Genomic DNA, 564,111 nt, shown 5'->3' with positions numbered 1-564,111 from the left:
TTTCCCCATATTTTTTTAAGCTATTTTTTAATCATTTTAAGTATTTTTTTTCCTTTGGTCATATTTTCTGCTTTAACTTTTTTTTCAGCTCTTTCAATCTCCTTAAATTTTCGTTCTTTTTCTGAAGTTAATACAAAAAAGTAATTTTTTTCTTTTGATCTAATCTTCCTCTTTTTTCCAAATTTTTGGCCAATGTAAATGTGTCTTCGAAATTTCTTTTGATTTTCCAGTACCATTTCTAGAATTCCTCACTAGATAATAAATGAGAAATAGGAGTTTCGAAGTTTGAGTAAAATCCATCTCTCATTGACTTATATCTAGTGGATCTTCAGCAGTACTTACCATTTACTTATGGAACCAATTGTTTTTGCAACTATCAATGCCTCAAGAGGACTTATATAAAAATCAGTTTTCAAGATACTTTCATTGTCAATGTTAGTTGTATCAGCTTCAGTGCCAAAATTTGATTAACCAAATGTTCTTTTAGAAATAAATTCTTCAATATTGAGAAAAGCATAGGCTATTGGATATTTGGGAGATTACACTTTTCTGTCGTCAATGTTCCTTTAAAAATTTACAACATAACTTGTGAGATTTCCTTCTCAAGCTTCTGAAGAAATAGTGCATCGTTACTCTCGAAGCATGTATTTTGTTGATAAGTTGTCTTGCTCATTAACTCTTGGTGTCTGTTTTGCATGCATTTGTAAAAGTCAACGTTTTTCGCATCGAATGGAAAAATATCGCATTTCATAAAAGCATTTTAACTTCATCAGTTGATGCCTCAAAATCTTATTTAAAAATGGGTGTAAAATTTTCTCGACATATTGATTTACAATTCTTTTAAGATCTAACGGGAGATTTTCCTGAATTAGGTAGAAAACTAAACCAGAAAATTTGTTTTGATGAAAATAACTTGCTCAGTTTCAAATTGATATGAGATTTATACCGATCCAAAACAAGCATAATAGGGAATTTAATACCATTTTTAATTAGCCTTGGGTAGAAACATTTGCAATATATTTTTAAATTTTGCTGCGGTCATTGTTTCATTTTATGAATCGCTTTTTCCAATGAGATATATAGCAGGGACTGATTCTGTAATATCTCAAAGAATTCTTCAGTAAGGAAAAACTACCAATGGAGGCACTTTTTCTTTCCTAGGTACTTAAGAATATAAATCCTTATAATTTTTAGGGCCAAGGATTTTTCCCGTTTAAGGGCAGTATTCAACCCTTGTTTCGTTCGCATTGTAAATGCAATCACTTTCTAAAAGGATGCCAGGGCTACTTCCCTCCTAAAGATTCATCTAAAGTTCTTAAAACCAGTATTTCGAATATTATTCTCTAAGGGAAGTTTTGCCTTTTGAAATTATCTTCGCATTGCACTGAGTTATCGGTGGATGCCGCCTTAAAAAAAAATTCACCCATTTTTCACCTGGATGATTGTCTTTAAATGGATTTTTCCTACCAGTTCCCGTCTGGAAGTTAAAGACCTCAATAAGATAATAACTTAGCTAATTATTAGCACAAAGTCCTGCAAAGAAATTTTCTATTCAAGCTTTTATTATTATATTTTGTCAGTAAACATAGCTTATTAAGGTAACTAAGGTATGATGTAATAACTAATCACTACATTTATAACGATAAATAATTTATAAATTATTATTATAATTCTTTAAATAAATTTAGCAATTAAATTTGCATTTTGAAATGAAATTGTTATAAGAACTATTCATACAACATTTAACTGAATTTTAGGTGTCCTCTATATCGCAGAACTACTAATGATCCATGTAAAATCATATTTCACTCGTAGTGTTCATTCACTGGGAAATCTATTCAAAGTGAAGAAACATGCCTGTTTCTTCACTGGTTAGAAGTTGTTTTTTGAACTTTTAACATAATTTTGATGTATAATATGACTAAAAGTACAGGAAAATTAAAATTTTTCTTTTATTTTCATTAACTTGAAAAAATCCCAATAAGATATATGTAGAATAAACTTTGGCATGGATATATAAAAAATACCTTTTCAAAACTTATTTTAATATCGAGTGAAATAATTTAATATGTAGTGTAACTAAATGGATAATCCCAAGAAACTGAATCGAAAATATAAAAACTTCATTGATTTAAAAAATAATAGATGATAATAAAACTAGACATGTTTCGAGCGTCCAATAATGAAAGTCACAAGTTATTCAAAGCTGACAAGTCTTGAGAATGGGCGATTATATTTGAATGCTCGAAGCATATCGACTTTTACTTCCCTCTTCATATGTTTGAGTTTTTATCGTCAATTATGCTGTTTTACATTTGGGTCTTGATCATTATTTTGATAAGGATTTTACACTCGTTAAAGTAAACATATGCATTTTAATATTTTAACAGGATTCATGTGGTCTTTAAAAACGTAAGAGCATCAATATTGTAAAAGTTATATTAAACTTAAAAATTGAAATTTTGAGTTAATGAAATTAAATATTTTATTTTTTAAGTTTTGGGCCCCATTTCAGTATCTTAAGGATCTTACTAGCTCTGTTTAAAAGGAGAGTATCAGATATATATAAGAAAACATAAATAATCATAGTAGCAGTATTTGGTGGTAAATGTAGCTTATCGTAATTGAAGAATATGCTGTGCGACATTGTATGGTGAATTTGCGAACGTAAGTTTCAGAATGCATCGAAACACGAGGATGCTATTTGCTAATCATCTTTATCCAAAGAAAACCATGTAGCCTAAATATCTAGCAGAATGAAGCGATTTTATAAACAACGAATCATACAATATGTAACCTATTATTTCAATATCTAATTCTTAAACATAACACATTTCAATGTCTTTAAAATGCCACTAAACATTCAGCAATTCCTTGAATTATAGAAAAAAGAAATATAGTAAATTACAGAAAACCTTGTGAATGTGCATTAGAATTACTATACAATCTACATTTTATTTTTCAAGCACTTTTTTTTTCTTCAAACTTTCCTGCCTAGAAGACTCGATTAACCCTTTCGCGCCGACTTTCACAAATACGTGACAGCATAAAACAGTATCAACCAGGGTAAAAAGATAAAACTGGTAATCAAAGTAATTCTTTAGCAGTTTATTTGTGGGCGGGGTTGTAATTGTTTGATTTATTTAATTTACCATTACTTAGTTCAAAATAAAATTATTTAGTTATACTTTGAACTAACATTGATTATATATATGATTAAACTAACAATAATTAAATTCAAGGCAAAGCAAGTCTGTGAAATTAGCAACGCCTGTATTTAAGCTACCGTTTTTTATTTATTTATATCCTGATATTAATTTTGTACGAATGCTTTCATGAATCACCCGTCCCCAAGGAGTTAAAGCTGTAAAAATGATCATCCCTAAAATTATGTATAGCTATAATAAGTTATGTTAATTTGATTTTAGTATGAAATCCTCGAATAAATTTAGCAAAAACAGCATAATCTAAACAATATCAGATAAAAAGTTCATGTATTTAAATTCTAAAAACTTAGAAAATCATAAATAATTTATAAATCGATTCAAATTTTCTTTTCAAAGGACATTAAAATAATTTTTTTCTTGCTTTTTACACAGATATCAGCTTAAAAATTGTCTATTGCCTAGAAACTTCGAGATATTTTCTATTAACAATGAATTAAATCTCTCTGATAATTATTATTTAAATTTATTTAAATTTTTTTACAGTTGCCTGGCAACCTAATAAAATTAAGCATTCCTCTTTTGAAATAGTCAATGGGTTATCTTAAAATATTCATTTGCGCAGGCGACTTTTTTTGGCGGTTTTCTGGACTATCGCCAAATATATAAACCTTTATTGCAACCCAATTTACGATCCAATTTTTTTAAAATTTTGTCTACCCCCCCTAATTCAAGTGTCTAAATTCTAAATATGTAAAAAAAATTATGTGTTTATTCAGAGAAAGTACGTTTTTGTGTCTGATTTCGTATATTAATTAATAGTTAGCACTAATTAATTAGCATATTTGAGGTCACCCCCAGGAACCATTCAGATTGACACTTAGTTCGTGAAAATCCGATCATTAGAACAAAAGTTATTCAGGGTGATTCGTTTTTTTTTTGTTTTTTTTTTGCGGACTGTACATATAACTAGTACAATTTTGAACAGATTTACTTCAAATTTTGACTTAATTTTCACAATAATATAGTTTTCGTAACACGCAGGATTTTTTAAAATGGATTGACTGGTTACCACAAAAATGTAATTTATTTTACGTTATTTTCTGAAGTTTGTTTTCTGAAGCACCTCCATTCTGTGATTTTTTTTTAAATCCTACGTGCAGCGAATGTTGTATGCATGTAATGTAAAATTCATGTAGTTAAATGAAAATAAAAGCGGATTTTTTTTCAATTTATGAGTACAGCAAGTTGTGAATAATTTAAAAAATAAGCTGTAAGCATTGTGTTATATAAGTGGTAAGTAATTTTTAAAATTATTGTATTTGCAACATGGTAAAATTAAGATTAAAATATGGACAATAAGATAAAGAAAAATGTATTAAGTTTATCACAAACGTTCCAAAATTCATTAAAAAAATTCTTCTTTTTTGCAGATTTCTACTGTACTTCTCCCCCCCCTCTTAAATTTTTCTTTATTGGTCATGTTTTTTTTTGTTTTTTTTACTTTACTACAGGTTTTTTAAGCAATTACTTTATTTACATATTTTCGACTTTTTATTAATTTTTACGCTGTGAAAAAATTAGGAAAAGCTAATACTATAACGCTTTTTTTATTACCTATAGAATTTTATTATTCTTTTATAGTTATTGCGAATTGTGTACTTCCTAAAGATGTGTATATTGATCTACCAAACTATTTAATAAAATGAAAGCCAAATTCGATTTAAATAATAAAATAGCTCTACTCTTAATATTAAAAATAGATTTCTAATGTAGTAACTTCTTAATGAAACAGTTTTTAAATGGTTGGAATATAGTTCAGCGGGCAACGTCTGTTGGACATTGAAATTTATTCAACTAAAATAATTAAAATTGTTAGGTGATAAATACTTAAGTTTGTATTTTTGGATTAAATATACCAAATATTCAAAATAATATTTTTGATTACACTGTGTAAAAAATCTGTTAAATTTTAAAAAAAAAGAAAGAAAAAAATTGTTAGCTAGTATACCAACCGTTTATTTCACCGAAAAATACTGCGGATTAAGAACGGATGTCTGTTTTTTACGCAGATAAGCACTGTTATTTTAACAAACAAACTCTGTTATTTTAACGAAAAAAATTTCCATAAAACAACTATGTCAGTATTGTGGTCAATGCGAGCCGAGAGCTTTTTTTATATGCAACAATGGATTAAATAATCAATTTCATCCCTTGCCAACACTTACTTTAGGTCATGCAGCTAATGTAGACCAAAACAACTTGAAAAAATATTAAATAATTATACATACAAATAAGCTTATGTTGTATCGTTAAAAATGACTATAAATTCTCAGATTTTACGAAAAAATATATGCTCAAAATTATTAAACATATTTATCAAATTTATAAAAATTGTTCACACTAACCTTCTTCTCCCCTTTTATTTAGGATGAAAAAATAATCATCAGCCGGTGCTGAGTTGAATGCAACAGCGTCAAATTTCGGAGAAAGAATTATAATTTATTTGATAAAATGTGTAGTGCGTAATCCCTGTAAGAGAAAAAAAAATTTGAACCGATCAAGGACTGTTGAAAATTATGTAAATTTAACAGTTTGTACCATTTATTACTAAAAAATTGAGCTTCATTAATTGCCCTAGCTGAACCATTTTGCACTTTCCATTCATAATATAGCGCCTAATGCATCAATTAATTTAGTCTTTCTAACACTATCAGACTTCTTCAGCACCGCGCCCAACACTAGTTCGTGACTTGCATTAAAATGATATAAATTCCCTTAAACAACAAGGCACGTTATTTCTACTTTTACCCTTAACCCATTTGTATAAAGATACAAATGGGAATCCTTCATTTTTAAAAGTAAAAAGTGGTGATACAAGTGTTTCATTATTATTATTTATTTTAGAGAAAAGAGGTGGTTTTGAACACTATAATATATTAATAAATATTTATAATATATTTATAAATAATTATATATTAATAATTTATATTTATATTCTAACTTCCCTCGACTCACAACAGATTAAACACAATTTGGCACAATTCTATCTCTTAACGTTTCGACGCAGAATTTTTTATTAAACATACTTTGTCATTATTTTACATTAATTTAGATCAAAATAAACGAAAAATGTTATATTTAGAATTTTAAGTTATGGTTATGAAATATGGCAGGTAGCACCGGTATTTTTTTTCTTCTTTAAAGGAAAGATCTTCCTAACATGACTCACTTCCAAACAATAATTTTTCAAATTTGAACATATTTGCAATCAGATCTAAGAGATACAGTTATTCATCATTGAAATTTCTTTATTTTACAAAACCAATTATTGATACATTTTTTAATATGTATGAATAAAGTTTTCTAGCTACTTCTTTGGATTTTATATTTTAGTACAAATATAATTCCAATAATCTAGATTCAATTAAAGATAAATTTTGATAATAGAAGATTTTTTTTAACTATTAGACTGTTTCTTATAATTAAAAAAATACCAAAATACTTTTTTACTTGTACTTAGAGCGTTAGAAAAAACTGAACCTATAAAAAAGACACCGGTGTCCCACCTACGTCAAAGGGTAAAAACATAATATTTTAACATTATTTTTTCTGTTTGCATGCCTTTTCCGAGATTTCTATTTTTTGTCTATGCTAAACAATTATTAGATCTTTGTGAAAATTTGATTTGATTTATAAAGAAGTATAATTTACATAGACCCAAGTCTCTATGTAAAAATTTAATTGGAAATCGAATTATATTTTTCCCAACCCTCATTGGCTTTCAATTACAATGATAAGGAAAGGTATGATATTCATTCAACTTTTGAAAAGTTTATGACATATAAATAACTTATTATTTGAATTTCATGATTAAGAAGTACACTATAAAAATCTTACAATACGGAGCTAAAATTTATAATAAGTTGCATAATAATTATAACTCCTCAATGCGAAAGTCACGTTTCATAATTTGGAGAAAACACATTTGCCTTTTTTGAAATAATTTCGTGTCACTAATAAATTTTAATTTAATAATGGTTTTTCAATTATAAGATACTCAAATCTTTATATAATTTAACACTGAGTAATTGATAAATGAAAAAAAATTGAGTAACGCTTCTGATTAATGAAATTTTAAAAAGGTCAAACTTTGTAATTTCTTAGTCACTCTTCGGCTGATTCCATTTACAATTTGGAATTCTGTCAATTGAAATTATAAAGTTTAAAATAATTTAAAAACTTGAATAACAAACAAACAATTTTTTTTTCGATCATTAATAAAAGAATCATAACAAATTAGATGTACAAGATTTATATTTGTTTGCAAAAAGTTTTCACCGTAAAATTTGAAAGTATTAAAATTAATGTTATTCAAGCTTTTGAACACTGTTCTGACTTTACTATATTGGGACCCTATTTTCCAGATTTCGGCAATAAAAGTCCAAAACTGACTGTCTAAGAAAAGGTATATTTATTGTGAGAAAGTACGTTCTTATAACTGATTTGGTAGTTTAATCAATGAGTAGTCCTAATTAATTAATATATTTGAAGTTAACATTTTGAGTCCTTTAAATTTGCATTTGCTCTAATTACATTATTTTTATTTCTTTGTTAATTCTTGTTTTTATTTCTTTGTAATTCTATATTTAAAAAATTAAAAGTATAAGCAAGTTACCGGTTTTTAAATGCTAAAGGTTTTATTAAAGAAAATTTTAATTTGTAACTAAAATTTATCCAGCATTTCGACCAAAAAAATAAAATGCTAAAATTATTTGGGACAAACGAGCACATCACTGTAAAACTACCTATCAAAAGATATTTCTTTTGAAAATTCTTAAGGAAGAAAAGCTTTTAGCACACCCTTACAAAGCACGTCCTTAAAAAACGCATCCTTAAACCTTTTTCGTACAAAATCTCCTAATTTTTTTAAGGAGACTTAAATCTTTAGGATATATTTAGAGATAGGATATTCAAGTACGTTTCCCTTCAGCTTTTCTAAAGGGAAAAAATCTTACCAAAACCTTAAACTTCCTTTTAAAAAAATTGTGGGACTCAGTGATAAAATGCTTTAAGGTTTTTGTAGTTTTTTTTTTCTTCAAGTTCTGTGCTAATTTCTTTTTCTTTTCTTTTTTTCTGTGGGGGTGGGAGGGCTAGTTCGTGAAATTCGATCATTAAAACAAGATTTATCCCGATGATTTTTGGTCACTGCTGTAGACCACACTTATTTTACACCTATCTCTTTTCGCATCACAATAAACTGATACTTTTTCGCCACTTCTGTGGGGAATGAGTTAATTGCTATTTTCATGAGACTAAAAAAAAACTAATTTGGTTAATGCTGACTCTAACCATCGAACTATAATTATTTGGCATTTACGTAAGAACTTACAAAGATCTCTTTCTTCAGAGACATTTCTGTTTGTTGGCATAATTGGATGGAATTAAAGTGCTTGTTTTGACTATAATTACTAAAGTCAGAGAGCGTTGAGATTCTCTTAATTGCACTTAATTTCTTTATTTTCATCTTCTGATTCGGGTTGAATTATTTGTCAGTTCAAGTGAAAAATAAGATTAATTTTTTTAGCACTCAATGCGAAGAGGCTATTTAAGTGCTTTGTTTAATAGCTCAAATGACAGTCTGTATCAGTTTTGATTTATGATGTGAACTGTAAGACAAAATCTACTTTTCTTAATTATATGAACTAAAAGTCCCCACTTATTTGTGTTATTTATTACAATAACTGTAGAACCTCGCTTAACCAAATCTCTTTAATCGGAATACATCTAAGAATACAACAGTTTTCCCTATAATTTGCACTCACACATATTTTTATTGTTTTCTGATTTCAATAATATGATATGATAATATAGCTATACACGAGGCCTTACAAATGAAAAAAAAAAGAAGACACTCTTTGCTCTGATTGACCACTGTCCGGCTTTCATGAGAACTCCTCTCGATTGAATGTCTGAGGATATCTGGTGCCATGGAAACAATCCCATTCCAAACCATTGCGAAACAGTTAACCCCACACCCATATTCAAAGTGACTTATCTTCTTAACAACGTTAACCACTGGCACGTGAATCGGATGCCTGGAGGCGTTCTCGTGACAGCTGAACATTACATAGAATTGATCACTTTATGTGAGGCATAAATAAAAGTTATATCAGTTGGTGAAAAGGGTTGTTTTTGGTTTGACTACAGAAATCTGAAAATTCGTTGTTTTGTTCACCTTTTTATTATTAGTAGTGTAACTTAGTTTAGCCATGATGCAAAACAATTCTGGTAATTATGTTACATATGTAAGCAAAATATATCGTTGAAATTAGTTAACATGCTATGAAACAAAATGTCTGATATATTGTAATTTTTGCAATAATAATTACCGTAAAATGATCGAATCACTCGAATTAAATAAATATTAGTCTAAAAATTGCGATACCGTAAACCGGGGCGAGTCTACCCATCCAGGGGCGAGTCTACCCATTTTAGTTTTAGTTAATTTTCACTATTTTAAATTGCAAATAAAATTTTTTTACTGACGGAGGACTTAGTTTAGACTCTAAGGAAGATGGCGCTGTAGTAGTTTGATCCCTTTTTATTTATTTGGTGTCTTTTTAACCGACCTGTTCAAACGTCTTTTGAGAGATTTGTATAGAAAATCAGCAAACTTTTAGTTGGTGCTCCGCAAGTATATTATTATTATTACTATTTTCACTTTGGTTAAGTGATAAACTTATCTAAGACTAAGATTACATTAATTTAATATGAAAAAAAACCAAAAAGAATGTAAGTTTTGCTGTTGTAAACAAAAAGCCAGAATTCACGGGGCGAGTCTACCCATTCGTATTTAGTTTTAATAAAGTATAATAATATAATTTAGAACTTTGTTTATATTAAAATTAAGTCATTTTAAATGAATTTGAGTATATTATTTTAATTCTGCATTGATAAATTTATCATTAATAAGAAAATTTATAGGTTAAATATAAATGTAAATGTATAAAATATGTTTATTTTACCTATTTTTTCAATTTTTATATTACAAAATTAACTTTTTTTATTTAATGCAAGTTAAATAAATTATCATTTATAAATTATTATTACCTCCCAAAAGAATGGAAAAAGGATTTTTCATGATTCCCAATGTTTGAATTTCGATTTTGTTAATAATCTTTAATTATTATTATTTATTAATTATTTAATTGTAAATTTATATTAATTTTAATTTATTTTTATCAACAATAATCAGAAAAATATGTTATTTTATAACGTTAATGATTATAAAACAAAACTGTGATCAAAATGTGATAATCGATCAAATACTCAATTTGTCTTATTTTATGAATAAAAAAATGGAATATATAATAAAGTTATGAATTTTACTTTATAAATATATTATATAGTAACTAAAATAACAATTTAATAGTAAAATTTGATTATTTACAATGTTAACATTCATTTTAGTAGAATGGGTAGACTCGCCCCATACGAGAGATTTGTCAGCAGTTCTATAAAAATATACAGTAACAGCGTAACTGTTAATATTTTCTAAAATCGATTTCACAGCTTTAAAGAGGGATAAATAGCGATTCCGAAACACCTATTAAAAGCCTTTTTTCTTTAATATTTACAAAAGTTTGACCACTTGAAAGTTGACAAACTGAAAAAATGGGTAGACTCGCCCCGGTTTACGGTATAATATTTTACTGTGAAAGGGATTTTACTGATGCCTATACAGTCATTTTTACAGTGCAGAAGCACCCTTGTTTTCTTTCTGACATGTGTTTTTAATTGCAAGGTCATCGTCAGTTGTAAACCCAAAATTAGGTCAGTTGCTCAATGTCTCCTATAGAATAAAGTAAAATAGTTGCCTGTTTTTATCTTACACATAAAAATTGTAGTCTTTTTGAGATGTAACAATTTTTAAAGTAACAATATAAAGACACTAAAGATATTAAATATCTTTTATGACTGAATTTTTGAATACCTACTCTGAAGAAATTCTTTTCGTGTGACATATTCAGCAAAAATTGAAAGTAGTAACTTTTTTTACAAATAAAATCTAAGCTAGAGATTTCCAATAACTCAAGGCTATAATGTTAATTAGAAGGGACTTTTCCATAAGCTATAATTATTTGACAGTAAAATATTTATTTTAAAGTAGACTCCAATTAGGTAATCCTCTTGGCAAATTAATTATGTCTCTGATATGCAAATTATCTTAAAAATAATTACTTTTATATACTTATCGATTGAAAAAAGATTTTTCAAGCCTTATAATTTAAGATTATGAATGATTTAATGAATAACTTACTATAAAAGACAGCTGATTTTAACCCTCTATCGAAGTTTTATTTCTCTAGTTTCAAATAAAACATTCTAAAAAGGGGTGTGTTGTTATAATTATATTCCATTTTTATCATTTTTATTGATTATGCCAGAAATGACTTAACCAAAATTATTCGCTGAAGATGAAGTGAATTTTATCTAGATGAGGGGTGAAAAAATAACCACTTTCGAATGAAAATAATTACGCGTGCCAGTTTTTAATTTTTTTCAACATAAAAAAGCGAAAGGAAAGCTGTTTCTAGACTAATTATAGGACGCTTCATCACATATTTCCCTTCTACTTTATTTCTTAAAGTATAATGAAGACTTAAACCAATAACATAACAAATTAAACATAAGTACAAATTTAGATTTTAATGTTAATAAACATTTGAAAGATTTGTCAGTTAGATTATGTAGAAAATAAGAACGAATAATTTAATATATTTAATTCGAAATAATTATTAAATTGTCAGTAATTTATTAATGGTGCTTTTGAATTTGTCGTATAATCTATATTAGGATAGCTCTTGAAGGTAAAAACAAAGTAAATGATTTAGGTACATATTAGTTTTTCTTGAACGATATTTTGATTTTATTCATAAAAAAAAATTATTATAAAGACACAGTTACAAGCATTTGTTGGTCCGAATTTCTAAAATTTAATGCAATTTGAGTAGTTTAGGGATTACGGATTTCGATTTTTACGGATTTTCAAGATTTCAGAAGATGGACATTATTTTATGATTTTTAATTAATTAATTTATTTTTTTAAATTACGTCCCCACGTGCTACTGTTGAAATTCTTCTACGTTACACTGCGTCTCGGGTTTGAAATCCGATGCTCTGTTTAGATCATTTTGATTGCCCGCTTTACGTTACATGGAAAACCATAAGAACCTCCCATGGATAACTTGACGATTCTTGCGCAGAATCAGTCTACCACTGAGACTATTTGAAGTCAGCACTGTGGTCAGTGCGAGACGGGAGCAGAGTTCGTATCTCCCAGTTATCACTAGGATACCTCATTGGGAAGCTCTAATAAATTTTAAAACTACTGGGATACCGTCTCAAATAGAAGATATAGCAGAGCTGGTTCAAAGCTGAAGTTACGATTCCCCACCTCATAACGTCACGCCGCACACAGATCTCAGAAATCAGAGCTAGAGTATATGAAAACTTTGCTGCTTTCAGTAAGAAATGAGTTGAATGTTCGACACTTTTCTGATAATAGCTGTCAAACTTCACACTGCTAACAAATTATTTCTCTTCAAAAATATAGTATTCATGCATTTTCTTGGTTGTATTTATAGCATTTAAAAAAAATTAAAGTTAGAAAAATATCTTAATAGTTGTCGTTATCGTTTTTCTTATCATTTTCTAATTTTCGTTTTTAACTTTAACTGTTAAATAAATGAAAGCATATAAGAACACTTTAATAGTAACATTTTGCCCGATATTAATATGTAAATATAAAAGTGTCGTTATATTTTATTAACTGGGATGCCCAATTTTAATATATTTTCTTATTTATGATTGTAATAGCAATTATTTTATAAATATTATCACTAGGAAACAAAAATCTTAAATGCTAATTATTAAAAAAAATAATCTTTCTGCATATAATAATGGAAATATTACACTTGCTCATAATTATTTCAAATTAAGGCGTTATAGTTAAATCACATAAATATTTTGAATAATGACATTAAAAAATATCTTATTAAATTGCAAGAATTTTAATCATTCATAACTTTTTTTTTTTGAAGTTCAGGATTTTATTTTCTCTAATTGTTAATTTTTTCTTCTTTTCTGTTTAAAGTTCGATTTCAATGGCGAAATTAAAAGTTCTTAAACATCTAAACAAAAAAGCATGAAATATAATGCTTTTATTCACAACAAGACAAATTCTTCCAGAACATTTTATAATTCATTTGATGTCACCTTATTATTTTCTGAAATAAAACATAGAAAATTGAGTTTTCTCATTTAGTGTTTTATAATAATTCTTGCCGCTTGCTATCAAACAAGCTCATATTTGACTACTACTGTTAAATTTTTGCAATCAGATGAGAAGAAAATCCCCTTAAAATAAAATTAAACAATGAAGGTATTGAAAACATATATTTATATAATAGCAAACAATGAAGGTATATTTAAGAAAACAATGAAGGTATTGAAATAAGTTTAAAAAAGATACTAGTTACAAGCGAAAAAATTTATTTTTAAAGCGAGAAACCGATGCAGCGCTGCCGTGACGTCACTGACTGAAGCTCGGAACGTCACGAGTCTCTTCAAAGGAGTGACCTTCTGTTCTCTCTTTAGCCCTGCTGGGGTAAATGTTTGCGTTAAATTGGAAAATTTGGTGTTTAGGACCACTGAATTAGATAGTTTTAATAAAACAGGTTTCAATACTTTCTATATTGCAATGATGTGAAGGAGCCGTGATGGCTCTGGGTATTGAGCCTTCAAATGAGGTGAACTGGGTTCCAGCGGAGGCTCATCTTTCTGCATCTGACTTGCAGTGCTGACGTAAAATATCCTCAGTGGTAGACGGATCATGGGTCCCCTTGCCGTCAGACTAACCTTGGGAGGTTTTCCTCTCCATGTTACGCAAATGCGGGTTAGATCCACCAGAAAAACCTCCACGAAGGCAATTTTCTCTCAATACTTGATCCAGGAGTTCTTTTGTCGTCTGGATTGGGTTCAAAATTACAAGACTACGGAGTTAAACATAAGTAGTCGTAAGCTCAAAAAACTTACTGTTCGACTGTTCAACGACGGTTATAAAATAAAATGATGTGAAAGGAACTGGTATTGCTGTCTCTCAATGGACAATTTCGCTACCATCTCAGAAAAATCACAGCCCTTTAAAATGTTCTGTCTAATCCGACAAGAACTCTTTATACTGTTTGCAGGGGAAAGAGTAAACAAATGTTTTTAAAATTTTTCTAGCACTTAAAAAGTGCCCTATATGCTTGAATGACTAAATTGTCATTATACTCAAAATAATTGCAAATTATTTCAAAATTTCGGTCAGTTCAGTCAGAAATCATTATCTTTGGCACTTGTCTAAAACATTTCTTCATGTTGGTTTCACCCAGCTTTAAAACACACGTTTTTCATGTTAGAGATAGATCAGGGAGATGCTGTATCTAAAAATAAAACAAGTATGCACGGAGAAATTCTAAGAAGATTACTGCACTGTATATTAATAATATTTCTGACATTTAAAAAAGATTCTGGTTTATGAAACCAAAATAACCGATATTTAAATCATTCATTTCTTTCCGTTAATATGGTAACGGTTTACCGGAAGTTCTATTTTTTATAATTATAACTATTACTACCACACATTTACTAAACAATACAAAACTGAGAAGTAAATTTAGCCGAATATATGGTTTCTATGCCATGCTCTAAAGTGTCATGATAAAATTACCATATTTTACCACCTTTACTAAATATTAACACATATTATAAAAAGACATTTTATTGTTAATTTAACCTAAATCATTACCGGTGCAATTTAGCGAGTTTTTGGTGTTCCCAAAGAGCCAGAAGCACAGTAAATTTTACCATATTCTGGTAGTTTTGACCATAATTTTCTTCTTATTGAGCTGTATTAAAAAATGTCCCATTATCAAGATGCTTTAAAAAAAACAAGGTTCTTTAAAAATTGATGGTAATATTTTAGTTCATTCATGACCACCTATATATATTATTTTATATAACAGTTTCAAAGACACTACATGTATTTTCAAATAATTATTAAGAAATAACTAAATAAGTGCTTAAAAAATATTCAGAATAAACTTTGATTAACGGAATTATTCGGATAAAATAGTTTTGGTTAATCTCGATTCTGAATTTAAATCAAAAATGCAACATATTCCCTGAATTTATAACCCATTGTTCTTCGTTAACGACATAAGTTTCGGTACGCGATTAAATTAGGGTTTATTATTCTTATTAAAAATAACTCATTCGGATAAACGAGGTTCTTAATGTAAGAGGTTCCGGATAAACGAGGCTCTACTGTAATGAAATTTTTTATCTATGAGCTTTTTTATTTTTTACTATAGAAATCACGATAGAAAGTGATATTTTATAATATTTTAATATAGTATATATTTATATAGTATTTTATGTATTTATATGTATTTTAATGTATTTATATGTATTTTAATATAGTATATATTAAGTATATAGTATAGTATATATTAAGTTTTACAAATAACGATTAATTTCATTTGCTCTTTTATAAACGTGCAAATTGTGTCTTAAAATAAATGACCTATCAAAAACCAATTCAGATTCACAAAAAAAATCACTGTTTTATCATTATCAGTGATTCCTACATTAAATTACAATAAATTGGTCACGGCGTCAAGAGAAGATGGATTGGGTGATCGATTAATCTGATCTTGCCACCACATTTTATTTAAATTAGCTGTAATCATCTTAGAATCAGCTAAAAAGGAAAAATAAAAATTCGTTGAATTGTAGCTGATAAAAATCAGATGTAAACTGAAAAATGCATTTGTATAGATGCTATCGAAATTTTATTTTCTTCTTATCTTTATTCATGCATCATTTAAAATGGAAATGAAAAATATTTTTACTATCCAATTTCTTGTACGACAGCTATGCATACACAAGATACCTAATGTGTACAAAGGAAGAAAAAAAGGAAAGACAGAGATGAAAATAGCGAAGACATAATTAAAACATTCAAAGTTTTAAAAATAACTTTAATTGTGACCAAATAAATGTCACTAGAATGGATTTCAAAAATTTATGTTTACATAAATAAAACAAAGTATTCTTTAAAAGAAATTTTATAAAAACTACTCTTATTTAAAAGAAAATTGCATAATCAATATTAACTTTTTTTTATGTATTATTTGTTCAAACTTTGTTTGAGAACAAAGAATTTAAAACTGGAAAATATATTTAAAAAAAAATTTCGGAACAAGGGACATTTTTAATTGCGCGTAATTAGATAATTCCATTAATTAATATCTCACTAAAATTTAAGTTTTAAATAAAGTAGGGCGTAGTTTTAAAATTCTAGTAAGAAATTTTGCGTGTAAAGTACATTAAATATGTATAATGCTTACCAAAATAATTAGGTTTGTAGCATCCATAACTAATAATAAAACATTGGAAATAAAAAAGATCATTTTTAAAATTTTAAAGGTCTTCTATCCCTTTAAAGTTAATAAATTAATACCAAACAAATTTTTAAGTTTTTTAAGAAGGGGAAGTTTTTATTTATTTATTTATAGTGTGAAGAAAAAATCAGAGTTGGCCAAAAATGTAATCGATTACATTTTTTGATTACAGTAATCAATTACTTGTAATCATGATTACAATTTTCGAAAATTTTGATTACAGCTGTAATCATGATTACAGTTTTCAAAAATTTTGATTACAGCTGTAATCATGATTACATAGTTGATTACAGTAATCAATTACTTGTAATCGTGATTACAACTCTCAAAAAATTTTGATTACAGCTGTAATCATGATTACAATTTTGGTTACAGTAATCAATTACTTGTAATTATGATTCCAAGTAATTGCGATTACAAGTAATCACAACAAAAACGATTACGGGTAATTATGATTACAAGTAATCACAACAAGAACGATTACGGGTAGTTGTGATGACAAGTAATTGCGATTACAAGTAATCACAACAAAAATGATTACGGGTAATTATGATGACAAGTAATCAAAATATATGATTACATGTAATCTAAATACACGATTACAAGACTATTGTATTCTTATAAATGATTATACTTTACAGTAGATAGTATAATGTATTTCATAATGATACATTTTGCACGTATTTACATGTACTGCATTTTGTACGTATTTGTATACGTGCAAATGAATGTAACTAAAATGTATGTACATATGATTTTATCTAGTGCATATGTTCAGACATTTTAGTTTCACACACATGTACATACACTTATATTGTATGTATAAAATATATGTACGTACACTACCGATCAAAAGTTTGCGAAAATTTTGAAATCTACAAAGAAAAGGTCTAAATTCAAATGTTCATAGAACTGCGAAAAATCATTCAAATTGCATGAAAATTTGATATGTTCTAAAAAAAAACCTCTACTGTTAGTTACATATGATCAAATTGCAATACTTTGTTTTTTGCGAACTGAATCCAGCTTTTCATCACGGATTGTTTTTATGTTGAAAAAATTTGTTAAGTTTGAACACTTGCCAAACTTGCAAAAAAAATTTTTTTGTACTTTCTGTTAATGGAAAATAGTTATTTGAACCGTTATATGTAAGCCCCCAAAATTTCAAATCGATTTGATTTTTTTTAACGAAGTTATAGAATTTTGAAAATCATGTGTACTTTTCTCGATTTTCGAGCATTCCACATATGCAGTCTTTTGGTCCATACATCTTCTACCAAAGAACTTTCTAATTTTAATGTTTTCTATATTTTCTAACAATTAATATTTATTATAAGACAAATACTCTTATTCATTATTGTAATTATTATTGCTTATATGTATTAGTTTTGTTGTGATATTTTTACTTTACATTAAATTTAAAAAAAAAGTTATAGCAATAATTACATAAATAATTCTAAAAAAATAATAACAATAGTATAAAAAATTTGTATTTTTACTAAACTATTTTATTTACAACAGGTCAAATATTTAACATATTCTTATTCGCATTTTGTAATTAAATAAATTATCATTTAAATCTTAGATTCCTCGAAACATCCACCTTTTGCTTTTATTATAGCCTTACATACGCGTGGCATTCGGTCTAACAAACCATTAATCACTTCAAGTGATATAGAGTTCCATTCCTGTTGTAAAATGTCCCATAACTGATTTCGATTCGAAATATCAGAGCATCGTTTGCAAGAACAAACAAATTTTAGATGAAATGTGACATCTATGAGATATTGTTTTAATTATATTCATAATAAATTCTTTGTAATAACAATAATAACAATAATGAATACGAATATTTGTTTTATAATCAATATTAATTATTTGAAAATATAGAAAACATTAAAATTAAAAAGTTCTTTGCTAGAAGATGTATAGACCAAAAGACCGCATATGTGGACTGCTCAAAAATCGAGAAAAGTACATATGTTTTTCAAAATTCTTTAACTTCTTAAAAAAAATTTTAATCGATCTGAAATTTTGAGGGCTTACATAGAACGGTTCAAATAACTATTTCATATTAACAGAAAATACAAAAATTGTTTTTTGCAACTTTGGCAAGTGTTCAAACTTAACGAATTTTTTCACCATAAAAACAATTCTTGATGAAAAGCTGGATTCATTCCGCAAAAAAACAAAGTATTGTATTTCGATCATATGTAACTAACAGTAGAGGGTTCACTTTAAAACATATCAAATTTTCATGCAATTTGAATGATTTTTCGCTGTTCTATGAACATTTGGATTTAGACCTTTTCTTTGTAGATTTCAAAATTTTCGCAAACTTTTGACCGGTATATAGATAATAATTACGTATGTATGTGCAAACAATGTAGACATGTACATTTATACACAATGAATATATGCATTTTATGCAAATATTTGTGTATGGAAAATGTATATCTATGTTCATGTACGCATGTATATACAAGTAATTGTTGTTTGTACGAACATACATACATTGTCTGCACAATGTATGTCCCATGCATGCTTGTGCAATTTATTTATGAACAGTATAATATGTGTATGCATGTACAATATAGGTATATATGTAGTATGTACAATATATGTATGTATACATGTACATGATATGCATGTCCAATGTATTTATGTACATATACACAATATGTTCATGTTCAATGTATGTATCCAAATATGCATAATACATTTGTGTACGATTGTACGTATATTGGGTGCATTTATATTTTACATATATTCATACATACATTCGACATGCATAACGTATGTACATACACACATTTGAGATGCATATATTGTACAGATGTATATTCATCTAATGTACATATGATGAAATGAACATATAATGTTCATATAATGTACATATGTATGTACATATACAGTGCATAAATATATTGGGCATAGTTCTTTCGTACAAATTTTACATATGTACATGCAAGCTATCCCTATCTATGCATATGGTGCAATGTATGTATGTCCAATGAATGTATCCACATATGCACGTATGTTCCATGTATGCGTATCCATATGTACTATATATGCATGTACAATACATGAATGTATGTACATACATTGTACATGCGTACATACATTACACGTATACGTATGTACATTACATTTATGTCTAAATATGTGTACAATGCAATTATTAAAATGCAGGTAAGTTGACTTTTAATGACTCAAGCAAGTTAAATGACAAAATCAAACGATATTTAAATTTAGTTTTCAGCTTTAATTGATTTATATCATTTCGAAATTCTTTGAATAAAAAATTATTTTCAGGTATTTTCATAAAATGTTTGACAATACAGATTTATTTTTTTATAACATAGAAATTTTCATAGAAATTTTCATAGATTCATAGAAATTTTTAAAATGGTAAAAAAAACGGTAAATTTTATGTGTGGAAATAATATTTAGAAATTCAAAATAAAATTATCGTTTGCTTTCTAAAAATATGAGGTCGAGTTTTATATGCCTTAGAATAAATTTTAAAACAAACTTTAATAACTTTACTTATATAAATTTTTTTAATGTATGCACAATGTATGTGTACATTGTAATTACATATATTTAAATGTACGCATATATTTATACATTACTTGTAATTATGTACATGTATACGTTGTATGTACATGATTACATTGTGCATATAACTATTTTTTTGTTCATCCATACATTACATGCGCATAAGTATTAACAAAGTGTGTAGTTAAAGTACATACGTACGTCGTACATAAGTACATACTTTGCGTGTACATGTATCGATGTACATATAAATGTGCATGTATACATGTACGCATTTTATTTACGCAACTATGTGCATATATTGCACCTTTAAAAAACATTTTTACATATTGTACGCAAATACGTACAATTTTATATACATACGTACATTGTATATACGTGCCATTATCGTAAATTTATACAATGTATGTATTTAAGTACATAAAAGCATGCACACGCATAAACATTATTTTCATATACGTTCATACATATATTGTCTATGTATACAAAGATACAAAACATTGCCTTTTGTACAAACTAACATACATGCGTACATGTATCTTAAATGCATAATTATATGTACTAAGCATATGCGCATTGCATTAAGTATATTACAATATAATTATGAATATTGTACGTACAAACAACGTTTGTGCATACATTGTATATATAGGAATCTCAAATTGTACGGTCATGCGTGCGTACATTCTATGTACATAAAAATATGTTAACTCATGCATACTTACATAATGAATTTGCATATAGTATACAATCGTAATAGCTCGTAATCGTATAGTTTGATTACAAGTAATCACAATTACATGTAATCAAATTACATGTAATCATATATTATGATTACTCGTAATCATAATTACCCGTAATCGTTTTCGTTATGATTACTTGTAATCGCAAATACTTGGAATCATGATTACAAGTAATTGATTACTGTAATCAATATTGTAATCATGATTACAGCTGTAATCAAAATTTTTTGAAAGTTGTAATCACGATTACAAGTAATTGATTACTGTAATCGACTATGTAATCATGATTACAGCTGTAATCAAACTTTGAAATCATGATTACAAGTAATTGATTACTGTAATTGAAAAATGTAATCAATTACGTTTTCGCTCTACTGTGATGTAATCAAAAATTTTGATTACTTGTAATCGCGATTACTTGTAATCGTGATTACAAGTAACTGATTACATAGCTGTAATTATCTGTAATCAATTACAGTTGTAATCGATTACTGTAATCGACGGCCAACTCTGGAAAAAATCATGCATGCCTTGAATATGTAATTTTTATTCTTACCTTGTAATCAACTGCACTTAAAATAGTATTTTTTTTAATCATACAGTATAATAATTCATACTTCTTAATTAATTCTGTACTCCCATAAATAAATCACATCTCCAGTAGACTTTATGTTTGTTTTAAAACTTATGTGTATTCAATTTGAGGGAAAAATGTCTCACTAAATAAACTTCTTTTATTTAATTTAACTAAAATTGGCCATTCCCTAACTCGTCCCTCTGTATATTTTTCTTAAAAATAAAAAATTTTTATAAAAAAAATAGGAAATAAGTTTACATTTTTTTCATTTCAGAATATTGAAGTGAAGAATTTAGAAAATCAATTTTAAATTTAATTTCTGATAAAATAATTCAACTGAACTTATTGTGTACTATTTTAGAGATGGTTGCATCATACCTTCACAACCCTTCCTAACTTTCAGTCACCGGTCAAATTATTACACGCATTATAAAATTCTATGTAAAATCTTAATTATCAGGCGATAATATACAACTTTATTGTTTTTTACGGGACTGAAACCGGTTTGCACTTGTTTACGTTTTTGTATCAATTGGTTAAATTAGACGATCTATAATATAAATTCGACTATTGGATAAACTAGACGATATATTATATAAATATAGAATATTTATTATATGAGGTATTATGTTAGTACATTATAATAATTAGATCAAATTATTTAGACACACTGCGGTTTTTTAAAAAATACAAGTTTTGTACGAGTTTATATGCAATACTTTTATATTTAAACATACGTGTAATGGGTTTTTATTCAGGAGATTTTTAATATACTTCCTATTTGTATTTATTTTTAACGTATTGCATTACGATGTTAACCAATTGATAGAGGAGCGTAAACAAGTGCAAACCGGTTTCAGCAGCTGTATAGTATCACCTGATAATAAAGCTGATTATTAAGAGTTTACATAGAATGAGTCTAATAATTTGGCCAGGGACCTCAGACTCAACTCTTTTAATCAAAACTTTAATGATTTGTAATTAGTAACATAGAACAATATTGCGACGCTATTTAATCTTTCACTCACTATAGCTTTGCCCAGTGGTCAGAAAACTACATTATTTTTGTAGTTTACTACATTTACAACTACAAAAATAATGTGGCTAAGGGAAGAATGTCTTGGCATAGGCTTGTTGAGAAGGCCCATCCTGGGCTATCATGCCAATGAGAAGACATTTACAACTACTTTTGTTTTTAAATGTAGTGACTACAAACTACTTGGAAATTGTATGATTACTTGAATACTTTAAGGAAGCGAAAAATTAATTTACAACCGTATAATTTACACTGCTAGAGAACATTATGCTCAAAATAGTTTGGAATAAAAATTGGCCTACATTAAACTATTTTGAAATATTTATTACATTATCATTATTATGACATTTTGTTATTCTTTTTTTCTTTCTAATTTGTTCATTTAGTGCCATTCTTGACAGCCAATTTAGGAGATGCTAGGAAATTATCAAATACTTGCAATTTCGTTAAGTATTTAATGCTCTGAGGGCTTGGTCGGTAGGGAGCTGGGCCCATGTCCGAGAGTTCGTGGGTTCGAACCCCGCCGGCCGAAGACTAATATGGGTCATTCTTACTGAAAAGGTATAAATAGACTAAAAAAGTTTCTTAAATTAAAGTAAATAAAAAAGTGATAAAAATTACATAAATGCCTTTATTTATTTTCGTTATATGTCCTTATAATAATGGTCAAGTTTTCTATTTCATTTTTTACAAGATTTAAAATATTTTGAATTCTGCCTTGTCCACGGAGGAGATGTAATAGTCAACGGAGGAGACATTTTATGTTATAAAATATAAAATGTCAATGAAGACTAATTCATTAATTATTGGGCACAACTGATATGAGTTTAACATTAATAAGTAAATAATAAAATATTTCATTATTAGAAATAGAGCTACTTCCGATTAATCATGCTGCTATGAAAGGAAACATCCATTTTTAACCTAGGTGTACAATTTCTTAAGTAACTTTTACTGAATATTAATAAATTAAAATGTAAAGACTATTGAAATAAAAATTCAGACTCCACATGAAAGTTGAGTGCTGAGGGTACTCTTTTGTGACCATTTTATGCAAGTTAAACATACTGTCATCCAAATAACGTTTTTGTTTCTTCTCTTTTCTTCTTGTTATTGTTTCTTTTTTTCCTGGGCGAAAACGGCTAGCTCTATCAATTTCTAGAAATTTAAGTGCATTTAATAACGATTTTTCAGTTAAATCTTTTTCTGATACAAATTTTAAAGTTTCTTGCTCTTTTCTTTTTCACTTTCTTCAAACAATATAGGGTTTTCTTTTAATTTCTGTCTAGCTTATCTCATACTAAGTTTTTTCTGTTCCCTTTTCTTTTGCATTTGAACATTTGATTCCTTTCTTCTCTTAAATTTTGGTTTTGCAATTTTTTTCCTAAAATTTGAAGAGAAAAAAAATTTTAAACATCACAGAAATTATTTAGAAAAATCGCCAATATTTACTTCTCCGATAAGAAAGAGCTAAACTTAATTGATTTTCCTTAAAAATAGAAACAAATTAACGCATTTGTTCCATTTTAAAAAATATCAATTAAAAGAAAACAGTTTTTTAATTATTAAAATTGTGTTATGGTTATCTAACACATTGACTGTGTCTTCTCCTCCGTGGACTTGTTTTGTCCACGGAGGGGACAAAAACTAGTTCTTGAATTTTTCTGATTTTTAATTTTAAAGTTACAAAAATGGGGCAGTTCTTTTTATTAAATATATTATTTTTGCAATCTAAAATTCATCTATCAAAAATAAAATAATTTTCTCTTACCTTCTTTATGATGTCCACGGAGTATACGGTGAGAACTTTGCCAAACCCCAGTTGAACACAACAATCCAAAACTGACACCAAAGAGAACAAAAACTACAGATAGTTAACATTAGAAAATGGAATGGTTACCTTTCCCAGCAGCTGTCTTATAGGGATTTCGCACATGCTGCCCTTTATTGCATATTTACAGAACTATATTAATTGTCCACGGAGGGAGACATCATTTTTGATGGACAAAGTTTACTAGTAATTTATTTTATAAAAATAGATTATTTTTTGTAAAATATTAAATAAAAAGTTACTATAAGCATTTAACTAGGTAAAACTACAAAAATCATTAAAATAACATTTAAATTGCTTAACAGGCATTAAAAATTATTTTGTGCCACAGACGTAGGGACGTCCACGGAGGGGATTTTGAAGTCATGTTTATTAAATAATAAGAATGAAATATTAAATACATTTAGCAGAAATGCATATGATTTGTTAGTTAAGAACTTCACGAAAAATGATAAAGAAAAATATTTAGAAATCTGCTGTATTTCCTAATATTTATTACTCAGGAACTTAAAAAATCACCTTTTTGTGAGAATGACCCATATAATAAATGGTGATTGATGCACGTTAAATCTGTCGAGTTTCAAAGTCCTCCATGCTCCCATAACAAATCAAAACCTCTGGGGGTACTGGATTGGAGATAGATCGTTCTCTGATTCGGGTCAAAATTAAGATCTGTGAATGAATGAATGGATGTATGAATGGGTCAGCCCTATAAGCGGGTGTGACGTATGGTGTGGCAGAATTCTTGGCCATAGATGGTGCCACTGGAAAACAAGAACAATCGCTCCCTGAACAGGCATACAAAAAAAAGGAAGCATTTAATGCTTTTTTATTTCCTCTAAGAAATTAAGTACATCGAAAATTTGAAGTGTGTGACCAAAGTGATCCATTTTTCATAATGGCTAGGTTAAATGTTAGTTGACTCTAAATAAGCAATTCTTGTTTAACTCACAGTATTTCGTCCTTTGACAGAACATTTCTTCTCATCAAATTCAAAAAATTAGTTGTGTTCCGAACTAACGCTACAAACTACTATTTTTTTGCTGTTGTATCACACTACTCACTACACTACGAAAAATAGTACTTGTAGTACGCTACTTCTGCCTTTGGAATAAACATCAAACCAAGTTTTTTTTAACGAAAGTAAAACGAACGTAAATAACGAAGTAAACGAAAGTATAATGTTGCTTGAGAAGTGAATAATTATAGTTTGCCTGTTTGCTTGAATATATTGGTATTATAGGTATTTCTATTGGTAATCACTTTTGATTCCCCCCCCCTTATTTTTAAAATTTAAAACATAGGATTAAAATAAAACACCATCTCATTTTATAAAAATTTTTGAAATTAATTCGTTTTTCTAACCCTTTGACGCACGTGGGATACCGGTTTTCTTTTTATGTATATTTCTTTTTCTAACTCTCTATTTACAAGTAAAAACATATTTTGGTATTTTTTAATTATAAAAATTAGTCTAAAACTCAGCGGCAGAGGGCCAAGGCCTACTGTGTCCATCTCAGTTTTCTTGACCTTGGGCTCTGGGGTGCAGGAGCAGATGTTCCGGTCAGGTGGTCAGCCGAACGCGGAACCCCCAGTACTTAGTTCCCGAGCATGCTTGGTACTCATTTATCGACCCACTGAAGGGATGAAAGGCTGAGTCAACCTTGCCCGGCCCGAGGATCGAATCCAGGACCGCTACCACTCAGCCACCGGGAGTCTAAAAATTAGTCTAATAGGCTCTAAAAAAAAATTCGTCAAATTATCGGAGTTACATTTGTATTAAAATATGAAATCACTGCAAATTTGATAAATTATTGTTTGGAATGAGCCGTGTTTGGAAGTTTTCACCTTTAACCCAGAAGAAGACACCGGTGTCTCGTGCTTTATTTCATAACCATAAATTATTAAAATACTCAAGATAATATTTTTCATTTATTTAGACCTAAATTAATGCAAATTATTGAAAAACGTATGGAAAATATGTTTAATAAAAATTCTGTGTCAAAGGGTTGAGTATTATAAATATTTTATAGCACATACATTTTTTATAATTTTATTATTTACATAGATTAATATAAAAAACTTGTAAACATTTCATTCATTCTAATTTATTTGTACTTCGTGAATTATCAATAACTTTTCATTTGAATGATCCATAGCGCTATATCTCAAATGATACTTTTTCTATTGAACACCGTACATACTGATTGTGTATTCATTTCTATACAAATAAAATCCCATATAAATTTCATAAATTCCAAATAAGATATTTACACCAAGATTTCTGCCATTTATGAATATATTATTTTAAGCAAAAGTGGTCCAAACATTTATGTAGCAGGTGCATACATAGAAGCATCTGATTATTTTTATTTTAAATAACCATTTTTTTTTTTTAATATTATTTCAATTATGAGTTAGTGGAACTATTTGGGCGGGATTATCTTTAAGAAAAGATTTAATTTGGGTTATTTTATGCAAATTGTTCTGTTTTGCTTAATAAATCGCTTGGCGACAATTTAGTGGTGAACGACGCTTATTTTTACTCTTTCATAACTCATCTGAAGATTTAATGTTGACAATTTACTCAAGGCATTATACTTATTTGAATATTTATGCAATAAGCATTATGGTAGAAGGGGATGTATTTTTTGCGGGTTGTAACATTAAAAAGTACTTATAACTTTCAATTAATATCCTTGGCGGTGCAAAAATTGTGAAGATTTTAACCAGAATAATTGAAATTCTAAAAATTTGTCAGTGCATAACTTTAGATTTTTAACTAAAGCCCTATAAATTAGGGGGAAAACTTCTTGAGTTAATGTTTTGGATTAATGCGGCTCTTTAGTTAAATTATGCTGATAGGTTAAGAATGATCTAGAACTAGAACACAGCTAAACTAATTTTGACTCATTTTCTTTTCACTTTCTCCTTTGTTCTAATTACAGATTTTCAATTATTGTAGTAAAGATTTTAACCGAGATACCTTTTATACGTGTTCAATATCATAACTATTATTATTTATTAAAGTGAAATTAGTCTACTGTAGGTAGGCATTTTATTTACTTCGCACTAGATCTGCACAATGGGCTATTGGCGACGGTCTGGGAAACATCCTCGAGGATGATCCGAAGACATGCCATCACAATTTTGATCCTCTGCAGAGGGGATGGCTCCTCCGCTTTGGTAGCCGGACGATCAGTGTGCGAGTACTTTACAGTGGAACCGCTTAACGATCACCGATACCGCGCATCCTCGGTCCTTACCTAGGCTGACCAAAGTGGTCACCCACACGCTTACTGACTGCAGCCAGTGATGCTTGACTTCTGTGTTCTATTTGGAACCGTGTCTTTACAATCAATCGACTGCGGGACTAAAATTATTCCAAGAGCTGAGCATTCTCATTTTCTTTGTTTCGTAAATATTTAGCAATAACTGACAGCTCATTAATAGAAGCAGCAAAGAGAGCTTTCCTGTAAGCTCTGAAATCTCTCTGAGACTACCTCTGAATTTGATTGAGGCTAAGATAGTCTTGGATAAATTGCTATAGAATTCTCAAAATTGAAAAACACAGTGAAGTTGCATGGAAAAAAAGTTTATCTAGTACACGAAAACAGTTGAATAAAAATTGTGCGTTTTTACTGCATCTTCCGTCGCTTTCTAAGTTCGGTTCCGTTATAAAAACGGAAATTCTGAATTGATATTCTCTGCACCCTCAATCCAGACGCTCTTGAGATAGAGCCTCCCAATGAGGTATCTGCTTGATGCAAATTCTGCTCGCATCTCGCACGGACGTAAAATATCCTCAGTGGTAGGCGAATTATGGTTTAAAGTCCCTCTGCCATCGGGCAAACCGTGGGAGGTTTTCGTGATCTTAATCTCCATGTCACGCGCATGAGGGTTAGTTATATCTAAAAGTCCTCCGGGAAGCCTAGTTTGCCCCGATGCTTGATCCTTGTCTTCTGGGTTGGGTTCGAAATTACAAGGCTATGAAGTTAAAGTCTCAGGGGATAGAGCGTTCACATTCCAACAAGGTGAACCGGTTTCGAATCCCAGCGACGATGGGTCGATTGAAATTCCGCACCCGGCTGGCCGTTGACCACAGTGCTGCCGTAAAATATCCTCAGTGGAAGACGGATCATGAGTTAGAGCCCCTTTGCCTTCGGGCTAACCGTGGGAAGTTTCCGTGGTTTTTTTCTCCTTGTAACGCAAATACGGCTTAGTTCCATCAAAAAGACCGCCACGAAGGATCCCAATACTTGATCCAGGAGTTCCCTTGTCTTCTGAATTGGGTTCAAAATTATAAGGTTACGGACATGAGTAGTCGTAAATCCAAAAACCTGGATCGGCTGTTCAACGACGGTTATAAATGGTTAAGGAGTTGAACATTGAATTGGGATGGCTGTTCTTATATAAAATGAAACAATCCAAGTTATGATTTTAAAACAGATTGCTAAGAAATGGTAAAAATTTTCCGCTAAAAGAAAAACTCTTTGCCCGCCCTAATAAACATTTGTTTTATTTCAAGTATATATTTGACCTTTATAGATCCGATTACTTAGCAGGAACTTGAACCGATTACGTGTTGGACTGTTTCACCCCCGCATGATTAAATTAGATAAATTTCTAAAACAACGACAATGTTGTCAATAAATCACATTGAAGGAAATCCTCTTCATTTATATAAACAGGATTCGTAAATTTTGTCATTGTTCAAAATGCATTTAATTTTTTAATCACCAAATTATTCAATCAAAATGTATCGTAAATTAAAATCATTCGTTAACGTTTAATCAAAATATTTGTCATTATTCTAAATATTAGATATGAAGAAAATATATATAATTGTTTAATCCATATTTTTATTTAAATAATCGAGCTGATCTGGCCTAAACTGGATTCGTAAATTCTACTATTATTCGAATTTTATATATATATATATATATATATATATATATATATATATATATATATATATATATATATATATATATATATATATATGTAACATAAAAAAATTCTATTAATCTTTTTACTTTAGCTTCATTGTTGTAAAACAACTCCTAATTTATTACTAATTATGTATTCAAATCGAAATGCTTTCTCACACTTTTAAAAGCCACATCCTGTTCTTAAATCTATTTTTGGCCCAAGTATGCGTAAATTTAAATAAAGACATTTTTCCCTTTAATCTTCGTGAGAATCACTCGACCTAGTTCATAAACCAATAGTAATTTCTAAGTTTTCCCTCTTTTCCCTAAATGGAGACATTTTCGGAGTTTTTGCAAGATTTTCCCTGCCAGAAAGACTGATCGTCGATGAAGTAAACTACACTTCTCGCTCTCCACTCAACAAAGAATGACATAATAAAATAACACAGTAAATTTTATTATGTCATTCTTTGTTGAGTGGAGAACGAAAAATGTAGTTTACTCCATGAGCGATCAGTCTTTCTGGTAGGGAAAATCTTGCAAAAAATCCGAAAATGTCTGTATTTAGAGTAAAGAGGGAAATCTTAGATATTACTATTGGTTTAAGAAATAGTTCGAGTGATTCTCACGAAGTTTAAAAGGAAAAATGTCTTTATTTAAATTTATGCATACTTGAGCAAAATAGATTTAAGAACAGGATGTGGCTTTTAAAAGTGTGAGAAAGCATTTCGATTTGAATAATTAATTAGTAATAAAATAGGAGTTGTTTTATAGCGAAGAAACTAACATAAAAAGATTAATAGACGCTTTGTATGTTACATCCCCCCTCGCGGAAAATTTTTCCTAATATCAAAAAATTTTAAAAATTATCTCTTTGCAAAACTTTCCCTATGATGACACAATTAAAATGAGTAATAATAATAATAATATTTATGATATCAACAAGATATAAAGTAACGTGAATTATAAAACGTACATATTTGTACACAATGTAAAAAATGTTTTCATAAAGTATTCGAGGAAGAAAATTTTTTTTGAAGTATCGCTACCATCAAATTGAAGTGTTAGATCTTCATTTTCAATAGTTTTTGCAGTCCTTCTTGATAATCACAATAAATAAAGTTATTCCTCATACTAACACAATTAAAGTAAACTTTTCACATAAGATACGAAAGTTTGTAAAAATTTCTCAAAAATGTAAATATTCAAAAACATGAAAGATAAAAAATTTGAAAATACAAGTGATATGAGATATAAAAATTGACACTTTTTATCAAAAAAAAAATTTCAATCTGAAACTTGTACTCAGTATTGTATACTCTGAAAATAAAATGTAAAAGAAATTGACACAATGGTCTTTAATCTGAAGCTTAAGACATCAGTATTTTTATTTCAATGAGAGAATAAAAAATTTGACACTTGGACTTTAATCTGAAGTTTAAGACTTCAGTGTTATTAGGGGAAATTTTTTGCTGGATTAGGGGCTGTATTCCCCAAAAGGAGGAAAACAGTCCCTAGTCTCAATAATGATGTGCTGGAAGATCCTAGTTACAACAAATGCTTAAGTATTAAATTTTTTTTTCTTCTTTTTTTTTCACCACGGAGAAAAACTACCATCGCCCCATATCTTTCTTGATTGGGTAAATGTTGAACTTGAAGAAGAAAATTTGAAAGGTCGGATCTTCCATAAAAAAAAGGGGACCACATGTTCCATTGAACCATGTGTATTAATGTCATATTTGTTATTTTTGATTTTATTTTCATCTTTTTTTATAAGCTGAAGTTACTGGAGCATAATAGGGAGAAGAGATTCCTTTAATTATATTATGCTTTAACAATTCTTCAATTTGTTTATTAATTTCCTCTTGTTGTATTGGGGAAGTTTTGTATGCTCGTAAGGATACTGGTAAGTCTGATGTTAATCTTACCCTTTGAGGTTTAATTCTTATTGTCCCTTCATCATATTTATCTTTAGCAAAAATATCTGAAAAATCTTCTAAAATTTCCTGAAGTTGGGAATTTTTTTTTTCATTATCTTGAATTTGCTTAATTTCATCAACATGATTTTGACAATGTTGCGCACCATTATAACATTTAGTCTCTAGAACATTTGAAAACTCAAGATTATTTTCAGTTTTGCTATTTAAAAAAAAAGCTGCCGAAAAAGTGATAAGTTTTTTCCGATTTTGCATTACAACTCGTTCAACACAATCTATCACAAAATTAAACCAATTACATTCCCTTAAACTCAATATGGCAAAAGGTAGATCAGTATTTAAAATATAAAATTCCACTGACCTAGCTATATCTCCAACTTTTAAATTTAAAGTACAAGTGTGGTTAAGTTGCAAAATACCTTTCGTTTGTTTTACATTAACAAAGTTTTTTCTTCCTTTTTGGACATTAAGTTTTTCAAAAAGCTTACCCGGGATGATATTTAAAGTACTACCTGTATCAATGTTTAACAGGATAGTTTTATTTGTCAAAATTGGGTTTTTGTCACTTTTATTGTGTTTCACTTTTATTTTGTACATATCCAGTTACTATTAATTGACAATTTTGAGGTTGTTCACTTTCTTGTTTAGGATTGGTTTGATTCTCAGCCATCAAAGAATTAGGTTTGTTTATACAATTTTTGCCCCAATGATAAGCATTGGTTATACCCAGCTTATCACAGTATTTACATGGCTTAGGAGGCAACTCCTGGGAAGCCTGGGCGAAATGACTTAATTGTTGTTCATTTTTATGAAACTTTTCATTTTGAATTCTAGGTCTGAATTTGGATTATTGGTTATAACTTGGCTGGGAAAAATTTTGATTTTGTCGAGGATTATAATTTGGATTACCTGAGTTATTAATGAATGGCTGCCATGGTGCCCAGCCTTGATATTGTGGTCTATACCCATTAAATTTAGACTAAGGTAATTTTTGTTCAGTTTCAGATTGGAGTAAGACCGTACAGTCCGCAAAAAAAAAAAAAAAAAAACCAATCACCCTGAATAACTTTCGTTCTAATGATCGGATTTTCACGAACTAAGTGTCAATCTTAATGGTTCCCGGGGGTGACCTCAAATATGCTAATTAATTAGTGCTAACTACTAATTAATATACGAAATCAGACACAAAAACGTACTTTCTCTGAATAAACATATAATTTTTTTTTACATATTTGGAATCTAGACACTTGAATTAGGGGGGGGGGTGTAGACAAAATTTAAAAAAAATTGGATCGTAAATTGGGTCACAATAAAGGTTTATATATTTGGCGATAGTCCAGAGAACCGCCAAAAAAAGTCGCCTGCGGAAATGAATATTTTAATATAACCCATTGACTAATTCAAAAGAGGAATGCTTAATTTCACTAAGTTGCTAGGCAACCATGCTAAGATTGTAAAAAAACTGAAATAATGTTTTGTGATTGTTCAGAGAGGTTTAATTCATTGTTAATAGAAAATATCTCGAAGTTTCTAGGGAATAGAAAATTTTTAAGCAGATTTTGTCTAAAAAGCAAAAAAAAAAAAATTATTTTAATGTCCTCTGAAAAGAAAATTTGAATCGATTTAAAAATTATTTATGATTTTCTAAGTTTTTAGAATTTAAATACATGAACTTTTTATCTGATATTGTTTAGATTATGCTGTTTTTGCTAAATTTATTCGAGGATTTCATACTAAAATCAAATTAACATAACTTATTACAGCTATATACAAAATTTTAGGAATGATCATTTTTACAGCTTTAACCCCTTGGGGACGGGTGATTCATGAAAGCATTCGAACAAAATCAGAATCAGGATGTAAATAAATAAAAAACGGTAGCTTAAATGCAGGAGTTGCTAATTTCACAGACTTACTTTGCTTTGAATTTAATTATTGTTAGTTTAATCATATATATAATCAATGTTAGTTCAAAGCATAACTAAAAAATTTTATTTTGAACAAAGTAATGGTGAATTAAATAAATCAAACAATTATAACCCCGCCCACAAATAAACTGCTAAAAAATTACTTTGATTACCAGTTTTATCTTTTTACCCTGGTTGATACTGTTTTATGCTGTCACGTATTTGTCACAGTCGGCGCGAGTCTTCTAGGCAAGAAAGTTTGAAGAAAAAAAAAGTGCTTGAAAAATAAAATGTAGATTGTATAGTAGTTCTAATGCACATTCACAAGGTTTTCTGTAATTTACGATATTTCTTTTTTCTATAACTCAAGGAATTGCTTAGTGGCATTTTAAAGACATTGAAATATGTTATGTTTAGGAATAAGATATTGAAATAATATGTTGCATATTGTATGATTCGTTAGTAGTTAGGAAAGGGGAATACGAGCACAGGGATTTCGGGGATTTCAGGGATTCCGAGGATTTTCGGGGATTCCGCTGGCGGGGGTTGGGGTGATCAATCAAATGTGACAGCTACTATAGTTGAGGGTGTTTTTTTTTTTTTGTTATCATTTTTTTTTGTAATAATTTTTTTAATCTTTATTTTTAATTCTTGTTTTTAATTAGTTGTTTTGTTGCTTTACCAGCCTCTTCGTCATACATGCATGTTATAACAGGTAGATTCAAGATAAATCAAGAATAATCTTGCATTATTCAGCAATGCTTTTCTCCGCAAGAGGCGCTGCATTTTTATTTAGTTTCAAAATTTACCGCTAGAGGCTCTGTGATCAACCAATCAGAAAGGAGTACAACAATGACATCACTATTTTTTCAACCAATGAGCGTATGACTTTCAAGAACCAATCAGAAATGAGAGAAAATAGTATAAAAGTATATGTTCTTACCCAAATCGTCATTTATAATTTGGTTTCTGCCTTAGTGCCTTTTAAATATTCGTAACGAAGGAATGGCCAACATGAAGCGAAAAGCTGATCATAGCGAAGTAAGTATCTTTTAATTTTTTTTTAATTTTATAATATGCATATATTTCTGTACTATTTTATAATCTAATAAATATTTTTTGATTTTTTAGAACAATCAAGGATCTTTCCACGAAAGCAGTATTCCTTCCAATATGTTTATTTTAGTAGAAGATGTCTTTATTTCCACAACTATTTACCGTGATCGAATTCTGGTTAATGTGAGACGATATAAGAAACATGGAGAAAAGTACTATCCATCGAAAGAAGGAATTACTCTTACACCTTACCAGTTCATCCACTTGGTCAACAGCTCATTTCTCAGAGAAAAGTTGACAGAAAAGAAGAAAGATCATCCGTTATACGAGTATTTCCTCAACTTACCACGTCTAGTCGATCCAGTGACCGTTCATTCTGATAAAAGTGTTGGTATTCAAGACAAGGAGAAGTGCTACAATATAGTGATGATTGAATTTGATGAAGCAGTCCTCCTCAAGAAAATTACTACTTGCCGAAATGGAAATACCTACACGAAATGCATATCTTTGAATGATGACCAATGGGACAAAATATTTTCCCTTGGAGATTTTCTACTAGATAATCTATTTCATTTAAAGTATAACCAACTGGACTTTAGGAAAATGTTTGAAGATCTATTAAAACATCCAGCACCAGCAACAGCTCCTGAAGACGATGAGACTATCACCAAAGTGTTAAGACACCTCCTGAAGACTGAAATTTACAAACTGCTAGCATATCAAACAGGCTTATTGAATCCTATGGAAGTAAGTCCTTCAGAACTTTCAAGTAATACTCGAGTCCTGTTTTGTGAATCTGCTTTGAACTTAAAGCCTCATATGTTTGTCAAAAATTTGTATAATACTGTTAAAAATGAAATGCGTCATCCTGTCTCACAAGAAAATCTGTTAAATTTTGTAACTGCTCGTTTTCTCGACACTATTGATCTTGTTGAAATACTTCAAATTGCTAAAACTGACTTTTGTACCAGTTTTGATTGAATAAATAGTTTAAGATTTCCTTTATAACTTGGTATTTTTTTTTTATATAAATAACAGTGATCATCTAATGTTTTACCCATTTACTCGTTAGACTTTGTTCAGATAGCATGCAATCATTTTATAAAGATCCCAAACAACCAGCTAGTTTTGGGGGTGCGACTGCAATACATCGTGGCTTAGATGGTAAAGAGAGCCTCAGTACTATTAAGCAATGGCTCTCTTTTAAAGATTCTTATACACTGCATAAACCTGTTAAACGCAAATTTCAACGGAATCGTGTTTTGATGAGTGATATGAATAGGCAATTTCAAGTCGATTTAGTCGACATGCAATCTCTTTCTAAATTCAATAAAGGGTATAAATACTTATTAACATGTATTGACGTTTTCGCAAAGTATGCTTGGGCCATACCGCTAAAAGATAAAACGGGAAAAAATGTAAAAGTAGCCTTAGAGTCTATTTTTAAGGAACGAAAGCCTGAATTACTTCAATCGGATGATGGAACAGAGTTCAAAAATAAAATAGTTCAATATTATTTGAAAAGCATGCAGATTAAATTTTTTACAACAAATAACTCTACGAAATCAAGTATTGTGGAAAGATTTAATAGAACATTGAAAACGAAAATGTGGAAATATTTCACAGAATTCAATACTAAAAATTACATCGACGTGATTGATCAATTAATATGGAGTTACAATCATACTCGACATAGCACTATTAAAATGGAGCCAGCTTCCGTTAATAAAAGCAATACCAGTGAGGTTTTGGAAAATTTGTATGGAGATTTGAAGACATTAAAACGTAATCCACCTGCTTTTAAAGTAGGAGATACAGTACGAATCAGCAGACTGAAAGGTCATTTTGAAAAAGGATACGAACACAACTGGAGTCGTGAAATATTCACTATTCATGAAATTATTCCTCGAATTCCAGTTGTTTATAGATTAAAGGACTTACAAGGTGAAGAGATCAAAGGTACTTTTTATAAAGAAGAATTGCAAAAGGTAGTAGACTCTGGCTTCTATCCGGTAGAAAAAGTGATCAAAAAGAGAAAGAAGGGAGGAAGCACAGAATATTTCGTAAAATTTTTAGGCTATCCCGAAAAGTTCAATGCCTGGGTGACGAATATTCAAAAAGTATAAATAGTGAAATTAACCTCTGCAGGCTCATTCTCGAAAATGTCTTTCTACGTGACGTTACCTTCTGATAGCTCCATGAAGTTTTTTCCTAACAACAAAATCTGTCATTTTAAGACGCAGTTACCGATACCAGTTAATCTAAACGGTGAATGGGAAGTAGGCCTTTCTGAAATCATCTACCCCCATTCTTGGCTGAACGTAAATGAAAGTAACAATTATTTCCAATTCAAGATTAATAATGGTAATATCGTATCAACTGTTAAGCAAACAATTGATGTGGGGTGTTATGAATCAATGTTCGATATTGTATCAGCTATACAACTTGCTTTACCTAAAAATCCTAGCCGGTTTACATTAAATTATAACAAAGCTTCGAAACGAGTAAAAATTAACGCCGTTCAAGGTTGCAGCCTTCATTTAGAAAAGTTAGGAGAATTGTTGGGTTTTCGACGCGATGCAGTGATTTCGGGTAACCAGAAAAGCGAATTCGTGGCTGACGCGTGGTCTAATTTTTCAGTTTTCTATGTGTACACAGATCTTATTTCACCTCAAATTGTCGGAGATACACAAGCACCTTTACTGCGGATGGTTCGAATAAAAGGACATGATGGTGAAACAATCAGTCAGTATTATGATAGACCTCAATACTTACCTTTGATGAGGCACTCCTTTCAAACTATTCAAATGGAGCTCAGATTGAATTCAGGTGATTTCGTACCTTTTGAAAGTGGTAAAGTGATCATAGTTTTACATTTCCGCATGAAACAAATACTATAAATAGTACAATGCGTTTTTCAAACATTCATTTGAAGAGAAGACGTCAAGATGAGTGTACCGTACGTTTGTTGCGCTAAAAAATTTGAAGAACGTTATGCGAGTCAAATCGGCTCAGGTTTACCCTATTATAAAGGTATTAATTTCCAAAAAGGCTATGGACTTGGAGGTATATTTCGTCGATTATTTAGAGCAGCACTACCCTTTCTGGTAAAAGGTGGTAAGACTATTGGAAAAGAAGTTTTAAAAAGTGGAACCCGTGTTGCATCTGATGTATTGTCTGGAGAAAACTTTGAGGAAGCCGTTAAAACAAGAGCTAAAGAGGGTGGAAGAAATTTAGCTCGAAAAGCTATTGATAAAGTACAATCGATGGTGGGAAAAGGACAGTATAAAAGGAAGCGTAAGAAGCAGAAAAGAATCATTTCATCAAAAGCTCGCAAAGTGAGAGGACGTGATATTTTTGATCCATAATGGCATTTCTATTGAAAGATTCTCCCGAATGTGTGAAATCTGAATTGGAGTTGTTCAACTTACCTAGTACTCAAACTGTTATTCAAGATGGTCAGTGGATACAGTTTCATCCTCTTTCTAATGTGTTTGACAATGCACCTGTACAGTTTCATGTTTCAGGAAGTGCGGAAGATTACATAGATCTCAGCCAAACTCAATTGTATGTGAAAGCGAAAATTGTAAAAAGTGATAATACTCTCATCACTAAAGATGATACTATTGGACCTGTGAATTTATTTCTTCATTCATTATTTTCTCAAGTTGATATTTCATTGAATGATCGTATTGTATCCAACTCAAGTAATACTTATCCTTATCGAGCCTACATAGAAACTCTCCTCAACCATGGATATGATAGTAAAGCTTCTCAATTAACAGCTGAATTATTTTACAAAAATTCTGACGATGGCTTGAAGAAAAGAACTGCTTTTATCCAGGAAAGTGCTACAGTGGATATGATTGGATGTATACATTCCGATTTATTTCACCAAGAACGTCTGTTACTCAATTTGGTGGATGTGAAAATAAAATTGATACGAAGTAAGCCAGAATTTTGTTTACAAGGATCTGAAGGATTTAAAGTAGTATTAGATCATGTGTCTTTGTTTATCCGAAAAGTTCGTGTGAATCCAGGAGTGTTACTTGGTCATGCAAAGGCATTAGAAAAAACGAGTGCGAAATATCCCATCAATCGAGTGCAATGCAAAGTGTATTCGATTCCTAAGGGAAGTATGTCTTTTATCCAAGATAACGTATTTTCAGGTCCTATGCCGAAGAAAGTTATAATTGGTTGTGTGGATAATGAAGCTTTTCATGGAGCATTTTTGAAATCTCCCTATGATTTTAAACACTTTGATTTAAATTTTATTGGAGTGTATGTAGATGGGCAACCTGTACCTCACAATCCATTGGAACTAGATTTTGCCAAAAATCAATACATTCGTGCCTATCAAACTCTATTTGTGGGTACAGAACGAATGGGTCAAGATAAAGGAATATTTATTTCGAGAGAAGAATACGTGAAAGGAAATACTTTGTTTGGATTTGATCTCTCCCCCGATTTATGTTCTGGAGAGCATTTAAATCTAATCAAGCACAGCAACTTACGATTAGAACTGAAATTCAGCAAATCATTAGAGCAGACTGTGTGTGTAATCATTTTCGCCGAATTTGAAAATTTAATAGAAATTAACAAGTCACGAAATATTTTGTACGATTTCGGAAATTAAAGAATGGATGGATTACAAATATTTCATATTTTATCACGAGAGAAGATAACATCACCTTACTTTCAAGGAGTATATTCAAGAGATACGATTCCTAATCTACAAGAAAATACATGTGCTATCATGAATTCAGATGACTCATCCCAACCAGGATCTCACTGGCTAGCATTATTTGTGAATGATAAAAAGGAATTAGAGTTTTATGACTCCTATGGAAGACCTCCCAAATTTTATAATATGAATACCTCTTCCTATTCGAATGTACAATGGAATTCCAAAGTTTTTCAATCACCTACGTCCAATGTATGCGGACAATATTGTATTTACTTTTTATTCAAGCGATGTCAAGATTATTCTATGTATTATATTTTAAATCGATTGTATATTAATGATTTTCTGATGTTTCAATTTGTAAAGAAACGATATGGTGTAAGATTTGTTTTTAAAAAATAAAAATAAATTAAACTAACTAATTTGTGTCTTTCTTGATTCTTTTATGAAAATTCATACAAAATTGTATATTTCAGAATTTTATTTAAATGAAAACACTTTAACAAAATTTTTATTTTCAAATGTTTCTGCACAAGAATTTTTTTTTTTATAAATTTAATTTTCAAATTTTTTTTTTTTTGCATGAAAATTTTTTTTCAGAAATTTTCTTTTTCAAACTATTTTATTTTTAGAAATTACTGTTTTAAAAAAGTTTTCAACTTAAGAAGAAATATTTTTTACAAATTTTATTTTTTAAAATTTTTTTACTCTAGATTAAAAATATTTTGTAAAGTTTATTTTTCAATTTTTTTTATTGAAGAAAAAAGAAATAATTATTATTTAAAAAAAAAAAAAAGCATTTATTATTTTTTAAATTTTCTGTAAATTTTACCAAGTTAAAATATTTATACCTGAAAAAAAAAGTATCAGTAAAGACGAAAATCTAAATACATAAAATAGCATTTATTTCAAAGTTTTAACCATGCATTTCTGCGAGCATACATTGCACGTTTTTTTACAATTTTGTTTTCTTTATACAATTTTTTATTTACATCCAAATGTTTTGGTAATTTAACATCATTCAAAGCACTTAAAAATACATGTCTTCCTTCTGGAGCTGATTTCTGATTTCTGAAAAAGTCATTGAGGAGATTTACTATGTTACTTCCAGGGACAGTTACATCTTTATAAATGATTTCGCCTTCATTATTCCAAAGGAGAGATTTTTGATTTTTCAAAAACTTGTACATATCTTTGGCATTTTCTTGAAATCTAGTCGGAACTACACTAAGGATTCTTTCTACCAGATCTCCTGTTTCATTTTTTATCTGTAGGGGTTCTTCTTTCGCTGGTTCTGTTGCTGGAATTTCTGTTTGACGTGACTCAAATTCTTCTATATTAGGCTTCTGAATTGAAAAATGTGTATATTTCTGTAACGCTTGTAAATACAAAGTCACTTTTTCTTCATCTGATAACTTTTTGCTTTGAAGAATATTTTTCATCAGTTGATCCAGTTCAGATAGATGATCTGCTACTTGCATTCTATCTTCTGGAACTAGCACAAATTTCTTACTATACTCCATGAATTAAAGAACTGATGACAGAAATAGCTGCAGGTAGTAAAATGGATAGGAATCCCTCTCCTTTTTGAATAAGAATTTTTTTCTTCTTGTATAATGGTGTTTTCTTGTTCGCAAGTTTTCTTAAACTTTCTTTGTGAGGAGATAAACGATTTTTTTGAGTTTTTGTAAGTGGTATATTACCACAAAGAGCATTCAAAACACACTCACACAGGGTTTTAATCTCACGCTTTGAACACTTTTTTATTAGAGATTTGCAATGTTTAGATTTTGAGATCAGTTTTATGAGCTCTAAAGTTCGTACATCACACGCAGACATCTCGCTTTCAAATGATTTCTCTTGTCAGATGTCGAAGCTTTTTATAACTCTTCTTTGAGAAAACGAGCAAATGCTTTTGCTTTGATGACGGCACAATGTTTAAAATCAGGTGAATGTGCGGGGCAGGAAGAAAAGGATGGCATTAAATCATCTATCTTAGGACATCCAAAATCTTCTAAATCGTAGCACACTCTTCCAGATAGATGTTCCAAAAACTTTTTTTTCTCGAGTCCTTTCACATAAATGTGTGAAAACATATCAAACAAAAATGTTAGAATGGTACGAAGTTTGGCGTAAGGCTCCAGTCCTTGATTCCAGTCGATTCGATGAATATTTCTTGTTATCCAATTGTATTGCATTTTCTGACGGGCTGATAGTTCTTCGAAAGAGTACGGTGGTTGGAAGGTGCATAGTCCCGAGATAGAACTACCTTCTACGGCTTGAAATGCGAGTTCTTTGATGATGTAGTTTCCTGATGGGAGTGGAAAACCTTCAAAGTCAATTACCACGGCAGACATCTTATCGGCTAAGAATTCACAGTCGAAATGAGATTAACGAGGCTGGTACACATAATAAATATCTCCAGGAAACATTCCAGTGCGCATGCGCAAGGATTCGTCTGTATCACACTTTAAATCAATGAGTAAATAACCATAAGGTTTTGATGTGGCATCAGCATAACATTCTTGAAAAAATTTAATTTTTCGAGGATACAATTGACGTCCTAAATGTGTAATTTGCGATTGATCTCTTCTATTCTTAAATAATACAAGATAATGAGCATTTAAGGATATTTCTCTCATTTCCTTTCCTTTATGAAAAATGTTCTGAACCACAAAGATGATGCTTAAAGATTTATGATGAGAAAACTTTGTAAATAGTTTTGTTAATTGAGGATCATTTCCCAATTCACTCATGAGATCATCAATCACAATTAATGCATCTGATTATTGATTCAAATCGGATGGAAGTCCTTCATGAAAAATAACATTAGGCATCTCATCGTACAATTTTTGATAAACACCATAACACCATACAATATGTTTTGGAAAAGGCTGAATCATTTGATTATCAATAACTTTTTTTATGAAATAACTTTTGCCGCTACCTGTTGGACCTGCCAGGACAGCTGTAAAAGAATGCTTCAATTTCAATAGATCCATGATGAATGAAGCACTTTAATCTTTTTCACTCTATTTATAGTCCTGTCAGTCATAGTATATAACACTATTTCCTTGAATAGTTCAATCACTCTTCTTCAGCTTAAAGCATAGATGTGCCATTAAAATCTACATTCAATCTTTCTTAAAACTTTTTTTTTTCTTTAATTTTTTTTTTTTAATAATTTTTTTTTTCATTTTTTTTTTCTATGCAGATTTTTTTTTCTTCTTATTTACTAAGTTTCCTCTTCCAAGGAATAGTGTCCGAATGGGAGGGTACTGATCTTGTCCTCTAAAATAAAACGTTTCTGATCATAAGGTGATAAAGCTAACTTGTTAACTGTTATTGATGTAATATTATGGTCCTTGGAGCGAATTGTGTTCATGGTAGTATGGAGTTGTTGATGTTCAAAGAGACATTTCTTATAGTCCTCAAACTCAATTTTTTTATCAATAGTAGCCTTTTTAACTCCTTTCAACTTTTTAGTAACATTTTCATTTATTTTAAAGGCATACATTTTAGATCTTAATCCGATGAAGTCTGTCATAATATGTCCTTTATTTTCATCTTTCATAACCCCTAAAATCTTTTTATTTACTAAAGGAAGACCGTAAATATTATCCGCTGCATAATCACTCGTATCATAACTATTTATATCCTCTTTCATATCTGCATATACATCTTCAGTGGTGATGTTATAAATGAAACTGTCAGTGTCTGTGTATAACAATTTAATTTGATCCCCATATTTGGGCTTCATTTTGATGTAATGAAATGTATACATAAGTATCTTTGAAATATCCAGTATAGCCATTCCAATGCTGATGGGCTTATTAAAAATCATTTCAGTCCGTCCCATGTGTATAGCAATAAGGCGTTCTGTAAGAATGGTCCGGTCTTGAAAATTACTTCGAGAAATTAGTTTTTCTGCCTTTTTTTCAGAGCTGCAGAGCTTGACATCTACACGTTTTCGTATATTTTCCATCGTTTTGCCGAATACGGCATTGTTCATCAATTTGAAAAACGATTTTTCAAATTCATTTTTGGCAGCTTTCCGGAGGTTAGTGTTCAAATCAATATATTCTTTCAGCCACGGAGACTGCGTGAATTGAAGAATTCTGTGAACCTCTTTCAAAACAAGGCCTTGTTGGACATATAATTTTAAATTGCGATAGTGAAGGACATATTTTTCTTTATTATAAAGTGTTGTAAGCAGTCTTTTATCCTTACAACCAGGTGGTATCCTAGTTTCCGGTGCGAGAGGAAGGTCGGAATGTTTGTCATGAATATGATTAGGGTACTGTAAGTCAGCCTCTACGATGAAACCAACTGGGCCATCATCAGGAGCGGATAAAATATCCATACTTGGATCCACCCACTTGAAATCCTTAAGAGGTAATGGTTGGGACATTGCCCAGCCGTATAAGTTATTGGCATCGAGATAGATTAAGTAATTGGAGGGATATGATGAATCATATGTTTTCATATATTTGTTATTTGCAGCTCCATATCGATGCGAACATTGGGATATTCCTCCACGGATCCCATTTTCTATAAAAAGATGCATATCATAGTCAGTAAGAAGCTCAACAGAAACGTTAGTTTTCTTAAGCATAGCATCAAAGGAGAGACCTGAAGCGGTAAAATACCAAGCAGGATCTAAATTATAATGGTCCATACACACTCCTCTGAAATTTTCAAATATGTCCGCAAGAAGTAAAACATCCGTCTTTACATAGAGGTCCGAATATTCCCCCAAAGAAGACATTTCAAAAGCCTTCCAAACGCTTTGTGCGTGCTCATAGTCCTCCAGACCGATGTTGACCTCGTTCAGACGATTGTAGAACGCTTCCCGGGGTGGTAAGGTGGTTTCCTCAAACTTGTCTGTGTGGTTAATGTAATCATATGGGTATACCCCTTTACGGAGCAACAGAGGTACTTGTGAGGACGAGAAAAATTTAGAAATATGATGAAACTGATTAGGAGATAAGTTTTTCACTAGCTGGTCCAAACTGCTTGCCATGAAACGAAATGAGTCGATGAACCGAAGGAAGATTTTTCCTGAAACACATTCAGAGAAAGAAATAAATTTTTCAGTATTTTCTGGAATCACGGTGATATTTTCTTCATCTTTTCCCAGTTCCTTGATAAAAAGATGACTGTCATAGCCGGATAAGTTGTGAAAAATGACGGGAATGAAATTTGGTAGTCTAGCTTGTAAATTGCATGCATTACAACTTATTCCACGTAATTTCTGCGTAAGATGACAGTGGTCCTTAACCTATAACAATAAAAGCTATTTTTCAATATTTATGCTAATTTTAATCCACAACATAAAAAATTTTAAATTTTTCATAATCTTTAAAAAAAAAAATACATGATTTATTTCCTCGTTTTGATTGATTAGTAAAGTGTTATTTCTTGCAGTTATTAATTAAAAAAAGAAGCTGATTTAAGTTCCTGAGATATTCTAAAAAAATTTTCCAAAAAGATCAATTTTTACAGTTAGTTTTTAAAATTTGAAAAACTAATACTATTTTCTTATCATTTGTAACAAATAAGATTATTCAACTCTAAAATTTAAAATTTATAGTCTAAAAGTAATAAATACAATAACTTACCTTATAATTCTCTGCAGTAAATTCTTTTCCACACAAGTAACAATTGGATGTTAAATCAAAATGCTGGAGTTGTTCCATGGTTAATGGTAGCATTGGCTTTGGATTCTTGTATAAAGTTTGAATTTCTTCAGCTTCCTCTCGTATTTTTTCCATGAAAATTTTCGCTGCATCACTACCACGATAAACAAAAGGCGGTTTATAAAGCCCATCCATGTAACATACATAATAACAGAAACTAATGGGCTCATGTTTCTGGTACATTTCTGTGTATGATACATCTGAATTGGGTTCACAAGAGTCAATAGGTTTTGTCAAACATTCAAAGTCCTCATAAATAACGAAAGGTACCATCTGAGTATGCTTCACGTTTTTGAAGCTGAGCCATTTATCTGTAGGCATTTTAACTCGTACAGCTTCATGTTGATTACAACTTAGTTTATGCCGCTGAAGAATTTCATCGGTCGTAAAAAATTGTAAGCACCTTCGGCAAATATATTTCTTTGCATGCTTTCGTGAATACTGGGGAGATAATAGACGTGAAAGGTTTTTTATCCAGCTGTAGTGTGAATCAGTTTCAGTTTTCAAATATAGGAGATCGATGTGCTGAGGTTTTTCCTCTTCAGTAATAACTAAAGGGAAAACATCATTTTTTTCGGTTAATCCATACACATTAATTGAGAGACTGTTTAGCTTCTCAAATTTTTGCACATCTTGAAGCTTAACGGGAAATGGTATATTCGAGAAATTCAATGTATTAGCAAATGATGCATAATTTGATTCTCTGTTTGGATTCCTCTGAGCAGGATGAAGAGCAGAGAGAACTGCCCACTTAAAGCATTCATTGTCATTGTTTGTAACATTTACAACTGCTTCTCTCTCAAAAATACCACGAGGTAGTGGAATAAATCTTGAGCCTCGCAGTGGGCTGTACTTGTTTATCCATATCTCCAAGTTTACGATTTCCTCGAGGGCCCATCCGGAATCCTTGCCTTCAAAATCATCTGCTTCGGCTAGTATTTTGTCCACCTTTGCTCCATAGACTTCACTTAGATCAGAGGCACTTAAGATGACTACGTTTTTGGTCTTAAAGTTCTTTACCTCGCTGACTATACCGTTATTAGCTACTTTCCGGTAACGACATAAGAGTCGGCAGTTCACTTTCAAGTCGTAATCGGTGAGGTGGAAGGATACGATGCGGACAAAGTTTTCTCGTTTTAGCTCGAGAAATGTCCGCAAGTCCTTGATGTGGTCATCATTGGGAAGGTGAATATTTTTCACCCTCCCGTCGAAGGCTGAGAGAGGATCCGAAGTAGTAGCAGCGTGAGAGGTAGATGGACCAGCAGTCTGTTGAATAGGGACGGTATCCGAGCGAGAAGTAGATGTAGCGGCAAGGATGTCAAGCCGAGGTTGCTTGGAAGTAGGCAATGGGGTGGTAGCAGCCTTGCGTTTGTGAGCATTGAGGTGGCATTTCAGTTTATCAATCCTAGTGAAGGTCTTTGAGCAGTCCGGGCATTGGAGGTGTTTATCCCCATGTATGGAACGTTGATGTCGCAGCATATTGGGTCGGGTGGTAAAGCTTTTCGTACATTCAGGGCATGGAACTTTACCTTCATCCGCTTGATCTTGTCTCAGCATGTTATCCAAATCTTTACCAGTAAGGTCTCCAAAATCACACACAGCAAGCACTTCATCGTTCACAGGCAAAGAAGCACTAAATTCTTGACTCATCTTAAAACTTGATAAATTTACAAGTAATAATAAAATAAACTACTAACGAAACTTTTAAATAAAAAGTTAAACAACTATAAACTTCTCCATAACAACTAGCAAAACTTTTAAATAAAAAGTTAAACAACTAACAAAAACTTTAACAACGATGACAAATAAAAATTTAACAAAAAAAAAATCTAACGTAATAACAAAGAGAGAACAAACTAAGTTTAGAAAAGCGCCCTGAGAGAGGTAATCCTACAATCAGAATAAGGTCTCTGGGCAAACGCATCTGATTTTAAACTGTAGTCGACTACCCAGAATGCATTGCGAACTGCTATGTAATGCTTGTTCTGATTGGTTAAAAATGATATCATTATTTTAGTTCTGTAAAATTTATTCTGATGACGGCATGACGGAGAAAATGACGGCATGATTTTCTGACTCCACCCCCATGGAACATTCTAGAATGATCTAATGAAACAAGACCGAACAAGAAGTGAGCGAAACATTTCAATATACTTCATCTTTCTAGACCACACAGAAGTGATGCATGCCTTATCTTGAAGACGCGTACTTCATATTCATGTTGAATCCTGGTTGTATGACGTCACGCATTCCTGTTTTGATTGAATCGAAGAAATGACATCACCCTACGGAAACATGTCTTATCTTGCTTTCAAGTCTTATCTTACAGACTGATTATTACCTGATTCATGTTCATTCCTGATAGTATGACATCGGGTTTCATTTTATGTCATTTTTCAAATATCACTCGTATTAGAAAAAAAAATATTAACTCAGAAAACAGTAATTAAAAAATAAAGATTAAAAAAATTATTACAAAAAAAAAATGATAACAAAAAAAAAAAAAACACCCTCAACTATAGTAGCTGTCACATTTGATTGATCACCCCAACCCCCGCCAGCGGAATCCCCGAAAATCCTCGGAATCCCTGAAATCCCCGAAATCCCTGTGCTCGTATTCCCCTTTCCTAACTACTTTCGTTGTTTATAAAATCGCTTCATTCTGCTAGATATTTAGGTTACATGGTTTTCTTCTGATAAAGATGATTAGCAAATTGCATCCTCGTGTTTCGATGCATTCTGAAACTTACGTTCGCAAATTCACCATACAATGTCCCACAGCATATTCTTCAATTACGATAAGCTACATTTACCACCAAATACTGCTACTATGATTATTTATGTTTCCTTATATATATATCTGATACTCTCTTTTTAAACAGAGCTAGTAAGATCCTTAAGATACTGAAAAACTTAAAAGATAAAATATTTAATTTCATTAACTCAAAATATCTGGTCTCAAAATTGTAATTTTTAATTTAAATATAACTTTTACAATATTGATGCTCTTACGTTTTTAAAGATCACATGAATCCTGTTAAAATATTAAAATGCATATGTTTACTTTAACGAGTGTAAAATCCTTATCAAAATAATGATCAAGACCCAAATGTAAAACAGTATAATTGACGATAAAAACTCAACTGGCTTCAAAACATATGATGAGGGAAGTAAAAGTCGACATGCTTCGAGCGTTCAAATATAATCGCCCATTCTCAAGGCTTGAATAACTTGCGACTTTCATTATTGGACGCTCAAAACATGTCTACTTTTATTATCATCTATTATTTTTCCCCAATTTTAATTTCGTGAATTTTATCCGCCATCGTAGACAGTTTATCTAAACTTTCTTCACTTACAAGCAGAATATTTCGTATAAAATCCGGCATTTTATCAAGCCATAAAGATTTTAACACTTTCTCTGAAAAATCGTCTGGTCCTAAATTTTTCAGTTTTGTGAAAGCTTGGCTTGTAATCTCCAAGTTCTAATCCGGTAACTAAGCGCTGAATTCTCTTGTTTTCGCTTTCCTTAAACGTATTTAAAAGTCTTTCTTTCGCCAAGGTATATTTGTTAGGCTTAGTGTCTTTAATAATGTCCCAAATATTTTCTACATACATTGGTTCCAGCTGGGATATCAAATAATTAAATTTGGTTTTGTCAGTTGTGATCTTATTTATTTGAAACTGTGCTTCTACTTGGTAAAACCTAATGTCGGGTTTCTCTCGCCAAAAAGGTGGAATTTTAATGCTTACTTTATTAGCTTCGGCGTTTATGACGATCGTTGCTTCGATTTTTTCACTGTTTTCTGTAGTCATCTCAAAAATAAGGGATTTTTAATAGTTATAAGCAAATCAACTGTTTAATGTGGATCAACCATCGATATTGGCATGTTCTTATCACGTCCGGGTCACCAATGTGGGGATTTCATTTTAGACTATGTCAACCTTCATCTATCAAAAGATTCCTCATGATAGAGTCAAGTTAACATGTCTTATATACTAGTGAATTGGTATTTAATATTCACTGGAAATTTCAACACTGGAAAATTTAGTGTTTATTCACTGGTAAGAACTGTTCCTTCACTTGGTTATCTTACTACTTATTATTTAAACCACCAAAAGCCTAAAACAATATTATGTAAGTTATCTAAATTTTTTTACATAATTTGTATTTAATAACAAATATGTCGACACCATCATTTAGCTAAAATTACAAATTTGGAAATTTTTATGATTTTTTCTTAAAGGCAAGCTAAGCTTAAGTGTTCCTTCATTCGCTAATTTACCCTATAAGTTGTTGAGAAATTTGCGATGTTGTGAGAGATGCTAAAAATGTTGACTACGTATTTTTATTAATATTTATAAAATTTATATTCAAGAAATTGATAAATATATTATTCCAAATCTATGCATAAGTATGTATATTATTGAAATTGTATCAGTTATTGAAAAACAAAATCAAAAAATAATCACATTAAATAAGCACAATCTGGTGTATAATCATATTCTATCAGAAGATCATATCATATCCTATTATATAAGACTAGACATTCCTTGAATAAAGTGTTTTTTATTCAAAATGTTTTATTCAAATTTCTTTACTAAATTGCAAATAAATTATTAAGCGACTAAAAAGGAAACATTGTATTTTATAATTCGAAAGAAATAAAAATAAAAAGATTAGCAAACGATTATTAGCGAAAAAAATATGAATGAAATTTTACACTACGCACGCGAAGTCAAGTTCCTCGCAAGTTTATCACATTTTAATATTAATCGCCCCATTTAATCATTTCTTTATTGTCGCCAAATTATTTTTTTAAAAATAATTAATTTTAATTTTGCTCAGCTTTTAACGAATAAAAACAGTTGAAACGTCAGATTTTTCAATTGAAAAATATGTAGATTAATATGGTATAAAAATATTCATACCTTATAATTCAAAATTTTTTCATCCTCAAATTAATTAAATAATAAAAAATAATTAATGATTATTAAAAATTATTTTTTTCATGAAATTATCTTTGGGTAAATGAGTTTTATGAGTGGGTGCAATTTTCTTTAAATTGCTTTCTTAGTTTTGAAAATATGACTGAAAACGTAAAAAGTGAAATTAACATTAAGGGGTACGAATTTTGAATCGCTCTCCTGACCAAACTATGGGGACCATATTTCCCAGATTGCGGCTACCTCCGATATTTCAAGTGTTAGGATTCCAAATATGTAAAAAAATATACATGTTTATTGAGACAAAGTACGTTTTTGTGTCCGATTTCGTAACTTAATTAATAGTTAGCACTAATTAATTAGCATATTTGAGGTCACCCCCAGGAACCATTAAGATTGACACTTAGTTCGTGAAAATCCGATCATTAGAACGAAAGTTATTCAGGGTGATTCGTTTTTTTTTTTTGCGGACTGTACGTGTACTTCAGGTTAACTTTCGTATTGATCATCTTCTTCGCTCAATTGTGTATTAAAAGCTTGTAATTCTTTTAAGTACATCAGCGATTGATAAATTCTATCAATTAATTCAGGCTTTTTTCCTTCAACATCCAAATTTAGCACACATAACACACATATTAATTCGTTTTCGGAACAAGTATCAGATATAAACTTTTTCCTTTCCTCAATATTTATGTCCGGGGGAAAGGAAGAAAAGGATCGCAAATTTTTTCGTGACTGGCGATCAAACACGTCATTAAATATAATGCGATTGAGCAATTTCATAGTTTTTACATTTCCCGATTTTAGGAAATTTGCATTTGGTTTGATATTATTTAGAGATGTCATTGTTACAGTTTAAAAGATATAGTTCAAATTGAAACTCACCCTTCTGGTAAGCCAAGTCAACACCGTCTGTGCTTAATTATCAATTATCGTTGGTTAATCAACACCGTCTGTGTTAATTATATTTCATCCAACGGCCAGAGCCCCCATGTGAAGGTTGACGACAAGTATAGTTGAAATAAGCAAGCTTTTGTGACAATTAAATTTAATGAAAAGAAAAAAAAACAATCGAAGTAACACAACCGCTCCGTCTGAGCGTTTAGCTGGAATCTGACATAAGTGGGGTGGCGCTGTTGTAGTGGGGGTTGGATTCCCACCCACACACACACACACACACACACACATATATATATATATATATATATATATATATATATATATATATATATATATATATATATATATATATATATATATATATATATATATATATATATATATATATATATATATATATGTGTGTGTGTGTGTGTGTGTTCATTTATCAAAATATTTTATTTGAAAAAGGAAAGAAAACTAGCCCAGCATATAATATGGTGTTTTACATGGAACAATCATATCGTCGATAAGCTTTTATTCCGGACACAGTTTAAAATGAGTGTTTAGGAAATGAACACAGATCGAAATGCGTGCTTAAAAATGGATCCTGATCGAAATACATGTTTAGGAAAATAGACACAGATAGAAATACGTGTTTAAGAAAATGGACTCAGATCAAACTATGTGTATAAGGAAATGGACGCAAATAAAAACGCGTGTTTACGAAAATAGACACAGATCGGAATATGTGTTTAAGTAAATGGACACAGCGAAAACGCGCCTTTTCAATTTTTAAACTAATTTAAGCAACTAAACGTAGAATTTCGAGACGAGAATGACGGTTTAAAGCGGTTGACAAAACGGTTTTTCTCTGTTTTTCGCATTAATAAACGGATTGAGACCGTCAATTCAAATTCGAATTTTTGCCAATCAGTTTTGCTAACCGTATGATAACTTTTTACTTTTTTCAAATCATTTCACGATTGATTGAAGTTATTTCAAATCATTTCAAACTACTTTAAATCATTTCATCCATACTTGCTATTACTTTTCAGAAGTTATTTTATCGTTATGAACATCGTATAAATAAAATTGAGAATCGACTTTATTGTCAAAATGATTCTTTACCGGATTATTATGTTGTTGGAACAAGCCAAGCTATATTAATTTTAGATATGCGGATAGAAAATAATTCAGAGTAAGTGAGGGCCGTGTTTGGAGAGGCTGAGAGGGAAGTACCTTCTTTTGCCAACTGATCAGCACGTTCGTTGCCAAAAAGACCCACGTGTGAGGGTATCCACTGAATATGGATGTCATGGGAGGCTGAGAGGGCATTTAATAAAAGATGTATAGAAGCACCAGCCCGGTCCGTTACTCTCTCCCAATTGCTCAGGTGCTGAATACAGCTACGAATGTCCTTGAAGATCCAGACATTCCCAAAAGTGGCTCTAGTCCTGATATTTTCCAGACCTGTTTGAATAGCAATAAGTTCACTGCGAAACACTGAACAGAAATCTAGATTTCTTAGTGATCTTGATTCATGAACTTCAGCAGGATATATAGTGTAAATTCCACTGTCAGCGTGGTGATGAGCGTCACTGCTACCATCCGTATAGATTTTAAGATCGTCAACAGGAGCAAGGTTATTATCTCCAAAGCCAATTGCTTCAAGTATTCTGGAGGGTGGTTGCCCTTAGTAACCTCAGAGAGCAGTGTAGTATGGAAGAACACTCTGGACAAACCCGCAATGGGACAAACAGGACTGTAAATGAATTGCAGATCAACATTGAACTTTACTGCATCAAGCGAAAGGGCCCGAGAAAGAGGGCTGTTCTTTTTTAATCTTTGATAGTTTTGCCAATCAAGCAAAAATTCAGCTGTCCGATTCTGAGCGCCCAAGCTAGCCAATTTGGCATAGTATTTTACAAGGTTAGATTCCCTTCTCATTTCCAAAGGCTGTATATTTGTTTCTTATAGTAGAATATGACTCGGGCAACTGTTACGCAATCCAGAAATAATTCTGGCTGCACTAAGCTGAACTTTTTCAAGCTTCTGGAGATTACTGGCCGAAGCACAGGAGTAGACCAGGAAACCATATTCCAATATGGGTCTCACGAGGGCAGTATAGGTTGATCTAAGGGTGGCTGAGTCGGCTCCCCAGTCTCTGCCTGTGATATACTTTAGAATATTGAGACGACTTCTACTCCTGTTAACCAGGGAGTCAACGTGCCTATTACAATGAAACTCTGGGTCTACAATGAAACCCAAGTCTTTGGGGGTTTTGTCATGAGGCATCCGAGCTCCGACAATGGAAATCTGAGGTTGGTAGTTGTATAAACGTCTATTTGTGGTAAAAAATGAAGTCACCGATTTTAAGGCATTGAAAACAAGTTTGTTGTTGGCCGCAAAATCACTTATGGATTGCAATGACTGATTTAAATGCAGTTCCAAGGAATCAATATCCCGGCCAGAAGACCACAGCGCAATGTCATCGGCAAAGATGGCAATATTGCAGGTATCAGAGATCTTATTCTGAACTCCAACTAAAAATATGTTAAAGAGAGTAGGACTTAAAACAGATCCCTGAGGGACCCCCTGGGAAAGTTTAAAATAACGAGAAATAGAGTTGCCAACTTTAACTCTAATAAGTCTATTTCGTAAAAAGTCAGCTATCCAAGATAGTGCATTTCCCCGGATTCCAAAAGAGCCGTATAGTTTGATAAGCAGTTTATTAATCCAGACCCTTTCGAAGGCCTTAGTTAGATCCAGAAAGGCTGCAATAGAATGATGTGTGGGATTCCTGTTCTGTGCATCCCTTGTGCTCTGGCTGAGGAAGAGAACCTGGTTCATAGTGTTATGGCCTTGCCTAAAGCCGTATTGCTCTTGGGGAATCAGACTATTTTTCCTGAAGGTGATAAGTTAGCCTGGAGAGTATCATCTTTCCTACAATCTTACAGGGGATACTTGTCAGAGCTTTAGGTCTACAGCTCTCGGAAGAATCGGCAGGTCTGCCAGGCTTTCTGATAGGTATAACGAGGGCTCTCCTCCAATCACGGGGAAGTCTACCATTCTTCCAAGATAAATTAAAGACAGTCAACAGCTGCTGCCTTCCCTTTGGGCCCAGGTGCGTTAACATGTGGCCAAAAATATCATCTGGTCTGGGTAACTTCGAAGGATCAATATGTTTGAGGGCAAGATCTAAATCGTGGAAGGAAAAGCAGTCCCTGAAAATAGGGTTACCACCATATATGGCAACGTTACTTTTAAAAAGTAACGAGTAAAAGTTCAAGTATTTTAAAAAAAAGTAACGAGTAAAAAGTACAAGTAAAAGTACAAGTACTAAACAAAAAAAGTAACGATTTAAATGTACATTTCTAGGAAATCGAAAACTCAAAGTAACCTAAAATTTTATTGAATAATATTCTTATGTTCCTTAATGTTCCTGCAAAATTGTTGTTATTTATTTAATTATTTTTAATTTTGAAAGTTTTGGACATTAATTTATTTTTAAATTCGGAAGAATATTATAATATAATTATATAATATAATCACATAATATAATTTTAAAATCAAATATAATTTTAATATCAAACTTTTTATAGATTTGCACGAAAAAGAAATTTTATCTATTGATTTTAATTTTTAGTTTATTATTTTCATTTATTTAAATTACCATTGGTTTAAAATTGTTTTACTCTATAGAAACGCGTTTTAAAAGCACAAACATAAGCAAAGCAAACACGGGGTTTCAGATAGCTTTGTGATCTTTGAGGTAGTAAAAAATAATTGAATGTGCAGTATAAGTTGAAACAGAATTGTCTACAGCTTTATTTGTAACAATGGCTAATGCTGAAGTCATGCGAGAAAATCATTTTCCGAACATTTCTGCCGCCTAACGGAATAATTAAAATTTGTAAACGAATTTTAGTATCAGCGGCTAAATTAATACCTTCGAGTTTTCAAGAGTTAAAATAGTAATTATAATAGTTTTCAATAGCACAAATAGTTCTGAAGTTTTTAGAGATTTGACTGGGCGTTGTTTGACAAGGTCGGGCATAAACATAATTTTAGTAAAAAATGTACTAGGTAAAAATGTATTTAGTAAAAAATGTATTAAGACAGAAATGTATTATTAATGAGTTCAAAAGGAAAATTGAAAAACGTAATAACATAATCCAACATTTTTTATTTAAAATGTATTAAATAAATGCATAAAACTCGAAAATGAATGAAAATAACTTGCTAATTAATATTTTTATTCATTTTGCAAAATAATTTCATTTCGAAAGTGGTGTCACTGAGTCTGCAGCGAGAATTTCTCAGACCGTGCTTACCCACGCTGAATAAGCGCTCCACGGGAGCACTAGAAGGTACTGCAGTATTATATTTCTCATATAATTTTTTTTACGATTGGATATCGATTCAAAATTGATATGCTTACCGTTTCGACATTTGAGCTCATAAATTCTTCTGTCGCTGGTGATTGGTATGATGTTTTCAGCTTTAGAAAATTTAAAATCGTTGGGTTTTTTTTCTGTTACGTTATTAGTTATAGCAGGGTGTTCAGCTTGTACAATTTTTTCCAATTTTTTTGTAGCCTCCTCCCTAGCTTTTTCTTCCAACAATTAAATTTGATGCAAGGTACCAGACCAGCAGCAAACTTTTTTTTAATGCTTTTTTTTTCTCTTCTTTTCTTTTTTTTTTTTTTTTTTTTTTGTAGAAAGCTTACCGTGTTTTAGAAAAAAAGTAACGATTTCATTCTACATTTCCGTTACAAATACTTGTACTTTTCCCTAAAAAAGTAACGAAAGTACAAGTAAAAGTACTAAATTTAAAAAGTAACGAAGTACAAGTAAAAGTACGTACTTTTTACTTGTACCGGTGGTATAAGTAACGAAAGTAAAAGTACTGCCATATATGGTTACCACCAGTAGAGTTGCGGCATCCATGAACTAGTCTTCTGGCTTTACTCTCAGTAATTTTGTCATTTCGACTAAAGGATAAAAGGCTTGTTTTGCTGTAATGGTCACCCAAATAAATCCGCAGTGGCCCTTTCGTTCCGAGGAATGTCACCCTGATGTTCCAGAATGGTGTTTGAGTTCTCTCTTTGCGGTTGATGTTTTCCAAGGCACTTGGTAAGTTTCCATAACCTGGTTTCACATGTTCTGAAATCCAATTTTTTGCAGAAATTCCTCCACTGGCTTTTCTTTAGACCACTATAAATGCGCTTGATTTTAGCATTCAAGGCCTTGAGATTTGAATATGAGAATCAGTATTACTGTTCATTAGGATACTGTGCAACCTATTTCTTTCTTCAATAAGGGGTTTAAGTGACTCGGAACAATGAGTAAAATATGGTGTGTATTTTTTTATTCTTCCCCTAAGAATGGATTGCTTGGCAGCATGAATAATAACTTGCTTAAAATTGAACCAGCAAGTTTCGATACCACCAAAGTGGCCAGGGTTGATAAATGCCTGATCAGTCAGCTTTTCAAAGGATTGCCAATTAGCCTTTCCAAAGTTCCAATGATAATTTGATGAATTTGGTCCTATCTTGTTTATGTTAATTTCAACTAGGATAGGTAAATGGTCGCTGCCCACACTATCAAGTACTTTCCAGCTACAAGAAGGAAAGATATCAGAGCTGGCAAAAGTCACATCCAGTTCCTCAGTGGAACTGTAGCTAAAGGAGGAGTGAGTTGCCGTCCCATCGTTAAGAAACAGAAAGGACTTAGAATCCGTTAAATCCAGAAGATCCATTCCTCGACGATTGCTTCCCTAACAACCCCAGGAGGTATGTTTGGCATTGAGATCACCGAGAAATATAGTACTTTCATTATAATGGTCGAGAAAGGTCTCAGGTAAAGTTTTAGAGTTAGGAGGATTGTAGGCATTGAACAGTTTAACAAGGCTGCCTCTCCAGGGAAGGGAAATACCCTGGACTTTCAAATCAGAATCGGGAGTAGATGGAAAAACAATGCTGTTATAATTAATGTCTCTAATAAGTAGTGCCAAACCTCCTCCCCATCCAGAATGTCTTTCGGCTCTCAAAATGTGAAAACCCTTAACTTTAAGGTTGGTTTTCTCACTAAGTTTTGTTTCTTGCAGTGCAATTATCTGAACTTTAAAGGTGTCAGCCAAAGCCAGCAATTGATCGAGCTTCACTCGCGTGGCATAAGTGGTTAATCCGTTGACGGTACATTGGAGAATTCTCAAAGAATCAATTATAGATGGAGACCGTCGTTGACTTGACGAACAGAACCCTCCGCCGGATTATTATGTTTCTATAGACATAATTTTTTGCCAAGTTATGTTACCAGGCAATTTTATAAGTGTGGGTTGCTATAGTTTTAAACGTTTTTTTTTAACTTAAATATGGTTTGAATAACATTTTTAAGCTAAATACAGCTTAAGTTTTTTTTAAATTTTATTTATTTATTTTTTCAAAGTGGAAAGTAGAGCTTAGGTAGCTCAAGAGACAGAGCATCTGCTTTTTAAAGAGCTGACCCAAGATCGAATCCTAACGTTGACTGTCTGTACGAAATCTGCTCCGACCACATTTGTTATTCTTTTTTATAAAAAAGTAACAGAGTTTGTTTCATAAGTAACGAAGTTTGTTTCATATAATAACTGTACTTATCTGCTTAAAAAACAGGTCCCCGCTTCTTTTTTTTTACAGTGTAAATTTAGTACCACTATTATAAATTTATAGCATCCGTGGCAACCTTGTATAAAAGAAAACTGGTGTGTCTTTTGAATATTTTTCAAAAAAATTGATAAAAAAAATACTAATTTAAAATAAAAATTCTAAGAGATTTAGGCAATTGAACATCACTTTATGAATTCATTCAGATCTACTAGTTTATTTGTTTAAAAAGAAAATAATATCCATACGAGAAGTTTGAAAAACGGAACCAAATATTATGTCCGTTTTCAAAAATAACTATGTCCATTTTCTTGAAGTCATATTGTGAGCTGCTCCCATTTTCTTAAACAAGCATTTTGAGCTGTGTTCATTTTTTACACACGCATTTTAAGCCGTGCCTGAAATAAAAAGCTCATTGACGATATATGACTTTGGACCATTGCCTCTTGGATAAAACTTATTTTCTTCTATTCTGGTGATGAACCCTATTGAATGACCTTCACTATTAGACAAGGTCAATAACGTCTACTCATTTAAAATCACAGTTATGCCTTTTGTTTAAATTATTAGCAATAAATGTAATTCTTTCCATTCCTTTTTTTCACACATTCAAATAGTATAGAGAAATATACAGTATTATGGAGTTTTATCTATGGGTGACTGATAAGAGTAGGGTCAAAAACAATAGGTGAGAACAAGACACTTATCACACCTTTCATCAACTTTCCTCATAAATTCTATCATCAAAACAAAGACTATTTTTTTTATTTCTATATTTATAGACTTCGCTAAAAATTATTTTCAAAATGGTTTTTGTGAGATATATTTCCTAGTTTTTCGTATCTTAGTGCTGCGCTGTTGTGTATGCGAATTTTGTTTTTAGTTAAAATGATTTTTATTAAAACAAGATATGAATAATTCATATATATATATATATATATATTTATATATCAATAGGCTAGCATATTGATCAGACCTTTCTTCAGAGGGGGGGGATATTATGTAATGTTAAAATAATTATATATTAAATATAATCCATAAATGGAGCATTTATCTAACGCGCAACCGTTTAAAACCTTTCCCACAAAGAAAGTAATAATATTGATCCAATTATCTCAGAAAATGTGATGATGTGTCTTTAGTAGCTTGGGAAATTGATCAGTCCCGTGTTACTAAGACCTATTAATATTTAAATATGTTGTCCAGAAAGATATTAAAACCCTCTTTCTAAGGTCAAATGTGCTCTTCTCTATCTATCCACCAACAGGTTATGTTCTCATTTGTGGGCATCCTACCCTAACTTTAATAAAATTATATGATTCCTGCATTTTCCTGTATCTTTTTCAAGAAGCACCGGCCACACTACGAATCTACAATGTTTATGCTTTCAAAGCGTAACAAATAAGTCGGCAGTGATAGTTTCCTGTTGCGAAAAATTATTATTGAAAACTGAAAATGATATTTAATTTAACAATGGAATACATTTTTTGATGATCGACTTTCTCTTCTAAAATGATTCATACCCTCTGATTAGAAATTCGAATACGTGTTGAAGAGGAGCAAGGAAAGTAATTTCTCACTTTATCTTACTTTTTCTTCTCGCTTTTGATCACCGATTAGAACTTTATTTTTATGACTTTGAAATTAAGAAACAGCAAAATTAAACGAATTATGTCGGATTCTGAAGAAAAACAGGTGGATGCTCCAGCACGCGTTAGTATTTCTCTGTGTAAGGATAAAAAGAATTTCCCCTCCTGGATCAAGTACTTCAATAAAAAATGTGAAATCCTACATTTGGAAGAAAACTGGAAAATAAATAACATATCTGAACACCTGAAAAATGACTTATTTACCTTCTACATAAATGCATGCATAGAAATTGAGGAATGAACCGAACTCGAGGTAAAACTACAGGAAAATTTTTCTCTCTCTAGAGAAAATAAGTATGAACTTTTCCTATCTATGAAGCCATCTTCAAAAAAGACATTTTCAGAATATACTACCGAGAAGTGGAAAGCGTCGAAAGATCTAAACATAGATGAGGAGTTGTTGCTAGAATCCATCAAAGCTGACGTGCCAGAGAAATTTCGTAATTTTTTGAGTGCAGCATCTCCATCTACTGTTGAAGAACTTATTAAGTTGTGCTCAAAATTAGAAAAAAATGAAAAGAGTGCTTTCAATTGACCTACTCTCCAACGGCAAAACTGGAATGATAATCCAAGATACTATGAGCAGTTAAGACTATGGATTCCCCAAAATCGGTACAGAATGGAGCAGCCAAGGTTAGTGAATTCTCTAAATCGCTATGGAGTACCTCTGCATGATTCCCAGCCTCCGCAGCCCAGCAATAACAACAGCTGACCATCAAATGACTATTTATGTGTGATATCGTGAGTGAACAATAAGAATTTACTAACTATATTGGACACAAGATCCAACATCACTATAATTCCGAAATATTTTATAGAACAAACAAAATAACACTTGAACTCTACTAGGATTTTAATTTCTCAATTTCAAGGAAATATCAAGGGAAACCTCCAAAAGGTAAGTGTTAAAATAGGAAACATTACAAAAATAATTACATACGCATTTATAGACACCCCTCTTAATTTTGCTATACTTGTCTTAATGAAATATCATTACTTAAGTTACATATTGATTTTAAAAATTTTGGAGTTTTTTAAAAATGTAAAGATGTTACATATTATGATAACTTTTCTCAGCCTAATAATTGTTATTCTGCTATCAATAAATACCATACAAATGTATTTTACAGCAATAAGAATAAAAATGATCTTAAAAATGTGAATTGTAATGTAAATCATTGTTTTAATAATAGGTATATAAAACTAATAGTTTCAATAGTTTAAATATTCATGAGCATAGGCTCAACCCACCCTCAGAATTTCAGGATTGAGTACTTGAAACTTCTGAAGAGGATAGGGTAAAGTTAAATTATCTTTTCTCTAGTTATGATCATGTATTTTCCAAAAATAATTTTGATATTGGTAAGTTAAAACTTCAACATGTTAAAGTAACGTTAACTTATGAATATGTTAAGGATAATGCTGAAATTAAAAATCAAATTGATAATTTATTAAAAGCTAACTTAATTAAACCCTCCTATAGTCCATACTCCTCCCCACTTACTCTTGTTTACAAAAAAAGATTAATGTCATAAAACCAGATTGTGTGTAGATTTTAGAAAGCTTAATCAGATAACCAAAACTGACTCTGAACCTGTACCTAGAATTGATGTTTTAATTGATAAATTGTCTAATGCTAAATATTTTTCGACTATTGATTTAAAACGTGTTTATTGGAATTTAACAATGGATCCAAAGGATACTGAAAAATTAGCATTTACAACAAATTTTGGCCTTTATGAAGTTTTACGTTTACCGTTTGGTTGGAAAAATTCACCCGCTATTTTTCAAAGAGCTATTCGTCAAATTTTACGAAAACATAAAATTGATTTTGCTTTAAACTATTTTGATGATATTATCATTTATTCTGATAACTATTTAGAGCATTTAGATCATTTAGGGAAAATTTTTTAAATTTATAGGGTATGTAATAGAACAAGGTCAATATTCACCTGCAATTGCTAATATTGAAACTATTAGACAGTTAAAACCTCCAAAAAATGTTAAAGAGTTACAACGATTTCTTGATAGTGTTAATGTATGTTATAAATTCATTAAGAATTATGCAAAATTTAGATTGCCACTTAATAATCTTCTTAAGAAAAATGTTAAATGGAATTGGATAGTAGAATGCAAAACCTCATTTAATCAATTAAAATCATCTTTAATTTCTAAACCTGTTTTAACTTTGTATAATGCTAATTACCCATATCATTTGTATGTTGATGCCTCAAAAGATGCAATTGCTGCTGTTTAAAAACAAAAAAAAAAAAAAAAAATTGATGGCTCAATGCATCCAATAGTTTTTCACTCTAGATGTTTATCTCAACATGAAAGAAATTATTCTATAACTGAATTGAATGCTTTAGATAAAAATCATTGTTACTTGCATGGAAAAAAATTTGTCATTTATAGTGATCATTCTGCGTTGATTTGGTTAAAGAAAATAAAAAATCCTACTGGTGGACTTTTTAGATGGTCTTTTAAACTATCTATGTATGATTGTGAAGTAAAATATATTAAGGGTCAAAATAATCATGAAGCTGATATGCTTTCTAGATATTCTGTATTTTTTAGTTTATTTGATAATAATTCAGTAGTGACTCATGAGGAAATTAAAAAGCACAATTAAACGAAAATTTAAGTAATCCTAAATTTATAACAATTAATGATTTGTTAACCATTAAGAAAAAAGGTTTGCATAAAATAGTAATACCATTTTCGTTAAGAACGAAAATATTAGAAAATACTCATATTCAATTTGGTCATGTTGGTATTAAAAAAAATGATTGCTTTAATCTCACCCATCTACTATTGGCCTAATAAAATAATTGATATCTCTAACTATGTTAAATGTTGCGAAACTTGCCAAATTGGCAAAAAATCTTACCAAAAAAGATTTGGGATGTTACAAAGTATGCCCCCTACAGAGCAACCATTTGAAATTTTATCAATTGATACAATTGATATTGTTAGTTATTGATCATGCTACTCGATATCTTTGTACTTTTCCTTCAACAGGTGTAACAACTGAAACATATACAAATTGTTTAAAACAAATTTTTCAAATTCAAGTTCCAGATAAAATTTTAAGTGAACGTAATGCCGCATTAACAGCATCTAGATTTAGAGGATTTCTTAGAAACTATAATGTTAAACAATTATTGACTTCAGCTCATCATCCGCAAACAAATGGAAAAGTTGAAAAATCTAATGCAACAATAATCTCTAGGTTAAGATGTAAAAGCAATGAAAACTCTAAAAAAATTCCGTGAACAAAATTATTAGAAGAAGTAACACATGAATATAATTACACCCCTCATTCTGTAACTCAATTTCCTCCTGCTTATTTAATGTATGGAAAATTACCTTGTGATTCTCTTGTAAATCAAAATATTTATCCTCCAGTTGATGAAGCTAGAAAAAGAGCTGTTTAAAATACCCAAGAGTTTTTTAAGAAAACCAAAATTCTATTGGAACCTAATTTTAAAGTTAATGATTTAGTAATTTACGAAGATACAAGGAAATTAAGTTCACCATATTCTGGTCCATACAAAATTTCTCACTAAGAAAGACTCAGAAATAGTACATATAAACAAATTAAGAAAATTTTATCCAAGTCAACAGTTTCAATTGTATGTAAAAAATTCGCAATAGCTTTTCAGCGCTGGTATTTTCATTTTTATTTTCTGCCCCTATTTTTGGAGTCCCGTTTTTTTTCTGTTTTTTTTTTAATGAATCAAAGTATGAGTTTTTTATTTTTTTATTATTATTTGATTTGAGAGTTACTTCGGAAAATTTAGGTCAATTTCCTAAATTTTATTTTTGCTAATGATGTATATTAATGGTTTTTTGAACCGTGGTACTCCTCACATAGAATGTTTCTTTACTCATGTTTTCTCCTCAATATTAAGGATCAAGCATGAGTAAACAGACTTAAAACCCTATTTTTTTGGTCTAGTTGGGAATATTTAACCCAACTTAGACTATCAATCGTTATCAATGGATAACACATATATTTTTATTAATTTGGAATAAAGCATATCATTTTTGACAAAAATTTATTATGTACTTTGTATGTAAATTTTTATGCTATTGAAATATTTTAAATATTATTTGGAAAAGTAAGCACGTTAAATTAGATTATTTGTATTATTTGTATTACTTGTATTATTTTTTTTGTATTGCTTTTTTTAAGTGTATTTCATATGTTCTGAATAATTCAACACAATATTCGTGAAAATACATAATTATTACTGGAATAATAATTAAAAACCATTTAAATGATAAGTGAATTTAAATGACTTTATAAATAATAATTATTTCAAGAATGAAACAATGATGATAAAGAACACAAACATTCTTCTTCTTCCATGGACGAATAATATAATAAGTTTAGAAAACTACAGGCCTGAACAATGGATCCAGTTTATTTCAAGAAAAGAACTTTTAATAAATTGTGATATTTTTGCTTGATAATTTTTTAATTTTAGATTTTTTATATTTGGTTTTATATTTTTATTTTATTTTTATTCTTTTCAGCAGGAGAAGGAAATATGTTCATAATCATTATTAATTATTATAAAGTTATTAATCATTATTATTCAAAGTTACGTAGAAATATTTAGTTACTTTTATATAAATGTTATTGTTGTAATACTTTATTCATAAATGTATAATATTGGACAATATACCAAATGTAATTAATTTTAATTTGGAATCGCGTGAATGGGGAAGTTCTGATCAATAGGCTAGCATATTGATTAGACCTTTCTTCAGAGGGGGGGAATATTATGCAATGTTAAAATAATTATATATTAAATATAATCCATAAATAGAGCATTTATCTAACGCGCAACCATTTAAAACCTTTCCCACAAAGAAAGTAATAATATTGATCTAATTATCTCAGAAAATGTGATGATGTGTCTTTAGTAGCTTGGGAAATTGATTAGTCCTGTGTTACTAAGACCTATTAATATTTAAATATATAGTCCAGAAAGATATAAAATCCCTCTTTCCAAGGTCAAATGTGCTCTTCGCTATCTATCCACCAACATGTAATGTTCTCATTTGTGGGCCTCCTGCCCTAACTTTAATAAAATTATATGAATTATATGATTCCTGCATTTTCCTGTATCTTTTCCAAGAAGCATCGGCCACACTACGAATCTACAAAGTTTATGCTTTCAAAGCATAACCCACACACATCCATATATATATATATATATATATATATATATATATATATATATATATATATATATATATATATATATATATATATATATATATATATATATATATATATATATATATATATGTATGTATGTATATATATACAACGTCGTTGCCGAGTGGTTATATGTTAGAGAAAATCTTGCAATGTAAAATTCGTAAAATGTTTCAATTTAGGGAAAGAGGGAAATCTTAGTAAATGTTATTAGTTTATGAAATAGCTCGAGCGTTTCCCACGCAGAGCAAAGGGAAAAATGTCCTACTTTTAATTAAATGCATACTTGAGCCAAAAATAGATCTAAGAACAGGATGTGGCTTTTAAAAGTGTAAGAAAGTATTTCGATTAGAATAGTTAATTAGGGGATGAAGTTTTATAACAAAGAAACTAACATAAAAAGATTAATTGAAGCTTTTTATGTTATATATATATATATATATATATATATATATATATATATATATATATATATATATATATATAATTTTTCTTTGTTTTATTCTTCATTTTGAACTTATATATATATATATATATATATATATATATATATATATATATATATATATATATATATATATATATTTGTAGAAAAGAGATTGATTTGATATTGTTAACTTGATTGTAATGAAGGCAAAAACAAAAATTGTGAATAATTAAGCGAATAAAATGGAAAATGAAAATAATCCCAAAAGCAATTATTTTTGTTTATTTACTATTAAAGTCCTATGGTTGTGCCTGGTTTAGGAGGGGAAAAGAAAGAGAAACTTTTTGTGCGTTTAGAAAAAAAAAGGCTCTAAGTTTTACGTTGAGCAAAATGTAAAAAATATTTCTGGTAAGATATTAAAAAAAATTTTAATAAAAAATTTATTAAGATTTATATCATAATAGTTTTTGAGATGACTACTGTTACTGTCAATATAATTTATTCAATCAAACTTGTTAGAGAATGCTTTAGGATAAAAATAAACATATTGTTTCCAATTAGAAGTAGAACCACCTGATAGATTTTTCATGGTGATAAGTATCATTGAGGATGCAGAACTTAGATTATTTGATGGAGGGATGGAACACGGAAGGAGTGATTTTGAGAAGAATAATAAACACCTGTTTAGACGCGTGCCGGAACGCATGCTGTTAGGGAAGAACAATGGGTTACTTTGAAATGCAGGGACCATCTAAAAATTGCATGTTTAATTCAACATCAGAAACTTCATTGTTTGTCTTATTTTCTTATAAAAATTAGTAGACATAGTAAGGAACCTCAATGTATTTTTATTTATTTTCTTACTCGTGAACTTTTTTTATTATTTTTTTTTTCGAGTTTGAGAACTTGAGCCGATAATTTTTAAAACTAAATAAGTCCGCTTTGAGAAAATGAGTTCATTGTAATTTTAGGAAGTAAGAATAAATCTATGCAAATGAATTAAAGTTTTTTTGTTTTTTCAATTAATTTTCTCATAATGTTTCCTAGAATTATTCATTTTTTATTATTTATTCATTGATAGATTGAAATAATTTGCTAATGCGGTTGTAAAATATATTCAAGTTAAACCTCAAACACACATCTGCACTCGCGGTAAAACTAACCTTTATGCATTACCACAGCCTGTTTACAGTATTTTCTAATAGTTTTGCCAAATAAATCTATTAATTCTGGCGAATTTTTTAAACATAAAAAATATGGATGTTGAATATACTTAGTTAGATTAACACGTTTACTAAATATTAACCTTTTTAGGGCCGTGAGCGCGTATTCGTGATTGCGCGATTCTTCCTTCATGGCCTACTGCATCATATATAATATTAGCCTTTCTGAATCTAACGGGCTAAAATCACGCGGACATGATCTCAATACAGCATTCTCGCTAGTACGTATACGTACTCTTTAGTATGAGAATACTCGGTACTTCTTAATTTACGTTTAAGGCCTGGTTAAATGCTTCTTTCTTATTAAGGGGTTAAGCTAGTATTCACTACTTACATTTTTTCTTGAATTTGTACTTTTTATTGGCTTTCTAGATGGATAAGGAGTAAATTTACAAACATCTTGAGTGCTTAAGCAGCAGCTGTCTTTAGCTAAACTAACCATGATAGAAAGAAAAAATAATACAGCTATATGATTCAGTATAGCTCTAAGCTCAGTATAGTTGAATACAAAAACTCAAATTGACAAAAATGGTTTATGATAAATATTTAAGCCGTGAGAATGAATCTCATTCAAGAATGTATAAACTCAATCACTCAAATACCATGCCAATACAATGCATAAAATAATGATAATAATAAAAATTATTATTCTCTTATCGTCTGCAGCGTATATTAATTCTTATTTTCGCAAACATTTTGTATTTTTTTATGAAGTAAACTAAAAGGATTTTCATGTTTTTTTTACTTAAGTTTTTCCTTATTACTACCATCCTTCTTAAAAAAATGGATACTTTCTTGATGCTTCCTCTTTCAACAAGATTTAAAAACGATATTTCTTTAATGCTTCCTCTTTCAACAAGATTTAAAAACGATATTTCTTTAATGCTTCCTCTTTCAACAAGATTTAAAAACGATCTTTCTTTAATGCTTACTCTTTCAACAAGATTTAAAAACGATATTTCTTTAATGCTTCCTCTTTCAACAAGATTTAAAAACGATCTTTCTTTAATGCTTACTCTTTCAACAAGATTTAAAAACGATCTTTCTTTTTTGCTTCCTCTTTTAACAAAATTTGAAAACGATATTTCTTTAATGCTTCCTATTTTAACAAGATTTAAAAACGATATTAATGCGAACTATTTTATATTGGCGGAACATTATCTATCGTACTATAAACAATGTTAAAAGGTTTGATTTTCCGCTCGTCAAAATATAAAAGAATTATATATGAAGCAGCAAAAAAAATTATGAATAAAAAATAAATAAATTTGAAGAATATAATTTTTAGGTAAAAAAAAAAAAAAACTGCTATATGAAAGCAATCAGATAGAAAATGCGGACGCTTAAACCTACGCATTGGATTTCTAAATAATTGCAGCCCTTGTTTTTCACTAATCTCTCTTCAGATGTTAAAGACAGGTGAGATAATAATTTAAAATGGCAGGTGGCGTTCATTTCATTTGATACACGCTTCATATAAAAAATCTAACGGTAGCACATTCATAAAAGGAAAATATATTTTCATTGTTTTAAATCTTCTTCGGATGTAAATGATTTCTACTTCTTTCAATAAAATAAATACTTTCCATTCTATTTCGTTTGCGTGGGTGGGTTAGATTACTAGAAACAAGTTTCTGAGGTCAATTTTTACGAACTCAAATAAAGTAAAGCGATACTGTAGACTGGAAAGAAATTAAATTTCTTATCCAATTCTGCTTTTTATTGTGAGATAATGTCAACTTGTAAAATTTTTATGTATTGTTAAATTGGTATTGGGTGAGTTCTTTGACATTGAGCTAGTGAAGAGCGTTCCCAACTTTTAAAAGTAAACAATTGTTTGACTGCTGACTTTTTTCAAAATCAAGTTCATAGTTTCCGCGTGGCATGATTATTCTTTATTAAATACTATTTTTTTATCAATATTTCAAATAATTGTATGAGCAAAACAATTTTCAGATTCCTTGACATGGATTAAGTGAAACGCGCTTCTTGTAGATTCAACTTTTAACCGTAATAATATAACAACTATAAATCTCCACTCCCACCCATTTTATTTCCCAATTTTGTCTACCCTCCCCCCTATTTTGTGGCTCAGAAATTTAAATACGCGTGTTTATTCAGAGAAAGTAAGATTATTTTTTTTTATTTTGTAAATTCAAAGTTTCAACCTTGAAACCATTAAGGGGACGCCATATCGCGGAAGAAACTTTTCGTCGCAAATTCTCTTTATTCTTCAATACTAATTTAAAAGAAAGATTTCAGGCATACTTAGAGTAAATCATGCTGAAAAAAATACTTCAAAACATTAAAATGCAAACAAATTATTACAAGAGAATTTCACCGTCCTAAGTTATTTTCTCATAATTTATTTTCATTTGTATATTTAAAAAAATTTTTTTTCATTATTTGAAACTTACTCTAGGCTTGTCTGAACTAACTTTTACTACACTTTAAATTAGTTATGAAGGAAAAAGAGAATTTGCGAAGAAAATGTTCGTCCGCGTACTCTTAAGATTGAGTCCTAGAACGCAAAAATCTTATCATTAGATTAGATTTTTTTAGATCTGAAAAAAACATGCTTTTTTGCATACTACTTAGGACCGCACTTACCTTGGACCAGTGTAATTTTTTGTGATTCTTGGTGAAGAAATCTTCATTCAGTATATGTAGTTGATATCTGTAACAACAATTATTATCTGCTATTTAGTGGAACAATTCAAATTTTCCAGGTCTATGCTGAAAAACATTTTTTTTATGATATTTCAGCTGCTGAATAATTTTTTCTCATCAATTTGATTGGAAAATAAAATCCTGCAGAACTTTACACGTGAAAATGAAACTAAATTTTATAAGTACCAAAATTTTATTCTCTGCAAGATACTATTAATATTTTAATAAAAATGACTTATTTTGATAGGCTAAAAAAATGAAAAAAGGTTGTTGTGACCAGTCCTAAAATTGTACCATGGACGTGCATGGGCAACAGGTGCTTCTGAACGCCAGAAAGCATGAATGCAATTCCTATCAGACTCATTCAAGATGCAAAACTTTTTTTAAAGTTTTTTGTAAATCCATATATTTGTGAAATATTCCCACAAAATATTATTTAGCAGAACGTTAATAAATCGTTTCATTTATTTTAGCTTATGCCGGCTACTTTAAACTTTCTCTAAAAAGTAAAACTTAATTGCATGAATATTTTCTCAACTTTCAAATCTAAAAAACAAGAACTCTGAATGTGGGTTTTTCTATGCGTAACATTTAAGGTTCAATACCGAGTAACCAATTTAAATAAATTTTAGAAGACAATATTTGTTCACAAAATTATATTAATAGAGAAAAGTAACAGATTTAAGTTGCATTATTCTGCATAAAAAACATCAATATTGATGCAGTTTTTATTCCTGTATATATTTGTTATTCTAGAAGTGTAACAATTATTAAAATTAAAATTGAACTAATCTTTTAGAGGAACAAAATTAAGATTTTTAGATAAGTGTGACACGCTTCTTTAAAAATCTCGCTTAAAATAAAATACGCTTAACTGGGATTCAAAAAGAAGTTTCTGATCAATTTGACTCAATGAGATTATCAAAAAAAAAACCAATAAGAGTACTTTAATTACATTACGTAGCAATTCATAAAATAATATTTTTTATGAAACTGACCGCAGCAAAATTTTGATGCACAAAAATGGTTTTAACCCTTCTGAAAATTAAAATTTCGTCAATTTAAAAAGAAATTATTGGCATTAACTAATAATAATCAAAATTTTATCGTTTTTTAACATTTAATCGCTGTATTAATAATTTATGAAACAATTAGTACTTGATAAATAATTGATTTAAATTATTTTATTATCAAAAAAATAAACCAAATAATAGTTTTGTATTATGAATTATTACCTAATATAATTAAATAAAATATAATAAAAAACTACAATATACAATGGCAATTACCTGTAACTAATATATGTTATTTTTGTAAATTTTAGCTAATATTTTATATTTAATATTGTGCAATATGAAACACGTAAAAAATAAAGAGCTTTGTTAATAATTTTACATAAAAATAAATGCATTTTAAGGATACAACAAACATAAGAGGCTTTAAGTACTCAGCGCTCAAAACAAAATCTTTTTTTTTTCATAATCTCTTTATCGCAGTTTGTAATAGCAGTTGAAGTAAAATAATAACAATAATAATAAATGTTTTTCGTTTCATGATTTTAAACATAAGGTTTCTCAAGAAATGAAAGAAGTTACTTATTTCAACCATATAATTTCGCGGTAGAGGAACCTCGTGTTTATTTACAATGTAAAATTAATAATTCCTCCACCATGTAGTTGACAGAAAGCAAACGAATGCTTTTTGGAATGGTATTTCGACACCATTTGCTTAGACTACAGTGCTCATAGCTATTAGAACATCTTTATAACATTAGAACATCTTATAAATTAATAATCCCTCCACCATGTAGTTGACAGAAAGCAAACGAATGCTTTTTGGAATGGTATTTCGATACCATTTGCTTAGACTACAGTGCTCATAGCTATTAGAACATCTTTATAACTTGTGATCCAGTGATTGAATTTTCACTTGATAAGATACAATCTTAATTGTTCTAATGTCTGAACTTTAATATACTAATTAAGGTAAGCTGACGATATTTTAAATGAAATAGATACAAAAACGCAGTTTCTCTGAATAAACATATCTTTTTTCAAGCTTTGTAACTTTTAAAATATAGCCGCAATCAGAAAGGTATGGTCCAAAAGTCATGAGCAAAAGTTTGAACCTCTAAATCGGTAATTCTCAATATTTTTATTTTTTTTTCGCCTCGGCCCGTAAAAATATTTTTTTATTACTCTTCATTTTTTTTTATTTAATTTAATAATGGTCTAATTTTTTTTAATTATGTGTTCATAACTTTATACATAATTTTAAACGAAGTAATTTTAATTAATAAAATCCAAAATTTAATATATTGGATTGAATCAAAAAATTGGGAACCAAAAAATTAAACGAACGACTTTTTTTTAAAGTTTTCAGAAAATGTTTTTTCTTCTCTCATCTTTTTTCTTTCAAAAAAAAAAAAAGAAAAAAAAAAAAAGAAAAAGAAAAAAAGCTATATTGATTAAAACGATATGTAAGCTTAGATAATTCCAAATTTTTTGAAAAAATTTCGTCCATAATTACTAATTAAAAACATTAAATATTCATTAGAATTATTCTTATCATAAAATTATTTTTTAATAAACAATTTTAACAATTGCGTGTAAAAATTTTTTTGCTTCATTTCAATAGATCCTAAGACATAGCAAAATACATTTTTTATTAAAATTTTTTGGGTAGGTTAGGTTCTTCAAATTTGATGCAATTTAGCAACAAATTGCATATATTTTTATTAAAAACAATAAAATTAAAAGTAAGAAAATTTATCATCCAATCGCTTAAAAATGTTACTATCGCAAAAATCAATGGATTGAACTATCTTTGATTTGAAAATTCACTAGGGTTAATGAAAAATGATTAATTTTTTATTGAAATATATATTAATAATTTAGATTTCTTTCCTTAATTCTTAAATGATATATAAATATACAGAAATTCAATAGATTAAACTACTTTTTTTATTTATTTTAAGAATAAGCCGTGTCAATGAAAAATAATGGATATTTTATTTAAAAAAAATTCAAATAATTTGGATTCTTCTTGTATCACCTGGCAATAAACTTCACAAACGAGGTTTTGTTGATTGTCTTGCAGGGACCAACAACCGATTTTTTTTCACCTGGCTAAATCCATCTGCTTCACTAAGCACCAATCGAGACGCCAAGGATAAAAAAAAATAATCAATGGAGCAAAAAAGGAAGAAAAATAATTAAAATCACCTGAAAAACCAAAGACGAATAAAAAATGAAAATTCTGTGTACGCAAAGGAAAGATGCACTGTATCAAAAACCACAAACACCTGCCGATAAATGTAAGGGGATTCAAAATGGTGCAACCCCTATTCTATGGGTCATTGACGAAAAAAACTTGTCACAGATTATGAATATTAAAAAATGACACAGCAGACGTTGTTGTGGTGTTTATAATTTGTTCTCTTTTCTTGCCCAGCTGGGGAAAAGGGTTGCGTCTGTCTCTTTGGAATGCTGAAAAAATGAATAAATGAAAAAGAAAAGAGAAATGAATATATATATATATATATATATATATATATATATATATATGGGTGATTCTCACGAAACATGACAATTCACTGTCCAAGATCTAATACTATAATACTAAAAGAACTTTTTTTTTAAAAAATTAATAAAAAGCATTGATGTTAGCATTTTAAAATGACTTTGCACTAGCATTGACTGTTTTGTATACTTAAAAAATTTAATTGAATATCAAAATGTCATTTTCCTGGCATGTCCCAAACAATATATCCAATAATAACTAGCTTCAAAACTTCCCATACATTTTTCAAAATCTAATTTTCTTTATCTTATCCTATGTAAGCATTTCTACAATATACGCAGAGGGTATTGTTTACTAAAACTTCGTTTAAAATAATTTTTTTGTCAGTAATTTGCTTGTCCCATGAAAATCTGTCATTTTCCTGGCTACTTTTATTTAGTGATTTATAACCAAAATAGATAGCGCCAGGAATCAATATCTAATGTTAATAGATTGATTACATACCCTCCTATCTGGACATGTCTTGTTGCATGAATAAAGAACCAATTTTCTGGTTCAAAATCTATTTCGAAAAATTTTTCAAGATGAGTAGGTTTTTATGCTATCATTATCCTGGCTTCTTGAAATCATTTATAACAAAAACTACATAGATTTATCTGAGTTATTTTAAGAAATACTGTGGTTTTCTGCAGAATATAAACGTCTTCGGCCAAAATATTAAATTAAAGTAAAGTTATATGCTATAAAATGGCGAATTTGTCATTATCCTGGTTGTCATTTGCCTGGCTTATGAAAGCCAGGACATTGAAGAGTTACCAGAAATTCTTTTTAACTGCTAATACGGTAAAGAGAGAAAGCAAATATTAACCTAATACCAAGTTTATGTATGATTGTAATATGCTTGGATATAATCAAAGTTATTTATTTATTTAATGACTGATTATTATACACAATTTTATTCTGTACATATCAGCAACAGAAAATTTTTTGTTTCCTTCTACAGTGGATAAGAAGAATTAATTTAAGCAATTTATGGTCCATCTAACATAAAGGCTTAAGTTGAGTTACTAACTATTAACTTAAAATTACTGTTTTTTAAACTTCTAAGGTAATATGTCATTTTCCTGGCATTCAAGATTTGGTGAATTTCTATTTCATTTTTTTTCTCGAGCAAATGTCAATAAACTACATTACTGTCTATAAGATATTAATAAGTGTAACTAAAGAAGTATACAAAAAAATTTTGGATTATTTTGAAGACTCTAAATTTGAAGAAATTTTTTTTTTTTTGGTCCGAATTGTCATGTTTCGTGAGAATCACCTATATATATATATATATATATATATATATATATATATATATATATATATATATATATATATATATATATATATATATATATATATATATATGAAGTAAGCGAAGATAGCTCCTTCGAGATACTAATATTTTATTGAACATATTTACATTTATATACAAGTTGGTTTGAATTACAAGAAGCATCATCACAGCATGTGATGGGAGAAAATACTGACAGGCTGTCATGTGCGTGCTGGTATTTATACAATTCTAAGAATATGACGTCAGAACTCTTATTTCAGTTCACTTCAAAAATAAGTAAAGACACAATTGATTAAAGACAAACAGATAACAATATGAAATAAACTTGATTTTACGATGAGAGACGAACCCATCACCACACAGTATCCCCCCAGTGACAAAGTCACGATACCAATAATGATTGTTTAAAAACAATCAAAATACAAAGTAGTAAGTTGAAATATATGTCTTAATTGGGAAAAAATTTTTAACATGAAATTTGGAATACAATTAATAGATACAAAATATTTAGATGCTTTTATATTCCATACTCTTTAACAAAATATTTTGGGAAATGCACACGGCGACCAGATTTTGTAACAATTTGCTTTTCTTCCTTTTTTGGAGATAATTGCTTTTCGACCATTGGAATTTTATTTATTTTTAATTTCTCAGAAATTTGAAAAGCTGGTTTAATTCTATCTATTGAGACAGTTATTTTCTTACCATGAAAATCAATAATAAAGGTTTTATCAGAGCGTTCAATTATCCGGTGTGGTCCGGTGTATGCAGGTGATAGTGGAGGACGAATTTTATCTACTTTTAAAAATATATGAGAACAAGATTTTAAATTAGGATTAATATAGAACTTATTTTTACTGTGTGCTGATGCTGGTACAGGACTTAATTTTCTCATTGCGGCCATTAAATTTGTGACATAATTTTCTGTTACTGGTGGAGATAAAGAATTTGCGTTTAAAAGATCCGAAGGTAGACGTAAGGAAGTACCATAAACAAGTTGTGCACAAGTTGCATTAATATCAGCTTTTAAAGCTGTGTGAATATCTAATAAAACAATTGGTAAAATTTCGGCCCATTTATTATTTTCCTGTGCTATTATAGAACTTTTAAGTTGTCTATGAAATCGTTCTATCATTCCATTACTTTGCGCGTTGTATGAAGTAGTATGGATGTGGTTACTGCCTAAGATATTAGTGAGATTTCGAAAAAGAGTTGATTCAAAATTTCGGTCTTGATCGGTAGTTATAGTAACGGGTGTGCCAAATCTAGAGATCCAACCGTGAATAAGTGCTTTTGCGGTGGTCTCGGCAGTCATATCCGTAGTTGGGATAACTTCTGGCCATCTCGTGAATCTATCTATTATTGTAAGGCAGTATTGTTTACCTTCAGAAATAGGAAGTGTGCCAATAAAATCCAGATGGATATGGGAAAATCTTGCGTCGGGTTGAGCAAATGTAAAAAGGAGCTTTAGTGTGTTGAAAAACTTCAGCTCGCTGACATTTCTCACAAGAACGAACTTTATTTTTGATATCCACTTTCATATTGGGCCACACAAATCGTTTAGATATTAAATTTGTAGTTGAATATATTCCAGGATGAGAAAAATAATGTAAATTATCAAAAATAATTTGTCTGTATGATTTTGGAATAAAAGATCTAGGGTACTTAGTAGAAAAATCACATATTAAATTAACATCTTCCAAAGAAAAGTAATGTTTTTCTAATTTTAAAGATGAATTATTTGAATTTAATAGTTCTTTCAATTCTGAATCTTCAGTTTGTTCCTGTTCTAGTTTTTTAAAGTCTATTAATGGAGGTTTTGAAATTGCATTTATTTCTATTCGCGATAGAGTATCAGCAACTGAATTAGATTTTCCTTTTACATGTTTAATATCAGTTGAAAATTGAGAAATATAATCAAGATATCTGAATTGGCGAAGAGAACATTTTTCAGGTTTTTGTTTAAACGCATAAATTAGAGGTTTTTGGTCAGTAAAAATAGTAAAACTTCTTTCAAGCATGTGACGAAATTTTTTTATTGACGCGTATATTGCCAATAATTCGCGATCGTATGTTGACCAATTTTGCTGGCTTTTATTTAATTTTGTTGAGAAAAATGCAATTGGTTCCCACTCATTATTTTGATATTGCATTAAAGAACTGCCGATTGCAAATTCCGACGCGTCAGGCCACAGACTTAAATTAGCACCAGGTTTAGGATATTTTAATAGAGTTGCATCGGCTATTGCTTGTTTTGCATCAGAAAATGATTTGTTTGAAGTATCGGTCCAAATTAACGGTAAATCAGATTTTTTTGATGATTTGTTAGATTTCTTAATATTTCGTTGTCTTTCTAAAAACTTGGTTAAAGGTGATAAAATATGAGCTGCATTAGGTATAAAGCGTCTATAAAAATTAAATAATCCTGAAAATCTACGTAATTGAGTAATCGTATTTGGTTTTGGAAAATTTAGAATTGCATTAACGCGATCACTTAAAGGTTCAATACCTTTTTCGGGAATTTTGAAACCTAAAAATTGTAAACTATTCTGACCAAATAAGCATTTAGAGGGATTTATTGTTAAACCAAAATACTGCAGTCTATCAAAAAGGGATTTTAAATATTTTATATGCTCTTCGGGAGATTCGGAAGCTATTAATATATCATCTATAAAAGCGTAAACGCCTTCCAAGCCTCTAGTTACTTCGTCAATAAAGCGTTGGAAAGTACAGGCTGCATTGCAAAGACCGAATTGCATACGAGTACTTTCGAATAACCCGAAAGGAGTTATTATTGCAGTTTTATGTACATCTTCATGGGCTATAGGTATTTGATGGAAAGCTCGAATTAAATCAATGTGAGAAAATATTTTAGTTCCATGTAGTTCACTAGTAAAATCAATAATATTAGGAATTGGATATTTATCTTTAACAGTTTGAGCGTTTAAAGCTCGATAATCACCTACTGGACGCCAGTCCAAACTATTTTTCTTGGGAAATAAGTGTAAAGGTGATGAAAAATTACTCTTGGATGGGCGCATGTGACCTAACTATAACATATGTTGAAATTCCATTTTTGCTATTTTTAGCCTATCGGGCGCTAGACGCCGAGGTTTAGCAAAAACTGGTGAACCAAAAGTTTCTATGTGATGTACAACATTATGCTTAACAATTTGGTCTGAGCAAATAGGTTTCGTTACTTCAGGATATTCGTTTAACAATTTTTCATAATAATTTTCACCAAGAACAGTTTTAATTGAAATAATGTCAGAAGTTTTAAAAATACAATGAGAATTTAAATTAGTACTAATATCATTTAAGCAACGTTTTCTAATATTAGGTTTAAGATTAAAATAGTATAAAAAATCTGCACCTATAATATGATTAGTTATATCACAAATATAAAATGGAAAATTAAACTTTCGTCTAAGACCGAAGTCTAAAGTTAACAATTTCTTACCGTATACTTTTATGATGGTATTGTTCGCAGCTTTAAAGGTCTGTATCGGAGAAAGAGTTTTTTTCTTTTTTATTTGCTGGAATAATTGAGCAGTCACTTCCGGTATCCACTAGAAATTGCTTGTTGGATTGTCTATCTCTAATAAAAAGGCGGCAATTTGTTGGAGGCAAGATGTTAGTCGCATTCACTTTTGCCTTTCTTGGTTTTTCTGGTAGATGCAGGGTTTGACACACTTTCTAGCATCCGATTTAAATTTCCGATGATAGAAGCACATTTTGGAGTTTCGATGTGGAGATGAGGATTGGCTTTGACGATTACGAAACTGTGCATAGTACCGGTTGCGAGACCTACTACGTGTCCGCAATGCTGCTACTTCTTTTCGTAATGCTTTAACTTCTTCTAAAAGCTCAAAGGTGCATTGTTGGTTTGAAGAAACTTCGCTAACTTCACTTGAAGTTGACACTTCTATTACTTTATCAGCGATTTCTGCAGCTCTTGTTGAATTTAGTGAAGGGATTGCTGCCAATATCGACTGAACATGCTGCGGTAGCTGATTTAAAAATAGTTCCAAAAGTAGAGAATCTGAGATTTTGTGGGATTCAGCTCTTCTCTGCATAGTGCGCAAGAGTTCGCTGGGCTTTCTGTCACCTAGCTGCTTTCCGGAGAGTAAACGTCGAATTTCCTGGGACTTTGTTTCCCACAAGCGTGAAATAATTTCTTCTTTCAGCTTTTTGAAAGGATCGTCTGCGTCAGGAGTTATAATGACGTCCCTTGCAACTGCGGCTACTTCAGGAGGAAGATGGGCGAGGCAGTAGTTAAACTTTGTTTTGCTCTCTGAAATCGGCTTCGGTGTCGCAAGCTGGAAAGTTGCTTCGACCATATGGAACCACAGGTGTGGATCAGAGATATTGAAGATGGGAATTTTTACTGCAGATGATTCCGCCATAGTTTCAGTTTCCCATTAATCCAAGAACCAAAAGCAAGAAAGATCAAAAATAAAAGTTACTTGTATCGTCAGACATCCGGGTCACCATTGAAGTAAGCGAAGATAGCTCCTTCGAGATACAAATATTTTATTGAACATATTTACATTTATATACAAGTTGGTTTGAATTACAAGAAGCATCATCACAGCATGTGATGGGAGAAAATACTGACAGGCTGTAATGTGCGTGCTGGTATTTATACAATTCTAAGAATATGACGTCAGAACTATTATTTCAGTTCACTTCAAAAATAAGTAAAAACACAATTGATTAAAGACAAACAGATAGCAATATGAAATAAACTTGATTTTACGATAAGAGGCGGACCCATCACCACACACACACACACACACACACACATATATATATATATATATATATATATATATATATATATATATATATATATATATATATATATATATATATATATATATATATATATATATATATATATATATATATATATATGGGTGATTCTCACGAAACATGACAAGTCGGCCCAAAAAATTTCTTCAAATTTAAAGTCTTCAAAATAATCGAAATTTTTTTTGTATACTTCTTTAGCTGCACTTATTAATATTGAAAAAAAAATAAAATAGAAATTAACCAAATCTTGAATGCCAGGAAATTGACATATTACCTTAGAAGTTTAAAAAAAGTCATTTTAGGTTAATAGTAAGTAACTCAATTTAAGCCTTTATGTTAGATGGACCATAAATTGCTTAAATTAATTCTTTTTATCCACTGTAGAAAGAAAGAAAAAATGATGCAGTCGGACAGAGAAGGAAAACTGACACAGGATTTTAATGAAGCGAAAGTATTTTATTATGTCATTTTGTTGAGTGGCAAAAGAAAAGTGTAGTTTACTCCATGAGCGATTAGGCTTTCTGGTAGTGAAAATCTTGCAAAAAATCCGAAAATGTCTGTATCTAGGGAAAAGAAGGAAATCTCAGAAATTACTATAGATTTATGAACTAGGTTGATTGATTCCCACGAAGCTTAAAGGGAAAAATGTCTTTATTTAAATTTATGCATACTTGGGCCAAAAATAGATTTAGAAACAGGATGTAGCTTTTAAAAGTGTGAGAAAGCAGTTCGATTAGAATAAATAATTAGTAATAAATTAGGAGTTGTTTTATAAAGAAAGAAAGTAACATAAAAATATTAATAGATGCTCTTTATGTTACATCCCCCTCGCCGAAAATGTTTAACCAACATCTACAAATTTTAAAAATTATTCCTTTGCAAAACTTTCCCTATGATGGCACAATAAAATGAAGAAAAAAATCATAATAATATTTGTCATATCAACAAGACTTTATATCATCAAGATATAAAGTAACATGAGTCATAAAAAGTACACATTTGCACACAATGTAAAAACTTTTTCATAAATTGCTCGATGAAAAAAAAATTGAAGTAGCGCTTCCATCAAATTGAAGTGTTGGATCTTCATTTTCAATAGTTTTTGTGATTTAAGTTTTTCCTGTCCTTCATGATAATCACAATAAATAAAGTTATTCCTCATACAAACACAATTAAAATAAACTTTTCACTTAAGATATAAAAATCTATAAAAATTTTCTTAAAAATCTAAATATTCAAAAACATGAAAGATAAAAAATATGAAAATACAAGTGATATGAGATATAAAAATACAAATTGACACTTTCTGTCAAAAAAAAAAAATTCAATCTGAAATTTTTATTCAGGATTGTACACTTTGAAAATGAAATGTAAAAAACAAATTGACACAATAGTCGTTATTCTAAAATTTATGACTTCAGTATTTTTAATTCGGAGAGTATCGAAAAATTGACAATTGGTCTTTAATCTGAAGTTTAAAACTTCAGTGTTATTAGGGGAAATTTTTTGCTGTATTAGGGCTGTATTCCTCAAAAGGAGGAAAACAGTTCCTAGTCTCTACAATGATGTGCTGGAAGATTCTAGTTTCAACAGATGCTTAAGTATTCATTTATTTGATTTTCACCAGAGAGAAAAACTATCATCGCCCCATATCGTTCTAGATTGGGTAAACGTTGAACGTCAAGATGATAATTTGAAAGGTCTAATCTTCCTGACAAAAAGGGGACCACATGTTCCATTGAATCATGTGTAATGTTGTCATATTCGGTGTTTTTAATTTTATCTTAACAATGAAAAATCATTAAATTTAATATAAAATGTAATTAATTCTATTATTTAAATTATTTCATGTTATTTATTCGTGACATAATTTCAGTTTGTACCTTCGTAATTTTGATATATGAACTATTTATGTATTTTCCTTATTGTGAATATTCTTTTTATTTATTTTATAATTAACATCAGAAATTTTTTCAAGAATTATATATGGACCGGAAAAAGTTGGGGTAAGTTTCCTAGTATTGAAATTATTTAAAATCTTCATATGTTACAGTATTATTTGGGGAAATTTCAATCTGAGTGAATCTTGCATCATAATAAATTTATTTTTTTCATGATATTCTTTAGTTCTTTCAACAGCAATTTTTCTTGCTTTTTCTATTTGTGGATAAATTTCTTCGGATAAAGGATGATTAAATGGGACAGTGCCAAACATTAAATAAGCTGATGGAAATTTAGTTACTGAATGTGGAGTTAAATTATATTCGTCGGTTACTTCTTTTAATAATTTAGGCGAAGGAATTTTTTCAGAAAAATCATTAATTTTACATTTTAAACGTGTTGCAATGGTTTGTCCTAAACGTTCAACTTTTCCATTAGTTTCGGGTCTATGAGCTGTTGTTAACAATTGTCTGATTTTGCTATGTTTAAGAAATTTTTTAAAGTGGGAGGAATTAAACGCGGCATTTCTATCACTCAAAATATTTTTAGAGGTTTGAATTTTAAAAATTTGGTGCAAAAAATTAGCATAAGTTTCCGTAGTTATTGATTCAGATGGCAAAGACCACATATATCGCGTGTGATGATCAACTACTAAAGTTAAATACTTTTTAGTAGAATTGCAATAATTAAAACCACCTACACTATCGATTGCAATTATTTCATAAGGTTTGTCAACTGGGGGCATTTCCTGAAGTAATCCAAATCTTTTCTGTCTAGGTTTTTTATTAATTTGACAAGTATGACAATGTTTGTTAAAATTTGAAATGTCCAAATTAATATTTTCCCAATAATAAGCAGGAGTAAGTAAATTAATAGTTTTTTGAATTCCCGGATGGCAAAATTTTTTATGAGTAATTTCAAGTAATTTATGTCTTAAAGAAAATGGAACAACAATTTTGGTAAAACCCTTTTTACGTAAACACAGAACATTATCTATTATAATAAAATTTCTAGTTAAATTATTATTTTGTTGGGCTTCGCGAATTTCATCTAATTGCAAAGGATGTGAAAAATGGCTTACATTATTTAAATCAACATCACTATTGTGTTCAATATTGTCAAGAATATCTCGGGATAACATGTCAGCTTCAAAGTTTAAGGTGCCTTTTGTGTATTTTATATCGCAATCATACATACTTAATAGTAAAGACCAGCGAAACAACCTACCCTTCAGATTTTTTACATTTTTTAGCCAAACTAAAGCCGCATGATCTGTATGTGTGGTAAATTTATTTCCAAATAAATAGTGATAAAATTTGTTTAATGCATCAACAATAGCAAGACATTCCAGTTCTGTGACAGCATAATTTTTCTCATAGTCTTTAAGAGAACGAGAATGGAATGTTATTGGATGTAAGACACCTGAAACATCTGGATGTTTCAAAATTGCTCCAACACCACTTTGACTTGCGTCAACAAAAATATGACATGGCAATTTAGGATTAAATATTTTCAACATTGGTTTACAAACTAAAGCATTCTTTAAAATTTCAAATGCTTCTTGACATTTGGAAGTCCAACAGCAAGATGTATTTTTTAAGAGATTATTTAAAGGAGCTCTAACTTTAGAATAATTATTTATAAATTTATTATGCACATTTATTGAACCTAAAAATCGTTGAAGAGATTTAGCAAGAGTTGGAGGTTTTAAGTTTTTAGTTGCTTCAATGTTGTATGTTAATTGCTAATGTTAATTGCTGCAATGCTATCAGGAGTTACTATACCATTACATATTTCATAACCCAAAAATTGAATTTTAGTTTGCAAAAAAGAGCATTTAGAAGCTCTTAATTTTAAATTTTAAATTCTACATATTTCAAAAATTTTCTTAAGATGATTTAACTGTTCTTCAAAACTATTAGAATAAATAATGATATCATCAAAATAATTAGCTGCAAATGAAACTGTATGCTCAGTGAGTATTCTACGTATTGTTCTTTGAAAATTACTAGGGACGTTCTTCCACCCAAATGGCAATCTTAACCGTTCGTATAACCCACTGTTGGTGACAAAAGCAAGTTTTTCAGTGTCCTCAGGGTTGATTGGAATTTGCCTATAACCACTTACTATATCCAGCCTACTAAAATAAACACTATCGCCTAATTTATCTATAAGAGTTTCTATAAGAGGCAAATGTTCTGCATCCGATTTAGTAATTTGATTTCATTTTCTAAAGTCTATACACAATCTACTTTCTTTGTTTTCATCTTTTATATAAGCTAAAGTTGCTGGAGCCGAATAGGGAGAAGAGCTATCTTTAATTATATTATGCTTTAACAATTCTTCAATTTATTTATCTATTTCCTCTTTTATGTTTTGGGGAAGTTTTGTATGCTCTTAAGGATACTGGTAAGTCTGAAGTTAATCTTATCCTTTGTGGTTCAATTCTTACTGTCCCTACATCATATTTATCTTTAGCAAAAATATCTGAAAAATCTTCTAAAATTTCCTGAAGTTGGGAGTTTTTTTAATCGTCTTGAATTTGCATAATTCCATCAACATGATTTTGACAATGTTGAGCACCATTATCACATTTAGTCTCAAGAACATTTGAAAATTCAAGATTATTTTCAGTTTTGCTATTTAAATCTTTACTTCTAAGTCTACTTTTTGTCTTATTTTCCTTTAAATTCTCTTTGTTTACATTTTTATTTTTGTTTATTTTCACGTTCAAAATTTTATTTTCCATGGCAAATTCTTCCTTTTGTTTATTATTATTTGATGTAAAATTTTTTCTTTTATTTCTACTTTCCTTATTTTTATTCTTAGGTTTATTTTCTTTATTGGTATTTTTGTTGCAATCATTAACCTGGATTTTAGGAGAAATGTGTGAAGACAATTTGCTTTTATAATCCGAAAAAGGGATCAGTTTTCTCTGATTTTGCGTTACAACTCGTGCAACACAATCTATCACTAACTTAAACCCATTTCATTCCTTTAAACCCAATATGGCATAAGGTGGATCAGTATTTAAAATATAAAATTCCACTGACCTAGCTATATCTCCAACTTTTAAATTTAAAGTACAAGTGTGGTTAAGTTGCAAAATACCTTTTGTTTGTTTTACATTAACACAGTTTTTTCTTTCTTTTTGGACATAAAGTTTTTCAAAAAGCTTAGCCGGGATAATATTTAAAGTAATACCTGTATCAACGTTTAACAGGATAGTTTTATTTGTCTAAGTTGGGTTTTCGTCACATTTATTGTTTTCATTTTTATTTTGTACATATCCAGCTACTATTAATTGACAATTTTGAGGTTGTTCACTTTCTTGTTTAAGCTGGGTTTGATTCTCAGCCACAAAATAGTTAGGTTTGCTTATACAATTATGGCCCCAATGATAAGCATTGGTTATACCAAGCTTATCACAGAATTTACATGGCTTAGGAGGCAACTCCAGGGAAGCCAGGGCGAAATGACTTGTTTGTTGTTTATTTTTATGAAACTTTTCAATTTGAATTCTAGGTCTAAATTGGGATTGTTGGTTATAACTTTGACTTGGCCGGGGAAAATTTTGACCTTGTCGAGGATTATAATTTGAATTATCTGAGTTATAATTGAATGGCCGCCTCGGTGCCCAGCCTTGATATTGAGGTCTATACCCATTAAATTTGGATTCTGGTAATTTTTGTTTAGTTTCAGTTTGGGGTAAGACCGTAGGTACATCATGTATTATTTTCGAAACAACTGTGAGTTATTCAATCGGAGTTTTGGGTTCTTTTGAAACCAAAAGTGTTTTAATTTGGGGAGGCAAATCTATAGATAGACCCTCAATTATAAGATCATTACTTAAATTTATTTTTCGACCTGATTTGATTTGATTTGTTCATTCACGTCGCACTAGAGCTGCACAATGGGCTATTGGCGACGGTCTGGGAAACATCCCTGAGGATGATCCGAAGACATGCCATCACAATTTTAATCCTCTGCAGAGGGGATGGCACCCCCGCTTCGGTAGCCCGACGACCTGCGCGCGAAGTCGAGCACTTTACGGTAGAACAGTTTAACGAGGACTAATAACGCACACTCTCGGTCCCTACGCAGACTGATCCAAGTGATCATCCACCCGCACACTGACCGCAACCAGTGATGCTTGACTTCGGTGTATTTTTCGACCTAACTCAACCTTTTCAGTAAAATATGAATTTAGGTCTTTAGCTTGGCCAGAAATTTTTAAATTTTGAATATCATTAAAGCCAAAGGGAGGTGAAAAATAATGCTATTGAAAAATTTCAACTATTTCCTGACATGAATTACAATTAAGGCAGTTATTAATATACAATTTCAAAGCTGAACCTTTAATGAGTTTTTGAAAATTTCTAACTTTCCTTTCGTCATTTAATTTAGCATCTAGAGTTTGTTTCTCAAAATGTTTGAGTCAGGATGTGAATTGAACACCAATGTCAGGCTCAAAGACTGGTATGTCTGGTTTATCCTGTACATTTTGATCCATACTTAATTTTTATAAATTATCATTTAATTCATTTTCAGAATTATCTCTATTGATATTAGCATTTTCATCCATATATTTCATCCCTGATTTTAGCATTTTCATCCATTTGCCACTCCGTAAGGGCGTTCAAATAACCAAAATAAATTTCATTAATTAAATATTGCATTTAGAAGTAACTTAAATCTCACAGTTGCTCATTTATCGTTACCTTACGAGAAAAACTGAAACGAAATTTAAATTTTACAAAAATATTCAATTGATCATATATTATAACACATTATATAATAAAAACGAAACTATATATCCTATAACATTTATATGCTAGTCAAATTAAATCAGTTTGTTAAAGTAAAATTTTTCGAAGAAAAAGTACATTTCAATAACAGTAAATAAGTTTTTGAAAATGCAAAAATAAACCATGAAAATAAGATCAATGAATAAAAATTAAGCATTTCAAATGAAATATCAAGAATGAAAAAAAAAAATCTAAAATTATAATCACTTAAACACCAATTACTATTTTATGTGAAATTGTTTACTATGAATTATTTTCAAATCATTAACATTTTAGCTCTCAACTGCCATAGAGACATGGAAAAAATTGTTCACCATGAATTAATTATTTTAAATCACTCACTTTTCTGATGTATCACTGAAAACTATTGGTAATCAAAGCAAGTTGATTACAATTAGGAAGGAATTCCATCGACTCCGCACTGGCACTACTTGTAAACCCGCAAGGAACTTCTCACTGAGTTGATTTCGGCAAGGTGGGCGAAACTGAGCGACGAAATCTAATCTCCAGCTGTAAGCAGCAACGGTAGAGGCAACTTCTGGACCCATTAAGGAGGAAAATCCCGAAATTCTTTAATGGCGATGACGGAAGCGAAGACGTGAGGCACTGTTAAAATTCAGTTACACAACTCCAATGGACACTTGAAATAGAAAAGTCCCAAAAATCTATTCAAAGTCCAAAAATCTATTAAAATCTATTTTTTATTCTTTCTATAACAGCTCCATTCCCCTGCTAGGTGATCAGTGCTCTCTGGTTACTTTTTCTTTTCTTTCTATTTATTTATTTTTTTTATATTTGAAAAGAGCATTTTTAAAATGGAACCAATGAAAAAAAAAGTGCTAAACCAACTGCAAAAATATCCTGCACCCGTTTCATCAGCTCTTATAATCCTGCTCGGCTTGTAAAATGATGCAGTCGGACCGAGCAGGAAAACTGACACAGGATTTTAATGAAAGCGAAAGAAATTTATAATGTCATACTTTGTTGAGTGGCAAGAGAAAAGTGTAGTTTACTCCATGAGCGATCAGTCTTTCTGGTAGGAAAAATCTTGCAAAAAATCCGAAAATGTCTGTATTTAGGGAAAAGAGGGAAATCTCAGAAATTACTATTGGTTTATGAACTAGGTTGATTGATTCCCACGAAGCTTAAAGGGAAAAATGTCTTTATTTAAATTTATGCATACTTGGGCCAAAAATAGAATTCGAAAAATTCGAAGTGTGAGAAAGCAGTTCGATTAGAATAAATAATTAGTAATAAATTAGGAGTTGTTTTATAACGTAGAAACTAACATAAAAAGGTTAATAGAAGCTTTTTATGTTACATATCTCCAAGCAAATATCCTGCTAGGCGTGTAATAACAGGGCTATATCCCTGTTATCATAGGTTACAATTAGCTTAAATAATTCAGTCGTGAACCAACTATTCCTCCATTAATTTTATTTGCGGGTAGGTTGGTGGCTCTAACATTTCACATCCACTCTCCACAAGGGAGGGGGTGGACAAAACTCCGGATGGCTCCGGCAGATCTTACATAGAGCACATCATACAGCAAGAGTCACGCGAAAACAATCACTCCTTCATTAAGTACTAACAGAAAATGAGTGAAAAGGCTCAATCGTCGCATACCTTGTAACCCTACGCATTAAGGAAAATCATTTAATGTTTCCTAATGTGGTATTGCTTTCATGATGTTTTGTTACTTTTATTTTTGCTGCACTGCTCTGCACTGCTATAATTACTTTAAAGTTTTAGTTTCCCTTTCATAAGTTTTCACCTGACTTTTTCTGCCCTTAAATAATTCAGCCAAAAATAAAAAGAAATAGCAAGTATAGCCCTACTTATTTTTGTGATGATGGTAACAGCCAATAAGAGTTGTGGAGGCTTTGGGGGCTGAGTTGGAAGAAATGAGAGAAGAGGCAGAGAGACACATGGTTTTGGAGAGCTGGGGTTAAGATACAAAGAAGATGAGGATCCTCAACAGCTAAGTTATATGATAAAATTTTTTATCACACCCATAATTATTTTTTTTATTTATTTATTAGCAGTGCAGCTTCATATTGTATAATTTCATGTTAAATTTTTATGTATTATTAATTGGAGTGAATTCCTTCCTGGAACAAAATTTGTAACTCTTAAATATCTTAGTTGATCTGTATTAAATAAATAATTTTAACACTATGCAAATAGTGATCATTCTAATGATCTTGTTCTCTTTCTTAAGAACATATTATTTTTAATTTTTTTATTCTTATCTTAATGTGTGTGGTGATGAACTGAACATCACCACACTAATATGGAAGTGAAAGAGGGAAAGAGTCTAAAAATAACTCCTTTGAAATATATATCTAATTATTATTCAGTGGTATGTTTTCAGCCTTGAAGTTCCAAAATAGAATATCTCTGCACCTATTCTTTACTAAAAACATTTTACGAAAAGAGTTTTAATACTTTTATTAATACAAAAGTATTTATAATTTTTGTATTACATCCCCCCCCCCAAAAAAATTTTTGGTAAGCCAAAATAAAAAAAATTAGAATACTTCAAATTTTTAAAATTTAGGTCTGTACGACTGTTCCTTTTCCCTACTGCAAATAACATCTTTTCAATTATGTGTAAAAAAAAAACAATTATTTGCAATGACAAAAATGAAAACATGATAATGTAATTTATCTGTTTAGTCAACTAAACAGAAAGAAAAAAACATATTTTTATAACTATTCAACTAAAATTTTCAAAAAAATTTTTTACAAAAAAATATACGCACTTTTTATGCGAACGAACTGGACGACAAGTGTCCTTTAATCAGAATTTAAGATTCTGTGTGGTTAAAAGGGTTATTTACTTTATGAAAATCTGTATTCCCCGTTAAAAGGGAGGAAAACAGAATTTCATGAAGCTCAGTGATATTGAGAGATCTAGATTGGACTATACCAGAAATAGTTTATAAAACATTTTTGAAACATAATAAAATTCAACAATTATTGACAACTGCACATCATCCGCAGTCTAATGGCAAGGTTGAACGCCTTAGTCAAACAATAATTACGTGTTTAAAATGTAAAATTAATGAAAAACCTACTAAAATTCCCTGTCCAACTTTGTTAAAAGATATAGTTAATACTCATAACTTAACTCCCCATTCTGTAACAAAATTTCCACCTGCATACCTCATGCATGGTAGACTCCCCTACGAAAATCCCTTAAATGAAGAAATCTATCCACCTGTTGAGGAAGCTAAAAAAATAGCAATTCAAAGAACTAAAGAATATCATGAAAGAAATAAAATTTATTATGATGCTAGATTCTTAGATATAGACTTTAAAACTGATGAATTAGTTATGTTTGAAGAATTTACTTATCCTAATACGAGGAAGTTGTCACCTCCTTTTAGTGGACCGTATAAAATTCTTCAAAAAATTTCAGAAGCTAATTACAAAATAAATAAAGAGAGTAATTTAAGTAAACAAAATTTCGAAATAGTACATGTATCAAAGCTTAGGAAATATCACAGCCCACAAATGTGGAAATTAAATCATGAATATTGTCCAAAGGAAAAAAAAATTTTTTTTTCTTTCTTCAATGGAAGAAGTAAACCCTATATTTTTGAGAGATCCAAATCGTGTGTGGAGATGTTTACTTCAGCATGATTTGGATGTGAGGACGATGAAAGTTGAACTTTTTTTTCTATCAACAAGGTGAGATAAATTTATATAAACTAGTTCTGTATAGTCAAATCTGGATCTCTCAATATCACTGTGCTTCATGAATTTCTGTTTTCCTCCATTTTAACGGGGAATACAGATTTTTATAAAGTAAATAACCCTTTAAAATACACAGAATCTTAAATTCTGATTAAAAGACACTTGTTGTCCAGTTCGTTCGCATAAAAATTGTGTATATTTTTGTGTGAAAAAATTTTTTGAAAATTTTAGTAGAATAGTTACATAAATATGTTTCATTTTTCTTTCTGTTTACTTGACTAAATAGATAAATTGCATTATCATGTTTTCATTTTTGTCATTGAAAATAATTGATTTTTTTACACATAATTGAAAAGATGTTATTTGTAGTAGGGAAAAGGAACAGTCGCACAGACCTAAATTTTAAAAATTTAAAGTATTCTAAATTTACTTATTTTGGCTTGCAATAATTTTTTTTTGGGGGGGGGGTATGTAATACAAAAATTATAAATTCTTTTGTATTAATAAAAGTATTGAAACCCTTTTCGTAAAATGTCTTTGGTAAAGAATAGGTGCAGAGATATTCTATTTTGGAACTTCAAGGCTGAAAACATACCACTGAAAAATAATTAGATTTATATTTCAAAGGAGTTATTTTTAGACTCGTTCCCTCTTTTACTTCCTTATTAGGAAGCATTAAATGATTTTCCTTAATGCGTAGGGTTACAAGGATGATTGAGCCTTTTCACTCATTTTCTGTTAGCACTTAATGCAGGAGCGATTGTTTTTGCGTGACTCTTGCTGTATGATGTGTTCCATGTAAGATTTACCGGAACCATCCGGAGTTTTGTCCACCCCCTCCCTTGTGGAGAGGGGATGTGAAATGTTAGAGCCACCAGCCTACCCGCAAATAAAATTAATGGAGGAATAGTTGGTTCACGACTGAACTATTTAAGCTAATTCTAACCTATGATAACAGGGATATAGCCCTGTTATTACAAGCCTAGCGGGATATTTGCTTGGAGGAAACCTTTTGAAGAAAACCAGCGTTCATCCATTTGAAATATAGGTCTATCGTCCGACTGGCTGCTCAGTTGAAGTTTTCCCCATCCCATCACACACGCCGGGGAAAAAAAGAAAAAATCGCCTAATCGGTGCTGAAGGATGAAATCATACCCCGTCTTTTCCACTACCTGTACCTTCGTCGCTATGGAATGCTGATGTTGGATCAAGATTGTCACATCCGATGACCCTACAGTGTCCCGTCCATAGAGTTGACCGATGACCCTACAGTTCTTAGAGCTAGGAGGAAATTTCCCTTTGGTTCAAATATAAATTTGTTTCTTACAAGAGTTGTTTATGAAAAAGTGAAAACAACAGTTTTGTGAGCGAGTATAAATCATGAATATGCATGAAGAGCTAGCAAGATTTAGTGCGCGAATAAAAAATTATATATTTTTTTCACTCTCTTCACCTAAATTCATGAAGGTTGAAGAAAAGTGTTGACAAAGGGAAAGGAAGAGTAGATATATTTTTTTCTCTCTCATATTTTTCTTTCTCACTCTTATGTTCATATTTTATTTATATTTGAGATGAGTCGTGCTCTAAACTTTTTATTATGAGATTTAATCAATTGAATATTATAAATGGTTGAATTGCATTTTGTATATTTACCTTGCCCTTTTTTAAAATTATGATATAATATTGTATTTATAGTACATTTAAAATGTTTTTGAAATAAATAAATGTGGTTCAAACGTCAATTAAACTAGTGACGGCAAATAAAATTAAGTTATTATTCAAACTCTTATTTCCTAATGATTCATCCAGATTAAATCGTAATAAAATGCTACATTTTTCAGAATTTTCTTTTGAACCTAACGATGAAGAATTTTCAAACAAACTGAAAGAAATTTGTAATACTTTTAATTTTTCGGAATTAGTCAAAATTACAGACATTCTTAGTATTTCCAGTGAGGGAAATAAGAATGAAAATGCAAAGCATATTTTAACTTGCTTATGTGATTTTAATTACTTAAAAAATTCTATAGTAATGGAAAAATCTAAACTAATAACTCTTCGGTCTGGCATCTATGATTTTAATGGCTTTGGCGGCTGCACCGATGAGTCCCAGGTAGTATGAATCATTCGTTGAAAAATATAGCTGCTTATATGCATGATTCAAATTAGTCATCTTTTCTGAATCAGAAGTAATCAATAGTAGGTAGTCTGTGAGTTGATGGTGATTGTAGTCTCTGGGCGGTAAATAACCGTGTTTATCTAACTTAGCTACAGCATCGGTAGATGAGGTCCGTGAGCGGCCGGGAGGGCTAACCTTCCCGCCGCGGGCAGTTCGATGAGACATGTTTCGCACAGAGCTAGACATAATACGTCCGCACTCTGCAAAGGCTTGAGCTGAGGTGAAAATGGTGAAAAATGAAGAACTGTGCTAGACAGTCGTTGTCTTATGCAGCGCTGTACTTTGATTGGCTCCATGCCCCTTTATTTGCATACTCATGCCTGTACCAGTTTTTTTGGCTCTTCAGTGTATATATATATATATAAATATAAAAGCTTCGGTAGGAAGCTTCGTAAACTTCACAAATCTACCAATAAATGTATGCAGCAGACAGGATTTTTGTCGACCAAAAACGCATCATAACTGAATTTACCTCATACCCGACAGGCGATTTGTTAAACATTTTAAAGACACAGAACTGACCGAGCAAGATGCAGCTGTAAATGAGCACAGTTGTTCCTCACCTATTAGTGTACACAACAAAGCGGACCTTACACACACATATGTGTGTATATGATGTAGCCGGCAGAATTTATAGAGTCATTCTGCAGCGACATTAACTTCAAAAATTAAAATCATTCTGTGACTTCAACGCAAATAGGCAGAAATTATTATTATAAAAATTAAGCTTTATTTAATATATATTTAGCTCAATTTGCTAATAGTAAGTGTATTAAATATATACACTGAATTTTTCTGTTGTTTAAAATTAAGTTTCACGCAATCACCCTTGACCCCCCCCCCAAACAAGTTTAATTTGCAGATGATAATGTTAAAATGAAGTCCTTTTAAAGGAATAAATTAACAGATTTTAATTTATGGTGTTCTAATTTATGCTTATTTTAAATTTTTCGGATGAAATCTATTACCATATTATATTTGTCAGACAAATAAAACAGTATCCGATTTAAAGACAGGAAAACTATTCCTTTTTTTCAGAAACGAAGATAGCAGAAACTTCTCTATATTGTTGTCGCTAAGTACATATATTCTCGGATCATTCTGCTAGCTATTTTTCCGCCATTTATTTTTTCTTAAAAGAATCTTAAGTGAAATTGAATCCGCAGATCCTTCGAGAATCTGCAGAGCCCGCTGCTGTGCTGGAGGTTTTCGGCTAACTCTGCTGGAAGGTTTCTGGTGGTTCTGTTTCGAAATGTATTTGGTTAAAAATTCTCTAAATGATAACTTAATTCTAAATTATCTATTTTAAACTAAGGTTTCTTCTTATGTGGATCCTTGAAGTGGGTTTTGTTGCATTGTGTCAAATATATCAAGAAATGATACTGCATGCAAAACTTTAACTGTACATAGAATGCAGACAAAAACAAGTTTTACAACAAATAAAAACGCATTTTCTATCAATAAAAAACTGCGAAATTGAAGAAAAATGGGATTTTATTGAGAAACCTGTCTCCATTACACCTCTGGTTGAGTAAGCGAGATCGTGTGTGATGTCACCAGTGTCTAGGATTTGTAGAGTTCAGTTTTTTTATGTTAACTATTGTGCTCATTATCATTGTTTAAGTTAGGTTATATTGATAATTTTTGGGTTAGACTGAGATTTTCGTGTAGAACCAAGATGTTACATTTCAAACATAATTTTTTTTTATTGTTACATTCTAAATTTAGCCTTTTCATCCTGAAAACTAAAACTTGTTTTTTGCTTCTGCTCTAAAAAAAATTAAAATGTACGTTTTTGACACCTACCCCCCCCCCCCCAAAAAAAAAGAAGAAGCTTTAGACACACTTCGGAAGTTCTGAATATTTTTTAATTTGATTGAAAAAAATTTTGGTAAAAGTCCAATTGACATTTTATCGACTTGAAATTTTGAATTTCAAACAAAAAGTTTTCGGGAGGCAACCTACTTGTACCCTAATGAATGGTATCACAAAGGTTTTTAATATTCATCATCATCTTCTTTATAACTGCTTCTTATGATAAACACTAAGCAAATATTTATTCATGTATGCAACTAATTTTCTTAAATCGCTGACAAAAAGATATAACTTAAGAAAATACCGCGTAATTGTGATAATATATTTCTATAATATTTTTATTGGTATAATAATATGGCAACATGTTTGACAACCTCTTCCAATCAAAAACATCTTTATATCAATACCTCATACAAACAATCTAACTTCCAAAAGTATAACGTATAACAAGTGATTTATCAGACCTCAATGTTCAGGTAGCTTATGTATCAGGCTTTGATGCTTGGGCGCGGCCTACATGAATTAAATGGTAATGTCAACAAGGATGATTTCCTTTAGGCGCAGGCAAAGGTTAGACACAAATTGTCTATTAGCGGGATACGTTATTTTTATTTAATAAGTATAATTTATAAAAGGGTCCTGTCACTATCAATTTTACTCCAAGGTTTCATTATACCTTATTCACAACAACTATTGAATTTGTATTAAAAAATTACTTTTGAAGTTAATGCATATTTTTTAATCGTTTTACTCTCACAACATCCATTTTTACTCTTAAACATAATGTATTCATAATTACTACGAAATAATTTAATAAATTTCAGGAAACAGGCTTGAGAGGATGGTAATTGTGGGATAAAATCTTGTAACAGGAAAATCACACTGATGTGTGGATGCCCGGGGCAAACTCATCGATTGGATGCCTTTTAACCAGTTAAGCACGTTTGTCGTGCATACACGTCGTACCGAATTTCTATTGCAGTGCGTATGATAGGGGTGCACAACCTTTTTGAGTGAAGGGCCACTTGCACAGCAGGCTAGCTAACGAAGGGCCGCACATGTATTGAGACATGTTAATGACAAATGTAGTAATGTTTATTTAAACATTAGCGTTCTATTTTTTATCAATAAGCTTAGTAATATATTTGCAAAAAATTAAAGGTGTTCCATTTTTAGAATTCATTAAAAAATAAAGAAACTTATATTTTTTTTTTACAAAAAAATTGCTATTTTTATCTTATGAACAATAGATTTATCAAAATAAATAAACATTGAAGAAAAGAAATGTTTTTTTTTTATCATATCATGCAATACGAAAATTCATTTTATAATTACGAGGCGCATCCAGAAAGTAAGTGTCCCTATTTTTTTTATAAAAAAAAGAACTCATGCTTTCAGGAACATATTTATTGGCAGCAAGTACAGCAATGTTTCAGCTATTTTTCAACATAGCCACCACCAGAATTGAGACACTTGTCGTATCGTGGGATCAACTTTTGAATCCCTCTGTCGTAGAACTCTGCCGCCTGTAAATGGAACCAGCATGTGACAGACGTCTTCAGCTCTTCGTCGTTGCCTAAACGCTTGAGGTGCAAGAGAACATGAAAATCGCTGGGAGCAAGATCAGGGCTGTAGGGTGGATGATCAAACAACTCCGAGCCAAATTTCGTCAAAACAGCTGCTATGCGTCGAGCTGCATGTGAAAGAGCATTGTCATGGAGGAGAGCAACACCTGCAGTTAGCATTCCACGCCTCTTGTTTTGAATGGCACGTCGCAATTTCTGCAGTGTTTCACAGTAACGGTCAGCGCATACTGTTTCACAACGTGGTTCCATTCACAGGCGGCAGAGTTCTACGACAGAGGGATACAAAAGTTGAACCCATGATACGACAAGTGTCTCAATTCTATGTTGAAAAGTAGCTGAAACATTGCTGTACTTCTTGCCAAAAAATAAAAATATGTTCCTGAAAGTATGAGTCCTTTTTTTAAAAAAAATAGGGAAACTTACTTTCTGGATACGACTCGTAAATTCTAATAAATAAAAAAAACTGCAATGCCCACAGAATGAAAGTAAGAAAAAATTTAGTCATAATTAAGTAATATAAATTCAAATTAAATATTTTAATTGAAGAAAATTTATAGGTTTTAAACAAAAGCCTAAAATAAAACAAAACTGTGATAGAATAGGAAAATAAAATTCAATGCTTATTTTGTAATGTACTTTATTATTTCATTATATTAAATATTAGATTTTTTTTATATCGTATATATTAAATATTAGATTTATTTTCCATTTTTTTATCGAAAAAGATCTTTTAAGCAACAAAAAATTGAAATCTAAACTACAAACAGTGAGCAGTTTAAAAATTCACGTTTTCCGCCATTTTATGAATTTCTCAAGTTGCAATAACATTGCATTTAAATTAGGGATGTAACGAGTATTTGGCCCTTCTGTGAAAAATTCAGTTGGTTGAATGATTAGTCAAATATTCGGCAGAATATTTTTAAGAAATGTATTTTTCTAAGTTTTTTTTATTTTTGAATTTTTATAGATGTTACTTTTTTTTAATAAATTATAATCAAACAAGACAATTTTGTCATTTTTTCGATACTTTGAGAATTGAGAAGGATTTTTTTTTCCATTTTTTGCTGTTTTTATTATAACCCAGCATTTTAACAGAACGTCTCATACTATTAATTTATTATCACTCTTTCCCTGTACTGTAATATAAATAACCAGTAACATAGAAAAGTGTGACTTTCAGTATTAAAGTTTTGTTTCTGGAACTAAGAAAAATTTGTTTTTTCTGTTTTTCTTTTTTAGACATTTTTATTATGACTCAGCATTTTTTTTAAAAATAAAGTTACTAATAGAATTTATTTTATAGCCATTTTTTTTCTTCTGAAATTATGGCAATGAGAAAAATTTAAATTGCGATTTTCAGCATAAGATTTTCATTTAAAAAATTAAGAACGTTTTTTCTAACTTTTATTTTTTTTAAATAAAAAAACTTTTTTTAGACGTTTTCATTATAACGCAGTAATTTTTAATAGCATTTCTGCTGACTTAATTCTTTTTTCTTGGCTTTTTCTGGTAATTGGAAAACTGAGATGTTCAGCTTTAAAATTTTCTTTCAAAAATTAAGATTAATTTTTATGTTCTCTGTTTCGCTTTTCGAAATTTTCAAAAACGTTCTTGATTGGCCTTATTTTTTAGAGTTAATTTATGAATACGTTTTTCCAGGAAATATTATTCTGAGCATTGAAATTTTAGCTTCAGTGTTGCTATGCTGCTAAAAGATTTTGCTATTTGGCCCCAAGTGTACGGCGTTCAGTCGATTTTTTTTTTTCTTTTTTTTTTTTTTTTTGCCGAATATTTGGTACCAAATCACAATTCATTACCACATTCGACCAATTCATATTCGTTGCGGAAGAAAACGAAGGAAAAATAACTAAGATTTACGATAAAACTGCACCGAAATACCGTAGCAAAAAGTGATTATTTAATTGTGCGATTAACAATCAAGTGACGTAATAACATCATAGTTAAATAACGAGATCGACAAAATCATGTGGAAAAGTATAGAAATAATTGGGGGGGAAAATTACTTCTATTTATGCTGAACGAATGAAGCGTGTCAGGGCTAGTTCACCCCCTCCTCATGACGTCACTGTGTCCACAGATCTCGGAGATCGCAAGCAAAGATATTATCATAACTTTGCATCTTTCTCTTTGTAAAAATAAGTTAGACTTTTTCTGGTTATTACCTTTCAAACTTTAAGTACTTAACACATTATTTCCGTTCATAAACATAGTTCAAAAAAACTTTCTTGGCCATTATAGTAAAAAAAATGCCATTTTAAACTTATAAAAATGTTTTACTAGTTGGCGAAAATGACACTATAAATACTTTATTTTAAAAAGTTCAGTTTTAACTTTAATTATTAAGAAAAATGAAAGCATATATCGACAATTTTTTTATCTACATATTCTTTTATAACTATAAGTTGAGTTAAATTTAGAATCCCTGATTTTAAAATATGCCGTTAATAGCAATTTGTTCATACTTAATCATTAGGAAACATCAACTTTAAACGCTAATTACTGAAACAAAATAATAATTTAGGTTCATAATGACATTAGAAATTTTACAATTGTTTATAGATATTTAAATTTACGATGATATAATTTACAGATATTTAAATTTAAGAGAATATAATTTTTAAAAAAAATCATAAATATTTAGAATAACTACATTAAAAATAGGTTATGAAATTAGGAGAATTTCAACTATATACTATATATTTTATTTATACTTTTTATTTACATTTCAATTTTCTTTGACTTTATCCATTTTTTAATTTTTTTCACCTGCCTTTCTTTTTGAAGTAACGAGGTGGTTTCTATTTAGAAAATGAATTTTTATAAAAGTTCTCAACGACAGAATAAACGTATTGCTGTTTTATATTAACTGTGTCATTTCGGAATCCATTCTTTACATAGTTCATTAACTTTAGGGAACACGCGGAAAATTATATTTTTTCCTTTTGTTTTTATATCAAACTTTTTCAAGTTGCAATCGTGCAAACTGGCATTTCGATAATAGTTTTAAATTCTTGTAAATTCACTGCAAAAACTGAGGAAAGTCATTATAGAAAATAACAAATGTCTTAGAATATCTCGCAAAAAGAAATGCTCCAATATTAGTTAGAGCTAGTAAGGCCGAACGCTCCGTTCTTGAAGTAAAAGTGCGAGCTTTGCGCCAAAGTGACGTCACTAGAGAAAATCGGAAGATTGGCGCGGCGAGAGCTACTTCAAAGGAGTAAACCAGCCCTTCTATTCTCTTTAGCCCTGCCCTGGTCAAATGCACGATTTAAAATTTGCATGTCGTAATAGAATAATTGGAATTTTTTATGATACGTGGGAACGCATAGCAATAACTACCGAAAAAAATTTTTGCAAAAAAAAAAAATAATAATAAAAAAAAAGATAAAAAATCACTTAGATTTAAGATGAAATCGTCACAAATAAGGTGCACCAAGAAGTGATTATTTAAATGGGCTATTTGAAACTCGCGTCGTAATAAAAATTCGGGATTTTCGAAATCACGTAGAAAAGCGGAAATAACTGCTTAAAAAAAAATCATATATATTTACGATAAAATCGACTTAAACAAAGCGCGTTAAACATACATTTACTAAAGAATCTGTTAAAATTGATTGTGTCAAAATGTGATGACTAAAAAGTGCGATTAAAAATTGCCATTTTTTAAAAAATTTTTATTGTGCTTAGAAGCTCTCACTTCAGTAGTCGAAGGGCCGCATTTGGCCCGCGGGTCGCAGGTTGTGCACCCCTAGCGTATAACGTATATACTCGTTGTGTGAAATAAGAAGTTACCATTAACTATCAAAACTCGAAATTTCAATAAAATTCAATAAGAATATTATTTAGTATGATTCCTTTATATTGCCACGAGAACTAGGATTATGTGACTGCGAAGATTAAAAAAAGTTCTTTTCAGATTGGAAAAATTTTTATAAATATTGACTAAATGTCCTCTATAATGTGAGCGTTATAGAGGACGTCATGCTCTGAATTTAGCTTTTTAAAACTTGAGCATAATTATTTCTTAACATATATGTGTATTTTTTAGCACACTCACTTTTAAATATAAAACAAGTTTTAAATCATTTCCTGATTTAAAGAAAAACTATACTAAATTTCTCAGAGTGTCAGCTCTAATATTAGCAATATATATGGTCTGAATTAAGTATAATGTAGTCTAAACAAGCTATTTCTAAAAAAAAATTTATCAGCATTTCCTGTCATATATGAATATTTTCTAACAAATTGACGCTCACTTATTAATATAAAAACATTTCAAATGATTGCTAAATGATGTTTGTTAAAGGACGCTCATTGCAAAAAATTATAAAGAAAGTTCTCACCATGCCCTCCTCCGTATTGTTATATTTATTAACGTTTTTTTTTCAAATATTCTATAAATATTTCTTAACAAATAAAAATATAAACCCATTTCTTATATAAACGTAGGCAGAAATTAAAAATTAAATTATTTTCAACAAAATAATATTTATGATTTTTTTTTATTAACATAAAGAAAATTTAATTTCTTTGGTAGTATTTCTCAACGTTCATCCGAAATGTATTTCAAAATCATACTATAATCTTTACCTTGAGCAAATCTGGGTAAAAATTTTAATTTCTTAATCAAAATATTAGTATTAGATTTTAAGTTTCAGTATGGGCGATTAAACTCATAACTCCTTATTGAGTGCCTCTCTTTGCTCGCCAAAACGGGGACAAATGTTAAGAATAAGAACTAGATTATTTCTTATTTTCTAAGAGCGTTCAAAATGCGGATCTTAAATGTTAATTTTTCCTTTACGTATTTCGCCAAGTCTGAGAAACTTTTTGAGCAAGTCGAAAATTTTTTGCATACAATTATTAAATTCCTTCAACAAAAGATATTTCCTTCTAAAAATAATATTTAATAATTATTTCTTATTATATGTATTATTCAAGAGAGATCCAAAAAATTGTTAGACTCAAAAACTTTTGCACAATTTTAAAGTGTGTAATTTTAAATGACAACGTACAAAATATGGAAGAAATTGGTCAAAAAGTTCTTGATTTAAACACTACTTTTTTTCTAGTTTCATTACTCAGAAACTATTCATTCTATTCAATTAAATTTTTTATTAGGTTGTTACATATGAAATCTCGGACTCTCAAATTTAAATAAGCATAACTTTTTTATTAACTTTTCTTTCCAATGGCAGGCACTGAATTTTAATCTTTGCCTATGAAAATGCCAGAATTGTTGCTCATTTAGCGTTACCCAGTGGGCACCTGTGAACCAAAGTCACGGAGGCGAGCAACATTGCCCACGCCACATTGCCACAAACCCGTTTATAGGGTAAGCCACATTCACACATCACACACACAACAGAGGACAGCACAAAGAGAGAAAGAAACATCCATGCCCAGAGTGGGATTCGAACCCGTAGCCAATGGCTTCGCAGTCAGGCCGCTCGGCCACCTGGCTAGCTTTTTTATTAACTATTTTTTTATCAACTATTTTACTTAACAAAGTAAAAGCCATTACAATCAACACATTTTTGCCAACGTGTTACTAGTTTTAGGATATCACTTTCTTAAAAATTCAGCTTTCTGGTGTTAATAAATGATTGATCTGCTCCATATTAGTAATTTTTTTTTTCGTTTAAAAAACTAATAATCAGTTGGTGATCTATCTGATAGATGTGATGAGCCTCGTACTTTATTTCAGCTAATTTGTTTGCGACGATCAATGAAATGTTCGTTATTATGAACCAAATGGGTTCCTTTCGGTGTGCCGAATGCATTTGACGCAATTTTTGATGTATAACATCAATTGCTGCACGGTACTTCTCTGCTGTTACGCCAGCATTTAAAAATTTTATAATGAATTATTCCGACAGTAATCTTTACTTTTTTAGGGTTTAAATAATTATCTTACACATTCTCTTTTATTACCATTTTTGAAACAGTTCCTTAAGCTTTACCTAATGCAGTGCAACTATTGAACCGACCACTTTTGAATTCAGAAGGAAAAATAACGCTTATATAAAGAGAATTCATGTTAAGAAATCTAAAACATACTGAAAATAATGTATAAAATTTTGATAAAGAAAGAGCACGTAATAAACATTAGAATAATATGTAATTTTATATATATTCATGGACATAACATATATATCATAAATATTTATTAAAGAAAAACAAAGTTGCTTTAAAAAAATTCGACGTTTCATATGTAACAACCTGATATTTTGTCATTTAAAATTACATAGTTTAAAATGATGTAAAATTTAGTGTACCAAACAATTTTAAAAAAATTTGACCATTAATAAATAAAATAATAAAAATTCGTAGTTATTTTTTATTTTTAGAATTTTAATTTAAATTATCATGGAATAATCTTTGGATAGACGAATTTTATTTGTGCAAACTTTTGATAGACGTAACTTTTTTCGATTCACTTAAAAAGTTCCCGAAATATTTTGAATTAAGCATGAAAAGAAATGCTTTTGAACTCTCTGGACCATATTTTCCAGATTGAGGTCTCATATTTTAAAAGAAAAAAAAAACATGTTTAGCCAGAAAAAATACTTTTTCCGTGACTTGATTGGTTAGCATATCTAAAATCAAGCCTTTGAACAATTATTATTCCGATCATTTGAAGAATGATATCTTTTTTCTCTTCTTTTAGAAACCGAAAATTGTACCGTTATATCTGAAAATGTTGGTTTTTCTTTAATTTCCATTACACTCAGAAAATAGGTTAAAACTTATTTTTCTTTATTGAAAAGTGTACTTTCATATTCTTAAACACGTATTTCAAGCTGTGTCCGAAGTAAATCGCCTTATTAAAGCTTTACTAAAATTATAATTTATTTAATAAAGCGACAAATCCTCCTCTTCCTGGCCTGTGGAAGGAAGGTAGACATGCTTCTGGTTATTTTATTTTCACTAATAAATTGATTCTCTTAATCAGTGATATCTATAGAACGTTGTAAATACAACATCTCTTAAAGTAATGAAAAACATAGCTGTCGTTAATCTAATTGATTTTTTCAGACAAAATTACATCAGCACAAATCTGCAATCAGTATTTGAAAGGTAATTGAGCATTATACATTTGATTTCTTTTTTTAAAATTTTGATAAATATATTTGCTTTTACGTAATTTATATTGTACAGTTCACGTAGGTTTTCATCTATTAAAAAAATTTTGAAGGTTCATCTTAAAAAATCTACGACAAAAAAATGTCCAAAATTCCAAAAAATTATTGACTCAAAATCACTAACTGCATAACTTTTACCTTTGTTTAAATATGTATATATATAGGTCATTCTCACAAAAACAGTCATTTTCATGTCCCCAGTATATTTTATGTTTGTTTTACAGCTTACGAAAAAAAAAAATTCAGGGAAAGTGTCTTTCAGAATGCAAGCTAACAAAAGAATAAAAATAAAATGATCAATTTTTATTTTTTATTTATTTTAGGTAATTAAAATATACCAATATGTCATTCCCTCACTTGTCCCCACTGCTGATTTAAAAAAAGAAAAAAATTGTTACTGAAATAAAAAAAAAAATTTTACAAATTCGTGTTTTTTATTTCAGAATACTAAAATATAGAATTCAGAAAATCAATTTTAAATTTAATTTCTGATAAAAATATTAACACAGCACTATTTTAAACTTTGTCCCCAGTGTTTCGCGTCATTCCATCACAACAATGTTCTTATCACCTGCAATCTTCTTAGAATAAAAATATTTTAATAAAAACTTCAGAAGTTAACAACTGGCATCATAGAACAAAATTGCAGCATGTTTCCATCTTCAACTTAAAGAAGCCTTGCTGTGGATTAAATTTGAATGAATCAAACCAGGTAAAATTTTTTACATTTGTCATTCCCTCATGTCATTTTTTAGAGTAAAATAAAATACAACTTCATCGAGAAAGTGGATAATTATATGTTGCTTTCTTGTATGAATATAATTGTATGTGATTGACTTCAGAAATTAATTAGGCCTAACTGTTATTTTTAAATTTTATTGAATTCGTCATTCCCTCACTAGTGTATAAAGTGAGGGAATGACGCTGAAGTGAGGGAATGATTCAAGATGAGTATATTATTAAATTTTTTTTTGTTCAATCGTGCCAGTCAATTTCATTTCCCAAACCTGCAAAAACTATTAAATATATAAGAGTAAATTATAATAAATCTTAGATATACTTAGTATGTTATCATTTTCAAACTTTAGGTAGATGTAACTTAGATAAAAACATGTATTAAAATAAAATATCATTCCCTCACTATTAGTGTCATTCCCTCACTTTCTAAATAGTGAAAATAATTAATTTACTTATTAATTAATTTGAAAAATAAATTAAAAAATTATTAAATTAATTTATTAAATTAATTAATTTATTTATTAAATTAATTAATTATAAATTAATTATTTAAAAAATTAATTAATTTAAATATTAAGTATATTTTATAGGATATATACTTTCTTTATAATGCCATTACGTATTTCTATTAATATATATATATATATTTATATATATATATGTATATATATATATATATATATATATATATATATATATATATATATATATATATATATATATATATATATATATATATATATATATATATATGTATATATATGTATATATATATATATATATATATATATATATATATATATATATATATATATATATATATATATATATATATATATATATATATATATATAAATATTAAATATATATATATATATATATATATATATATATATATATATATATATATACATATATATATATAAATATTAAATATATATATATATATATATATATATATATATATATATATATATATATATATATATATATATATATATATATATATATACATATATATATATAAATATTAAATATATATATATATATATATATATATATATATATATATATATATATATATATATATATATATATATATATATATATATATATATATATATATATATATATATATATATATATATATATATATATATATATATATATATATATATATATATATATGTATATATATATATATAGAGAGAGAGAGAGAAAGAAAGAGTACCGAAAAGAACTAAAAAGCAAGATTGAATCGAGTGTCGAAACTGAGACTGTGGAGACTCTAAAACAAACCATAATTAATGCGTCTGAAAAAACAATACCAGAAATGTAAGGAAAGAGAACCACCTCTTGGTTTGATGAAGAATGTTGTGCCATTACGAAAAAGAAGAATGAAGCGTATAAATCCATGATCCAGAAACGCTACACTAGGAGCGCAGAAGAAACATATAAAGAAATGCGAAGAGAAGAAAAAAGAATTCATAAGATGAAGAAACGAGAGTATATGGAAGAGGTATATAAAGACATTGAAAACTTAAAAACTCAAAAGGAAGCAAGAAAATTTTACCAACTGATAAACAATGTTAGAGCAGACTTCAACCCCAGAACAATAACCTGTAAGAAGAAAAACGGAGAACTTACTCGAGACCCGGATGAAGCTCTAGCCCGTTGGCGTGAGCACTTCGTAGATTTACTAATGGGGAGAGATAGAGAGGAAGATCTAAACACTTGTAACATGCTGCCAACCATGAGTACTAAAGGTGAAGCCATGGAACATAATACACCTACTCCTTACGACGTGGAAATAGCGTTGAGGAGGGTAAACAATAATAAATCAACTGGACCTGATGGCTTAAAAGCCGAACTCTTTAAAATTAACGAAACGAGGCTAAACAAAGCTGTATATAGCTTGATTTGTTGTATATGGACAAAGGAACAAATGCCCACTGAGTGGGATGAAGGATCTATTTGCCCTATATACAAGAAAAGTGATAAACTCGAATGTGGAAACTACAGGGGAATTACCCTTCTAAATATTGCGTACAAGATCTTCTCCATTACTTTATGCAAGCGATTGGAGACCTACACCTCGGGAATCATTGGAAATTACCAATGCGGATTCCAGAAAGGAAAAACAACGACTGACCAATTGCATACTATCAGGCAGATATTGGAGAAAACCAAAGAGTATAACATTGACACATACCACTTATTTATTGACTTTAAAGCTGCCTACGACAGCATCAACCGAGGAAAACTACTTAAGGCAATGTTGGAGTTTAACATCCCAAAGAAGCTAATCAGCCTCACAAGAATGACACTCAAAAGAGTTTCGTGCAGAATAAAAATCTCGTCAAGTCTCTCTGAAACATTCTTGACCGAAAAAGGTCTGAGACAGGGTGATTCCCTTTCTTGCCTGCTATTTAACATAGCTTTGGAAAAGGCCATTAGAGACTCTGGTATCAACACAAATGGAACAATATTACAAAGAACTGTCCAACTACTCGCTTTTGCTGATGATATCGACATAGTTGGAAGAACAAAACGCTCAGTCATTGACGCTTTTGTAGCGCTTGAGAGTGCGGCGAAGGAGATGGGACTAGTTATAAATGCAGACAAAACCAAGTTTTTGATCGCAACAAATAAATCTCCTGATCGATCTCCTCTGGAGATAATGACTTACTTTTTTGAAACTGTTAACCAGTTCAAGTACTTCGGAGCCTTGATCTCTAGTCACAACAACCTGAAAATCTAAATAAATAATAGAATTTTCATGGCTAACAGAAGTTTCTACGGCCTCAGAAACCAACTCAAATCCAAGTTCATCAGTGTGAAGACAAAGTTAAACATCTACAAAACTTTAATCAAGCCTATAGTTGCGTATGGAAGTGAGTGCTGGACCCTAAACAAAACAGAGGAGGAAAAACTGCTAATTTTTGAAAGAAAAATTTTGAGGAAAATCTTTGGATCTCTTCAAGAGAATAACGTAAGGAGAATTCTTTACAACCACGAAATTTACAAAAAATATGACAAATTCGGTGGGACCGACATTGTGAGAACTATTAAAGCATCACGCATTAGGTGGCTGGGCCACCTCTTCAGAAATTCTGATGCCGTCCCTGCCAAAAAAGTGACTTTTTCCACAATTGAAGGGACGAGACGTAGGGGACGACCACCTACAAGATGGATAGACGACGTTGAAAAGGACCTCAAGCTATTGGGAGTCAACCGATGGCGGGCCGTCGCACCGGACAGGGCCAGATGGAGGAAAATCTGAAGTGAGTCAGCCTTGGCCTGTGAAATGCTGTTGCGCTTATGAAGAAGAAAAAGAAGAAATTTGCAGGAATTTCTTGGTCCGAATTGTCATGTTTCGTGAGAATCACCCATATATATATATATATATATATATATATATATATATATATATATATATATATATATATATATATATATATATATATATATATATATATATATATATATATATATATATATATATGTAACATAAAAAGCTTTTATTAATCTTTTTATGTTAGTTTCTTTGCTATGAAACAACTCCTACTTTATTCCTAATTAATTATTCTATTCCAAATTCTTTCTCACACTTTTAAAAGCCACATCCTGTTCTTAAATCTATTTTTGGCTCAACTATGCATTTAATTAAGAGCAGGACATATCTCCCTATGCTCTGTGTGGGAAACGCTAGATTTCTTTCATAAACCAATAGTAATCCTTATCACTTCCCTTTTCCCCTCAAATATAACAATATAGAGGGAAATTCCTTTGCTACTTTCCCTAAGATAAAAACTTAAGCACACAGTTTTTGAGTGCGATTTTGAGCTCCGCCTTTGCTAGAAAATGTCTTAAATATACTATGTGAAGTTAATAAAATATTTTTTGCCTTCCAACTGCTATCTGCGTGGCCTAACATCACTCACCATGACTGCTACCCTTTCAAGCCTTGCAGGATAAATTTTGCAGTTGGTTTGGCACTTTTTTTTTCACTGGCTCCATTAAAAAAAAAAAATGCTTTTTTCAAATAAGTAAAAAATATATAAATATAAAAGGAAAGAAGAAAATAATGGAATGAAGTTTTAGGAGATGCCGGCGTTGCTCGTGAAACAGATATCCTGACTAAAAGAATGAGAATTTCGGGACTTTCCTTCATAATGGGTCCAGACGTTGCCTCTACACCGTTGTACCGGAATCGCCGTTAAAGAATTGATGTCTTCGCTGTTTTGGTTTCGTTTTCGCCTACCGTGCGCTGTTTTGGTTTCGTTTTCGCCTACCGTGTTACAGCAAGTGCTTGCTGTGTTGCCCTACTTGCTTGCTGCTTGTCGGTCTCATTGAGGATTGATAAAGGTTCATCATATGATCGAATTGATTTCGTTTTCTGGCGATTTTCTCGAGTGTTCTGTGTTTCCTTGAACGGAAGATGACCAAAAATGTGATCTCAAGTGGTAGCTATGATTCCGCTCGCGTGTGCGCGTGATTCATCAAATATTAGAAGTGATTTATTGGTGATTAATTACAGATGTGATTGGTATTTACTCTCAAAAGTTTAAGTTTTTAAACGTGAATACTTTTGAATCATTTACGCTCATATATTGAAATAGGAACATATAATTTTATGTTTATTGTTCCAAATATTTATTCCGGTAATATTATATTTATCTATTAATATTTATATTTTGATAATAGTTCCATTTATTGATGCTATTATTCAATGGTTTATAATATTATTTGTTTAAATTAAATAATGATATTAAAATTTAGTGCTATCACATATTTTTTTTCCACTTGTGATTCAGTATGATTATAGTTTTAATTATTATTTAAGGAATCACTTTTTATATTGCATTATATATCACAGTGTATATTATATTGATTGTAGAAGTAAATTTTAAATTTTTATTTTATTATGGTGTTTAAAAAAGCAAAATATGTGCTATTCATAAATTTAATTTTTTTTTCTTTTAAATGTTATATTTAATTAATGAAATTTATTTTGGTTATTTGAATGCCCTTACGGAGTGGCAAAAATTTCAAATTAAAGATGGTAATCAAAAATAATGCTACAAATAATTTTGAAAATCAATACAAATTTTTCAAAATTAGAATTTAAATGAAGTTAGACACAGAACGTTCAGGCATTTCCATTAACAGATCAAGTTTATTAGAGAAAGAGTCAAATCCAACATAAAGTGACCAAACCACAAATTGACAATGAATAGTATCCGGATACACTCAAAATACATTCAAAATGAAAATAATAAAAGTAACAACTACCCGATGGTGACTAAGAAAACTATCTTGTTAAATACTAACACAGGTGGTACTTTAAAAATAAACCCAACAAATATTTTAGAAAAGTTATGTGTCCCAAAAGAAAAAAAAAAGATAAATGAAAACAAACAAAAAGTAATTTGCAAATTAACCTAACTTGCACTTCAAATTAAAAATAAGGAAAATAGCTAAGTCAGTCAAATTTTAAAAAACTGATTTACCTAATACCATATTGAATTTGAAAGCTTTGTTTTGGATTTCAATTAATAATGAATTGTGTTAAACGGGTTGTAATGTAAATTCTGAGAAGACTGATCACCTTTTCTGATTGTAAAAGCAATTTGTTCTCACACATTTTTTTTCCTGAAATCCTGGTTAATGTTTGCAATAAAAAAAAAACCAAAGAAGAAAGCAGATAGAAAAAAAAAAAAAATTCAAATCTAAGAAAAACAAAAAGAAAGGAAGAAAATAAAAATTTGGGCATAAAAAAAAAGAAGAATACTAAAAAGAAAAATGTTAACAAAGTGAGTTTAAAAAATAATAAAATAAAAAATAGAATTAAAAATAAGGATTCAAATAGCAAAACTGAAAATAATTTTGAATTTTCAAGTGTTCTTGAGACTGATTGTGATAATGTGGGGCCGCATTGTCAAAATCATGTTGACGGAATTATGCAAATTCAAGATAATGAAAAAAATTTCCATCTTCAGGAATTTTAAGAAATTTTTCAGATATTTTTGCTAAAAATAAATAGTATATAGAGACAATAAAAGTTGAACCTCAAAGGGTAAAATAACCATCAAATTTACCAGTGTCAATTTTGTTTTGTTTCATGAAAATAAAATTAAATACCAAATATGACAATAATACACATGGTTCAATGGAACATGTGGACCCCTTTTTTTTTTCTGGAAGATCCGACCTTTCAAATTTTTTTCTTAAAGTTCAACGTTTACCCAAATCTAGTAAGATATGGGAAGATAGTAGTTTTTGTATGTGGTGAAAACCAAAAAAATAAATACTTATGCATCTTGTTGAATCTTGGATCTTCCAGCATATTATTGTTGAGAATAGGGACTGTTTTCCTCCTTTTGGGGAATACAGCCCCTAATCCAACAAAACAATTTCCCCTAATAACACTGAAGTCTTAAACTTCAGATTAAAGACCAAGTGTCAAACTTTTTATTCTCTCATTGAAATAAAAATACTGAAGTCTTAAACTTCAGATTAAAGACCATTGTGTCAAAAAATTTTTACATTTTATATTGAAAATTTTTTTGATAAAAAATGTCAATTTGTATTTTTATATCTCATATCATTTGCATTTTCATATTTTTGTATCTTTCTTGTTATTGAATATGAATATTTACATCTTTTAGGAAATTTTTATAGATTTTCTTGTCTTAAGTGAAAAGTTTATTTTAATTGTGTTAGTATGAGGAATAACTTTATTTACTTTGATTATAAAGAAGGACTGAAAAAACTTAATCACAAACAATTTTTTGAAAATGGAGATCTAACACTTCATTTCGATAGTAGCGCTACTTCAAATTTTTTTTTCTTCCTCTAACACTGTATGAAAATTTTTTTTACATAATGTGCAAATGTGTTTTTTTTCATTATAATTCATGTTACTTTATATCTTGTTGATATTACAAATATTAGTATTAAATTTTTTAATTGTGTCATCATAAGGAAAGTTTTGCAAAGGGATAATTTTAAAAATTTTTAGATATTAGTCAAAATTTTTCGGCGAGGGGGGATGTAACATAAAAAGCTTTTATTAATCTTTTTATGTTAGTTTCTTTGCTATGAAACAACTCCTACTTTATTCCTAATTAATTATTCTATTCCAAATTCTTTCTCACACTTTTAAAAGCCACATCCTGTTCTTAAATCTATTTTTGGCTCAACTATGCATTTAATTAAGAGCAGGACATATCTCCCTATGCTCTGTGTGGGAAACGCTAGATTTCTTTCATAAACCAATAGTAATCCTTATCACTTCCCTTTTCCCCTCAAATATAACAAAATAGAGGGAAATTCCTTTGCTACTTTCCCTAAGATAAAAACTTAAGCACACAGTTTTTGAGTGCGATTTTGAGCTCCGCCTTTGCTAGAAAATGTCTTAAATATACTATGTGAAGTTAATAAAATATTTTTTGCCTTCCAACTGCTATCTGCGTGGCCTAACATCACTCACCATGACTGCTACCCTTTCATATATATATATATATATATATATATATATATATATATATATATATATATATATATATATATATATATATATATATATATATATATATATATATATATATATATATAATTTATATATATAATTTATATCTAATTTCATTTCAATTTTTTTAGTGCTCCTCACACTATTGTATTGATATATTTTACTTAGGCTATATTAATACAATATTAGAAAGCACTCCTTTTAGCGGATATAATCGTGTGGGTTGATGAAGAGATTGTATCTTTTCTTTGTTTTGCTTTCCGGATTTTTAATTTTTTTTTTTAGATAATCAAAAATTATATTTTTTTAAATACTTTTGAATAATATTTTTAATAATTTTCTTCTCTTGTCATTATTCTTATTATTTTCCATATTTTCTCAATATATATAAATATATATATATATATATATATATATATATATATATATATATATATATATATATATATATATATATACAGGGTGTCTCAGTTAAACGTTTCAGAACTCCTAAGAGGGGTAGGGTACATCCTGACGACTCAAAATCATATAGCAATGCGGAGTCGGAAATGCTTTCCTGAAGCGGTGATGTACACAGAAGCACCATAAAGAAAAGAGACCGTAAGTGAAAAATCGTTTTAATAATAAATTGAAAAAATTATATGGTACATGGGTCAAAGTAAGTGTTCGAAGTTTCTGCCACCGGCTACAATGTACACCTCACATCTCCGGCTCATGGACTTTCGAACATTCTGCAATACTCCAAGCAGATCTCGAATTTTTCCGGCAGCTGCTGCGATTCCTGCAACCAGCTTTTCAGCATTGTCAGCAAGGGTGTCATAAACCTTCATATGACGCCAGAAATCAAGACATGATAGGTCGGGTGACCGAGGAGATCATATAATTTTTTCAATGTATTATTAAAACGATTTTTCATTTACGGTCTCTTTTCTTTATGGTGCTTCTGTGTACATCACCGCTTCAGGAAAGCATTTCCGACCCCGCATTGCTATATGATTTCGAGTCGTCAGGATGCACCCTACTCCTCTTAGGAGTTCTGAAACGTTTAACTGAGACACCCTGTATAAACCTCCGTTAAGCGGACATTCTTGGGAACGAAAAAATTTTTCGTTTATGAAAGTTGTCCGCTTACCGGAAGGGTATCCTAATAACGAAGTTTAACACTGCTAATTGTTTTTAAAATATTTTCAAAGATGTAGAAAGAATTAAATAATTTACAATAACTATCTACAAGGATATTTATTTGGACTTCAAGAAAGATAATAAAGAATCTATAAAGAAGTTTGATATAAATACATAATTCTAGATGTAGCTACAGATAAATGAATATAATTTTCCTATTATTATAGATACTCAAGTCAGACATATGATACCGAATAGTAGCTTTCAGTCCGCAGTCGGTTTCAATTATTAGTTATTAGGTTTACATCTCCTTACACCTTCCTATCATTTGATAGGGAACATGGTTAATACCTTCTTGAAAGTAAACCTCCCACGATTCACAGTTAAATCATGAGGACCTACGGAGTTGATTATTCACAATTTATTAGCTATCAAGCGTCTGTATAAGTGTCTCATTCATATGAACACAGCAGAGATAAAATTTCTGTTCTCTTTCTTACCCCAGTTGTGTTAAATACAGTCTTCAAATCGATAAAAAAAATTAAAGAAATTTTCAATGGTGAAGAAGCATTGAGAGCATTTAAGATGTCATTTCAACTTGAGGGGTCTCCTGTGTGGCCCAGATGAAAAGATCAAAAGTTGCCGCTGTCCGAATTATTTCACGAGAACAGTACCATTTTCTTTCCTTTCTTTACACCGATAAGGCAAGGCGACAGGAGAAAAATTTATTCTTCAGTAGTGAAATAGCTTAACAATAACTTCAGTTATGGATAAGGCTCAAAAATTCACATGTTTTAAAAATGGCGAAAAGTTGCTTTTGTTCCCTCCCAATTTGAAGCAAAATTCTTTTCGTTTTCAAATTTAGAAAAAGCAGTGTCTGGTTTGAAGAGATAAAAAATTACGTTTCAGTGCCAAAATGACTGTCCGTGTCCGGTAACGGGAGTGTCCGCTTTGCGGGGAATGTACATAATGATTTCTTCAAAGAAGATTCCCGGGGAATTAAAAAAGTGTCCGCATTGAGAGGCGTCCGCTTTGTAGAAGTGTCTATAATAGGAGGTTTGATTGTATATATATACGTTGCGGTGAATGACCGAAGTCTCGAAAATGTCGACATTCACCGGTGAATGTCAACATTCACGTAGTCGCTTGGAGTATGTCCGAAATATTTGCTAAATACCCTTATTTCTGACTTTCACCGGTGAATGTCAACAATCACATAGTCGCTTTAGTGAATATCCGAAATATTTATTACATTCGATTTGATATGAATTTATTCGTAGATTTAATTACATTTATTCGATATTTTAATACTTACTGACGATAGATCAGAAAAAACATCAGTGTTTAGAGTATCGGGCAATACATTTACATTTGCCCGGTATACATTTGCTCGGTATACCCTACACTGATGTTTTTTTAAGGTTAAGTGCCACTGCCCGGTGTACACCAAGTATCGGGCAAACATATACCGGGCAATGGCACTTGACCTTGAAAACACATCAGTGTAGGGTATACCGGACAAATGTATACCGGGCAGCGGCACTTAACCTTATAAAAACATCAGTGTAGGGTATACCGGACAAATGTATACCGGGCAGTGGCACTTAACCTTAAAAAAACATCAGTGTAGGGTATACCGGACAATGTATACCGCGCAGTGGCACTTAACCTTAAGTGGCTCGGAATATCCTAGACTGATGTTTTTTTAAGGTTAAGTGCCATTGCCCTGTATACATTTGCCCAGTATACCCTACACTGATGTTTTTTTAAGGTGAAGTGCCACTGCCCGGTATACCCTACACTGATGTTTTTTTAAGGTTAAGTGCCACTGCCCGGTATACCCTACACTGATGTTTTTTAAGGTTAAGTGCCACTGCCCGGTATACATTTGCCCGGTATACCCTACACTGATGTTTTTTCAAGGTCAAATGCCATTGCCCGGTATATATTTGCCCGATACTCCAAACACTGATGTTTCTTCTAATCTATCGTCAGTAAGTATTAAAATACAGAATAAATATAAATATATCAAATAAATATAATATTATCAACGAATAAATTAATATAAAATTGGATATAACAAATATTTCGGAGATTCACCAAAGCGACTATGTGATTCTTGACGTACAGTTCGCAAAAAAAAAACGAATCACCCTGAATAACTTTCGTTCTAATGATCGGATTTTCACAAACTAAGTGTCAATCTTAATGGTTCCTGGGGGTGACCTCAAATATGCTAATTAATTAGTGCTAACTATTAATTAAGTTACGAAATCAGACACAAAAACGTACTTTCTCTGAATAAACATATATTTTTTTTTACATATTTGGAATCTAGACACTTGAATTAGGGGGGATAGACAAAATTTTAAAAAAATTGGGTGGTAAATTGGGCCGCAATAAAGGTTTATATATTTGGCGATAGTTCAGAAAACCGCCAAAAAAAGTCGCCTGCACAAATGAATATTTTAAGATAACCCATTGACTAATTCAAAAGAGGAATGCGTAATTTTACTAGGTTGCTAGGCAACCACGCTCTGACTGTAGAAAAAATTGAAATAATGTTTGTGATTGCTGGGAGAGCTTTAATTAATTGTTAATAGTAAATATCTCGAATTTTTTAGGCAATAGACAATTTTTAAGCTGATTTCTGTCCAAAAAGCAAAAAAAAATATTTTAATCCCCTTTGAAAAGAAAATTTGTATCGATTTATAAATTATTTATGATTTTCTAAGTTTTTAGAATTTAAATACATGAACTTTTTACCGATATTATATAGATTATGCTGTTTTTGCTATATTTATTCGAGGATACTTGAAAAACAAAATGTAGATTGTATAGTAATTTTAATACACATTTACAAGGTTTTCTATAATTTACGATATTTCTTTTTTCTATAACTCAAGGAATTGCTGAATGTTTAGTGCCATTTTAAAAACATTGAAATATGTTATGTTTAAGAATAAGATATTGAAATAATATGTTGCATATTGTATGATTCGTTGTTTAAAAAATCGCTTCATTCTGCTAGATATTTAGGTTACATGGTTTTCTTTGGATAAAAATGATTAGCAAATAGCATCCTTATGTTTCGATACATTCTGAAACTTACGTTCGCAAATTCACCATAAAATGTCGCACAGCATATTCTTCAATTACGATACGCTACATTTACCACCAAATACTGCTACTATGATTAATTTGTTTTCTTATATATATCTGATACTTTCTTTTTAAACAGAGCTCGTAAGATCTTTAAGATACTGAAATGGGGGCACAAAAACTTAAAATATTTAATTTCATTAACTCAAAATATCTGGTCTCAAAATTTTAACTTTTAAGTTAAATATAACTTTTACAATATTGATGCTCTTACGTTTTTAAAGACCACATAAATTCTGTTAAAATATTAAAATACATATGTTTACTTTAACGAGTGTAAAATCCTTATCAAAATAATGATCAAGACCCAAATGTAAAACTGTATAATTGACGATAAAAACTCAACTGGCTTCAAAACATATAAAGAGGGAAGCAAAAGTCAACATGTTTCGAGCGTTCAAATATAATCGCCCATTCTCAAGACTTGTCAGGCTTGAATAACTTGTGACTTTTATTATTGAACGCTCAAAACATGCCTATTTTTATTATCATCCATTATTTTTTTAATGCAATGACGTTATTATATTTTCGATTCCGTTTCTTGGGATTATCCATTTAGTTACACAACATATTAAATTATTTCACTCTATATTAAAATAAGTTTCACATAAGCTATAGGCACAGGTTCTTAGATTAAAAAAATAATAATTTACTACTTTGTAAAAAAAATCAATGCAGCAATTTTTTTTTTTTTTTTTTTTTTTGCTACAAGCCTTAACATTTTAATTTAAGGACATCAAAAAATTCCGTTTAAAGTTGAAATTTATCTTTATATTTTTTATTATCTTTATAAATGTAGTGATTAGTTATTACATCATACCTCAGACACCTTAATAAACTATGTTTACTGACTAAATATAATAATAAAAGCTTGAATGAAAAATTTCTTTACATGCTTTTGTGCCAATAATTAGCCAAATTTTTATCTTATTGCGGTCTTTAATATCCAGACGGGAACTGGTAGGAAAAATCCATTTAAAGACAATCATCCAGGTAAAGGGTTTTTAAGGCGACATCCACCGATGACTCAGTGCAATGCGAAGATAATTTCAAAAAGCAAAACTTCCCTTGGAGAATAATATTCGAAATACTGATTTTAAGAACTTTAGAAGAATCTTTAGGAGGGAAGTAGCCTTTTAGAAAGTGATTGCATTTACAATGCGGACGAAGTAAGAGTTGAATACTGCCCTTAAACGGGAAAAAGTTTTGACCCTAAAAATTATAAGGATTTATATTCTAAAGTACCCAGGAAAGAAAAAGTACCTCCCTTGGTAGTTTTTCCTTACTGAAGAATTCTTTGAGATATTACAGAATCAGTCCCTGCTATATATTTCATTGGAAAAAGCGATTCATGAAATTAAACGATGATCGCAGCAACATTTTACAAATATATTGTAAATGTTTCTACCCATGGCTAATTAAAAATGCTATCAAATTCCCTATTTTGCTTGTTCTGGATAGGTATAAATCTCATATCAATTTGAAACTGAGCAAGTTTTGTTCATCAAAACAAATTTTCGGGTTTAGTTTTCAACCTAATTCATTGAAATCTCCCGTTAGATCTTGAAAACAAAAGAATTGTAAAACAATATGTCGAGAAAATTTTTACATCCATTTTTAAATAAGATTTTGAGGCATCAACTGATGAAGTTAAAATGCTTTTATGAAATGTGATATTTTTCCATTCGATGTAGAAAACGTTGACTTTAACAAATGCATGCAAAACAGACACCAAGAGTTAATGAGCGAGACAGCTTATCAACAAAACACATGCTTTGAGAGTAACGATGCACTATTTCTTCAAAAGCTTGAGATGGAAATCTCACAAGTTATGTTGCAAATTTTTACGTTTTTTAAGTTATGTTGCAACACTGACAGAAAAGTTTAATCTCCCAAATATCTAATAGCCTGTGCTTTTCTCAATATTGAAGAATTTATTTCTAAAAGAACATTTGGTTAAAAAATTTTTGGCACTGAAGCTGAGACAACTAACATTGATAATGAAAGTATCTTGAAAACTGATTTTGAGATGAGTCCTCTTGAGGCATTGTTAGTTGCAAAAACAGTCGGTTCCATAAGTAAATGGTAAGTACTGCTGAGGACCCACTAGATATAAGTCAATGAGAGATGGATTTTACTCAAACTTCGAAACTCCTTTTTCTCTTTTATTATTCAGTGAGGAATTCTGGAAATGGTACTGGAAAATCAAAAGAAATTTCGAAGATACATTTACATTGGCCAAAAATTTGGAAAAAAGAGGAAGGTTAAATCAAAAGAAAAAGAAATAAATTACTTTTTAGCATTAACTTCAGAAAAAGAACGAAAATTTAAAGAGATTGAAAGAGCTGAAAAAAAGTTAAAGCAGAAAGTATGACGAAGAGAAAAAAAATACTTAAGATAAAAAAGAAGTTCAAAAAATATGGGTAAAAGAGTAAACAAAAAAGTGATCTAATTATAATAATAATAAAAGCTTCATCGGATTACACAATAATAAACATTCATAATTTAGAATTGACTATTAAACTGTGAGGGAAAAAAATTAAAAAAAATTTTTTTAAATTATGTATTCAAACATATTTTACTTTCCATTCCATGACTGAAAAAAAGTAACATTTTCCACGTTAACTGTTTTTATATGTTGCAATTCCAAGAAAAATCTTGATTTTAGACATTACATTTGTGTGGCCTATGGATTCCTAACGAGCATCAAACATTCTCAAAATTAAGTATTCATTCACTCGAAAATTTAGTGTTTATTCACTGGTAAGAACTGTTCCTTCACTTGGTTATCTTACAACTTATTATTTAAACCACCAAAAGCTTAAAACAATATTATGTGAGTTATCTATTTTTTTTTTACATAATTTGCATTTAATAACAAATTTAGAAATTTGTATGATTTTTTTTTAAAGGCAAGCTAAGCTTAAGTGTCCCTTCATTGGTTAGTTTACCCTATAAGATGTTGAGAAATTTGCGATGTTGTGAGAGATGCTAAAAATGTTGACTACGTATTTTTATTAATATTTATGAAATATATATTCAAGAAATTGATAAATATATTACTCCAAATCTATTCATACGTATGTATATTATTGAAATTGTATCAGTTATTGAAAAACAAAATCAAAAAATAAAAAATAATCACATTAAATTAGCACAATCTGGTGTATAATCATATTCTATCAGAAGCACGCTTTTATAAAACTAGACATTCGTTGAATAAAGCGTCTTTTATTCAAATTTCTTTACTAAATAGAAAAATAAAATATTAAACGACTAAAAAAGAAATAACCTATTTTATAGTTTGAAAGAAATAAAAATAAAAAGATTAGCAAACGATTATCAGTGAAAAAAATATGAATGAAATTTTACGCTGTGCGCGCGAAGTCAAGTTCCTCGCAAGTTTATCACATTTTAATATTAATCGCCCCATTTAATTATTTCTTTACTGTCGCCAAATTATTTTTTTAAAAATAATTAGTTTTAATTTTTCTCAGCTTCTAATAAATAAAAACGGTTGAAACTTTTGATTTTTCAATTGAAAAGCATGTAGATTAATATGGTATAAAAAAATTCATACCTTATAATTCAAAATTTTTTCATCCTCAATTTTATTAAATAATAAAAAATAATTAATAATTATTAAAAATTATTTTTTTCATGAAATTAACTTTGGGTAATCGAGTTTTATGAGTGGGTGCAATTTTCTTTGAATTGCTTTAATAGTTTTAAAAATATGACTAAAAACGTAAAAAGTGACATTAAGGGGTACGAACTTTGGATCGCTCTCCTGACCAAACTATGGGGATCATATTTCCCAGATTGCGGCTACCCTCTATATTTTGAAAGTTAAGAATCCAAATATGTAAAAAAATATATATGTTTATTCAGAGAAAGTACGTTTTTGTGTCTGATTTCGTAACTTAATTAATAGTTAGCACTAATTAATTAGCATATTTGAGGTCATCCTCGGGAACCATTAAGATTGACACTTAGTTCGTGAAAATCCGATCATTAGAACGAAAGTTATTCAGGGTGATTCGTTTTTTTTTTTGCGGACTGTACACCGGTGAGGGACCGATGTAATGAAATATTCGATCTTTCATCTACGTATTTGGTGTTTGTCGACATTCACCGGTGAAAGTCAACAACCACCTATTTCGGTCATTCGCCGTAACATATCTATATATATACATATGTGTGTGTGTGTGTTTGGGAACAAATCTTTCAAAATTTTAATAATTGTCGCTTTCTTACTGAATCATATAAAGGGGCGCCTTTATTTTCCACTTTTTCAAAAAGTTTGTTGAGTGCAGAATGGTATCATGAAAACTAAAATTAAAAACTTAACTTGAAAACCAAGATTGCCTCTGAAGTCAGTTAGGTTGTACAGCGTAAAAAAGAAAAACGATGCAACTTAAATTAATGCTGACAGGAAAGCATCTTGAACACTTGTTCCGAAGGCAATAGCGTGTTTGTCGAGTTGCAAAGTGGTGGTGGTGTGTTCAAGAAGGTGTACCAGCTGGCTACAAAATGCTGTTAGTTTTAAATATTACTTCTTTTTAACCCTTTCATAATAGTTCTTGAACACCCAACTCAATTTTGGGTCTACGGCAACTAATGTTCTACTCCGTAGCCTTGCAATTTTGAACCCTATCCGGAAGACGAGGGAACTCCTGAGTCAAGTATTTGGGAGAAATTTACTTTCGTGGAGGACTTTTTGATGGAACTAATCCGCTTTTGCGTTACGTGGAGAGGAAAATCCCGAAAACCTCCCACGGTTAGCTTGTCGGCAAGGGGACTCTAACCCGTGATCTGTCTACCACTGAGGATATTTTACGTCAGCACTGTAGTCGGTGCGAGCCGATTGCGGAAGTCGTATCGACCAGCCATCGCTGTGATTCGAACCCGTTTCATCTCATTGGAAGGCGAACACCCTACCCCCTAAGCCACCGCGACTCTTTTTTAACCCTCTGCAAGACCGTGAGAAATATACTTCCTCCCAACTACATAATTTTTTTCACAGATGATTTGTGCCGTCATGTTCTAAAATCGGCAGGGTCAAGAAGTGAGGTCAACACTTAGGAGTTATTTTTTCTTGAACAATAAGCGTTCGACCATTTAATCATTTCTCATCGAGTGTATTTGTAGTTTTGTATAAACACAGCACAAACATTATAAGCACAGAATTCTGTTTGGGTCACAGAATTATAAGGGCAGAAGATCCACTTTATGAAAAATTCCTTACAGTTGATAAAATTTTATAAATCCCAAAAATAATATAAATGTTGGTATTAATTTACTTCAGAAAAATTAAGACTTTAATATATTCTGTAATAAGCATCGGTTTTCAATTACATAACTTAAGAAGGTTCTCGTTTTTTTTAAGGTTTTATACATAACTGAACTAGAAACATTAATTGCAGAAACATTCATTTAAGAATTAATTTCAGAAAAAGTGAAAACTCCCTGACAAAATTTTATTCAAGCTTACAATTCTAATGTGGGACTAAAACCGTAAGAGTGAAATAAAATTTTGCTATTTTTTATTTAAGAAAAAATAATAAAAAAAGCGTAATCAATCAAGCAAAATTGTACAAAGTATGGTTACCAAATGAAAAGTTTTTTTTTTTTTTTTGAAAAACGTTCATATAATTTTTTTCATCATTTATTTTTCTTTAATGAGAAACTGAGATATTCTAGAAATAAGAAATCATCCTATGAAAGGAAAAATTGTCGGAAAAAGCAAATCAATTTTAATAAAAAGCTAAATTATTTTCTTTTAGAAATAAATCTCAATTCTAAAATTATTTCAACAAAACATTACTGGAAAAAAAATTACCCTATAAAGGATTGAAAAAAAATCATGAATTTAGTGTAACTTCGATGAAAATCATCGATAGTGCATATTTTTATGAGTCTATAAACTCTTCAAATAATAGAACACAAACGCTAAAAAACTGTGGAACTTCCTCATATATAAAGTTTTTCTCCATTTTCAAAATTAATGTAACAGGCGCTAACTAGAGGTCAATACGATGTCATTTCTGATTCAAAGAATAAATAAATAAAAATATTGAAGTCTTCAATAACTTAAGTCTAAACAGAAAATAGATTTCCAAATATCTTTATTTCATTATATAAAAGTAATAAAACCAAACATTAATTGATTCAATTGTTCACTGATGTAACTTTCGAATCTTCCATGGTGGATGTGATTTCTTTTTCACTAATCTTTTGTTCTTAGCTATAAAGTTCTTTTTAGATTTAACAATTCTTATTGGTTTTGCACCATAAACCAATTTTTCTTCTTGATTTAACATTTCAGGTGTTTTGATAACTTTCCACGGAGAAGCTTGCTCAAGTCTTTTCACTCTGACTGGTATTTTCGATATCCTTGGAATTTTATGTGGGTTTACAATCCAACTAGGAGTGGGTGTTATACTTTTGGGAGAAGTTCGGAAAATAGTAAGTGTATCAGCAAATCGGACACATTTTTTAATCGGTGGTTCATTTTGTTCTAAAGCAATCATATCTTTAAAAGGTTTCACCTCTGTTCCAAAACTTCCTAAATATGGTAATGACATTTCAGATTCTTTTGATGGTCGCCTAATAGAGGAACGATCCATAAAATCTTCCGTTAATAAGACGTCACATAAGTAGCTTGTAAAACTAGGAGGAAATTTTGATTTGATTTTTGGATGATCTAAATGACGAAGGCACAATCCATCTGGAGATATATAAAGTACAGGTGTATTTAAACTCAAAGGTGGTAGAAAGTCTTTTCGCTTATTTTTTTTACTTTCTTGCCTAGTCACTGGTATGGCAGAATGCTGCTCTCGTACAGCGTTATTATTACAACAGTTAATCAATGCTCTAAGTTTATGTCTTATATCTTTACGCATTTTAAACACCAATAAGACAAAGAAACACGAATAAATGTAACGGAACCACGTAAAAATCGTCTCATATTTAGGTGTAACTATTATTGTATTACTTAGATCTTCGTATGTTTTTAATGCACTTATTTGATGAATGACAATGTAAGGGAGTTCTAATAGTAAGTAAAAAAGAGCAAGCCAAGCTACGAGTTTAAAGTTGACCCATTCTGTCCACAAATCACCTTGTATGAATATATTTGAGAAGTTTATTACATGTTTATTTTTTTGGAGCTTATACTCTTTGTATTGTCGAAACCCAAGGTTAAGCAAACATCCAGCTCCCAAAACTATCATAAGACAGTAACACCAAATCGTAAGAAATATAGCATGGACGAAACCATCCTTTCCTAGAAAAAAAAATACAATCTCATGTTAATTATTAAAAATAAAACGGAATCAGCACTTGTTCACTCCTACTTTAATCGCCAAGAGGCCAAAAGGTTTCTGTACAGTAGGCTCTCAACAATACAATACTATAATTTGACGGAATGGATGGCCGGATAGGAAAAAATTCCTACCCACTTTTCCTTATAATTAAGTATATAAATTACACAGTTTAAGATGAATCCAAATATACTCAAAATTTATTTCTAAACTATTGTTAGTTCACCAGGAGTTGGCACTTGACTCCGCCTCCATCACGTGGTATCCGACGATACTATTTCGCTATTTTTGGGAGAAGGATGAGACAACGTTGCTATTTGGCTATCGTATGACAAAAATATTCATTTCGCAATCTTTAAGTGCATTTTTTACCGTTAAATATTTCATAAATTTGATGATATTTCTCTCTTTTGAGAGGATAGTTTGTTCTTTTTGAACTTCCAGACACTGGGAAAACAGCAGTTTTTAAATTTAAACTATATTTAATTACCTATAACAAAATGTATCATAGTAGATGATCAAAGTAAGTGACTGAAAAAAAAATTAAGGGTTGTCTCATTTTCAAGCGCGGAGATGTTTCTCCTCTTACTCCCGTGCTGAAATAAGCTCAGTGTTCGAAGAGGTGGAGCCAAGTGCCAACTCTTGGTGAACGAACTATACACAAATCGAAAATTTTTAGACTAGGAAGAATTAAATTGTACAGAGATGACTGCTTTAGCATTCCTCGTTTTTACCTTCTCAAGACGATTTTTATAAGTGGCCTAATTTTTACAAGATCTGATAGTCACTACCGGATAATTGGGATCCTACTGTACTTGCAAAAAATAACAATATAAAGAAGGATTTGCTTAAAATGTGACGACGAATTTTCTAAAAACATTAAATATTTGATTCACTACGTATAAAAATAAAAGGTAAAAATATTTCCTCTCTGTTACTACTGGTGAAAAAAGCTCTTATTAAGGACTTGAAAGACTATTTTATAATTCAATCCAATATTAAAAAAACTGTTACATAACTTACACTCTAGTCAAAGTTAGATGTTATTGCATTGCAAATATCTACCTAAATTTCATTCAATATCTTAAAATGTAATGAAATACTAAATCAACAAACTAATGCTGAAAGAAATCTTTGTCTATATAACACTAAGCTTTAAAAGAAAAATTATTTTAAATTTGTTTCTTATTTTTGTAGTTTAAATTTAATCATAAAAATTATCAGTATTACAATTGTAACAGAGGGAAAGTTAATAAAACATATTTGCCTTGATTCTTACCTTGTTAAAGCTTTATTTTCTTAGAATGCAGAAAATATGAAAATTTTTTAAATGGCTACCTTATCTAAAAATAGTACATCCAGGGAGCCATAAGACCCACTTTTGCCAACTCAAGAAACTAAATTAATACAATTATTACCGTAACAGAGTGGAAAAAATTCTGGAACAACATTAAACTGCTTGATTTTTACTCAAAAATTTTAAAACTATATATAAAATAAACTGAGTTATATATTACGTTTAACACAGCTAGATAAACTGAAATTATTTTCAATTAACAGTTGGTAGCTAAATAAGAGGCAAAAAAGGGTGAGACATAACAATTTAGATGCATCTGACACATTGAGACGACATTACAAAGGCGTTATTTTTAAAATACTAATTTCTATGTATCTAAATTTATTAAAAAACTATCCCAAATTAATTTAAATGATTAAATATATTATTTGAAATTTTATTTCAGTAATTAAAATTATTTTATCTTGTAAATGGAAAATTTAATATGGGACATCAAATGTACAAGTTTTTTTTAAACGACCTATATATTATACAATAGTTAAAAAGACCCTTTCAGTTTATGTCATTTTTTTTAATTTCTCAAGAAGTACCTAGAGTATTATTTTATAACTTATTTCATTTTAAAACTCTAATTGTGAAACTGTTCGAAAAAAAACTGCAAAGGCCATTCTGAGGATCTGCGAGCGAAGCGAGAAAAGTCTAATATTAATATTCTTAATTCTTAGACAAATTTTAATTTTTTTTGCTTCTTATTCGTGTCAAAACTGGAATAATTTCTAATCAACCTTTCAATAGAAAGGCAAATGGGGGGAATAATCATAATAATTATGCTTTTTATGACAGTCGATGAAGTGACATTCCTTATATATGTAAAGAAAACGTTAAAAAAAATTAAATTCATTTTCATTATATATATATATATTATTTTATATAATTTTTTTTATCAATTATTGATTTAAATCAGCAAATGATTCATATCTGGATTCGAATCTGTAAGTAATATTGCAATCAGTAAGTGATATCGCAATCAGTAAATGATTCGACTCAATAATGATTCGACTAAGTGATTCGAAACACATAAGTGAACTGATTCTATTGATTTCAATCACTTTGATGATTCATTTTATCCAACTCTATTTTACACCAAGTACTCTAAAAGAGGTGTTCCACTACACCAGGAGCTATTCTTGGTTTTGGTGTATTGGAACACTTAGAGAAACACCACTTTAGTATAAAGTAGTTACCACCATTATTGGTGTTTAGATACACGTATATCTTAGAATCCTTATATGCAGTGTAGAATCAAAAAGGGAAGTGAAAAAAATATACAAATTAAGGTTCGCAAATCAGTACTTAAGAGAGAAAGTAAAATATTCTTTTGAAACAGTAAAAACTGTGGTGTAATAACTATCCGAATTTGGTGTCTTTGGCATATAGTTATCATAACTTTTGGCTTTAACATGATATAAAGTGTTCGTTCACACTGCATTTTGCGTTTAAATAACACATAGCTCAGAGGAATATTACACCACACTTGTTAAATATTTTAATGCTTCTTTTAACACTAAAATGGTGCAATGAAACACCATGGATAATTCTTGATTCTTGATGTTTCACTACATCCTTGAATTCATATTAATAGTCGTTCTGTGGTAACTTGATTTACAACTCATTTTATTCTTACTCATTTTATTTGATATTAAGAACTGACCTCTAGGGATAGTTCCTCGTGTAGTCAAGTACCAAGAATGTTTTTTTACGCTACATAGAGTAAAGTATCAGCTACCATTTTTTTGTTATTCAGTTATATTATAATAACAGTAAGATATGATACACACTACACATTGCAGTAATTTTTACAATACAATTTAAAGGGAGAACTTTTGGGGATGCATACACATACTATTTCTTAAAATAAAATGAGTTTGTAAATCAAAATACCACAGAGAGAATATAAATTCAAACTTGGCTTAACAGAATAGAAATTATACAATTTGAAAACATTTATGAGAGTTCACAGAGATTTAAAAATTAAAATATGATTATTATTATTACGCAACTAGAAACATACATACATATTTCAAAGGGGGAGTTTTGTTTATGTTCTTTTTTATATATAACCGTCGTTGAACAGCCGACACAATTTTTGTGTTTACGACAACTAATGTTCAACTCCGTAGCCTTGTAATTTTGTACCCAATCTAGAAGACAATGGAACTCCGGGACAAAGTATTGGGAGAAATTTTCCTTAGTGGAGGACTTTTTTTTGATGGAGCAAACCCACATTTGCTTCACATGGAGAGGAAAACCCCGAAAACCTCCCATGATTAGCCTGGTGGCAAGGGGACTCTAACCCATAATCACCCATTACCACTGAGGATATTTTATGTCAGCACTGTGGTCGGTGCAAGCCGTATGAGGAATTCGTATCGACAGTAACCTTTCGCTGTTACGACTGGTGGGTCAAAAATTACCTCTCTGAGATTTAAAATTTTTATATTCAGTAAGCATATCATTTTATGATTGTTAGTTACATAAAAATATTGTATTATGTATTTTAAATTATTTAGTATTTACATTATTTTAAATCAGCATTACATGAAATTCTATTGCTTGCCTCGATTGTTTCGAAAAATATGAACAATTTAAAAAATTTTAACAGATGGAATTGAAAGAAATTCTTAGTAACAAAAAGCGCAAAAAATTTTGTGTTTATTTCAAAATAAAATAGATATTAACTTAGGACAATGCTTTCACAAGGTTCCAACATCATTCACGTGTTATTAAAATAAGAAAAATAGTTCTTCATTTCTGTATTTCGGAGGGCACTACAATACCATAGAATCGAATTAAGTTCACCTGTTACAGAGTACAACTTAGTCACTTTAGAGAGCTCAATCCTCGAATTTCATTGATTGTCTTCAACAGTTTAAGGATAGAAAATATTCCGAAATTTTATAATGCATCCTCGAAATTCCTCCAAAAAAAATTTTTTTATACGCAGTCAGCTATCAAAAAAAAAAAAATCTAAAGTTCTTTTTTCTTTTCTTTCTGAGAAGAAGATAGTTTTGTTTGACAGAGAATACAAACGTAAAGCAAAAATAAAAGGACCATGCTTAAAGATGAAAACGCCATACTCGTGTTAAAAAAATTTCTGAAAAAATAAACGAATTTTAATAATCGTATACTAATTTATTTTACATAAGTTCAAATTATATTTCAAAGCTACGCAGTAAGGAAATCAAGTTTTAGGAAGTTCTGCACCCGATATTAGTTTTGAGAAAAAAAAATCCTTGTTGCACAGATTAATTATTTCCATAAATATATCATATCGCAAAATGTTTCGAGAACGCTCCGCTAATTTTTCTTGAACATGGTTTATATATCTCTTACCTTAGAGTAAACCTCTGTCGCAAGCACTAAATACCCTAGTTTAATGTTTTAAAATACTGTAAAGGGTCTAATAACATGCCTATGAAACGATTGAATAAAAGTTTTTGATACAAAACGACTTTGGATGGATTAGCTAATATTTTAAAAAAATACATAATTATTGGTTTTCGCTTGCAACTAGTTTGTTGTGTGGTCTGAAAACTCACTTTTTTGAGTGATAGTGTGACTTTATGAATAACTGTACTGATATATAAGTCGTAAGATAATTGAAAAATCCCGTTTTATTGCAAATTTCGCCTTTAATTTGCAATGTACCAAGCTATTTCAAAAAGTCTTCAATATTCTCCGATTTGTCTGATATTTTTGTGCTTATTTCTATCAGCTAAAATATTTATAGACAAATTAGGGAATGAGAAAAGATTTATTCTACTAACTTTTAAAAAAAAAGATGCACTGGTATTTAAATCACAGGCTATATGAAAAATCTTTCTTTTTGAAAATGTCGCGGTCATTTTTGCAATGCACCAAGATAATTGGAAAAGTCATCTATATTCTCTAATCTGTCTTATACTTTTTGAGCTATTTTCAACCAACCAATATATCTTTACTGTAATTAAGAAATGTGAGATGAATTACTGAATTAGCTCTTTAAAAAAAGATGTACTAGTATTTAAATCGCAATTATAATTATTTACCTGCAGATGCACAGCTATATCTTGAAGGAAACATTCGGCTCGATTTCAAAAACAATGGAATACACAATAAAATTCCAGCCACCCACAATATTACTATAGCAACAATTTGTTTTTTCATTGTTAAATAACTTTGAAACCTAAAAGGTTGCCAAACTGACACCATTCCTTCCGCGCACATAATACACAACAAAAATGTCACCTCCAAAGTCACAAATTGGACAAGAAATGAACTTATTGAACATCCAACAGTACCCAATTTCCATGTATCCGTTGTAGCATATAACAGAGCAAATGACATATTTAAAAGCGTTTCGATTAAAAACATCACCGATAAGTTTGCCAATAGAACATTAAATGGAACTCTTCGAAGTGTATAGCTGGATGTGATAGTTACTAATAAGAATATATTTGTTCCAAAAGACACAAGAATCACAATCACCAAGAAAACAATTTCGGCAATTTGAAGATCACTTTGCGTTCCATCTTTATAGGTGTTGTTGTAAAATATCACAATAGTTACTTGAACACTTTTAGTATCATTATTTATATCTTCCGTCATTTTTCAAAGGCAGTTTGTGTTCGAATACCAAAAATTTTGGAGACGCCTCTTGATAATCGATTCAGTCTAGCGTGATCAAAATGTTGATAAGCTTGCGTGCAAACAAAAACATTCGTGAACGATTTGTTTATAAGTTAAACAGTCAATAACTTTGACGTATTTCTCTCATTTCAGTTATTAAAAAGAAATGGATAAGCGCATACACTTTTTACAAATCATGAAGCACTCAACACTAATTTTAAAGTACAAATAATTAAAGTGCACAGCATTAAAAAAAGGGCCCTATAACATTCCAGCTATCATATGAAAAATACAGTGAATGTTCCAAACTGAATTCAAGACGTGTCCAAGCAGGGGATTTTTAGTTTAAGGGTCTATAAGGCTTTCCCAATCATAATTTTTTCGAGAAAAAAAATATACACGTTACGATTTGTTTTATTCCGAGAAATTTAACACACACCAGGTATATTGAAAAATCTTCCAAAATTACAGCAGAAATACTGAAACCCACTCTCTGGAAACAGAAAATAACACAACTATTTTCTGAATTATAATCGTCGGAGCTCTCAAAAAAGAATCCCAAATATATGTACATTCATTATAATTTTCAAATACATATCAGATTTTTACTGCTACGCTGCAACTGCTTCACAGAAATATTTGCAACATATCCGTTGTTCTTGGATCCGGTATTCTCGATGACATCAAAACTGAAGAGGCTCGAACATTTGTGTCATAAAGGAAGATGTGTTTCTTCAAATTGTAAAAAAATGCCATCATTCTATCTAACTTCCATTCTTTCCATATACGAGGGTTGCTATTTATATTTCTGGCCTAATAATGAAAAAACAAATATGTAGGATCGAAATTGGTTTTATTGTTTTTTAAAATATTCTCCATGATGATCAATACACTTTTGCATGCGTTTGAACCAATTTTCAAAGCACTTTTTCTAGTCCGATTGAGGTAACTCCAAAACATGCGTTTTGAATGCATCAACCGCTTCTTCGGGGGTCGAAAATCGTTGCCACGTAATTTATTTTTGATGTGTGGGAATAAGAAGAAGTCATTGGGTGCCAAATCAGGGCTGTACGGCGGATGACCCATCAGTTCGATCTTTCGCTCCGTCAGAAATGCCTTTGTTTGAGTCGATGTGTGAGAGCTCGCATTGTCATGATGAAGAATGATTCGCCTGTTCTTCTGATTTTTTCGAATTTCTCCGATGACTTCCGGCAAACAAATGGTCGTGTACCATTCTGAATTGACCGTCCTGCGTTGCTCTAACGCCACTGTTGTCACATGACCGTTAATGCCGAAGAAACTGGCAATCATTTGTTTCGATGTGCTTCTTCCTCGAACAACTTTTGTAGGTTTTGCCTCGTCTGGAATTTTGGAAGACCCATACAGTTGATTGCTGTTTTGTTTCCGGCTCATGTGCATAGATCCATGATTCGTCACCTGTGTAGATGTTATACACAGCCTTTGATGTACAGTCCGCAAAAAAAAAAAAAAACGAATCACCCTGAATAACTTTCGTTCTAATGATCGGATTTTCACGAACTAAGTGTCAATCTTAATGGTTCCTGGGGGTGACCTCAAATATGCTAATTAATTAGTGCTAACTATTAATTAATATACGAAATCAGACACAAAAACGTACTTTCTCTGAATAAACATATAATTTTTTTTACATGTTTGGAATCTAGACACTTGAATTAGGGGGGGTAGACAAAATTTTAAAAAAATTGGATCGTAAATTGGGTCACAATAAAGGTTTATATATTTGGCGATAGTCCAGAAAACCGCCAAAAAAAGTCGCCTGCGGAAATGAAGATTTTAAGGTAACCCATTGACTAATTCAAAAGAGGAATGCTTAATTTTACTAAGTTGCTAGGCAACCATGCTATAATTGTAAAAAAAATGAAATAATGTTTTGTGATTGTTCAGAGAGGTTTAATTCATTGTTAATAGAAAATATCTCGAAGTTTCTAGGCAATAGACAATTTTTAAGCAGATTTCTGTCTAAAAAGCAAAAAAAAAAAAATTATTTTAATGTCCTTTGAAAAGAAAATTTGAATCGATTTATAAATTATTTATGATTTTCTAAGTTTTTAGAATTTAAATACATGAACTTTTTATCTGATATTGCTTATTTATTCGAGGATTTCATACTAAAATCAAATTAACATAACTTATTACAGCTATATAAAAAATTTTAGGAATGATCATTTTTACAGCCTTAACCCCTTGGGGACGGGTGATTCATGAAAGCATTCGTACAAAATCAGAATCAGGATGCAAATAAATAAAAAACGGTAGCTTAAATGCAGGCGTTGCTAATTTCATAGACTTACTTTGCCTTGAACTTAATTATTGTTAGTTTAATCATATATATAATCAATGTTAGTTCAAAGCATAACTAAATAATTTTATTTTGAACAAAGTGATGGTGAATTAAATAAATCAAACAATTATAACCCCGCCCACAAATAAACTGCTAAAAAATTACTTTGATTACCAGTTTTATCTTTTTACCCTGGTTGATACTGTTTTATGCTGTCACGTATTTGTCACAGTCGGCGCGAGTCTTCTAGGCAAGAAAGTTTGAAGGAAAAAAAAGTGCTTGAAAAATAAAATGTAGATTGTATAGTAATTCTAATGCACATTCACAAGGTTTTCTGTAATTTACGATATTTCTTTTTTCTATAACTCAAGGAATTGCTGAATGTTTAGTGGCATTTTAAAGACATTGAAATATGTTATGTTTAAGAATAAGATATTGAAATAATATGTTGCATATTGTATGATTCGTTGTTTATAAAATCGCTTCATTCTGCTAGATATTTAGGTTACATGGTTTTCTTCGGATAAAGATGATTAGCAAATTGCATCCTCGTGTTTCGATGCATTCTGAAACTTACGTTCGCAAATTCACCATACAATGCCCCACAGCATATTCTTCAATTACGATAAGCTACATTTACCACCAAATACTGCTACTATAATTATTTATGTTTTCTTATATATATATATCTGATACTCTCTTTTTAAACAGAACTAGTAAGATCCTTAAGATACTGAAAAAATTAAAAGATAAAATATTTAATTTCATTAACTCAAAATATCTGGTCTCAAAATTGTAATTTTTAATTTAAATATAACTTTTACAATATTGATGCTCTTACGTTTTTAAAGATCACATGAATCCTGTTAAAATATTAAAATGCATATGTTTACTTTAACGAGTGTAAAATCCTTATCAAAATAATGATCAAGACCCAAATGTAAAACAGTATAATTGACGATAGAAACTCAACTGGCTTCAAAACATATGAAGAGGGAAGTAAAAGTCGACATGCTTCGAGCGTTCAAATATAATCGCCCATTCTCAAGACTTGTCAGGCTTGAATAACTTGTGACTTTCATTATTGGACGCTCAAAACATGTCTACTTTTATTATCATTTATTATTTTTCCCCAGTTTTAATTTCGTGAATTTTATCCGCCATCGTAGACAGTTTATCTAAACTTTCTTCACTTACAAGCAAAATATTTCGTATAAAATCCGGCATTTTATCAAGCCATAAAGATTTTAACACTTTCTCTGAAAAATCGTCTGCTCCTAAATTTTTCAGTTTTTGTGAAAGTTGGCTTGGCTTGTAATCTCCAAGTTCTAATCCGGTAACTAAGCGCTGAATTCTCTTGTTTTCGCTTTCCTTAAACGTATTTAAAAGTCTTTCTTTCGCCAAGGTATATTTGTTAGGCTTAGTGTCTTTAATAATGTCCCAAATATTTTCTACATACATTGGTTCCAGCTGGGATATCAAATAATTAAATTTGGTTTCTTCAGTTGTGATCTTATTTATTTGAAACTGTGCTTCTACTTGGTAAAACCAAATGTCGGGTTTCTCTCGCCAAAAAGGTGGAATTTTAATGCTTACTTTATTAGCTTCGGCGTTTATGACGATCGTTGCTTCGATTTTTTCACTGTTTTCTGTAGTCATCTCAAAAATAAGGGATTTTTAATAGTTATAAGCAAATCAACTGTTTAATGTGGATCAACCATCGATATTGGCATGTTCTTATCACGCCCGGGTCACCAATGTGGGGATTTCATTTTAGACTATGTCAACCTTCATCTATCAAAAGATTCCTCATGATAGAGTCACGTTAACATGTCTTATATACTAGTGAATTGGTATTTAATATTTACTGGAAAATTTAACACTGGAAAATTTAGTGTTAGTTCACTGGTAAGAACTGTTCCTTCACTTGGCTATCTTACTACTTATTATTTAAACCACCAAAAGCCTAAAACAATATTATGTAAGTTATCTAAATTTTTTTCACATAATTTGTATTTAATAACAAATATGTCGACACCATCATTTAGCTAAAATTACAAATTTTGAAATTTTTATGATTTTTTCTTAAAGGCAAGCTAAGCTTAAGTGTTCCTTCATTCGTTAATTTACCCTATAAGATGTTGAGAAATTTGTGAGAGATGCTTAAAAATGTTGACAAATGTTAATATTTTTATTAATATTTATAAAATATATATTCAAGAAATTGATAAATATATTATTCCAAATCTATGCATAAGTATGTATATTATTGAAATTGTATCAGCTATTGAAAAACAAAATCAGAAAATAATCACATTAAATAAGCACAATCTGGTGTACAATCATATTCTATCAGAAGATCATATCATATCCTATTTTATAAGACTAGACATTCCTTGAATAAAGTGTTTTTTATTCAAAATGTTTTATTCAAATTTCTTTACTAAATTGCAAATAAATTATTAAGCGACTAAAAAGGAAACATTGTATTTTATAATTAGAAAGAAATAAAAATAAAAAGATTAGCAAACGATTATTAGCGAAAAAAATATGAATAAAATTTTACACTACGCACGCGAAGTCAAGTTCCTCGCAAGTTTATCACATTTTAATATTAATCGCCCCATTTAATCATTTCTTTATTGTCGCCAAATTATTTTTTTAAAAATAATTAATTTTAATTTTGCTCAGCTTCTAACGAATAAAAACAGTTGAAACTTCAGATTTTTCAATTGAATAATATGTAGATTAATATGGTATGAAAATATTCCTACCTTATAATTCAAAATTTTTTCATCCTCAAATTAATTAAATAATAAAAAATAATTAATAATTATTAAAAATTATTTTTTTCATGAAATTATCTTTGGGTAAATGAGTTTTATGAGTGGGCGCAATTTTCTTTAAATTGCTTTATTAGTTTTGAAAATATGACTGAAAACGTAAAAAGTGAAATTAACATTAAGGGGTACGAATTTTGGATCGCTCTCCTAACCAAACTATGGGGACCATATTTCCCAGATTGCGGCTACCCCCTATATTTCAAGTGTCAGGATTCCAAATATGTAAAAAAATATACATGTTTATTGAGAGAAAGTACGTTTTTGTGTCTGATTTCGTAACTTAATTAATAGTTAGCACTAATTAATTAGCATATTTGAGGTCACCCCCAGGAACCATTAAGATTGGCACTTAGTTCGTGAAAATCCGATCATTAGAACGAAAGTTATTCAGGGTGATTCGTTTTTTTTTTTTTTTTTGCGGACTGTACCTTGAACGTATTTTTCCAACATTTCCTTGCACCAATTGACACGAACCTTTTTTTGAGCGTTTGTCAGATTATGCGGGATCCAACGCGAACAAATTTTTTTTACCCTCAAATGTTCATGCAATATTTTATTGATGCTAGTCATACAAATGTCCAAAGACGCCTCTATCTCACGGTATGTCACATGACGATCTTGCTTTATCAGTTCACGCACAGCAACGATCTTTTCTGGCACAACAACGGATTTTGGACGACCTGCACGGGATTCGTCCTGGATCGAACATCGACCACGATTATATTCGTTATACCAATTTTTTACGGTGCTGTAGGATGGCGCTTTATCGCTGAATAAAGAATTAAGTTCATCGAAGCACTCTTGTCTTGACAATCCAAGTCGAAAGTTATGAGAAATAATGGCACGAAAATGTTCACGATTCAATTCCATTTTTTGAAAGAGAAGAACTTTTCAATTTACTGTCAACAACACAAATGAAGCTGTAATGGTAAATCGTCTGCTGAATTTATGTTTAAAAATATCAAACTTTCGATTAAAATCGTTTGCGGTCGCGTAGCAACACTTACTGTTGCCAAGGCCAGAAATATAAATAGCAACCCTCGTATTCCAGTTCTCAATTCTACTTTTCTTACACCAAACAGTCGTAAATAGTAAAAGTATGTAGGGGAGAGGGGACACATGTGAACATGGTATGTTTTACCAGTATGATTTGAAATAAAAAATCTTGAAAAATTTTCAATAGATGACAGTTCTAGTCCTACCTCTCTGCCAAACTTTCAGAACAATGAGCCATTTTGTTGTTCTATTCTGACAATTTCTTTGTATCAGCTGGTGTTGTATATACTTTTATCACTCGCTTCTTCAAGTGAAAACATAGTATAAATCAACTAATAAGCTAAAATTAATTATTGCAGATCATTATATGAACATTCAGGTAAGTTTATGACAATTATTTTTTTTTTTTTACTTAATTAAAAATTCTTTATTTTTCAAGTTAGGTTTAAGAAAGATGATGAGGCACTTGCTTGTGAACAAAACATCTAGGGCAGATGAGAACAGTTCAAATGTGCCCCTACATAGTATTAAGATTATTATCCTCATGATATTATAAGTTTAAAAAATATGTATGCATTCAAAATTATTATTACTATTTAATTTTCCATAATTAATCAATTAATTGTTAATCTTTTCTTTAAAAATTTATGATTACTAATGGTCTGGCAGAAAATGTTGACAATGATCTTAACAGTAGTGTCATAAGTACTTGTCCTACACCAGAATCAATCCGACCATTTCCAAGAACTCAAGTAAGTAACTTAAAGAAACAAAAACGCGAAAAGAGAAAATTACGCATATTAACTGATACACCTGAGAAAGATAGAATTGCTAAAGCTAAAAATGAAAAGATAGAAAAAAAATTTAAAAAAAAAGCATGAAAGAGTATCAGAGAAGAAAGAAAAAGGCCCATTACAACTCCTGAGGAACATGAAGTTGCGAAAAACCCAATTGACGAAATTAACCCAATAAATTCAATAAATTCACATAAACAAATAAACCCAATAAATTCACATTATACAACAACCTCTTAAGTATAATGTGTATCTATATTTGTTATATTAAATATTTTTTTCTTTTATATATGATGATTTCTTTGTAATCTTGTTCATATGTGCCCCCCCCCCCATAGAGGCACATGTGAACAATTGAAGTCATTTTTCTAAAATATCGTTAAGTAAAGAAATATTTCATTGAAAAATCTCAAAAAATTCCATAAGACAAAGAAAATACTATTTAAACATATGGACTTCTTTACTGTGAGAAATTGATGAAGTTTTTTGAAAAATGAAGAAATAAGAAAATTTGTTTACATATGCCCCCTCTCCTTTAACCACTATTGTCTAAGAGTAGTTGAAATTTAAAAATTTCGTATAGTGAATCTAAATATGTGATTTTCGGGAAATCTCCGACTTCACACTCTTTTAGCAAAAATTTGGACTAGGGTAAACCAACCAGTGAAGGAACACTACCCAGTGAAGGAACATTTCATATATATTGATTAAAAATATGAATTTGAAAGTTTTTCTTTAGATTGATTGGTAACAATAGCTTACTGCCAAACAATAGGAAGTCATCTAGCAATGTTTTGGATTACCTGGTCAAATAGACTTCTCTGGAAAAAATTTTGAATTTGTTATTATCTCTGCAACACCTTGTTTCTATAATTATAAGGTGAATGTTTGTATTTATATGTTTGAAGTGGAATTAATTGCATGTAATAGTTTTATTTTTCTCACTGTGAAGAAGAGAATTCAAAATATAGTTATTGAAGTTAGGTTTTATTTTTTTTAAAGCTTCAAAGCATAATAAAGTACTGAGATAAGGGGGTGTTTATTCACTGGATCACCAAACGATGAAAAACCAGTGAAGGAACAAGTGTTCCTTTACTGGTTTCTTTTTTCTAAGTTAATGAAAATAAAAGATAAACTTTAATTTTCTTGTACCTTTAGTGATGTTCCGCATCAAAAGTATGTTAAAAATTTCGAAAAACAACTTCGAACCAGTGAGGGAACAGGCATGTGGGCATTACTGGGCATTAGGACTGGGCTATAAATCGATGTATCGAGACATATCGATTTAACGCATATATCGGCAAGACGATACAGTGACTTTCATTCAAGGCGATGCATCAGAAATCTGATTTAAGCCGTCGAGTAAAGACAACGAGTGCAAAACGATATAGCGATATAAGACACGCAAGGATATAAGAAAACGATATAGCGATATAAGACTCTTCTCTTACGTTCCGATATCGATTGGCGCTGTGGAAGACGATGTTCGTTCGTAATGTTGAAATGGCCTTGATTGGTGAGCTGTAGAATCAGAATCAGAGTTTTGAGAACACATATCGTTATATCGTATGTTCCTTTTCGCACCTCTTAGCTTTTTTTTTCTTTGTCACGACTTTTCTTGTAGATTATTTTCAGTGGGACTAACTTCGTGATCGCCGATGTTACCTTGTTCTGAAGGCAATCTATTATTGAAAAGAATATATAAAGAAGCGTTTCTTCATTAATTAGATAAGTTTTTCTTTAAAAAAACTTCTTTTTATTTTTAAATGTGAAAATTATCGGCAATCTAATTTAGGCGCCCATAAAGAATAGAATTTGTTAGGTTATTTTTTTACTTTCTTTTAATTTATTAAAAACTTTTTGGATGAAACTTCTAATAATTTAATGAGTTTTTGTTACTGATTTTAAATTTATAAATCTTGTTCTTTTTATTTTTAGAAATAAAGTTAAAACAAAATTTATTTTTGTCATTTGAATTTGGACATAAGTCAATCAACTTTGTTTATACAAAATATTTTGAAAGGTTTGCGTATTTTATTCATTTTTTTAAATCATTTAGCGTTTTATTAGAGAGTAAAATAATTTTTTTTTAAAAATATTCTTTTCATATTATTTGTTAATTAGCTAAATATATTATCGAATATCACAATTTTTTTATTTTTAAGAAATTAAATCTTACTTTGTTTTTTGTTCATAATTCGGTCATTATTTAATTTAATTTAATTATTTATCTGAAATGAAAAGGTCCTGCAGTGGACTGATCGTTAAGACACGGTTCCCTGCAGATCACCGAATTCAAGCATCACTGGCTGCGGTCAGTGTGCGGGTGAGTGACCACTTGGATCAGTCTGCGTAGGGACCGAGGGAGTGCGGTATTGGTCCTCGTTAAACTGTTCTACCGTAAAGTGCTCGACTTCGCGTGCAGGTCGTCGAGCTACCGAAGCGGGGGTGCCATCCCATCTGCAGAGGATCAAAATTGTGATGGCATGTCTTCGGATCATCCTCAGGGATGTTTCCCAGACCGTCGCCAAAAGCCCATTGTGCAGCTGTAGCGTGACGTAAATGAACTATAATAACTGAAATGATAATAATAAAAAATAGTGTTTTAAAAGCGTTTTTTTTTTTCTAAAATTTATTTAGCACTTTGTTTTAAACATACAAATAATTTTTAACGTTTCATTTAGAAATTGAACATTACGATCGAACTTAATAATTATGTAATTATTTATGCATAATAGTACAAGAAAATATTAATTTGTAAAAAGCGCTTTAAAAAAAGTTTTTAACACTTTGTTTTATGCGTATTATGAATTTCTAAACAAACATTTCAATAAATATTTTAAGTAAGATTTGAACATTGTAGTCAATTTATTTAATATCTTTCTTAAGCAAAACATATATATATCTTCAAATTTATAAATTGATTTAAATCAATCTGTGTATGAAGTTTTGATAGAAATCTGACTTTCTGTGCCTTACAAGTAAATGAAATTCAAAAATACTATATCGCGATGCAAAACTGACGATGCTTCACGATATATAATTTCTAATATCGCCCAGTCCTACTGGGCATAGATTTCCCAGTGAATGAAAAGTATGTGTTAATATGTTGACACTTTAATTTTCAATTCATGATTACAAAAAAAGGTTAACAATTTCGAAGTATTTATATGTTATAATTTCAAGAATAGGCTTGTTTTTAAATATTTGTATGGCGTACAAATTCATAAAGAGCATTAAAAAATAACCAAAATTAAGTGTTCCTTTGCTGGATGTTCATTCACTGGTAAGAGCTGTTCCTTCACTTGGTCTTCGTACTACTTGTTATTTGAACCTCCAAAACTTTAAAATAATTATGTAAGTTCTCTACAATTTTTTTACATAATTTGCAACTAGTAACAAATATGTTGACACTGTCATTTAACAAAAATTACTAATTTTGAAATTAATATGATTTTTCATAAGGCAAGCGAAGCTTAAGTGTTCCTTCACTGGTTATTTTACCCTACATAGTAAAACATTTCCGTAACAGCTCATTGTGCATAAAAGGGTCTCCACAATTTCGTGGCCACCAACGTCATAATTGTGGCAATATAGTCAACATTGTGCACAGGTCAAAGCCCAACTCTCTGAGGGCTTCAAACCTGAGTTCTTCACATTGACAGTTCAGTGCGCCATACAGTCCCTGGTCAGATTATTTGCAGCATATTTTCTTTCGTCCCATGACTCTTCTTTAAGCGTCGCACGCTAGCTTCACAAAACTTCTTGTGACATTTCGCTGTTTGAAAATATTTTAACATTCAGTATTTTTACATGGTGAAGGATCGCCTTTTTTACCCATCATGAAAAATGTTCCAATTGCTTATTTAAACACTGCACACAACATAAACAAATAACTGCGTAGTATAAAACTGCAAAACGTATAAACACAACGCATAAAGTCACGGAAACACGTCCGCAACTGACGTACGGAACGGAAATGAGTTTGAATTTGTTTACGATTAACATTGTAATGCAATACATTAAAAATAAATATAAATAGGACGTACATAAAAAATCTCCTGGATGAAAACAGGTATGTCTAAATATAAAAGTATTGCATCGTGCAAAACATGTAATTATTAAATTACAGTGAGTCGAATAATTTGACCAGGTAGCTGCTCTAAATTTTCGACTATAAATGTTTTATAATTCGTATTTGTTTTTTTATTTATTATTTTTTTTTTTTAAAAAAGAAGATGGGCCGGAAGCTAGAATGCTCAGTTTATCCTTAAAATCTTTCACCTTCTTTCGAATGTTCATGTTTTAGAACTTGTCAGCCTATCAGAAAAAATGTAATGTTTAAAATGTAATGTATGAATATAATAATTGTCTCCAAGAGAGATATAACTTTTTAACCCCCTAAAGGGTTCTGAACCACACGCGATTAAACTTGGAAGGTTCACTGTTCTTAGACATTTCCTAACCTCTTCATCCTCAAAATTGTAGCTAAATATTTGTATATGATTTAGGGTTGAGTGGGAAAGAAGAAAAAAAGCTGAAAACGGAAATATGCAGAAAATAGGTTAAAAATTGTTAAAAAAAAAAAAATATCATTTTTAGCAGGTTTTTCCCCTGTTCTTTTTATCAATTTGAAAATACCCTCATATTCTTCCTCTTATTTTTATCTGTTCATGTTTCAGAACTCTATAGTCTCTTTCGTTCTTCAAAAGAAATTTAACGATTAAAATTATTTTCTTCCCTTCTTCGAAATCTAATCAACAGCCATAAAATTATAGAAAGTGAAAAATTGTGAGAATGGGAGTTTTAGGAAAACAATAGGTAATGGCAAAAACAGGTCTGATATTCGGATTCAGTAGGTTATTTTAAATAAGAATAAGCAAAAATAGTGTCGAAAAAGATTTTAGAGGCTATATATTTCGAGGTCGAAATTTAGCAAAAATTGTGCTATGGTTCGAAAAAATTTTTCGAAGGCTATCTATTTAGATGTCGGGGCTATAGGAATCAGCAAAGAAAAAAAAAAAAATTTCAAGGCACGAAAATAAATTTCAGGGATGTCAGAGCTCGAAAAAAAAATTTGAAATATTAATATTTACTGTTGTCTTCGAATTAATTAACTAATTTTAATGGAAAGCATTTGTTGATTAAGTTTCAATTTAAGTAAGTAATCATTACTACATATTGTTTTGAATCGATTTATTTATTAAATATTGCAGTATAATATGGGTCATCCTCATAAAAAGGGTATCTTATGCTTGTTTTATGATTTATACATATTTTTTGGAGGGGGGAGGAAAGTGTCCCTTAGAATGTATCTTGATAAAATAAGGTTAGAGGTTTTAAACTTTTCTTTATTTTATGTAAATGAGACATACCTATGATTAGATGGCTCAAAATTTAAGTAGTTCATCGGTCCGGGACCACTAATATTTGACTCAGACCACCATAAAACGACAATTAGAGGTCCCCGGAACCAGCAATCAATGGAAAAGGATAGGCTTTAGTTTTTCGATTTTTTAGTTTCGTGTTTTGGTTTGCGTTATTGTCCCAAAATAGCATACTTTATCATAAGTGGGAACTTTATTGTAATTTTTCATTTAAATTTACTTAATTATCTTATAGATCAAGAAAATGGATCAGTGAAAATGTTTACGGACTAGTTATATCTTTTAGTTACCGTGAACAAGTGACTAAATTTTCTTCATTTCTACCCCTGCATGTCTCTTGCTTGCTTGTCCAACTGTTGAATTAAGAAAAATTTATTCTCAGAAAATAAGTTAACAGATTTGTATTTACATTTTATAATATTGAAATTAAGAATTCAAAAAATCAATTGCTAGAGCATTACTTTAAAGTTTTCCTTTGTGTAATTCCCTCACAACATAACATAATTTTAACAAATTTGAGTGGTATTTTCAAGAAAATCTAAACAATTAAGCAAAGAAATGCACATAATATTTATTGCTACATATAACAATACAAATGTAAAGTAAATGCATCATTTTACATATAAAATTCCACAAAAATCACACATTTGACAAACAAAACAAGATATAGACTTTTAATAAGATATTTCACTATTTTCCAAATAAACTTGGCATTTAGTAGTTGAAACAAGATACAAAATATTAATAAGATATTTCACAATTTGAATAAATAAACTTCGCATTTAGTAATTGTAACAAACAGCAAAGATATTAAAATGTATAAATAAGTTAAAATAGTTATTTTGATGATAAATGATGTCTTTTCTCAGAAACCAAATATTCTAAAACAATAATTGGGCGAAAATTCTTTTAAAAGTTATGGCCCAATATGTATATTTAAAGTTGGCCGCCTCTCCCACGAGGTAAACTTCCGTTTAGAGGCGATAAAGAACTCAATTCCTCCTTCTTCGGTTTGCGACTGTAATTTCATATATGTAGTAATTTAAACTAATTATATTAAAGTAATAAAAATTTCGCATTTACCCAATTCCTCTTGCCCATTTTTTTCTCAGGGGTGCAGCATAATCGTACAGCGTTGATCTGACTTTTAAGAAACGAAAAAATTAAAAAGTTTTTGGGGACGCATTATTATTTTTCTCCTGATAAATTGCATACAGGCAGAATGCATTATATTTTCATCAGTAAACGTAGTCAAACTTCCACGGAATCGCCTAGATTGGCACAATTGTATTCCTCATTAAAAGGGAAAGATTTTCCGCCAAATATTATGTCTTTGTCGGCGCATATAAGTAAGTTATGAGAGTGTGATAAGTTGGATAGTGATAAGTTGCATAGTTTGATAAATTGCATACATGTAAAATACATTATATTTTCATCAGTAAACGTAATCAAACTTCCACGGAATCGCCTACATCGGCACAATTGTATTCCTCTTTAAAAGGGAAAGATTTTCCGCCAAATATTATGTCTTTGGCTGCGCATAGAAGTAAGTTATGGCAAATTCAAAACCTACGTCTTCAAACAGGAATAGCCAAGAACCCTTTCAACGCTTATCGCCTGACATGTGACATTTTTCCATAACTATTTTAAACGAGTTCACCTCTTCTGAGGTGAGCTTTAGCCACCCTCTTTTATATCGATACATCGTATTTAGATCGATTTTTTTTATGTTGAATCAAATGAACCAAAACAGAGTCTGTAGGACTAATAAGGAAAAAGTAAAAAAAAAATCCAAGTATAAAAAGCACAGTTTTGTATTTTATACATATTTACGCGTCTGACATTGTTATATAGACAAGTGAAGTAATGAATTTTATGTTTTTTTAAGCTAAATTAAATGGGATTAAAACGAAGCCGATAGGATTAATAAGTTCAGAACTTATAAGAGTTATGCAGGTTCTATATAATCATAACATTACTTGACTAAAACATACTGACGCGTCTGACATTGCTATTTAGATAAGTTAGGCAATGAGAATTTTCTTACGTATTTCTTACTCCTTGAAGTAGAAGATAATTTTTAAAAATTCCGATATGAAAAGACTCATCCATCATCAAAATATCAGCTCAATTTAAATTTAAATTCTCAGCTTCTTAATTGGTTTAAATCATTAAGATATGGAATTGTAGAAATACATACAAAATTAATATGACAAAGCATTGCATAATGACCAACTTTTAAGGATTTCCTGCAAGATTTTATTTATATAGCTTAAGTGGTAGCTAAATATATGCTTTTTCTCCTTAATTCTTGGGCTTATAAATTTATTATATACTGATTTTGAAAACCATTACTTAATAAATTAAACATATACATAAATGCATGATAACATGATAACCACACGATGGTGTATTTAAGCAATATATATATATATATATATATATATATATATATATATATATATATATATATATATATATATATATATATATATATATATATATATATATATATAACAATCCTCGGCAAAAGGAGAAGTTGGTTTAATTAAGCAAAAATGTAGTTAGTCATTAGGTTAATGACATTACCAGGTTTAAAAGACACTGTTTTCATTTCAAATAATATTTTAAAGCTGAGATTTGAATAGTAAGTATATATTTATAAAAGGCTTTATAGATAAAGCTTCTTCATTTAGGCCACACTTCTAATAAATATAAAAGCATATGAAAAGCAACAACTATAAGCAGACACTATTGAAAATATTGAGACCAACCCTTCATCATTTGACATCAAGATAGCCTGTTATCTTATCTATTATAGGAGAGAGTGTTGTACGTCACGCATCTCGGACTAGTAAATATGTTTGAGCCCCCTAGTGGTAGCAAGGAGAAATTCAGTTGATTTATGTATAGTTTAGTTCCATTAGCAGAAATTAATGAAGTAATTCTGCAGATTATTTTTGTAAAAACTCAGTTTAATGAAACAGATATACAAGAAATTTTTCAAAAGTATTTAAAATTTTACATAAAACTTTATGTTACCTAAACTTAATTTGAATGAACAATAATACTTAAAAGCCGTGGAATGAATTCTCAAACAGTCTGTAATTATTTAACAGAAAATAAAAAGTTTAATCTAGTTTGTGTTGTTCTCTCAACTCAGTTTTATAATTTTGATTGGAAACAAGTTTAAATACGTTTGAAGATGGATTCTCAACAATTTTTTAAATATGTTTTAAATAGTCTGAGATCGAATATATAATCTGCAGTGAGCTGAAAGATTTCTGCTACCAGGTTATAATAGATATAATACCTATAACAGGTGCTATTTGTTGTGCTGGTAAACATTCCGGCATGCTCTTGACAAAGTAATTTTTTTCAATCAATTTGGTAGGAAAAACTATATAGTACTTCACCGCATTTGAATACAGAACTAAAGTACCGATATATCGTTTCCTACAAGATAAAATTAAGAAAAATAACGTTTTTTGTTAGGCCTAATAAACTCTAAAATATGTATGCTTGTTGTACACATACAGTGGGACCTATATTGTTGTATATAGGACCAGTGGCAGTATTGTATCTTGGACCAGTCTAAAGTATGTGACACTAGTACTTTCGAATGCCAGTTTGCACAAATATATTCCCCCTATCGACTTTGCAATTTACAACAAGCAAATTTTTTATGCTGTATCTAAATTTATACATTTTTGAAACATTATTTAAAATATTATTTGGCAAAACGTTTCATTTGATTTGTTTAAACTACTGAAGGCTACTTGAAAAGTTTATCAAAAATAACCTTCATTTTTATGAATTTCAACTTACTAGTTTAGAAAACAAGAACTCAAATTATCCAAGGTACGACACGGTGTTGTACCAATTTTAATTACTTTAAAAAAAAAAAAAAAATTCTGAAGTGTATATCGGAATTCATTCACAAAAAAAATTACATTTATCGACAAAAGTATCTCTCTCATAATTTTTATGTCATTAGAACCACCACATTCTGCAGAAAAAATGAAAACTTGAAATTAGTACACTCTCCCCTTTATGTTAAATCCAAAATTTAATATAATGTAGATCCATGCCTACAAAGGTTTAATTACACCCTAAGGGATTTCAATTCTGTAACTAACTATAATTTTAGTTACACTTGGTCTGCCATCTATTAACATTATTTTGCGTCCTCAAAAAACTGTGAGTGGTAATCAAATTATCAACAATCTCTTCGTAATATTTACATAGTGTTCCGTAATCATCACCCATAATATATAGTTTTATAATTATAAAAAAAATATAGAGAGAGACGAATTCTGAGTTTCAGTTTAATATTTAAGTGAGGAAAACAGTAAAACTTTTTACCAAAACGTATGAATTATTGTTAAAAGGCGATGTAAAAAAACAAACACTGAAGCCTGTTTGATTGCCAAAGGAAATGCAAAGGAGTGGAAAAGCAACTACTAGAAACACTCTCAAATTTTATTTTTAAAATAGACTGGTTTCAATGTTTTTAATCTCGTCATCTTCTAAAGTGATTTTGATAACGTTTCTGTTTCTTCCTCGTTTAAATATCGTAAAGAAATCAAAACATTAAGGGTCACGCATTAAATTGAGTTGGCGTCCCTTATTGTTTATGTATTTTTTAATTTCATTTTGGAAAAGGATTTTTAAAAAAAATTAGTTAAACGGCGGTGATTACTAAACACCCTGTATACAAAAAGCAACTAACTTATTTGAGATTTCGGACTATTAACTAGGCTACCCTGATGAACCATTACTCGAATAATAGGAATACATTACTGTAATATAATGATTCTTTTTAATTCATTGTGCGTATTTTTTTTCACTTAAACTTTGCGGCAACCTTTTTGACGCATGCTTAGTTATTTATAGGTTCTTTGAATTTAACGTAGCTAGAAAGTTACGACTAACGGGTCTTATATTGTTTTTAAAATTAACCCGATTAGGACCATGATCATATGCGTGATCACGCGATTCTCTCTTTCACTGTATCATAAATGAACCTTTCTGACTCCAACGGCCTATGATCACAAGAACGTGATCTTCATTTGTTACTCTCGTATTACATCACGTATATATGCGTACTCTTTAATACGCATATTCTCGAAAGGTTCCGGGCGTTCTTTTCCCAGGTCCTAAACGAGTTAATCTGAACTATTTAATGTATTTGTCATACACAAAAATATTGTGAAATAATCACATTAAGCTCTTAAAATCTATGATAGTTGTGCTTGGCATTTACATTAGGTTATTTATGCTATTATATACCAAATAAACTGTTGTTATTTTTATTTATTTATTTTGATAAAACGTTTGTTTTCTTAATAATAAGTTATTTCCAGTAGACATTTCACGAACGAACGAAAGTTATTTTTAAAAAAACTGAATCAATAATTTATGGAACTACGGTGCAGTTTATCGCATTCTTTGACTGGTATAAAAAAGACATTTAATATGATTGTGAAGAGGAATGTGTAACTGAGAAACTTGGCCAATTGTCGTAACTTTCCAACTACGCTAGAAACTCTCTCTTTATGTTCCTTTCGTAATCACAGCACTTAAATAGCAAACATTGGCCCCGTCCCGTCATCTCCGGACTGACTAGTAAAAATTACTTGTTTTTTATTTAAAAAATACTCATCACATTTAGCACACATATATACAAACTCTGAAAGTTTAAACTCGTTATGGCATCACAATAAAATACAAGAAATGTAAAAGTTTTTAAAAACACGTCTAAATATAACTACACAACTATGTTTGGCCGATCCAAAAATGTTCGTCCACCGTAACAAGATGATGGAAGGTCAAATCATGGTACGAGTACATAGAGGTTACGCAGAAACGCGTTTAAGAACTGCACCGCGATCTGAACTCTCTCTAAATCTTCTTACGGTAGATGAACTATAATAAATGAAATATGTAAACAATATGTTGTGCTCTAACCTTGAAGAGGACAAAAACTTTTTTGATTGCATTTGGTTAAAAAATAACTTATTTTAAATGGTTCTTTCTTTTTTTAAAGTTGATATTAAAGCATTAAAAAAATTAGAAACTAATAACACACTTTTTTACATAGCATCACAAAGCTGAATGCAATAATTATTGCATTCAATAATATTGGATCAAGTTTCAAAAAATTATTCGCAAATTATACTTCGAATTAATGCCCAGCCACAAAATACATATACGAAAAACATCTACATGAAAAAAGTGGTAGAATAAACTTATTTATATTAAATGGATATTTCTTTCTGTAACCAACAACCTAAGATTTAAAAGCACACCGTGGTTTGACATTAGATCCAAGCACAAATATTTACAGCGTTAATAATTTATGCAACTCAAAACTATCTTGTTTCTGCAAAATGAATGCTAATGCTACCACTTTTTTCTTTCTTTTTTTTAAGAAAAAAAGAGCCTTCCTTTTAAAAAGACAACAATAGAACAAGAAAATGTGTTTCTCAGTTCCTAGTGTTTGCGTGAATGCGCAAAACAATGAAAATATTATTAAACGATGCAACTCAAAACTATCTTGTTTCTGCAAAATGAATGCTAATGCTACCACTTTTTTCTTTTTTTTTTAAGAAAAAAAGAGCCTTCCTTTTAAAAAGACAACAATAGAACAAGAAAATGTGTTTCTCAGTTCCTAGTGTTTGCGTGAAAGCGCAAAACAATGAAAATATTATTAAACGATGCCAACTTTTATTGTACACAAAGCACATATTTTTGTTACAAATCTTCCACAAACAGCGTAGAAGCTATGATTTGATGCAATATGGATGAATAACCGAGACTCTTGGACATTCAGAATGATGAAATCTTTACTTTTCATTTATCATTTATTTACCTATATATTTAAAAATGTGGATACTCTGGTGTCTGCCAAAGAGTGAAACACACGTAAATTTTACAAAAACACATGAAATTTCAACCGCCCAAATGTCCGAGTTCTATAGGGTAACCAAAAAGAATGGAAACAGCCCTATATCTCGAGGTAAATATCGCGAGGCCAAGTTTAGCGTCATAAGATAGATTTTTTCTATTTACCATGTTTTAATTTCTGCAATCTCTGACTTGCCATTTCTTGAGATATCTCTATTCTAAGCAATTGGTATCTCATTTTCATTTTGCGATTGCAGCGCCATCTGTGAAACAAATTGTAAGATCTTGTAGATCAAATTAAGGTATTTTATTATGAAGAATCCAAGTTCCCCTTTCCCCCATCTCTTGGGGGTACTCATGATGGGGTACTCACTGACTGTATCCTTTGAACATTTTTCACACGAGTATTTTTTTAGATTTTTAGCGTTTTCAATGTTTTGTGATGAAATTATTAAGACATTACAATTAACATTAACAATCAACATTAGATACAATCAACCTAAACAATCAACATTAGATAAATGTATTTTCTTTTCAGATCACCTAGATACAATTTATGCAAATTGATTTTTATGTATAAATTTTTCGATGCTAACCCTGAATTCGGATTTAGTGAGCATTTTTCTGCTTCATAAACTCCTCGTTAAGAGCGGATTTTGCTGTGCTTAAAATTGTAGAATTAAGTAGTAGTACGTTTTTTACGTTACACTAGAGCTGCGCAATGTGTCATTGATGGCAATCTGGAAAACATCCCTGTAGATAACCCGAAGACATGCCATCACAAGTTTGATCCTCTGCAGATGGGATGGCTCCTTCTCTTTCGTAGCCCGAAGCAGTTAACGAGGACCGATACCACTCACCCTCGATCCCTTCGTCGGTCTCCCACCAACTCACTGACCGCTGCCAGTGATGCTTGTGTCTAATGATTAGTTTATTGGTCCTGTACTAAAAGATGAATGCATTTGGAGATTCTTTAAATACTAAATTCAGATTTAAAATGCTGCTCAAAGAGAATCGTGCGACTTTAAAAATTTAAGTGTCTCACTCTCAAGTGTGTATTGCTCGAAACACTTTTTTTTTAAACTTTCGAAACTAATAAAGCCCCTAAAGAAAAAATTTTATATGATTGAATAAATTTTTGAAAAGCCCGCAAAAAAATCGCATTTTTCTTATACCATTCGTAACAATAACTGATTGAATTGTATGCAAAGCAAGAATATTCTTCAAATACTTTTTATCATTGTCTTGATGCACTAAACAATATACAGTTATGAGATAATAAAATTATATTGAAACGCAATGTGCTTATCAAAATTATGGTAAACTTCATAAACGCAGTTTGCAGCAAATAATACCACAAACAATTTGAGGCTACCCAAAAAGTTGATTTCATCAAAACGCCGAACAAATTATTCCAACCAAGTCCTATTTTTCTGGGTCTGTCCTGCACCATTTTGGTTTCTATAAAGTCAACTGTAAATGCGAAGATTTATCAAAATGGTTAAAAACCACATACTACTAGAGCTAGTTTTGACTCATGTCAATTTTCTTGTAAAAATAACTTTCCTCTAGATAATTGAGTGACATTTTTAATTATACTTTTGCCTCTTATAGAACTCTCGTAACATATAGTAATTTTCCTCTTCTTAAATGTCCCGCAGTGGACTGATCATGAAGATATGGTTCCCAGTAGAACACTGCATCACTGGCTGTGGCGTGACCTTCGAGACTAGGAGGCCTGCCTAAAACCAGAAGCATTAGTCATCACGAGCAGGGAGTAGGTTTGGAGGGAGCATCGATCGCTCTGCTACGTTTATGTGAGCGATTCAAAGCTTGTCCTATTTTTATTTAGATTTATTTATTTAAAGAAGATTAGGAAAGGATCCTTTTTGGATTATAACTACAAGGAACAATTCTATCAAAGGTGAGTCGAAAAATTTCTATACTATGCACTTTAAATTTGCTTTAAACATGAGCTGTTTACTATTTTAGTCTCTAAGCCTAACATATGAATTCCATTGGCAATATTCCTAGTTATTTGAATCTAGTTATTCTAAAATTATTCCTAAATTTTCTGGTCGCAAATAAAAGAATAATTTATTTTACAAATTCTTGATTCCTTAAATAAACTTCATTCTATATCTATAGTTGACTATTTTTTCAGAAACAAAGTTATGTTACATAAACAACTAAGTTAATAGTCTTGTTTAGACTATTAACTTAGATTGCTAAGAAAGATCGCTTTATTTTTAAATTTTAAATGCATTCTGTGCTTCAGAGCCTCAATTTTAGTTTCCAGCTAAATTTTTATTTATATAAGTGAAAGCAGAACATTTTATTAGGAGTGTTTTCGTTTAGTATTGTTATATAACATTGTTCGTATCTAATATTTTTTCACCGAATGTGAACTTTATTTTCATATTTTAAGCTTTTGGTTAAATAAATTTTTTGTTAATAATATTTCCCTTTAAATTTTTGGGCTTCTTTATATGATTAGGACTTACCCTCTTTAATTAATTTTTGCTAGTTAAGCAAAAAATCCTTCCAAACATGTCGTTTTAATTAATTAATTTTATTATTAATTAAGAGTTTACATCCTATTTTATAAGTTATACAATAAGGAAAAATTTATATTGCTATCATAAACTGTAATCATGATTGTCATGTCAAGTTTTTAAATATATTTTCCTTACAGATGCCGAACACATGCTGTGTGTAAATGCAATGGTAACTATAATTCACAAAATAAAATACATATATTCAGTTTCCCTAAAAATGAAGAGTTACTTAAAAAATGGGTTAAAGCGATACCAAGAACTAACCTAATTGTAACTAAAAATACTAAGGTAAATTACTTTTTATAATTTTTACTTAAATTAAAAATCTATTCATATTTTTTACTAGCTTTACTCATGCAAATAATTAAATATATGTAGTCTGGCTTTAAAGTTAAATTATTTACTAACATTTGCATTAATACTATACATTAATACTATAACCTTTTTTTTTTATTTGGAAAAATGTACATAGTTACCTAGGCATATATTGATATCAATGAAAGTTTTTAAAAATGCTACACTTTGCACTTCTTTTTTTTTTTTTTTTTAATTAAGTGTGGTTGGGCAAATAGGTTAACATTCAGGCTATTCTTTGATGATTTATTTCTATATAATTGATGTTACATACGATTTTGTGAACATTGTATAGCTATTTCGAATTTAAAATTGAGGTAAGAAAATAAAGAATAATTTTGTTCCAAAAGAGAGAACAAAAAACGAAAGAAAACATTTTAAGCTGTCTAACAATAACTTATGTTGATGTATAGGTAAAGAATCTGAATATATTTTACCTATAATATAATCAGAAAATAAGAAATGAAATTTTTTTACCATAATACATTAATAATTTTTTTTAAAGAATATGAGAAAAATTAAAGGAATCATGCAAAGATATAAATAAATTTAGTTAGTTTAAAATAATTTGTTTGTATATATACTCAGTGATACAAATGATTTGATAGATAATTTTTCCCTTTAAGAATATTGTTCATCAAAAGAAAATAAAAAATTGCATGCATATTTAAATAATCTAACAATTCATTATATCAAGATGTGTGTAGTAGAAAAAATATTATTTTCATCATTTTAATAAGTTTTTAAGCATACTTTGTATATTTATGAAAATAATTACACAATGTGATAGTATATGTTTTTCAATAAGTTATTAGAGATTAGATGAATATGAATTAGTGTTACCTGAAATATTCCTGTCTTATTGTGAATGTCTATATAAAAATCGCCAATGTAATTTTCGAATAAAATATTCTACTTCAGGTCTGTGAAAGACACTTTCAATCAGACGATATTGAGTTTGAAACAACGTTCTATAAGGTTCTACAATAAATAAAAATTTAAGTAAATTTCATTTTTTAAGTTCAATAGTTTTCTGAAAAAAAAATTTCTTTTTTACTAAATTTAAAAGGTTTTAAAAATTAAATTGTATATTTAATGCATGCAATTTAAATTTTTTAAAATGCATACAATTTAAATTTATGAAATCTGCTAAATTTTGCAAATTCTGCTAAATAAACATTTTTTCAAGCTATTTTTTCTTTTTCTATGCAATGTCATCAGATTTATTAGTGATTAATACATCAGTAGGATTTTATTTATTAGCCATTTATTATTTTTTTAAAAAAGAGTATTTTTCACCCAATTTTTTAATTTTAGAAAATATTTTCCATTTCGGATATTTCTTGAATGTGAACAAAAGTTTTTAAGTATATTCAATTCCTTTATTAAAAAAAGAAATTTATGGTAAAAAATTATTTTTCAAAATTTTTTATGTAGATAAAACTAAATCCTAAATATTCCATTTATTGCATTATTGTCAGTGACAACACTAAATAATAATCGTAAACCGAAACTTTGATTAAATCAACTGCTTGCTTTTTTTTTTTTGCTTGTTTGAAATGTTTTTGTAAAAGTATTACGAAAACATTTGTTTAAAGTATTTATTAAATGTGGGCTTTAATCTTTTTTATTTGTTTTGTATGTCTGTTGTGGTTGACCAATAAAATTGCTTTGTAAAAAAATGTTTTAGTTCCTTTTTTATTATGTTCAGATAAATTTAACAAATTATAATTGAACAATTTTGTTCCATACAATATGGTTCTATTTAATGGAGAAAAAAATATAAAATGTTTAACTAAATCTAACAACTTTTTTCTTGATAATTATTCTGAATTTGATTACAAAAGTTGAAAACAGTTCTGCTAGCTAACGCGTGACTTCGTTTTTTAAGAGTAATATTTTGTTTCTAATAAAAGTTATGGTGTTAAAAGAATGCCAGGAAGATAGTCATATTTTTAATAAAACCAGGTAATAGAAAAATTTATTAATCAAAGCAATTTCTTGTTATTTCTATATTTATTATTCGTGATTACTATTATGAAACACAAAATTAGGCTCTACTTTTGTCTCGAACATAATTTGTAAAATAAAGAATATTACAAAAATTTGGTTAAAATTTGAAGAATTGTCTATATTATCATTTTTTTACTACCACTCTATAATATAGTTGCTGAAATGATAACATGCAAAGAATCTCGTTTTGAGAAAAATCGCCGACTAGAGAAGTATTTCTTCTCTTTCACCGCTGAAGCTCTTTCCCTCCCCGTGATGACTCATTGAACGAGTAAGCTGGCCGCCTCTAGTCTCGAAGGTCACGGCTGTGGTCAAGGCAGTCTGCGTAAGGACCGAGGGTGCGTGTTATCGATCCTCGTTAAACTGTTCTACTGTAAAATGCTAGGCTTCGCGTGTCGATCGTCACGCTACCAAAGCAGGAGAGCCATCTCCTCTGCAGAGATCAAAATTGCGGTGGCATGTCTTCGGATTATCCTCAGGTATGTTTCCCAGATCATCGCTAATAGCCCATTGAGCAGCTCTAGAGCGACGTAAATAAAGTACATATCTACCTCTTCTTAAATATTGTCTTACTTTAACTGATATCCGAAAACTTTTGCCCATCTGAAAGACTATCAAGATAACAATTTTCTTTCTTCATGCAGAGAGTTTGATTGAGATATATTACTAGTAATACAAACTACAATAGAAAGGAGAAAAAAAACCATAATCGAAACGATAATTGTGATTAAACATTTCAGCATTTACTAAATCCAGTAGCAGCAAGAAAATTTTTACCTGAAATTATTATCGATTTTGAAATAAAAAATTATTTAAACAAAAAAAAAAGGGGGGGGGGGGAAATGATGTATAGGAACGATGTTAGCAGAAACATTCTGATTGTGCGTAATATCAGAGGAGGGTCCGTGATGTTTTTCGTATAATAGATTGAGATGACAAGAATAGACAACATGAATAAGCATAGACTTGAATGTTGACCAAAGCAAAAAATAATGTGAATAAAGCACAAATGAAAGTATAGAAATGGCCATACTATAATTTCGGTTCTGTTTAAACACGAAAAGAAAGTAGAGAAGTAAAAAATGCAAAATGGTTTAACAAATAGGGATTGAGAAACAAGTTTGAGCAAGAATAATAACAGAAGGGAGATAAGAAACAGGTGTGAGGGGGTTAGGTGTGAATCCCAGGGTGCAAAAGATTAAATTAGATCGGATTTCTAAACTTTGGTAAACTTGAATTGAAAAGAAAATCTAAAAATAAAACCGTCTGATTAATTGCATAAAAAACACTTGAGCAATATTTGATGCTGTTTGATTGCCTTTATTCGGTAGATTTGAGCTTGGAATAGCAGTTTTTTCAATATTATATTTAAGAAGCACAGAAAATAGTTCAAATAGGTAGAACTAATTGTTATTAACTTCATAATATATGCGAACGGTTTCTCAATTTTTAAGAGAGAACAATTTATTGAAACCACTTTCCATAAAAGAAATCGTTTGACTGAAGAACGACATCATTAATGCATGAATCGAAAAATACCATTTAGTTACATTAATCGTAGTTGAGCAAGAAGCAAAACAAATTAACAGTTCACAGGAAGATTATGCTGTAGGTATTGTACAGAAATTACAGCCAAAAACAAATATTGACATTTAATAAAAAAGATGCAAATTGCATTAAAATTACAGCTAATAGCATAAAAATTAGAAAGCTAAATTAACTGTTGACCGAACAACTGTTAAATGTGAATATTTTCCTCATTCTTTGCTCTAAACGAAAATCGACTCTGAAGCGTGGAAAGAGATTTTCTCTCCTTCATAATTACACAAAGCAAAGCTCGTTACATGATAGAACCTCTTTCTTTGTTTCCAAAATCATCTTACTTATGAGGCAAGTATAAACATCAAACAAAACAGTTAAGAGACTCCGCCCCGTTCGCGTTGTGCATTGACAAACAGGCTTTAAGAAAGATTGCACGTGAATAGGCTTGATAGATTGCCTCTTTTAAAATGGCTATTCAGTAAAAACCGGAAGAAAAATATAGAAAACTTCTGGTGTATCCCTCCGCTTATGTTATGTTTATGACGCGATGTGTGAATAGGCTTGATATCTTAAGAAATTTAATTATTTTGATTTGTCTGCAAATTTACGCGTAATTTTACGATTCATAAAATTTTTCTGTAAGTTATAAATTTTAAAATATCGTGAGCCGTAAATAAATTTAAGAACTTTAACAGTACAACATAAATAAAGCGTTAAATTTGCTTGGAGTGTTATCCCTTATTTGGCTATGTCTTTGTAAAATTTCACCGTTTGTTATTTTTTGGGTAGCAGCATAGTATGCCTGCGAAGTCTGCCGAATTCGTTTGTTTCGTTGAAATTTAAATAGAAAGAACTCGCTGTATTGTAAACACAACAAATGAATGTTGATAATGGATGGCGCGCTTTTTCACAAAGCTTAGACGTAAAAATAAATCGAAAGTAGTAGCCCGAAAGTTTTATGATATTGGTTGGCGATATTGGATAGAGCGCTTTTTAACAAAGCTTAGACGTAAAAATAAATCGAAAGTAGTCACCCGGAAGCGTATAAGCAGACCATACTGCGGATTGGAAACAGTTGGCGAAATTTTCTATTGGCGTTAAAGGAGCGTTCTCGACAATCGCCAAACAGCTGTGTACTTATGTTTTTGTTTTGTTTTCGGTATCACGTATCTATCAATCACCAAGTTAGATATGGGTGTGACATTTCATAGTTTCAGTTAAGCAGGTCTTCATTAAATTCTTCTGCATTAAATGAAATATAAAGCGTATTTTTTTTTCTTGTTATAGCGCCAACATAATCGTTTGTACCTGTTAACTAAATTGTGTTTATAAGCGTTTTTTAAAAGGTAATAAGACTAAGATAAAAAAATTTCTATAATTATTACCTCCATAACCAGTTCTATATTTTCATAACTTTCATTAAATGTATTTCGAGTAGTGAACTTCTTTTCCTACTCATCCACTAATAAAAATTAATAATTTCACAATAACTTTTAATTCTTAATAATGAAATTATTATTACAATAAAGTTTGTTTACTTAAAAGATTTCAATTTTTTTTTAATTGTTTAGCAGAGACTTTGTTTCCAATTCTATATTCATTAATCAAACTTAATGGTTTTGCTCGATAACTATTTACAATTTTTTTAAAATTGTATTTAATTTTCAGTTATTATGAAATTCTTTAAATATTTTTCGACGTAGAGATTATTTAACAATAATGCGAAAAGCTGAAATTTATAAATGTAAAATACTTATAAATGTTTAAGAGAATTTTCAGCAGCTATTTTGTACTAATTATTTTAGTTGAAATGTTCATTATACACATTTTTATAATAGTAATCGAAAAATTCATTGAACAATTGAGTATTACATTTTAAAATGCAAGTAGAATTTAATAATTATTTCATTTTATAATTGTAAAACGGTAGATAAGCAACTTCGTCATAAAGTTTTACATGATACGAGAATATTATACGATTGCTTTATAATGAAAGAAAAACAATTTAAGTTTTAAACTTTTTGTGGAAAAGAAAAAGAAATGAAATTTTTTCCTGTCATCGGTGTTAGCGATTAGAGAGTCTTTTATCTTATAAATATTAAGTCAATATTGTTCCCTTTTAAATAAAAATGCATTTTGCTCCGAAAAAAAATTACTTGAATTCTGTCATATTTTTGGATTTTGTCAATAGAAATTCCCTAATTATTGCAGCAAAAACTTTTAAATTTCTAATCAAATTTTCCTTTATTATAATTTTGTGTAAATAATTATTAATAATAATATAAATGACTATTAAAAGGAATTAATTGAGAATGTCCAATTTTAGTGAATTAACTGTTTACGCAATCAGATTAATAATTTTTTTCATAATTTACAAATGGAGAAAAAGTCTTTTACAGTTTAAAAGTGAAGAGAAAAATAAAGTTGAGATTAATTTTATAAAGTAAGCACAACTGGAAGGAGGTTGAAGTAATGGCATTAAAATCAAAATTTCAAAAGAAAAAAAAATCACGTTTTAGTGTACAGTTGGAATTGGCGATGATAAAGCGTAAATGTGGTGGGAGAACGAAATTACAACTAACTTTTGATCTAATGATCAGATGTTTACGTTCTAGGACTCAATCTTAATGGATCGAGAGGGTGATCTCAAATATGCCAATTAATTACTGCACGCAATATATTTTAAGTTGGGAAATCAGACACCAAAACGCACTTACTTTGAGAAACTTTTTTTTCGGCGAATTCGGATTTTTGATCCCCAGTATATAGGGGTAGCCGCAATCTGGAAATATTGTCCCAATAGTTTGTTCAGGAAAGCGATGCAATGTTAGGACCCCCTACAGTTAACTTTACTTTTTGCGCATTTCACCATATCTCGGGAATTTTCCAATGAACTTTTAGTGAATTGAAAACTTTTTGCACTCAATGTTTTAATGTAGCTTTAATTTAAGAATTCTTTAATTCTATACAACTATTGTAAGATATTTACTTTTCACCTAACTTGTAAAATTAAAAAGTTAAGAATTCTTTACAAAATCACTCAGGCGAGGTGATTGTGTTTTATTTAAATCTTATTTAGAAAGTTTTTTACATTTAAAGTTTTTATCTAACTTTTGTTTTTTATTTTTCTATAGTTATTAAAAGTTGAGTTAATACTTTTTGATTCACATACAAATAAAAATGAATGTCGCCCTGCTTTGCATATTTCAAAGGAAATATAACTTAACATTAAACACTCAGGACTTACAATTATAAATCAAACAATCACTATATTTATTTATTAAAAAAACTCTTATGAACTGATAATAAATTGATCTAAGTCTTAAATGTGAGTTCTAAAACATATATTTTATTTAAACTTAATACATACATCTAGCCTCTGTTGTCGTCAATGGCTCAATTTTAAAATATAGTTTTTTTTATAAATTTTCTGATATTTTCATGTGATAGTATTAAGTTCGAGAATTAAAAATTTGTGTTTAAAAAAGTTGTTGAAAATTATAATTATTATTCATATTTGACAACAGGAAAGCTTTAATTGAAGGTTGAAAATTTTTTTTAAATATGTTATTTTTTTAATTATGTTATTTTTTTAATTACGTTACTTTTTTAATTATGTTATTTTTTTCAATTATGTTCTTAATTACTTAATTCATTTAACAGTATTCAGGAATCTATAAATATATGTTACGTATATATTATATGATCGTTGCAGAATAATCTGTACGCAATATATGTAAATAAAATATATTTTTAAAATTGCGCATTATCTATTAATTGCATTTATTATTCTAATATTGAAAGAGCATCAAGGTATCCATGACCTCCATAATAAATGAAGTATTTACGGACTTTTATGTATATTAAGGAACTGAATCAATTTTTCACGAAGTTTAAGATCTCATCTCATTGCAAAAAAAAGTAATTTAATAAATATTTTTTTTACAATAAATGCTTCTGGTAATGAAACAAACGCTTTCAAACTTAATTTTCTATTTAGTTTCACTCAAACTTGTTTCAAGACTCAGGTAAACTCCAGGTTTTCAGTCTGAACTGATAAAATAAAAAACACAGTCAAAACTCACATAATAACATACATTTGTTTTCTAAATTTACTTTTAATCAATTCTCATTAAATCAGATACAATTAGATATCAGTTATATGAAATCAGATATTTTGATAGATTCAGATTAAGTTTAAGATGAATAAATATCATTTAGAGTTTAAAACTAGTGACATAGGTCATTAAAGAAAAATCCCTTTATTTGTAAATTTTTCCCCCTTGAAATTATTGCACGTATTTCTTTTTTCACAAGCGAATTTCCGATTGCTTTAAAATTTTAAAAATATCGATTATTTCATTTGCAAGAAATTATTACTTTAAGGCGTGATAACATTTTTGAATACTCAAATTTTTTTTCTAGTAAATATTATGTCTTTGTTAATTTCTAAAAAACAATCTTAATAAAAAAGTTTACATAATTCTTTTATCAAAATTCATTTAATACAGAATATCACTAAAATAAATCAGGTTATGTTTTCTTACAATAAAAGTTAGATAGAATTAATTCTTCAGAATAGCGTTCCAATAAAACATGGTATTAAAATGTTACGTTATTTTTTGTGATTGGTTCATTAATAAAATATTTTTATTTCTTCGCAAACACAATTCCTGTAAGAATAAATTAAAAAATTAAATCTGTTATATCAAAAAACAAGATCGTTTTATAAAATATAAATTATTGCGTTTAATAAAATATAAATACAGTGTATTTGCAAAGTGATCCTAACAATAAAAAGGTTTTTTTCTTTTTTCATTCTCTACGAAAAGGAATTAATGAGTTATTTTTACAACAATTTATTCATCACACACTTACAAATTAATTTCCAGCTGAACAACACGAGCTTATAGAATAACGCAAGTTGCGTGAAAAAAGTTTTCTTTCAATCAGGTAAAAATAATATATATATATATATATATATATATATATATATATATATATATATATATATATATATATTCTTCAAAAAACTATGATTCCAATTAATTTCTAATAGAGATAGGATGAATAACTTATTTTGAAAAAATGAAATTTTAAAGAAATATACCTGCAGAAGCGTTTATTAATTTATTTATGTATTTTATTCATTATGGCTAGTCGAGGAGGAAAAAAAGAATATCGAATTGCGGTTTGGGTTAATGTAATTTCGATCTCCCACCACATTTACGCGTTATCATCGCCAATTCCAACTGCAATCGCCAAGTTTCCAGTCCGCGGTATGGTTTGCTTATACGGAACCCGGAAATCTTAGGACGAATTTTATCCCCGAGCGCTAACTAAGCTTAGCTTTATACGGTTATCCATCCAATGTCTATAGGCTCTGAAAGTTTGCCTTTTTTAAGGAAGCTAATCAATGATGACTTCTTTTTTTAATTTTTGGAATGTTTTATAATGAATATGATAATAATAAATTCACAATCCATCTATACCCTAGCTTATGTATATTTAAAATATGATACTCGTAGCATGATTGTATAATTTTTAGAGTTTTCAGCTCGTAACGATTGTTTCTTTTATACTGAAAATTAAAAACAATGTAAATAAATAAGAAAATTGATGAAATAATAATAGATTTGTAAAATTAAATTACCTTAAAAATATCACTAGTGTTGGTATGAATTAAAGTCAAGTTAATCACTCAAAAAGATAAGAAGATAATAATAATTTAAAAATTTAGCATCACAAATATTTACTTACAGGAATAATAAAAAGGATAAAAATACAAGCCATGCAGTAATAACGATTTGGAATTGCGTTTTGTAAAAAAAATGGTGTAACTCTATGAATCTAAGCCGAGCATTCAGGGTAAAATTTCGTTTCTTAAAAAGCAAATTTCAAAACACAGTAATAAAAAGTTATCAGTACGCATATGTTTGAGGCGTAGTCCCCAATTTTAATAGTAGAGAAAACTACTAACTTATTTCTCCCGTTTTCTTGCTGTAATGTTTAAATAACTTGCAAAATGATATTGGTTTGCTTTATGGTTTTAATTGTAACTCCAAATATGGACATTTGCGAACGTTAAGGGTGTTTTTCTATGTTCTCTCAAATCGGAAAGGTACAATTCGAGTTTCTTAAATTCAAAGCAAAGCTAAAATTTTAAACTATTTATACTATTTTTTCATAAAGAATTATTTAGACTTCAAAATAGGCAAATAGTTTAAATATTTAAAAGAATTTTGAGCTGAAAAATTGCTAATTTGGTGAGATTTTTCTATTTTAATAAAAATTATTAACATTGTTATTCGAAGCTCTCTCGCCAAGGATAATAAAAAAAGCCACAGTTTAAGTGCTTCACACTCGAGGAAAAACTATGAGTTTAAACTATAAACCATTTTGTCATAAATAATCATCTGAGCTTTTGAACGAATATTTTTAAATTTTATAACTTATTAACTTAAATATTTTATAAATTACTAAACTATTTTAAAAATCACCAATTTGGCGAGATTTTTCTAACTAAAAGAGAATTATCAAAATCGATTCACTATTTATGCACATTTTTGTAAAGCCCAGATAATGCAGTGTTGGAACAACTTTTCAATTTTAAAAATTTATATAGCAAACGTTTTCATTGTCACAAAACTGTGGCTTTTCTTCTAGTTGATTTTTTGCGCCATTTTCAGAATTAACATTGAGGGTGCTGGCTAAAGGAGGGCTAAATTTGATCTAACAGCCATGAATTACGGTTAAAAACGCACAACAGTTATAAAAATAGCATATTATTTTCTAAAAAGCGTCATTTTAAAAGAAAATAAGGCCTCCGTTAACATTAAACAGCCTTAAAAACAAAATTCCAAACACAAATCAGCACACTCATTTTTAGGTTTATCTTTTGGAAAGTACAAAAAAAAAAAATTTTTCTGCAGAAATTTTCGAATGATTTTTATCTTTTCTTCAGCATTATATTCAAAAGATGTCTTTCTCGCGCATCGGAGTGAAAAAAATGCTTGTGATTTTTCTATTCTCCTTTGATAATAATGAAAAATAAAGAATAATGAAGTAAAAAAATTTGGTTTTCTTTTCTGCAGAAGTTTTTGTTCTAAATTTTTTAATGCGGTCATTATTACTACACATAGTTTTTAAAATCCGATATTTTTATTACGATATTATTTATTACAACAATTGAATCTCGAAATGAAAACACGCATTTGATTCATCATCCGATTCGCGTGGTTTCGTCGTCGATCTTTTTCTCTCCGGTAGTTACTGCTACGGATTTCACGATTTTTTAATTATTTTTTTAAAGTGATAATGATTTACAAAAGGCGAAAGAGGAAATAATTAGTGTGTTTTCCCCCTACAAAATGCGAGAACATCACCCATAATATTAGAATAAAAAAATTGCATATTTAATTGAAAAATTATTTTATTTCATCCAAAAAGAATTATTATTATTTTTTTTTCTTTGAATTTTTGACCCTTCTGTTACTTTAATTTAGTAACATGTCTATTTGTTATTTTTAAAAGTATCTTGCAGAAAGATATTATTATTAGAGGTATGTCGCAGAAAGCCCGAAAAAATTCTGCCACAGGGCCACCAAATTGCAATGACACATAAAATATCAACGACAGAAAACAATGTGACTTTTCTTTCTAACCTTTAATTATCGATTTGGATGATATACAATAGAGTGATGGTTTGTTTTATGGTGTTCATTTAAAATATGTTTGATACCGTGAATGCTCGGGTCTTTTCAAGAAAACATTTTTTCAGCGGTGCTTTCATTTTAACAAAAACATTCTCTTGTTTGCATGTTTACAAGATTTATCAACTTCCTGCTTTACTTTTAATAATAGAAATTACAAGATTAATTTCAAAATAATTCAGCAATAAATGCTTAATTGGTTTCAACTTGTGAAACTATCTTTAGAAAAGAAGAGTTAAAATTAAGTACTTAATTGTTGTGTTACAACAATTATTGTGCTACATGAAGGGAAAAAATTATTTATAACTTTTGAACCATTGGCGAATTTCTGTAAAAAATTGGCGTTCGTTTACATACGATCATTTATTGTTGTTCGAGTTTTGCAGGATTTACCTATGAAACCATTCTAATATTACGTAAGAACCTAAGGGGCTTGTGAAGATTTTATGTTTGCTGACAAGAGAGGACATCAGCAATGCTTACGTAAGACACTAAAATCCCGTCATGCTCAATTTTTAAAAAAATGAAACAAAAGAAAATTAGGATAATAACTATACTTAGAAAATTTTGAAATAAAAATTAAATTTGGGGAAAGAAAAAGCTGGCAAAAATTCTATATATTTTAAAATTTTATGAAATAAATTAAAAGTTAACTTTGTTTAATAATGCAAAATTACATCTTTACTCAAGTTTAATCCTAAAATTCTTTAAATTAGAATTCCCGTATAAAATTAAAAAACGCTGTGTTTTTCTTACGTATGCATGAGAGGAGATTTGTGACTTATTTTTTGCTGACAAGGTATCAAAAGCATGCTTATGTAATATTTGCTCTTATTCGTTTACTTCTCATCCTAGCTATAGAAGTTCAGCATTAGTTATTAACTATATCCGAAAGTATGCAGTTAATTTTAAAATTTGAATAAAATGTTTGAATTCAGTAGTTTCTGAAAACCTTTATCTCATATAGCTAAAAAATTGTCACCATTGTTCCTCTTTCCACAAAAATTTTTAAGCCTCTTAATTAGTCATTGAAACAAAATAGAGTAAAATTTTACATTAGATTAAAATAATAAATCTGTAAAAGCAAAGCTGAAAAATATTTTCAGCCTTTGTTCGATTAATTTCAATGGCATTTATAACTTCATTTCGACAAATATAAGATATCGATCGCTAACTTAATAAATTATTTCTTAAGATTCATTAAATGCTGCAAAAGTTATAACTCAATATATAAAAATAATAACACAAATTGTAAAAAAATATATATATATTACTAATACACTATTGATTAATAACCATTCAAAATATTTTATTGATATTAATTATAATTAAATTATTGATAATAATTGCTATTAACGCAAATATACTAAAAATTATAATTTAAAAATGATGAATTATTACAATTAAATTATTAACGAAATTTGTTCTTCGAAGCTCTTTCGTCTTGGCAAACGCCCTAAACTTGAAAAAAAGCTATAATTTTAAACTCATGAAACTTTTAATAAATAATTTTGAAAACTTTATAAATAACAATGCAACATTGGTGTAACTTTTAAAAATTTAAATGTTTCAAAAACGCGTTTTATTTTGAAAAACGTGGCTTTTTTTTCGGGTTAACGTTCTTCGCCATTTTCACAATTAGCAAAAATGATAGATGCTAGATATAGGCCTTAACCTAACAGACGTGAGTAACTGTTACAAATTTGCAATAATTGCAAAAATGGCATATTACTTGTAGCATAATAAAATAGGCATAATAAATTATATAACTGGCATATAAATCGTAAAAAAACTTATTTTATGTGACGAGAGAGCTTTCGAAAACAGCTTTAAAATTATAGAAATTTCAAGGCTTCTTTTTAACAGCACCTGGAGAATTTTCTTGATACGATTCATTTTCATAAGCCAAAGAATTAAAATCACCCTTTTTTTCTAACTCGGGAGTTGGTACTTTTTCATCTTCATGGGCATTGTATGGTTGACCACTTGTTAGAGTAAAGCTTACGGCTCCATTTGTAATGTAATTTCGTCTCAAATCTGGTGAATCAGCATCAAAAGTTGGATTGCCGTAAGTTTCTGCACCTTTTCCTTCAGGGTCCACTTGTTGTTGCATAAGCTGCTTCCAAAATCGACGATTTTCAATGAGGTAAAGCAAAACTATCATTACATCCATACATATCACGAATATCTAAAAGAAATTTATTGTAAAGTTCTGACATATAAAATAACATTTCAGGAAATCAAGAAACATTTTGTAATTAACTCACAACAGCTACGCTAAGAGTTTTTAAGATTCTTAAACCGTTCAGTATCGGCGAAAGAAGCACGTCCATACGCTCACGTACTAAAGAGTCTGTATATGTACTAAGTACTAAATTGAGGCCGGTAAAACCATGGGCCGCTGGAATCGCTGTGAAAGGAGAATCTTCTGTACATGATTACGGTTGTGAACGTTTTAAAGATAATAAAATTAAAATACTATACTGCACTCATGTTTGTGTACATTGCAACACCAAGAAGGGGTAACTTACAATGAAATGTAAAGTGATTTAAAACATGCAAATGATTAGAATTACAAAATCATTGCGCATGCTCATTTGTACCCCTATCAGTATTATGTGGAATTAAATTTTAGCAATTCTTTAATAGTGTTGTAATTTTCGCAAGCATTAATGTACTACAATATAGATCGATGGGCAGATGGTAGTAGTAACCACCAGATCTTTGCATCATGCTTCTTAGCCACCTAACCGTTTTTGGACTTTTTTTTCTGTCAGAAACATTGCATTAGAATGGATTTCAAACAACTATGACATAGAAGGAAGTCAGTGTAATCAGATACAACAAAAAAAATGTTTCAAGCGGGTAGTCGAACTCTGGATTAAGCCATGGAAAGTGAAGACAAAACCCTTCATACCTATTGGGTGGCACAAATTTATTGAAAAACAGCTAATATGAACAGTGGCCATTAAAAAATATCACCCTGAATAACTTTTGTTTTAAATATTAGATGTTTGTTCTAATAACGTACAAAATTCCAATCTTAATATTTCAGAGGGTTATACCTTAAATTAAATAAAACAAACTACAAATACAACAACAACAAAAATTACGGTGATTGAATAAGCGTGCCTTTTCTCCGTCGGATTCTTGACTATCAAAACATGGGGGTTAATCTCAATGTGGAAAATAGGGTCCCACTTATTAAGTTAGAAGAGCGGTCGATAGTTTGGACCCCTTAACATAAATTTTCCTTTTTGCGTATGTCACCATATCTCAAAAAATTTTTAGCCGATTTGTTAACGTTTTGCACAAAATTATAAAACTTGTTTGAGGCAAATCCAAGCAAAAATTATATTTTTATAATTATTTATAATTTTTATTACTTTTTTATTATTTTATTTAATAATGGGAGAAAAAATTTGAAACGTAAATTGGACAAATTTCTACAAAATTTTAAATAACAAATTGCAAAATTTGAGCAAAATGAGACCAACATTTTTGGAGAATTAAAAAATTTGAAACAGGAAATTTTTTTTTTTAAAGTTTATGACTCACAAACTATAAACAACCCATTTCATTCAAATTTTGAAATTTATCACAAAATAACAGAGTTTAATACAATATAGATATTAGTATGGAAAAGATTTATTAATATTATTAAAAAACGAAATGTTGTTCGAAAGCAAACTCATCAGAGTGAAATGCTTCTGCAAGGGATCTAATTAACAATATATCCTCAGATAAAATTTACAATTAAGATTATAAACTAGTTATTTAAGATGATCCCATAAGAAAAACTCTCACGGATTAAAGAACGCGGAGATATACTACAGGTACAGCGTGTCCAGTTCACTTTCTTGGATACGCACCTGGAGAGCATAGTATGCCTAAATAAGGTAGGACATCAGTATAAAAGTGTAAGAAGTGCATACAAGCGCTTAATTTAGGTAAGGCAAATCTCAATTAACCTTCATTTTTCGTCTTTTTTAGATTTAAAACCTAAATGCGATTTTCTTTTCCTTTATTTATTTCTTTCTCTTTTTTAATTTCTTCGTTGCAGTACTAACCTTCTTAACTTCGTTTGGGTATCACGATGAATTTTCATCCTTTTATGCCTTTTTCACAACTCTGGGGTCAAGTCAAAGTCGGCAAAGTAATCAGTCAAAGTCGGGAACACTATATAATCATAGGTTAATGGCTATACAGTTTGGATGGCTATACTCTTTGGAACAGATTAATTTATTTGGAATAAAATATATGAAAACCGACAGCTAAATGGCATAATCTGATGCCTGCTTGTTGACGTCACAAAACTTAAGAAGCTGATTGGTTAAGGGAGGAAAAACGTGGATGGAAAGTAGAACTTGCTGTACTATCATCCAAGGACCAAGAACTTGGATGATCATTTACACGATCCAAGTTCAAAGCAAAACAAGTTTCCATCAATTTCAATTACTCTTCGTCCAAGAACTTGCATCGTATAAACAGGCCTTAAGACACGGGTAAAAAGCAAAACTTGTCAGCGGAGAAGAAAATAATGGAGAATCGAAACATTGAGAATAATATTCTTACACCGATTTCAAATCTGTAGTACATGAACAAATCATAAGTTGAACGTAAAACAATAAAATAATAATTAGAATAACCAAATTGAAGAACGGGCCTAGTCAATTATTTATAAATTTACAAAATAAATTAAAATATGACTAAGTTTCTGTGACTTTAAAATCACAAGTAAAATAAATATAAAAATGATGACAAAAATTTACAGGTGTGTTTATATAATAATAGAGGTAAATATTTACTTGTATCCAGAAAGACCACCCTTTTTGAACACGATATTCTTGTTGACTGTTCTCAGAAATACTAATAAGAAGAGCTACCAATACTGAAAGAATACCTAAACAACAAATAGTACGTGTAACTATGATTTAAAGCATAAATACCTATTTAAAAAATAAGAAAACATGGGTTCTGCGCCAATTTGTCCCACACAAGTTTGTCGCGAAACAATTCGTCGTGAGCACAATTTGTGGCGGCGACAATTCTTTATGGGCAAAACTCATCGCCACGATAATTAGTCATGGGCACAACTCGTGGCAACGACAATTCACCAGCGTACAATTCGTTATGAGCACAATTCCGTGTAGGCACAGCCTGTCGCAACGACAATGTTGCAACTCGTCAAAGCAACACTTCGTCGTGAGCACAGTTTTTTCACACAAATAAAATACATCTTAGTCCAGTAATTATAGCAATAAAAAGTTGTAACACTAAAACCATTTTTTTTTTTCGCAGAAAGCTTTGCTAGAGCATTATAAATAGTACATAGTAAACTTTCTTACATTCCTCTATACGCTTCTTCCTTTTTTATTTTATAGTTTATAACCGTCGTTGAACAGCCGACCTAATTTTTTGGGTTTACTACTTATGTTCAGCTCCGCAGCCTTGTAATTTTGAACCCCATCCAGAAAACAAGGAATTCCTGGATCAAGTATTGGGAGAATTTGCCTTCGTGGAGGACTTTTTGATGAAACTAACCAGCATTTGCGTTACATGGAGAGGAAAACCACGAAAACATCCCACGGTTATCCTGACGGCAAGGGGACTCATGATCCTTCTATCACTGAGGATATTTTTACGTCAGCACTGTGCTCGGTACAAGCGGAATTCGTAGCAACCAGCCATCACTGGGAATCGAACCCGCTCAACCTCAATGGAAAGCGAACGCTCTATCGCTTGAGCCCTCACTGCTCTTCTCCCTTTTTTTGTGGGAAATGGGATAGATTTGTAATGGGGAAAATTCAATATATTCTACACCGGTAAGTGAGATATTTTATGCTGAATTGAATAAAACCACTTACGAGGTGATCGGACTAATAGTATGGAAGTTATATGGGTTTATGTACAAAAAGTACAAATTCGTATGCATCTGACATTGCTATCTAAGGCATTGTTTCGTTTCTCTTTTTTACGAGACTATACGAGAGAAAGTTTGAAAGCGCTTTATATATAAAAAGTATTTATATTGTTACATACACTTATTACATTGCTATCTAGAAGCTATCTGAACATGTAAAGCCCGATGCAATTTTTTATGTTGAATTGAATGAGATAAAATTCAAGTCGATAGGATAAATAACTTTGAAATTATAAGGAATTTCTCCATAATAAGTACAATAAAAAATAACACTTTTATAACACAACAAAAAAAATTGCAACTTTTGAAATACTAATTTTTTCTGTTCTTGTTTTCTACACTCGATTAAGCAACAAAAAAAAAAAACACAGGAAAAAAATAGCTCCCTTTTTTGTATAGCAATGTTAGATGCGCGTATACAAGTGCAATATATATATATATATATATATATATATATATATATGCATGCAAGCACTACCCTACAAAAATGGAAGAGACACTTTCAGTTTTTAACATTTTCTTTAAGTTCCCAAGAAATATTTAGAGGATTATTAAATAACTTTAGAGATGTATGCTTAAGTTGTGTGATTTCTCATAAATATTATTAAAGTTCAAAAATTTCAGAGGTTTAAAAATCCGGTAATAAATTATGAATGAAAACAAGAATTTTAAACACCATTTGCCAGAAAATATAGCAATAAACTTGTAACTTCGATTACTTTGGTTGTTATTTGCAATAACTGCATAAAATTTCAAACACCTAGCTTGAATGGTTAGAGAAATACAGACGCTTTTATAAAAAAAAAAAAAAAAAAAAAAAAATATATTAATTTTTTTTTTCGCTATAATTATTTTATATATTATATATAAATAAATTTTTTTTTATTTTAAATTAAACTAAACAAAATTCTTGGAACAATTTTAAATTAATGACAAAATTATCAATTAAAAATTTTAAAAAAATTTATAACAAATTACTCAATATATGAGTATTTGAAGTAGTTCCTTTCTGAGCAAAAAAAAAAAAGTCAGAATTTCGTAGTGAATCGTATTTGGCAACTAATAAGAAAAGTTCGATTTGAGTACCTAAAAAATTTCTAGCAATTTTGAAAGTAGATTTTAAAAATAAAAAAACTTACTTGCAAGGACAGCGGCGGCGACTTTAGCTATGCACAAAACTTTAGGTTTGAGATTTTGAAGGTTCCGAAAAAAATGTGCAGCCCAGACAAGTTCGAGTGGCAAAAGTGCGAGAACAAGTAACAAATGAATGACTGCAAGTATTCCAGCAATTTGACAATAAATTGGAACTTGGAAAAAAGTATCCAAAGGATCGCAATCTTCTTTGTGTCGGGGTGCTTTGGTGGAACATAACACCCATAGACCATAATGACCCTCTTCTCTAGGTTTACCTAAACAAAATACGTTTGTTAAAAATTCAATTTCATATTTATAAAGAAAAATTTTAATTTATTTACCACTTTCATATTTCCAAGAAAGTAATAACAAAATTGATCTATTTTTAATTTTTTATATTGCAATGATTAGAAAAAGAGTGTTTGGATTAAGTGGATATTTTCTTGTGCTATCTACCATTTAAATTTCTAAAAATAATAAAATCATTTAATTAAAAATCAAGAAATTTTTCTTAATAATATATCATGGCAGGGTCGTATATTTCGTTTCTCCAAACTTTATGTGTAAATGGTAATAAATTTACGTTTTAAGATACCACTTTAATGCTTATAGTTATCGTAAAACAGGGATAACATGCAGCTGTATTGTTTTTACAAACGCTGTATTTCAAAAGCTCTGTTGTCAGACTAAATTACGCTATTTAGCGAATAATATATTATTTTTATAACTCTTGTGAGATTTTTTACAGTTAGGTTAGATTTTGCCCATATTTAGTCAGTGCCTTTATGCTAATTAAGAAAATGGCGCTTAATCTTCATATAAAGAAAGTTTTGTTAAAGCGGTTGTGTTCTAATTTTTTAACACTTGGAAAGTTACTCCAACGCTACATTGTCTGAGCTCATAAATATTTTCAAAAATTGTGAATAATTAACAAGCAAAATACTTATCTAATTCGGTTTTTGTAGAGTAAGTAGACCACGAAGAAGGGCAATTAACTGAAAGGTTATTGCAATCAAAATAACACTGCACAACACTGAAATTTATGGATGGCTTTGGAAGGACGGTGCTTATGGAAGTTGAGGGTGATTAAAATTAATTCTGATTTTTCCGTGTAAATAGACTGTGGTAAAGCTATTAATAGGAGTCGAAACAATAAAAATGCTGAACACTGAAATTATTGTATACCATTGTTTATGGAAGGTGAGAAAGATACTTACCCAATTCTGTTTTTGCAGAGTAAGTGGACCACCAAGATGTAGTAAGGGCAATTAATTGGAGTAGAAAGGTTATCACAACCACAATTAAACTGCACAACACTGAAATTAATGGATGGCATCGGAAGGGCATCTTATGGAAGTTGACTCATTTCTATGGGCATCCAAATAGCACCTAAAAATAATTATTTATTTTAAAAATGCCTTTTTTATATTAATCAAATGTTCATTTTGAAAGCACTTTTGCTTAGATCTTTTACTGTTTTAATGCAATTCTCTCCTATCATGCAGGCAAGAGAATTAAAAATGATCCGTCAAAAATAAGAGGAAATGGAAAGACTAAACCGGAACGTAGTAATGCGTCAAAAACAAGGTGTACAGAATATCATATTGTCGTCAAACGGGATAAATAAAGATTTTTAACAAATAAATATTATCCACTTAAAGATAGGCTGTTGAATATTAATAAAGCTAAAAAAAGAGTAAAAATAGTGTAAATAATGTAACATATAATGAGGTTTCGGTACTATTACCAAAATATGAATATTGGCATAGAAATGGTCGACACCAAGATTTTGGTTTAAATGTCATATTAGAGCTACTCTAAGAGTGCAGCGAACTTCAGATGTGATACGTCGAACCCCATTACACATCAGTATGCGTCAGCTAATGAACGATATCGACACGATACTTACTGTCATACTTTTGTTTTTATAGATACGAATTTCAAGTCACGAACAATAATGACTTTGAAAAAAAGGGATCCTATGCATGGTGGAAGAGTACAGTATCAGAAGAGATCAAACAAAATAGAAAGATTGTCAATGAATAGGTATACTTCTCGACAAATAAACATAAAATTTCAAAGCAAATATCGCTAAAAGTAAAGAAAATAAAAAAAAAGTTTTGTACTTGAAATAGTATTACTTATATATTTTATATTTAGCAATGATATTTGTTCAGTAAATACTGAAAACTGTTTTTGAAAGGTCTGGAAGTGGTACGATTTTGTTCGTAGCAGCTGCTCCCTAAATCATACAGCCCTCATAAATATTGAGTATTTATTATTACTAGAATAAGTAGACAATATGTAACAATTACTTAATAGCACAGTGTGATATTAATTTGTTGAACTGTTACAAGTATAGTAACCGCTAGCATGCTGTTACTATACTTGTAACAGTTCAACAAATTAATACAGCATGATTGATAAACCTATAAAATCTTAAAGAAACATGATGTTGCGCGCTACAAAGCTCAAGTGTTACCTAAAATGTGCTGCTTTTTAAGACTGCATCTTTTTGGGATCCATATAACCAATTTTTTACTTAGTATTTAGAAATGGGAAAATTGGCTCGGATAAAACCTTAAACATAGAAGGTACAGTCTATCAAATTACATTACAATGCATTAATTACTAGACTATTCCTATAATTACTACACTCCAGTAATTAATACCCTCAATTTATCCTTATAAAATTTAATAATGCGTAAAAATTCCTTATTAGCGTTTTTATTCTTCCTAATTTAAAAGTCTTAAAAAATCTGAAACAGTACGATAAAGATATATCAGAATAGACCACATTTGTACCTTTTACAGATTATCCCATTTTTTTATTTTGGACATCCTATGATTTCGTTCGATTTTTATAAAAATCAAGTGAAAAAAGTTGGGGACATTTAGATCAGCTGAGCATTCCGGAGTATCCTCGCCGTGATGCTGTTGCGATGTTCAGTCTTTGTACCTGGTATGGCAAGACTGTCTGGCTGGACATCTATTTGTTTGCGGACCCCTTTTGTTATTTCTGTGGGGATCACGTCATCATGAATGGTCATGACTAGAGCCCGGATTTTGATGACCTAAAAAATCTCAACTAATGCCCTTAAAAAGTGCAAAATATGCCCTTAAAAAGGGCCAAAAAATGCCTTAAATAAAGTAAAAATATTGAATTAAAAAAATATTTCGGTCTTTAAAATTATTATGAGTCATTTAAAAAATATAAAGCAATGCAATACTTGTTCTACGTTCATTAAAGTTTAAAAAATATGTTTTATATCCTAATATAACAAGAAAAGGAAAATATATTGACACCAAAATATTTTTATTTTGTATAGAAACTTTAATGGATATAACAACTTCCATCTCATAATATTACTAAATATCAGAATTACATTGGATTATTAAATGTTTTTTGATAATTTGAAATGTAAACGAGCGTCTCTTGTCTGAAAGTAAATTTTCATTCCTGCAGAAGCTTCTTTCAACGTCTACTGATGTTATAGATGCGTACTTGAAAAAGACGGTCTCACTTACTGACAATTCTTCTTCAACTTGAAAAGATTTTGCTTCACCTGTTAATATTCTATAGATTTTCTTCATTGTTTGGAAGCTAGTGTAATAATGAAAATTGATAAAAAAAATAGTAAAAATTGGAAAAAATCAACAAAAAACTTTAAAAAATGCATTAAAATGCAAAACACGCCCCAAAATTTAAGGAAAAATGCCCTATAAATCTAAAAAAATGCTCTAAAAGACAAAAAATGTCCAAAAATGCAAAAAAAAATGCAAATGTCATCAAAATCCGGGCCTTAGTCATGACATTTCACACTGCAGAGCGCTTCGTGGGAGTTCCTTGGTCGAGCGTTATTGGGAGGCTCGAGGCCGAATGAGACAATGACTTTTTGTTTTGTTTTCTTTTTTTTGTTCATGTCTTTTTTCCCCTTTTTGTCAAGTTCTCTGCCATTGGAAATATTTAAAAAAAAAAAGTCCACAAATGAGCGTTTTCTTTTATTTTTTTCTCTTATTTTCTGTATTCATTCCAATAAGAAACCTTCGCCATCTTGATTTAAAGTTAAATTTTTGATTTGTGTTTTCTTGATAATTTTTCGTATTCGAAAAATTTTGATGATCTAAAGTGAAGTACCCTTTAAAAAATTATAAAAAATAAAGGGGTCACTTTAATCGATAAGAAAAAACAGTGCTTGATAAATTGTAGATATTTTATACATTTTTCAAAAGAATGTATGCAATAAAATTGTGCGATTTATGGTTTTGAGTAGGGCATTAAAAACTACACATTTATCTGTTTTTAAATTTTTCTTAAATTTAATTTCAAAACAGTTAAAAAAGTTAATGAAAACCGATTGGGATGACGCTAAAAAATGATAGCGTAAATTACGCAAAAACAAAAATATCTATCAAAAATCTAAAAACAATAAACAGTCCCTGACCAAATTATTAGACGCACTATAAGATTCCATGCAAAATCTTAATTATTGGGTGATACTGAATAGCAATGCTGCTTTCACGCAGGTGAAACCGGTTTGCATTTGTTTGCCCTCCTCTATCAATTGGTTAACATTGTAATGCACTACGTTAAAAATTAATACAAATAGGAAGTATATAAAAAATCTCCTGAATAAAAACCCTTTACATGTATGTTTAAATATAAAATTATTGCATATAAACTCATGCAAAACATGCAATTAAGACACTACAGCGCGTCTAATAATTTGGTCTAATTATAATATACTAATACAATACCTGAAATAATAAACAGTCTATATTTATGTGGAATACAGATCCACGAAGCAACCATCTCAATCACGTGATATCAAGGACACTACACTTACATTACTCTTACTTGTACACCATGTAGATGGAATCAGTTAGAATGTCTGGCTCGAGTAGAACTTCAGCAGAATATGTATCTTATTTTTGTTAAGTTTAGCGTATCTCCTTTTATTTAAAGTCCTCTCTTCACCCCCTTTATTCCACAAATGGGGGCTCGTCCACGGGAATGTGGATCGCGATTTGGGCAATACTTTTCATTTTTTCAACGTTTATAGCCAACGAGTCAAATTTGAGCTATTAGAAACTATTTGAGCCGCGTAGGGCCAAAATTAATCCATTCTTCAAAACAACGTCGATTACGTCCCGTAGGGCAAAAATCACTAGAACTATTTGAGTCGAGAAGGACTAAAAATTACTTCCTAACTGTAAAACTACGCTGAGCATTGCGTAACCAAACTGTGAAAACGAAACATTCCATTTTTCAAGTGCCGCGCAGGGCTAAATTGAATGAAAAACGCTGTGAAGTTGCTGGAAACTACTAGAAACGTTGTGAAGTTGCTGGAAACTACTAGATTTGCCGTGGAAATTGCTGGAAACAACTAGAATCGCCATCAAAGTTGCTGAAAACTACTAGAATCACCGTTGAAGTTGCTTGAAACTACCGCATATCGTCAACTGATACAGAGTTCGTGCCTGAATTGTGTGTTGCACAAGTGTAACCGGATACTAAAAATTTTATCTGCAAAGAAACCTTTGAAGTAGGTGACTCTTTATTTTTTTTTCTTCTTTTTGTGAACATCATCATGTATAAATCAACAAAAACAGATTTAATAACTTTATCCCAAGAACTAAATATTCCCACTCCTTCAAACGCTACAGTAAGCGAACTGAAAACTTTAATTGAAAATTCAGACGAATATAAAAAAGACCCGAACAAAGTAAAGAAACTATTAGACGAAATTATAAACGCAAGGAAATTAATAGCTGACGAAGAATTAAAAATGCAACAACTTAATTTAGAACAAGAAAAAGTAAAATTAGCTAGAATAGAAAAAGAAATTCAACTTCAATCACTTAGTGACTTAGTCAAAATGAAGATATGAGCGTAAACATCAGTTCTGATTTAACTAAACCGCATCAAGATTTAGAATCACTTATTAAAAGTATACGAACCTTAACAGTAACTGTTCCGAAAAATCCTGAAAATCTTAGCTTATTCTTTAATTCTTTGGAGCGAGCATTCAAAACAAAAAACGTAAAAGATGAACTTAAGTCCGAAATTCTCACAGCAATTTTGCAAGAAAAAGCAAACAAAGAGCTTTTATACGTGGAAGAAGAGGAATTAAAAAATTACGAAAAACTGAAATCATTAACCTTAAGAGAATACCAATTAACTCTTCGACAGAGTCTATTTAATTTTCGCCGCGAAAGAAAAAATTTTGATGAATCACACATTCAATTTGCAACACGAATTCGTTCAACTTTTGAGTATTATTTACCTCTGAGAGAAGTAAATGACTTTAAAACATTATGTGATTTAATCATTTCCGATAAAATATATGAAACACTAGACAGAGATACATCCGCCCATATTGGCGTAAGAATGGCTAATGGTTGGTTCAAGCCTTTCGAATTAGCACAAGAATGCGATATTTACTTTACGGCAAAAAGAAAATCGCAAAATGAACTGCAGTTAACATTCGCAGATACAGAAAATCAACATCGATATAGGAGCACTTTTCATTCTAAAAACACTCATCAAGAAAAATATAGGGCAAACACTTATAAACGAACAGATAAATTGCCAGACACTGGAAACTGCTACATTTGCGGTGCGAATTCTCATTTCGCAAGAAATTGCAACATGAAATTTAAAGAAACTCAAAACCAAACTAATCCTTCACAAATTAATGCAAATCAGATTAATCAAATCGAAAGTAAAAACTCTATCAACGAACAATGTGTAAATAATTTGGAATTTATTGAATTAAAACTTAATGAACGAAAAATTGATTGTTTAGTAGATTCGGGGTCACGCATTTGTGTTATAAATAGCAAATATGTAAATTTGAAAGATCGTATTCCAGAAAGTTCAATTGAATTAAAAAGCTGTTTCGGAGAGATAATTAAAGCGAAAACTTATTCTCTTACAATTTCACTCCCAAGTCAAAACATCATTAAACGTGAATTATGCATCCCGTTCGCAGTAACCGATAAACTTTCGATGAGTTGCGTCATAATTCCTCAAGTAAAATCTCTTCTTTTCGAGAGTTCAGACTCGCCAGATGTTAAATTCAAAACAACTTCAAACACTTCGAATAAAAAAAATAAATGATCAAAATGCTTATGCAGGAGATTTATTGCAAAAGGAAAATTCTCAATCTCAATGTTTACTTTTAAACATGAAAAACGATCTGTGTTTAAATGATTCCTTGTCTTTTGATAGTTCTTTATTATGTGATACTTTGCATGATGATAAAAACCTTTTATTTAAATTTCATGATGATAATTTTAATTGTTTTCAATTGAATATAAATGATATAAATACTATGCACTTAAATCATATCAAAAATGAGCATGTTAAACAGGGTGTATTTAATCTTATTCAAAACTATAAGCCTCACAAAGTGAAAACAAGTAATTTAGAAATGAAAATAATCTTAACAGACGATACTCCTATTTATTGTAAACCTCGTCGATTACCATATGTTGAAAAACAAATAGTTGATTCTCAAATTAAGGAATGGTTATCAAAAGGAATGGTTATAATTAAACCAAGTAATTCAGATTTTGCTTCCCCTATTCTTTTGTGTAAGAAGAAAAATGGTACTATGCTTCTTTGCGTGGATTATCGTAAGTTAAACAAAAAGACAATTAAGGATAGATTACCCCTTCCTGTCTTAGGTGATATTTTAGATAGTATAAGCGAGGCAAAAATTCATTCTCTACTGGATCTTAAAAACGCATTTTTTCACTTACAAATAAATGAAGATAGTCAAAAACAAACATCATTTGTCACCACCAATGGTCAGTATGAATTTACCAAAGTGCCCTTCGGTTTAGCCAATAGCCCAGCCGAATTTCAACGATTCATTAATCACATATTCAGAGATCTTATTAATGAAGGTATTATGGTAATATACATGGACGGTATAGACGTAATAGCGAAGGATGAAATAGAAGGTTTAGAGCGTTTAACAAAAATCTTTAAGATTGCCTCAGAATATGGCTTAGAGATAAAATTCGAAAAATGTCAATTTCCAAAAACTAAAGTTAATTTCTTGGGACACATAATCGAAAACGGAACTATCACACCTTCAATGGAGAAAACGAAAGCAGTTACAAATTTTCCTGAACCTAAGAATATCAAACAAATTCAGAGTTCCTTAGGCCTTACAAGTTATTTCCGTAAATTTATTCAAGGATATGCATACATTGCAAAACCATTAAGCGACTTATTGCGTAAAGAAACTAATTTTATTTTTGGACCAGAACAAAAAATCCCTTTTCAAAAATTGAAAGAAAAATTATCAACAAACCCGGTTCTTAATTTGTTTAGATAGGGTGCTAGAACTGAATTGCATACAGATGCAACTTGGTTACGGAGCAATCCTATTGCAAGAGGGAGATGATGGAAAACTCCACCCAGTTCATTACATGAGTCGAAAAACCTCAGTACAGGAAGAAAAATATTCCAGTTACGAGTTACAGGTCTTAGCTATCATAACAGTTTTACAAAAATTTCGCATTTATTTATTAGGACAAAAATTCAAAATTGTTACCGATTGTTCAGCATTCCAAAAAACTATGGAGAAAAAAGAAATTACTCCTAAAATAGCTCATTGGGCATTATTTCTAGAAGAATTTGAATAGGAAATAATTCATCGTTCAGGGACACACATGCGCCTCGTTGATGCCTTAAGTCGTTATCCAATAATGATTATTTAAGCCCCTGTAATAACACCTAACATTTCAACAGCCCAAAAAGATGACGAATTTATATCAACAATTGAGGAATTAATTAACTATGGTAAAACTGAAAATTACTTTGTGAAAAATGATATTCTTTACAAAATTGTGAACGATAGAAATTTATTAGTGGTCCCTAAGACCATGCAAATAGAAATTGTAAAAAATGCTCATGATTGATCATGAATTAGGTCATTATGGGGTAACTAAAACAGAAAATCTTTTTAAAGATAAATATTTTTTCCCAAACATCAGACAGTGCGTAGAAAATGTAATTAAAAGTTGTGTTAAGTGTATTTTAGTAAACAGGAAAAAGGGAAAAGCAGGGGGTTTATTAAATCCAATTCCAAAAGGTGACACTCCATTAGATACATATCACATTGACTTTATCGGTCCAATGCCTTCCACCAGTAAAAACTGCAACCATATTTTTTCAGTGGTAGATGCATTTACAAAATTTGTATGGCTCCATCCTGTAAAATCTACATCATCATTCGATGCCATTCAGAAATTAAACCAACAACAAACAAATTTTGGAAATCCTAAAAGACTGATTAGTGATAAAGGTGTCGCGTTTACTTCAAAAGAATTTAGTGACTATTGTGTAAATGAAGACATTACTCATCTTACCATCACAACTGGAATCCCACGAGGAAACGGAATGATTGAAAGGATTCACGAGACACTCATTCCAATTTTAGCAAAACTATCCATGAATGAGCCAGAGAAATGGTATAAATACGTACCATTAGTACAAAGAACATTAAACTCTACTACATCTAGAAGTACCAAATACACACCGTTTGAATTACTAACTAGCATTAAAATGAAACAAAAACAAGATGACAAGCTTTTGGAAATATTGAAGGAAGAACATGAAAACATCATTATGTGTAACAGACAAGAAATTAGTGACAACGCTAAAGTTAACATTTATAAGATTCAAGAGGAAAACAAGCGAACATATGACAAAAAGCGGAAGAAAGCTCACAGGTATGAGAAAGGTGATGTCGTTGCCATTCAACGAACGGAGTTCGGTACAGGACTCAAGTTGAGACCAAAAATCTACGGTCTTTATGAAGTTACTAAGGTGAACAACAACGATAGATACAATTTAAGAAAACTTGGAACTCACGATGGTCCTAATATAACCTCTGCTGCAGACATATGAAGATCTGGGGAAATTGAGGAACTATATGGACTGAAAAAAAAAAACTAACTTTTTTTTTCTTACAGCCAATTGTTTTGAAATATTTGCTTTTGTACTGTTCTTTTTTTTCTTCTGTAATTTCAGAAAATTTCCTTTGGAACAAACATGTCAACTAGTGAGATAGTGGTCACCACGGTCGGTGAAGAGCAATACGGCCGTGTGGAATACAGATCCACGAAACAACCATCTCAATCACGTGATATCAAGGACACCACACTTACATTACTCTTACTTGTACACCATGTAGATGGAATGTCTGGCTCGAGTAGAAGGCTAGCAGAATATGTATCTTATTTTTGTTAATATATTTTGTTAAGTTATCTCCTTTTATTTAAAGCCCTCTCTTCTTCCACATTTTTACAATCTATCCTCTAATTTATTTTATATATCTTCTAATTAAACCAATTGATACACGAACGCAAACAAGAGCAAATCGGTCGCATAAAAGCTGTCACCTAATAATTAAGATTTTACATAGAATCTTATAGTGCGCCTAGTAATTTGGCCAGGTACTGTATGCAAAACTACCTATGCTAATTGCAGATTTGCATGGGTGTAATTTCATCAGGAAAAAAAATAATAATTGTGATTGGGTGACTGCTTTATATTTTATATATATCGGAAGATAATGGAGTTCACTATCAGTTTATTTTTGAAAATTAAATAAAAAAGAACACATATTTAGAAATTTTTCTTCCTGGTCTGCATTCAGCAGTTTTTGAAAGGTAGTTATGTAGAATAATTTTGATTTTTGATAAGTATATTTGTTTTTCTGCAATTAACGTTAAAATAATTTTTTAACATCATCCAAATTGGTTTTCATTAATTTAAACTGTAATAAATTAAATTTTAAAAAAATCTAAAATGTGACAAATTTTTTCAATTCCTGACTCAAAACCACAAACAGCATAACTTTATTGCCGTAAAGTTTTGAGGAAATATCAATAAAAAAAATTATTAAGCGCTATTTCTCTTAATGAAATAAAACTTTTTTTAAAAGGTATAACGCTGTTGAATAAATAATAATCTACAGATTATGCGATACAATAAGAAAAATATATTGTTTAAATATAGTAATATATTTTATTTTATAACCGTCGTTGAACAGCCGACCCAATTTTTTGTTTACGACTACTAATGTCCAACTCCGTAGCCTTGTAATTTTGAACCCAATCCAGAAGACAAGGGAACTCCTGGAGCAAGTATTAGGAGAAACTTGTCTTCGTGGAGGACTTTTGATGGAACTAACCCGCATTTGCGATACGCAGAGGAGAAGGCCACGAAAACCTCCCACGGTTAGCCTGACGGCAAGGGGACCCTAACCCGTGATTCGTCTACCACTGAGGATATTTCACGTCAGCACTGTGGTCACGTCAGCATGCAAGAAGGATGCTGAATTCGTATCGACTAACCATTGCTGGGATTTGAACCCGGTTCACCTCGTTGGAAGGCAAACGCTCTATCCCCTGAGCCATCACAGCTCTAGATTGTAATATATTTTATATTTCATATCCGTCGTTGAACAGCCGACCTTTGGGTTTACGACTGCTAATGTTCAAATCCGTAGCCTTGTAATTTTGAACCAATCCAGAAGGCAAAAAAACTCCTAGATCAGTACCCCCAGAGGTGGGATTTGTTTTAGGAACATGGAGGATTTTATGACTCGACAGATTCAGTCGCCATTTACTACAGTGGTCGGTGCAAGCCGGATGCGGAATTCGTATCGACCAGCCATCGGTTCACCTCATTGGAAGGGGAACGCTCATTCCCCTGAGCCATCGCGGCACCCCGTCCCCAGATTTTATTTTATTTTATAACCGTCGTTGAACAGCCGACCCAATTTCATGGGTTTACGACTACTTACGTTCAACTCCGTAGCCTTGTAATTTTGAACCAATCCAGAAGACAAGGAAACTCCTGGATCAGTACCCCCAGAGGTATTGATTTGTTGTGGGAACATGGAGGACTTTGAGACTCAACAAATTTAACGTGCATCAGTCACCATTTACTACACGGGGAGTCTTCGGCCGGCGAGGATCGAACCCACGACCTCTTGGATATGGGCCCAGCGTAATATAGTAGAAAATATAGATTTTTAACATTTATATTGAAAGAAGAGATTCCCCAGCCCATCATGATCCGAGAGTAAACGTACGCACAGGACGCGATTTTTCAATCCAGTGGCTTTTAAAGACCTGTTGGCATTTCCTTAAAGAAAATTTGATTCTCGACTTTATTCTCGTTTAGGCAACATATTTTACTAAATAAAAGCTTCCTTTATACCTTCTACCAACTACAGCCAAGAAGAAAATCTCCGGGAAAAAAAGCGAGTCGTTAAGCCTAATTTCATTTAAAAATTCATAAAAATTACAGCAATTAAATACGCTGAAATTAACAGTTTATTGTGATTGATAATGCATGAATAAACTGGAATTAAATATTTGTAATATATAAAAATAAATAATTGTAAAACTGTCCCAAAACATGCAAAATACGAACTGTGAACGACAAGTCAACCAAACTGCAAACAACAAATCTACAATCACATAAACCAATGAGCATTCCATTCTTTTCTCGCTCCGTCTTAATCTAAACAAAAACGCTGTAATTCATGTACACAGACTTTTCCAAAGAGCTTTTTAAATACTCCAGCTCAAATACTTAATTTGGAATAGAAAGGAAATGGTTACTTTTATCCACAATAAATGGCAGAACGAACTTTACAGGGCCCTTTGACAAGTCTTGCAAATATATTCAGACCCCGATATAGTAAACAGCAATAAGTTCGCTATGAACGGTGGTTCATTTATCAAATACTTTTTAGAATAAAGCGGTAGTATTGTTGGAAATAGTGGTTGGTTGGTTGGTTCTAATGCCACTTGCCACACGAGTAAGCCTGCTTGGTGAAACCTAGCAAATTTAAGGCAGACTGTGCGATTCTTGTTCTTCAGTGGCGCCATCTATGGCCAAGAATTCCACTTCTGCCACATCATACGTCACACCTGTTTATAAGGCGGACACATTCATACATCCATTCTGCCCGCCTGGGGATGCATTAAACCAGTAGTTCCCAACCTGGGGGCGATCGCCCCAGAGGGGGCGATAGAGCTTCTCAAGGGGGCGATAATCCTGAGGGGGGCGATCAGGGGGCGACGAGTACTCAAAAGATAAAAATTGCTAATAATATTAATAATAAAAGCTATTTGAGATTGAAATTGAAAATATATATGAAACCTATGGTTCTGGTGTAGACAAAGAATTGTGATAGTTAAAAATTTAAAAAAATCAAGTGCAGGATCGTTTTCGTTATACGTTTTGGTATCGCAGGCAGAAATCTGATAAGTCACTCTGTTCCTGTGAGCAATAATACTGTTTCCAGGCATATTGATGAGATGGCCGCCGACGTTGAATCAAAACTCATCAAATTTCTGAAAGAAGGTGAATTTGCGTTGCAGATTGAGGAATCAACTGTGATAGATAACAAAGCTGTGACGTGAGACTCATAAATGAGAGTAAGAAGATTAACGAGGAAATGTTGTTTACAAGAACTTTGAACACAGATACAAAAGGATCGTCGATTTTTAAATTGGTCAAAGATTATTTTGAGGTAAAAGAAATTCCCCTCACAAATATTAGTGCTTGTGCAACAGATGGTGCTTCAACCATGTCTGGTTGTCATACTGGGCTTCTGGGTCACCTTAAAAAAGAAGTACCGGAAATTATCTCACCATTCATTATGTCATTCATCGTCAACTTTTGGCTGCGAAAAATTGGTTATTTCTGGCATCAATAAAATAAAAGCTAATTCTCCTAATAACCGTTTGTTCCGAGAACTTCGCCATGAAAATGATGAAGATTTCGAATTCCTGCTCTACATACAGCTGGGAGACGGCTTTCAAAAGGAAACTGAGCCGTTTCTTCGAATTGCTGGATTCGGTAACTGAGTTTCTCGACACCACTGATCCTGTTTTAAGTGAGAGTTTGAAACAACACAAGTTGGAAACTGCGTACCCCACTGATAGTTTTGGAAAAATGAAGGAAATCAACGTAAAACTTCAAGGAAATAAAACGAACATTATCAAGGCTTATCTTCATTCAGCGCCAAGTTTGATATCTACAAGTCAAACATTGGTCGCAAAGAGCTAATGCAATTTCCAACTCTTAAAAAGTGTTCAATGGCAGATATCGAGATTCTCGAAAGTTAAATCTTAATTTTTACTAATCACCTTGATCAGTTATGGAATCAAGATTTAAAGATTTGATGAAATTAGAAATTCCGAATTGGATTTTCGATTCTTTCTCTTTTGAAGTTGTGGATAAGCTCACTTCCTCTTTGTAGACTGAGATTTTAGATTTGAAGTATGACTGTGAGGTTAAAGTCGTCTTTAAAAAATGCGCTAACGAGTTAGCTTGGGTAAAGCTTATGGACACTTATCCACAATTGTGGAAACAAACTGAGCCACTTCCCGTCTCGTTTCCGTCAACATATTTAGCGGAGAGAGGATTTAGTTCTGTCTTCCAGCTGCTCACAATGCAAGGAGATAGGTTGGACATTTGCTTCAAAGGAGACCCGCGTTTAAATCTGACGAGCATAAAACCTGACATTCAAGCTTTAACTTGAAATACACCAAGAACAGGGCAGTCATTGAAGTGGTAAAAATGTACTTTCTCCCTCTTCATTTTTTTTTCTCAAGTTTTAGTTGTTAACGTTTTAACTTTTTCTTGATTACATTAAAATAAGAATTTAAAAAAATGTACTTTTGTGTTGATTACTTTGTTTTAAATATTTCTTTTTGAAAAAAAAAAGATGCAAAATTTTTTTTAATTAATAAAAATGACAGGATAAATGTGCCTCCTTATTTGCATTACAATTTAAATTAAAATGAAATAACATAGCATATTTTCAGTGTTTGGTTACTCACAAGCAACAATGAATGGTTTTTTTGAGCAAAAAGAGAAAGGGGCGATATGTGTCAGCCAACCCCAAGAGGGGAGCGATGGTCCACAAAAGATTGGGAACCACTGCATTAAACAAACCCAACTAAAGAAACTAGAAGTTGCTCAAAATAAATTTCTAAGACGAATTACTGGTGCCCCATATTACCTCCCGAACAGTGCCATCAGAAACGACCTTAACATCAGCACTATCAATGAATTTATCAGTAAGCTAAGTATCTCATTGTTCAGTAAAGCAAAAAATCCTGATCCAGCAGGCTTCAATGAACTACTGAATAAAGAATTAATACCAGATATGAGACTTTATAACCCAATAACGTCATTCCTATCGTCAGATTGTGTTCTTTCAAGGCTCTATAAATAATATTTCCCCTCCCCTCATCCAGCTATGGATACTCCCAGAGAGGTATAGTGACCTTCATGTGATCGCCGACTCTGTAGTATCCACCCCTAGTTTTATACCTAACTTGTCCTTTTATAAGCACGACAACAAGTATAAACTTACGCCAACCAGTGCTTCTGCTATTTCTCTTGTTTTTTACTGCTAAACACAGTACTCTAGTCGCCCACGGGCATCAACACAGAAGAAGAAGTGAAGTGCCCGCTCTGCGGGCAGGAACTTCGTACTACATCTCAGCCTAAGCCTAAACATCCATTCATTCATCCACAGATCGTAATTTTGACCTGAATCAGAGAACGATCGAGCTCCAGTCCAGTACCCCCAGAGGTTTTGATTTGCTATGGGAACATGGAGGACTTTGCGACTCGACAGAATTTTAACGTGCATCAGTCACCAACTATACAAGGGGAGTTTTCGGCCTGCGGGGATCGAACCCACGAACTCTCGGACATGGGCCCAGCGCCCTACTGACCAGGCTATCCCGGCCTTGTTAGAAATAGTGATTACAGAAACACGTGATTTTCTTAATAAATTATTAACTAACAAAATTTGTTGTCCCTCTACAGCTTAGTTTCCAAACATAGAATTTCGACCTGTAACGAAACTTTTAATTGGAACATTAAACAACATTCAAAATATTCTCCCTATAACGGTTGTTTACCTATAGCGAATTTTCTAGACATTCCCGCAACAGTTTGTTGTGGGTATCATGGAGGAATGTCGTGATCACCGGTATGATTGTGGTAATGTGCTCAGCACTACTCACAGGCCGCATTTACTTCTCAAACAAGCTGGTACCCATTGATCTGAGCTGGGTGGGGCCTCAAGCCTCCACTTGAGATCGAACCCCAGTTTTTCCCATTGACAGTTCAGTGCCTTAACCACTGAGCTATTGCGGCTCTTTCTACACATTAACATTTTCACTTTTCATCATTTTTGGAATTTTTTAGATATTTTTATATTTCCTTCATTTTTGAAGAAAATTCCATTCGAAAGTTGGAGTTTCTGTGCAACCGATTTCCTCCTTTATGTGCCTATTTTTGGAACCACTCATTAAGCTGCATTTTAACAAAATGCTCCATTTTTAGCACTTCTTTATAATTATGCGTAAATAAAAATTATGCGTATTTTTGAACTTATGACAGAGATAGAAAATTTCTAACATTTATTTAAATAATTGCGAAAAAAAATTTTTAGTCCTCTATAAACGCCACTATCTTTTAGCTATTTACTATGGGTGATGTTTTCTACACTAATGAGCGCTTTAGGCTCTTTACCACGAAATTTGAGTCCACTGTAAGCGAAATGCCAATATCTTTTAGCAGTTTACTATGAATGACGTGTTCTACACTAGTGAGAGGCTCTTTACCATCCATATTACCGGGTTACTGTATCCGGTGTATTTTAAAGCCATTGGGCTCAACGTGTTCACATTGAACACAGTAAATAGTGAAAAGAGAGTAAATAGCGAATATAAAGTAATAAACATATAACATAAACAACAAGTTATATAATAATAAACATAGTAGATAGTGTTTGGTGTTGAATTACCGCTTGGCGAGATCAGCCATCTTTCATCATAATGTAACCCTTTGATCTATTCACTCTTGTTCTTGTTGATTGAATTGTTAAGAGCGTATGATCGCTCTCTAATGTAAGTTCATGCGTGAACTAATCAAATAATTTGTTAAATAAATATTTGTTAATTATTATTATACAGTCCGCATTACCTTCACTTTTAACTATTGAGCTATCACGAGACCGCACAGTTGGTCCGTCGAGCCTGAATAGAATATGGCTTCTTTGATATCGTTGAACAGCCAAAGAGGCGTAATTAAAACAAAATTTGGAAAGTTGTTAGCATTTCTTGATGAATTGAAATCCGACGAAGAGGAATTGAATCGTGAAGTTATACTAAACACAAAACTAAATTCATTACTGGAACTAAAAAACATTGCAAAACAATTGATAGTTGATTACACTCAACTTCCAGAAGATATCGATTTGAAGGATAATCTTAGTTTAACTGAAGAACTAGACGAGGAAATAGAAGATTTAGAAGTAAGATTTTGAATTACTCTTTCTGAATGCAAGATTAATGATAAAGATAAAATTTAAGAAGCAAAAATTGTTTCTAATTGTAGTTATAAATTACTAGATTTACCCTTACCACACTTTTATGGTAAATATGAAGATTTCAAAAACTTTAAAATGCAGTTTATGTCAATTATCGGTAACAATAAAGAATTGAATGATACACAAAAACTATTTTATCTCAAAGCATCTCTTAAAAGAGAAGCAAAATTGTGGGAATCTTGTCAAGACACGTTTGAATCACTGTTTTCTGCACTTAGTAGCAGGTATGAGAATAAAAGAGCAGTTGTGGATGCTTTTATCAATAGCTTATTAAATTTTGAAAAAATAAATGATTCACCATCACAATTACGGGCGTTAGTTGACAAAGTAAAAAGATGCTTACGATCATTAACAGTACTAGAATTCGATCGTAATAATTTGTCAGATGTTTTAATTTTAAATATTTTGTTACAGAAATTAGATAAAGAATCGAGAAAAGCTTTTGAACTAAGTGTAAAATCTAATGAAATCCCGAAATTAGATGATTTTTTAAATTTTTTGGAAGAAAGAATTCGAATTCTTGAAGAAATAAATAAAAATAGTTTCCCAAAACAGAACTATGTTGTTAAACAATCAAATCAATTTAATCGTCCTAAAAATTCAAAAACTTTCTTCACCAAAACCAATACTTATCGAAACTGTATTTTGTATAACGAAACACATCCTATTTATCATTGCCCAAAATTCAAAAGCTTACCAGTTTCGGAGAGATTTAATTTTGTAAAAGAAAACAAACTCTGCATTAAATGCCTTTCTCAAACGCACTTATTGGCTCAGTGTAAAGCTAACAGATTAGTTTGTTTTGACTGTAAAAAAGATTCTCACCATTCACTATTACATAAAAACGAAAGTGAAACCTTTTTGAAAGAAAGAGAACCCTTATGAAAATTTAAGGTATATTTAAGGTTGATTTGAGGTATTTTTGAGGTATTAAGGTTGTTTTGAGGTATATTTGAGGTATATTTAAGGTTGCAGAGAAAACAGCAATAAAAATTATACCTCGTAAAGGTTGTAATTAAGGTGTACGAGGTTGATTTATATATACTTCAGCTTGTTTTGAGGTTGTTTAAAATTCACTTCAAATCAACCAGACTGATAAGGAGATTTTTAAAGTATACCAGGTTTATTTTCTTACACTTGTAACAAAAGAGGTATTTTTGAGGTATAAAAATTTTTACCTTATTTCAACTAACGATAAAAAGGTATTTATTGAGGTATATGAAGTCATTTTATTTATACCTAAGCTTATTTTGAGGTTGTTTTAAATTCACTTCAAATCATCCAGACTGATAAGATGATTTTTAAGGTATACGAGGTTGTTTCTCTTACACTTGTAACAAAAGAGGTATTTATGAGGTATAAAAAAATCAACCTTATTTCAACTAACGAGAGTGAGGTAATTACGAGGTATAAAAAATGTACCTTTTTTCTACTAACGATATTGAGGTATTTATGAGGTATAAAAAAATATACCTTATTTCAACTAAAGAGAGTGAGGTATTTATTGAGGTGTTGAAGTCATTTTATTTATACCTAAGCTTGTTTTAAGGTTGCTTAAAGTACACTTCATATTAACTAACTCACTTCCCAGAGTTCCATGCGAGCCGGCAAATGGCGTGTGTGTTGACAATCGAAAGTCTATTCGAAATTCGGTAAGTGTGCTTGACATTTATTAATTTAGTTTTATCACTTTTAATCAAATATGCTTCAATTTTGAAACTTAAATTTTATTATTTTTGTTTTAACGACGCGTCCTGATCTTAAATAATTTAAGTTGGAGGATATTCTTAGAGGCTATCGTTGTAGGCTTAGCAATAAGAGAGAATAACCGATATATTTCTCGTCACTGTTTTGGGTAACATTACTGGTGAATCGTTACAGCAGGTTATGCACAGAATATATTTTATTGTTTGTAGTTCAGTCAAATAGAACTATTCTTTTTATTTTGCTTAAATGTATATGTTTTAACGTAGCAGTATGCACGCTGATTAATTGAGAAAAATGTTCACAATTTCTCTTATAAATAAATCATTGAAAATTGAAAGATTTTTAAAATAGCAATTTTGCTTTGAAATTCTACTATAGCTGTATGCCTATCGTTTGGATATTTGTTGCAAAGTTTATATTATTGTTTATATATATATATATATATATTTACAGAGCTTATCCACAGTTCCCTGATATTACTGAGATGGCCTAGGCTGTAAATAGCACATGCGCGGCGGCGCAGAAGAAGAGACAAGCAAGCTACTGCTCAGCCTTCCCCTAGGACAGGGGTGGCGAACCTTTATGTACCAACGTGCCATTTTCTCTAAAAAAATTGCTTAATGAGGTCATAGACGTGCCGTCAAATAATTTTAACTTCGTGATTATTGGGAAAATAATAATACTAAATACTATCAACTCAAAACTCTTTATTTACATTGAAAAAAATATACATTTTGCAATGTCTCAGTTATACACGCAATTCAACTTAAAGTAACATCAGTATGACTTCTGTTGTAGCAGATTAAATGACCAATAAGTTATATTAGGTTGTAAGATGTTAGTTTAAGCAGGACTGTTGATTTTTTTGCTAGTTATTTATTGTTAGCTTGTTTTTTACTGTTATTAATTGTTTTTAGCATTAATTTTTAATTTTTTTTATTAATAATTGTTTATTCCTTTGTTTGTTTTTGTGAATATTAATTTAATTGTTACATATGCTTCATAGCGTAATAACATTTGTGTAATAACAATTCATAGTGTAACAACAATTGTGATCGGTGGGGTGCCCAAAATAATGTGTAGCGTGCCATAAATGGCACGCGTGCCATTGGTTCGCCATCCCTGCCCTAGGATATAGTTCTGAATTTATACCTAAAAGAAAAAGTAATCTCTCCTAATAAACTACAGAATTTATGTAATTGTTGATAACAATAGTTTGCTAGATATTTGATAATTGAAAACTAGTAACTGTACTAGCTCACTTCTTCATGTTTGATCACAAAACTGCTATTTTCACTACATGTTATTTTCTCGCATTTTACCCACGTTAATTATTTACTAAGCAGATTGTTATTACTTATTAGAATATTGGGCAGAATGAAATTAAATCCGATTTCAAGTTTATATGACAATTTGTTTCAAGGTTATGAGCTTTTTCATGCAGCTGTTTATGGGTTCACTACTTCAAAAATGTGCGAATTTCGGAAATCTTAAATATTTTAGAAATAAGTCAGTATGGTATGCAATTTTAATCCTGAATTGAATAAAATCAATTGCAAATAAAAACATTTATTGCTGAAAGTAATATGCATTATTTAGAGTTTCATCCTATGGGATGTGTATTTATATTTAAACAAGTGTTTGTAACAACTAACTATTAGTTTTATTCTGCTCGGTATTATAAGTTATATAGGAGATATTATACTCAACTTATTTTAAAAGTATTATTTCAAATCATTCTCTCTTAGACATTTTCCTCACTTAAAATTACTCAAAACTTTAAAATAAATGCTCCTTATCAATTTGTAATTTGTTCTATTCGATTGAGTGTAAAAAAAGAATAAAAATTGGTACATAACTTTAAAATTTTAGTTTATTAAGCGATTGTAGATTCTTGATTACATTGATTAAAAATTATTAAAATAACTATTTTTTAAGAAACTTTGATGTGATTGACAATAACATAAGTCCTTTTCAGAATCAGCGTCAAAAATTTAAAAAAAAGCTGCTAGTTTCATGAAGTCTGACTAAAAGTTGAAAAATATAGACTAGGTTTGTTGAGTTTAAAGATTTTTAAAAAAGAAAGGGAAGGAAATCTAATTATTAAACTTACAAGTACCATAATGTTACAGATGTATAGAAAAATAAAAAGTGTTAAAATTGCATAATAAGATTGGAATTATACAGGATGTTTATAAAGTCCCGGACCCATTTTGATGTTTCATAACTCATAAAATAATAAAGATAGATTAAAATTAATAACATTAATGGTTAGATAGACTCAAAAAGTTTCATGACCCTTGTCAATGAACTTCCACGTGTGCCCCCTTCGTCGCACGGAGAATATCAAGTCGATAGTCAATTTCACGAGAGGTAGCTTTCTTTTTTACAGAAAAGACAATCTCATCAGTCGTATACTTAGACATGTTGGAAAACTTCGTATTTCCACTACTAGAAGAGCTTCAGCCACATGTCTTTTTGCAACAAGATGGTGCACCACCTCATTGGGGTATCATCGTTCGTAGTTCTTTGAATGACCATTTTACAGGAAGATGGATTGGGCGAGGAGGTCCAATTCCTTGGCCACCCAGATCACCTGATATAACGCCGCTGGACTTTTTTCTTTGGGGATCTATAAAGGACAATGTTTACAGGAGGATTGTGTCGAACATTGATGGCCTAAAAGCCAGAATTACAACCGCAATAGCCTCTGTGGATGGCGACATGCTTGCCGCTACCTGGCGTGAAATTGACTATCGACTTGATATTCTCCGTGCGACGAAGGGGGTAGGGGGCACACGTGGAAGTTCATTGACAAGGTTCATGAAAGTTTTTGAGTCTATCTAACCATTTATGTTATTAATTTTAATCTATCTTTATCATTTTATGAGTTATTAAACAGCAAAATGGGTCCGAGACTTTATAAACACCCTGTATATTTGAATTTCTGTAAATGTTGTTAATGGTAATATAGTGTATTTTATTTTGTGGTTGTGATACATGTCATGCTTTTTAGCTACGGGGATTGAATAGAAATGGCAGAAGATATTTATCTGAAAAGGAAAATTAATTTCATCCAGTTAATTTAAATGATAAAAAAAATATTTTCTAATATTTTAAGACCTGCCACTATTATTGTAAATATGACTTTCTTACTAATTTATATTAATTCAAAACTCGATTAATTAATTATTAATTCAAAACTCGATTGTCGAATTTAGAAAATGATTCGGAATGGGAAATTGAGTTACTTGTTGTTCCCAAAGTAACTGACATGATGCCCCCCAAGTCAATTAATATTTCGACTTTGAATATTCCGAAAGGGATCAAGTTAGATGATGACAAATTTTATATAGCGAAAAAAGTGGATTTGTTATTGGGTGCTGAACTATTTTTTGGTTTTTTGACGAATGATAAAATACGTTTAGAAGATAATGAATTATTGCTTCAAAATAGTTGTTTCGGATATTTGATTTCAGGAAGCATTAGAATTTCGAGTAATGAAGCTAAAGATTTTAATCGTTGTTTTTTTGTCAACTGAGGTTAATTCGCTAAACAAGATATTGAATTCTTTTTGGGAAGTTGAAGATGTAAACGAAACAAAACCTCCCGTCAGTTCAGAATTAAATTATTGCAACGAACTTTTTGAAAATTCGTTTTATCGAAAAACTAATGGGAAATATGTAGTTAAGATGCCATTTAAGAAGGATATTAGTGAAAACATACCGTTGGGAGATTCAAAACAAATTGCTGAAAAAAGACTTAATCTATTATGGAGACGTTTGTCAAGTTATCCTGAAATGAAAGAATTGTATGTTTCGTTTTTAAAGGAATATGAGCTTTTGAACCATATGGAAAGGATAGATGACAATTCTGATTTTGATGACAGTTATGGATATTTCCTTCCTCATCATGGTGTCTTAAAACCAGACAGCAAAACTACTAAACTTAGAGTGGTGTTTGATGCAAGCGCCAAAACTGCAAATGACTGTTCCTTGAATGATTTGTTATGCAAGGGAGGAGTGATACAAGATGAACTGTTCTCTATTATGCTTCGATTCAGAAAACATATCTATGCCTTCACCGCAGATATTGAGAAAATGTTTAGACAAATTGAAATACTGCCTTCACAAACCAAATTTCTAAAAATACTCTGGAAAAATCACGAAAGTAAACCTACTGAATCCTACAGACTTAAAACCGTAACATATGGCACAGCATGTGCTCCTTACTTGGCTCAGAAGACTCTTCAACAATTAGCAAAAGATGAAGAGAAGGATTTTCCTTTGGCTTCGAAAGTTGTTTTAGAAGAATTTTATATGGATGATTGCCTTACCGTTACTTCTATTTTAAATGAATGTATTAAGCTTCAGCAAGATTTAACAGAACTACTTAAAAGAGGAGGAATGAAATTACACAAATGGTGTACTAACTTTGATTCACAAGACACAGAATTGGGAGACTTTTCGTTTGATCGTGACAGTAATGCAACAGTGAAACTTTAGGGATCTATGGAATAACAAAAGGGATACATTGCTCTACAAAGTTGCAGTTACGGAAAAATCAGATGTTACTAAGAGAGATGTTTCATCTCAAATTGCTCGTTTGTATGATCCTCTTGGTCTACTTGGTCCAGTCTTCAGTAAAGCGAAGATTTTTATGCAACGGCTTTGGTTGCATAAGCTAGACTGGAACGAAAAGTTACCATCCCCTATTGCCCAAGAATGGACTTTGTTCATTAAAACACTTCATAGTATAGAAACTATTCAAGTACCTCGTTACGTTTTGAAGGAGACATTTTCCGCACTTATTCTGCATGGTTTTGCAGATGCCTCAGAAAAAGCATTTGGAGCTGTAATTTACTTACAGACAGTTGCAGATCCTGATGAATCTATCAGCCAGCTTCTTCGCAGCAAGTCACGTGTAGCACCAATCAAGACTATGACTATTCCAGATTGGAACTGTCTGCATGTCTACTCCTTTCAAAACTTGTGAAAAAGGTTGTAGGGGCTATGAAGTTTAATTTAATCATATCAAACTCTGGTCAGAATCAACTATTGCGTTAGCGTGGATTAAAACTTCGCCTCACCTTTTAAAAACATTTGTGAGTAATAGAGTCTCACAAACTCAACAACTTACGTCTAATTGTAATTGGGGACACGTATCTTCAGAAATGAACCCTGCAGATATCATTTCCAGAGGCTCAGACGCTACAACCCTTGGATCCAATAAATTGTGGTGGGCTGGTCCCAATTTCATAAATAAGGAAAATTTTCAAGTTGAAACTCACTTCAATGATGAACTCTTTTCTACCGAACTGAAACCAATAGCGACTTCATTAATGACTATAAAAAATGACTCATTTATTGACAAATGCCTAAGTGTTACAAATGATTTTCTAAAACTGATAAGAATTTTTAGTTTACTTTTTAGGTTCTCTTACAATTGTAGGAATCCACTTAATAAGGAAACAGGTACTATAACCATAGATGAAATGGAAAACGCTAGAAATCATCTTCTTAAACTTATACAAAGTAGGTATATTTCAGAAGAAATTTGTATGCTGAAAAAAGGTTTGCCACTGACTCCAAAAAGTAAGTTAAAATATTTCAATCCATTTTTAGATGAAAAAGGTTTAATTCGAGTTGGCGGTAGAATAACAAACTCAAACTTAAGTTTTAATCAAAAGCATCCTATTATTTTGCCAGCTAAAGAATAAGATAACTGAACTTATTTTTAATTATTATCATATTAAGAACTTTCATAATGGTCCGCAAGAGTTGCTAAATGCTGTTAGACAAATTTATTGGCCACTTAATGGCAGAAATGTAGCCTAGAAAAATTGTTCACAAATGCATTATTTGTTTTAAAGCAAATCCGTTAATTTCTCAACAAATAATGGGTGAGTTACCAAGTGAAAGAATAAATGTTAATTTTACATTTAATTGTTGTTCTATTGATTATTGTGGCCCATTTTTGATTAGATACAAAGGCCAACGTAAAGGCAACTATCACAAAATATACGTTTGTATTTTTGTCTGAACAGCAACGAAAGCAATCCATCTGGCGATAGTTAACGATTTAACCGCAGAAGCATGTATTGCTTGCTTAAAGAGGTTTTTTGCCCGACGAGGCAAACCACAAAAAATATTTAATGATAACGCTAAAAATTTCGTAAGTGCAAATTCCGAAATTAAACAATTAATGGATATTTTTATTAAACATAACAACATTTTAGCCAATTTTCTAGCAGAAGAAAATGTACAATGGAAATTTATTCCGCCTAGAGCACCAAATTTTAATGGTCTATCGGAAGCAGGAGTAAAATCCTTAAAATTTCATTTAAAGCGAACAATTGGAAATGCGACATTAACTTACGAAGAATTTTTAACCATTTTTACTCAGGTTGAGGGAATTTTAAATTCTCGCCCCCTAACACCATTAACTTCTAACATTGATGACTTAAATGTGTTAACTCCTCGTCATTTTCTTATAGGCCGACCAATAAATGCAATTATTGAGCCTAACTTATTAGATATAGATAATAATAGACTTAATTTATGACAAAAAACTACTCAAATGGTTCAAAATATATGGAAAAAGTTGACTAATAATTATCTGAGCACATTGATACAGAGAAACAAATGGATGTTTACAAAACAAAATGTTAAAATAGTAGATATGGTAGTACTCAAGGAAGAAAACCCTTACATGTAAATGGCTATTAGGTAGAATAAATGAAATATTTTGTGGAAAAGTTAACCGTGTAAGAGTTGTTTCAGTAAAAACAGAAAATGGTGTTTATAAAAGAGCAATTTCAAAAATTGCTGTCTTACCTATTGAGAATTAATGTTGTATAATTAGTATTTGGAAAACTGAAACTTTGTTTATTTGGTGTGTTTTTATAACTATTTGTGCATTTTATTAATTTAAATTTGATTATTATTTTTTGAAATTAATATTTCAACCCCGGCGGTTATGTTTGGTGTTGAATTACCGTTTGGCGAGATTGTATTGCGCCAGCCATCTTTCATCATAATGTAACCCTTTGATCTATTCACTCTTGTTCTTGTTGATTGAATTGTTAAGAGCGTATGGTCGCTCTCTAATGTAAGTTCATGTGTGAACTAATCAAATAATTTGTTAAATAAATATTTAATTATTATTATACAGTCCGCATTACCTTCAATTTTAACTATTGAGCTATCACGGGACCGGACAGATAGAGTGAAAGTATAGTAAGTGAAAAGATAGTAAGCATGTGATTTAAGAAGTAACAAAAACTTAAAATTAATATTAGAATAAAAATCGCTATTAAACACCTATTACCTTGTCAACAATATACTAACTGTTAAATTTTATTTACAAAATAAACTTTGTCTCGCTACTCTAACTAAATACAAACACTAACGTATGCACGTTGTAAAAAAGAACAAATAAAAATAAGTAGTCCCGCAGTGGACTGATCGTTTAGACACGGTTCCCAGCAGATCACCGAAGTCAAGCATCACTGGCTACGGTCAGTGTGCAGGTGCAGTTGCAGTTTTATATACGTTGCAGTTTTATATACTTAAGTAAAAGGTCCCGCAGTGGACTGATCGTCAAGACACGATCACAATAGAACACCGAAGTCAAGCATCACAGTGTGCGGGTGGGTGACCACTTTGATCAGTCTGCAAAGGGACCGAGGGTGTGCGGTATTGGTGGTCCTCGTTAAACTGTGCTACCGTAAAGTGCTCGACTTCGCGCGCAGGTCGTTGGGCTACCGAAGCGGGGGTGCCATCCCCACAGCAGAGGATCAAAATTGTGATGGCATGTCTTCGGATCATCCTCCGGGATGTTTCCCAAACTGTCGCCAATAGCCCATTGTGCAGCTCTAGTGCGATGTAAATTAACAGCAGCAACAGCAACAAATAAGTAAAGGCTTGCAAGAATAACTAATAGAAATAAGTCGAAGTTAAATCAGAACTGCCAAAAAAGCGAGTTCTTTCTAAATATATCATGTCGTCTTTTCTAACACTATATCTATAAATAACTAAAATAGATTTTCACTTCACCAAAATTGCTTGATATCATTAAAATTTTAAAAAATGCAACAGATTTGAATTCAGAAATTATATTATTTAGTTCTATTATTGAAAACAAAATTATGTGTTTGAAAATATCGCTACGCACACTAAGCAGCTGTAAACTTTCTATTCATGAAGGTAAGGATCTCAAAATTTATTTTTGCTTTTATTTGTATTTAAATCATCATCCATAAGAGTATGGAATAAAATTAGTTAAATAATTATTTTGACGAACCACTTAAAATGTTCACAACAACAGAGTATTTATTATAGCGGGGTTAAACTTTGCGTCACATTCTCTTGGCTTACATTCCAATAACAATAATTGTCAAGTCTTTCTTATTAAATTACTTTCGTAAAAATAAATGCTTTTTAACAATAATGTTAAAAACAAGAAGGCACTCCAATCCCTTAAGACAGTGTTTCCCAAAGTGTGGTACGCGTACCCCCAAGGGTACGGGAACAGTTTAGCGGGGGTACGCGTTCTTATGCGAAATATCTTGCAACAAACGAAAATTTCAAAAATTTTCATTTAAAAATAAAGTTGGCCATGAAAATTAACGATTACGAATTTTTCTATTGGCTATTTTTTGCAGAATTAACAGTTAATAATTACTGGTATCAACAGCCAGTTGTGATTTTTAACTTTAGTTCAATTTTTTTATAGTACGAAATACATTCATTTTTTTATTAGTGGTACACAGCGTTACGAAAAATTTAGAAAGGGTACACAAAAGTCATAAGTTTGGGAAACACTGCCTTAAGAGGAGAGAAAATTTTCACGACAAATTCTCCTTCATTACTAATTTAAAATTTATTTAAAGTGTAGAGTTCAAACAAACCTAGAGTAAGTCTCTTAATAATACACAAATGAAAATTATGAGATTAGGATTACGCAACGGAGAAGTTCTCTTCTAATGAAATAATTGAAACTTTCTCTAGGCTTGTTTAAAATTTTAAATTAGAAATGAATTGGAGATCTTGCGTGGTATGGCGTCCTCCAAAAGAAACCTCCTGAAGCAGCTAGTAGTTGGTCAATAAAGTCAGATACAATCAATCAGTGCCCTTTCTTTTTTCATAGAGTTCAAAACTAACTATTATGCATATTAGTTTATAGTAATTACAAAAATTAATATGTATTTTTTGATTAATGAGACACTAAAATCTATATAATGCGGAAAAAAACTTAATCTATATATATGACATAAATATCAATAAGAATTAAACAAATATAAATAATCACTACTTGAGTAGCAATAAGAATGGAATTTTTTCTCAGAGAATTCATTTAAATACTATTTTTTATTTTACTGGGCAAAGAAATATCAGCAAACTAATAGTTTGATGAGAATAATTTAATAATGTACGATATTGTTTACCTAATTTTCCTTCGATTGCACTAATATTCTAATATACTTTTATAAACTACAGATTGCATTTATTTTTTTACTTGTGTTTTCACGAAAATTTCTAGTAAGATTTTTGGCAAAATTCGGTCTTTTTTTCTGCGACAACCTTGTAACCCAAAAAATGATGGAAATGAATGACTAATTCAACGCCGCTATATCTTTCAAAAAATTTCGAAAATGAAAGACTATCATTCAGCAGCATTGTACCTTTCAAAAATTGCTAATGCCAAAAATCGGGTTTTCTATTGTCCGGAAAAAATCTAAAATACTGAGATTAGAACCTCCAGGGTTTCTTTTTAATTGTTCTGGTCCCAAATGGTCCCAAAATTGTAAGTTTTATCGTGCAGACGAAAATATTAGAAAAGGTTTTTAAAATACTCAAAAATTTATAACAGAAAAAGAAATTTTGAAAACGTTAAATTATAGCAAATTTGACAAAAAATTAAAATTTGCATTGTCCCAAAACTTTAAGGCACCGAATTAAAATTTCAATTAGAAATTTTATTGTTTCAAATTCTGATGTTGTTTTCAGAGTTATTTGTATACGTTATTTTTCCAAAAACAAATCTCTTTGTCAAGTCGAATTTAAAAAAAAAGAATAAGTAAATAAATAAACAATGGGGTGTGCATTGAAATTAACTAACAATGAGAGGTAAAACTTAATTTTATGTAATAAAACTAAAGTACAATTTTTTTAAATTATTATTTACCGTGTTATAAATTAGAATGCTACAGGTAGACTTCTTAAAAAAGGAAGAGGAAGGAATGAAAAATACTTTGATGCGCACTACGTAATCGATCCGAATGAAAATTCGAATAACAATATTAGTCCATTATAACGATAATACGTAATAGCAGATGAAATAGTTGTTTTAGGCAGCTTATCGTTATTAACAAATGACATAAAAATAAATAGCAATAAGAAGAAGATTAAAAAATGAAGCTTTGGTTTAAAATACGCATCTAGAGTAATTGTATTATGTAGCTGTACTTTATAAAAAGCAATGTTTTCTTTACCAATCAAGAGGATTTCAATCCTTCTAAAGGGTTTAATTGCACTTTTTGTTTAGGTGCTGCATAATAAACAATATTAATTATCTGCAATAGGAACAATATATTGCAAGATGAAATGAAGTGCAATACCTTTTGACGTCATTAATAACAGTGAATGTTGATTTTAATAATAAGTTGTTAAGTAGAAAAATAAGGGGTTCAAAATTTTTTTTAAATGCTCGGCAGAATTTCTAAAAATAGAAAAAGAATATTGTTTAGAAGAATATAACTTAGCCGCTTGTCCTCTACACATTGCTTTATAAAAATATGGGGTTAAAATTGTCCGGAGGAAACGGTGTTTGATTTTCCCTTTTTCGTATTAATGTCAGAAGAAAAATAAAAATGTTTTCAATTTAAATTTTTTTTATATATATAATATTGCTCCTTTAAAGAGCAGAAAAATGTATTTTCCTAAAAAAAATTTGTCGTAGTAGAGGAAGGCTTGCTATAGACATACTCGTTATAAATAATTTTCAACTCGTTTTAAACATACAAATTTTGTATCTCTAATTTTAGAAATCAGAATTTTGACATTAACTTGAACATTTGTGGTAATAGCGGAAGTAATATGTCGTTATATCGAGATTTTACTGTATTTTACTTTAAAAAACTATAGGTTCGAAAATATACAGCTTAAAAAGAAAGTAAGCATTCTCTGAAATGCATTTTACTTTTAAAATTTTAGAGGGTTCAAAATAGAAATGAGTTGATTAACCACAAGTGAGAATAAAAACTCAGAAAAAACCATGGAAATTGCTTCCTTTTCTTACAACTCCAGTGAAAAAAAAACATCGTTTATAAAAAATATATCAAATATAAAGCTTTATTTAAATAACTTATAACTGAAATACAGTTTAATTAATTCCTAATATATTTCATTAGATCTAAAATCGTAATATGTAAGAGTACAGTAGAACTTGATTTTAAAATCATATTGAGAACTGTAAAAATATGATAATATTTTATAAATACAATTAAAATTTTCAGGTATTTACAAATATCAAACCAAATATTGTTAATATGAAGAAATGAGTATAAATATGTATTAAAAATATGAATTTACATGTATATTAAATGGGTGATTCTCACGAAATATGACAATTTACAGTCTCTTGCTTTAAGATCTAATACTATACTACTAAAAGAACTTTTTTTTTAAAAAAATTTAATAAATAGCATTGCTGTTAGTATTTTAAAATGACCTTGGGGCATTGGCTACTTAGTATATTTAAAAAACTTTATTGAATTTCAAAATGTCATTTTCCTGGTATGTCACAAACAATATTTCCAATAATAACTAATTCAAAACATCCCATAAATTTTTCAATATCTAATTTTTTTTTTATCTCAACCGTTGTAAGCATTTCTAAAATATATGCAGAGGGTATTATTCACAAAAACTTTGCTGAAAAAAAATTTTTCTGTCAATAATTTGTTTGTCACGAGAAAATCTGTCATTTTCCTGGCTACTTTTATTTAGTGATTAATAACCAAAATAGATAGCGCCAGCAATCAATATCTTATGTTAATAAATTGATTAGAATACCATCCTATCTGAACATGTCTTATTGCATGAATAAAGTACCAACTTTCTGGTTCTAAACCTATTTCACAAAATTTTTCAAGGTGAGTTGGTTTTTATGTTGTCATTTTCCTGTCTTCTTGAAATCATTAAAAACATAAACTACATAGATTTACCTGAGTTATTTCAAGAAATCCTGTTGCTTTCTGCGGAATGTAAACATCTTAGATCGAAATGTTAAATTAAAGTTAAATGCTATATAATGGCAAATTGTCATTATCCTGGCTGTCATTTTCCTGGCTTATGAATGCCAGGACATTGAAACAGTTACCAGAAAATTTTTTAAACAGTTGAATATAAAGAGAGAAAGCAAATATTAACCTAATACCAAGTTTATGTAAGATTGTAATATGCTTGAATGTAATCAAAGTTAATTTTTTTTAATTTAATGATTGATTATTATACACAATTTTATACTGAACATATCAGCAACAAAAACATTTTTGATTTTTTCTACAGTGGATAAAGGAATTAATTTAAGCAATTCATGATCCATCTAACTCAAAGGCTTAAGTTGAGTTATTTACTATTAGCTTAAAATGACTGTTTTTTTAACTTCTAAGCTAATATGTAATTTTCCTGGCATTCAAAATGTCATGAATTTCTATTTTTTTTCTTTTTCTTTTTTTTTTTTTTTTTTTAGCAAATGTCAATAAACTACACTGCTGTCTGTAAGTTATTAATAAATGTAACTAAATAAATATACAAAAATGAAGACTTTAAATTTGAAGAAATTTTTTGTTCCGAATTGTCATATTTTCAAAGAATCACCCAAATATGAATTTATAATGAAATAAATGTATATAGTTTCACTAGTTGAGAAAAATCTTAACGGAGAACCTAATATTTATTTTAAAAAAAATATTTGTAAAAGTAATCAGAAACACAAATAATTCTGTAGGCAACTATTCAATCTATATTATTATTTTTTTCAATGGAATGTGCAGTAAAATAAAAATAATGAGTACACAGATATAAATGTCTCTTTTTCCTCTAGGAAAATAAAGTTGACATAAATTTCATTTAAATATAAAAAGTTATATTAAAATTCTGCTTAAAACTAAAATAAAGAATATAAAAATAGTAAATGAGAAAAATTTAACTTTCTCGTACTATATCAGCTTTTACTTGTTTAATTTTAAACTAGTAACTATTACATCTGTCCCTGAACAATGGATTGGTTAATTTTTATTTCTTTCATTTTTTTTCTTTCGTTATCGTCATTATTTTTTGCAGTGTCCTGGAAAAAATCCAATTCAGTTTTAAATTATTTGAATTAAAAACATATAAATGAATTAAACGTATTAATGAATTTTTATTGACAATAAACAAAATAATTTATATTAGAAGATAAATTTAATCCAAACTTTGCAATATTTTTAATGACTTGAAAAGAGGTATTGGCGTTTAAACTAAGTGGATATTTTCTTATGTTAGCTACCATTTTATTTTGAAAAGGTCACAACTTTAGACGATTTAAGCTCGATACCTATATCATTATAATATTAGGATGGGTAAGAATATTTTATTCCTCCCTTATAAATGCTAATAATAAAACAATTGTGTGGCCATTATTTATCATTTTTTAAAAAAGAAACAGAGCTGTAAATACGGCACAAATCGGTTAGTTTAGCAAAAACGTTGTTTATTTCACTAAAAAGCTCAAGAAAAAATAAACAAACGAATTACAATTTGAAAGGCTCTTTAATAAGTTATGAAGAAAAAAAATTATTTATAAGACTGAAAATCATTCCACCTGTCGTCCATTTATTCTCGAGAACCACCTGTACACCTTAGCTTAACAGACGGACAACTAGTGCCGTCTATCGGATACTTATGAAAATTTTCGAATTTTTAATGTTTAAAACAGTGATAAATTTTTATAAGATCGAAAACAGTAAAGTAAGAAAATGTGACATTTAAAATAAAATCAAAAAATTTAAAAAAGAATCAGTCATACTTACCGTAAAAAGGAGATTTTAAAATTTTTTATTATTTCTCTGAGCATTGATGGAAATATGCTTGAAATGTATCATTGTAGATAGTTTGTGAAACATTTCTAAAATTTTGAAGGGGTAAAATGGACAAAAACTCTTCCGTATGAACCTTTTCGTTCTTTTTCGTAGCTTCTGTCACTAAGTCAGTCTGTTATGCAGTTCATGTTTTGTGGGGGCGCCACAATGCAATCGGAGGGACGAAGCGCCAAATTAATCCTTTGATTTCGATCGGCTTTTTCCGATTCAATTAAAGGGTTTAGAAAGAGCAATAAAAATTATTTCGATACTATTATAGATCTTACGATGGGCACCCACGACGGGGTCAAAAGGTTGAACTTGTGCACCGTAACGATCCAAAAAATTGTGTTTATGTGAAAATATTCATTTGTTTTTAGAATAATTTAAGGCATTTTTTTAAAAATCTTCACATAAAAAAAGGGTATATAAATCACAAGCATAAGGATGGACATTTTTCGAATATTTTATAATAATTTGTAACGACAGATTATTTAATTGGAAATATATGTAATTTAAAACTCGTTTCATAATAAAATATGGATGTCATATGTTCGGAAATTATTTTTCTAGATATGTTCATATATGTCTAGAAATATTAACAACTTAAAAAAAAAAATATTTGATCTTAACGTTATAAAGGTAAAAGCGTATATAGCGCTAACACTTTTAGATTAGACACTTTTTTTTTTTTTTTTTTGAAAAATTGTAATGCTGGATTTATTCTATTGTTGTTTCACGTCAAAATTTGAGCTTTCTAGTCACCGAAAATACTAATTACTTATTCTAATTACCGTTGTTTGAAATTACTTATAGAAATTTATTACAAAAATATTATTTACTCGCAGTTGAGTTAGATACGCAGACGCAAAAGTAACTTACACGCAAAAATAAATAAATAAATAAGTAAATAAAATGAAAAAAAATTTATTTGTCTCTTTTTTTAAAAATAAAATTTTTTTTTACGAAATATAAACTTGTAAATTTAACAAAGTATTTTCAGTTCTTAAAAGTTCTATAAATACAATAAAAAAGGGAAAAAAAAGATCCACTGTCACCTGCAGAAATGTTTTCAACGTTGTTCCAAGGCTATAATTCATTTAAAATACTGGTAAAATAAATCTTTTTTTCTTCTTATTTCTAAAAACTCTTTTTACATGCGCCCATCAGAAATTCTTACAATGGTTCAGCGATCAGTGAGTGGGTGAGTAACTACTTCGATCAGCCTGTGAAGGGATTGAGGATGTGTGGTATCGGTCCTCGTTAAACTGTTTTATCGCACAATACTCAACTTCGCGGAGTGCAGGCTTTCGAACTACCAAAGAAGGGGAAGCCATTCCTTTTACAAAGGATTAAAATTGTGATTACATGTCTTAGGATCATCATCAGGGATGCTTCCCAAATCGAGGACAATAGTCCATTGCGCAGTTCTAGTGCGACGCAAATAAATCACTACTACTACAACTACTACTACGAAATGTACTGTTATATTTAAAAATAATAATAATTACAAAGATACTTGCTACGTGTTATATTGAATATACCACGAATTGAGCGCAAAAGTTCCATTTTTAAATTTGATGATTTAAATAACATTTTTTTTTCTTCTTTTTTCTATTCAGCATATAGCAAACAAACTTTTAAAGAATATTAAAAATTATAGAACTCTTGAACTTAAGGGGGATATATATATATATATATATATATATATATATATATATATATATATATATATATATATATATATATAGCTGCAAATATATGGAACACTCATAAAATAAGTTATTAAAAATATAGAGAAAACTTGGAAAATAATGTAATAAAGATTAATGAAAAGAGAAGAAGAAAAACTATTAAAAAAATATTTTTAAAAATATTCCAAATAATTTATGTAGAAAGCTTTTACTTGCACTAGAGCTGCACAATGGACTATGGGCAACCAATGATCCTAAGACATGTCATCACAATTTTGATCCCCTGCAGAGGGGATTGGCTAACCCGCTTCGGTAGCCCAACAACTTGAGCGCGAATTTGAGCACTTTATGGTAGAACAATTTATCGAAGGCCGATACCTCACACCCTCGGTCTATTCGTAGACATTCGAGTGGTCATCCACTCGCTCACTGACCACAGTCAGTGATTCTTGACTTAGGTGATCCACTGGGAATCTTGCTTTACGATCAATCCACTGTTACTTCAGGATCAAATGAATGACGCATTCAAAAAATTATTAAAAAAAATAGTTAAATAACGAACTCTATGTTTAACACTGGTTAGCATATTATTTTAATGATTTTTTAAGCTGGTTAGCTCTGTATATGATCTGGGCTTTACAGGATTTTGACTAAATGTGTACTTTTAGAAAATTTGACGCCAACATTTAAATATGAAACCAGTTTGAAATTAATGTCTAGTTGGAAAAAATTGTAAAATATTCGCAAAAGATCTACCCTTATGTTATGCCCTTTATCTGCTCTGGACTTATTTTTTAAAGAAATATATCTACGAATATCTCTAAGTATATATAGGTATTTTTTGGGAAATATGACACCAAACCAATATTTTAAGATGAAGATAGTTTCAAATTAATCCTGTGTTGCAAAATGTAAAAAAAATTCGTAATTCACCCAATCTTTAGTCAGCACTAAGTATTACCTAGATTTTTAGAGTTTTGAACTCTATGTTTTTTTTTTTTTTTTTTTTTTTTTAATATTTCTATAAATATTTCTGTACATATAAGTGTGAAAAATATGGTGTCCTTATTTCAATTTGGGCTCGCGTTCTGCGATAATCACTTCATCGACGCTACTTCATCGACAAGGCTATTTCATCTACTGGCCATTTCGTCGACAGGGTCATTTTATCCACAGGGATGTTTAGTCGATAAGGTCATTTCATAGACAGGGTCATTTCGTCGACAGGGTCATTTCATCTACAGGGTTATTTTGACAACAGGGTCATTTCGTCGACAGGGTCATTTCGTCGACAGGTTCTTCCGCTGACAGGGTCATTTTGCAGACAAAGTAATATCGTAGGTAAAGTCATTCATAATTTTGAAACTATTTTTGAGATTTGTTTTATATTATGTCATTTGCACTTCTTTATAATTTAGTGTATTTTTTTTTTTTGTAAGTTTTTTAAACCTACTCTGAAACAAAATTTTTATAGTATGTTGTAGTTGCCAGAAATGAAGCCTTTTTTCCGAAAATTGACTTTTGGTTTACATCACGTTGCAAAAATGAAACCTATTTTACATTTGATTTTCTAGTTGTATTTTACGCATTTTCAGATGTATTCTACAGATTTATTTCCAAGATTAATTTTTAATCTGCTGTATTGAAAATTAGCATCGCAAAAGCGATTGCATTAATTATTGTGAATGAATCTTGATAAAACAAGTGAATGAAGGGGGAAAATAGCAAGGGAAAAAAAAAAAAAAACAGTAGTAGTGGTTACAAAAAATTTAATCAGAAAAGCACACAAATCTCTTCGTTAATTAGCTAGTAAAATTACTTCTTATTTATTACTTCCTATTCCTATGTTCAAATATTTATTTTTTCAAGTAGAGTTGATTTTTTTTTTTTCATATGCAAGTAATCATTCATTTTGTTACAATTGAAAAGATGAAATATATAATTAACGAAATTTTCTTACATAAAATTTCAGTAATTATATATTTCATCGTTTTTTTTTTTTCTAAAAAAAATATCAATTTATAAACGAAAAAAAAAAAACTAAGTGAGTGAGAGGCTATTATTAAGGATGGTGAGCGAAGTGAGCAGGACGCGAAACTTAAGATTATAAAAATCTTGAAAAAAATGCATGTTGGGAAAAATAAGATGAAAATCCAAAGACGCTGGCAAGAATTCAAAGAAGCTGTTAGAAATAAGATGAAAATGCAAATTAAAGACGCTGAATAAAAGATTTAAAATTGCAATTAAATTAAATATTAAAAAAAAAATTTCCACCATAAAAACCTAGTTTTTTTCTTCTTTTTTCTATTTAAAAATGCTGTGTTTTGTCTTGTAACCACATAAAAAAATATGTCATAGTTTTTCCCTCTTGCCAAAATAGAAAATTTTTGATTGATGAAGTATCAGAAATATTCTATTTGTCAATTCTAACCCCATGTAAATACTCCCTTATTTGTTTCGAAACCACATTTTTTGAAATTTACTCGCAATATGCGATATGAATCAGTTTACTTATGCATAGATAATTAAATAAGGCCTATGATTATTTACATTGCTATTGGAACTACCCTGAAGTCTATGGTTTTGCTAAAGCATAATTAAAATAATTTTAAAGCTAAGAATTGGGCTTCCCCCCTCGAAATAGTCTCTAAATTTTCATTGTAATATATTTTAATTACTTTTAATTCTTACGATATCATATTTTATTCATTTGATTCGATATTAAAATTAATTTGATTGTTAATTTCACACTGGAACCACAATGGGCTGTTGACAACGGTCAGGATATCGAGTTTAGTAGTGATCTGAAGACAATCCTTACCTATCCTCAAAACAAGTGTTGCTCTATTACAATTGAGATATTGAAAAGTAGAGCTTGATACTGTTCTCGGTTAAATGCTTCTCAACTACTTATAAATTTATTTGAAGAACAAAATTAAAATATAATTTTCCGTTATAAAATTATATCATTGTTCTCTAATTTAGGATCTATTATTTTACCGATTCATGAATTCATTTATTTCCGTGTTCTTTTCTCCCTTCATTCACTTGCTATATCGAAAATCATTTTCAGCAGTTATAGCTATTGCCTTTGCGATGCTAATCCATAATAATGCACTCACTTTAAAATTAAACATGTTATCTGAGAAATAAATACTTGAAAAATACAACTAGAACACACAAAAGTTTCGTTTTTTTAACTGGATATACAGCTAAAGGAGAGATCTATCAATAAAAATATAAAAAACGCTTCTTTTATTACTATTGTAGCAGGGTAAAAACGCTCTGCTTTAGTATAAATATTATATAACAGTATTTTTCAAATTAATAAGTCCCGCAGTGGACTGATCGTTAAGACACGGTTCCCAGCAGATCACCGAAGTCAAGCATCACTGGCTACGGTCAGTGTGCGGGTGGGTGACCACTTGGATCAGCCTGCGTAGAGACCGAGGGTGTGCGGTATGGGTCCTCGTTAAACTGTTCTACCGTAAAGTGCTCGACTTCGCGTGCAGGTCGTCGGGCTACCGAAGCGGGGGTGCCATCCCCACTGCAGAGGATCAAAATTGCGATGGCATGTCTTCGGATCATCCTCAGGGATGTTTCCCAGACCGTCGCCAATAGCCCATTGTGCAGCTCTAGTGCGACGTAAATGAACAACAACAACAACAAATCAAATTAATAATAAAAATATCTAGGGTAAAAATACACTAAATTATGACGAAAAGCAATCAATCGCTAAAAATAGTTTCATAATTACGCATTACCCTGTCAACGAAGTGATCATATCGACAAAATGACTACGTCCACGAAAGGACTTTGTCAATAAAACGAGCCTGTCAACGGAACAATCCTGGCGACTAAATGGCCCTATCGACGAAATGATCTTGTCAATGAAATGATCCTTTCGATGAAATGACCCTGTCGACGAAATGACCCTGTGGTCGAAATGACCTTGTCGACGAAATGACCTAGTCTTTGAAATGATCTGTTAATGAAGTGGTGTCGAGGAAATGTCCTGTCAATGAAGTGATTGTCGATTAAATGAACCAAAACCCAGACTATTTTAGGTTAATATTAAGGAGAGATTTAGGGCCTCATATGTATGCAGTATATAAGCAACTATTTCTCCCTTTTAACGCTTTAAAACGCAATTAGAAATCTATGCATACATACTTACATATTATGCCACATTGTGGGCTCTCCAATTTGTGTATAATTATTTCCTTTGGTATGGTAGTATAATATAATATAATCTATTACTTGACCGAATTTGAATATTAAAGGTTAAAAGGGGAGATATAAGGCCATATATATATGTATGATATATAAAAGCAACTATTTCTCCATTTTAACTTTAATTAATGCACTTCCAAATGTATACATAAATATTTTGCCACGTTGTGGGCTTCCTGATTTGTCTATAATGATTTCTTTTTATATGAAACTATAGTATGATATAATATAATACCTGGCCAAGTTTGAATATTATAGGTTAATATATTAAAGGCAGATATAGGACAAAGTATATGAACATCAATTTCTCCATTTTAACGCTTAAAAACGAAATATATGCATACATACTTATACCACATTGTTGGCTCTCTAATTTGTGTATAAATATTTCCTTTGGTGTGGTAGTACATATAATATAATGCTTTATAATATTCTGTTATTATCAAGAGTCTTTTTTTTTAATTTTTGGACTAAGCAAAATGATGATTTGGAAGGTAGTCGAATAATTCAGTTATATAATTTTACTTAATTTTGTTGTGAAGATAAGCGTGGTGTCTCATAGGATAGAGCGTTCGCCTTCCAATGAGGTGAACCGGGTTCTACTCCCAGCGATGACAGTGATTCGAATTCCTCACCCTGCTTGCACTGACCACAATGCTGCCGTAAAAATATCCTCAGTGGTAGATGGATCATGGGTTAGAGCCCACTTGTGGTCAGACTAACCGTGGACGTTTTTCGTGGTCGTGGTTTTTCTCTCCATGTAAGGCAAATGCTGGTTAGTTACCTCAAAAAGTCTTCCACGATAGCGAATTCCCCCAATACTTGATCCAGGAGTTCGCTTGTCTTCTGGATTGGGTTCAAAATTACAAGGCTAGTGAGTTGAACGTTAGTAGTCGTAAACCCCAAAAAATAAAATAAAATGTTGTAAAGCTGTAAAATATTGAACAATAGTTTTATAATGTTTTCGTCGGATTATTTACTTAGCAATACAGAAATACTAAATAAAAAAGTATATCATCGAGTTCTGTTTATACCATCCATTTTCCTCCTTCTTACCCCAGAGTATATTTTGTGTCCAGCTATCAATGAATTTTTTTTTTATTATAACTAAGAAAAAATACGCGAGTTGATATGCATCAATTGTTTAAAATTAGTGTAAAATCAATAATGTTTAAATTTATAGTTTAAAATGTTTAACTAATTCAAGAATGTTTTAAATTATCAAATTGAAAATCAATAACAATTTATTAACATTCTTTTAAGGTTCCTTTAATCCCCCTTGGGCTTTCAATCCGACCCTACCTAAAATAAAAGGCCAGAAGTATATCTTTTTATGCTTTTTTAAATATTCATACAAAAATCACCTTTTCTCCATAAAGGTGATTTATTGTTAATTTAAAACTTAATTTTAATTGTAATGGATTCAGAATATAAAATGTTGGAATATTTTCAATAATGTGAAATTGTTATATAAAAAAAGTTTTTCATAAATTTATGACAAAATGAAATGGGTTTATTAACATTTACTGATTATTAATTACATTTTTTGTTCTATATTATTAAACCGTGTTTATTTTTGTATTCGCTATAATGATATGTTAAAGTTCCATAAATTTTTTACGTGAACATTTCTGCTTTATTTTACTTCTACAGAAAATCTCTCGAAAAAAAGTGTAAAGATCGATAAATATGCATCCTTATTACTTTATTTATATGTAATTTTTGTTTTCATTTATGTTATTATTCTTAATAACCCTTTGGGGATACTAATATCTTTAGAGCATTTAAAGTCCAGTGGGGTGCAGAAAATATCCTCATGCCTCTGAAAAAAAGGGAGACATTATATATCTTGAGGAGGGGGGGGGGAGAACAATGATAAATAAATAAATTTATAAGTAAAAAAAATTAAAAGAAAAAGGAAACATTTGAACTATAAATTAAAAGAAAACATTTGAACTATATACAAACGTAAAAATTTAAATTCATTTTTATGTAAATGTATGCGAAAATTATAATTTTGGAAAAATTTTAATTCATTATTAGATTTATTTGAAAATCATACTTTAGTTCTCATAAAGTATATTTCTCAAAGTTAAGTATTTACCCCATGAAAAATATAATTTCGAAATTAATAAAATACTTTAGAAATCTAAAAACAGACTAAAGTTTTGGTGTTTGTATGATTGGATGCCCCCCTTTGACTGCTGCATGCTTGTGTCCGTTGTTCATCTATCTGCACTTATAGGGCCTCCTGCCATCAAGTTTTCATAGATCACCCACTCCCCAGTTATTTTTAGCTTGACGCGACCCTGGACATTAAGTGACAAGCTTTTAAGAGCAACATTTGAAAAATAAACAGTTATAAATACACAAATTATTGATTGAAAAATTAAGATTGTTGAAGGCTCCGCTTTGAATCCTCATACGTCATAGCCTCATTCCTGACTTGGTGAAACCTGTTCACCTAGTAAATGAAACATTGGCGGAGGGATACACCGGAAATACAATTATTTTTTCCGGTTTTAGAAAACTTGTTATTTCTCCAGTAAGTTGTATTTATACTCAGTTCTTTGTGCTCTCATAATTTCTTTGTTGACATTTTACACATTTCTTTTATATTATTTGTTTCTGCAACGAACTGGGTACTCAGCTTTTTATTTATAAGTGTTTTGTCTTCTTTAAAGTTATTGTGGTAATATCTTGAAACATTCCCTTTTAAAATAACCCTTTAAAATCACGTGCTAAATAAGATTATGTTTACAAATTCCTCTGAAAATCAAGGACAGCATGTTATATATATGACGCAATGTCTTATTAATTTTCACTTGTCATATCAAACTTGCATTACTTGTGTCAGATAACTGCGATATCAATCGCAGCTGTCACGATTTCTTTTAGATTATGTTATCATATTTTAGACGTCAAAGCACAAATAAATGCATTTTTAACAGTTTGTTGTTCTTTTGTTAACAAGAATGAGCAACATGAGAGCATTTTTACTTCTCCTGTGTCTAGCTCAGTTATATGAGTGTTCAATAGATGACAATTTGGTATTTGACCCGGATAATTTTATAAATGATTTACTAGGGATCGGCCAAGATCCCGATATGAAATTGAATGTGGTTAGTATATTTTCGATAAGTTAAATGCCCAATTATTGATGTAGTATACTATAAAAGTAAATTTCCAATAATTTATATTTTTACTACAGCTACGTATGTGCCTGACTTAAATAATTGTACAATTTAGTTTGAATAATTATATGTTTAATTTACTATGGATCAACAAAGATCTTGATACAAAATTGAGTGAAGTTAATTAATGTTTTGATAAGTTAATTGATGTAGTATACAAATAAATTTCCGATAATTAAGAAAATTAATATTTCTATGTCTGTGATGCACTAATATTGGGAATATTTCTGTATAGTTATCTATGCCAAAACAATCTTCAAGTCTTGGTGAATTCTGGTCAGTGGCCCAGGGATATTTCCGTATCGCGAAGTCTTGGCAACTTCTGGGCAGCGACCCCTCGAGAAACTAAAATAACGATCACAGTAAGGGACCAACTTGAAATGTACAACTAGTAGCCATCCCCAGGCAAACATCTACACATGTTTTTTTTTTTTTTTTTAAATTTGCAAGTTTAAAATCTGTTTGGCACCTTGGCGATTGTAGTTGGCATGATATGGAAATACCCCCCACTGATCTGTTGTCCCAATTACAATCACCAAGGTGCCAAATGGATTTCAAACTTGCAAATTTTTTTATAAAAACGTTTAGAGGATGGGTATGAGTTATACCCTTTAAGTTGATCTCTTTCTCTAATGTTTTTTTATTTTCTCGTAGGCTACTGTGTAGGAGTAGAAAAAACTTGGCAATTATTCTACTGCATATCACAACTCATCCCAATGACCGGGAGAAACTAAAAAAATACATCCCAGAAAGGGAATGACTCAAAGAATACAACTTGTTGCCACTTCTTGACAGACCTCTACACTTTTTTAAATAAAAATTTGCAAGTTTAAAATCAATTTAGCGATTGTAGATGCTACAACAGATCACAATACGTTAATATCCCTCATATAATTGTACTGTAGATGATGTTTTGGTTATTTTGTGTTAGATTTCTAAGCGATTGGTCAAGATCCTGGGGAAATTCCCGTATCGTTATCGGTTGTTGAAAAATCGCCAAATCTTGCCAACTTCCGGGCAGGTGCCTATGAGAAACTATTAAACAAAACATCACGGAAAGAGACCAACTCGAAAGGTATAAGTTGCAGCCACCCCTGGGCAAACATCTAAATGTTTTTTTTTTTTTTTTTTAAATTTGCAAATTTAAAATCTATTAGGAATTTGGTAATTGTACAGGGTTCCCTCGGTCCTTAAAAACTGCTTAACTTTTATTTTGGAAAATAAGGGCCCTTAAAAGTACTTAATTTTGGTACAAGGTTTTTAAAAGTGCTTAATTTTTCAGCATAGTTGATAAGAAATTTTTCGGATCAATGTTTTAAAGCAAAAAGTTGTTCTTTTATCACCTAGAATTAGACCATGCACCGAGATTGAAGAATTTTTGAGAGACAGGAAGGGATGTCTGTATCGGAAATTAATTTTTTTACTAGAATCCATGAGGAAAACTATTTCCAAAAATCTTGAAAGAATTAAATAAATTTGTATAGTATTTCTGTGAATAATAAGTAATTGTAAATTTATGAAAAGCAGTAACATTTTTAAAATTCATGATTGTACTAAAAGTTAAACAGATGTGTAATAAACAGGGTTTGAAGAATTCTATCCCCCCTAGGTTTTACATCAAAAACCTGAGATTTATTGGGTTTTCGGGGAAAACCTCAAGTTTTTTCATTTTATTCCTGAGTACTAATTAAGAATGCATGATTTGCTCCTAACAACTGTTTATAACTTGTTTTGCTGCAATTTAAAAAATTTTTTAAAGTTTTAGATTGTTACATAAAAATTTAAATCTACTACGCCATAATCAAAGATCCCAAACTTTTTGTTATTAATGCCTATTAGAATAAAATTCAAACTTATATCTTAATAATCATTCAGGCTTGCAAATATTGTCTGGTCCTACTTTTGTGAGCCCTGTTAATTAATAGAATTTTATCAGTACTTACATTATAATAAAATTGTTTTCTATTATTTTGTTATCTATTTTAAGAAAGTTACATAATTAGCACTGTCACTGATTGTATATATTTATTCGATGATAATAAACAATTATACTATCTTTAAGGTCCTTAATTTTTCAAAAAAAGTCCTTAAAAGTGCTTAATTTTTGCTTTGTTAAAAGAGTGGGAACCCTGTTGTAGTTGGCACTGTAGATCATGATATGGAAATATCCCCAAGATCCCTATCATGGGGATTGCTGGCGCCCAATTTTTGAGGGAGACTAAATTATAATATTAGTACAAATGGGGCCGGAATAACCGGGTCGGTAGGGCACTGGGACCATGTCCAAGAGGTCGTGGGTTCGATCCCTGCCGGCCAAAGACTCCCAATGTAGTAAATGGTGACTGATGCACGTTAAATCTGGCCAGTCACAAAGTCCTCCATGTTTCCAGAACAAATCACACTTCTGGGGGTACTGATCCAGGACTTTCCTTGTCTTCTGGATTGGTTCAAAATTACAGGGCTATGGAGTTGAACATTAGTTGCCGTAAATCCAAAAATTGGGTTGACTGTTTAACAACTGATATAAAACAAAAAAATACACAGTGTAATAATTCTCTAAATTTCTCATATAAAATTATTAATCTTCAAAATATCTGCAAAAAGTTTAATTTCTTTCACCCATGCTGTTGAATTTGCTTTATTGTTTCTTCAAGAAAACCCTTCAGAGGCAAAACTTGCCTATAGTAATTTCACATTCCAAAATGCTCTAAGAAACACTTGTTTTGTGAAGGTAAGTGCTTTTTTTGTAAAGAAAAATAGAGCAAATATTGGACATTGGCTTATTCACAAAAAACAATTAATACAAAATTTCAAAGGAAAACAAATAAACAAAAGGTGCTTTCTGATTTGTCAGAAAAGGTTATAACAGACAATCCTTGAATTTCCTGCCGCACTGTGCTTTTAAAGAAAGTATCCATCCAAAATTTTTATTAGTTTCTCAAATTCCAAAAATATATCAGCAATTTCAGATTCAAGTTCTTTTGCATCTTTCTGAAAGTAACAAAGCAAATACAAAATTTACTTTTCAAAAAGAAATATTATTTTATAATCATATTGTTTTCTTTTTCTATCAGTATATGATTTGTTAACAATGCTTTAATTTTAGTTAAAATAAATTTCAAAAACATAAGATTGTTTTCCTTTTAATTAGCATGAAATAATGGGAACTTGTTAGATTGGTATTGATTTTTTTAATTAGTTAGTAAATTAGCTATTTTCTTCTCCATTCTGTTGCGTTTTTTATTTTTTTGAGATTTAAAATATTTCATAATTTTATCCACGAGACTTGTTAGAGCAAGATTTAAAATATATATTGCAATTTTATTGATTGAATGTTAATTTTTCTGATTTCAAAATTTTATGTATTTCTATATTTTTGTGACTTAATTTTCCATGTTAGTAATTTTGTCAATATTTAACTTAAAATTTTGTCAAATTTGAATAAAATTAAAAATTATAATATTGTTTGTTTTTCTCCTATTGATAAATTTTGATATTGATATATTTTTGATATTGATAAAATTGATATTGATATATTTTCTCCTATGATTTTTTTTTTTTATAAAAAGGTTCAAAATATTGTTTGTTTTTTTAAATTTTTCCAGTTTTAAAATTTTGTGATTACATTTGTGTTTTTGTTAGTTCATCTGCGCTTTCTTACTGTTTTTCTTTAAATAGTAGTTTTTTTAAATATTAAAAATTATATCACTTATTTTTTTTTCTTCTTATATCCTATAAAAACTTAGAAATTTTTTATAAGTCATTTTTAAAACATTAAAGTATTTCTGTTTAAGACATAGGGTGACCCGGGGTAATTCACGATCACTCTGTTTCTGGGGTAAATAATGATCACCTAAGTTTTATTTTAAAAAAATTATTTTAATTTGAGACATGGACAAAAATGCTTGTACACTTTACTAAAGTATAACTACGTTTACTTAATAATAAGTTTTTGTTTAATCTAACAAAATAAGTATCTTTTAAACTGCTTTCTGTATTTTCCATTTCAAAGATGGGTTTCAAAATGTGCATATTTCTGCAAAGATCCCCCTCATTCTCGTAATGATAAATATTTTGAGTTACTTTCTTTTTCTTTGATATAAAAGTAGTGTAAGCTTTTGTTTAATTGTTTCACATCAACTGTAAATTTTATAATTGATTACTATAGGAAACTATATCAAATGTTGCCCCCTACATATGGGATAATTATTGATCACTGGGGTAATTCCTGATCATTGTAATTTCTTCTTATAAATAGTATATAAAATAGCTTATAAATAGCTAATTGTCTTTTCTTAAATAACAGTTCATATTTATTAAGTGGAATTTTTGTTTTGAACAAAATTTGTTTTTAACTGTATACAAGACTGTATTCTGATTTGCACCATTTCTGGTTTGTCTTACCTTGCTTCTATCTTAATTTTATGTGTGTACATCGTTAGAATAATTTTTAAGTTAATAAATTAGCCTAGTATAACTGTTAGAATAATTTTTAAGTTTATAAATTAGCCTAGTATAAATATGGTGAGAAATTATAAGCCGAAAAAGGATACTAAGCTTCTGGTAAACAAAATTAGTGAATTTCTTTTAGTGATTGAAAATTAAAATTTCAATGTGAGAGCTGCTGCCAGAGCTGTTGGCATACCTTACTTAACTTTACACTTTCCCTTAATGAAGTTAAAAAATCCAGCAAAAGTAACCCAAAAAATCCAGCAAAAGTAACCCATGTGGGAACTCTCTTATATTTCAGAAGAACATGAGAATGAGTTGGCTAATTGCCTAAAATGTATGTAACGATGCAAAGATTTTTGAAAATTTAAGGCGTTAATCATTCTTCTTGCTTTTAAATAAATTGTTTTATTAGCTGCTTAAAGATATCTTTTTGGTTTATTTTTTGATCTTGATGTCTTATTTGTTAATTACCATTATATAATTATTTTCAAACAGCCCCTTTACAATAAAAACTGGTGATCAGCAATTACCCCAAAAGTGATCAGGAATTATCCCAAAAGTGATGAAGACCAGGGGTAATTCCTGATCACTAAAAATTTAAAATCTTTTAAATTCTAATTAGATTTTCAAACAAAAGAAGTTGGCATAGGACTCATCTCATATAGCCTCAAACTTCCAATAAATATTAAAATTCTATTTTGAATAGTTTTTTCACAAAATAGATATTTGCGTTTTTTGATCAGGAATTACCCCAGGTCACCCTATCACAATAATTTTATTTTAAAGTTTTGGAGATTCATTAAATTTTAGTAATTTTTAAGTTTTAGTGATCAATCTTTTTTGGTAATATATTAGATAACCCAGAAATTAATATTGTTTTTGTTACATTAAATTGTACAATATATTTTATAACTACACTTGAAAATGTTCACAGATTAGCCTTGTTTTTATAAGCATAAATATATAATTTTTAAATGTTACATTATCTTAGCTTTCCTGCAAAAATAAATTGGTGTGAGCAAAATGTTCTAAAAAAGTGTAAGATAAAATACAGCATTACGAAATCCATTTTCCAATTATTTTTAAAATTGGTTAAATAATGTATTTATTGAACAAATAAATATAAGTTAGATAAACTTTTTTTTTATCATTTTAAGATACATTCTGCTTGTTACAATCAAAAGCATAACTGATAATGAAGTGCTATTTTATGTTTTATACTTTTTTTTTCTCTTTATGTTTAGAATTTTTTCTGTTAATCAGTGTTTTCAAATTTGTTATCAATTCAGTTATCAAATTTCTATTGTATTATGATTTTATTTATTTTTGTAATATTTTCAAAATGCCTTTTTTATAATTGAAAACATTTATAATAAAAGATATACAGAATTCATTTACAATATTTTCCTTGTATTTAATTTCATTTAATTCTGCACTATGTTAATAAGCAAATTTCAGGCCACTTAGTGGGCTAACTGGGACATTTTTGGGACAGTATACGTGTACCAGACTACCTTTAAAAATGACAAACAACAGACTAAAAAATTTATAATTTGCTCTACTTAAGCACATTACTGGAAAATTTTATTGCAAAAAAATAATAATTAATAAAATGTATTATTTTTAATTTCAGAATAACTTCATTCAGAAAAAAAATTTCTTGCAATTTTTTTAGTAGAATTCTATTAATATAGGACACTATAGTAGAATTCTATTAATAATAAATATTTATATCAAACAGTTATCTGTTGCTAAGACAGATAACTGTTTGATATAAATATTTATATACGAAATTTTAATGATACTTTTCATTCTAAAAATAATCAGTGTCAATTAGTCAATATTCTTTCATACCAATATTTATTTAAAATATTGCTGTTTTAAAATATTGCATTCTGAAAAAAAAAAGCTCTAGCAATTTTTCTAGTAGAATTCTATTAATAATGGATCACTTAGCAACTCATAACTGTTTCATATAAATATTTATTTACAAAATTTTAATGGTACTTTTTATTATAAAAATAATCAGTATCAATTAATTAATATTCCTTCATAGCAATTTTTCTAGTAGAATTCTATTAACATTGGAGTACTTAGCAACTCATAACTGTTTGGTTAAAATATTTAGGAAATTTTAATGGTTCTTTTCCTTATAAAAATGATCAGTATTAATTAATTAATATTCTTTCATACTAATATACAGTGGTACCTCGAGATACGAGTGCCCTAACATACGAGTTACTTGAGAAACAAGCTGTCGAGCGAGTGAAGTTTTGTTTTGAGATACGAGCGACATTTGAAATACGAGGAACGGCCGTGCAAGTCCTTCTTGTCCCTGCAGCCAATGGATCAGTAGGTGATTTCTAATTTTGAAAAGCTGTACACTAAGCACCTGTTCTGGCGCTGCTTTGTGGTGACAGAGAACACAAACCTCACCCTTCGAGAGTACTGGAAGGACCACTTTAACATCGTAATATGCCTCAGAATTATTGATTAGGCCTGGCTGAGTGTTAAAATGAGGACCTTGACCTCTGCATGGAAGAAGCTGTGGCCTGAGTGAGTCTGTAGCTTCGAAGGATTCGAATCTGAAGTGCCAGTGGAGGAGGAGATTGTGTCTCTGGGAAAATCTATGGACCTGGTGATGGGTGAGAGAGACGTGAACGAGCTCGTCGATGAGCACTCTCAGGAACTGACGACCAAGGAATTACAAGAGTTAGAGTCGCAGCAGCGTTCGGGGGTTCTGCAAGAAATTAGTTTCGAGGAAGAGCCAGAGGTGGAGGAGGTTATCTCTACAAGTGAGATAAAAGAGTTCTTGGGAATGTGGGAGAGAATTTCACAGTTTGTGGAAAAGAAACACCCCGAAAAAGTTGCAACTGGTCGTGCATCGGAGCTATTTAATGACACTTGACTAACTTATTTCTGCAGCATTCTGAAAAAGAGGAAGAAACAAACCTCCTTGGACAATTTTTTTTAATCCGGCTAAAAAAGCAAAGACCAGTGAAGAGAAAAGCAGTGACTAAAATTAAGCATGCAGTAGCAATTAAGTTGTATGTAAGTTGCATTTAAGTGACCAAAATACAAATATGTATGTACACTTTATAAAACCAGTTTTTTTTTTTTTTTTTTTGCTTTACATTCTCTTTTATTGTGTTTTTATACAATATTTGTGATTTATAAATACATTTTTCTTATTCAAAAACACGTAACAAAAATAATTGGGGGTAGCATTTTTGGGACTGGAACGGATTAATGGCATTTCAATTGATTTCAATGGGGAAAATTGCTTTGAGATACGAGCAAGGTTACGGAAGGAATTAAACTCGTATCTCGAGGTATCACTGTATATTTAAAATTTGCTGTAGGGAGAATTCCTTTATTTCTTCTACCTTCAAATTGTTTTTATCTTTAATTAAACCAGAACAAATATTCTACTAAAAAACAATCACTTTCTCTTACTTACATTTTTCTGAATTTGAAATAGTATAATTATTAATTATAAGATAATTTTTCTGGTATTTCACATGTAGAAATAATCTCTTTCCCTTAAATTTTTTTTTTTTTTCAAATTTTAAATAGTGCATTTAATTGTTATAAGATAATTTTTCTTGTATTTCACATTAAATGAGATCAAGCGAATCTTAAATTTAGATTTATTTTCAAAGAATTTAATTAAGATTGAATTAATGTTGAATGTATGAAATATAGAATTTATGAAATATTCTTATTCAGAGAAAGTGCATTTTTCATGTATTTCACATTAAATGAGATCAAATTAATATTAAATTTAGATTTATTTTCTGAGAATTTAAGATTAAATTTATGTTGAATATATGAAATATCGAATTAATGAAATATTCTTATTCAGAGAAAGTGCGTTTTTGTGTCTGATTTCACAACTTAATTATAGTTAGCAGTAATTAATTAGCATAATTGAAGTCACCCCCAGAAACTATTAAGATTGACACTTATTACTTGAAAATCCTATTATAAGAAAGAAAGTTATTCAGGGTGATATCTGTTTTTTTTTTTGTTTTTTTGTTCACTATACATCTGTTCATTAGATGTCCCTCTACATGTTTGAACTAAAATAAATAGTTTTGCCAGGTTTTAATGATATTTAGAAAGGAAGTTGATCAGTAGATTAATCTGGCATCCTGTATAAGTTGATCATAAGCAGATAGTTTATAAACATTAACCTTTTTATCAGTTTCCAAGACTGAAATAAAAATGCTTTGTCGCATTCCCTGTAAATGTCTCTTTAAATATTAAATAAATTACCTTGAGTTAAAAGGAGAAAATAAATGTTTTTTTAACATATGCCGCACTTTCTTCCATGTACCCACTTTACCCCACCTGACCCTACTGAAGATTTTGGTAATCTAGAGTGGGTATTTTCTAATTACTTTGAATAATCGAGGTTTTACTGTATTGATTTGTCTGTTTTTCTTTAAATGTTTGTGTGTTTTTGGTAAGAAATTTCTTTTTCTTATAAAAAATTTATTAGATTATAAGAAAAATTTTCTTTCTTTTTTTTTAGACTGAACTAATCTCTAGTAAAGGTTACCCTGTTGAAGAATATATTGTTCAAACAAGAGATGGTTATCTTCTTGGAGTTCAAAGAATCCCCCGGAAGGGAAAGAAAGTTGTTTTTTTACAACATGGGCTTCTATCTTCTTCAACTGATTGGGTCATAAATTTCCCTCAACAGAGTTTAGGTATAATTGTTATTTAAAATTGCTTATGCCAAAAAGCATTTTTATTTATGTATCTGAAAATTTAATTATCTTGTAGTTATAAGTTCTTTTGTGGTCTGATGTATAATATACAGTAGAAGGTCTACATTATGCAATTCTATAAACTGCAAATCTCCATGAAATGAATTAACTTTACAATCTTACTTACATACTTTCTTTAAGTAGAGCAATTATTTCAGCTTGTATTGTAGTGTTTGACATTCTTGCCTTGTAAAACTTCAACTTTTAACATTTGATTTGAATTTTTGACCAAAAAGCTTTGCAGATAAATTAAAAAAATTTCTATAGTGTTATGAGAATCTTTCAGGTAAATACAGTGGTTTTTGCTGCTGGGGTTATGGGTAGTCATTGCCTCACATATAGTTTTTGCAAGCAAATAATACACTAATATACTAAAGCAAATAACAGCATGAATGAAACAGAAATGGACACACTATAGTTTTGAGGGTATACTTTGTGCTACATAGACTAAAACAACATGAATAAAGCAGAAATGGACGCACTATAGTTTTGGTTTTATAAACAAGAACCTTCCTCTGTCCTTAGTGTCTAATGTACCAGTGAAGGTAGTTTAAAAATTAATAATAAAAAATTTTCATGTTATCAAGAGTAAATGTATTAGCTATGGTATCTTTAAAGCAGGGTTCGTGATTTTTTTAAAAAAAAATCAAAAAAGTCAGATTTTTTTGATTTAAATCAGATTTTTTTGATTTAAATCAGATTTTTTTTACTTTTATTCAAATACACTGTAAGAACTTTCATTTATGATTAAAAAAACTTTGTAAATGTTTAATCAAAATTAAATTAATATTAAAACTATATTATCACAATATTTTAGAAGCTCTAACTTACTAAAGTAATTTTTCATTTTAATACATAGCTTTGAATGAATTGCAACCATTCTGAAATAAATGCATAATTGAAATTTAAAGACTAGATGAAGTAGAAAATTTGAAGAATACTTCAGGGGTCTGTCTAGGTTTTTCTGAGAGATACCTATTTTGTGAAAATTTAGACATAATTTGTGAAAATTAAAAATCATATTAAAAAATCAACACAAAAATATGGATTTATTGTTTCTTACAAGACACTAAAATAAAATTTGACGAAAAAGTATTTTTCTAAAGTTGAATTTGTGAAGGTAACGCTAAGCGGTAGTAAATTTGGCTTGGATGGACCCCTGTTCTATGACTATTAAAACAAAGTTTCAATTAGTAAACCATAATTTTAATTTAAAATTGTGATTTCTTTTCTTTTTATCTTGATTTTTAAAATGACCAAATAAATGTAACATATTGTGTTTATAAATGTAGACATTCATCAAAAAATAAATATTTAATCTATTTATTTTTATATTAAAATAATTATTTTTAATTCTATATCAAAATAGATAAGTTAAGCTAAAAAAAAAAATTTTAAATTCTATGTACTCATTGGAAATTTTTTTCACAAAATTTCTTTATAGAAAATCAGATAATGTCAAAAATACTGTAAACATATTATAACCCTACTGCTAACATAACCCTACTTCTTCAAATAGACTTTGAAGAAAGGAATGACACTATATCAGGAGAAAAATATCTGAATTCATCAGCCTTTTTTTTTTTTCTTTTTCTATTTTTGGCATATTGGGGTAATTTCTTTTTAATATAACCTCAAGCTTCAGAAATATACATTTTCTACCAATAAAATATAATGTCGATTTTAATTCCACGCTTTTTCATTCAAAAGGTGGAATTTTAATTAGCATTATTTGTATTATTTTTTTAAAAAAATCATGCTTATTATTAACTTTATACAGCTATGTAAGTCTATATTAAGACAGCATTAAATGTTTACTTTAATCTGTGCTTTCAATCTCAAGAATCAAAACATTTTTAAAAATGTAATTTCAAATGTGTTGGAATTTAACAAACACCAAGAACGAAAGTAATTTCGTTAACTAAAATTAATTAATGCAGCAATTTATTTAAAATAAATTTTAAAACTAAGAAAACAAAATAATAGAAGTATCAATAATTTAAAACACTGTTTTTTAACTTTTAAAATCAATATATATATATATTTAAAAAAAATTAGTTGATTTAAATCAATGATTTTTTTTAAAAAATCATTTGATTTAAATTGTGATTTAAATCAAGCTGATTTAAATCAACAAACCCTTCTTTAAAGTGCTGCACAAATTAGAAAATAAGATTTTAACCTCTTCTCCCCTTTCTAGATGGAATGCCATTTTAAAATTACTTACAAGCATTTCCATTTTTCAGCATATATATTAGCAGATGCTGGATATGATGTTTGGCTTGGAAATATAAGAGGAAACACTTACTCAAGAAAACATGTGAAATATTCTCCTAAATCAAGGGAATTTTGGGATTTTAGGTGAAAAGTTTTTTTTAATTTTAATTATACTATCAATATTAAGTTATAAAATATAACAATACATTATATATTAAGGTTTTCAGTTTTGCAGTTTATTTTTACTTCAATCTGCATGGAATAATGAATTTTAAATAAAATGTTTTTATGATTTTTTTTATTTATTATCACTTAATGTTGTTATGTAAACATGTTTTCTAATTTTTTAAAATTTTGACGTAATTAATGAGTATGATTAGCCTGTAATAATTACTCTGTTCTCAATCTTAATAGTCATAGTGATATATTATATATTTTATTGGTTGTTATTAAACTGGTAAAGATACCAAATTATATTAAGTTTGCTTTATCATTAAATTTAAATTTAATTAAACATTTTTAGAATTTTGTATATCTAAGTTACAATATTAACAAGATTCAGGATTTAATGAGGCAAATTAAGTCTTTTGTTTAGTACGATTTCCTCCACCTTATGAAAATCTTATTTTTCACTCAAAAACTTATAAAAGCCTTAATTTATATTCTACACACTTCAATCACATTAAAATTGCTCTACTTATCTTTCTTGCATAATATGAATAATTATTAGCAATCTGTCAAGTAAAATTAAAAAATTCTTGTGTATTAAAAAATCAGCATACCTAAATATTTAATATTTCAGACATTTTATTATTCACAAATTGAAGCCTAAAACTTTCCATGAATATTTTTCTTGTTTAAGTTATGAAACTGACTTGTGAACTTGTGGTCAATATTTACTGGCATTCTTTTAAAAAAAATCTTTAATGAGAAAAGAAAGGGGGGGAAAAATGATTTTTTATGTTTTAAACTTGTAAATCAGGAAGAACTTGATTCCATATTGCTGAACTTTTAATTTCGACATTTACATAGCTGCCAACTGTTCAGAAATTTTCGGATTTGTTCCTAATTTTTAAATCAAATCTGAAAATCTGATATTTTTATAAAAATCCGAATTTTCTTAAAATTACTTTATATTTGCTTTTAAACCAGTCTCTTGTTCTGATCGCCACAAGCGCGTTTCTGTGATTATTGTGCCGAAGTAATTTTTAGTAGCTTTTTATTAGAAAATACTATTCCAATAGCTATTACTGATCATTTCACTAAATTGAATCTTAAACAACTATTATTATTTTTTTAAAAAATGTATTGTAGCATCAGAACACTTGCATCAGAAATATTTGTTTATGATGTAGATTATTATTTACCTGTGTTTTATAATTTGGAGAAGAATAATTATATATTAATAGGTAATGGTTGTTTTTAAATTATTATACTGGTATTCCTAATTATAAAATATTAATATTATAAATTTCCCACAAAAGGTAGTGTTTGTAGTTTTGTTTTACTAATTTACATAAGGTATTTAAACATATGTTTATTAATGTTATTATTTAATAGTTAAATTTTTGTCTTACTCTCGTAATTGGTGCATATAATTTTGTTGCATATAGTGTTCCTAATTTTTGATTCCTAAGGTTGGCAGCTATGCATTTATGATTTTTTAATTATGTAATTAAAATAATTTTAAGGAGAAGAAAAATGCAGTTTTTAAACAAATTTCAAAATTCCTAAGTTCTTCAATTTTAACACTTTTACTTAAATCATAAGTAAAGTAAAAGCTTTATTTCTATACATTTTTATGTAGATCTATTATAGATCAAACTTTAATTTAAAATTTATAATATTTTTGATGAATATTTTATTGTATAATAATTTAAAAGAAGGAAAACTGAATAATATGGAATGAATTTCTGATTGTTACACATATGATTTGGTTTTTATTTTAAAAGTCATAAATCTAGTTTTTTGTTTGTTATTATTATTAAATTGCTTGAAACAGAACTTGGCTTTCAAAAGTTAAACTTTTTTATTTAAGAGTTTTAATGCTTTATTTCATGTCATAGTACTATGTTATTGAATGCTTTGAATTTACTGTAATTTTCTAGTTGTTTTTTTTTTTTATGTCACTTTAAAGAAAATTGTTTAAAGATGGAACTTAGTCAAATTATGCTGAAAGTACATGGAAATACTTTTCAGAAGTTCAAATGCTGTTAATCTTTCATAAAACTTTTTGTCATCTGTAAAAAGTAAATATTAAAGATTTCTATACCATTTTTCTTGACTGCACAGGGGTAGAAATTAAAAAAAAAAAGTACTGGTCCATGGGACCAGTAACTAAAACATTTTACTGGTCCGCACAAAACTTTACTGGTCCGTCAAGTTTAAAAATAAGTAAACAAATAAGCGGAAACAAAATAATTATTTCAATTTTGAATGATCTTTCATTCTCTAAAATTAAAGGCTTAATCCTAAAATCCCCTTGACAAATTCAGCCTCTCTTGTCTCAGAAGTCTGCAGTTTGTATAGACTTACCTTTTTATATGTAAATGCAAAGAAGATAATAGAATAAGATATGAATTTTATAATATTATAATTAAGTTATTAAATTCCATTAATGTTAGCATTAATATAATTCAATCAGTATTTCTATTTCTTTTTTTAAAAAATAACAAGTGAATATAAGTTTGAAAATAGAAACAATTTTCAATTTATGGTATTTTTTTTATCCAAATAAATTTACTTGAACCAAATTATAAACATGTAATAATCAATTTTAAAAATGTCTATATCGCTTGAATTAAATAATATACACTCTAAAACAAGATTACTTTTACTTAAAACATAATATAATTTGATGTGGTGTTCTACTTTGAGTAAAATTTCGAAATTTAATTTTTTTGATTTAAATCAACGATTTTTTCCTTTCTTAAAAAGGAACCTTACCTTCTTTCTTAAATCAGGAAACCCTGAATTAAATACCTAGAGTTTTTCAAAACTTGATGAAAAATATCAATAAAATTTATCTAGATTAACAATTTATTTGCATCATGTAAAAAAAAGTAAGTAAAATATAGTCTATTTTCTGAAACAAGCTTTTTTCCTTTCACCACTTTCTAACCATAAGGCAACTGCTGGTGTAGGATCAAATAAGTCAATGGTAGGACTGTCAAGATTTATTCTCATCAAATCATTCAATGATTCTGTGGACAAGCAGCTACGCCAGTCAGACTTGGTTTCATTCATTACACTAAAACCTCTTTCACATTCTGATGATGTGCTTGGCAAACTTAATAATATGTCAATTACTGCCAAGATTTGGGAATGTCCAATATGATGTTGAACATTAATGTCTTTCCAGGTTAAACTGTTTGGCTCATCCCTTCTTGAATAAAGTGCCTTTTTTAGTGTTTTCCACTCAAATAAGATATCAGATGTTTCAATGCCAAATTTTTTGAGGATACTGGCGTAATTATCAAGCACAGCATTTATTTCAGATTCTCCGAAATCTTTTGGGCAAGGTTTCAAGGGCCATTCCTTTAAAGATAAAAGTTTACTTACAGAAAGTAAGCTTTGATCAATATCAACAAACCGTTCTTGCAACTGTTGAATTATGGTATCGATGAATTGGTGAAAATGTCTTTCTTTTCCTTTTATATTCTCGTTTCTCTTTTTTTTGTCGTCAGAGAATTTAAATTTGCTCATTTTATCATTAATCTTTGCCGTATCTTCTTTGAGGTCTTCCAAAGACTCTTGCACAACTCTTACACATGTATATGCATGAAATAATGTTGTTGTTCTATCTTGGAGTGTTATTGACACTTTCTGCAAGCAGCAAACAATTTCACTTAGTTCTAAAGCAGCATGAATCAGTGAAGGTGTAGTCAGTGCTTTAAAGAGACCCAAGGAAACAGCAGCAGAATCAGTTTTTGATCTCAGGGAACAGTTTTCTAACTGTAATTTTACAGCCTCATACAATTCCCAAAAATTATTCAGGGCCGTGTTTAGATGGGGCACCCAACGAGTTCCACCAACTCTGGTTGGAACAAGCTGTTTAAGCTTAAGTGATTCACAAGCTTCTTTCAGCTCTGCTCTGTTCAGAGGACTGTAGTGATAAAATTTGTAAAGTTTGAAGAGCATGTCTTCGACATTTTGATACACTTTAAATTTTTTTAAGGTATTTTTGAATGCAAGTTCCAACCTATGAGCCATACAATGGAGTCCAATGACTTCAGGTTGTTCATTTTGAATCCTCTTAGTGACTCCAGATTTGCAACCTTGCATGGTTGCAGCACCATCTGCTACAAAGCACAAAAGCTTTTCAAAGGGCTTTTCTGAAACCTGAAAGGTCTCAGAGCATACATTCTTTAGAGCTAAAAATATAGATTCAGCATCTGCTTTTTGAAGCGAAACTATATTTAAAAATTTAGTGCAAATTTCTCCCTTCTTGCAAAATACTATGTAGACCAACAACTGTTCTAACACTGCACTGTCTGTTGATTCATCACATAGTAAGGAGAAACATTTAACTTCCTTCATATCACAGCGAAGTTGCTCATAAGATGCTTTTGATATATATTTTATGAATTCCCTACATGCTTTATCATTTTGATAACTTTCTCCAATGTCGATATTTTTCATAATATCCAGTTTACACTGCCATACAAAATCTGTAAACGGTCTGGAATGCTTAGCCAGAGCATGAGCAGTACGAAAAAGATTATCAAGTCTTTCTTTCTGACATTTTTGAAGAGACTGTAAGGCTCTACTAGCTGGTGACGTACCAGGTGCTTCTTTAGATCTTAGCATATTTGAAATTTTATCATGTTGACTACTGGATGCATGGGCTTTCACAGAGTCTATCTTAAAATTTGAAGTTCCTGTGTAAAATGCAGATTCTTTATCAGAATGATTTGAATTTCTGCAAATTTTACAAAACATTTGATCATTTTCCTTGTCATATTCCAGCCACGGAAATGTCTTTAACCAAAGTTCTTGAAACTTTCTTGTTCTCTTTTCCTTATCGTATTTTTTATCACTCGCATTCTTATTTGATTCGTCAGTAGTTTTCACCTTTTTCGTAGGCGGTTCTTTACCGATGCCGTACCGCCACATTTTAAACTTGCAGCAATGCTTAAAAAAAATTATAAAGCGAATTAATAAAAAAGTAAATCTACGATAGATCAAAATAATATTGAATGCACCAAATCACACGTGGCCCCGATTCTTCCGTTTATCTTTCTCCTCTCCGATGCTGCTAACGCATGCGCAAAACACGGAAGAAAGAAAACCTCTGACGATTGGGAACGAAGAGAGAGCCCGAAATAACGAATCATCAGGCCGCGTCGTCGATTGACAATGACGTCATGAACCAACCCCGCTACCCCCCCTATTTCTCTCCTTCAGCGCTGATGTAACGCATGCGCAAAACAAGATTTAACTTCGCCTTCCTCACGCGCGCTTGCTTCCTTTTTTTACGGATGGTGCACGTCATGAACCTACCCCGCTACCTCCCCTATTTCTCTCCTTCAGCGACTCTCCATGTGACGCATGCGGGAACAAGATTTAACTTCGCCTTCCTCAGGATCGCGTGCTAGCTTTATTTATTTTTTTTAATTTTTTTTTTTACGGAGATCTCGCACGCTAGTTTTTTTTTTTTTTAAACGGAGATCGGCGGATGGTGGTCCGGCGGACCACTGTTTATTATTTTATGCTGGTCCGACTCTGATTTTAGTGGTCACGGACCAACGGACCACCGTTAATTTCGAGCCCTGCTGCAGTTAGGTACATAAAACTGAGAAAACTAGAAAAATCATACCTAGGAAAATTCATACTTCTTTGTTTAAAAAAAAAAGAAAATTTCTGTTGATTATAATGCCGTGTGCCTTTAATTACATATTAAATCTGGGGGGAAAAAGTTGCAGGTTTTTGAACTTTACTATTCAAACTAAATTTTTGAATGTCCTGATTTCAATTACCATTAAAAAAAGGAAATTTAGCCTTAAAAAATCCATTAAAAAAACCTCGCATTTCATCATAGTTTAGCTGTGAGAATCATGTACAATGTCATTATTGTATTTTAAAAAACCACATTCGCAAACTTGTTCAGTGTTTATGGCAGCAACACTGGGACCTGCAAGGTGAAAACAAATTACATTCTGCTAAACCTACTTTGGAGCCTTGGCCTGCACTGCACATGCGCAGGGCAGATGTCAAACTCACCCGCTTGCGAGTAGGACATACTCGACTTACTCACCTTCATTTGCTATTTGGAGAACCTCCTCCCGAATGCAACGTTTTGCTCACGATTCATCACATTTTAATACTTTGTCCATGTTTTAACCAGCTTCGCCTCACCTTTTTTGGTAGCTCCATTTTATGCATAAAAGACTTGTTAGATGAAAACCATCATCCTAACATCTTTGCTTTTCTTCGCACTATTGGTATTTTAAACAGTATATAAGAGATTTATCATGCTAACCATTTTTATCAAGTTTTATCCACATATGAAAATACTTGCATTTACACTGTTTTAGAATTCTCATAATTTTTACTATACTTATTGATTGTGTAATTGTACTCTATTCTACCTTTTAATATGTTTTTAAAACCGTGTGTCTGGCGCAGCATGTCCTCTCTGGACCTTGTGCCATTAAAACTTACATTCAATTCAATTCAGTCATTATTGTATTAGATTGAACTCTATTTACAAGTAATTTATTTCCTTTTTTTAGAAGTTATTTGAAAAAAATTAAGCGTGTAACATATAATTTATTATTTTTAAGTTTTGATGAGATGGCTGAGTATGATCTGCCAGCTATGATTGATTTTGCTCTAAACGTTAGTGGTCAGAACGAACTTTATTTAATTGGTCATTCCCAAGGCACAACTACATCTTTTGCTCTGCTTTCAAGTAAACCAGAGTATAATAAAAAAGTAAGAGCATTTTTATGGTCATTACAATAAATTTATAAATTGCTTCATTCTAATTTCTTATTCTTCTTAGAAATTTTAAAATGATTGAAAATTTATTTAGAGATTATTCAGTCAAATACCAGACAGTATTTGTTATTCAGTTAAAATTACTATTCTGTGCATCCTTAGAAACGATTTTAAATTTGTTATATTATGTTTGTGTTATTATCCTTTGCTTTCAAACCTCAATTTATAAGGTTGCTGAATCTAAAATTACATGATCTTAAAAACTTTGCTTTTTATCTGTCAAATGAATTTAAACATCTGTTTATTATGGAGCATTTCTCTGTGATTTCAAATGTATAAAAAATATTATTGTAACAGGAAAATTTTTTTTAGAAACATATAATTAAAAACTTCATACTATTGTACAGGGTTGATATGATTTAATTTGTGATTAAACTCATTTAAAAAAAAAAGGCATTTGTTTAAACTATTGATTTTAATCTAAAATATTTTTGTATAGTAGTATAATTTATAAATAATTCTAAAGGTTGCGATTTTTTTTAGTCTTGTATCATTTATATTGAATTTTGTTTTTCAACAAAATAATGAGATGGGATAAATTATAATTTGATATGTAAAATAGACAAATAAATGAGAGACTAATTAGGCATTAAAATGGTGTTAAACTTTTCAGTTATAACTATCCAGTAGCAGCATGTAAGATAACTTTCTGTTTAATAAGCATATTTCAATTATACCCATTTGATTTTATACTTATATAAATAAAAGAATTTATAATACTTATTAAATGTGTAGTTTATATTTCTAAATAATGAAAGACTTATTCCTCTAAAAGTAATTTAGAATAAGTAATTTTTTTATATTAATTGATCTAAATAATAATAATTTATTCTTCATTTACTGTTGAATTTGATTTTTGTCTTTATAAAGTATACAGAGTGTTAAGCTTTTCTAAAAGTAGCTATGATTTTATTCATTCTGAGGTTAGTTTGTAATAATTATCTTACAATTTTAACCGTTATTAATATTTTTACATAAAAGTGTTAGAAATATTAAATACTTTAGTTATTATTTCTTTAAGTAATGTTTGTTAATCATTATTTATGCTTTATCACAGTTTTAATTGGTAAAATTATAAAAAACCATGATTTAAATCAAAAATATCACATTTAAATTTTTAATAAAATCAAAATATGCACTGAAAACAAACAAAAGGCATAGTTAAAAAAATTCTTGCCCAATTTCAATGAACACATAGTTTTTTGTGCTTCCTGTATGAAACCCAAAAATTAAGTATTATAATAAGAATTTTTTTTTTTTACATTTGCTTAATCATTTCTTGAACATTAAAAAAAAAAAAAAAAATTGCTATAATAAATAAATCTAGTGCAGTTATAGTAATGCTCTTTAAAAGCAGGTTCTTTTCAATAGCTGTTTAGCAACTTATAAGTTTGTGAATTAGTTTTTTTTAAGCTTAATTACCAGCTCTTTCTGAACTATAGTCTGGTGCCCTTTTTGTTTTTTTTTTCCTTAATTAAAAATGAGAGAAAAGTAAGAAAATTTTCTCAAGGAGCAAAATGCTTAAAAGATGATTTTCCAGTGAAATTGAGTTTGACTAACTAATGTTTCTAAAAACTAAATGAAGATAAAAGATGTTATGGTTTATACAGAAATATATATATATAACTCAATTATTAACAAATTCTCTTTCAAAAGTGCATGTGGAAATACCTTTGAGAAACTTTCTAATAGCAACTATTATTTCTTGCAGTTATTGTCATAATAGTCTTTGTTTCATATATTTGTATAATATTGTTCATACAATTTCCATACCAAAAGTCTGATCAAATGGAAATAGATGCTCAGATGGTATGACACGTTTTCAAAAATATCACCTCATTCCCTAATTTTAAAAAATGAATTGCCTTCAAACCTTTGTTTTAATTATAAATGAGCTAGACTCTTCAAATTTTGTTCTATGGATCATAACTGACGAGAATATCATGTTGATTTAGTGGGTGGTTCAAACTAAAAACACAGATGCTTGCAAATTATTTGGCTTAAATTTATTTTGGTAGAAGTACCTTATGCAAATGATTTTAATCTGTTTCTTATACTTAATCTGTGATGAAAATTATTGTGGTGAGTCACCACAATAATTTTCATAAAAGATTAATGTATCACCACTGGTGGCGCATTGTTGAGAGGTGGGCAAGTGAAGACTTAAATATATAAACACCTCTGTTACCTAAACCGTTATTTCAGTATTTTATTTTCAAACAGAAATGTATAACAAAGAAGTTATTTTAACTGCTTCTTTTTATGACAATTTTATGAGTTAGCTAAATATACTGCATAAGGACATAGTTTTTCCTAAGAATAGGAAAGGGCATGGTGCTTCCTCAAAAGAGAGGGCACTTTGAGTTTTGAAATGGTCTTTGAGTCTTGAATTTACAACTATTAAAATTTAACAAAATATGTAATATTATATAATAACTGAATTTGATCCCCAATTTTTAAATTACTATTTTACATGTATATTTCACAAAGTAATTCTCACTCATTGGAAAAATTCGAAGCTTTCGAAAAATAATTTTAAAGGAAAGCTCTCTGTGTATACATACAAAGACAATCTCTGTGTATACATTTTTTCAAAAAAGAAGTAAATTTTAAAAAAAAAGTGGATTAATTAATGAACTATTTTAAAGCTTTTTTTAACCTGAAAATTATGGGAAAGTAAACATTATTAAAGGTATTTTAAAAAAATTATGGTAAAGTTTGATATCACTAAACAATTCATTAAAAAGCCACCTACCCCCAAATAAGAGATGTGAATATCTCTGGGGACAAATATCGTGCTAATTTTAGCTGTATAACTAGACAACACAAGATAAATTTTACTAAAATGAAGGAATGAAATTAAAATAAAATAATTGTTAGTAACTTCATAAATCAGAAGTTGACTTTTCCTTAAAACTGGTGGTTAAGAAAAAACCTTTTCATAAAAAAAGACTTTTTAAGGGATGGCGGCCTATTTTTACAAAAAAGATAAGAAGAGCGCATTTATGGGGATCATTATTATATATATATATATATATATATATTTTTTACTTTTCATTTTTCATTTAAATTTCCTTGTGACCAAACTTTTAAGAATTTGCATGGTCTTTACATGCCTAAAGGAAGCACTTATTTCTATTTTTTAAAAGTCATGTCTGGATTTTGAAACTTGATTAGGTAGATTATAATAAATATGTATTTTTAATGTTTAAAATTATTTATTGTTTTAAAATATGTTTGTTTATCATTAATAAGTGTTTTTTTATTGTATTCTTCCTTTTAGGTGAAACTATTTATTGGTTTAGCCCCTGTCACTACAGTTGGTTACATAACTACTGCCATTCGATATATTGCACCTCTTACAAAAGAATTAGATGTAAGCGATTTTAAAATAAATAATTATTTGTTTTTATTAAAATCACTTGCATTTTTGATTTTGATTTATCATATTTTTAGATTCTTTTTGAACTTGTTGGCTGGGACGAATTCTTACCAAATGATATATTCATGAAATGGCTAAGCCAGCTTGTGTGTGATACAAAGCTCAAATTCGTTTGTGAAGATGTTATTTTTCTTGTTTGTGGAACTGATTATTCTCAACTGAATAAGGTTTGTGTAAAAATTCTAATTCCTTTTAATAAAATCAGTATTCCATTTAGTATAACTATTATATTGAACTCTAGTTTTTTATTTAGACTAGGCTTGGTGTTTATGTTCATCACACCCCTGCTGGATCTTCAACGAGAAGCGTAGTTCACTATGGTCAGGTAGTTTAAATTCAGATTGTGTTACAATTTTTATGCTGAACCAGAATTGGATTTCTTCTGGAATTCTTTCCATGAAGAACTTAAATTATAAGGCACTAAGTGCTATTTAAAATGTTTATTTTTTTGTCAATATAAATTGCAAAGAATTAAGAATAAAAACTATATATTTTTCTTCACCAAATACAGCCTTCTATATCCTGGTCGTATACGTTTTATTCTAGTATTCTTGTAAAGTGACACTTTAGGACTTAAGCTTCAAAATGCAAGAAATGTAAATAGTTTTACCTCAGTTCTATTTATCATTCTACTTTCATTCTTGAACTGATCGTAAAAACACAGTTCCTAGTAGAACCCTAAAGTCAAGCATCACTGGCTATGGTCAGTAAGCAAGTGGGTGACCACTTTGATCAGCCTGGGACAAGGGTGCACGGTATCGGTCCTCGTTAAACTATTTTACCGTAAAGTGCTCAACTTCAAGCACAGGTTGTCGGGCTACCAAAGCAGAGGAGTCGCCCCCTCTGCAGAGGATCAAAATTGTCTTCGGGTCATCCTCAGGGATGTTTCTCAGGCCAATAGCCCAATGTGCAGCTCTAGTGCGATGTAAATAAAATACCTACCTACCTTTATTTAGTCTTCATTCTCTTTTTTCACTATAAACTATGTTTTTAAATATTTCTTTTAAGCTATGATACTACAGTGAAACCTATCAAGTTGACCTCTATTATCAAGAACCAAATTTATCCTATGTTATAATAGGGAACAAAGCCTTTGTAACCTGAATGCCTATCTTGTGTTTGAATTTCTGAAATAGTATTAAAATTCAACTTAAAACTCCTTAGTGAGTAGACCATATAAGAATTGTAAAAAACTTTAACATGAAATGCATCAAATAGAAAATAAAAAACATTTTGAAGTGTTGGAATGTTAAGTTTTCTAATCATATATTTTTTTATGCTCCAATGTTTTATGAAATTATTTATAATAACTGTATGCATCAGTAACAAACTATGCATGTTATATTTGCTTGTTTTTTTTTAACTAATCTCTTTCATATTAAATTGTTATTAACCTCATTTCTTTAGATATAATGGTTTTTTTCTAATTAAAATTTTTAAATCACGTTAAAAAATTTAATTTTATGTATGTGTTGATGGAAAATATGTAAAAAAAGAATACATGACGTGAGAAATGATAGAAAAACAATATTTTGTTTCCTTCTATATGTTGACCATCCACATTGGTCTACTAAAGTAACACACCACACGTGGTCAGCTGACTCAGGTTTCACTGTACTGAAATTTGAGTTACACTTTTATGAACTAATTAATAATTTCTGTAATTTAATGGACTAAAGATTTATAAATTTTTATTTAGAATTGACATTCTATACTGATTTAAAACTTAGCATCACAATATTTTTCTATTTAAATGTATTCTTATTTATATTAAATTTCATGATTTATTTCATTAAAAAATTTTAGCTGCAACACGATTTTGATTCCATTTTAAGAAATGTAAATAATATGGTTCATGCAGTAGGACCCATTTCTAGCAATCTCGTATTTTATAGATTCTGTATTTGACTAGGTATTTGAAGTTTTTGCTACAATGTTATAAATGCATTTAGTGTACTTTTTTAATTACTCTAATGCTCTGATTTAAATTGTGGTGAGAACTACTCCTATTTTTATTTTATTTCAACGTGTTTTATGTTTTGATTCTAAAACTTTTAAAACATGTAATGAAGATATTCATACTCGATTTCAGATGGTTAATTCTAAAAAGTTTCTTAAGTATGACTATGGAAAGAAAAAAAACTTATTGCACTATAATCAGGTAAGTTCAATAATTGTATTGTTTTCCTTTCTTGACAAAGCTCATGTGTATTTAAGAAAAAGTGTTCACAAATTTTAAATTGTTACTTTTTTTTAAAAAAACAAGTAAACTTACCTTTGTGTTGGAAGTAATATGCAAAAATAAACAAATTTATGAAGCAATACTGTACAGAAATACCTTTGTTGGTGCTAAGTCATTAACACTGTTAAGGGTATAATACCAAAGAGTCTGTCTGTTTTACAAAATAATTCATTTTTTCTTGTTTTTCTTCTTTTTTTTTGGTATCTTTTGCTATGAAAAATTTCTAAAGTATTTACATTTTTTGGAATAATAGTTACTTTAAGAACATATTATTGGAATGCTTTATTTTTATTTATTCTATAATGTCTTTTAGTTTTCAAAATAGCTCTGCTTAATTGTTTTTTACATTTTAGCATATTTTTTCCCAAATATATTTCCAGTTATGGCACCCCATTCATGTGATATTTGTCTGTAGTATAATATTGATATAATTCTTGATATTTATATGCTTCATATGTGTACGACTAAGAAACAGAAACTATGGATGTAACTGGTGAGGTTATGAATATCTTAATATTATGTCAGAAATAAATACAGGCTGGAACTTTATTTTTAATTAATAAAAAGAAATAATACATTATATTAAAAGCTTAAATAATAGGAAGAAAAATTACTATCTACATTCAAAAGTGGATGTGGAAGGAATATAATTTATTGTGATGAATCAGCATGTTGCTCATAACATAACTTTTTGAGTGAGGGAATAAAGCTTTTTATAAATACTCTTTAATCTTTTTCCATATTTATGGGGTGATAGCTGCTTTTATATCAGCAATTACTGAAAGCTCTGCTTTTCTCACATGAAGAGTAGCAATTTGAATGAAATTTGATGCAAACCCTCACTGTAGATGGACAAGATACTCTTGGTATCAAAAACTCTTTCAACTCTATCTTAAAACATTTTTAATAGCAACAAATTATTAATAATTTTAAATTAGACTTGAAAGTCAAGGGCACCTTGTGGCATCCCTGTTCTCACAACGCAGTTCCTACAACAATTTGCGATTCTTAGCCATTACAAACAATTTGCGATTCTCTGAAGATCTTTTTTAGACTAAATTACTTTAAACTTTATATATATGTTTTTCATTATAATTTATGTATTCTCTATAATTTCTTACTACTTCTCTATTCTTTATAATTTTCTCTACTTTACTTTATTTTTTGTTATTTATTACTTTCAAACCTTTAAGAAAACTCCAAGTTTGGCTTTTCTATTGTTCCCTTAAAAGTATGCTAAACTTTAATTTTAAAAAATATGCTATAATTATGATTATTAATAGAAAAAGGACAGACTAAGTGGCCAACCATCCAACTAAATGACCTGATTAATGTAAGTGTACTATAAATACTGATTAATGTAAGTGTTCTATAAATAACCCAAAATTCAAATTAAGGTTGAAATAGTTTTTACAAATTTAAAAATAATTTGCATTATTTAAAGGTTGTATAGTTGGATTCTCTTAAACGTGTCTCTTAGGCTCCATCCTACGGAAAGCATTATTTATGTATGAAACATTACATTTTGAGTAATAAATTCATACCTGCCGACTTTTGCAGTTTTTCCACACTGTATATGGTTTTTTTACTCAATAATATGGTCAAGTGTTAAAATCATACGGTTCTTTGTTTATTCACAATTCTTGCATTTTTTTTAAGAGGAAAAAAATAAAATTAACAACATGCTTATTTAAATCAGAAATTCAAAGATTTACAAAATTATAAATACCAATTATGATACTCATAACTACAAACATGAGTGCCAGACAAGTAAGTATTGAATACCAATCATGTGAGGATGAGCAAACAATCTGTAATCAATGAGGGAAGATATACACCTTGGCGAGATCAGTAGAACCTCTGATGTGTGTGATCATATGACCAGCAATATTGATCTATAAACTATGCTAACTTTACCCCAAGGTCACAGAGTTTCTAGATTAAGAGCACTGTTTGGCAACTGTAATGTTATTTGTGTTTATGATTTGGTGCATATTGATTGCTGTGTGATTTTGTTAACAATGCCTCCCAAAATTTACAATCAGATATTTTTAAAATCTTATTTTAAAAGCTTTCCTTGCATAACAAAGTTCAACAAATTGCAGCACTATGTGTTCTGTAATATTTGTGGACTACATTTTAAAATAGCATATGACAGTAAAAACAATATAAATGATCATATACGCACAAAGAGATATAAAGATTTAGCAGAATGCGTAATAGCATTAACATTAGCAAGTAATAAATACACAAGTGGGCAACCTTTGTGCTAAAATACAAACTAAGGCAAACAATGTTAAAGAGCACAAAAATATTTATAAAATACAGACAGCTGTTTCGGATGCTCAAAGGGCAACCTTCATCAGTGCAACAGAAAGAAATGAGAGAAAACAGGGTAAATATAGAAAAAGGTGGCGTCACAAAAGAGTTTAGAGCAACGGCCAATAGGAGGGAAGGGTGAATGGATGACGAATAGGAAGCAAGGAACAAAAAGGTGGTTAGTTAGTTTTACGGAGAGAGCAACCTCGCAAAGTTGAAGGAAAGCCCTCCCTCATTAGACATGGGTATCAACCAATTAGACATGGATGCCACGCGCCATTGACCACAGCCGGCCAGGGGGTCTACCTTTCTGCATGTAAAATGGCTTGTGCCTACGTGTGCCTCGACAGACTCCTCGGGCGGGGTCATTTAAATCTATCACTCCTTATCTCCCCATCTGCTGACCAGACGAGTGCTCCTCTCGCCGTTCAAACCCCCTTCCTCTAGCGTCCACCATGTAAAAGGGGGCGACCGCAAACGATTTGTAGCTTACAAATTATCAATTTGTAATTGTGGGATATCTATTTCACTGAGGAAAGCAAAAGAAGCCTGCCCTCAGCCTTAATCATAGATTTCCAAACAGGAGAAAGAGAAGGAATGCTGGATAGGTCATTGACCAACAGTTTCGAATTTTTGAAAATATGATAAGACTCGTAAAAATCTGAATCAAAAATTGAAGAACAATTTTGAATGACTTTAGAAGAAGGAAAATTATGATTAGAGTCCCAACAATGCTGGTCAATAGATGAGCTTTTAAATTCTTGTTTTTTGTCATAAGCAGGGTATCCGCGCACCTGGAAAGTCATGAATTTCGGTATTGAACAAAATTTGTCATGTAATGTCATGATTAGGACTGGGCTATAAATCGATGTATCGAGACATATCGATTTAACGCATATATCAGCAAGACGATACAGCGACTTTCATTCAAGGCGATGCATCAGAAATCTGATTTAAGCCGTCGAGTAAACAGGGTTGCCACTCCACAGGGAGAACAGGGAAAACCTGGAAAATACAGGGAATTTAAAAATCACCTAAAATAACAGGGAAAATGCAGGGAATTTTGATTTTTTCTTTACAAACTGGGAAAATACAGGGAATATTGTTTCTTATTTTTGTCTTTTAAAAAATGGTGACCACTTAAAGTGTAATCTATGGGATATTCAACCATGATATTTCAGCTATACTAAACTATTTCATTTACTATAGCATTATTTAAGTATATTCAGCTGTTTTTCTAGCAATTAAAACTAATAAATATAGTTAGCCCAATATAGCTCACACAAGAGCACAGTAATTGTTGTTTCCTTTTAATATATAGTGCATAATATGTACAGGGAAAACACAGGGAATTTTTTTTCCAGATTTGAGTGGCAACCCTGGTAAAGACAACGAGCGCAAAACGATATAGCGATATAAGACACGCAAGGATATAAGAACGCTATAGCGATATAAGACACGCAAGGATATAAGAACGATATAGCGATGTAAGACTCTTCTCTTACGTTCCAATGTCGACTCGCGCTGTGGAAAATGATGTTCGTTTCGTTATGTTGAAATGGCCTTGATTGGTGAGCTGTAGAATCAGAGTTTTGAGTTATATCGTTATATCGCATGTTCCTTTTCGCACTTCTTAGCTTTTTTTTCTTCGTTGTCGCGACTTTACTTGTAGATTATTTTCAGTGGACTAACTTCGTGATCGCCGATATTACCTTGTTCTGAAGGCAATCTATTATTGAAAAGAATATATAAAGAAGAGTTTCTTCATTAATTAGATAAGTTTTTTTTAAAAAAGACTTCTTTTTATTTTTAAATGTGAAAATTATCGGCAATCTAATTTAGGCTCCCTTAAAGAATTGTATTTGTTAGGTTATTTTTTTACTTTCTTTCAATTTATTAAAAACTTTTTGGATGAAACTTCTAATAATTTAATGAGTTTTTATTACTGATTTTAAATTTATAATTCTTGTTGTTTTTATTTTTAGAAATAAAGTTAAAACAAAATTTATTTTTGTCATTTGGATTTAAGTAAATTAACTTTGTTTATACAAAAAAATTTGAAAGGTTTGCGTATTTTATTCATTTTTTTAAATCATTTAGCACTTCGTTTAATTAGAGAGTATAATAATTTTTTTAAAAAAAATATTCTTTTCATATTATTTGTTAATTAGCTAAATATATTATCGAATATCACAATTTTTTTATTTTTAAGAAATTAAATCTTACTTTGTTTTTCGTTCATAATTCGGTCATTATTGAATTTAATTTAATTATTTATCTGAAATGATAAGGTCCCGCATAAGGAACTGATCGTTAAGACACGGTTCCCTGTAGATCACCGAAGTCAAGCGTCACTGGCTGCGGTCAGTGTGCGGGTGAGTGACCACTTGGATCAGTCTGCGTAGGCACTGAGGGTGTGCGGTATTGGTCCTCGTTAAACTGTCCTACCGTAAAGTGCTCGACTTCGCGTGCAGGTCGTCAAGCTACCAAAGCGGGGGTGCCATCCCATCTGCAGAGGATCAAAATTGTGATGGCATGTCTTCGGATCATCCTCAGGGATGTTTCCCACACCGTCGCCAATAGCCCATTGTGCAGCTCTATTGTGATGTAAATGAACTATAATAGAACTATAATAACTGAAATGATAATAATAAAAAATAGTGTTTTAAAAACGTTTTTTATTTTCTAAAATTTATTTAGCACTTTGTTTTAAACATACAAATAATTTTTAACGTTTCATTTAGAAATTGAACATTACGATCGAACTTAATAATTATGTAATTATTTATGCATAATAGTACAAGAAAATATTAATTTGTAAAAAATGCTTTAAAAAAAGTTTTTAACATTTTGTTTTACGCGTATTATGAATTTTTAAACAAACATTTCAATAAATATTTTAAGTAAGATTTGTACATTGTAGTCAATTTATTTAATATCTTTCTTAAGCAAAACATATATATCTTCAAATTTATAAATTGATTTAAATCAATCTGAGTATGAAGTTTTGATAGAAATCTGACTTTCTGTGCCTTACAAGTAAATGAAATTCAAAAATACTATATCGCGATGCAAAACTGACGATGCATCACGATATATAATTTCTAATATCGCCCAGTCCTAGTCATGATTTTTACTATTTTTTTAAAAAAATCATGGAAAGTCATGGATTTAGGTCTCCGAAAAATCTAATTTTTAAAATAGTATCTACCTCCCCCCAATTTCATCCTGTTCCAAATATCTGAATTTCTAACAAAATCACCACTCAGTCATATTTTATTTGAATATAAAATGATTTTATCATGTTCTTTAAAAATTATGGTGTTCTTTCAAAAAATGAAAGAAAAAATATCATTTCTAGAGCGAATTATCCTTTAAACTCTCTTCTGTGATTTAAGAATTTTTATTATTATTTTTTTTTTTAATTTTATCAATTTAAAATTTTAGTTGAAGCAAACCAGTTAGTGGTGAAATTTTTTTATTCCAAAATGAACAGAAAAATCAGGAGTATTGCTTTCCTTTCTGATGAACAAGAAAAGTATCTTAAGAATATAATTCTGCAGAAAAAAAAAAATTTTGCTTTTGTATATTTTTCAGCTATTTTATTGTTTCAACTCTTTGCTTACTCTGTTTTTTAAGTTTAAAATCTATAAATATGAAGATGAAGAGTATAATAGTTTTGGTTATACCTATTTCGAATAATGTTATTATAATGCTTTTTTTTTCGTTAAGTCATGAAAAATATTGGGATTAGTCATGAAAAGTCATGAATTTTGAAAATCTAAAATGTAGCAGATACCCTGCATAAGATTCATGTTCCTTGACACGGCACTTTAAGGCACGCTTAGTTTGGCCAATATATGAAAGGCCAATAAATGAAGGGGTGGCCAGGATAGCCTGATCGGTAGGGCGCTGGGCCCATGTCCAAGAGGTCGTGGGTTCAATCCTCACCGGCCGAAGAGTTTCCGTGTAGTAAAATGGTGACTGATGCACGTTAAATCTGCTGAGTTTCAGAGTCCTCCATGTTCCCATAACAAATCAATACCTCTGGGGGTACTGATCCAGGAGTTTCCTTTCTTCTGGATTGGTTCAAAATTACAAGGCTACGGAGTTAAACATTAGTAGTCGTAAACCCGTGAAATTGGGTCGGCTGTTCAACAATTGTTATAAAATATATGAAAGGCTGCATTGGCAGTGAATTTGGTATATACCCCAGCTATTTTGACTGTTTTATTTTATTAATAGGACTGAAAATAATATTATTAATAAAAATAATATTTATAAAAATAATATTATTAATAAAATATTATTATTAATAATATTACGACTTAATTTAGGAAAATAGGGCAAGATGGCTAAATTGTTAGAAAATTCTTTGGAAGATTTATCGGTAGGCGATTGTTTAGTTAAGTTTTTATAAATATTATCAATAATGTTAGGTAAATAACCTTTGTCATGTACTTAGCCTTATACTTAGTGACATCTATATGCATTATTTTGAAAGTAAACTGTTCAAAATCTTAACTTTCCCCTTTATGAAAGATATGTTGATAACAGTTTTGCTTTGTTAGATGAAAATAATTGTAATTTAGACCAAATTCTTAATGTTATGAACAGCATTGATTCTTGCATTCAGTTCACCTTTGAATTAGAGACTGATCAAAAACTTCCTTTCTTAGATTTTCTTGTAACTCGGAATGATAATTCATTCCATACCACTGTCTTTCGTAAACCTTTCGCTGTTTCTCTTCCCCCTCATTACAAATCCTCCCACCCACCCAACCAAAAACTTGCCTCTTTTCGATCTTTTGTCTACCGTGCTGCTAATATTTTTTCTAACATTGATTTTCTTGATGCAGAATTAAATTACTTCAAGGCCATTGCTCATGACAGAGGTTATTCTCCTAACATTATTGATAATATTTATAAAAACTTAATTAAACAATCGCCTGCCGATACACCTGCCAAAGAATTTTCTAACAATTTAGTCACTTTACCCTATTTTCCTAAAATAAGTCGGCAAGTTGCTAATATCCTAAAGAAGTCTGATTTTAATATTATATTCAGTCCCATTAATAAGATAAAATTTTCTAATCTCAAACAGCCCATTGACAGTCAAAATAGCTGGGGTATATACCAAATTAATTGCCAATGCGGCCTTTCATATATTGGCCAAACTAAGCGTGCCTTAAAGTGCCTTGTCAAGGAACATGAAGCTTAGGTCAAAAAAACAAGAATTTAAACGCTCATCTATTGCCCAACATTGTTGGGACTCTAATCATAATTTTAATTTTCCTTCTTCTAAAGTCATTCAAAATTGTTCCTCAATTTTTGATTTAGATTTTTACGAGTCTTATCATATTTTCAAAAATTTCAAACTGTTGGTCAATGACCCATCCAGCGTTCCTTCTCTTTCTCCTGTTTGGAAATCTATGATTAAACCTAACTAACCACCTTTTTGTTCCTTGCTTCCTATTCGTCGTCATCCATTCACCCTTCCCTCCTATTGGCTGTTGCTCTAAACCCTCTTGTGACGTCACCTTTCTCTATATTTACCCTGTTTTCTCTCATTTCTTTCTGTTGCACTGATGAAGGTTGCCCTTTGAGCATCCGAAACAGCTGTCTGTATTTTATAAATATTTTTGTGCTCCTTAACGTTGTTTGCCTTAGTTTGTATTAGCAAGTAATGACAATGTAGAATGGGCTGAAATGTATTTTACTTCTTTCATTGTGGAGCATAATCTACCTCTTAGTGTCACAGATCATGCCGCCCCATTATTTAGGAAAATGTTCCCTAAAAATAATGTCACAAAAAAATATGGCGCTGCTGGATGAACAAAAACTGTCAAAAATAGCAGATGTTAAAAATGCTTCAGTTGGTAAATCTCTTCAGTAACAAATGTTTGTTGTATCTACTGATGGCAGCAACGGTATAGATATTTGTGTTAAAACAATTATAAAATAAAATAGCTGGTAGAAAATTTCTAAAATGGTTTTTGTTATTGTTTTTAAAATGAATTTTTTTTTTAAAAAATATATACCAAAATGACTAGTGTGTTTTTAAAGGTTTTATGAATATAGTAACAGATAGTTCTTAATTTTGTTTAAAAATGTCCTTTAATAACTCTTACTGTATAACACTTTTGCAAGTAAATCCCTAGCTCAGAATTGTAAGGTCATGCAGATTACAGTGTTGGCAGGTATATAATAAAAATTAATAGCATGAGGCCACTTAAAATGAAGAAAACATTGCTTAACGGTCTTGATATTAAAAATAAATCCTCTAACATAGCTAAAAAAATTTATGTTTAAACTTACTCTTAAATTACTGATAAAACATTACATTAACTGCAACGGATTTATTTCTTGGAAAACAAAACACATAATTATGTAGGAAAACACACTCACCCATACATTCTATCATCATAAAAGGATAATCAATATGGTATATGAGTATTATCTCCATCATTTATTATATTTATATTCATCATACTATTTATCTTATTATCTAGAAATTATGCAATGCCAGTTCTTAGCCATTGAACTCAATTTGACTTTGATCATAACTTCTAATGTAAATCACATACACTGTAATTTTCTTTTAAATTCCGTTTCTCTTATGCAGTGGTCTTGAGCCTTCAAAATATAATGCGTTTATTTCCATTTTGAATGATCTAATATTTATCTCATTTAATGATTTTATTTTAAAATTTATATTTTCCAGACAACTCCTCCTGAGTACTTTACAGAAAATATTACAACTAATGTGGCTCTGTTTTGGTCTGTAAATGATAAACTAGCTGATCCTCAAGATGTTCATTTATTAGAAGGAAGGCTTAAAACTCTTGTATCGAGTATTCGCGTTAACTCAAGTGATTGGAACCATTTGGATTTTGTTTGGGGACTTGATGCTCGTTCTCTTGTTTATGAGGGTGTTTTATCATTGTTACAAAAGTTTATCTACACATAACAGCTGTTGAAGGTTTTGGATAAATGACAAAATAGCTACTTCTGTCTCTTCATCTAGTATTAAATATCTATTTTCACCACCTTTCTACTCGGTGCTAATCTAACTAGTCAACCATTTTAATAATTGTATTAGTTAAGTAAATAATGAGGTATAAATTTAACGTTTTGCTATAAATATTGCTCAACTGTGATATACATTTAGATTTAATATGAATTTTATTTCTTAGTGTCTACATTTCATAATGCTTATGTTTATTGTGATGAAATTCAAATATAATTTCTGTCAAATTTTTAATGTAGTTAAGTTTGGGTATATTTAATTTAAACTCTTAATATTAGTACTAATATTAAGTAATAGTACTTTTTTTTTAATATTTTACAAAATTTTAATCTGTCTTATTATGTATCATTGTTCATCCATTTATGTTTTCTTAGTTGTAATACTTTATATAATCACTGCGTTGTGATTGCTCTTATTATCTTTCTTTAATTATTGTTTTTTTTTTTCCTTTTAATGTGTCTGAGTTATAATATTATGAGATTATGATTCCCTTTTGATTTAAACTACTAAAATTTTTGGTAAGAATCACAATTTTTAATTGTAATGTTATATGGTTTTTAAGGCATATGAAACTATATTTCATTTCTTGTGATTTTAATTATTGTTTTCCATGTGCCAAGTTTTAAATACCTAGTCATATTTTGTAATTGCATCTACACAAATACATTTACTTATTTTTTATAAGAATATATTAAAAGCAATATTATAATAAAAATAATTGTTTTTGTTTCTTTTGTGTTAATGGTCTTTTTATATTAGTCGAAATAAAAGTTTTTAATAAATAGGTAGTGATATGGTGTGCTCACTTAAATGTAATTTCTAAATTTATCTTCTATTAAAAAAGGAAGAAGGACAGCATAATGATCAAACTAATGAACTTCTGAACTAGTGATAAAATTTTTTAGTACGATATTGCTGTTTTCATAGTTTTAAAGAATCTATTAAAATAAAGCAATAGCGAAGTTACTTTTTGTTGGAAAATTACAAAACAAAGTAATATTCAAACTTTTTGCCAAAAAAATAATATTCTTTGAAAACAGTTAATAAAAGCAAAAAATAATATGCATAGACACCACTTTTTGTTGCAAATCCGCAAGATTCCGCTTTCCAGAGATGATTGTGCTCCAGAAAAAATCCGGGTTTTTCCGGAACTGCGATCCGGAAATCCAATGTCCAGAAGTTAAAGGAAATCATTGATCACATTTAAAGAATTGAAATTCTTATTTACTATTTTTAGATCTTATATAATGGAGATTGTTTAAAAAAATTTCATTGATCTCTTCATATAGTTTATTTAAATGGTAAACTGAGATGGCATTTAGAAGTTTAATTGTTTAGTTGTATTCAAAATTAATGAAACTCTTTAATTAAAAATTTTGAGTTTTGATTAAAGTATATCAAACCAAATTACATTTTCAAACAACTTACAAAACGGTCATTTAACTTAAAAAGGAAAATTACGGAATATATACATATAAAGTTTTTTGATTAATATTTTACGAATCAATATTTTTATGTTGTGATCTCTATTAAAGTATAATTTGTAATTAATGTTTAAATTATAATTTTAAAAAATGCGTTCTAAAGTTTTTGTTACTGTGCAATAGTTTTTTTCAACCCTTAAATGCTCATAAACAGCTTATCATAAAGTGCCTATGCTTGATGAAGCACCTGTGTAATTGAAAAGAAACATCACTAAAATACAGGAATTCAAATAATCAACAAGTCTTATATAAAGTCATTTTAGTAATAATTATTGCTATTTATTTTCCCTTAACATCTTCTCAAATACCCAGTGTATGAATTTACTTTTATTCTCAAAGAATGCTTCTTTCATTAGGTCTCATTGTTTACTATCCTGCATCAAATCACACAATGATTAAATATAGAAATTGACTTCAAATTGTTGAAAAAGTTTATTATAAAGTTATTAATAGTTTCTAAAAGTTTTATTTACGTAGAAATAAGCATTGAATAATATCTATATCAAAGAAGACCTTTAAACAAAAAAATCTTGATTAGAGCAAAGGAAAAAGCACGATATTTAAAGAATAAGATTGCAACAAAAATTTAGAGAACTTAATATATTACTTCTGCTATATAATATGGTAAAAGTAATTGAAGAAACTTGACTTGTTTAGTGTGGCCATATATGCAGGTATTTCAATAAAAATTCTTGGCCGGAGGAAAAGAGAAAGCAAGACTTAGTTATGTATGAGGTGACTCGACAATGTGGGAAAGTGGTTAAAGAACTTGTGTGTCAATAGATCAAGAACGGTGATTATTGGCTATAGTGCTTAGAAAGAAGTTGTCGAATATTCCTTTATGTTTGTTTAAAAGAAAAATTTGATTAAGAGAGTAAGAGGCCTGGCAAAGATTTCTAGCCAGATTTTTAATGTTATTTCTGATCAAGATTTTAATTTTTTCTTTAGAGCTGCGTTTTTCTGGTGCAGTAAGCATCAAGTTTTTGAGAAGCATGAAATTAAAATGTGTTGTATAATTCTCTAAATTTCAGTCCCGCAGTGAATTGATTGTAAAGATGCGGTTCCCAGTCTTGACCGAAGTCAAAATGGCTGCTGTCAGTAAGCGAATGGGTGACCACTTAAATCATCCTACGTAGGGAACGAGGGTGCGCGGTATCGGTCCTCGTTAAACTGTTTTACTGTAAAGTGCTCTACTTCGCTCACAGGTCGTTAGGCTACCAAAGCAGGGAAGTCATCCCCTCTGCAGGGGATCGAAATTGCAATGGCATGCTTCTGATCATCCTCAGGGATGTTTCCCGATCGTCGCCAATAGTTGTGTAATGCGAAGTGAATAAAGTACCTACTTGCCTACTCTAACTTTAACTCATTAAAAAATCAAAAAAAATTTCTAATAAATATCTGCTAAAATATCATTTTTTCTAAAAACATTCTTAACTGAAGTTAAAATTCTATTGGTCTGAAAGAGGGAGGGGATCTTTTAAAGATGTAGCCTTATAATTCGGGCTTTTTCATTCCCTCGTATTCTTTTATCCGTATGTAGCTTTACAAATATTCAACTTCATTGACTAATATAAAGTGATTTCTCAGTAAATATGTTTTTCTCCAAGGGAAGGGATCTTAATTCTCGTCACAACAAGTTAGCTTGATCTGAAAGTATTATTATTTAAATAACGGCAGGTGCTGAACTTTCGTTCTTCGTCTTAGAAGATGCCGGAGGTGTTGCTCATTTATCGTTACCCAGTGGGCTGTGAACCAAAGTCGCGGAGGCGAGCAACATTACCCACACCACAAATACTCGTTCATCGGGTGGGCCACATTCACACATCAGAAGATAACACAGAGAGAGAGAAACATCGTTGCCCAGAGCGGGATTCGAACCCGCAGTCGGGCACGCTAACCACTCGGCCGGATCTGAACGTATATATCTGAATACAGTTATTTTTTTATGCCTCAGTATCTGACTTCCACTAAATCACTTTACTTTCATCTGTGTAGATGTCATAAGAATGTCATAAAATAAACCTTGATTCTCACTCGTGTGGCAGCCATCACAAAATTTCAATTTTAATCGTCCAATTATCAACTAATTTCACGTTTTGCTTTCTCATTTGACTTTATTGCTAGCTTGTCTTCAATTAAGTCAATTGGTTTTATTAATTATTTATAATAACTAGTTATAATATTATTATAATTATAAAGTGCACAAAAAATGAACCACTCTGAATAATTTTTGTTCTAATGATCGTATGTATCTTTACTATCTAAAACTCAATCACTTGCAAATAAATTTTATCTTTATTTTTATGAAACTTTTATCAGATACTCTTTGATGTTAATTTTAAGTTCATTTGATTATTCCAATACCTTAATTTCATCGCTAAATTGTTGAACAAATGTAATTCAAATATATTTTTTTAAGAAATAAAAATTTAACTACTATGTGCGTTATTTATTATACAGCTACCAAAACCACTTAAGTCTATTGAAATACTCATAAATATTGTATTCAGATAGAAATAGATAACGAAAAGTTAAAATTCTTACATACGTAACTTTTCAATTATCAACAATTAAAAAGTGGAAAATTAGCTATAAATGTCAAACAGAATATTATTTTTTCTCCACAAAACTTTGCGCTCTAATTTCCATCAATGTCACCGAAATTTCGTTAAAATTTCAAGATGAGGAAATAAAAATTATAGTTTTTGGTTTCTAAGTCCATTGTCCCGCTATAAAACGGGAGAAACTTTTCATCACAGATTCTATTTCACTTCCATAACTAATTTAAAGCATAGAAAAGTGAATTCAGGCAAACCTAGATCAAGCCATGATTGCTGGAAAAAAAATTCTAAATATCAAAATGTTAACAGATTATTAGAAGAGCCATTGCGTAATCCTAAGTTTTCCTCTCATAACTTATTTTTCATTTTAATATTTTGAAAATTTCTTTTCAGTATATGAAACTTCATAACTTATTCAAGATTTGCCTGAACTTACTTTTTCTATACTCAAAATTTTAAATTACTTACTAAGGTGAAAGAGATTTAGCGATTAAAAGTTTCCCCCGTGGTAAACCGTCCTCTTAGTGCAAAGAGAACATTTATACAACTCTGTGGAGTTAAATCAAAACGTATAATACGTTAAAAATTATAAATGCGTATGTTTAACTAAATTTTAAACGTACACTATGTTATTGAAATTAAATACGTGTATATTGATTAAATTTTAGTCGTATACTATGTTGCAGACGTGTTTAAATGTATTTGTCAATAAAGTTCTAAACATTTATGTTAATGAAATCAAAAAGTGTATATTGATTAAAATTTTATTCTGTGTTAAAAAAAAGTTTTAACCTTGTTTAATAAAGTTTTAGACATATGTAACTGAAATTAAAAACGTGTATATTGATTAAAATTTTAGTCGTATACTATGTTAAACATAAGTTTAAAACGTGTTTGTTATTAAAGTTAGGAATGTTAATGAAGTATTACACTTGCTTGTTAATGAAATTCTAAACTTATAATAAAATCAAGTCAGTTATCAGCACGAGCTGAACACTCAAAAATAGTTCACTGTATTTATTTTTAGTATCAGCTGATAACTGATTTCTCATCGAAATTAATCATGCCAGTTCAACGTGTTTTTCATGTAAGGACCATTCAAAGATATCGATATTTGACACGAAATTTTATTTATTTTGAATTATCAGTTATTTCATTTTTACATAAATATGGTGTGATTTTTTGTGGTATCATTTTAAAATACTTAAACAATACTTAGAGGAAATAAGTTTCGTGTCTCGTAGATTTGGATTTATTTCATTCTCAATGGTTGTCGAAAAAGGTTTGGAATTTCTTTACTAAATTTATCAATTTCTTTAATATGCCTTTAATATTTTCGTTAAATTATAACTTAATTAATATTCTAATTTTTATTTAGTTTGTATTGTCTTTCACCTAATTTTTGTATTAATATGGTGAGATATTCGATGGTATAATTTTAAATGGAATACAATACTTAATCCGAAAAAATAAGCAGACTTAGATGAAATGAAAATATTTCTGCGAACTCAAAATCTCAATTAAAGCTTTTTTTGCAAGCAATTTATTGACTCTTGTAACTTATTCGTCGCCACCTAATTTTGAAGAAATTTGTTCGAAAATCACTTTTAAATGCTTTTTAATTAAAAAAAACTATACTGATTATTATACATATCAGCATATGTTTCTTTGAATTTAGCAGTTTTATGAAGATATAAATATAGAACAAGTTGATTTACTTTTTTTTATGCTTGAGTTTCTTTGAATACATTAATGTTCGCTTAGAAATATTTCAATGCAAACATATAATAAGTATTTTTATAAGAATCACTTTTCAAATCCTATACTCTCAAATAATCTTGCTTCGCCGTGCTTTATAATATATAATAGTACAAAAATAAAAGGGTATAAAAACTGAATTTTTTCGACATGTATTATCACTGAAAAATACTATAATTAAAATATATACTTGATCTTACCATTTAAGAAAAAGGGTGATATATTTATGTTTATAAATCATAATATCTTAAGCTTTTTTTTAAATAATGAGTATTATACTAAAACATTTTCCGCTAATTTTCTGCTAATTGCTTTCGCGTGTTCGGGTATATTATGCATTCCTGGAAATAAGTTATCGATAATTATTGAATACCAGACTTTCCTGAAAAGGTCTATCCGTAAAAGATAATCAAAATGGTTGAAGAAAAAAGTTTTGGAACGTAAATTCATCAATTACTCTCGATATCTCGAACTTTTTATAACTCGAAAGCATTGTTATGACAAAAAAATATTTTCCCCCTTGGCATTACATATCCACATAATGTTAATTTGAATTCCTATGTCGAACAGTTTCTTCTCAAAATCTTGTTATGTCGAATATTTTACAAAATAGAAAATGAATTTTTTCAAAAAAATCAGAATGTAAGTTTATTGTGCACCTATTATTTTCTATTTAATTATTTCTGTCTTACTTTTAAAAATAAAATTATCATTACTGTATTTAGACTTGTATCATTACATACATATTTATTAGTAGTTATTTTAATGTTTCATGACTCTATTTTTTAGAGTAGTATCTTAGAATATATTTTTCTATTTTTTAGAACATATTTAGTTTTGTTACCTCGAAAACTGGCTATCTTGAAAATTTTTAGCGTCCCTTCAACTTTGAGATATCGAGAGTTTACTGTATTTTAATGCGCAACAAAATTTTTTATTATAAGTGCAAATTAACAATAGTAATCGTTCAGATAAAATTTCATTCTCGTATTTTAGTTTCAAAACTTCAGGAAACAATTAAAAACAATTTTTTTAGTGTAATATAGACTACCACCATGGCTAACACAATTAACAGCGTACATGTTTGAAATTAGTCCTTTTCGTTAGAAATTTTTACGTCATTTATTGAAAACTTTTACAATGATTTGTCTTAATTCCTGCAGGATTTGTCTTAATTTCTCCAAGACAGAATTATAAATTGACTCTTAAAGTTTTACTGTAAATAAAATATTAACTGAATTGTTGCCAGAGCTCTCACCTTTTGAAAACTACCCACGTTTGTTTGATATTTATTAATCACCTTAAAAAGATTTGCACTACAACGTCGTAAAGTAATCACCGAATAATTTGATCTGTTTCCATAACCCTTTGACGCAGAATTTTTATTAAACATATTTTTCACACTTTTGTCTTTGTTTTGTATTAATTTTGGTCTAAATTAATGAAAAATATTATACTTAGTATTTTGACAATGTATGGTTACGAAATACGGCATGAAACACTGGTGTAGCATGACACACCAAATACAGCTCACTTCCTAACAATAATTTTTCAAAATTGCTGTTATTATCAGTTATTTAGACCTAAGACAAACAGTTATTCATCATTGAAAATTTTTTAATTTACAAAATCAATTATTGTAAATTTTTGAATATGATTGAAAAAACATTTTTTTTTCATACTATTTTTTGGATTACAATATATATATATATATATATATATATATATATATATATATATATATATATATATATATATATATATATATATATATATATATATATATATATATATATATATATATATATATATATATATATGTAAAATGATGCAGTCGGACCGAGCAGGAAAACAGACACAGGATTTTAATTAAATCAGAGTAACTTTTATTTGATCATTCTTAGTTGAGTGGGAGCGAAGAAGTGAAGTTTACTCCATCAGCAAACAGTCTTTCTGGTAGGGAAAATCTTGCAAAAAATCCTAAAATGTCTCTATTTAGGTAAAAGAGGGAAATCTCAGAAATTACTATTGGTTAATGAACTTGCTCGAGTGATTCCCACGGCTTAAAAGGGAAAAAAGATCTTTATTTAAATTTATGCATACTTTGGCTAAAAATAGATTTAGAAACAAGATGTGGCTTTTAAAAGTGTGAGAAAGTATTTCAAATAGAATAATTAATTAGGAATAAAGTAGGAGTTGTTTTATAGCAAAGAAACTAACATAAAAAGATTAATAAAAGCTTTTTATGTTACATATATATATATATATATATATATATCAATGTTCAAAATGAAGAATAAAACAAAGAAAAATTATATATGTATGAAAAAAAGGGGGGTGGGAAATAATAAGTAAAAAATAACAAATAACAGGTTATTAAAAAAAGAAAACTAAAAAATGAAATGTTAATTAAAAAACCGGAAAAAAAAAGATATAATCTCTTCTTCAGCCCACACGATTATATCCGCAAAACAGAGTTTGTTTTACACTTTGTTTTATTCTTCATTTTGAACTTATCTAATGAGTGCTGTTTACTTGCAGCTTAAGCGCAATAAATGAAACTTATTGTTTTTCTTAACTTTCTTAGTGTTTTCTTGTATTTATATATATATATATATATATATATATAATATTTGTTACATTCGATTTGATATGAATTTATTCGATATTTTAATACTTACTGACGATAGATCAGAAGAAACATCAGTGTTTGGAGTATCGGGCCACACATTTACATTTGCCCGGTATACACCAAGTATCGGGCAAATATATACCGGGCAATGGCACTTGACCTTAAAAAAACTTCAGTGTAGGGTATACCGGGCAGTAGCACTTAACCTTAAAAAAACATCCGTGTAGGGTATACCGGGCAAATGTATACAGGGCAGTGGCAATTAGCCTTAAAAAAACATCAGTGTAGGATACACCGGGCAAATGTATACAGGGCAGTGGCACTTAACCGTAAAAAAACATCAGTGTAGGATATACCGGGCAGTGGCACTTAACCTTAAAAAAACATCAGTGTAAGGTATACCGGGCAGTGGCACTTAACCGTAACTGTCTCGGTATACCCTACACTGATGTCTGATCTATCGTCAATAAGTATTAAAATATACAATAAACATAAATATATCAAATAAATATAATAATATCAACGAATAAATTAATATAAAATTGGATGTAGCAAATATTTCGGACATTCACCAAAGCGACTATGTGATTGTTGACATACACCGGTGAGGTTCCGAATGTACCAGAATGTAATGAAATATTCGATCTTTCACCTACGTTTTTGGTGTTTCTCCAAATTCACCGGTGAAAGTCAACAACCACCTACTTCGGTCATTCACCGTAATACACACACACACACGCGCACACACACACACACACATAAATAAAGGACACCGGTGTTCCATCTACTACAATATACTGGATAATGATACAGTGTCCGAAACGATTAGATGCGTTTCGTGTTTTCATACATGAAGACATTTTTTTTTTTTACCGAATATCCAATGCTTTGCGTTAGAATACTGTTTAAAGACATAGCATTGCATGTCGACAAAAAATGATGTGCGTGCGTGTAGCATACCCTTTTAGTTTCAAAAGTCATGTTTTTTTTCTCCAAGTAATTAAAAGAAATATTTTAAAAAAATTTATTAAATCATTAATTTTTGTTGCATAAATAAAATGCACAAAATTGAAGATGAGAAAATTGAAGAAGTCAGAAATTAAGAATAATATGTACTAGTATTTATGTTTATTTTACTTGAAAAATTCTGTGATTTTACATTGCAATACGTTTTATGATGTTGAATTTTCATAAAATTTTTCACATTCTAAGAGCGCTAAAAATAGAATGGGTCTTGTTTTTTTCCATTTGGAATTCTCTTAAAATGGTTATAAATGATCCATAAATTTTAGTTTAATGTGATTTTGGCTATATCTTTCTCTTCGGAATCACTATATTGGCTTTTATCGAAGTCCATTTACTCTATTAAAATACTTTTCATTTGTAACAGTGGTTTCCAACTGTCGCATCCGGCCAGCGAAGCCTTTTTTTGTGGCCCACGAACTAAAATAATATTTGTCATTTTTCGTAAAAAAAACTATATGGGTTTAAAATACTTTTCTTTCGTTAAAAAAACCTAATTTCTTCGTTTCTGTGAAATTTAACATACCAACGGGGCAAAAAATTTATTTCTCTGGTTTTGCATCCAAGAAAATATTTATTCAAATACAAAAATAATCGTGTATGTTACTTAAAACTTTTCTTCGAATTTAAATTTGTAATTCAATACGTTTCTTTTGCACAACTTGATAAAAATCTGACAGTAATATTTAATGTTCCTTTAAGCATAAGAGTCTGATATAAAATTTTGATAAAGTTGCGGCCCGCCATTTGACTAGTGTTTTTAATTGCGGCCCCCTGGCCTCATGTAAATTGGAAACCCCTGATCTATAACATTCATCTAAAACGTCTAACATCTTTCATAGCCTAATTTTAATTTTAGCCAAATTTCAATAACAAGTTTCTTCAAATATAGTGGAAATCGAAATGGACAATTTGAAACAATAATTATACACAGATATTTTTTAATTATTTAATTTATTTCTTGAATATAAATAAAATTAGATCTATGTATTCACATTAAGTATGAAGATATTACAGACATATTTACAAAGCAACTTTTGAAAATTATATTAATTAATTTCATGTGTTACACAAGAAACAAAATAGGAAAAACTGCCATAAATTTTCAAAAATAACGAAACTCAAGAAAACGATTGTTTGAAAACTTCGTTATAGGGGGACAGCCACTTCGTTAAAAATTTCGACAGAAAATTTGCAAATACGTATAACAGAACTCAGAAAGAGTAATGCCTGAAAAATTCATTATAGAGGGCAGCCATTTCGTTACAAGAGGAATATTTTGAACGTTAAAAACTTCATTATCGAGAAAAATTCGCTGTAGAGGACTCTATTTTAATTCGATTAAAATAGTGATAAGTCAGCTAACTTATTCTCATATCAGAGCGATGAAAAATAGAATATACAAAATACGTGACAAAAATATATATATCATGCTAATTTTCATCATGCTAATTTTGTATGCAAACAACTAAAAAAAAAACTGACAGTTTTTTAAATTTGAACTTATCCCTCCAACTTTTGTCTGCAAAAAGTTTTTTTCAAAAACTTGTTCGAAAATTTAAATCGCTTAAAGAAATCTTTAGTAAGACGATGAAAATGATAGATGGTGAAAAATGAATTATTATTATTTTACCATCAAAAATATATTTTAATATTTTAACATTGTTTATATGAAAAGCACACAGAAGTCAAATTTTCTTTCAAATGTTTTAGACAATTATTCTTAATGAATATTTTAAAATGTATATCGGCATTTATTTAAAACTTATGATGGTCTTTTACAAAATTTTATTTATTTAAAAATTTTGAAATATTGCATGATAATATATTTCATTATAATTTTATTTTCGACAAAAATTTTACCAAAAAATAATGAATTTTGCTATTGCTTTCAGAATTGTTCTATTCATTTTACTTTTATATAGCACATTACTTACATAAAACGAAATAAACTATTCCCCTTGATGTTTAAAACATATTCAATAGTATGCTGATATTTTGTGATTTTTAAAGTAATTTTTTAAGATTATTGAAATATGTGTTATTATTAAAAAAATGCAGAAAAAATGTTACATTAAAACATTTTAAGTAAAATATGAATTATATTAAATAACAGTAATATATATGAACAGTGAGCAGCTAACCAAAGAGAAAGTTAACTCTCAGAATATATTAATCGAATTTTCACAAGCCAAGTATGAATCTTATACTAGTTCAAAAGGTTGACTCCAAATATGCTAATTAATTTGTGATAACAATAAATTAAATTGAAGAAACGAACACAAACGCGTATTTTGTTTAAATAAACATATGTTTTTCATCGGATTTGGGCTTTTAACTAAAAATTATTTAATTCAAAAATAAAATTCATTTATCCATACATTAATTATAAAATACGTTTAAAATAATTTTTAATAACTTTTAATTATTTATTTAAAAATGATCGAAAAAACTTTGTGTATGATATCGAAGGTTCAAAAGACGAAATATAAAATTTGTTCTTAATAGGTCGAACAGTTTTTGAGAAATGAAAATTTTAAAACATAACATTTTAAAACATTCCGATTTCATTCAAGTGTTGTATTTTACCATTTAAAATTACATAGATTAAAATAAAATGAAATTTCTATTTTCTATACCATACAATTCAAAATTTTACGACCAATATTTAATGAAATATTAAAAATTAGTAAATAATTATTAATGATTATTTTTTACGGAAAATTATCTTCATCTTTTTTACAAACAACTTCTTTATATAAATATAATTCCGATATTCTAACTGATTTTTTTAGTAGCTATTGGACTGTTTCTTATGATTAAAAAATACCAAAATATATTTTTGCTCGTAATTAGAGAGTCAGAAATGTATAAAATCTGCGTCAAAGGGATAAGCGAGTTCGACTGTATATTTATTAGTGAAAAACCATATTTTCTTATTGTAAAAACATATTTCGAAACTGTCTCACAATAAGTCTCTATATGATTTAACAATTTCACAAAAAATTGATTTTCTGGGGGAACTTCCTTATCTTAGAGCATTGGGTGTGTGATCTACTTGATCAGCAGTGTAAGTGACGTCACGTCACGCCACTGATAGAATAAAATCTCGGATGATTCCTTCCAAGGTCAAACACCTGCTTTCATTCGTTACAGCAGTTGCTTATAGTATTCTACTTAACTATTAAAAATACAAATCAAATCTAATAGTGAGATTCTTTTATTTATTTTAAAGGATTCGAAAAAATATCTATTTTTTTTTTTGTGGTTTTATAATATTTCGAAATTCCTATACTTTTTTCCACCTTTTTTAAAAAAAAATGGGCGAACCTAGGAAACCGCCTAAGGATAGAAAATTCAACTTTCATATACTTGGAATGTTTACAAAACAAATTCTTATTTAATGCTTTTAACCAGTCCCGCATGTTTTTTTTAATATTATATGTATTTTGAATTTTTATTGAACCCAGTAAAAAGAAAATTTGCATGTAGCGCAACCTTTTCTTTATTAGAGAACAGTAAAAACTTAAATTATAAAAATTTTAATATTTTTATAATTAATTACGTGAAATTAAATTCTAAAATAACTCAAATATAAGTATATATTTTTTCAATATCTGTTTCATAATGATTACATTATTATTTCATATTTATGTACAAAAAACTGTAAGCATCTTATCGACATTTCGATCAAATTCCTGAATTGAATATTTTCATATCGTTTTATAGGAACCGAACAGGGACCGCAGAACCGGGGGTAGAGGGGGCTTTAACCCCCTCACAAAATAATTATCTGTATTTTTTAATTGTAATTTTAATATATATATATATATATATATATATATATATATATATATATATATATATATATATATATATATATATATATATATATATATATATATATATATATATATATATATATATATATATATATATATATATATATATATATATATATATATATATATATATGGTGGTTGAGGGGAAAGTAATTATTGTACATATTTATATTAACAGTTTGAATTCTTTGATAAAATTGAACGGCATGTAGAAACTGAAAAGTAGCAAAGGGGCCGTTTTCAAATGATGTTACGTTGAATGTGTCACTTAAAATTATGAGAGATATAGATAAAATTTAGAGAGGGGTGACAAGAAGTTTAACATTGAATATTTTGGATTAGAAAAAATCTAAAATTCAGAAGATTAAATAACTTGTTATTTTTTATTTCTTATTTTTTTAAAATCAAATTAAGTACACATTATTACCGTTTTGCTCTCAAATGATCTTAAAACACAGAGATAAATTTAAAAATAAAATTTTAATTATAATCGATGACACAGTAATCGGTTTTTGAAATGCAAATATTATTATAGTGTGTCCTTAATGCAAGTATTAATATAGTGTAACTATTTAATATTGTGTAACATACGTGACAAGCGGATAGGTTAAGTGGGACACTTTGAAACAAAGGGAAGGTGACTCTCAAAAACATTGAAAAAAAAGCTTTTCTTTATTAAAGGAATGTCCCAAATATATTTTATCACTTTCAGCCTATTATTTTCATCTATTCTTTATTTAAGCCATGGTGGCTGAGGGGATAGAGTGCTCGCCTCCCTTCCGCACCCGCCTCGCACCGACCACAGTGTAGACGTTAAATATCCTCAGTGGTAGACGGATCATAAGTTAGAGTCTCCTGGCCTCCAAGCTAACCATTGGAGGATTTCGTGATTTTCCTCTCCATGTAAAGCAATGCTAGTTAGTTCCATAAAAAAGTCCTCCCCAAAGGCAAATTTATCCCAATGCTTGATCCAGGAGTCCCCTTGTCTTCTAGATCGAGTTAAAAATTACAAGGCTACGGAGTTGAATATTGGAAGTCGTAAGCTCAAAATTAGGTCGACTGTTCAACGACGGTTATAAAATAAAAATAAAAATATTCGTCATCTACGTAATATTCGTTTGAATTGTCGTGTTAAACATCATATTACAGAAAATTTCAGCAATATTTGATAAAGAAAAAACTTATTTTATTTCTTAGAAATTTCTATTTTATTCAATTTAACAGCATACGCTATTTGGAAAATTTTAATGACAAATAAAATGTAAATTTTTTTTAATTTTATCTTTTTTGTAGAGTTCGCAGATTTTCCAAGTATAACTAATGCTAAATTTAATTAATAAAATATTGGTCCAATTTAATATACGTAAAATTAATATTATATTATTTATTTATTTTTCAATAATGGGGCTCTACTTTATCCATCACTATCTTATAATCCTAACCTAGGATTGTATTAATTACAAAAAAAATCCTAATTGCTGAGGATTGTAAATGCCCAAGACAAACTCCTTTCCCCAGTGGCGTGCAGAGAGGGGAAGGTATCCAAGTAAAAGGGGCATCCAATCGACGACACTTTTATTATTGTTTTGCTGTGAAATAAAAACAGATAAATATTTGGCTCCAATAAAATATTTCATAAAGAATAAAGTATGATTTTCAAATGAAGTTTTTCTTTAATATATTATTTGTCATTATAAAATGTAAATATTTTTTCCAAATAAAGAAAAAAATAAGGAATATTTTGTTACGAGTAATATAATTCTGATCGGTGAATAATTTTATTTACACAACATAGATAAAAACATGAATTTAAGTTTCTCTTTTTTTAAAAAGGTGGCTTTTTTACCACTGTAATGATTGCACTCCTCTTTTCGGGGAGTTCTCCCCAGTCATCCAAATACCTCTGCTCCCCACTGGATACCTCAGAAAGAGAAGCGCAATTATGGACAATAACGATAATAATAAACACTATTTAACTAATAAAAGGGGGGGGGGATATATATAATCATAAAGCATCTTTTATGTCCATGTAAGTGGAAAATATTCTATGTTAAAGATTAGTTATTGTCAATAAAATATTAAGTTGTTTTCCGAAATGTGAAGATAACGTATATTATAATATTTTCTTCATACAATATTTTTCCTGGTGCCAAATATTTATTAATTAAAAAAGTTTCATTTCTTAAAAATATAGTAGTGATAGATTTATAATTTTAGAGTCGTCGATTGGATGCCTGGGGGCAGTTGCCCCCTTGGTCCTCCTATCTTCACGCCACTGCATCCTGCTATAGTGACCTCATTTGTATGGCACTGACAATACATTAGTTTTATTGAAAATATTTTCCCGGTGGAATTAACTTGCAACAAAACACGACTTGTCATATTTCCATTCACTGTAACAAAACAAGAAGTGAATGCAAAACTTCTTCCTTTATCACCTTCTGATGTCAATGAGTTTTTTTTTCCTAAAAGGAAATTAATGAAAGAAATTAAACGTCATAAGAAAAAGAAATGTGACGTCAGAGGAAAGTGTAGAAAGCTGCGGATGGGTTTTCATCTTCTTGTTTTTCATGATAACGTGGAGATTTAGTCGAGTGTTCTTTCGTTGAGACTGAATTATTTTGGTTTCCAAAGGATTTAAAAATATCGTAGGATACTGGGGGCCTCAAATAATAAACAAGGTAAGAAAATATTTATCCATATTCTAAATCATTCCAATTTCTGAGAATCAGGTGGTTTTTCAGGATGCAAAATCAGCGCCACCTCTCGTCTGTCTTGGTATTTGTTTTGAATCGAAGTTGTCACGCTTTCTGTATTTCGTTTTTACTACTACTTAAACATTTTGAACGAAATTCTTTAAGAAACATTCTTTAAAATTGTAGTTTTAGGTTTCATTAAGTTAATGTTTCGAAGAAAAAAAAACATTTCTAGACATTCTTAAAACATTTCTATATTACTAGCAAAAGAAAATAACAATTTTTTTTAAACGGAAATAATAATAAGGAAAAAAACGGGACTTTTTATGAAATAACATTTTCTACAGTCATGATGGCTTCTTGAGTATCGTTAACCATATACCAGTTATTTTACAGAATCAAACAAACAACGTGCTTTCTAACTTTACGTCCTTAAACTACCCAAATATGATGGGCGTTATTTACAATCAAAATATGGGGCCCTGTAGAATAAATTTCTCATAGATGTCCCTGAAAAAAAAATGAATAATCCATGGAGCAGTGGCGTGCAGAGAGGGGAAGTAAGGGAGCCCCAAACACAAGGTCTCCCGTAGAAATTTTCTCAGGGGGGGGGGTGCAACCTAAAAATTAATTAAACTATTCAAAAAATGCTTTTTTTCTTCCTCTTTTATTTGCAAAAATATATTTATATGTGTAGATCAGAAATTTTCTCACAAAAAAGAAAAATCTATAACATCATTGATGCTTTCAGACCAACAATTTTAACACAAACAATTTACATTTTTAATAAGATTTCAATTTTTAAACATAAAATAAAAATCATCGATAACAAGTTCTCTAAACGTTATGAGGTATAAACTCAAATGATGAAAAAAAAAGTGAGTTTTAGTATTCCATAATTTGTTAATTTAATATTAAATAATTTCCTTCTCCTAATCAGCAAAATTAATATCTATCCCTCCATCTTTCTCCAAATCGATGCATAGACAATTTTTATTCTGAATTTAAGTATATTACCTTTCCATCTAGTTTATCAATAAGAGTAGTTTCGTAATAACACGAGCCGATTCTAAAATAAAAAATTTATAACATATAAAAGCAAAATATGACTTTATTGGACTCCCCTTGTGAGAGTCTATTTCCGGGCATGCATTCAAAGGCAACAAGAATTCGATCTATAATTTTGAATCAGTTACTCAGGCAATCATTTGGTTACGTAATAAAATTTTTTAGCACATAAATAATCAGCCCAAGAAAAATATCTTAAGAGGAATTAAATATGATTTTAAAACTAATTTAATTTGAAGGGGGTTAAATAAAGAGAACAATCAAAAGTTTTTTTAAATAAACATTGATAATATTTTGTCGGTAAATACAGTAGATAAATTACCCATTAAATTTACGTAAAATGTGGGTTTGAATATTTATAAAGATAGTAAGCTTTTCCAATATTTTTCTTTTTTTTGTTGTGAAATCGGGTAATTTCTCCCTTCTAGTAATTCTCATTTCAAGACGGAGGAGTATGCCACTGCACTGATAGAAAGAAAACACAAATCTTTACTTTTCTTTTTATTTAAAAAAAAAAGTTTAGAAAAATATGTAATTATAAATATATGTTATTATTGTCGTTAAGACAAGGGGTGCGATTGTTCTTGTTTTCCAGTGGCGCAATCTATGTCCCTGAATTCGACTTCTGCCACATCCATTTATAGGGCGGACCTATTCAGACATGTATTCCTTCATCCATCCACAGAACATAATTTTGACCTGAACCAGAGAATGATCAATCTCCTATTCAGTACTCCCAGAGGTATAATTTGTTATGGGAACAAAGAGGACTTTGAGACCTGACAGATTTAACGTGCTCCAGTCAACATTTACTACACGGGGAGTCTTAGACCGGCTGGATTTGAACTCCCGTTCTCACGAACGTGGGTCCAGCGCCCTGCCAACCAGGCTATCCCGGCCCCATTATAAATATCTAAATCCATATTTTAAATTTCTTTTACATTTTTCGACGCATAAATATTTAAATTCTTCTATGATATGAAATGGAATAATTTTTAACAAAATATTCGTAATTTGTTCTCGTAAATGTCAAGAACAATTAAATTTTAGTGGTGGTCCTCTTTACTATGCCCTAAAACTTCATTATTTAGTTTCTTTGAAAATTAGATTAGTATTAATGTTTATAAAATATTTTGTTTGAGCCCAATAATTATTCATTGAAGAATTTAATTCAATTCCTTAACCGATGAATTATAAAAATAATAGTAAGTTAAACATTCTCGCAAACCGTAACAGCCCGTTGTAGGCCAAGGGGTTCATGGAGTTTGAGGCACCACAATTTCATGACCAGTGGCATAATGGTTGAAGGTCAGTATTACACGCTGACCACCTTGCTATGCCAGACCCTGAAGCTAGAAGAAAAAATAATATTAACGGATATAAAGTTATAGTGTCCTCAAGGGCGTGCAGTTGTATGTGGGTTCCTGGGTTAACTCATTGGCCCTTAAAAAGAGGGTTATGAACACTGGAAGGGGCAAATGGAAACCCTATAAAATAATATTAAATATAAAGAAAAGACACAATCAAGAGATAGATTTTAAATTCATTTTTATATGAATTCAAGCGGAACTAATTCCACGGTAAAAAATTATTTCTAATCTTTCAATTTTCAATGATTTATTTATAAGAGAAATTATGAACATTTTACTCAATTAATCAGCTTGCATACTACTGCGTTAAAACACGTACATTTAAGCAAAATAAAAAGAATAATTATATTTGAACAAATAACAAACAATAAAATATACTGTGCGTAACCTGCTGTAACGATTCACCAGTAACGTTACCCTAAACAGCGACGAGAAATATTTCGATTGTTCTCTCTTATTGCTAAGCCTACAACAATAGCCTCTAAAATTATCCTCCAACTTAAATTATTTAAGATCAGGACGCGTCTTTAAAACAAAAATAATAAAATTTAAGTTTGAAAATTGAAACATATTTGAATAAAAGTGATCAAACTAAATTAATAAATGTCAAGCACACCTACCGAATTTCGAACAGACTTTCGATTGTCAACACACACGCCATTTGCCGGCTCGCACGGAAGTCTAGGAAGTGAGCTAGTTAATATGAAGTGTACTTTAAACAACCTTAAAACAAGCTTAGGTATAAATAAAATGACTTCATACACCTCAATAAATACCTCATTCTCTTTAGTTGAAATAAGGTATATTTTTTTATACCTCACTCTCGTTAGTTGAAATAAGGTAAATTTTTTATACCTCATAAATACCTCTTAATAACAACCTCGTATACCTTAGAAATCACCTCATCAGTCTGGTTGATATGAAGTGAATTTAAAACAACCTCAAAATAAGCTTAGGTATAAATAAAATGACTTCATACGCCTCAATAAATACCTCACTTTCTTTTGTTGAAAAAGGTATATTTTTTTATACCTCATAAGTACCTCACTATCGTTAGTTGAAGTAAGGTTAATTTTTTTATACCTCATAAATACCTCTTTAGTTACAAGTGTAAGAAAAACAACCTGGTGTATCATAGAATCTACCTTATCAGTCTGATTGATTTGAAGTGAATTTTAAACAACCTCAAAATAAGCTGAAGTGTATATAAAAAAGCCTCGTACACCTTAATTACTACCTTTACGAAATATAATTTGTTTGCTGTTTTCTCAGCAACCTTAAATATACCTCAAAACAACCTCAATACCTCAAATCAACTTCAAATATACCTTAAATTTTTCTAAGGGCATGAACACTCGAATTCGATAAATTTAATGTCTTAGTAATCTCATGATTCACCGGTTTACATCAATTAATGTCAGTATGTAGTGTTCATCAGATGGCGCATCTTCGTGCATCAAAACAGTTTTAGCACTGCATCTTTTCCATGGATAGTGTTTTCAATATAAATGTAAACAATTTCAAGCTCAATACCTGCTTCGGTTAAAAAGTTTGCAACTGCTTTCTACAGCTTATTTTGCGAGACGATATTTCCAAACGGATAATTTTGTTTTCAATAAAAGTAGTAAATTAGAAAATTTCTGATCTCAAATCTTCCGTATTTCTTAAGATATTAATATTATTAAGTAATTATGGTGAATTTGAAGTGAAAATTTGTTTTAGTTATTTATAGATATATTGTTAAAAAAGGTGACATGGTTGCTAGATTTTGAATAACTCGGCAGTCCTGATTTGACCTTTTTCCATTTGTTTATTACTGTTTGTTCTTGTATGCAAGCTGTGCACCATCTTACTTTAGTGTCAGCACCAATAGCATTGTAAACCATTGTCGGCATTGTAAACACAAGCAAATACCACGTTTGCAAGAATCTCAAAACAATGTGAGCCAAATGGCTTTAAAATACAACGGAAAGAGTAACCCGGAAGTATAGTGGCACCGTTCCCTAGTGTAGAAAACCCCATCCATACACATCATATAATTATAATTATTAATCTTTTCGATAGGAGAAATTCTGCTTTTCACTTTACATATTTGCAAAGGCCTCAAACACAAACCAAAAACTACTGCAATCGAACTTTTTTGCAAGCAAGCCTTGCTGTATCTGCTGTCTAAATATATAAAAATTAAATCTTCTGTTGGGAAGAAACTAAATTACTTTTTAAACATGATCATAAAATTTTTTCTATTAGAGGTTGTTTTTCTTTTATTTTTTGGTAACATTTTGGAAATGAAACAAAATCATCTCGACTGAAACAATAAGGCATTCAGAACCCCCAAAACTTTTCAAACAATTACTTGATTCGAATTTCTTACCTTTCCTATGATTTTTCATCGTGACTAAAAACTCCAACCTACGAGGGTAAATCTACTTTATTTGTATTTTTGCATAGATAATCACTTGACATACAAACAGAAACGTTAAAAGATTATTTTTTTAAGTGATGAAGTTGTACCAATTTTTGTCTCTTGATCACGTAAAAAAAATGTTATGCAAGTTATACTCAATAAGTAAAACGAACATTAAGAGGACGCCATACCACGGGGGGAATTCACATCAATAACTTAATTTAAAGTAAAGAAAAAGTGAATTCAGACAAATCTAGACTAAGGCATAAAGTTTCAAATATTGGTAAGAAATTTTTAAAATATCAAAATAAGATAATTTAGGATTACGCAGAAACTCTTTTCCAATAGTTTGTTTGCATTTTGATATTTAGAAGAAAAAAAATTTAACAATTGAAACTTAATGACTTACTCTAGGTTTGTCTGAATTAACTTTAAATTTTGAATCAGTTATGGAGATGAAAGAAAATTTGCGATGAAAATTTTTTCCTGCTGTATAGCGTCCTCTTAAGCTATTGGGACCATATACTCCCCGATTTTAGTGGCTAACAATCTGTCAAAATAAGGTATGTTTTTACATCACTCAATCAATTGTTAGCACTAATTAATAGAGGTCTACCTTTAAACTTACATTTGAAATAGAGGTTAACACTAATTAATGGAGGTCTTACTTAGAAGTACATGAAAGTCCCATGATTAGAATAAACGTTATTCATGGTGATATCTTTTAGATTACAGTACTAACGTTTGATTTTTTTAAAGAAGCGGAAGGGGGGGGGGAGCTAGTCATATTCATACAAAAGGTCTTTTACGTGTGTTTTTCTTGGAAAAGTACATTTTCAAATATTTAATAGTCGAAACAATTCCTGTATTTAAGTGTTTTTTCATGTATGTTTTTTATCTGCAGTGCACAAAAAAAAAAAAAAAAAAAGAATACCTAAATAACTTTTGATCTAATGATCGGATTTTCACATACTAAGACTCGATCTCTATGTTTCGACAGCCTATTTTAAATATACTAATTATTTAAAATGCAGACGCTATTTTAAGCTACGAAATCGGACACCAAAACGTACTTTATCCGAATAAACATAGATTTTTTTCGACTAATTTAGGTCTCTGACCTTCAAAATATGTGGAGTAGCCGCAAGCTGGGAAATATGGTTCCATAATTTTAACAGGAGAGCGGTTGGAAAATAGGTTTCCATAATCTTAATTTTACTTTCAGCGTATTTCCCCACATCTCGAGAATCGATTTCTTAAGCGAATTAAATCACTTTTACTTTTTGAAATAAATTTTAATAATAATTTACTATTATTTTAGTCGAAAAAATTTTAAATGGTAAGATTTAAAAATTTTTACATCATTTTAAAGAATATAGTTTAATAAGTCAAATTACAAAATTTGATCGGAATGGGTCCAATAGTACCTGAGAAATCGAATTTTGAAAAAGTCGTTTATTCTAGTACTCGAAAATCTGATTATTGGATCAAACTTATTCAGGGTATACCATTTTTTTCCCTGCGTACTGTGTGTATTTCACGTAATATTTATACTTTTTGTTTTTATGTATGCTTTCATTCATAGGCGTCATTGACGCGATGGACGGTGGGGATATCCGTCTTAATAATTAAAAATCTCTTCCTTAATATTTCAGACAAATAAAGAAAAGTTTCGCAAATTATCACCAATTTAAATTCCTTAAAGTTAAAAACAAGAAAGAGGTAAAAATAATCTTTTGCGGGTACATAAAAGATTTTTTTTTCTTTTGTGCAAAATTTAGGAAACTATTGTGACTATTATGTCATTTAGTTTCTTCCCCGTCATAAATTGCCCCCGCAAAGTGTCTATGTTATTCATGCTATCATTTTTTTTAGTTAAGTTTCTGAATGCATAAACCTGTAAAACGTTTCGTACCTGACCAGTGTTATTATTAATTTTAACTATAATCAGTATGTTAGTATTATGTGTTGTAATTATTATTAGTGTAATAATCAATTTATTTATTTCAGAAGTTCAGTCACCCAAGATGAACGGAGAAACATTTGTTTCAGATATAGACGAGGAAACTTCGTATAAAATGACAGAAAATTCTCTACAAAATGGCGAACTAAATAGTAATGAAGCAAGGTATTGATTGAGTGTTAAACATTTTTTATATTATCTTTTCAAATTAGATAAATTTAATATGACCTCAAAATTAGCATCATCAAGATTTCTTAATAAATATTATTAAAATAGAAGATATGAGCTAGATGCTCCGTAATTATCATTTTTTTAAATATATTTTTAGATATTTTGTCAAACATTTCAACATAAAAAATTAAAAAATATAAAACGTAAAATTTGTAATATTATCTTTTTCAGTATGATGACTTAAAAACAACTCTTACGATCACAAAAATTAGTATCATCATGAATGGTTTTATGGTAAATATTATAGTATGTAGGTAGAAAATATGAGCTCCGTAATTATCACTCTGTATATAAATATTTACATTTTTCAAACATTTCAGCCAAAAAAAAAATTTAAAAATATAAAATTAAAAATTTTTAATATCTTTTTCAATATGGTAATTTAAAAGCAATTCTTACGACCACAAAAATTAATATGACCATGAATATTTTTATAGTAAATATTATAAAGATAGAAAATATGAGCTAGATGCTCCGTAATTATCACTAATTATATATATTTTTAGAATTTTTAACAAATATGAAAACATAAAAGCCTGCACATTTATGATGAAAAATCAAATGAAGAAGAAAAACGTTATTAAAAAACTGACAAATCATTATCAAGATCAATTAAAGGCAAAGTTAAAATAAAATCACAAAAAAAAAAAAATCGGTTTGTTTATCACACAAAACACGACGGTTTCTAAAAAATGAACTTCCTTCAGTTTTATTATTTTTGTTCCACTTCATTAATCTGAATTTGAAAACGTTTCTACATTAACTTGAGACCTATAACATTCTTATGACTTGACAAAATAAACATTTGTTGAAAATGATTTAACATCTTTTAAATAAAACTTAGCAATTGTCAAATATACAGCAAATATCACCAATTATTTTCGTATTCATGACTAGTTTTAAATGATCTTTCCTTACTTCTAAAATCCACCAAATTCTATGTATTACAAATGGCAAAATTTATTTAAAATTCAATGAAGACAGCTGCAGAAATATGGTTTCGCTCAAAATTAACTGATAAGTTTCCAGTTGCCCTAGACGCATAAGTTTATCTTTGGAAACTATAGTTCGTTCACCAGGAGTTGGCACTTGGCTCCACCTCCTCGGACGCAGAGTTCATTTCAGCGCGGGGGAGTAAGAGGAAAAACATTTCCCAGCTTTAAATCGAGATAATCTCTAATGCGCGCAAAGCCTCCACACGGTTTTTTATAGGGAGTCCGATCAGACCACTATGAAGGCAAACCAATTTACGAAAGAGCCCTTTAATAGAAAATCTAGTAGAAATAAGAAAGTGGTAGCAAATATATGTCTAAAATTTTTTTTAATTTTTGAATATGATTAGTTTGTCTTATTTACTTGTCTACCACTACAGATTCAATTCTCAAATATATATGATAAATTCCTCTTAGTCACTTTTAAAATAGAATTTGGTTTCATGCGCCCAAACTGTTCACTTTTTAAATAGTCTGCTCAGACTACTTATAAGAAACCTTGTGAAGGCTTTCTGATGTAGAAGGTGATGGCCAAACACAAACAGTGAATTCTTTTTCAGTCACTTACTTCGCTTTATCATCAGCTATTATACCTTTCGTTATTCTAGCTAATTTATATTTAAAAACTTTTTCCCAGCAAAATATCTCAAGAAGAACAAACTATTCAATAAAAAGAGAGAAATATCAACATGTTTATAAAATAAAATGCGCATGTTCAAAATATGCTCATGAAGATTGCGAAATAAATATTTTTGTCATACGATCGCCAAATAGCAGCCTTGTTCACATCCTTCTCCCCAAAATAGCGAAATAGTATCATCCGATACCATGAGATGAAGGCGGATCCAAGTGCCAACTCCTGGTGAACGAACTATACATGTAAGATCAACTGCTTGCGCAAGCGTGAATCGCATTTACGTGACATTGGCGCATTATCACTGCATGCGATCGCATATGCGAATCGCATGCAGTGATAATGCGCCAGGTAATCATCTAAAATTACTCATCTAACTTATCTAGAATTTAACTTAGGATTCTGAATTTTTTACTGTTGCTTAACTTAACCCCAGATATTATTTTAATTCAAATACTTTTGTGAAATAATGCAAAGAACTTTTATAATTTAATTTTCTGTAGAACTAAAAGTTGAAAGGAAAAAAAAAATGCTAGGCTTCTTACGAGTAAGATAAAAATCTTAAGAAATAATACTAATGACTCGCAACAACTTTTAATAGGAGATCAAATAGACTCTTTTTAAAACCATTCTACATCGAATAAATTGTAAAATAAAAGTATTTTTAAAATTAAGAAAACCTTCATTTTTGGATTTTTATTTAAAAAAATTTTTTTTTGACCCTCAAAAAATATCAAATATTCACCTATATTCAAGTGCTAGTACAAATTTAAGCTATGTTCTATGCTCAAACTAGTTACCACGCTTTAACTTCACAGGTTTATTAGAAGACGAGTAATCTTGTGCACCAGGTGATAAAATGTGAATTGAGAAAAACAGATTTAAAGACAAAACTTTGAACAAATAACTTAAAACAAATTCCTTGAGTTTGCGGAAGATTTCAATTTAGAAAATGTGTGTGTTACATCTGCTTTCAGCGAGTGGATTTTAGTAGTTTTCGGAAGTTTTTTGAGCATTATCTTATAATTGGTGTCAAATTGCTTTTAAAAAATACAAGTCATAACGTATATTTAAAAAAGAAATAAAAAATCCTGTTAGGAAAAACTATTTAGACCCCATAAAGCGATTCATATTTGTGCATATTCAGTATATATATGAAGGGTAACCGAAAAGTATGGAAACGGGAAATGCAAATTTTTTGTTTTGTTTTAACATGTTAAACTTCAGCAATATATATATATATATATATATATATATATATATATATATATATTATTTATTTTATATATATATATATATATATATATATATATATATATATATATATATATATATATATATATATATATATATATTATTTATTTTATATATATATATATATATATATATATATATATATTATTTATTTTATATTTTGAATAGAAATCGAAAATCGGATAGTCTTAATTGAAAGTCAGAGCAACTTGAAAATCTTAAACAGGAACCTCAATTTTTTATTGCACAATTAGTTAATTAATCTCTGTAGATAAAATTATGAAGTTACTCTTCAAATTTACTGGGAATTAAATTTTAACTTACTGTGCATTAAATTTAAACTAAATTGTTGCCAAAGATTAAAATTTAGATCTGTGTTATACTCCTTTAGAACTGACCTATTGCAATTATACAAGCTGGACTATCATATAAAGATAGTTCTGAGGAAACTCATTAGGCCGAAAAAATAGCTTCGCAATTCGACCTTCATTCATGTCATTGTTTAAGAGAATTAATTGTTGCTAACTAGGTTACTTTAAGTTGCTTAATATGCTTTCGTTCTTAATAGCTGATAGATGGCAAAATGTTAACAGATGGGAAAATAAATAAAATTACTTCTCTTGAATTATAATAGTTTTCCATACCCAGTAAGTTTTTTTTTTCTTTTGCTACACAATTTGTGCACAAATTTGTGGATGCCTTAAGTTAACTTTTTCATTAGATGCCCCTGAAACAATGGGAGAAAAAAAACTTAGAGAAAAAAAATGTATCGTAAAAGTTTATATTTATAGAATTCTAAATTCATACTTAAAAAAATATTGATCTTATTCATACCTCAAAAGTAATCGTCATTCTGAAAAGCTATTGAGTGTACCGTACGCAAAATAAAAAGCGGAACATCTTGAATAACTTTTGCTCTAATAATTCCCGAAGATTTTCACGAATCAAGACTCAATCTTAATGGTTTGAAGGCCTGACCTCAAACATGCTAATTAATTAGAGCAGACGATATTTTAAATTATAAAATCAGACACAAAATCGTACTTTCTTTGAATTAACATGCTTTTTTTTTCTTAACAGGTGCGGTCATGCGGTCTCTTGACACTCTAAATATGGGGGCAGGGTAACCACAAACTGGAAAATGTTCCAGTAGTTTGTTTAGGAGGATGGTTAAAAGCTTGGACTTGCTAATAATAATTTTATTATTTGCGTATTTCGCCATATCTCGTGGACTTTTTAAGCGAATTGCAATTTTTTTTGCACACAACTGCAAAATTCATTTATCCAAAGAAAAAATTCCACTCAAAAAATAATTTTTCAAAATTATTATTTTTTTTTTTTACTGAATAATCGTTGAAAAATTTATAATAGTATGGAAAACAAACTTTACATAATTTAAAATAATGCATTTTTAAGTATGAAAATATGAAATTTGAACGAAATCGGTTTAATAATTTCTAAGTTATTAAGTTTAAAGAAAGTAATATACTTAAAATTTGATTCCTCTACAATTTCTACCAATTATGTTAAAATTTTGTATTTTGTCATTTTAAACCCCTACATTCTGAAAACCAAAAAAAAAAAAAAAAAATCTGTTAAAAATTTATGTGTTTATTCAGAGAAAGGACGTAATGCGTCTGTTTCTGTAACTGAAATCAGCGGTTCCTAAAGCATATTCTGCGGAACCCATGGGTTCCGTGGAAGGGTTGCAAGAGTTCCGATAATTAGGATATTTTTTAACTAGTAATGTTTTTTTTTTAAACGTAATTATATTTAAGCGCAATCATTAGTCTATTACTTATTTAATAATACCGTTATTTTATTTTTCAGATTTTCTTAAATATATATATATATATAAACTGCTGTTTGTAGAAAATGCAACACCATGAAAGAATCATCAGAATCAAATGAAATTTAATGCAGAAACGACTTGTACTGATACAAATAAATGATGAAATTTTCAAAACAAAAGAAACAAATTAAGCGTCCGAAATCAGTATTTGGTGCAGCCACCACGCGCTGCAATAAGTGCTGCTATACGACGTGGCATGGAGTCAAACAGATGTTGAATATCTGCTTGAGGAAGAGAATTCCATATCGCTTGTATGCGCAACCAAAGTTCGTCTTTGGAAACTGCAGGACGCGGATCACGAGTGAGACGCCGACCAACCATATCCCACACGTGCTCAATAGGCGACATATCCGGCGAATAAGCAGGCCAAGGAAGAAGTTGCATGCGTTGTGCTGAACAGAAGTCTCTAACAGTCCGCGCAACATGTGGGCGTGCATTATCCTGCTGAAAGATAGCTCCAGGGATGCCTTGAAGGAAAGGAACGACTTCGGGCTGTAGCACTTCACGGACGTATCTGTTGCTATTGAGATTACCCTCAATTCGTATCAAATTGGATCGTCCATGATACGAAATCGCACCCCAGACCATAACTCCGGGTGTTCGACCACTATGTCGTTCAATAATACACTCAGGAAGGCAGCGTTGACCGGCATAACGTCTAACACGAACACGGCCATCATGGGTCCACAAATTGAAGCGTGATTCATCTGAAAAGACAACTTGGTGCCAATCAGCTCGCCAGTCTCTGTGCTCAAGAGCCCACTGCCGACGCAGCCGTCGATGATCCGCCGTGAGGGGAATCCTGTATAATGGCACCCTTGCACGCAATCCACGGCGCAGCAGACGACGACGAATTGACGAAGCCGACAATTGTACACCTGTAGCAGTAGACCAATGTGCTGCCAGCTGCCTGGAGGAAGCTGTGCGATCATTCACCGCCATGCGGAGCAGGTGTCGATCATCGCGCTCTGACGTCACCTTCTGTCGTCCAGTGCCTGTTTTTCGAGTTGTTCGGTGCTCGTCGGTCCACTGCTTCCAAACTCGCATCACTGTGGAACTGTTCCGCTGCATACGAGCTGCTATTGCGCGATAGGAAAATCTTCCTTCTCGAAGGCCGATTATCCTCCCTCGTTCAAACTCCGTAAGTTGCTTGAATTTCTTATTCTTCCGTCGTGGAGGCATACTCAGGTCTCACTAAACGTTTGCCACTAACAAATAATCATAGACTATTTTCAACGTCCCGCTACAGCACTTTATTTATACGCTTTCAGCATCAATTCAGAGGGCGCTGCGCGCGCCACGCACGCGCGATGGCTCTGAAACTTTATTAATTTGCATAATATCCTATAATTGACATTTGCTGCGAATTTCATTTGATTCTGATGATTCCTTCATGGTGTTGCATTTTCTACAAACAGCAGTTTATAAATATATATAGGGTAAACTAACCAGTGAAGGAACACTTAGCTTCGCTTGCCATTTAAAAAATCATATTAATTTAAAAATTCGTAATTTTAGTTAAATGACAGTGTCAACATATTTGTTACTAATTACAAATTATGTAAAAAAATTGTAGAGAACTTACAAAATATTGTTTTAAAGTTTTGGAGGTTCAAATAACAAGTAATAAGAAGACCAAGTGAAGGAACAGCTCTTACCAGTGAATGAACACCCAGTAAAGGAACACTTAATTTTGGTTATTTTTTAATGCTCTTTATGAATTTATAAGTCATACAAAGATTTAAAAACAAGCCTATTCTTGAAATTGTAACATAGAAATACTTGGAAAATGTTAACTTTTTTTTTATAATCATGAATTGAAAATTAAAGTGTCAACATATTAACACATACTGTTCACTCACTGGGAAATCTATGCCCAGTAAAGGAACATGTCTGTACCCTCACTGGTTAAAAGTTGTTTTTCGTATTTTTAACATACTTTTGATGCAGAGCATCACTAAAGGTACAAGAAAATTAAAGTTTATCTTTTATTTTCATTAACTTAAAAAAAAACCTAGTAAAGGAACACTTGTTCCTTCACTGGTTTTTCATCGTTTGGTGATCCTGTGAATAAGCTAGACACCCCCTTATCTCAGTACTTTATTATGCTATGATGCTTAAAAAAAATAAAACGTAACTTCAATAACTATATTTTGAATTATCTTTTTCACAGTGAAAAAAATAGAGCTATTACATGCAATTAATTCCACTTCAAACTATAAATACAAACACTCACCTTATAATTTTTTCAAAGAAACAAGGTGTTGCAGAGTTAATAACAAATTCAAAAATTTTTCCAGCGAAGTCCATCTGACCAGGTAATCCAAAACATTGCTAGATGACTTCCTATTATTTGGCAGTAATCTACTGTTAGCAATCAATCTAAAGAAAAACTTAAACTTTCAAATTCTTATTTTTAATCAATATATATGAAATGTTCCTTCACTGGTTGGTTTACCCTACATATATATATATATATATATATATATTTATTGATTAATGATTGCGCTTAAATATAATTACGTTTAAAAAAACATTACTAGTTAAAAAATATCCTAATTATCGGAACTCTTGCAACCCTTCCACGGAACCCATGGGTTCCGCAGAATATGCTTTAGGAACCGCTGATTTCAGTTACAGAAACAGACGCATTACGTCCTTTCTCTGAATAAACACATAAATTTTTAACAGATTTTTTTCTTTTCTTTTTTTTTGGTTTTCAGAATGTAGGGGTTTAAAATGACAAAATACAAAATTTTAACATAATTGGTAGAAATTGTATATATATATATATGTATATATATACAGTCAAACCCCGTTATAGTGAACCTTCAAGGGTTCACTATATCCGTTACTCAGGCAATTTAACCAAACTTTTATTACACATTATTCCAATAAATGGCTGAAAAATATTATGCAGTCGCAAAAAATGTGTTATTTTTCATTACTCTTCATCTCGCGTACAAAAAAAAATAATTAGTAATCTTTAGCTGATGAGCAATTTTCAACAACAGATATGAAAACACTTCCCGACTCTCAGATAATTTTTCCTGAATTTCTGTTATTCCGCTTCCTGTCTAACCTGCCATTCGAGCACATAAAAGTAATCTCATAAAATCGCTTAGCAAATTCAACGACATTTATCCAGATACTGGAAGATTGCGGCTTATTCGATTGGTGAACCACTTCAGTAATGCTTCTTCTACATCCATGTGATCTGCTTTCCTCAACTTTTTTCTGCCATCTAAATTTTTTTCATGTTACAAACTGCAGACTTGGATAGTTTATATTCCCTGCAAATATCAGCTTAATTGCATCCATTTTCAATTTTTCTGATTATGCCCATTTTATCATCAATGGAGAACGTTTTACGTTTACTGCTCGCCATAGTTAAGTTTGAGACACTTGTTTGCGGGATTTTTGTAACTGAACTGAGAGCAAAAAGGAGTTGAAATGAGGGCCTTATCAACACATATTAGTGTCCACCCCTTTGACCAATAATGAATAATTACTCATTCCCTCTGACAGAAAATGCATATTGATCTCACTGACACCTTACAGGCCTGGGTTGGAAACATTTGCTTGGTTTGTTTAAGAATGGGAAAGTGAGATAAAAGAAGCAAACAAGAAAAAATACTTATCGCTACATTCCCCTCTATAGATGGTTTTAAAAGTCGGTATATGTATTTATTTTGAAGTAGAAATTTTAAAATTACTACAAAAAAATGAAAATGAATAATTGTTCTCACACCCCGGAATGGTTACGATGATCGCCATTCCCTCCCTCCTACTCAGAACTCAAAGAATCCGCTTCAATTTCTCTTTCACTATCGGTGTTAATTTACAATTCATCTTTAAGAAGAAACAAATTTTTTCCCTAGCAGCTCTCGTTTTTGGAGTGTGTTCATGGAATTTCAACGCACTTTCATCTATGATGTTGCGGTTTTCAAAATATCTTCTTGCACTAATTCGAACTTTTTCACGTATCCTTTGTGGTAATTTTTTTTGCAATTCTCATAAAACAATTTCTTGATTTTTTTATTGATTAATAAAGAAAAAAACACTCATGTAAATAAACAAAAATCATAGATTATGATTTTAATTTTTTGATGTTTCAAATGAAACAATAACTTTTTATACATCGATCGTATGTACTGTTGAAATTTTTTTCTTGAAATTTTTTTTTCCAGTAAATTGATTGTTTTGATTAACATAAAAAATATTTCGCAAAATTATTTTCATATTTATTGTTTTACTGGTGTTTATAGGGTTAAGATAAAAATGCCATTAAAATATTTTTATTTTGAATGCAATTGCGGTGTGGTAGAAATTATAAATTAAATCAAGAAATGTTAAAACTAATACAAATAATTTGGAAAAATGAATAAAATACTTGTTTTTAGAATTTGAATTGAAATGTGAAACCAGACATTAATGCTTGAGTCCAACGTTGGTAATTAGTTCATAGCTCAGACATTTCCATAAACGAACAAAGTTTCTTATTGTTGAGAGTCAATTCCAGCTGAGAGATAAAGTGACCAAACACAAATTTACAATGTATAGTATCCGGATACACTCAAAATGTTTTCAAAATAAAAATAAAAACATTAAAAATGACAAATACCTGATTGTGAGTAATAAAACTATCTATTTAAAGTCAACACAAATAGTACTTTAAATATTACCCCAACATATATTTTCGAAAAAATATGTCCAAAAAGAAAAAGAAAGATATAAATGAAAACAAACAAAAGGTAATTTGCAAATTAACCAAAGTTGCAATTCAGATTAAAAATAAGGAAAATAGCTAAGCCAGTCAAATTTTAAAAACTGAAATAATCCCTACCGTATTAAATTTGAAAGCTTGCTTCGGATTTCAATAAGTGATTAATCGTGTAGAACAGGTTGTAATGTAAAATCTGAGAAGACTGATCACCTTTTCTGATTATGAAAGCAGTTTGTCCGGACAAATTTTTCCTGAAATTCTGGTTAATGATTGCTATAAAAATACCAATAAGGAAAAAGTATAAATAAATTTAGAAAGTAGAAAGAAAAGAAAAAGAAAAGAGATAAAAAAAATAATAGAGGACAGAAAGAAAAGAAAAATTTGGACATAAAAGAAATAAATGAGAATAACAAGAATGTAAATAAAGTGAATTTAAAGAAAAATAAAACAAAAAATAGACTAAAAATAAAGATTTAAATAGCAAAAATAATCTTGAATTTTCTAATATTCTTGAGACTGATTGTGATCTGGATTGTGATAGTGTGGGCCCGTATTGTCAAGATTATGTTTACGGAATTATGCAAATTCAAGATAATGAAATAAATTCCTAACTTCAGGAAATTTTACAAAATATTTTCAAATATTTTGCTATTAAAGTGACAAATATGAAAGGTAAATAATAAATAAAATGAAATGAAGACAATACTGAAGTGTAATTTCAGATTGAAATTTTTCCTGTGAAACTGTTTTTTGTATTATGTGTTTTACATTTCAGCTTACACTTTTTTAAAAAAAAATATTTATACATTTTTATCCTCATGATTGAACAGTTAACTTAAATTGTGTTATTATGAGGAATACTTCTCATGGTGAAAAAACTTCGTTGTGATCTTCAAACAAAAGACTAGGAACTGAAAAAACTGAAGTCAGAAAAACTATTTAAAATGAAAATCAAACTTTTAAGATTGCTGGTAGTGCTACTACAATTTTTTTTATTCCTCGAACAGTTTAATTATGTTATTATTTTTAACAGGTGTACAAATGTGTATTTTTTTATAAGTCATATTACTTTATATCTTGTTAAAATTGCAAATTTGATTCTTTTTATTTTAATTGTACTTTTACCAAAGGGAAGATTTTGCAAATGGATAATTTCTAAAATTTTAGGATTGTAATTAAACATTTTTGGCGAGGAGGGAAGTAACATAAAAAGCTTCTATTAATCTTTTTATGTTATTCTAATTAATTATTCTAATCGAAATACTTTCTCACACTTTTAAAAGCCACATCCTGTTCTTAAATCTATTTTTGGCTCAAGTATGCATTTAATTAAAAGCAGGACATTTTCCCCTTTACTCTCTGTGGGAAACGCTCGATCTATTTGATAAACCAACTACAATTACTAAGATTTCCCTCTTTCCCTAAATAGAAACATTTTACGGATTTACTTTGCAAGATTTTCCCTAGCATATAATGAAGAAACACAACTTTTCGTGTACACTTTCATGACTGCTCTGTCTAATAATTAATAAATAAATTTTGTACCCTCCTTCCCTGCCTAAGACCTGTTTTAATCCTTTCACTCGGCAACGACGTTATATATATATATATATATATATATATATATATATATATATATATAAGAGCCATTACATTATGACCACCCTCCATCTCGCCCATGTTTTCAATGTTTTCATGGGGCACATTAGGACCCATAATCCTCATAGAACAATCCCTGACGTCTTTAAGCTACTTGAACATAGTTGCAGACCAGGTTCACCCATTCATGGCAGCAGTTTTTCCTGCGGGGGATGGTGTTTACCAACAGGATAATGCATCATGTCATAAGGGTCGAATCGTCATGGATTGGTTCGAGGAACATTCCAGTGACTTTCTAGTCATGTCTTGGTCCCCCAAACTCCCCTGACCTTAATCCAATAGAGCATTTGTGGTCCTACTTTGAAAACCAAATTCGTGCTGCCACACTACCCCCTCGCAATGTGAGGGAATTGCAGGACCAGTTGGTGAGCCCTTGGTACCAGATACCTCAGACTACCTATCAGCACCTTGTGGAATCAATGCCACGGTGGGTGCTAGCAGTTTTGAGGGCTAAATGTGGTCCTACATGTTATTAGCAGGGTGGTCATAGTAATGTAATGGCTCTTAGGTATATATATATATATATATATATGTATATATATATATATATATATTAATTTAGGATAAATATTTGAATGTTTTTGGTAAATATGTGATCACATTTTGTCAACTTACTATTTCCTTTTGTACAAAAAGTCCGTTATTTTCTGCTACGTATGCCAATGCATGCTGTGAGAATACGCCCTGTGAAAAAATATCCTTGTTTACTTCACATAAATCTATCTGAATGTGCAGTTATTGTGACAAAATTCTTAATAACACTTTTATTTATTTATTTTCCTAGCGTGAAGATTAAATTTATCGTATCTGAAGATACGGATAGGAGTGAAGATGAATTTACATTCAGTACTCAATTCCCAAAACCATCTCTAAGGTAAGAGTTTTTATTTGTTTCTCAAAGGCACCAAAACTTTTCTTTAAACTTCTAATGAAGTTTTAGTTTTTTTACTATCTTGCTGAAAAGATTTGAAGGGAAAAAAAAGAGATGTACAGTAAAAGTTCAATATAAAGGTATAATTAAGGAAAACAGCCATTACAAGTATCAAGTACCAATCAAAATGCTTACATTAAGATATAAAAATTTTATGTTTATAACGAATTAAAAATTACTATCCTTCCGTTATAACAACGAAATCTTTTTTTAAGTGTAATGCAGTTTTCTTCCGTTTAAGTGAGCAATATTACGCGAAAAAGAATTAAATTGGAGAGATTTTTATTTATAGTATAAATACAGAAAAGCAGAAAACAAAAATTTTTTCTTTATACTATTTTAATCCCTTTTTTTTATAAAGCAACGTGTGAGCAACTGTCGGTTAAGTTAATTTCTTCCTAACAAAAGCCAAGTTCTTTCGCTATTTTTAAATATCCTGCTGCTCACTTAAAAAAACGTGTCTTTTGTTAACTACAAACCTATCACGCACCCCTATTTCTTTCCTTGCAGTTTACTATTAAAATCAAGCCGACCAGGTGGCCGAGTACTTAGCTTGCCTGACTGCGGTGCCGATAGTTGCGGGTTCGAATCCCGCTCAGGGCATGGATGTCTTTTTCTCTCTGTGTTTTATGTCCTTTCTCCTATGTGTAATTGTGTGAGTGTGACCTGCCCTATAAACGGGTTTGTGGTTGTGTGACGTGGGCGGCCCTGCTCCACCGCCGTGGCTTCGCCACAGGTGCCCACTGGGTAACTAGGAGAGAGTAGAAGTTCTGACACCCCTGGCCAATGGTACAATACATCCCAAGTCCCCGCCATTAAAAAAAAAGAAAAAAAAGGCTATTAAAATCAATATTTTGCAGGAAAAAAAACTTACGCATTACCGAAACTACTTAAAAATTCATTTCCTATTCTGTTAAGTTTTTAAGTATGTGGTAAATCATGTTTTTCCAAGCATTAAAAGGAACAGATTACCAACTAAAACTTAAGGAATAAATTTAATTTGAACATTATTAAAATCACAAATAAATACAGCTAAAACTGAATGACATTAAAGTTATCGGAGAGCCGTGCATCACGTACTAGTGCACGAGGAAAAATGGGAGTAGCCTGGTTGCTGGCGGAAAACTGGTTTTTAAATGCGTCACTCCAAGTTGAAGTGCAAGTGCCCTTTCGCATTAGGTAAGATGAAAATGTAGGAGCAGGGCATCGCCGCAGTACTCCCCCCCCCCCCCAAGTGTCCAGGAGACCGACATCAATAGCAACGAGTGTTGAAATGCACCCGGCGGCCGGAACGAGTCGTGATCCCCGGTCGAGCCAACTCTGGAGCCGGATGCTGGGCAGCTCTAGGTTCGTTCTGCTCCGGGGTTGGAGCAGTAGTCTGCAACTCCTCATCATCCAGGAATGCAGGTTTTAGGCGGTCGATGCCAATTACGGCTTGCCGACCCTTCATTTCAATGGTGAAGGTTTTTCCGCTACGCTTCAAAACCTTGAATGGACCGTCGTAAGGATGTTGCAATGCTTTCTTTACACCATCGACTCGTATGAAAACATGAGAGCATTTTGGTAAAGATGGGTGTACAAAGATGGACTGTTTAGAGTGTGAAGACGTTGGTTTTGGCTTCAAAGTCTGCATTGTCTCACGCATCCTCATCAGAAATTCATGAGGCTGCACGTCAGTAGTGGAGGCCTCGAAGAATTCTCCAGGAAGGCGGAGAGGGGCACCGTAGACCAGTTCTGCACTCGTGCAGTATAAGTCTGCTTTTAAAGGAGATCTCAACCCAAGAAGAACTACGGGTAGAGAGTCGGTCCATTTGGTTTTATGACATCGGAGGGCCTGCTTGAGTGGACGATGGAAGTTCTCGATGAGGCCGTTGCAGGATGGGTGATATGGAGTTGTTCGTGTCATATTGGTCCCCAAAAGTTTGTTCAATGTGGAGAACAGGTGGCTCTGAAATTGTCTTCCCTGGTCGGTGGTGATGATCTTTGGGACAACCCTTGAAACCCAGAAGGAGACAAAAGCTCGTGCAGTGGTCTCCGCTGACATATCAGGAACAGGGATGGCCTCTGGCCATCTTGTGAAGCGGTCATTGCACGTCAACAAGTATTCGTAGCCATCGGACGGTGGGAAAGGGCCAACCAGGTCCAAGTGCACATGTTCAAACCGTTGTGAAGGTAGGTTGAAGGATTGTAGAGGACTGTGGGTGTGCCTTGTTATTTTGGACTGCTGGCACAATAAACAATTTCGAGTCCATTCCGCAATGTCCTTGGCCATAGAAGGCCACACAAATCTAGTTTGAAGAAGTTTTTTGGAGGCTCGTATGCCTGGATGAGCTAAATTGTGTAGAGATTGAAACACAGTCTTTCGAAGCTGTTGTGGCACATATGGGCGTATTAACTTGTGGTTCACATCGCAATATAGTTTCACTGTTGGCGAAATAGACCATGATTGTAGCTGGAGCGAATGGTGCTCTTTTTGAAGCAAATCAGATAATTCTTTATCTGCTTTTTGGGCTTCAGATATGACAGTAAAGTCCACTGATGGAGTCTGTACTGATTGCAGGCGAGATAGAGCATCAGCGACTACATTATCGGAGCCAGAAATATGTTTGATGTTGGTGCAAAATTGTGAAATATAATCGAGTTGCCGGAGTTGTCTTGGTGAACAGGATTCTGAGTTTTTAATAAAAGCAAATGTTAATGGGCGATGATCTGTATAAATCACAAAATCCTGCCCCTCTAAATGATGTCTGAAATGTTTTACCGCTGAATAAATTGCGAGGAGTTCACGGTCGTATGTGCTATATTTTGCCTCTGCTGCGCTCAGTTTTCTCGAAAAAAATGCTAATGGTTTTAAGTTTTTCTCCACTGTGCAATTTAAAGCTGCGCCGATAGCGATATCGGAGGCATCGACCATAAGTGAAAGTGGCTGATTGGGTATAGGGTAAGTGAGTGTTGCTGCGTTGGCCAATTCACTTTTGCATCTCTCAAATGAGGCAATTAGCGAGTCAGTCCAGGGCACCGGACGCTTGTCGTTCTTTTTTACGTCCCGGAGCAAATTGTTTAAAGGCGATTGGGTTGTTGCAGCGTGTGGGAGAAATCTACGGTAAAAATTTAGCATAGCCAGAAAACGACGAAGTTGTGAAAGAGTTTCAGGTTTGGGGAAATCGTTAATCGCCGTAACCTTTTCAGGGAGGGGCTTAACACCATCTGATGTAATTAAACAACCTAAGAATTTCACGGCGGTTTTTCCTAAGATACACTTGTTTGGATTGATTTTCAGACCATACTGCTCGAGGCGGGCACAGACCTGATTCAAATGGGTTACATGCTCAACCTCATTAACGGAAGCTATGAGTAAGTCGTCGAAGTAGGGCACGCAGAAATCTAAGTCGGACATTGCCTCATTGATGTATCTTTGAAATGTTTGCCCCGCATTACGTAAGCCAAAAGGCATGTATACAAATTCAAACAACCCAAATGGCGTTGTTATTGCGGCTTTGGGAATATGAGGCGGGTGAACCGGGAGCTGGTGGTAAGCTTTGGCTAGGTCAATGGTAGAAAATACGTTTTTACCATGCAATAATTGGGTACAATCATGTATATGAGGGATTGGATAGCGGTCGGGGACTGTGGCGGAATTTAGCCGACGATAGTCTCCACATGGCCGCCATTCGCCATTAGCTTTTTTGACCATGTGAAGGGGACTCGCCCAGGGACTTTTCGAAGGACGAATAATGCCTGAGGACATGAGGTGTTCGAATTCCTGGCGAGCGGCTCGCAAAGTGTCTGGGGCCAAACGTCTTGGCTTGGAAAAAACTGGGGGCCCGGTAGTTTCTATATGGTGAAAAGTATTTGCGGTAGTGTGATTGTTAAAAGTTTCCGCGGTCGAAAAAAGTTTCGGATAGTTTTTAAGAATTTGCTGGTACTGACAACTATTCAATGTTACCGAAATATTAGAGACCTCTGGGTGAACATTGGGGATAATCGCGGCGCACGAAAGTTGTGTAGTTGCATCAATTAACTTATTGTTTTTTGCATCAACGAGTAAATTGAAATGCCTCAAAAAATCTACACCGATGATTGGTTGCCTCACGTCGGCAATGACAAAAGACCACGTGAAACTGCGGCGCAAATTAAGGTCTAAGGTAAGACGTTTCGTGCCGAATGTTTTGATAACTGTACCGTTAGCAGCATAAAGAACTAAGTCCTGGGAAGCTTCTCTATTTGTGGTATGACTTTTTGGTAAAACGGAAATGTCCGCTCCGGTATCGATTAATAAATTAAGATTTGTTTTTCGATCGGCCAGGAGAATGCGTTGAAGTTGGCGGTCGCTTTTGTGGCCGGCAGGCGATCGCCAATCTAGTTTCCCGATGATTGGAAGGAGCAGGGTTGTACACATTTTCTTGAGTTTCTGCCGAAATTTGTATGATAAAAACAATAACCCTGTTGAGGTTCCTTGTACCGACGAAGACGGTCACGTGATTGGCTTCGGTTTCTAAAATGTCTGTGTTCACGGTTGTCACTTGCGTTCGTGTTGCCTTGTACCATGGTGGTTAAATCACGTACTTGTTTTGATAATTGCGCTATTTGTGTTTCCAATTGCGAAGTTTTTGAAGCTTCGTCCGACACTTCATGAATTGAGGGTGGGGCTACAAATTCGTGTATCTTGTCGGCCACGATAGACAATTTGCCTAGATCATCATTAAGCGCAGCTAGGATAGACTGAGAGTTGCTTGGAAGCCTGCCGAGCCATAAAGATTTTAATAAAGGCTCGCCTACAGACGTGCCAGCCAAAGCGCGCATTCGCGCGAGCAACTGAGAGGGACGCTGGTCGCCTAGCTCCAGCCCTTGCAGTAGAGTTCGAATTCGAGAGGATTCGCTTTCTGAATGAGAGTCGATTAGGCGGTTTTTTAATTGCTCATAAGGCCTATCAGTTGGAGGGTTAAGAAGGAGATCGCTGACTGAAATTAATAAGTCAGCGTCGAGAGCTGCGACCACGTGGTTAAATTTTGTTGTTTCACATGTTATTTTTGCCAAAGTAAATTGAGCTTCAAGTCTACTGAACCATAATGTCGGGTTCGATTTCCAAAACGGAGGTGGTTTGACCGCCACATGGGCTATCTGCGTGTTAGTGGCCTCGGATCCGTCTAAAGGCATACTTAGTACAAATGAGTAAAATAATTAATCACAAAGAGAATTATACGAGTAAAATACGAAAAATAATTAGATAAAAATTTAATAGAATAGTATGATAAAAATACAAGTGCAACAGCATGGGGTATGCGAGTGCACGTTATACATACGATACGATAATTTAAACAACGGAAATAATTTAGTAAGCTAACTTTATGAAACTAATACGAATGCAGCAGAAGCAAAATATTGGCGACATATAACTTAGGGAATATCATAAATAAATCTGAGTAACAGCGTGGGATAATACAAAATAACTTACTTGTAAATTGAAATAAAGGCAACGGCGACAACTCGATACATCACATTAAAATTAATTAAATCCAAGTTAACATGATGTTATCTAGAGAAAAGTCCATTGTGTTGGAGTATATTGCAGGAGATCATGCACGAAACGGAAGCACACGTAGAAATAAATGCACAAACGGGCAGCTGCACAAGATGGCGTGGCATGAAAAACGATTTGGCCACGTTGATGATTTGAGAAAAAGTGATGATGCTTTACACTGCCGACTTCTCACGTTAAATGTACGTGGATTGAGCTGAAGAGCATGTTCAAAAGCACGTGGATGGGTCACCAGTGTGGTAAATCATGTTTTTCCAAGCATTAAAAGGAACAGATTACCAACTAAAACTTAAGGAATAAATTTAATTTGAACATTATTAAAATCACAAATAAATACAGTTAAAACTGAATGACATTAAAGTTATCGGAGAGCCGTGCATCACGTACTAGTGCACGAGGAAAAATGGGAGTAGCCTGGTTGCTGGCGGAAAACTGGTTTTTAAATGCGTCACTCCAAGTTGAAGTGCAAGTGCCCTTTCGCATTAGGTAAGATGAAAATGTAGGAGCAGGGCATCGCCGCAAGTATATCGGATAAAACTTGAAATTGCTCTCGAGTTAATTGGTTTTAAAAGTCTACAGAAATTTCACTCAATCATCACATTATTTATTCCGTTAACTATTGTGAATTAAGTTCAAAAGATATTACGTCATTATTCATTATATATAACGATTCATTATATATTATTCATTATATATGATGAATAATAAAAGATATTACGTCATTATTCATAAATTTATTTCATATTCTGTTAAATTTTTAAGTATATGGGATAAAAATTAAAATTGTTTTCGAGTTAGTTGGTTTTAAAAGTCTCTAAACAGAAATCTTTTACAAGCATCACATAATTTATTACATTAACTATTGTGAATTAAGTTAAAAAAAATATTGCGTCATTATTCATTAAATATAATGAATATTCATTATATATGTAAATAATTAAATATATTACGTCAATATTCATAAATTAATTTCATACTCTGTTAGATTTTTGTTGTTGTTGTTGTTGTTTCTCATCCCCACTGGTCTACCAGGTCCATGAGTCCATTCACCCTCAGGAAATCACAAAACAAGACCGGGTCGTGCAGAAAATCCTCCTTTTCAAAATCCACGCAACTAAGGATATGGGCTGCACTGGAGAAACATTTGTTGCAGGTGGGATAGACCTTTCGCTGCTGTTCATACCTCATGCACTTTATGTGACCACTGATGAATCTAGTAAACGCGGTCTGATCGCCTCTATTACCTTTGAAGGTCAAAGCACGACCCGGCTTATCCCCAGAGTACCAGAGATGTACTGGGGGAGTATTACAGACAAGCTGACACCTTTCTTTCTAATGGAATGAATTTCCGAGGATGTGAGTACCAAACTTTCCGGCAGAGGTTCATTTGTGCCTAGTTTTGCCAGCGAATCAGCGGTCTCATTCCCGTATAGACCAACGTGGGACATTGCAAGTAAATATCCCGCTTCACGGAATGTTTACTGAGAAGTTGTAGGATTGCCGTTCCAACCCTATCGCCCACTCTGGGCACTCAAATATTGGATAGAACTTCTGCTATTCGTTAGGATCCAGATAGGGCTCATTTTAATGTTGATATCACCATCAGGTCTCTTGATGTAGACTCCACTTCCAGTACAACTCCGGTCGTCCCTGCTACCACCTGTATAAACGCAGAGGCCCTCCTCTGGGATGTTGTTAATTATTTCGAGAGCCAGTTGTTGTAGCAATTCAGGAACGTCTGAAGTTTTACTTGTGCATAATGACAAATCCGGACTAAAATGTATTCTTGAAAACCCACTTGAGTGGTCAACGCAAGTCTTAAGGGAATGTTGTTAGACATCTTGGTAGACTGTATTTAGGGAAATTGAACGTGAAAAAGGGCTATCTCTTCTTAGTCTCTGATTATTGGTCTAATGTGGGAGGTAGTCAGCTGTTCTGTGCTGGGCCCCATAACTAAGTAGTTTATTAAAATATTTCGCTTTCTTTCTTCTCATATTTAATGGCAGAAGGTCTGCTTCAAATAACACAATTTCACCAGGGTAGGAATGTCGCAAACCTGTAATTATGCGTCCCGCACTCTATTGAACTCGATCAAGTCTTCGGAGGCTGACGCACACGAATAAATTTGTTGACCATACTCTAATATACACTGGTGTGCAAAACTTAAGCAACAAGTGCGCTTTTTGTCATAACTCTACAAGAAATCATCCGATTGACATGAAATTTGTATATGATGTACATTATTTTGTACTTAAACGATGGTATAAGAATAATGGCGCAGAAATGAATATAAAGCTTAAAGTAAGGTATGGAACAAAAAAAGGTTTTATTTGACATACAGTGGCGTTACACATGATTGCCTGAAGAAGCGTAAGTACAACTGGCAGATGTTCCCCAGCATGGGATATGCCCTCCCCTTACTGTAATTGTTGCTTGGCATCGTCTCTCCATGCTAAGCACCAGAGTATCCAGGAGTTCTTGGGGTGAACGTCTCTATTCCTCCTTTAACGCATCTTTCAGCTGATGGGTGTTACCAGGAGGATACTGTCGTGTAGCAAGACGTCTCCCTAATGCATCCCACACATGCTATATGGGATTTAGATCTGGAGAGTAAGCTGGCCAATCCATTCGTGCGATATCTTCACTTCCCAGTAGCTCTTGAACATTAGCAGTACGGTGTGGCCGGGCATTGTCATCCATAAAAATGAAGTCTGGTCCAATGGCCCCTCGGAACAGACGCACATGGGGTAGGATTACCTCATTGCAGTAGTGGTCTCCAATTACAGAACCTCGGTCGAAGATCTGAAGCTCAGTCCGCCCGCTCAACATAATGCCACCTCAGACGACAACTCCTGGATCACCGTAACGATCTCTTTCCGCAATGTTATTGGGATGAAATCGAGCTCCAACCTCTCTCCAGATCAACTTAAGTTGAGAATCGCTTGTAGCACTAAAACGACTCTCATCTGTGAAGAGGACGCGACTCCATTGATGAGGTGTCCAGGTTTCGTGTTCTCTGCACAACTCTAAACGGTGCCGCCGATGGCTAACTTTTAAAGGTATGTAGCGTTCAGGACGTCTAGCAAATAAGCCGCCTTTTTGGAGGCGTCTGGCCACTGTAAATCTTGATACTTGTCGTCCTGTGGCTGTGCACAGTTGCTGAGATATGGCGCTCGCTGACTGAAAACGGTTTCTTTTCGCCAGGAGGACAATGCAACGGTCATCTCTTGGTGTTGTTTTCCATGGACGACCACCACCAACCTTCCGAACAGCTGTACCAGTAGTTTTAAAGGCATTCCAAACACGAGAAACAACACTTTTGTTGATTCCGAACTCTTCGGCGACACTGGTCACACTACGCCCCTCCTCAAGTTTTCCAATCATTCTTCCTCGAGTAAAGTCGTCAAAATGATTTCTTGAAGACTTGTTTCACAAACCAAATCACTTGCACTTGCAGCGAATGTCTTTAACTACGATGCTCTTCATCCTTTTATCACAGCTTTGACCTGCCCGCGCCGACCCACAAGGTTTACGTACACTTACATCACCTACGACGTTTTATTTCTAAAATTTGCATACAAATAATCTTTCTACTGAATTACGTGCACATTATACTGCAATTTCATGGCTATCTTATGCTTTGTTGGGGAGCTGTGGCCGAAAAACCACTTGTTGCTTAAGTTTTGCACACCAGTGTAGGTCTCACATGTTGTCCTTAGCGTGGTCGCGTCTGCACCCCAGCCATTGCCAGACGCGGATGTTCAGTCGCTATCTACTCTCGGCCACCAGGGCCTCAATATGTTTGCTGCAAATAAATTCTGGGTCTAGTACGAAACCCAGATATCTAGGGTGCTTTTCATAAGTGAGAGGAATACCTCTCAGAGATATCTGGGGATGATAATTATAAATATGTTTATTGGTGGTGAAAAAGCTTGCCACTGATTTGGAAACATTGAATGTTAGCTTATGTTCTGCAGCAAAATCCTGGACTCTTGCAAGTGCTAGGTTGAGATTTGATTCTTGCTTTTTAATGTCCGAGTCTGAATCCCATAGAACGTTAAATTTTTAAGTATATCGAATAAAAATTAAAATTGTTCTCGAGTTAGTCGGTTTTAAAAGTCTCCAAAGAAAAATCTCACACAAGCATCACATTATGTATTACATTTAACTATTGTAAATTAAGTTCAAAAGATAGAGAAAAACGTAAAAATAAATTCGTCTTAAAGTACGGACACAGAGGATGTTATCATGCCGAACGCTTGATAAAAGGTACTTCGCAAAAAATGGAAACTATAATGACGGCTAAATTTCAGTTCCACTTTTTTATGCATCAAATATTTACTACCCATCCAAAACACTGCCGTGCAATTGAAAAATCAACATAAGCGACAAAATATTCAAAATTGACGTTTTTATATATTTGGCATCTTTATATTGTAAGCTACATAGACCAATAAATAAATAAATAAATAAATAGATAAATAAATAAATAATTAAATAAATTCAATAGAAGAAAATTAGCAATAGAAGGAGAAAAGTTATCAAGCCACTTTTCTCGGAATCAATTGTGAAGCACTTGCGTTGTTTCTTCAATTGCACGGCAGAACACCTTTCTATTTAAAAAAAGAAATTAACTTTTTACTTTTAATTGAATTGTAGGACATCACATTATCAGGATCATAAATCAAATCTTGATCAATAAATTTTGGAAAAAATTATCGGGGTTGGGATCATTGCGCGATTTGGGGCTGTTCGCTATTTCATGTGTGATGCAAAAATATTCCATGAAAACGGATGACAAATATTTTAAAACATTTGAAAAATTATGTAAGAATGGTTAATAGAAAAGTTTAAAATACTTTCAATCAAAGTATGAAATTCATTTAAGCAAATTTTAAGAAAAAAACTTTAAGAAAAAAACTTGGATGGAAAAGCACTCAAGCAGCTAAAATCAAATTTGTTTTAGTTAAAATTATTTCAATTGTTTACATATAAACAATTTAAATAAAAAGTTAGAAACCAAAAACAAGCAAGAAAGAAATTCTAAAGATGTGTGTATTAGCAAAAACAGCACTTCATCAGGGGACACACTGTCTGTTAATACACCTTTCTGTAGTCAGTGGTTAGACCGAAAACTGTCTGTGAACCCCCCCCCCCCCGTGGCCTCATAATGGATAATTCAAAATAAGAAAATGCAGCAGAAAAATGTTGCACCAAAACGCTTAAATTTCTTTTTCTAAAAATATTTAACACAATAAAATAACATAACTACCATTTGTTAAGGGTATTATCCAGTTAGCGTCCAATTGAAAATTTATTTTCTAATTTTTTAACTTTTGTCATTATTTTTTATTTTATAACCGTCGTTAAACAGTCAGCTCAATTTTAAGTTTACGACTAACAATGTTCAACTCCGTAGCCTTGTAATTTTGAACCCAATCCAGAAGACAAGGAAACTCCTGGATCCAGTCTTGGGAGAAATTTACCTTTGAGGAGGACTTTCTGATGGAACTAATCCGCATTTGCGTTTTATGGAGATTAAAACCATGAAATCCTCCCACGGTTAGCCTGACCGCAAGGGGACTCTAATCCATGATCGGCCTACCACTTCGGATATTTTACGTCAACATTATGGTTGGTGAGAGCCGGGTGTGGAATTCGCCTCAACTAGCCATCGCTGGGATTCGAACCCAAGCCACCTCATTGGTAGGCGATCGCTCTCATCCCTAAGTCACCCCGGCAATTTCTGACACTAGACAGAATTATAAATTTACTCACAAAATGTTACTATGAATAAATTTATACTTTAAAGGTCTAATACTGCAGCGTGGCACTGGGTCAAATGTCACTATATTGCGGCAAAAATCATTTCATTATTTTAATCGCTATTATTTCTGTTATACTTTCAATTAATTCAATTATATTTAATTACATATTTTAATTAATTGTTATAATTATACCCGGTGGGAAATAAACTTAAAATACTTTCAGATCGTTAAGTTGTTAAACTGAAGTTACTAAAATTAACTAAAGTTGTAAATTGCTGCCAGAATTTAAAGTTATGTCGTGTTATGCTCTCATCTTTTGAGAATTGCCTAAATTAAATGCTATTGTAATGAAAAAGGTGAATGGCTTATACTAATAAATAAGTACAAATGCGAAAAATGATAATGAAATTAGAAATAGATGACACATTCTAATCTTTCGAATCGCTTCCTGTTGCAAAAGCGAATTTCGCAATGTAATCACAATAGAGATTTTTTAAAAGATTTTATTCATCCTAATATCCTAAACAGAAGCGAAATATCATTTTGAAGTTTAACTCTTTCACAACCTGCTTCACCTATTCACCTATTTGTATCTAGAGCAGAGCTGAAAGTTAGCCGAGATAAAGAGAATAACTGGTAGCAAAACCATTTTATTCGAGGCGAGAAAAGAAACAATAATTATATATATATATATATAATTAAGAGTGTCCACCACTCTTAATTATATATATATATATATAATTAAGAGTGGTGGCTAGAATTAAGAATACTAAAAACTTAATAGTTTTATTTTTATTTAATTTAACCATAATTTTTTTTAAAAAGTAAAAACTCTTAAGAAATAATCACCGAGCTAGAGAACTCTCACACAGTTCAACAAAATAACAATAAAAGAAAAAAAGTATGAATGTTACTTTTTGCTACAATATCTGCTGTAATAATATTGACTACATTTGTTTTTGACATATTTTTGTCAATATTTTGTTGGTTATAATCTAATTTAATCATGTTCATCGTTAGCGGGGGGAAGGTGGGTATATGTCCCCCTCAATAATTAGAAATCTCTAAGGGACACCCTCAATATTTCAGGAAAATAAGGAAAATTTTCATGAATCATCATCGATTTCGGTCATCGATTGCTATGTCACATTTCTTTTTTCTTCATCTTATTGCACAAATTTTAATCTTCATTTTATAATATTACAAATACAAAAATTTAAAAAATTATCGCTTACATAATGCTTATAACTTAGTTTGAAACTATTCATAACTTGCTGTACTCATAATATGAAAAAAAAAAAAAAATAATCTAAATTTGATTCCGTTTTGATTTTTTAAAACAACATGAATGTTGTTTTCTTAGAACATAATTTTTAAATTTTTTTTCTTCTTCTTCACAAAATAAGAAAAAAAAGAGAAATGAGAAAAAAAAGTCGAATAATGACATTAAATAAGCTACATTTCTGAGGATTACTCAAAACTAGTCAGCTGTTTTTTAAATTCTTTAACGTTTATCGATGTAACGTTTTTCAAATTTCGTTTTTTTTAATGAAGGCGTAGAAAGTATGTACGTATTATAGTCAGCCTCAAAAACTATGGTCATGTGATGATGATGGGGTAAGACTGTCTTCTGGTCTCCCCCTAACCCCCAGGGGTGTTGAATAACTTCGCATATGGACACAAACAAAAGCCCTCAGAATTTTCTGAGAAAAATTAGTCTCAGCAGGAAGCTTGTGGTAAAGTGCAGGTAAAGAGAAAGCGTCCTTATCTTTAAGATTTTCATTAACAAATGAGGGGGAAAAAAGATTTTTAAGAATATTATTATTAAAATATAAGCATTATTTCAAGAATATAATTATCATATTTCTTTGGAAGACTCACTTTTTCCCGTTTATTTTTAAGTTTGCCTTGACGGGGGAAGGGAAAGCGATGTCTTGCCTCTTCGACCCTCTACTGGCGCCCCCCCCCCCTTGCGTATTAGCACACATAGCATAAGCGAATCCTACTAGAGGACTTTCTTCTATGTCCATTCTTGATCTTTTGTAAGTTCCTGAGAAATTATACTCCCCCAGTGCTGTTATATGGAGCAATGTTTCAGAGTTCCGCATCCCTAGAACTCTCAAGGGGATCCCCAATTCTGATATTCGAGCAAAATAAATAAATAAATAACTAAAATCACGTAAATCAAGCTAAGTGATTCATCTATTTTTCTAGAAGTACCATAGAAAGAGGATATTTAAAGGACCCCCGATGTTTAGAAGTCTTAAGATTCCCATTCGATTTTATTAAACTAAGCCTTCAGTAAATTGTTCCAGAAAGAAATATAAATTACATTTTTTCAATCGAATTTCAACTTTTTAATAAATAAAAAAAAATTAAGTATGGAAATAAAAACATAGTTTAATTTTATTTTTGTCAAACTGAATTTTACCTCCTTTAGAACTGAATTTTTCCACTATTACGTCAATGGTAAATTGGTAGAATTTATTACTCAGCAAAGAAAAAAAAAATAATAATCTAGGATACAATTTAATCTCCCCCCCCCGGGAAATTTAAAAAACAAACAAACATCTGATTCATAACAGTAAGTTTTTGCCTTTATACCAATGGTAAATGAATAGATTTAATTAATCAGCGAAGTGAAAAAAAAAATCTTTTTCCAATGTAATTTTTTCCCCGCTGAAAGTGTGAAAAAAATCTCCGTCAGAGCTGAATTTTTCTGCCTTTACATTAATGGTAAACTAATAGATTTTATGAATATTCAAAGAAAGAATTATTAAGATAAATCTAGTTACAATAAAAATTTTTTCCTTCAAAGGCTTGAAAAACATCTACTTCAAAATAGATTCTTTCTGCGTCAATAATAAATTAATAGATTAAAATCTGCAAAGGAAAAAATAAATAAATTAGTTACACAGTTTAATTTTTCTCCGCCAACAGATTAAAAAAATACCTGCTTCAGAAATTAATTTTTCCTGCCTTCGTTTTAATGTTAAATTAATAGATTTTTATGAATCTGCAAAGTGAAAAATAAAGAAGAAAAAAAATCTTTTTACTTTGCTCCCTCCGAAGGTTTGAAAAATATTTTTTATCCGAATTTTCTAATCACATAAGAAATTAATAGATTTTATTTATATTAAAAAAAAAAAAAAAAAACAGATAAATCTGAATGCAATTTCGTTTTTTATTTCCTCCAAAGGTTGAGAAATATCTGCTTCAAAACAGAATTTCTCTGCCTTTATGGTAAATTGATATATTTAATTAATATGCGAAGAAAAAAATTAGATAAATCTAGTTGCAATTTGATCTTTTTATCCACCAAAATAAAAAATAGTTGTTTTGAAACAAAATTTTTCTGCCTTCGCATCATTATAAAGGGGAAAAAAAAAATCTTTTTACTATTTAATCGTTATTTTTATTTTTTATGAGAGTTTGAAAATATCTCTTTCAGTGCTGAGTTATTCTTCCTTTACATCAATGATAAATTAATAGATTTTCTTACTATTCAAATTCAGATAAATCTGGTCACAATAAATTGTGTATCTTAACTCTTTTTTCCTTCAAAAGTTTGAATATTATCTGCTTCAAAGCAGCATTTTTCTGCCTATGCATCAATGGCAAATTAATAGATTTAATGAATCTGTCACGAATAAGAAATTAAGATAAATAATAATAAAGAGATAAGAAAAACTAAGAGATAAAGCCTCTCATCAAAATTAGTACTGAACGATGCATGAAGAGTTGAAAGAGAGGGAGAGAAGGGTTGAGGAAAGGAAGAAAGGGGGAGAGGACATCATCCGATCTGTTTTTATCTATGATTAAGAGAAATGTAATATCGATTGTACGTTTTTATTCTTCCAATTCTAGTCATCAAAGATATTTTTAATTCCTCCTTGATCCTCAAAAGAAACAATGAAATATTTTTGCATAATTTATCCTTGAATCAAAACAAGCTATGAATGATGGTCTATGTTTTGGTTTGTCGTAAGATATCTGTATGGCATTTGGCGGTTTCTAGCAGAAACACTCCTTCCGTTTCAGGAGATTGATTGCTTACTCCTTTTTAAAACTCCGATGCAACTATGTCTTCGAGTGACAAAAGACGTGTTCGAAGGTATTTATTTCATAAATATAATTTTAAGGTATTAAAGAAAATAAACCTGGCGATCATTTCTGTGTTGACTATCCTTACATAATTTTTTTTATCATTTTAATTGTAGTCGCATAAAAGAAAGTTTTTGTTTATTTATATCTTAAAAAGAATTTATATACATATCAAATATTTCAAAAACGTGAAAAGACTTTTTTAACTAAAGTTGTTTTCACATAAATCGCATCTATTTTCAGCCAAAGGCGATAAAACGTTTTTGTGGTAACCACCTATTTTGGAGCCAAATTCAATATTATTAATTTACGCATGTTTAATATTCTAAAGTGAATGGCGTAGTTTATGTAAATATGCAACTAGTATCTTTTACTTGCCTACTCTTTTGATGTAAGCATTACGTCATGAAATTCTATAGTAATGTCATCATCTATTTGCATAAAGAGAAGTTTTTTCACTTACATCAATTTTAAAGAAATCTCAATTCTTGTCTTTCAATTATGGTTTTAAAAAAAGTTTATTTATTATTAATTGTACCCAATTCATTTAATGAGCGTTTGTAAACAATAGTAATTAATAATAATTGAAAGGAACAAAAACATTAATCGAGCAAGTTATCAGGAGCAAATAAAATTAAAGGAAAGTCTGATTTTTATTTACTCTGAGTTCGTAAAAGAATATTTATTTAAATAAATTTATATTTTTAAAATAGCATAAAGTCGCAAAATGTCGTTTTTTATTTTAACTGTCATTACAATTAATCAGCTCTTCAATTTGTTTACACTTAGTTGCGCCCCTTTGATGTTGTAAACCCTTATAATTTTCTTTTGTAATCTTATTTTAAATTAAAGCATGAAATGTATTGTGTTATTAACTTAATTTTATTTCGGACTATTGCTTTATATAAATTACAAATTAATTGCTTATGTTTCGGGATTTTGGACAAGTGAAATTAAGGTTATTTTATATTTAAGTACTCAATTAGAGTTCATTAAAATAATTGTTTGAGAGACTTCTTGATTTAATTTTAAGATAGTTTTCATATAAATGAATTTAAAACAATATAAAAAAATTTAAAACAATATAAATTGTGTGTAATATACTACAACATAAAGTTTGTTTCATGTAATATTTGTGCTTTTTCATGTTTTAACTTCATTTATTGCAGGCCTGGATACCTGTTTATAATCTTGAAATATTTCTCTAAAATTAGTAACTAAAGATAAGCTAATTAAAGAACCATTGCTATTTTATTTAATTTTGAAACTTTTATTTATTGAAAACTCACATTAATGCAAAGCATAATTGTATTATATATGGCATTTTTAATTATGCATGTGTTGAAGCATATACTAGGGAGTGACTAGTTTTACTCCTTTTTTTTTTTACCTAGCCATAAAAATATATTATCATATTTTTATTGATAATCTTTAGTCAATTTTTTGTCAAGCATGTTTAAAACTTTTTAAATTTAAAGATTTTAAATTGGTTTTTATTTAAATTTAAAGATACACTTTTTATTTATTTTAATTTGGTAAAATGAAATGAAAATACATCACCAAAGATCTGGGGGTTTCGATATGATGGTAAGAACTGTTATGCATCAAAATCTTGTCAACCCTGAAATTAAAACACATTATTTGTGAACATTAATAATACAAATTAATTTAGCGTTTTTTAATTTAAGTGAAGGATGCATAACCTTTTTCAGAAGAGAGTTGCAGAAACATTTTTTTGGCTCCCAAGAGCCGCAATGAATATTTTTTTTTATCAATTAATGTCAACTTAATTATTCATTAGGGTAAGGAGACAATATCAGTTTTCTGTTAAAAATTATTAAATTGTGCAAAAAAAATTTATTTTGTATATAAATTTATTATTATATGGACAATAATTAAATGCAGCAATACTACTTTTGTGAAGAAAATTTTTATTTATTCTATAAATAAAATTTTTTATGTTGTTAATTTTTAAATATCTTTAATTTTTAATAAATATTTCATTTGAACATATTTGGTGCAAGTAAATTTTTAAATAACCAAAATGTCAAAAAATAAATTTATGAATAAGATTTCTGTTTTTAAGTATGATTATAAATATGAATCACAATATTATTTAAATATTAGTTAATAAATATTCATTATCAATTATTTAAAAAAAATTTAGCTCTCATTAATTAAAAATAAATCTTATTTTGATAATTTTTATCCCATTTTCTTTTATTTTTTTCTTTGCTGCATACAATGCTGATTTTTTTCATGCAGTTAATTATTTTTGCGACTATAACCAAATTTTTTTTTTTTAATCTATTGGTTAAGTTAGTTTGTTATTTATATACAGTAAAATAAGAAAATATAATTATGTATAATTATATATTGTACTTAGTTAAAATCAATACGCTGATCATAACATATTGGGAAAAACCAATTTCATTTTTATATTAAATAGTATAATTATAAATGCTATTTATTGTATTATATTAATTTTGTTTCCCAAATAACTGAAACAGACATCCTTTCATTTTATTTTCTAAGCAATGAAATTCATTAGAATGAATTAAATAATATTGGTACTACTACAATATTTAAAGAAATTGCAGTAATTAATAATTGATTCATTAAAAAATAAAATTTCCTTTAACAAAATACAATTCATAGTGAATTTCATCCCTGAATGATATCCTTGAATAATCCCCCCATTTCATCATTTTAAATTTTCGAAAATATATAAACTTTGTTACATTTCATAAACTAATTAGATATATTGGCTCTCTTATTTCTTACCCATATTAAGTCTAACTTTTTCTTTAAATTCCTCCAGGAAAAATATTAATTTCATTTTAGATGTAAGTAAACAAAAAATTCTCTTATCAAATTATGATACAGTTACATTATTGACCCTGACTCATCTATTCCAAAACTGATGACTTTAATGAAAAGCAAAGCATTTCAATTGAAGTAGGTACAAATGATCTTTCTCACTGAAACAAGAATTATATATTATTCTTTTTTCCTCCCTCTGTCTTTTCTCTTATTCTTTTGTGAAATAAAATTTGAAAAAACAAAACAAAAATGTATTAAAATGAAAGTTTTAAAATTTTTATCATAACATGCCACATTAAGGAGGCCAGTTTAAAAATAATAATAATTTATTTGCTCTTATTTTTTTACTAAACACTTTCTTCCATTATCACTTTCCATGTTGGCCCCTTGGTGGAGTCCTTCAATAATTTTGGGGTCTGGGGCGCTGCAGCCCAGTAACATTAATTTTAATCCGGCCCTGCTGGTGCATGGAAATGCTACAGATTCAAACTTTAAGTTATATATTTATAGGCAGTCAATGTCTGGGGCACATTTGCTACAGCTTGAAAAAGAAGCTCAGTTAGAAGGCAGCAATCTATCAGTTGCCACCCCTGAAGAATTTGTTAGACGATTTGGTGGTAATCATATCATCAACAGAGTGAGTTAAATTAATATCTTTTTATTATTCCTAAATGCATTTATAAATATTGCAACTTTCTAATACTTTGATTTTCTTTACTCTCACATTCTTATTTAAACTTTTTCTTAATTTCAATTTCCTTTTTTTTTGAACCATAGTCATTTCAATGAAACGATGTTACAGAAATAAAATTTTTAAAAGCGAAATGTTTTAGTTTAGAATTAATGTTAAACTTTAATACTGATACATTACTTATTCTATTTTACAGTCCTGCAAAAGTTTCAGACTGTAGCGTAACTACCACTACGAAAATTAAACATCAATTCACTGGTATATAAGACATGCTAACTTGATTCAATTACGAGGTACCTTTTGATAGATGAAGGTTGGCATGATCGATAACTCCGCCCCCACATTGGTGACCTCCGGATGCGATTTGAACACGCAGTAGCGCCCACTTCGCAAAACAACTTGACGGTAACACCTACTTCGATGGATAGTCCACATTGAACAGTTGACTTGCTACTTGTGACTGCAAAATGCAACAACGAACGCTACGACGTGATGTTAATACACCTCTCACATTCAGCACTCAACAAAGCTTTCCCGATCATCCACAAGTACAGCAACTAGTGTTATCAATTCATCAAATTCTATCCCTGATAAAATTCTGGTGGGGGAGTATTGTAGCGTAACTACCACTACCAAAATTAAACATCAATTCACTGGTATATAAGACATGCTAACTTAATTCAATCACTAGGTACCTTTTGATGGATGAAGGTTGGCTTGGCCAATAACTCCGCCCTCCACAAGACCATTTATCTTTGTTCATACTCAAGGTCGGTTAAGATCTCCTTGTAGGTTTATTAGGTAATAAAACAAAATCTTGGTTTAGCTTCTTGAAATAGTATTCCTGCTAACATTAGTGTACTTCCCAACCAGATTATAGTAACTTTTTTATGAACTTACTTTAGATCACATGATGATTACATGCACTAGTTTTTCTTGAGCAATTGCTTCTCTTCACGTCTGCGAATTTTCTAGAAATGTTATATTTACAGACTGCTTGATAAACATCTGTGTTCGCATATACTCCCTTACCTATTTTACACTTTTAAGCCAATTTTTTACAGGGTCACTATTTCCACCCTTTTTACAATTGTAAATGGGTTTTTCATCCATTGCAATAATTTCACAACAGCATCTGTTAATGGTGATGCCGATCGCAGAATTGATGATAAACGGAATAGAACTATTTATTTATATGCAATCAACTCGCAAGATGATGTAATAATCTAACCAGTACAGATATAAAGTGTTTAAGTACCAAAAATGTCCTATGCTCTTAATTTATTTTGAGTTTCAGCTATGTAGTCTTCAAGTTATTTAAAATAAAGAAAATAAAAAAACACAGGCTTCCTAAAATATATGTTTAAATATCTTTACTCTTTTTTTTTTTTTTTTTTTTTTAACTTTAAGACCAAGCTGGATTTAAGTGGGTTACAGAGAAAAAACATATTCTTTTTTTTTTTTTACTTTTTTTAAATTTTATAAAGGAATTGTTGTATTCAAATTTTATGCATTTAAAATAAAAACTGTTCAATATTTTCTGAACTTATAATAAAAAAATTTTTGAAAATTAAATTGATGAGATCAGATTTTCGGGTATCCCTTTCTCAAAATGGTTAGAAACACTCATGATAGCTGTATATTAAATTAAAAAAACCCCATATATTTCCTGTTAGTTGATGAGTATAGCTCTGAGCTGAATAAAATATATTTTTAAAAAAGAGGAATTTCTAATTTTTGGCTGAGTTGTAACCAAAAAAAAAATTTTTTTCCCCAAAAAATCTAGTGAAATAAATCACTGTGAATAGTATCACTGTGAAATAAATTAGGTTCAAAGAAAAATTTTTTTTGTTCAGTTCTTAATCAATTCAGTTCTATCAGGAAGAAACATGTTGAATTTCAATATTATTAGTGTATTAGTTTTTTAGAAACTTCTTAAAGGGAGTTTTTTTGGAAGTTCTAGCAATATTTTACTAAGAATTAGTTTTATTTTTCTATATTGTGTGCAAACTCTGTGTAATATCTTTTTTTATTTTAAGGTTTTAATAGCAAATAATGGGATTGCTGCAGTCAAATGTATGCGCTCAATCAGACGATGGGCTTATGAAATGTTTCGAAATGAAAAAGCTATTAGGTTTGTTGTAATGGTGACACCTGAAGATTTAAAAGCTAATGCTGGTAAAAATTTTATTCATTTGCTTTTTAATTTTTTAATGCTATTAATATTCTAAAATGAAACTTTACCTCAAACAGAATATATCAAGCTAGCTGATCATTATGTTCCTGTTCCTGGTGGTGCCAATCATAATAATTATGCTAATGTAGAACTTATCCTGGATATTGCAAAGCGTATGAATGTTCAGGTATGGTGATATATTTTATACTTCAAACACTTATTTTCAATGAATTTTGGAGTTATGGATGGCTGACTGAATATAAACAATAACAAACTACCTAAAATTGGAAGAAATTTAGAAAATTTCCAGTGTATCGATCTGCTTATCTTATACTTACGAGGCTTAATATTCTAGGAAAATTTATTAGTGTGATTTGTGTTTAAATTTATGCATAATTTGAACATTCATAAGAATTTTCAGTAATTGATGAATTCTAATAGGGCGTTGTTATGTTGGTATGTTTAAATTAATTCTGTTAATTAGTTATGGGCACAATTTTTTTTTTGGGGCACCGCGTTTTAATTTAATAATCTCATTCTTCCTTTTAATCCATTTTTATTATAATCAACAACCCCATCCAATAGTTTCCTTTCACCCCTACTCTTTAACACCATCCAATATTTTTCTTTCACCCCTACTTGAAAATGGATTACTTCACAAGTGTGAATAGTGAACGATTACAGCGCCGCCTTTTGGCGCGGAAGAATACACCAGCGGGAAAAGAGCGGCAATTCGTTTTTTGGGCATTCCCTGTTTTGACGAGCCTTGGTGAGGGAGTGAAGATTGTTGGTGCGGGAGTGGCCGGCCACACGCGCTTTAGGATAAGTCCTTTACTTTATTTTTTTAAAAATTGTTATGTACCCGTATTTTTATTTATTATTTTATTTTTATATGATGATAACCCAAAAAAAAAATGATTATCTTTAAATAATCTGTAGGACTGAAATGTAAACTCATATAGCAGTAAACTAACTCTTGTTAATTTGTAACCTAACTTGACTTATGATTAAGTTCTTTAAATAAAAACATTTAGCCTAGAATAGTTATGTTGTTGGATGTGAATCCTTTAAGTTACTTTTATCTTTCAGCTAATCAAGATTATTATTGTAGTAATAGTAAACATGCTAGTAATTTTAAATTAACTTAAGTCACTTCTACATGTTATATCTAGTAAATTATGTTAATTAAAGGTAAAAATTTTCACAACGCAAACTTTATTAAATCACTTTTGATTCCTTAAATATATTTTTTTATTATTCAAAAATAAGATATAACAATTGGTGCCGTTGACCAGCGGCCATGTGTTAATGCTAAACATTAAAAAATTAACTTGCTGGTCGTTAACTTTAAGTAATATAAAATTATTAATGCTGAATTTAATTGTGATTACCAAAAAAAATTTTTTAATAATATATATATGAATGATTGCTTAAATCTTGATTGAATTAATTTTTGTTACTGCTATATGAGCGCGTTATTTTTGTCGAAGCACTACATCTGCGTATGCTTCATTTTTACTCTCTTGTTATTGTAAGGATTATTGTATTTAATTGTATAATTGTGTTCATTTTATGGGAATTGAAAGGAATCTTAACTCCTCACAATCTTAGTCAATCACGTGTACTTTTAAGTTTAGGGTTAAAAACAATATCCCAACTTGTTTTATATATTTTGTGTTTTAGGAATGTTTTAAGATTTTCATGAGATATTTGAGTTTTTACAAGAAAACATGGATTGCACCTGTTGTAAATTGATAGGGTTAATTATTGAATGGAATCCATAAACGTCATCTGTAATATCAATCAGGATATTATTTTATGTTTTATATAGTCACAAATGTTAAAGCCTTTGATTTTATTTTAAATTTATGTAATTTTTGGCGCGTTTCATGTGTAGGAAATTTCTTATAAATTTTATTAGTTAAACCTTATATCGTAAATGGCAGAACCTCGGACAGACACTGCGTCTTCGGATCCTGCTGCAGCAAACAGAATTGATATTATTCCTGTGGTCAAAAGCCACACGATCTCAGAATTTTTACCCTTAATCCCTAATTTTGATGGGAATTCGAGTTTTTCCAAATTTTTCGACAAGTTCAATTCCATTGCAGAATACTGCAACTGGGATGAAAATGATAAAATTTTAGCGCTATCTTTACGCCTCACTGGCGAAGCACAAGAATTTATAAACACACAACGAAATTTAAAACAAGCGAAAGATTTTGATTTAATAGTTAATTCTTTAAGGGATAGGTTTGAGACGAAGTCAAACATGGCTTTAAATATCACTAAACTTACACAGGCATATCAACTGGCATGCGAAAATGCCAGGCAATTTTTTAGCCGCTTAGAGGGTATATCATACAACTGTGTACCAAATAATAATAGTACTGAATTTGAGGATTATCGACAACTACTCTTGTTCTCAGCTGCTAAACAGGGTCTGAGGGTAGAGTTACTGAGAGGAATAGCCTCAACGGCTTTAAACAGCTATAATGAATTTAAGAAGCATGCAACTTACATTCAAAGAAAATTTTAAGGTTATTGAACCGCTAGAGCTAGCAGCTACTATACAAGCTAAATCAGGAGAAAAACCAGATAACAAAATAGATAGCCTCACTGATAAAATTGAACAGCTCACCGTAAAATTAAATGATATGCAAGTTCAACTAAATGCACAGAGCATTCATTCAAATAAAGAAAATCCACACTGGATGCGAAATGTTAATAATCATCTTCAGGCTCAGTCAAAGAAAAAATGCTTTAAGTGTAACAAGTTAGGCCGCATAGCTAAATATTGCCGAATTCCATTTTGTAATTTTTGTAAACGTAGCGGACGTTCATCGGATACTTGTTTTAAAAAGAATAAAAGGTTAAACTAATTGGGGGAGAGACCGCTGCACCACCTGTCTCTGTTGGTATCCCCGGTGTGGTGTTTAATGATTGTCAGAATTTAAATCAAAATATAAAAAGTACACTTTCGGTTGAAAGCCCAGAGCTTATCCCTAGCCTTAACAATTATAAAAACCTTCCCATTATAGGAGTAAATATTACAAATTTAAATTATTTTGCTCTCTTAGGCACTGGATCTACTGTAAATTTAATCTCCGAACACATTTTAGACGAATTGAGTTTGACTAGTAAACAAAATAATTGTAGAGTGGAGGTACAGAATTTCAATGGAGGTCGTGTAAGCATAAACAAATCAATAAATTTGAGTTTCAAAATCGATACTAGTAGATTTTCGACAGATTTTTTTTATCCTACCTAAACTTTCTAGAGATTATGATATGATATTGGGTTTTCCCTATTTAAGTAAAAATAAACTGATATTAGATTGTAAAAACAAAATTTTGAAAAATGATGAGCTTAATGTGAATCTAATGTATGTAAATTCTAATGATACCTGTAATGCTTGCAAGTTAGAGGAGGGAATTCCTTTTTATGCAAATAAGAAAATAATTGTACCCCCTTTCTCGCAGTTAGCAGTTCCTGCTCGTTCTAAAAACAAATTAATTAAACATACTGAACAAATACTTCTTTTGCCCAACAAAAATATAGACAATCTTTTAATTGCAAGGACTGTTTCCTTGACTTCTGATAAACTATTTATAAATGTCATGAATGTAGGTGAAACTCCTATTCATATAAATAAAAACTCGTCTCTTGTTAAAATGGAATGTTTGTTCATATCAAATAAAGAAAAATGTAATAGCATTCACACAGCTCAACTTGGAGAGGATTTTGAGTGTTGGGGTGGAAATTTTTCGCTTGATCATTTAGATGCTGAACAAAGGGATAGGTTGTTGGAATTTTTAAAAGTTTACGAGGATGTTTTTGCTCACTCGGTTGCAGATTTATCTGAGGGATGCGGAACGCTGTTACATAAAGTTGATTTGTCAGATGACATTCCAGTCAGGCAACGTCACTATAAACTCCCACACCATCTAAAACAAGAACTTGATAGACAAATTAGTGAATTGCTTGATATTGGTATAATTAGTCCAAGTGATTCATCATATGCAGCCCCCGTGGTTTTAGTGAAGAAAAAGGATCAATCATATCGCTTATGCACCGACTTCAGGAAATAAAATTTAAAAACCTTACCCGATTCATTTTCCATACCCTGCATTACCGATTTAGTAGATAATCTGGCTGACGCAACGTTATTTAGCTCATTGGATTTATGCAGTGGGTTTTTTTCAAATGAAAATTCATCCTAGCGACAGATATAAGACCGCTTTTGCCACCGAACACGGTTTCTACGAATGGAACAGGGTACCCTTTGGGTTAAAAAACTCCCCAAACAGCTTCCAACGATTAATGTCTTTAGTTTGATCAGGTTTAAAACCCTAGCAAATAGCCGTATACTTAGACGATATTATAATAGCCTCGAAAACCGAAGAAGAGCATTACAAAAAATTGCAGCTAGTCTTTGAACGCCTTCGCCAGCACAAACTGAAACTAAAACCGTCAAAATGTTCATTTCTAAAAACAAAAATAAAATATTTAGGGTTCCTAATAACCGATGGCAAGGTTTTTCCCGATAAAGATAAATACCTACTCTTTAACACCATCCAATATTTTTCCTTCACCCCTACTTGAAAATGGATTACTTCACAAGTGTGAATAGTGAACGATTACAGCGCCGCCTTTTGGCGCGGAAGAATACATGAGCGGGAAAAGAGCGGCACTTCGTTTTTTAGGCATTCCCTGTTCTGACGAGCCTTGGTGAAGGAGTGGAGATTGTTGCTGCGGGAGTGGCCGGCCATGCGCGCTTCAGGATAAGTCCTTTACTTTAATTTTTATGTGCCGGTATAATTATTTTATTTTTATATGATGATAACCCAAAAAATAAATTATTTTCTTTAAATAATCTGTAGGACTGAAATGTAAACTCATATAGCAGTAAACTAACTCTTGTTAATTTGTAACCTAACTTGACTTATGATTAAGTTCTTTAAATAAAAACATTTAGCCTAGAATAGTTATGTTGTTGGATGTGAATCCTTTAAGTTAAAGTTACTTTTATCTTTCAGCTAATCAAGATTATTATTGTAGTAATAGTAAACGTGCTAGTAATTTTAAATTAACTTAAGTCACTTCTACATGTTATATCTAGCAAATTATGTTAATTAAAGGTAAAAGTTTTCACAACGCAAACTTTATTAAATCACTTTTGATTCCTTAAATATATATTTTTATTATTTAAAAATAAGATATAACAGCGTGAGCCTGAAACAAATTTAACAAAATTAATATCACAGTATTAATAAAGTGCAAGGTTAGCCATGTTTTGAGTGTTATCTCTTATTTGGCTATACTTGTCTAAAATAGCACCATTTGTTATTTTTTGAGTAGTATTATAGCAAGCCTGCTAAGTCTTCCGAATTCATTTGTTTTTTGTTTCGTTGAAAGTTAAATTGAGAGAATGTGTTATATTGTAAATACTATTAGTATAATAATATTAGATGACTCTCTTTTTCAAGTTTAGGCTTAAAAATCAATTGGAAGTAGTAACCTGGAAGTATTACGACGAATTTCAACCCCTAAACCCATCTGTGCTTCTCTTAACATGGTCAACCATCCATAACAGTTTTCTCACATACTTGAAATATGCTTTAATTTTTTATGATTAATTAATGCCTGTTAGTCTTTAAAGTTAAATGAAGAAAAACATTGCAAATATTAATTAATCAAAACTATTTTAGATCAAAATTAATTCTGTTTTGATTTTACCAGATATTTTATAAGTGACAATTGATTAAGTAATTAATTTTATGACTTGTTCCCTCTTACCTCATGTCAAGAGGTGTCTTGTGTGGACAAATACGACTTTTTTTAGCAGAAAGAATCTATTTTAGAGTAGATGTTTTTCAATCCTTTAAGGGAAAAAAATTAAGTTGTATCCAGATTTATCTTAATATTTCTTAAAAAAAATTATGCAGTGGAAAGTCGCGTATCCGGAATCGGCGGGACTTTCCGAAGTCCGGATAATCGATTTTTCCGTATAATAGACCCCCAAGGTAAACAGAGATTAAAATGATCTGAATCTAAGAAGCAGAAATTAAATAACATTATTTTTCGGGCAATAATATTTTAGTAATAGAATGATATCTAATCAATCAAAAACAAAATATTTAAAAAATAATAATTATTGCTATTATAAAAATAAATATAGGAAACTAAAAAAATTTACAGTTATGAAAATATTAATTGCTCTCTCCGCCATTTTGAACTAGAACGTTCCAAGCAAGAAGGGGAAATTCCCGTCATTCATTCATTAAGGTGGGTAGGTGAAGAAGCAAAATTCATTTCCTTCTTACTTGTCATTCAAGTTGAAGGGGGGGAAGTGACAAGTTCTTATTTTCTCTCCTGTCATTGGCTATCAATCAAGCATAAAGGCGTGGCATGCTGATTGGGTTCTCTTTACTTTTTCTTGTGTAACTAAAGGGGATTCCCCCTCCACTTTAACGTTTGCTGTGTTTACCCTTTTTCACAGTACTTCTTTCCCTAACACTTTATCAAAAAGGTTCCAGGAAATGCCTCTTTTACTAGCCAGCTGCACAGGAAAGAAGGGGGGAGGGGACTCAATTGTGCTCTTTTGAAAACAAATCTCCCCCCCCCTTTCCTGCATTCCAGAGGAGGAGCCTTACTAATGGTATGGTCTTGGTAGATCCTCTGTTCTCTTTTCTGTTGATTTATGGGTTTAATGCATAGATCACTAGAAGCTAAGAAAGGAAAAAACCTGTCAAAATACTTTTTTTTTTTTTTTTTTTTTTTTTTAAGAGAGTGGGGAAGATGAAGAAATGTTTGTTTATTTTGATTGTTAAAAAGTGTCCGGGAAATTGACCCTTCCGGAAAAGGGACGTCCGGATATGGGACGTTACACTGTATATGCAAATAAGCTAATGTATCATTTAAAAGGAATCTCGTTAGCACCCTCAATATGAAGGTTTTAATTATTGATATAAATACATTAAATATTAAGTATTAAGTGCGGACTTAATAGATCTTTTTACTAAGTGTTTAAAGGCAAATTGTTTGTGAATATCATAGTTTTGCACACTTTTACTGTCTTTCATGCAATAGTGTTCTTAAGAATCATATTGCTTTTAATTCATAATATAAAATAAAATGATTAAATTAGCATTTTTTTTTGAAGAAATAAAATTTTCAAGCAAATTTCATCTAAAAAAAAGTTGTATTTTGAATAGTGATTTATTTAATCATAATTGCAAAGATTTTGTTCTTCTGACTTTTGTTATTACTATATTTAGTAGTTTTTAATTAAGTTTAATATTTGTAATTTCATGCTCTACTGTTTTCTAATGAGCATGTAACTGCTAATATTTTCATGTTCAGTGCAATTTAAATGTAACCCAATTTTTTAAATATTATGAATTAACTGCTAATATTAAAATTACGATATTTTGAAGAGATTTAAAATTTTAAAAAGCAATCTTTTCTCTTAATATTTCTGTAAGACACATTTTATTGAAATTGAATTAAAAAAATTGTCGGGAAAACTGATTTGTTATGTGCCTGCAGCCATTTTTTGGGATTTTTTTTCTCGCCAACATTGGTGATATTGATTCCCGATGTGGTAATAGCATTAAGTGTGATATAATGATTGGGAGAGTGGGTGAAGTAGATGTTTTTACTTAATATATTCACTGTTTTTTCCCCTTCAAGTTTAAGTGTAGTTGCCCGATATAAATTTGTAAGGATTCACTACTGTTTTTTTTTTAACTACTCTGATACATCCACAAAATCTTCATTAGACCTGAAAATAAGCAGTCGCCGCCTCTCTTCACATGGCAAGTCAACAAAAAAAAAAAGATGACAACTTAAACTAAATGAACTACCGGTGACTTTTTCAGATTGTTTTTTTAAAATTTTTTTAAAATTTATTTTTTGAATATCATTTAATGATAAAAGTGCATCAACACAGAAAGACTCTTGAAAACAGAATTGTCATTAAAATGTTCAATGTTTCAATTCAAAATTTTGATCCTTCAGAATCTATCAATTTGTGATGGAAAGATTCATGTGGAAGAAAAATTCTTTAACAGTTCACATATTTCAAAGTTGTATTGTATATGTTAAATGTATTTTGCCTCCCCAAATATTTTTAAATAAAGTTCTTTAAAGTCGGTATTTTTAACTAAATTTTGTCACATATTTATATTATTTTTATCCTTGAACTAACTTTTTGTAGCTGCAGTTTATTTCTAATATGAAATGTTTTTAAAAATATTAATTTAATCCAAGAAAAAAATAAGTATTTATTAAATGAAAAGGATCTATCATATTGGTCACTGACTTTTTTGCTTTGAGGAAAAAGTGACTACTAATTCATTATTCTACTGGTCACAGGCTACTAGCAGAAAATTTAAATTTTTAGGTCTAATCTTCCTATCCATGTTTATAGTAAATTTAAGTGCAATTATTTCCTGTTAGAATTTTACAAGGAATTCACTATACTAATGTTTTTTTTATGGTTAAAGAACTGTGCAGATATTATTTTCATTGTTTAGATAAGAATTCTCAAATTAATCTTGATGTGATTCACAGAATCTTAGTACCTGAGTGTAACTACCATTTTTAGTTAGAGGCATTTTGTTTTGAATAGTGCCTGGGAATGTTGAATTTGCTGTTCATGAAAGAAGTATATTTGTTGTATGAGAAAATATTTAATATGCCTGTGGAATCAGTATTACATTTATTATTGCTGTTTATCTGATAAAATGATGTTTAACGATAGGCATAATTTTAGTTATTTTGACAGAAAGAAATAGGATGCACATTTTATAAGTAACTTCAATGTGTTTATATTTTATGCATTTATTATAGTAGGTATCTTTTTATGGTATGCATATTTAGCATTGTTAAATAATATAATAATTGTGTTGTGTGTGTATATTTCAATATTTTATGAAGCAGAGTGATAACAAAACTGTTGCCTGGGGTTAACCTATTTGATATAGATCTGCCGTTATTTTATTAATGAAATGTATGTTTGTGCTAAAAAATGATTAATACCAGTAAACTTTGAATTTAATAGGGTTGTAATACTTTATTTTGTTTTTGGCGTCATACGCAGATGCATAAGAAGACTGTTGCCTGTGGTATAATATTTGATATAGATCTGCCTTTATTTTATTTTTGAAAAGCATGTTGTGTGGTAAAAAAAAACCGTAATGCAAGTGTATTTCAAATTTATTAGTGTTGAAGTATTTGATTACTTTTTGGCATGTGATGAAAGCAGCACCAATAAAAATGAGTCAAAAGTAGTTTTCAATAAAAAAAAAAAAATTGCTGAAAATCGGGTGCTAGTGCATAACAAATCAGTACCAATAGGTGCATTATTATTGTTTATATGGTTTACACTAGCATAAAGTTTGGAAAAGACGCGTTGATGCTTAGGAAGTAAGATTAGTGCTACGAAATCAAATTGGCTGTTGGAAACTAATGAATAAATTAATGTTGATTTTCAGGTTGTTTGGGCTGGCTGGGGACATGCTTCAGAAAATCCAAAATTACCAGAACTTTTAAATAAGAATGGAATTGCATTTATGGGTATAATTTTTATTTTAATATTAATTATAATAACTTGCTTTATTGTTTGTTTTAGGAAAACATGAATTTTTTTTAAAAAACATATTTTTTAATAAAGTTTATTGATTGCATAGTAAATTCAAAATCTATACATTTAATTTCATATTGTTCTTTATCTTTTGAAATAAATTTAATTAGTTAATAAAATTATTTTTATGAAATCAATAAAGAGTGCTGTCAAAACTTAAAGATCTCTTTGAATATTATCATAAAAAGTTGGATTTTTGTTCTCTTTAAATATTTAATCAAATTTCTTAGAAATGTAATTACATTCTTGTGTATTATTGCATGTCAAAAATACTCAGAAAAGTTTTATTTCTTTTTGCAAAATAACAAAATATTAAATAGAAAATGTTCTTAAGGCCAAAGATTAATGTTTAATTTATCAAAAGCCATAATTTTATTAATCATAACATAAAGTCTAACTCTTTGTTCAATGGAAATTTTATAAGTTATGTTCATGTTGTTAAATTAGTGAAATTGGATGAAATTTTAAGAAATTATCAAGTATATAAGAAAAAACAGCGCAGCTTTAACAGAGTAATCTTAAAATTTGGTGAATGTATATTCTATTCATCAATGCAAAATGTATTGTATCTATATAATTTTTATGGATTTCAGAAATTTTTTTTGTAAAATTAATTCTATCAAATTGTGCAAACTTAAAATTATTGATTTTTGTAAAAATGTTGAATTTCACTTTTAATTATAGATTGTGATTACAGAAAAATAATTGAACATTCAAAGAGTTTAATGAAAATAGTTTCTAAGTGACATTTTAGGGAATTTGAGTAAATTGGCTTTAAAGTTTTGTTAAGTTGGCTTTAAGTTGGTTAAAGTTGGCTTTAAAGTAAAGCTTGTTTTTTCTTACGTTATGCATTCTCTCTGTTTTTTTCCATATTTGTGGAGGCAATTTTGGGTTATGTTGATTTGGTCCGAATTCTCTATGAGGGAGGATTTTTAATGCATAAAGAACTTTAGAGTTAGTGACCGGATTTTCACACACAATGTTGCACATCACATGATTTGAGGTGTCCACTTAATGTGTCTCAATTTAATAGTGTTCACCATTAATATGAAATTAAGCACAAAAATATACTTAAACTGTAAAGATTAATTTGTCTGCTTTCTTTTTAAGGATTTATTTTAATGAACATGTTTTCAGTAGTTCAAAAAAACAGTTAGTTCGTTTTGAATTAGAAAAATATTTTCTTTGGAATAATTATTTTTTTAACTAAATATTAAGCACTGAAAAAGTTAATTTTACAAGACCTAAGTGTTAGTGAAAAGTCCTAATTGTTTTTAATTTTTTATATTTCAGGTCCTCCTGAAAAAGCTATGTGGTCTCTAGGAGATAAAATTGCATCATCGATAGTTGCTCAGACTGCTGGCATTCCTACTTTACCTTGGAGTGGTTCAGGTATAATGCTCTTAAATCTTTTGCTTATCATATACAGGTTTATTCAGTATAGTAGTTACAAACTTGGAGTGAAGGTCGGATATATTTGGAAACACATCATTGCATACCATTCAGTTTTATTCTATGATAACATTGCAATCAATGACATTACTGACAACCCATGGTTAAAGTTGCTTTCCTATCATGGTCTAACTGTTTGAGTATATTTTAATGAGTACTTTTATTTACCTGACTTAATGTTAAAGTTATGTTTTTGAATCAATCACTGCTTTGTCATAATTTACTGATTAGGTAATCGAATTGGCGAGCTCTGCAAGATAGTCACAAAATCAAAACCTATGATATAACTCAAAATCTGAATTCATTTTACTGTATTTTTTGACAAACTTTATTAGGGAACATGAAATGAATTAATATAGAATTAGGATAATTTATATAAGTAAAAGTACTAGGTCAAATGCGCATAAAAAGGTAGTATACAATAGGAAAGTATCCAGGGTGGCATCTGATGACATTTCAGACCATAGATTACTGTGCAGTTCTCATTTCTTATGATGTGCCCTACATCTCCTTCAAGTTTGTAACAGCCGCATTGAATCACTCTGTAGATTTTTGTCCTTAACCTATGCATAATTTTTAAATATTTCATTAGATGCCATCACAGATTTATAGATTTCATTAAGTCTGATAGTTCATTATGATAATAAAAGAAACCTCAAATTTTTTTGCTACTTTTTTAAAAAACTCAGATTAGTAGTTTCATTAGTAACTTTTTATGGAGAATTTCAAGTCAAAATTTTTGAAATGAATGATATAAAGCTACCATTAAAAATTAAAATTCTTATTTGATATTACTATGAATTAAAAAATACCAAAACTTCTAACTTCTCATTGTAAATACTTTTGTCTTCTTTGATTGCTTATATATTTGTAATTATATTTTTCTTATTAGACTGGATTAATATTTTATTAAAAATTTCTGTTAATTTTGTGGAGGAGATAAAAATGTGATGTGAATAAAGTACTACTACTACTTTTAATTATGCGGAACAACTAACATTTTATTGTATTTAATAGTTGAATTTTTGTGTTATATTTCTTTATTCATATTAAATGTTCTTATATTTTTAGCAAAGTTTATGTATCATTGAATTTGTATTGTTACGCTAAACAAGTAATGAAATTTTAAAATACGGTGTAACGTCCCATATCCGGACGTCCCTTTTCCGGAAGGATCGATTTCCGGGACACTTTTTAACAATCAAAATAAACAAACATCTCTTCATCTTCCCCTTTCTTAAAAAAAAAGGTATTTTGACATGTTTTCTCTTCTAGCTTGCACTGAATCCCTGATTTATGCATTGAACCCATAAATCACAAAGGGGAAGAGAAGATCTACCAAGACCATTGAGTGACCATCAGTGACACTCCTACTCTGGAATGCAGGAAAAAGAGGGAGATTTGTTTTCAAAAGACTGCAACTGAGTCCCCTCTCCCCTCCTTTCCTATGCAGCTGGCTAGTAAAAGAGGCATTTCCTGGAACCTTTTTATTGAAAGAAAAGGGTAAATGCCACCAGCATTAACATGGAGGGGGAGTCAAAATGGAAAATTTGAATAGGTCTAAAAGGATACATGTCCTTGAGAAACATTCCTTCTTCCCCTGACTATGTCATATTTAGGAGGTGGGGGAAATAAAGGGGGTAACGTTCTTTCATTAGCAGATTCTTTCAGTCATAGGAGAAAAAATAAAGAGAACCCCATCAGCGTGCCCCGCCTTTATGCTTGATTGATGGCCAATGATTGGATTGGAGAGAAAACAATAATTTGTCCCTTCTCCGCCCTCAACTTGAATGATCTCCTCTTTGCACTTATTTTCTTTCACAAGTAAGGAGGAAATGAATTTTTCTCCTCCACCTACCCACCTTAATGAATGACAGGAATTTCCCTTTCTTGCTTGAATCTTTCCAGTTAAAAATGGCGGATTATTATTTTCATAACTGTCAATTTTTTTTCGTTTTCTATATTTTGAGCAATAATTTTTTTCTAATATTTCATATTTGATTGATTGGATAATCTAATACTAAAACATTATTCCCTTAAAAATAATGTTTATTTATTTTTTGCTTCTTAGATTTAGATCATTTTAAGCTTTGTTCCAGAGTGACGTGAATTTCCCCTTCCTGCTTGAATCGTTCTAGTTCAAAATGGCGGATTAATATTTTCATAACTGTAAAATTTTTTTCGTTTTCTATATTTTCAGCAATAATATTTTTTTTCTAATGCATATTTTATGTTTGATTGATTAGATATTCTAATACTAAAACATTATTCCCCTTAAAAATAATGTTTATTTATTTTTTGCTTCTTAGATTCAGATCGTTTATTCGATCATTTTAAGCTTTGTTTACCTTGGGGATCTATTATACGGACTTCTGGAAGTCCCACCAATTCCGGATACGCGACTTTACACTGTAGTTATATTTTTCTCTGAAATATTTTAGCTAAACTTTCCAAAATGGCATGAAATTCATGATTATGCTCACAAGTTTATTATACTGAATATTTAGTATTTACTTAATATAACTGGATTTTTAAAATATTTCTTTCAATTTTTATTTTGAAGTTACTCAATTTTATTTTTTTATTATTATTTAAAACTCGTTTTTTCAGCAAGTACTGATTGTAAGATTTTTAGCGTATTAGTTTTTTACATCCTAGTATAATTTTGAAAACTTGTACTAAATTTAAGATACTCAGCATCTATAATTAAAAGTTTTAGAATTTTATCGATTATATTGTTTTTAATATTTGAAGTCTGAATTATAACTCATAATGTAGTGTGTAGTTTTATTTTTTAATTACAGGCTTGAAAGCTGAATGGAATGAAACTCATGGCAGCAAAATTAAAATCCGTTCAGAGCTATACAAGAAGGGCTGTGTTTCAGACATTGATGATGGACTAAGAGTATGTTTTTGTTTACATATTTTTTAATCCATGTGTTTAGTGATATAAATGTCTTATTTATTATTTGCTTAGTTTCTGAAGAAAATAATTGAAGTTTTTAAAATATATTTTTATCGTTTGTCTTTGTTCTTCAATTATTTCATCAAGTGAAAAAATACCTTGTTAAGTGATCAAATAAAAATGATTGAGTCTCATTTATGACTTTTTTTTATTCTGCTTTATTTGTTCCCTGATTTTTTTTTTGAGTTTAAAATCTATTTGAGTTATTGTAAAGTAAGATCTTTTGTTTACATTGAATATAAGCTTTTATTTAAAAAATTAAAGTTCAATTAAAATTATTTATTATATTTATTTTATATTATATATATATATGTATATATATTTACATTACTTGTAATACAACTACTTTTGATTTATCAAAGTGATACTTTCATTGCCCTAGAGTTCTCCTATGTAAATAATATGCTTAATTTAGCTGCTTAAGGGTAACAGGAAAAAAAAAACGTTCTATTGTATAGACCAGAAGCTCAGCAGGAACACAACAAATCCATGATGATGAATATTGAAATGAAGTTAGAAATGAAATTTTTTTACCAAGAAGTTTTTTTACCATATTATGAAAAGTATAAAATTTTACTACTGTTGCGAAAAATAATTGCGAACAGGTAATAGTAGAGTAAAGCTCTCCTGTAACAGCCAATTGTCAGAAAAAGGGTCATGGAGGTTAAACCTCCACAATTTTGAGACAAACAGCATGATAGTGGCAGTATTGTGAGCCTGCTGCCTCTACTTCTCAGACTAGCTGAGACTCCTGAAACTGAAGCTGAATCGACTTCAAGCTGCCACAAAAAGTAAATGAATAAATAAATAAAAACATTTGAATATGATATAAGGAGCTATGGTTGTCTACGCCGTCAAAGAACACTTATACTTATAACTTAAGACTACTTTGGAATTATTCGCCTTTCATAAATTGCAGGTGTGTTGCATGCCTTAGTTTTTATTTTTTGTTTTGTTAATTTATTACAAAATTGAAAATATTTTATGTATGTATAGCTTTTCTACTGTTATTCTATTATTATTTTTTTAAATTTAGATTGCTCAAGAAATTGGTTTTCCAGTAATGATTAAGGCATCTGAGGGTGGTGGTGGAAAAGGTATTAGAAAAGCAACAAGCATAGATGATTTCCCTACACAGTTTCGACAAGTGAGTAATTTCGTAAAATAATTACAGTTAATTTGTTAATTCTATTTTAACAGGCTATTTTTCTTATTTATATGTTAACATTATTCATTACCTGTTTGAAAAATATTTTTCCTTGACGTGGTTAGAAATTTTTCTTTATTTTTTCAATAACATAAGGTTTAGTAGTGTATTTTCAAATATAAACAAGGAATAAGCAATCGTCAAGTAGTATGTAAAAGTAAAAATATTAAAAAAATGAAATATTATTTATAATGCTCAGTCATGTCATTGTTTCTCATGTCTTTTATTGTGATAATTGCTATTTCATCAAAATAGGAACTGAAGTACGAAAATTATAAATAAATGAATGTAGAAGTAATTAATAATAATGTTACATGATAAAATATTTTTAATTTTAAAATTTATCTGTTCAAATCATTAATGTTATAGCAGTGTATCACCACACCATTTGTGATTCTACTGAAGAAAATAAAATTAAGTCTTAAAATAAATAATTTAAATCTCTTACCGTATTTTCTGGTAAGAAAGCATCGGATCGTCGCAAGCGCCGCACATCAATAAAAAAATACATTTACAAAAAGTTTTCATAAGCGCTCCTCCAATGTAAGCTCTGCAGAGGAGCTACACCGTGCTTATCAGCATCCTTATAGAAAGAGACCTTTAAATTGTCATTTAGAATATCTGTATAATAAAATTTTTTTTTATACATTTCCTAAAGTAAAGTTTTAACTTCTAAATTGTAAAAAAAATAAAATCTGTTAACCGGTTCTCTCACTTACTGTTTAGGCAAGGCTGAAACTATATCTTCGTTGATACGGGTTAATTTGGAATAAGCTTGATTAGTAAATAATCCCTTTAAATGGTCTAAAAATAATGTTAAATACAGCAAAATATTTTTAAATATAAATGATTTTTTTACATTACAGTATAGGACCCCAAATCCGGCACTCACGGGACCGACGAAATTCCGTATTTTGGAATTTGCAGAGTTTCAGATCTCTTCTGGAAATTCCAATATGGCTCCCATATATTACGATAATTCAATTACGCTGTTAATTTCAGAAAAACCAATACATTTAGCTAACCAATAAGTTTCAATTGTAGATTATGATGGGGTGAATTTAAAACTGTCCCATCTTTAGAAATTTCATTAATTAAAATAATAAATTTCATTAACTAAAATAATAAATTTCATTAATTAAAATAATAAATTTCATTAATTAAAATAATAATCTATATGATATAATCAAGAAAAAATAATCCGTAGGAGAAATAATTCAAGATGAAATAATCCGAATCCTCCGAAAAAGAAATAATTGTTTCTTCTTCAGCGCGAGATCATTGTACTCGTTTTTTCTTTTGCATAACATTTTGTTTTAACAAAAGATGCTCCCCTCGCAAAAAGAAAAAAAGCTAACAAGGAACTACAAATAAAGTAACAATTAATGCTAACAATGAATAACTACAAAAAAGAAGCAAACAACTAATAACGATAAAAAAAAAACAAGTTAACAAGTAACAAGAAAAAGTAACAGTTAATAAGTAATAAAAAGATAAATAAATCAAATTTAAAAAAAAGCAGCAAAAGGGATAGAATTCATCTTGTACACCAAGTAAGAAAGAAGTTTCAATGTCAAAAGGGTGTGGGTAATTTATGGTGAAACAGGAGAGGGAAATGTGGGGATAAACCAGTAAAGCACTTGCACAGCTGTCAAAATTTATTGATCAGTTTCTCCCAACTTGCATTTCTTTATTTTGTTTATTGGAAATGCAGATGTTTTTACTTTTCCACTGCTTTAGGAATAGATGTTTTGTTTGACACAGATTTATTATTTTTTCTCTTAATGTTTTTATTTTTAAAAGAGAAAATATAGTTACTTACTTCAAGAGAAAAAAATTTCAAATAAAAAGTAAATATGACTGATTTTTTTTCTTTTATAAATAAAAATTTCTTTAAAGAAAAAAAAATTGGTCAGATCAAGTGCCTAATTTCGGGTCCTGCCGGATTAGGGGACCCATACTGTACTACATATTTACATTTTATAATTATTTTTTATTTTATTTTATTTATTTATTTTTTCGAAACATACCTCTTTTATTTAACTAAGAAATCAGTTTATAAGTCGCACCCATAACAACGATGTAGCAGCAAAAATTAAATATATTAAATTAATGCTTTATAAATATTACTAAAATTTAAAATTAAAATATAAATTAAAGTATAAAATGTGTAGTCTAACAAAAGGAGGAATCTGTTATTAAACACTTTGGACAAACTGCTCAAAATAATATTTTTACAATCGGTAATCACTGGTGGTGCCATCTCTAGGTTAAGAATTATATAACTGACTTACATTGCAACATATTTACATTTTACAACTTAAGTGGGTCGCATCCACTTTGCACACTTTTTAAAGTGGGTCGCATCCACTTAAAATTTAGTTTCACTCAAACCCTTCAAATTCGCTGCATTCAGAATCCGAATGAAACAATTGAAGCAATTCTTCATCCAATTCAGCATCATCATTATTTTCATCTGTCGGATCACATTTTTCTTCGATAGAAACACTCAGGATTATTTCCGCCTGCAGAAAACCTAATTTTATATTGTCCAGAGAAATTGCTCTCCAAGCTTCTGAAACCCATCAAGCTACTTCTCCATATGAAGCTCTTTTTAAATTTCCGTTTTTTGTGTACGATTAATTTTCGCCAGCCATCCATGCCTCCCAAAGTTTTCTCATGTGGCTTTTGAAACTTCTATTTACTGTTAAATACAGCGGCTGGAGTATTTTTGTTAGCCCACCTGGGATAACAGCTAAAGAAGCTGAAGCTTTTTTTGCTTCATTTTTCACAGAGTCCAACAAATGTGCCCGCATCGAATCCATCACAAGAATGCCACTTGGCTGGAAAAATGACCCTTTTCTTTTACGTCAGACTTCATTAATCCAGTCAATTTTAATAATTTTTTTCCTAGTCTGTAATATTTTCTTAGTACATGAAAACATATTTCTTTGTTAGGTGCAAACTGAAGTTCCTGGATCTCCCATTTTTATCATGAAAATGACTACATGTGCTCGTCATCTTGAAGTCCAGTTATTGGCTGATGCCTATGGCAATGCTATTTCATTATTTGGAAGGGACTGTTCAATTCAAAGAAGACATCAAAAAATAATTGAAGAAGCACCTTGTGTTATTGCGAATCCTGATGTTTTTGAAAAAATGGAAAAAGTAAATAAAAAGGAAAAAGTAATAGTTGTTAACTAATAAAGTTTAATTTGATATTATGATAATTCTAAATATTCATTTATAGGCTGCTGTTAGACTTGCAAAAATGGTAGGATATGTTAGTACGGGTACTGTAGAGTATCTCTATGAAGATGATGGTAACTTCTACTTTTTGGAACTGAATCCTAGACTTCAGGTAAATGCTTGTTGTTTATAAACTGTTAAAATATTTAATTACATTTTGTTTTAATTTTGTGATTTTTTTGTATTCAGGTTGAGCATCCATGTACAGAAATGGTGGCAGATGTCAATCTTCCTGCTTGTCAACTTCAAGTTAGTTTCTTACATGTGTTTAATTAAATAGTTATCATTCTTCTTTTTTTTAAAACTGATCTGCAAATCAATATTTTATATTCTATTTTTTGATAGTCTTGATTTGCTTTAAATCCATGTGGAATTCTGATAGGTTTTTTGTTGCAGTTATAACTGTTAATTTTCACATGATTTTTTTTAAAATCATAATTTCATTATGATACAAGAAATTCAAATCGTCACTCTGATTATTCACTTATCTACAAACTAATTCTATCTTTTTTCGGAAATTATTACAGTAGAAAACCAATTATCCGGGATGCTCGGGACCATCGCTATCCCAGATGTCTGAATTTCCCGGTTTTCTGGATCGACCAAAAAGTGTCGTTAATCGATGTTTTATTGAACCTGAATTAAAAGGAAAAAGTGTAATGCTATCCCGGATGTCTGAATTTCCCGGTTTTCTGGATCGACCAAAAAGTGTCGTTAATCGATGTTTTATTGAACCCGAATTAAAAGGAAAAAGTGTAATGCAAAAAGTAAGAGAAAAAAGAAAGTACTCCTAACTTTAAAAAGAAAAAAGAAATGGTAGAAAAATAACATTTAAAAGAATAAAAAAATTTGCAAGTTTAGACAAGAAAAACAAGTTTAAAAAATACAAAATTCTCGTATTTATTTTATAAAAATAATTACAATTCCTAAATTAACTAATATAAACAAAACCAATGGTTAAATAACGCAATATATTTCATACCTAATTATACGGGGGAAACGATAAAATAAAAGGAAAACTTATTAATCTAAATAAAAACACTTGAAAATTATCGAACCGAAACGATAGTTAAAAAAGGCACTAGCATAAATATTAAAACCCGGAACAAGGCAAGATCAACGGAATTTTAAAAAAAACCTAATGATAAAATTTTATGAATAAAAAGAATTTATTGAGTGCGAAATTTATCGTGAAAAGAAAAAATATCAAACGTAGTGGAATCAGAAAAACAAAACTGCAATCTGCTTTATAAAATAATCCTATGTTTAAATTAATAAACAATTCTCCTTTTATTTTTTTTTTGTTCATAAAAACATGATATTTAATTACAGCAGATGTGATTCCACATCAATAAAAACTTGCAAATGATACCGCACTTCCAAAGAGTGAGAATTTATTCAGAAGAAAAAGATTTTATTTTTATTAGCCGATGTCAAATAGATAAATATATTTTTCTATTTCATCTTCTGTTCACTGATATGCATGCAATGCATTTTCCCCACCCCCCTCGTAATCAATCAGAAAACGAAATCAGCATGCCACACCCTTGAGCTTGATTGACGGCCTAAGGGAGAAAATAAAACATTCCTCCCTTCCCTGCCTTCAAGGTCACAGAGGAAATGAGGTTTCTCTGGGTAAACGGTGAAAAAAATTCTCCCCTTCCTTTCATTTTCCTCTACTCAACTTCAAGGATGAGTTCAATTTCCGCTTTTTTTCATAATCGTTCTATTTTAAAATGGCGGGAAAACCGATCAAAATTTTTCCCGGTTTTCTGGTTTCCCGTTTATCTGGATACCGGATAAATGGTTCTCTACTGTATTACTGATTTTCGTATATATTTTAAAATCTCTATATTTATATAAAATTTTTTCTCAACACATGAATTTCGAAATGTAGATTTAAATAACCCATTTTTGACGCGTCCGATTCATGCGATTTTGTCGTGTTTTTTTCGTGAATCTATTTTCAGTTACTGCGTGAGTTTGATGGTTTTTGAAATCCTTTTTTTTTAATACTGGCAAATAATGACTGGCAAAGTACAAAAAAAAGAGAAATATGTAAAATTTTTTCAATATAAACATACTATTTTCTGTGTTGATTAGAAAAAATTTCTTAGTTAAAAAATGTTTTCTTTCTCTCTTCAAATTTTATAAATGTTATTTTTGTGTATAAAAATGAGGCTTTTATTTATCTATGCCTGAAAAAAATTAGTGCTAAAAAAATAACTGCACATTAAAAAAAAAAAAATTAGCTACTTTTTCCTAGCAATCATATGTTACATTTCTTATTGTATCAATGTATAGTAATTTAAATAAATTTGTTATCTTATTCTTTGTAAGGTATTTTATGGTACAGTTAGAGCTTGAAATACCCGATGGCTGAGTGATAACGCTTCGCACTCTCAAGCTACAGGTCCTTGGTTCGATCCTCGGGCCAGGCAAGGTTGACTCAGCCTTTCATCCCTTTAGTGGGTCGATAAAATGAGTACCAAGCATGCTTGGGGACTAAATACTGAGGTTTCCGCTTTTGTCTGACCACCCAATTGGAACATTTGCTCTTGCACTCCAGAGCCCAAGGTAAAAAAAACTGAGATGGGCACAGTAGGCCTTAGCCCTTGTCGAGCTGCTGAATTTAGTTTTGTTAGAGCTTGACACTCTAGCATGAACAATATTTGGATAATTAACCACTGAATGCATAGGTTATTCACTATACTGTATTTTCTGGAATAAGTGCATTATGAAGATAATTTTGTAGTTGAAGTGGTTGAATAATTGGAGTTGAAGGTTTATGTTGATTATGGCATATATCTGTACTTCACAGTTTAGGATGGGATAGTATAATTTTTCATATAATCATTTTAGATGGTTTACATAATAACTGTAGAATAATAATAATAATATGTTATAAATAGAATAAAATAGTAAAATATATGTTGGAAATAGATTAAATTGTAGACGATGAAAACGGGATCATTATCATAAGAAAACTTTTAAACAAATTTAATACTTTGTTAATTATTGTGAAATAGATAATTTTGAAATTTTTTTTGTATTTCAGATTGCTATGGGAATTCCTCTATATCGTATTAAAGATATTAGACTTTTGTACAAAGAAAATCCTTGGGGAGACAGTCTTATTGATTTTGATAATCCTCATCATAAGCCTCGCCCATGGGGACATGTTATTGCTGCTCGAATTACTAGTGAGAATCCTGATGAAGGATTCAAACCAAGTGCTGGAACTGTTCAAGAATTAAATTTTAGGAGTAATAAAAATGTGTGGGGTTATTTTAGTGTAACAGCTTCAGGTGGCTTGCATGAATTTGCCGATTCCCAGTTTGGTCATTGTTTTTCATGGGGAGAAAATAGAGAAGAAGCTAGAGAGTGAGTTAAATAAGTTTTAATTATTATTTGATCCTGTTATTTTATGATTTTTGTTCTAAATTTTTTATTTGTCTGCAGGAACCTTGTAATAGCTTTGAAAGAATTGTCTATTAGAGGAGATTTTAGGACTACTGTAGAATATCTAATAACATTGCTGGAAACTGCTGATTTTCAAAGAAATTGTATCAATACAACTTGGCTTGATCACTTGATAGCGGAGAAAGTTAAAGTAAGTTTTCCAAATTTTTCTTATTTTGTTCTAAACTGCCTGGAATTAAATAATTATACTGTAGCAAGATACATTTTAAATTTTTTTTTAACAGTATACACAACATCAAGCTGTGAAATTGTTTGATACAGGATATATATATTGTAGTAATTTGACTATACATTTTCAATGTTATTCATAAAAATATGCAAAAAGTAGTTATGTTTGATCCAAGCTAATTTTTCTTACCATCTAACTATTATTAAGTACTTACTTTTCATTTCTGAAATTAAATTATTTGAAACTGGTATGTTTTCTGAGGGTAAACTATTTTGGCAATTTTTTATTTTCACCAAAATCCTAGATGATTGCCAGTGTTTTAGTTTGGGAAATTGTTGCTGAGCACAAGACTTGCACAAAAGAAATAACATTTTAATGCAAGGATAAATGAATGAGAGTCACTGGGTGAAGGCGAAGTATCATAAGAAATTGATTATAATGTACAGGTGGCAGATTGAACATTTACATATGCATGAAAGATTGAACAGGCTTGGTTGAACACACTGGTTTTTCATGATTAAATATGTCATTGGAAAAAAATGTTATTAATGATGTTTGTGAGGAGCTGATGTTATTGGAGTTGTTTTGTAGAAAATTATGGTGCATTGTGTAATTTGTGATTTGGCAATCTTTTTGAAAACTTAGCTTTTCATGGTTATATTTTTAAGTAATTAAACATTCAAGTGGTAAAATGAAATTATTGTCAATAAATATTAAAATGAATTTTTAAAAGTAGACTGGTTTTTAAACAAAAATTTTGAAAGTGAAATTCTGTGCATTTTCAAATTGTTTTAAGTACTTTATAGTTTAAAGACATGACTTTGTTTACTTGTATTAATTAAAAAAAACAAAGATTCAAAATTTCCTAATTAGAACTATGCAGGGGTGCTACGCCTGCGCCATTTGCGACAAACTGAGACAAAACGGCATAACTGCACCATTTTGCGACATTCAGCTCAGTTTCTGCCAAAGTTGCGCCATTCTGAGACAAAACGTCCAGAATTTGACACACCTGAATTCAGTTTCAAATATTAATCCGCATCGCCGTGAGTCATTGGAGAGCATTTTGCCGTTCACGCCTCCTAAATATGTCATTTAAATGTCAGAAATTCCGTTTGGCGAATCAGCTAATGGAATGCATATAGAATATGCACTTCGTGTCTACAATTGGATTATGTACAGCAGTGAGTAGCAATCAGTATCGTATGCACGTGATCTTGTAAAAAAAAAGAGGGTATTCTTCCCTTATACTATTTGTTGTTATCTTGCTTTTTTTTCTTAGGAAACTGTACAGTGCACGTAATTATGTCAGGGATGAAAGACTTCTGCGAAAAAGCGGAAATCCGCTTTTTTCTCCCAATTTTTAAAATTTCCGACCATGTTTCAAAAACTAAAATTTTTAGGGAGTTCAATTAGAGAAACCCAAGCCTCCGGAACGATAGTCGGATTACCGCGACTACCGCTATAGAGTGGAAAGGAGTCTAAGCGTTTCGTTTCGACCGCCGATATTTGTTTTTTTTTGTTTGGCTGATTTTCAAAATTTTAAATATTAGGAACTGCGCTGGAATATGCTAAAATCGCGATTTTTAATCAGATGATTTTAATATCAATCATCGATTTTCGTATTTAACTGATTTAAAACTTACGTGTTGCGATTTTTTTTATGCTATTTAAAAATCGTACTAGCAATTCCTATTCACTCAATTTAAAAATTCAATATCGCAATCTGTATTCTCGCAAGTTTAAAATCCAGCGTCGCGATTCGTATTCACGCATTTTTAAATCCAATATTGCGATTCGTTATCACGCAGTTGTAATATCAGATCTCGTTTTTCGTATTTGTACGCTATTTTAAAATTACTCATTGCGATTCGTATTCACGTGATCAAAAAATTATGCATCGTGATTCTTATTTACGCGATTTAAAAACTAAATATCGCTATTTGTATTTTCGCGTTTTTAAAATCCAACAGCGCGATTCTTATTCACGTGATTTTAAAATTCAAAATCGTGATTCATATTCACGCGATTTTAAAATCCAGCCGCACGATTCATATTCGGGCGATTTTAAAATCCAAAATAGTGATTCATACTCACGCGATTTTAAAATCCAATATCGTGATTTGTATTTTCGTGTTTTTAAAATCCTACAGCGCGATTCATATTCACATGATTTTGTAATCCAAAATCGTGATTCACATTCACGTGATTTTAAAATCCAATATCGTGATTCATATTCACACGATTTTGAAATCCAATATCGCGATTCATATTCACACGATTTTGAAATCCAATATCGCGATTCATATTCACACGATTTTGAAATCCAATATCGCGATTCATATTCACGCGATTTTGAAATCCAATATCGCGATTCATATTCACGCGATTTTAAAATCCAATATCGCAATTCATATTCACGCGGTTTTAAAATCCAGTATCACGATTCTAGAAGGAAGTAGAATTAAGTTTTTTCTTGAATTAGTTACTGTAAAGATGTGATATATTTTTCTACAGTTGTTGCATTTAAACAATTACTAAGTGCATTCATAATTACATTTTGATTGTATATTTAGCTATATAAATTAGAAGAACATAGTCAACTAACTGATCTTGTGAATGCAAGAAAGTACAATCTACTAGTCAATGCCAATTAACTAAAAAGTTTACTTTTATACTTAATAAAGGATGCAAGTCATTTTAGAAAGAAAAGTATATTTATATGTGTCTTTTTAAATTGTTTATAGTAGTTTTTATATATTTCTGTTTTGATATAAAAATGTATATATGCTAATTTTTGGCTATTAAGTGCTCCCTAAAATTTTCTTGAAAAATTTTTACCTAAAATATTACAAAATTTCACTGCACCTCCTGAATTCTATCAAAGAGTGGTTTTATGTGTTATTTACATTTTCTTAAACTCTCATTATTTAATTACTGAATTTCTCTTTTAATTATTGAAATCTGTAGAACCTTCCATTGTAACTGAATAGTTATATATTTTGAGATGAAATTTGAGCTCAAAATAAAATGGGTATTTTCCCTTTTGAATTACCAAAACTAAATAGATATTTCTCTTTAGAAAGGTTACACCATTATATTTTAAAAAATAAGAAAGTTAAAATTTACTTTGTAAAATTCTGGAACAGATACTATTCATTGTCAAATGATAAATGCAATATATATGAAAACAACAGAGTCCACAAAACAATTTTGTGGACGCTTATAACAAATCATGTGCAGGTTTTTTAAAATCCTAGCAATAGTGAATGTATGTATAATTGTAGTACTCCTAGTATGCTATTAATGGTTTTATGGATCCTGAAAATTATCTTTATATTGTTATCAAACTGATTAATAGTCATTTTAGCTGAGACAAACTGAGCCAAAAAGAGATTTTAACTGAGACGAAATGCAATTTCTGGTGAGACAATTTGATATTTTGCGAGTAGCACCCCTGACTATGCTTAGTCAATGAAAACATTCTTTTTCACTCAGATTTTAAATAATAAAATGTCAGGAATTGTTATTTGATGAATGGGACTGCATCTTTTTCTTATTAAAAAAAATAATTTTATTATTTTCCATTTTTGTTAAATATTAATATCTTAGTCATTATGTGGGTGGGGATATGTAATTGAATTTGATACTTTTAGGAAAAGAGGGGAATTTTTGTCATATATGTTTGTGACATCTTGCTTAAGCAAGAAGTACTCTTATCTGAGTGTCATGGTTATGATAAGCTTTAAAACTGCATTTATAATAATTTCCTTGTTAAATTAACAAAAGAAAAAAATCCACTGTAATATTTTTAATTGTTGAAAAATAATTTTTAAAAATGTCTTTCAAATCATTTTTTTATTGGCTCTATTCCAGATAAATCTAAATAATTATTAAAATCATTGTATAAATAGAGGTTTACTTTCTTCCAATTAATAGAGAATCATCTCTCTTAGGTAAATTTTTTGTCTGAGTGCTGGGATTATGATTAGCTTAAAAATTGCATCAAAATATATTTAGTAATTCTTTTTTGTGATGTTAAAAAAAATGCAAATTTAATAATTTTATAATTAGTAAAATTATTAAAATATTTAGTTAAGTAGAGTTTTATTTTCTTCAATTTAATATATTTAATTGTTAAAAGTAGTGTTTAATAATGATTGCATGTCATAAAAATTTTTTTTAACAGTCCTGATCTATCATTTGATAAATCGGTTTTTCTTCAAATAAATAAAATAATCTATTAATCTAATGTTCCCTAAGAACCTCTTCTTTCCCCTTATTATTTCATTTTTTTTATTACCTCAGACGTAATTTCTAGTGGTGTATAATTTTGTTATTGTTAATGAGTCGCTGGAGAGTGGAAAACATTGAGTTACATTATTTTTTTTAAGCTACAAGAAAATTGGATAGTGAAGTTTTTATAGACAAATCATGTATTCCGAAATGGATTGACTCGCAATTTTTAAGGTAGTATTTCTACAAATTCAACGTTGTTTATTTATTAATTTTTTTAAAGTCTTGCTATTTTTTTAATTGTTACATTGTTTTTTTTAATGCTCTATGCCCCCTGATGATTTTGACTGCAAAATAATGAATAATCTAGGCTTACATATTTTTATTAATATTTAATGAGATGAATATTATTTTTAGAATATAATCACAGTTACACAAAAAGTTAGTTTAAAATAATGAAGCAAGCTTCATTTTATTGATTTTAAGAATAGGTTTTTTCCTAGTAAGTGAAAGACTTACTGTTAATATTTTGGAAAAATATTTATTGAAAAACCATTTAAAATTTTGAAATCTTTTTTGTGATCTAGTTTTTCTAATGATAGTGTAGCAGGTATGACTATTGGTTTGTATGTTTTTTCCCCCTTAATTATTATGTTATTTTTCGATTGCACAAATCTACCATGGTTGTGATTATGAATTAAGTCGCTGTTCTAACATAAAAAGAGGATACTTTGTTGTAAAGTATTTTTTTCAAAGAAAGGTGAGGTTTGTGCACTGGTTAATTATTGAAGCACTTAGTCTCAGGGTAAAATAATACTAAAATTTCTCTGCTGCATGCTATTCCTTTAAAGGGCATGGGGAAAATAGCTTTTTTTCCTTGAAGGAAAGCCTCCAGCTTTAAGTTCAGAAAAAGCTGAGACTAATGCTCAAAGGGTTAAGTTGTGATCTGATTTTCATTATAGAATAACATCTCTTGTTGATGTTCTGTATCATGATAACATTTAAGTTATCATTCATTAAATTGTTTTCTTACAACCTAAGTCAAAGTTTGAGTTATAATGAATGTTCTAATTTAAGAACTTTATTAATTCTCTTTTAAAAATGTGGGGCAAACTTAATACTATATAATACTAGTAATATGATTAATTATTTATGCATAATTACAGGCTGAGAAACCAGATACTACTTTAGCTGTTATTTGTGGCTCATTACATGTAGCTGATCGAACTATTTTAGATAATTTTCATAACTTCCAGACTTCATTAGAAAAGTAAGATTTCTTTCTCAATATAAGTCAGTTTCCTTGCTTGATTTTGTTAAAATATTTTTGATTTGCAACTGTACTGTAAATAACTAATAGATAATTTTTATTACTTTTGAATTACTTTTGTTGCCTCCAATGTTCTCTTGTGATTTATATAAAAATCATAGTTACCTAACCACTAATATATTATTATTATTTTTTTTAAATAGCGTTTTTGCTAAAAAAAACTGTGTTTATTAAATATTTATTCCTCTGTTCTGAGAATATTTGTTATGTAATTGATAAACTAGTAGTTGTTAATTTTTTAAAAAATTTTATTTTAATTTTTTGATAACTAATACTTTTTCTTCAAACTTTTTAATTTTTAAAAAATATGTTTCCAAGCGTACTAAATTCGTCCTTGTGCCTCTGGTCTTAAAATTTAGGATTTAAACTAGGGGTACGCAACCTGTGGCCCGTTGACTGTTGATGTGTTACCCGGGGCTGCTGAACAGAATATTTGTTTTTTTTTGAAAAATAAGAAAATTGTGAAAGTTTTGAATCGCATATTTGAGTTATCACTTACTTTTCGATGTGCTCAATTTGCACAGATTTTATTGTTTCTCGATCACTTTTCAACGTTTATTGCTGCAAAATTCTGCATGGTTTTAAAAAATCTGATATTTTAAATATGATATTACGATGCATGAGTATCGTATTTGAGTTATAATTTTTTGACTTGCTTTCTTTTTGCCAATTTCATCATAAATCCACGTGACTTTTTTACTTTTGTGACTTCCATGGGTTTTTTAAAACTCTGATACATTTATTATAGTTGACTCTTGAGTTATAAACCATGCATTTAATTGATCACTTTTTGACATGCTTTACTTGTACTAATTTCATCCTAAATCTAAATGATCTTTTCTTAAAAAGTAGTTATTGCTACGCTTTTCCAGGTGATATTTAAAATCCTGTGTTTTTACTACAATATTATTACAACACACGAGTTTTAAATCGCACATTTAAATAACCACTTTTTGATGGACTTTGTTTTTGCCGATTTTATCGTAAATTCAAGTTATTTTTTAATAGTTTTTCAGCAGTTTTTGCAACACATTCTCACGTGGTTTTAAAAATTTGGATTTTATTACGACGTGCAAATTTGAAATCACGCATTTAAATAACTACTTATTGATGCGCTTTATTTATGCTAATTTCATTGTAAATGTAAGCTTTCTTTTGCAATTATTGCGATGCATGTGATTTTGACGATAATGTAACTTTAACTATGATGATATTACAATACGTGAGTTTCTAATTTCGCATTTAAATACCCCCTTTTTATAATATTTATTTGTGCATATTTCATTGCAAGTATTTTTTCGATGTTTTCAGCAGTTAGTGTCATGCATTTGTAAGTGGTATTTGAAATCACGCATTTAAATAACTACTTATTGATGCGCTTTATTTATGCTAATTTCATTGTAAATGTAAGCTTTCTTTTGCAATTATTGCGATGCATGTGATTTTGACGATAATGTAACTTTAACTATGATGATATTACAATACGTGAGTTTCTAATTTCGCATTTAAATACCCCCTTTTTATAATATTTATTTGTGCATATTTCATTGCAAGTATTTTTTCGATGTTTTCAGCAGTTAGTGTCATGCATTTGTAAGTGGTATTTAGAATCCCGAATTATAATACTATGTTATTGCATCCTGAAAAATTGGAAAAGTGGAAGAAAACGCGAATTTTTAAACTGCTCACTGTTTGTAATTTATTTTGTTTCAAATTTTTCATTGCTTTGGTGATTTTTTTTTTAGAAAAAAAAAAGTTTCTTACTTAAAATTCATAAAAACTCTAATATTTCAAGAAATATAAAAAATATATAAAGAACTATAATTTCAAATAAATATTGAGTCTATTTTGTTCTATTTTGCTTTCCCAATATTATGTATATAAATATTTAAAATAAATCAATTATTGATAAAAAAGGGAAAAATTTTTAGGAAAAGTATTAGTTTTTTCATTTTTGAATGAATTCTAATGATTAAAAATACTTAATTTTCAGCAAAAATTTAATGCTTCAAACACTAATGTTTATCTACAAATTATCATATTGGGCACCAATGTAAATAAATATCCACGCTGCCCTTCGTCAGTCTACCTGCTGTCCAAGTGACCCTTCACTCAAAAAGGTTGTGAGCCCCTAATTAAAACTGTAATATTGAAATGCAAATAAAATAAAATATTTTGTGAGATTAATATAAAATTAATAAAAATTTCATTCTAATATATTTTGCATGCACATAAGGCATATAACCAATTTTATTTAGTTTTATTGTTAAAGCTGATCTTCATTTGTTGTTGTCATGTGAAATAATGTTTTTCAGTGAATAATGTGCCATTTTATATAACTTCTGTGAGTTAGTAAAAATTATTCATGACTCTAAGGTTATATTTTGCAACATCACAAGTTTCTTCAGCCAAAACACTCTAGACTTATTATGTAAATGATGCCAAATGTCAATATGGGGAAAAGCTTAAATCATTTATTTTTGCCATCTGTCATCTCATAGTTGTTCTTTTTTAATTTTTTTTATTTATTTTTTTTATTGCTTCGTGTGCATAACAATGATAATTTTTTTCTGAAGCTAAGCAACTGACAAAATACATACAGTATATTTTTTCCTTAAATTTAAATGCTGTGTCATAAATAAAGCCAAAAAATTCTGTTTTTGTTTCTTATTTTGCTGACTTTTTATAGACTAATATTTCTAAACCCAATGTCAAATAAATAAATAAATAAAAACTCAGATTTTGTAGAAGTGGATCACAATCTTTATTGAATGTTATTTTGATTAATTAATTAGATGAGTGCATGATTATTTTTCTTTGACCTATAATGGTCAATGCAATGATGACTAACTAAGATGCCTGAACCATTTTATCTTTCAAATACAGTATTGAAATTATTCAAATAAAGAATTTAAATATTCAAAGAATAAACTTCAATATTTTGCCACAATCTTATTTTACTATAAAATAAAGCAGATTATACTAAGAAATAATTATCCCTCCAGCTTTGATCTCCTGTGCAATACTATTTAAATTTTTCTATTACTAACTACTTTCCCACTGAATATCATGACAGTTGCAGTCATTTTTACCCAGTAAAGCCTCAGACTAATGCTGAGAGAGTTAACACATTTATATCATGTTTAATAATAGTAGTTAGCAGATATGAATCATGAAACATCGGGCATGTTATCATCTGCACTGAATTTAATGATGCACAGCTTCACAAGCAGAGAAAAATTTCTTTATGCCTTATAAGCCATATTGAATTTTGTTTATAAAGCCTAGAGATAATTTAATTGCATAAGGTCGGATAAAATGATAAAAAAGTTGGTAGCCTTGTCCTCTTGTACACAAAGTGCTATTTAAAGCTTTGCTTGAAAAAAAAAAAGATTCAATACTAAAATATTATCATTTAATTAAAAAAAACTGCTTTTCAATTATTTTTTAAAATTAAAACAATGTTTACTCAAACTTTGAATAAAAATTTATCATTGTACTGTAGCTGATATTAATTCCTTAGCTTTTTGTTATTGATTTTTAATATTTTTTTTTTCATACAGAGGTCAAATACTGCCTGCAAACATTTTAAATAACACTGTTGACGTTGAACTCATATATGATGGAGTTAAATATCAAATTCAGGTTAATAACATTTATTTTATGCTTAGTATTGTGATATATAAAATTAAGTATTTATGCATAACGATGTTATTTCAGGTTACTAAATCTGGTCCCAATCGATACTTTCTAGCTCTAAATAACTCGTTTAAAGAAATCGAGGCACATCGTCTAAGTGATGGTGGTCTTCTTTTATCAGTGAATGGTGCCAGTTACACAACTTATGTTAAAGAAGAAATTGATCATTACAGGGTAGTAATAGGAAATCAAACATGTATGTTTGAAAAAGAAAATGATCCTACTATTTTAAGGTTAGATATTTTTATTTACGCTTTTATATTAGGTCTATTATCTCCAGCAAAATTTAATGTATGGACATAGGTTGATAAAATACAAATAAAGTAATTTTTCTACAGTTCTAATACAGAGATTGTGTTTAACACTCATCAGAGTCAGAACACTTCTCTGTTGCTAACTATTTTAATGTTTTTGGACTCTACTGAACCATGCATGGGGAGTTGTGGTTCTCAGATTCTTTCAGTTTAATTTATCCAATCATTGTTCAAGCAAACTCTATGCTAATGTGCATTGTTATCCATTTAAATGAAATCACGACCCACTACCCCCGAGAAACAAACATAGTAAGAAGGGGACAATATATGTTATTTATTCGATCTAATAGTTAAATTCTGTAACCACTGTTTCATCTATTTCGACTTTGATGAGTGTTACTCGTGATCATACATGTGTATTAATCTTTGATAGTTTATTTTGTTGATATTCAATAGATGTGTGTGGATAAACACAAAGGGTTATAACTGTTAAATGGTTATTTTATTTTTACTATATCAACTTATATTCATAAAAATTTTTATTAAAATCTGCCCAGTAGTTTTGGAGATAATCAACTGAATCTGAAAATTCTCCTAATTTTAAATACCAGTTTATTTTGAAGCATGTTTTTATTAAAATGATTTATTTTGATTATAGATCTCCCTCAACTGGTAAGCTAATTCAATTCCTAATTGAAGATGGTTCACATGTATATCCAGGCCAAGCTTATGCTGAGATTGAAGTAATGAAAATGGTTATGACACTGACCGTTAATGAAAGTGGCTGGTATATGTTATTTTGCTACTTCTTATTTATTTATTGAGCATCGTATTGTTTTTAACTTTATTTTAAATTTTTTAGTATTCATTTTGTAAAACGTCCTGGAGCAGTACTTGAAGCTGGAAGTATTTTGGCTCGATTGGAGCTTGATGATCCTACTCAAATGAAGCGAGTTAGTATTTTATTTACATATTGATTTAATATAATATACGTATCAATATTGAATAAAACCAAGTTTTTTTTAAAAAAATTTTGAAAATATGAGAAGTAATAGAAAAAATATCCAATTTTGTTGGAAATTAAATAAAATTGTATATTGCCAATTTTTACGTTTTACAGACACAAAGAATAAGAATTTTTAATTCATTGCTCTACACATTTTTTACATATAGAGGGTGTTTCCATTGTGCATTTTCTGCAAACATATTTTTTCTAATTTTTATTTCTATAATTCTTATAATTATAAGAATATATAAGAATTATAATTCTTATAATTAATATTTCTCATAAGATCTTGTGCTGTCTTGATTGTTTCGACATTTTTCTGGGTAAAAAGTAACCTTAGTTAAAAATGAAGTAAAGCTATCAAAATAAATTATTAGCTACTTACCGAAACTTTTAGTTTTTGTCACTTTTTCTTACACGAAAATGCCAATCTAAAGTTTTAGGTACTTTCTTGAAATTTGAATTCACAATTATTCTGATTGAACTAACTATACAACAGTCTTTGCAGAAATGTGCAACTTATCGAATGTAAAACGTTGACCACACATTACATTGTAGTTTCAGATCTGATAACCTTATAAAGCAATAAATTGTTCTCCCGGTCAAATGACCGGTTGTGGTAGAAATAGGTATGCGACAAGTATTATTCGAAACAAACAAAATGCGAAAAATAATAGTAATAGAATATTAACTGTATATAATTGTTATTAAAAGTCATGAAGTTAAATGTGCAAAAGCGATAAGATGATTTCCGGATTTTCAATGTAACAGTTCTGAAACGGTCATTTGACTATTAATATCTTGTCAAAAAATGCATATTGTTCAAAAAAATCTGAATAGCCAAATGTTCAAGTTATTATTTAAAGAAACAGAAGAATGCACTGCTGAAATTCTACTGTCACAGTGACTTAACGAAATTCATGAATAACTGTAAAACATTACACGAGCCAGAAAATCTAAATTTGGATGAAATTTGGCTAATCTGATGGCAATGGAGCAGTGAGAAAGTGTCGTTAAATCATTTTCTAATTATGAGAGTCAAAATGTATTCGTCTAATGGGACAAATTTTTTTTTAATGAACACAATATTATGTCAGTGTGTAAAATGTCAGTGTGTACTTAAAACAAAGAAAAGTTACTCAGATGTTTATACCTATAGTTAAAAAATAAGTTTTCTCTGCATTTTTTAAATAATTTTATCTAATTTTAAATATTTTTTCTGGCATCTAATTTCTTTGAAGTAAGTTTCGCTGTTAAACCTAACTCTGGTTCAAATTCTGAGCCATTAGTTTTGTAAGGAGAAGGTATCGATTTTCGGCAACTTTCCGATATCCAGAAAATTCCCATTGACTTGACCAAGAGGTTGGCGAATTATGAATTCCATACTGTACTTAAATTTATCTAGTGGTGGCTATAGCATTTTCTTTTAATACAATTTATAATATAAATTTTCTTTTTTTAACCAAATTGCTGTGAAGGGTTACAGTAGTCATAGTTTATATCTTGTGTGATTTTTTTTCATCATTGGTGCATTAAAAGTTTATTTTAGGCATTAAATTACACTGAAACAACTGTTAACTACGGCATAAAGCTAATTGAATTTTTTATAGGCACAATTATTTACTGGAGTTCTTCCGAATGATGATTTTCCAAGCTGGCATGGTGATAAACTAAATCAAATATTTCAAGCTTCGAAGCAAGAACTTGAGTACATTTTGTCAGGCTATGCTCTTCAAGATCCTTATTTTATTACTAAACTTTCAGAAGCTGTCAATACATTTATGCGTTGTCTTAGGGATCCTAGTTTACCTTTACTTGAATTGCAAGTAAGTAGAGCTTTGTGGTATTGTGCAGTGCTCTTAAAAAAAGACCATAATCAGGGTTCCCACGGTACTTGAAAAACCTTGAAAGTCCTTGAATTTTGTTGAAAAAAATCAGGGCCCTGAAAAGTCCATGAATTCCGCCATAGGGTACTTGAAAAGTCCTTGATTTTTTTGGAATTAGAATATAATACTAATCTTTCTTGGAAAACAGTAGTAAAAAAATAATAAATAAATTCAAACAAAAATTATAGAAATTTTGGTAGATGCAATTTTTATTGCTTGAAGGGAAAAGAGGTTAAAGAAGATACAAAATTTTTCTCTCCTAGATTTTCCCTTCCAGATTATTGTTCACCTCTGATGTTTAGAAAGCTGAAATTTCTAGCACTTACTTCACATTTCTTATAATTTTGATTTGCATGTAGTATATCTAGATGTGTATAAATGTGATTTTTAAAAATTACGCATGTTCACGAAATTTTAAAAATCACGCTTCACATTTTATGGATCCATTTTAAAGAAAACAAAGCTTCGTTGGTCTTAGTTATCTGTAAAATATTGTTCTACAATAGATTTTATTGTGTTCAAAATACATTACTGATATTCCGAAGTAACAAAATCGATAATTTGTTATTAAAATTGAAATACATGTGCTAAATGGATATATTTTATATAATTATATTAATTTCTTGTAACCTAAAATTTGGATTTCAATATTAAAAAAAAGTATTTATATTTTAATAAACTTGTAAGTACATAAACTTTATCAATTATTTACTATGCTTGTTTAATGTAATATTATTTTTCATTAATTCTAATTTACTTCATCAAATTTTTCATGAAAAGTTTAACTGATGCTAGTTTTTAAATGTTCACTAGTATCATTTGTTAGTGTCAATAGGAGTTTTTTTAGTCAATTTATGTCAATTGGAATTTTTCAAAGTGATTTGAAGCAGCAATATAACTATCAACCATTTACATTAGTAGCTGATAAATTAAATTATTATAAATATTATTATTTTGTCAAATAAGCATTGCGCTTTGAAAATATACAATTTCTGCTTCGACGTAATTATCAAATCTGGTTGACATGTACTTTAGTATATTAACTGTAATACTGAATGGATCATTGAATAATTTGAGTTTAGGTCCTTGAAAAGTGCTTGAATTTTTTTTCGAAAATTGAGTGGAAACCCTGATCATAAATAACTTTTGATCTAAAGATCGTATCTTTACATTCAATTTTAGGACTCAATTTTAATGGTTCGGAGAAGTGTCCTCAAATAGGCTAATTAAATAGTGCAGACAATATTTTAAGTTACGAAATCAGGCATATTTTCTTTGAATAAACATACCTTTTTTATGGATTTAGATTTTTGACTTCCAAAATATGGAGGGATTGTAACAGCAATCTGGGAATTATGGTCCTAATATTTTGTTAAGGATAGCGATCCAAAGTTTGGACCCCTTAATGTTAATTTTATATTTTGCATATTTCACCATATCTTGAACTTTTTAAGCAAATTGAAACAATTTTGCATGAATTTATAAAATTCGTTTATACAAGGATAGTTCCATGAAAAAAAATACTTTCAGTAAATATTTATTTTTTATTTTATCTAACTAAACTCAGTGGCGCGACAGCCCTAGAGGGCCAAGGCCTACTGTGCCCATCCCAGTCAGGTGTTCCGGTCAGGTGTAATAATAATAGTAAAAAAATTTTTAATTGTGAGGTTTAAAAATTTTTGCATCATTTTTAAGAATAATTTTATGTGACAAAGTACAAAATTTGTACAGAATCCGTCGAATAGCTTGTGAAAAATCTAATTTTAAAGAAGTCTTATATTTAAAATTCAATTTCTCTGGAACTGTTCAACTAGTTTTGTTCAAATTTGGTACTATGCCATCTAAAATTACATTCTTTAGAAAAATAAAAAAAATGTGTTCACCTTACAATGAAAAATTTTTTACTCTTAAATAAATATTATAAATTAATAAATGATTATTAGAAATTATTTTTTGCATGAAATTGTCTTTGGATAAATGAATTTTATAATTGTGTGCAAAAACTTTTCAGTTTTCTTGAAAAATATTTGATATGGTAACAAGGGCGGCGCCAGTAGGGGGTCAGGGGGAGCTGGAGCACCCCCGTCGGGCATGGCCAGCCCCCCCATCGGGAAAAATTTAAAGTCTCGTCGGGAAAATAGTCTGGTCACATTTTTTTTTTCTAAAAAATGTCAAAAATTCATTTACAAATGCCTAATAAAAATTTTTGTAGTTGACTTTTTATTTATTTATTTTTAAGAATTAGTAACAAAATTTAGTAAAATATATTGTAAATTCTATGTAATTGTAGTTTCACTGCACTACTCCTAACTTTGCTCATACATTGTTAAACTAGAGTCCGGATGCGATTAGACATGGTTGAAATTGAAGACTTTTCGAAGACCCTTGGAAATCCTTTCCCCTCAAACACATCTTGATTTTCTTGGAAACTTATCTTTCAAACTGCTATTCTTTTTTCTCGAGAACTGAGGAGGGGATAGATAATCACCCCTCTTTACTGGGAGAATAACTGACAAAAGCCTGAGGGACAGAGAGAGAGAGGCAGGTCCTCTTTACAAATTCTTTTTTATGTAACATGTTTATTAATGGTTTATGGGATCACATAATTGCTTTGTGAAATTTTCAAGCAAAATGAAAGTAAAAGAATAAAATAAAATAAAAATCAGTTTTAATTTTTTCATTTTTTTAATACTTTTAAATGAGGAAAATCATTTACTTATTCGGATTCAAAGTTTATATTTTAATCAACGCATTAAATAAGCAGTCGGAAAAAAAAGAAAAACAAACGTTAACAAAATATTTGTAATTTATTTTAATATTTTTGGCAGATTTAATTTATTAATTTTTTTTTTTTATCATTTTCTTAGTAGTAAAAAGATTGTTGATTGATTCAGAGAAACAATTAAACTGTCCGTATTCAATATCTTAAAATATATATTAATCAACATAATAGATTCTCATTGACTTATTTTATGTACAGTGTATGAAATGGAAAAAGGGAACACCTTGATTAGCTTTTGATTTAATCGTATATTCACGTATAAAGAGTCAATACCATATTTTTACGAAAAAGAGCGCATTTTGTTCAGGATAAACATGCAAGTTTGTCAAAAGTTTAGTTTTAGGTTTTTAATTTTCAAAATGCGGAAACAGCCACAATCTGAAAGATGATAGTGTCCAAAGTTATGGCAAAAAGAGAGATGGAAAGTTTGGGTCCTTTAATTTTAACTTCATGCTTCGATTATTGCGCATTATCTCGAGAACTTCTTGAGTGTATTGAAAAATGTATACATTAAATTACAAAAAAAAAGAAAAAAAAATTATGCACAAATTTTTAAGCAAAAATAATTTTAAATAATTATTTGTTATTTTTTACTAGTTTATTAAATAATAATAAAATATATTGAATTGCATGTTCTACATATTTTTACATCCTTTTAATTTCAAAACACAAACTTTCAGAGCAATCGATCGATATGTTTCTGAGTTCAAATTTTAAAAACGTCGGTTTGTTTAAATTTCATTTATCTTTAATTATTCAATCAATTTTATTCAAAGTTTGTATTTTACAATTTAAAATTACCTTCCACAAAATAATATAAAAATTTGTATATCTTGCTATTTTATTTTATTCTATCCGTCGTTGAACAGCTGACCTAATTTTCGGGTTTACGACTACTAAAGTTTAACTCCGTAGTCTTGTAATTTTGAACCAGAGCCATTTTTTAAGGATGGGCTCATTGGGCCCTGGCCCAGGGCCCCGAGTTCTGATGGGGCCCCCGAAAAGTCTAAAATCTCATTGCATTAATTGTTTTTTTTTTTAAATTCTAACTCATTTATTATTTATAACTCAAGAGGGCCACCAGATCCCACTTTTTTCTTCTTTTTTTAAAGTTTTATTCAGAGATTTATTCAGATTATTTTTTCTTTTTTACATAGTTGGATGCTTTTCAAAATCTAATCGAAGTGCTTACAAATATAAAATAATTGTTATTCTTCACTTTTCTAACCAAAAGAGCAATAAAACGCTTTTTCTACTGATGAAAATATCCCCACTTTCGTAGCTACCACCCACAGAGTTGTTAAATAGCCTCCTCACTTTACACTGTGAGAATATGTTTTTAGCTTCTTGATATTGCCTAGGGGCTCTTTTCTCCTAACTTCGGAAATATCAGATATCCACAGAAACACCCTTTTGTTCTATTTCTGGTCATAAATTTCTAAGAAGAAAACATTTCTAGGGCTGTAGATAGGGGGAGGGTCTTGTTAGAATCTGTCTTGAGATTTCCATACTGTCCTTAAATTGGGACTCGTTCAATTCGAATTTTTCTCTCTTACAAAATTTAGAAGATATTTTTTCTAATTTATTATAAAAGCTTTTCTTTCCTTTAATCATCCTAAATGTTTCAACTAGCATAATTGTTTACTTTATTTAATTATTGTAGTTGATTTAATTCTGTTATTTTTCAAATCAATCCTAAGAGAATGAAATAGGAATTTCTATATCAGCTTTTTGTAGGATATTAAGAAGACATAAATCTTTCACATGGAGGTAAGCAAATGTTTCTATTAAATCAATTTTGGTAAATCAATCAAAACGTGAAAGATTTGAGCAGTTTTTTATATATACATTGAGATTTTTTTGTTTTGTTTATTTATTTAAATGGCGGGCCACTATTCAATTCCCTCTTTGACTGGCCTGTTTGCCAAAACTCTTGATTTGGTCTGTTCCGGATAAAATTAATATAACAAATGTAAGTTAATTTTAATTTTACTTACTGCTAATAGACAGAAACAGCATATGATTTTGTTTAATAAAGCATTGAAATCAAATGATCATCAGCTAAAAAAATGTTACAACATGAGAAAAAAATTGTCTAAAACTCCTGTATGATCAAATTTTCCATGTTTCCCCTAAATATGAAATATGTTTAATTTGTAATATTATAGTTCGTACACGAAATTAATTAATTTAGTTAGCTTACGATTTTATTGTTTATTGATCATTCTATTTTTAACTCCTTTTTGTTGTTATTATGTGTTTAAAGTTAATAAGGCTTCTCAATTTTTTCATTAATAAGGCTTTTAAATTTCCTAATCAAAGTCGAAGCAATTTCTTAAAGTTATAAATCGAAACTATATATAAAAATTTGACAGCTTTGTTTTTATTTTAACAGTGTGCATTTAATTTAATGAAATAAAAATAAATAAAGAAGTGGAAAAAATGTAAATAAATGACTGAATAAAAAAAAAAAAACTTCGTTGTCATATCATCTTTTGAATAATTTGAGTATTAATAAGTTATATAAAAATAAGCAAATTTTTAGTTTAAAAGGTAAAAAAAAAAAATTTGATTTGTTTAAAAGGTAATTATGCTCCATCATTCGATCATGAGACTATTTAATATCTGTTCCTAAGGATCAGAATTCTTTTTCATTTTACTTTATTGTAAAAATGATATATACTTAATATTTTCATGTGATATGCTGCAGTTTTAAATACCTAAGAGATGATTGAAATTGTCAATTCAAAAATCAATTAATATTTAAACAATTAATACGTAAAAAAATAATTGTCGCAAGCAAATTAATATTAAGTAAGAACGAAACAAAAATGATATCAATATATGCTGAATCACTAGTGAGACAGGTGGGATGAACGACATCGAAACCAATTTGATTGAATAGTAAAACTAGAAGGTGTTTCTAAAATCCGGAAATCAATCAAGCTTCAATTTTTTTTTTCTTTTTTTTGTCACGAAATTTATCAGGGGCTATTCATTAGATTTCAATATGTGTTATGTTTTTTCATAGATTAAATATTAAACATTAACAAATATTTGTCTTTTAAAACCTTTCACTCTATAATAATTTTTAATTCTATATTAATTCTATAATAATCTTATAATAATTATTCTATAATTGTAATTCTAAAACTAATTGATATAAAGCGTTAGTGTGTATATATTAAATGTCTTCCATCGGCGGAACCCCGACATTACGATTAAAGTTTATTAAGGTAATTACGAATATTATAACCTAAAAACAGACTATTTTTAAAATATTTAATTCGAGGAATGTAGATTTTTCCTCGTTTTACCATTTTCAATCTTAAATAAGGTTTTATATCCGACAGTTAAGTTTGCAGTCCTTGAGTTATATCTAATCTAGTTTTGAATAATTTTTGGTGTATATATATACATAAGCTGAAAATGAATAACATAAGCCGAATTATGGTTTACTTCTAAATGAACTGATCAATTTGGAAAGCATTTTTCAAGAATGTTAAGTATCCAAATGACTTAATTTATTGAATTTAAAAAAAAATTTTAAAAAATATCCGCAAGGCAGGTTTGTATATTTGGGGCTGATGATTATGAAATCTAACACAAAACTGTGAGATCGGGGGCTCTATTCCAGCTGATGGCAGTTTTTAATTATTATTTCTTAATACTGAAAAATGTTTTTCGTATTTTTTTAAGTATGCATGTTAATAACTAGTAATTTAACAATTATTTGAAGAACTGGAAGGCTCCGCTACCTGTTCATTTTGCTCACTAACCCTCGTGGTTGCTTCTGCATTCATTGCAGGTTTAGAGGAAAAACGGTTTATTTTCCTTTTTTTCTACAAAAATTACGATTGAATTACCATTTACATTTTGAAGGTGATTAAAATTAAGTAAATCAATAAAATTGGTACCAATCAATAAAATTGGAAAATTGGTACCTGCCGCAGAGTTATTACTCAATAAAGTTGGACTCGAGGGATTGAGCATTCTCCTCCGAATGAGGTGCACCGAGTTCGAATCCCAGTGATGGCTGAGTGATATGAATTCCACACCCGGCTTTTACCGACCACAGTGCTGACGTGAAATATCCTCAGTGGTAAGCGGACCATTTCTTCCCTTGGTATCAGACTAACCGTAGGAGGATTTCGGGGTTTTCCTCTCCATGTAACTCAAATGCGGGCTATCAAAACGTCCTCCACGAATGCAAAAATTTCTTCCACTACTTGATCCTGGAGTTCTCTTGTCTGCTGGATTAGGTTCAAAATTACAAGGCTACGGAATTAAACATTAGTAGTAGTAAGCTCGAATTTTTGGAATTTTTTCTAGTTGTGCATAAATTTTTTATTGTTTGAGTTGCATTGTTTGAGTAGAATATTTAATTAAGAACACTGTAGAATCTTATGATGGATGTGCATATATTGTTTATTTATTCAGATATCACTTTTATATTTTTCCTTTGTTAATATTTGAATCATGATAAATTTTTTATCAGAACAAATATGTCTATGTCATATTAATTATTTTTCGCATATTAAAAATTATTGCTTATTTTCAAAATTATCTGAGCCCCCCTGTCGGGGCATTGCTGACCCCCTGTCGGGCTAAGTCTAGCGCCACTCTTGTATGGTAAAGTATGCTAAGAGTAAAAATTAACATTAAGGGGTCCAAACTTTGAACCTCTCTTCTGACCAAAATATTGGGACTTTATTTCCCAGATTGTGGCTGCCTTCTATATTTCGAGGGTAAGAAATTCGAATCTGTTAAAAAAAACAGTGTATCTATTCAGAGAAAATGTGTTTTGTGTCTGAATTTGTAATTTGAAATATTGTCTGCTCAAATTAATCAGCACATTTGAGGTCTCCTTTAAATGTTAAGAATGAGTCCTAGAACCTGAAGATCCAATCATTAGATCAAAAGTTATTCAGGGTTGCTCATATTTTACTGTGCACTGTACAGGGAACCTTTTGGATACAGCCTTTTGCTTTGTTATTCCGATTTCCTATGTTTTACCAGCTGTTAAAAAAGGTTAAATATCAGCTTTAAGATAAATTGAATATCTCTTTAGCTATGTTATTTACTACACTATAAAACTTTTCTTATTCACCATTGGCTGAAATTAGGTTATAAGTTTCTCTGAGGAAATGTAAATTGAACATGAAAGTTCATCAATAAAAATACAAGAGTAAAATATGCTATCTTTACGTTTGGAAATTAATCACAATTACATTGAACAGAGCAAATAAGGATGCATCTAAATTATCTTCGACCAGGTTTTAAAAAATATTTTTAAACCTAATGGTTATTTTTTATTATCTTTAAGCCACCAAACAGAAAAAAAATCTTCCATACAGATATTAGATAATATTTAAAAACTATATCCATTTAAAAAGTCTTTCCAATGTTTAGACTAGGCATTGAAAGACTCAGTTTTTATAGTTCATATCATTGACTTCGATTAGTAACTAGATTGATGACTTACACAAAAATTTCACTCTGAAATGTGATTCATTGAAAAAGAAAAAAAAAATCTATTCAGAGAAGCATTGGTATATGGCAAAATTTTCTGTGCTTCTATTGTGTAATTTTTAAAATGTGTTACAAAATAAAGTAAATGAAAGTTACTGAAGTATGTTTTTATGTATGAAGTATGTATGTTTAGCTACTGAAGTATGTACTGAGTAATGTTTTGAGTTTTAGAAGTCAAAATATATTGAATGAAGTCAAAATATACTGAGAACATTTCTTGCAATTTATATGCATTAATAATATGCACTTTTTAAAATATTAACTATTACTAAAAGTTTAAATGACTTGTCTGCTAATTTATTTATTTTTGAATTGATTTTCCATTTTATATATTTTTTGCTAGGATATAATATCATCTATATCTGGACGAATTCCACCTAATGTTGAAAAACATATTAAGAAATTGATGGCCATGTACTCCAGCAATATTACATCTGTGCTAGCTCAATTTCCAAGTCAACAAGTAAGCTTCCCATTTTCATAACTTTTTTAGTGTTTTATTTGGTTTTTAAGTATTAATTTTATTTTAGATTGCTAGCGTCATTGATAGTTATGCTGCAACTCTTCAAAAAAGATCTGATCGTGATGTGTTCTTTATGACAACTCAAGGCATTGTACAGTTAGTTCAAAGATATAGAAATGGAATCAGAGGGCGAATGAAAGCAGTTGTACAAGATTTATTAAAGCTATATTTATCTGTAGAAACTGAATTCCAACATGGTATATATCTTAAATCATTACTCTTTTGGTGTTTGTACTCAGCCTTTTGATGTTTTTTTTAAAAATTGACAAATTTTACTTATATCTGGAACAAAGTTTGTATATTTCTTGAAATTTTTTGTTGAAATGTGCTTACATTTTTATCATGTATTTTAATAGATAATATTAGTTAAAAATAAAGTATTAATAACATTATAAATTTTTTTTAAATAAAAGTAAAGTATTAATAATAGTATTAATTTTTTTAAATAAAAATAAAGTATTATTAATAGTATTAATTTTTTGTAATAAAAATAAAGTATTAATTTTTTTCCTATCCAAGAGTTGAATATATGATGTATATATACAGGCCCGTCCTCAACGGGGGGGGGGGGGGGGTGAGAGGGGTGTCTCTCCCCCCCCCCCCAGCGATATCATCCAGTCGGCAAATTCAGGTTGATAGTCGGCCATTTTTTTACTTTTTACTTTTTTCATGTCAAAATCCCGACTTTGCCGAAATTCTTTCATTGTCGGATATTTCATTGGTGATGAGATTTAAACGGATTTCAATGTTATCTGAGTTTCGTCCGTTTCAGGATCCCAGACCTGACTCGGCGAATCTTGTTATGAATTGTGTTCTTAAATTTAGTTTTTTTTTCTCCTCCAAGAGTAACCATTTATGATAACTCAAAGCAAGATGACCGATAATACAAGCCAAAATCCCGACTTTGCCAAAATTCTTTTATTATTGGATATTTCATTGGTGATGAAATTTAAACGGATTTCAATGTTATCTGAATTTCGTCCGTTTCGGGATCCCAGACCCGACTCGGCAAATCTTGTTATGAAATGTGTTTTTAAATCTATTTTTTTTCTCCTCCAAGAGTAACCATTTATGATAATTCAAAGCAATCTCGAAAACCATTTCTCTTGTATTATTGTTTCAACGACACATTCTTAAATTTAAAAAAATTTCAGTGACCTTAATTTTTAGTTAGCTAATAATGTATCATAAAATTCAGATATTAATTATCTGAATTATATTATTATATTAACTCTTTATTAGAGGTTTAAGTAATTTTTTTAAAGGAAGTGATGAACTTACATGAGTCTTTTTTAAAGAATTAATAAATTTTAAATGAAATAATCGCACAGGTGATGCAACCTTTTTATTTTTTATTTTTACCTACAAAATATTGGGGAAGAATTACAAATAATTGTACCTGTATTATTCAAAATATCTTATTTAAATTGTTAAATTCTGTTTAAACAACACAAATTATTAAATAATTTATATTTTCAATTAGTAAAAGCTATTTTTCTACTATGAAGAATTTTACTAAATCCAAAGGACTTTAAACATTAAAAAAAAAAGAAAAAAAAAAGGAAGAAACATTTAATTTGTTAACTACCCTTCAGTTCATAACTTTTAAAATTTTATGATGATTGGATTATTATTTGAGTTAAAAATTTTTTTAACCTAAAATAAATTGTTCAAGGACCAATTCATATCTTTAGAACAATTAATCACCACAACAAAATTTGATATTCTCTATGGAGAATAGTAAACATATATGTGATCCTCAATTCACCTTTATAAAAATTTCTGTTTTGAAAATAAAATATTATATTTTGCTTTTAATATTCTTTTTCAAGAATCATAAGAATTCTGAAACATTAAATTGAGTTGCACTCAATCGAATCAACACTTCAATCATTTCACACAATTTGTGGATGGTTGCCAAGTTCAAAGTTTTAAATGTTGTAATTTTGGTTTCATTATTAATTCTTGGATTCCGAATATTCATGGAAAAGTGGCAATTCTATTTGATCAAGCCGTTACCGCACTATGAAAAGGAGCAAAAAAAAAGGTGCTGCGACTCCGATCTTGTGAAGCAGCAGACAAAACCCCCGATATTTCTGTCAACTTGAAAAATCGAGTGTGTTTTAAAAGTGGTTAGCTAGAAATGCCCTAAGCTATATTTTCTCACGTTTTCTCTTACTCTTTCTAAGAATAAAGACAATATCTTTGTCCATGTCGTTATGGAGGGGAAGGACGGGGCTCAATGCACATGCAGCTGTGGTACCAATTACTTCACTGACCTGTCTTTAACTGTCTAGTACGGGTACTTAGTTACTCAAAGCGTATTTTATAAATCCATATTATTATTGAATAAAATAGAAAATCCGCTCACAAGCCAACGATCATCCAATCTACCGCAGTTTCTTAAGTTTTGAATGTAAGTATAATTTTTTTTTATGAATACATGTTTATTATTTGCAGTCTTATTGTTTAAATATTCAGTTTAATTAAATTGCGTTAAATGTGTTATTATTTTTCAATTAAATTATTTCCTCAATTACTGCTTAAAAATTTAAGTATAAGACTTTCTTAAAAAACAATATTTTTTTTAAAAATATATGTATATATGGGTAAAAATTAATTTTCATGAAGCGGATAAAATTATTTTTTAATCTCTTTAGTGCCGTAAAATCATTAAAAGAAAGAAAAAAGAGCAATTAAAAATTTTATGTTATTTATATTCATTAATAGGAGCTAGGGATAGAAGATAAATCACATTTGAATTCCGAAAATTGGAATTCCTTTTCCGTTTTTTACTTTTTACTAAGCTTTATATTTTGAGTTTGAAATAGTACTTTTTTTTAAAATATTTTTTCAGTTGAAATGATTTTTTATAGATCTTATTTAATTGAAATTTCAAACATCAAATTCTATATTTGTTCGTATGCTTTGTTTTTATAAGTCCAAACTGCAATCCTTTATGAACAAAAATGTACTAATGCTTATTTTATTGAAAATGTAAGGTGTTTAAAAATAGAAAAGTTTCAGTTTTTTTTTATGAATAATTCTTTTTAGCTATTTTGTTGTATTTCTTATGTATTTAATGTTTTTATATTATCTTTTTGACTTAAGTTAACAGTTTTTCATCTGTTTAAGTTAATTATTAGTAAAAAAAACTTAATAATTTTGTAATTATGTAAAAATTCAATTCACAGTTTTGTAATAAAAATGCAGAATAATCATTTTAGCATAAATGCTTTCATAAGTTTTTATTGTTAAATCGATTAGCATTAACTGCACCAATGACAGTTGCGACAAATGAAGAAATTTTCAGCAAGATGAAATTGATTAAAAAGATTCTAGGAAAAAAAGAGGTCCCGGAAAAAAAGGTACCTGGAAAAAAAAGGTCCCGGAAAAAAAGGTACGGAAAGAAAGGTACGGAAAGAAAGGTCCCTGGAAAAAAAGGTCCCGGTAAAAAAGGTACCTGTGTAGGGAAAATTCTGTAGGGGAAAATATTTGAAATGAGAATTAGATTGAAGCGCTTTTTGCTGTTCCGTGCATGAAATACCGCGACTGTAATTAAAAAAGACCAATACTTTCACTCCCAATCACGAATAAACATCCAACACATAAATCTTCCCAACTTCCCCGATTGGCTACTTTAAGCCTCACGTTAGCAACTCCTTCACAAAATATAATTTAAAATAGAAAATAACTTTTTTTTCTTATTTTTTTAAAGATGAAAGAACAATTTACTTTTGAATGAATTTTGTTTTGAATCAATATCTTATAGAAGACTGTATTTGTTGATTATGACTTACTTTCTTATCTTCAAACAGTTGCTCTAATTAGCTTATGGTAACAACGTTTAGATGAAACGAAAGATAAATTTTAATTACTGAGTGATTTTTCAAAAAATATTTAAATATAGAGTAAAAAGTATTTCAAAGCTGCATTGAAAAACATTTAAATCTACAACTTTATTTTTTAAAATTATTTCCACAAATAATTATTAATTACTATTACTGAAAACCTATTTTTTTTCTTTAATATTTTGTATCCATTTTAATAATATAATTAATAGAAATGTAAAAACTTTATTTTCTTTGTATTATTTTGAATAATTACCGGTACTATTTAGTTATCAATAATACGACATTTTTCACCTATGGCGGTTCCATTTTTAAGTGCTGTAAAAATTATTTCGATGAATAGCATTATGTTTATAACTAGTCAAAATGATTTCAAAATAAACTTTGGAAGCTCAAGTTTTGTGGCGCATTATCTGTTTTGTTTTACCTTTGATTATCAAGCTTTAACCATATACAAATTGTGTATATGTATATATATATATATATATATATATATATATATATATATATATATATATATATATATATATATATATATATATATGACACTCGGCAAAATAAGCTTCAACACCCCCCCTCTCGAATCGGTTAGCGACAGGCCTGTATATATATTTTTTCCGGTACTCGAAATAAATAATCTTTCATGTTCAAAAAAAGTACATCTTACATCAGACTAACTTGAAATGTGATGAAAAACAAAATATTCTTAAAATAATAAACTATTCTACGTTGTTATAAAAAAAATCAGTATATAAAATCGTTTGTTCAGTATATAAAATCATTTGTTTAAAAGAAGTAAAAACAAAATCAATTTATTGATTTTTTAAGATGTTGATGGACCCATTTTTAAAAAAAAATTGTAATTAATAATTTGGCGACTTTATTTTTTGTTTGTTTGTAATGCTGTTGCATACAAACAAATTTTTCTAGAAGGCCTTTGAGGATGCTAATAATAATAAAATAATAATATTAATAATAAATATTTCATTCAACGTAGCGGGGGGAAATGAGAAAAAAAGCCTCTTCTTTGATTTATTTATTAACTATTGAGAAAACTGTTTCAATTTTTCTATCTATTTGAATTAAGCTATAAAGTTTTTTTTTTAATACTTTATTTTCTAAATTTTAGTATTTTTTTCTGAGCAGTATATAATTACAATTTTATCCTAAGAAGAATTATTCAAGAGTATTTGATATTGCATAAAAAAAGCTGTTATGCATACATCTGATTTTTTTCATATTTGGTGTAGTTAATACAAATAAATATTGCAGATTTTCCTTTCAGAGTTTGCCTTAAGTTCATTTTTTAGCAGAATATTGCCTTGAAATTTCTATTTTGCATTATTTTTAAACCTTTTTGTTTGTGTTTTTCGGATTTGTTTACTGTCTTTGATTCAATTGTTATATTAATAAAATGTTACTGAATATCGCAATTCTTATAATTTCCACAGGTCATTATGATAAATGTGTTGCTTTACTTAGAGAAAAGCATAAGGAAGACATGGCTACTGTTGTCGGTAAAATATTTTCCCATTTGCAAGTAAACAAGAAGAATCAATTGATTATAAAACTAATAGTAAGAATAAATTCTTAATATAACATTAGAGTGGTGAAATATTTTCTTTTTGTACCCTTTTACCTTGGTATCAGGTCTAAGGGAAACTATCTAAACTACAGAAATCTTTATTATCTCAAAATTTTTTTAAAAAACTTTTATCAGAAATTACTAATAAAAAAAACATTTTGATCTCTTTTATTTTAAAAGTTGTGTGTTTAAGATGCATGTTAATTAAAATTTTCTATCAATTAAATAATCTTTATTATCATTACATGATCTTTATTTTTGAGTGAAAAAAAAACTTAAGTGTAAAATCCTTTAGCTGTAATACAGAAAACTTGTCTTCTACCTTCTTCTTGTCTTTTGATACCTCAATGGGCTTGAAGTTAGTAAAAGTAGACTATAATTGTTTGAAATTCCAGAAATTATAAAAAACATCTTAGATTTTGTTGATGGATTTAAGTCACCATTTTTCATTATGTATGGGCAAAATTTTTGAATTATAAGTTGGTATTCTCATAAACAATGAATTTTGGATCTTCAATTGTACGTAGAATGCTGTAAAATGAGTGTAGCACATATTTATTTAAAAATTTGTATCGAATGTCTAAATTTTAGTCATGTTTTATTAGCTTTTAATTCTATAGTTATAAAAGTATTGTTAATGAAGGATAGCTTTTAATGTTACCCCATGCAGATCAACTGCGTCATTGGTCAGCTTATAATTTTTTTAAAACTTAAAACATCAATTCAGAGTTATAAGATTTTGCATACTTAGTAAGAGGCATGACTGCTAGAGGTTTAAGACACTTGAGTTTTTCTGATTCACCTTTTTGTAAACTTTATATGTTTGAAGGAGATAATATTCTGAAATAGCTGAAGGGTTATACATTTTTTTGGTTTGGTTTATCCAATTAATTTTACATGTGACCATCTTAAATATATTTTTTTAATAGTGAAGCATCTCCTTACATTTTAAATAGAAATTATGTTTTAAATTCAATGAAATGATGTTCTGATGCATTTTGTTAGGAATTTCATATTAATATGTTTTATAGAATATGTACAAAATCTCAACATTTTCTACCTTCTGTGTAGATATTAAGCAGAATTCAAAAACTGAGAATTTTTTCTAAAATATAATTAAAATGCACTCAAAAATTTTTTTTCTTTGAAACATGCTTGCCATTAGGATTTTTTGCACTATCTCCATTGATAAACTTAAATTTTACATTTTTGTGAAAGGGAAAGAGGAGTTAGTGGAATAGTTTTTAAAAATTTGCCATAAGAGTTTACTAAGCAGCATTCTGAATATGCTTATATATTCGAATAAATTAATTTTGAAACTGCTATTTAAAATAATAAAATTATATAAATGAAGATCATTTAGAAAAAAATAATAAAATGTGCTTTTTTTTTAAAAAAAAATTAATTTAATAAAATCATAAAATGTAAAAAAAAAAAATTGAGAATAAATTAATTACTTTACAAAATCAGTCTAATTTAGTAAGTTTAGTACTCAAAGTGTTAGTAATTTACCCACATTATCAGAGAAAGCCCAATTTGTAAATAAGGAATTTATTTTTTCACCATAAAAACCTTGTTTTATAATTTACTATTCAACAATTAAGTATGTTGTCAAGTAGTTCCATATGAAGATGTAAAACACACGTAACTTGTCACATTTTAAAGACTAACAATTGAGCGTGAGAATAACATACTCATTTCAACAGTAAGAAATTTTACTGTACAGAATTAAAAAGCGTACCAAACCTATGAAGAATTTTGGTCTTCCAAACATCTTTTGACCCTTGGATCAATGTTTGAAATGTTATAAATCTGCCAAAAATGTTAGAGAGAAATTTTGATTGATAGATAATTGTTATTCCTTTGCATTAAACCAATGTTCATACTAGCCTTTCTCCCTTTAACTGATTGGTAATAATATTGTTTTATCAAAAACTGGTTTACAAATACAAAAAATTCTGTTAAAGTTGAAGGAATATACTGAGTTTAAAACATGTTCAAAACCATAAGTGCTATATCATATGTTAAGATATATTCATTCATAAGATAAAAGATATCACATGGTAAGGCTAAAAGATGGCTCTTGAAAAAAAAAAACATTTTATTCATAATTATTGGATTTTCTTCAGAACATGTGATTTCAAAGTAAAGATTATTTAGAAATGACAATAACCTAGCTGGTGAGAAAAAAATATTTTGAATATTTATAAAATATTAATGTTTGCTCAAATATATCAAAAATTTTATATTTTGTTGTTTTTTTCCCCTTTTTATGAACAAAACAGAATCTTAAAGTGTGTGATACTTATTTCTCTGAATTGAAAAGCATGTCATTCATATTCTTTTAACCAGCCAAAAATATTTTAGTTGTTTACTATATTAGTGTAATAAAGTGTTTCTTTTAATAATAAGTATTAAATGTTATCATGAACTGTAAATTTTATTTATTATTATTATGTGTATATTTTCTGTATTTCAAACTTTACCTGTAGCATCTATAATATGTTATATTGTCTAATAATTTTCTTTTCAAATCAGGCAATTATTAAGATAGAAATTTTCTTACATTAGCTTAATTTGGGAAAACAATTCATAGTTTGTGAAAGGATGTATAAGAAAAGCATTATTTTGGAAAGTTTTCTAATCTTTTAACTGTCAGAATTTTTATAATTCCAGGATCATTTGTGTGGACATGAACCTGGTTTGACTGATGAACTTGGAATGATTTTAAATGATCTTACCACTTTGAATAAATCTGAAAATTCCAAAGTTGCTCTGAGAGCTCGACAGGTAATATAGTTTTTGCAATACTACTGCTTACAATGCCTTCTTTATGCTGTTAAGTAAAGATTATTAATTTTTAAATTATTTGCTTAGGTTTTGATTGCAGCTCATCAGCCTCCATATGAATTGCGCCACAATCAAATGGAATCCATATTTTTATCTGCAATAGATATGTATGGCCATGACTTTTGTCCTGAAAACCTTCAAAAACTAATAATGTCTGAAACTTCTATTTTTGATGTATTGCAAGATTTTTTTTATCATAGTAACATTGTTGTGCAAAGAGCTGCTTTAGAAGTGAGTTTCTGTGCTTTACATAATTCGACTTTGTGCATTAGAATTTTCAGTTTTTTTTAAATGAACCTTTTCTATTGTATTTTGTTCTTTATAAAGTGTTATAAAAATTTAATGTACATTTTTCATTAAATGTGTTTCTTTGATTTTAGGTTTATGTTAGGCGAGCCTATATCTCATATGAATTGACATGCTTAAAACATCAAAGTTTAATATCTGGCATTTGTGCTGTTGTCTTTCAGTTTTTACTTCCTTCATCTCATCCTAATAGGTAACAAATATTTCCTAGCTATTTTACTTTTAAGTCATATGTATCATTAATTATATTACTATTTGATATTATATATTGTTATTATATGTTGTATTTTTATTTGCATTTTTTATTTGGAAACTTTTATTTAATTGTTCATTCATTAGAAGAAAAAAGTGTAAAGTGGTTATATACAGTTTTAAACTCACCTTTGATTAGTGAGTATTGTGTTTTCAAATGTAAATATATTGTAAAAGTGCACCATAAAAATTCTAATTATTGACAATTAAAGGTAATGAAATTCATTTCAAAAGCAGGTGATGAAGCATGCTAGGTGGGAAAATTATGTCGATAAAGTGTTAAAACTAATAAAAATATGTATTGTTAAATGATACTATCAGAGTTATAATTTTTGACAGTTAAAGAAATCGTAAATCAAAAGCAAGTGACAAAGCATATTTGAGTGTTTTCACTACAGCGCGAGAACGCGAGAATCTCTCATATTTTTTTCTTTTCTCGCAATAAAAAATTATTGACTCGAGAAGTTCGCGTACTCTCTTAATCAATTTCAAATTGCGCAAATTTTGGAAAAAATTTCTTCTTTTACCATTATGAATAAAATCTTTTTCACTTTTCTTCCTTGATCTTTCATTATTTTGAACATCGGTCCTTGTCATCTAGCTTCCCTATTTACCAGTATTGTTCAGAACCGGTGCGAAAAGCAGGACACCACCCCCCGAACCACGGAACCCCTTTCAGAACACATTTCTCTGCAACCATGTGTTCACCGTAGGTAAGGTTTCTTCATGTAAGACGTTTACATTTTTTGTGCATGAATGTAAGATGGACGAATACCTTGTTAAGGCGACATCTTCTACTCCGTAACGGACAAATGAAAATGAAACAAATGTCGGTAGAAACTGTCAAAATGAAACAAATACTGATATTTTTCAGCCAAATAATAAATAGCTGATAAAAAAGTAGATATAGAACATTTTCCATATGATGATGCAGCAAAAATATTCAATTAGAAGATGTTTAAAATATATTATAATTAAAGAAATAATTATTTTCCAAGTCTATTCGTGTTTTTTTAATTTTTAGAAATCTCACTTAACTTTTTGAAATCTCACCCTGTTTTTGAGAAAGGGGGAGAAATTCTCTCCCATTTTTTTTCTGTAATGAAAACACTGATATTTGGTGAAAATATGATATTATATGAGGGTTCATTCGCCACAGATAAAATTAAAAAGCCCCTCCCATGGCAAAATCTACGTCATATGTGAGGGAATCTGTATCATATATGAGCCAATGAGCATCAGCAAGGAAATAAGTGAGCCGACATGCAATCATGTTTATAGATGTTCACGCTGGATGTGAAAAAATCGTGTATGAGAATTGAGAGATTCGAACGAGAACTTGATTGACAAGTTTTTTTCGGTAAATATATTTCACCAATAAGGTTTTCGTTTGCACCTCTGTATTCATATGTGAAAATTTTTGGTACTCGGTGTGAATGGTCCTTTACATTCGTATGGCTTGCTCAAGTCAATAAGATTATTCGTCATGTCTGATATGTAAAAATAATTTTGGCAGATTATCCACATTTACATAACATGTTTTAACTGGTAATTCCCAGATTATACAAAGGAAATTATGGTACTTTTATTCTTTGTAATAAATATTGTTCGATACTTGATAAAATGTTAATATTTAACTTCTATTGTCTGTTATGTAATGAAAAATAGGCGTATTATACATTGTGTTTTTTAAGCCTTTTTTTCTACTTTGGTTATGTTTTGTATTTGGCATTATTTATTTCTTAAGAATATCTTTTATCATTTTTCTTTAAATTAAAATCTTGATGTTCTTTCTGTTTTTTTTTAAATTTTTTATTTCTTAAAGCTTTATATTCTTTTATTGTTTAGAATTGGGGACAGTCTGGAAATAACAAGAGGACATTATATTATAAATTTTTCTATATCTTTATCTAGTAAATTAAACAAAATTTCTTAGTTTATAAAATTTTCATTAATTCTTAAAATTCCATGAACCTTTATTTATCTGTGTATTTTCTTTTACCAAACATATCTTACTTTATCCTTGTTTTGGAATTTTTAATGTTTGGCTGTAAAGGTTTCACAGATTTTACTTTTAAGTCACAATCATCAAATTATTTAGATTAAACCATTGTTTAATTAGAAGTTGAACAAAGTACATTTATATCCATCTACTTGAAAATTATTTGCTTTTACTTTTTAAACAAAATTTAATGTAGCTAATTTCTTTTGTTTTTTTTTTTAAAGTAAAAGCAAACTTAAGTATAATTTACAAAACTATTTTGCAGAAATAATAGTTCTTACAAAATAATCATCAAATACACTAATATGCATACAAAAAATAGCTATTAAATGAAACTTATTAAAAAAACTGAGTTATTAAATAACTGTAAAAGGATACTGATTGTTTCATTTAAGCTTTACAGATTACTATTTTGTTTGAATAAGTAATTTGTTAATTTTTACACTAAAGGTAAATTTATTGCAAATAAAAAAATTTTCTTTAAAGCAATGCTAACTAAGAAATAGTAGAAAACATAATGGATAACACAGTGTCAGATTTGTCATAAAGAAAATGATAAAATACTTTTGATGCAATGATTTTTTTCTGCCTTTATTCATAAGTTAGACATATGGCTATCTTTAATTTGTCTTTCTTCATATGCATTATTTAATATCAGTTTCCAAAACAATGAAATAATTTTGTAGTCATGTGACAAGTTCTGTGGAAATTTTGATCAAATGTTTTCGAGGTGTTTTTTTTATCAAAAAATTATTAAAAACTGATAACATAATAAATGTTCTGCATTAAAATCTGTTAAAAATGAAAATATTGTATCTATATAAAAGTTATTAATATAAGAGAATTATATTAATTTTTATTTAAAATAACATATAGACAAAGTGCAAATCAGAGGGCTGAAAATCATGCATATCATTTATGAAATATCAAAAGTGGATTCATCATATCCACAATAACAAAAAACGACATTTTTTATCTGGTTTTATGTGTTTTTTGAGACAAAAACTTCAAAAAAAAAATCATATTTTAGGGAATTATGGCCAAAAACAAAATGAAAGGGCTCTGGAATTTAAGATATTATAAGTTAAAATGACAATTAATTCCAATAATTTGCTATAGGAAAATAGAATTATAAATCAATAAGAACAATAAAGAAAAATACATTTCTGATAAAGTAAATGTTAAATTAAGAATCAAAAAGGTTTGGTAATAAAGTAGAAAATGAGCATTTGCTTATTAAAATATTGTGTGTTAAAAAATTAGATGGAATTGGTGAGGATTAATAGATAATAATATTAAAATTGTATTGCATGCACAGTGCATAGAAAGAAAGGGGTTAAGCAATGAAATTTTATCTTCAAAGATGTTCTAAGTTTCTGCCATGAACTATTTATAGTTTCTGGACAAGCATGTTTGCATTTAATTTTTATAAGAAAGCATAGCTGAATAAAGTAGAAATACCATATTCCTCCTTTGTTCAGAGCCTCTCTGAAATTTTTTATTTGCATTAGAAAACTTTGCAAAGGAAAATTTTCTCCCAAATTGTAATTAATGGTCCTGAGTTATCCTTTGTTATCATTTAAAATTCCTTTGTTTTATCTCTTCACCTCTAAAATATTATAAAAAATGATTTTTTTAGAAAATATTATGTACTTAATAAATAGCTACTAAAAAAATTAAGAAATGTCCTTTTTTAGTGTATTTTTATTGATCTTTCTGCTGTATACTTATTGAGTAATACATTTCATATATTCTTTTTCAGAGCGTTTCATTTCACATCTTGCAACATGAAGAGTGAAGACCAATCATCTGTTTCTAGTTGGGATATAAAAGAAGCTTATGAAAATTGTCATAGATATGGACTCTTAGCAGCTTTCTCAAGTTTTGATGCATTTAAGAGGTATGATGAAAGAAAACTTTTTTAGTTTATTTTAGTCTAATTATAGGTTCTAAAAATTCATGTGTTTCTTTTTCTACAGCAATTTTGAAAAGATGATAGAACTTTTTGAAACTGCTGATTTTCCAAACAGAACAGAAGATGCTAACTCAAATACTTACGAAGAAGAACATGGGGTAAATTTGACACCCGAGGAATCTTCTGTAATTATGAGCTTTTTTATTTACTAGGTTTCTTTTTAAATTTAATACATATAGGTACTGATATTTTCTTTTTTCTGTTTCTCCTTCAGCATGCCGATTATTTAAATATTATTAATGTTGCTATATTGATGCAAAGTATGGATGAAGATAATAATTATAGCAAGATGTTTGCCCAGTTTTGCAAAGAACATGTAAGTTATTAACTTAGTTATTTTGTGTTGCATTGTAATAAAAATAATCAATTTGAAGCTTTTTTTAAATTCTAGCTACATCATTTCAACAGTAAGAAACTGCGTCGCATCACATTCATTGTTTTACACAAGGTAAATTGTTTCGATATTAATTTTATTTTTATAGCATTTTAACTGCAGCTATGATAAACCATAAGGTTTATATACTCCAATGTGGCTGATTTATTTATCACTTTTTGAGTAACTAGGATAATATTTGTTTCCTGAGTTATTGTCACTATTTGCAAAATCATTGTTTTCTGCTAATAAAGCATATTTTTTTTCACTACATCAAGATTACCATCTAAAGCTGGTAACTTGAGGCTTGCCGCTTAAAGTTTTGTTGCACAGTGTTTACATTTATTTTAAATTAGTATTTTAGAAGAAAGAAAAGATGAAGGAAGAATGCAAAAAGATAAAACTTTGTAAGACACGGAAGATCTAAGAAGTCCCAACATCCTAAACATGCTTTATAATGTTCAGGTTATAGACTTAACTGGCTAATCCATCCAAGGGCATCCACTGGCTAATCCATACTTTTACTTTCCAGAAAACTGTTAACCAGATGAGTGTTATGTTGCAATGCCTTATCTTTTATTAAAAAGAAAATTAGGTCAAATTTACCCCTAAGAAGTTAACATAGACTTGTAAGATATTATCTTTTTACCTGAAACCAGGTAAAGAGGGTTTTTCGAAAATTTGGAAAGGCATGCAGCCATTCAATGAAAAACCTGAAGAGATTATTAAGCCTATGTTATCATAAGGTTCGTTTTTGGGTAATGGTGGATGAGAGTAAATTAGAGGTTCTCTATATGAATATATGAACCGTTTGAACTATAGCCATGAAATGTCTGAGAAATTTACCATTATGAAAGCTGAGGTTTGGTGGTCTTTATAGGCTTTTTGTAGAATGGTCGTTTTTTCCATGTCTTCAAGCAGTATGATTGGTTTGAGTTATAGCCATTAAAATCTACTGAGTAATTTTCGAGATTATTGACAAAATTTAAAAATTTTCTTAATTTCGATCACCAATATTAAAAAAATAATAAAATATGTAAAGACATTTTAATAACTGATGTTTTTAAACATATAAAAGAAAAATTATTTGTTGGGAATAATTGAAAATTTATAAATTGGAAAATGAAATGTTCCAAATATAAAAAAACAAGACATAAGGAAACTTATTGCTTTTGACAATCAATTAAGGTATTTAAATAAGTACGATAAAATATTTGAAATGTATAAAATATTTGAACCTATATATTAATATTGAGTACATGGCAGGAAATCTCTTACTAACTAATTCAATTAGAGCTGCTTGACTGATTAAAAATGAGTTTTTTGAGTATCTGAACTGAAACTCCTTTTTTACTCACATATCAAAAGAAATGTTTTTTTGGGGAAATCTGGCATTCTTTTACTGATTGAGCTGTTGCAATGCCTGAAGATATCCTTTCACTTCCTGCTTTTTCTTCTTCAATTTTATATAACTTCATTGCTTATAGTTTAGTTTTTGTTTAATAAATATTTTGAGTAATTTATTTTAAGTTTCCTTTTATTTTTCAGCAATTGTTTCCAAAGTACTTCACTTACAGAGCCCGAGATAATGTAAGTTATGGAATTTTTTTTATTGAGTTTATAAAATGACCAATTTTATACATTTAGATCATTGTTTTTCTTAATAGTTTGAAGAAGATTGTATCTACAGACATTTGGAGCCTGCTTTGGCTTTTCAATTAGAAATTAATCGTTTAAGAAACTATGATTTAGAAGCCATTCCAACAGCCAACCAGAAAATGCATTTATATTTAGGCAAAGCAAAAGTATGTGTAATGCATTTTTAACTAACTACTCTTTATGTTTAATATTTCAAATACACTGTTATAGGAAAATATATTATGCCTCATCAGAATCGCTAGATTTTGCAGGGCCCCTTAAATATTTTCTTTCTGCAGTGCCTCTAAAAAAATGAATAACTTATATCCCCAGATTTCTGCCTATATTATTAAAATAAACTTTTTTTTTACTTTTTCAAATTTCAATCCTAAAACTGAACAATTTAACTTTTTTCCTATTTTTTATCTTTCAAATTTTATACTATGGTTACTTTTTTATGTTTTATATACATATCATTTATGGCCCTTAAAAAATAGGAGTTTAAGGAAAAGAGTCCAAAAATTCAAAAATGTTATTTTTTAATTTGATAATTTTAATTTCTTATAAAGTTTGAAAGTCGAGAATAAAAATGTCACTAAACTTTTCTTCTATTCCATCTATATTATAAAATAGAAAAAATGTTCTTATTAATATTAAAAATAGTTTTTTTTTAAAAATAAATTTTTTATAATTATTAATAGAAGATTAAATATTCACAGCATGAGTCTCCCACAGTGGCACTGTACCTCTTGTATCTCTGCATATTGTAAAAGAAATTTCCTACTGTGAGAGGTGGAAAATATAAATAATTTATATTTAATATATAAATATATATAAACAATTATTATTATACAAATATCTATGAATAATTAGCATAATATAAATTTATTTCTATTTAATTATTGGGATACAAACAGTAATCTTATGTTCTTTGGACTATATTATGTGTGATAATATTTGATGAGTTACAAATTTCTTGACCTTTTTTTTTTTGTTTTAGAATATGATTTGCAAATTTTTTTTCTTCAACTTATAGATTTCTAGAATCAAAATTTGAGCATTTTTTTTGTTTGTTTATTAACAAAATAGTGCAGAATTGTGCTGATGAGAAAGTCAGGCAAATCTGATAATTGAATCGTTGCACACAAAAATGTATAGAGCCCTGCTCACTACTTGAGATAGTTGAGAAAAGAAAACTTTTTTTCTCCACTTTTCTATTACATAGACCATAATAATTTTTTTCAAATTTTTCACACAGACAGGAAAAGCTAAAAATATTTTTTGTTAGCAATTTTGAAAAGTAATTAGAAGGACTGAAGTCATATCTGCATGCAGAGTTTTAATACCTAAAAGATGTGCATATCCTTAAGTTAAGTCTCTGTACATTTTAATACAATCTATTTTTTAAAATAAATTTTAAAATTTATTCATATCGCATATTTTTGAATTACTATAATGACGAAATCACTGGTTAAACTACTTTATATATAATATTTTCTAATAGAAAGTTTCAAAATTATTACTTTTTACAAATTGATTGTTTTTATGTTGATGTTTCTTAAAAGTTTTAAGTTTGATGCTAGCTGATTTTTAATGTTACTCATTAATATATCATATTAAATGTTTTTTTTTCCTTACTAGGTTGCAAAAGGTCAAGAAGTAACAGACTTTAGATTTTTCATCCGTTCTATTATTAGGCACTCAGATTTAATCACAAAGGTATGAAAGGTTTCAATCCTTGTTTCTAAATTAAATATACTGAGTTTTCTGTTATAACTGTATAAACATTTTAAGGAAACTTTATCAGTGAAGAAATAATAATGGTATACACATGAAAAGGTCGTAAAATTAATATTTAAGGCTTTGAAAAAAGAAACCCTATCAAAGTCTAATGAAGGCAAAACTGAAAATTCAAAACTTGTTTGATGGCCCAAGAGAAGGCAAAAGGTGATTTTTCGAACCAATGTTTGCCCCATTATTCAAACAGTTTTTGATATTTTTTCCCTGCCTTCCTGAAGGGTGATTCATTAAATGTTGATAGCATCTTTTTGCCACTTAAATATTAATTTATGACCTTTGTGCATTGTATATAATATGAAGCAGACTGTAATGGCTTGATTAAACATTTATTAAACAAAACTTAATAAAACAAATGAGCTATGTACACGAAAATTATTGCGGCTGCTGCAATAGCAGTAAACAATGAAAGGTAGCCCATGAGAGAGCTGACAAGTGAATTTCCTTGTTCGAAGTTCTTGAGTAAAAAGAATGCTTGATTCTATGACAGCGATGCAAAGTGGAGTAGGAGGTGCGATAAGGGTAAAACGCGTAGGCGTATATTTTTGATATCTAACAACCTTTATTGTGTACAGTCGGCAAAAAAAAAAGATATCACCCTGAATAATTTTCGTTCTAATGATCGGATTTTCACGAACTAAGTGTTAATCTTAATGGTTCCTGGGGGTGACCTCAAATATGCTAATTAATTAGTGCTAACTATTAATTAAGTTACGAAATCAGACACAAAAACGTACTTTCTCTGAATAAACATATATTTTTTCTTACATATTTGGATTCTTAACCTTCAAAATATAGGGGGTAGCCGCAATCTGGGAAATATGGTCCCCATAGTTTGGTCAGGAGAGCGATTCAAAGTTCGTACCCCTTAATGTTAATTTCACTTTTTACGTTTTTAGTCATATTTTAAAAACTAATAAAGCAATTCGAAGAAAATTTCACCCAGTCATAAAACTCATTTACCCAAAGATAATTTCACGAAAAAAATAATTTTTAATAATTGTTAATTATTTTTTATTTAATTAAATTAAGGATGAAAAATTTTTGAATTATAAGGTATGAATTTTTTTATACCATATTAATCTACATATTTTTCAATTGAAAAATCTAAAGTTTCAACTGTTTTTATTTATTAGAAGCTGAGAAAAATTAAAATTAATTATTTTTAAAAAAATAATTTGGCGACAATGAAGAAATGATTAAATGGAGCGATTAATATTAAAATGTGATAAACTTGCGAGGAACTTGACTTTGCGCGCTTAGCATAAAATTTCATTCATATTTTTTTCGCTAATAATCGTTTGCTTATCTTTTCATTTTTATTTTTTTAAGCTATAAAATACGATGTTTCTTCTTTAGTCGTCTAAAATTCTATTTGCAATTTAGTAAAGAAATTTGAATAAAACATTTTATTGAACAAAATACATTTTATTCAGAGAATGTGGAGTTTTATAAAAGCATGCTTCTGATAGAATATGATTATACAACAGATTGTGCTTCTTTAATGTGATTTTTTTTTATTTTTATTTTCTCAATAACTGATAAAATTTCAATAATATACATACGAATGAATAAATTTGGAATAAAATATTCATCAATTTCTTGAATATAGATTTAATAAATATTAATAAAAATACGTAGTCAACATTTTTAAGCATCTCTCACAACATCGCAAATTTCTCAAAATCTTATAGGGTAAACTAACCAGTGAAGGAATACTTAAGCTTAGCTTGTCTTTAAAAAAAAATCATAAAAATTTCAAAATTTGTAAATATATATATATATATATATATATATATATATATATATATATATATATATATATATATATATATATATACATATATATATATGTAACATAAAAAGCTTCAATTAATCTTTTCTTGTTAGTTTCTTTGCTATAAAACTTCATCCTAATTAATTATTCTAAACGAAATACTTTCTCACACTTTTAAAAACCACATCCTGTTCTTAAATCTATTTTTGGCTCAAGTATGCATTTAATTAAGAGCAGGACATTTTTCCCTTTGCTCTTGTGTGGGAAACGTTCGATCTATTTCATAAACCAATAGCAACTACTAAGAGTTCCCTCTTTCCCTAAATTAAGACATATTTGCAAGATTTTCCCTAACATATAACCAAGGAGCGCAACTTTTCATGTGCACTTTCACTCATTCTCATGACTGCTCTTGTCTAATAATTAATAAATAAATTTTGTACCCTCCTTCCCGACCTATGACCTGTTTTAATCCTTCCACTCGGCAACGACGTTATATATATATATATAACAAAAATAATCATAGTAGCAGTATTTGGTGGTAAATGTAGCTTATCGTAATTGAAGAATATGCTGTGCGACATTTTATGGTGAATTTGCGAACGTAAGTTTCAGAATGTATCGAAACATGTGGATGCTATTTGCTAATCATCTTTATCCAAAGAAAACCATGTAACGTAAATATCTAGCAAAATGAAGCAATTTTTTAAACAATGAATCATACAATATGCAACATATTATTTCTATATCTTATTCTTAAACATAACATATTTCAATGTTTTTAAAATGCCACAAACATTCAGCAATTCATTGAGTTATAGAAAAAAGAAATCGTAAATTACAGAAAACCTTGTGAATGTGCATTAGAATTACTATACAATCTACATTTTATTTTTCATGCACTTTTTTTCCCTTCAAACTTTCATGCCTAGAAGACTCGATTAAAGCTGTAAAAATCATTATCCCTAAAATTTTGTATATAGCTATTATAAGTTATGTTAATTTGATTTTAGTATGAAATCCTCGAATAAACAAAGCAAAAATAGCATAATCTAAATAATATCAGATAAAAAGTTCATGTATTTAAATTCTGAAAACTTATAAATCGATTCAAATTTTCTTTTCAAAAGAGATTAAAATAATTTTTTATTTTATTTATTTATTTATTTTTTTTGCTTTTTGGACATAAATGAACTTAAAAATTGTCTATTGCCTAGAAACTTCGAGGTGTTTTCTATTAACTATTAATTAAACCTCTCAGAGCAATCACAAAACATTATTTCAATTTTTTTACAGTCAGAAATTGGTTGCCTAGCAACCTAGTAAAATTAAGCGTTTCTCTTTTGAATCAGTCAAGGGTTATCTTAAAATATTTATTTGCGCAGGCGACTTTTTTTGGCTGTTTTCTGGACTATCGCCAAATATATAAACCTTTATTGCAACCCAATTTACGACCCAATTGTTTTAAAATTTTGTCTACCCCCCTAATTCAAGTGTCTAGATTCCAAATATGTAAAAAAAAATATATGTTTATTCAGAGAAAGTACGTTTTTGTGTCTGATTTCGTAACTTAATTAATAGTTAGCACTAATTAATTAGCATATTTGAGGTCAGCCCCAGGAGCCATTAAGATTGACACTTAGTTCGTGAAAATTGGATCATTAGAACGAAAGTTATTCAGGGTGATATCTTTTTTTTTTTGCGGACTGTACACTTTTTTTTACATTGTTTTTGACAAAGATTCTAAAAATTAACATTAAAGGTGATCATTGTGTAGCCATCTGTATCTGAGTAGTTTAGTCTAAATATTTTTTACAGGAAGCCTCGTATGAGTATTTGCAAAATGAAGGAGAGAGATTACTTTTAGAAGCAATGGATGAATTAGAAGTTGCATTTACGCATCCTCAGGTATGATAGCTATTTTCATATAGAGAACTTGGTTGTTTTTTGTTTTAGTAAAACAATTACAGCCAGAGTTGTGGAGTAGTCAATAGTTGAACTTCTGGGATTTTCAATAAATTTTAGTCGAGTATTAATATTATTACTTATTAAATGTTAATTTTTCATCATGAGTGTTTATGTATTATTGCTCTTCGCAGAAATATATTTGTAAGATTGTGTGTAAATTTAAAGTTAAATCATTGTCTCTAAAAATTCATTAAATTATACTTACCATCTCTAACTCTATGTTCTGATAGTATTTTAAATTACTTAAAAAATGCAATTATAGAATATTTATTCAGAGGAATGTTTTTATACCTTATTTTGTAATTTAAACTATTGTCTGCTCTAAATAATTAGCCTATTTCAGGTTGGTGATTAATTAATTGAGTTCTAGTATGTGAAAATCCAGTTCTTTAAATTTTCAGTTATTCAGACTGTTTGCGTTTTTGTGTATTGTAGATAAATTATCATATAATAATTGTACAGTAGAGAACCGATTAACCTGGATGCTTAGGACCATTGCTATCCCGGATGTTTGAATTTCCCGGTTTTCTGGATCGGCCAAAAGTGCCGTTAATCGATGTTTTATCAAACCCAAATTGCAAGGAAAAAGTTCAACATATTTAAAAACAGGGAAAAAACGAAAAGATCTCCTAAATTAAAAAAAAATGGTTGAAAAATAACATTTAAAAGGATAAAAACATTTGCAAATTTAGACAAGAAAAACAAGTTTAAGAAATACAAAATTTGCATATTTATTTTTTGATAATAATTAAAATCCCCAAATTAATTAATATAAAACAAAACCAATAATTAAAAAACGCAATATATTCATACCTAATTATGCTGGGGGGGAGGAGGATGAAAAGAAAACTTATTAATCTAAATAAAAACAGCACTTGAAAATTATGGAGCGGAAACGATATTTAAAAAAGGCACTAACATAAGTATTGAAACCTCGAAGAGACAGGATATTATAAGATAAACGGAATTAAAAAAAACAAAAACTTAATGATAAAATTTATGAGTAAAAAGAATTAATTTACTGAGTACGAAATTTATCCTAAAAGAAAAAAAAAACAATGCAGTGAAATCAGAAAAACAGAATAAAAATAAATAAATAAATAAAAAAACTATCTTCTTTATAAAATAATCGCCTGCTTTTATTAACAAATAATTATATGCTTAAATTAATAAGCAATCTTCTCCTTTTATTTTATTTTTTTTATTAAAAGACTATTTTTAACGAAAGCAGATGTGATTGCACATCAAGAAAAACTTGCTAATGCCATCACATTTCTAAGAAATCAGAATTTATTCTACAAAAAAATATTGTTTTGTTAATTGATGTCAAATAGATGAATATAACTGGTGATTAAATAATTCATTATCCGAAATAATAAAACAATTCACCATAATAAATAACAAAACTGAGTAACTGAAGTGGATGATTCAAAATAAATCTCACATTTCACCCTTAAAATCAATACTCTTAGCCAGATGTTTCAAGTTCCTTAACTCAAACATTCATTGCTATGCCTGTGCAATGCATTTTCCCCACCCCCTCGTAAATCAAAGAGAAAATGAAATCAGCTTGCCACTCCTTTAAGTTTGATTGATGGCAGCTTATCAGAAAAAGAAAATAAACACAGGAGAAAATAGAACATTCCTCCCTTCCCTGCCCCCTCTGGATCTAATGATCTTCAAGGTCAGGGGAAGAATTGAAATTCCTCTGGGCAAGTGAGGAGAAGAATTCCCCCCTTTCCCTCTACTCAACTTTAAGGATGAGTCAAATTTCCGCTTTTTTTTTATAGTACTTTAAAATAGCAAGAAAACCAAGCAAAATTATTCCCGGTTTTCTGGTTTCCCGGTTATCTGGATACCAGATAAATGGTTCTCTACTGTATTTACCATATTCATTTAATCAAACAATGTGCATTAGTATTTGATTCATTATTTAGTTTTACAAAATATATGTTTTTTCTCATCAGTTGTATACATTATATTATATTAAGTTGACACCATTGTACTTTTAAAATGCCACTGCATTATTCAATTGTAACTAAAGAATAATTAGAGTTATTAATTAAAATTTGCTTTATTTAATTGAATATATTTTATATAACAGAATTATTCTCTGACTCTATGTACCTTTTAACTAGGCAAAAAGAACAGATTGTAATCATATATTTCTGAACTTTGTGCCAAAAGTAACAATGGATCTGTCAAAAGTAAGTTTAAAAATTTTATGCTTACTAATCCATTCTGTTTCTGTATTAATTACTTTTACTTTCTACTATTAAAGATAGCTGAAAATGTTCGTGCTATGGTAATGAGGTATGGTCCAAGGTTATGGAAGTTGAGAGTTTTGCAAGCCGAATTGAAAATGACTATAAGGTAATTATTTAATAAGCAGATTGACTAATACAGTAGAACCTGATTATCCACATATTGGGTGGCAAGGGCGCAGCAGATAACAAGAATCGTATATAATCTGAAAAACTCAAAGTAAGGTGGAAACACGAAAAAAAATATTTTGAAACATATTCATGCATGTGTATATAATTTTAAACATACAACAGAAATCTTTGTTTTACATCCAAATCAATGAAACTACGAATTGCAAAGAAAAATTAGTACATGCATATTTCATAAAAGTGTTCTTAAATAAATGTGTTCAGTTACTTCTGTTCAGTTCATCTGTTTTTTTTTAAAATCGATTATTGATCTAGTGAAATTGGGACTCCTCGAATCATAACTTGTGAAATCTGAATATATTTGATTGGAGCTCCCTTTGCCGAATTCCCGGATAATCCGAGCTCTACTCTATTCTTAACATTATCATTCTTGAATTAAGAAATATATATTTTTGTAATTAATGTGTTGATTAGGCTTACTCCAACTGCTAAGTGCATGCCTATTCGCCTTTATCTTGCAAATGAGAGTGGTTATTATTTGGATATGAATTTGTATAAAGAAGTGACTGATCCTAACACTGGATTTACCAAATTTGAAGCCTGGGGTCATAAGCAAGGAGCACTGCATGATTTGCCTATATCAACTCCTTATATGACTAAAGATTATTTACAGTTGAAACGTTTTCAAGCTCAGTCAAATGGAACAACTTATGTTTATGATTTTCCTGACATGTTTCAACAGGTACGAATTAGTTTCTTTATAACCTACCTTTTTGTGTAGCATTATTTCATTATTTTTTCTTTTGTGTACAGTCATTAAGTCGTCTGTGGGAAGAATTCACTATTGGTAGGCCTGAAATTGAAATACCATCCCAGCTGCTGAAATTCACAGAATTAGTGCTAGATGTGACTGATAATTTAGTGGAAAGAAAAAGATTGCCTGGCGAAAACGATGTAAGATATGTTTTTTGTTTTTTTCTGTTGCATTTAGGCATTTCTTTGCAATGATGATAACTATGCAAGCAACATAAAATATAATACAGTAGAGCACTGATAATCCTGATCAAGTATTACTGTTAATAAAGAGAAAAAAACCCAGATAATTGGACAATTTTAAAAAATGCACTTGAATATTTTTTTATTTAACTTGTCAGCATTTTTGTAAGAATCAAATATAAAATGTTTTGTTTACATCTTTTTAAAATTTAAACTTTTATTTGTCTTTCAGTTCATGTAACCTACTCTCTACAAAACTAATTCAAAGTTTACAATCTAATTAGTTTTATTTTAATATCCAGTACAATTGATAGGCTGATGTCATAAGTTCTTTGTTGTTGCTCTTTTTCTCTTTCTTAATACTTTTAACAATTTCAAAATGTTGATGTTATGATAGTACTACTCTTTCACATTTTCTAAGCATGTTTGTAAACACCTCCTACTAATAGTGTACTAATAAAAAGAGTAATTAGTGGTGATGTGTAATTTCTGTCTCCTCATAGTAGTGTGATGATATCGATCTCTCACAAAAATCTCCATCTATATTTTCATTCTTTAACATAAAGAATGTATCTCAATGTACAATATTGTGAAACATTTTTATATGAAAAGGGTAATAAGCAGAAAATTTTAAAGATTGATCAAAATTGTAATTTTATTTACCATCATCATGGTTGGCTTTAACACCCAGTGTGGGCCAAGGTCTTCTGTTCTGTCCTCCAGGACAGTCTACTTTCTTATAAACAGTAAATTAAAAGTACTCTTTAATATGCAAAAAAAACCCTGTTTTTTGGATCAAGTGCAGCTAATGATATCTGGGACTGATTTAATTTCTGATGTTAGATAAATTACATACCCATATGTTTTAAAATAACCTTCATCTAAAGTAATGTACTTCTGTATTCGGCTGTAAAATTTTTAGAATTCACTTTTAGAGTCCTCTTTAGGAATGTGCAATTCTTATTGTCCACAACACACTTAAATCTTGTTCCGATAATATAATTTTTCTGTTTTCGAATCAAAAAAAAATCTACCAAGAGATTTGCCCTCTGAGTATGTTGATTCATCTTAACAAACATGAGAACTAAAAATTTGGAAATGAATCAAGGTTTAAAGATGTGAAAATCATCAAGAAAATTCCAATGTCAGAATTATAGAGCATTCGAAGCGAGGACTGATAAAGTTTCTAACTCTTTTTTATTCAAATAAAGGAGTTCAGTGTGCATAGTAATAAAGAGAATGACTGCTTTTGATCTAATGATTGGATTTTCACGTATTTAGATGCAATAGTAATGATTCAAGGAACTGACCTTAAGTATGCTAAAATGTTTATCCAGATGATGTTTAATTTCAAAAGTCAGACAAAAAAATTTACTTTCTCTGAATAAAAAAATAGTTTTTTTTTATAGATTTAGATTCCTGACCCTCAAAATATGGGAGATAATTACAATCTGGAAAATAAGGTCCCAATAGTTTAGGCAGAAGAGAGGTTAAAATTTTAGGTCCTTAATGCTTAGTTCAGTTTTTACATATAAGACCGTATTTCTGTAACTGCAGGGGTGCTACGCCTGCGCCATTTGCGACAAACTGAGACAAAACGGCATAACTGCGCCGTTTTGCGACATCCAGCTCAGTTTCTGCCAAAGCAGCGCCATTCTGAGACAAAACGTCCAAAATTTGACACACCTGAATTCAGTTTCAAATATTAATCTGCATCGCCGTGAGTCATTGGAGAGCATTTTGCCGTTCACGTTTCCTAAATATGGCATTTAAATGTCAGAAATTCCGTTTGGCGAATCAGCTATTGGAATGCATATAGAATATGCGTTTCGTGTCTATAATTGGATTATGTACAGCAGTGAGTAGCAATCAGTATCGTATGCACGTGATCTTGTAAAAAAAGAGGGTATTCTTCCCATATACTATTGGTTATTATCTTGCTTTTTTTTCTTAGGAAACTACAGTACACGTAATTATGTCAGGGAGGAAAGACTTCCGCGAAAAAGCGGAAATCCGCTTTTTTCTCCCAATTTTTAAAATTTCCGACCATGTTCCAAAAACTGAAATATTTAGGGAGTCCAATTAGAGAAACCCAAGGGATTACCGCGACTTCCGCTATAGAGTAGAAAGGAGTCTAAGCGTTTCGTTTCAACCGCCGATATTTGATTTTTTTTTTTTGTTTGACTGATTTTCGGAATTTTAAATATTAGGAACTGCCCTGGAATATGCTAAAATCGCGATTTTTAATCAGACGATTTTAATATCAATCATCGATTTTCGTATTTAACTGATTAAAACTTACGTGTTGCAATTTCTTTTACGCTGTTTAAAAATCGTACTAGCAATTGCTATTCACTCAATTTAAAAATTCAATATCGCGATCTGTATTCTCGCGAGTTTAAAATCCAACGTCGCGATTCGTATTCACGCATTTTTAAATCCAATATTGCGATTCGTTATCACGCAGTTGTAATATCAGATCTCGTTTTCCGTATTTGTACGCTATTTAAAAATTACTCATTGCGATTCGTATTCACGTGATCTAAAAATTATGCATCGTGATTCTTATTTACGCGATTTAAAAATTCAATATCGCTATTTGTATTTTCGCGTTTCTAAAATCCCGCAGCGCGATTCTTATTCACGTGATTTTAAAATTCAAAATCGTGATTCATATTCACGCGATTTTAAAATCCAACCGCACGATTCATATTCACGCGATTTTTAAATCCAAAATAGTGATTCATATTCACGCGATTTTAAAATCCAAAATCGTGATTTATATTCACGCGATTTTAAAATCCAATATCGTGATTTGTATTTTCGTGTTTTTAAAATCCTACAGCGCGATTCATATTCACATGATTTTGTAATCCAAAATCGTGATTCACATTCACGCGATTTTAAAATCCAATATCGTGATTCATATTCACACGATTTTGAAATCCAATATCGCGATTCATATTCACGCGATTTTGAAATCCAATATCGCGATTCATATTCACTCGATTTTGAAATCCAATATCGCGATTCATATTCACGCGATTTTGAAATCCAATATCGCGATTCATATTCACTCGATTTTGAAATCCAATATCGCGATTCATATTCACGCGATTTTAAAATCGAACATCGCGATTCATATTCACGCAATTTTAAAACCCAATATCGCGATTCATATTCACGCGATTTTAAAATCCAATATCGCGATTCATATTCACGCGATTTTAAAACCCAATGTCGCAATTCACATTCTCGCGATTTTAAAATCCAGTATCATGATTCTAGAAGGAAGTAGAATTAAGTTTTTTCTTGAATTAGTTACTGTAAAGATGTGATATATTTTTCTACAGTTGTTGCATTTAAACAATTACTAAGTGCATTCATAATTACATTTTGATTGTATATTTAGCTATATAAATTAGAAGAACATAGTCAACTAACTGATCTTGTGAATGCAAGAAAGTACAATCTACTAAACAATGCCAATTAACTAAAAAGTTTACTTTTATACTTAATAAAGGATGCAAGTCATTTTAGAAAGAAAAGTATATTTATATGTGTCTTTTTAAATTGTTTATAGTAGTTTTTATATATTTCTGTTTTGATATAAAAATGTATATATGCTAATTTTTGGCTATTAAGTGCTCCCTAAAATTTTCTTGAAAAATTCCTACCTAAAATATTTCAAAATTTCACTGCACCTTATAATAAATCATGTGCAGGTTTTTTTTAAAATCCTAGCAATAGTGAATGTATGTATAATTGTAGTACTCCTAGTATGCTATTAATGGTTTTATGGATCCTGAAAATTATCTTTATATTGTTATCAAACTGATTAATAGTCATTTTAGCTGAGATAAACTGAGTCAAAAAATAATTTTAGCTGAGACAAAGTGAGCCAAAAAGAGATTTTAACTGAGACGAAATGCAATTTCTGGTGAGACAATTTGATATTTTGCGAGTAGCACCCCTGTAACTGTTTAAAATAATTTTGTTTTACAATTGTAAAACTTGATTATCAGGGTGGCCACCCACCTGGAAAACTTTGAAAACCTGGAATTATCAGGGAATTTTTTTGTACTGGAAAAAACCTGCAAAAATCAGGAAAATTTGGATAAAAACCTGGAAAAATCAGGAAATTTTAGAGAAAAGCTGAATTTTTTTTTAATTTCACTAATTTAAATTATTTACTAATTTTCTGAATTTAAATTATTTCATCCATTATACCCACGTTTTTTAGACGGAAATGTATCTCCAAGCAGTTGAAGTATCATCAACTTAGCAATACTTTGCTTGCTTCAAAATTTGCTCCATTACAGCTCTGTTAAACTAGAATGCCACATAAAATTCTCCCACTGTTGCTAAACGAATGTGGAAACCTTTGACCGCTATGGACTGTGCAATTTAGGAAGGATTGTGGTGGAGGTGGAAGAAGGGATTAGGATATTAGCTTCTGTTTTTAAATTCTGTCCTTGGGCTGAATCCATTTATGGCTTAAGTTTGTTCCAATGATTTCTTGGTAATTTTTTTTCCATTTTGACAAAATGTTTTTGTATTTTTAACTTTATAAAATTCTCCAAAAATTAGTTGGTTATAATTTAATAATAATAATAGATTTTATATTGCACTCTTTTTCTGAAAGCTTTTGTATTCCCATTAAAAGAAATATGTGAATTATTTTTTCTCAGCAAAAAAAAATGTGTGATTGGTTGGAATCACACATTTTTTTTTACAATCGCTAACAGCAATGTTTATTGTCAATGTCAAATTGTTACAATTGTTGCATTAATGCTAATTTTTTCTATTTCATTTTAACCTTTTATAACATATTTTAATTTAAAAAAAGGTTTTTTTTAAGAACTAACTACGTACTAATATTTATTTTTACTCTTTTGTTGGTCAATATATGATTTTTGATTCGAAATTTTGTACCAAAACATTAAAAAATGAATAAAAAATCTTGCCAAATTGTCAAAATAAATTATTATTTTCAGGATATGTTAAAAAAATAACATTTTGAATAAAATATTTAATAACGTAGACACTTTTGTTGCCTACACTTCATTAGAATAAAGAAACTAAAACCTGGAAATTTTAAGATTTTTATCTGGAAAACCTGGAAAAATCAGGGAAATTTGAAATCTGATTTGAGTGGCCACCCTGATATACAAAGGTGCATAATGTACTAATTCTACATTACAAGTAAATTTTTATAATTATTTTTATTATTTATTTTAATAATGATTAAAAATTTTTTTGAATGATACGAAAAAAAAAATTTCATCAAAATTTCAGATTGTTCTTTAGAAGTAAAATTTTTTAAATGCAACTTTTTTTTATATTATTCAGAGTGCAAAAAGGGAAATTAACATTAAGAGGTTTAAATTTTGATCTACTTTTCTACTTAACACTATTAGGATCTTATTTTCCAGATTGCTACTTCTCTAATTTAAGGTTAAAGAATCCAAATTTTTCAAAAATTAAAGGAATGTTTATTCAAAGAAAAACTATGTTTTTGTGTCTGATTTGAAACCTGAAATATTATCAGTACAAATATTTTAGCATATTTAAGGATAGTCAATGTATTCATACTGATTGCATTTTAGTACATAAAAATCCAATTATTAGAGGAAAAGTTGTTAATGTATTATCTTTTTTGTTTTGCACACTGTACACCATGACAGGTGGTTAATTGAAAGATAATAAATAGTTATGCAATTCACATAATATTATCAAGAGTTAATTAGATCATTTCTTGAAATCAAAAATTATCTTTTATTTCTCTATTATGGATAAATTTTTTGTGGTTATCTTTCTGTAGATTGGAATGGTTGCTTGGAAAATGACTTTTTTCACTCCAGAGTATCCTCAAGGACGGGATGCAATCGTTATTAGTAATGATATAACTTCCTCAATTGGAACTTTTGCTACTCAAGAAGATCTGCTATTCTGTGTAAGAATTATGATTTGAATATACTTGTAATCAAATAAGATTCAATTGTTATGATTAATTGTTTTTTTCTTATATTTATAGAAAGCTTCAGAAAGAGCTCGTGAATTAGGTATTCCCAGATTATACATATCAGCAAACAGTGGTGCCCGTATAGGTTTAGCTGAGGAAATAAAGCATATATTTGATATAGCTTGGATTGATAATGAAAATCCTGACAAGGTAATTTTTCATTATTGTTCTAAAAATTGTTCTAGGAGTGAAACAATCTCTAGACTTTGCTAAGTCTTTTAAATATTCTCTTTCTATTGTGCCCTCAGAAAAATGAATTGCATAGAATCTCAGATCTTAGCTTAAATTTTTGAAATAAATATGACTTATTTTTCTGTTTTAAATTTTATTCCTCAAACTGAACGACTTCATATTTTTTATATTCTTTTACTTTAAATTTTATTCTATCATATAATTTTAATGTACACATCATTAGTGACTCTTAGTAAGGAATTTTATGTTTAAGTAATTTAAAAATATTTAAATATAGATCTTATTATTTAGTTTTTGAGAAATTTTATTTTAGTGAGGTGTTAAGAAATGTTGAGACTACTGTCTTTTCTATTTCCTTTATAGAGTAATAGATAAAACAATACCTTTCGAATTTTCAATACTAAATATAAAGATTTAAAAAGTAAAATTTTTCTTATAATTTTCAGAAAAAAAAATTTGTAAACCATCATCCTTCTAAATTTCTAAAAATTTAAGGCTGTGTGCAAATTGTCCTTCTGCCTCATTAGAAAATGAATTTTAAGTCTTGCATAATTGCTAAAAATAGAATTAGGAATATCTAAATTAATTTGTTCTCAGTTTTATCCAATAACGTTCTGTCACCTTAGATATCAAATTATTTTACTATTCCTAATAATTGATAGACATACAATCAAAATTTTTAATAAATTGTCTGTGATGCGAACTCTTTTTTTTTTCTTTTTCATCTTGATTCGAATTTAAAATTGTTAATTATAAAATGACATGTGACATAATTTGTGGAAAGGTTTTTTATAGATAGTACTAAAATTGATTTTCTTATATTAAAGATTTTTTATTTTTTTAAAAAAAATTCATTTATTTGAAAATAATTAAGAAAATTTCACTATTTTTGTATGTTTTTTTCCCCGAGACTTTTAGTATACTTAATTGTAAGAAGTAAAAAAAAAAAATATATTAAATGCATTAAGATAAGAATGTTAATATTTCCTTTCAGTTATTAAAAATGAATTAAAATAATATGTCCTATAATGAAGTTTGGTAAAAAAGATAATCTGTGTAAATGTAGCTATCTTTGTTCTAAACTTGTAGTTAAGATTTTTTACGTTTCTAGAATTTGATATTTGAAAGTTTAATGATGTATGTCTTTGTTTATTAAGAGACTGTTAGGATCTAAATATTTTCTTGCAATATTTCAGTACATATCTTATGTTTGTAATCATTTACAGGGCTATAAATATTTGTACTTGACTCCTGAAAATTTTAAAAAAGTAAGTGCAATGAATTCTGTGCATGCTGTTTTGATAGAAGATGAAGGTGAATCAAGGTATAAAATCACTGATATTATTGGTAAGTAAAAAATAAATAAATAATTGATTATTTCATAAATTTTAAACTAGTGATTTCACATAGAAAATATGCTTCTCATTGTGATTTACATTTATAATGTTATATTTTAATATGAACAGAGGTTATAACAGATAATTATAAAAGCTTCACAAAGCTAGCAATTATTTTTCAATTTAAAAAATTAAAATATTACTTATGTATCTTGGTTGTTATATATTTAGCTGAGAAATATTATATTATTGTTTTTTATTCTTTAGTAATTAATTTCTGTAATTTTTTTTTATTGAATATTCGTGCAACAATGAATGTGTTTCTGAAATGAATATAGTTTATGAATTCAATGTGCTGAGATTATTGGTTAATCAAATAGAATTGGTATTGAAATAGAATTGGTTGACGTGTTACATTATCGTTAATTTTTGATCATTGAGCAATTTATTTTCTTTTGACTCAAAGAAAACACATGTGAAAAGTAACAAAATTGTTTAAAAAAGGTTTATATCTATGCACTTATATTATAATACATGTTCGGAATACTTTAATCTGCTTTGAACATTGATTTCTTTTGACTTGTCACTTGCAATAAAGGGGGGGGGGAATCCTCTCTGTAGTCACCAGCATTACTGCGAATCTATTCTTTGATGCTGTTTTTCCACATTGGCAATGTCCTTATGAAAACTTGAACCGTGTCCCTCCCAGACGTGCTTGCAGTTATCGGGATATATTAAAGATATCATTAAATAATTTATTGAAATAATTTAATTGTATAAGAAAATACAGTAGAGAACCAATTATCCGGGATGCTCGGGACCATCGCTATCCCGGATATCTGAATTTCCCGGTTTTCTGGATCGACCAAAAAGTGTCATTAATCGATGTTTTATCGAACCCGAAGTACAAGGAAAAAGTGTAATGCATAAAGTAAGAGAAAAAAGGAAGGTACTCCTAACTTTAAAAAGAAAAAAAAATGGTAGAAATATAACATTTAAAAGAACAAAAAAATTTGCAAGTTTAGACAAGAAAATCAAGTTTAAAAAATACAAAATTCTCATATTTATTTCTTAAAAATAATTACAATTCCTAAATTAAATAATATAAACAAAACCAATGATTAAATAACGCAATATATTTCATACCTAATTATACGGGGGAAACGATAAAATAAAAGGAAAACTTATTAATCTAAATAAAATTATCGAACCGAGACGATAGTTAAAAAAGGCATTAGCATAAATATTAAAACCCGAAACGAGGCAAGATCAACGGAATTCAAAAAAAAAAAAAAAAAACCTAATGATAAAATTTATGAATAAAAAGGATTAATTTATTGAGTGCGAAATTTATCGCGAAAAGAAAAAAAATCAAACGTAGTGGAATCAGAAAAACAAAACTGCAATCTGCTTCATAAAATAATCCTATGTTTAAAATAATAAACAATTCTCCTTTTATTTTATTTTTTTGTTGATAAAAACAAGATTTTTAATTACAGCAGATGTGATTCCACACCAAGAACAACTTGTAATTGATACCGCACTTCCAAAGAATAAGAATTTATTCAAAAGAAAAAGATTTTATTTTTATTAGTCAATGTCAAATAAATATATTTTTCTCTTTTCTTTTTCTGTTCACTGATATGCATGCAATGCATTTTCCCCACCCCCTCGTAAATCAAGCAGAAAACGAAATCAGCATGCCACGCCCTTGAGTTTGATTGACGGCCTAAAGGAAAAAATAAAACATTCCTCCCTTCCCTGCCTTCAAGGTGACGGAGGAAATGACGTTTCTCTGGGTAAACGGGGAAAAAAATCTTCCCCTTCCTTACATTTTCCTCTACTCAACTTCAAGGATGAGTCCAATTTCCGCTTTTTTCGTTCTAGTTTAAAATCGTTCTAGTTTAAAATGGCGGGAAATTCCAGCAAAATTTTTCCCGGTTATCTGGATACCGGATAAATGGTTCTCTACTGTATAATATTAAATTTATTCTATAATGTATGTATTGAACTTTTCTTTATGACAAAAGAAATATAAATGTTTCAGCAATTAGTGAATGTCAGCTTTTTTCCATGCAATATTAGTTTTCAGAATGTTAATTCCTTCCAGTATGGGTACTTTCACGTACAAAGCAGTTTCATTATTGACCAGTAATTTATTAAATTCTGGTTTATGTGAATTGTTTACTTTTTTAATTTAGAATAAACTTCTTCTTAATTTCAATTTTTACAAGATTGTAAGATTTTAGAGTGTTTTTTTTAGATCTGTTATAGTGGTTTCAAATTTCCCTCCTCTGAGGGAGAACAGGGAAAACCTGGAAAATACAGGGAATTTAAAAATTACCTAAAATAACGGGGAAAATGCAGGGAATTTTGTTTCTTATTTTTGTCTTTTCAAAAATGATGACAATTCAAAGCGTAATCTATGAGATATTTAACCATGATATTTCAGCTATACTAAACTATTTCATTTACTATCGCATTATTTAAGTATGTTCAGCTGTTTTTCCAGCAATTAAAACTAATAAACATAGTTAGCCCAAATAGCTCACACAAAAGCACAGTAATTGTTGTTTCCTCTAAATATATTGTGTATAATTTGTACAGGGAAAACACAGGGAATTTCCCCCCCCCCCAGATTTGAGTGGCAACCCTGGACTAATAGTTTTTTTTTAAATTTTTTAATAACTTAACAAAACCAGTCAAATATTTATTGATTTACTTTTTGTTTGTCTTAAACAAAAATCCTACTAGAGAAAAGACTGGTTTCTCTTGAAAAATAAATGAGTTAGCAAGGCCAATGTATTTATCTCAATATTATTTAGCTAGAGATATAGCTAGAGTTAATTGGCTAGAGGTATGAATGGAGATTGTGATGATTTACAACAATGAAACTCTCACTATAACAGCTACAGTGTACAAATTTTCCAAATGACGAAACCCATTTTTTTCCCATCAAAACTTGATTCTCATAGTAAAAAATATAAAATAAAGTTGGAACTATATTTTTGTCATGAGAAATGGTGGTGCTAGACGGAGCAAAAAAGACTATTTTATCTGTTTTAGAGGTGTCACAACCACAATGTAGAAGAAAGCACATTGATTTATAAGCTAAATCCAGGGCTGATTGTGCTCTGGAAAAAATCCGGATTTCCGGATTTTTCGCTAACAGTGATCCAGAAGTTTACGGAGATCAAAGGTCCAGACGTTTAAAAAAATCATTGATCACAGAAGTTTCCGGAAATCAAATTTTCAACGGTGGAACTTAAAAACACAGTTTATTTTATTTCTTTGTAAGGGAGAGTCAGAGAGATACTTTATAAGCTTATATTCATGATTATTTATCGGATGATTTTTTATCAGTAAATAGTTGTTATAGTCATAAACTCAAGAAAGAAAGACATATTTGTAAATTTTAATTACTTCTCCAGGTCATCATAGGTCTGTAAATGGTATAGGTATGTGTAAAATTTTAAATATATATTAAGTAAACAAAGAAATATTGAGGAAAAGGAAAAAAACTTTGTTTAAATTTTTTCTAATTTTTCAATTTCAACTGTTTTTTTGTTTTGTTTTTTTAACTCAAGAAATTTTCCGTAATTTTGACTTGGGCTTACAATCACCCCTTTATATCTTGTTCTCTTCATCTCTGTTTAGCATTGCCATTATTCACACTAAAGATATCATCCCCACTTCATTTTAAGCTATTTTTAAAATTGTAATGATCAGGTTTCAATTAGAGAAAAAGGTGTTGCTTTTTGATAATTTCAAATTTTTTTAATTCTTAACTGCAAATGTGATCAGTTGTCTAGAGTGCTTTTCTTCAAATACTATGGGATGTAATTTTGTTTTGATTATTCAAGCAAATAAGATGCTAGATGTTTATGGGAGAAACTTTTTTTTATGAACATTCTTTCTTTAATGTCTTACTTATTTCATTCAAATTGAGTCCAAATATTTTGAGGTTGAGTTGAAGTGAAAGCTCACTGAGTCGATGTTCACACAATTTACTATAAAAATTTTCACTTTATATGTTTTAGAATTTTGCATCTTACTCATCATTTTATAATTTATAATAGTTCCAATAAATATTCTATTTTGTGATATTTTTAATAGTCTAATACTATTTATTTTACATTGAAGAAAATTTATTTTATTCTCAGTTCTTTCTTTTTTTTTCTCTCTCTAAATTTACCGTGTCTCAAATATTTATTTTAATTCCGCATCTTTATTGATTGTTGATGTTTTAATCTCAATTTATTATCTTGCTGTTTCTCAATCTATATACTTATGAGTAGTTGAATTATAGTATAAAAAAATTTATGGTAATATTTTTAGGAAGAGAATCTGCTTTGGGTGTGAAAAATTTGCAGTATGCTGGAATGATAGCTGGTGAATCCTCTCAAGCATATAAAGATGTCATTACTATTAGCATGGTATGTTTTACAGGGACTAATACAGGTTGATTGTTTTTCAGCCCCTTCACAACACCTCAGCTAGTAATAAGTTTTTTCTATTTTTAATTTTCAATGAGAAATGCCAATATTATGCAAAATTATTAAAGTTTGCATAATTATTAGATTGCTTATTATGGTTTAAAGTCTTGTATCCAGAATAAGTGGAACTTAGATGTCCGGATAATAGATCTTTCTTTACTACAGACCCCCAATGTAGACAAAGGTTAAAACACTTCTTATATAACGAAAAAAAAAACAATAAATAAAATTTTTTGTTATTAGATTGATGTCTGATCAGCCAAAAAAAATTTTTGTAAGGAAACAAATGATTCTCAAAACATGAAAGCAAAAAATTAAAAATGTTACAACTAATCATAAGTAAAAAAAATCATTTGTTGGTTGCTTTCTCCACCATTTTGAACTGAACAATTGAGGCAAGATGTAGAAATTCCTGGCATCTTTGAATTGGAGTAAGTACAGGGTATCAGCGCGCCTGGAAAGTCATGAATTTCGGTATTGAACAAAATTTGTCCTGAAATGTCATGATCTTAACTATTTTTTACAAGAAAATTATGGAAAGTCATGGATTTAGGTTGCCGAAAATTCTCAGTTTTGAAATGGAATTACCCCCCCCCCCATTGCAATTTCAAGGTGTTCCGAATATCTGAATTTGTAACGAAATCCCCACTCACAGTCATATTTTATTGAAACGTAAAATGTTTTTATCATGTTCTTTAAAAATAATGGTGCTTTTTCAAAAAATGAAAGAAAAAGCATCATTTCTAGAGCAAATTATCTTTTAAACTTCTGTGATTTTAGTATTTTTGTTATTTCATTTTATTTCTAAATTTAAAATTCTAGCTGAAGCAAGCCAGTCATTGGCAAATATTTTTTTATTCCGAAATGAGAATAGAAAAATCAGGAGTATTTCTTTCCGACAAACAAGAAAAGTATCTTTAGAATATAATTCTGCAGAAGAAAAGAAAATTAAGTTCTTTCGTATTTTTTTCAGCTTTTTTATTGATTCAACTCTTTCTTTACTCTGTTTTTTAAATTAAAAATCTATTAATATGAAAATGCAGAGTATAACAGTTTTGGTTATACCTATCATTTCACTTAATGTTGTTATAATGCTTTTTCAAATTGATTGTTGTGTTTTTGTCGGAGAAAATAATAACTTCGGTAAATCATGAAAAATTCTTTGAATTAGTCATGGAAAGTCGTGGGTTTGAAAATGGAAAATATAGCAGATACCCTGTTAGTAGATGGAAAGTTGGGAAAGAAAAAATTCAAAATGTGTTGAGAAAAAGATGTATAAAAAGATCTTTAGCGATCTCTTTCAAACACCAGAATTTTTCAGTTTGATATTATGAAATACACTTTTCTCATGATTGATTTATTATTTTTCTTATTCATTGTTCACCTCTTCCTGTTAGTTACTAGAAATGAGTGTACTCAAGGTCAAACTTTGTTATTATGTTTTATCTTTCTGTTTCATCATTCTGGAAAAAAATTTTTTACTCTTCTCTTACAAACTTCATTTGATTTCCTTTCTATCCATAATTTCTTCAACCTTTACAATCTTGATTAATTGATGAAAAACAAGGGTGACATCTTCATTAAAGCTGTCAACATGTTTAGAAATAAGTTGTTCAGACAAAAAAAAAATTGACAGATAACCTTGAGCTCACTAAAAAGCATAACGATACCTAAGAAAAATAAGATTGCTGATTATTATTTTTAAAAAAATCTTTTCATTTTACTGAAATAAGATAATAAAGAAAATTGTATTGTACCATTTATTAAGTTTTATTTTACTATTTAAAAATTCCTTACAAGTTGTTTTAACATCTTTAAAACATTTCATTTAGAAAGTGAGAAAGATATTATTTTGATATTTGTGAAGTTTTGCTTCATATAATACCTGCTTCAAACTGCCTCCTATTCTTAAAAAAATTGCATAAACAACTCTTTATATTGCATGAATGTGAATAATGGTTCATCGCTTAAAGGTTTTGTTACAATGGAAACAATTAGAACTAGCCAAAATAATGAATTATTGAAGCAAATTATTATTTATTAATTAAAATCCTGTTGAAAAGTAATTAGATGAGTATAATCTTAACTGACTAACTAATTAGATGAAAATAAGGATTTGTTTTAAGCAATTTCAGCTGTATGAAAATTAGAGTATGGAAATGTTCACTTTTTGTCTTCACTTTATGTCTGTTTTTGTTTCTCCTAAAGAAAACAGGCCATTATTAAATAAATTTACTAAAGTCTAATGAAATACAATGTTTTTCAGAAAATCAATGCTTTGAAGGTGACCTGTGCAGAAACTTACTAATTGTTATCAACTTTTAGTTCACTCGGAGACAGAACTGATTTATGTGAATTAACTTAGTGTATTTAATGAATCACACTTAATGAATTACCCTTTGAAGAAATTTGATTTCCAAAATGATTATTAATCTGCAAACAAGGATTATTGCTGTAAATCTTTAAAAAGAACTTCAAATATGGTTTCTTCTGCTTCAATGTTGTTTTCTGAAAACTTGGGGAAATCAGTCCATATTTTGTAAAATAAGAAGAAAAAAGTGTCTAAATTTTACACTGAGTGTAATTTAATGTTTTTCAGGTCTCTTGTAGATCCATAGGTATTGGGGCATACATTGTAAGACTTGGTCAAAGAGTTATACAGATTGAAAACTCACACATCATTCTGACTGGAGCTGCTGCTTTAAACAAAGTAAGTGCATTTAAGTTATTTATCATCTAACAAATTCCGTATGAATCAAAGTTGTAGAACTCATTTTGTTTTATTTCAGTTGCTTGGTAGAGAAGTGTATACTTCAAATAACCAGTTAGGAGGGATTCAGATAATGCATAATAATGGTGTATCACATGTTACTGCTACTGATGATCTTGAAGGGATATATACTATGTTAAAGTGGTTGTCATATATGCCCAAGGTAAAATGTTTTTAAAACTTTTTGTTTCTTAATGTTATTTATTTTTGTTCAGAAAATTGTTTTCTTTTAGGAATCTTAAATAATTTTCTTTGTGGTTTCAAATAAAAATATTGTTCAATTCCAATAGTATCAATTATTTATGCATAATGACTTTGCATTGTTTAATTAATTTTGTTTTCAATGTTTTAATAAATATTACCGAGACCCCTAACAACTATGGGTTCTCTCTAGTTTTTTACTGCAGAAAAGTTCAGAACAATTTTAATTTTTTTAGTAAAGTAATTTATGACAATAAAACCAGTTTATGTTGTTTTTTAATTTCCTCATTACTGGTAATCTGAAAGAAATTGCACAAAAAATGCTAATATCATTATATGGTTTTTAAAAAAAAAGCTCCATCTTATTACAAACAACATAAATTCAGAGCTGAGCTTTTTCCGCCTGTTTTAAATTAAGTAAAATGAAAATTTTGCCTTTTCAGAAAAAGTTCTGCTATTTTGAATCCTGAGAAAAAGGATTGGTTTTTTTACACTTTTATTACTTATGTAAACATGATTAATTTCGTTCACAACTTAAAATTGCACATCGGGATCTGTATTCACATGAATTAAAATTACAGGTAGCTATTCTTATTCTCCCAATTTACAAATCAAATCCTAATTATCTCTCAATTTACTGTTTCTTCTTTCATTAATTTTTAAAATTGTATTATTGTGTTTACAATATTGTCTTGTAAGTAAATTATGACAAGAACTGGGCCATGCATTGAATTGCATCGATGTTATGCAATCGTCACTGATCCGATATTTTGACTAGCAATTTTTGGACGTACCGAAAATTACGATTTACCTGCAATGTGTGTGCTGTTTTCTGATGCATTTTAAGCATTGATGTTGACAGTCATGATGAAGAGCATGGTTACCAATAGTGTATCAATCTGTATCAGTAAATATGGTTTTAAACTCGCACAAAGCATCAAACATCTATGACTGCAAGCAAGTTCCTTCGATAGAAAGGGGACATTGATTGTCGTTTTTGAACAGTTATTTTATAGACATCCACATCTTTTACCTTTTGACGCAGAATTTTTATTAAACATATTTTTTACACTTTTTTCATTATTTTGCATTTAGGTTAAAATAAGTGAAAAATATTTTTTTTAACATTTTAATAATTTTTGGTTATGAAATACTGTATCAGACAGCGGTGTCCCTATTTGATTCAAAGGTACAATCCTCCAAACACAACTCACTTCAAACAATACTTTTCCAAATTTTCTCATGTTTGCAATTATTTGAATCTAAGAAAAACAGTCATTCATCATTGAAATTTCTTTAATTTATAAAATCAATTATTGATAAATTTTTGAATATGAAGGAAAACAAAATTTTTTTATCTTTTTTTTTTTATTTATAATTTAGTGCAAATATAAGTCAAATAATCTCATACATTTTTTTAGAAACTATTAGACAATTTTTTATAATTGAAAAATACCAAAAAATACTTTTGCTTGTATTTAGAACATCAGAAAAAAAATATATTCAAAGGACTCGTGTGTCCCATCTGCGTCATAGGGTAAATCATTGAGAAATAATAATCATTGTTTGAAAATATAATTAATGCAATGTTTATTAAAAATATTGCAAAGTTAATATCTGGGAGTTTTTAATTTTTTTTATTCAATGTTTATTTTACTTTTTAATAATTTAAATAAAAATAGCGGAAAATGTACTAAAATTACGATGAGGGGTGGGGACCCAAAAGTTGCAGGCTTAGTGCCGGTTGTTCTTTAGTTTTCAATCTTTCTTAGCTTAGTTTTTTATTTTTCTGTATATAAAGATTTTTATAAATGTTGGCTCAATATCCATTTTGATTTTATATTTATAATTACCTAAAGACATAGTCTGCGACAGACTAATTTCTGCTGCATGCCCCCTTTTGCGCAGGTTTATCTGCTTTTTTATTTTATTTATTTTTACATTTTCAATATGCTATGCCACTGATGTAATTTGATTTTTTTTTAATAAACATACAATTTATTGTTGATAACTATAGCAATTTTTGACCCTTATTTTGTTAAGAAGCTGAGAATTGAGTTTATTATAAGAATATATTATTGTCTCAATCAAAAGTATGAGTGTTCAAAATTATGCTATACAAAATGTGAAACATAATGTAATGAAACATTGCATTGTATCAAAATATTTTGATATTAGAGTAGCCGAATTATAAATTATTTTTCCCTCTCTTGTAAACTCTTCTAAACTTATTTGTACACCCAATGTTTTAGATTTGTTTTTAGTTAACCACTAGGACATTTTTCAGATGAATATTAGTTAAGATTTCAGGAGGTACTAACTTTTCCTCATATAAATAAGCATTTTTGTGAAATGTTTTAAGCAAATAGTTTTTTATTTATTATAATTTTTCTAAATATTGATTAAACTATTTATATTCTTGCCAATATCTTATTTTTTTTACAGTGTAAAGGTGCTGAATTACCTATTGTTGAATCTTTGGATCCAGTCGACAGAGATGTGATATTTACTCCGTCCAAATTACCATATGATCCAAGATTTTTACTTGCTGGAAGAGAAAGTCCTAGTTAGTTATTATTCTTTATTCTAACTATTTATAATATTTAATTGCATTTTGTATAATGTGTATATATCGCAGTCAACACTATATTAATGACCCATACTATTAGAACATACATTTTTGTTATAATGTGAGTTCCTTACATCATGAGTGTACAAACATAACACGAACTCTTAAATTGAAAAACTGGATACATTGTTTCAAAATTGTCTATATCATAATATAAATTTTAAAAATTCTTAATTTTCCAAAGTTATAATAAATAGCATTACATGTTTTATTTCATCTAAATATTCTATAATGCGTGCTCATGTTTGATAAAAACACTAATACTTTACTTATGACTTTCATATGTACTTAAGGTTTAATAAAACTACTATACATTGTACTTAAACAGCTTTCACCAAATAGAAAAATAAGAAAAATATTATGCAAACAAAAAATAAATATTTAGAATTATCTCAACATCTGTATAAAAAGAGATTAAGATTTTAACTAAACCTTGCTTAAGTTCAAATCTAAATATTTTAAAATATAGACTAGGAATAGCCCTACTCAGTGCAGGTCTTTAAAAAAAAGCTTATCTTATGCTCCTAGTTTTGAAAGAAGAATACAATATTAGTATAATAGAAAATTACAAGTGTTTAGTTTTTTTTTAAAAATTTAAATTTGACTGCTTTAAAAGTTACCAAAAGTAAAATTATATGAAATAAAAAATTTATGAAATATACCCCTCATTTATTATCTGCCCTGAAAACCTGTATATCTGGAAAAAAAACTTTCTTTTATAAGCATAAGAAAGTTTTGGTTATTTAAATAACTCAAATTTTCTGATGTTTGTAAAAACAATTTTCTTCTCAAAAAATCATCTGAACAAAATAATTATTTATAAAAAAATAATGTTTTATTCTAACTCTTTCTAAGCAGAATGAATTTAACCAAAAATGTCAGTAAATTTGAAAGACAAACTTTCTTTTAAATTTTTTTCTTTTTTCAAAAAAAAAAATTTAAAATCATGAAATTTTTTTAAGTTCTTTATATAGTTAAATGATTTGAGATAATAAGTTAAGATTTGTGAAATCCCCTGTGGCAGAATTTTTTTGGGGTTTCTGCGACAAACCCCTCTAGCACTAATATTTTTGTGCAAGTTGCCTTAAATAATAACAAATATTTGTGTTACTAATTTAAAGAAACAAAAGTGTTGTGTTTACAAAAAAACCTATTTGGATAAAATAAAACTGATCTTAAATTATAAAAATAGATCACTGCGAAAGATAAGAAGATGAAAGGTAATAATGAAATTTTGGAGAATCAATTCAACAAAATAGAATTTTCAATTTCAAGTAGTAAAAAAAAAAGTATAGGCCGCTCCTATAGCCACACATACCAAAATTTAATATTTTAAATCATGAACACTGCTGTGTATCTCAGTGAAATTACGGTAATTATAAATCGTGAAATTTGTAGTAGTAACCTCCAAAAAAAGATTGAGGACCAAGTCACGCGCAAAGGACTCTTTACTCAAATGTGTGTTTTATTTCAAGATTCAGCTGTTGTAATAGATAATATTGTATTAAAAATATCATATTTTAAAAACTATGTGGAAATCAATCGCAATAACTGCCCAAAAAATGTATGGGGTCTAGCATTAAAAAGTAAATTCTTAAATGCATATGATTCGAATTTAACATATTGTCTGAAATATATCGGTATATTTAAAAACCATGTGAAAATCAATATCAATAATTGCCGAAAATACAATAGAAAGACTCGTGGACTTGCGATGCAATCAGTGTAGTTTTAGCGCATCGAATTTTTTTTATTTAAATGTGTTTGCGTTTAATTAATTACGTTTAATTTACATTTAAAAATAATATTAAGTAAGAAATAACTAGAATTTTAAACCCTGTGGAAACTGGTAACACTAGCAATACCTGCCGAAAAGTTGAAAAAAACTTAGAAAGTTTCACATCAAAAGTGAAAAGCAATTGAATGTAGCATGCAATAAAATTGTATAAAAAGAATCAGAATCTTTTTTTTTAAATTTGAGAATTCGTAGCAATAACTGTCAAAGGAATGATTGAAACACCACATGGATTAACAATGATGTCAAAGAGTTATTTCTTGAATCCATAGAATGCTTAATTTAAAATTAAATTTGAATGTTCTCATCAGAACTAGTTAATCAGTTATCTACCATCTGTAGTACCTATTCATACAGGGGAAACGATAAAACCTAAATACTGTCATACCTAAAACCTAAATACTGTCATACGTAATTATACAGGTGAAACGATAAAATAAAAGGAAAACTTATTAATCTAAATAAAAAAAAACTTAAAAATTATCGAACTGAAACGATAGTTAAAAAAGACACTAGCATAAATATTGAAACCCGGAACAAGGCAAGATCAATGGAATTTAAAAAAAAAACCTAATGATAAAATTTATGAATAAAAAGAATTAATTTATTGAGTGCGAAATTTATCGTGAAAAGAAAAAAAATCAAACGTAGTGGAATCAGAAAAACAAAACTGCAATCTGCTTCATAAAATAATCCTATGTTTAAATTAATAAGCAATTCTCCTTTTATTATTTTTTTTTTTTGTTGATAAAAACACGATATTTAATTACAGCAGATGTGATTCCACATCAATAAAAACTTGCAAATGATACCGCACTTGAATTTATTCAGAAGAAAAAGATTTTATTTTTATTAAATGATGTCAATTAGATAAATATATTTTTCTCTTTCATCTTCTGTTCACTGATATGCATGCAATGCATTTTCCCCACCCCCCTCGTAAATTAAACAGAAAACGAAATCAGCATGTCACACCCTTGAGCTTGATTGACGGCCTAAAGGAGAAAATAAAGCATTCCTCCCTTCCCTGCCTTCAAGGTCACGGAGGAAATGACGTTTCTCTGGGTAAACGGGGGAAAAAATTCTCCCCTTCCTTACATTTTCCTCTACTCAACTTCAAGGATGAGTACATTTCCGCTTTTTTTCATAATCGTTCTAGTTTAAAACCAATCAAAATTTTTCCCGGTTTTCTGGTTTCCCGGTTATCTGGATACCGGATAAATGGTTCTCTACTGTATTACTAATTAACCAATTTCTTTTGTAAATATCATTAAAGGTAATATTTTCTTATTTTGAAAAATTTTAATATGTTCTTATTAAAATTTTATTTTAGATTTGCCTGGATTTTGGGAAGATGGTTTCTTTGATTATGGAACATTTTCTGAAATAATGCAACCTTGGGCACAAACTGTTGTGACTGGTCGAGGCAAATTAGGTGGCATTCCAGTGGGCGTTATAGCTGTTGAGACACGAACTGTTGAAATTGATGTACCTGCAGATCCAGCTAATCTTGATTCAGAAGCAAAGGTAACACACTTGTATTTGGAAGATCACATTTGATGAGGCATGCTTGCCTGCAAATCAGTTTTTCTCATTCTATTAAATGGGAAAAATGCTGTATTAGAGAAACAGTCTCCCCCATTTATAAAAATGACAGATAATTAAAGCAGTTTTTTTTTTTAAATATTTTATATTTTTTGCAGCTTTTTTTTTAATTTTATGTCCATATATTTTACTCTGCAGTCCAGAGCATCAACACTCCACTTTATTATGAATAAAATTATGCTTTATTTTTTTTAAATTAAATTTCAACAACCTTATTTTAAAATTAAAATAGTACTGTTAGTTACCTGCTTAAAATTTTTTTTTTATAGTTGGTTATTGAAGCATTCATATAAACTTTTAAATCCATGAAAGCAAATAAATCAAGATGTTTATGAAAATCTTGATTGTAATTTCAGTTACAAATTACAACTTAGATGTAAAACCAAATAAATAATGGTTACCTAAAGAAAATTATAAATAGAATTAAAAATTTTTCAAGTCCTTCTATTTCATATCAATTTTCTAAAGAAAAGATGAAACCTTTTGTGCAAAATATTGAAGAAAAGCGCAAAAGGGATTTAATTAGTTTTGAACTTTCCACTCTCATCAAGTGTATACACCACAATTTTATTAATATAATTGTCAGATGATTTTCATAAACTAAACTTTTTTATTAGAAGAAATTGCTTGTAACCTTTTTATTAATAATAGTAGCATTTTGTTCAAGTTTTAAATTCAATGAGCATGCTGTAGTTGGCTGTGAATATAGTTTTTTTTCTCCATAGTTAAAGAGCCTTTGTAAATAGCTTGCTAAAATTTGGATCCAACCTGCTTAATTTTACTAAAATTTGGATCCAACCTTCTTAATTTTACTAAAATTCTACATTCAATGTGCTAAACACCTCCATTAAGCTTTTTATTTGCATGCACTTAAGTCAGTAGTTCATCTTTTTGAATTTATCAACTAAAAATGCTATTCTTCAACTTAGATTATTGACTGTAATTACTGGAACATAGGAGTTTCTTAGAGTAGTTGTGTATTTTCCTATAAAGTATTGTTTTTACTTTTCTTAATGCTAGGTTATTTCCCAAGCTGGTCAAGTTTGGTTTCCTGATTCAGCTTATAAAACTGCCCAAGCTTTAAATGACTTCAATAAAGAAGAATTGCCTGTTATTATCTTTGCTAACTGGAGAGGCTTTTCAGGAGGAATGAAGGGTTTGTTTTTATTTATTTTATATTGTTTTGATCATTAGCATTACATTTTAAATTAAGTTTACACATTTGTTGTGAACAAAATCAGGACAGAAGAATCTAGAAAAACAATTTAAGACTTTCACTATTATTTTTTATTAATCTGAAATCCTTTTCTTTTAGGCTATAAAAACGAAATTAAATATGTATTCTAAACCGAAATTAAAAAATAATATATGAAAAGTCTCAATTTTACCTTTAATTATTAAAATTTCTTAAATCTTGACTCTCTGATGCAGTGTGCCTAGTCGGAAAACACTTATTTTAAAGATATTATGAACAACAAGAAATGCAAAACTATTACTTTTGAACATCAAAATTTTTTAAAATGTTAAACAGCATACCTTATATATCTTAACTTAGAATGCACTGTTTACAACCGCAAATGCTTATGTTCTGACCAAAACTTTCAATCAAAATTTGCTGTGTCGTAATGGGTTTAAAGGATTACAGATAAAAGTTAAGAATTTTTTGCTGAGCTTTGCGATTTTTACTAATGCTATGTTTTAAATGAGGAACAATCAAGTTGAAACTTTATGAATACTGCACAAAACATAGAAAAAGAGTGCAAAATTATTTTTTCCCTAATTCAAGAATTTCTTTGCTATTTGCAAAAACTTGTAGTGAAATTTTTATTCCAAGCATTTATTTTTGTTTTAATAGCATACAGAAACTTTTATTTTAAAACTTATATAGTTAAGTGTCAACTTTTATATTAATGGGTTTCTTTAAATATGTACATATTCTCTTCACCGTGAATTAGAGCATAGGGCTTCTATCATAGCTTTCCACCTCACTTAATTTGTAGCCATAGATTTTGCGTCTTTCCATGTCTTTTCTATTGTTTTCTATTTACTTAGAATCGTCCTGCGGCAAGTAGTTTTATGTCTTCCTATTTTTCTATTGCCTTAGGGTTCCAATCAAAGATATTAATTTCCTGTTCAATCTGTATCTGTTTGAGCTTTTCTGAGGATTTTTGTGTTACAAATTTTATGGAACCAGGTGAGAGCCATTGAGTAGGACGAATTTAACAATAGTATTGAAAATTCTAGTTTTTGTTGAATTTATGTTTTTGTTTTTCCAGAATTTATTGAGAATAGCGTAACTTTGGGCTTTGTTTAATCTCTTTAGTTTCGTACATAATTTCTGATTTCTCCAGAGAATTCAGCTTTTAAACAATCCTCCTCTAGTTTGTTATTTTTTTAGAATATGTCGTTTAATTGTTTAGGATTAATTTTTAAAATTTTAGTTTTATTTTGGTTAATAATAAGTCCCAATTTCTTTGCTAGTTTAAAATGTTTGTGTTTGCGTGTCTCAAAGGATGTTGGTCAGTAAACATAAATAGTCTGCAAAATCAAGATCAGAAAGATATTCAGCTAGGTTCCATCTTATTCTTCTTTTATTCTCTGATGCTCTATTCATAATCCAGTCAATAGCAATTAAAAAGATTGTTGGAGAAAGTATACAATCCTGTCTTACAATGGAATTAACCTTGAAGGATTCTGATTGTTGGCTGGCATGGATAACTCATATATTGTAATTTTTATATATACTTTTTATAATGTCCACAAAACGTTCAAGAATTCCACAGTGCTTCAACAGCTTCCAGAGGTTTTTCAAATAATAAACAATTAAAATGATACTTTATGAATATTATCAGTGCCTGATTTACCATTAGACCTGAGAGGTCCAGGCCTATGGCGCAGGATATGCATTGGGGAAAAAGGCTAGCTTCGATCGATATAATGTAAATCATTCCCACAAGGCTTGGTGCAGTCCCTGTCTATGAAGGAAAAAAAGTAACATTTAGGGGCATCGCAGCAGAGACTGTTGAAACTGGTTTAACCTTCCTCTCCTCCCAACCACTACTAGGGTTGCACAGAAGAAAAGTTTTCTCTTTTTATTTAGTGTTGGTTTGTTTTGCATTCTTGCACTATTTATAAGCAATACTGTACAATTAAAAATATTTCGTTGATAATGCATTTATATAATCCGTGTTGATTAAACCTGCTAACGTATTTTGAGTTGGAAAGGAAGAATTAAATGGCGGAAGGCAGCGTACGCAACCATATATGTAGACTTGTTCTTGCAGGTGACATACCTCCTGACTGTCACTTTGCTTTGTATGCGCATGCGCTGGATGTTATGACAGACATGATGCCCTAAGTACGTTAATGACTCACTAAGTTGTTTTCTGGTATAGCATACCACACTAAGCAGTTCCTGGCATTAGTTAGGTACTTGAAGAGCTAAACTTCTCCTTTCTACATGCTTTGCCTATGGCCCACACATTACTTAGGGCCCCCTAAATGTTACAAATAATTCTTTTTTGAGTTATCAAAATTATTATTATCAGAGTTATGATTTAACAAAAATTGAAATAAATATAAAGTCAAATTTACAAGTATAATGTTATTTACTTGTGTTATAAATAATTTAAAAACATTTCATTATTAAATAATATGTAAATTTAGTTTTAAGTAATGACCAGGTGGCCCCTGACAGCTCTGTGCCTAGAGCCCCAGTATTTCTAGATCAGGCCCTGAATAATATGCAAAACAAAGAAATTCTAGGTGTGTCAACTGAGAAGAACAACAGAATAGATTTTATTTTAATCTACTTACAAATATATATTTTTTATTATTTTTAGATATGTATGACCAAGTTCTTAAATTTGGTGCAATGATTGTGGATGCCTTAAGAAACTTCAATCAGCCTATTATTGTATATATCCCACCAAATGGTGAACTCCGTGGAGGAGCTTGGGTAGTTGTAGATCCAACTATAAATGAAAAACACATGGAAATGTATGCAGAGACTGAGTGCAGGTTTGTTTGAAATATTTAAACTTTCATATGTAATTTGCTTCATTTAAAGGCTTAATTTGAAATACAGTACAGAACCCGTTATCCGGAAATTAGAAAACCGGAAAACCAAAAAACCGGAACGAAATACAAAAAATTTTCCCGCTATTTTAAAAAAAAAAAATTTTTTCCTCATAAGATTTTAGGATTTTTCGTTCTTTTTTTAAAGATGTTTACCTTACCATCATTTTGGTAATAATCATTAGTGTATTACTTCATCGTTTTTTCGTCTTTTTAAAGTAATTTCCAATTTTTTTTGTTGGATTTAACAATAAAAAAAAACGGCTTTTTGCAGCGATTCAGAAAACCGGAAAAATCAGTTATCCGGAATATCGATGGTCCCGATCATTCCGGATAATCGGTTCCCTACTGTACGAACAAAGCAGTGAGCATTGTGTTGTAGCAAGCTATATTTGTTTGTTAATAAACCACAGAAAAATAAGAACATGGTAGGGTGCATAGCTTTCTTAAAAAGTGCTTATTTTCGTTTTTTAGAAGCCCTTAAAGGTGCTTTTTTCATTAGATGTTTTTAAAAAGTGCTTAATTTGTCCTTTTCCGTAATGAGATTTAGTTTCTTTACCGTGTGCGAGTTTTTCACTCCTCATTCAATCTCGATCCATTTCGGCGTACTGTCAGTCAGCAGCGTATAAAAGCGCTGATCATAATATGTTTGATGAAATACTTGTAGGTCCGTATGTGCATATATACTGAGCTAGATTCAGTGAGAAGGATTCTTGCACTCTCATATGCAACTCTGCTGCATGTATTCTCTATTTCAGGCTTCATTTTCCGCCCTCTGAAATCGAACCGAAAATCTTTCAAAATTTTGCTGATCATTGGAACTAACTAAACATTGCCAAATTTTAATAGCAAGAAGAAAATTTTATTTCTCTTGTTAATTTCATCACTGTAGTCTTCGTCAATAGCAAGGTAATGGCCTTCTTTCTCTATTGTAATTATCGATCAGATCTTTGATTATCTCTCCATAATCTTTGAATTTGACTTGAGGATCATTCACTAAGTACTTATTTTCATGTAAGTCCTCAGAGCAGTCAAGAATCACAGAACCTCATCTCCTCAAAATTTCCATCTCTATTTTATTCATTTAATTTAATAAAAAAAAATTATATGAGATTTTTAAGCATAAATTTTTATCTAAGGGACCGTCCACTGATTGCATAGTTTTTTAAAACTTTTATTGTACTTCATTACTTTTTGTTTGCTATATTTTTTGCTTATTACTTTTTATTATTGCATTATTACTTTTAAAATTTTCAGTGCTCTTAATTTGTTTTAGGAAAAAACTTCATACTTTTTAAAATCTTGCCTCTAAATATTAAGTCAATATTTTAAATGCAGCAAAAAATCTTATGTTATTTAGATTTATCATTCTAAATTACTTTAATTTATATCTTAATGATTTGATTTAGAAACAATTGAAGTAAAAAATTTAATAATCTCAGATTTGTTAAATATCATGAGTTTAGAGACCGTATAATAATTTACTTCTGGCAAAAATGCTTAGCTTCAATACTCATTTTATTTACATTTCAAAATTATTTAAGTTTTTTTAATCATTTCATTAAAGAAATACAGAACCAAGTAACAAGTTTATTAGGGGCCATTCACTAATTTACATTTGTAATATATATTTATTAAAGTTTTCTTAATTTGCTTAATTCTTCAGATATTTTTATAAATTCAGTATGATCAATAATATTAATCTTGTTAATGTTTTGCTGAATATGCTATTAGTTATACTTATTTCAATGGAAAAAAATACACCCGATAACCTTTTTAAACAATAGTTAAATTAATTAGAATTTTGAATTAAAACTTTTTATACAATTAAATAAAGTAATTATTGATTTAAAAAATAGTATGAGCCACTCAGTATCGAATATATTTAATATTTTGTACAAATTATTTTTATGGTGGCCAATATTGTGAAGAAAAGAGTTCTTTATCAGAAGCAAGTTATTTTATCAAGTTCATGTAAAGTCTTATGAAAATTATTTTGAATTTTGTTAATGTACGAGGGTTGTTTTTTTTTCAACCTCCGATGGGCTGTAAAGGAAAGACCGGTCAATATAAAAAAAAGATTTTATCACCAAAACTTATGTACAATACAGCTTATTTCTCTACATAATCACCTTGACGATTAAAGCATTTGTCATATCTGTGAACAAGCTTTGCAATACCCTCTTCATAAAATGTAGCCGCCAATGATTGAAAGTGAGTTGTGACGGTTTCTTTGAGCTCCACGTCAGTTTGGAAGCGCTGCCCTCCAAGCCACTGCTTCAGTTCAGGGAAAAGATGATAATCACTCGGTGCTAGGTCGGGACTGTATGGTGGGTGTTCGAAAATGTCCCATTGAAATTGCTGAAGGAGTCGTTGGGTTACACGAGCGCTGTGGGGACGGGCATTGTCCTGTATCAGAACAATTCCAGAAGTCAGATTGCCTCTTCGTTTGTTTTGAATAGCTCTCCGTAAGCGTCGCAAAGTTTCACAATATGAATCTGCATTAATTGTTGTTCCAGGCTGCATAAACTCCACAAGCAACACACCTTTTTGGTCCCAAAAAACAGTTGCCATAATCTTACGGCTGTTGAAGGTTCGTTTGAATTTTGTGGGTCTTGTTGGAGAGTTTGTGTGCATCCATTGTTGTGATTGTCGTTTCGTTTCGGGCGTGTCAAATTGAACCCATGTCTCATCACCTGTCACAATGGATTTCAAAAAATCTTCTCCATCAGTATTGTAACGGTCAAGAAAATCCAAAGCTGCACCCATTCGGCGAGTTTTGTGGTTGTCAGTCAACATCCTTGGGACCCAGCGAGTGCAAACTTTTCTGTAGTGCAACCGTTCAGTAACGATAGAGTACAGGGCAGATCTTGAAACACCTGGAAATTTCATCGATAATTCACTTATGGTGAACCTTCGAGTTTCCCTAACCGCTTTGTCAACGCGCTGAACAATGTCGTCTGTGGCGACAGACTTGCGTCCTTGACCGCCTTCGTCATGAATATTAGTTCGGCCATCTTTAAATTTTCGGCACCATTCACGAACAACGCCATCACTCATAAAGGTGTCTCTGTTAGACAAATAATAGAAGTTAAAAGGTATGAGGTTCGATTTTCCGTCGTCGATCTCATGCATTCAACTTGCGTCGGTGACGTCATGGTCTGCGGGGATCGGCCAGTTTATTTTCATTTGCTGTTGGTCGTTCTTGCGTGGATCATGACGTCACCTGCTATCTGTATTTAAGCTTCTGTTGAAGCAGATCATTTTGTATTCTTTCTTTTCGTCACTCTGTGTGTGACATTCTTTATTACTAATGTTTTTAAATAAACTCATTTATTCAGAAACTTCGTTTCTCTTTTATTGTTGACATGACAAATATGATATTCTGCGAGAATCTCGGCTGTCAAGGTTATGGGCCGAGTTTATGGCATAACCGGGATTCATGTTCTATCGTCCTGAATATCTAGTTTTGCATTAGCCTGGATTTAGCCGAGTCTTTCTCAACTTCAAATGGAGAATCTTAAAGATGGGGGCCGTTCCCGCCCGCCAAATTTGCGAAGTGAATCGTCAGCTTAAATCACAAGTTTGCTGTGGAGTACTTCAAGGTGCTGTGGATTTGAAAAATAATACCACATTTAAGAAAATATGATGCTTCTAAAGAATTTTTCTCCAGTTGACAAAACTAACAGTAAGAATTTATTTAAAGAATTTTAGACCGGAATTTGAAGTCGGCACATCCAAATTTGATGGCTACTGCTACAGATTACGAAGTTTGGTATCTAGTATAGTACGAGCAGTGATACACCCTTTTGCTTTTAAAGAACCTTTTGAGTTATAATTGTTTCATCATGGAATCTTCGAACCTGCATATAGATTTCCTAAATTCGTCAAATTGGAGTACGTGGAAAGAAAATATGAAAGTAATCCTTATGGACCGAGGAGTGTGGAGTTTTATCTCCAAAACTGAGCCTGCCCTACCTTCAGAAGCAAGTCGAAAAGAAAGTCAAGAATACCTCTGGAGACGGGACAAAGCGTACACGTCAATATTTCTTAGTGTGGAACCTGAATACCGAAGTCTGATCTCGGCGACAATGGATGGTGCTGAAGCTTGGGAAATTTTAAAACAACATTTTGAGCCGACTACGAGAGCGAGAGTTATTCAACTCCTAGACCAGTTCTTCGACCTGAAATACACCCCAGGAGAAGAGGTTGGAATGTATTCAATGTCATGTATTCTCCTAAACTTAGAAGAAATCTTATTTCTGGTTCTGTAATAGAGAAAGCTGGAGGTTATTTTGTGGGTGTTAAAAATTGTATTTCTGTGTATAATCGGGTAAATGAGAAGATTTTCTATTGTAAAAGATTTAATGGCTTGTATTATTTTAAACCAAATGCCTATACTAAGCCTGATAAAGATTTAGTTATTGACAGAAGTGTTAGTGACTCGAATGAGCAATTGTTTAACGTATCTGTTCAGACAAATGATTTAGACATCTGGCATTTAAGGTACTGCCACATAAATTGTGATTATATAATTCAAACAAGTAAAAATTCTAGTGTGAAAGGATTATCTAATCTCAATTTTTCAGATAATAATTGTATAGAATGTAAACTAGCTAAATCTAAAAGAATTTCGTTTAAACCAATTTTAAGTATAAGGTCTAAGAAACCTTTGGAACTTTTACATATGGACGTATGTGGTCCAATGCCCGTCATTTCACATGGTGGAAGTCGGTACTTTCTTTCTATCACGGACGATTTTTCGAGAAAAGTTACTACTTTTCCCATTAAAAGGAAATCTGATGTTTTTGATTGTTTCATAAGATTTCAAAAGCGAACAGAAAGATTTTTAAACTGTAAAATTGTAAATGTTAGAACAGATAATGGTATGGAATTTTGCCATAAAGAATTTAGTGATTTTCTTGAAAATGAAGGTATAAGAGCTGAGCGTACTAACGCTTATACGCCAGAGCAAAACGGTGTTAGTGAACGCTATAATTTAACCGCCTTAGATAATGTAAAAGCAATGTTAAAATCTAGTAAATTAGGAGATGCTTTTTGGGCTGAAGCTTTACTATGTTTTACTTACACTTTTAATAGAATTTGTCATAAAAACCAAATTAAAACTCCCTTTGAATTGTATAGTGGAAGAAAACCATCAGTCACTCATTTGAAAACATTTGGTTGTTTAGCATTTGTGGGTCAACCAAAACAGTTGCGTAATAAACTTCAAATGAGAGCTAAAGAAGGGATTATGTTAGGATATGCAATGCATACGAAGGGTTATAGAATTTGGATTAAAAACGAAAGGAAACTTGTAGAAACAATAAATGTTCGTTTTGACGAAAGTGTAATTGGTGTGGAAGCTGTACTGGGCACCAAATTCATTAAACGCAATTTTGCTAGTTTTATACCGGAACGTCCCGATTTGGGCGGAAGTTCTTCAGATGAAGACTTAGGTAATTCAAGCTTAAAACCCGATTTAATTCCGTGTAAAAACATTTCATGGATTAGAAAAGCTGTACCCCGTCCAGATAATAGTCGAACTGATATTTATTATAACATTGAAGGAGTAAATATGAGATTAAGATCCTATAATGATGTAGAAAATTATTGCAACAGCAATAATATTAAGTATGATAGGGATTTATTTAATTTCAGTGGGAAAAATGCTTTTTCGGGTAAAGTTTCAAATTTTCAGGTTAATCATAATATAAAACATGAAGCAAATCATATTGAAATAAATATTCCTAAAAATTATAAAGACTGTTTAAAATCTCCTCAAGTTAAAAATTGGGAATTAGCTATGTCTGACGAGATCACTACTATGAAAGAAAGAAAAGTTTGGGATTTGGTACCACCTCCTAAAAATAAAAGAATTTTGGGAAGTCGTTGGGTTTATACAACTAAAGTAAATGAAAAGGGGGAAATTGTAAGATACAAAGCATGTTTAGTTGCACAGGGATTTAAACAAATAAGAGGTGAAAGTTATGATGAAGTATTTAGTCCTGTGGTTAATTTTGTTCTTGTAAGAATGTTTTTCACAATATTAGTTTGTATGCTAGGATGGTATCATTCCCAATTAGATATAAAGTGTGCCTACCTTTACGCAAATTTGAATGAGGATGTTTTTATGTATCAACCTCAAGGTTTTGTTCATTTAAATAAGCAAGACCACGTCTGTCATTTAAAGAAAGCTATTTATGGACTCAAGCAAAGTGGTCGAGAGTGGTTTTTTGAACTTGATAATACACTTGAAAATTTAAAGTTTGTAAGATTGAAGTGGTGTAATTGTACATATGTATATAAAAATGTAATTCTTATAATTTATGTAGATGACATAATTATTTTTGCTAAAACAGAAAATGAAGTAGACAGTGTTATTAAACTTTTAGGTGATAATTTTGATTTAAAAATTTTGGGTAATACTCGTAAGTTGTTAGGTGTTGAATTTGTTCAAAAAGATGGTGAGATGTTAATACATCAAAAGAGTTACATCCAAAAAGTTTGTAAAATGTTTTCTAGCTTTAAATTTCCTTTGTCATCATTGCCGATTACTAAGGGTAACTTATTATCAAAAGCTGACTGTCCATCTTCTAAAAACGAAGTGGATGAAATGGCGAAATTGCCGTATCGGAGCATTTTGGGTTGTTTGGCTTATATAGCTAATCGCACAAGACCGGATATATCCTATGCGGTAAATATATTATCACAATTTCAAGAAAACCCAGGTTTAAAACACTGGAATACTTTATTAAGATTATTAGGTTATGTTCAAAATACTCAAGATTATTTCTTAAAATTATCAAATATTGAAGAATTAAAAGTTAATTGTTACTGTGACTCAGATTTCGCTGCTAACAGGGATGACAGAATATCAGTAGGTGGTATAATATTGTTTTTAGATAAAACTCCGATATTCTGGAAAACTTTCAAACAAAAATGTGTGAGTCTATCTACAATGGAATCAGAATATGTGACTTTAACTGACGCTGCCAAAGAGGTAATATGGATTAAGCGAATAATAGATGAGTGTAGAGAATTAAATTTAGAGGACATAAATTTAAGTGATTGTATTATATTTAGTGACAATCAATCGGCAATTGATTTTTCTCATTCACCTATTGAAAATAGTCGAACGAAACACATCGACGTAAGGTATCATTTTTTAAGAAATTTAATTTATGATAAATTTTTTGCTGTTAAGCACGTTAGGAGTAAATTTAACTTAGCGGACATTTTTACAAAACCTTTAACCAAGTTAGAAGTGGAAAATTTCTGTTCAAAAGTATTTGTGAAAGTTTAATCTTTTGGGTGGTTTCAGGACTGAAACAGCTTAAGTATTAGTTTAAGGAAATTAAATATTTCTTTAGTTTATTGAGGATTTTGATAAACTGTATATGTGTGTTTTTTTGTAAAAGTTGAAGGCATGAGAGGGGGCCGCATGTTAGACAAATAATAGAAGTTAAAAGGTATGAGGTTCGATTTTCCGTCGTCGATCTCATGCATTCAACTTGCGTCGGTGACGTCATGGTCTGCGGGGATCGGCCAGTTTATTTTCATTTGCTGTTAGTCGTTCTTGCGTGGATCATGACGTCACCTGCTATCTGTATTTAAGCTTCTGTTGAAGCAGATCATTTTGTATTCTTTCTTTTCGTCACTCTGTGTGTGACATTCTTTATTACTAATGTTTTTAAATAAACTCATTTATTCAGAAACTTCGTTTCTCTTTTATTGTTGACATGACAAATATGATATTCTGCGAGAATCTCGGCTGTCAGTCTCCATACACTCGACTCATTCTTCGATGAATTTCCGCTGCACTGTTCCCTTCTGCCTGCAAGAAACGGATAACAGCTCGCAATTCACAGTTGGCGGGAGAATCAATAGCGACAGCCATGTTTATGTGACTGCAACTCAACTGGAAATGACCTGTTGGAATCGGCATTACAGAGCGTTTGAGCGGGGAAGATGCGCAGTCGCCTACTGCGCACACCAATCACCTGCTGCATTCCTGGTCATCATACTGTGCGATCGGAGGTTGAAAAAAAAACAACCCTCGTATGTAAAGAACTTTCTACAATAAGAAGAAAACATTTTTACTAGTGCTTAGATCCTAATTATATTTTTTAAAGTGCTTCAAAAGTGCTTATTTTTGTTGAAAAATTTGGCTAGAAGACTGCATGGTTTCCTAAAAATATTGAAATGAGTGGGCCTTAATGCTTTAATTAATGGAGTTTTAAGCCTATATTAATGGAATCAAAATTTAAATATGACTGAAAAATATCTTTTGAGACATAGCTTAAATTAACAGTGCATTAAATAACGCCAAAAATAGTAGAGAAATTATTTTAAGCATTTGTCTATACTTGGTATCTATGATTGTTTACAAGCTGACTCAAAAGTTTCTTTCCAAATTTGGTGCACAATAACTGGAAAAATTGCATTATAAATAAATGCCAGTAAGAAAAAGAGTTCTTTGTGGCACTTATACTCTGAATATTGCCAAAACTTTTAAAAATTTTAACTAAAATTTTATTTTCTTTATTTTTTGATATCTCAGAAATTGAAGAATTCAGAAAAATTTTTTATCTGTTTTATTTATTCCCTAAAGTACTTAAGAGTATCCCATGGAATGACTTCAAAGATGAGCGGCATATTCCTGTTTTTCCTGCCCCATAACTTGAAATTTATAGTCTTTTCCTTTTATTAAAGATAGTTTCTAAGCCAGTAATCTGAATCACTAAAACTATTTTTTTATTTAACTTCCTTTTTATTTAATTCATTAGTTTGGATGGGTTAAGTCACTTCCATTAATTTCAATTAAAGCAGACGCAGTTTTAAATGATTCCTTCAGACAATACTGGAGGAGCCTAATATTAAGCCACAAAAGAAAGGAGAATAAGTTATGTTTAAGTGTTTTTCGGATAAAGGTTTTACTTTTATGTAAATCCTGTTTATATTTATAATATTTGTATCCTTTTAATTTTAGATAATATTTATATAATTAAGTTTTCCTCTTTTGATTGTTTAATATTTTAACATGTTAATTTTGTTTTTCTTAATTTTAATAGAGGTGGGATCTTGGAACCTGAAGGTGCTGTTGAAATTCGTTTTCGAAAAAAGGATCTCTTGAAATCGATACACAGAACAGATCCTCTCAGTAGAGATTTATTGCATCAATTAACATCTACTCAAATATCTGCTGAACAAAAATCCAAATTGGAAGAACAACTTAAACAGAGAGAACTATACCTTTTGCCTGTATACCATCAGGTTGCTTTAGGATTTACAGATTTGCATGACACTCCCCGATCTATGTTAGACAAAGGAGTTATACAAGTAAGTAAATTGTAACTATCATCAAAGTTAACCCTCTTGTTGCTGGCAAAACTGAAACTGGCAAAAAAAGTTGCAGAGATTGCGAGATAAGACTTTGCAATGAGCCTTGTTTCGAAGTTTATCATACTAAATTTCATTTTAATAAATGTTTTGTAAGTATTTTGTGAGCTTTTATTAGTAACATTTTGCATTTGTATTTCATAAAATCGATCATAATTTAACCAACATATGATTAGATATGATTACTCATATATGATTAGATTATTTTAAAAGTTTCAGATTACCTTTTCTTATGATCTAATTCTATATTGAAAAAAAACTCTTTAAAAAAGTAATTATTTTAACTGTCAAAAATATATCTAAATTTGAAACTTGTAATAAAAAAAATTTGCAATTTTTTAACCTATTTTGATAAAAAAAAATTATACAGCTGGAGGGTTAAGTCATAAATTTATTTTGAGTTTATTAAAAAATCTAAAAGTTTTGTATTAAATATTTTTTGAATCTGTTTTCAGTTAAAGAAATGCTAGTTCTGAAGTACTTTAAAATTAAAGTTTTATAACTTTTTAAAAGTATATTTTAAAAGTTCACTATTATACCTCATGCTATCACATTTTCCCTGATTAGTGAAGTATTTATCCAAACTTTTCAATGTATGTCACTTCATGCTAATACCTTTTTATTGTACTAAATTACTTTTATGCAAAATACTAAAATATTTTTATTTAGCTTTTTCACAGATATAAGCTTTATTTACCCATTTTCAGGATATAGTTCCTTGGTCAAAAGCTCGAACTATACTATATTGGCGTTTGAGAAGACTGTTATTGCAGGATCGTTTAAAAGCTGAGATTGTATCTGTTAAACCTGGCATAAGTGATGGAGAAGTAGAATCAATGTTGCGGAGGTGGTTTGTTGAAGAGCATGGTACTGTAAATGTAAGTTTAAAGTAGTTTTTAACTGTAAATTTAATTTGTTTAAATTCATTATTTTTCATTAATCTTTTTTTGATTTTTGGAATTTTGGTTTTTAATGTTTAATTTTTAATTTATTGCAAAATTTACTCAATAAATAATGGTATGTAAGTCACATTCAAAATGCTCAGTCATTTTTAAAATTTAATTCCTTTTACTCAAAAACATTTAAATTTTAAAACTAATTAAGCACACATTCTGTTTTCTCTATACTGTATAAATATTTTTCATGCAGTTAGTTTTTAAAATTATTATTAGTAGATGCTTTCTTTGGCCAAATACAATAAAAAGTGTTTTGTCTGTTGAATAACACACATAATTTCTATATATTTTTGATATTATCAATAGTATGTAAATTAAAATTTTTTAAGGAAAGTTTTGTAAATAAAGTTACAACTGTTACTAAGTTTGTCATGTCTATCACCAGGTAACGTAACAGACTCTACATTTTAAGAAACAAAAATCAGGATACTCAACAAATTTCTAAAAAATATTTGATTTCTGTTTGATTTAGACTAAAATTTAAATTAGCGAATTTAGCTTATTAAGATTTCAAATAAATTCTAGTTGAATAAATAAATATTGTTATGTAAGTAATTATGGCGACAGACATAGTAAGAAGCTTCTCCTTCACCAACCAATCAAAGAACATTAAAAATAGCTGCTTATATTTACTTTATAAACTGCCAATCATACACAAATGTTTTCATAATTAAATTACAGTTTTGTATTTTAGGAAATTTAAATAAGTGTTTGCACCCAGGTTTTTATGAAAAAACATAATTCTGTCTAGAGATAAATGTTTTTTTTAAAAATATATTATAAACATGCATGCTTGCATATTCTAAACATAAAAATAAGATATAGTATATACTGAATAAATATTGTATGATTGCTACCAAAGAGATTAATAAAAGAAATGGTTATAAGAATAACTATTTCTGACATTTTTCTGCCTTTTAAATGTGCAATATTAATGATAAGTTGCTGAAATGATTCTTTGTAATATGTAAAGCATAAAATGATATGTGATTAGTTTTGAATGACAGTGTAGCGTCGGATATTCGGACGTCCCTTTTGGGAAGGGTCGATTTCCCGGACACTTTTTAACAATAAAAATAAACAAACATATCTTCATCTTCCCCTCTCTTTAAAAAAAGGTCTTTTGACACGATTTCTCTTTTTCTAATTTCTAGCGATTTATGCATTGAACCCATAAATCACCAGAAAGGGGAAGAAAAGATCTACCAAGACCTTTGAGTGACAGATAGTGACACTCCCCCTCTGGAATGCAGGAAAAGAGGGAGATTTGTTTTCAAAAGAGCGCAACTGTGTCCCCTCCCCCCTTCTTTCCTATGCAGCAGGCTAGTAAAAGAGGCATTTCCTGGAACCTTTTTATTAAAGTATTAGGGAAAGAAGTACTGTGGAAAAGTTTAAATGGGTTAAATGTTAATGTGGAGGGGGAGTCCAAAATGGAAAATTTGAATAGGTTTAAAAGGATACACTTCCTTGAGAAACATTCGTTCTTTCCCTGACCATGTAATATTTAGGAGGTGGGGGAAAAAGGGGGTAACATTCTTCCTTTAGCAGATTCTTTCAGTCACACACAAGAAAAAATAAAGAGAACCTAATCAGCATGCCACGCCTTTTTGGTTGATTGATAGCCAATGATCAAACAGAAAATAAGAATTTGTCACTTCCCCGCCCTCAACTTGAACAATCTCTTCTTTAAGCATATGTTCTCTAACAAATAAGGAGGAAATGAATTTTTCTCCTCCACCTACCCACCTTACTGAATGACTGCAATTTCCCCTTCTTGCTTCAATCGTTCATGTTCAAAATGGCGGAGAGAGTAATTAATATTTTCGTAACTGTCAAATTTTTTTTGTTTTCTATATTTTAAGCAATAATTATTTTTTTCTAATATTTTATTTTTGATTGATTAGATACCATTCTAATACTAAAAATAATGTTTATTTACTTTTTGCTTCGTAGATTCAGATCGTTTATTAGATCATTATAAGCTTTGTTTACCTGGGGAGTCTATTATATGGAAAAATCTATTATCCGGACTTCTGGAAGTCCCACCGATTCCGGATACGCGACTTTCCACTGTATAAATAAATGCATAATTTGCTTTAAAGTTAATGAATGAAATTTCTAGAAGTATTGTATGCATCAGCGGTTCTTAACCTATGGGTCGTGACCCAAAATTGGGTCGCAAGGTATATTTCTTGGGTCGCGCTAAGTCGAATCAAAAAAGTTAGTAATACACCAAATAATAAGTAATACCAACACCTCCTAGAAGAAGTCATTGTGGCTTACTCAGCCTAGGCTTAATGAGGTACCTGGGTAACTTTATACCCTTAATCCTCATTCATAATAATTAAAAAAGGCACATGACTCAAAATTAGTTTAGCATATCAAGGTGTAAAATTAATATAAGAATAAATGATACCTAGTAGTTAATGTTTAAAATAAAAAAGAAAATAAAAAAGTAAAAAAGAATTAACATAAGAGGTAGAAAAATAGTTCCACAGAAGTGGCGCTGTTTAAGTCACTCCCTAATGGGGTGTGTAAAAAAATAGCGGTGGCGCTGATGTCGCCCTAGCGTCGAATCGGCCAGAAAGTGAAAAAGTTAAAAATGAACTTTAAAGAAAAGGTAATAAAAAGATAAAATGGTGAATAAAATGATTTAAAAGGGAAAAAATCAGAGCTCGGGGTGGGGAAACATTTGTAATGAAAGAATTACCCTTCGTTATTTTGAAAATAGCTAGCAAGGATAAAAATTTTGTCAAGAGGAGTGTCTGCTTTTTTTATATCAATAACTAATTGGGCAATATTAATGCCCTTAAAAATGGTGTTCAAGAAAGAATTAGTGTCAACATTGGGTTGGGGGGGCGTGGTCGTGAAGGACGGAACAGCGGCTGCTGAAGAGCTTTCTCCGACAGCCGAAAAGGGGCGTGGCTTATTGCCATTGCGAAGCGCATCAGCGCATGATCGCCAATTCCTGTCCTGAGGCTTTCTCTTCTAGGAGGTGTTGGTAATACGCACGCCATTGCTTTGCGTGCACACAGACTCAGTAAGCTCTCTGTCAAAAACTCGTTTCTGCGTATTGTGTTGTGAATAACAGTGAAACGTGTAATAACAGTGAAACGTGAATACAAGCATTTCAGAAACAAATTTTGTCTTATTATTAATAGTGGAGTGATCAAGCTGCAGTGCGTATTGTAAAATTGTAATCACCTTAATAATGGCAAAACGTGAATACAAGGAAGCATTTTTAGAATTAGGTTTTACTTGCATTTATGATCGAGGAGTGAACAAGCCGCAATGCACACAATGCAATGGTATTAAGTAATGAATCGATGAAACCGAACAAAGTTAAAAGACATTTTGATGCAAAACATAAAAATGTTCCCTTTGAGGGAAAAGATCGTACTTTTTTCGAAAGAAAAGAAGCCCATTTAAAAAGACAGCGTTTGGATGCACCAAGTAGTAGTGGTTTTATAAATTCTGCCAAACAAGCTACACTTGCTTCTTTTCATGTGACTTGGCATATTGCAAGACAAAAGAAACCCCATAATATTGCTGAAAAACTTATAAAACCTGCTGCTATTGACATGGCACGTATCATGTGCGGAGAAAGTTCAAAGAAATTACAAAAGATACCATTATCAAATGATACAATTCGTTTACGAATTAATGATATGTCACTTGATATTAAGAATCAACTTATTTCTGCTATAAAAATTGCTGGTTTATTTAGTATTCAACTGGATGAAACGACAGATGTAAGTAAAGATGCTCAACTCATGGTTTACGTGCGGTATCCAGGTTTAACAGATATACAGGAGGACATTTTATTTTGCAAACCAATGTCAACAACAACTAGAGGTGAAGATATTTTTCTTATGGTCGATTCGTTTTTTAAAGAAGAAGGATTAAATTGGAATCAGTGTTTCAGTATTTGCACCGACCAGCTGCCATGACAGCATCTCAAAAGGGATTTTCAACAAGAGCGAAACAAATGAATCCACAAATTATATCGATTCATTGTTTGTTACATGGACAAAATCTTGCTTCAAAAAAACTATCACCCGAATTATGTATCGTTTTGGATGAAATTGTTGCGGTAGTCAATTTTATCAAATCAAGCGCTCTTAACTGTAGAATTTTCCGTGAACTGTGTTTCGAATCTGGTGCAGAATACGAGAATTTATTATATTATTCTGAAGTTCGATGGCTGTTCCGGGGCAAAGTTGTTCAAAGAGTATTATCATTACGGACAGAAGTCTAATTATTTTTGAGAGAAAAGAAACACCCATTTGCATCTAAATTCTCCGAGTTGAAGTGGATTACTCAAGTTGCTTATTTGTCAGATATTTTATTTGAAATAAATGATCTAAATACGTCTATGCAAGGACGTAGTCATACTATTATTGAATTAACTGAAAAAATTGCATGTTTTAAAAATAAACTCAAATTATGGAGAAATAAGGTTGGAGTAAAGAAACTTGCTTCATTCCCGACTCTTAATTTACTTGTTGAAGACAATAATATTGATACAGTGGAAAGTCACGTATCCGGAATCGGCGGGACTTTCCGAAGTCCGTATATTTGATTTTTCCGTATAATTGACCTCCAAGGTAAACAAAGCTTAAAATGATCTGAATCTAAGAAGCAGAAAATAAATAAACATTATTTTTCGGGCAATAATGTTTTAGTATTAGAATGATATCTAATCAATCATAAACAAAATATTAGGAAAAAAATAATTATTGCTATTCTAAAAATAAAATAGAAAACGAAAAAAAATTCCCAGTTATGAAAATATTAATTGTTCTCTCCACCATTTTGAACTAGAACGATTCAAGCAAGAAGGGGAAATTCCCGTCATTCAATAAGGTGGGTAGGTGGAGAAGAAAAATTCATTTCCTCCTTACTTGTCATTCAAGTTGAGGGCAGGGTAGTGACAAATTCTTATTTTCTCTCCCATCATTGGCTATCAATCAAGCATAAAGGCGTGGCATGCTAATTGGGTTCTCTTTATTTTTTCTTGTGTGACTAAAGGGGATTCCCCCTCCACTTTAACATTCAAAATAGTTCCAGGAAATGCCTCTTTTACTAGCCAGCTGCATAGGAAAGAAGGGGGAGGGAGGGGACTCTGTTGTGCTCTTTTGAAAACACCCCCCCCCCTTTCCTGCATTCCAGAGGAGGAGCGTCATGGTCTTAGTTCTTCTGTTCTCTTTTCTGTTGATTTATGGGTTCAATGCATAGATCTTAGAAGCTGAGAAGGGGAAAACCTGTCAAAAGACTTCGTTTCCTTCTTTTCTTTTTTTTTTAAGGAGAGGGGAAGATGAAGAAATTGTTGTTTATTTTGATTGTTAAAAAGTGTCCGGGAAATCGACCCTTCCGGAAAAGGGACATCCGAATATGGGACGTTACACTGTATCACATTTTAAAATACAGAAAATTATTATTAATCATTTAGAAAAACTAATAGCAGTCTTTGATCGATATTTCCCTGCAGACGATGTTTTCAAGTATAATTGGGTTCAAATGCCATTTAATTTTGATGTAAGTGATTTGCATGAGGAATTTGTTAATATTAATCAATTTCAAGAACAATTAATAGAAATACAAAGTGACCAAGCACTTCGATACAATTTCTACAAAAACACTGAATCTTTATGTGCTTTCTGGTTAAAATTAAAAACCGAAAAGCCAATAATTGTTAAAGAAGCCCTAAAAGTATTATTGCCCTTTTCAACAACATATATGTGTGAGGCTGGTTTTTCGGCTCTGTGTGTAATCAAAAACAATTACCGGAACAAGTTAAGTCCTGAAATAGATATAAGGTGCTCCTTGACAAGCATTCAACCGAGGTTTGAAGATCTTTCAAAATGTATTCAAGCACAAGGTTCTCATTAAAACTGTGTAACTTACATTTAAAATTTAAAAGACTTAACATATGTATTGATATTTCTTTTTTTTAGGAATAAGTTAAAATGTCAATTATTTTCAAAAAGTTATAAATATATTTTAATTTGGTCAATAAAAATTATTAAAAACACTTGATTATTAATTAAATTTTCCTTGAATCGAAAAGTACTTTTGTTAATCTTTATTATTAAAAAAATAAATAAAAAATTTGTAAGTTAAAAATAATCATCATACTAGAATTGAAGATTTTTTAAAAATACGATCTAAAATAAAGCAATAAAAAAATTTTGACTTCTTTTTGGGTCGCGGCATGAACATATTTCTCAAATTTGGGTCGCGGCTTAAAAAGGTTAAGAACCACTGGTATACATCCATGAAAGAAAATGCACATGCTTTGTCCAACCACCAAAGATGTTTACAGTGAACAACCTTTGAGTGTTCCTAGGATCTTGGAGCTTTTAAATCTTCAATGGACCTACATTTATATTTTATGCAAACTGTATTTTTTTTGTACTTATCTTTTTTAGGTAATCGCAATTTTTCTTCTAGTGAGGCTAGGCACTTTTGTGCAAGGTGCTCTAAAAGCTTGCAACCATTTTTATTTACTTAAAACATCACTTAAATAGAATCAAATGCAGCTTCAGAGGTTATTGTTACGAACTATCTTTAAGGTTTCATATGTACCCCTGAATTAAATTAAAACCCATTTAATGGTGAAATATTTAAATTATTTTAATTAATGTTGCAGCAATACTTGTGGGATGACAACAAGGCAGTTGTTGACTGGTTAGTTGCTCAATTGGATACTTCTAGAGAGCGTTCTCAGATTTTAGAAAATTTACATTGCCTTCGTCGAGATTCAGTAATTTCTCAGATTAGAAGGTATGCTATCTGAAATATTTTGTTCAACAATAGTTAAAAGCTTTCAGAAAATGTAAATTCTTTACAAATATGTGCTATGTAACTTTAAAATATTTTTGTGTGACTATCTTTGGATAAATTTCTTTTTATTTTAAAAACCTTCAACTGTTTTTTTTTGCCTTCTTTTTTTCAAATTAAAATGAAGTTGTAATCTAAAATAATTGATGCATTTTTTTTACTTTCCATGTCTGAGGAGTCATAAATCAGTTATAAATCACTATATTTAGCTTAAAAGAATACCATTTTTTTTATTCATTGTTTGTAATATTGAATTAAGATGTCTGAAGTCAATCCCCTGAAGATATCAAAGATTTTCTTGTTCTATGTTGAGATCCTATAGCTAAATATCAAAATTATCAGGATTATTTTTTTCAGTTTGTGTTCTGTACATTAACAAATTGCTAAAATTTTATTTAAAAATATGTTTGTAAACTCTTTGATAATGAACAAGATATACTATGAAATTTTCCTTACGAGGGAAGTGTACATCTATAAAATCTGTATTGAAACAAAACTAAGTTTAAATTAAAGAGCAGGGTTGAAAATTTTTTTATGGTAAAAATTAACCGCTGCTGAGGTAAAATTTTAATTCATTTACTTATAAAATAATAAATTTTTATAGCTCTACTGGATTCGTTACACAAGAGTAAGGCTATCCGCCTTACAACTGAGAGATCAAGAGTTCAAATCTCAACTGAGACATTTGATTTTTATATCTAAATCTTTGATCTAGCAAGATTAATAACTATTTAGTCTGTTTTATTCAATATATAAATTTTTCAATTTAATTTTTTTTATAAAATTTAAACTCAAATTTTCATGAATTTTTTTAGAAAAAAGTTGTAATTTAACTTTTTTTTTAATTTAACTGTTTTTAAGTTTGTATTAACTTAAATTGTGAGAATATAAACAAAATTGTATTATAACTCTTATTAAAAAATTAAGTATTACCAACAAAGTTTGTATTTTCAATGACATAATCTTTTTCAGTAATAAATAGTTTACTTAATTCATCTTTCCTTTCTATCTTTTTTTAACACGAATTATAATGTAATTTTGTTAGTATTTTCAGAACCAAATTTAATAAAAGCTTAAAATATTTGTTAAGAAATTCAACTAGACATTAAAAAAAATAAATTACTAAATTGCAAATAAATTTTCTTAAATAATTCATGTATTTTAAATCAATTTTATTTTATTTTTTTAAAGTTTAAATTTTTAAAAAAAATGTATTTTAATTAAAAAAAATGATTTAATATTGAATGAAACGTACTAAATAGTTATCAATCTTGTTCGATTTGACATCTTGAAATAGAAACCAAATGTCTCGGCTGGGATTTCAACTTCTGATCTCTCAGTTAGAAGGGTCGATAGCTGAAGTGTTCTGCAAGGAATCCACAAGAGCTAAAATGTTTTATTATAAGTAAATAAACTGAATCTTTAAAAAGGCATATTTTACCTGAGGGTCCACAGTAGTAGAAAATTTTTATCCTATCATAGGAGATATATTAGTTTACATTTGTTACTTATTGTCTTAATGCAAACTACGAACTTGTGTTTATTAAAATTAAGTAGCTTTCAGCATGTGAGTTAAAATATTTTTCAAAATTGTTTTACAGAATATTATTTTCGCTTTTTTATAACAACATAATTCTTACAAAATGCACAAGTTTTATTGTTTGTGAACTTATACATCTTATGCTACAAATTATAATTTTGTTTGAGTTCTTTGTGTCACTGCCATTTTAAAATAATTTTCAGTCCCTTTTAGATAGTGCCTTAGCTTTTTACCTTAGCTTTTTTATCTGTCACAAATGTATTTTAAGGGGACTATATTTTCTAGCAAAGCTGGAAAAAAATTATGAAAATAATTATGTATCAATAATTATTATTTTCTTCATAATCATGAAAAATTACTATATTACTATTTAAAACTATGATTTCAAAAATATAATAAACATAAACATTTAATATTAGCTCTTATAATATAAGTCATAAATAAAAAAAATATTACACTTAAAGCAGTGTTTTCATCATAGAAAAAAAATGGGTGAGAATTTCTCACCCTTTCTCAAAAACAGGGTGAGATTTCAAAAAGTTAAGTGAGATTTCTAAAAACTGAGAAACACAAAACTCTTGAAAAAAATCATTTCTTTAATTATAATACATTTTTAACGCCTTCTATTTTTTAAAGCATTGAATATTTTTGGTGCATCATCATAGAAGATTTTGCCTTTACAAGGTATTTGTCCATCTTACATAAGTGCATAAAAATTTGAACTTCGTACATGAAGAAACCTTACCTACGGTAAACTCGTGGTTGCAGAGAAATGTGTTCTGAAAAGGAGTTCCATGGTTGTGTTCTGTTGTTCGTAAAGGTTCTGAACAATACTGGCAAATAGGGAAGCTAGATAATGGGGCAGATGTTGAGAATAATGAAAGATCCAGGAAGAAAAGTGAAACGGATTTTATTCTAAATGGCGTAGTTCGAAGCTTTTTCCAAAATGCGAGAAATTTGCGAATTTTGAAATTGATATATAGAATGCGCGAATTTCTCGCGGTAATCCTTTTTTAATGCGAGAGAAGAAAAAAATATGCGAGATTCTCGCGTTCTCGCGCTGTAGTGAAAACACTGAAAAGGAATTTTATTGTTATTGTGTTATGTAGTTTTTGTATTTTATTAACTAAAAATTCTTAAGGTTTCCCATTCTTAATACGTTAGGTAAGATGGAATAGTTTGCATGAATTATATATTTTTTAAATCTTGTTTTTTTTTTCTTTTCATGTTTAGCTGATATATCCTCATGGAAACTTTCATAACAATAATTTATGTATTTCTTTTTTTACAGTATGCTGCATGAAAACCCTGAAATAACTATGGATTGTGCAGTTCATATTATTCAAAATATGACACCACAACAAAGAACTGATATCCTTAATACCATACGTGCCTTTGAAACTCATTTAAGTGACTCCGAAATACCTCATTCCAATGCAGATGCATGAGTTTTGAGCCTAATAGGAAATAATTTTTATACTTGCACATTTGTGTCTTTTTATTTCATGTCAGGCATTGCATTTAGTTTGCTAACTTTATATTAGTGTACCGTTTTGAATTTGTTTTTGTGAATGAATTTTTTCTTCATCTCTACACTGTTTAATTTTCCAACATAATCAAAATCAAACAAATTATCTGTTGTATCTAGAATTCTTTTGCACAAACACAGTGAGCTACAAAAAATGTGCAGCACTATGATGTTTCTTAATTCTTGTTTCTTATTTTCATTTAAAAAGGCATTTATAGACATTCCTTTCTTTTCTGGTTCCTAAGACACAAAAAAAAAAAGGAATAAGAAAGATTCTTACGAAGAAATTAAAACATATTTCTACTTCAAAATTAATGCAATTAACATTTTGCTCATGAATGCATATTATCAACTAAAAATATTAATGATATCAAATAAAGATTTTAAAGAAACTGAAACTAGGTTATCTGTAGGTAATGATTCAGTTCTATACTTTTTCTAGAAATTTTTGCGAGAAATTAAAATTTAAATTTTTTTGTATGTTTTAAAGATTTAGATAATTTACTAAAAGTAAAATGATTATTAAAAGTTTTATTCATAACTCATGACAGGTTGTTGAGTTGGATGCAGTGTAATATGTATTTGTTAAAATCACTATTCTCGTTGAATAGTTAACTGAAATTATATATTTTTGTGTATCCTGCTTTTAGTTAAGAATTTTTTTATTTGACATATCTTTAATTTTAATTTTATGTAAAAAAAAACACTAATTTCTATTTTAAATTAACTCATTACATTTGGGCGTTAAAAACGCATGCAAAACCTAATTTCCTATTAAAATTTCCATATCTTAAAAATATCCTGCTTTTAGTGTGACGTAAAGTAACATGAAGTCCTAAATCATGAAATAATATATTTGTGCGATTGCAAATGATTTGTCAAACTGCTAACTTAACTGGTGGTTTATTTACAAAATTTTTGTTTTATTCCTTTTAGTACTAAATTTATTTACACATATTAGATAAGTTTTTAATCCACATTCTGGTTAATTGCATTGCTTCAGAAATAAGAGGAAACATTTTTAAACTTATTAAATTTAATTGCTACTGCAGATTTAAATAATGTTTAGTTGTTTAATAGAACTGAATAAGAAGGAATGTAGAAAAAACTCGAATTTTTTATTTAATAAAAAATGCCTTTTTAAGGGAGAAATCTAAACATTTTGTAGTGTTTCAGACTGTTGTTCTTTTGATTTATTTTCTTAGCTCCATTCTCATTATTTAATATTTTTATCTATGTATTTTTTTAAATATAACATTGTAGATTAACATTTTATTTGACTATGTGTGTATAAATGTTTACCACATTCCAGCTTGTGATATTTCTATGAAAATAAAATGACTAGTTGTAAATATTAAGTTGTGAGATTTTTAGAAAGGAATTCAGTTGCCTAGTCCAGTTGCTAACATGCCATCAAATAAATCTCTTTATTTTTGTTACAAAATACTTCAGTAATGATATTCAGTGTCAATATGTTTGTGTATACAATCTTGTTCTGTGTTAAAAATTACAACTGTAAAGTATTTTCTGTATGTTGGGTGACATTTTATATTTTGTTTCTATCTGATTTCTTGTTTTCTGCTTTTATCAAAATAAAGCAGCTGAAATTTTATTCTTATTTATACATACATATCTATTTGTTATGTTTGTTTATGTGAAATATGCTCAACTGAATAAGCTCTTCTTGGTGGACTATATTTTGTTTTGTTCGAATGCATTTTATGTTTTTTATCAAGATTATAAAGAATAAGATAAATATTTTTCTTGCTCACACTTTAATCAAGTTACATATTGCTAAGGAAAAAATATCTTAAATTATTAAATTAAGTGGTAGATAAAAACATATTTTTGTTTATCAAATTTTATGTAATTATCAACTTTTGTTATTTATTTCCTTTATTTATTTATTTTTATTAATTAAATGAGTATTTTCTGACATTGAATGAAATTGTTTTCAGATTCTGTTAAAATCTTAATCAAAATAAATTTTTTTAACTTAATAAATACATATATTTATACTGAAATAAATCTGTTAATTTCTAAATTGGTATGTTTTTTATTGTGAAGTTGAATAGTTCTTAAATTATGACTATATTCCCTTTTTATTGTTCCTTTGACAGAGAAGCCAAGTAAATATATTTTTAGTAGTTCTATTTTTATAACAACACATTTATTGGATTAACATACAGTGAACTCTCACTTATGCACCGGTGTAAGGGGCCAAGAGAAAAAAGCGCATAAGTGAAAGAGGCGCATAAGTGAAAGAGGCGCATAAGTGAAAGAGGCGCATAAGTGAAAAACTTCACGATTCTAAAACGCAACTCAAATTGCAGTGACAATATGAATAAATATGTTTCTAAAGATTTAATGTTAATATTTATACTGTTTTGGTATTTACTATAATAATACAAAGAAAAAATTTAACATACCTTAAGACAATTTATTTTCTTACAAAATAATCTTAATACATGTTTGTATTTGTTTTTACCGACGTTATTCGAAAACAGTTTTTTCCAGTTCATATAAATGGGATAAGGGGGTGTTTCAAAAGCAAAACTAAATTGTAAATAATCAGGAATAGTGTCTAAAGCTTTCAATACTGCTGTGTGATTTGGAAAAACTTTATCATCTCGTCAGTATCATCCACCACGTTCTCATCATTCACAAGTTTTAGTTAGATATAAATGAACAGTTCTTCACAAAAAATTTGAGTTTTATGGGAGGGGGTGAAACATATCACATGATAAATTTCTAAGAAAAATACTTTACGTCATAATATGCTGCACAATAAGTTGTTCAAGTATTTCCCTCACTAAACAGATCACCTCCTTTTATGTACTCATAATGTCCATCTGCCTGCAAGTAAGTGATCGAGGTCTCTTTCATCTTTCGTATTCCAGGTGTCTTCTTTTTCTAGAAAACAGCATGGGGGTAAAACTAACCTCTGGACAAGAGGAATTGATCATTTTCTGAAAGATGAATGGGCTTTCATTGTTGTTGGTGTAAAAGATAAGACACCCTATTCAAAATTTTAGAAAGAATCTCTTTCCAGAAACAGCAAAAATGAAAAGGTCACAGGGGGAAGCAAATTCAATAGGATCTAACAACATATATTTCTTTTTATCTGTAACAAGGATTGCTCATTTGCTTCATTTTTAATTTAAAACATTTTTTTTAAACGAAAAAATATTTAAAGGATTAAAAAATTAAAATGCCAGCCAAAAATTTCGGCGCATAATTGAAAAATTAATTTTTAAAGCGACGCATAAACGAAGGATGTTTATCATTATTTTCCTATCTAATGCACTGGGACCTATAAAAATCGTCGTATAAATGAAAAAGGTGCATAAAAGAGGTGGTGCATAAGTGAGAGATCACTGTAATTTATTACTGTACAGACCCAGATTATTTCAAGTTATTACTTAATTACTTAAAATTCTTGTTAATTACTTAAAATTAGTGAGAAGCCTTTTTGTTACAATTTGAGTATATCTCAATGACCTTAAGTTTTAGTAGATTTATTTTTTAATACAACGCATTTAAATTATATTTTATAACTGTACTAACCCAGGTTGTTTCAAATACTCTTAAATTACCTTCAAATACCTTTAAAGCCTGTAAAAAGCAGATTTTGTTCCAATTTTAATCAAAATTTTGTTTGAAAATTTCGTTATTTATTGAATATGCTCATGCTTACTGTTATTTACATTTTGTCAAACATAATTTCTCATTTTTGCTTAAAATACCATTTATTTGAGACGTTCTTACTGAAGTATAATCATTTGTTAAACTGCATAAAATATTGAAATTTCACTAAAATTAATAATTTAAAAAAAAAAAAAGCATTTTCATTTTAACTGTAATTTGGATTACAAAAAAGTATATTATTAATAAAATATATGAAAATTTTAAACTAACTAATTAGTTTTTATGAAATTACTTCAGTAAGTTTAAACATAATTTTACACATATAATAATAAAATGTTTAAATCTTGATTTTAAAAAATAAATGCACATAGTTAAAAAAAAAAAAAAAAAAAGGAATATTAGATGGAATTTTCACAATTGTGCGGATCAAACTTCTTGAAGGTTTTTCTAGAATTTGACATGTTATATGAAATCATGTAATGTATTATAATGTCATAAATTATATCATGTTTCTATTCCTGAAGAAACATGAATTACAAAATCCACAATTTTCTCTGCCTTAGTAAAGGAAAGATGCGCTGCTATAATAATATATGACTAGAGTTTTTCCCTTTTCAAAAACATTTTTGAGCAGTGCATGCCAGAATGTAGAGTCTCACTCCCCCCCCCCCCAAAAAAAAAAAAAAAATTTTAAACCAACTCGTCCAATGATGCTTACTAGAAAAACAGCTCTAGCATTAGAAATGGAATTTTACAATTTGCTCATAAGTTTTTTTTTCTTTAATTACCAACTACTGTAGTTATTTTCCATATTTATTACACATCAACTGGGATGCCTGCTCTTCCTCTTTAGTCAAAAGACATTAAATTGTAAATAATTAAAAACAAATACTTGCAAATTTTAATTTTACTAAAGCTTTAAAAGGTTCATGATATAACTGGAACTATGGCCCAATTTACATGTGCTAAAACAGGGTTATCACTCCATAGGAAAAACCTGGAAAATACTGGGAATTTAAAAATTGCCTAAAATAACGGATAATAAAGCAGGGAATTTTGAGTTTTTCTTACAAACTGGGGAAGTACAGAAAATTTTATTTCTTATTTTCCTTTTTTAAGTGTGGTGACCACTCAAAGCACAGTCTAGGAAATTTAAGGTATACTAAACTATTTCATTTACTAAAGCATTATTTATTTTAAGTATGTTAAGATGTTGCTTATTTCTTTAAGTTTTTCAGTTATTGAAATAGCTAGACTAATATAGGTCACTCAAGAGCTCAATGATTGTATGTTTCCTCTTAATACGATATATTGTGTATTATATGTGCAGAGAAAACACAGAGAAATTTTTTCCGGATTTGAGTGGCAACTCTACAAAATGTCGGGTGAAAGCAGGAATTTTCTACTGGAGATGACGGAGTGGGAAAAGGATAGAATGCTTATTGGTTTGTGTGGGTGTAGACTAGACGTTTGGGGTTTGCTGGATTGTATTTTCTATATTATAGGTCAGTTTTGGAATTTCTTTTCTTTAAGCATTGAGGAAAATTTTATTACAGTATATTCAGGTACTATCAATGATAATATTCTATTGTAAATTACAGCGTATTTAAGTGCAATAATGATTTAATATGAATTTTTTTAAATGAAGTTAGGCTAAATGGGAAAATTCGCCTGATCTCAAGTGTGCGTATACTCTCGGAGAGTATGAACCTGGGGAAGTAGTTATTTCTACGAATTTCAGTAATTGTTCTTAAAAAATTTTCTAACTTTCTGGGGACAGAAAATGATCTCAAACCTTAACATATGTTCTGAAATGTCTCTGAAATACTTCAAAAACATCTAATCTTTTTTATATGCAGGGAGATATCAAAGAAATCAGAAATGCACATGTTTTTTCTTAAAAAATTGTCTGACAGAGAAAAAAAACATACTCGTCTAAAAATAATTTAAGCAAAAAACAAGTTTTAATAATCATGTTCTTATTTATTTTATTTGTATTAAACAATTACAGAATATCAACTGATGCATCAAAACTTTATACTTCTGAAATTAAGTTTGAAGATGGTGCAGCACCTAATATTAAGTTGTCAATTTCTTTTTGTGCAAATAAATTAATATTCAATTATTTTTCCAATCTTTCCATTGCTTTCCACTGATGTCCTCAAATCATTGTTTAGAAATCTGGTCACCTTATTCAGACAAGATCAACTCTTGTTTCTGCGATTTTTGGTTGTAGTAGGTCAGTGTAATGCTAATATTCATAATCCTATGGTTTGGACTGAACGGCTGTGAACAGATGATATAAAATCTTTGACATAAGGTGGATATCAATATCGAATCTGTCATGTAAGCTTCAAAATGGTTGCGCTTATTTTAATGACGAAAGTGCATACATATAATTGTATTCTTATTAAAATGTTATACCAACTATCTTCCAAAAGATGACTCGAAAAATTCAATCCGGAGTTTAAATTTTAATGCCTGAATTGAAAGAGTTTCTTTTTTTAATGCTTATTTAGAGGGTTAGTTTACCGCCTAAATTCAGAATGCTTTGTATAGATAAAATTGGGGAGAGAAATTATTTTATTAGTATTGATCAAATCTCTGATGGATATACAAAGTGATTCAAAGTTGACTTTCAAACACAGAAAATTTAATATAGATTAGGTAATTGTTGCTTGCTCGCGCCTTAGCAACAAATAATGTTGAATTTTGTTTCTTTTTACAAAATATTTGTTTTGTGGCTGCTTGTCATTTCCTTGAAGGATGTACCTCGTTCGATGACCGCCTTTCTTTCTAGATGATGTCCCTTTGCAATTTGTGTTATTTATCATGGCCAGGATTTTTAACTTATTCTTTGTTTTAATTGTGAAACAAAGAACAGGTTATTTGTAAATGAAAAGAAAGCAGGCAATTATTTGAAACTAGTAATCTAAGCACTAACATTCTTCTGAAACTTCGGGGCACGAACCTTAGAACTACTGTGAACGTTTCTTTACTCTCTATACAATTTATTTTTTTATATGTGGCACATTTATTTAATGCAGGCTTGTATACTCATTACGCAAGACTGTTTACAAACCCTCGTTCTGTTGAAGAACATAACATAAATTAGAGAAAGAGAGCAAAAAGATTCATCCACAACTGCGGCGCGACAGAATTTGAACAAGCTATATCCAAGCTTCAGAGCATTTGGTTGAAAGTTTTCCTCGATACTATGCGCAATGGTTAGGAAATGGTCTATAAGCTAAGTAGAATTAGTTTAGTGGATGGGGTTAGGCTTCTGGCGGTTATGAAGTTACACTTAGACTCAACCAAGCTTAGCATTACAGCCTGTAACACTATTATGACCTAACTATAAAACTAAATGTTGCAGTGTAACATATCACTAAGGCTTAGCGAGGTATAACTTATCAGTGTAACATGTCATTGAGACCTAGCTAAGTTAGCTTAGAGGTGTAACAGATTATTAAGGCGTAGCTAAGCCAAACATGACGGGGAAACATAGCACTAAAAACCTAGCCTAGAGGCGTTGCATTATCCAAGGCAGGGACGTAGGTAAGGGGGGTGTTCAAACACCCCCCATTGTACAGAGCAATGTTTCTTTTTTTTTTAATACGATAGATAATTTTTCCTTATTTTTTCAAAATTTTTACTGAAAAAAAAATGGAGAATTCCCATGACATTTTATTTTGAGGCTTTTATTAATCTGTAACAGAAATTAAATAATCACTGCTGCCTCTTTGCTACCCATTCGTCAAGAGAGCAACAAACGCTTATCTTCAGTGATTAAATTAGATAGCATCCCTTTCCTCATTGATTTACCACCCACAAAACTTCTCCCCTCAGAAAAATAGCCAGCCCAGCTCATATTACTCTAAGGGAAAATGTTCTTTCAATGGGTTCTATCTTATCTCATCTACTTTTTAAAATATCGGCTATACACAGATCCTATTTACGGTCATAAAATGCATGCCTCAAACAAAGAATTCTCTTGGATTTCTAGGACTGCATATATATGTTAATCTTTTCAGGACATAAAAACTTCCTTGGCAATTTTTTCGGTCATTCTGTCTGGGAACTTTGTCTTAGACACTCATCCTAAAAGTTCTAAATTTTAGATTTTTCCTTTTGCTTAATATAGCATTTTATTTAAAATTTCGTTTTATATTTTCTTTCTGATTAATTTTTATTTGTTAATTTCGTCGGTTAATTTTTAATTTGTATTGTGTAATTCTGTTTCTGTAAATAAAATGTGATCTTTCACTGGCGATATAAAGAACTTGAATCAAAAATATTGGAGGCAAGCAAATATTTGTATTAAATCAATCTTTCCGCATGTATGTAACATTTATAATGTTTTTATATTTCCGCATATATGTAACATTTAAACTGTACAACAAATAGATTTATTTAGTAAATTTGATTATTCATGCATAATTTTATTTTTAATTCCCAATTTTTGTTCTTATTTTATGATTATGAAATCGGACTTAAAAATTTTCGAAATTTTAAACTGAAAATTAAAACAAATTTATTATAATTCAGTCAGAATTGAAATATCTATGTTACATTTAATTTTATAATAAAACACAAAAATTTCATAAATGTATAGCTGAGAGTAATTAATCATTCAAACTATCTTAGTATAAATGTGTAAGTGTAACTTAAAGTTTAACTATTTTTTAGAAAATTAAAAAAACTTTCTATTACTAACTTTCGGGATCTTATTGCAAGGGAAGTTACTTATGATATTGAAAATTTTTAAACGATAATACTTCATTGCATAATCATAAGTAGCGATATATATAACAGCTTTATAAAATTAAAACAAATGTCAACAAACCTTTAAATTATCATAAAAATTACTGAAATTGTTAATTAAAAAAACAATTCAGTACTTTCTAAGAATGATTTAAATCAGCACAAATAAATTTTTTTTTGCCAACTTAATTTCAAATATATTTATGGCAGAGTCAAGACCACATTTTCTTTAGCTATTATATGCATAGACCCTGTGAAGAAATCTTTAAAAAAAAATATACGCCAACTGAAATTTAGTAAATAATGAATATTTTACCCTAACACAACAGATTAACAGGAAACCTTTACACCCACTTATTAAATAATATCAGTTTAAATTACAAAATATCAGAATAGTATCTAAGAGTTTTTAACCTGTAATGAAAAAAATTATTAACCAATAATAAATTTTTCGTAATAATATATTTTTCATAATTATAAATTTTTCGTAATAATAAATTCAACGTAATTCATAAATTTTCCGTATAATTAAAATTGTGACAACATGTTCTGAACTAAAAAAAAATTATGCATTTAATGTTTATTTTTAGTGATTATACATGCAGTAATATATATATATATATATATATATATATATATATATCTTTCATGAGTATGTTATTGCTTAGTAATTCTTTATAATGAATGCTGGTTTTCTTTAATTTTAAATGAATAATTTTATGTTTAACTTAGGAAAATTTTATTGAAATTCAGATCACTTAAAAACGAATCGCGAAACAGATATGAAAAATTTATCATTGCAACTGCATTCAATTTTTCATAAATGATGTCAAAATTTTTATTTGTTAACCATAATCTTGTGTAAACAGTGTAAGCAAATAAAATTAACAATAATTACGCTGCACTAAACTAAGTCCGACACTGAATAAAAAAAGAAATCAAGTTAAATAAAAGAGTAAACTACCTTAAAAATAATACTTTAATTCTAAGAGTTTGAAGATACAGTACACTCTCGATTATCCGTGCGCGGATTATCCGGTTTGCGGATTATCCGTGCTCATTCCGGAGTCACACAAAAAATATAAAGAGAAACATTTTCAAGATTAAAAAAATTTGATACATGAAGTTATAACACTGCCAAATTTTTGGAAGCAATATTCGTTATTGGATTGCAGTATATGGAATATCAGCAGCATGGTCAAAGGTAAAATCGTCTACATTATCACGATCTTGGAGAAAGATCATACCGCTTGATGAACAATCCTCTTCAGATGTTCAAGAAAAATATGATAACAGTATTCTCGAACAAGCAAAAGAAATCTAAGGTTTCGAAATTCTTTATGAAGAAAATTTAGAAGATTGGTTTCAAAGTGATGCATGTGAGCCTGACTTCCAGTATTTGACTGATGAAGACATCGTTATGTTGTTAAATCAAATAGTGATGATAGTAACTGATGCAGAAGACGTAGTAAATGAATGAAATATAATTTCTCATTCTGCTGCTCTGTGGAAGCTTTATTAGATTACATGGGAGGATTTGATTACGGTGACATTACTGCGGCTCGTAAAATATGTGTATCGATATATGGCGAAGACGCATTACACATTTTTCAATAAGGAAAATTCCTAGTTTGATGTTATGCATGCAAATGTCAGTAATTTTTATATTTTTTGTACTGATATTGAATTTTTCTTTAATAAAAGGAGTTTTCGGATTATCCGTGTTTCTCGATTGTCCGTGCGACCTGACCCGGTGATTAACCCGGATAATCGGGAATGCACTGTATTTTATGCTTCGACTTGAAGTATCCAACGCCTTAATTATGATTTATAGTCAACACAAACTAATGAAAATAATCTTTTTTTAGCAAAATGTTTTAAGATTATTAAAAATGTAAGGGGTAACATCTATTTCTCTTTAAAAATGAAATTTAAGTAGAAATTGCTTTAAAAAATATCATCAAGCCATTATTGTCGTACATAATACAAAAATTTAAGATCAGAACGGTAAGAATATTAATTATATTCCATTCTATGGTGAAGCTTAGACAGGAGTTGAAATATATATATATTTCAACCCTGCTTAACTATAATATATAGTATATATTATATGTGTGTGCGCGTATAAAACATTTAAACACATAATGCATTATACTGATTAAGTAACGAAAACTTGTTTTTAAAGTCAGCAAACTTAAAAGAATTAATTTTTTCTCTGACATTTAAATTTAATTTAGTGTGATAAGTAATTCTTTAAATGTTGAAATGCCCGCGAACACTCTTTCAAAAATCCAAATTTGATAGTCCGCGACCTTACGAAACACGGATTTTTTCATTCAATTTATTTACGAAATATTTTGAGGCTTTGAATCTAATTTTTTTTTTCTTGTGCGGTATATCTTTTGTGTTTATTAATAATTTTTTGTTACATTATTGAAGTTTTACACCTTCTATTTAATAACGTAGTTAAACAGGATATTATTGAAATAAACAAAAAGAAAAATTTGTGCGAAGATATATTCATTTACCGACTTCTGCGAATATACCATATATCTACGAGTAATTTTCGTTAAATGCGACAATTTAATGTAATTGCCATTGAAATCTGATATCATAGAATATGTCGACGCTCAGGTAAATAAAAGCTTGCTCAATAAAAGAAAGAAGTGGACTGTAATTTTATGCACAATATTTATTTCTTATTATTTGGAAGAGAGCTTTTTTGTAGCTCGTTACAGCTCTGCTTCCACACACACTCTTTTTCTCAGTGTTACAAGTTATACTAGGTGGCGCTACAAATCCGTGCGGATACATACCGCCGGGCGTTGAATTGTTCAACAATATTACTACAACTATCAACAATATTACTACTATTACACAAATATTACTATACTAACAATTACTATTACACGATAAATTTCACATTTTACATGATTATGAAAAGTAATATAAAGTTTTTAAAAAAAATATTCATTCAATTGGCAATAAACAAATCTTGGAAATGGGCCTTTTAAAGATTCCTTTGTTCGTTTTAATACTACAAACACGAACTCTGCCATCCTTTCCCGAAAAGACCTCCACAATTCCACCAATTGGAAAATTACATATAGCCAAATTATCTTCCTTTATCAAAACCATATCTCCAGGCTTAATGTTTTGTTTCTCAATGTACCATTTTGACCTTTGTTGCGAAGTTGACAAATAATCTTTGTGCCACTTTTTCCATATTAATTGCACGAATTTAGTGGTTTTGTGCCATAAACTCAACCTATTATCAGATACATTGGTTACATCCTGTTCAACAATTGATGTGAACGGTCTTCCGATCAGGAAACGGCCTGGAGTGAGAACGTTCAAATCATTGGCATCTGAAGATAACGGGGTAAGCGGTCTTGAGTTTAAAACGGACTCAATTTGAGTAGTTACAGTAAAAAATCTTCATAAGTTAATTTCTTATCACCCACTACTTTCTTCAGATGATATTTGAAGGATCTCACTCCAGCTTCCCAGAGCCCTCCAAAATTCGGACTCCTAGGTGGCAAAAATTTCCATTTGATATTTTCATGACTCATATAATTGCATAAACTCTTCCCTTATGAAAAAGTCGAGGTATAAATGAGGTATAAACGAGGTATATTTTAAAGGTATAAAGGAGGTTGATGTTTAAATACGTCGTAAAGGTTGAAAAGGGTGCAAATGAATACCTCAAAATCAACCTCAAATATACCTCCAGAGGTATATATGTTTCAGCCTGAAGTATATTTTTGTACACTTGAAGTATTTATTTAACAACCTAAGGTGTGTCATTTTACACTTCAGGTTATTATAAATCAACCTCAGGTGTATTTTGTTCGACTTCAGGTAATTATTTTTCAACCTCAGGTATCTAATTTTATGCTTGTAGAGGTACATATTTATCAACCTGCGGTGTGTCGTTTTACACTTCTGGTTGTTATAAATCAACCTCAAATGTATTTTGTTCTACCTCAGGTAATTATTCTTCAACCTCAGGTATATAATTTTATGCTTGTAGAGGTATATATTTTTCAACCTAAGGTGGGCCATTTTACACTTCTGGTTGTTATAAATCAACCTGAAGGGTATTTTCAACAATTGGAAAGGTTATTTTTAATTAGCGCCATGTGTTCCATGTTCTACCTCAAGTTATTATTTCGTAACCTCAAGTATATATTTTTGTATTTTTAGAAGCATTAATTTATCAACCAAAGACGTTTTTTTTTTAGCACTCACGAAGGTGAGGTGTTATACGGACCACCTAGTTTATTAATTTTTAGACTCACTATATAAAAAATATAATATATATATAAAGATATTATATATAGTATATGAAGAATAATGTACATTACATTTTTTTTCACTAGTAGAGATCATTTATCAACCTGAAATTTTTAATATTAAACCTTCGGCAGTAATTGCTTTTTTTGTTAAGCTATAAAAGAAGGTTTCAAATGCATAATTCTTCTATAATTTTAATAGATTGATTTAAATCATCTTAAAATAACACTTATCCAAATTCTACAGTTAGTAAAAATTATTTATGGGAACTCATACTCGTATTTTTAGAAGATAGTTGTCTAAGGTGCTTGAATTTTTAAAGCTATAAAACTACAAATTTAAATAATTAGTCAGCTGAAATTCAAAGCACTTTTATTTAAAACTAAAATTTCACTTTTTTTACAAACCAGCAAAATTATTTTAAATACTGTTTCCGTCTACATGTTGAAACTTGTAATTATTGGAACCTAAAAGGAAAAAAAATATAAATTAGTAAGAAAGTCATATTTACAATAATAGTGGCAGGTCTTAAAAAATTAGAAAGTATTTTTTTTATCATTTAAATTAACTGGATGAAATTAATTTTCCTTTTCAGATAAATATCTTCTGCCATTTCTATTCAATCCTCGTAGCTAAAAAGCATGACATGTATCACAGCCACAAAATAAAATACACTGAAGACAGTATTACCATTAACAACATTTACAGAAATTCAAATATACAGGGTGTTTATAAAGTCTCGGACCCATTTTGATGTTTAATAACTCATAAAATAATAATGATAGATTAAAATTAATAACATAAATGGTTAGATAGACTCAAAAACTTTCATGAACCTTGTCAATGAACTTCCACGTGTGCCCCCTTCGTCGCACGGAGAATATCAAGTCGATAGTCAATTTCACGCCAGGTAGCGGCAAGCATGTCGGCATCCACAGAGGCTATTGCGGTTGTAATTCTGGCTTTTAGGCCATCAATGTTCGACACGATCCTCCTGTAAACATTGTCCTTTATAAATTCCCAAAGAAAAAAGTCCAGCGGCGTTATATCAGGTGATCTGGGTGGCCAAGGAATTGGACCTCCTCGCCCAATCCATCTTCCTGTAAAATGGTCATTCAAAGAACTACGAACGATGATACCCCAATGAGGTGGTGCACCATCTTGTTGCAAAAAGACATGTGGCTGAAGCTCTTCTAGTTGTGGAAATACGAAGTTTTCCAACATGTCTAAGTATACGACTGATGAGATTGTCTTTTCTGTAAAAAAGAAAGCTACCTCTCGTGAAATTGACTATCGACTTGATATTCTCTGTGCGACGAAGGGGGCACACGTGGAAGTTCATTGACAAGGGTCATGAAACTTTTTGAGTCTATCTAACCATTAATGTTATTAATTTTAATCTATCTTTATTATTTTATGAGTTATTAAACATCAAAATGGGTCCGGGACTTTATAAACACCCTGTATAATTCCAATCTTATTATGCAATTTTAACACTTTTTATTTTTCTATACATCTGTAACATTATGGTACTTGTAAGTTTAATAATTAGATTTCCTTCCCTTTCTTTTTTAAAAATCTTTAAACTCAATAAACCTAGTCTATATTTTTCAACTTTTTGTCAGACTTCATGAAACTAGCAGCTTTTTTTTAAATTTTTGACGCTGATTCTGAAAAGGACTTATGTTATTGTCAATCACATCAGAGTTCCTTAAAAAATAGTTATTTTAATCATTTTTAATCAATGTAATCAAGAATCTACAATCATTTAATAAATTAAAATTTTAAAGTTATGTACAGTTATGTAAAGTTATGTAAAATTTTAAAGTATTCTTTTTTTACACTCAATCGAATAGAACAAATTACAAGCTGATAAGGAGCATTTATTTTAAAGTTGTGAGTAATTTTATGTGAGGAAAATGTCTAAGAGAGAATGATTTGAAATAATACTTTTAAAATAAGTTGAGTATAATATCTCCTATATAACTTATAATACCGAGCAGAATAAAACTAATAGTTAGTTCTTACAAACACTTGTTTAAATATAAATACACATCCCATTGGATGAAACTCTAAATAATGCATATTACTTTCAACAATAAATGTTTTTATTTGCAATTGATTTTATTCAATTCAGGATTAAAATTGCATACTATACTGACTTATTTCTAAAATATTTAAGATTTCCGAAATTCGCACATTTTTGAAGTAGTGAACCATAAACAGCTGCATGAAAAAGCTCATAACCTTGAAACAAATTGTCATATAAACTTGAAATCGGATTTAATTTCATTCTGCCCAATATTCTAATAAGTAATAACAATCTGCTTAGTAAATAATTAACGTGGGTAAAATGCGAGAAAATAGCATGTAGTGAAAATAGCAGTTTTGTGATCAAACATGAAAAAGTGAGCTAGTACAGTTACTAGTTTTCAATTATCAAATATCTAGCAAACTATTGTTATCAACAATTACATAAATTCTGTAGTTTATTAGGAAAGATTACTTTTTCTTTTAGGTATAAATTCAGAACTATATCCTAGGGGAAGGCTGAGCAGTAGCTTGCTTGTCTCTTCTTCTGCGCCGCCGCGCATGTGCTATTTAAAGCCTAGGCCATCTCAGTAATATCAGGGAACTGTGGATAAGCTCTGTAAATTTATATATACATATATATATATATATATATATATATATATATATATATATATATATATATATATATATATATATATATATATATATATATATAAACAATAATATAAACTTTGCTTTGCAACAAATATCCAAACGATAAGCATACAGCTATAGTAGAATTTCAAAGCAAAATTGCTATTTTAAAAATCTTTCAATTTTCAATGATTTATTTATAAGAGAAATTGTGAACATTTTTCTCAATTAATCAGCGTGCATACTGCTACGTTAAAACATATACATTTAAGCAAAATAAAAAGAATAGTTCTATTTGACTGAACTACAAACAATAAAATATACTGTGCATAACCTGCTGTAACGATTCACCAGTAATGTTACCCAAAACAGTGACGAGAAATATTTCGGTTATTCTCTCTTATTGCTAAGCCTACAACGATAGCTTCTAAGAATATCCTCCAACTTAAATTATTTAAGATCAGGACGCGTCGTTGAAACAAAAATAATGAAATTTAAGTTTGAAAATTGAAGCATATTTGATTAAAAGTGATAAAACTAAATTAATAAATGTCAAGCACACTTACCGAATTTCGAATAGACTTTCGATTGTCAACACACACGCCATTTGCCGGCTCGCATGGAACTCTGGGAAGTGAGTTAGTTAATATGAAGTGTACTTTAAGCAACCTTAAAACAAGCTTAGGTATAAATAAAATGACTTCAACACCTCAATAAATACCTCACTCTCTTTAGTTGAAATAAGGTATATTTTTTTATACCTCATAAATACCTCAATATCGTACCTCATAAATACCTCAATATCGTAAGTAGAGAAAAGGTATATTTTTTATACCTCGTAATTACCTCACTCTCGTTAGTTGAAATAAGGTTGATTTTTTTATATCTCATAAATACCTCTTTTGTTACAAGTGTAAGAGAAACAACCTCGTATACCTTAAAAATCATCTTATCAGTCTGGATGATTTGAAGTGAATTTAAAACAACCTCAAAATAAGCTTAGGTATAAATAAAATGACTTCATATACCTCAATAAATACCTTTTTATCGTTAGTTGAAATAAAGTTAAAATTTTCATACCTCAAAAATACCTCTTTTGTTACAAGTGTAAGAAAATAAACCTGGTATACCTTAAAAATCTCCTTATCAGTCTGGTTGATTTGAAGTGAATTTTAAACAACCTCAAAACAAGCTGAAGAAGTATATATAAATCAACCTCGTACACCTTAATTACAACCTTTACGAGGTATAATTTTTATTGCTGTTTTCTCTGCAACCTTAAATATACCTCAAATATACCTCAAAACAACCTTAATACCTCAAAAATACCTCAAATCAACCTTAAATATACCTTAAATTTTCATAAGGGTTATCAGGATTTTTAACTAAGCTAAATAATCGTTGTAACTCATTATTACTCCCAACGAAATTAGTCGCATTATCTGAGTACAGAATACTGCTTTTTCCTCTACGCGAAAAAATCTCTTTAATGTAGCTATAAATGCTTGAGAGCTCAACTCTGTCACAAGCTCCAAATGAATCGCCTTCGTGACGAAACATACAAAAATCGCGACATAAATATTTTGAAGAGTACCTTTCCGTTGGTTCTTGTATTTAATTGTAAATGTAAATGGATCGCTAAAGTCCGCACCTGATATGGCAAATGGAAAGTTTTGACTCACACGACTTTTGGGTAGATCACCCATAAGTTTATCACAAGTTATTGGTTTAGCTTTAACGCACGACAAACACTCACGAACTACTTTTCTACAAATAGATCTGCCACTGATTGGCCAAAATCTTTGCCTTATAATAAACAATAATGTTTGAGGTTTAGCACGTAAATTCTTAATATGATTACTAATAATTATTAATTGTGTTAATTTATGTTTTTCTGGTAACAATAATGGGAATTTTTTGTCAAAGCACAATTCACTATTGGACAAACGTCCACCTACTCTTAAGAGGTATTCTTTATCAATGAAGGGACATAAATTTCTTACCTTACTCTGCTTTGAAACTTCACCTGTAATTTCTAAATCTCTGATTTCCTTGCTGAACTCCCGTTTCAGCACTAAACTTACCAATTTCAGTTCAGCTCTTTTAAGTTCATCTGGAGACAAAGACCCAGTTGATGTGTCATAAGTGCTCCGACAATTATCGATGAACCTATATACAAAACTTAATACACGAATGAGTTTACTATAATTATTACTAACTTTCAGAAAATTATCAAGAAAATTACCATTATCACTAATAAAACAATTAAAGTCACTAGATGGTTTAAATTCATTAGAAAATTCATCTTCAATAACTCTGGATGGAATGTCTCTATTTGGATATTCACTGTTACACAAGAAATTCGGTCCTTCAAACCACAATCTACATAGTGAAAGTTTATCAGGATCGAGACCTCTGGAGATAATGTCTGCAGGGTTCTCAGTTGATGGTACATATCTCCAACTGTCAATGTTAGTTAAGTCTTGAATCTGGGATACACGATTGGCAACGAAAGTCTTAAGTAGAAATGACTCCTTACGTATCCAAGAAAGCACAATCATGCTATCACTCCATAAGTAGATGTTGGATATAGGCAAATCGAGAGCTATTATCACTTTTTTCACTAATTTGGCTAGAAGCAGTGAGGCACAGAGTTCTAGTCTTGGGATGGTTACTCTTTTCAAAGGACGACTTTTGCTAGCAATCAATTTGATAGTCGCTGCTTGACCATTTTTAACACACTTACAGTAAACAACATCACCGTAAGCAACCTCTAACGCGTCGGCGAATCCATGAATTTCAATCATGTCAGCTCCCTCTGTAAGTATACATCTATCAAATTCCATGTTGTTAACACTCTTTAAAGCTTCGACAAACTTCTTCAACTCTTGGATTTGTTTCTCAGGTAGTTCTTCATGCCAGTCCAGTTTTAAAGACCATAGCTGTTGCAAAAATATCTTTGCTTTTGACACTACTGGTCCAAGCAATCCAAGGGGGTCGAAAAGGCGTGCAATTGTGGATAAGACACATCGCTTCGTAACTTTTAAGTCTTTTCTATGTGATGCACTACGGGTAACTTTAAAATAAAGACTATCTTTCTTCGGACTCCAGGAAACTCCTAGCACTTGAGTTCCATCACAGTTAGTAAAATTATATATTTCTTCACCATCAGAAACTAACGCTGCGCAGTTGCTATGCCATTTGTGGAGTTGCATGCCAGCATTTCCTAAAATATCAATTAACTGATTTTTAAGTTCCTTTGCAGTTGCTAAATTATCAGAGCCGGTCAACACATCATCGATGTAGAAATCATTTTCAATGACTGGAGCAGCAAGAGGATAATTTTCTCCTTCATCAATAGCTATTTGCTTTAATGTACGAGTTGCTAGAAATGGTGCACACACCGTACCGTAAGTGACGGTATTCAACTCGTAGGTTTTGACAGGTCCTTCCTCTTTTTCTTTCCAAAGAATACGCTGCAATTTTCCTTGGCTTTGGTGAATTAAGATCATTCTGTAAATTTTCTTTATGTCTGCTGTGAAGGCATAGACATATTTACGGAACCTTGTCATGATGGAAAATAAATCACTCTGAACTATGCCTCCATTTAATTGCAAAGAATTTAAGGAATTACCAGCTGAGGTAGGATAACTCGCATTAAAAACAACTCTTAGGACAGTTGATTGCCTATCAGGGCGGTAAACTCCTAAATGGGGAATGTAGTAAGTGGCCTCTTCCTCCTCATCATCCAAAATTTCTGACATGTGTCCCATCTCTAAATATTCATGAAGGAAATCTTTATATAAAGATAAATAATTTGGCTCCTTAATTAAACGTTTCCACATCAGATTTAATTTCTTCAACGCAAACTCTTTAGATTTTCCCAAATGTTTAGGATCCTCTTTTAAAGGCATCTTTACTATGTACCGTCCCTCAGAATTTCTAGCACAGTTGTTTTTAAAATGTTCTTAACAAATAATTTTTTCTTTACTCTCAATTATTTCAGTTTCGATATTTTCTATCTCCCAAAAACTTCGAAAAGTTTGTTCTAAATCAAGAGTTTCTTTAACTAACCCACAATGGATTTTATTATCCTCCATATTTGATATGCTTCCACTAACTAAATAACCAAACACAGAATTTTGTAAGATTAAATTCGAGTTAGGAGGGTAAATTTGCCCAGGTTTTATTAGCTCAAAAAAGGATTCCGCACCAATTAATAAATCAACTCTCTGCGGAATGTGAAAATACTCATCAGCTAAGTTAATGTTTTCTAACCCTTCCATACACTTGTTTACTTTCTTTGAGGGTGTGAGATCCGTAATTCTAGGAACAACTAATAAATTTAGATCTGCGTTAAAAGTTCGGGATTTATTTATTAAAGTAGCACAAACTTGAGACCTAACAGAAATAGCTGAATCATTCAACCCACACACTACTATGTTTATTTTATTCTTTCTCAATTGTAGGCGATCTGCGCATTCTTTACTTATGAAATTAGACATAGATCCCGAATCTAATAAAACACGAACTTCACTCTCATTTCCAAAAGAATCACATAAGTAACAAATTGCAGTACTTAAAAGAACTGTTTTGTTTTTATTCCAGACATAACTACTCGTGGCCGAAAAGATATTGGCGTCTGTGTTTTGCTCTTCGCATGCTGCAGATGTAAATTCAGAAGCAAGTGGAGAGAGGGGGGGATTTCCTCTATCAATTTGTTTTTTATTCGATTCTGAATTCATAATGTTCTCCTCTCTTATTTTTGATTTCGCTGAATAATTATGTTCTCGATTAAAGTGTAATGAAATATGATGCCTTTTACCACATTTTGCACAAGAATATTTTGATTTGCAAGACATCACTTTATGTTTACCAAAACAATTAAAACAAAATTCATTATCTTTAACAAATTGCATTTTCTCATACACAGATAATTTCTTATAAGTAGAACACATATAAAGGGGGTGATTTTCATTACATAAAATGCACTTCGAACTCTTAACATAAGACAAAAAGGTTTTAGAAATATTTCTTTCATTATGACTTTTATTATAAGAGCTCTTAGTTAAAGACTTTCCGCGAGATGTCATAAATAAATCTATTTCTTTTCCTAGTTTAATTGGTTCAAACCAGGTGTGTGCACGATTACGACGAATTGAACTACGATGAACTATAATAATAATAACATTTATTTACATAACAGAGGTAAGTTCACACAAGCTGCGGAAGACCGCAGGCAATCCTTTTACATGACAATCACGACTACAACTACTGTATTACAACAAACTTAGGGGAGGCAGCCGGTAGCAGCTCACTTCGCTCCTTTTACATTGGAATGTGCGCCAAAGAGCCTTATGCAAATTAATTCGGCACACACCCCACTGGTGAACAGAATGTTCACCTAATTAATACCATTTAAGCATTTACAATAATACTTATCAAAACAAAGATATAACTAAAACTGTTATCATAATGAGACTATTCACAAGCAATTACAAAAAATTATTACAGATACAATAAACATACATTAATGATGCAAATTGAATATATAAGAAAAATTCTACTAAATTACAAAGAGCAAAATAATTTTAAACGTGTATACATACTTAAGGCTTTCAAACTGGTTAAAAAAGAAGTGAATTATTTAAGTTACTCTTATCTGCAAAATAGAAACAAAATTAGTAAAATTTATCAATTAATTTCTAAAGGATAAAGAAGCTGTATAGGTTTTTTAAAGCTGCCTTTAGAAGTTTTAACCAAGCAAGATCTGACATAATTGTCTCTACCTAAAAATATTTCCTGAATGATCCCCAATTCCCACAACAATTTTGATTTAACATTTCCTTCAATAAGAACAATATCATTAACCTTTAAATTTTAATGAATAGATGAAGTTTTAAATTGGTTATTAGTTTTTAATTGAAGTAAATATTGTTCTTTCCATCGTTTCCATAATTGTTTAACAAGGAGAGATTGGTAAGTTTTTCTTTTACTGTAGGAATCCCTTGCAGTAGTAGAATCTAATAGTTCTAGGAAATGGAGGGGATATTTTGATTGTCCATATCCTAATTCGAGGAAATGAGCCGGAGTGAGAGGTTCAGGCTCTCCTGGACTATTTTCGACATACGTAAGAGGTCGATTATTAACAATTAATTCGATCTCTGCGAGTACGGTCGAAAGTTCTTCGAATGTTAGTAGAGCCTTGCCTAGTATTTTTCTCAAGGGTTCCTTTATGGTTTTAACTAGTCGTTCATAGAATCCACCCCACCAAGGGGCACGTTCAACAATCAATTTCCAGTGGGTATCCATGTCTGCGATGAAGTGTCGAAATTCACTGTCCTTCAAAATATTGTTGAAATACGCTAACTCCTTCTGAGCAGCCTTAAACGTACGCGCATTGTCCGAATAAATAATCTTGCAGTTTCCCCTACGGGAGAGGAATCTCCGGAACGCAAGGAGAAAACACTTAGTTGACATATCTGATACAAGTTCTAAGTGAACAGCACGCGTGACTGCACACGTAAACAGTGCGACGTAAGACTTATGAAAGTCTTGTCTGTCCTTTACGAGTATTGCTCCTGTAAAGTCGATTCCCACAATTTGGAAAGGGGGAGATTGAGAAATTCTGTCCTGAGGCAGCTGTCCACTTAATTGGTCAGCTGGTTTGGCATTATATTTTTTACAAATGAGACAAAGCCGAATGATTGATTTTGCTAGCTGACGACATTTAGGTATCCAATAATTTTTTCGAATTTGAGTCAAAGTTGCCGATACACCACAATGAGCAATACGTTCATGTTCCCTAATCACAAGCAACTCGGCAAATTTACTACGCCGAGGAAGAATTATTGGATGCTTTTCACCCAAGTACAAATCTGCTTCATTTAATCGACTGGTAATTCGCAATATATTGTCCTCATCTAAGTATGGCACTAAAGTTTTTATTTCAGAATTATTTCGAAGTTGCTTATTGTCTTTTAAAGTCGATATCTCCGCTGGATAAAATTCGTTTTGAATACTTTTTATCCAAAATTTTTCTGCATTTTGTATCTCATCCGCCGTGAGACACGAGTTTGTAGATTTATTAATATTTCGAGCATTGTTCACAAATCGTAACACCCAAGCAGTTACCCTTAAAAGTCTTTTTAAACTGCTGAATCGATTTATGTCGACAAATGGTTCTCTCTGCTTGGTAATAGCCACATGGACATTGGAGCGATGTTCCAGTTCCTTTGAACTTAAGTCTAAATCAAAATTGGGTTGGAGGTTTGGCCATTGATCTGGTGGTTGTTTGAGCCATGCTGGCCCATTCCACCACAATTCACTATGCAATAGTTTGGTAGCGGATGTACCTCGTGAAATAATGTCAGCTGGGTTGTCCCTTCCTGGACAATGCCCCATTGATTTGGATTAGAAAGTGTCTGAATTTCTTCAACGCGATTTTTGACATATGGTTTAAAGGTTGAAGAATCACCACGTATCCAATAATACGAAATAAGTGAGTCAGTCCAAAAATATATATTGCTTTCAAATTTAAGACAAGACGATACTTGTTTGGCTAACCTGGCTGATAATAGGGCTGCTGTCAACTCTAATCGTGGCAGTGTTAGTGATTTCAATGGTGCTACACGACTTTTCGAACAAATAAAACTAGTTTCTATGCTATTAGCTGAAGTAACAAAGCGCAAGTAAAGAACTGTTCCATAAGCTATTTTGCTTGCATCGGAAAAGCAATGCATTTCCAAATTCATTATTTTTTTATTCGGTTCACCCAAATAATAACGTGGTATTTTAATATAAGTCAAATCCTCCGCCTCACTACTCCACTTCTGCCACTTGCGGTGTAGCTCAGGGGGAAGATCCGAGTCCCAATCAAGTCCTGCAGACCAAAGTTCCTGCAGAAGGCATTTCAATCTAATGACGAATGGACCTAGTATACCGAGAGGATCGAAGATTCGTCCGACTACACGCAAAATTGATCTTTTTGATTCTATTTTACGAGACAGAAATTTTAAAAGGTCCTTCGGATCAAAATATATTAGATCATTTTTGGCATCCCACGATAGTCCCAAAACTTTAATTAAAGGTTTGGAATCAGCCAGCGTGTTTTTAGAGTGCTGTGTTTCAATACTTTCTTGTTTCCATAACAAAGCAAGATTTTCCGAATTAGTGGTCCATTTGTGTAACAACATACCCGCATCACTAAATATTTGCAAGCACTCCTTGGAAGTACTTAAAGCGTCTTCAATATTATTTTGTCCCAAAATTAGATCATCGACGTAAATCGAGCTATTTAATAACTCAAATGTCTCTGGAAACTGTTCCTTGTATTTTCTAAAATGATGTTTCAAAGTCGCTGCAAGAAGGTATGGACTAGGCCTAAGGCCAAATAGAACTCTGGTAAAATTCAAAATGTAGGGATTACCATTCAAGCTATCTGCCCAGTAAAAACGAGTAAAGTTTCTATCAGGAATATCAAGTTCAATTTGAAGAAATGCAGATTTTACATCTGCTGTAAACGCTATAGGATTTTTCCGAAAACGTAGAAGAAGTTCCAGAATATCAGGATGTAAGTTTGGACCAGTAAATAAGCTTTGATTTAACGAGGCATACCCATCTTCATGGCTAGATCCATCGAATACAATACGCAGTCTACTGGTAGATTTGTCATTGCGTATCACTGCATGATGGGGCAGAAAAAATCCCGTGCTATCCCTCAAAGAATCACATGAAGTATGCTCAACTATACCTTCCTTAATGTAACCATCGATTACATCCCTATATTCACAATGCAACTCTGGATCCATCCCAAACCTACAACATAACCTTTCAAAACGCTTACGAGCAATATTTTCATTATTTTTCAACACTTCTCTCATTCCTGGTTTCCAAGGCAAGCTTACACGGTATCTACCATCTACAAGACTAACTGAATTATCAAACTCACTAAGCACCTCTTCATCTCTATTACCTAAATTCACCGAATCCTTGTCAAATATTCCTAAATTTTCTAACTCCCAAAATTTCCTTAATTCAGCCGAAATTAATTCATTTTCATTAATAACCAAATTTACAGACGTACAAACACTCTGCTCATCACATTTACCCTGAAGAGACCAACCAAGACTGGTATCAATAGCAACCAGTGAAGAATCCAATCTTTTAATTTGTTTTGTTAAAGACCAATAAAAATCCTGACCAATTAACAATGAAATATCACAATTTTCAAACAATTCATCATTACTAAATGTCAATCTAATTCCCATTGACTCCATTTCCTTCCATGTATCCGGATTTGGAAGGGTAATATTAGCTCTAGAAATTTCTTCGATTTCCACTGCCTCAATCATCGCCTCATCTCCATTCAATAAATTCCTCAACCTAATTTCTACCTTACGACAAGTTTGTTTTTTAGGCACTTTAGATCCGAATGAATATATTTTTAACCTTTCTGAGCCTAACACCCTTAATCCCAATCTACGAGACAAGTTTTTCTTAATAAATGTTTTTTCACTTCCATTATCAAATAAACAAAATATTTTATCTGACGTAGAGCTACCAATAATCTCTGCCTTCACGCATTGCAGCAAAACCCCACCTTTATTATTATTTACCACAGAATTTGAACAAGTAGTTTTAACATCAACTCCTGTTTCTTTCGAATCTAATCATAAATTTTGTTTTTTAGAATTCTCTAATTTAAAACAAATCGCACGTGCATGACGCCCTTGACAAAACGAACAATTATTTTTCTTACACATTTTTACATTGCAAGAAATATTACAGCATAAAAAACATCTCCTTTCCTTAATTAATTTGTCTCTTTTTTGCTGAACATTTAAATTCTCGCAACAATCAGAAGAGTGGTTCTTTTCCGAACAAAATAAACAATTAAAAACCGCAGATGCCATTAATTCAGTCGCCGATACTCTTCCAGCCTGCCTGTTATGATTAGAGGGGGGATGAAATTCCGAATGATACTTAGGTTTCATATTCGCGTATCTGCGTGGCGCCGTATTGAAATATTTATTAGAAAATGAAGGCGAACTTTTTATTTGTGACTCATTTCGATTCTTTAACAATGCAGTAGTTCTTTCTCTACTTTCTATTTCCTGTCTGAGATATTGAGTTAAATGAGTGATCTTAGAATCCCCTTTTTCAAATTTTCGATTATACTCTAAAGCTAAACTAGAAGGGATAACCTTCATAATTATCGGAAACAAAAGACAACTATAAGAATCGGGTGAGATTCCAAGGGATTCTAATCCTCGAATGTTGACTTCTAACTGATCATACAATTTACGCAATGAAATAACATCAAACGAGTTCCGGACAGGGGTCAGATTTAATAAACAATTCATGTGATAATCAATTATAAGTTCTTTGCGTCCGAATCTTTTTTCCAAAATTTCAACCGCTTTTACATAATTTTCTGAAGTTAATGTTAAACCTTGTATTGCTAATTCCGCATCATCTGTAACAACCGATTTTAAATATGAAAATTTATCTATATCATTTAAACTCGAATTCTCATGCACTGCAGATTTAAATCTAGCCCAAAAACTAGGAAAACTACTAATATTCTTACCCGAAAATGATTCCAAAGTAAGATTGGGCAAACGGGGTTGGTTTATTAAAACCGGGCTAGTTTGAGGAATTGTAGTAGTAGTTAATGGTTGAGTTTCCGCCAGATTTTGAGGAGCTGTATTCGGGTTTGCAGCTAAATAACGCTCAGCGCGAGATTTCCACAACACATATTTATCACGATAATCTTCGCGACTCTCAATTTCTTCTTCTAACTTATCAATATCAATTAAATCCTGAACTTCCATATCAAGTTTACACATCTCTTCAAATTTAGCAACTAATTGTAAAAATGTTTCGTTAACAATTATTTTATCGGAGCTATTATCTATTTCTGCTTCAAGTTTTTTAATTTGCTTCGTTACCAACGATCTTGAAACAGCCCTAGTTTTAATTGTTCTTTCTAACAAAGCCTTTTTTGCCGCATCCATTTTAAACTTATTATTTCAATTACAAAACTAATACTCAAATAACAGTCACAACCTCAATTCACTCTAAGAACAACTGGGTCCGACGATAACTCAGAGTCACAAAATTCTCAATATAATAAAAATAAAAGTTCTCAAAAATTTCATGAGCGGACTGTAATAATTAAACACCACTTTATTAACACAAGTCAATTAGAGAAACGCTGTTTTCACACATCCGAGCTCTTCGGATTCATAAGATACACTAATTTTTCATAGATGGCGCTTCTGGCGTCAACATACCGCCGGGCGTTGAATGACGCAGCATTCAACAAAATAGAAATAAAAACAAAACACAAATAAAAATAAACCAAAAAAATATAACAATAAAACATAAACATATATCAACACAATTTTTAATTAACATGAGGCAAAGTTACTAATTTAATTACTGGCCTTTTAAATGTACCATTTTGGTCTATTTAAAAGCTTATTAAGATACTCTACTGACCATCTTTTCCAAATATGTTGAGTCATTTTTTGAACCAATTGCCATCGGCTAAGACGATTCATTGGAACCTCAGTATAGTTAGGTTCAGGTATTGCTACTAAAGTAGAACCAATAAGAAAATGAGCAGGTGTTAGTGCTTCAACATCATTTGGATCACTTGAAAGAGGACAGAGTGGTCTAGAATTTAAGACTGCTTCAATTTGAACTACGAAAGTTAAAAATTCCTCGTAACTTAAGATTGTTTTTCCAACTACTCGTTTAAGGTGATATTTCAGAGACTTTACACTTGATTCCCATAATCCTCCAAAATGTGGAGTAGAAGGGGGATTAAAATACCATTTAACTCCTTCATTAGTCATAAAATTTTCTATTTCCTTTTTACTCTCACATTTAAATAGTAATTTAAGATATGACTTTAATTCTCTATTTGCACCTATAAAATTTCGGCCGTTATCACTAAAAATCTCAGAAGGTTTGCCTCTTCTAGATACAAATCTTTTAAAAGCAGCTAAAAATGCAGCTGTTGTTAAATCATTCACTATTTCAAAATGTACAGCTTTTGTTGTGAAACAAACAAAAACACAAATAAATATCTTTTTTACCTGCTTACTTCTACCAATAAAGCTTTTAACTACAAATGGTCCACAAAAGTCAAGTCCAGTTCGAGAGAAGGCTCTAGAAATGGTTACTCTAGCAGCTGGTAAGTCAGCCATTTGCTGTGGTTTAGACCTAGAACTTACCTTTTTACACACAATACAATTAAAGACAATTTTTCTAACAACATTTCTTGCTGAAACAATCCAAAATTTTGATCTTATAAGAGATAATGTAGTTTCTGCACCTGCATGAAAATAAAGAATATGAAAATAATTAATCACTGTTGAAGTAAAATTATGTTTGGTAGGCAGAACCATTGGATGTTTTTGAGATTCACTTAAGTCACTGTTTTGAAGTCTGCCACCAACTTTCAGAATTCCATTTTCATCTAGAAAGGGACACAAATTTAAAAGTTTACTATTGTTAGGTATTGGTAAGACTTTTTCCAAACACTGAATTTCAGTCACAAATGAAGTACGTTGAACGTTTCTTACAACACACAACAAAGCTTGAGAAAGTTCACTTGTTGTCAACGTTCCACGGGTAGGATGCAATGGATTCAAAGAATTATGCAAGAATCTCTTGCACCAAGCCACAATTCTTAAGATTTTCATGTAAGAAGAACATTCATTAATAACACTTAGAGGCTCAATTGTGTTAATTAGGGCACAAATTTCACTAACTACTGGTGGTTTTAATTCTCGAAGAAACAGTTCATCAGACTCTACAGATATATTATCCGTGCAATCATCTACTGACGATTGTTGCAGAAATAGAGGGCCACTCCACCACAAGTCACATGTTTTAAGTCTCAATGGATCGATACCTCTGGAAACGAGGTCGGCAGGGTTCTGTTTTGAAGCAACATGATGCCACTGTTCACTCACAGTTAATTTTTGGATTATAGAGATTCTATTGGCAACAAAAGTCTTTAGGTCTCTACACTCTTTTCTCATCCACGCCAGAACGATAGTACTATCTGTCCAGTAACAAGTTTTAGAAACCTCTAGCTGCAGGGCACTTAATACTTTCCTCATTAGTTTCACCAACAAAACTGCTGCGCAGAGCTCTAGTCTAGGTATTGAGACACACTTCAGAGGAGCTACTCTGGATTTACTGATAAGTAGCTTTGTTTTTGAATCACCAAGAGAGTTGATGGATTTAGAATAGATTACTGCACCATACGCCATTTCTGAGGCATCGGAAAATCCATGTAATTCTACGATGAGAAATTGTTCACTGAGAATCCATCTTGGGACACTGATTGAGTTCACTGCACTCAAGGAATTAAGGAAACTGTGCCATTCGGCGCTTTCTTTAACTGGAAGAGCATTACACCAATCCAATTTTAATAACCACAGTTTTTGTAAGAACACTTTAGCTCTAGTGATGATTGGTCCCAACAAACCAAGGGGATCAAAAATTCGTGCGATTTGAGAAAGCACTGTTCGTTTAGTAAAAACCTCACTTTGGTCAATTATTACATTAAACCCAAAACTGTCTTGTTGTGGTTTCCAAAGCACACCTAATGTTTTAGTTTCATTAGTAAATGAATAACTCGATTCATTAGTTTCATCACGGAGAAGGAATTTGTTATTAGCTGACCATTTATGAAGCTCCATTCCTCCCTTTTCTAACAACGATATAAGCTGTTGTTGAATGTCTCTTGCTTGTTTTAAACTCTCTGCACCGGAGACTATATCATCCATATATACATCATGTAACAACACAGTTGATGCTAATGGGAAGTCTCTTCCTTCATCTCTGGCTAACTGCTGCACTGTCCTAGTTGCCAAAAAGGGAGCACTTGTTGTGCCATAGGTAACAGTAGACAGTTTATACACTTTCACTGGATCATTAATCTCTGCCTTAAATAAAATTCTCAATAAATCTCTTTGGCTATGATCTACAAGTATCATGCGATACATCTTTTTGATGTCAGCAACAAAGGCAAATTGATGTTTTCTAAACCTAAGCATGATGCACAATAAATCATCCTGAATTATACCTCCGTTGTACTGTAAACAATTTAATGATTTTCCAGTAGAAGTTAATGCACTTGCGTTAAACACAACTCTCAAAGGGGTACTTTTGGATTCAGGTCTAAACACGCAATGATGAGGAATATAATACTGCACATCTGGTTCTTCAGACTCTTGTACTTCCTCCATATGACCCATATTTAAATACTCTAACATAAATGCTTTGTAAAGTTCACAAAATTGAGGTTCTCTAACAAGGCGATTCCATAACGAATTCAAACACTTTACAGCTTTTTTCTTAGATTCACCCAGACACGACGGATCTTCTCTAAAGGGCATTTTAACAACATATTTTCCACTCTCCGTTCTTGAATAATTTTCAAGAAAATGCTCTTCACAAATTTCAGCTTCTTTAGTTTTAGAAATTTCAGACTCTCTCTCTACATCTTCTATTTCCCAAAAAGTTTTTAATGTTTTTTCTAACTCATAATTATCTGTAACGAGCCCACAATGTATTTTATTTTCGTTTTTGGTCGGAAGACTCCCACTGACAATATACCCGAAAACGCTATTTTGCAATCTTAAATTTGTATCCTGAAGGAAAATTTGACCCGATTTTAAGATTTCATAAAAGTGTTCTGCTCCTAACAACAAATCAATAGGACTCGGAATAAAGAATTTTTCATCTGCTAGTTTAATATTATTTAGTGATAGAATATTTACATCAAGAGGATTAGCTGGTGTAAGTTCTGTAATTTTAGGAATGACTAAAAAATTTAAGTTTAAATCAAAACTCTTATCTCTATTTAAAATAGTAGCATTAACTTTCGATTTTATGCTCAGAGACATATTATTTATTCCCGATACAGTTATATTTGTACTTGACCTATTTAAACTAAGAGAATCTGCTAACCTTTTACTCATAAAATTAGAATTCGCTCCCACGTCTAATAATCCTCGAACTTCAAAACACTTATTTGATTCATCTTTAATCACACAAACAAAAGTGCTGAGTAAGACTGTTTTTAATTCCTTTCCCATTGTAGTAGAAGAAAATATATTTTCCCCACCCTCACAGACGACAGGCGTCTCATAATTCACAGGCATTTGGAAAATTGGTGCGGAAGAATTCAAGGACGATTGAATGTTTCTATTTTCATTACACATTTGATTCGAAACTATTTCTTTATTTATTTTTTGCTCTCGCGGAAAGTGAAGAGAAATATGATGCCTTTTTCTGCAAATACTACAAGAGATTTTGTTTCTACACTCACTTACTTTATGATTATTTAAACAGTTAAAGCATAAATATTTCGATTTAACGAACTCAACTCTATCACTTACAGACATATTTTTATAAATGGTACATTTATACAAAGGATGAATTTCATCACATAAAATACATTTAGTATTTTTTACATCCGTTAGAAACACTTTTGACATAGTTCTCGAATTATTTTTATAACTCATTCTAGCATTATCAACTACGGGTTTCCCCCTAGAAGTATAGAATAAATCAATCTCCTTAGCTAATTCTACAGGTTTAAACCAAGAACTTGCTTGTCTTACATTTATAAAGCACATAACCTCTCTATCAAGTGTTTGATTAATTTTATCAGATACTATTAATTGCTTCAAAGTTTCGTAGTCAGTTACATTTTTTAACTTTAAATAATATTCCCAACTCGTTATTAATCTAGACGCGAACTGCACGTACGTTTCACTAGACATTTTTTGCGCTTTTCTAAAATTCTCTAAACAGATTTGGGGGGATGGCTCGAATTCTCTCAAAACTATAGTTTTAACTTTAGAATAATCTCCTAATTCGTCATCTTTAATGTATGTAATTACATTTGTGGCTTTTTCCCCTAACAGATTGAGAAGAATCTCAGCTTTACATTTCTCAGGGACATTTTTTGAAATAAAAGCTCTTTCTAATGACGAAAAGAAATATCCCCATCCTTCTGGTCTATTAGGAATTTTAAGAGTTAAAGTCCTCACACTTTTAATGAGAGAGTCTAAAGTTTCTACACTTTCGTTTTTTACACTATCAACAGGTAGTTCACTTTTAGATTCGATTCGCAATTTAGCGAGCTCAAGTTCTGATTTCACTCTTTCAATTTTTAATTTTTCAATTTCAATTAATCGGATTTCATCACTTTTTCTTTCTTCGATTATGTTATTTGCTAACTCTTCAACTAACTCAGCGTTATTTTTATACGTATCAGAACTCTGAATTGCTGCCATTAGATCAACTATAGTTTTCAGATTAGAAATGTCTACATTAAGCTCGACAGCAAGCCGAACATAGTCCTCTTTTTTAGCACTTTTAAACATATTGAATTTCAATAACTAAATAATAAATCACGTACCTTTTATTAGGTATATTATCCACTAAATTTCACTACTGATAACTCCGATAGACAGGACCAACAAATGGGTCCGACGATAACTCAGAGTCACAAAATTCTCAATATAATAAAAATAAAAGTTCTCAAAAATTTCATGAGCGGACTGTAATAATTAAACACCACTTTATTAACACAAGTCAATTAGAGAAACGCTGTTTTCACACATCCGAGCTCTTCGGATTCATAAGATACACTAATTTTTCATAGATGGCGCTTCTGGCGTCAACAACAACAATAAAAGCAATAAAACGCATTCAAAACAAAATTACAAATAATAAACACTGAAATTCATAATCCTAAATCGAAAGTGTAACCAACAACCATTTAAATAACACTTCTATAATATTAAATTCTAACAAATTTCTTTTCTGAAATGAAATCGAAAATCAAAACCAATACGAATTACATTCCAAAATACTCTAACCACGCCTATTTCGAAGTAACCTTATTCAAACACTATTCAATCAAAATATCCAACTAAAGTATTTATCTAAACAAATCGAAAGCAAGTTATACAATAATTTAAATATCTCCAATAATATAACAAATTCCTATTCTTAACGAAAATTTAAACACATACTAACTATACGAATTGCATTTCAAAATTCTCAAACTACACCTTAATTCAAAATTACCTTATTCAACGAATACCTTCAAACATACGACTAAATTATTCAATGAAGAAATTTAACATTTCTAACTATTCGAAGAGAAAACGCAACGAACTTACCCCAATCATGCAGCGAAACAACGAACGAAAACGACGACGAAAACTAATATGATAAATCGGTGGTTTCTTGGGCCATTTCCCGGCCATGTGCACCAAAATGTGCACGATTACGACGAATTGAACTACGATGAACTATAATAATAATAACATTTATTTACATAACAGAGGTAAGTTCACACAAGCTGCGGAAGACCGCAGGCAATCCTTTTACATGACAATCACGACTACAACTACTGTATTACAACAAACTTAGGGGAGGCAGCCGGTAGCTGCTTACTTCGCTCCTTTTACATTGGAATGTGCGCCAAAGCGCCTTGTGCAAATTAATTCGGCACAAGGTGTCCGATTGTTTTACACTTATATAAGTAGCGGTTTCCCTGTCCAATGTTTGGAAGAGTTTATCAGAAATTATTAGCTGATTTAATGTTTTGAAATCTGTCACATTTCTTAATTTTAAATAGTACTCCCAACTAGTTGTTAAACGTGACGCAAACTGAACGTGCGTTTCATTTAACTGTCGCGTGGTTGTTTTGAAATTGTCCAGACAAGATTGAGCCGTTGGCTGAAATTCTCTAAGTACTATTTCTTTCACTTTTTCATAATTATTAAGATCATCATCACTTATATATGTGATAATATTAGACGATCTTTCTCCAAGCAGATTAAGAAGAATCTCAGATTTATATTTATCTGGCACACTCTTAACTATAAATGCTCGTTCTAACGATGTAAAAAAGAATCCCCAATTTTCGGGTTTACTCGGCACTTTAATGGTCAATGTTCTAATGCTCTTAATCAAAGAATCTAGGGAATTATTAGATTCAATTAGCTCTATATTATTCTCTTTCGGCTCAGAACGAATGCGTGCAATTTCTAATTCAGTTTTTGTTCTCTCGAGCTCCTTTGGCTCAGCACGAATACGTGCAATTTCTAGTTCAGTTTTCGCTCTCTCGAGCTTTAAATTCTCTAACTTTAATTGTTTTGATTCTTCAGACTTGCGCTCTTCTACTACTAAATTTACAAGATCACTAACAATTTCAGAGTCAGTTTTATATTTTTCACAACTTTTAATTATATCAATTAAGTTTACCACAGTCATATCATCACTAATCTCTAGATCTAGTTCACAGGCAATAAGCCTTAAATCATCTTTTTTACAATTCTTAAACATGGTAAATTAAAGTATTTTATTAAAAAATCAAAACAATCCTACTTTGAATGGGAAAGCACGAATCCACAGTTTTCTCGAAACACTGTCCACAATGGTTATCTCTTGGAACTCGAAACGAAACTCTTTTTGTTAATTATTTTAATTTTACTGATTGTTCCTTCTGGTGAGCGGACCACTCATGTCGACGCTCAGGTAAATAAAAGCTCGCTCAATAAAAGAAAGAAGTGGACTGTAATTTTATGCACAATATTTATTTCTTATTATTTGGAAGATAGCTTTTTTGTAGCTCGTTACAGCTCTGCTTCCACACACACTTTTTTTCTCAGTGTTGCAAGTTATACTAGGTGGCGGTACAAATCCGTGCGGATATAGAATAAAATGACAATTTTTTTTAAAGTTTGTTTAACGCCATTATTATTAGCTTTTTGGAATGATTTTACACATTGTCATTTTCCTGCGTTCTCTAAATAATTAATATAAACTATATTATTCAATCTGAGCTGTTTAATATAGTCTTGTGATTAATAGCACAAAGACCAACTAAAAATGAAATGGAACATGGAAGTAAAAGCTATAAAATTACAAATTGTAATTTTTCTGGCACTTGAAGCCAAGGAATAATTGCAAACTGCTAAATGCTTGCTAACTATTGTACATTGCTCTCTATAAGGTATTAATTAGAGTTACCTTAATAAACTAGTATTTTTTTAAAAAAAAATATAGTAATCCAATCCAAAGGGTTAAAAATAAAAAAAAAAAATTTCCTATGTGTCGTATTTTCTGAAAATTACCCATATATTCTACTTCGTAAAGAATTCATTTTTTTATATATTATTTTGGCTGCACATATTATAATTTGCGGTGAACAGATGAATTTTTATTGATATTTTATACGTGAATTTTTGACAATAACGGTGGTTTTGTTTTAATGTTCTTTTATTTGAATTTCTCTTATCTCCCAATCGAAGGGAAGCGATCAACGACGTTTATGTCTTGCCTTTATTTTGATCTCATTTAGATCACTGGTTGTGATTTTTAGTTTTAAATGAAGCTTACGGTGAAAATTTCTATATTAGATTATTTTATCAAAATACCGAAATGAGATTACTTGTATGTATGTAACTGGTTTAATTAAATTACTTCTAGTTAATAAATTCCTCAATCACAAAACACCCCCCATAAAAAAAACTATACCTACGTGCTTGATCCAAGGGTCTGATTTTTCAGTGTAACATCACTAAGGCTTAGCGAGGCCTAACAGTGGTGTAACATACCATTAAGCCTAGCTAGCTAAGCCTAAATTAGTGGTGCAATATATTATTAAGGTCTAGCGAAGCTTAACATGTTGGCGCATTAAACATGCCAGTAAAATCTACTTAAGCCTAACCAAGCTGTGTTGCATATCATTCAGGTTAGCCTGGACCTAACTTGTCAGTGTAACATTTCGTTTTGACCTATTGAGGGAGAGTAACACATTAAGACCTAGTTAAGCCATATATAATCCATTCCTACCTAACTCGAATTCAACAATAATTACACAAATTGTAATGATTCAAATTATTTTATTTCATTGTGGTTCAGTGAGTTGAATCTAAACAGAAACTTAGAAAAAAAATAATAAAAATTGTTTGCGCTCAGCGCCATCTGGTATTATAAATCCTCAACACTCCCCACTTGAACTCCTCTGAGTTCACTAAAATTTTAAACATAAAAATTAGACAAAAATAACTTAAACATATTAAAAACAATAACATTTAAATGCAAATAAATTTGAAATGAGATGCAAATATTCACTTGAAAGAAAATTTAAAAAAAACATAAACTATTAAAGTTTATCATTGTTCATTTCAGTCATTGAGTTCTAAAGGATAAATAAGTTGTACTGGGCGTTTATATTCGCCGTTGAATTTGCGAATAAGGCAAGATCTTACAAGTCCATCACGCCCTTGAAATACTTTTGTTATAATACCTATGTCCCATAATAGTTTTGATTTTGTGGTGCCCTTCATCAAAACCACATCTCCCACTTTCAAACATTTTGTTAGGTTAGGAGAAGTAAAATTGTATGCAGATCTCAAATTAAACAAATAGCGCTCCCCCCAGCGCTTCCATAAATTAGCCAATAATGTAGCTTGGTATTCTTTTCTTTTTATAAGAATCTTTTTGGTGGATTCTCTATGGATGGTTTCTATGAAATGGGCTGGATACTCTGCCTTTTCTTTACCAGGGGTTAAAAATTGTGATGGGGTAAGAATTTCCGGTTCACCAATTTCGTCAGTGACGTAGGACAAGGGTCGAAGATTAACGATGGTTTCGATTTTAGTCAATATAGTGGTCATCTCTTCAAAATTTAAAAGAGCTTTTCGAAGTATTTTCTTTAGAGGCTCTTTGACACTTTTCACCAATCTTTCATAAAATCCTCCCCACCAAGGGGCAAGTTGGACGATGAATTTCCAGGATATTCTTTTAGCAGCAAGAAAGTTTTTAAATTCTGAATTTTCCAAAATATCAAATAGTCTATGAAGCTCTTTATCGGTACATTTAAAAGTCTTGGCGTTGTCGGAGTAGATTGTATGACAACCACCTCTTCTAGAGAGAAATCTTCTGAATGCGAGCAGAAAAGTTGAAGTAGACATGTCTGTGACTAATTCAAGATGTATTGCTCTCGTGACTGCACATGTGAACAAGGCTATATATATGATTTCTCTATTCCATTTTCACCCTTGATGTAGATTGATCCGGCAAAATCAATTCCGCATACGGTAAAAGCAGGAGTTTCACTAATTCGATCTTTTGGAAGCTGTCCAGTCATTTGGGTAGAAGGCTTGGCTGTATATCTGCGACAAATCAAACATTTTGAGACAACCTTTTATACTAATTGTCTTCCTTTAGGCACCCAAAATCTTCTCCTAATTTCTACTAGAGTGCTCTCTACTCCAGAATGAAATACATTTTCGTGTTCTCGCTTGACAAGCAACTCTGCAAATTTAGACTGTCTTGGTATGATTATAGGCTTTTTCTCATCAAAAGAATAATCTCCTTCGTCCAATCTTCCTGTGATTCTCAGGATACCTTTTTCATCAAGATAAGGAGCTAAAATGAAAATAGAAGAAGCTGGAATAAGCAAACTAGATTGGAGAGCTCGTATCTCACTTTCAAAGAATTTTGCTTGAGTAAGCTTTACTAGTATATCTTCAGAATTTCGGAGCTCTTCTGCAGTCAAAGTGTCCATATTGGTTTAACTTTCTTTAAACAGTTCAAATATCGCTTTACCCACGCTATGATTCTAACAACTTTTTTCGAGGTTGCTAAAGTTAGCGATATTTATCAACTCAAGTTCTTCACCATCTACACATTTCATAACGGTGATTTCATTTTTACGATACTCAATGTGTTCATCATTTTCTTTGAAGAGTTTCAGTTCTGGCCACATTTCGGTCGGAAGGGACAACCAAGGTGGACCCTTCCACCAAATGTCGGAATTCTTCAATATACTCATGGAAGCACCTCTACTAATAAGATCGGCAGTGGAACCAGTCCTTAGGTTGAGTAATCTCTTGAATTTCTTCCAATCGGTGACGCACAAATTGTTTAAAACGAATGGCAGGAGTTTTTACCCAACAACACACAATAGAGGAATCGCACCAAAAGAAACTGCCACACGGAATTTTTATGGCTCTAGTAATAGTTCGAAATAATCTAGTAGAGAGGAGGGCACCTAATAGCTCAAGTCGTGGTAATGTAATCATTTTGAGGGGCGCAATTCTACTTTTAGCTGAAACAAATCATGTAGAAATATGCCCATCATTAGTAGTTTCTGATCTGATATATGCAACTGTACCATAACCCTTTAAGCTGGCGTCAGAGAAGATATGTAACTGTGAACTTATAATTTCTTTGTTACCTGCTTCGAAAAAATAATAACGCGGTATTTTCAAATCATTAAGTTCACCGAATTGTTTACATATTTCGCGCCACTGATTTTCCATATCTAAGGGTAGCTCTTGATCCCACTCCAATCCGCTTTTCCAAATGCTTTGAACTAGAGATTTTAGAAGCATTGTAAAGGATCCCAAAAATCCTACTGGATCAAAAATACGCCCAATGATTTTCAAAATAAATCGTTTTGTTATTTGCCCTGTGTCTATCAATTTTAACAGATATTTGAACTCAAAGTAAAATAAATCTCTTTTAGGATCCCAACAAACTCCCAAAACTTTAAATGGAAAGCCTGATTGACCTAACGATTCCTTTTCATTCTGAACATCTATACCTGCATTCTTCCATAATTCACGTAATTTTTTATCATTTGTTTGAAACTTTCTCAATACCATGCCCGAATCCCGAAATATTTCAACACAATCAGAACTTATTTGAAATGCTGTATCTGTACTGTCACTTCCCCCTATGACGTCATCGACATATACCCTTTCATTTAGTAATTCATACGCAAGAGGCTTTGATTTTGCAAACTTTTTAATATGCTCTTTAATAGTAGCCGCTAAGAGAAAAGGGCTACAGTTGATACCAAATAGTACGCGGCAAAATCTATAAATTACTGTAGTGTAGACGAATCATTATCGGGGTCATCTGACCAAAGAAATCTTGTGGCATCTCGATCTTCTACATTAATCCCTATTTGTAAGAAAGCTTGTTGAACGTCCCCTATAAAAGCAATCTTGTTTTCCCGAAACGCTAGCATAAGTTCATATATATCTGGGTATAAATTTGGCCCAATATACAAATAATCGTTAAGAGACAATTCATATTTTTTATGCGCGGAACCGTCAAATACAATCCTTAATTTGCTAGTTAGTTTATCGTTTCTTGTAACCGCCCTATGTGGTAAATAACATTGTTTATAATTTTGGGGATCAGTGTTTTTAACTTTCTCAATTATCCCTTCATTTTCGTAAGTTTTTATAATTTTTTTTATATTCTTCAAACAAGGATTTATCATTTTTAAATCTCCTTTTTAATTTGTCAAACCTCTCTGAAGCCAGCTCAAAGTTATCATTTAACAAATGTTTTGTATTTGGTCTCCAGAGAAGTCGCACACTATACCTACTATTTTCAAAATGCAAATCAGAATTAAAACCTTTTAACAATTCACTTTTATTATCAACATTTTCTTCGTTCATAGTATTTATTCCTAATCCTTCAAGGTTCCAAAACAAAGAATAATCAACATCAGATATTATAGTATTGTTTACAATCCTACTTAATTGGCAATTATTCATGAATCTCCCTTGAACCACAAAACCAAATAAACTATCGGTTGCAACGAGCCCTTTTCCCAGCCTCAAAGACGTATCAAAGATTACGTCATGTAGGAAATCGGCGCCGATCGAAATGTCTATATCAGCAATTTCTCCGGTATCCGAAAGAAAAATATTATTTTTCCTTGCTAATTGTTTAATTCTCTCATGGGGTGCGGCTATTTTCCCACACGTTATTTTTTCTACTACAAATGCTTCAATGCACACTTTAATTTTTTATCGTTTTTGTTCTGAAGATTCACTTTCACTAAATCATAAGAACACCCCTTGGAAATTTTTTCTCCAAAACCGAAAACATGCAACCGTTCAGTTTTAATGGTCCTGAGGTTCAACTCATTACAAATATCACGTTTCAAAAAACTGCGATGGCTACCAGAGTCAAATAAAATTCTAACCAACTTCTTTACATTACCATATCAATTTTTTTAAGACTCTCATTACTATGTTTAGCTATGTTATAGCTATTCCAAAAACTGTGCCACTCACAGGCATCACCAAAAAAACTTGTTTATCTCCAATTTAGGTAATTTAACGTTAGCAACGTGCGAGATATTTCCATAAGTTATATTTTCTTGTAAATTATTATTACCACTATTAACCGTTACTTCCTGTCTTGTAGTCTGGCATTTCAGTAAATATCTTTCAATTTTGCCTTTATAAGCCACTACTCGATCTTGATACTCTTGACTTTGTATGATTTCACTTTCAAATTCCTCGCTGTTTTCAAAATAATTTTCAATTTTCAAATCAAGAGCCTTTAAAGCTTCGTTTTTTTCATTTAACTGATTAAGATAATCAAACAAAGTATCATCAGGATGTATTTCTAATAACAATTTGCCAATTTTATTTATTAATTTTGTAATCAGATGTCTGATTACAGCTCTTTTGGACTTTAATTTTTCCATCCATTCCATTTCCATAAATCATCCATTATAAACAGCTCGCACGTTAATATAATAAATACAATACAATTAATAAATACAATACAATTAATTAATAAAATATCAAAATAAATTACCGACTTAAGGGAGACCAAAACAAAACAAATGTTAACTTACATTTCATGCAGGTGGCCTATTTTTCGGCCGGTGTAGCACCATAACTCGAATTCAACAATAATTACACAAATTGTAATGATTCAAATTATTTTATTTCATTGTGGTTCAGTGGGTTGAATCTAAACTGAAACTAAGAAAAAATAATAAAAAAATTGTTTGCGCTCAGCGCCATCTGGTATTATAAATCCTCAACACTACCTAAGCCTAATATGATAGAAAATATGTAATTAAAGAAAAGCTAAGCTTAATGGGGTGGTTTAACATACCACTTAAGTCTACTTAAGCCAAGCCTAGCGTTCGCGTGCAGATCGTCGGGCTACCGTAGCGGGGGTGCCATCCCCTCTGCAGAGGATCAAAATTGTGATGGCATGTCTTCGGATCATCCTCCACGGATGTTTCCCAGACCGTCGCCAATAGCCCATTGTGCAGCTCTAGTGCGACGTAAATGAACAACAACAACAAGCCTAGCAATGTTAAATGGCATTCAGGCTCAGCTAGGCCTAGCTTGTGTATGTAACATAGCAATCAGGCCTAGTTAAGCATAAATTGATCGAGTGTTTAATTAAGACCTAGCCAAGCCTAATGGAGTGATGTAACATACCATTAAAGTCTACTTAAGACTAACCTAGTGGTGTTGCATATTATTCAGGCTTAACTCGGCCTTACTTGTCTGTGTAGGGCATTTAGGCTTAGCTAGGTCTAACTTTTCAGTGTAACATATCATTAAGGCTTAGTTAAGCAAGCCTAATTTACTAGAGTATACCGTTAGAGCCTAGCTAAGCCTAATGGAGTGGTGTAACATACCATTAAAGTCTACTTAAGCCTAACTTAGCGGTGTTATATAGCATTCAGGCTTAATTAGGCCTAACGTTAGGCCATTAGGCAACGTATATCATTTAGGCCTATTTGAGGAGTATAACATATCATTAGGCCTAACTGAGACTAATTTGATAGAAAATATATAATTAAGGCCCAGCTAAGCCCAATAGGGCGTGTAACATACAATTAAAGTCTACTTAAGCCTAGCCTAGCGGTGTAACATAGCTTTCAGGGTTAGCTAGGCCTAACTTATCTGTGTAACATTGTAACATATCATTAAGACTTTACGTAAAAATTGAGGTATTTTTGAGGCATAAATGAGATATTTTTCAAAGGTAGGTATCAGTGGCGTATCTAGGGTATGGCAAGTATGGCGAATGCCATAGGCGCATTATTTCAAAAAGGCGCAAAATCGATCAACATCAACGATTTTTTAACTTAAAAATTTTATTAAGTGTTTTTTTTTTAAATTTATATATATATATATATAACAGAGAGAGAGAGTTAGTTAGAGGGGGAATTAAAATCAAGTATACAACCATTTAACCATTTCATGTGGGCTCGAAAAGAAGACATCGTCTTTTGAGGGACTCTTTTTGTCACTGGGAGAGTGAAGTATGAAAGGGAACCGTTAATTGTAAAACAAAGTAGGTGACAAGCGTCAAACAATTCAGGTTAAATATAATTTGTAATTGTTCATGAATACATTCACGTTAAATACTAAAATAAGTAACTGAAAAAAATATCTTTGTCCTTTCTGCTGTTATATTTACGACGATTTCGGCCAAAACAAAATTTTAATTATAAAATCATAATTTAAAGAATAATGCTTAATTTTTAATAATTATTACTCTCGTTGCTAACTTTTTGATACATTCCAATAAAATATTTTTAATTTTAGAAAATTTCCTAAATAATTCCCATTAAATTTTCATCAAAGTCCTTTTACTAAAAGTCTTTTAACCACATATATAATTTCAAATGCATTTAAAATTTTCGAAAATGTAGCTTATCATTGCTTCTCAACAAGTCAAAGCTGTAATAAAAAGAATTTAAGTTATCACCAGGGCCGAATAAGAACCTCAGAGGCCCTAAGTACTTATATTTTTGGATGCTCCTTAAATATAATTAAGAAGATCAATATAAATAAATAAAATATTTTTCTTAAAGAAAACTAAAGTTTACAAAAATAAATAAATGTATATAACTTCAAAATTTAACACTTTTTGCAGAGAATCTGGTGGAAATCAAAATTTTTCAATTAACCCTGTGAATGTTTTTTAAGACTAATCAAGTATTCTTCGATTTTAGAGGAAAATTAAAATAATTCCTGGTATTTCATTTTTAAAAATTCATTTTAAAAATTCCCTTTCAAATCTATAAAATATAACCTAATTTTATTTTCAAACTTTCCGGGTGTTACGTAATGTTTTCGAATATGCTTTTTAAATTTTTAATAAAAATATTTTCACTGCGGGTGTCAAGTCAATATTCACGTAAAAAAGAATAAAAAAAATATCGAACTTTAACCAATTTTTATGGAGAATACAAAAGGTTAATTCAGTATATAAACGAAATTAGTAATTAATAAAAATAACAAACAACTCTTTTTTTTCCATCTCCTAGAATTTTGAGAAACCTGAGACAGTTCTCCATGAATTAATAAAAGATTTCTTTTTATCTACGGCATTTATTATTATTATTAATTCAACTATTTCGCTTTTTGTGTCAAAATCGGTTTGCTTCCACTCCTTTGAAAAACGTAGTGTTTAGTTTATTTTACATTATTATTTTATTCATAATAATCAATCAAAAATATTCTATACATTTAATGTGTTTAATGTAAAACAATTTAAAGTTCTGAATTAATAATAAACTTAATTTATAATTAAACCGTTTGCTGCTTCACTTTAATTGCATGTTTGTGAAAATTAACAACAGAAAGTGAGTTTTGTATATAAGTGATAGTGTGATTATTTTAGAACGCACAATCATGGTTATATATAAAAATAAAATAATTAACTAATTAATATAATAATTAACTAATTAATATTAATATAGTTTATATAGCCTGTGCTATGTATGATGTTATAGCTTTTGAGTAGTAAATATATCGATATATCAAATTTCTCCTTCCTCGGCAATGCATAGCGTATTTATTTAAAATCATGTACTTTTCAATAATAAAAAAAGAATACAAATCCTAAAAATATTTATTGATTTTTATTTAGAATAGTTTACTTTGATATTCATTTCAGTTTAAAATAATTTACTTAAAAAAATGCTTTCGACTTAGATTATTTGATATTATTTATGTATATTTGAAAATACCATACGTTAAAATTAAACTATAATAAAGAAGCTGAATCCTTAAATTTAAAATATTTATCGATATGAAAAAATTGAGTAAAAATATAAGAGACTAAAAGAAAATGAAAGGTGAATGAACGAATTTTAGGATGTTCAAAAGTGGGTGAGAAATGTAAAGAAACTTTTTTTCCTTATCTAAAGGAAAGTGAGACCTCCCATAGTGCATCCCACTGTAACTTTACTCTTTCTTTTGAAGAAATCCCCCATTCTTAAACAAGAAAAGATAAGAGAAAGACCAGAATGCAGAGAATCCATGATCCCTGAATAAATTTTTATTTTCTTTATTTTTTCACTACCACAAGCAAAGAGAAAAGAATTTGTTCCTCCTCTTCGTATCACATTACATAGACTCTAACAAGATTGTAGTCGTTCTAAAAATGCAATTAATCAGGGAACCCCTTCAGGCAGAGATAGATCTTTGGTGATGACCAGAGGACAGAGAAATGTAAAATCCATAGGGTGTCTCATGCTTGTAAATCTTCAGTTTCATCAGGGGTTAAAATCTCTTTGAAAAACGTTTTCGGGATCTGTTGAATAGATTTCAAAAAGAACCCCTGTTGTAAATTAGTGTAAATCCTTCCAAAACAGGAAATATTTGTCATCCATGGTGGGAATCACCTCCACAAAAGTGTGAAATACTAAAAATGGGAGGTGCCTCTGTCTGGTAGTACACCCCTCTATTTTGAAAAATAAAGACAGACGTAATTATAAGTTGTTAGGTGTTCACGCTTCTATGAAAAATTCTGCTCGTTCTAGTTGTCATTTCAAAATTTAATTCAAGAAATTAATATTTATAGTCTATTTTGGAATTTTATAATCTAATTTGATAGGTTACAGCTTTTTCAGATAGGTTTTAATTCATTCAACTATTTAAGTGGTAAGATTTTTTTTCCTTGATTGTAAGTAATCATTTCCTAAATATTTAAATAAATGTATTACGCATAAATTATTAATTAGCGTTATAGGCGTTCGTTATATTTTTTAGAAATGATGTCTATGTGAAGGGATGCCAACTGCTAAGATTTCTCAGAAATATTTTATTAAGTGGTGGAAAGTTAAAGACCAAAGCTTGCAAACGTTTGGATAATTTTGGTTAAATTTAAAATGTTTACAACTAGATAACTGGAATGAAATTGTGTTTAACACGAAATTTCGAATTATACATACGTAGTGGCTTAAAAAATAATTTTATATCAAATTTAATAATTAAATAATTGTATATCTGCATAAACCAAGAAACAAAATATAAATTTTGCTACCACTAGAAAAAAGTTTCCCATTAAACAGAGCAAGTTGGCATCTCTCTCTATATATAGATCGAGAGGGACATTTGGCTCTCCCCCCTTTTAATTTTAAAAATTAGAATTTATAATATTTTTTAGTTTCTATTATTGCTGTTTTATATGAAAAAACATTTAACATGCACTAGGAATTTTTTGTAGTAATAATTATACATTGTATAATTAAATATTCGTTAAGGCTTTATTATTAAAATTAATATGTAGTAAAAAAAAGATAAATGTTAAAATTTCAAATGTTATTGGGGACATAATTTTTTAAATTTCCTGAAAATTTATTGCGATAGGTAAATAATTTTTTGTTTATAAGTAAGTAACATTCATAAAGTAACATGCTTTTCTTTTTATTTATTAATAGATAAATTTTGAATTTAACCACTTGTAAAAGTTTGATCTTTTTTTTTCTTTGAATGGTTAGGAAGCATATCGTCAGTTGTTGGCATTTTTTTTTTTTTTTTTTGTACTCTAAGTTACAGAAGTATATTCACTCACAATTTTAATTATATTTTAATGCTTTAAATGTGAATTGCAATAATCCTTCTACTTACAAATTGAAATTTTTTCTTCTAATTTTTAAAGGCATGTTTGTTCTGAATTTTTAAATTATATTCAGTTAATATTTATCAAACTGTCTTTGACTTTGAAATTGAATCAACTTCTTCCTTATTTCTCGGCCACAAAATTTCGCAAATCTTTCTCCTATATTTTTTCTTTTTTTTTCAGATTGCCATTTTCTTCACTTTTCTTTAAATAAAAAATAGATAAAATAAATACTACTTTTTTAATTTTATATAAATACTATTCTTTTAATTTTCAAGTGTTTTTCAATATATGTTACTTACATTACATTTATATCATCCCATATCACATTGCTTGAAAAAAATTGGTATACTATTTTCAAATGGGTTTATTAAGTGTCCTCCATTTATATATTATATTTATTTCTTATAATCAAAGTAAAATGGTAGCAAAATAATATTAATGTTATAATGTGTAGTTTATAACCCAATCATTACAACAGTTTAGTAACTTGAAAGAAAAAGTTATCAATAAAGTGATAATCACAATAATATTTATTCATTAAATAATTATCTTTATTTTAAGAATATATTTAGAAATGTATTTCCATAAAGATGCAAAAAGTCATCTTCTCGAATATTTCAATGATTTATATTTTTTTCTTTTTCCTTAGAAACAACTTAATTTACACAATTATAAACGACCTTTATAATTGCGCAGAATTTTTTTTTCACTTTGCTTGAAAATCTCTCTAGGTACTTCTCAGATTGCGATTACCCCCTAAATTTTGGGATTCAGAAATCCAAATCCGTCGAAAAAATGGCATGTATAAACAGAAACTTCAGAGAAAGTACGTTTTAGTATCTCATTTCGTAACTTAAAATATCATACCTGCACCTATTAATTATCATATTTTAAGTCACCCCTTGAACCATTGAGATGAGAAGAAAGTGAAGATCTGATCATTAGATCAAAAGTTATCAGGATGGTCCGTTTATTTATTTTTTTTGCGCACTGAACGTCTAAAAATTCATAATTCAAATTTGTTTAATATTTTGCTTTATTTTTAATTTGTTCCATTGTGATGCGAAGAGAATTTTTCATAATTTTTTTTTTTTTTTAATTAAATATGCTAGAATGTATTCTGGTCTATTTTTTTACTTTTTGCCTTTTTTTTACTGTTAGCAAACGAATTATTTCTAGTTATTCTTAAAACTAATCGTCAACTTCCCCTAATTTATTTCTCAATAAAAAATGTGTTATTGTCGTTATTAAGTCTTGTTTTATATGTAATTGTGTGTATATTTTTTCTTATTATCTGTTTTTATATAAGGATTGTAAAACGTAATTATATTAAGAGCATCGGTTTTTTTATTTTATTGAACAGTAAATAAACTAATCAAAATATGTCTATTTTTTTATTGTTGCTATTTTATTCGTAATTATCATAAATCGTAATTATTTACACTGTAATCTTTAATGAATTTATTATATCGCGATGATTTTATTTTGATGTTAGCAAAGCGTGATTATTTAAAAAAAAATCAATTTCCTTCAGTTTTAATTTTGAAAATGTTGAGTAATCATCCGGTTATGTTATAGTTCTTCTTTAACTCAGAGCTACATTTGTTGTGTGTACGTAATTCTGTTACCAAATTATATTTGTAAAACTTTAAAATATAATTGTGCTTAATTAAACAACTTCTTAGAATTTTTATTGACAATTGAAAAAACGCAATAGAATCTTCTATAAATATGATAAAAAAGGTGTTTTAATTTCTTACCGATGAGGATTTCGAATACACGTGAATGCATAACAATTAAAAAGAGATAATTTTATTGTTATATTTAATATTTATTTATTTATCAATTTTTTTTTTAAAAAAATTCAATTCAATCTTTTTGTGATATTGTCAAAAGAGTTAAATACTTCAAACAATGCTTTTATTTTGAATTGGATAAAAAAAAAAAGAATTTTTATATTTTAGTAAGGGCGCCAGTAAGAGGTTTGCCATAGGCGCTTCTTTCCATAGATACGCCTCTGGTAGGTATATATATCTATATGTCCGTGTGTCTGTGCATTACGAAACTAAGAATAAATTAAAATATATATTTAAATAACTTTGACAAGCGAATAATAAGACCGACCCTAATTGTTGAGAATAAATAATACCTTTAAACTTTTTAACAGCCTAAAAATACTTATAGGTTCACAAAAATGATTTTTATATTTAATTGATCTCATAAAATTATTTTTTAGCATTGCAGACTAATTTATCTTATACAATAATTGATGTCAGTCCACTTAATGTTCCGTTTTAACAAAACTTTATAATTTTGATTAACTATTAGCTTTCAATTAGCTAACTTTTTTTTCTCATTCAGTTATAAATTAACACTGAATTATATGGTAGTGATACTCATTGGTAGGACTTTTCATTTTCCACGCTTTTTTTTCACTAAATGCAGGTCGGTTCTCATCTTCTAATTTACTTCGTTCTTACACCACCTGTCTGTATATATTAATTTTAATAGCTTATTATTTGATTTTGGCTTAATAGTTTACAGTTCTTTTTCTCTTGTTGAAAAGTTACATGTCTCACTTGTTAAAGAAATTAGCATAAGTTCTACGAATATTAAAACAATTTTTTAAAATTAATTTTATTGGAAGCAGAACGGGATGTCTAAGTGTTAGTAAAACAAGGATGAATCACTATAAAACACTCCAAAACGTAATATTTACAAAAAAAAAAAAAAAAAAAAAAAAAAAAAAAAGCTGATGGTGAGTTTTAGGTGCTCTAGCGCAGCTGTAATTCATTATGGTTTTATAAAACCTGGCTCATCGATCACAATAGACTTATACTGCAATTAATTACACAAAAAATGCAAAAACTAAAGATATTAATCAACAGATCGTTTCCTGTCTTATTACATGGCATTGTCAAACCACACGGGCAAAAATACAGGAATCGGAACTTCTACATCATCTTCCATACTCACTAAACCTAGTCCTCACTTCTTTCCAAATTTGGACAACTTTGTTATCGAAAACAAATGCAGCAAAATTGACCCCAGGAATTCATTGACCGAAAGGGTTTTATCTCACTTGTTTGAAGAACCTGTTGCTGACATAGATAAGAGCACATATTGATGACTGAAATAGTTCCTTATATCTGTAAAATATCGACAAACTTTTTTTTCTGCAAATTTTATACTTGACAGTCTTATAGATGATTAGATAAAAGATAAGTTAAAATAATGTAACAAAATAAAAAGAACTAATGAACCTGCCTAAATGTTATCATGTACATATATTTCGAACTATATGAAAAGAAATTTAACTTAAGTACCAAATCTCTGAAAATCATCAGTGTGAAAAGCTAAGCAGGGTATACAAGCATAAATATAGGCCGTGGTTGCCAGTGGTTAGAGAATCGGTCTCCGGTCCGGAAGGGCCGGGGCTCGATTCCCAACTTCCTTAAGACGCACCGAGTACATGTGATATACGTGAGCATTAGGTCGATCGTTGAACAGTGCCATGGGTACAGGAATCTGGGGAAATTTTCCTTTCCCTTTAGATCTATGTCTAAACTGAGGAAGTGGCCTCACGAATGAATGGTGTTGTCATCTATCCATGGGTCTCTGAACTAAGACGTACTTTCACCCTAGTGGTGCTCTCTGGTTGAACAAAAAAGCGCACTTTCTTATCCAGGAGTCATTAGAAACAGCATAAATACTCACATAAATCAAGAAGTTGGGGCACGCTATTCATGGGACTAATGTAACAGGCATTCAATCCACTTTTCTTTGTGTAGAAGATGATCTTTTCTCAACAAATATTAAGTAGCCCTTCAGTTTCGTCCATATTAGGAAGCTTAGTTTATTGAATTTTAATTTATCAAGTTTTGTTCTTGGAGATCAAAATGCTCTCTTGCCGACCTGTGTCTGTGCCAAGAGCCCTTTATCAGCTTTTTTCCCCCCACAACTTGTGGATGGAGACCTAAAATGAATTAAAACAGTTATATCCAGCCAATGTTTCATGTTTATTAAATTTGTGAATCATATTTTTTATTTTCGCAAAGCTAAAAACTAATTTTACCCCCTTCAAGATCACGATCCCATACATGTGATCACGCGATTCTCCCTCCACGATCCACGATATCAGATATGAAACGAGCCTTTCTGAAATTACACGAACGGGATCTCAATACGATTATCTCGTATAACATCTTGTAGGGGCCGTTCAAAAAGTACGTACACAAAAATGGAGAAATTTTAAACCCCTCCCCCCCCCTTCGTACGTTACCGTACATATGGTCTTACTCCCCCCCCTTAGAGTACGTACATTTTATTAGTCTACCCCCCTTTTTCATAAAAATTAAAATAATTCTGTTTTAAATAAAATTAAATATTCATTTAAGGAGTGTGTAGGAAAAAGTCAAATTTAAATTTGGTGTATGCTTATAGTGTACGTACTTTGTATAATACCACCCCCCCTCCCCATCGTACAAAACCGTACAAAATAGCGAAACCCCTCCCCCCCCTTCGGGATGTACGTACTTTTTGAACGGCCCCTGTATATATGTACTTAGTACGCATTTACTTTGAGTTTGCCGGAAAACTCTTCATTCTCGATCTCATTACGATTCTGTCGTATAACATCTTGTACTTAATACGCAATTACTTGCGGGAAAGAGCTTCATTCTCCAGCCACTGGTCCTGAAGGGGTTGAACGCATTTTTAACATTAAGGATCTTTCTAATTCTTCTTTTCATGATTCTTTCTTGAAATTACATATGGATCCTACTGGTCTAAGAATTGAATTTAAGTTGAACTCCAGAATCGATTATTTCCTTTGAATAAAAGGGTGAAGAAACATGTATGTTGAAATAAAACAATATTTTTAATCACTGACATATATTGAACATATTTTGGAACTGAAACATACACAAAGTATAAGTAATATTTAAGAAAAAATTCGGGTAGTACATATTTTAACCCTTTACGGTCATATTAAACTTATACATAGTTGTCAAACTGGTCGGAATTAATTTTTGCTGAACTAACAGAATATGCAAGATAATTATAATAATAAAAATTTTAAGGAAAAAAAAGCTATTACACTTAAACATAATTTGTAAAATATTATTCTGAATTTTATGTACGTATCTCCAAATCCTTTCGATTTTACTCTTTGACGCAGATGGTACACCGGTGTCCCTTTAATATATATATATATTTTTCTTACGCTCTAATTACAAGCAAAAGTATATAAAAGTTTAATAATTACTAAAAAAAAATTCTGTTTGATAATCGGAATTATATTTGTATTAAAATATAAAGACCAAAGAAAGCAGTTGAAAAAAGAATTTTCTTTCATTCATATTCAAAAATTTATCAATATTTGATTTTGTAAATTAAAGAAATTTCAGTGATAAATAATTGTTCCTCTTAAATCTAAATAATTGTAAATAAGGGCAAATTTGAGAAATTATTGTTAGGAAGATTTTACTTTTAACGCAGAGAAAGATACCAGTGTTTTATGCTGTATTTCATAACCATAAATAAATTCAAATGCTAAATATAATATTTTTCACTTGTTTTGACCTAAATTGATTGTAGTAATAGTTGAAAGTTGTCATAACGACAGCAAAGGGTTAAATTTGTTCTTGATATAAACTTTTTCCCAATTCTAAATAAGCGAAACTCACCTTTGAAATTTTAGTCCTAGAATACAGATGCATTCTTAAATCTGTTAAGCTTTCTATCACGAAATTGAGATTAAGCAATTAGAACTTCGAATATCAAAAAGTACGTGATCATCTACATGTAATCTGTAATCACGAGCCATAAAATTGATTTTGTTTACGTGTACATGTGACATACACATGTGACATATTCATGTACAATAGTGATTGAATTTTTGTAATTATGAGTTGAGTGAATAAGTACTCTTGCACGTTATAGTTTCAAGGAATAACTGAAGGATACAAATAAGCTTGAAATAAACTTCAGCTTTTTCAAAAACTAAAGAGAAATTTTCAAATATTTTCTTTCAAAATTAAATTAGGCAGTGAAGCTTACTTCTTTATTTACGAATTTACTTCTTTACGAACTTACTTTATTAACAAAAATTAAATACCGTTAAGCTCCGTATTTAATTTTCGTGAAATGTTGTTAGATATTTAATCATTTAACCCTTTGACGCAGAATTTTTATTAAACATATTTCTCAGACTTTTTTCATTATTTCGTATTAATTTAGGCCAAAATTTGTGAAAATATTATATTTAGGATTTTAATAATTTATGGTTATGAAATACGGCATAAAACAACGATGTCTTTTTTTTTTTTTACGTTAAAGGTAAAATCTTCGAAACACGACTCAGTTCCTAACAAACATTTTTCAAATTTGTACTTATTTTCTATTATTTAGAGAGGTTATTTAGATTTGCCGTTATTTAGAGTCTAAAAGAAACAGTTATTCAACATTAAAATATCTTTAATGTACAAAATCCATTATTGATATATTTTTAAATATGAAAGAACAAAAAAATTTCAAACTACTTTTCTTGAATTTTATATTTTAGTACAAATAAAATTCCGAATTTTTTTAGTAACCATTAGACTGTTTTTAATAATTAAAAAATACAATATTTATATTCAAATACAATATTTAAAAGGGACTCCGGTGTCCCACCTGGGTCAAATGGTTGTATCATCACAATCAGACCCAAAAGCATATTCTCTTTGAACATACATGCATTTTTTTCCCGACGGATTTGGATTCTAGACCCTCATAACATGGGGGGGGGGGGCTTGCCGAAATCTGGGAAATATGATCCGATAAGTTTTCACTTTTTGCGTATATCGTTATAGCTAGAGAACTTTTTAAGCAAATAGAAATTTTTCTCACCCAATTATAAAATTTTTTCATCCAAAGATAATTCTAATAGATAATTCTAACAGATAATCCAAATATAATTTTAATCGACAAAAGAAAATTTATTTATTTTTCTATTATTTTTGATTATTTTATTTAATATTAGTCGAAAAAATTCTAACTTATAAATTATACATATTTTTATATTATTTTAAAGTATGCAATTTTTAATGACAGAATACAAAACTTGAACGACATCGGTCGAACATTTTCCGTGTTATTCAATTTTAAAGAGTCATATATTTAAAAATGTGTTTCCTCGAGAACTTTGATTTCTCGACCAATTTTATTCAAATTTTGCATTTTGTTATATAAGATCACATACTTCAAAATATTTTAAAAAATTTGTATACCTGGCAATTCAATATTTTTCCGACTTCAAATAAATCATTATCATTATTGGTGGCATGACAGCCCAGGGTGGGCCTTGACTTTTTTAAGAAGATTTTTCCAATTTACTCTTTTGCAAGCCTTCATTTCATTAATTTATTTATAGAAAAGCCTTGTTCTAAACAGTCGGTTCATCATTTTTAGTCTGTCTTTTTTGGCTTTTTATGGCATTTTATTACTAAAAACAGTAACATAATTTAAAAAAAAATAATAATAATAAATTTTATGTTCAATTAAAATTACATATTCAGTAAATGCAAATTTGTTTAAATTGTCCTTAAATAACAAATTTGATAATAAAATTTTATTAATTTTCTTGATGTATTGAATAATTAGTTCAAATCTTTTGGATGTGAAATATCATTTTTAAATGAAATTTTTGCTATTTCTAAAAACATTATGACCATATAAAAATAAAAATTTGTGATTATAACTAATTACAAATAAAAATAGTTCTTTTAGTTTAAGCAAATTTATTTCTTGATATCTGAAGAAAGAATAAGAACTCAAAAATGATAAATTAATTTAGTTTTCGTGAGTCTATTCCACATTTAAGGAACGGAATATGCTAACTCCATGTATGCGAAAACATTAAAAGAAAACTTTAGCTGAAAACAATGTCTTTTATTTTTTAATAGATGATATACTAGTTGGTAATTGGAGAATAAAAAAATGTTACACTTTTCTCAACATTACTAAACACATTTATAAAAAATGTGATAGAAATGAATAAAAAAATCAGAAAAATTATCTGATTTTAAATAATTTCATTGTTGGTAAACAAAAATTAATTAAAATTCATTAATAATCTTTACAGACTGAAATCGCATTCTTATGAAAGTTTTCTGAAAAAAAGTATGGTAATTGAAAAGGTGCTGAATTACATATTTTTTTCTCTCTTAAAATATAGAAAGGGTAGAATTATATGAGAACTCTGTAAAAAGGTTTTGCGTCCTTAACCAAACACATGACAATATAAGATGTTGTTTATTAAACAGTCTTTACTGGTAAAACCATACATTCAAAAATTCAGCTGTGTAGTTATAAATAAGCAACATACATTTACGGACCGGAGTAATTAATTATGTAAAAGCTTATATTTTTATTCAGTGTTTTTATAACCTTATGACTGCCAGATAGCTTGGTTGGCAAGGCGCTGAACTTACGTTTGGGAGAACGGGAGTTCGAATCCATCAGGCCGAAAACTCCCCGTGTTGTAAATGGTGACTGATGCACGTGAAATCTGTCGGGTCACAAAGTCCACCATGTTCCTATGACAAATCAAAACCTCTGGGGGTACTTCTCTGGTTCAGGTCAAAATTACGATCTGTGGATGAATAAATGGATGTATGAATGGGTCTGCCCTATAAACGGGTGTGATGCAGGGGTGTGGCAGAAGTCGAATTCTTAGTCATAAATGGCGCCAATGAAAAACAAGAACTCTGCCTCAATGACCGACGACAACAACCTTATAACGTTGTATTTTACACATTTATGAAATATAGAGGAAGAGGAATTTTTTCCTGGAAGATGGTTAGGTTTTTATGTTTCGAAAAGCTGTCAACTTGAATTCCATTATTCAACATAATTATTTGAATAAAAAATTAATCGACCAAGTTATTTCAATTAAAAATTGAAATCTTAACTTAAAAGTCACTTGTGTTTCTTAAATATAATTAAGCAAACTTAAAAAAAACATAACTTAAAGTTTAATTTAAAACTTTGAGTACTTATTTTATGTACTATATTTTTCAAAACTCACTTTAGTCTCTCTTTGTTTTTGATAATATTCGAGATAATAGTTTTGAAAATAATAATATTAGAAAAGGTAATCATCTATACTAGATGTTTGAATAAAATTAACTAAAAAAATCTCTGTAAGAAGTGTATAATGTATTAAGATAAGTAATATTTAATAAAGTAAGAATTTTTACTTAAAAATATATCCTGTATTTAAAAATAAGATTTTATTTTTAGGAATACATATTTTTTTAGAGATAAGAATTTACTTTAAAAAACTAATAATGTTTTCAAAAGATAACTAAAATTTTTAAAATTAAGAATTTCCTTTAAACAATAAAAACTGCTGCTAAAGTTAAGAATTTCCCTTAAATAAATACTATTAAATTGAAGATAAGAATTAACTTAAGTAAAGAATAGTAAGAATTAAAGTAAACTATTTCCTTTAAAAGGTTTAAAAAAAGATGTTTTCAAAAAGTAAATAATGTTTTTTTAAAGAAATATAATGCTTTTAAGAAATAAACAATATTTTCAAAAATAGGAATTTCCTTTAAAAAAAATAAATAATGTTCTTAAAAAATAAATAATATTTTATATTTTAAAAAATAAATAATATTTTAAAGAATAAAAATTTTCTTAAAAATATGAATAATGTTATTAAAAATAAAAATTCCTTTTAAAAAATATTGTTTTTTAAAAATAAGAAATTCCTATAAAAATTGCTTTAAAAAATAACTATTATTTTTCGAAAATAAATATTGTTTTTGAAATGAAAATTAAAGAAAAATGTGAGTAAATAATATATCAAACATCCTAAGTGCATAAACTTAAAATCTCGTTTTTGCAAGAGAATTGATGATTTATATGATTAATGATAATTAATAACATAAATTAATTAATCAATTATAGTTGATCATTATCAATCATCAATTCAATCATCAATCATAATCAGTAATTAATCATATAATTTATGATAATAATGATAACGAGTTAAAAGATTTTAAATTTTGTTAAAAAGATTACAAACAGTACAGTCGAAAAAAAGGGAGGGCGTTATATTTTGCTTTATATGTACTATCGCCGATAAATTATCGGTGATAAAGCATTTGGTATAAAGGTGGTAAAAAATTGCCCTATTCTAAATTACCGGGTAAGTAGAAGGGAGTGTTTCGAGAGGAGGGGGGGGTAGTCGTAAACAGGTACGAGGGAGGAAATGATGACGCCACGATAAAACGAGTCTTTCTGACTCTAGAGGTCCATGATCATATGGACGAGATCTTATTACGGTATTCTGGAATTACATCTCGTATTAGTACATAAACGTACTCTTCAGTATGTATACTCTCGGTGTATGTGGGTCTGGTGGAGTGCTTCTTTCTCATTCTTTTAGTCATGAAGGTGTTAAATCGGAAATCTATGTAATTTTGTGTTCTTGCGTTATGCCCCATTTTGCTCAATACCTCCTAGAAAAGAGAAGGCCTCAGGACGGGTTACTATAAACAAGAAATTTAATCCTTTAGTAGCACAAACGTAATGACATATTTCGTATTTACCACCACTGCGCAGCTTAGTAGCCCATGACATCTTTCTTACTTTTTATCCATTGCGCAGTTTATATTCGTTACGTGGTACTACTATATTAATTCGTGCTGAGGCCTTCTTTCTTCTAGGAGGTGTTTGTTTGCTACCTTCTAGTCGTAGCAATGACATGAAAAAAAATTTAAAAAAAAAAAAACGAAAAAGATTTTTATAGTTATTTTGATTGGTTTTTGAGTTATATATAAAATATCTGAAGTTTAGAGATTTTTATTTTCTATGTACACCGAAGAGCCATTACATTATGACCACCCTCCATCTATAACAATGGGTTCGCCCAGATTTTCATGGTTTCTCGCCCAGGAACAATGTTTTCATGGGGCACATTGGGACCCATAATCCTTATAGAACAATCCCTGACGTCTGTAAGCTATTTGAACATAGTTGTAGACCAGATTCACCTATTCATGGCAACAATTTTTCCTGCGGGGAATGGTGTTTGCCAACAGGATAATACACCATGTCATAAGAGTCGAATCGTCATGGATTGGTTCGAGGAACATTCCAGTGACTTTCAAGTCATGTCTTGGTCCCCAAATTCCCCTGACCTTAATCCAACGGAGCATTTGTGGTCCTACTTGGAAAACCAAATTCGTGCTGCCACGCTACCCCCTCGCAATGTACGAGGAATTGCAGGACCAGTTGGTGAGCGCTTGGTGCCAGATACCTCAGACTGCCTATCAGCATCTTGTGGAATCAATGCCACGCCGGGTGCTAGTATTTTTGAGGGCTAAAGGTGGTCCTACATGTTATTAGCAGAGTGGTTATAATGCAATGGCTCTTCAGTGTATATCGAAGTTAACTTTTATATTCTGTAGAAGTTAACGATCAATTTTGTCTATCAATTTTTTTTCTTTCGTAGCAGGAAGAGACACAAAATTGACACTTCTTCTGGAAACAGTGTAGAATCTTAATTATCAGAAACCTACTTCAAATAATCGATAAATTCGGACTAGCGAGATAACGTGGTTTTTTAATAACCAATTTATTATTTTTATAAATAGTGTTATATGCTTAACATCTTCCTTAGACCCACTATATTGTACAACCTTTGGTACAACTTTATCAGTTAAAAAGTAATATTTCAAGTTTTTTTTTCTATCTGTATGCCTTTAGAAAGCGGTTGTCGATGTAAAATATAACTGTTTTTTGTTTCGTAAGTCGGAATTTTTAATTACAATGAACAATTATTATAAATTTGATTCAGATAACCCATCGAAGAGTTTTAAAGCACATAAATATCTAATTATTTGAGTCCTGTGGATTTTGTTTCATGCCTGAAAAGTGAAATACAACGCAATCACTCAAAAATGCGAAAGATGTTAAAATTTATAACTTTTTACGCAATAATAATAAATAATTAAAAAAAAGTTAAGTATAATTATTTGAGGTGTTTTTTTTTTTACAATATTCTATTGCATTGATAAGTTTACTTAGTTCTAGGCATTATAATTCAAAGTAAAATTTGCCTTTTCTGCCATTATTTAAAGCTTGAGTGTCAGGATGACTAAGTAATGGTGCCCTACATGCGATACCCTAATTGAATTGTTGCTGCTGTAGTTCATTTATGTCGCACTAGAGCTGCACAATGGGCTATTGGCGACTATCTGGGAAACATCCGAACATATGCCATCACAATTTTGATTCTCTGCAGAGGGGATAGCACCCCCGCTTCGGTAGCTCGATGGTCTGAACGCGAAGTCGAGCACTTTACGGTAGAATAGTTTAACGATGACCAATACCGCACACCCTCGGTCCCTACGCACCCTGACCCAAGTGGTCACTCACCCGCACACTGACCGCAGCCAGTGATGCTTGACTTCAATGATCTGACGGGAACCGTGCCTTTACGATCAGTCTACTGTGGGACCGATAATTGAATCAATGTGTTCAGAAACCAATGATCTCCAATAAAACTAATTTTACAGTTAAACTGAATAGTTAAGTATCAGCTTGATTTATAGGGCTTTTTTTAATTTTCTGAAGTAAAAGTTTGACTGGTTACAAAATATTCGATATAAGTCGCTAAATCCCGAAAATTCGTTAAATAGAAAATCACCTTTTGAAATAGTACTTAAACGATGCAAAACAGGTTTTAAATTCATAAACACTAGACATGATTAAAATGGTAATTGATACACCTTTATCTAGTAAACTAGTATCTACCATTTATTCTCTCATAAATCTTAACCATAAAAGAAATCTGCATGAAAAGCAAGAATAGAGTAAAACATTATCCAGTGTTACACTATCATGCTACATACATTTTCAACTAAAAAAAGCTAAATGTATGTATAAAATTATAGCTACATTTGTTATAGTATAGTAATTTAAAACATACATTACCGCACGCGTTCATAAGTTTAATTGCTACTGATAAAATTCGTTAATTTTATCGAGTTTTTCCTTTGAAATGCAAACAAAAGGGTAAAGGGATTTCACTGCTTTCTCTAAAAGTTAAGTGGCTTCGAATAACAATTCAAGGTCATTTCCCTCATGTGTTGTTGCTGGCCCACACGGTTAGCGGAGCTAAACCAAGTCCATGACTCCAGAGACTCTGAGTAAGTTTGTAACAAAAAGTGGATCTGAAAAGAGGTCCACTTTAGAGATATTTAGGCATTGAAGTATATGTTCAGGAGTAGCTTGTTGGTCGTTACACTTAGTGCAAACAGGGAAATCTCTTGAACCATTACTGAACAACATAGTTCTTAGGTGACCACTTCGAAATCTTGATATAACCGTCTGATCCCGCCTACTGCACTGAAGGGTCAGGCTGCCACCTGGGCGGTTGCACTGATACCAATGATGAACAGGAGGGGCCACAGGATCACGAAGCCTGTTAAAACGGGAGTGGAGCTCCGAGAAAGTCAGAGATGCCGAAGAATGCAGGGGCAGATCAGTTCCGCTCTTAGCCAAGGAGTCTGCAATCTCATTACCCTCAACATCGACATGAGATGGGATCCATTGCAAGTGTATATTATGGGAGAAAGAAAGGGTCTTCAGCTTGTTTAAAATTGAAACTCCATCACTGTCACCCACCCCATGCCAATTCGAAAGGTGCTGGATTACACTCCTACTATCGCTCAAAATCCAGATGTCATTTGATCCAGGAAAAGTAAGCACAGCGCCCAATCCAGCATCAATAGCGATCAGCTCGCTGCGAAAGACAGAGCAGATTTCCCTCATAAAATGCGTTAACTAGTTTGAAATGTTCTGAAATATTTTGGGAAATAGGGAAAGCGGACCTCAAAGAAAAGTTCGTTAAATAGAAAATTCACTTCGCTATTTGAAAGTTATTTCACGCATAAATTTTCAAAATGTTCTTGGTTCCTCGAAAAAATTCGCAAAATAGAGAAATTCGGAAAATGGAAGTTCGTTAAATAGAAGTCCGACTGTATATATATATATATATATCAATTCCATAAATCGAGAGAAAATGTAGCAACTCGAACCATATTGCTCACCTAGTATGTTGATAGAAGGGGCTAACATCTCATCTGCTCTAAAGAGGATTATTTTTGACTGAGCTGACGAAGTACTAACTTTTTAGTTTCCTTATTTGATTGGCAATCAGTTCGCATCAGAATTGCTGAGCACATACTTGAGAGATACTTCGACAGATAGTTAAGGGTTACTGTGTAATTTGTTTATTATTTTATTTTATAACCGTCGTTGAACAGTCGACCCAATTTCAAGTTTACGACTACCAATGTTCAACTCCGTACCATTTTTTTATATCCATCGTTGAACAGCCCACCTAATTTTGGGTTTACGACTACTAATGTTCAATTCCGTAGCCTTGTAATTTTGAACCAATCCAGAAGACAAGGAAACTCCTGGATCAGTACCCCCACAGGTATGATTTGTTATGGGAAAACGGAGTACTTTGTGACTCGACAGATTTAAAGTGCATCAATCACCGTTTACAACAAGGGGAGTCTTTGGCCGGAGGGGATAGAACTCATGACGTCTTGGGCATGAGCCCAGTGCCCTACCAACCAGACTATCCCGGCCTTAACTCCGTAGCCTTGTAATTTTGAGCCCTATCCAGAAGATAAGGGAACTCTTGGATCAAGTCTTGGGAGAAATTAGCATTCGTGGAGGACGTTTTGATGGCACTACCCGCATTTGTGTTGCATGGAGAGGAAAACCACGAGAACTTTCCAAGATTAGCCTGACGGCAAGGGGACTCTAACCCATGATCCGTCTACCACTTAGGATATTTTACGTCGGCACTGTGGTAAGTGCGAGCTGGTGCGAAATTCATATCCACCAACCATTGCTGGCACTCGATTTCGGGACATCTCATTGGGAGGCAGGAGCTCTATCTCTTGCGGATACTGTGTATGCCACAGACTTGATTTTATGGAATTAAGGAATACATTTTGTTATGCCCTAGATACCAGCCTTTACTTTCTGCCACAAATACATGCTTCGGAACTATCCATGCCCTTAAATGAGTAAAATAACGCAATGATTCTAGATAGATCAATGCATTCCGTGAAACGAACGACAAATATAAAATGACAGCTATAATTTGATTAGCACTCTAATCAAAAATCTTATGTTATATAATAGAGTAGTATTTTCTTTTGTAACATTGTAAAATATATTACAAATGAATGAAATGTAATACAAATGAAAATAATATAATACAAATAAAAAAGGGAAATACAAATGAATAGAATATATAATATCAATAAATATTAGAAACCTATTAATCGGTAGTACTGAGAATTACAATTACAAAGAAAATGAAATTACATCGTAATAATCAAAATTAAAAAATATAAAATATTATCAATTGTTCTAATGCTAAAAATTTAATAAACTTGAGTGGATTCATGAATTAAATTGATTTTTGGTCGTCCTACGTAATGCCCCTATTCGCTATCACATTGAACACTACCTTCTAATCGCGATATTGACATGAAGAATAAAACAGGGTTTTAGTGCTATTTTGAATGGTTTTTGAATGATTTATAAAATATTCGAAGTTTAAAGATATTTATTTTCAATGTATATGGAAGTTATCTTCTATTTAAATAGCAAAATCAAAAATTTGAAGTAAATCGGTCGATTAGATCCTTTGAAACAAGAATTTAAAAGATAGCGTAAAATATAGATTTAAGATAAAGCTATTTACGCTATCTCTTAAGTCTGTGCTTCCCAAACTTATGACTTTTGTGTACCCTTTCTAAATTTTTCGTAACGCTGTGTACCACTAATAGAAAAATGAATGTATTTTTCACTGTAAAAAAATTTGCACAAAAGTTGAAAATCACGACTGGCTGTTGACACCACTAATTATTTACTGTTAACTCTGCAAAAATAGCCAATAGAAAAATTCGTAATCGTAAATTTTCATGGCTAGCTTTGCTTTTAAAATTTTCTTTTTTTAAATTTTCGTTTGTTGCAAGATATTTCGCATAAGAACGTGTACCCCCACTAAACTGTTCCTGTACCCTTGGGGGTAAACGCACCACACTATAGGAAACACTGTCTTAAGTAAAGATTTAAGAAACAGTGTAAAATATTGAATAATAAAATTAACATTAAGGGATCCTCCTGCTAAATTATTGAGTCTATATTTTCCAAATGGCGGCTACTCTCCCCCCCCCCCTATTTTTTTAAGGGTCAAGAATACGAATCCGAAGTAGAAAATGTCATGTTTATTCAGAGAAAATACTTTTTTGTATCTAATTTTAGGACTTAAAATATCGTCCACTTAAAATTAATGATAATATTAAAGGTTAAAACTTCTAACCATTAAGATTAAGTTCTAATGAGTGAAAATCTGATCCTTAGAGCAAAAGTTATTCAGTTTGTTCGCTTTTTTACTTTGAGTACTATATCTACTCATGATATACTTTAAATCCCTCATTGTGATTAAGAAAACTCTCATTCCGTACATAAAGAAAGAAGAATCTAAAATAAGAGTAAAATATGAAATATGTTTTTTCTGTACTCACCACGATATGCAAAATACGAGCTTTTAATCTCATAAGTCATGACAGTTTTATTAAACTAAAATTTAAAACAACATAAATGCTGTCTATATTTCTTTTAATATAGACATGATATAGACATGATTTTAATATAGACTAATATAGACATGATTTCTTTTAATATGAAATATTAAAACGTGGGGGTTTTTCTGATTTCTCAGTCGAATAATTGGTCGGAACTAAATCCAAACCAAGAAATCTTTCCAATTTAACTGTTCTAGGAATGAAAAAACAATTAATAGATTAATTAAATTAAGTGTTTGCCGTTTCAGAAGGTATTCTAACTTAATAGTTTCCCATCAAACTACAGATTCAGCGCTCATAGATTTTTTTTATAGATAGGATGAATGGAAGCAGGTGCAGTCTGTAATAAAAATCTAACGATTAAAAGGAGATCCTGTTTTATGGTAATAGTTTTGAATTAATGATTAAGAAAATATTTTTGAAAACAATTTGCTTTCAGCACAAAAATTAAAAAAAAAGCAAAATTGAGTTAGTAGATTCTTCAGTGAGTATTTACTTTAAAAGCAGACTACCCAAATATCATTGATTGCATCGTTCATATGACGGTAATCTGGTCACGATTCGGAAGCATATATATTGGGTCTTAAGTCGAAGCAGAAAATCTTATCAGTTTATTTTAAACAGCGCAATATGGATTGGTTTCTTCTACGTTGCTCTATTATCTTTATTGTGCTCAATTGGGCTTACGCGACTACAGATAGAAGTTTTGTCTTTGCTGCAAATAATCCGTTTCACACTTACGAAAGCACGAGATATTTCTCGAGCAAGTTTTTGAGCCACATACGCTCATCCACTGTTTTAGGATCTAAATCAAAAAATGATATTGAAGTTATTGTCAAGGATCTTACGATGGCAGCTTACAATTCATCAAAAGGACATGCAGTGCCTCCTATAAGACAGGAAGCTTTATCAATGGCATTCATTTCATCTCTAGCAGAAGCAATAGTTTATGTTGATGAAACGGGAAATAACGTACATACAAGACTTCAAGCTGTTGAAAATGCTCTAAAATTATCATTCAAAAAAAAATTGGCTGATATGAAGAATGGCTTTATTCACGAGCTTCGAATGATTGTTATGTTGATGAGGAAAAAACCAAAAGGTAAGACAATAGGTAAATCAGACAGCAATTTCAAGAATGAATATGTTAGAGGAGTGGACAGAGATCAGGACGTATTCTCATTTTTTAAAAAAATTGGGACAAATCACTATCGTAGCCCAAGTATTACTAGAGTACACCATCGTGATGGAACAATAACGTACAAAAAAAGATCAAATGATGATTTGATTGGATACCATTCCGAAGGAGACAATAACAATGAAAATCAGAGGAAAAAAATTAAAAAACCTTCTGTAAATCAACAAAAGCCACAAAGTATAGAAAATGTTGGTTCAATAGGGAATTATTTGCCTAAATTACAGAAAAATGAAAACACTATGTTCAACAGACTTTTAACGCGTGGAACACCAGAAAGATATTCTGAAAAAGGTAACACAAATTCCAGAGAGAATATCAATGGTAGTGAAAATACTCATCCAGATAGAACAAGCAAAACACTGGAAAGTCGTTCAGAAGAAAGTAGGAACGAATATTCTAATAAGAATATCGATGGCAGTGGCAATATTCATTCAGATCGAACAAGTAAAACACGAAAAAGCAATTCCGAAAAAGATGATCACACATATTCTAGTGAGAAAATGAATGGCGGAGGCAATATTCAGAAACATAATAAAAAATATAAATACAATATAAATAAACTGCTAACCCCGGAATTTTTAAGAAAAGATTCGATAAAGAAACAAAAGCTAGTTTCAGAAATTTTAAGAACTTTATCTGCTGAAAAAAGGAAAGGAAATAGCAACGAACTTTTCGGTAACTTGAAAAAAAATTCAAATAAAACACATAATAAAGGACCCGAAATAGAAATTGACGAGAACATTGTGATCCTAGTGGATGGAAAAGTGGTAGGCAGTAAAGAAATTATAGATTATTTCAATGATGGAGAATCTATAGAAGAATCTAATGAGCCAGACACAAATCAAAATTTATTAAAAGCGTCATTGTATATGGATTATACACCGGAACAATCGAAATACTCAGACAAAGTCAGCTCATCCACCATTCCGGAAAATTCAATCCACACTATAAGCCGTAAAAAAGTATTATCAACCTCGCATACAATTGCAATAACAACAACCACTCCTAAGATAATAAAAGATAAAATTTCAGACAGATCATCATATACAATTGCAACATTATCAGAAAAAGTCTCAGATTCATCTGAAATAATGCATACAAGGGCTTCGATAAGTTCACAACGTACAGAAAGTTCGCAAAATTCTAATTATTCTGATTCTAACTATGAAGAAAGCAAACAGCAAGGCGAACCATGGAGCAACATCGAAAATACTCGAACTAAGAGAACAGGAAGACGTGAGAATTCCTTCTTCTCAGGAGAAAAATCTACTCTTACCAGCTCTGATGAAAGCACTGAAAATAGTGCCTCAATTAGTAACACAGAAAGTACTCCATCAAATTACGCTAAAAATACTGGATACACTTCCACCTCTAAGGAAAACAATGAACAGGACTCTACCTGGGGCTACCTTGACAGTAATCCAAATGAAAGTACAGGTAGTGGTGACTCGTCCACTTACTCAGAAGAAAATTCTATTCCAAACAGCTCTAATGAAAGCAATGAAAACGGTGCAGAAAATATTGGCCATCCCTCCAACTCTGAGAAAAGCAATGAACAAGACTCTACCTGGGGTGACACCGAAAGAACTCCAAGTGAAGGGACAGGAAGTAGAGACTCGTCCACTTACTCAGAAGAAAATTCTACTCCAACAAGCTCTGATGAAAGCAATGAACCCGGTGCAGAAAATACTGTTTATCCTTCCACCTCTGAGAAAAGCAATGAAAAAGACTCTACCTGGGGCTACACCGACAGTGCTCCAAATGAAAGTACAGGAAGTGGTGACTCGTCCACTTACTCAGAGGAAAATTCTACTCCAACCAGCTCTGATAAAAGCACTGAAAACGGAGCTCCAGTCAGTAACACAGATAGTACTCCATTAAACTATGCTGAAAATACTGGCTATCCTTCCACCTCAGAGGAAAACAATGAACAAGGCTCTACCGGGGGCTACATTGACAGTAACCCAAATGAAAGTACGGGTAGTGGTGACTCGTCCACTTACTCAGAAGAAAATTCTACTCCAACCAGCTCTGATAAAAGCAACGAAAACGGTGCAGAAAATACTGATTTTCCTTCCACCTCAGAGAAAAGCAATGAACAAGACACCACCTGGGGCTACACAGATAGTAGTCCTAATGAAAGTACAGGAAATGGTGAATCGTCCTCTTACTCAGAAGAAAATTCTACTCCAACCAGCTCTGATGAAAGCACTGAAAACGGTGCCCCAATTAGTAACACAGGTAGAACTTCATTAAGCTATGCTGAAAATACTGGTTATATTTCCACCTCAGAGGAAAACAATGAACAAGACTCTACCTGGGGCTACCTTGACAGTAAACCAAGTGAAAGTACAGGTAGTGGTGACTCGTCCATTTACTCAGAAGAAAATTCTACTCACACCAGCTCTAATGAAAGCAAAGAAAACGGAGCAGAAAATACTGGTTATACTTCCTCCTCTGAGACGAGCAATGAACAAGAATCTACCTGGGGCGACACCGATAGTACTCCAAATGAAACTACAGGAAGTGGTGACTCATCCACCCACTCTTTAGAAAATTCCACTCCTACTAGCTCTGATGAAAGCACTGAAAACGTTGTAGAAAATACGGGTTACTCCTCCAACTTTGAGAAAAGCAATGAAAAAGACTTTGCCTGGGGCTACACCGATAGCTCTCCAAATGAAAGTACAGGAAGTGGTGACTCGTCCACTTACTCTGAAGAAAATTCTACTCCTACCAGCTTTGATGAAAGCACTGAAAACGGAGCCCCTATTAGTAACACAGATAGTACTCCATTAAACGATGGTGAAAATACTGGTTATCCTTCCAACTCAGAGGAAAACAATGAACAAGACTCCACATGGGGCTACACCGACAGTTCACCAAATGAAAGTACAGGAAATGGTGAATCGCCCTCTTACTCAGAAGAAAATTCAACTCCAAATAGCTCTAATGAAAGCAAAGAAAACGGTGCAGAAAATACAGGTTATCCTTCTACCAATGAGACGCGCAATGAACAAGAATCTACCTGGGGCGACACCGATAGTACTCCAACTGAAAGTACAGGAAGTGGTGACTCGTCCACCTACTCAGAAGAAAATTTTACTCCAACCAGCTCTAATGAAAGCACTGAAAATGGAGCTCCAGTCAGTAACACAGATAGTACTCCATTAAACTATGCTGAAAATACTAGCTATCCTTCCACCTCAGAGGAAAGCAATGAACAAGGCTCTACCGGGGGCTACATTGACAGTAACCCAAATGAAAGTACGGGTAGTGGTGACTCGTCCACTTACTCAGAAGAAAATTCTACTCACACCAGCTCTAATGAGAGCAAAGAAAACGGTGCTGAAAATACTGGTTATCCTTCCAGCTCTGAGACGAGCAATGAACAAGAATCTACCTGGGCCGACACCGATAGTACTCAAAATAAAACTACAGGAAGTGGTGACTCGTCCACCTACTCAGAAGAAAATTCCACTCCAACCAGATCTGAAGAAAGCACTGAAAACGGAGCCCCTGTTAGTAACACAGATAGTACTCCATTAAACGATGGTGAAAATACTGGTTATCCTTCCACCTCAGAGGAAAACAATGAACAAGTCTCTACCTGGGTCTACCTTGACAGTAACCCAAATGAAAGTACGAATAGTGGTGACTCGTCTACTGATTCAGGAGAAAATTCTACTCCAAACAGCTCTAAAGAAAGCAATGAAAACGGAGCAGAAAATACTGGTTATCCTTCCACTTCGGAAAAAAACAATGAAAAAGACTCTACCTGGGGCTACCTTGACAGTAATCCAAATGAAAGTACAGGTAGTGGCGACTGGTCTACTTACTCAGAAGAAAATTCTACTAAAACCAGCTCTAATGAAAGCAAAGAAAACGGTGCAGAAAATACTGGTCATCCTTCCACCTCTGAGACGCGTAATGAACAAGAATCTACCTGGGGCGACAACGATAGTACTCCAAATGAAAGTGCAGGAAGTAGTGACTCGTCCACCTACTCAGAAGAAAATTCTACTCAAACCAGTAATGATGAAAGCACTGAAAACGGTGCAGAAAATACTGTTTATCCTTCCACCTCTGAGAAAAGCAATGAAAAAGACTCAACCAGGGGCAACGCCGATAGTACTCCAAATGAAAGAACAGGAAATGGTGAATCGTCCGCTTACTCAGAAGAAAATTCCACTCCAACCAGCTCTGATAAAGGCACTGAAATCGGTGCCCCAATTAGTAACACAGATAGAATTCCATTAAACTACGGTGAAAGTACTGGTTATCCTTCCACCTCAGAGGAAAACAATGAACAAGACTCCACATGGGGCTACACCGACAGTTCACCAAATGAAAGTACAGGAAATGGTGAATCGTTCTCTTACTCAGAAGAAAATTCATCTCCAAATAGCTCTAATGAAAGCAAAGAAAACGGTGCAGAAAATACTGGTTATCCTTCTACCAATGAGACGCGCAATGAACAAGAATCTACCTGGGGCGACACCGATAGTACTCCAACTGAAAGTAAAGGAAGAGGTGACTCGTCCACCTACTCAGAAGAAAATTTTACTCCAACCAGCTCTGATGAAAGCACTGAAAACGGTGCAGAAAATACTGGTTATCCCTCCACCTTTGAGAAAAGCAATGAAAACGACTCTGCTTGGGACAACGTCGATAATACTCCAAATGAAAGTACAGGAAATGGTGAATCGTCCGCTTACTCAGAAGAAAAATCTACTCCAACCAGCTCTGATGAAGGCACTGAAAACGGTGCCCCAATTAGTAACACAGATAGAACTCTATTAAACTACGGTGAAAGTACTGGTTATCCTTCCACCTCAGAGGAAAACAATGAACAAGACTCTACCTGGGGCCACCTTGACGGTAACCCAAATGAAAGTACGGATAGTGGTGACTCGTCTACTTATTCAGAAGAAAATTCTACTCCGAACAGCTTTGATGAAAGCACTGAAAACGGTGCAGAAAATACTGGTTATCCCGCCACTTCTGAAAAAAGCAATGAAAAAGACTCTGCCTGGGGCTACACCGATAGTTCTCCAAATGAAAATACAGGAAGTGGTGACTCGTCCTCCAACTCAGAAGAAAATTCTACTCCAACCAGCTCTGGTGAAAGCAATGAAAACGGTGCCCCAAATAATATCACTGATAGAACTCCATTAAATTATGCTGAAAATATTGGTTATTCTTCCACCTCTGAGAAAAGCAATGAACAAGACTCTGCCTGGGGCGACAACGATAGTACTCCAAGTGAAGGTACAGGAAGTGGTGACTCGTCCACTTACTCAGAAGGAAATTCTGCTCCAATCAGCTCTGATGAAAGCAATGAAAACGGTGCAGAAGATACTGGTTATCCCTCCACTTCTGAGAAAAGCAATGAACAAGACTCCACCTGGGGCTACACCGATAGTACCCCAAATGAAAGTATAGGAAATGTTGAATCGTCCTCTTACTCAGAAGAAAATCCTACTCCAACCAACTCTCATGAAAGCACTGAAAACGGTGAACCAGTTAGTACCACAGATAGTACTCCATTAAACTATGCTGGAAATACTGGGTATCCTTCCACATCAGAGGAAAACAATGAACAAGACTCTACCTGGGGCTACCTTGATGGTAACCCAAATGAAAGTACAGGTAGTGGCTACTCGTCCACTTACTCAGAAGAAAATTCTACTCCAACCAGCTCTGATGAAAGCTCTGAAAAAGGTGCAGAAAATACTGGTTATTCATCCACTTCTGAGAAAAGCAATGAAAAAGACTCTGCCTGGGGCTACACCGATAGTTCTCCAAATGAAAGTACAGGAAGTGGTGACTCGTCCTCCTACTCAGAAGAAAATTCTACTCTAACCAGCTCTGATGAAAGCACTGAAAACGGTGCAGAAAATACTGGTTATCCCCCCACCCCTGAGAAAGGCAATGAAAAAGACTCTGCCTGGGGCTACACCGATAGTACTCTAAATGAAAGTAAAGGAAGTGGAGAATCGTCCTCCTACTCAGAAGAAAATTCCACTCCAACCAGCTCTGATGAAAGCAATGAAAACGTTGCACCAAATAATGTTACTGATAGAACTCCATTAAATTATGCTGAAAATACTGGTTATCCTTCAACCTCTGAGAAAAGCAATGAACAAGACTCGACCTTGGGCGACACTGTTAGTACTTCAAGTGAAGGTACAGGAAGTGGTGACTCGTCCACCTACTCAGAAGAAAATTTTACTCAAACCAGTAATGATGAAAGCACTGAAAACGGTGCAGAAAATACTGTTTATCCTTCCACCTCTGAGAAAAGCAATGAAAAAAACTCAACCAGGGGCAACGCCGATAGTACTCCAAATGAAAGAACAGGAAATGGTGAATCGTCCGCTTACTCAGAAGAAATTTCCACTCCAACCAGCTCTGATAAAGGCACTGAAATCGGTGCCCCAATTAGTAACACAGATAGAATTCCATTAAACTACGGTGAAAGTACTGGTTATCCTTCCACCTCAAAGGAAAACAATGAACAAGACTCCACATGGGGCTACACCGACAGTTCACCAAATGAAAGTACAGGAAATGGTGAATCGTTCTCTTACTCAGAAGAAAATTCATCTCCAAATAGCTCTAATGAAAGCAAAGAAAACGGTGCAGAAAATACTGGTTATCCTTCTACCAATGAGACGCGCAATGAACAAGAATCTACCTGGGGCGACACCGATAGTACTCCAACTGAAAGTACAGGAAGAGGTGACTCGTCCACCTACTCAGAAGAAAATTTTACTCCAACCAGCTCTGATGAAAGCACTGAAAACGGTGCAGAAAATACTGGTTATCCCTCCACCTCTGAGAAAAGCAATGAAAAAGACTCTGCCTGGGACAACGTCGATAATACTCCAAATGAAAGTACAGGAAATGGTGAATCGTCCGCTTACTCAGAAGAAAATCCTACTCCAACCAACTCTCATGAAAGCACTGAAAACGGTGAACCAGTTAGTACCACAGATAGTACTCCATTAAACTATGCTGGAAATACTGGGTATCCTTCCACATCAGAGGAAAACAATGAACAAGACTCTACCTGGGGCTACCTTGATGGTAACCCAAATGAAAGTACGGATAGTGGTGACTCGTCTACTTATTCAGAAGAAAATTCTACTCCGAACAGCTTTGATGAAAGCACTGAAAACGGAGCAGAAAATACTGGTTATCCCTCCACTTCTGAGAAAAGCAATGAAAAAGACTCTGCCTGGGGCTACACCGATAGTTCTCCAAATGAAAATACAGGAAGTGGTGACTCGTCCTCCAACTCAGAAGAAAATTCTACTCCAACCAGCTCTGGTGAAAGCAATGAAAACATTGCCCCAAATAATATCACTGATAGAACTCCATTAAATTATGCTGAAAATATTGGTTATCCTTCCACCTCTGAGAAAAGCAATGAACAAGACTCTGCCTGGGGCGACAACGATAGTACTCCAAGTGAAGGTACAGGAAGTGGTGACTCGTCCACTTACTCAGAAGGAAATTCTGCTCCAATCAGCTCTGATGAAAGCAATGAAAACGGTGCAGAAGATACTGGTTATCCCTCCACTTCTGAGAAAAGCAATGAACAAGACTCCACCTGGGGCTACACCGATAGTACCCCAAATGAAAGTATAGGAAATGTTGAATCGTCCTCCTACTCAGAAGAAAATCCTACTCCAACCAACTCTCATGAAAGCACTGAAAACGGTGAACCAGTTAGTACCACAGATAGTACTCCATTAAACTATGCTGGAAATACTGGGTATCCTTCCACATCAGAGGAAAACAATGAACAAGACTCTACCTGGGGCTACCTTGATGGTAACCCAAATGAAAGTACAGGTAGTGGCTACTCGTCCACTTACTCAGAAGAAAATTCTACTCCAACCAGCTCTGATGAAAGCTCTGAAAAAGGTGCAGAAAATACTGGTTATTCATCCACTTCTGAGAAAAGCAATGAAAAAGACTCTGCCTGGGGCTACACCGATAGTTCTCCAAATGAGAGTACAGGAAGTGGTGACTCGTCCTCCTACTCAGAAGAAAATTCTACTCTAACCAGCTCTGATGAAAGCACTGAAAACGGTGCAGAAAATACTGGTTATCCCCCCACCCCTGAGAAAGGCAATGAAAAAGACTCTGCCTGGGGCTACACCGATAGTACTCTAAATGAAAGTAAAGGAAGTGGAGAATCGTCCTCCTACTCAGAAGAAAATTCCACTCCAACCAGCTCTGATGAAAGCAATGAAAACGTTGCACCAAATAATGTTACTGATAGAACTCCATTAAATTATGCTGAAAATACTGGTTATCCTTCAACCTCTGAGAAAAGCAATGAACAAGACTCGACCTTGGGCGACACTGTTAGTACTTCAAGTGAAGGTACAGGAAGTGGTGACTCGTCCACTTACTCAGAACAAAATTCTGCTCCAACCAGCTCTGATGAAAGCACTGAAAACGGTGCTGAAAATACCGGTTATCCTTCCACCTCTGAGAAAAGCAATGAACAAGACTCTACCTGGGGCGACATCGATAGTACTTCAAGTGAAGGTACAGGAACTGGTGACTCGTCCTCTTACTCAGAACTAAATTCTACTCCAACCAGCCCTGATGAAAGCACTGAAAACCGTGCAGAAACTACTGGTTATCCTTCCACCTCTGAGAAAAGCAATGAAAAAGACTCTACTTGGGACTATACCGATAGTACTTCAATTGAAAGTACAGGAAGTGGTGACTCGTCCACTTACTCAGAACTAAATTCTACTCCAACCAGCCCTGATGAAAGCACTGAAAACCGTGCTGAAACTACTGGTTATCCTTCCACCTCTGAGAAAAGCAATGAAAAAGACTCTACTTGGGACTATACCGATAGTACTTCAATTGAAAGTACAGGAAGTGGTGACTCGTCCACTTACTCTGAAGAAAATTCTACTCCTACCAGCTTTGATGAAAGCACTGAAAACGGTGCCCCTATTAGTAACACAGACAGTACTCCATTAAATTATGCAGAAAATACTGGTCATCCTTCCACTTCAGAGGAAAACAATGAACAAGACTCTGCTTTTGGCTACCTTGACAGTAACCCAAATGAAAGTACAGATACTGGTGACTCGTCCACTTACTCAGAACAAAATTCTACTCCAACAAGCTCGGATGAAAGCAATGAACGCGGTGCAGAAAATACTGGTTATCCTTCCGCCTCTGAGAAAAGTAATGAACAAATCTCTCTCTGGGGTGACACCGATAGCACTCCAAGTGAAAGTACTGGAAGTGGTGACTCATCCGTTTACTCAGAAGAAAATTCTACTCCTACCAGCTTTGATGAAAGCACTGAAAACGGTGCCCCTATTAGTAACACAGACAGTACTCCATTAAATTATGCAGAAAATACTGGTCATCCTTCCACTTCAGAGGAAAACAATGAACAAGACTCTGCTTGGGGCTACGTTGACAGTAACCCAAATGAAAGTACAGATACTGGTGACTCGTCCACTTACTCAGAACAAAATTCTACTCCAACAAGCTCAGATGAAAGCAATGAACGCGGTGCAGAAGATACTGGCTATCCTTCCGCCTCTGAGAAAAGTAATGAACAAATCTCACTCTGGGGTGACACCTACAGTACTCCAAGTGAAAGTACAGGAAGTGGTGACTCGTCCGTTTACTCAGAAGAAAATTCTACTCCAACAAGCTCTGATGAAAGCAATGAACCCGGTGCTGAAAATACTGGTTATTCTTCCACATCAGAGGAAAACAATGATCTAGACGCCACCTGGGGCTACCTTGACAGTACTCCAAATGAAAGTACAGATAGTGGTGACTCGTCCACTTACTCAGAAGAAAATTCTGCTCCAACCAGCTCTATTGAAAGCATTGAAAATGGTGCAGAAGAAACTGGTTATCCTTCCACATCTGAGAAAAGAAATGAACAAGACTCTACCTGGGGTGACACTGATAGTACTCCAAGTGAAAGTGCAGATAGTGGTGACTCGTCCACTTACTCAGATAAAAATTCCACTCCAGCCAGCGCTGGTGAAAGCACCGAAAACGGTGGCTCTATTAGTAGCATATATAGTACTCCAGTAAATTATGCTGAAAATATTGGTTATCCATCCTCCTCAGAGGAAAACAATGAACAAGACTCTTCCTGGGGCTACCTTGACAGTAATCCAAATGAAAGTACAGGTATTGGTGACTCGTCCACTTACTCAGACGAAAATTCTATTCCAAACAGCTCTAATGAAAGCAATGAAAAGGGTGCAGAAAATATTGGCCATCCCTCCAACTCTGTGAAAAGCAATGAACAAGACTCTACCTGGGGTGACTCCGAAAGTACTCCAAGTAAAGGGACAGGAAGTAGAGACTCGTCCACTTACTCAGAAGAAAATTCTACTCCAACAAGCTCTGATGAAAGCAATGAACCCGGTGCAGAAAATACTGTTTATCCTTCCACCTCTGAGAAAAGCAATGAAAAAGACTCTACCTGGGGCTACACCGACAGTGCTCCAAATGAAAGTACCGGAAGTGGTGACTCGTCCACTTACTCAGAAGAAAATTCTACTCCTACCAGCTCTGATGAAAGCAACGAAAATGGTGTAGAAAAAACTGGTTATCCTTCCTCCTCTGAGAAAAGCAATGAACAAGATTTTACCTGGGGTGACACCGATTATACTCCAAGTGAAATTACAGGAAGTGTTTACTCAGAAGAAATTTCCACTCCTACCAGCTCTGATGAAATCAACGAAAACGGTGCAGATAATGTTGGTTATCCTTCCAACTCTGAGAAAAGCAATGAACGAGACTCTACCTGGGGCGTCACCGATGGTATTAAAAGTGAAAGTACGGAAAGTGGTGACTCGTCCACTTACTCTGAAGAAAATTCTACTCCCACCAGCTCTGATGAAGGCACTGAAAACGGTGGCTCCATTAGTAGCGCAGATAGTACTCCATTAAATTATGCTGAAAGTACTGGTTATCCTTCCACTTCAGAGGAAAACAATGAACAAGACTATGCCTGGGGCTACCTCGACAGTAACCCAAATGAAAGTACAGATAGTGGTGACTCGTCCAATTACTCAGAACAAAATTCTACTCCAACAAGCTCGGATGAAAGCAATGAACGCGGTGCAGAAAATACTGGTTATCCTTCCACCTCAGAGGAAAACAATGATCTAGACGCCACCTGGGGCTACCTCGACAGTACTCCAAATGAAAGTACAGATAGTGGTGACTCGTCCACTTACTCAGAACAAAATTCTACTCCAACAAGCTCGGATGAAAGCAATGAACGCGGTGCAGAAAATACTGGTCATCCTTCCACCTCTGTGAAAAGCAATGAACAAGACTCTTCCTGGGGAGACACTGATAGTTCTCCAAGTGAAAGTACAGGAAGTGGTGACTCGTCCACTTACTCAGAAGGAAATGTTACTCCAACCAGCTCTGATGAAAGCGCTGAAAAAGGTGTAGATAATGTTGGTTATCCTTCCAACTCTGAAAAAAGCAATGAACGAGACTCTACCTGGGGTGACACCGATGGTACTAAAAGTGAAAGTACGGAAAGTGGTGACTCGTCCACTTACTCTGAAGAAAATTCTACTCCCACCAGCTCTGATGAAGGCACTGAAAACGGTGGCTCCATTAGTAGCGCAATTAGTACTCCATTAAATTATGCTGAAAATACTGGTTATCCTTCCACCTCTGAGGGAAACAATGAACAAGACTCTACCTGGATCTACCTTGACAGTCATCCAAATGAAAGTACAGGTAGTGGTGACTCGTCCACTTACTCAGAAGAAAATTCTACTCCTATCAGTTCTGGTGAAAGCAATAAATACGGTTTTCCTTTGAGTTACACGAATAGTACTCCAGTTAATAACGCAGGAAGTACCAGTGATACTTTCAAATTCGAAGAAAGCCATGAACATACCTCTCCCTTGGGCAGTGGTGATAGTACTCTGGTGGATACCGAAGCTACTGACTCGTTTCCTAGCAAATCGATGTATTCAGGTTCCTCTTCTGTTAGCCTTTCTAATACCAGCGGAATTTCCTCGTCAACTGGAAGTATGGGATCAAAGTCTTCAGTGAAGGGATCAGTTTCTATTCTGCATAAAACAACAATGCCTTATTTAAGTACTAAACACAAACCAAAAATTGAAATCATTGAAAATATTAATGTTATCATAAACGGCCGAAGAGTGGGTAGTGTCCGCGAAGACAATGATTATTCTCCTGACTCAAAAAGCTTCGAGGGGTCTTTGGAAAAAATTCAAGTTGATTCTCGCTCACTCGAATCCAGTTATCACTCACAGAATTATGGCCCTCGGAGTACTACTTCATCTTCTCAAACAACGAAAACTACATCGGTTCCCTCTCTCAATTCGAAGATAACAACTGTAGACGTGTTTAATATTGGAACTGGTTATAAAGTGTATAATAAAATCTCGAATCTTTACTTAAAAGAAGGGGAACCTTTTAACTTTCCAGTTACGCCAGGAAAAGCATTTAGGTCATATGATCTGAAATTGTCATCGCCTGCCTATACGGGTAATGAAAACCATATCAAGTCATATTTCACGCCATCTACTTCATATAGAAGTCAAAAAAATAAATTACATTACTATAGTTCAGATGAAAATAATAGATCTAAAGATAATTATATGGATGAAATTGATAAATTATTTAAAAGTCTAGGTGAATCTTGGTCAAAAGCAGACACGAGAAGTTTGAAAACGAACAAAATGACGAAGTTTTACCAATCAAACAAAAAGACCCTCGAGCCCAAAATAAAAAAAGGACGTAAGTCAGGTATAACTGCTTTGTCAGAACAAATGACATTAAATGAAGAGGATAATGTTGCGTTGAAGCGGTTAATGCCTGACTGGTCTAAAAACAAGAATATAAGAAACACAAACAAAATACAATTAAAAAAGGAATATTCGGGAAGTTCTGTAAAACGTAAAAACTATGGTGCTTCTTGGAGTTATACAGATAGTATTCCATATGATAATGACAGAAATACCCGTTATCTTTCGGGTGCAGAAAAATATTATTCCCCTTCCCTCTCTGAGGAAATTAATGAACAGTACTCAACATGGAGCAATGATAGAAGTACTCAACATGAGAGTACTGGAAGCGGTGATTTTTCCTCTAACTCAGAGGAAATTTCGATTCCTACCAGCTCTGATGAAAGCAATAAGTATGGATATAGAATGAGTTACACAGGTAATACTCCTTTTAATAATGCAGGAAGTACTAATTATATTTCCGACTCTGAGGACAGCAATGAGCAAGACTTACAATGGGACAATAGTGACAGTGCATCAAAGGAAAATGCAGAAAGTGGGGAAATTCTCTCTAATTCAGAGAGCTATTCTACTCTTACTAGCTCTGATGAAAGCATTAAATACGATGCCTCAATTAGTTTCACAGATAGTGCTTCATTAAATAGTGCAGGAAATACCAGTTATTCCTCCAACTCTGAAGAAAGCATTGGGCAAGACGATTCCTGGAGCTACTCCGACAGTACTTCAAATGAAAATACAGGAAGTGGTGACTCAACCTCTTACTCAGAAGAAAATTCTACTCCAACCAGCTCTAATGAAAGCACTGAACACGGTGCCTCAATTAGTAACACAGATAGTGCTCCATTAAATTATGCTGAAAATATTGGTTATCATTCCATCTCTGAGGAAAACAATGAACAAGACTCTACCTGGGGCTATCTTGACGGTACTCCAAATGAAACTACAGGTAGTGGTGACTCATCTACTTACTCAGAAGAAAATTCTACTCCAACCAGCTTTGATGAAAGCAATGAAAACGGTGCAGAAAATACTGGTTATCCTTCCACCTCTGAGCAAAGCAATGAACAAGAATCTACCTGGAGCTATACCGACAGTACTTCAAATGAAGAGGCAGGAAGTGGTGACTCGACCTCTTATTCAGAAGAAAATTCTACTCCAACCAGCTCTGATGAAGGCAATAAGTATGGTGTCTCTAATAATGACACAGATAGTACTCCATTAAATTATGCAGAAAATACAGGTTATCCTTCAACATCTGAGGAAAGTAATGAACAAGACTATTCCTGGGTTTACACCGACAATACTTCAAATGAAAATACAGGAAGTGGTGACTCGACCTCTTACTTAGAAGAAAATTCTACTCCAACCAGTTCTGATGAAAGCAATGAACGAGACTCTACCTGGGGCTACTCCAAAAATACTCCTAATGAAAGTGCAGGAAATAGTCAGGATGATGCAGGTGTAATCTATTCTGAAGATAATATGGTAATGGCACAAGATCCTGATTGGATTCTTGGAATGTTAAGTACGACTTTGAGTCCATCGGAGTTTGGCTTACCTTCTACAAAGCCAAGGAAACGTTCAGAAGAGTTCTGGGTTTCAAGGGAAGATCACAATTCAAAGTTAATGAATTTCTCTCCACAAAATATTTTTAGTAGGCCAGACAAAATTTCCACTGAGAATAATTATCGTAATACACATATAATTGACATTAACAGGGCTGGTTTTGATGATGAAACAGCTACGTCTGAGGATGACATTGGTGGAATAAATACTAAAATGCCGGATAATATGGTTAGAGACATGCTAATGGCTCCAGCACCAGATAGTTTTCTTCCTAATAGGGAAAAAGTCTCATCTGAAAATTTAGATAAAAATAAATTTTATTTCGGAGATTATAACCAGTATGATTTAACTGTATCTAACACTGAGGGTATACCTTTCATTGATGAAATGAATGCTGAGTATACCCCGAAAAATTATGTTCCTCACAACTCTGAAATTAACCAATATAATGCACCAGTAAACAACATTGGCAGCAGTAATCCTGATGGCAGTAATTTCTTAGATCTATCTTCTTTTAAAAACAAAATTGTGCCGGAAATGTACAATGAAAACTATCCACAAGATTATCTTCCAAATGACTTTTACTATTATCCATATTACAATAATTATCCATTCCCGAAACCATATTATTATCCAGATTACAGAAACTATATACCTAATTATTATGAGAGATATTATTATCCAGACAATGATAAGTATCCTTTCCCTTATTACTACTCAAACGGTGAACCATATAATGAATACTATAATTATAACGCAGAACCATACAATATGATGTGGGAAAATTATGCTAATAATCATAACTCTAAGGACATTGAAAATCCAAAAAGTAAGGATTTTTTAGCTCTTAACCCACTTGGTGATAATGATAATCCGCATAACATAAGTCCAAAAGAAGATCAACAACACATGATATATCCATCGAAAAACACCAATCCTAAGAAAGATGTTCCTAACAAGGTTGATCCATTGGTAAAAATGAGTCAAAAGAACAACAATAGAAACTATGATGTTTTTCCTACTATTGATGACAATAGACCACATGATTTTAATTATTTTCGAAGGCCAAATCCTTTTTTAGGTAGACCTAATTATTTTGATCCACCGAATTACAATTTTTTTACACCTCCACTGAGTGGCAGATTTAAACAAGATTTAAACAAGAATGAAAGAAATCAAAATAATCCTCAATTATTTCATCATTGGTTAAGGAATCCTATGCCTCACGGGCGAAATTTGCCTACGTTCAATAGAGATGGTCAAAAATATTTCAATGATTTAAAAAATTCCGAAAAAATTCCGAACGTTTTTGAATCACCCGATAATGATCCCAAGATGATTGATCCTCACCAATATAATGTTCCTATTTTAACGAAGAATAATTAGATGGAAAAAAATCCATATACAAGGTGTCCTTCTGGTGAGTGAACGGAATAAAATGTTGTAAATCAGTATTACGATCGACGCACTCAAGAATGGTGTTAAAAACGATTGCGTAGCTTTTCGGTTACAAGTTTCAAAGAAAAAAAATTGGAAATTTTGAAATTACATTAACAATTTTTAATCGTATCGTGATCCTTACAGAAAAAGGAATTAGAATGATATTTTTATCACGAGAATTAGCGATTCTAGGTCCTTGCCAGTCAATGCAATTTTTCACGACCATTAACGAGAGAAGAGTGTGATAAAAATATTTAAAAACAAAGAGGAAATTTCAAAGGAAGCATTTTATATTTTACAAATTTTTGACCCTTAATATCCGTATTTTTTACTTTGTGTTTAAAGGTTTTTATACACATACTTTCTTGTTAGTGGTCACAAAAATGGCATCAATTGACAAAAGCCTAGTGTGGTAATTTCTTGTTGTTAAAAAAAAGCACCGACTTCGTTTTATTTATTTTCGTATCGTAAGGATAACGCTTCGATCAAAATGAGTGGGTGTGGCTAGTTGAGAAGTTTGAAATTTTTTAACTGTAATCCTGAGAGCTGCGCGATCGCTTAGAGCATCAATCTTCAGGAATTAGATCATAATACTTGCGTACACAATTTTATTCTGTTCATTCAAGCTGTATACTCTCTAGAGGGTCATATGTTGGCAAAATTAATATTACATAGCCGTATAATAAATATATCAGAAGTAATCACTCTAATTCTGACGATAAAGAACCGAAAAAAGAACAACAATAAAATTTCACCTGATAAATATGATGAATCTGATTTTTCCTCAGAAAATGAACTACCTCCAGAAATGCATGATATTAGCGCTTGGTTTCCTTAAAAAAACAGTGATGACTTACTAAAAACTCAGGAAAATTTTTGAACAATTCAAATGATGTATTTAAAGTAAAGGATTTGGATAAAATTTCCTGAATAATGAAGGAAAAATTCTTATGACCCTGATAGTGCGAATTTCTAATGACCCTAGAAGTGTTACTGTTTGATACAAAGGGTTGGCTTTAATCAGAGTGTTTTTAGTGTCAGGAATGAAATATATAAAATTTTCCAACAATGGACCTGATAAGAACATCATCAATTTCTATAAAAACTTTAGCCCAGAATATTTAGATTAAAAATGTTAAACAATTTTATGCAATATTGTAGATTATATGCTCAGTGAATGTTACAGTATAATTATTAAATTGTTTTTTTTTTTTACTAATATCAATCATTTCTGTATCAATAATAATTGGTATAAAATTATAATTTACAATGCTGAAAAATTTTAATGCATATTTATCAATATATTTTACAAAGATATGTTTTTGTAGAATGTATTATACTATTTCTTAAACAATGTTCAAAAGTGAATAAAATCATTTATATTAAATACATAATAGTTAGTTTTATTAGATTATTATTTTTAAAGTACCATCTCTTAAGGAGTCTAAGGCAGGGCGAAATTCTCACTTTCTTTCCAGTTCATTATTGGCGACCAAGTATTTAAGACTAACGAGTAATTTTCCTTTTTAAAAATTTTAGGTTTTAAATTAACCATTTGGCGCAGATGGATACACACACACACATATTATATATATATATATATATATATATATATATATATATATATATATATATATATATATATATATATATATATATATATATATATATATATATATATATATATATATATATATATATATATATATATATATATATATATATATATATATATATATATATATATATATATATATATATATATATATATATAATATATATATATATATATATATATATATATATATAATATATATATATATATATATATATAATATATATATATATATATATATATAATATATATATATATATATATATATATAATATATATATATATATATATATAATATATATATATATATATATATATAATATATATATATATATATATATATATAATATATATATATATATATATATATATAATATATATATATATATATATATATATATATATATATATATATATATATATATATATATATATATATATATATATATATATATATATATATATATATATATATATATATTGGACGTTCTAATTACTAGAAAAAAATATAGTTTAGTATTTTTTATTATAAAAAACAGTCTAGTAGTTGCTAAAATATCTGTCATATTATTGGAAATTTATTTGTACTAAAATATAAAATTCGAAGAAGTTGAACCGTTTTGAAGTGAACCGTGAACTTTTTTCGAAAGCAGGGTTCCAAAGACGATGTTTTTCCAGCGATGAGTTTTATCCGATGAATAAATAACACATTTACGAGACACTAAGAAAGTTCAAGGCAGATGTAAGTGATGAGTAATTAATACAGCGAATACGTGAACTTTTTTTGAAAGCAGGGATTCAAATGACGATTTTTTTTCCAATAATGAGTCTTATCCGATGAACAATAACGCATTTATGAGTCACTAAGAAAGTTCAAAGCAAAATAACTAACTTTTTTCTATTGTACAGAAATAAAAAAATTAATAAAATATGATATCTTTAATAAGTTTGTATAAACTATTATGGTTTTTTGTTGAACCCGTTTTTTACCAGCACTCGATTATAACGAGAATACATTTGCGTTCCTTTCTCAATTGTTGTAAACGAGTTTAACAGACAAAGAAAAAAAAATGAAAATTTGAATTTGAATTATCCCGAAAGCGGACAAAAAATTTGTCACCCTAAGACTACTAGCATGAATTAGGTGAGTACTAGCATGAATCAGCTTTGTTCGTGTTTTTAATCTGGATGATCAGGTGTATGCTTCATAATAATGAGTAACACCTTCATAATGAGTCATCATCCTATTTTTTTTATGCATATAACATCAACAAAGTTTATCTGGGTGAAAAAATATATGACTGTTGTTATGAATCTGAGTCTCGATTGGCCGGCAAAAACACTTGACTTGAATTCCATAGAAAATCTGCAGAGCATGTTGGGACAGCTACTAAAATGGCCACAAATTTGATCAAATCCTAAGTGAGTTGGCTATCACTGAATGCGACAAATGACTCACTTCTTAGGCAATAATTAAACTCAGAGGCGGAATTAAAAGGTGTTAAATTATTCTTCTTATCTAGGAATGTCTAATCTTTTGTCCAGTGTTTGAAGTACATTAGAACTTAAGATTATGAAAAAATTGGTTTGCTAGTGACAATACGACAAGACCTTTTATAAAATTTATTTTTCACCTTGATTATAATAAGTAAAATATTTGTTAGATTTTTTTCCCCATAACCCTGTTTTTCATCATCAACAAATAAAGATTTTTTTACTGACTCCAAACATTAAAGATGCAAGAAAATATATTTTAAATCAATCACTTCATGAATAATTTTAAAATAACTCAAATATGATAACTTTCAAAATACTAAATTAATATGTTTTAGACATAGGTTTTCAGCCAGACACCCAAGCGGAGTAAGTCGAAATACTCTTCTTAAATTGAGATTTTTATCAGGAATAACCAAAATAAATAACAATGGAATTGCTTCTTATGTGAGAGTATTCAATCCTGAATGAGTTTAACATGCTGAACACAAATATCACATTCGTGAAATCTGATTGACTCACGCTCCAGATATATTTCTTATCTTGATAAAAATGCTTCCGTATAAAGCAATACATTTATTATATTTAAAGTTATTATTCGATAACAGGGATAACATTTTCACATGCGCTTTTTATCTACGATGTGCCCTTCAGGTCCGAATGAAACTTTTAAATGCACAAACATCTTTTCTCGGAAACATATGAAAACACTTATTATTAACCATTTGCTTACGGTGTACGATGTTCTACCTTCACATACGGTCCACACGTTGTACCAACCGTAAGGTAAAGGTTAAGATGTTGAAAAAAATCATTACTAATATTATGTCTACATTACTACTTTCATTTCAAGTATAAATCGGAAATAATTTAAGTAATGTTAGCAAAGAAGTATTAGGTACTGTAAGCAAAGAACATAACAAAAAAGTATTAATCACGTATAAACAAGCAATTTTCTTCTGATAATCAAATATAATCAGTTTTCTTTCTTTTTTTCTGTCTTTTTTTTATCTCTTTCTTTGATACCATTTATCAACCTCATCCAGCACCTTGGAGATTTTCTTTAAAATATGAGATACCACTTAATGGGTATTTTACGGTATTTCAGTTTAAGTAATTACATGTCATGTAGTAAAGGTGAAAAAAATACATGCCCCAGTCGTCATTTTTACGTGTGTTGAGCATGTCGGGTAATTAATATTCGAGCCCTGCTAAATATATCGCGTCAAGTATCCGTAAAAAAATTCCCATCAACTCAATTTGGTGCAGGGAATTTTAGAAATTTCTTCGAGGAGGAAAAACAGGTTCAAGATGCTTCCCCCCCCCCCATTTTTTTTCTTTTTAGTATTGCTTGGAAGTGTGTAAAAAATAATGCGTTGTTTGGAGTAGCTCTTTGCCCAGATAAATTAAAGAACCCCTGACACTAATATTTTCTTAAATGCTCTTTTTCGCAACGTTTTAAAAATATACAGCTTCTTATGAGATTAGAAAGTTCTAAATCTAATACAGATTTACTTAGAAAATTTACAGATTGTGATATTTTCTAAATTTAAAACAGTTATATTGAAATTAATACTGACACTAACCCTTATTTGATGCTGAGGTAGAAATTGATTTTCCTAATACCCCACGCAACCTATTCTTCGAAGACGAGATTTTTCTACGTTGAGAATTGAATCCTTCCGAACATTTTAAAAACTGTTTGGGAGATTATTAGAAATACCTTTCATGCGGCAATCAAATAGTTCGGGATTGATGAAAGAAATGCCAAAAATTATAAAATTTGCTTATGCAAAGATGAAAAAATATTTTGAAATTAAAATATTATTTTAAAATTCTTGAAAAGTTTTGAAAGAAATTTTTTCATCTTTTCAAACTATGTATTTTTAAATGATGAAATCCAGAATTTGAACAAAACTGATCTCATAGAACATAAGTATATCAATATATCAATCGCAGACAAAATTCTGCACAACGGAAAATATTTATGTTATTTGAGCAGCGTATCATGTATTCATGTTATTGAATACAAAGCTGCTGATCATGAATTCATTTGATCGATAGGATAAGCTTCCAAGAATAACATATATAGTTAATGGAAAACAATTTATTATTACATTTGAGTGCACTTATCAAACTTATATGAGCACATAGTTGTCAATCATGTCAATTTCATTTGTCACGAATATTCATGACAATACTTTCGTTACAAATGACGAAAATAAAAGTAAAAATTACGTTTCTTTAATTATACTTTCACATTTAAAATTACTTTTAAAATTTTCGCTGTAAAAAATTTTCGCGTACCTGAACACCAAAATGTTGGCAACTACTTTACACTGAAGTGGTGTATCACTAAGTGTTTCATTACATCAAAATCAAGGATAGTTCCTGGATTAATCCACACAGCACGGACAGAATATTTAGATGAATTCGAACAAAACCGAAGTGAAATAAAATTAAATATTATAAAATTATTTTATGCAATTGACAGATTTATGTAAATCACATGAGAACATAAATATCTTTAGATTACTACTAAAAAAAAAATACATGCACTTTATGAGTAGTTTAAAATTACCCGGCAAATAATCGAGAACAATTAATATTCTTAACTCTTTGATGCAGAATTTTTATTAAACATATTTTTCATACTTTTTTCATTATATTGCAATAATTTAAGTCAAAATGGGTGAAGAATATTATACTTAGCTTCTTAATAATATATGATTTATGAAATACAGCATTAAACACCAGTGTTTTTTTTTTTTCAGCGTTAAAGGAAAAATCTTCCAAAAAATAATTTTTTAACTTTTAGCTGATTTGCAGTTTTTGATTTGCGGAAAAGTAGCTATTCATCATTGAAATTTCTTCAATTTACGAAATTAATTGTTAATAAATTTTTGAATATAAATGAATTTTTGAAATTCGAAACTACCTTTTTTTGGATTTTATATCTGAATAAAATTTCCGATAATCTAACAGATTTTTTAGTTACTATTAGACTGTTCTTTATAAATAAAAAATAACGAAATTTATATTTGCTTGCAATTAGAGCGTCAGAAAAAAAAAATTATAAAACTGACACCGGTGTTCCATCTGCGTCAAAGAGTTAATCAATTAGTAAAGAGGATTGAAACTTACTGGGTATGACCAGTATATCAATTCAATCCAACAAGAAGGTATTCTACAGTACACTTCTTGAAAAAAACAGCCATCTTATCAATATCTTGAAATGACTCAATTATCCGCTTTTAAACTTATAATGATGGTCAAAATGCATTTCTTTTACGTTTAAAACAAAACTTAACATCATTTCACACAAAAATTTAATTAAATAGTTTAAATGTATTTTACAGTTTTTCAACACCAAATTCGGATAGCTATTACTTCACAGTTTTTACAGCCTTGCCAATTTTCTTAAATTCGTATTATGAGCTATGTTCATTTCTTGCATTTTGAGCTGCGTCCATCTCTTTAAATACACATTTTGAGCTATGTCCATTTTTTTAAGTAATCAATTTAAACTATGTTCATTTTCTTAAACACTCAATTTGAGCTATACCCATTTTCTTAAATGCCTTAAGCTTTTTTCTTACATTTTTTCTGTCTTAAGCTTTTTCCATTTTTTTTAAAACACGCATTTTAAGCTATGTCCATTTTCTTAAATGCGCATTTAGAGATTGAACCATTTTCTTAAACACGTATTTTAAAATACGTTCAATTTTGCCACTCAAGCCCCAAAACAAGTCAGGGTTGCCACTCAAATCTGGGGAAAAAATTCCCCGTACATATTATACAAAATATATTAAGAGGAAACACAATTACTGTGCTCTTGTGTGAACTATATTGGTCTAACTATACTAGTTGTAATTGCTGAAAAACTTAGTGAAAAAAAGAAATAGCTGAACATCCTTAAATAATGCTATAGTAAATGAAATAGTTTAGTATAACTGAAACATCATCCCTAAATATCCCATAGATTACGCTTTGAGTGGTCACCATTTTATAAAAGTCGAAAATAAGAAACAAAATTCTCAGTTAAAAAAAACAAATGTTGAAATTCCCTGCGTTTTCCCAGTTATTTTAGGTGATTTTTAAATTCCCTGTATTTTCCAGGTTTTCCCTATTCTCCATGTGGAGTTGCAACTCTACAGGTATTATTTGTTGTTGTTGTTGTTGTTAATATACGTCGCACTAGAGCTGCACAATGGGCTATTTGCGACGGTCTAGGAAACATCCTGGAGGATGATCTGAAGACATGCCATCACAATTTTGATCCTCTGCGGATGGGATGGCACATCCGCTTCGGTAGCCCGACGACCTGCGCGCGAAGTCGAGCACTTTACGGTAGCACAGTTTAACGAGGACCAATACCGCACACCCTCGGTCCCTACGCAGACTGATCCAAGTGGTCACCCACCAGCACACTGACCGCAGCCAGTGATGCTTGACTTCGGTGATCTGCTGGGAACCGTGTCTTATCGATCAGTCCACTGCGGGACCTACAGGTATTATCAAACTTGTCCCAGTTGCGGCATTCTTACGAGACTTCTCATGGCACTACAGTCATATAATATTTTGTGTGTGATGTAATATACAGCACCCGGTGGCTGATTGGTGCTCCAGGTCATTGGTTCAATCCTCGGTCCGGGCAAGGTTGACACAGCATCCCTTCAGTGGATCCATAAAATGAGTACCAAGCATGCTTAAAAACTGAGGGTTCCGCGTTGGGCTGACCACCCAAACGGAACATCTGCTCTTGCACCCCAGAACCCAAAGATCAGAAAATTGAGATAGGCTGTCGAGTTTAGATGTAATATAGTATTTTTTATGTGCACACAAGATGATTCAACATTGTGTTTAATGATCGAAGGGAACTGTATGACAGGAAATGTTTTCGCACACTTTTCTTTTATAGATTGGCTGTCAGTGCACATTTGAACTTTTATTTGTCTATATTATCTGACTTTTATATTTTAGAATAATTATTACAGAAAATTGCATTCAAATCTATAACATCTGTTTCATCACAGTTGTAATAAATAGGAATTTATTAGAGTTTTTTTTATATCAATACTTTTCAAAGAAGGGTTATTTTTCAATAGATGGCACCACTATGATAAAATTTAAATGCAATCAAAATTATGATATTTCATGAGAAATTTTTATTTATCCTTTTAAAATGGGATTTTTGGGGTAGATTGCGGATATAAATTGTATTAACATTTAAGGAGGATTAAATTATCGCTTTTATGGCGTATTAGTGGGTTTGTAGCTGGTGTTTCTTGTGGATCTTTTTTTTTGTTCTGACGTCCCCTGGATGCGGGATGACTTTTGAGCGAGTAAACAGGTCTGTATGGATTATTTCGCCTTGATGAAAAAAGTACAAGAGGCGTGAAGAGTGGCTGAAAAAGCAGTACGACGGGAGTGCGGATCGTGCCCGATGGAATGTTGGGTTGAAACATCACCGCTGACAGGATCTATCATGGCTGCTAGAAGGGTGTTCTGAGCCGGTATCATCGAGAATGAGTTTAGATATAGCTGGAGTCTCGGAGTGAGTTGATCTAGGCTGAAATGCTGAAAGGTGGGTGTTTGGAAAGAGTCTCTGGATGCCGCGACTAAGTACGCAACATTGGTCGGATGAGCTGTGGTCTGGAAGAAAGTTGATCTGAAGCCTCTGAATAGTTGACGGGAAGTGATAGACTGAATGTCGCTAAGTTCAAGACGGTTGGCAAGAATTGAGCGTTCCTCGGCAGAAAATCGAATGCTTCTAAAGAACTGAATGGCGGTCGGAAAGTCGAAGTTCTCCTAGTCCACAAGTCTAGATGCAAACCCGGTGGGCGTTCCAGAAGGTGATCTGCAAGTTCCTTTTGTATTTATAAACTCTAATTTCTTACCTTTTTAGTAACTTTTTAGAAGAGCATTTTATTCCGTATTTTAAATTATTTCTATCAGGTGTTGAGATACCTATTTTAAGATGAGCCTTGGATATTTAATTTTAATTATCTGTTGTAGGAGTATAATGACCTAAAGTTTAAATGTTTTTGTAAATTTAGAATGAGCTAGTGTTTTTATTTCGCAAATGTCTCTTTTAGTGTGAATTAATTGAATGTTATGCATATGAAATTTAAAAGTGCTTTTTATCGATAAGTTTTATCTTGAGTATAACCATTTGGAAATTTAAAAGTGTATAAATTGGAAATTTTAGTGCACATGAAGGCATCTGGAAATGATTGAAGTTGTGTTTGTTGAAAATTTATAGATATAATAAAATTTAATTTTAATTGTTAAATGTTTCATGTAATTCATTAGTTATTTGTCTATTTTTGAACCTGGGTAACTGTTACCAAAAATTCAATTAAAAGATCACAGCCTTGCCAAAGTTTGAAGGGTAACGGTACACAGTTCATAGATTTAGAAACCAACTTTCAGAAATCTCCTATATGGTGGCCATATCAATTAAGGTAAAACAGTTATTTCCGAATCTGTCTTGATACAATGTCTTACAATAACTACTAGAAAACATAAAATTAAGCTAATTTAGATAAGTTATAAATATGCATGATCAGCCAGACCATAATAGGAAAAATCCCTCTAGCCGCGCATGATGACATTTCCGGTACCATGAGTTTCTATCAAATTCTTGCTACTTATTCCATCAATCGCAGAAGATTCGAAAAACTTTCTATTGCTTTTCCGATATTCATTTTCGAGCGATATTTGCTCTTAAGAGCAGCGACTCATTAATAACAAAGCTTTGCACCAGAAATGTGAATCCTCACTTTGGACAAAATTCTTATATTTCAAACCAAAACTCTTACAGTTACCAAAACGCTATCAACTTTACTATAAAACTTTTTTCCTTTTCAACTACAACAGCGCATTGTGAACCACTAGGGCTAGAAAGATGCTTTTGTCACAGAATTACCAATGATGTGCTGTCGATAGGTAAATTATCACAGAAATAAAATCGTATCGAGACACCTGTTGCAATCGACTGTTTCAAATTTATTGTCAGCACAAGTAATTAAGGGATTAATATTAAAGTCATGGGTACCTGTTCCCATGACTATAACTTTAATATTTCATATTTATTATTCATATTTCAATTTATATATTTAATATTTCATATTTATTTCGTATTTAATATTTTCGCACCACTCACTTGAGAAACTCTTGACCTAATGAATGCCTCATATGCAGTTCAATTAAATTCAATTTTATTTTTCGATTTGAAACAAATTTCATTTATTTTTACAGCATTTTTGCATGGTCATACATGCACTTGGGTGAAGAAAAAAAAACGGCTAAATTTTATGGATTTGTTGTTTCTAAGGACATTTGGACATGGCCTTATACAAATAAAGCCAGGAAAGTGTGCTTTTTTGTTTAACCAGAGAGCACCACTAGGGTGAAAGTATGTCTTGGCTCAGAACCCCACGGATAGATGGCAGCATCACTCATTCGAGAAGCCACCTCCTCAATTTAGACATAGATCGGAAGGGGAAGGAAATTTTCTCCAGATCCCTGTACCCATGGTGTTGATCAGCGATTGACTCCAGGACTTACGACTCCACAGATTTTACGAGTTCGTATATCGTATGTACTCGGTGGGTCTTAGTGGAATCAAGGATCCTCTGTCCCACTCCCCAACCTATTCTGTACCTGAGTCCGATTCTCTAATCATTGAGCTACCATGGCTCTATTTAATGAATATTAAATGTTAAAGTAATTGAATGACCTTTGATTCAAAGGTCCACTAAAACTATTTTGTTTTAACAGAACATGAAATAGAAAGTAGTAGAACATGAAATAACGGTCAGAGCCATGATTCACTCGCTTCACAAAAAGCATTTACTCGTAAATCGATGTGCTCTTCTCAAAATTTCAGAGAATCTACAGTTTTGATCTCCACCCAAACTTCGAGAAAAAAAATTTCCTTTCCGCAAAAATTAAAAAATACGCTAATAGATTTACATAAAGAACATATCCTGAAAGTTCCATCAAAATCAAAAATATCAAGTAACCAACCTTGTCTGACTCTTAAAAAAACCGGATCTTAACTTTAACACTGTTTGTAAAAAAATAAATGAATAAATAAATAATAATTTTTGATATCATATTTTTCTGCAGAATTCAGCATTTCAGTGGACTTCTAAGAAAAAATTTTGTATAATTTATTTCAACAAAACAATCGTAAGCAATCATAATATTCATATGGATCACTCCTGTGACCCATATGTTTGGCGATATTTAGCACAAATTTTATCACTTTATATTCTAAAATCGGTTATTCTGTTCGTTTACAAAGTGATTGTCTATGTCAAAATATAATTGGTTTCACCCTCGTTGGTTGGAATTTCCTATTGCAATGAAGTAACATAGGGAAGGTAAAAAATTCGATTTAAGTAACCTTTTAGGTAATTTTATGCTATGCAAAAAGTACACTAGAGTACGTAAAAAGAGCTAAAAATTGAAATTTATCATTGTTATATAATAATTGAAAGTAAATTAAAAAGACTTTAACTAAATTTAATTGTTGGAATTATTTGTTCAATTTTTATCGCATTTTCCAGTTAACTTTCTTGCCAGCTTCATAATTCGAAGCAAAAGTTATTCAGGCCTTCATTTAAAGCTAGGGTTTCTGGGAGTTGTTGGCGAACTTGATGATAAAATTATTAGAAATTCTGATAATAAAATTATTAGAAATTCTGAGAATAAAATTAGCAGAAATCCCAGAAACTGCTCTTTTTTTCCTTTAACTGCCCCCCCATTGAGTAAAAATAACAAATAATCATTTCTAAAAATCAATAAAAATGCTCATATATGATGCATTTTTTAAATCTCGATATATTATGAAATAAAAATTACTAGGGTAGCGTTTTCTCATTATTATTAGATAAATTGTGTGTTATTTTATTTGTCAATTTACATTTTTAATTTTTTAAAAATTTATTTATTTACATATTTATTTCTTAATTTATTTTTTATGTATTACTTACAAGAGGACGTGAGGAGCATAATATAAAATAAGAAAATTTAAAAATAAAATTCATTGGCACACAAATCTCCGCTATTTAACGTAAAAGTATAAATATAATTGCTACATTTAAAAACTATTTCATTTGATGAAAATATCAATACCAAATAGCAAACTTGGGCAAAATTATTTTTTCGAAAATAAAATGATTTTTAAGGTTTCTTTAAGAACACTATTTCTTTAACTATTCTTAACTGTATCTTCAAAATATATTATGCGTGAATCCAAGATCAAAATAAACAAAAGGAAATTACTTCCGCTTGCTTGAAGCATCGAATTGTGATGTCGTCCGGTAACATTCTTTAGCAGACCTATATCTATCTCATGAAGACATTGATGACCGAATGCCCATAGGCACACTATAAATGCCTTTGACCGCGTCTCCTCTTTGTTTCTTCCATTATTACTCCATATTCACTTCAAGGTTAGTACTTTATTTTTACCTTTCTTTTACTCTAATTTTTGAAATAGGGGCAATTTTTATAAATGCACCTTTTTGAATATATCTATAATTTTTTATTATTAAAATTCGAATCTTCATTTTGAATAATATACGAGGTTAGTAATTTATCTTTAGTTTTCTCTTATCTTTTAATTTTTTCTTTTATTTAAATTCAGATGAGGGGAGCTATTATTATAAATAAACAAATACAGCTTTTTGAACATGCATGTAATTTTTTATTGTTAAAATTTGAATGTCTAACCTTCATTTTGAATTACATTAGGTTAGTACTTTATATTATTTACCTTTCTATTACTTTTTAAACTAATTTTTTTAAAAAAAACGTAGATAAGGGGAGTTAGTGTGGGCAATTTTTATAAATTTGCCGTTATAACTTTTTAAAAATTTTGAACACTGAGAATTTTTTTTTATAAAATCTGATTCTTTGTTTTTATTTTTAATCATACATTATATAAGTATTTTGTTTTTAGCTTTCCTTTAGTCTCATTTTTTAAATAGTCAATATTTCAATATAAGTTAGTTAATATTTTAATAGTTTAGTTGGAAAAAGAGAAGCTAGTGTGCGCAATTTTTATAAATTTTTAAATTTACCAATTTAGTTTTTTGACGGTATCTAGAATTTCTTTAAATTAAAATGTAAATATTTCGCTACATTTTCAATGGTACATTAGCAATTTTGTATGAATATTTTTAATAATATTTTTTTTAATTAAAAAAATGCCTTTATCCACATGAACCTAATGACATGGGGTCAATGTAAACAAGTCATACAATAGCTTGTTAAGCGTTGAAAAAGTAAGTCACAACAAAAGTGATTTGAATCAGTTTTTATCTAAAATTATAATCTCAAATAAATAATGTTTTTTAATGAGTAATAAATATTAATTAATGATTACCATTCCATTATACTATTTCTACTACATTGGAAGTCTATTTTTAGTATTTATTTCGTATAAAAATGCAAAATTAAAATCGAATTCGGTGTGACAAATAAATATAAAATGTCAGCTGTTAAATTGAGGTATTAGCTTATTTTCTAAGGCTCGAATTTTACAATTTCTGTAAAAAAAATAATTAAATTTTTTAAGCTAACAAACATTTTAATTAAAAAAACTTAAAATGTGCAAAAATGTTCAAAAATTATACTGTATTTTTGACTGCACAAAATGGGATTTAATAAATTAAAGTCTAATGTGTGGAAAAATTTGTAAATAAATTTAATATTTTACAAAATTTAGTTTAATTATTAAATAAAGTCTAATACGTATTGTGCTTTAATTTAACCCTCATTATTATCACAGAAAGCTGAATTTTAACATGTACTCAGTAGCCCGTGGAACCGCTTATAGTTTATTCATTCATTTACTAAAAAGGCAAACCAAAAGTGAATTATAAAATATGTAATAAGCATATTTATCCATAAAATAAAATTTTTTACAAATTGAGAATTCATTACCATAAAAACCTTGTTCATTATGTTGTACTCATTATGTTGTATTCATGTACTTTGAGCCTGTTTTAAGAGTCAGGCAAGGTTAAATATTAGATTTTCTTGCAATTTTCAGGATATGTTCTTATGTCAAACTATTAAAAGCGTGTCATTTTTATTTTTTTTAATTTTTTCAAAAATATTTTTCTCAAAAAATTATTATAAAAAATATTTTTAAGAATCACTTATCGATCTCCAGCAAGAATTGAATCGCGAGCGTCTATGTTGAGTACTTTACCTACCAGAGAAGAAAAATATCGTTAACACTTAAACTGTACTTAAACTTTCAACGTTATTTTCTCAGAAACAGTTGGCCAGTGTTAAGGGCATAAACCTAAAGTGGGACGAAAAATTAAAATTATCCCAAATCACTGGAATTTTTTAGAAAAAAATATTATTGTAAGAAATTCAAAAGGCATAACGAAATTTGCAAAAAGTGAAATCAATATTATGGAGCCCAAACTTTCGACCGTTCTCCAATTAGAACCATTTTTTCAGAATTGCTGTATTTCAATGATCCAGAATCTAAATCCGGCAAAATAAAAGCATGTTTATTAAAAGCATGTCTGATCTTGCAATTTAATTAATAGTTAACACTGATGAAGGGAATTTGAACCATTAAAACTAACGCTTAGTACGTGAAAAACTGTTTATGGTGTTTATGGTGTATATATATATATATATATATATATATATATATATATATATATATATATATATATATATATATATATATATATATATATATTTTAATAAAGCAAAAATTAACGACAAGAAATATCATGCGTTATTTTTTCTAAAGTAATATTTTTACTTTCAGATCAAAATGAAATTCGGATATATTCACGCTTTTCTTATTTTAACATTTGCAGTAATATGGCTGAGTTTGCCCGTTTCTTCGGAAAAATCAGAAAAAGAAGTTGAAGGACGAAGATTTCTCAGTCTGGGTCCTTTCAGACCATTTATGCGAGTTCTTGGAATGATGGGTATTCCATTATTGCCTTTAATATTAATTCGTCAATTAATAATGGGAAGTACAGCCACTAATACTCAAACTTCTGGGGCAGGAGGTGGTCTTGGAAGCATGGGTGCTTTAGGTATTCTTGCCCCATTTGGAGCTGGTGCTGGTCTAGGAGGAATAAGGCCTTTGGGAGGAGCAGCAGGTGCTGGTGGAGGACTTAGACCTTTAGGTGCTGGAAGCCTAAGACCTTTAGGCACAGGAGGCCTTAGACCGCTTGGTGCACTTATAGGAAATGCTGTAGCTGAACAAGCAGCATCAGCAGCTACAGGTGGTTCAAATTCCTTATTTTTGAAAAAAAGATCAACAGAGCAAGAAAAGCCAAACCGTTTCTCAACATTTCTCGGTGCATTGGCAAAATTTGAAAAAGTTGTTGACCAATATGATTTAAGTGTGCCTGATTGCCAGCGTCTGATTGTCTGTGAAGTTCATAGAAAGAGTATAAATCCAAGTTTTGGTTCTTTCACCGAAAAGTTAATCCAAGCTTTTGGGTAATTATTATTTTATCTCATTTTAATATTAAGCAAAGTTCAACGTCTTTGAGATCGAAATGCACATCTTCCTTTACCTTAAAAAATTTAAATTTTCCCCTGTAAATAAATTTTTAATATACTGTGCGTGTTAACGTTATTCAATATAAGTCAAATTTTATTTCAACTGGCATTTTTGATGAGCGTTTGGAAATGTAATGAGTATAAACTTTTGATTACATGGTTAGCTCGTACAATTTTTTAATAATTCAAAATTCTTGAATGCTGAGACCTTTTATATGCGTTTATTGTAATATTTACAGTTAAATTTTCTTTTATTATTTGAAACAGAAGGTTTATGTAAAAAACTATCTCTTTCTTTGAAGATGTTTTATTTATTTTACCTTTATTTGGATATATCAAGTTACTTCACTTGATTTTCAAATATAATATCACAAATTTATGCTTAATTTCCTGTAGTTTTTGCATCGTAAAATTTTTTAAGCATGCTAAAAAATACGTTACTATTAAATAAATGCCATTAGATATTATATTTTATTTTATAACCGTCGTTGAACAGCCGACCCAATTTTCGGGTTTACGACTACTAATGTTCAACTCCGTAGTCTTGTAATTTTGAATCCAATTCAGAACACAAGGGAACTGCTGGATCAAATATTGGGAGAAAATTTCCTACATGGAGGACTTTTTAATGGAACTAACCAGCATTAACGCTACATGGTGAGGGAAACCACGAAAACCACCCACAGTTAGCCTGACGGTAAGGGGGCATTAACCTATGATTCATCTACCACTGAAGATATTTTACGTCAGCACTGTGGATGGTGCAAGCCGGGTGCAGAATTCGCATCCCTCGGATTTGAACCCGGTTCACCCCATTCGAAGGCGAAAGCTTTATCCCCTGAGTCAGTACGGCTCTAGACATCATATTTTATCTTTTATTTTATAACCGTCGTTGAACAGCCAGCAAGGGGACATTAACCTATGATCCATCTACCACTGAGGATATTTCATGTCAGCACTATGGTCGTAATTCGTATCGACTGGGATTCGAACCCGGTTCGCCTCATAGGAAGGCGAACGCTCTATCTCCTGAGCCAACGCGGATCAGACATCATACTTGAAAATATTCCTAGCATTTAAACAATTAGACACTGACATAAAATTTCACTTTTACTGAATGAGATAAATATATGCTTCTTATGAACGGATACAATATTGAAATATATTTACTAGTGAAAAATACATATTTTCTTATTGTAAAAAAGGCACATTTAAGTTCTCGAAAGCGTCTTTCCTTCCTTTCCTTTTAATTATTATTGCTATTTTCCTTAATTGCTAAAAGTAATGTGAAACATATTAATTTTAACCATTAAGGGAATCGTAAAAATAATAATTCTATTATTTTTACTATTCAAGTGTATATAGAACTTTTCTTTCCTCATAAAAGTTTGACTAAGAAATATTTTCTGCCCTCAAATGGCTGAACAATATTGATTCCTGATATTTATGTATTGTTTAAATTTGCTTTAGAAGGGTCTTGAAGTTTATTTTTTCTTTGAAAATATTTTACAGATTATCATGAAACTAAAAGATAATTCATTTGATTACTTCGCTTTTAAGATATAAACTAATATTAATTTAATTTCAATGTGCTAATAAAGGATAAATTTCTAAAATACTGACAATTTATTTAAAAATATTTGTTAAAAATCTTACATTAAACAATTTAAAAATTTGAAAATTCGAAAATTTATGCAATGGCACTTTTTTACTCTAAAAATGTTTGCTCTCAGTTAGTGACCCTTATATCCATATATATTCACTATATTGATATCTAGAGTTATTGGCAATCAATATCATTTGTGTTAATATTAGTTTGCATACCAGGATAAAAATAATTTTAAATTTTATTTCGAAATATAATAATTGTAATATTTATTTTAATTTTAAAACCAGTAAAACATACTAAAATTAAAATTTTATAGCACATAACAGCATTGTTGACAATGATAAAAGCAGCGAACCAAGATATAAGTTCAATAAACAATGTGTGAACGAGATATCTCATTATACCTTACGTTACAAAGATTAGAGGTTAAAATATAGATAGAAATATGTTATAAATAATTTCCTTATAAAAAAATTATTCAAAGGTGTCTTTTAAGAAATTTCTGAAAATAAGTACATTATAATTATATGTATTGAACAAAAATATGTTTATATTTTGTAATGCATAAAAATATGTAAGTTGAAAAGTATGAATGGGGGAAAGTATTATATGGGGGGGAGGTAATGTGTACAGCTGGGATAATATGTTTTTTATTGGTCAATATTTTTCGAAAAGTTTTGAAGTCTTGACACAACTGTTTAACATTTTCTTAACTTTTGATTGTTCAACAGTAAATGCTCTTTTGTTCAACGGTACTGCTCTTTTCCATTATAAAAACTAACAGTTTTTATAATGGAAAAGAAAATTCTTGATTTAACCACATAAGACTATTTTAATTCATTGTTTTAAATAACTGGAGATATGTTGTTAATATGTATGTTTTTATACGTATATTAGTCACTTCTGATTTGAATTATTTTAATTTATTCCACAATAGGTTTAAATGAACAAATGAAACTGCGAGGGGGGCTAGTTTGAACGCGTGATTGTGAAGCTACTGTGAACACATCCAAATGGAGCTTTTTGTAATAATTACTAACACCCCACTTACTAAGATTCTCAATACTTTGGTCCAAAATTCTCGTGACTAACTTCAAAGGGGGGAAAACACTTTTTATTCAAAATTTGATTTTATTCAGCCTCTTTTATGATTTTTTAGATAAGGGAATTCTAAAAGTTCTCCAGCGTTTATTTATAGCACCCCTATAAAAACACTTTCAATAGAGCTTTATCATTTGTGTCAAATATCCTTTTGAGAATTGTAAATAGATAATAGACGCTGGAGAATACGCTGGGTGGGATAGCCATTTGGAGATCAATTAGTACAGTTTTAATCATCAACTCGGTGTTGCTTTATTCCACTTCCGAATGCGACACCCAAATGGAAAACAGTTTCATCAAGGCCTTTCGAATTATTGTATATACACACTTTTTTTAATCTATGAAACTATCGTTGAACAGCCGAGCCGATTTTGGGTTTACGACTTCTAATGTTCAACTCCGCAGCCTCGTAATTTTGAACCCAATCCAGGAGGCAAAGGAACTTCTCGATTGTTTGCTTTCGTGGGCTACTTTTTCATAAAACTAACCCGCATTTGCGTTACATAGCGTGGAGTATCTCGCATAGTTAGATCGGCGGCAAGGGGACTCAAACCCATGATCCGTCTGCCACTGAGGATATCCTGGCACTGTGATCGTTGAGAGCCAGGGTATCGATCAGCCATCGCTGGGATTTGTACCCAGTTCACCTCATTGGAAAGCTCTATACCCTGAGCTCATTCTTTTGATGTCTTTAAGGGAATAAATATCTAATGCAATTTTTCTCTCTCTTTTTTTTTTCTAAAAAAAAAGTTTTCTGGTACAGTCCACTGATTTGGAAGTTTCGAGAGTTCGCTACTGCCCATCAGCAAAACTCCCGACAAATTGTTGGTTTCGACGAAACTTTCTATGGCTATAACACTTTAACCAGGGCTACTATGTTTATGACCTAAAAATCCTTCTAAAAATGCAAAAAAAGCCTCTAAAAACCATAGAAAAAACATGAAACAAAAAATAAAGTTCTTAAAAAGTTTTGAAAACCTGCTTTATATTAGTGTTTTATTAAAAAAAATTATGCAATAAAAATTTTGATAACTTTTGTAAAACATAGGGTATTATTTAAAATAAATAGGTCTAATTTGAATTAATAAAATAAGATGTAAATAAATGCTTGATAAATATAAGTAGGATTTAATTTTTAGTAAATATCTTCAAAATAATTAGTATTACATTGTAATATCAAATGATTCCTGATGTTTTTCAAATTGAAAAATTGCCTTTTGAGCAAAAACAAATTCTTATATCTTTGTTTAACATCACTTGTTATTGGATGATATAAAATGCCATTGAAAATTTATTTATAAAAAAAAATAGTAAAAAATAAAAAAATGATGAAAAAAGGGAAAAAAATCTAAAACTGAAAAATTATGTAGACCATGAATAATGTCCTATAAAGAATAAAGCAAACAACCAAAAATGCTAAAGACAACATATATGGAACTTCCTAGCCAACGCTTTTCTCGCCGCTTTTTCGGGTTTAAACGAGAATTTTTTTCTTATATATCATTCAATCTTTTCTATCATTCTTACTGAACTTCTAATTTCCACTTCTTAACTATAACTTTCTTAATAATGTTCGAAATATTATGAAACTTTGACGGGTATCCTTTGCAAGTCTATGCATTTGTTTTTGGCGGTTATAGTTTTTGAATGATGGGTTATTTATATTATTATATTTGCAAAGTAATTATTTTCTTTCTTAAAATGTCTGGTTTCTATTTATTAAAATAGGTTTGTTTTTGCACTGTAAAAAGCTTTGAAAAAAATATTACTTAAATACATTTTGAGTTTTATTTTTAATTCAAAATTTTAATTAACTATGGAATTCTATATTTGTTTTTTTTTTATTCTTATTGCAGTTGTAAAATATTTCCTTCAATTCTTTTAAAGGTTTTTCTAACATGATTAAAATGACCCGCCTCTCAATTGTTTTTAAAATTATTTGTCAAATTAATTTTTAAAATAAAATTAAAATTTAATGATTGTTTCTTAAATAAATAAATACTACAATATATCTTACGTCAGCACTGTGGTCGGTGCGAGCCGGGTGCAGAATTCGTATCGAACAGCCATGGCAGGGATTCGAATCCGGTTGACCTAATTGGAAGGCGAACGCTCTATCATCTGAGCCACCACGGCACCTCACTAAACTATTGAGTTCAAAGTTTCCAAATTAAAAATATCTTATTGATTGTAATATGCATTATCAAGGACAGGGTCGTACTTAGGGTTTTAGCAGCCAATTTCAATCCCATTTAAAAATAAAAATAATTTTTTTTTCGCGTTTAGAGTACAAAATTCTGACAAAGTGTATAAATAATACTAAATAGTAATTAACAAGAATTCAAGCTTGCTAAAAGCGAATAAAAGATGACTGGAAAAATTCAAAATTTTATTGGAAGAAATTAAAAATTAGTAACTTTGTATATCATATTTCCTTCAGTTTACTATTGAGAGTGATTGCAACGAATGCTTTGATTTTAAGTCTGAACAATTTGAAATGTAAGTCATAGTGGTAGTTACAATTTAATAATTAAAGAGATATAATGATTAAAGAAAATTGAATTGAGTTAGTACCACTTTTTACATTTTTAGTCGCCTGTGGAAAGGGCCCGATTTAGCCTAATTAAGGCTTGGGGCAAAAACTTCCTGCTTCACTACTTCAGTAATGAGGAATTGAACTTTATGGAGGTAAAATGTTTCACCTTATCATACATATATAACAAGAAAATTGACCTAAAATAGCTATTAAGTCCCCCTTGCAATGGTCAAGCGAATTATCGTTCTGTCCATTTTATTAATTTTCTGACAATTCTATGTCATTCATGCCGAATCCAGGTTTCTGATTGTTAACATTGTCATCTAGCTGCGAAAAATACATATCCTTGCTGACATTAGGGTGGAATTCAGCTAAATTTTAGCAATTACATGGCTCACTTAAGCCAATCAAAAGCCTGTATTTTTGTAAGCACATCGCATTTTGTATGTAAAAATACAGGCTCTTGATTAGTCCATTGTAATCAAATTTGTCCATTGTAATTGCGAAAATTTAGCTGAATTCCGCACTAGAAAGCCACAGATTTACGAAATATAGATTTTTGTGTTCATACGATAGATTAAAGAAGCTAACATAAAACTGACGGATGTACACTGTACTGATATTAAGTTCATTATTGAGGGAAACCTAAAATAAACTTTAAATTCGATTTGGGGGCCCACCTCTGATGTGGAGCCCGGGGCAACTGCCCCGTATGCCCCTGCCTTTATCAGGCTCTGTCAGTGGCATCAGTGAATAATACTGCAACTAAAATTCCTAATGCTACTAATAATAAAAATGTTAATATTATTATTGAATTACTGCGAGCTGATTACTGAATAAATGAAGTCAGTTATTATTTTTTATGGAACTAAAAACAATAATGAATTGCAAAGACAGGGCACCAACTTGTCGAATAAACGTAAATTAATTTAGATCAAAAAATATTTTAAAAAATAAATTATTCTTGGCAAAACAAGTTTTTATTCTTTATTTACAAGTAAATATCCTAATTACATATTTAGTCATTAGGATATCTATTTGTAAATATGAAATAAGAACTAATAATAAAAAGATTAATATTATTTAATTACAGCAAACTAATTACTGAATAAATAATGCCAGAGGTTTTTTTTCTTTTTATCAAACTGAAACTATTACTGAATTGCTAAGACAGAAAACCAACTTCTGAAATGTAAAATAAATTAATTTAGGTCATAGCATATTTAAAAAAATAAACTATTCTTGTCAGAGCAAATCTTTATCCTTTATTTATAAGTAGATATTCTAATTACATATTGAATTAGTTTTAACTTTACTTGTATTAAAATAAATGTGTATAAAATTAAATGGGCATAATTGAAAAACGTTTATTGATAATGAAACAGTAAATTATTTTACATACTACAATGAACACATTAAGATATGATAAAACTAAAAACATTAATGAATTGCAAATATAGAGAACCAACTTGTGGAATGTTAAGTAAATTAATTTAAATCAACGAACAGTTCAAAAAATAAACTATTCTTGGCATATCAAGTCTTTATTCTTTATTCACAAATAGATATACTAATAACATATTTAAATAATTTAATATTACTTATATTGAAATAATTGTGTATAAAATTTAATGGGCATAACTAAAATACATTTATTGATAATAAAGCAAAAAATTATTTTTTATACTTTAATGAGCACATTAAAATATGAAAATTATATGAAATTAATAATTATAATTTAAAAGTTATATTCTCTGCAACTAAGCTCTTGAGAAAAAAAAACAATATTTCGTTTCTTAATCATTAACTTATTCCTTGATTCTATAAATAAAACATTTATTATCAATGAGATTCGATATCAATGGTTTATTATCACAATCTTAAAGTATAATATATTAGATAATAGAGTACCGTATAAATAATATTTTTTTGATAAATCTAAGATTTAATAAAGATCCTGTGATTCAAATTAATGGTTCTTTTTTTCAATTTAAATATTTTTAAATCATGCAAACCATGATTTTTACTTTTCTAAACCTTTTTCACAGCAGTTCTTAGGAATTGCACACCACACACTCGCAAATGAGCAATAGCTGGAATTTTTAAAATAATTTCTGTGCCATAAAAGTTGAAAGTAGACAAAGATTTCCATGTTATTTTAAAAATTACACATCTCATCTAAGGGAACATAAACTGAAATGAAATTAGACGCATTTAGAAATATAAATTATAATAACTCGTATAAATTATATCCAAGGAATAGTAAAAATATATACAAGATTTAGCAAATGTAAAGAAAAACTTGTAATAAAACAATTATTCAGTCCTGAATTTCTGGAGGCCCTAAATGTTACTGGCCCTGGGCAATTACCCAGTTCACCAAGCAATTCGCGGACCTATGTTTAATGATTTAGCTTTTTTATAATTTTGAACTTAGGAGCCGCGATGGCTCAGGGGGAAGAGCGTTCGCCTTCCAATGAGGTCAACCGGGTTCGAATCCCAGCGATGGTTGGTCGATACGAATTCCGCGTCCGGCTTGCACCGACCACAATGCTAACGGGAAATATTCTCAGTGGTAGACGGATGATGGGTTAGAGTCCCCTTGCCATCAGGCTAACCGTGGGAGGTTCTCGCGGTCTTCTTCTTCATGTAACGCATCATCATGTAACGCTTCTTCATGTCGGCTGTTCAACGCGGGTTATAAAATAAATTAAAATTTGGACCTAAAATCTAAAATTTGAGGTCCGTAGCTCAGTAATTGAACACGGAAATAGTTATTGAAATCCTGCGAATTGTTTTTTTTCCTTCTTTTTTCTTCTAAGAAGTGTGATTTTGGCCCAAAATGACAGTTTATACTTTCCTCGAAATGAGCCTGCATCTGCCAAAGGAGCGGGAAACTTACACTATGCTAAGACGTATTGTTGTCGTGTATTATAATTTTTTTTTTTTTTTAATCTTTTTATGCTGAATCGAATGAAGCATCGCCCCTGTCGATGCATTTAATGTATCAGATGTTTTAAGAGCTTTTATGCATAAATAATACAGTAAATTGTTGTACAGTCAGACAATGTTTTAGACCCTTTTTAGGATTAATGAAATGAAATATAACTAATTCAAATAAGATCCTAATTAATTTATTATTAACAGTTTCAGAATTATTCAATACGAACATATTAACTGTTTTGAAATAACAACCTCATTTTATTGGCCTCAGACCTGAGATGCTTATGATAGTGCTTATGATATGCACCTTTTTATTTCTTTATTTGCGTGAGGTATTATAACAATTTGTGTTGATTCGTTTCTCCATTTAGCTGAACTTGATGTATCAGCTCAATGGTGGTCGTTTCAAATGTATTTTTTATAAGTGGATACATTTCAAAAGTTATCGATCGACTTAATTAGGTGGGTGGGTACTTTATTTACGTCACACTAGAGCTGCACAATGGGCTATTGGCGACGATCTAGGAAATATCCCTAAGGATGATTCATGCCATCGCAGTTTTGATCCTCTGCAGAGGGGATGGCTCCCCTGTTTTGGTGCGCGGAGTCTTTACGACAGAACAGTTTAAAGAGGACCGCTCACCCTCTGTCCCTGCGTAGACTGATCAAAGTGGTCACCTACCCGCTTACTGACCACAGACAGTGATGCTTGACTTAAGGATTTACGATCAGTCCAGATCGACTTAAGTAAATAATATTGTTTAATACTATAAGATAAGATCGATTCTTTTCTTAGGTGCCTGCAAGTTAAAATGCTTTTTAGTAGATAAAAGATTCAACATTAGTGACCCCTCAGTTTTTTACACTTCATTTCAAACTAAGATTCTAAAAATATATCTATTAACGGCGATAGATATGCCTGTATATACTCTTTCTTTTTATTCTAGTGTTGAAGGTCGTTTAGAACGTTCCAGATTTCCATCTAGCACTAAATCTGCACTAAAGGATATACTTAAAGCTGCAAGAAATGGATTACAACAAAGAGATTGCTCGGCTATTTATTACAAATGCCCAGTTGCTGTCACCGAACTAAGAAAATCTGACGATTCTCATACTTAAAATGGATTTTAAAGTATATTTTGAACAGTGCTTATTGTCTTAGTAAATAGAATATGCACTTGAAGGATACACGATTTTTCAACTCTCCACACTTTTCCTTTGTCTGATACCATGATTTCGGCAAATCTTTCATACGGCAGTACGTTTCAAAAGGAAGTCAGATTATACTTGCTTGAGAAAAAGGCTATCCAAAATCCTGATAACAGAGAGGGTAAAAGTGTGGAGAGTGGATAACCTTGAGACGCCTATTCTATTTAAAAAGAGTATAGCAAGTCAACGCTAACAAGCGATCTTTTACTTTGTATATAAAAGAGATTTTGCACTTTCACGTAGCATCTCGCACGCTCACGTACATAAATTCTGCGCAGCGCAGTTACTTGAAAAAATTCTCGGTAGCACCGAACTTATATGCGTGAGCGTACGGGATGCCACGTGGAGTGCAAAATCTCTCTAATTTTCATCATTTCATTTGATCAAGTTTTAATCATTTGTCATTTTTCGCGTATTTTGAATATCATTTGAATGATCGTATTGTAAATTGAAAGTTTCGGGGTATTTGGGAACTATATTTATTATTGTTAATTTTACACAAAAGTTGTTCAATATACTGACGATTGATAATTATTATTACATATATTGTGTCTACTCCAATAATTATCATTTGAGTGTTTAAATAACTCATGAAAATGCGAAATACTATGTGAGTTAATTTAATCTTAAATATAAATTTTATGTCAGCTGTGTTTTCACACACAAAAGACAAAATATAAAGCAATATGTAAATTATGTTGAATTAAAAATCTTATTTTTATCTTAAAATGTGTATCCAAGATTTGTTTTCAGCTATCACCAAATTGTAAATTTTGTTCCATTTTACGCAAAACAGTTATATCTAATTAAACAACTCATCCTGAGTAATACTTAAATCATGTGTTTTTTATTTAATAAATACTTTTTTTTTACACAAGTTCTAATTTATTCAAGTTTCATACCTTATACCGATTGATCAGCTGTAAAAAATATTTTGTGCAGAAATTTATTGTAAAGTAAAAATTTCATTTTAAATAAATATTTTTAAACTTTTATCAAGTTATTTTATTGGTTGATCAGAAATCACATCTGAATCTATTGTATTTATCAGACAATGTGCCATATTTTGAATTTAATATTTTTATAAATAAAGGGTCCTATTAAATTTAGCCCACGTCTATATCGATAGAAATGGTGATACAAATATTGTTACAATTTGTAAAAATCAATATTTTGTTTGATTATTGTACGTCATATTATTATAATCATTATAATAGAAAAACTTTGAGAAAAGAAAACATCACAAATTGAAGATAGTAATTGAATCTATACTAAATAACTAATGAGCTTTTACTAAATAAAATAATCTACAATTAACTAAAAAAAATTAGTTCATTTGAATGAAATTTTTCCTTCAAAAAATTGAGACTGTTGTTCCATTTCTCTTTCTAGTGATTAAAGTATAAAAACTTACATAAAAAAATTTAAATTAATCAGATTTTATTTAAAATTCAAATATTAAATTTTTTATATTTCTTGTCTCTGGAACTCATTAAGATAAAAACTCAATTTTCATAATTTTGATATTTACATATGATATGAGAATCAGAATTTTACATTCGTCTTTTCAAACACCCTGTATATATTTACCGTTCATGTTATAAAAATAATATAATGACATACTATTTTCATATTTTATTGACCATCACACTAATTTCGATACTTTCTGAGTGTTGTTGTACAAATGAAATACGTTAGCTATCTTTCATTACTAAATTTTAAATTCTCTGTATTAATCACACATGTATGTGAATATATCAAACTTCCCTACATACAAAGTTTAGAAATATAAATAATTTGTTAAAACTATAAAATAAGCATAAATTAGTTCTAAAGTAATGTTAGATTGTTTTATTTATACGTATTTTGTAGTATTTTGTTTCAGGATAAACTATATGTATGATAGTATAAACTAAACTAAATGAATGCATTGATTTGTGTAAGAATATTGACAATTTATTTTTGATTACAATAAAATTCGTTTAATTGTGCCTCATGTTATCTTTTTATATTAATTTTACACAACAAAAAAACACATTTTTTTGAAATTCATATTCATAATTTTTACATAAATATTATTGTCACTGATTTGTTTGGAAACAGTATTCAAAAGATTCTAACTATAGCAATGAACTGATTTTTTTTAAATATAAGGCCTTCTTAAACAAAATTATTAACAAACTGTATAAGATGCCATTAAAGAAATTATTATTGTGAAGCCACAGCTTAGATATGATTTGGCTACGACATGTCTGCTGATGTGCAAAAAATTGCTTCGTTTCGGGTTGATTACACTATACTCTTAGTAGATAGATTTGACGTCTCAATGTTACGCGATTTTCCCACTCTCAAGACTTTCCCCCTCGCCATTACCATGGTTCTAGCAAATTTTGCTTCTTCCTTCGCAAGTGTATTCCATCTTATTATTGAAACGTACTGCCATGAAAAAAGCAAGATTTGTTGAATCCATGGACAGCTGGGGGGAGGGGAGTGTGGAGGGTAAGAAAGTCGCGTAACCTTGAGTTGCCTATTATATTTACAGAGTATAACTACAGTACTCCATCTGTACAGTGTGCAAAATAAAAAATTAAACAATTTAATAACTTTTGATCTAAAGACAGGATTATCTCGCTCTAAAATGAAATTATAATGGTTCAAAAAAAAAAAAACTTTAAAGATGCTAATCATCACGAAATCATACGAAAAAACTTACTTTCCTTAATAAACACACCTCTTAACAACTGATTTGGATTTTTGACCCCCAAACTATAGGGGAGTAAGCAATCAGGAAAATATGATCCAAGTAGCTAAGTATCAAAAGTTTGAAACACATAATGTACTTTTCGCATATTTTGTTTTAGAGAAATATAGTTTCAAATTTTCATATTTTTAAATGTCGAAGTCTCAAGAACTGTTCTCTACTATAAGTTTGGATTTTATGATTTAAAATTAAGCAGTTCAAATGAAGTAAAAAATTTTATACCATACAATTCAAAATACATAAAAGAAAGGGTAGCCAGAAATTTTTTTTAAAAAATCACCAATTTGGCTAGATTTTTCCACCTAGATGAAAATTATCAAAATGAATATTTCTCAATTTTTGCATATTTTAATGTTCCTAGATAACGCAGCATTGGAGTAAGTTTTTGAATCTTTAAAAAAAGGATTAGATCACAAATTACTTTTTTTTTTACAAAATTATGCCTTCTCTTCAACTATGCCTTCTAGTGACGTTTTTGCGCCATTTTCGGAATTAGCATTGAGGACGCTATCTAAAGATATGTTAAACTTGACCAAAACAGTCATAAATAACTGTTGCAAAACTCTCAGGAATTATGAAAATTAAAGAAATATGAAAATAGCATATTATTCACAACGAAGAAAAAAATTTTTTTTAGCGTGATGAAAAAGCTTATAAAAAGCAGCCTTAATGAATCATTTTTAATTTTTGTGATTTTTTATTTGATCCAAGCAATACATCAACTAACAAAACGCTTTTATTTTTGAAAATTAGAAGTTTTTCTTCACATCAAAATGGGGTCGTCGGGCTACCGAAGCGGGCGTGCCATCCCTTCCGCAGAGGATCAAAATTGTGATGGCATGTCTTCGGATCATCCTCTGGGATGTTTCCCAGACCGTCGCCAATAGCCCATTGTGCAGCTCTAGTGCGACGTAAAGTAACAACAACAACAACAATCACATCAAAATGTTACACTACATCCGCTAGCGTTGGCTGAATTTAGACAAAATCTAACAGTTACTAATCTAACAGAATAACTGTTACGAACTCACAATTATAGAAGTAACGAAAGGGTTATTCTTTTAGGATAGTTTGTCATTTTGATTTTAAAAAGATTAAAAATTCTTGTTAAGAATTATATAAAATTAAATATATAAAAGTATATAATATATAAATATATAAAATTAAAAATCCTTGTTTTCCTGTTAAGGCAAGTATCCATGTTGGGAAAAAATTGCCATAATTAAAACTTTTTCTTTTAACTTTATACTTTATTACTTTTTAAATTTTCGTTTGTAAAATTAGGGGAAAATTTGACTACGCTTTTGAAACTCTTGGCGAGATTTTGCTTTTAGGCTGCGGTTTGCTTTTCTAATGAATAATTCTCAAATTTCATAAATTTCTTAAAATCCCACAGAATGCAGTGCAGGAGTATTTTTGTCACATCTTAAAAAGTTGGATTCTATACACTTTTCATTTTTGCGAAACTGTAGGTTTCTTTTCCCAGAGACAATTTGCATCATTTTCATTATTAGCATTGGTGTTGCTTCCTAAAGATCTGACCTTAGCAGTCATAAAGAATTGTTACAAATAGTTTTAAAAATGGCATTAATTTTTGCTAAAAGTCACTTGATGAAAAACAGCCATAGAATAAATTTCTTTTTATTTTTATGAAAGTGTAGGTTTCTCTTCACAGGGAGAATTAGAGTCATTTTCATTATTAGCATTGCTTCCTAAAGATCTGACCTTAACAATCATGAAGAATTGTTACAAATAGTTTTAAAAATAGCATTATTATTTGCTAAAAGTCACTTGATGACAAACAGCCGTAGAATAGATTTCTGTTCCTTCTTTTGCGCGTAATAAATTTTTGAATTTAAACGTGTATAAATAGTATTTTCTAGCAGCAGAGGTATATTTAGATCCAATGCCTTTTTTTTACTGAATAGGAAAAAAACCCACTTGAAATAGCGTGCTGTCAGAAAATGGATTTTTAATTAAAATACGAAGAGTATTCGTAAAACTTTCACATCCGAATGTTTTCTTTTCACCGTTAAATGAGGTGACGCAGAAATATTCAGATTTTCTCGGTACAGTGAGCAAAATAATCACCCTGAATTACTTTACGGTTCATATTGGTTCAAAGGGATGACCTCAACTTTGTTCGTGGTAACAATTAATTGCATTACAGAAACAGATACAAAAACGTACTTTCTTTGAATAAACAAAGCACGTTTATTTTTATTTTATTTAATAAGTGTCGAAAGCATTTTGAACCGAAAGGTATACAAGTTTTTACATCATTTTAAACTATCCAATTGAAAATAACAAGTTAATAAATTTAAACGGAATCGTTCGAATAGTTCTTGAAAAATCGAATTTTAAAATACGACGTTTTTAAAGTTTAATAATTCAGAAACTAAACGACTGATTTCGTTTTGATTTTGTATTTTGCCAATTAAAATTACATATTCAAATTGATGTAAAAATTTATATATCTTTCAATTCAAAATTTTTCGACTATTAATAAGTAAAATAATAAATGATTATTAAAAATTATTTTTTTGCATAGAATTATCTTAGGAAAAACGAATTTCAAAATTTAGTGTAAACGAATTTTAAAGTTTTTTAAATGTTTCCGAGATGTATCGAAAAACGCAAAAAGTAAAATTAGCATTGAGATGTCCAAATTTTGATCATTTTCCTATTGGGGCCATATTTTGCAGTTTGTGGCTACCCTCTTTCCATATTTTGAGGGTCAAGAATCCAAATCTGTTGGAAAAAAAAGTTTTTTTTTCAGAGAAAGTACATTTTTATATCTGATTTCGTAACTTAAAATATAGTAAGTGCTAATTAAACTAAACTCAGTGGCGTGACAGCCCATAGAGGGCCAAGGCCTACTGTGCCCGTAAGTGCTAATTAATTAGCATATTTAAGGTTAGGCCTTCTAACCATTCAGATAGAGTCCTACTATGTGATAATCTGATCATTAGATCAAAAGTTATTCAGGATAATTTGCACTAGTAACAATGAAAAAAAGATGGAGCATCCAAAATTTTCTATAATTATAACAGTTTCATATAACATTCCTGGTAATCAGAAAAATAACGAAGCTTTTTCATTTTTACGTTATTAATTTTCGGGAAAATTGATTCGTGTTTATATATTTTCTTCCTTGATTCCCTTTCTTTCTATATTTATTTGTGAAACTTCTTATAAGTAAAAATATATATTATAACAGTTAATAATTCCTGGTAATCAGAATAGTTGCAGAGCAATTTCACTTTTATCTTTTTATTTTCTGGGAAAAGTAATCGTTCTTATTAAGTCTTATTTGCTATTTTTTATGGTCTTTTTTACTATTTTCCTGTTGTTTTATTTTTTTTCCACTGTCTTACTCATTATTTTCTTATTATCTTAGTTATTGATTAAAGTCTTATTTATTATTTTTAGAGCTTAAATGAAGGATAATAAATATTTCATTTGTAAAGCCAAAATGATTATACAATTATGATTATACTTAACTATCACTTTTTTCCCTTATTATATTTTCTATATTTACTTGCGAAACTTCTTACAAGTTACTATATGATATAAAAGTTAATAATTCATGGTTGTCAGAATAGTAGCAAAGTTTCGTAACTAACTATACTACTAAAGATACTTGACTAACTTATCTTTACTCGCTTTTTTTAAGGGTGGTCAAACTTAACTACACTAGTAACTATGAAAAAAAGATGGAACGACCAAAATTATCTATAATTATAACAGTTTCGTGTAACCTTCTTGGTAGTCAGAAAAATAGAAAAGCTTCTTCATTTGTAGAGAAAAGTGATTCGTGACTATTACTTTTTTTTCTTACTTGTGACTCCCATATTAACCTGTGGTAGTCAAGTATACTTATTTCGAATAACTCATGGTAGCCACAATCACTTACTTCTACTCAAAACAATCTAGAAATTAAGCGGTTTTACTGCCAATTTTTTGTTTTTTTCTGATATAAATTACACCCCTGTTTAATTTAGCCTGATTTGTTTTAAGAAAATAATAAACAATACAAGAAAAAGTGCGAATTACTTTCCTCGGTATCTTAAAAAAATAATTAAATGTTTAAATGTGATAAAAAGAAAAAGAACGAAGGAACGCATGAATGCATTCCATTATTGACCTGAGATAGGAAGGGGGGAGATAACCTGAAATCCCCCCTTTCTAAACTATAAGAAGTAAGCGGCAGGTCAGTTCAAGCATTCATTTCTATCTCTCCCACCCGCAGGTGAGTGTCTCTTCTTTAGAACAACCATTAATGGGATCTCTTATTTCAATATTTCTCTCTTATTTATTATTTCTTTCAATTGTATCACTAAAACGATTATACTATAATAGAATATACAATAAAGATTACTTGTAATAGTATCATCTTAAGATTATTTCAATTATCCAATATTTCTATACATTTCTTCATTTTTAAAATTAATGACTTGTTTGTTATATTCTTCATTTTTAAAGATAAAAAGATTATACTATTATAGAATATACTATATTTCTTAACTATTATTTTTTAAAGGATCTTTCAATAGGAATTTTATAATGTGAATTTTTATTTGATGAGAATTTTACTTTTTTTTTTTATTAAAGCTTCTATGATTGAAATTTAGCATACACAAAAAATACAAACATGAACTTGAGATTAATATTTTATTTATTATTTTCTTTATTTTAAAAGCTAAAATAATTATACTATTTTAAAATATGTAAAAGGATAATTTATAATAATAGTATAATACCATATTATTGCAGAATATACTATATCTTTTAATTATTATTTTTTAAATGATCTTTTGATCAGAATTTTACTTTTTTATTATTACTGAAGCTTCTATGGTTGAAATTTTGCATTCACGAAAAATACAAACATGAATTTGAGATTAATATCTTATTTATTATTTTCCTCATTTTTAAAGTTAAAATAATTATACTATTACAAAATATTTGAAAAGATAATTTATAATAATAGTATAATCTTAAGATTACTTTAATTATTCATTATTTTTATATTTATCTTGACATTTTCATTCATGAAAATAATGACTTATTCATTATTTTTCTTCTTTTGAGTAAAGTCAAAAGGATTATACTGTGTTATAGAAAATACAATTTTTCTGAAAAATATCTAATAATAGGATATTTATGTTCATGTTGAAAAATTTTTATCTGCTGAAGAGACAAATTTTTTTAATACTGAGGCTGGTTGAATTTTTATATGTGTGATGATTGTCCTCTTTTATTAATTTTACTATGGTCAATCTTTACCTAATATTTGCTTGAAGCAATATTTTTAGATTTGTGCTTTCAACAGTTCTATAAAATAAGGAGCAATAGAAAAGCCTGTTTGATAATTTAAAAAGTTCTATTTTTTGAATAATTCTAATTCGCTCAGAATGCCTGATGTTGTGATATTTAAAACAGTAGCAAAGATAGAAAATGAACGATACAATTTAGTAAAATATTTGAATTTAACGGGAAAAAAATATAACAAACCTGGTCACATTTTTCATAGTAAAATTAAACTATTTAAAAATGTTTAATACTTTATAGATAATGTAAAAAGTTTTCATGTCAAACTACTACTCTACAACAAATTATATTGCCCAAATTTCAAAATAATATTTTTTCTAGATCAATAGTATGATTACCTTGTTTTGAATTAAATTCTTAAAAACATTTTTAAAAAAAAGAAACAGAACTAACATTGCTTAATATTGAATTTTTAAGGAAAAATTCTAAATATTCTTACTTAAAGCTTGTTGAAATAACAAGTTCACACTTAGACTAAAGCTTTTACTTATCATCCCTAAAATAATTCAAAATCTACATACAAAATTTCAAAGAATTCGATACTAAACTTTTTTTTGTGAGTTAGCGTATGTGAGTTAGCGTAAACAAATTTTCCCAACCGAAAATGCAAGAAAATTCTGACATCAAGAAGAATTAATAATTCAAAAATTAATTTCTGAAAATAAATTTTATTTATCTTAAAAATATAGTTTATTCAAATAAGTAAGGGTTAAAATGCTCAAAACGAAACAAAAAAATATTTTTGTTTCGTTTTCGGAAGTAAACTTCCGGTTTTGGTTTCGTCTGTCAGCATAAAGAAAAAATACTAACTTTATTTCTAAAATATGGAGATTTAAATTTCAAAGAGTTTTGGAAAGATAATGAACTAGAGTTCAAATATGGGTAATAAAAAAAATCTAAATTTTCGCCAAAATTGCCCATTTTCACTCAGTCAGATTCATTGAGCTTTTTTATCTATTTTTTTTCACAATTTTTGTACAATTGAGGCAGCAGAAAACTCGGAGTTATAATGTTTTGCAAACTTCTTAATGATGGTAGTCAACAACTTGTCGGCACTACTCTTAAAAGAATTAATTTTTTTCGGCCCACTCTATTTCACGGGATTTAATTGTAAATCAGACATGAACGGAGTAAAGAAAAATTAAATTGACGTTATTTTATTATTGAATTTGTAATGGACAATTAATACTTTAAAAATACAACTTCCAATTAAAACAGCCGTCATTTCCTAACTTTAACTCGTCGTTTTTTTTTTTTTTTTTTTTTTTTAAATCAGTAGCTAAGTTTGCTAGTGCTAAAAAATACTAGTAGTTAAACCAGGATTCATACTGGTATATACATTTTATGATGCAAAAAATGCATTATCATTATTGTGTAACATAATTCCTCAAAGAATGGTTAATATTAAATATATATGCTCGTATGAAAGTTTTACATATCTTTGTTTCATTAAATCAAAATTATGCGCTTCTGACATTTTAATGAAAGTCATTTATAAATTTTCGTTTTAGATATTAAATTTTTGTTTCATTATTGATGCAGTTTTGGCTAAAATAACTATTATATTACAAGTAATAAAATTATAAATTATTTTAGTGCAGAGAGGTACAGTTCTTGAAAACATTGTACCAGTCTTAAAATTTGCATTTTTAGACTCTAAACATTTTAACAAGAAATTTGTATAAGGAAACTTTTACTATTTAAAAAGTAACGAAAAATTCAAAATAAATAATAATACGATGGTGAAAAGTCATTGTTATATGGAAAATACTATTACCAAGCTTTAATAATTTCGTACGTGTTGCTAAAGATGTGTGAGGTTTCATACTATGGTGGTGTAACACAATTCCCTTGTGATTTGCGATCCCCCATATAGTTCCAGCCTTGCACTATAGGAATATCATTTATTTTGAAGTTCCCAAAAATTTTCAGTCATAACTATGAGTTAATATCGCACTTTGTTAAATTTTTTACTGATGAGGACCAGAAGTTATCTGAACACGAGATCAAGAAGTTACCAGAAAAATGGCAAAAGAGCACCGAACAGAATGGAAGATATTTGACTGATTAAAGTTAATTTTTTGTACATAAAAAATAAAGTTTCATTTCACTTTAAAAAACCGAAATTACTTTCTTGCCATCCCAGTAATTTGAAAACCTAATTTGTATAGTTTATCATATTTGAGATGGTTTTAAGTATAAAAGGAGGTAATTTCAAAACTATGTATTGTATATACATTCTGGAATATTTCGTGAATAAATTTTTTTTTCTGAATAACAAAAACTAAATTGAATAATAGAAAACTGCTACTATATAAATGTTTTAAAGGGAGTATGGTTGGCTAACCGTATAAAGCTAAGTGAAGGTTAAAATTTGTAGTAAAACTCCCTAGTTTTACTTATTTTTAGCTTAAAAAAACAAATCTTCCTTTATTATTATCATACTTGTATTGTTTGTAATGACTCTTTACAACACGATTTTTAACTTCAGTTTAAACTTCAAAAAAAAAAAAAAAAAAAAAAACCGGAAAGATGACAACTTTATTTATGTCTTGATTTTAATACCCTTAAATCGTTTTATGACCTTTTCGAATTTATAAAATACATAAGAATCTTATGAATAATAAAATTATGTATAAATTTAAATACTAATCTCAATAATGTAACTGCCTAGAGTAATAAACCTGTCGTCCCCTGAACATAGCATCAATGGGGGAATGCGTCAAGAATCCGGATTCAGTAATTGTTCTACACTTACGTACCTATCCATAAAAGAAATTGACCATCTATGTCTAATATTAGTTCACTCCTTAATTGAAAAAGTCTACTATGCTTCATGTATACTATATTAGAAGAAAATGTATGATAAATATTTGAATTACTTATACGCAGAAGTAAATGTTTCATCATTTTGTTCTATATAGCACGCATCTTCAAAATAAAAATAAAGTATTGAATGTTATTTCAGGAAACATATTCTATAAATATTTAAGTTATACTATTATATAATTAACTATATCGCTTGTAGTAAAAAAGATTAACTCTTTTTACGCGTTTTTTTAATCATATATCAGTCTAAGATTGCAAAAATTAGTCACAAAGAATCTTAATAAGTTACATAAGACTAAAATTGTTTTACTCGATAGAGTTAATAACTGTCATGCTTTAAAAAATGACATTTTCTTTCCAGAACCACATTTAATATATACTTAGCAAACTTCTACAAAGTTGGTAGTGGCTTCTTGGTCAAACTTAACGGCGATACTATACACCAACAGTCTGTCAGAATAAATGACGAATCAAGTATATACCCGGCTGAGCTGACCGCCATCTACCTGGCTGTTTCTTCGGCAATTGAGGCAGATATACAAGAGTTAGTACTTTTTTCGGACTCCAAATCCTCATTGCAGGCCCTAGAGAATCCCACACCAAGGGACATTATAGTCGAAAACATTAAAGGTATTATTCAACACAGGAATTACCGGTTCAACTGGATCAAGGCTCACTCGGGGGAAGCTGGAAATGAGGAAGCGGATGCTCTAGCAAAAGCGGGCACTCTGCTCAGTGGGGTAGATTTTTACTACTCTATTACAAGACCACAGCTTAATTATAAACTACGGCAGGTCAGCAGAGATTTATGGCAAGAAAGGTGAGACCGTTCATCAAACGAGAGACATACCAACAAGTTTTTTCCAAAAGTCAGCGATAAACTTTTAAATTGTGACTTTTACATAAACCAATTCTATACCGCCCACGGAGAGTTCGGAGAACACCAATCAAGATTTTTTCAGAAATCATCTAGCGGCAAAAGCCAAACGGTTCCACAACTAATTGCAGTATGTCCTAAATTCTCGACACTCCGGGGGAATCATATTAACATCAGAGAACCAATCGAAAAGTGGTGCAGAACAAAACAACAGCAACAAATCATTAGAGAAATTATTAAAAGCACACTAGAAGATACCATTACAATGGACGATCCGATGGACCCTATACACTTAGGTTGACTTGATGTCTCCCCATAATACCTGAACTGCCAATCCACTTCTATTTTAACGCGTCATTCCCCTTTTATATTTTTCACACTTGAGCATCCTGGGGGATTCCGTTGGTCTTCTGTTCTATCACCTCAACACTAATTTTAATTCATTTTGATGTTTTTACTCACTTGTATATTCGCTTTTAGCGTTTTTATCAACAAAAATAGACGGGAAAGGAAAAGGGAAGGAAAAAAGTATTTTTTTTTCTTTTTTTATTTTATTGTATTCATATCTTTAATTGTCTTGTTTTATTTTAGATGTTTATATCTTGTAACTACTCATTATGTATTGTAACACATACTGTATTCTCTATAACTTTGTTGGAGTCTTCAATACTATTGTAATTTGGCTCATTATAAGGGTGGGCAGTCGGCTTTAAGCACTATATGGCGGCCCTCCCAGCTGTTGGCATATGACTCTTGTATTTTATGTATTTTATGCACTTTTTGCTTTTTACGTTCTTTTCTGTTTTTACTTGGTTTTAATAAACATTTACCCGTATGCCCTGAATTGGGGCAGGTCGGGGTAAATATTTTCATATACTTAGCAAAAATGCGTATCTATATCAAAAATAAAAATTAAAAATATTTTACTCAGTAGCATTAATAACTTTTATGTTTTAAAAGATGACATTATTTTCATGCAAAGGCAACCCTTAATATATACTTCAAGTATTATGAAAAAGTGAAAACAATAATTAACCTTCTGAAGTCGGTAATGTAACAAATTTCCGGTATATCTTACTCGTATGTTATGTTTAGGAGGAATTTGTGAACAGGTATAAGATTTTTTCCAAGTTTCATATATTTTATCTGGTCGTGAAACATGAATTGGTCTTAATAACAAAACAAAAAACTAGAAAAAAACGCAAAATGAATGAGGTACTATTTTTATATAAGCTTAGTTTATTTTTTATGGCATTTCATACTTAATATTAGCAAGGGCCTTAAAAAGAATAACCCCTCAAAAAAAATCTAACCCTTGAAATTTGGAAATAAGGGCATAAACTATAAGTGAAATTGAATAGAAAAAATTATTCATTATTATCTTTTGTCACTATCATTATTATCGTTATCATTTGTCACTATTATCATCATTATTATCATTTGTCACTATCATTATTATCTTCTGTCAATATGGCTCCTGCTTCCTATGGCATCCATTTTGTAACTGAAAACTGTTTAAAAAAATGCTCTTATTCTAGGTTATCAAATTATTAAGAGTGAAAATGAATGGATTTTAATGAGATACCTTTGACAAATGAATTTCTATGCTTTTAATTACTCGCTAAATGAACATTATTTAACTTGTTCTTGCAGGCATGTTGAAAGTACAATTTTTACTTCTGTTTCTCCTCGCCTCTTGTCTAGCCAGCGAAAATATAAAAGATCCTTCGAAGGATTCATCCCAGCATTCTGATCACATCCATGAACACGATAATCATGAGCACGATAGCCATGAACACGATGACCATGATCATCATCATGACAAAGAACAAACCAACAATACTCAAACGGATATGAAAACAAATGAAACGGACATGAAAACAACTGAAACGGACATCAAAACAACTGAAAAGAAAGAAGAGGAAGTAGTTACAGAGCCAAATGTTGACATTCCTCATGTACAGAAAAGTCGTCAATTCCAACCTTTGTATCAACCATTTTTTCCTCAACCGTCCGGCGGCTTCAATATGATTCGTCGTCAATTCGGTGGTGGCATGGATCTACTGGGTGATATTGTTATGATGGGTATGATTGGCTTACCAATCTTAGGATTGCTTACAGTTGGATCATCATCCATCGCTAATTTCTTAGGATTTGGTTCCAAACCTTCCTCGAAAAGAAGCAGACGGTCGCTTAAAGAAAAAGCTGCTGGTGCTGTAGAATATGCTAAGAATTTATGGGGTGTTATGGAAAAATTGGAAAGAGCGTTTGAGAAATATGATCTTTATCAGGCTGAATGCAGACTTCTTGCCGTGTGTGAAGTTCATCAAAAGAATTCAAGACTAGGAGCTTGGGGACAAACAATCTTTGACTTAATGAGGTAAAATATCTAATGTCTATTTAACTAAAGAAATCTCTTCGTCAGTAGTCCAAAGTCGGTGATTATGGTTACGAGATTAAAGTACACTGGTGTAAGAAATTAAGAGAATTTATTGACTTGGTCGATTATCTCAAGAACTACTGGACCGATTTTAATGAAATTTGATATGTACATACATTAATACAATACAAAACAAATAGTCACTCAACAATTCGTTTTGTATTGTATCAATGTGTGTACATATCAAATTTCATTAAAATCGGTCATGTAGTTCTTGAGATAATTGACCAAGTCTGCAAATTCTCTTAATTTCTTACACCAGTGAATTTCAAGTATTGATAATTTTTGACCAGATTTAACTAGAGTTCTTTTTAGAAATTTTTTTGTTTATTTTAAGTCAGACAATATTACATCATGACTTTTTCAGGCATTTGACGCAATCAGGTTCTGCCAAATTTTCAAAAGAACCCACTTAAACAAACTTGAAAAAACTTCAAGAGAACACATCTTAAAACATATTTTATCAAATTATGCACGCTTCATTTAAAATTAATTAGTAATAAAAGCTTATTTCGTTTCCGATAAAATTTTTTGTAACAATTGTCAAAAATTATTACAATACTTCTAGTAATAACAAATGATTATTTTTTTTTGATTAAAATCAACTTTGAGTAAGTAATAAGGAGGGCCAAAAAAGTCGAAATATCTAAACTATTTCAGTACTTAGACTGGAATATAATCAACTACCATCAATAAAAAGCATGCAAAACCTTGTCATTCTTAATTGATATCTTCTGCCTCCGCAATAGAGAAAAAGTTGTGAAAATGTGATTAACTAACAGTATAAATTAAACAGAATCACTGATTTCGTTAAACAGTTTATGGTGACGCTTAAAAGTTACCTTTTCTAAACTACAATCTATACACAAAATTTAAGAATTATTAGTTAATATTTTTTAACCCCTTAAGGTCACTACATTTTGACAGTTAATATTGGATATTAAACGCGCATTTTGAAATTAATTTATTTTACCCTTACATCACTTTAATGAAATAATTTAATCACGAAATTTTGTTGCTGTTTAAGTAATAAAATATATTAATTTACAATTCTAAACATTTCTACATTTATTGACATTAAGAAATGGTAAGTATTTTTAGTTTTCAAAATTTTTGGCATATTAGGCGGTAGAAGGCATTAAATTTAAAAGATCTTACCCACTCCTTAATGACAGCAGTTGTATTGAATTAATAGTAATTATATTAGTTGATCATTTTTGTACTATTGCCTTGCTCAAATTATGCAGCAGTCAGAGTCAAATCATGTGTTTCTTACATAAAATAGCGATATAGTAATGTTAATAAGTCTGTTATATAAGTATGTTAATAGTTTTCCTTATTAACATACTTATATGTTAACATATAAGTTTGTTATGTATGTATATGTACATATATGTATGGTAAACTGCTTACATACTTATATGTAATAAGTATGTTAATAGTTTTACCCTCCCATAACAAATTAAACCTCTGGGGGTAATGAATTGGAGATTGATCGTTCGTTGGTTCAGGTCAAAATTACGATCTGTGGATGAATGAATAGCTGCATGAATGGGTACACTTTAATAGCGGGTGTGACGTATGGGTGTGGCAGAAGACGAATTCTTGGCCATAGATGGCGCCACTTAAAAACAAGAGCAGTCACAGCCCTTGAGCTTAATGGCCTATGAAAACAACATTAGTTTTCCCTTATGGTCAATTCACAAAGCTTAACTCTTAATACTTATTTCGGTGACATTTCATTCAGTGAAACACAGAAAAAATAGTTTTACGTCGATCAACGTATGAAGAATTGCATTCAATAACACTCTTAGCCGAATTTGACTTATTTCAGTGGTCAACATTTGAAATAGATCGGTTGGCAGATTATAAAGGTTTTGCTCTCCTTTCGATTCTTGGTAAAACAGGTAAACGTAGGTGGTCGACTTGGCAGGTTTCACTGTAAGAGCAAAAAGAAAAAAAAAGAAAAGAAAAAAGGATGCAAGCCATTGGCTCTCGAGAAATTTAAACCTTTCGGAAAAAAAGGTATATTTTTCATAACGGTGACTTATTACGTAATTTTGGTTGTTGTTATTGTCTTCCCTAACTACTTTTTGAAGAAAGTTTCTGCTAGTCCGGATATTTGGAGTGTCGCTAATTCTATAAGTTTAATAACGTTCTAAAAATAAATTAATTTCAAGATTACTCATATTAAAAAATTTTTAAAAAATTACTCTATTTTTTTAAAATATATTTTGGGTTTATATATGGTTTTCAGAGATTTTTAATAGTATTTATGTTACATAATCATTTTTTAAAAAAAAATTCCACTAATACAAAATATTCTTACATTTTATTTAAAAAAATTGCAACTGTAAATTTTTTCAAAAAGTTACATCCTGGTACAATGTATTCATAGTTAATAAAAATTGCTAACATTGGACTCCCAAATCATCTAAAAGAGATACTATTGATAGTTTATCCCGGTACAATGTATTCATTGTTTACAAAAATTGGTAATATTGGATTCCCACGATATCTCAAAGAAATACTTTTAATAGTTTAGCCAAGAGAATGCTTTGTTTTTTTTCCATTTCGTTATCATCTAGTTTAATTATTAAGAAATTGAATTTTATGTATAAAAGCTTTACAATGTCCTAAACTTTATAATTTTAAATGACAAAATGTAAAATTGAAATAAAAATAGATTAGTGATTTGCGATTTATACAAATTTTAAAAAGTCTTAAATTTGAGTTATTATTATTCAGAGACCATTCCACATATTACTTGATTGTTTAAAACTTCATTCACTTTAAAAATATACGAACTGGAAATAACAGTCGACATGTTCCAAGCACTCAAAAATAGCCACCCATTTTCAAGACTTGCCAGACGTGAATGAGAAGAAACAAAAGTGACTGCTATTTCCAATTTTTATATTTTTGAAGCGAATGAAGTTTTTAATCTAGTAATATCTTACTGCTTCAGTTTCTTGGGATTATTCAGTATTCCCTGTAATGTTTAAATTTTAAATTTCTAATTTAAAATTGCGTAGTTTAAGAACATAAAAAACTTTAGTCTCTTATAATTAAAGTTCATAGCCCCAATTAATAAGTTATGTAATAAAAAATATTAATTATTAAAAATTATTTTTCGAATAAAACTTACTTTTTTTTCAAGTTAATGATTTTTTTTTTTTTTTTGCGCAAATAAATAGTAGCGCAATAATAGCAATGACATAGCAAAATAAGTTTTTAAAAAATTGCAAAAATTTCAAGGTAACATTTAGAATGGGAACTGGGTGTAAAACACCATGTTTTTTTTAATGGAATTTCATTTTAAAGTAGAGTATAAAATATTGATCTAAGAAAAAAATTTGTATAAATATTTGTAACATAATTATGTAATTAATAATTAAATCACATGTAGTAGAAAGATTCCTCATATTCGTCATAGTAGAAAGATTCCTCATATTCCTACCTCATATTCGTCTAAGATTATAAAAATTAGTCATAAAGAATAATTACAAGTAGCATAAGTCAAACTATTTTATTCAATAGCATTAATAACTTTCATGTTTTAGAAAATTTCTTATCAAATGTCACCTTTAATATATACTTTTCAAACTCTTAGCAAAAATGTATATCCTTATCAAAAATGAAGATTAAAAGTATTTTACTCAATAGCACTAAAAACTTTAATATTTTTAAAAGATTATTTTATTTCGTGCAAAAGCCATCTTTAATATATAATTTTTTTATTCTTTTCAAAAATGCCATTATAATTCATGTTTCATACAGTTAGCTTTTATTGTGTTAAGTTGAAAAGATGTGAAAAAATTGTTTGAAAATTGAAAAGATTGTTTTAAGTTGAAAAATTGAATTGTTTGAAAATATTCTTTACGTTGAAAAGATGTGAAAAATTAATTATGGAGAAAAAATTATTTAAAGTTGTATAGAAGCATACATTAATAAAATAAATATGAGATTAAGATCTACATATTCCTCTCGAGCAATTGAAACATATTTACGTACTCTCTGAAATAAAACGCTTATTTGTATTAATATTGCAATCCTTCAGCTGCATTTCATTATTTTTAACAATCGTTTCATCACGAAATCCGACGATTTTTGACAAAACTTTCAAATATTTAACGGAAGTGCATCGAAGTAAATTCTGAGAATTCGCTAACATTTTTTTAACTCTATATTAACACTTGCCATTTGCTCTGTATGACGGGAAGGTATAGGGGTTAGTGTCCTCGCTTATTGGGTCCTGGTAAGGACTAAAATCTTTCTCTCATTCTCCTTGATATTACGAACTAAATTCATTTTTTTCCCCTTCCATTGTCCATCCAATTGATCCTCGTCATTCAGGTATCAGTAGGGCAGATTTGTTGACCACTCTTTCCCGGGATTTATAATAGGTGGGCCAAAGTTCCTCCCACAGTAAGGATTGATAGTACAAAGAACACCCATGCCTTGACCGGGATTCAAACCCAGGACCTTTCTGATGTGAGATCAGCCCCCTGACCACCACACAACAGGTCGGCACTAAACTCAATGCTTTTGACGAAATTTATGTCCTTAAACAAATGAGTAAAGTACTTCACTTAATTAGACGAAGAGTTCGCGTTTTCCAGGAAACGCTCCGACAAAAACGAAAGATAATTTTCAATAATTTTGTGTATCCATTTCTGCGATGTGAATTACCTAATGAAATGAATTTCATTTTTTAGAAGGCAAAAGGAATTGGAAAAAGAAGAAATTCTACCAGTTTCAAGGTTTATTTTCTCAAATTATGCTGATGCAGCTGATGTAGGAAGCAAAGGAGGCAATTGCCGACAATTATTTAATGAATGTCCATCATTTTTTCATGTCAGTGACAAAGAAAATGAAGTCGAATGAAAAACAATCCTTTTCAATCTCATCCTTTATTTATTAATTCATTTCCATTGCATCCAATTTATTTTATGAAATAAATAAAAAGTTTTATGTTTGTGAATTTGCTGCTTGCTTCATTCAGAATTAGAGAGTTATTTTAACTAGAGCCGGATCAAAAAACTGCCTGAAAAACACCAACCTATACACAGTAAAAAAATTGTGTTTCTTAATACCAAGAATGATAACTACTTTAAACCAAAGTTGTACAAAACAGTTTCCGGCATAATGAAATATCAAGAACGTTTTTTACATTACGCTGTGTAACTCGGTAAATCTTTGACCAGTATTTGGTGCAAAGTTTCTCATTATCCCAAAGATTAGTTAAATTAAAGATCATTTTATTTAAGTTACACCATAATTTGCGAAGCGTGATAGATATATACTTTTACGGTGCAACTGACTGCACTAAAATTTGGTAAAAGACGCAAAACTTTAACAGTGACTGTAAACTAAACTAAACGTTCTTGTTTACGACGCCATGTTTTCTTTATCATTCGGTCTCGGTGTACCGGGACGACTAATGTATGTTGGTTCCTACTTATTTAGGTAGGTAAGTGGCTTATTTGCATTAATTAAAGTTAATTCATTTTATGTTGCCTATTTAAATATTTTTTCGGTATAAAATGGTTAGGTCCTAAAATAACCTACTTACGGTAAATAGCAACCATGGCCATCATTTGAGCTCTTTAAAAATACCTAATAATGGTGCAATCTTTCTATGCTTTTATAAAAGAAAGAATAAAAATAGGTGTTTTGTTTCTGCAAAACACTTACTTTTGGTGTGTGCAACTTTCTACTGATATTTGGAGCTGGTAAAAATACAAAAATATGGTAAAATTCAGCTCCATTTTATGTAACCAGCAAATGAGTACCAATTTTTGGTTGCAACGTGGCTAGGAATTTTCAACAGTGTAGTTTCCACTATTTTTGTTACAGAAATATTTATAACTATAACAAAATAAGATACACAAAGTTATTTTTAGGAGACAGTAAAATGTAAGAACTTAGGATGCATAGATATACTAATCCTTGAAATAAAATTACTTTTGTAAATCAAACATATATGTTGAGCAAAGAAAATATCAAGACTAATTCGAACTACGCTTAACAGAATCGAAGTGGATATTTTAAATTAAGAGTTTTAATTTTGCTTACACCCTTTAAATTGAATATAAAATCTCGATTTGCTGTTAACTAAAAAAAAATATATTCCTTTGCACAATTTTTTGAATTGTTCAAAATCAAATTCGGAGACACCAAAGCTTTTACAACGTACTGAGCCCACTGATTCAGCCCGATTAGTATGCACCGGTAACTAATTTACGATCCAACGGCCTTTAACGACTTGATTTTTTTTGTTTGTTTTTTTTGAAATTTTTCCTCTTGACTATAGTTGGTCCCAATTATAATACAAGCATTTATTTCTTTTAAAATTTGTTACCTAAGCTAAATTGCTAAACAGTGTCATAAAAGTGGAAAATCACGCAACGGTGTCTTCCTTTTAGTCTTGATGTCTTTTATACACTGTAAAAAAATTCAGTGTACCTAACGTCAAGTATGGTGGTAACTAATTTATATTAAAAGTGCACCAGAGATAATTCTTGGTGCAATAAGATCAGTTCTTATTACATCAAGAATTATTATAAATGTAGTTGCCATAGTTTTTAGTGCTCAATAACACTTTAACACTAAAGTTTATAATAATAATAAGATAAAATGCTCATAAGAATCAGTAAAGTTATTTAAACGATACAATTAAAAATAAGAACAGTTAATTTAACTTGCATGCACACTAATTTTTAAAATAAAATTAGTTTGTATATCAGATGTACGCATAACAAAGATATTTGTGCGAATTCAAATTAGGCTTAACAGATCAGAATCAGATAGAAATTAAATGCTATAAAATTATTTAATACAATTGACAGATATTTAAAAATTAAAGTATAATTATCCTTATTGCTGAACTAAAGACTTGCATACGTTCTGTAACGCTGATGTTTTGCTTCTGTCGATGTATAGCATCGTGCAAGAGAACAACCAATTCAAGGCATCTCGTACTTAAATATAAAAAATCTACCATCAACATCCAAAGTAATGCCAAAATCAGCGTTTTTAAACGCAAAAATAATTCACAAATAGAGTGAATAGGTTGGTTTTTGTGAAAGCATTCTGCATGAATGGTGTTTTAATGTAACTTCATAAAGAATACTTGAATATTGAAATTAATGAAAAGGACAAACAAGGCAAATAATGGATCTTCTGAGCTTTAAATGACGGCATCATCAAAATTTATCTCGGCGCCTGACGCCCTTTTCCCTTCCATCTTGAAATTTTATCTTTAAGGTGGCTCTTTCTGGTAATTGGAATGCAAATTGGAGTGAAAAGAAAACGAAATATTTTGTATTTTCGTTAAAGTTGCGTGGCTACAAAAATAAGCTGGCATTGACCTGAGGTTTACGTCTTCTCTCAAGTTTTCAAAAGTAAAAATTTCATTATATCCTGCGGTGTCACAATTTATGGTCTTTACAAAAAATTTGCAATTTAGCTTTGCAATATGATAATCTAAAAAATCCATTAAATGACGGCAGAAAATGTCTCTCTGAAATATATGCAGCTCAGAAGATTTAAACTCGTCAAAGCAATAATATATTTGTTTTTAAAAAAATCAATAAATTAAATTTTATAAATTTTTTTTAGTTATTTTTAAATATTACTTAAAAAGAAATTTTGATTTTTAGAATTTTTGCAAGACATTTTTAAAGTATATTTGTTCGTAAAACAAAATCGTCGATACTGAAATTCAAGCAACTTACCCAAAAGGTTGCTTAAGTCGAACTTCTTATCCTTCTTATAAATTTTTCCTAGCAATTAAAATCTCCGACCAACGATGATAAATCGAATTATGTTTTCACATCGACAATTGCTTTGTAAAGGCATACAAATAGAAAATCGTAACATATTTTTTTCCTGAGAATGCTGTACCAAATGTTATCCAATGTTGGGGCTCAGGAAGTTAAACACACTGTATCTGAACACCAAAATTGGTGCCAATTACTCAACACCAAAGTGGTGTTTCAAGAAGTGTTTCGCTACATCAAAACCAAGGATAGTTCCTGGTGTAGTGAAACTAGGGCAGGAGACTATAGGACATTATCCACTCCTGACAATTATATCACTAAAGTGCAGAGCCTACCTCTTCATTTAACCCCAAAATATGGCATCAGAAAGTTTTAAAGAGGCAGTAACAAACATAAACAAATTCATTTAACCAATTTAAACATTTTAATCTAAACCCAATTCTAAAAGCAAAATACATTAATTCCAGGAAATCAGTACAGCGGGATATCCACAAACAAGAAGAGAGAAAATAAGACAGTTCGTGTAATACTTAAACATCAGTCAACGTATCTCACAAGCATGTGCACATTCTCAGGAATCTGATGTACTGATTCCATCCAAAGGAAACTAAGACGTAAAAAGTTTATCAGTTTCGGTCCAGAGATGTTATTCCATCCAATCAACCAATTGGATGAGCAATGAGGTTCGAGTCTCTACAAGTACTTAGAACGTTCTTTTACACTACTTGGTGTAAAGTAGCCGCCACCATATTTGTTATCAGCAAAACTAAAATTTACAATTGCAGTAAGATATGACACACATAAAAATTAGCAAGGTTACTTATACGATAAAATTTATAGCAAGAATCATAAATTTAGGATGTATGTATATAATATCTCTTAAAATAAAATTACCGAAGTCAATCATCACTGACTTCGGTCAGTGTCAGGGTGACCTCTTTGATGACCGGTGATTGAACTGCGGGTGTGTGGTATTGGTGATCGTTAAACTGTTTTATCGTAAAGTAGCGTAGGTCGTCGTAGGTCGTCGGGATACCGAAACGGAGATGTCATCCCCGCTGCAGATGATCAAAATTGTGATAGCATGTCTTCAGATTATTCTCGGGGATGCTCCCTGACTAACGCCACTAACCCATTGTGCAGCTCTAGTACAACGTAAATAAATTATAAATACAACTTAAAATAAAATTAATCTGTTAATCAAACATAAACACAGCACAGACAGAGTATTAACATGAATTCGAATATAACCGAAGTGAATGGAAGTTGAATATTATATAATTAATTTGTACAAATAGCAGATTTATGTAAATCCTATGTGTTCGATACCAATTGATTTGATTTCTATGCTGGTTCGTTTGATAACAAATGATTAAAATAGATATGGACTGTAACTAAGATTTTATTCTGATTGGTGCTACGAGCACGCTATTGCTATAAGATCAACAACTAATTTTCAACTGCTTGGGGTTACAAGAAACGGTGGCGAGGATGCCAAGACAAAGATGCCAAGTTGGCGCTATATTTCTAAGATATTGAACACTATGAGAACATAATTATCTTTATTATATAACTAAAAACATACATGTCTTTTATAACAGTTTATATGAGTTATTTACCAGATGAATCTGAGATGAAGATTGAAATTAACCGGCAAATAATCGAGCCCAATTGTTATACTTAACTGTTTGACGCAGAATTTTTATTAAACATTACAACAATGAACAATGAGTCGAACGAAATCAATGACACAAAAAGATTAATATTACAAATAATCGACCACAATTAATGTTTTTTATCAATCAGTAAAAAGAATCGAAACTTACTTGGCTGTGACCAGTTTGTCAATGAAATTCGACAAGAAGCGCTCATATTTCACCAGTACACTTCATCTTAACAAACCACCATTTTGGCCGCCATATTATCAATATATATTTTTTGAAATTGCATAATTATTCTCCTTTAAACTTCTAATAATGATCCAAAAGCATTTGTTATACGTTTGAAACATACCAAGTCATCATTTCACACAAGAATTTAGTTAAATAGTTTAAATATATGCTAATTACTCGACAAATTTACAAAGCTTCGAAAAACACTACCATCGTCACCAACGTGCTGCAGATTGATGTTCATAGAAATCTGGGAAAATATTCATGCTAATATTCTTCGGGTTTTAATAAATGGTACGCAACATTATATATTTTAAGTGACATATAAACATGACGGATATATTAGCTATAATCAAAAGTGGCTTCCTTTCGATGAAATAATTTTTTCCTTATTTATTCCTATCCAGGAGAAACAGGAATTGTCTTTCTTAATACAGTGCAACCTCCAGGAAAAACCACCTCTATGTAGTGAATTTCTCCACCCCTTTTGGGAGGCACTATAGATTTTGTGTTGAGGAAAACCTTTAGAAGAGACCATTAAATCCTCTCTCAGCACCAAATGCGGAAAAGGTCAAATAGGGAAAACGAAAAATATCAAAACAAAAATATTAACAAAGCAAATAATTAGATTAAACTGTATTCAAAATATTTATGTGTGGCTCTTACTTATAGAGCTCTTTTTGACGAGTGAAACAGATCTACAACTTTATATTGCAGTCAGATTGATTGCACTTAAAACGATGCCATCAATGATTTTTTTTTCGAGTAGAAAGTTAAATTAGAATTAAAAATTAAATTAGTTAAATTAAAATATTTCGTAAAAAGCTAAGCATCTCAAACAAACAAACCTCTTCTTATTTTTAAAGCTAACTAATAATTAAATGTAAACTTAAACAAAAGACATGATTTATTTAAAATAGTTCTATCATTCATAATTGGTAAATTTGTCACATAATTATAACAGTAGCGATCATTTTTATTGAAGATCCGGTTTTCATGTCGCCAACACAAATGGCATTTCCAAACCAAGAAAATTACACTGACTAAAATTAAAACCGGTTGTGAAAAATCATGTTCCTTCAATAACATTTTGAAGGCAACTTCCATCAACGACCATTTTAGTGTGGAACAGAGAGTGGTCGCTCCCGAGAGGTTTCACGGAATATATATTTTGATTATCATTGGTTATCCTTGTGTTCAGTTATGGCAAGGAATCAAGGTGGTTTCATTTAGTTGGGATACATTGTATAAACAATAGAAACATCAAACTTAATAACAACTCTAAAATTTTTTAAAAAATATTAAGAAACGAAAAAAATATTTTATTTTTTCATAAAATACAATAATTAAATATTCATGAAAACAAGGGCTACAATTTAAAGCATAAATATCCGCGTAAGAATTTTGAGTGACTAAGTTTTTATGTCATGAATGATACAACAATAAGTTTGAATAAAATAAGGGTAAAAATACAATTACGCAACCTAAAACTTTTATACTCGCAATATATACAGAAATATAAATTTTAAGTTACCTAGTTAAAACATTTATAACTTTTACTTAGCTAAGTCAAATCTTAAGTAAATAAAAAAAATTTAAAAAATCTTAACAAACTTTCTTGTATTTATAGGCTTTAATCGTTCATGACTCATCATAAATTGAAAACATTGAAAGATTTTTTCAATAAAAAATAATGGAATTTCCAATTCTACTATTCAGCGGATTAATTAAGTCCGTTAACACATCTGATGGGGCTAGGATAACCTGTTTGGTAAGGCGCTGGACCCACGCTCGTGAGGACGGGAGTTTGAATCCATCCGGCCGAAGACTCTCCTAGTAGTAAATGATGACTGGTGTACTTTAAATCACTAAGTCCTATGTTCCCATAACAAATTATACCTCTGGTGGTACTGTATTGGAAATTGATCGTTCTCTGGTTCAGGTCAAAATTACGATCTGTGGATGAATGGATGGGTTCGCCCTGTAAACGGGTGTGGCCATAGATGGCTCCACTATAAAACAGCACCGTGGCCTTCGACAACAACACATCTGACAAACGCATTGCACTTATAGCCTCCATCTGCTGACAACGGAGCTATTCAAGAAAAAGGTTGTCTTCTCTAGGAGGTGTTCCGCTCAATCCAGGCTCGAATCGGTTGGTCGATTCTGCTGCCAACTGGTACTGGCGTAAATTATCCTCGGTGGTAAACGGAACACGGGTTAGAATCTGCTTGTTATCGCCCTGGGACATTTTTGTAGTGCAACGCAAATGCCGGTTAGTTCTATTAAAAAGTCCTCCACGAAGACTATTTCGTTCCGATGCTTAATACAGGAGTTCCCTTGTCCTCTGGGTTGGGTTCAAAAGACAATACTACAAAATTCAACATTGATATTCGCAAATCTGTTCAACGCCGAATGTAAAATAAAATAAAATCGAGGGTTGCCAACCTTTTCAGGAAGTCTATCCCAAAACTTCCTAAGGGATTTTTAAGCAAAGAGCCATGTATAAGTCTGAAAATGAAGCATAAGTATAAACTTCGATTTTACTGTTAATAAACATTTTAAAAGATTCATTTAGTTACATATAAAATTAAAATGAAGCAATTAATTCTAAACTATTAATTAATGATTTGAGTTTGTACTTAATTAAGGCGCATATTAATCTTAAACGATATTTTGATTTTATCACTCTCATAATACAAAATCAATTTTTACCATATTATTCTCCTCCTATGACCACGCTCTGCTACCTCATCCTTGTACAATCAGAGCCACTTTCAGCGTAGTGACTAAGTTTTTATGTCATATTTTTTCATTATTATTACTTTAAAACATTTTTCAATAAGCACCACTGAAAAAAAAGACCCGTGAGTTTGGTTTTGGTGATCTATATTATCAATATGACAACTAAAAAGTGCAGTTGATGGCCGTGTTTGCTCTTTGACGTATGTGCACGTTATTCGTAGCTGACATAATTTTAAGTTGAGTCGCGGTGGCTCAGGGGATTGCGCGTTCATTGAGGTACCCCAGGTACGAATCCCGCTTATTGCGAATTCTGCTTGCATCGACCTCCATGCTGACGTAAACTGATATGCGTAAAAGATAAAGCTTAAATGAATTGGCGTTCTTAAGTTCATTTCAAAAACTACTGTACCATTCTATTTTGCTAACGACTTCTGAAAATCAAGTTTTTAAAAAAATTAATTTTATTAACCTCTATTTCATTTTTTTTTCTATTAAAAAAATTAAATAATCGAACAAAGCAAGTGTTCATTACCGTAAAAATACCTCGAATAATAATATACGAATCCAGATCAATATTCAAACATAATTTATTCATTTACAATCACTTTGATGTTTGTTTACATAGATAGAATGTAACGATTTTTATGCAAAATCTTAAAATTTAAATATATTATACTTTTTATAAATATCACAGCATTCATTAAAAAAATAAAAAAATATTCTCTCAAAAGTATGATAGATAGTATGTTTTTCTTACTAAAAAGTGCATTCAGTTCAAACTTATTTTTAATTTATAGTAATTTAAAATAAAAATTATGTTAGCATATGCCTCAATGTTTACAATTTTGAAATTTGGAATCAACTGAAAATAATTTTCAATATTTTAATGAGACTAAATTTCTTGACATACTCTTCCTCATCTAAATTAAAATTTACAATACTATAACTAAATTACTTTTTTACAAACATAACTTACTACTTGATAAAAAAAAATTTAAATTTCACTCAGTTTAGAAAAAAAAATTACTGTCATTTTCTTACAAATTAGTAAATGGTGGTGAGTATTTGAAAAAAAGTAATATTTTTATTATATATTCATTATTATATTCATTATTATATATTCATTATTATATATTCATTATTATAGATTCTCTGGTGCTATTACTTTAACTACATCACATTTTTCAGTTGATAACCCTTTGTGTAAAAAACTCAACGAGATTTAAAATGATTACATACAAATAAAACTTTGCAGTCTTTTCACAAAGTAATTGTTTTGCCAAACATGGGTTCCTTCATTCTCAAAATTTGAAACTATACACATTCCTTGTTTGTAAGCTGTTCTTGAATCTAGTACTTATGAAGTTTCGAAAAACTGTTTATAACCTTCTAGAATTCTGGTATTTTCGGTAGAATAAATACTTTTATCAATAGGTTTGGCACTTGCTATAACAATATTTTTTCCTAAGCCTTTTTCTTGACTAAAAGCATTGAAGTTGTTGGTACCTGTGTGCTAATGAAAGAAGATTATAAATTATGTAATTTATGCTAATAAAATGTATAAGAATTGAAATAACATAAAATTTGAATCCTTACTTTTTTTAAAGCCTCCTTTCAACCACAAAAATCCTGGAAAGGAAGGTTCTGATATTTAAAATATTATTATTATTACTATTTTATTTATTTATTTATTTATTTTTGCAGATAAAATGTGCCTAAGCACCTAAGTAGAATTTGTTGAATTTGTAGAATTGTGAATTGAATTTTACGCAGGGCGACCCAGCAAGCAAATTGCAGAAGGAACTGTCAACTGTTAAAATATTAAATGAACATCATAACCACTTAGATAGATCAAAGAGTTTGTGTTGAGTCTAAGAGGGCGGGATATGGCAGCTGATAAACACATAAGCAGTATTCATTTGGATGGTATTAAGACTCCACTTGTACTGTTTATGAGGATTATCTTTTTTACTAAAATTTTTTTTTTCATAGAAGCAGTTATATTTCAGATTAAAAAAATTACTAACATAGTTGAAAAAAAAAACTTTTCAAAAAAATTATTATTTAAAAAAAAAAAAAACTGTAAATATTATAAAGAATATATATGACCTTTTTCATGATCAATAAAAACATTCGAATTCATGTTCATGTTAACTACCCCCCCCCTCACAAAATACTAATGTGGGCTAAAGTAATATACATAAATCTGCAAAAAAAAAAGATTGCATACAGGGGCGCCGGCAAGGAGGTGCAAGAGGGTGCACTTGCACCCCCTGTCTTTTTTTTAAACAATTAAAGAGATACAGAAAAATAATTTTATTATAAAAAAACTTTTTAAAAAATATTTTTATTCAAAAACAAATAATTAAGTAATTATTGATACATAACAATTAAAAAATTGTTTAATCAAACAAGAATTGTAATCCTCTTGTTTGCTGTCCAAATCTGTTTATAACTTTTTTCTACAAAAGTTACTTTTTTCTACAAAAAATAACCGAATGCAGTCAATTTGTAAAATCTATTCATAAGTCGAACACTCGAAAGTAATTTTTTATCTAAACTGTCAAAAAAAGATTTTTTTCTTGAGCAGATAGCTAAGCTATATTTTTAAATTTCATTTAATAAAATATAAATAATATTATATTTTCTTTTAGTTATTAGTTTAACAAAGATGTATAACACAAACTGACTTCTCAGAACTGTAGAACTTCATCAGCACAATAAATACCAATGTTAAGCGTGCACAAACACGTTAGTATACGAAATTACTGTTTACAGTTATTTGTCTTTCAAAGTCAGTAGCTATGCCAGCGCCATCAATACAGTTTCTCGTGGCAAAATTTGCAAGTACAAGAAAGTCGTACTTTTTTTTAAATATCTTGTTAACAATGAAGAAATATATCTTGAAAAAAATTAACCGATGAAAGTATATGTAATAGCAAAACAAAATGTAATAACAGAATATTTTTAATTTTGGGGGGGGGGGTAGTTTGTTTGACGGTTGCACCCCCTTTTATATTATTCTGCCGGCGCCCTTGATTGCATAGTAAAATAATTATCGAAAGCAAAGTATTTATGAGCTTCTAAGTATTTTTATTTATTTAGATTTAATAAAAAAAAATATTTATTAACTTTTTAAGTCTGATATTTTGTTTCATTTAAAATTTGCTCCCCTCAGTTAAAGATTAACAAGAATTTTTTTTTATTTTTTAAATCATAATAAGAAATCAGCTTATTTCTAAATGCTATAAAAAATCCTATTCTTGCCGGTACTTTTTTCAAAATTTCAGTAAGATTCTTGGCGACTACAAAAAATTAGCGCTTTGTTTTCTTTAGCACCAATATTAGCCACTTCCTTTCCTACCTTGTGCACCCAACCAACTTAAAAAAAAACCCAGTTTCCATGACAACGGCTTGAGGTGAAATGGAGCGTAATTCGATTTGAAAATTTTACTACAAAAGCATTTAAGAATGCATTGACAAACATTCGAGTAATTATGTGACATTACAAACGAAAATGAGCAATATAGAATATGAAAATCAGATATTGATAAAAAGTTTTAATCCTAACAGAAAGTACTTATTATTTTTATTTTTTTTGTTCAGTAGAATGCAATTAAAACACGAACCTAGAAAATTTTCACCGGCAGAAATTTTGGCGGAAAGCTATGCTGCTTACAACTGCCGTATTTACCGTTTATTTGTCACTGATGTTGCATTATCTGTGCGCATAAAATAGATGTATCTCCTTATTTATTGAAAAAGAGCTAATATAGATTTTAAAATATTTAATTATTCATACAACGAATACGGTTTCCCAGAAAAAATTTGAAACTAACTCTTTCAGAACACAAAACAAAATTTTTAAAGATGATATGAAAGAAATGAACTGTACTTATTGCAAATAAATAAGAAAAGTTTACTTACCTGCAAAAGAAATAGACAATTTCAAAGACAACTTGCATGAGATGATAGCTGGCTTCGACAACAAAATCCGCCATTAGTCAACAGTTACAAGATAAGTTATCGGTCACAGTTAAAGTTTGTGCCTCTCACAGTACGAAAGTTTGGTGCAATCGATTGCGCCATGAATATATTTCTCGATCATATTTACCGATTTATGTTTCAACTTAAATAAAACAGTTTCTTATTTAACCAATTTATGGTGCAATTAGAAACTTTTCACCAAGTATGGGCATATATGGCAGTACTTCTACTTTCGTTACTTGTACCGCTGGTACAAGTAAATAGTACGTACTTTTACTTGCACTTCGCTACTTTTTAAATTTCGTACTTTTACTTGTACTTTCGTTACTTTTTTAGGAAAAAAGTACAAGTATTTGTAACGGAAATGTCGAATGAAATCGTTACTTTTTTCTAAAACTCGGTAAGCTTTCTAAAAAAAAAAATTATTAAAAAAATGCTTATGTTTTTTAATTTATATGATTAATGTGCAATATATATGCATTCACAGCTAACTTCGTGTTTAAATACCTTGACCTTTTAAAATTGTCATTCCTGAGAGGGAAAAGACGGCTCTTTTGATCTTTTTTTGACTGCAACTATCATTGTGAGTGGAGTGTTCGCCAGAATTGTGTGTCCAGAACAGTCATTATTCATCTTCTGAAAATTGCCTGGGATAAAGGATGACACGAATAGCAAAGGTTTTGAATACCAGTGGTTTTCATCTCAAGAAAAAGTTTCAGAATGGTAAAAAGTGCGCTTTGAAATTCTGTAAACTAAGTATAATGAATGTATACAATTTTAAGAAAAATAATTCATCCAACCTTCAAATGTGTGAAGGCTTTAATTATTCTGACATCTGTGAACCGGCTATTTTAACACCTGAATCTAACTTGACACACATGAATCCTTATCTTTGTGACAATCTGAATGTGAATGATTGTTACACCACATGCTTCTACAAACACTAAAACGTCCTTTTTTGTTAAATTTTGAAGTTTCAAGCCAAAATGTTTGATGAAATTCTAAGAAATAATCTTCAATAGTACTGTTAAGTTTCGGGGGGTTGGAATGAACAAATGTCCATATGAATACTGTTATCACTGCATGGGATGAAAATATTTTTTTTTTTTTTTGAAGGGGACAGACTTTTTTTCCTCTTGGAAAATAGTTTTGTTTAAATAACAAATGAACTGTATCTTTGATGTCTTATTGACACAAAGATACTTAGATTTATTTTGGTTTTTGCTACTCCTCCAAAAAGTAACCATAAAGAAGAAAAGAAAAAAACGTTGTTTCTCTTTTTATTCGCGGTGACCTGAACTAATGTGCATAGATTGAAATTTTTTATTTATCAAACTTTGCTTTAAGAAGACTTCATCTTTTTTGAAAAAAGTAAGTAATATTTTAATATCTAATTATTTTCTATTTATAAAATAAAATTTTATATTTATTTGAAACATTTTTCATTCATTTAAATATGTTAATTAAAAATTTTGTTAACAATGTGTGCGCATTGGACGCTTTTTTAAATAATTTAAATAACTAATTTCATATTACTATTGCAAAAAATTTTGGCACAAGTTTTACATTTTTTAACGTTAAAGTATTAAATTATAAAAACAATGCTTTATTTAATGGAAATGTAGTATGCATTAAAAAAAACCTAAAATATTATAATTTTTTTAATTTTGCAGCAAAATATTTTTTTTTGAATTATATTAAACGTAACATATATGCTATTACGTAAACGTATTAGTTATTCATATCATAAAATTTTAAAATAAAACTTTTGTTCATAATTTTTGATTATGAGTGGATATAGTATTACACATCGTTATTACAAATCCAAAAATTGCCATTATGAAATATTTTAAAGTAAAAAAATTTTATATTTAAAAACAAAATATAATTTGTAGTTTATTGGATTTATAGGGTATTCCTGCATATGAATGCATTTTTTTAAAATTTATTTTCTAGCATAAGTTATAATGTTTATCAAATTTGTCGAACAAGGTAATTGAATTATATTTGATTTTAAAATCATATTATACGATTATATTATAAATTTATATTATAGTATTTTTCCGAATTTAAAAATAAATTAATGTCCATAACTTTCAAAATTAAAAATAATTAAATAAATAACAACAATTTTGCAAGAACACTAAGGAACATAAGAATATTATTCAATAAAATTTTAGGTTACTTTGAATTTTCGATTTCCTAGAAATGTACTTTTAAATCGTTACTTTTTTTGTTTAATAGTTGTACTTTTACTTGTACTTTTTACTCGTTACTTTTTTAAAATAAGAACTTCTAACTTTTTACTCCTTACTTTTTTCAAAAATACTTGTATTTTTACTCGTTACTTTTTGAAAGTAAAGTTGCCATATATGAGTATGGGTTAAACATTTACCGAGTTTTTTTTACAGTGTATTACATTTTTAGGTTCTATAGGTCCCGCAGTGAACTGATCGTAAAGACACGATTTCCAGTAGAACACCGAAGTCAAGCATCACTGGCTGCGGTCAGTACGCTGGTGGGTAACCACTTTGATCAGCCTGCGTAGAGACCGAGGATGCGCGGTATCAGTTCTCGTGAAGCTGTTCTACCGCAAAGTGCTCAACTTTGAGCGCAGGTCGTCTGGCTACCAAAGCAAGAGAGCCATCTCTTATGAAAAAAAATCGAGGTATAAACGAGGTATATTTTAAAGGTATGAAGGTGGTTGTTATTTAAATACGTCGTTAGATAGAAAAGGGTGCAAATGAATATCTCAAAATCAACCTCAAATATACCTTAAATATACCTCCAGAGGCACATATGTCTCAACCTCAGGTATCTAATTTTATGCTTGTAGAGCTATACAACCTGTGGTGTGTCGTTTTACACTTCAGGTTATCATAAATCAACCTCAGGTCAATTTTGTTCTATCTCAGGTAATTATTTTTCAACCTCAGGTTTCTAATTTTAAGCTTGTAGAGGTAGATATTTTTCAACCTAAGGTGTGCCATTATACACTTCTGGTTGTTAAAAATCAACCTGAAGTGTATTTTCAACACTTGGAAAGGTTATTTTTTATTAACGTGATGTGTTCCATGTTCTACCTTAAGTTATTATTTTGTAACCTTAAGTATATATTTTTGTATTTTTAGAAGTATTAATTTATCAACCAAAGATGCGACATTTTACACTTCAGGTTTATGTAGCTCATCCTAAAGCTGTTTTTTTTTAGTACTTACGAAGGTGAGATATTATACGGACCACCTAGTGTATTAATTTTTAACGTCACTATATCAAAAATATAATATATATAAATATATTATATACATAAAGATATTATATATATTATATGAAGAATAATGTATATCATTACATTTTTCCACTAGTAGAGATCTTCATTTATCAACCTGAAGTTTTTAATATTGAACCTTCGGCAGTAATTGCTTCTATTGTTAAGCTATAAGAGAAAGTTTCAAATGCATAATTCTTCTGTAATTTTTATAAATTGAGTTAAATCATCTTGAAATAATACTTATCCAAATTCTACAGTTAGTAAAAACTATGTATGGGAACTCATATTTTTAGAAGACAGTTGTCTAAGGTGCTTGAATTTTTAAAGCTATAAAACTACAAATTTAAATAATTAATCAGCTGAACCTAGAAGAAAAAAAAATCATATTTACATTAATAGTGGCAGGTTTTAAAATATTAAAATATTAGAAATTGTTTTTTTTTATCATTTAAATTAACTGTATGAAATTAATTTTCTTTTTCAGATAAATAGTATTACTCATCTGCCATTTCTATTCAATTCTCGTAGCTAAAAAGCATGACAGGTTCCACAGCCACAAAATAAAACACACTGAAGAAAGTACTAACATTTACAGAAATTCAAATATATAATGCCAATCTTATTATGCAATTTTAACACTTTTTATTTTCCTATGCATCAGGTATCATTATGGTACTTGTAAGTTTGATAATTAGATTTTCTTTCTTTTTTCCAACAAATCTTTAAACTCAATAAACCTTGTCTATATTTTCAAACTTTTTGTCAAACTTCATGAAAATAGTTTTTTTATAAATTTTTGACTCTGATTCTGAAAATGACTTCCGTTATTGTCATTCACATCAGAGTTTCTTAAAAAATAGTTATTTTAATATTTTTAATCAGTGTAATCAAGAATAAACAATCGTTTAATAAATTAAAATTTTAAAGTTATGTACCAATTTTTATGCATTTTTTACATTCAATCGAATAGAACAAATTACAAGCTGATAAGAAGCATTTATTTTAAAGTTGTGAGTAGTGAGGAAAATATCTATGAGGAAATGTGAGGAAAATGTCTAAGAGAGAATGATTTGAAATAATACTTTTAAAATAAGTGGAGTATAATATCTCCTATATAACTTATAATACCGAGCAGAAGAAAACTAATAGTTAGTTGTTACAAACATTTGTTTAAATATAAAAACACATCCCATAGGATGAAATTCAAAAAACTTCATATTGCTTTCAACAATAAATGCTTTTATTTGCTATTGATTACTGCATAAGAAACTATACTGACTTATTTCTAAAAAATTTAATATTTCCGAAATTCGTTAATTTTTGATGTAGTGAATCATAAACAGCTGCATAAAAATTCTCATAAACTTGAAACAAATTGTCATATAAACTTGAAATCGGGTTTAATTTAATTCTGCTCAATTTTCTAATAAGTAATAACCATAGAGTAATAAATAGGAGGAGACGGCATGCCCGTTAACTCGTGAAGCCTTAACCGCAACCGCGGCGCCATATTGGTACAATCAAAACAAATCGAACTTCGTTGAACTAGAACTGTACGTGTTTAAACATTCTTCAAACTGAGTGATAGATTTTATTTTAGTCTATTATTGAAAATTATATTAAATCAAATAGAAATTTAAATAATGCAGTCTGAAAAGATCAATTTTTCAAATATAGTTGCATGCTTTATATATTAATAAACAGGTTATAATTATTAATTCACGTGTTTAAAAAAAATTGAAAAGAAACAGTTTTTTTTTTTACTAAGTGATACATTAAGAAATTTAAACAGTTTTATTTTCTGACTTTAAAAAAGTAGGTTAAAACTTTTTATAAGAGAACCTTTTAAAATTATTTATCTAAAAATGAAATCATTTTCTTTATCATTTTCTTTCTTCATTTATTTGAAAAAAATGGGACAAGTACCTGATACTCTTTATAATTATACGTAATTTTAATTTCACTTTCTATTAATCTATTTTTAAAAACATGGAAGACCATTAAATATTTATTTCAGTTTTTTATTAAAGTCAAAAGTCAGATGAAATTTTTTAGTTTTTACTGATTACAAATATTTACAGATTATAATTTTATAATATATATATATATATATATATATATATATATATATATATATATATATATATATATATATATATATATATATATATATATATATATATATATATATATATATATATATGTTTAATAAATATAGTAAATAAATGTGTGTAAAAACAAAAAGATTAATAAAGTTGTTCCTTTTATATTACTGCATTTATATTTTACAATGCTTGAGTTAAAAATTGTGAAACATTATGTACTTAACACTAAAAAAGATTCAAACATATATTAGTGATAATGCACTATTTAAACTTAACATAAAATACATATAACAAAATTAAAATAACTTTTTGGATTTATTTCTATTTTTAAGCTTATACGACACTTTTTAATAAATAAAAATATTTACACAGTAAAACTTAAAGCTTATGAGCACTAAATGAAAAAACCCAATTTCCCCCGGGTTTTTTTTAATAAAACCCAGGCGGGTTGGGTTTTTTCAAACCCTGCTAAAAAGCAGCAAGTAATTATATATTTACTCATTGTATTTTCAAAGCGTTGGCATTTAAATCTAGTGCTTTCCATGATTTCTATGTGCCTTAAAAAGACTTTAGTATTCATTTTATCTTTTAAAGTTCCATAAAAGCCTTAAAATTTGTTTCATCTGAGCCTCCACCTTCCTCTACTAACGTTTCAATTGCTGTGTCAAAGCTATAATTTATTATAGAGCATTCATTATTGATAATAATGCCTGGGCATTTATTTGCTCACCACTTTATGTATTTTGTGAATGAGAAAGAGCATTTCATGAGTGGAGTTTAAACCTCAATTGGAAAATAAATATTCCTATATATTAAATACTCTGGGTATTTACCTTTAAAAATAAATACATAGTTATTTTACGTTGCTATTTGTAAATTACAGTTTTGTACACTTCATATGATCAAGTGCTTTGCAAAAAAAAATAAATAAATAAATTAGACTTCTCTGCTTAGTAATAAAAAGTATGTTATGGACTAGTTTTATTACCCAAGTGTTTACTCAAATGGCTTAATGTTGATTATAGCTATTCTTTTAGCACAAACCAATATTTTTCCCTTTAAATATTCTAACTTTAAAGAAAAGTGCGTTTCATATTATTTTGTTTATATTCAAAATAGTGTGGTTTTAATGTGATATTCTTTGAATAAATTTTTAATGGGAAAGCTGCCCCCTTAAATAACAATAATATATTACTTTTAATGCCTAGATAAAATATAAAGGAACCTAAGTTCCCGAAAACTGCTGTAAAGTTCTTTTTTTAATTCAGTTGTAAAATAGAGCTGTCTTAAAACGTTATTTTTTGGGAAGAAGAAAAGAAACTAATGTTGAAAAATTGAATGAAAAAAGGTGTTATGTATTAACAACAAAATTATTTCAATCTCGTTTTCGAAATTTTCCAATCATAAGAGAAAAGATCAAAAACAACCTAACTCTTCCTCTTGAAACCTGAGCGGCTCCTCGAAGTTTCTGGTGGCCGCCGCTACTTGACAGTTACTTCACTCGCTCCAATAGGGAAGGGGAGGAATGCCCACTCCTTCTTATTTATAACTCCATGGTAATAACAATCTTCTTAGTAAATAATTAATGTGGGTAAATTGCGAAAAAACAACATGTTGTGAAAATAGCAGTTTTGTGATCAAACATGAAAAAGTGAGCTAGTACAGTTATTATCTTCCGATTGTCAAATATCTTCCGATTGTCAAATATGTTATCAACTATTGTTATCAACAATTACATGAATTTTGTATTGACCATGCGTTCTTGCATATATTCTTGATACTTGATTACATATATTCTTGATTTGAATTAGGAGAGATTACTTTTTCTTTTTGGTATAAATTCAGAACTCTTTCCGAGGGGAAGGCTGAGCTGTAGCTCGCTAGTCACTTCTTCTTCGCTGCTGCACGTGTGCTATTTACAGCTTAGGTCATCTCAACAATATCAGGGAACTGTGGATAAGCTCTGTATATATATATATATATATATATATATATATATATATACAGAGCTTTTCGTATGTGAATGTTGCCACCTTTTTTTATAAAAGTTAAACTATTCTCTGCCGTAATAAAATTAAACTTATGCGAACTTTACATACATACATACACACACATATATATATATATATATATATATATATATATATATATATATATATATATATATATATATATATATATATATATATATATATATATATATATATATATATATATATATATATATATATATATATGGGTGATTCTCACGAAACATGACAATTCGGAGCAAAAAATTCCTTCAAATTTAAAGTCTTCAAAATAATCAAAAAAATTTTTTGTATAATTCTTTAGATACACTTATAAATATCTCATAGACAGCAGTGTAGTTTATTGACATTTGCTCGAGAAGAAAAATAAAATAGAAATTCACCAAATTTTGAATGCCAGGAAAATGACATATTCCCTTAGAAGTTTAAGAAACAGTCATTTTAAGTTAATAGTAAGTAATTCAACTTAAGATTTTATGTTAGATGGACCATAAATTTCTTAAATTGATTCTTTTTACCCACTGTAGAAAGAAACAAAAAAAAATTTGTTGTTGTTATGTACAGAATAAAATTGTGTATAATAACACAGGCCTGCGATGAAAAAAATACAAGGGGCCTTATAGCTGAACTTAATGTATTTTTTGGTGCTGAAGTGGAAAATAGTAATGAAAAATGTCCATTCACGTCACGTTTTTTAGAAAAATTCAATATTACTGGAATTTTTATGAACATTTACCATAAAAAAATTTTCGTTTTTGAATTTCTTCCTTTCTTGACTGACCAGGATTCTACTTTGGTCAAATCTACAAAAGTACCCCTCTATCACTACTTCCTGTCACCATCCCATTTCTGTAACAATCTCTCTCTACCAATAGCGTCGCGAGAATCCTTATCTAGGCTCGCTGACCTCTCAAAAACACTAGCAAGTGTAATAGGGAGTCATTTTAAAGCTTGCGTTTTTCTGTGCGTTTCCTGAAACATGGCTTTGAGTTCAAGACATTGTAAAAATTTCCCAGATGACTTTTGTTATACATACGGCGAATATAGAGTTGCTAAAAATCGCATGAGGAGCATTACAGACTATGTAAGACACCTTGATCTAGCATATTTTGGCATGAAACTCGGAGATCAGGACAAATCTTGGGCATCTCATAAAGTTTGTGTGCAGTGTCTTATGATCTACGCTTATGGGATCAAGGAAAGAAGACTGCTTTACGATTTGGAATTCTAATGACGTGGAGGGAGCCCCAAAACCACTTTGATGATTGTTATTTTTGTTCCTGCCATGTTCGAGGGTATAACTGAAAGAATCAAAGACTAATATCTTATCCTGATAGCATTCCAACGGCCATACGCCCCGTTCCTCACGGACCTGATGTGCCTGTGCCTTTGCCTCTAACTGAATTACCAATCATCTCTTCAGAGTCTTCAGACTCGGAACATCCAGAAGTTCAAGGCTCCGATATCGAATATAAACCATCTCTAGCCGGTTTACCTTAGCCCTCCTCTCAGGTTAAGCTTAATGATCTGACTAGAGGTCTTGGCCTTTCGAAAGAGGCAGCTGAATTGTTGGGCTCCAGACTGAAAAAAAAACTTATTGGCCAAAGGACCATCTTTTTATTGGTACAAGAATCGTGAAAAGGAATTTATTAAGTACTTTGATGAAGAGGAGAACTTGGTCTATTGTTCTGATGTTCCTGGATTGATGAGCAAATTTAATGTCATCTACTATAAAGATGAGTGGAGGTTGTTTACAGATTCATCTAAAAGAGGCCTCAAAGCTGCTCTTCTTCATCATAGGAGCCAGTATGCATCAGTACCAGTTGGACACTCAGTATATTTAAAGGAATGCTACGAAAACCTGGAACTCGACTGAACAAAATAAAATATATCGACCACAGTTGGACCATTTGCGGTGATTTGAAAGTTATCTTCATGCTTCTTGGTCATTAAGGGGGATTTATAAAGTACCCATGTTTCATTTATGAGTGGGACAGCCGTGACAAGACTTAAACATTTGTCAAAAAAGAATGGCCGAAAAGACAAAATCTTGACCAAGGCACCAAGAACGTTATTCGAAACAGCCTAGTTGATCCGAAAAAAAGTATTGTTACCTCCGCTACACATAAAATTAGGTGTAATGAAGCAGTTTGCCAAGGCTGTTCCAAAAAATGGCAATTGTTTCAAAAACTTGTGCAAAAAGTTTCCAGTTTTATACCAAGCTAAGTTGAAAGAAGGAATATTTGTTGGTCCAGATATCCGCAAACTCATGAAGGATAAAGAATTTGAGATAAACATGACAGAAACGGAAAAAGAAGCTTGGGTTGCTTTCAAAGATGTCGTCAGTAAATTTCTGGGTAATTACAAGGATCCTGATTATAAGGAAATTGTAATGAAAATGCTGGACAAATTTAAAACGTTGGGTTGCTCCATGAGTGTAAAAATGCATTTCCTTCACTCACATGTGGACTTTTTCCCTGAACATTTAGGAGTAGTCAGCGAAGAACAAGGGGAAAGGTTCCATCAAGATATCAGAGATATGGAGCGTAAATATCAAGGAAGATGGGACAAGAACATGTTCGCTGACTACTGTTGGATGATAGCTCGGAATAAACATGAGATTAAGCATAAAAGAAGATAATCAAAAATAAGTTTCAGGGGAAAACGAGTACATACTGAAATAGAAACTTATGTCTTCTGTTTTTGACTTGTTTTGCTTTTTGTTTCAAACCTTCATGTACACATACACAATATTCGTTATTCTGGAATAATCGTCTATTTTAAGTAAGTTATCTCAATAAAAACAAATTAAAATGGCATATTGGTGATTTTCTTCTAGAAACCGATGTAAAAAGTTTGAACACAAGGAACTTATTGTTTGTCTCTCGACCAGAAGTAACTTCTGCTGTCTGGTAACAGTATTTTCCATTCATTTTAACCTATAAAAAATTAGCTGATAGCTCAAAAATAAATTTTCCTTCACAAGATTAAATTTTACATAGATCAAAATGAATGAAGAGAACAGTTACCGGACAGTACATGCAAAATTGTTTGAGAGAATTCCTTTCCAATTCGGATTTTAGCAAAAACGTTAATATCGATTTTTTAAAAAATCCTGATGTGATTGGGAAAAGTAAAGTCATTTTCGAAATCAGCACATCAAATAACTTATAAATCAGCAATAACTTCTCTTGTATTTTTCAAAAAGTTCAATTTCGCAGGCTTGTGTAATCAATCATTAAATAAATAAATAACTTTGATTACATCCAAGCATATTACAATCATACATAAACTTGGTATTAGGTTAATATTTGCTTTCCCTCTTTACAGTATTAACAGTTAAAAAGAATTTCTGGTAACACATCAATGTCCTGGCATTCATAAGCCAGGAAAATGACAGCCAGGATAATGATAAATTCGCCATTTTATAGCATACAACTTTACTTTAATTTAATATTTTGGCCGAAGACGTTTATATTCTGCAGAAAACAACAGTATTTCTTAAAATAGCTCAGATAAATCTATGTAGTTTTTGTTATTAATGATTTCAAGAAGCCAAGAAAATGACAGCATAAAAACCTACTCACCTTGAAAAATTTTTTGAAATAGATTTTGAGCTAGGAAATAGTTTAGACATGTTCAGATAGCAGGGTATCTAATCAATCTATTAACATAAGATATTGATTTCTGGCTCTATCTATTTTGGTTATAAATCACTAAATAAAAGTAGCCAGGAAAATGACAGATTTTCATGGGACAAACAAATTATTAACAGAAAAAATTATTTTGAACGACGTTTCAGTAAACAATACCCTCTGCGTATATTCTAGAAATGCTTACATGGGATAAGATAGAAAAATAATTTTTGAAAAATGTATGGGAAGTTTTGAAGCTAGTTATTATAGGAAATATTGTTTGGGACATGCCAGGAAAATGACATTTTGATATTCAATTAAATGTTTTAAGTATACAAAACAGTCAATGTTAGTGCAAAGTCATTTTAAAATGCTAACAGCTATGCTATTTATTAATTTTTTTTAAAAAAAATGTTCTTTTAGTATTATAGTATTAGATCTTGGAGCAAGGGACAGTGAAAATTGCCATGTTTCGTGAGAATCACCCATATATATATATATATATATATATATATATATATATATATATATATATATATATATATATATATATATATATATATATATATATATATATATATATATATATATATATATATGCAGTTACATACAATTACTACATCTACAACTACAGTTTTTCCCCTTGCACATACGCCCCTTGGCGTCGCTTACCATGACTGGATTTAACATTGCCCCCCGATTGAAATTCAATTACATAATTTCAATAAGCAATATAACAAACAAATAAATATGAATAATATTAGAATTATAAAAAATAATGAACTAAATTCTGCTATGATTACAATTTGAGAACAAATACAGTAGGATAATTTGTGCTTCTTAATATATATATATATATATATATATATATATATATATATATATATATATATATATATATATATATATATATATATATATATAGGAAAAACAATTTGTATTTTTTTTTATTCAAGAGGTAATATACAAATGTCTCTAACATTTCTCTTGAAAATTTTACCATTAGGCATACGTACATTTACAATTCTTATTTTTCCATCCCTAATTTGAAATATTTCCACTATTCTTCCAACTGACCACTGTGTGGCAGGAAGTTGCTCATTTTTTATTAAAACAAGAGTACCTTGTTTTACATCGCCCTTACTAAATTTTCCTTTGGTTCGACTCTGCAAATTATTTAAGTAATCTCTCTTCCACAATTGCCAAATTTGTTGACTAAATTTAGTTACCCTTTGCCATTTGGACAAATGAGTTTCCTTAACATCACTAAGTGGTGGTTCCTGAAGGCCATTTATTGGTCTCCCAATTATGAAGTGACCTGGACTTAATGTCCGAAAAATCGTCAAAGTTTGCTGACAATGGAATGAGGGGCCAAGAGTTCAATACTCCTTCTATTTCTGCTGGAATAGTTACAAATTCTTCAAGTGTCAATTTTTGGCTACCTATTACTCGTTTAAAATGAAATTTGAAAGCTTTCACCCCAGCTTCCCAAAGGCCCTCAAAATTTGGTGATTTGGGGGATATAAATTCCCATACAATATTCTCGTTTGAGAGAAAGTTAGACAAGTTTTCATCGCGGGAAGCGACAAGCTTCAAAAGTTTTTTAATCTCAACATTTGCTCCAACAAATGTTTTTCCATTGTCAGACATGATTTTCGAACATTTGCCTCGTCCACCAAAGAAACGTTTCAAACAAGCTATAGATCCTTGAGTGGTTAAGTCTGAAACAAAATCCAGATGTAGATAGCCTTTGTGCATAAGCAAATAAAAACAGCTACGAAAAAAGAAAAAAGGAAATTAATTTCATCCAGTTAATTTAAATCATAAAAAAACAATTTCTATTGTTTTAAAATCTGCCATTATTATTGTAAATATGACTTTCTCACTAATTCATATTTTTTTTCTTTTAGGTTCCAATAATTACAAGTTTCAACAGGTAGACGGAAACAATATTTAAAATAATTTTGTTGTTTTCTAAAAAAAAATGAAATTTTAGCTTTAAATAAAAGTAATTTGAATTCCAGCTGAGTAATTATATAAATTTGCAGTTTTATAGCTTTAAAAATTCAAGCACCCTAGACAACTATCTTCTAAAAATATGAGTTCTCATAAATAATTTTTACTATCTGTAGAATTTGGATAAGTGTTATTTCAAGATGATTTAATTCAATCTATTAAAATTACAGAAGAATTATGCACTTGAAACTTTCCTTTATAGCTTAACAAAAGAAGCAATTACTGCCGAAGGTTTAATATTAAAAACTTGAGGTTGATAAATGAAGATCTCTAGTATTAAAAAAATTTAATGATATACATTATTCTTCATATAATGCAGTCAAACCCCGCTATAGTGAGCATGGTTTATAGTGAACTCCCGGATATAGTGAACGAAATGTTCGATCCCGTGCTTTGCTATATACGTATAATGTTATTTTTTGTGGATATAGTGAACCGAAAAAGTGAGGAAGTTGGATATAATGAACTTTTTTCTGTCTTCGACTGATTTTTTTTCTTCATTTTTTTGTAATAATTTTGAAATTTTTACTTTAAAATAAATACATATCCCGATTTTTAAAACCATCTATAGAGGGGAATTTAGCGATAAGCTTCTTTTATCTCACTTTCCCATCCCTAAACAAACCAAGCAGATATTTTCAACACAGGCAGATAATGCACCTGTAAGGTGTCAGTGGGATTAATATGCATTTTCTGTCAGAGGGAATGAGTAAATTATTCATTATTGGTGAAAGGGTTGGACTCTAATATGTGTTGATACGACCCTCATTTCAACTTCTTTTTGCTCTCAGTTCAGTTAAAAAAAGCCTGCAAGCAAGTGTCTCAAATTTAACTATGGCGAGCGTTTAACGTAAAACGTTCTCCATTGATGATAAAATGGGCATAATCAGAAAAATTTTAAATGAATGCAATCAAGCTGATATTTGCAGGGAATATAAATTATCCAAAGCTGCAGTTTGTAGTATATGGAAAAATAGGCAATTAATTATTTCTACGCATGAAAAAAATTTAGATGGCAGAAAAAAGTTGAGAAATGCAGATCACAAGGATGTTGAAGAAGCACTACTGAAGTGCTTATAGCATTCAAAGAAGCCGCAATCTTCCAGTATCTGGACAAATGTCGATGAATTTGCTAAGCGATTTTATGAGGCTACTTTTATGTGCTCGAATGGCAGGTTAGGCAGGTTTAAAAAGCGGAATAACAGAAATTCAGGAAAAATTATCTGATAGTCAGGAAATGTTTCCATATCTGATGTTGAGGATTGCTCATCAGCTAAAGAATACTAATTTTTTTTTTTGTAAGCAAGATGAAGAGTAATGAAAAATAACACATTTTTCGCTACTACATAATATTTTTCAGTATTTTATTTAAATAATGTGTAATAAAAGGGAGGAGTTTGGGAACCATTAGTTAAATTGCGTGCATAACGGATAAAGTGAACCCCCGGTTATAGTGAACCAAAATTTCGGTCCCTTGAAGAAGTTTGAAAGATATTATATATACAGTCAAACCCCGCTATAGTGAACTTTCAAGGGACCGAAATTTCGGTTCACTATATCCGGGAGTTCACTATATCCGTTACACGGGCAATTTAACTAATGATTCCCAAACTCCTCCCTTTTATTACACATTATTCAAATAAATGACTGAAAAATATTATGTAGAAGCAAAAAATGTGTTATTTTTCATTACTCTTCATCTTGCTTACAAAAAAAAAAATTAGTATTCTTTAGCTGATGAGCAATCCTCAACATCAGATAACATAACAGTAGTCTCACAAAATGGCTTAGCAAATTCGTCAACATTTGTCCGGATACTGCAAGATTGTGCCCTTTCGAATGCTGAACCACTTCAGTAATGCTTCTTCAACATCCTTGTGATCTGCTTTTCTCAACTTTTTTCTGCCACCTAAATTTTTTTCATGAGCAGAAATTGTTAATTGCCTATTTTTCCATATATTACAAACTGTAGATTTGGATAGTTTATATTCTCTGCAAATATCAGCTTGATTACATCCATTTTCAATTTTTCTGATTATGCCCATTTTATCATCAGTGGAGAACGCTTTACGTTTACTGCTCCCCATAGTTAAATTTGAGACACTTGTCTGCAGCCCTTTTTTTAATTGAGCTGAGAGCAAAAAAGAGATGAAATATGGGTCTTATCAACATAGATCAGTGTCCAACCCTTTGATCAATAATGAATAATTACTCATTCCCTCTGACAGAAAATGCATATTGATCCCACTGACACCTTACAGGTGCATCATCTGCCTAAATTAGAAATATCTGCTTGGTTTATTTAGGGATGGGAAAGTTAGATAAAAGAAGCAAACAAGAAAAAATGCTTATTGCTACATTCCCCTCTATAGATGGTCTTAAAAATCGGTATATGTATTTATTTTGAAGTAGAAATTTCAAAATTATTGCAAAAAAATGAAGAAAAAAATCAGTCGAATAGGCAGAAAAAAGTTCATTATATCCAACTTCCTCACTTTTTTGGTTCACTATATCCACAAAAAATAACATTATACGTGTATATCAAGGCACGGAACCGGATATTTCGTTCACTACGTCCGAGAGCTCACTATAAACCGTGTTCACTATATCCGGGAGTTCACTATAAACCGTGTTCACTATAGCTGGGTTTGACTGTTTAATCATCAATATCATTAAAATCTATTTTATTGATAAAAATACCAATGTCAAACGGCAAGCATAAATTTTATCTTTAATTTTCAGAAATTTTTTTAAAATTGAAATTGGATATTTTGATACATTTTTAATTAATGATTTTGAAATATTTTTTTGAAAAATTTGATGATTTTGAAGTTTTCATTTCGTCTTAAAAACTAGTATATCAAAATGACTCAATAATTTGAAAATTTTGGAACACAAGATGCAAAATTCTAGGTATTCTTGGTACGTAAACAAATATAAAAATTAAACTTAATAAAACACAAATTTACTGCATATGATATTTTTCTTGTAAGAATCCTATAAAAAAAATAATAAAAAGCATCATTTTGAAGTTACGTAATGGAATTTTTTTTTTTAATCATTTCCATCTCAGAAGAAAAAAATAAGCTAAGGAAAACTAACCTTGACTTTCCGGTCTTGCCAAGTTCAAGGATAATCTAGCGCAGATTGAACCCAAATATTTTATATTTCTTAATATCTGGTCAGTGTTATATTTCCATTAGGTTAATGCATGGGGGGGAAGGATAGGGGCAAGTGTACTCCAATAAGATTCCAAATATTTTTAAGATAATTTATATGTTACTGAACAAAATAATTTCAGGATTGTAACTTTAAAAAAAAAAGTGTAAAATTTCTGTTGAACGAAAAAAAATTTTTTAGAAAAAAAAAAAATATGTTGAAATTTCAGTTTTTATGTATCGTAAAAATTACTTGAGGAATTTTTTATTTTTTTTACTTCTTAATTAAAATGCAACCATATAAATGTAACAGAAATTAAATAAAATTACTAATTTAAAAGTGTGGTTAGTTACTATTTAGTATGGTTTCTAAGCAAATGAATGAGGATTTTTTGAAAATGTCTTGCTATTAGAATGCAACCATATAAATGTAACAGAAATTAAATACAAATACTAATTTAAAAGTGCAGTTAGTTACTATTTAGTGTAGTTTTAGTGCATTGTGTAGCAAAAGAATGAGGATTTTTTAGTGTATTTTTTTACTGGTGCATTTACTAGTGTGCTAGTGCATTTTTTTTTCTATTTAGTGTACTATATCGCAAATGAATGAGGATTTCTTTTAAAATTTCTTACAATTTGTATGCAACCATATGAGTGTAACAGAAATTAAATACATTTACTAATTTAAAAGTGTGGTTAGTTACTATTTAGTGTAGTTTATAAGCAATTTAATACTTTTAAATTTTAATAAATTTTTTAACATTGTGTAATAATTTTAGAGACACTATTTCTCGGCTTCAAAAGTTTTTTTAGCATGGCATTCAAGAAATTTACTGTTTCCAGAAACTATATTTCGAATTCCAAAGGATTCGGTTTTCTGGTTTGTACCTGCAAAGAAAAGAATTAACACAAGTAATATTTCGTGGTTACGATTAATTGAAATGTAAGAACATATTTCATTAGGAATGAAATATTTGGTTTTACTACTAATTAATTATAAAATAGTGTACAATTCTTTTATGTCTTTTAATAGAATGTATTCTAAAATATTTTATTAAATTATTATATGTTATTAGATACGAAGCCATAATATAAAACTTAAGTAATTATATCTTCTAAAAACAGCAACTGTGTAACAAAAAGGAAAAGTT

General features: G+C 30.3%; 20 protein-coding genes and 1 long non-coding RNA gene across 32 annotated transcripts; 8 read left to right on the top strand and 13 right to left on the bottom strand.

The window, feature by feature from the left end:
- The first annotated feature begins 35,864 nt into the window (after positions 1-35,864).
- Positions 35,865-36,383, top strand: LOC147800919 (uncharacterized). Its single transcript, XM_087156074.1, has one exon. The coding sequence runs from the start codon at positions 35,865-35,867 to the stop codon at positions 36,381-36,383; it is 519 nt and encodes a 172-aa protein (XP_087012200.1).
- Positions 36,384-37,624: 1,241 nt separating this feature from the next.
- Positions 37,625-38,893, top strand: LOC147800918 (uncharacterized protein F54H12.2-like). Its single transcript, XM_087156073.1, has one exon. The coding sequence runs from the start codon at positions 37,625-37,627 to the stop codon at positions 38,891-38,893; it is 1,269 nt and encodes a 422-aa protein (XP_087012199.1).
- A 3,283-nt stretch (positions 38,894-42,176) lies between these two features.
- On the bottom strand, positions 42,177-46,290 carry LOC147800917 (uncharacterized). The gene is made up of 2 exons (XM_087156072.1): positions 44,563-46,290; positions 42,177-44,222 (listed from the first exon to the last, which is right to left on the bottom strand). Exons 1-2 carry the CDS (start codon positions 46,288-46,290, stop codon positions 42,177-42,179), a joined length of 3,774 nt encoding a protein of 1,257 aa, XP_087012198.1.
- A 7,075-nt stretch (positions 46,291-53,365) lies between these two features.
- Positions 53,366-56,229, bottom strand: LOC139427182 (uncharacterized). The gene is made up of 3 exons (XM_071188053.1): positions 55,749-56,229; positions 55,379-55,634; positions 53,366-53,693 (listed from the first exon to the last, which is right to left on the bottom strand). The coding sequence occupies exons 1-3, from the start codon at positions 56,227-56,229 to the stop codon at positions 53,366-53,368; spliced, it is 1,065 nt and encodes a 354-aa protein (XP_071044154.1).
- Positions 56,230-71,692: 15,463 nt separating this feature from the next.
- On the bottom strand, positions 71,693-76,222 carry LOC147800916 (uncharacterized). The gene is made up of 3 exons (XM_087156070.1): positions 75,691-76,222; positions 73,887-74,537; positions 71,693-71,805 (listed from the first exon to the last, which is right to left on the bottom strand). Exons 1-3 carry the CDS (start codon positions 76,220-76,222, stop codon positions 71,693-71,695), a joined length of 1,296 nt encoding a protein of 431 aa, XP_087012196.1.
- A 603-nt stretch (positions 76,223-76,825) lies between these two features.
- Positions 76,826-77,587, bottom strand: LOC147800915 (uncharacterized). Its single transcript, XM_087156069.1, has one exon. The coding sequence runs from the start codon at positions 77,585-77,587 to the stop codon at positions 76,826-76,828; it is 762 nt and encodes a 253-aa protein (XP_087012195.1).
- Positions 77,588-119,860: 42,273 nt separating this feature from the next.
- LOC107449159 (uncharacterized) lies at positions 119,861-127,085 on the bottom strand. Its single transcript, XM_016064599.4, has 2 exons — positions 126,460-127,085; positions 119,861-121,037 (listed from the first exon to the last, which is right to left on the bottom strand). Exons 1-2 carry the CDS (start codon positions 127,016-127,018, stop codon positions 119,929-119,931), a joined length of 1,668 nt encoding a protein of 555 aa, XP_015920085.2. The 5' UTR covers positions 127,019-127,085; the 3' UTR covers positions 119,861-119,928.
- A 3,399-nt stretch (positions 127,086-130,484) lies between these two features.
- On the bottom strand, positions 130,485-131,021 carry LOC147800914 (uncharacterized). Its single transcript, XM_087156065.1, has one exon. The coding sequence runs from the start codon at positions 131,019-131,021 to the stop codon at positions 130,485-130,487; it is 537 nt and encodes a 178-aa protein (XP_087012191.1).
- A 30,737-nt stretch (positions 131,022-161,758) lies between these two features.
- On the bottom strand, positions 161,759-200,985 carry LOC107449173 (uncharacterized). The gene is made up of 5 exons (XM_016064626.5): positions 200,771-200,985; positions 168,745-168,916; positions 167,533-167,802; positions 165,279-165,373; positions 161,759-162,658 (listed from the first exon to the last, which is right to left on the bottom strand). The coding sequence occupies exons 2-5, from the start codon at positions 168,872-168,874 to the stop codon at positions 162,317-162,319; spliced, it is 837 nt and encodes a 278-aa protein (XP_015920112.2). The 5' UTR covers positions 168,875-168,916; positions 200,771-200,985; the 3' UTR covers positions 161,759-162,316.
- Positions 190,386-191,688, top strand: LOC147800913 (uncharacterized). Its single transcript, XM_087156064.1, has 2 exons — positions 190,386-191,175; positions 191,240-191,688. The coding sequence occupies exons 1-2, from the start codon at positions 190,386-190,388 to the stop codon at positions 191,686-191,688; spliced, it is 1,239 nt and encodes a 412-aa protein (XP_087012190.1).
- An 8,296-nt stretch (positions 200,986-209,281) lies between the features above and the next one.
- On the top strand, positions 209,282-244,133 carry LOC107449168 (gastric triacylglycerol lipase). 2 transcript variants are annotated; one of them, XM_016064618.4, is made up of 9 exons: positions 209,282-209,867; positions 218,929-219,106; positions 221,413-221,527; positions 228,169-228,319; positions 231,669-231,761; positions 231,842-231,994; positions 232,081-232,152; positions 233,920-233,988; positions 243,113-244,133. In XM_016064618.4, the coding sequence occupies exons 1-9, from the start codon at positions 209,721-209,723 to the stop codon at positions 243,356-243,358; spliced, it is 1,224 nt and encodes a 407-aa protein (XP_015920104.1). In that variant the 5' UTR covers positions 209,282-209,720; the 3' UTR covers positions 243,359-244,133. The 2 variants fall into 2 exon arrangements, with proteins under 2 accessions (XP_015920104.1, XP_087012139.1); XM_087156013.1 differs by having other exon boundaries at positions 209,299-209,387.
- On the bottom strand, positions 223,679-226,825 carry LOC147800912 (zinc finger protein 862-like). The gene has a single exon (XM_087156012.1). The coding sequence runs from the start codon at positions 226,496-226,498 to the stop codon at positions 224,462-224,464; it is 2,037 nt and encodes a 678-aa protein (XP_087012138.1). The 5' UTR covers positions 226,499-226,825; the 3' UTR covers positions 223,679-224,461.
- Positions 244,134-248,510: 4,377 nt separating the features above from the next.
- ACC (acetyl-CoA carboxylase) lies at positions 248,511-414,227 on the top strand. 9 transcript variants are annotated; one of them, XM_087155609.1, is made up of 53 exons: positions 248,511-248,745; positions 266,270-266,387; positions 278,355-278,444; positions 297,246-297,372; positions 299,466-299,604; positions 299,680-299,789; positions 309,103-309,184; positions 310,545-310,643; positions 313,508-313,608; positions 314,705-314,815; positions 317,834-318,043; positions 318,126-318,236; positions 318,314-318,373; positions 321,183-321,508; positions 321,587-321,737; positions 327,179-327,282; positions 330,906-330,987; positions 331,063-331,274; positions 331,954-332,082; positions 332,158-332,248; positions 333,912-334,127; positions 342,845-342,964; positions 343,032-343,221; positions 348,327-348,451; positions 351,137-351,250; positions 351,338-351,541; positions 351,691-351,809; positions 355,633-355,770; positions 355,850-355,970; positions 356,060-356,161; positions 356,237-356,293; positions 357,767-357,808; positions 357,886-358,023; positions 359,498-359,575; positions 363,249-363,338; positions 365,537-365,605; positions 365,680-365,771; positions 366,266-366,533; positions 366,605-366,745; positions 372,612-372,743; positions 372,825-372,962; positions 374,231-374,351; positions 378,680-378,777; positions 381,437-381,547; positions 381,627-381,770; positions 384,254-384,374; positions 387,566-387,759; positions 388,858-388,993; positions 391,680-391,857; positions 400,989-401,256; positions 402,024-402,194; positions 408,925-409,058; positions 411,947-414,227. In XM_087155609.1, the coding sequence occupies exons 1-53, from the start codon at positions 248,730-248,732 to the stop codon at positions 412,101-412,103; spliced, it is 6,996 nt and encodes a 2,331-aa protein (XP_087011735.1). In that variant the 5' UTR covers positions 248,511-248,729; the 3' UTR covers positions 412,104-414,227. The 9 variants fall into 9 exon arrangements, with proteins under 9 accessions (XP_087011735.1, XP_087011739.1, XP_087011736.1 ...); XM_087155610.1 differs by having other exon boundaries at positions 248,661-248,745; positions 266,273-266,387; XM_087155611.1 differs by lacking the exon at positions 248,511-248,745 and adding an exon at positions 259,222-259,399.
- A 10,857-nt stretch (positions 414,228-425,084) lies between these two features.
- On the bottom strand, positions 425,085-429,805 carry LOC147800911 (uncharacterized). 2 transcript variants are annotated; one of them, XR_015430724.1, is made up of 3 exons: positions 428,125-429,805; positions 427,398-427,539; positions 425,085-425,358 (listed from the first exon to the last, which is right to left on the bottom strand). XR_015430724.1 is itself a non-coding variant. In XM_087155641.1 (2 exons), the coding sequence occupies exon 2, from the start codon at positions 426,113-426,115 to the stop codon at positions 425,732-425,734; it is 384 nt and encodes a 127-aa protein (XP_087011767.1). In that variant the 5' UTR covers positions 426,116-427,539; positions 428,125-429,805; the 3' UTR covers positions 425,689-425,731. The 2 variants fall into 2 exon arrangements, 1 of the variants encoding a protein (XP_087011767.1); XM_087155641.1 differs by lacking the exon at positions 425,085-425,358 and having other exon boundaries at positions 425,689-427,539.
- A 225-nt stretch (positions 429,806-430,030) lies between these two features.
- LOC147800910 (uncharacterized) lies at positions 430,031-431,472 on the bottom strand. The gene is made up of 2 exons (XM_087156063.1): positions 430,098-431,472; positions 430,031-430,047 (listed from the first exon to the last, which is right to left on the bottom strand). Exons 1-2 carry the CDS (start codon positions 431,470-431,472, stop codon positions 430,031-430,033), a joined length of 1,392 nt encoding a protein of 463 aa, XP_087012189.1.
- A 16,329-nt stretch (positions 431,473-447,801) lies between these two features.
- On the bottom strand, positions 447,802-448,590 carry LOC107448290 (uncharacterized). Its single transcript, XM_016063433.3, has one exon. The coding sequence runs from the start codon at positions 448,588-448,590 to the stop codon at positions 447,802-447,804; it is 789 nt and encodes a 262-aa protein (XP_015918919.2).
- Positions 448,591-474,583: 25,993 nt separating this feature from the next.
- LOC107448288 (uncharacterized) lies at positions 474,584-492,416 on the top strand. Its single transcript, XM_043054530.3, has one exon. It carries the CDS (start codon positions 474,628-474,630, stop codon positions 490,966-490,968), a length of 16,341 nt encoding a protein of 5,446 aa, XP_042910464.3. The 5' UTR covers positions 474,584-474,627; the 3' UTR covers positions 490,969-492,416.
- Positions 492,417-503,465: 11,049 nt separating this feature from the next.
- LOC107448339 (uncharacterized) lies at positions 503,466-518,087 on the top strand. Its single transcript, XM_043054527.2, has 3 exons — positions 503,466-503,598; positions 505,947-506,635; positions 515,835-518,087. Exons 2-3 carry the CDS (start codon positions 505,953-505,955, stop codon positions 516,004-516,006), a joined length of 855 nt encoding a protein of 284 aa, XP_042910461.1. The 5' UTR covers positions 503,466-503,598; positions 505,947-505,952; the 3' UTR covers positions 516,007-518,087.
- A 4,965-nt stretch (positions 518,088-523,052) lies between these two features.
- LOC107448343 (uncharacterized) lies at positions 523,053-535,321 on the top strand. Of its 2 annotated transcripts, XM_071188206.2 has the most exons (3): positions 523,053-523,109; positions 529,551-530,277; positions 535,056-535,321. In XM_071188206.2, exons 2-3 carry the CDS (start codon positions 529,553-529,555, stop codon positions 535,222-535,224), a joined length of 894 nt encoding a protein of 297 aa, XP_071044307.2. In that variant the 5' UTR covers positions 523,053-523,109; positions 529,551-529,552; the 3' UTR covers positions 535,225-535,321. The 2 variants fall into 2 exon arrangements, with proteins under 2 accessions (XP_071044307.2, XP_071044306.2); XM_071188205.2 differs by lacking the exon at positions 523,053-523,109 and having other exon boundaries at positions 527,857-530,277.
- An 8,559-nt stretch (positions 535,322-543,880) lies between these two features.
- Positions 543,881-547,887, bottom strand: LOC107448305 (uncharacterized). Its single transcript, XR_001584645.4, has 3 exons — positions 546,686-547,887; positions 544,355-544,387; positions 543,881-544,271 (listed from the first exon to the last, which is right to left on the bottom strand). It is a non-coding gene; the product is annotated as an uncharacterized LOC107448305 (long non-coding RNA).
- An 11,165-nt stretch (positions 547,888-559,052) lies between these two features.
- Positions 559,053-559,544, bottom strand: LOC147800909 (uncharacterized). The gene has a single exon (XM_087156062.1). It carries the CDS (start codon positions 559,542-559,544, stop codon positions 559,053-559,055), a length of 492 nt encoding a protein of 163 aa, XP_087012188.1.
- Between the last annotated feature and the right edge of the window lie 4,567 nt (positions 559,545-564,111).

Source organism: Parasteatoda tepidariorum, chromosome 12 (genome assembly GCF_982258835.1).
Source record: "Parasteatoda tepidariorum strain Cologne lab strain chromosome 12, Ptep-v5.0, whole genome shotgun sequence".
NCBI classification, from domain to species: Eukaryota; Metazoa; Arthropoda; class Arachnida; order Araneae; family Theridiidae; genus Parasteatoda; species Parasteatoda tepidariorum.
This window is presented reverse-complemented; position numbering and strand designations above follow the sequence as displayed.

Coding starts and splice junctions, on each gene's coding strand:
- LOC147800918 (XM_087156073.1), top strand. CDS start 37,625: ATGGCATTTCTATTGAAAGATTCTCCCGAATGTGTGAAATCTGAATTG.
- LOC147800912 (XM_087156012.1), bottom strand. CDS start 226,498: ATGTGGCGGTACGGCATCGGTAAAGAACCGCCTACGAAAAAGGTGAAA.
- LOC147800917 (XM_087156072.1), bottom strand. CDS start 46,290: ATGAGTCAAGAATTTAGTGCTTCTTTGCCTGTGAACGATGAAGTGCTT. Junction 44,223..44,562: donor TTACTGCAGAGAATTATAAG/GTAAGTTATTGT, acceptor TTATTGTTATAG/GTTAAGGACCACTGTCATCT.
- LOC147800915 (XM_087156069.1), bottom strand. CDS start 77,587: ATGGCGGAATCATCTGCAGTAAAAATTCCCATCTTCAATATCTCTGAT.
- LOC107448339 (XM_043054527.2), top strand. CDS start 505,953: ATGAAATTCGGATATATTCACGCTTTTCTTATTTTAACATTTGCAGTA. Junction 506,636..515,834: donor AAGTTAATCCAAGCTTTTGG/GTAATTATTATT, acceptor TTTTTATTCTAG/TGTTGAAGGTCGTTTAGAAC.
- ACC (XM_087155609.1), top strand. Junction 332,083..332,157: donor ACCGTTAATGAAAGTGGCTG/GTATATGTTATT, acceptor TAAATTTTTTAG/TATTCATTTTGTAAAACGTC. Junction 357,809..357,885: donor CTTACAGAGCCCGAGATAAT/GTAAGTTATGGA, acceptor TTTTCTTAATAG/TTTGAAGAAGATTGTATCTA.
- LOC107448290 (XM_016063433.3), bottom strand. CDS start 448,590: ATGTCTACTTCAACTTTTCTGCTCGCATTCAGAAGATTTCTCTCTAGA.
- LOC107448288 (XM_043054530.3), top strand. CDS start 474,628: ATGGATTGGTTTCTTCTACGTTGCTCTATTATCTTTATTGTGCTCAAT.
- LOC147800919 (XM_087156074.1), top strand. CDS start 35,865: ATGTGGAAATATTTCACAGAATTCAATACTAAAAATTACATCGACGTG.
- LOC147800909 (XM_087156062.1), bottom strand. CDS start 559,544: ATGCACAAAGGCTATCTACATCTGGATTTTGTTTCAGACTTAACCACT.
- LOC107449159 (XM_016064599.4), bottom strand. CDS start 127,018: ATGACGGAAGATATAAATAATGATACTAAAAGTGTTCAAGTAACTATT. Junction 121,038..126,459: donor ATATAGCTGTGCATCTGCAG/GTAAATAATTAT, acceptor TTTTTTTTCTAG/GAAAGGATGGTTTCGTCCAT.
- LOC139427182 (XM_071188053.1), bottom strand. CDS start 56,229: ATGGATCTTCTGGATTTAACGGATTCTAAGTCCTTTCTGTTTCTTAAC. Junction 55,635..55,748: donor GCACAGTATCCTAATGAACA/GTAATACTGATT, acceptor ATTGGATTTCAG/AACATGTGAAACCAGGTTAT. Junction 53,694..55,378: donor GGTGGTAACCATATATGGCA/GTACTTTTACTT, acceptor CCCTATTTTCAG/GGACTGCTTTTCCTTCCACG.
- LOC107449173 (XM_016064626.5), bottom strand. CDS start 168,874: ATGCCCTTCCGATGCCATCCATTAATTTCAGTGTTGTGCAGTTTAATT. Junction 167,803..168,744: donor CTCTGCAAAAACAGAATTGG/GTAAGTATCTTT, acceptor TATTTTGTTTAG/GTAAACCTAGAGAAGAGGGT. Junction 165,374..167,532: donor CGCCGCCGCTGTCCTTGCAA/GTAAGTTTTTTT, acceptor TTTGTTGTTTAG/GTATTCTTTCAGTATTGGTA.
- LOC107449168 (XM_016064618.4), top strand. CDS start 209,721: ATGAGCAACATGAGAGCATTTTTACTTCTCCTGTGTCTAGCTCAGTTA. Junction 221,528..228,168: donor AGGGAATTTTGGGATTTTAG/GTGAAAAGTTTT, acceptor ATTATTTTTAAG/TTTTGATGAGATGGCTGAGT. Junction 228,320..231,668: donor AACCAGAGTATAATAAAAAA/GTAAGAGCATTT, acceptor TCTTCCTTTTAG/GTGAAACTATTTATTGGTTT.
- LOC147800911 (XM_087155641.1), bottom strand. CDS start 426,115: ATGTTGGAAAACTTCGTATTTCCACAACTAGAAGAGCTTCAGCCACAT.
- LOC147800910 (XM_087156063.1), bottom strand. CDS start 431,472: ATGCCTTTAAAAGAGGATCCTAAACATTTGGGAAAATCTAAAGAGTTT.
- LOC107448343 (XM_071188206.2), top strand. CDS start 529,553: ATGTTGAAAGTACAATTTTTACTTCTGTTTCTCCTCGCCTCTTGTCTA. Junction 530,278..535,055: donor ACAATCTTTGACTTAATGAG/GTAAAATATCTA, acceptor TTCATTTTTTAG/AAGGCAAAAGGAATTGGAAA.
- LOC147800916 (XM_087156070.1), bottom strand. CDS start 76,222: ATGCGCCCATCCAAGAGTAATTTTTCATCACCTTTACACTTATTTCCC. Junction 74,538..75,690: donor TTTCAAAATTCCCGAAAAAG/GTATTGAACCTT, acceptor TTACAATAATAG/ATAGATTCACGAGATGGCCA. Junction 71,806..73,886: donor CTTTATTATTGATTTTCATG/GTAAGAAAATAA, acceptor TCATTTTTTCAG/CATTCCAAAGAGACAGACGC.
- LOC147800913 (XM_087156064.1), top strand. CDS start 190,386: ATGCCATTTAAGAAGGATATTAGTGAAAACATACCGTTGGGAGATTCA. Junction 191,176..191,239: donor CTTTTCGTTTGATCGTGACA/GTAATGCAACAG, acceptor TGCTCTACAAAG/TTGCAGTTACGGAAAAATCA.
- LOC147800914 (XM_087156065.1), bottom strand. CDS start 131,021: ATGACTACAGAAAACAGTGAAAAAATCGAAGCAACGATCGTCATAAAC.